Source organism: Orcinus orca, chromosome 1 (assembly GCF_937001465.1).
Source record: "Orcinus orca chromosome 1, mOrcOrc1.1, whole genome shotgun sequence".
NCBI classification, from domain to species: Eukaryota; Metazoa; Chordata; class Mammalia; order Artiodactyla; family Delphinidae; genus Orcinus; species Orcinus orca.
The window spans coordinates 190011469-190422701 of record NC_064559.1 but is presented as its reverse complement, the minus strand read 5'-3'; the positions used below and the strand labels follow the sequence as shown (position 1 = coordinate 190422701).

The 411233-nt window shown below is 43.0% G+C and overlaps 5 protein-coding genes, 1 long non-coding RNA gene, 1 other non-coding gene and 1 pseudogene across 49 annotated transcripts; 4 read left to right on the top strand and 4 right to left on the bottom strand.

Annotated features, from left to right (window-relative positions):
* Positions 1-12164: 12164 nt before the first annotated feature.
* GMEB1 (glucocorticoid modulatory element binding protein 1) lies at positions 12165-43924 on the top strand. Of its 11 annotated transcripts, none has more exons than XM_033422386.2 (11): positions 12178-12269; positions 18681-18823; positions 19013-19170; positions 26177-26289; positions 27060-27184; positions 28226-28329; positions 30481-30638; positions 32522-32653; positions 34008-34145; positions 37924-38046; positions 40595-43924. In XM_033422386.2, exons 3-11 carry the CDS (start codon positions 19043-19045, stop codon positions 41293-41295), a joined length of 1722 nt encoding a protein of 573 aa, XP_033278277.1. In that variant the 5' UTR covers positions 12178-12269; positions 18681-18823; positions 19013-19042; the 3' UTR covers positions 41296-43924. The 11 variants fall into 11 exon arrangements, with proteins under 11 accessions (XP_004266627.1, XP_033278280.1, XP_012387279.1 ...); XM_033422385.1 differs by lacking the exon at positions 12178-12269 and adding an exon at positions 16089-16781; XM_004266579.4 differs by lacking the exon at positions 18681-18823 and having other exon boundaries at positions 12165-12269; positions 19016-19170; positions 26207-26289.
* A 4826-nt stretch (positions 43925-48750) lies between these two features.
* On the bottom strand, positions 48751-54401 carry LOC125964958 (uncharacterized). Its single transcript, XR_007478314.1, has 2 exons — positions 54293-54401; positions 48751-49238 (listed from the first exon to the last, which is right to left on the bottom strand). It is a non-coding gene; the product is annotated as an uncharacterized LOC125964958 (long non-coding RNA).
* YTHDF2 (YTH N6-methyladenosine RNA binding protein F2) lies at positions 54297-86185 on the top strand. Of its 2 annotated transcripts, XM_049711789.1 has the most exons (6): positions 54479-54681; positions 55177-55201; positions 55773-55852; positions 58798-60384; positions 81070-81203; positions 85337-86185. In XM_049711789.1, the coding sequence occupies exons 1-6, from the start codon at positions 54655-54657 to the stop codon at positions 85407-85409; spliced, it is 1926 nt and encodes a 641-aa protein (XP_049567746.1). In that variant the 5' UTR covers positions 54479-54654; the 3' UTR covers positions 85410-86185. The 2 variants fall into 2 exon arrangements, with proteins under 2 accessions (XP_004266624.1, XP_049567746.1); XM_004266576.3 differs by lacking the exon at positions 81070-81203 and having other exon boundaries at positions 54297-54681.
* Positions 64900-65847, bottom strand: LOC101283811 (60S ribosomal protein L6-like; annotated as a pseudogene).
* Positions 86186-123823: 37638 nt separating the features above from the next.
* OPRD1 (opioid receptor delta 1) lies at positions 123824-160358 on the top strand. Its single transcript, XM_004266575.3, has 3 exons — positions 123824-124276; positions 156640-156989; positions 159668-160358. The coding sequence occupies exons 1-3, from the start codon at positions 124062-124064 to the stop codon at positions 160207-160209; spliced, it is 1107 nt and encodes a 368-aa protein (XP_004266623.1). The 5' UTR covers positions 123824-124061; the 3' UTR covers positions 160210-160358.
* On the bottom strand, positions 145987-146058 carry TRNAE-UUC (transfer RNA glutamic acid (anticodon UUC)). Its single transcript has one exon. It is a non-coding gene; the product is annotated as a tRNA-Glu (tRNA).
* Positions 160359-182333: 21975 nt separating the features above from the next.
* Positions 182334-387896, top strand: EPB41 (erythrocyte membrane protein band 4.1). 32 transcript variants are annotated; one of them, XM_049711661.1, is made up of 22 exons: positions 182561-182716; positions 263326-263783; positions 267527-267739; positions 270948-271052; positions 278256-278298; positions 285219-285294; positions 287358-287576; positions 298703-298790; positions 302969-303121; positions 305580-305677; positions 308080-308252; positions 327158-327366; positions 330665-330721; positions 331920-331982; positions 336621-336797; positions 338573-338623; positions 339964-340071; positions 361315-361443; positions 373355-373456; positions 381471-381551; positions 384344-384448; positions 385104-387896. In XM_049711661.1, the coding sequence occupies exons 3-21, from the start codon at positions 267686-267688 to the stop codon at positions 384440-384442; spliced, it is 2085 nt and encodes a 694-aa protein (XP_049567618.1). In that variant the 5' UTR covers positions 182561-182716; positions 263326-263783; positions 267527-267685; the 3' UTR covers positions 384443-384448; positions 385104-387896. The 32 variants fall into 32 exon arrangements, with proteins under 32 accessions (XP_049567646.1, XP_049567582.1, XP_033278258.1 ...); XM_049711625.1 differs by lacking the exons at positions 338573-338623; positions 339964-340071 and adding an exon at positions 359646-360095 and having other exon boundaries at positions 182560-182716; positions 327161-327366; XM_033422367.2 differs by lacking the exons at positions 338573-338623; positions 339964-340071 and adding an exon at positions 359646-360095 and having other exon boundaries at positions 182560-182716.
* Positions 387331-392001, bottom strand: TMEM200B (transmembrane protein 200B). Its single transcript, XM_033422384.2, has 2 exons — positions 391907-392001; positions 387331-389916 (listed from the first exon to the last, which is right to left on the bottom strand). The coding sequence occupies exon 2, from the start codon at positions 389894-389896 to the stop codon at positions 388973-388975; it is 924 nt and encodes a 307-aa protein (XP_033278275.1). The 5' UTR covers positions 389897-389916; positions 391907-392001; the 3' UTR covers positions 387331-388972.
* Between the last annotated feature and the right edge of the window lie 19232 nt (positions 392002-411233).

The window sequence follows — 411233 nt, the reverse complement described above, 5'->3', positions numbered from 1 at the left end:
CAACTAGAGTGGCATCTGTTAGAGAAGGAAAATTTATTAGGAAAGTGAAGCTTTTTTCATTTTACTTATCTGTATTTTCCAGTTTTCTAAGAAAATATGGAGTACACGAAAAGATTAGAGAAATAATGAGGACACATAGTCACTGGAATACAAATGATGAAAAACAAAATCAGACTCACAAAGAAGCCAGTCACAGAAGACCATATATTATATGATTCCTTTTACACAAGATGTTCGGAAGAGGCAAATCTATAGAGACAGAAAGTAGGTTAGAGATTGCCTGGGACTGGAGTTGAGAGCAGGGACTGACTACAAATGGGCATGAGGGATCTTTTTGGGGTGAAGGAAATGTTCTAAAAGTAAATTATGTTGCACAACTTTATAAATTTACTAAAATCATTGAATTGTACACTTAAAATGGATAAGTTTTATGATATGTAAATTATATTTTAATAAAGCTGTAAAAAAAATCAAGGGCTAAAAGGAGAAAAGTTCACTCAGCTAGGAGCCTGAGAATATATAATCAGTTTATGGAATAAGTTCCCTACTTTAGAAACTTTAAAAAAAAATACATTTATTTATTTTTGGCTGCGTTTGGTCTTCGTTGCTGCGCGTGGGCTTTCTCTAGTTGCGGCGAGCAGGGGCTACTCTTCCTTGCAGTGATCGGGCTTATTGTGGTGACTTCTCGTTGCGGAGCACGGACTCTAGGGTGTGCGAACTTCAGTAATTGTGGTACATGGGCTCAGTAGTTGTGGTGCATGGGCTTAGTTGCTCCGTGGCATGTGGGATCTTCCCAGACCAGGGATCGAACCAGTGTCCCCTGCGTTGGCAGGCGGATTCTTAACCATTGCACCATGAGGGAAGTCCCTAAGAAACTTGACTTAAGTAGATTTCTTGTATTTTGAGCTTCTGTGTGTTAGCTGAAAACTTTTCACTCACTCATTAAAACCCTTTAATGGCACCTAACTAGCTTGGGTTAACATCCTGTAAATTTTGAGTGACCCACCACCTTCTTTGTTCTCAGGGCTCAAGCCACACTGGTCTTCTTTCGGTTTCTCCGAAGCCACTACTCTCCTCAACTTAGGACCTCCAGAAATTTCTCTCCTCCACCTGGAAATACTCTTTCTCAACGGCCTGTCTTCCTCTCCCCTTCTCCCAAAGTGGCTAACTCCTCCTCGTTCTTCATATGTCAGTTCAAATGTCACTTCCTCAGAGAGGGCTTCCTTGATCCCTCCAACCCTCACTAGGTTAGCTCCCCTACACTCTATTACACTCTTTCATAGCACCATATACTTCTCTGCAGAACATTATCATGATTGTTATTAATGTATTAGTTGCAAAGTTAATTGTTCAATATCTATATTCCCCAGCCAGATGTCACGTACGCGAGGGCAGGGAACTTATTTATGTCTTATAGACCACTTGTGTCCATGGTTTCTGGTGTAGTACCTGGCACATAATAGACATTCAATACATTTGTAGAGCATTTCACAATCCATGAAGTTCTTGTGTATATACAATTACATTGGCCCCTATTTACTAAGCACCTACTATGTCCTAGGATATAGGAGTAAACAAGATAGCGTGTTTCTGTCCATTCTAGAGAGTTGACTGTATTCTCCTATGTAGGACAAAACAGTCTTCTTATTTTACAGGTAATGAAGATTACACCACTTTCAAGAAAGTAGCAGACCCTTCTGAAATTAAAATAGAATTACTTCAAATAATATCAGAGACTCCCAACTGGATGGGTTTACTGCAGGCGGGTGGGGGAAGAGGAGATGGTTCAGGGAGATGGATTTTGAGAGGCTAGGAAGCTTTGGTATTTTGAAGGATGGAAGAGAAGAGGGTGTCAATTTGTCAGAAGAGAAGAGGAAGTTTCCATCCTTCAGATGGGCAGAGGCCAGCATGGCTCCTTTCTTTTTTTTTTTTTTGCAGTACGCGGGCCCCTCACTGCTGTGGCCTCTCCTGCTGCGGAGCACAGGCTCCGGACGTGCAGGCTCAGCAGCCACGGCTCACGGGCCCAGCCGCTCCGCGGCATGTGGGACCTTCCCAGACCGGGGCACGAACCCGTGTCCCCTGCATCGGCAGGCAGACTCCCAACCACTGAGCCACCAGGGAAGCCCGGCTCCTTTCTTGATACCAACCAAATCTGGTTCCTGAGATCCCCTATCTCGGATGTTAGGATCAGTGACCACTGATAAGAAATGAAGGTCACACAAAAATTGTAGTCTATACACTAACTGAAAAGGAAATTAAGAAAATAATTTCATTTACAATAATATCAAAAAGAATAAAATACTTAGGAATAAATTTAACCAAGGAGGTGAAATGTAGCCAAGGAGGAGTGTAACTTGTACATTACAACTACAAAACATTGCTGAAAGAAATTAAAGAAGGCAGAAACAAATGGAAAGACATTCCATGTTCACAGGTTGAAAGACTTAATCTTGTTAAGATGCCAGTACTAGCCAAAACAAACTGTGGATTCAATGCAATCCCTATAAAAATCCCAATGACATTTTTTACAGAAATATTTAGAAAAACCCATCCTAAAATTCATTTGGATTCTCAAGGGACCCTGAATACCCAAAACACTCTTGAAAAAGAACAAAGCTGGAGGACTAAACTTCCCGATTTCAAAACTTACTACAAAGCAAACTAAAAATTTTGTGGTATTGGTATAAAAACAGACATATAGACCAATGGAATACAATAGAGAGCCCAGAAATAAATTGTGGCATCAAATGATTTTTGATAAAAGTGCCAAGACCATGCAATGGAGAAAGGACAGTTTTTTCAGCAAATAGTGTTGGGAAAACTGGATATCCACATGCAAAAGAATGAAGTTGAAATTTTACCTTAAACCACATACAAAAAATAACTCAGATCAAAGATCTAAACTCAAGAGCTAAAACTATAAGGTGCTTAGAAGAAAACAGGAGAAAAGTTTTATGACATTGCGTTTCGTAATGATTTCTTAAATATGACACCAAAAGCACAGGCAACAAAAGAAAACATAAGTAAATTGGACTTCATCAGAATTTACAACTTTTGTGTATCAATAACCACTACAGAATGGGAGAAATTATTTTCTCTGTCCCAGACCAACTTTTTCCTCTTCTATGGTGTCACCTCCTGCCCATGCCAGAAGATGAAACTCTAGGGCTGCCAGGACCAGGCCTTGAGTGGAATCTGCAGCAGGCCTGCTGTGGTGGGACCAGCTGAAGAATTCATGCCTGAGCTGGAGGAGCAGTGGGCTCCCCTACCAGCCTGCTGTGGTCTTCCCAGTACGCGGGCCCAGGGCCCAGTGTGACCAGAACAGCGAATTTGGAAGAGGAGGAGGAAATCCTTTTGTTTGATATCTCTGGAGTTGTAAATGTTGATAACCAATTAAAAACAAAAACAAACAAACAAAAAAAAACTTCAGGCATCCTCTGGACTCTACATTATCCATCTGTGAAGAGTTATGCCCTATGGGTCCCCAGAGTGGGCAGCCTCTGGTCTCTCTTCCCAGGTATCTACTTCCAGCTGGGAACACTGTCTCCAGCTGCCTGGCCAGCTACTAACTCTGCAATTTCAACATGTCCACAACTCAATTCATAATTTTTATCCCTACTTCCCCTTAGATTCCCATCCCCCCATCAAACCTGCTTCTCCTCTTGTTTCCTCCATCTCAGTGAATGGCACCTCCATCACTTAGTCACCTCCAAAAGACCCCTTTAAGACCACCTCCTGAATCCCCACCGTCATCACCTGTTCTGTTATATTACAGCCAGAACCTCCTAATTGGTCTTTTGACTTCCTGTCATGCTGCCTTCTTCTTTTTTTTTTTAATATTTATTTATTTTGGCTGCGCCAGGTCTTAGTTGCGGCATGTGAGATCTTCGTTGCAGCATGTGGGGTCTTTTAGTTGCAGCATGTGGGCTTTCTTAGTTGTGGCATTCAGACTCCTAGTTGCAGCATGCATGCGGGATCTAGTTCCCTGACCAGGGATCGAACCCTGGCCCCTACGTTGGGAGTGCAGAGTCTTACCCACTGGACCACCGGGGAAGTCCCCTGTCATGCTGCCTTCTCGTCTTCATTCTTTTTTTAAAATTTATTTTATTTATTTTTATTTTTGTCTGCGTTGGGTCTTCGTTGCTGCGCGCAGGCTTTCTCTAGTTGCGGCGAGCGGGGGTTACTCTTCATTGAGGTGCGCGGGCTTCTCACTGAGGTGGCTTCTCTTGTTGTGGAGCATGGGCTCTAGACGAGTGGGCTTCAGTAGTTGTGGCACGTGGGCTCAGTAGTTGTGGCTCTCAGGGTCTAGAGCTCAGGCTCAGTAGTTGTGGTGCACGGGCTTAGTTGCTCTGAAGCATGTGGGAATCTTCCTGAACCAGGGTTCGAACCCATGTCCCCTTCATTGGCAGGCAGATTCTTAACCACTGCACCACCAGGGAAGCCCTCATCTTCATTCTCAACTCCTCCAATGGCCTTCCTTTCCCTTAGAATTAACCTTGTGCTTCTCATCGTGGTCTACAAGACCCTGCATGAGCTGGCACTGGGATGTTCTTTTGACTCCTTTTTTTTCTGTCACTCTGCTCCAGCCTGACTGGCCTTCTCCAAGTTCCTCCAACACATGGATTTCACAGCCTTTGCCTGTGCTGTTTCCCCATAGAATCCTGGAATGTTCTGCTTCCAGATCTTCAGCTGGCTCCTTCTCATCCTCCATGCCTTAGCTCCTGAGCCAGGCCTTTCCTGTTCTCACTGTGTCTAGTTATATCCCCTCCCCAGTCACTGTCTCTCTCACATCTCCTTTATAGCCCTTACTGACACCTGGCATATCCTGTCCCTTGTCTATATCCACTTCCCTCCTCTCTCCCCCACTTCCCCTCTTTTTCTACCCCCCCACAATGTATACACTGCAATAGAACGTCTATGAGAACAGAGACAAAATCTATTTTATTCACACGGGACTCCCAGCCCCTGGAACATTGCCTGGTACATAGAGAGCACTCAAAAATCTGTGTTTACTAAAGACTGCCTGCACTTTTGTGTCTACCTCCCCACCCCTCGCAGCTCACCCCACCCTCTGTATCACATTCTCGGAAGCCAGAAGCCACTAATAGATGGGGACTGAATCTGGAAGGGAGGAAGTTCCGCCCGTGGGTGCAAAAAAAATATATTGGGGATGAATCCAGATACAGTTAAGTGAATCACCTCCTCCCCACACCAGCCACCCCCCCCCCCACTGTCCTCCACCATCACCAAAGCAAAAGGCTAACTTGCTGGTTTTGGAGCCAGAGAGGATAAAATTCAAGTCCTGCTGGCTCTGTGACCTTGAATCAGTCTCTGCCTTGGCCTCAGTTTCCTCATCTGTAAAAGGAACACGATAATGGTACCTCATTCACAGGGAGGTTGGGAAGAGTAAATGTGGTAATCCACCCTCACAGAGGGACTGGGAATCATATCTGGAATGTAATAAGCACTCAAGAAATGTCAGCTGGTATTATTATTAATACTCCAACTGGCACCACTCACCTGCCTTTTAGAATAGAGCCCAGTCAGCTGCCTCCATTGGCTACAGGACCTTAGTTAAGGCCCTCTCTGGGCCTCAGTCTCCCCATCTGTGGCAGGGACTATTAGTAGCTACACTTATGAGTACATGCTCTCTACCAGGTGCTTGGCATATGCACTGTTATGCCCACTAGAGTGTAAGCTCCCTCAGCTCATGACCAGCTTCCTGCCCAGTGCCAGGGACATCATAGGCATGCCCAAAACCTCGCTCTTCACCGTCTCTTATTTTCTTTAAATTATCTTATTTTATTTTATTCATTTTTAATTTTTAAAATTGTGGTTAAAATATACTTAACATAAAATTTATCATTTTAACCATTTTTAAGTGTACAGTTCAGCGGCATTAAGTACATTCACATTGTTGTGCAATCATCACCACCATCCATTTCTAGAACTTTTTCATCATCCTCAGTTGAAACTCTCACTAAACACTAACTTCCCAAACCCCCCTTCCCTCGGCCCCTGGTAACCACTATTTTACTTTCTGTCTCTATGAATCTGACTATTTTAGTTACTTCAAATAAGTGGACAGAGCCTGGAATTAGGACGGATCCATTGGGAGTGGCAGCTCTGCAACTTCTTAGACTTGCAACCTGAGGCTGTGCCACTTAATTTTACTGAGCCTGTTTTGCCTCTTCTGAGAAATAGGGATAACACTCCCTACCTGGAAAGGAAATTTCCTGCCTGGAATTTTATCTATGGAAAGGCTCCTAGCACACTGCAGACACAGAGAAAGGGCTTAAGCAATGTTAGTTTCTTTTCCCTTCAATCCTATGAGCAGCTAGTCTCAGGAAATCATAATGGTTAGGCCATAGCATAGACTGAGGTCAAGAGCTCAGATTCTGGTTCTACCACATACCAACTATGCGACCTCAGTTTTCCTATCTGTAAAATGGGGACACTGCTAGTACCTACCTTGTGGGGATTCCATAAGTTAATAACAAGTGTTTAAAATGGCCTGGGGGTCTTGCCTGGTGGCGTGGTGGTTAAGAATCCGCCTGCCAGACGTAGAGAATGGACTTGAAGACACGGGGAGGGGGAGGGGTAAGCCTGGGACGAAGTAAGAGAGTGGCATGGACATATACACACTACCAAACGTAAAATAGATAGCTACTGGGAAGCAGCCGCATAGCACAGTGAAATCAGCTTGGTGATTTGTGACCACCTAGAGGGGTGGGATAGGGAGGGTGGGAGGAAGATGAAAGAGGGAGGGGATATGGGGATATATGTATACATATAGCAGACTCACTTTGTTATACAGCAGAAACTAACACACCATTGTAAAGCAATTATACTCCAATAAAGATATTAAAAAATAATAATAATGAACATTGCTTTGCAATCAAATCTCAAAAAAAAAAATAAGAATCTGCCTGCCAATGCAGGGGACACAGGTTCGAGCCCTGGTCCAGGAATATCCTACATGCCGTGGAGCAACTAAGCCCCTGCGCCACAACAGCTGAACCTGCATGCCACAACTACTGAAGCCCATACGCCTAGAGCCCGTGCTCTGCAATGAGAAGCCACCACAGTGAGAAGCCCGCGCAGTGCAAAGAAGAGTAGCCCCTGCTTGCTGCAACTAGAGAAAGCCTGCGCACAGCAACGAAGACCCAACACAGCCAAAAGTAAAATAAGTTAAATAAATTAAAATAAATAAATAAGTTAAATGGCCTGGCACTTAGTAAGCTTTAGCTGTTATTATTCATGCTGCTGTTGTTGTTACTTGGCTTGAAATAAACATAGTCAAGAGCCAGCAGAGCTGTAGTTCTTCCACCTGGCTGTCCATTAGAGTCATTGAGGGACATTTTAGAAAATTTTCATGGCCAGGCTCTAGCTTCACAGATTCCACTTGAATTTATCTGGGGTGGGACTCTGGTATGAGTATTTTATAAGATCTCCCCAAGTGATTCTATGTGCAACCAGGGATAGGAGGGCCACAATGGTGGGGTAACTAGGAGCATGGGCTCTGCAGTGCAACTGCCTAAGTTCAAATACAACACAGCCAACAAATAGATATATGAATGTGGGAAAGTTTTTTTTTTTTTTCTTTTTTGGCTGCGTAGCTTGCACAGGATCTTAGTTTCCTGACCAGGGATTGAACCTGGGCCCTCGGCAGTGAAAGCACAGAGTCCTAACCACTGGACTGCCAGGGAATTCTCTGAATGTGGGAATGTTCTTAATCTCTCACGTTACACTGGGTTAATAACAGGACCTGGGAGGTTATATAGATCTAATGTGCTTAGAGCAAGCTCTCAGCAGGTCTGGGTACCACTGTCCCTCAGTTTCCCTGCTGTTTTCAAACTGATTGCAGCCACTGTGGGCCTTGTCCAGTTCATACCCACAGTGTCCCCAAGGGGGCCTGGAAGCCTTGAACATCCCACACGGAGGCCTCTCCTAACCCTGCCAGCTACCCCCAAAGTTATTTTTGGCCCTTCCACTGTTCATCTTTTTTAGTCACCCAAAATGAACAGAATTATCTCTCAAACAAAATTGTCTGCTCAGAAATCAGAGAGACCCCAAGAATGCTAGAGGGGAGGATAGAACCAGACTGGCCGTTCAAGTATGTCTCATATTGAAAAGAAGAAGGAAAAGGGAATTCCCTGGCGGTCCAGTGGTTAGGACTCTGCACTCTCATGCTCTCACCGCCAAGGGAGGGTGTGGGTTCAATCCCTGTCAGGGAACTAAGACTCTGCAAGCTGCTCAGCCCAGCCAAAAAAGAGGGAGAGGGAGGGGGATGCGGTGGGGTGAGGGTGAGGTGGGGTGTGGGAAGAGGAGAAGAAAAATTATTCTCTTCAATGTTTAGGAAACAGTGTTTAAGGGGAAAAGAAGAATAACACAGATTGCACATTCAAGACAATTCTTCAAGCTAAAGGAAAAAAATGCATAGAAAAACAATTGGAAGGAAATATACCACATGTTAAATACGTGGGGTATTTTTCCTGCTTCTCCATCCTTTTATGCATTTTACAATTTTCTGCAGTGAACAGGTAATTACAGGAAAAACAATTAAGTGAAAAAATATAAAAGGAAAGCCTTCACATGACCTTTTCGCCTCTTAAAATAATCATCTTTTTGCCTTATGCCTTAGTTCCTTCTTTTTGTCAAAAAATTTTAAAGAATTTTCTCCACTCACTGTTTCTGCTACTTCTCCCACTTACCATTTGATTCACTCCAATCTGGCCTCCTCCCTAACCTCAGAGGTGACCCACCCTGGAAGGATCAGCAATATCCTCTTAGCTGCTAAGTCCAATGACTTCTCCTTTTTCCTTGCCTGATCTCTCTGCAGTATCTGGCATTGTTGGTGCCATCTTCTTCTTCTTTTTTAAAAAAAATATTTATTTATTTAGGCTGCTCCAGGTCTTAGTTGTGGCATGCGGGATCTTTAGTTGCGGAGTGTGGGCTCTTTTAGTTGCAGCATGGGACTTAGTTGCAGCATGCAGACTTTTAGTTGTGTCATAAGGACTTCTTAGTTGCGGCACACATGCGGGATCTTGTTCTCCCACCAGGGATCAAATGTTGGCCCCCTGCACTAGGAACCCGGAGTCTTACTCACTGGACCACCAGAGAAGTCCTGCCATCCATCCCCTTCTGGAAGCGCCCTGTCTGCTCTCTGGGCTTCTTTTCTCTTCTCTGTCCAGGGAGCTAAGCATTCTTACCACTTCTGGTTGGTTCCTTCAGGTTCCTCAAGGCTTAATGTTCCCCAGGTTTGGGCCCCACATTGCCTGCACACTCTTCCTGGATGACCCATCCACTCTTGGCCTCTGTGGCCCATCTACATTGACAGGTCCCAAAATCCAGTCCTGGACTCTTGCCTCAGACCAGTCAATCCAACTTCCTCTGGATGCCTTCATTTAGATGTCCCTCAAACACCGCAGACTCAACAAGTCCAAATGGACTCATTATTTCTACTTTCCCTCAATCCCCAACAAACTCTTCCTGCTTTGTTCCTTCACTTGGGGTCATCCTTGTCCCTTTCTCTCACTCCCCGCATTTGCTTGGTCACTAAGACCTGTTGGTTCCAATTTGGAACTGTGTCTGGAGCACAGCCATGAACTCTGCCCTGCATGAGCCCCTCTCTCTCTTGTGGGGGTGATCCTAGCAAGATGATCCTAGTTTCCCTCACATAGTTTCCTTTTCCTGGTCTTTATCCTCTCCAGTCCGTATCATAATTTTTCGGATCATTCATTCATTCGATCAACAAACATTTGCTGTGCACCAAACTCTACAGGTTGACACAAAATAGATAAATAAATAATCCAGGGGCTTTCACATTGTGGGGATTGCTATGAAGGTAAGCTGGGGGGTTGAGAGAAAATGACTAGGACATGGATGGGAGTTCTCTCAGACATGGTGCCCTGAATAGTCCCCCAAATGAACCTGACAAGTGCCCTGGTAGAACTGGGAGCAACAATGATAGGGAAGAAGGTGACTGGGGACCCCACTTTAAGGTTGGGAGCCAGTGAAGGTCTGTGAGGAAGGATAGATGAGAGTGAGCTCTGAAGACCTGAGGGAGGAGCTTGCCAGCTAGGGGGAAGAGCCAGTGACAAGGCCCTGAGAAGAGTTCCAGGCACAAAGAGAGTATCCAGAGCACAGTGAGGGGCAGAGGAGGGAAGGAAGGAGATCACACAGGGTGGCCCTGGTGAGAGGTATGGATTTTATTCTAAGTGCAATAGGAAGCTACTGAAGGGTTTTTAACAGGGAAGTCACATAATTTGACGTTATTTCTTTAAAGGGTTACTCCCTTTAGGTGCCTAGGGCGGTTAACATTTGCAAGTGGGTGGATAGGGTTGCTGAGTACTAGACAATGACTTCAGTGGTCCAGATAAGTCCTGTGGGCTGGGGCTGGGTGTTAGCACTACAGCTGAAGAGGACTTAAACCTCCCTTGGGTCCCCACTCCTTGTAGGATATCTCCTTACCCCTTATGAGAACCATCTGGTTCCAGCCCCCCTCTTCAGCCACATTTCCCTGTATTTCTTTGTACATGTTGTTTTTGGAATGCTCTTCCCCACTTTTCCCTTTGATGAACTCCTACTCATTGTTTGAGACCAGGCATAAATGCCTCCTCCTCTGTGAAGCCTTTCAGGAGTCCTCCAGGGAGAGTCTTTTGCAATTTTTCTGTGCTTTGTTTATATCTCTATGATAACACCTATCACACTGTACTGTCTTGTATGTTTACAATTCTGTCTCTGAAGAAGGTAGACCGAGAACTTCTGGAAGGCAGGGACAGGGTTTTGGTCAATGTTCAATGAGTGCATGATGCATAATCAAAAGATATAGATGATCTTGCTATGAAATAGTTCACAAAGGTCAGGAGTCCACTCATGACCAGCCCCTATTATATTCAAAATCACCTACTAATGTGTAAGTCTCCTTATTTGATCCTGGAAACAGCCCTCAGAGGTGGGCACAGTGGGAAAATCATCTCTATTTTACAGATGAGGAAATCAAGGCTTAAGGGAGTTGTGACTTGGCCAAGATCCCTGGGCTGCGATAACCAAGCCTAGAATCCAGGTTGTCTGACCCCCAAATCCTATTCTATTGTTCGACTCCTGGGTTGCCTACCTGTTCTTGAATCAAGAACCTGTAAAACTTCCTGTCACCTCGTCATGACAGAGGGGACAGAGATCAGAGATGTGACTCGTAGGAAGGGGCAAGATGGGGAAGCAATTCTCTCTCCCCTTCCAAAACAGTGCCTGCATGCCACTACCTCATTCGTTCTTAATAACGGTAGCAACCATATGAGTGGTTATGACCATGTACTCTGCAGAAAGAAGGGCCTGAGTTTACATCCCGGCTATACCATTTATAAGTTTTGTGACCTTGAGGTATTAGTTAACTTCTCTTGGCCTCCTGTATTTTATCTGTAAAACGGGAGTGAAAAGAAGCTATTTAGTAGAGATTATATGAGACAGATTATATGAGAAGATTATATGAGAAGATTATATGAGACAAAGGCATCTTCCCTAAGGCCTGGCCATAGAAAGGTCTTAACACTTGCTAATTACTATTACTGGCCCCAGGAACTTTCCTAAGCATTTTCAAGGATCATTTCTTTTAACACTTAACAACAACCTAATTCCTAGGCAAAATAGGGGCTTAGAGCTGTTCAGTAACCCCCAAAGAATTTATGACTTGAACCCAGAACAAACCTCACAACCAGAAAAGTTTTGACAAACATGCATGGGTGAGAACGCAGAGTTTGCTTACTGACTCTATCCTGAACCAGATCTTTGATTCCAAAATGATAGTTGTATCATCAGTTCTGAAAGTCTGATGAACGTAAGCTTCATAACCGGATTTGAGGAAGTAAGAGGGGCAGAGTCCTCCAAGGGGAGTCCTGCCTTTGAGAGACATGCCTTTGCCCCCGATTGCGAATGAGGTGAGACTTTAATTTAGGCCTCGTTTTCCTCACCCGTAAAGTGGGGTTAGGAAAGTTATCAGGATCCCTGGAGTCCCTCCCAACACTAATTTTCCAGGGCAGGAGATTCTTGCTCTGATAAAGGCCCCAAACCCTCCGGCTGAAGTTCATCCTCCGCGGGGCCGGCAATAGGGACGCGTCCCCTTTAAGGAGCCAGCTCGCCGGCGGCGGCGGCCGGAAGTGTTGAAGCTGGGCCTGGCGGCGGCGGTGGCGGTAGCGGCCGTGGCGGCGTCTGCGCATGCTCCGTCGCCCGCCCGCCCTGGCCGCTCGCCGCCCGCCCGCCCGACGGAGACGGTGAGGAGGGGGAGGGGTGGGCGCGCGGGCGCGGGCGCGGGGTGGGGTGGGGGCGGGGGGGCGGGCGCGGGGGCCGCGCGGCGGCCGGCGAGGGCGGGCGGGCGCGCAGGGGGCGGGGGGCTCCTGCCTCCGCGGGCGCCTCCCCACGCCCTGTGCGTGCCGCCGCCGCCGCCGGGGAGCGAGCGGACGTCGCGGCGCCGCGGGGGGGTGGGGGGACGCTGCCGCTGGGTCCGCCCGAGCAGCCGGGCCGCCCCCAGCGCGGCCGGCCGCGGCGCCCGGGTCCGGACCCCGGCCGACAGCGGCCGGGGGCCTGCGAGCCTGGCGTTGGGGGGCCCCGGAGCCCCGGACCGAGGGGCCCGGAAGTCCTCGGCCGAGGGACCTGGAGGGGCCGGAGCGACTCCGGGCTGGGAGGCCCGAACGCCCAGGACCCTGGGGAGGGGTCCGGGGATCCAGGGGTATCCCCAGAGGCGGGATCCAGGGAGCACCAGGCCCTTCGATGAGGAGCTGGGGAGAGGCCTGGGTCGAGCTGGGGAGAGGCCTGGGTCGCGCTCAGGCTAGGGAATAGTGGTGAAAGTGGGGCGAAGGGTGAAGGAAGCCCGCTGCCCGTCCGAGAGTATCCCTGGGAGCCTTGGGGTGGGGAGCAAGAGCAGAGAGTGGGTTGCTGAAGAAAGGAGGGTCCACGTTTCACCCGGGGGCGCGTTAGAGGCCTCGGCCATTCAGTCCAGGGGGAAAGAAGCAGGTGCTTCCCCGAAGGCGTGGTGACAGGTCCGGTAGTGGGAGCAGGGGACAAGGAAGAAGAGCTCTAAGGGGAAGTGAGCAGGCCCCTACCGTCCCCTAGATGAGGGGGCGGTAAGAAGACACCTCAGAGCCTCCAGAGGAAGGAATGAGAAGGGTCCAGATCTGTGAGAGAATAACAGAGACCTGGGAGTACCTCCTGATATTATAGGTGGAGAGCAGGGTGATCTGGTCTGTCGCGGGTGGGGAGACCCGTGTTTTTGAGGACGGGAGAGAAGATAATTGGTGGGAAGAAGGCTAAAGTACCCTTGCTTTCTAAAATGACAGGGGAATTGGCCTGCTGTCTTCTAATTGAGGGGCAGGAGAGGTGAGGGCAGACTCTTGCTTGAAGGTCCTGGAGTGTGATCCACCCAGACTAAGGCACAAGTCTTGACTTAGGGATCAAGGGAAGGCTTGGCCGTCTAAGAAGCTGGAGGAGGCCTGCATTCTCTTCTCAAGATGTGAGAAATTCAAAAACCCTTCCTAACAGACACAGCAGGGGCCTTAACTGGTGTCTGTTTAGGAGAACCTAGAAGTGGCATTTTCCTCCTTAACCTGGAGGATTAGGAAAAGGGAGGATCAGATATTTCGAGTCTCACAGAGGATTCTTTTCTCTCTTGGGGAGACTTCTTCATTAAATGGACTGACTCCCCTAATTTGTCAGCCTTTTATCAATTATGTGTATTTAAATTAGTCTACTGACTTGATGACTTTTGTCATTAGTTGTTAGTCAACCACTTATTCATATTTACTTCAACAAACATATTGAATAGCCAACTTGTACTCAACTTCATTGGGATAGTTTGGGCTGTATTTTGGTCTTGTCCTAAGCAGAAGTCTCCTCAACTATAGTACGGTGACCCTTCAAAAAACCCTTTTACTGTCAAGCAGATTTGGAAAAGAATAAAATTCCTAGTAATGAAAACTGAAAAGATTGAAATTTAAAACTTAATTTAAAAAAAGAATAGGGCTTCCCTTGTGGCGCAGTGGTTGAGAGTCCGCCTGCCGATGCAGGGGACGTGGGTTTGTGCCCCAGTCCGGGAAGATCCCACATGCCGTGGAGCGGCTGGGCCCGTGAGCCACGGCCGCTGGGCCTGCGTGTCCGGAGCCTGTGCTCTGCAACAGGGGAGGCCACAACAGTGAGAGGCCCGCGTACTGCAGAATAAACAATAGATTTGACACACGTGAAGAGAAAAATCATGAAAGGGAAGATAGACATGAAAAAACAAAACATTCACACACCCACAAAAAACCCTTTTATGCTATTGCTTCCCTAAACACCTACGTAGTGGTCACCAATATGTGACTTATCCCAAACTTCATTTGCCCTGGCACTTTTCCTCACAGTGGTCCTATGTAGTGATCTTATTGGCTTCATTACATCTGGTAGCACCCTGGATCACCTACTAAATACATGAGGAGGAATAAAGGGAAAAAAAAATCCAGGAGTTTTGGCCTCATGTAATAATAAAGTTTTAACTTGGAAATTTCTTAAGAATAGACCACACAGTCTACAAAAATTACAGTGAAGTATGGAATAAATACATTTTGGAGTTAGAAAATTTCAGGATATCTAGTATTTCTGTTAGTCCATTTCAACTACCAACTCTGATGTTCCTATGATCATGTGACACTTATGCTTACATCTTGCCATGTTTTAAACAATTTTCAGGACACAAAGTGAATTTAATCCAGAGTAAGTCAGATTATCATTTGTTTAGTTTTTTGATAGTTTATGTGAGTAGTCGTGCTTACTTTCAAGGTGTCTTATTTGTCTTTGAAAATAGCTACAAATAATTCTTCCTTTGCACTTAAGTTTGACATATTTCCTTCATGTGTGCTCCTAGAATTACAGAGTGTTGTGTGATTCCACAATGAATACTCTAAGTCCCCTTCCATGAAATACCCAAAGGAGCAACTCACTCATCTTGCCTTAGGAGTTTTGGTTGCTATAAACAGGAGCTACTTTTCAGTTTACACTCAGCTCGAAGAGATGACCTTGCAATTAGCCAGTGTAGTCTGTAGAGCTGATTCGGGTTACTTGCTAGGAATATGGTATTTAGGATAATAAGAGATATTCAACCCAAACTTGCTTCTCTAAAGAATGTAAGAATTGCCATGTTGGATCAGACCTGTGTCTCTGACTGATACTGAGAGATATATCGTGGATGATTATAATTATCTTCTCTGATAAATTCTCAGAAGGTTAGAGAAGCAGCCAGAACCTTCCTCTTGAGTTCTGAGGTGTGTGGGGGGTAAGGAGTATATGAGTTCTTATTGAGGAAAGTATTAATCAAGAAGTTAGTCTACCACTTATTCAGAGTATTGTAGAGAGGACTCAACCTTAGGGTAGAAGGTTGAACTAGAAGCATCCTAATTCTGCTTCTCTAACCCATTAATTTACCTATGCTATTAATTTTTTAACATTTAAACCATTTTTTTTGAAATAAATTCCCTACGATTGTTACATGCTAAAGTATTACATCTTTTAAATTCATTAAATATGTAACAGAATAGTGCTTGACAACAAACAAGTGTCCGACAGTTGTTAGCTGTGATTATTTTAATTCACCCTACATTTCTTTTTTCACCCTACATTTTTATGCTTCAAACTTTGACGATATCTATTGGTTCAATTATTCTAGGATTTGATGGCATTTTATACTTCATCATATCCGTTTTGGCTTTTTCTAAACTCAAGGGTCCTAATCATTTAGGTTCTATTGCTGGCAGCCAGCCACACCAGTCCACTGATTCTCTAATCCCCACCCCCGCCAGTTTTAAACCTTCAATTTACATAAGTTTGTTTATTTATTTATTTATTTATTTATTTATTTATTTATTTTTGCGGTACGGCGGGCCTCTCACTGTTGTGGCCTCTCCTTTTGCGGAGCACAGGCTCCGGACGCGCAGGCTCAGCGGCCATGGCTCACGGGCCCAGCTGCTCCGCGGCATGTGGGATCTTCCCGGACCGGGGCACGAACCCGTGTCCCCTGCATCGGCAGGTGGACTCTCAACCACTGCACCACCAGGGAAGCCCAACATAAGTTTAGATTGTATATTGTAGTATCTTGCGATTACTTTTTTCCTGTACTATGTGACAGTGTCACACATCTCTTTCCCTTCTGTAGCTCCTTAAGAGCAGATAACATCCCTTTTCATATCCAGGGAGCCTAAGTCTGTGTCCGATGTGGAGTAGGGACTCAGTACATATTGGCCATAATGATGGGCAGTAAGCAAGGCAGCTTAGCCTGAGCTGTGTAAGCAAATTTATATCCCCTTAGTTAAAGATGAGAAAATTCTAGAAGTCTTTTAGGGTAAAGTGAGTTACTCATTGCACAAAAATTTATTACATACATGCTATGTGCCAGATTTTCTTAGGAAGTTTTAGGTGGGCAGTTTTGTAAATAGAAGTCTGATATTTGAAAACTATTTATTACACTCGAGAGTCCTGGGCACTGAGCTAGCACAGGGGAGCCTGTTGAAAAAGAAAAGCTATCCTTTCTCTGCCAGGATGTAGTCTGAGGGGGAGAGGCTGACAAAGGGGGTTGATGGTTGTGACGGGGATGCTGCAGGCGCTGAGGAAGCAAGAAGACCCTCTCAGATCTAGTCAGGGATGTCACAGATGGCCTCTCTGAGGAAGCAATGTTTTAAATAAGTCATAAAAGTTTAGCAGTGACTTGCCAAAGAGGAAAGAGAAGAGAATTCCCGGTAGAGCAAACAAGTGTGAAGGCTCAGGTGAGGAAATATGGCGTAGTTGAGAAATTGGAAAAAATGCAATGGCAGGAGCCCACAATGTGAGAGGAAGAACTGTGAGAAATGAGGCTAGCAGGGTGGGCAGGGGACAGATTTGGTGGGTTTTGAAAGCCATATTAGGGTCTTTGCACCTTAATAGCAGCAAAGGGAATGCACTGAAGGATTTTTAAGTGGGGTAAATGGCCTTTAGTAAGATGACTTTGTCTGCTCTGTAGATAATGAATTGGAGATCAAGACCAGAGATTAGGGTACTGATGAGAAGCAGCTGGAAAAATCCAGGTAACAGTGTGGTGGCTCAGAATATGATGATGGCAGCACAGATGGAGAGTGGGGGTTGGTTAAAAGAGATATATAGGTGATAGAATGGATAGGATTTGGTGGTTGGTTGGATTTAGAAAGAGAAGAAAGAGGAGTCAAAAATAGCTCCTTAGTTTCTGGCTTGAGAAAATGGGTGGAGGGTAGCACCATTTATTGAGGCAGGAAACATAGGAGCAGGTTTGAGAGGGAACAGGCTTTCAGTTTAAGGTGCCTACAAGATATTTTAAGAGGCTTTTAGATATAGGAGGTGTTGAATCCAGGAAAAAAGTTTGAATGTGAGAATCATAAAGGACAGAAGTCTAAGTCATATATGAGGAATTTTAACTAGGTCAAACACAAACAAAAATTGATTGAACCAATGTATGTCACTGCCTATGATGAGCAAGGCTGTGGGAGACAAGATTTTTATTTTTTATTTTTAATTAAAAAAAATTTTTGGCTGTGCCACAGCATGAAAGAAGCAAGATTTTTAGATAAGCAGCACCTGTCCTCACAGAGAGTATAGTGTAGTCATGGAGGTAGATGTCTATTCAGTTAACTGCAGTGCAAGGCACAGTGTGATAAACACTAGAGGAGAGCTGCAAGCAAGTATTGGGGGACCTCAGAAAAGAAAGTGGTTTGACAGTGGCTTTGTGGAGGAGTGAGCTTTGAGCTGGACCTTGAAGGGAGAAGGAGATGTGGGAGAAGGGAGTTTTGGGCTTATGGAATAACAAAGGTAGAGAAACCTGAAAGTACATATTACATGTTCAGAAATCTGTGGGAGGTTGGTGTGGCTGGATCTTAAGATTCTTGGGATACTGTAGTTGCAGATGAAACTGGGAAAATTTGGGGGCCAAATGAGGGAGATTTTGAGTGCCATGTTAAATGTGTGTATTATAGGCAAACAATTGCTGTGGCAGAGCTGAAATGTGGATTCGGTCATCTGAGTACTAGTTACATATTCACACTTGCATCCATTGTCTGTCTAAGCACAGTTCAGCACAGTCCTAATCATCTTCAAGTACTCACATATCTAAGTAAATGGAGTGTTCTTATCCATATTCTCTTAAGTGACTCTTTTCAGCTGTGAAGACTAACAGCTGCAGAATAACTTGGGGGCCCTCTGAGTTTTCATTAAGATTGAGATAATGCTTTGAGTTACTTTAGAGTCAAGGAGTTTGTGGTACTGGACAGTGGTTTCCCTAACAGCTCCGCAGGGGAGATGTCAGGCGAGACCCTATCTCCATTCAATATGAGGCAAAGAGGTATTAAGACGTTCCTGGAGGTCATATAGTTGGATTCAGCATCTATTAAAAAACCACACGATGCGAACCATCTTTCTTTTTCCCATACAACTTAGTTTAGTTAGCAGATACTTATTAGTATCTGCTTATTAGTATCTACTCACAAAGGACAGAGCACTTGATGAGGTATAAAGGCTGGTTGCAAAGAAAACAGATGATTCTTACTTCCTAGGAGCTTAGTTTGGGATGGAACTAGTGGTGTGCTGTAAACCAGCTCTCTAGAAGAAAAAATACCCTGATTTGTAATGTTTGTCAATTTCTGTGGTGTATATTCTCCCAGCAACTGATTTCAAGCTACCAACTTGATGTCACTAAACTTGGAGTTGGGAAGAGATGTGCACAGTTGGTTCTCAGGAGCTGGTAGAGCTGGCTCCAGCACACCATGGGGTGAATCACACATACTAAGAAAAACTACAATAACAAGTGAGTACTAAGGCATTTCTGGAAAGATCAGAGCCTATGTCAGCCCCTTCTCACAGTTCCCATCTTTTTCAGAGGACCATGATCTGCAGGATGCCCTGGGAATTAATAGTTATTATCTTGGTGTTCCTTTCCTATGGTTGCCATCTTTTCAAACCAGACAAAGTTACTGGTGCCTCTTGTTTCTGACAGCAGCTCCAGCTATCTGACTTCATGTGAAAGATGGCTAATGCGGAAGTGAGTGTCCCAGTGGGGGATGTGGTTGTGGTACCCACTGAAGGAAATGAAGGGGAGAACGCTGAAGATACCAAAACCCAAGTGATCTTGCAGTTACAGCCTGTGCAACAAGGGTAAGTGACTAGAGATTTGAATATTTTGAAAAATTTGGGAGGTTCAAAGAGTGAGGAAATTATAACTTTAAGGTGATTTAGCATAATGGAACATTCAACATCAAACTCTCAGAGCTAAGTTTTCATCTCTATAATGTATTGTGTGCTATATTTGTCATTCAGTACTTACTACAACAGTTTGCTGTTTCCTTGTCTCTCTCCGTCTTCTCTACTGTGAGTTCCTTGGGGGTAAGTTACATGGTTCCCTCATCTTACTTATCCACACTGTTTAGCACAAGGCCTTGGTACATGTTTACCAAAAGACAGTGTATTTAGAGTCAGAGGAGACTAGGCAACTGTAAAATTATTCCTACCAGAAGTTCTCTGGACCCTCGTGGATGGGCAAATTACTAAGCTTAGTCTATCAAAAAAATATTTATCAACCACCTACGATTACACAACGTATTTCAAAGGTGTTGAAAGAAATATAGCACATGGTTCCAACCATCATGGAGCTTGTAGTCTAGTTGTGCAAGGCAAAAATACATGTTTATAAATAAAGAGATCACTTACATGGCAAAACCTAAGAAGTGCAGAGTGGCATGGTTAGGATGTGCTTTTGAATTCAGAGGATCACTGTGAATTTGAAAGAAGATATAAGATTTTTTGGTGGTCTTGAAAGTTAAATGGGAACTAGATCTGCAGAGGGAAGCGGGGGGTAGTTATTTAAAATAATTTTTTTTTATTTTTAAAGTTTTTTTTTTTGTCAAATATAGTTTTTTTTGTTTTTTGGGTTTTTTTGGCTTTGCCGCGTGGCACGTGGGATCTTAGTTCCCTGACTAGGGGTGGAACCCGTGCCCCCTGCATTAGAAGCATGGAGTCTTAACCACTGGACTGCCAGGGAAGTCCCAGGGGGGTAGTTATTTTATTTTGGGGAATGTATAAAAGATTCTTCAAGGATCAGAAGTGTTCTTGGGCAAACATATACAGTTGGCCCTCTGTATCTGTAGGTTCCGCATCCACAGATTCAACCAACCTTGGATAAAAAATATTAAAAAAAGAAAAAAATCCAGAAAGTTTGAAAAAGCAAAATTGAATTTGCCACATGAAAGCAACTATTTACATAACATTTACATTGTATTAGATATTATAAGTAATCTAGAGATGATTTAAAGTATATGGGAGGGACTTCCCTGGTGACTCAGTGGTTAAGAATCTACCTGCCAATGCAGGGGACACAGCTTCGCTCCCTGGTCTGGGAAGATCCCACTTGCTGTGGAGCAACTAAGCCCGTACGCCACAACTACTGAGCCTGCACTCTAGAGGCTGCGAGCCACAACTACTGAGCCCGTGCACCACAACTACTGAAGCCCGTGTGCCCTAGAGCCCACGTGCTGCAACTACTTAGCCTGTGCTCTAGAGCTCACGAGCCACAACTACTAAGCCCATGGGCCACAACTACTGAAGCCCGCTTGCTCTAGGGCCCGCGTGGCACAGCTACCTAGCCTGTGTGTTGCAAATACTGAAGCCCACGTGCCTAGAGCCTGTGCTCCGCAACAAGAGAAGCAACTGCAATGAGAAGCCTGTGCACCTCAATGAAGAGTAGCCCCTGCTCGCCACAACTAGAGAAAGCCCATGCACAGCAATAAAGACCTAACACAGCCAAAAATAAAATAAAAAAATTTTAATAAAAAATTTAAAAAATAAAGTATATGGGAGGATGTGTGTAGGTTATATACAAATATTCAGTACTATGCCATTTTATAAGGGACTTGAACATCTGTGGATTTTGGTATTTGCAGGGGGGTCCTAGAAGCAATCCCCCATTGATACCAAGGGATGGCTGTACTCCAATTCCAGTCTACTAAGTAATGTACCTTGCCTTAAAAATTTCTGGAGAAAAACAGTTAACCTATCTTGATAATTTAAAAAGCTTTTTAGTATAGGAAATTTCAAATATACCCCAAAATAAAGAAAATATAATGAACCCCCATGTAAGCATCCATCACCCAGCTTCAACAGTTATCAACACATGGCCAGTCCTTTTTTTTTTTTCACATGGCCAGTCTTATTTCATCTCTACATCCACCCACTCCTGAATTTTTTTGAAGCAAATCCCAGACATTAGTATGTATCTGTAAAAGATAAGGACTTTTTAGTTTTTAAAATATAAACATAGTTTGCTGACATTTCTGAATATTGTTGAGCATGAAGGAAATATTCTAAGGTCTATAAGGGAAAGTTGATATAAATAATGCCTAACATATAGCCTATAGAGTGGTTTAAATTTTTATTGGCACCAACAGATTATGCATGCTTATTCAAACTCAGTTGTTTGGTAATTTTGTTTGATACACATACACATACTTGTAGTTGTTACCTTTTGAAGTAGGGTAACATCAGGAAGAATTAAAGGGCAGGTTTTTTTTTTTTTTTTTTTTTTTTTGCATTACGTGGGCCTCTCACTGTTGTGGCCTCTCACTGTTGGCCTCTCCCGTTGTGGAGCACAGGCTCCGGACGCGAAAGCTCAGCAGCCATGGCTCACGGGCCCAGCCTCTCCGCGTCATGTGGGATCTTCCCGGACCGGGGCACGAACCCATATCCCCTGCATCGGCAGGGGGACTCTCAACCACTGCGCCACCAGGGAAGCCCAAGGGCAGGTTCTTTAGTTCTCCGCAGCTTTATTTTCTTTTTCTTTTTCTTTTTTTTTTTTTTTAGAATTTACTTTCTTATGGAGTCATCATTTCTTCTGTCTTTCCTAAAGTACTCCAGTTGTCATTTGTCCTATCCCCAGTAGAGACAGAAGAAACTTCTCTGCTACTTAGAGACTTAATTCTTTTGAAGATTTGGTTCCACTTATTTTTCTGTTTGTCTTTTTTATTTTCCAAATGATATTGCCTTTTCTGGAAACCTCTCATTGCTTGCTTAGGTAGAGGATCTTTGTACAACATATATTGACTCCCCACTCCACTGTTTACACTGAATTTTAGTGCATGAGCTAGTATATAAACATTTTGAGGTATTACGTTCTTTTTTTTTTTGAGGTATTGCATTTTGAGATGCCTGTCAGTTGATTTTTCTAGTTGTATTATTTTATTATTTGAATATTTTATTGCATTTTAGCCTCATTTTATAAAAATGAGCAGGGTACAAAAGCAGTGATTCTAGTGATAAGAAATAATGGTCTCATAATTTTAATACACTTGAGACAAAGATGGAAATCATCAGGTGTCAGTCTTCAGCCTCATCACACTTAACCTGCTTGGCTACAGTTCAAGTATGAAGGAGAGAAACAATCAAAGAGTATATATGAATTGCTGGGAATAAATTGGTAAAGATTATATTTAAAAGGCAAGAAATAATTAGGGATTTTATATAAGTATTTTTAGATTTCAATATATAATTCCTCTTGTCCATCTTTTTAGCTTTTACATATATGACATTTAATACTGTCTCAAATTTTCATCATATACACATTTTCAGGAATACATTGTGAAGCAAAAGTAGAGTGTCTGGTAACAGTCTTTTAATATGAATACATAGAACCTGACGTGTAAGGTGATACTTTCATAATAATACTAGATTGGTTTTTTTCTTTTTATAAATTTATTTATTTTTGGCTGTGTTGGGTCTTCAATACTGCACGCGGGCTTTCTCTAGTTGCGGCGAGCGGGGTCTACTCTTTGTTTTGGTGCGTGGGCTTCTCATTGCAGTGGCTTCTCTTGTTGTGGAGCATGGGCTCTAGGTGCGTGAGCTTCAGTAGTTGTGGCATGCAGGCTCAGTAGTTGCATGGGCTTAGTTGCTTCACGGCAGGTAGGATCTTCCCGGACCAGGGATGGAACCCGTGTCCCCTGTATTGGCAGGCGGATTCTTAACCACTGTGCCACCAGGGAAGTCCCTAGATTGGTTTTAAAATATGTCCACATTCAACTTTTTAAAAAAAACATAGATACTGAGGTACTCAGGTACTAAGATACTAAGAAGACTTTTAATTCTGGGGGTTTTTCAACAAAGAAGGCTTGTTCAGCCTATGCTTTCTCTTTAAAAACAAAAAAAGATGGTTATTAACTTTTTCAAATAAAACCTTTAAAACATACTTAAAAAGTCCTCAGGAGGAATGAAGGTACTAAGATTCCATCACCATTCTTGGCTTTCTAATTCATTTTGGATTCATAACAGAGTTTTTAACAATGAGATCAGGGACTGGTGATTTTAGTATTACATAAATTTACTCAGTGTGCTGAGTGGAATAGTTCAATTTGAGGAGTAGTGACCTTACTTTCCTTATCATGCTCATATCCCTCCCTAGTAGTAAGTTTTTTTTTTTTTTTTTTTTTCCGCGCTACGCGGGCCTCTCACTGTTGTGGCCTCTCCCGCTCCGGAGGCGCGCAGGCTCAGCGGCCATGGCCCACGGGCCTAGCCGCTCCGCGGCATGTGGGATCTTCCCGGACCGGGGCACGAACCCGTGTCCCCTGCATCGGCAGGCGGACTCTCAACCACTGCACCACCAGGGAAGCCCCCTAGTAGTAAGTTTAAGGCCTTAGGAAGCTGTATAAACTCTTTCAGATCTGTAGGGTACCCATTAGTTTATGTAATAATCCCACATTCCATTCAATTAATCAGAATATCTTTCCTTATCATTCAAGATAAAAAGAACTTAACTCTGTGGATTTTCAGTTTTCAGTGAATTAGAATACAATGATGTAGACTTAACTTGAAAACTCTAGTAAACATAATTTTACCTCACTTCGATGATTCATAAGGTATGTCGGTATCTCATAACGCCTTAACATTTTAAACATATTTTATGATTTTTTACCATAATCATAGTAGGTATAGAGAACTAGGCTAAATCCATCACTATCCTGAGTTGCTTTAGAAAGATTTTCCCTGATAAAATCTTGTTTGACCGTAAAAATATAGACTATTCCCTGACTTCCCACCCCAAGTGCAATTTTCCAGTTGTTGAAATTATGTATAGACAAGAATTTATTCTTTTAAAGAATTTTGCACATACTGGTCAAGTTAGAATGAGCTTATCAAATTTACTTGAAGCAGTGGTTTTTTTTTTTTTTGGCCACGCTGCAGCTTGCCAGATCTTAGTTCCCTGACCAGGGATTGAACCTGGGCCCCTGGCAGTGAGAGCGCCGTGTCCTAACCACTGGACTACCACGGAATTCCAGAAGCAGCAGTTTCTCATGTGTATCACATTCCTCATTCATTTACCGGTCATTTATTATGTGCTGTGCCATGTTCCAGTTAGCACACGACATGCCAGGTATACAAAATGAATAAAATGTAATCTCTGCTCTCAGGGACATTTTTTTTTTTTTTTTGCACGTGGCTTGTGGGATCTCAGCTTGAACCCGGGCCATGGTAGTGAAAGCCTGGACTCCTAACGACTAGGCCACCAGGGAACTCCCTCTCAGGGACCTTTTTAGACTACGCCCAAGGAGAGAGAGATAGGTAAACAAGTATATAGTATGAAGTGTTATAGTTGTTGTGACTAAAGTACAGTTGCATCACAAAGGAGGAAGTGGGTGATTATACTGGAGGATTGAGATGGAAGGAAAAGCATCATACAGGCTACTCATTAAAAAACAAAAGATGGGGAAGGATGTTCTGGGAAGAGGGAGAAGAGCAAAAATAGACGGTGTAAAAGAAGGTGGCAATTTTGGGAACTACAAATAGTTTGGTATGATTGGGGCTTGGATTGTCTGGTGGGATTTGGTGAGAGATGAAACCAGGGGCCAGATCTTGGAGGGACTTAAATATGATATTAAGGATTTGGGTCTTTATTTTAGCAGCATGGAGAGGATTCTTGAAGGGTTTGGAGGAGGGTGTTACATGATCACTGTGGAAGGAATATAGAAGATCAGGTAGATGCAAGGAGACCAGTTCAGACTAGAGATGATGCAGCCTGAATTAAGGCGGTAGTAGTGGAAATAGACAGGGAGGATGGCTGGTGTTAAGGAGATGCATCTGGCAGGACTTGGTGACTATGTGGGAGTTGAGGAGGAGGAAAAGGGAGAAATTCAGTGTAATTCCCAGGCTTCTGTTTTAGGCTGCTGTGTGCTGTGTGGTGCCATTACAAGGATGGGGAATATAGGAAGAAGAGTAGTTTGGGAGGTGGGAGAGGAAAGAGAACTTGGTTATTTTAGACATAATGAATTCAATAAAGTCCTATGGGATATCCAAATGTATGTATTTATTTATTTAGCAGTTAATTGTGTCCTGGTGTGGAATTCAGAAGGGAGGTCTGTGCTAGAGGTGTCACCATGCAGGTGGCTAATCACTGATGCAAAGGAGATTATTCAGGCAGTGCTTTAGGGTAGCAAGTGCAATAATTAACATGTTAGGTTTATTATGGAAATTGAACAAAGGATGTCAATGTATCATGTTAGGTATTCTGAGCCCATTTCTTAGAAGGTTGAAACGTTTTGGAGAGAGATTTTCCTTAAGTGGTACCTCTAGTTACTGCTGGTTACTTTGGGCATAATGGCTCTCTTACTTTTTTTTTTTTTTTAACGAGGTTCTGCTCATGTCTGTAGTTTGATTATGGTGACTTAAAAAATGCTAAAGTGTAAAAATGACTAAAGTTCCTAGATTCCGACAAGGGACATCAATTCTGTGGTCAGCAGGTTCTTCCTGGTTTGAACTAACAGTATTACTTTTTAGTCTTATTTGGATAAATCTATAATGTGACCTAATCTTATACTTGAAGCAGCACTTTATGTCATGAGCTTTTAAAGTTAGGAAGGGAAAAGTCTGGTGTAGAAGAGTAGCAAGTGGCAGTGTAAATACAGTAGCAAGAGGAACTTTCCTTTGGGGTGAGGAAAGTTGTTGATTCATTTCCATGGTAGTAGCTGCTAAGCAGTCCCGGGCAGCTTAGAATTTAAATACATTGGGGCACTAGTCAAAGCACTAACATCGAGTTGTAAAGTATATTATTTTATTCCTTTTGAGATAGATTAAAACATTTTTTAACCCCATGCTGTGAATATTAATTTTTTCATGATTTATGTAGTTTGTTTATCGATGGACACTTTTACAACAGGATTTATGAAGCCGGATCCGAGAACAACACGGCAGTTGTGGCAGTAGAAACTCACACGATACACAAAATTGAAGAAGGGATTGGTAAGTCTTTTTGTTGTTCTAGTACTTTTTTTTTTGGCCGTACCTCAAGGTATGCAGAACCCGTGCCCCTTGCAGTGGAAGCGGGGAGTCTTAACCACTGGACCACCAGGGAAACCCTGTTCTAGTACTTTTGACCTTAGCTTCCTTGGTTGAGATTTCTTGCCTCTTGTGCCTTATTTTTCCCCCCTACCCAGTGCTGTAGCCATCAATCTGATGATGGCACATCTAGAGACACCGCTGCCTAAGATGCTAGGGCTGTCCGTTGATGTTTAACGTGAATTTGCTAGGGTTGCTGAAAAGATTTTTCATCAATAGAAATCCCTCAAAGAAATTGGAGCCTCAAGGTTGAACTCTGTCATTAGGGAAGTTGCTGATGAGGTGTTGATTGTAAGGCAGTGAGTGGAAAGAAACTGAAGTTAGACAAACCTGAGTTTAAATCCCACGTTCTCACTGCTTAGCTGTGTGTCCTTGGGAAAGTCCCTTCACCTTTCTGAGTCCTACACAGGGACAATAGGAAACAATCACTGCCTCACAGGATTGTTTTAAGAACTAAAAAAGATTAAGCCTATAAAAGCACACAGCACAGCGTCTGGCACATAGTGGGAGCTTGGTAAGAGAGCTGTTATGCCAAACTTCTTCCAGAAGATTCCTAAACAGTACCAACCAGTGAGAACTGTTAGCCCCTCAGAGGAACCAGGATACTAGAGATTCTGAATTAAGCTTTGGGGAAGAGTGTTTGATAAATAAATGATATTTTTTCCATTTTCAAGATGCAAGCACTATAGAAGCAAATGAGGATATGGAAATTGCTTACCCCATAACTTGTGGGGAGAGCAAAGCCATTCTCCTTTGGAAGAAGTTTGTATGCCCAGGAATAAATGTAAAGTGTGTCAAGGTAATTGTCTTTTCTCCTTGCTGGGGCCTATTTTGGGTCTCCTTGTTTTCAAAGGGTATGGTTTTAGTGCCTCTTCTCTCTCTTCCACCATGTCAATGTTTTTAATTTTGTCGTGTCCCTTTGTGTCACAGTAAAAAAAAAAAAAAAAAATAGGGACTTTAGAGTGAAATTGACCTGGATTCAAGTCCCACCAGAATATAAGTCCTTTGAGAGCTGAGAATTTGTCTATCTTGTTCACCATTGTATCCCCAACACCTAGACTAGGGTTTGGCATATTTATCAGTAAATATTTGTTGAATGAATGGTGTCCCATCTCTATCACTGACTAGCTAGGTGACCTTGATCAAGTTATTTAATATTTCAGAGCCTCATATGTTAAAATACAAATAATTATATACACACACAGTAAGGTTGCTAGAAGAGGAAGTGAGATCATATATGTAAAATGCCTTACACTGGTGTGTAATTTGGTAGAGTTTATTAAAAATTATTACTGATAAAAATAAGTAATCTTCATGAGAGCACAATATGGAAATAATTGCTTATTCTGTCTCCACTGGTAGCTACAGCTGACCTATGTAGATAGTAGTCACCATCAGTGGCATCATCCTAGAATCATTAAGAATTACAGAGCTTCGAGGCTTTGTAGTGCTGTTGGTTTCTACCATCCTTATTCTTTCTACCAGATCCTGAATTTTGTCATTAGGGCTGGATAGATTACTTCAGTTTAAATAGCCTTTGCAACATTGGACCTGTCTGCTTGATTCAGGGCATAAATGGATTTTAGATCCTAATCAGTATATTAATCTCTGACCCTCCTTGTGTCTTCTGTAGCTTTGTACCAGGACAGGGCACTGTGTCCAGAGAAGGATCATCTTCTCTAGCACAATAGGGTGGGAGGATGGAGAATACAAGGCTATGACTAAAGATGTCTGTCATTTGGGTATTTTTTGTTCTTAACAAGTAGAGTTATGTCTGTCTTTCCCTCTTGGCCTGCCTAAATTAACATTGGATTATTTTGGACTTTACTTTTCACATTAGTTTAATGATCAGTTGATCAGCCCCAAGCATTTTGTTCATCTGGCTGGCAAGTCCACCCTGAAGGACTGGAAGAGAGCTATTCGTCTGGGTGGAATCATGCTCAGGTGAGCTCTGATAGCAAGTTCATACCTTTCAGCTGACTGTGGGGCACTTAATCATGGTGGAATCCAGAGAATCCAGTCTTCTTAATTTGAATTTTTATTCTGTCTGAAGGATTGGCTTAAACAATCCATGTATTATTTGACCTTCATCGACTTGTTCTTAAAATCCCTGTGAGAGAAGAAAAATTGAATTAAATTGACTCTTCCCAGCATCTAGGACAAATTCTTCTGATGTCAGAATGTTGGGCAGGATCTTCTCTGGGCAGAGAAGCTCAGGAGTAGATGACAGTCCAGCTTGAGATCACTCAGCATAGGCAGAGCTAAGCCTGGTGCTAAGAAAGCTTGACAACAACGGAGATGTGGGCTGATGGACAAATCCTGGGATAATCTGGTAGAGTAGAAGGGTGCTGTTTGTAAGTAACAATTATGCACAGCGAATGCAATCCTTGCCGTCACTGTACCATTGAAATAAACTTTATTTGTTTTTAAAAAATATTTATTTATTTACTTAGGCTGCGCCTGGTCTTAGTTGCGGCGTGCAGACTCTTAGTTGCGGCATGCATATGGGATCTAGTTCCCCAACCAGGGATCGAACCCGGGCCCCCTGCATTGGCAGCGTGGAGTCTTACCCACTGCACCACCAGGGAAGTCCCAGAAATAAACTTTAGAATGTATAGTATCCCCACTCCCATCTCTTTATGCAGCAAGTTTATCATTGTAATCCACCCCACTCCTCGGTGAAATTAACATTAGCTGGTGTTTCTTGAGCACTCAGCTATTGATAGAAAATTTTAAAATGTGGTTAAGAATTAAAATTTCCCCACAGAACATGTATCATGAGCCTTAAAAACCTCTTACCTTTTGTCTTTAATTTTTTTAAGGAATCTGTCTTAAGAGAAATCTATAGTGCTTGTAGAGATTCAAGTATAAAAGTGTTCATTGCAACATAATTTATGATGGTGAAAATTACAGTCTGCTTTAATATACAATCAGGGTGTATCTAAAGTAAATTATGGCTCATCTAAATGTATATGAGTTTATACTATGGTGCATTATGAGGTCATTAAAATATTTCTAAAGAGTTTTTACATGGAAAATGCTTATGATGTAATGTAAGGAAGAAAACAAAATGTAATATCAATTAATATAGTTGTTTTAAAAAACACACATATGTAAGTAAATTTAGTAGAAAAAATATGCTGAAATGTTGATATGATCTCTGTGTTGGATATTTTTTTAAAGAGCAGTTGTTTTCTTTATAGTTTTCTGTATTTTCCACAGAAAATGTTTTTTTCTTTACGTATGATTTTTATAGTCAGAGGCATAATTTAAAAAAATTCATTCCAGATGATTTGTGTGCATTAATCAGTAGTTGAATGAAATTGGGGGTGAATACCTTTAACTTTCTTTTTTTTTTTTTTGTTCTTGGCTTGTTTTACTTGCCCAGAAAAACAAGTGTATGCCAACTTTCCCCAAATGTAAAAGACTCAGAGTGTCTAAAAAATCTTTAGTGAAAGCCAAGTAACATTATAACATAGAGTTTACTGTAATTAAAATACCTCATGGCTTTGCTCATGGCCTATAATAGCGTCTTGTGAATCTAGTTATAAGGACATTTTATAGTGGGGGTTTAGTATAATCAACTTTGCTCTGTATTTATAGGAGAGTTATCTCTTTTTTTTTTTTAAAGGAAAGAAATGTGCTGAAGTTTTATGTCTCCAGAAGTGGCAACAGATCTTGCTGGTCTACAAGTACTAATACATCAGAATCTAATCACAAAATTCTAATCCCCCTGTGGCATTTCTCATTTGTGCTGGGATATGAGTTAGTCTTTTCCCCTTTTGGGCTTTGTTTCAGTAAGATTCTATGGGGAAATTTAGCTATTGTCAGGAGTATATGTCTAAAACTTAGTGATAACGGGAAATACAAGAGAGTACTCATAATGAGTAGAGGAAGGAGGGAAGAGGAGTACTTGTAAATGTGGGCAGGACCAATGAACATTTTATAGCCCCAATTAGAATGTCTGCAACCTAATGACTTTTAATACTATTAGGTTTCATTAACATATAGAAGGGACTCAGCAACTTTGTCTCTATTTGTCCCTTCAAGATGAAGTGCAGGCTGAATTGGTACTTCTTGTCTCTCTTTGCACAGGAAAATGATGGACTCCGGACAGATTGATTTTTACCAACATGACAAGGTTTGCTCCAATACCTGCAGAAGCACCAAATTTGATCTTCTGATCAGCAGTGCAAGAGCTCCAGTGCCAGGACAGCAGACAAGTGTGGTGCAGACACCCACTTCGGCCGATGGTAGGGGGTAGGAAACCACCTGAAAACCCACTGTGTTTTTCAGTAGCACTTTTCCCCTCATTTCTTCTTTGTGTTTCTTTTTTCAATTCTCGAGAGCGTTAATGTAAGGTATGGTAATCTTGGGTGGGAGTCCATGCTTTAGAAAGAACTCTCTTTGTTTTCTCCCAAATGATTCCTATTGGCCAGACCTCCTTCCTTGTTTCTTTATTACAGTGCATGGTAAACGTTAGAAAGGTGATCCAAATAATGCTTATTTAACAGTCTCACTTTGGTGCCACTTGACATATCTTTGAAATCAGATTGTTTTAAAAATCCTTTGCTCTTCTAGTGGCAAGGCAAGCGGGTGGATTAGAACGGAGAACGGGTTTTCAGCTGTTGAACTGAGATGTATCAGAGACAGTGTGTCATTGGCTGGGCTGGACTCTGGAGACTGCTGTAAGGATCAAAGAGCTCTGTCTGTAAGGAATTCAGATAAGCAAGCTGAGGCTTCTTCACAAATGAGATAGGATGGGCACACACTTAACTTCAGTATTGTTGAGCTTGGGACAAGGGCTCTCTAGGAAAGATATAGCCGTATGAGGTTATTATTAAGGATTTAGTTCAGCTGGAGACTTAGCACAGCTAAAATTCCTAGATAGAATATGTCTAAACTACTTCCAGGAGACTTATAAATATGCCTGACAGAGACACAAGAACGCTAAAGGATGTAAGGGAAGTATTGTGCTTTAAAAATGACTTATCAAGGTTTCTTTTGGTCAGTCCTAATGTTCTGTGAGTAACCTCTGGGTGAGTAGAAGCCAAATTTCTTGGAACCTAAGTTCCTTTCAGGAAAGTGTACAATATCTAGCAGTTTGAATATTTGGTGGTGTGACACTTTCACTTGAAAAGTGAAAAATGCTGTGAAATTATCTACTTCCTTTTCATTTTGCCGAAACTTCTTTACTTGATCATCCATATTGATATTACTTGTCTGCTTGATTATTGATATCCTTCAATGCGGAGAGTCCACACTTGTCTATATTTCTGTCTGGATCAGTTTGATTTTTCTCAATTCTCTTTGTTTAAAACCTTAATATAAAATTGATAGCAGTAGTTTTTTCCTCTGTGAATCTGCTATTCATGGATCTCTTATCTGATTTATTTTGGTCTCATTTCTCTTGCTTTCTTTTACATAGCCTGATAAATAAATTACAGCAACTTCATGAATTCTAGATGGTTAGTATCAAACATGCTTGTAGTAGGGCTCTTGACTATAATTTTCTTTTAAATTATTTCAAGTCCTCCTCATCCTCACCAAGTCTGGGGCCTGCAGCCTGGCAATCGTGCCCACCTTCTGTCTCTTTCGAAAACATAACTGCTCAGAAAGCAGATTGCTCTTTTGTGATTTTGTAAGTTATCTTTCACTTTCTTTTTTTATTTATTTATTTATTTTTATTTATTTATTTTTTTTTGCGGTATGCAGGCCTCTCACTGTTGTGGCCTCTCCCGTTGCGGAGCACAGGCTCCGGATGCGCAGGCTCAGCGGCCATGGCTCACGGGCCCAGCCGCTCCGCGGCATGTGGGATCTTCCCAGACTGGGGCACGAACCCGCGTTCCCTGCATCAGCAGGCGGACTCTCAACCACTGCGCCACCAGGGAAGCCCCTATCTTTCACTTTCTATTCAGAGTAAGAAGAAAGCATTTTCTTTTTTGCAAGGCAGGTTTTATTTAGGAAATCCAATATTCATCCTGGATTACCTAGGATTCTAGTTTTTAAATATAGGGACATGCAGGCAAAAGGTTAGAAAGTTAAATAACAGGATCTCTTTGGCTGTCTGAGATAGAAGATAGTTGTGACTTTTTCATAAAATTCACGGGCCTTCCCTCTAATGGACTGCTTTTAGGTAGCATCACACAGATTGCCATCTCAGAAGAGAGCATGGAAGAGGCAGGGCTGGAATGGAACTCGGCTCTCACTGCTGCTGTCAGCATGGCCACAGAGGAGGGCATGAAGAAAGACTCAGAGGAAATTTCAGGTACTTTCTATGGGGCTCAGATTTCTTGTAAGGTTTTGTGACTCTTATCACCATTACGATTATGGACACAGAAGGCCTCTTCATTACTTGTGCTGGTTTTTCTTATGCATATTAATACTAATTACAGCTGCAAACACCTTATTTTAATCCAAGCAATAGCCCTGTAAAGTCAGATTTTATGAAGCAATTGAGACTCAGAAAGGGTCAGCACCCTGCCTAAGACCAGTCACACAACTAATAATTCAGCTGTTTAACTGAATTCATCTGTTTAACTCTGAAGTCCATGCTTTTTATCCTGTCACACTGACTCCAACTTTGGCCCATTTGTTAGAGAAACCAAGCTGCAAGATGTTAGAAGAAAAAATTAGGTAGCAGGTGGTGTAGAGGATGGTGATTAATGATGATTCACTTAGAGGGGACAGGAGAAGCTTCACATCATCCTTCATTCATTAATTTATTTAACAAATATTTATTGCTGCCTGTTTTTAGCTGGTACTGTTGCTAGATCTAGATAGATGAAAAGACATAGCTTCTGCCCCCAGGGAGCTTATAACCCCACCTATTCAACTGTTTTATTGTTTTTTGGGTTTTTTTTTAAAATATTTATTTATTTTGGCTGCGCCGGGTCTTAGTTGCGGCACGTGGGATCTTCGTTGCAGCATGTGGACTTCTTAGTTGCAGCATGTGAACTCTTAGTTGCGGCATGTATGCGGGATCTAGTTCCCCGACCAGGATTAAACCCAAACCCCCCTGCATTGGGAGCGTGGAGTCTTAGCCACTGGACCACCAGGGAAGTCCCTTTATTTTGGTTTTTTAAGTATAGGATTAGAGGGAGTATATCTTTAACTTAATTTAATTTCTTTATTACTTAACATTTAAAATATTATGTATAATTTAATTTTAAATTAAATTATTTAAATAAATGCTTTAGTATTTATTAAATATTTAATTTAATATTTTTATTGGTGGAAGATACCTGTTCCCTGTAGCCAGAGGCATGACAAATTGAGGCAATTATCACAAGTCCCTATTTTGCTGCAGAGTTCAAATAATTAGATACCAACTCAGGGAGGCAGCTAGTGTTCCAAAGGCTTTTTTTCTTTTCCCAGAAATAGCCCAATAAGAAATCATTTTGAGGGGGGTTCCTTGGTTGCCTAGTGGTTAGGATTCTGGGCTTTCACTGTTGTGGCCCGTTTTCAATCTCTGGTCAGGGAACTGAGATCCTACAAGCTGCGCAGCACGGAAAAAAAAAATCATTTTGAATCAAAATAATTTTGAATTTAACATTGAAGAGATATGCTTAAGTATATGTAGTGTCCCTTGTTTACCCTCTGTCTTATCCCTCTTTTGCCAGAGGACACTTTGATGTTCTGGAAAGGAATAGCTGATGTAGGACTGATGGAAGAGGTTGTCTGCAATATACAGAAGGAAATAGAGGAGCTACTCAGGGGAGTTCAGCAGCGGCTTATCCAGGCTCCCTTCCAGGTCACAGGTAAACACACTAATCCCAACAATAGCGGTCATTGTAGGCAGATCATGTTAGCCTCATGAAACACTGAGGTATAGGTATTATTATCCTCATTTTACAGAATAGGAAACTAAGGCTCATAAAAAGTTACTATCCAAAGTTCGTAACTAGGGCTTTTTATTTTGAATTGTAAAATTTTTTTTTTTTATTGAGGTATAGTTGATTTACAATATTGTGTTAGTTTCAGGTGTACAGCGAAGTGATTCAGTTATATGTGTGTGTGTGTGTGTGTGTGTGTGTGTGTGTGTGTGTTTTTAAATTTATTTTTATTTAATTTATTTTATTTTTGGCTGTGTTGGGTCTTCGTTGCTGCACGCGGGCATTCTCTAGTTGCGGCGAGTGGGGCTACTCTTTGTTGTGGTGCGCGGACTTCTCATTGTGGTGGCTTCTCTTGTTGCGGAGCATAGGCTCTAGGCGTGTGGGCTTCAGTAGTTGTGGCACGTGGGCTTCAGTAGTTTTGGCTCATGGGCTCTAGAGCGCAGGCTCAGCAGTCGTGGCACACGGGCTTAGTTGCTCCGCAGCATGTGGGATCTTCCCGGACCAGGTCTTGAACCCGTGTCCCCTGCAATTTCAGGCGGATTCTTAACTACTGTGCCACCAGGGAAGCTCCTATGTGTATTTTTTCAAATTATTTTCCATTATAGGTTATTAGAAGATATTGAATATAGTTCCCTGTGCTATACAGTAGATCCTTGTTGCTTATGTATTTTATACATAGTAGTGTGTATCTGTTAATCCCATACTCCTAATTTATCCCTTCCTCACTTCCCCTTTGGTAACCATAAGTTTTTTTTCTATGTCTGTGAGTCTGTTTCTGTTTTGTAAATAAATTCATTTGTATTATTTTTTGCTTCCACATGTAAGTGTAATTTGTCTTTCTCTTACTTAGTATGTTATTCTCTAGGTCCATCCACCTTGCTGCAAATGGCAATATTTCATTCTGTTTTTATAGCTAAGTAATATTCCTTTGGATATGTATACCACATCTTCTCTGTCCATTCATCTGATTGATGGACACTTAGGTTGCTTCCATGTCTTGGTTACTGTAAATTGTAAATTGCTGCTATGAACACTGGAGTGCGTGTATCTTTTCAAGTTAGAGTTTTCATCTTTTCTGGATATATGCCCAGGAGTGGGATTACTGGATCATATATGGTAGCTCTATTTTTAGCATAACTAGGTTTTGAACTCAGGTCTCGCATTGCTTTTTCCACAGGTAATTTTTGCCTTGTAAATGGTGCCAGAAAGCAATCTCTCGCTCTCTCTCTGTCTCGATATAGATACAAAGTAGATATATAGAGTCTGAAAATTGGAGAAATCCACCTGGTTTTAGACAGTTCTCATATTCTGTTAGTTTAAAGCCTCCAGAACGATTGTCTGCATTCCAGGCAGAGGGAACAAAGATCTTGAAGTTACAATGAACCTGGTGGGTTCAAAGAATTAGAGAAGCACTGACGTGGCTCCAGTGGACTAAGTAATGGAGAGAGTGGTAGGTGATGAGGTTGCACAGGAGCAGAGGGGACAGTTTAAATAAGCTTTGGTCAGAACTTTGGGTTTTATTTTAAGGTGATGGTAAGCCATCATAGTGATTTTGAGCAGGGGAGTAAAGTGATCAGATATATTTATATATTTTTAATATAGTTTTTAAATTTTTATATCTTTTTTTTTTTTTTTTTTTTGTGGTACGTGGGCCTCTCACTGTTGTGGCCTCTCCCGTTGCGGAGCACAGGCTCCGGACGTGCAGGCTCAGCGGCCATGGCTCATGGGCCCAGCCGCTCCGCGGCATGTGGGCTCTTTGGGACTGGGGCACGAACCCGTGTCCCCTGCATCAGCAGGCGGACTCTCAACCACTGCGCCACCAGGGAAGCCCTAATTTTTATATCTTTAATGGAAGCAAACTCATTAATATTTTCAAGATTATTTCTTCACTTGTTTGTAATTGAGTTATCACGTTTGACAATTTCTAATGACCCCATGACAGTCTTAACTAATTTAAAAAATTTTTATTTTATTTATTTATTTATTTTTGGCTGTGTTGGGTCTTCGTTGCTGCACGTGGGGTTTCTCTAGTTTGCGGCGAGCAGGGGCTACTCTTCGTTGCAGTGTGTGGGCTTCTCATTGCGGTGTCTTCTCTTGTTGCGGAGCACAGGCTCTAGGCGCACGGGCTTAGTTGCTCCGCAGCATGTGGGATCTTCCCAGACCAGGAATCGAACCTGTCCCCTGCATTGGCAGACGGATTCTTAACCACTGCACCACCAGGGAAGTCCCTCAGATTTATTTATATTTTTAAAAGATCACTGTGGTTGCTGTGGGGAGAATAGATTATATGGGGCAAGAGTAGAAACAAGAAGACCAGTTGGGAAACTCTTGAAGGAATTAGTCCAGGCAAGAGATGATGGTAGCGTGGATTAGAGTGGGTAGTGGTAGACCTGGGAAGAAGGGATCATATTGGGCTTATATTTTGAATGTGGAACTGACAAGTCTTGCTGATGGATTGGATGTAGGGTGAAAAAGAAAGAAATCCAGGATGACTCATATATTTTTGGTCTGAGCTGTGAGCGGTGGTAAAATTTCCTGAGATGAAGACCACTGGGAGAAGAAATCAGAATTGGTTTTTGACTTGTTTAGTTGAGATGCTTATGAGGGCTTCAAATGGAGAAGTCATTTGGCTCAACAGAAGTATTAATCTGTAATGCAGGAAAGAGGTCTGGGCTGGAGATCTACATGTGGAAATTCTTAGCATGTCCATGATATTCAAAACCATGGAACTGGATGAGACAACTGTAGAAGAGAGTTGTAGGTGGAAAAGTGGTCTGAGTTAAGGAAGTAATGACCAGTTACTGACAGCTCTTTCAAGAAGTTTTGTTTAAAGGGGAACAGAGGGACTTCCCCTGGAGGTCCAGTGGTTAGGGCTCCGTGCTTCCACTGCAGGGGGCACGGGTTCAATCCCTGGTCAGAGAACTAAGATCTTACATGCCGCGTGGTGCAGCCCCCCCCCCCAAAAAATAATAATAATAAAGGGGAACAGAGATAATACTATTAATAATATTGCATGTCATTTCCCATGTTTGGCACTTAAAATATGATGTTTCTAATCTTCATATCTATCTTGCAGAGTAAGTATTATTAGTCGCATTTGTTTCAGATGAGAAAACTAAGGACGGAAATGACTTACCCAAGGTCACACAGATAGGCAACATCAAAACCAAGGTTCAAACTTAGCTCTGTCTAGTAGAATGACCATATTTTCTAAGACAAGTCAGAACCTATAACCAGATGCAAGATTTTTTTCCTTATTTTTGTATTTATTTATATGGAAACATGTATAAAGATATAACAATTAAATAATAATTAGTTACACATGTGATAAATCTTTGTTAAAATATTTTGAAAATGCTATTAGTATTCTAATTTCTGGATTGGTTTTTTTTTTTTTCCCTATTTTTTTTTTTTTTTTTTTGCTGTACATGGGCCTTTCACTGTTGTGGCCTCTCCCGTTGTGGAGCACAGGCTCTGGACGCACAGGCTCAGCGGCCATGGCTCACGGGCCCAGCCGCTCCGCAGCATGTGGGATCTTCCCGGACCGGGGCACGAACCCATGTCCCCTGCATCGGCAGGCGGACTCACAGCCACTGCACCACCAGGGAAGCCCGGGATTGTTTTATATTTATAAGCAGCACAATAGGGAGTTGGTGGAACATTTCTGTTTTAACTGGACAGACATGTCTTTTGTTTTAAATAGATGCTGCTGTTCTCAACAATGTAGCACATACATTTGGCCTAATGGACACAGTCAAGAAGGTTTTAGACAACAGAAGGAACCAAGTAGAGCAGGGAGAAGAGCAGTTTCTCTATACTCTGACAGGTATGTGTAACTTCTCTCTTTTCTTAGGTGATATTATACTAATATCCTTGAGTCTTGCCATTCCTTTGTTGACTTCTGTTGGGACTGGATTGGCTTGCTTCTTCTTTCTTTCCTTCCTTCCTCCCTTCCTCTGTCCTTTCTTCCTTCTCTCTCTGTCTCTCTTTCTGTCTCTCTCTCTCTCTTTCTTTCTTTCAACTCACATAGTATCAGATTTGGCTTTTTCTTTGTACATAGTCCTAGGTGAGGTGGAGTGGTGGGAAGCAGAGGAAGCACAAAGGAAAAGAAAAGAAAGCCAGCAACATGATCCTCCTTCTATATCTTTGGAGGATTAAGATGTCTGCTAGATCGCTCCATTAGTCCAGTAATATAAGTGGCAGAAGAAAAAAATTGGCCTTTGTCTTTTTTACATTATTAATACTGAGTCTTTTGATATACATTTAGCACTTTCATTATTTCTGGTAATCAGAAATTATGAGCACATGGATAATTTAACTCTTTTTAATAAGTACTTTGTGCTGGTCTCCAAGCTAGGTTTTAGAAATAAAATGTTGAATAAGGTAGCCTCAGTCTCTTGAGGGCTTTCAAGGAACTGAAGGGAAAGCAGACTTAGAAATAAGTGCAAAAAGTAGTCAGTTTTGTAACAGAGGCATATAGCAGGTATAGTGGTGGAACAAAGGGAGTTATCATTTTTACCCAGAAAAGAATCAAGAGAAGCTTTTGGAGGAGGTAAGGCAGTGAAAGATGCAAAACAAGTTGGAGGTATGGATTATCAGTCTTAAATGACATAGAATATATTATAATAGTCGGTCATGAAGACGAGAGGCAAGAAAGATCATTTGGTAAGAGAAGAACAATTTAGGTTGTTTTAAACTTATTTTTATGCCCAGTTTATATTTTAAATTCGGTTTACCAGGTGTTCTCAGAGATGCCCTTTTTCATTTGATCTTTCTAGGAATATTATAGGCTGTTTCCTTATTTTACAGATAACCCAGTAGAGGCACAGAGAGGATAAATGATTTGCCTGGGACCACATCACTCCTTGACAGTGAAGCCCAGAGTAGAACTCTGTCTTCTTATTTATAGTCCAATGCTGTCTTCCACCTTGAAACTTTACACCATCTGAAAAATGGTTTTTGTTAGAAATGTAGGCTTCTGGCCCCTTGTCCATATCATTTTAGTTATAACCACAGTGTACATAAAGTTGTGTTTTCTGCTTTTTTCACTGTGACACACTAATATTTTTCCAAGTTGCTACACAGTATTTTACCTAGACATTCTTTTAAGGATGAATTTAGATTTTCTTCAGTAGCTTATTTTGTTGCAGTGAACTTGTATGAATATAACTTTTCTTCTTATGTTCTCGTAAACTACTTCACAATATCAATACCATTTAAGCTTGAGGTTAAATGGTATTGATAATTTGTTTATGGAGTCTTGTGACCTATTGTCAAATTTTCAAGAAGATTATACCAATTTACATCACAAGTTTGAGCTCACCAACAATGGGCATTGTTTTTTACAATACACCCTGATTTAACTTTTTAAAAATTATAGATTTGGTATCTTGTTTAGGTTCACATTTCTTTGATTACTACTAAAGTTGGAAAAAATGCATTATCTTATAACCGTAAAAGGCAATGTTTTAAAGTTTTTGAATGTGTTCTTTATCACTCCCTACTCCTTTTATTCCAAACAAGGAGTTGGCTTGCTCTGGGTGTTCCACAGTGAGCAAGGTGCTCTACAGGTGTGACTGGTTATTTATTGGATGCTTATCAGGTGCTAAGCAATAGAGAAGTTCTGGTGTAGAACCAGACTCACCAGTGGTCATCAAGGTTGGATTGGACCCTTGGGAGAGGGATAGTGATAGATGTATTGGGGTGGAAAAGCCACCAAGTTGACGCTCTGTAACATGCTCTGTAACCGTAAGGAAGTCGCTTTATCTCTCTGGATCTATGTCAAAATGAATGTGTTAGAACTCTTAAGACCTCCTTCAGTTCTGTAATTCTTAGGGACTTCCTCTATAACTTTCTGTAGACTTCTCTGGGGGCTAATGGTAGACTAAAGCCATCTGGGTCACCAGCAAGTGATCCTGCCTTGAAGGACAGTTTGGGAATCACTGCTTTTCAGAGTGGCCATTGTAGCTCCTTTGTGGGTCCATGGCAGTTGCAAAGGGATTATGCAGATATTATTTTCATCTGTAGAGCCAGGCAGGGCATATATAAGCTGGTAGACCAACTGGAGACTTCTTTGGTTTGCATTTTGGTGACAGGTAACAAAATGCCACAGGAGCTTCTAGAGTTGAGCTATAGTAGGATCACAGCACGAAAAGATTCTGAATTATTGACCTGTCTATAATCACACAATGACATGTAGTAACTGGAGGAATTTTAAAGACCATCCAGTCTAGTTTCTTCTTGAAAACAATGAAATGACTTGCCTGAGGCTACATAGTAGCAAAACCAGGGCAAGACCCCAGGTCTCCTCACTCCCAGTTTACTGTTCCCAAGATTATACTTCTCTCCACACAAAGTCTGTCTTTTTTCCATAGACTTGGAACGCCAGTTGGAAGAGCAGAAGAAGCAAGCTCAGGATCACAGGCTGAAATCCCAGACGGTTCAAAATGTGGTATTGATGCCTGTGAGCACTCCTAAGCCTCCCAAAAGGCCCCGGCTCCAGCGGCCAGCCTCTACCACCGTCCTGAGCCCTTCTCCTCCTGTCCAGCAGCCTCAGTTCACAGTCATCTCACCCATCACCATCACCCCCGTGGGTCAGTCATTTTCCATGGGCAATATTCCAGTGGCCACCCTCAGCCAGGGCTCCAGTCCTGTGACTGTCCACGCACTTCCTTCTGGCCCTCAGCTCTTCCGTTATGCCACAGTGGTCTCATCTGCCAAGAGCAGCTCACCAGACACAGTGACCATCCACCCTTCATCTAGCCTGGCGCTGCTAAGCTCCACCGCCATGCAGGATGGGAGTACCCTGGGCAACATGACCACCATGGTGAGCCCTGTGGAGTTGGTGGCCATGGAGTCTGGCCTGACCTCAGCCATCCAGGCTGTTGAAAGCACCTCAGAGGATGGGCAGACCATCATTGAGATTGACCCAGCCCCAGACCCAGAGGCTGAGGATACTGAGGGCAAAGCAGTCATTTTGGAGACAGAACTGAGGACTGAGGAGAAAGTCGTGGCTGAGATGGAAGAACACCAGCATCAAGTTCACAATGTGGAGATTGTGGTCTTAGAGGATTAACTGGGGGTCTCGGGGCCAGGAGATATGTTTTGGTTTGGAATTTTAATTATTTGTTTATTTTTATCATTGTCCCACTCATTTCCACATAGGATCCTTTTTTTTAAAAAACAAAACCTTGTTGTTGTAACTGAACAGGTTGGGTCCCTTCCACCCCCTCATTGAAAAATGGACAAAACAAGCTGCCCTTCCGAAAGTTGAGAGTAGGTCACTCAATGTCCTAATCCTCTTACACCAAGAAAGTGATTTCTTTTGGGGGAGGCATCAAGATAACCAGAAACCCTATCCAGAAAGCCCTTTCCAGGCTAGTCTGTCTGTGTATGCATGTGGTTTTATTCTCATAAAGGTGCATTGACCAAACCAGGGAACACAAATCTGACCCTGGACGGCAACCCACTCACACGTGGATGCAGAAGGATACTTTACTTTGTATCCTGGAAGGGGCCCTCAGAGGCCAATGCAAAAGTCTGAAACAAAAGTAAGTTGCACTCTGCTTGGAGGGGAAGGTAGCATACCAGCAGCGGCTTAAAAAGGGAAGTGCTTTGGCCAGGATGGGGCAAGGAAATTATCTTACTTCCAGAAGTGCAACTGATGCCTCTTAATATCTCTGAGGGTTACTACCATGGCTGCCATTTTGAGGCAAGGCCAGTGTTAAGAAGAAGGGTACATTTCCACCGAGCAAGTGGCGTCAGAGGCCTGTGGCTTGGCAGAAATAGAAATCCAGAGACGTCACAGCTGTGCTTTGGGGTTCAGGTTCACCTTGCCCCCCACTTTGTCAAAACACTTACCCTCCTAGTCCATTCATTTGCAAACTGTGTGATGTGGTGTAAATTGCTCTGGTTCTTGGACTGTGGCTGTTCTCGGGGTGGGGCTCCAAGGCCATCATTTTTATTGCATGACTCCAGGAGCAGGAGAGTTCCTCTTCCAGACCAGCTGCCCTTTTTTTGTGGGGCCCTTTTTTGGCTTTGGAACCAAAAGCAGCCATTCATTTGGTGCTTCCTCTGTTCTACCCTCTGTTCCTCAGTGGTTAATGGCATCTGTCTCCTGGATCCCACGCTCTTCAGATTTTTGGCTGATTCAGAGAACAGTGACAGGTGCCTGCCTGCCTTCATCCCCTTTTAGATTCATATATACCATTCATACCACAGATGTTTCTGTGAGATATTGAGCTCATAAAAAAACCTTAGGTTTGGCAACACCCCACCCTATCCCGAGGCACCGACTAGATGTCTCCTCCTGAGCGAGCTGGACTCCCTGGGAAAGAAGCATTGTCTGCAACATTATATTATAGGAAATGTACCAGGAATGTAATAATAATATCTTTTGGGGGGCTATTTTGTTTTCTTCTTTTTTTTTTAATGTTTTTGTATATTTAGAGATGGGCCCATTTTCCATGCTGTGATTCCTTCTCTTTGACCATCTTCAGTGTCTGGGGCAAGAGTGGAGTCTGTTTTTTGTTTCTTTGATTGCATTGTTTACTGCTCTAGGAAAAATATAGGGAAACTGCAGACAATTTAAAAGAAAAATAGGTCAAAAAAGAAAGCATACACTTTAGGAGTGGGAGAGTTTTTTTTTTTTAATTAAATACAAAACTTTAACCTGTAGTTTCCTTTTTTTTTTTGAAGGCACCCACCTGAAGCTATGTTTCTTCCAACAGATGTTGGAAACCCTGTTGTTAAGCAAGTGAAAACTGCATCCTGCCATCCCTCAGATAGCTGTGTATAGCTGGAGAAGCCCTCTAACTTGAAAGGGTCAATCTTAAAAGCCTTATGGGTGAGATTTCTGAACCCCATACAGTTGTGGTTTTCAGCTTTAAAATTGGGGTTTTATTTTTCTTTTCAAAATATCTAATAGACATAGCAATCAGTTTAGAACAAACCTTTGGCCCTTTATATATCTTTAGTGAAGGAAGTGGCTTTTATTTCTTGCTTCTTTAGGTTGTCTGTTGGTACATAAACAAAAACAAAATTTCTGCCTAAGCCTAAAACTACTACTTGAACCTAGAAAGGCACATGTCATCTCTATTGCGGTTTTTAGGGACACTTTTATCTTTCCCAGAGACAAGAGGCTCAAATCAGGACAGAGGAGGAGCCCTGGAGAACACCTACCCACTAGCTCAGGTTCCTTTCTTTCCTCCATCAGAGCTGTTGGTAGTGTTTTAAAGTAGTGTGAGCGTCATGCTTCCAAAGTCAAGAGATCACCTCCTAAAGACAGAGCCTGTTTACTTTCACTACCTGAATATTCCAGCTGGTGGAAATACATGAGCTTTGTTGTTTTCCTGGTCTTCCAGTAGCCTGTCATTATTGCTAGATGCTATGCACCCATTCTTGAGTGTGGGTTTCCTCACAACCCTGGTCTACATCTCAGACAGGGTGAGGCACATGCAAGACACTGGTATACACACAAGCAGTTACAATGAATCATTCCTCAGGCTGAGTTGGCAGTAGCCATCTAATCTTTCTGTTCATTCATTAAATAAACATTTTTAAGTACCATCTATGTGCCAGGCTTTGTGCTAGGCACTGGCAGTACAGAGATGAAGGCTCAGTCCATGCACTCAAGGGATTCATTCTCCAGAGGTTGTCTGGAGTTAAGAACTATATTTCAATATAATAATTGGTTTCCTTTGTAATGCTATGTATTTTATTTCATGCGTTGATGAACATTGTTCCGAGAGTTGGTCCGTAGGTTTCAGAAGGCTACCAAAGTTACAAAATGGTTAAGCCTTTCTCTAGTGAGATACTGAAATCATCATATTGGGGTAAGTGCAGTGGTAGAGCTATTGGCTGGGAGAAGAGAGAACAAGGGGTCAAGCATCTAACCCAGCTTGGAGGCAGGGGTCAGCAAATATTGGAGTACTTCCTGGAGAAGATGTATACCTAACCTGATTTAGGAGAGACCATTTTTGGCTACTTGTTTTGCATTCCATTTTCAAGTAGTTGGACTTATTTATACAAGAGGGGAAAAAAATCCTAAGTCTCTTGTTGCTTCTGTCTCCAGAGCTAGGCAGAGTCAGCAGCTCAGGCAGTCTCTTCTGAGAGCAACGCACTGGTGAAAGCCCAGTCATGTGTCAGTTTCTCTGAGCTTCCATCAGATGAATCCAGGGCAGGTAAATGCCCCAAACCTTCCTGTCATTTGGTTTCCACAAAGGCCTCAGAGTCAACTCTTGCCTTGGCCATGTCCCTGTCTGACCCCCGCTTTCCTGTTCTCTTCCCCTTTTCAATTTCCAGGTTCCATCCCTGCCCCCCTCCCCAAATTAAAACAAAACAAAAACTCCCTGGCGTTCTGAAGTAAAAAAGGGACAATAGATTTGAATATTTAAGATTTAAAGCTACTTCATGTGAAGTTTCTTTCATGCTTCTGTCCATTTTTGGGAAGGAGGACCAGAGTTAATCCAAATACCTTGGAAATTAATATTCAGTTTAGGTGGCCTGAGACACCATTTAGTGGTGGCATTTTAATCCATTTCATGAAAGCATTAAAGGTAAGTCTGTATGGTGGGGAGTACTGGTAACACTTGATGATAAAGATAGTAAAATCAAGCATGAAATATGGAACTACTAGTTCATCGAGTTATAATTGGTCCACCACTATCAAGGCGGTAGCAAGGACAAAGAAAAGGTTGAATTCTCAAAAGACGCACGAGTTTGTGATTCACTTTGGGTAATACTCCTGAGGAAATAGTCCTCTCTGAGACAAAAATTCAGATTCTAGGCTAGCCCCTGCATTTTCAGTCAACTTAACCTAGTACAATTGATCACAGATCCCTCACACCTTGGATGCCTCGTCCCTGGGATATTCTTGTGTAGTCTGTAATGTACTACAATGACAACCAAGGTGGTTGCCCTAAACAAGGGATCAGTTCTGCTAGATTGGAACTCTCTGCCCCTGGAATTTCTCTTCTTAGCCTTTGTTCAGTCATTTCTAGGTTTCCTTCCCAATCCAGGAACACCTTTCTTAGTCCTGAGCTATGCAATTTCACTTCCCCTAGAAGGTTCTACTTTCCTTGAACATCCTTATCGTACTCCTGCCTCTCTAGCCCTTGCTTTGGGGAACCAAATGTGACTTAGTTCCCAAATTCTGCCATGTTAGTAACTGCCTTTCTGCTATGTCAGTAACTCAACTCTTGAGACAATCGCTTCTTCCCAAGAAACCCCCAAGACCCAAACCTCAGCATACATCCATAGACTGCAGTCTTCACTGCCTAGAACAACCTTCTTCATCCATCACCTGAATTGAAGCACCTTTGAGATGTGCTTGTAAGTTCCCCAGAACACACAGATTGTAAAACCTATCTTTTACACCTGATTGATTCTCTACCTATGGTCCATGGCCCAGGCTAAGACATGCCTGTTTCCTGGATAAATTATTTCAGCCCAGTATGATTCCTACTACCTCTTCTGTTGTCTTATGAGCCTCCCAACCTGAAGACTCCTGGTGCTCTCTCAACCTAAAGTAGGCCACATCCTACTTTGAAATTGCCTCTGGGTTCTCCTCCTGTATCTATAGTTTCCAATTCTGTACCTTTACTAGTATTGGGCTTATAATATGGTATATATGGGTTGATTTCTCTAGTTTGAGAACAAGAGCGGACATTAGTAGTGGATCACATATAAAGGAATATGTGAGGCTGGGTAATGACCCAGAAGGAAAGATGGTTCCTCATTGGGCTTTGTAGGAGCTTCTGTAAGAGGGGGTGTGGGGAATGTTACCTGCATTTCAAAGTATAAGGGTTTTTTAATTAATTAATTAATTTAGGCTGTGCTGGGTCTTTGATGCGGCACATGGGCTTCTCTAGTTGTGGTACGTGGGATCTTAGTTCTCCGACCAGGGGTCGAACCCGGGCCCCCTGCATTGGGAGCACGTCGTCTTAACCACTGGACCACCAGGGAAGTCCCCTCAAAGTATAAGTTTTTTTAAAAAAAAACTTCTCTGCTGTTTTCTCTAAAGAAATCTACGTATTGTAGAGCAAATTGGAAGCCCACAGCTCTGATTCAGCCTTAAGATTTACTTTGGCCCACATTTTAGTTTTATTTTAACTTTTTATTGAAGTATAAATGCATACAGGAAAGTGCACAAATCACTGTACAATTTGATAAACTGAACATACCCATGAAATCAGCTTTCAGATCAAGGGAAAAAAAAAAGTCACCAGCACCTCACCCAGACAGGGTAACCTCTATCTAGCTCTCTAACATCATATCTTAGTTTTACCTATTTTGAACTCTTTAGGGACTGGCTTTTTTCCTCTCAACATTATGTTGTAAGATTCACCCATAATGTTGTGTGAAGTGTAGTTGATTGCTTCCCATTGCTGTGTAGAGACTGTTATTATTTACTATGCCACAGCTGGGTAGCTTACAGTTTGGGGCTATTATAAATAATGCCTCTGAACATTTTTTTTTTTGGGGGGCCACACCGTGCAGCTTGCAGGATCTTAGTTCCCCGACCAGGGGTTGAACCTGGGCCCTTGGCAGTGAAAACAACAAACCCTAACCACTGGACCGCCAGGGAATGCCCACCTCTGAACATTCTTGTACGTGTCTTTTTTTTTTTTTTTGCGGTACGTGGGCCTCTCACTGCTGTGGCCTCTCCCGTTGCGGAGCACAGGCTCCGGACAAGCAGGCTCAGCGGCCATGGCCCATGGGCCCAGCCGCTCCGCGGCATGTGGGATCCTCCCAGACTGGGGCACAAACCCGCGTCCCCTGCATCGGCAGGCGGACTCTCAACCACTTGTGCCACCAGGGAAGCCCTCTTGTACTTGTCTTTTGACGAACATATATATGCATTATGCCTACGACAGTTCACATGAAAAATTCAAGATAAAGTTTTTCTTAAAACAACAACAACAACAACAAAAAACCCCACAAAGCCCAGAAGATCTGACAACACTGGGTCCACATTTCCTCACAGCAACACCTGACTGGAACTGAGGCCTGTCTTAGGTGGGCCATGGCTTCTTCACGTACTGTCACTCCCTATTACAAACCCAGATCTACTTATTTTTGGTAGCTTATTTTTTTCATTCAATAATCTCAAGCACACTCTTCCCCCCAGATAACTGCAAAGCTTATTACCTCATTTCCTTCAGGTCGCTATCCACATGTTACCTTATCAGAGAGGACCTCCCTGACCACCCACCCTATGAAAAGTGGCAACTTCCTCCTGTACTATGCTTCCTATTTTCCTTTACCCTGCTTTATTTTTCTTTCTTTTACTTATCACCTGACATACATGTATTTTTTTCTCCCCCAAGTAGAATCGAAGCTCCGTGAGAGCAGGGACCATTCTCGTCTCTTAGTCACTGCTGTTTCTACAGTCCCTGGAACAGTGCCTGGCGTGTAGCGGAAACTGGATAGATATTTGATGCATGAATAATAAGAAGAACAATAATAACCAATACTTATTGAAGGGTAACTACCAAGCATTTTTCTAAGCACTTTACATATGTTAATCCATTTGATCCTCAGGACAATCCTATGTGGTGAAGAGCATTATTTACTTCATTTTACAATGAGGAAACTAACACTTATATTCTACTCTAAACAATAGCTACATTTGAAACGTTGTATACGGATCAAATTTATTAAACAGAGTCTTTAAATGTACTAGAGAAGCTTAATACCTAAAAGGAAACTTTCAACAAACCATTTTATTAGGATGATGTTTTGCTGATAACATGTTTAGTCGCTACTTAGGTTGTTTTGTTTACAGTCCAGTTCACCATCTCTCCACAGTACTGCAGAGGGAGTGGTGGAGGGAGGGAACTTCCAGTTACCTGAGAAAGGATTTTAGAACCCAGATCATCTGTCCTGTCCATCAGTCACAGGAAGTACTGATTTATCACTTTGTTAAAAGTGGTCTTGTCTTGTTTGAGATGACATTGATGTCAGGGTCCCTGGTTAGAACTCCTTCATTTGTTCGCTAAGCTCCTACTGTGTAGAGCCCAACCCCATGTGCTTTGTTACACAGGGAACCTATTCCATAGAACATTGATAATATTGTAAAACCTTTGCCCACTGAGCAAAAAGATATTCCACTGCTCCAGGAACAAAAATGGAACCACTATGCCTCAGAAATGCTAAGTTAACATTTCCATGACTGAGACATTCTGGTTAGCCTTTCTGAGCAAACTGGACAGGGCTTCTCATATTCTTGCCTCTCACATTCTGTAGCTGCCACCCAAGGACCGAAAGGGAAGGATTTATCTATAAAACATTGTCACAAATAGTTTAGATGCACATTCACTGGTTTAACTATTTTTTCTTGGCACAGACTTAAAATTGAACCAGCGCTTTCTGGGGCTCCCTGGCTTCATTTCCCCTTGGCACTATCTCCAGAAATCTTGTTTACACTCCATTTTTCTCTCTGGCCTATTGTCTTAGATTGAGACTGTAAGCTGTTTCCTAGCACAGTGCTGCTCAGACTTTTAGATCCCATGGCTCAATAAAAGAGATTAAAAAAAAAAAGGTCTTAGGAACCAACATGGGGTTCTCTGCATTATATTTTACCCAATAAGGATATTTTAAAAAATGGCTAATTTTTACTGGCATCATTTGGGAAGAAAGGGCATTTTCACATCAAAAAAGTTAGGAGGGAAATAATCTCAGAATAAAGAACAGTCTTCTGCATTGAGAAAATTTAGCTTTATGAAAAGCTCATTACATTATCATTACCTTTCTTATTTCTTGGGGGACTGGTGAAAATTTCAGCTTTCACCTCTAGACTCTAAGTTGAAACTTCAAGGCTCCTTTCCTGCTGGCTCTTTCTTGGTTCTTGTTCTTTTCTGCCCTTGACGACATCTCCAACAGGGTCCCTTGTATATACACAGCTGCGGATTCCTCGTGTCCTTCGGCCACCTGGTCCAGCTGTAGGTCTTTTCTTCCTTTAGCTTTGTTCTCACGTTGCTCTTTTCAAAACTCCATTCAGCAAGTCATAAAACACACCTGCAAGTTAAAAGCCAACCATCAGTTTATCTTGGGATTTCCACAGTGCCTTTCCTTTAACATTCAATTAAGCTAGTTAAATCTGCACATTTGACTTTTTAACCCCACCAGGTTTTCATTAATAAAATGCGGATTGACATTACTAGGGAGAATTTTGAAAATGAATGAGATAAATTAATTCAACAAACATTTACTTAGAGTTGGATTATAAAGATTAATAATAAAAAAGTTCTTTGTCGTCTAAGCAGTCATAGATTTATTAAAGAGGCAATATATAAGTTGAGAGTTGGTTCTCTTAATCTGGAGTCCGTGGGATGGATGGGCTTGGGGAAGGGAGTGCTTAATGAGATTGTAGGCAAAAATTTGGGTGTATGTTCCTTTTTCTGAGAAGTTTCATTATTCTCATTAGATTTTCAACTGAGTCCAAGACTTCTAAAGGGAAAATATTGATGTAAACTTTTTTTTTATAAATTTATTTTTGGCTGTGTTGGGTCTTCGTTGCTGCATGAGGGCTTTCTCTAGTTGCAGCAAGCAGGGGCTACTCTTTGTTGTGGTGCGCAGGCTTCTCCGGTGGCTTCTTGTGTTGCGGAGCACAGTCTCTAGGAACGCGGCTTTCAGTAGTTGTGGTGCATGGGTCTAGTTTAGTTGCTCCGTGGCATGTGGGATCTTCCCGGACCAGGCTTGAACCCGTGTCCCCTGCATTGGCAGGTGGATTCTTAACCACTGGGCCACCTGGGAAGCCCAAACAGATAGTTGTGTTCTTTTTTTTTTTTTTTTTGCGCGGGCCTCTCACTGTTGTGGCCTCTCCCGTTGTGGAGCACAGGCTCCGGATGCGCAGGCTCAGCGGCCATGGCTCACAGGTCCAGCCGCTCCGTGGCATGTGGGATCTTCCCGGACTGGGGCACGAGTCCCCCTACCCTGCATCGGCAGGCGGACTCTCAACCACTGCGCCACCAGGGAAGCCCCAAACAGATAGTTTTAATACACTAAGTTACCATAAGGAAATGTGACCGATATTATGGGTGAACAAAAAATAGAACACTTTCTTTCTGCTTGAGGGAAAAAAATATGGTTTCATTGATCAGGGTCTCGAAGGACAGATAGGAATTGGGGAGGGGGGATGGCAAGGACATTTGAGGCAGAAAGAACTGCATGTGCAAAGTCATGGGTTCCAGAACAAAATGTGTATTTGAGAAAAATGCAGTGTGGCTGGAGCATGGAGTGCATGGTGAGAAATATACAGGGCTAGGGAGTGACAAGCTTTGAAAACTGTGTGGACTACAGAGAACCAGCAGAAATCTTTAAAAATAGGTTTTTACACTGTCAGTTGTGTGAAGTATATAAACATTTCTCAAAGGAGGTCCCTTCTATTCCTGCCTTACTAAGGGAGTGACTTGGGCAGCGAGGTCTGCTGTTGCTGAAGGCTGGAAAAGTTTGAGAACCAGAGCTCTAGGGCCCAGCCCAGGCCATAGCAAAATTCTGAAGAGTACGTAAAATCTGTCCTCCTTTCCTGCTTCTTTTCACTTTATCCCCACTGCCCCCTTCATATATCCAGAAGGATCTGCTTGGTTTGTACCTTCCAGAATTCTAAAATGGTTGAACTAGAAGGAACCTCAGAAGTTATTTTGGTCCAACTTCCCTATTTTACAGTCTTGGAAATAGACTGTGATTAGGAAGGGATTTACTCTCCGTGTCTCCCCTTCCATCTCTGGTTTGGTGCTGGGCCTGTTGCTCTCCTCCTTCTCTTCTTTTTGTTTTGTTTTGTTTTGCTTGGCTGCGTCACTAACCAGGGATCACAGTGGAATGGAAGCGTGGAGTCTTAACCACTGGACCGCCAGGGAAGTCCCACCCTCCTTCTCTTCTGAGGAAATCCCAGGGACTCCTTTGGCTTCAACTAACATCCCCATACCAGAGACTCTAAGGTTTGTATTTCCAGCTTGATGTTACTCTCTAAGCCCAAACCTTTTAATTGTCTACAGAACATTCCTATCTGATGTTTTATGTTCTTCTGAAACCCAACATGTCCAAAGATAAATTGATGATCACAAAATCTCCTCTAGGATTCCCCACATTAGAAAATGGCACCTGACCCACTGAATCGCTCAAATCAAACTACTAGATATTATGTTGATATCTCCTCCTTTAATGCCCTCCCCACAATCCAATCAATCACTAAGACCTCTCATTTTGCCTCCTAAAATGTCCATTTTGTCCACTTCACTCTGTCTTCATCATCACTATAATAGACCATTATCTTTTGCCTGGACTTGCTGCAATATTCTTCTAACTCCTAGTCTACTCTTTTCTCCCTGAATCTACTTCCCACACTGCAATCAGAGTGAACCTAAAACATAAATCTGAGAATGCTGTGCTTCTATTAACCCTTTACTAACTGATCATCGTTTGTAGCTAACAACTAAAGGCCCTATTTTTCTCTTTTCTGCCCAATTCTTGAGTCTCATCTGGTGCCACCCTCTCTCTCATTATGCACCAGTCACGTTGGCCTTTTTTTCAGTTCTTCACCAGTACCAAGATCCTTCCCCGCCTGGGGCCTTTGCACATATTGTCTCTCACATCCCTTCCCTCCTTGTCTGGTCAATTTCTGATCATCTTTCAGGTTCTAGCTGAAGCTCAGGACTTCAGGGAAAACTTCTTGGTCCTCTGACTAAGTGAGGTCCGTCTGTGCTTTCTCATTGCACTGTAACAACTGTGAGTGAATAACTATTTTTTTTAATAAATAAATTAATTTTTGGCTGTGTTGGATCTTCATTGCTGTGTGCCAGCTTTCTCTAGTTGCGGCAAGCGGGGGCTACTCTTCATTGCGGTGTGTGGACTTATTGCAGTGGATTCTCTTGTTGTGGAGCACGGGCTCTAGGTGCACAGGCTTTAGTAGTTGTGGCACGTGGGCTCAGTAGTTGTGGCACACGGGCTTAGTTGCTCCATGGCATGTGGGATCTTCCTGGACCAGGGCTTAAACCTGTGTCCCCTGCATTGGCAGGCAGATTCTTAACCACTTTACCACCAGGGAAACCCAGAAGTGAACTCTTAAGACTTTCTCTCTAGCACATTGCCTGGCCTTCAATAAATGCTTGTTAGAAGAGGGATTGAGTGCTTTATGCACCTAGTGGCAGAGGTGAACTAGAACCCAAACTCATTTCTGATATGGTATTCTTTTCTCAAACCATGAGCGGTCTGCCCCCTAAGATGATATCCCACACTCCAGACTTCCTCTCCCTCTTCCCAGTGATTAAATGTATCAGTCTTGTGTGTTCTGTTCAGGGGCCTATTAAAGCCAATCTGGTGAACTAATCCAGGTTTAGAGACTACCCTTCCCCCAGGATGTCTGTGTTTTAACTGGGAAATCCTGTAGGACAGAAAGTAATCTCAAAGGAACTAATCAAAATTTCAGGCACTATAAAAATATTGGAAGGAGGGAATTTTCACTATCATCCCTTAATGGGATTATAGGAAAGAAGTTTACAATGTACCAGATTTACTTTAATGTTTTTTTTTAATTTTTTTGAACTTTATCTTTGTAGCAAACCTGTTAGGTAGATTTTATTATCCCCTTTATCAAATGAGGGAATCTCTGAAAGGTTTAGTAATTTACCTAATGTTGCCAATCTGTTGGGGAGGCCAGTGTTTCGTCACTCCCCCTCCCCGATTATGACTCCTGGTCTAATCCTTTTTTCACCATACCACTGCCGCCTTCAAGGGTAAGTGTAGGCAACTGCTTACAGTTTACACATAAATCTGGGCCATGGGGTTAACTGGTTAACTTATATTAAAAAAAAAAAAAAAGGATTACTATGTTTCTTCTCTTCCCTTGGTGGGATCTACGCTCTGAACCTGGACTCTGCCAGAAGTCTATCACATTTGGTGCCTGACCTTATTCATTCCAACCATAAATGTGATTATGGGCAGAAAAAATGCGTTGAGCACTTTAAGCAAAATTATGATGCAAAATCCAAGATGCTGTGTTATTTATTTTACTACTGAGTCCACCCAAGCCTCCTGTATCCAGGGAGGGGATGGTATCAAGTTGACACTTGAGTGCATTATTTATCTGTTTACTACTATTTGCAATAACAAAAGCTATTAGGAGATGGACTGTCCTGGGATCAAATATCCCTGCAGGAGTCAGGTTTGCCTCTGATTAAAAAGCTTCTGCCCATCCATCTTTTAGATCGCCTCAGGATTCTGGTTCCTGAATACAGGATTTCTCTTGGGGGTGGAGGGACACTATTATGTTCCTCTCAGTGTCAGGCAAACCTTACTATTTAATAGCTTTGTGACCTTGGGCACATGACTTAACCTCTCTGTTTCCTCAGTTATAAAACGGATTGGCTGACAGCTACATTGAAGATGCTGAAAGCCTTTAATATGTTTGAAAGCACCTAACAACAAAGCCTCGTCTACAGCAGGTATTCAAATAGCATTTATTTCCTTTCTTCCCCAGTAAGGACTCGTTGAAGGAACATGTAACATTTTGTGTGGATGTGTGAAGTGTGTTTTTCTTGGAAATAAAGTCCACAGTTTAACAGATTATCATGGGGGCCAGCGACATCCCTAAGAAAGAATTGTGGATTCTCCTCCCGGCAACGCCGAAGGGTGAATCTCTTTCCCAGGGGACCGGATGTTTTCTGGATATTTTTGTTCTCTGGGCCCTCTTTCTGTAGCCTGCTAACAGAGGAGGATAACCAGGTGAGGGGGTGTCTTTCTCAGGTCAGGGCCCCCTTGAACTTTCCCTGAGTGCTCTGTGACTCCTGTTCGTGTTCCCCCCCATATGGGGGTGGGGTGCCATCTGCAAGTGGGAAGCAGGTTTATTTTAAGGCCTCTCAGCCTTCGGGGTTCGCTTCTTCACTGAAAACCCAGCTTTTGTGGGTTCCCACAAGCTAGAGCTACTCCCTTCCCTCCAGCTGTTAGTCAAAACCTCGTGGTGCGACCCTGGCCGCCCCCACCCTCCTAGGCCCCAATCCCAAGGCGGTGGGGGCGGGGAGGCCGCGCGCGCCGCTTCCGCTCCTCCAGCCCACCAGAAGGCGCTGCGGCCCCACCTCTGCCTTCCCGGAGTGCTTCGCGCCGGGCCCCTTCAGCGTGGGTGAGCGAATGTGAGAGTCAGCGTCGCGCCGTGCGCGCCGTCCGCCTCCGCTGCTCGGCGCCCTTATTTCGGCTGCGAGGCGCGGGCGCGCGCGTAAAGGCATAGAGACGGGCGTTGAGCTGTCGGGCTAGAGCGTCGCCGAGTCGGAGCCGGAGCCCGAGCCGCGCGCTGTGTCTCCGCTGCGTCCGCCGAGGCCCCCGAGTGTCAGGGACAAAAGCCGCCGCTGCGCCGCCTGCTCCCGTCGCCGGGGCTCATCCGCTGCCGCCGCCACCCTGAGGAGAGTCCGCCGCCGTCGCCACCCGTGAGGATCCGAGAGCCATGTCGGCCAGCAGCCTCTTGGAGCAGGTACAGGCCCGGCCCGCATGCCTCGGCCATTGTGTGAGGCGAGAGGGAGCCCGACTAGGCCCGGGCCCGCCGCCCCCGGTCGGGCCGAGCTGAGGCGGCGCCTTTAGCGGGCCTCATTTTGAGGCTCTCAGGCCGGCCGCGCCCAGCGCCTCGCCCTCGGCCCGCTCTCCCCGCTGCTCACTGGGCCTCGGGGACCGCCGGCCGCGCCGCGTCCCCTGCTCTCAGCGGGCCTCGTTTTTCTCTTGTTTCCTTCCCCTTCTTTGAAGCCCTGGTCCCCTCGCGTTGTTTGTGGCGCGGCCCCCCTCCTCCCCCTTGGCCCCGCCAGCGTCGCGCTTCCCCCGCCTCCCATCTTCAGCCTCCCCCTCACCCCATTCCTGACGCCTCTCCTTAGGCCTGCGCCTTTATTCCCGTATCGGTCCCGGCTTTAATTTGTCTCTCTTTTTCCGTTTTTTCTTCGGACGATGTGCTGCTCGGCGACGTTTCCTTCCCCCGCAGAGACCAAAAGGTCAAGGAAACAAAGGTGAGCCCAGCTCCGCCGGTGCCCCTGGCGGGCGGGGGACCCCGTGTGGGGGGGGCGGGGTCTCCGGGAAGCGCCCCGGGGAGAGGACCTTTCGGAAGCCGCTTAGTTTGCAGGTGCTTCACAGTTAAGTATTTGACCCTTTTCGGTGTGTTCCTGTAGCTGGCGAACAGCTTTGTAGTGAACAAGGAGTAATTCATTAGGGGTGGGGGTGGATTCGGTTTTGAAATGTCCCAGGTCCTTAGTTTCCTGTAGGTCTTAGAAGGCCTTTGTTTTTCATCCTCGTGGATCACACTCTGGAAGTGCTCACATGTGATGGGGGAGGGGAAGCGGGAGGGAATAGAAATCTAGAGGAGCCAATAAAATGACCTTTTTAGATCAACTTGCTCTGGGTGGAGGGAGACATTTTTACTGACGAATGTTGCTCAGCATTCATTCTCATCTTTATCCTTTCGAAACCCAAACTTATTTGCTCTGTGTAGTATGGTTTTTCTCTGGTTAGGAGGTATTTGATTAGTTTGGGAGGTGGATTGTACGATTGAGACACTCCTAATTTGAATTTTTTCTCCTTTAGTACAAAATGGATCTGTACATCAAAAGGATGGATTAAATGATGATGATTTTGAACCTTACTTGAGTCCACAGGCAAGGCCCGTGAGTAGTTAACCATTTTCATGCTTGATCAGAGGATGCAGTATACCACTATTCTTTCTCTGCTCTATCAATAAGTTTCATTTTCAGGGGATGACTTTCTTAATATCAGTCAATATGTTATAAAACCAGTTGCTACAAATGTCATAGGCCCTTAAGGATCTTATCTCTGTTGTGAGCAAACATACCATTCTCTGAGGCTAGTACTGATAACATTTTACAGTGTACTAACAGCAACACTTGCTTGAGTAGTTCTTCCTCCTTAGCAAGAATGTAACAATGTAAAACTTAAGAATACTTTCTGGTGTTAAATGTTTTCACCTCCCAAACATTTTTCTTTTAGGAAAATTGGATTCATACGTGATGGGAAAAACTAACATAAAATCACCTGAACTTTATTCAGTGCTGCAGAACTGAGTATCTTCGTTTTGTCTAGTCACTAGTTAGTGGGTTCTTAGGTTATCAGAACTATTTTGGAGCTGGGTACTCTTTCAAGTTGAGCTCCATCTTCATCTGTAAAGAGCAATTTTGTATATATCTGGCTTCTTAGGGGAGCTGTATTTACAAAATGGAGTTGAAGGAAAATAAAACACTGTTGAGAACAGAGATCAAGAATGATGGAATTCCAGTTTTTGCAATGTAATCTGTCTTCTAATGTGAAGATTAGTTGCATGTAGGTCCATATATGACCATGAACTGTGCACAGAGACTTCTTTGATTCAGCAGTTCTTTTGTGTTACTATCTTGCGTCCCAAAGACAGTCACAAAGTTGTAACTAATAAGTATAACTCACCAGACTAATAAACCAAAAGGAAAATTGACAACTCATCCAGAATATCCTAAAAGATGAAAAAGTTTGTGAAACATTTATATAAATTCTGAACAGATGGTGTATGATATTCATAACAGTCTTGAATAACTTGACAGTGCGTGCGCATGTTTGGGCCTAATGCTTACATAAAACTTTTTGATCCCTTGTGTAGAATTTTCTGAATTGAAAGTGTAGAAACCGCTTAAGCAAGTGATTGGAAAAAAGTTTTTGCAGAAGACAACCAGTTAATCAGGAAAAGTAGGGAAGGAAGTGGAGGAATGAACTATTAATGGGTTCTTGCTCTTGAGGTAGTTTGCTTACATAATCATTATAACAAGGAGAGTGGGAGCATTTGGAAACATAATTCTAGGTAGTTCTTGTGAAACATTGTGTAATTCAGATTTTTGAGCTCTGGGGCATGTGGGAACCTGCCAGTTCAGGTGTAGGCATTTAGCTCTATAGTGGCATAACCTGTGATATTAAATGTGTTTGTTTTTTATTTGTTAAGTAAGCTAAAGCTTGAATATTTTTGAAAAATTTGTGGGGGAGTTTGTTTTTTATTTAAGTAAGTTAAAGCTTAAATATTTTTGAAAAATTTGGGGGGAAATATAAATTTTGGTTGAATAGACATAATCTGAGACTCTCTGTAGTCTGTCAAGGCTGTTTCATCTACTTTTTAACCAGTTTTTTATTTTAATTTTTGAATTTTATTTACTTTTTTATTCAGCAGATTCTTATTAGTTTAACCAGTTTTTCATCACCTTATATTGGAATAATTCTTCAGGCTTAATCTATTAAGGGTGGTCTGAATTTCTTATTCATAATGGATTTGGGGCTGTTAAAATTATAACACTGTCTTCGAGAAATAGACTTCTCTTAAACTTGAGAGTATATGTGAAAGAGTTAGGTTTTTAAAAGAAAATTTAGAATTGGCAGAGAGAAGCACCACCATTTTATCAAACTATATTAGTTGAAATATTTAATTTTCAGGAGATGTGTTTTAGTGGCTAGGAAGAAGTACTGTTGGCTTTGGTAATACAAACTTAAGGCCTGACATAGTTATGGTCATCCAAGTCTCTTACGAACAAAACTCCCTATTGACTAGTTAGTGGATTCTTAGATACCAGAGCTGTTTTGAAGTTAAAGTAGTCTATTTTTGAGTTGAGCTGAGTCTATATCTATAGAAACCAATTCTATATATCTCTGGCTTCTTATTTAAGGGAGTACTTTGTGAGTTACTAGGATTTATGAAAAAGAACTGTCAGCATAAATGAAAGTAAGAATGTTTCTGCAATGTAATCTATCTTCTAATGTGAAGACTAGTTGAGTATAACTTTATTTCTGGTTGTCGTTCTGAAGGATGATTCCTTTTATAAAGATGTGGACTGTACTGTCTTTAGAATTATATTCCTGTTTTTAATGAAAAAGTTAGGTGTGCATTTTAGCTTACGGCCTTAACTTTTATAGGTGAAGCAAAACAGGTAGCAACATTTTTTTTGGTTTTGAATCCACTGGAAGCCACTGTGCATTTTCTTTCCAGGTTATAATTAAATAGTGGCATCTCTTGATGTTCCCAGATGGTTTGCCAGGAGGCTTTACTATAGAGTAGGTGTACTGAACCTTGATTTTTGGTTTATGGTTGAGGAATGGCTGCACAGATTTTTGGGGTAGAACTTGAAATTTCCAGTTATTTTTGTTTTATCTATTATATAGTAAGTTTTAATAGGAAACTCTTGTGAATACTTTTTCTTTCTGCCAATATTCCCATTCCTTCAGTCCAGAGATAGTGGTTTTAATGAAGGCATCATCTCAGTACATCTATAGAGGAAGACTTAAACTTAGTGAGATGATGGGTTTTCCCTTTTCTGAATTGTAGCACTAAAAGGTAAGGCTGGTATTCACTGTATGTCAGTTTAATTTTAAATGTTTAAGCAGTTCAATTATTAAACCAAAATATTATCTAAGTCTATAAAAATAGCAAGTTTATGGGAAGAGACCATCTGAAAAGGTCACTCTCCTTTTTTATGGTAGTGACTGAAATATTTGAATTGTGTGAATAATTGGGAGAGGAAATGTTCTGGTCGTTTTATATATTTTTGTGTTTAGTTTTAATTAACCCTTTTTTCTTCTTCCACAGAATAATGCATATACTGCCATGTCAGATTCCTACTTACCCAGTTACTACAGTCCCTCCATTGGCTTCTCCTATTCTTTGGGTGAAGCTGCTTGGTCTACTGGGGGTGACACAGCCATGCCCTATCTAACTTCTTATGGACAGCTGAGCAACGGAGAGCCTCACTTCCTACCAGATGCAATGTTCGGACAACCAGGAGCCCTGGGTAGCACTCCATTTCTTGGTCAGCATGGTTTTAATTTCTTTCCCAGTGGGATTGACTTCTCAGCTTGGGGAAATAACAGTTCTCAGGGACAGTCTACTCAGAGCTCTGGATATAGTAGCAATTATGCTTATGCACCTAGCTCCTTAGGTGGAGCCATGATTGATGGACAGTCAGCTTTTGCCAGTGAGACCCTCAATAAGGCTCCTGGCATGAATACTATAGACCAGGGGATGGCAGCCCTGAAGTTGGGTAGCACAGAAGTTGCAAGCAATGTTCCAAAAGTTGTAGGCTCTGCTGTTGGTAGCGGGTCCATTACTAGTAACATCGTGGCTTCCAATAGTTTGCCTCCAGCTACCATTGCTCCTCCAAAACCAGCGTCTTGGGCTGATATTGCTAGCAAGCCTGCAAAACAGCAACCCAAGTTGAAGACCAAGAATGGCATTGCAGGGTCAAGTCTTCCACCACCTCCAATAAAACATAACATGGATATTGGAACTTGGGATAACAAGGGTCCTGTGGCAAAAACTCCCTCACAGGCTTTGGTTCAGAACATAGGTCAGCAGCCAACCCAGGGGTCTCCCCAGCCTGTAGGTCAGCAGGCTAACAGTAGCCCACCAGCGGCTCAGGCATCAGTAGGGCAACAGACACAGCCATTGCCCCCACCACCACCACAGCCTGCCCAGCTCTCAGTGCAGCAACAGGCAGCTCAGCCAACCCGCTGGGTAGCACCTCGGAACCGTGGCAGTGGGTTCGGTCATAATGGGGTGGATGGTAATGGAGTAGGACAGTCTCAGGCTGGATCTGGATCTACTCCTTCAGAACCTCACCCAGTGTTGGAGAAGCTGCGGTCCATTAATAACTATAACCCCAAGGATTTTGACTGGAATCTGAAACATGGCCGGGTTTTCATCATTAAGAGCTACTCTGAGGACGATATCCACCGTTCCATTAAGTATAATATCTGGTGCAGCACAGAGCATGGTAACAAGAGACTGGATGCTGCTTATCGCTCCATGAACGGGAAGGGCCCTGTTTACTTACTTTTCAGTGTCAACGGCAGTGGACACTTCTGTGGCGTTGCAGAAATGAAATCTGCTGTGGACTACAACACATGTGCAGGTGTGTGGTCCCAGGACAAATGGAAGGGTCGTTTTGATGTCAGGTGGATTTTTGTGAAGGACGTTCCCAATAGCCAGTTGCGACACATTCGCCTAGAGAACAACGAGAATAAACCAGTGACCAACTCCAGGGACACTCAGGAAGTGCCTCTGGAAAAGGCTAAGCAGGTGTTGAAAATCATAGCCAGCTACAAGCACACCACTTCCATTTTTGATGACTTCTCACACTATGAGAAACGCCAAGAGGAAGAAGAAAGTGTTAAAAAGGTAACCAGCTTACCCTTCTTAAGACTTTAAAGGAAGGAGAAGGAACTAGAGAGAACAGGAGAAGTATTACACTGAGCCATTAATAAAAGCTTTGTAAATAACACAAGTATCACTTAACAGTTCAAGCCTTAATGGAGGATAATTGGTCTTATTATTTGAACCTTAGTGTGAAAGAATATGGGAACATTAGTGGAGGACAGAAATGTGGGCTTAAGTTAAAGCAGAAACAAACTTAGAGAAACTGGCTTTACATGATGCAGAAAGAGGTGAAGAATGAGTCTGAAAAAAACACAAAGGGAATAATTGAAGTGATAGAAACGTAGAAATGAAAGTAGGAGAAGATTGAGGCTGTAATGTGGCAGAGAAAAAGATAATTCTGTCGGAATTAACTTTTGGCCTTGCTGGGGTACTGTAGTTATTTTCAAGAGTTGGTGTGTCACGAAGCCCTGACATTTCTGCCTGCCTGCTGACAACTGGTAGTGTTAAGAGGATGTTTTTCAGACCTTTCTTCCTTCTGTCTTTTGTAGTGTTCTGGTTAATCACTTTTTTTTTTCAAAATCTTTTTCCCATTAGAAAAGGTAATTATATAAAACTTGGAAAGCAGATCATCCAAAAGAGCTGGCTTCTTGTTCTTAACATTTGGTTGTATTCCTAAAGATTCACTTTCTCTTTTCCTCTGTAACAAGTGGGAATCTTGGACAGAGTGATAGGGAATAGTTCCAAAGTAAAGAGTTGAATTTATTTGAAATGGTTGGTAATGCTTGATCCCATGTATTGAGTGTAAACTCTAGGACCATAAGAAAATGATAAAATAGTGGTTGGGGCAGATCATATTATCCAGAAGTTAGACATGTTGAAGTATAGGAAGTAGGTGAAAAGATAATGGCAAGGAGAAAATGTTTTTAAAACATATGTATATATTAATGATAGAATCCTGAGTGGTTAGCTTCAGATGTAAAATAAACAAAACGTAACAGACTTAATGTAAATACATTTTCCTTGAATTTGTCATAAATTCATAGGGATCTTACGTAATTGATCTAGGACCTGAGGCACTTGTTATGCCTTTATAAAGACTTATTCCTTTGAGCAGTGGGAGGAAGGCTGCTCAGAGAAGTAAGTTTGCTCTGGTAGATTCTTGACCTCCATAACACAGAATCAGAGGTCCATAGTTGTCTAACTAAAGCTGGATGATTGACTTTTATTTTTGGCTGCATTGTGTCTTCGTTGCTGCTTGCGGGCTTCCTCTAGTTGCGGTGAGCGGCCTTCTCATTGCAGTGGCTTCTCTTGTTGTGGAGCATGGGCTCTAGGCGTGCGGGCTCTAGGGCATAGGCTCAGTAGTTGTGGCGCACAGGCTTAGTTGCTCCGCAGCATGTGGAATCTTCCCGGACAAGGGCTCGAACCCATGTCCCTTCCATTGGCAGGTGGATTCTTAACCCCTGAGCCACCAGGGAAGCCCAGGATGGTTGACTCTTTATCTTCCAGTGTGTACAGACAGATAAGAAATAGAGGTATGCTTGTCAGTGATGCTGAAAGTATTGGGGAGATAGAGCCAGGTTACTGGAAAGTTGGCTGTCAGAAAAAACTTGGTACTTTTTAGTTCTTTAAACTCTTTCCTTTCCCAGAGTTTAACAGTTTAACTTAAAATCCTCCAGAATCTATAGAAAAAAGATACTTGATTATTTTTGCCAAACATCTGAAAGGCTCTAAAGATATCTTAACAGGCTTCTGTTTCTAGAGGAACAAGGAAGGAGGCTGTGGCCTTTTAGGCATCATGTAGTGGCATAGCAGATTATGAACGTGTGTGGGGGCATCCAGGTGCTTGGTTTAACTACTTGAAATATGCATAGTATTTGTTGCATACTAAGAATCTGCTTACTTTCATCTGCAAAGTTCTGTCCTACATCTTGTGATTTAAAAGCAGGAAGGCAAAGATAGGAGTATTTTTTGGAATGTGCAGCATAGCCGCTAAGATAAATTTGTATTTGTTAGAACTAGTGGGAAAGCTTGTGTTTAAAAGTGAAGTAGCAAGTCTGAGGATTGTTAATTTGTGTGCACTTTTAATCAAGTATATATCTGTATTCACTTGAGTGGTTCAGTGAATGATAAAACTTCATAAGTAGGTGTAAGATTCATTGACTAGCCTTGTGTTTTCAGTGAGTGTAATAATAATCAAGGTTTAGGGTCTTTGTTAAGCTAACTAATGGCTCTTAAAACCGTTCTGTAAAGACTTTTGATGAATGAGTATCCTAATTGTTCTGAGGCTGGTGAACAAACCACCAAAGGTAAAAACTTAAAAGCTTCAATTATACTTGTGTCAGATTACTTTTTAGTTTACTTTCTTTAAGAAGAGCTTGCTGGGGTTTCAGGAAGGTCCCTATGATTGCTTCCAAACCCAGCTACCCTTTCAGTCAGTATTGCCTTACTCCTGTGTTGCCCACTGTTACCCTTTAACATCCTTACATAACTGACTGTAAACTGTTCTTCCAGTTTTTAATTAGGCTTCCAAGACAAAACAAGTTTCATGATAATGGGACTGATAGCTCATTGAAGCATTGACTCTCTTAAGTGGGGTGTTTGTATATGTGCCTTGGTATTATTTACAAGATTGAAAAAAATCTTCCAGCCAAATGGAAACTCAGTCAGTAGGGAAATACTTAAAACTTCATCCTGAAAATGATGTCACAGCTGTTCTAAAGTTCCGTGATTGGGCATGTTTCTTGGCAGAACACACTGAAGCAGAACTACAGCCATTTTTGCCTTGTTCTGTCACATGATCTAATTCAATACCATGGAACCTTCAAGATCTGTCTGGCTTGGATATTTTGGATCTGTCTGGCTTGACACTTCCAGCAAATTTTAGTGACTTCATTTACTTCGTTGTATACTTTAGATACTATTTTGTAAACTGCTTTCTGCATTTATTTAGAACTTTCCTCTAATTGTTATTCTGTGACATCACTTTTTAAAAATTTATTTTATTTTTGTTTGCATTGGGTCTGCGTTGCTGCGCGCGGGCTTTTCTCTGGTTGTGGCGAGCGGGGGCTACTCTTCCTTGCCGTGTGCAGGCTTCTCGTTGCAGTGGCTTCTCTTGTTGAGGAGCATGGGCTCTAGGTGTGTGGGCTTCAGTAGTTGTGGCTCACGGGCTCTAGAGCGCAGCCTCAGTAGTTGTGGTGCACGGACTTAGTTGCTCCGCGGCATGTGGGATCTTCCCAGACCAGGGCTCAAACCTGTGTCCCCTGCATTGGCAGGTGGATTCTTAACCGCTGAGCCACCAGGGAAGCCCTGTGACATCACTTTTTAAAAAAAATTTTATTTAATTTATTCTTTTATACAGCAGGTTCTTATTAGTTATCTATCTTATGCATATTAGTGTATATAGCTGTGACATCACTTTTGATGGCTTCATAGTATTCTATCAAAAATTTATTGTAATTTACCAGTCCCTGTTACTGAATAGCTTCTTTATAATTTTTTTCCAGCTAAAATAACAGTTGTAAATATCCTAAGGTATAAATATTGATTCATACCTATCCTTAAGTGCTGTGTCAAAGGATATATGCTTTTTTTTTTTTTTTTTTTTTTTTTTTTGCGGTACTCGGGCCTCTCACTGTTGTAGCCTCTCCAGTTGCAGAGCACAGGGTCCGGACGTGCAGGCTCAGCGGCCATTTCTCACGGGCCCAGCCGCTGTGCAGCATGTGGGATCTTCCCGGACCGGGGCACGAACCCGTGTCCCCTGCATTGGCAGGCGGACTCTCAACCACTGCGCCACCAGGGAAGCCCAGGATATATGCTTTTTGAAGGTCTTGCCTGTGCTATATATTGCCATATGAGCTTTTTTCTTAAAATTTTTTTGTTGTTGTTATTACTGTCAGCTATTCAGAAGATGATGGCAGTCAGTTAATCTTTTTCTCTGTCTCAACTTTGGAATAGTGGGGCATAAAGGGAGAGGTACTCCCTGCAATAGTGATTTTTTTTTTTTTTTAAAGAAACCTCATAAAATGTTGGTTTAGTTCCCCCCCCACACACACAATATTTATTTATTTGGTTGTTCCCGGTCTTAGTTGCAGCAGGCAGGCTCCTTAGTTGTGGCTCCAGGGCTCCTTAGTTTGCCACACGTGGGCTCCTCATTTGTGGCATGCGAACTCTTAGTTGCAGCATGCATGTGGGTCTAGTTCCCTGAACCCGGGCCCCCTGCATTAGGAGTGCGGAGTCCTATCCACTGTGCCACCAGGGAAGTCCCTAGTTGGTTTAGTTTTGTCTTATCTTTCTAGCTTTTTAACTCTAGGTAAAAATAAGATAGTCTAGTAGGGGAGACTAAGGGCTGTGTAATTCTCTTAATGTCTAGCCCAACATTAGACTCAATCAGGCACTTGGGTAAAGATTTTTCTGAATAACTGGAAAGCTAAGGGGAGATTGAGGAGAGACAGATCTAGAGTAAATATTACTATAGTGACAACAGCTTAAGGTGTATATTTTTAAAAATTTCATTGCTATTAAGTGAGAATAGCAGGATTTTTTTTTTGGACTGAATTATTTAATTAGGTTCTTTGTAAGAAGTTTAGAACACTACTTTGTGAGGATAAATTCCGTTTGTAAGACCGAACACAGAGGGGAGGTAACCCTAGAGTTGAGGAACAGCTTTTTGTTTGTTTGTTTTTGTTTTGAGGAACAGCTTTGATTCTTCGCAGAATTTGTCAGTCCACAGCTTTTTGATCAACCTTCCGCTGCTCTGTAATCTCGTATTTCTCTCTGTGTCGAAGATCTCACCTTCCTGGTGCCTGGGCTTACGCAGTTTCTTCTTGAAGTAAGCATCAGTGAGATGTTCTGGGATTTTCACACCACTGATATCAGTTTTGGTGGAAGTGGCAATGACAAATTTCTGGTGTGTTCTCCACAGAGGAACTTGATTGAGGGACAGAGGCCCAGTCACAAGTAGCAAGCCACTGCTCAGCTGCTTCAGGAAAATGACCCTCTTGGCTCTGTGGCGCCCAATGAGGATAATCAGAATGGTCCCAGGAGTGATGCTAGCGTGCAGTTTTCTCACATGCTTACTGAAGGGTTTTTTGCCGTGACTCAACAGCTTTCGAGGCACATCTTCAGTAGGATAATACCTAGGCATTTTGTGAAGTGTAACCACCCAGGTACCACTATTCTTGTCACCACCAGCTGGTTTTGTGACAATAGCAAGAACCTTCACCTTCTTTTTCTTTTCAACCTTGGATTTAGCTGCTGAATACTTCCTCTAGTACAAGGCCTTTCTGGAATACATAGCCGATCGGGAATATCTGCCAATTCCTCTGACCAGGACAGGGTTTTGGCTGCATTGGGGCTTCCCCTTCTTAACCTGCTTCACCTTTTTAACCTTGCCACCAGCATCAGCCTTCTTGGCTTCAGGTTTTTCCTCCTTAGTATCTGGCTTCTCAGCCTTTTCACCCGCCATCTTGCAAGATGGGAAAAAGAACTCAGCATTTCTTTACCTTTAGGATTATTCTGATTTTCAGGCAGAAGACCTAAAAATGGTGATTTGGAGTGTGTTTGGACATACTGAAAATTTATTACGGTGTTTAAGAATTGAGATGAAGCTATTTATCTTTTCTTGGAACAACTTTACTGTGTGCTAGACACTACAGAGAAACCACAAATGTATTGTCAGGGAGCCTTATATTAGTGACAAGTAACAATACAAAATGAAAAGTGTTTTCTCAAGGTATGCACAAGGTGCCAGTTTGGAAGCTTGAAGATTGCCTAACCCAGCTTGGGGTGTGGGTTGATTGATCATAGAAGAATCCTGCAAGAAGTGATCTCTGAGCTGAGCCTTGGAAGATGTATAGAAGATAGCCAGAGGTGTTTTGAGAAGAGTGAACATGGTTCAGAACAGCCCAAATCTGTATAGATAATAACACTGTAGAAATAATAAGTTGGAATAGGAATTCCTGTACAGTTCAAGAACAAGTCTAATGGGAGTTTGTGGAATGCGTTTCCAGGAAGGGAAGTTTGGAGATTAGATTAGGAAAAGGGAGTTAAATGAAATGTTTATGCAGTTAGTTGGATATAGAAGGAATCTACTGAGAGAGATACAAAGTTGGCTTAAAATAAAGTACTAGAGTTTAAGAGAATGAGGAGTAAGATCTAATTTGAGTTAGGATGGCGGAGGTCTTTGATGTAAGCTTCAGTGAAAGGCAATGGGAAACTTGTAAAGGTGAACCAGTACTTCGTAATAATAGGTATCATTACTGTATATATATATATATATATAGCTCACTTCTTCCTGCACTGTGCTTTATACATGTTATCTTATTTCTCATCGTAGTGTTTAGCTTAGTAGAGATGATTTATAAGGGGGAATATGATAGCTGTTATCAAATGATTTTTCATGCTAGTGACAGCACTGGAACCAATAGGTAAAGGTTATAGGGAGGGAGATTTTTGTAAAGGGGGAACTTTCTAAAAATGGAGTCTTAGTCACAGGAGGGTTTCAAGAAGAGACTAAAAGAACTTTTATTAGGTAAGTTGTAGAGAAGATTCACACATGGGGTAGTTTAGATCAGAGAAACCGAGGAGTAAAAGAGGATTAGGTGGCCCAAGATAACATTTGAGGTTCATGGAGAGGAATTGATGGTACAAAACAGGTCTTTTTAGTAAGACCTTATTTTTGTTTGTGTTCTATAATTTCTGACCTAAATACTAATTACATATAAAACATAAGAAAGGACTTGAGAACAGAAGGAGGTAGATGACAGATAGGATTTGTGGATTCTCAGTGAATCGTAGTATAGATTAGGTATTTGGGTAGTTATTAATATATTTACTGTGTATTAATGAAAAAAATTATTACCTAAAATGTAATAAAGACTTAGCAAAGGAACATAGAAGTGATTACTTGAGAAATGTTTCCTTTAAAAAAAAAAATCTAGTTTTCCTATAGTGTTGGCATAAGTAATATTTCTCTTATATAAGGAAGTTTTTTTTTTTCCTTACAGCCATCTTTTTCCTCCTAACCCTTTAATTTGGGCATTTAGTCCCTTGTTTATAAATGTTTGAGGTAATCATCTTGGCTCCATTTTCAACTTCAGAAAAAAATTTAAAATATCCAAGTTTTAGTGATACAAAAATCAGAAGAAAGAAACATCACTTTAGCCAAATATATTGTTTTCTTACTATTAAATCTTTAGGAAATAAATGACCATGCAGTATTGTTCTTTCCATTTAACATTACTCCACTCCACCACTGTTTTAAATTGCTTCTTCAGAGCTAGTGAGTGGGCATCCTGTTTTAATCAGGATGGCAAACCTGAACGTTTTGTAAAATTCTAAGGCCGTCTATGTTGTCTTCTGTCTTGCAGATAAATTTACTTGTTTTTCTGCCAGTAGGATTGAGGGAATTCTATTTGTATTACTCACCACCTTCCTTGCTTTGTGGATAAAATGCCTTTCTGTAGCCTTGTTAAAGGAGGACCAAAAGAGAATAGGTGATACTGAATTTGGATCTCTTTGAAGCATGTCCTTTGTTTGTATCCATCTTTCAACAAATGTTTTGTGGTTTTTTTAAATTTAATTTTATTTTTGGCTGCATTGGGTCTTCTTTGCTGCACGTGGACTTTTCTCTGGTTGTGGCGAGCGGGGGCTACCACTCTTCATTGTGGTGCGAAGGCTTCTCATTGTGGTGGCTTCTCTTGCTGGGAGCCCGTGCTCTAGGCATGTGGGCTTCAGTAGTTGTGGCCTACGGGCTCAGTAGTTGTGGCTCGCAGGCTCTAGAGCACAGGCTTAGTAGTTGTGGCCCATGGGCCTTAGTTGCTCCATGGCATGTGGGATCTTCCCGGACCAGGGCTTGAACCCATGTCTCCTGCATTGGCAGGCGGACCACCAGGGAAGCCCCCAGATGTTTGTGTTAATTGCTAGGATAGAACAGATAAACAAGGCACCATCTTTGGCTTAGGACCAGATAGTGTTGCTAGGTGGACAACAAAATGGATAAAATATGAGATAAGAGCTGTAATAGAGGGATGAAGAAATATTTTGGCTTTCTGGAGAAGTGATAAATTTGGAGAAATTAAGAAAGTCTTCATGGGGGAAAGAACATTTGATCTATATCAAATAGAATGAGTAATTGGGTAATCAGCACTTAAATGATATATAGCACAGTGCTTGGCACATGGTATACATAAAAGTTTAGCTATCTCATGTAATGTATCATTCTCATATTTTAGATGAGGAAGCAGGCTCAAAGAGGTTATTTATACAAGGTCTCATAGCTAACAAGTGGTGGAGTTGGTAATTCAATGTCCAAGTCCAATAATGTGCTAGAGCTAGCTAATTGTGAGCCAGTTGTTTAGCTTTCAAGAATTTTAGCAAGCTAGTTGTTAAGCACAGTCAAATTGCATAAACTTAAAAATTAAATACGGGCTTCCCTGGTGGCGCAGTGGTTGAGAGTCCGCCTGCCGATGCAGGGGGCACGGGTTCGTGCCCCGGTCCGGGAAGATCCCACATGCCGCGGAGCGGCTGGGCCCGTGAGCCATGGCCGCTGAGCCTGTGCGTCTGGAGCCTGTGCTCCACAACGGGAGAAGCCACAACAGTGAGAGGCCCCCGTACCGCAAAAAAAAAAATTAAATACATTGTATTAAAAGGTGTTTTAAATGCCTTTCTATTTACATTGAATTACGTTGTATACTACAGTTAGTAATATGTTACAGTTAAACTACATAAACTTAGAATACCATTATGATTACAATTAAACTGTAATATTTAAATTCATCACTCTTAAAGTTATTATGTTTGTATCAGTATATAATGTTGTGCTTTTGCACATGTCTTCTCAGCCCCACTGTATTCCTGTATTCCACTGGTAGTTTGAGGTCAGCCATGTTATTGACACCACGGAAATTGGCAAATGCTATATACAAATCAGGACTTGATTTTTCTTGATTGTCTAGACTTAAAGGGATGGAGAAAATATTAATATAGATTTACCACAAGGCATGTGGGATCTTAGTTCCCCGACCAGGGATTGAGCCCGTGCCCCCTCCAGTGGAAGAGCGGAGTTCTAACCACTCAGGGAATTCCCTTAATGCAGATTAAACTTAAGTGTGTCATGTCTCTATCCCTGACATATTTTGAATGAAACAAAATTTGAAGAATTAGTCTTCCAGAATTTGAAAATTATTATCCAGTTTAGCAAGGAAGTTGCTCAAATTGACAAGCCAGTGAAGTTCTGACATATGTCTTTGTTATTTCACTTTTGTCTTTAAGTCATTAGTATCAATAAATGAAAATACGTTGGAACTCCACCCAAAGCCAGTCTCTCTCTAGTCCCAAAGCCCATGGACCACTGTGTGATATGTGGAGTTTGCCAGATAGAAAACTGGGTCTTGTGAAATGAGAAGTTTAATATGGAAAGAATAAGTGATAAAGCTGGAGAGGTTGGTTGGGCCTGGTATAAGAAGGGCTTTGGATTTTTATCCTGTACTTATGTTTTTAGATTGTAAGGGAGGATAGTCAGTGTAGAGTGACAGTTTAGAGGATGGGAAGGATGAAATACTTACTGAGCACTGACTTCGTTAGGTACTTTCATAGTTTTACTTTAATCCCCACACCAACTCCCGGAGGCAGTATCCCATATTTATAGGTAGGAAAATGGAAACTCAGGTTAGCAACTTACCTGAAGTCATCTATTAAATGAGGAGAGAGAGGTGTAGGTGACTCAAATACCAAATGAGAGTCTTTTACAATAGTTGGGAGAAAGACAGAGCCTGTATCAAGATAGTGGGAATGGGGAAGTTACAGTTGAAAAATGTGGTAGAAATATTTGCTGATTAGTTACTTAAAAAAAAACAGAGAATGTGGGATGAGCAGCAGGTTAGGGTTTGGAGATGTGTTGGCTTTTGGAAATAGTATTTGGGGTGCTTGTAGGACAGAAAGGTGATAGTAGGATCTGGTGCTCAGGAGAGATCTGTTGATAGAAATTTGGGAGTTTCCAGCTCTCAGTATAGGTAAAGGCATGGATGAGTTTAAGATTCTTCAAGAATATTGGTAATAAAAATAATGGCTGAAATTATTGCTCATTCTGTAGTGTCTAATATGCACCTGTCCTGAATACATTTTTTAAAAAATAAATATTTGTTTTTGGCTGCATTGGGTCTGCATTGCTGCATGTGAGCTTTCTCTAGTTGTGGTGAGCGGGGGCTACTCCTTGTTGTGCTGCGCGGGCTTCTCATTGTGGTGGCTTTTCTTGTTGCGGAGCATGGGCTCTAGGCGCACGGGCTTCAGTAGTTGTGGCACGTGGGCTCAGTAGTTGTGGCACACAGGCTTTAGTTGCTCTGCGGCATGTGGGATCTTCCCGGGACAGGGATCGAACTCATGTTCCCTGCATTGGCAGGTGGATTCTTAACCACTGCGCTACCAGGGAAGTCCCTGAATACATTTTTTTATGTACGTTTTCATTTAATTCTATCATTGTGAGGTATGTACAGCTATTTCAGTTTTACAGATGAAGGCACTGAAGCACAGAAAAGAGTATATTCTTTTTGCACAGTTGCCCAAACTAAGAAAGCAGAGCTGATGTTCTACTTCAGTGCGGTTCCAGAGCCAACATGCATTGAGAGAAGAGGGCCAAAGAAAGAACCCCCTGCAATAACACAATTTAAGGGATGGATTAAAGAGGGACCAAGTGAAAGGGTTTGAGAGGGAGTACTTGGAGCTTTAGAAAGAGAACAAGGAAAGGGCTATATCTTGAGTAGAATTTCAAGCAGTGGGGTATAATCAACTTATTCAGAGACTGTAGAGAGGTCGCAGATGACTGCAAATGCCAACAACTATCTGAATAAAAGTAACATGAGAGTGCTTTGTTAGGGGTTTGAAGGTTGTGGTCTCCATACATCATTCAACAGACTGTGCATTTGTTGTTTCTATAGTGCTCCAGCCCTTCACAACCTGTGAAGTTTTCTAAGCTGTTTGTTCCAAGTCTTTCAGGGATTTAATGAAGTAAGACCAGCTTCTGTTTAGTTAGTACGGGCTGTTTTGTTGAATTAGACCATATAACAATGTCTGAAATGCAGTTGGGTATTAAAAATGTCAGTATTCTGTTTTTGCTATGGCTAAAGATTGATCCAGAGGGGACTGCTGTTTTTCCAGACTTAAACATTTTGGGACAAGGGGTAGTTAGCGATTCTAGAATCATTTAGTATTTACTCTGAATAGTTTAAATCAAGAATTACTCAGATGTGAACCGTTCTGCTTACCTGCCAGAAGTAAAGATTAGTCCTATGACAGTTTTCAAACTTTTAAAAAGTGGAATTGTTTTTTCTCCTCCAAACAAAACCTTACTCAGAGCCCCATGAATGGCTAATTTCACACGCTCAGCTCTCTTTTTTTCCCTGGGTGATCTTCGAAGCATCTCCTCTATGAAGCATAATTTGGAATCCACTGGATGACAGGAATTTTTCAAAAAATGGAATAATGGTGCATGGAGGTGGAGTTGGGGGTGGGGGAATCTATTTTGAAATTGAAGAAATGCAAGGAATCTGCAGCTTCAGCATCTCATTTAGGTGTATTGGTTATTTAGTCTTGGAGGAAGGGAAGGATTAGAAAAACATCTCACAGCAGCTGGCGATGCTACAGCATTGGCTTTGACTGCCTTAGTTTAAGGAACTGTATGATAAAGGACTGACACCTGCACTATATAGGAGTTTCATGTAGAGGAGGAAAAGCTCTGTTCCCTGAATTAGGGAAAACAAAAGATCTCTTTCTTCACCATTGAAATCTGCAAGTCTGCAATTGAGGAAGAAGAGTGTGGTAGGCTCAGATCATCCTTTCTGCCTTTCTCCACAGAAACAGGTAATTCAATTTAAATTTGCATCCTGCTGCCACCACCTCCAAAGAAAATTTTTCTAGTTATAACAACTAGACAGTATAGACTAACAACTAGCTCAATAGTGTGCCCTAATGCTTTTCATCCCTTGCTGAATAAGCAATTCCTAATTGAACTGATTTAACTCCAGTTAGCCATAGGGAGGAAATATAAGTGAAACAGTATAGTATAGTGGATATTAAAATGCTCATTTTGGGCTTCCCTGGTGGCGCAGTGGTTGAGAGTCCACCTGCCGATGCAGGGGACATGGGTTCGTGCCCCGGTCCGGGAAGATCCCACATGCCGCGGAGCGGCTGGGCCCGTGAGCCATGGCCGCTGAGCCTGCACGTCCAGAGCCTGTGCTCTGCAACGGGAGAGGCCGCAACAGTGAGAGGCCAGCGTACCACAAAAAAAAAAAGTGCTCATTTTACAGGATGAGACCAAGTACAGAAGAAAAGAATAGCAAGACCAGAGTTGAGTCATTTTTATGGAAGACTGGCTTTGAGTTGGGTCTAGAAGGATGTATATAGGAAAAGATTGTGGAAAGAAAGATGAAGGAAGAAAATGGCTTCAAGTTTAAGCTGTTGGGTATGTGGGGAGCGGGAAGAGGCAGGCAGTTGCTCTTTCCAACTCATTTGCATTTACTGCTGTTGTAATACCTGGTGGTTCTTATGAGGTATTTAATACTCTGCTACATGTGTCAAAGCTAAAAATTTGGACAGATCACTTGTGTAATATGTGAAGCCATTTAGAAAAGGTAGACTTACGTGTAAGCTTTTGACTTCATGTGGACCTTTTGCGCAATCAGGGTATAGATAGCATATAGAGCTTTTAAACTGTTTGCATGTTAAAAAAATTTGCAATGTGCAAATTTTATATTAGCATTTTGCAAATTTTCCGTGTGCATTTGGTTTTCATTGTAATAACCAAATCATAAAATGTGTAGACAGTAAAAGAAAACTCACTCATAGTTCCTCTACCCTGACAAAACCAGTCATCATTTTGGCTTATTTTCCGACACAAGTTAGTGGTTTATACAATTATAATCATATTCTGTGTAGTATTTTATCCTGCTTTTCCCCCTTAATACTTCAGGTATTTACCCATATTTAGCCATTTTTTGCATTTATACATAAGGCACTTTCCATATCTTATCTCTGATCCCTTGTAACAATCCTGTAGAATAAGATTATTTTCTTTTTTCTTCTTTTTTTTTGGCCCCGCTGCTTGGCTCGCGGGATCTTAGTTCCCTGACAAACTCGGGGCCCCCTGCAGTGGAAGCTGCCAAGTCCTAACCACGGGACCGCCAGGGAGTCCCCAAGATTATCTTCATTTTACAGTTAGGGAACTGAGATTCAGAAAGGAGTAATTTTGTTAAGATCACTAGCTAGGTTGTAGAAGAGCTGGAATTCGTTTTGCCCCAAAGCTTTTCTGTTCTTAGGCCTTGCTGCATCTTCACATTTATCATTTAAAATAACTAACTGCAGTGTTCTATTATCTACTAATGCTTGTAGTCAGTCAACTCTTCGTTGGCTATATGAGGAGAGCATAATTGGTTGAAACTTAAACCTTCATTTAAGCACTTAGGTTTAAAACTCCCTCATCACAAGCATCAAAAGGGAGCAGATTGGATCTACTCTACCTAACCTTGTGAGAGAGTTGCTGCTAATGACAGGCAGCAAGAGTAAGGGAGAACACAAATGGTTCTGAATAATTACTCTGGAAGGTTAAGGTTATAAAATCGAATGGGAAGGTTTTAGGCTACCTAACTCTTTTTGTACACAGACTGCAAGACCTCATTTTAGTGGCAGAACTAGAGCCCTAGACAAGTTCTTGGGTAATTCAAAATCATTTATGACAAATGTTACCGTACTTGCAGTCCGTAAGCCTGCAAAGGGGTCCCCGGGGAGGGGAGCAGGGTGGACATGGTGTGAGAGCTTCAGAGTATAAATTCCAAAAAAAATGGTAACAAGTTAAAGCAAACTTTGCGTCACCTGGAAAGTATTGACAAAAATACTGATAACTAGGTTTACCCCTAGATTTACTAAACTGAAATTTTATTTAGTAAGCTCCCTAGGTAGTTCTTAAAAGGATTAGAAGCAGTTGAAGAGAAGTTTCCCAGTTTGTACAGGTTACCATCTGAGAGTTACTTACATGCAGATTCTTGTGTTTCCTCACCTACTGAGTGGGCACCTTTGGAGTTGAGGCTTTGGAATCTGCATTTTATCAGCCCTGTAGGTGATTCTCTTGTATTTAAATTATAAATGTCATTAGGTAGTGTTTTGTATGTCCCCCACCTCAAATTCCTCATGCTTATTTTTCCTGTAAGTTTCTTCCTTTGCTCTGTAGTCTTCCTTCCAGTCTCTGCCTGCTAGTCTCAAGACTTCATCTTTTTTTTTTTGAGATGTTGAGTTCATTTTTATTAAATATTAATCAGAACCATATGAAACTGCCATATTTCTGGGTCAGAAAAGACTTCATCTTTAGAAGCAATGTTAGAATTCACAATGTGTTTGATAAGTCTGGCTGTACCTTTTTTTTTTTTTTTTTTTTTCCCGGTATGCGGGCCTCTCACTGTTGTGGCCTCTCCCGTTGCGGAGCACAGGCTCCGGACGCGCAGGCTCAGCGGCCATGGCTCACGGGCCCAGCCGCTCCGCGGCATGTGGGATCTACCCGGACCTGAGCACAAACCCGTGTCCCCTGCATCGGCAGGCGGACTCTCAACCACTGCGCCACCAGGGAAGCCCTGGCTGTACCTTTTTATACTGTGGCGTACCTTAAGGCTGAAAGGGTCTTTTGAGTAGTGTTTTTCATCAGCTATCAATATTATGAGCCTCTAGTGAATTGCTTGTACTGTTTGTTCATTAAAAGGTGCAGATGTCTTTGGCTGAATATCCTCCGTGTTACTTGTTATAATCTACTCCTCAGAGGCATTATGGCTACTTCTAAGAGGCTTTAATGTTTTAAGTTTTACATTATTTTATTGTATCCTTTTGTGAGCACATTAATTGTTTAGAGTTGTTAGATAATTAAGATTTAGTGGCTACTAACCATCCTGAAGTTGCCTGAAGATGTTAACCGAGTTGTTTTTTTTAAATTTATATATTTTATTTTATTTATTTTTGGCTGCGTTGGGTCTCTGTTGCTGTGTGCGGGTTTTCTCTAGTTGTGGCGAGTGGGGGCTACTCTTCATTGCGGTGCATGGGCCTCTCATTGCAGTGGCTTCCCTTGTTGCGGAGCACGGGCTCTAGGCGTGTGGGCTTCAGTAGTTGTGACATGTGGGCTCAGTAGTTGTGGCTCGCGGGCTTTAGAGTGCAGGCTCAGTAGTTGTGGCACGTGGGCTTAGTTGCTCCACAGCATGTGGGATCTTCCCAGACCAGGGCTCGAACCTGTGTTCCCTGCATCGGTAGGTGGAATCTCAACCACTGCGCCACCAGGGAAGCCCATGGCAGGCAGATTTTTAACCACTGTGCCACCAGGGAAGCCCGTTAACTGATTTTTAAAGGTAATTAGTTTTTTGGGATGTGGGAAGGGATTCTGTTATTCTATTAAGTATATTACGTATGATGGGCCTTTTAAAAAGTTTAGGTGTATATATACATTAGGTAGATATTATTAATAAGCATGAATCCTAGATTCTGTTTCCTTGTTAGCATAGTATTGAAAAGGCTAGGAGCTCAGAAGATGGTGTCATATCTGCCACTATCAGTGATTTGAGTAAGTAAACTTTTGAGCCTCAGTATTTTATGAAAACGGGGGAAAAAACTTACTGGGTTATTAGGATTAAATGTATATATACAAGTGAAGTACTTGCATACAGGTCTTTTATGAGTGATTGTTGTGATCCATAATCTCAGGCATATAAATGTATATATACACATAAATACACCTTCATTTATTTTACATCAGTCATCACATTCTTCAGTAACTTTTGGCATGATACTTAATAATGCTACTGAGTTTCCATTTTGGGGTCCCACCCTTGGAATAGACTGAGGAGGGCACAAGACGAAAGGGCAATCAGTTAAAAGGAGTCTGTGGCAAAGTCGTATTGAGAGGGTACAGTAGCTTGGACTAGAGAGGTATTAATGGAGGTGTTGAGGATGGTTCGACTGGAAATTTTTGAAGGTGGAACTGGAGGTTATATCATTTATCAGATATCTGGAAAGCATATTCAGTGATTGCTTCATTCTTTCTGAACCTACTGTCAAATGCTGGGAGTGGGGGGGGGAATTTGACTGACAAGCTATTAAAAAACCTTATTTGTTTAATTGTATTCGGAAGTGTTTTCAGAAATTGATTTTATTGTGAAATTAGTTTTTGTTCAAATGTAGTTCTTACTGGAGAGCCAAGGAGTGATTCAAAGAATAACTGAAAAAATTTTAATGTATCTGTCTTACCGTTTGTTCTGTTACTAGTTAAGACTTATGATTCAGGGCCTGAAAACAGTAGATTATCCAGGCCTTTACTTCTGACCTTGTTAGTGAAATGTATATAGGAGTTCAGCTACTAACTAACAATCTTGGAAAAGAATTTGATGGTAGGAAAGGTTATTAGTTAAATGCATTTACTTCATCCTAGTGCTCCTATGCCAGTTCCCAGAAATTTATTTCAAGTAAGTGTCCATTTCTGCACCTAGAAAATCTTAAAAGGGAGGGAATATATGTGTGTTTGTGTGTGTGTGTATAACTCATATTCATAGCATCAGAGACTGTTATGATTGATCAAGGAGTTCACTGGCAGTTCAGTGGTTAGGACTCCGCGCTTTGACTGACGTGGCTCCGGGTTCAATCCCTGGTCAGGGAACTAAGATGTCACAGGCCTCACAGCACAGTGCCCCCCAAAAAAAGATTGATTTCATAAGCCATATAAAGCATTGAAAGTCATATTAGTATAATCCTATTTTTTCATGTTAAACTATGTAAGCATTGTCTTATTTTCAGCCAGGGACCCTGAAATTTGTGTTCTTTTCTATCAGGGACCATGGGGATATAAGAAAACTTACTTGAGGGCTATTAAGTGAATTTTATCTGAGGGGTAGACATCAGATTTTAAAGTTAATAAAATTCTATCCGACAAATAAATATGTGTGTGCCTGTTGTGTTTTATGGCCCACTTCAAAGTGGGGAGAGGGATGGTAGTAGAAATGAGAAAGGATATTAAGCTAAATAGAGGAAAAATTAAGCAGATTTATATCATAGGAAGAGATTTCAAATGTGCAGACTTTAAGTAACATTGCCACCTTGTGGCTTTTAGGATATTTCCTCTAGAGATGAACTTTTGCATTTTATAGTTATAGATATAAGGTGAGGAGGGACTAAGATGTGATGGGTGAATGGTGTATTAACCTCTAGTTGTTTAAGTGACAGACCAGATATTGAGGCCTAGAAACTTCTTCCCCTGGTTTATACATTCTTAGTTAATATCTTTAAATTTATTTTTATTTTGTAAAAAATTTTTTTAGTCTCTACAATGAACAATGAGATTGTGGACTGATTTAAAGATTAGGATGAATGTCCTAGTGAGAATTTTGTGATGAGGTGTGAATTCAGTAAAATCTTGCTCTGCTGTTTTCCTTTTTTCTTTATTACCATCACAGTATCCTCAAGCTTTAGGAATGCTTCTTCCCTTCCTTTTAGCATTTGGTCTGTTTTTTGGTTAACTGGGACTTTATGATTAATTGTGTGTTTGTGCTTGAGGATCTTATGCAGGAGCTTAACCTAGACTAGCCAGTCCAGCCTGTTCCTACCACAAATCTCACTGTAGCTTCCTTGAACATGGCACTAGGTTAAAAAAGGTAGTAGGTAGGCTGCAACATGACACCACCACCACGGGGAAAGCCAGTTTGCTGCACCACTTCCCCTGCTACGGTGGGTTAGTAGCATCTTCATGTATAAAAGCCGGAGTGTCCAACAAGACACAAATGCATGTTGTGTTTATGGCAGTTCCAGCTGGGACTTGGACCCATTGGAGGTCCCAGCTTTTTTTTATGTGTTCTGCTCTTTCCTTTTATTGTGTATCTTGTCATCATTCTTCTGTCCCCCACCCTCCCAACCCCAGCTTTTTCTTTATTAAATATTACCAAGGTAGGACTGGTTAATTAGAAATGTTAATAAATACATCTGACAAGTGAAGTCTTTCGACCGTAAATTGTCAAAGCAATTTAGTGGAATTCCCAGTGGTAATAGGAAATAGTCACAAAAGTGAAAGAAAAGACCTGCTGTAAGAGAAGTCTTTTATGGAAACCTAAAAGGTTTTAATGTCCCAAAGTGGTTAAAATAACGGTGCTTGTGTTAGAATCTTCTCTGTGTCATTTTTTTTCTCATTTTAGAAGACTTGTAAAAAGCTGATAGGCAGATTATTTTCTTTTGCTAAAATACCCTCATGTTTGGTGATTTTAGTGTAGGTATGAGGAAATAAACACATTTCAAAGTTTCATGAGTTGTTAAACACAACTTTTTATTTTTATTTTTGGATGTGTAGGGTCTTCGTTGCTGCAAGCGGGCTTTCTCTAGTTGCGGCAAGCAGGGGCTACTCTTTGTTGCGGTGTGTGGGCTTCTCATTGCGGTGGCTTCTCTTCTAGCAGAGCATGGGCTCTAGGCATGCGGGCTTCGGTGGTTGCAGCATGCGGGCTTAGTAGTTGCAGCACACGGGCCCTAGAGCGCTCGGGCTTCAGTAGTTGTGGTGTGCGGGCTCAGTAGTTCTGGCTTGTGAGTTCTAGAGCGCAGGCTCAGTAGTTGTGGCACATGGGCTTAGTTGCTCCATGGCATGTGGGATCTTCCTGAACCAGGGATCGAACCTGTGTCTCCTGCATTGGCAGGTGGATTCTTAACCATTGCACCACCAGGGAAGTCCCAAATATAACTTTTTAATGCAGCCAATTTTTGCAGAAGAATTAAATGAATTATCCCCCAATTTATTAACATTTTACTTTGAAATAATTTCAGACTTGGAGAAATTTAAAGAATAGTGCAAAGGACTCCCACATACTCTTCACCCAGATTTACCAATGTAATATTTTGCTACATTTGCTGCATCTTCTCTTTGGAGATATGTGTGAAATTTTTTTCTGAACCATTTGAGAGTAAGTTCCAAGACATCATGACCTTTTCTCCTAAATATTTTGCTGTGTAGTTTGTAGTTCCTAAGAACAAGAACATGCATTTATGAGCACGATGCAGTTTTCAAAATTGGGAAATTTAACATTCACAATACGATTATCTGATCTACAGATCTTATTCATATTTTTACCAGTTGTCTTAATGTCCTTGGTAGCAATTTTTTGGTGGCGGGGTGGGGGGGGTGTCCAGGGTCCAGTCCAGGATCTTTCAGTTTTATGTCTTTTTAGTCTCTTAATCTGCAGTTATACACACATACTCACACACCAACATCCCACCCATTCATCCCTTTTGTTTGTTTATGATATGACATTTCTGAAGAGTATATGCTATTTATTTTTGTAGATGTCGCTGCTTGTCTGAGGTTTCCTTTCCTCATTGTGTATATTCAGATTATGCTTTTCTGGCAGGAATACTACATAAGTGACTTTGTGTCCTCAGTGCATCACAGTAGGAAGTATAAGATGGTCTGTTTATGCCGTTATTAGTAATGTTTACTTTGATCACTTATTTAAGGTATCCTGGTTCTCCACTTAAAGGTACTATTTTCCTTTTAATAAGTGGGAAAATAGTTTGAGACTCTATATAAATATCTTTTTCCTCATCACATTTTTTAAACATCTTTATTGCAGTATAATTGCTTTACAATGGTGTGTTAGTTTCTGCTTTATAATAAAGTGAATCAGTTATTCTCATCAAATTTTCACCCTTTAGATTTAGCATCCATTGCCAGTTCTTGCCCAATAAAGATATTACTGTGATAGTTGTTTACTTATCATTAAGGTTGTGTAATGCTCAAATTGGGTGATGGCAGGCCCTTCAAGCAGGATCCTCTGATTGATTCCCGTTTTCAACCAATTTTTTTTTTTTTTTTTTTTTTTTGGCTGTGCTGCGTGGCTTTTGGGATCTTAGTTCCCTGACCAGGGGTTGAACTTGTGCCCCCTGCAGTGGAAGCTCAGAGTCCTAACCACTGGACCTCTGGGGAATTCTCCCAAGTGTTCTTTTTGTTTGGTTTTTATTTTTTTTAGTATTTGTTTATTTGGTTTTGCCGGGTCTTAGTTTTGGCACGTGGGTTCCTTAGTTGCAGCTTGCTGGCTCCTTAGTTGAGGCTTGTGGGTTCCTTAGTTGTGGCATGCATGTGGGATTTAGTTCTTGACCAGGGATCGAACCTGGGCCCCCTGCTTTGGGAGCGTGGAGTCTTCTATCCACTGCATCACCAGGGAAGTCCCTTTTTTTTTTTCTTTTTTAATAAAAATGTTTAAAATAGCTAGTATTTAAAATCTTGTGAATTGTTTATAGTTTTATTATTGGTGCCAAATTCATTTTACTTTTCAAGATGGTATGATGTGGATGCTTAAGTATCTTTATAATCTCTGAGAAGATGGATATTATCTTTATCATTTGTAAATATATAAGCTTATTTTTTTGTGTACACATCAAAATTGTATCTGGAAATAGAAGAGCAGTTTAATCAGCTTGCTGAATTGTATCAATGTAATATTTTCTTGATGTTGATCAGGAGATTAAGGCAGCTAATGCCATTTGTAGTTTGCATGTAATTTCCATAATTTAAGCTTCTGTCACACAGGTTTACATTAGGGCACAGGTGGTACTTGCCCTCTTGGTATAATTGTGTAGCTAAGATTCAGGAATAGTTTTTTTTTTTTTTTTTGCGGTACACGGGCCTCTCACTGTTGTGGCTTCTCCCGTTGCGGAGCACAGGCTCCGGATGCGCAGGCTCAGTGGCCATGGCTCATGGGCCCAGCTGCTCTGCGGCATGTGGGATCTTCCCGGACCGGGGCACGAACCCATGTCCCCTGCATCGGCAGGCAGACTCTCAATCACTGCGCCACCAGGCAAGCCCTAGTTTTTTCTTTTTTTATGAATTTATTTAATTTTTGGCTGCATTGGGTCTTTGCTGCTGCGCGCGGGCTTTCTCTAGTTGCGGCTAGCGGGGGCTGCTCTTCGTTGTGGTGCGCGGGCTTCTCATTGCGGTGGCTTCTCGTTGTGGAGCACGGGCTCTAGGCGCATGGGCTTCGGTAGTTGTGGTTCGGGGGCTCTAGAGTGCAGGCTCAGTAGCCGTGGTGCACCAGCTTAATTGCTCCGCGGCACGTGGGATCTTCCCAGACCAGGGCTCGAACCTGTGTCCCCTGCATTGGCAGGCGGATTCTTAACCACTGCACCACCAGGGAAGCCCCAGGAATAGTTTTATGTTACGTTTGAGGCAAAATTGAACACAGGTGGATTTAGTATCACATTATAGAGGAACAAACTTTGTGTTTAAAAATGAGATGACTTAATAAGTGCAATTTCACAGTGCTATTTTGCATTTCTTTTGACTAAATATTTTAAATGCTGTTACTAAGCATTGTGATGAACTTACAAGTGTGTATTTCTATTTGTTTGTTTTGACGAGCTGCCTGGCGTGTGGGGAACTAAGGTCCCCTGATCAGGAATAGAACCAGTGCCCCCCCCTGCAGTGGAAGCGTGGAGTCCTAACCACCGGACCACCAGGGAATTCCCATAAGTGTGTTTCTTAGGGAAAAATGGATTTGGCAAAGTCTAGGTTTTCTAATTTAATGGTACAATTTGGAGCATGTAAGTTTATTTGTATTCCTGGGGTTACATTACATTAAAATAATAGGCAGAATTTTTTCTCCAGTTTTTTTTGTTTTTCTGCTAGTCCGTTTTGTTTTTTGATGTATTTCAAAGAAATTGTCAGTATCAGTATACTTCACCCCTAAACGTTTCAGCATGCGTATCATTAACTAGAGCTCAGTATTTGTTTTACGTATTTTTTGAGTTAAATAAAATGCACAAATTTTAAATGTATATTTGCTGAGTGCTGACAAATGTACCCATCTGTGTAACCCAAACCCCAATGAAGATATAGAACATTACCATCCTAGAAATTTCCACCCCCACCCCACCCCAGACAACTACTGTTCTAATTTTGTCCCCACCGTAGATTCATTTTCCGTTATAAAACTTCACATAATTGGAATCATACAGTGTGTATTCTTTTGTCTGAGGCTTCTTTCATTCATCATAATGTCTTTGAGAACTGCTTCTCTTTTAGATCTGCAATTCCTTCCTTCCGTCCGTCCGTCTGTCCGTCCGTCCGTCTTTGTTGCTGCACATGGGCTTTCTCTAGTCTGGCAAGCGGGGGCTACTCTTCATTGCGGTGCGTGAGCTTCTCATTTTGGTGGCTTCTCTTGTTGCGGAGCACGGGCTCTATCTAGGCTCGTGAGCTTCAGTAGTTGTGGTGCACGGGCTTAGTTGCTCCGCGGCATGTGGGATCTTCCCAGACCAGGGCTTGAACCTGTGTCCCCTGCATTGACAGGCGGATTCTTAACCACTGCGCCACCAGGGAAGCCCTAGATCTTCAATTCTTGAATTCAGAGCAAGGAGGGTGCTCCCAGACCCATAAAAAAAACAGATCTATATGTGCTAAAATTTAATAATCTGTAAGACATATTAAGTGACGGGAAAAAAAGCAAAATGAAGTGTGTTTTGTATGCTGCTTGTGAAAAGAAAAAACAAAAGATGTAATAAGTTTTTATACGCTTAAAATAACTCAGGAAGGACACAAGAAACTGGTAACAGAAGTTGCCTCTAGGGATTTCTCCCATTTTTATTGAGATATAATTGACATACAACATTGTTAAAGGTGTACTACAACATAATGATTTGATATATGTGTTTATTGTGAAATGCTTACCACAATAAGTTTAGTTAACATCCATCACCATTTTTTTTCTTGTGATGAGAACCAGAATTTTACATAAAAGTCAACTGTAGCCTGTTATCCACTGCTAAACTCATAAATAAGTTTGTGAGTGAGCTTAGCTAGAGAACTGTTCTTTGCTTTCTAGGAGCTTTTGGTTGAGTTGGGACTAATTTTATATGAAATAAGTCAATACAATTTGATTTTCAATTGTGGATGCAGATTTAGAAGCACCTTGAAAACTGCAGTGGTTGAGGAAGTCTCAGAGAAGGAAGGGGTTTTGAAGTGTACCCCAGGGCCAGAAGGCCAGGCATTCTTGGCTTTTAAAAGCATGGGAATGAGATTTAATCAAGAAACACAAAGAAAAGAGTCCATATTTCCTGAAACTAAAGGTAGATTTTGATTAGCAATAGAAGAGAGGTTAGATAAATAGTATCCATCCAAATTAAGAAAGACTGAACGAGGTAGATGAGTTTATGATTGATAGGAGAACCTACTCCTATCACAGCACAGGGGGAACTGTATATTCAGTATCTTGTAATAACCTGTAACAGAAAGGAATCTGAAAAAAAATATGTATATGTATGTATAACTGAATCACTTTGCTGTATACCTGAAACTAACACAACATTGTAAATCAACTACAATTTTTTAAAAAAAGATTGATATGAGAATCTAGGTGCTTTTGTAAGTTTCATTTTGGTCAATGCCAGAGGGTTTTGGTTTTTTTTTTAGTTGTGATTTTCCTATTATAAACAATATATTAATTACCAAAACTTTGGGAGAGTTATAGAAAGGGGAGGGTCAGTACTGCAGCCCAGGAACATCAAAACTTTTGAGGTCCCTTTTATGTTGGATTGAATTTCTTTTTCTTATTCTTGAATTGAGTTTGATTTCCAGAAACAGTGTGTGGGTGAATTGTTTTATTAAATTAATTTTATAAAGGTTGAAGTTTCAAAATGACTTATTTTGAAAATATCCCAGATCCTTGTATGTTGGTGAGTTTATCTCTGAATTCCTGATATGTGAAGTGGGACATCACAAAAAGATAACTGTTCCTTCTGAAATTTACTGTTTTTATATCCTTGGAGTAGTTTAGTGGTGGTAGTCAGTTCATCACAGAGCCTCACTTAACTTTGTTGACTTTTACGTAAATATTTGTAATGACATGGTGTAGGTAAAGAGCCATATAGCCATGGATTTGAATCTTGGTTCTTAGGTAACCTTGGTCAGTTAACTTTTTTGAGCTTTAGTTTTCTTATCTCTGAAGCAGGAATAGTATAGTCCTTGTAAGGTGGTTATTAAGATCATTATGTACAGTGCCTGGAACATGGAAGCCCATAAGTAGTATTTGCTGTTCTTTCTTAATAGGAATCATGTTTAACTTCAGAACCATAGTTACCATAAGGTGAATGGGAGCAAATGACTCTATTCATGTGGCTTGATGAATCGAGTCTAAGTTCAGGTCTGTGTGCTTGCTCCTAACCACTTAATGCTTTTGCTTTTTTTGCTTTTGGTTTTGCTTTTAAAAGGCATGTGGATTGAGTCATATTTTTAAAAATCCCAATAAGTGAGGTAGTGTGTGAAATGGAATGCTGTTTGGGGTACATTTAGGAAAGGCTCGTAAAGAATGATTCTTAATAAGGAAGGAGCATTTAGATCTATTTCAGGGAAAATGTAAGAATTGCATTCAGTTTTCAAAATCCACTTCTGAGTGGATTTTAAACTCTCCCTAGGGGAAAAGGATGATTTTCTTGCCTGCTATGGACTAAGAGCTTTCTATATGTCGACTCATTAATTCTCCCACAGCCCAGATACATATCCTCACTTTATTTAAAAAAAAGGAAATTAAGGCCTATGAATATGGTTAAGGCCTTGGGACTAATATGGGATGACTCTAGAACTGTTAGGGCTTATGCTGCTTCCCTGCTGCAGGCCATTGATAGATATATGTTTGAGTTACTTAGGCCCATATTTTGGGGGGACTGACACATATTAGCGTAAACCAACTATAATAGGAAAACAAATGTGTTTAGTCAGTTAAGAATTTTAAAGTCAAAGAAAAATAATTTTGTATTAATTGGGGTGCTTGAGTGCAAGTACTTTGGTTTAAAATATAAGAAGTAAAAGTTTTTATTTGTGGGGAATATTCTATTTAGCACAAATAATTAAATTTCTGTTGAGTTATTCTATGAAGTTGTAATTCTTAAACATGTTCAGATAAGTTTTAACTAACCATTTCAATTTTTTTTTAACTTATAGGAACGTCAAGGTCGTGGGAAATAAGAGGCAGTTCTGCACAGACTGCAGCAACGGTTGCGTCTGCATATCCTAAGAGGAAAAAAATTGACCTTCAAGAGAATTAGGACTTTTTTCTTAATTTCATTGACTTCAGAGACGATTGCAGACTTGCAGTTTAAGTATTGGAATTTCACAAAAGACATAGGACTTAACTGGAAAATGAAAAAAAAAAGAAAAAGAAAAAACTAAACAAAAAATCCCTCTAGGTAGTTTAGGTGAAAAATGTCCCTTTTATTTTGGCTTTGGTTGTGATTTCAGAGCATAATGCTTTGTTTTTTTGTCTTTTTACTATGTTTTTCGGATTTTAAAGTCCGTAAGTGCATACAGTTTTCTCTAATTTTTAAACCCTTTCCTCCCCCCATTTTGACATTTGCACTTGGAGAACACTTGAGTTTTGAAGGTTTTGGGCATCCACCCCAGAAAGTGGGAATTTGTTTTTTCCCTTCTGAACTGGAAGAACATTTTTATGAAGAATTTTTGTCTTGGAGAATTTAACAGTGTTACCCAAGGTTGTGTCTTTAAGGGTGGTTCATTTTCTCTGACCCTTTGTTATTCAAAGTAAAATACTAGGAGTCCTAAGAAATGTTCTGTTCTTGTACATTATACTGATTAAGTCAGGATTAATTTGATTTCAAAGCTAAGAACAGTGGTAAAAACTTGTTTACAGAAATGCATTTTGGAAGAGAAAAATATTGTAAAACGTGTAGTGAATGTTTCTTCAGTTTCTTGTTCAGCCAATGAGGAAAGGGCATTGCCTTTCTTTTTACCATTAATCACTTCTCAATAAACGTGAGATCCTGTTGAGCATCACTTCTAGTACCATTTATTAGTATTATTTGAATCTGCTATATTTTATGAAAGCTTTGGAGTATAAGGAGTTTTAAGAGGTGAGACAGCAACCATTTTTAGAAAGTTCACTGAGATGGAATAGTTCAGGCTTGCTTTGGTACCCAGGGTTGGATAACCATGACCTCTGCAAAGCAAGATGGGCCAATATTCATAATGCTTTATTTCTGGATATTTCCCTGAGAAGGTAGAGCCACTGCTATGCTAAATTGTTCAACAAATATTTGATTGTGAGTGCTTATTAGGTGCCAGGCATTGTGCTAATAACCTTGAGGAAACCTGGCCACATATCTTACGTGCAGAGTAGGTAGAGCCCAGTGTCGAGGTTTTAAGTGTTTAATCTGAAATATGACTTATTTAGGCAGGATTCCATGTGGTCCAAGAATAAGAAATTCCAATGGGCTTGAATCTTTGTGAACCATATAACCGTAATGTTAATTGATTCATCCTTGTTTATTTCCTAAGGTTTGGAGCTTCTCTGCCTTAAAGATTTTTAGCCCTTAAGATGTCCCAATTTTGGAGATTTAGTTAAATGTGTAAAAACTTCTGTAGTAAGAAAGGGTTCTGAAAATGGATTATAATACTGTTGGACCCTGTTTTGCCCACAGATTACTTATTCATCCTATTCTACACAGCCCAGGCTACTAAATCAAGGGTGCGATAAAATTAATAAATGTTGATTTTGTAATTAGCGTTATTGTTGACACTTTGAGTTGAGAACTTTTCTCTGCCTATCTGAAGCACCGCACAATATACCTAGATATTCCTATTTGCTAAGCTTTTTGAAGTATATTCCCCCCAGATTGGGGAGTCCTTTGTGCTTTCATCGGTTTGAAGATGTCCAATTTTGAATTGGAAATGTAGCATTTATTGCTTTCAATTTTAGCTGAAACTTCTGTGACTTCTACAGGACTCCCATGGGCTTGATGGAGGTTTAGTATTTCACCTTTGAAAGAGAAAAAAATATCCGGAGAAAAGCAAATTCAAAATCAGTTTTACCTAGATTTTCCTACCTTGTATTCAAGTTGGATATGAGATTATTCAATATGCTTTTTTACAGTTTGAAATGCTAGTGCCTCAGTATTTAAGCCAGTCCTTCCCAGTCTTTATTTTTACATCACATAGAAACTACTGGTGTGGCTTTGAGGACAAGCTGAAAGGAATTTGGAGCCCTTAAAAAGGCTGCTCACCCAGCTGTCCCTGAGTGAGTGTTGAGGGAGGCAGGGTGTTGAATTTGTGTATTTTTTTAAAAACCATACTGGCCTTGTAATGTATAAAAAAATTAGATAATATTCACTCTTAAAGAGTTGGTCCAGAAGTTGGTTTGGTGAAGATCCCAAAATGCAGCTCAACTAGTTCTCTTATTTGCTAACAACAACTTTGCCAGTGGAAAGTGTTGACTTTTGACTATTTGCCCTTAATGCTTTGTTCTGTCATTTGTGAATGTAAGACTTTGGATAGCCATGCTTGTTTACCGTTCTCCTTTATTGAATATGAGGGGAAACTGAACAGTCTCACAACGTGCCATCAGTGTTAAATTCAAAGCATTTTTTAAACCTTTAATATCAAAAAGTGTATAAGTCTTATATTCACTAGATTTAATCTTAGTTACACTTGATTGGCTACCTTCCCCCAACATGTTCCATTTAAAAAAAAAACTTATTTTGCAGAAATGGTGTGAAGAGTTCTCATACACCCTTCACTCAGCTTCCCTCAAATGTTAACATTTTACATACCATGGAATGATTTTCAAAAACAGTAAATATTGATACAGTACTATTAACTAATCTATAGACCATATTTGGATTGTGCCGGTTGTTCAAGGAATGTCTCTTTTCTAGCTCAGCATCCAGTCCAGGATCCCACAGTATGGTTAGTTGTCTCTAGTCTGTAGACTGCAAGTTCTTCAGTCTTCATCTTTTATGATTTTGACACTTTTGGAGAGTACTGACCAGTTGTTTATGGAGTGCCCCTCGAGTTGAATTTGTCTAATACTTTCTCACTATTATATTGAAATTATTTTTTTGTAAGAATACTGCAAAAATCATATATGGCCTTCTTAGTGCATTATATCAGGGTACATGATGTCCATATGTATTATTACTGGTGATGTTAACTTTGATCACATTAAGGTAGTATTTGCTGTATTTCTCCACTGTAAAGTTATTGTTTCCCTTTGTAATGAATTAAGTAACTTGTGGAGGAATATAATTTTAAACTATCAATCTTTGGTTCACTAATTTTGACGTCTTTGAATTGTTATTCCCCGGAACAAATACTGCTGTGGCGTTTGCCTAATGTTAATTCATTATGTCTATTATTTCTTCTACATTCATACTAATTAGAATTCTGCTATAAGGAGGAGCTGTCCCTTCTCCCCATTTTATTTATTCAGTGATATCAGTATGGACTTTGTATTTTATTCCATAGGTCAATGCTATCATTTAATTTCTTGCTCAGATTGTCCCACCTTTGGCCATTGGGACCTCCTTCAAGTTGGCTCCTGTGTCTTTTTGACATGCCCCCGATGTTTTTTGGAGCCCTTCTGTAAGATGTTCTTGGCTAGTCTTGTATTTTCAGTGCCCCAGCCCCATTTTTCAAAAGGAACAAAGGTTCCTTTTATTGGAGAATATTTAGAAACCAATCGTTGATTTCTTTTTTAAAGCAACATTTTAAATAGCAACAGATTATTAAAGTGGAGTTTTTATTACTCCTGTAGGTGAAGAATTATTTAGCCTAATCAAAACACCTAACCACTTCATCTCTTCCTCCACTTTTGTAGAGCTTTTATACCAGTCTTCTGGAGTTGTGGAGAGGGCTTTTCACCTGGCATAATACTTCACCTAGGGTGAGGTCCAATGAATGTAGGTTGGTTTGCACCCTTCCATAATTTCTATCTTTAGCCTTGTAAATAGAGACCCAAAATGTTGGCCTCGTTTCCAACGCATCTAAACTGTTCTAGGGGTTCAGAGCTTTTTCTACCTGTGAAAAAATAAATGGTCATATACTGAAGTTTTCTGTTTTTCATTAGGGAGCAGATAGCACTTGAATATTGCCGCTTTTATTTGAAAAACAATTTTTCTGGAGAAGTAATCTTGTGTCATGAATGTAGGGCCCTTCCCTCTGAAAATGAAAGTGAGAGTAAAAGTGTCCCTAGGATTCAGATATGATAAAGCCAGTTTACAATCATTTTTGTTTTTTGCCTTGGGTAGTATTGCTACTTAAGACTGTATCACTCACTGCTAGTGGTTTCTGGGCAGCTGGTGGAACTCCTTACCCCTGAGAAGCCATTCTTTGAAACTAATAATTTCAGCTGCAGGGTTTTTTGCACGTGGAAAGCTGACATGGCTGTGGGGTAAGACATCCATAGCGAGACTAAGTGGGTTGGAGAAGGTCCCACAAACCTGCTTACAGGTTTCCTGATCTGGCTCTGTAGCCCCGCCTGCTGGAGAGTTTAGGGTGGCCCCGCCTGCCCTGCCCCGTCCAGCAGCTGGGCTCGGTGACTGGACGGCGGGAGCACGTCGGCGGCCATGCATGGTGGCCACTGCATCGTGACCCGCAGGGAGGCAAACCTCTGTCCTGCTAACGTGATTCTCTCCATACTCCCGCGACCCCATCAACTCTAGCCCGCTGCAGCCTGGGGGGCCGTTCAGCATACCCGTTCATTTTGTGTGCTTTTCCCTTGCCCTATTTTACCGCGAAAAATGTGGGTTTAAGACGGTGTCGCCATTGCCTTTGCACCTGCGCAAAAGCCTCTCCCAGTGCCAAACCCTTTACCTTCATAGGTGAGCTTACGTCTCCTATGGGACGGGGAGCTGGAATTTCACGCTATCCTGCTTGCAGGGCAAAGATGACATTAGTGCCATGCGTGGCTTGTTGCTCTCCTACCTTTTAAAATAATGATCGACCGCGTGGCTGGCTAAAGTTTGTAAAACTGTTACTGTGGCCCCACCTGCTGGCCATAGGCAACGTTCACGTGCTCAAAAAAGAAAGTTACTTTGGAGTTGCCTTTTAAGGGGAAGCTCCCTGAAGAAACTCCCAATTTTGCTGCTTTGTCCAGTTTTTCGTGTTAGTGTATTCATCTGCTTTTCCCATCTATTCATTCATTCTGTATTTTGTGAGCCCCTGTTGGTGCTATTGGGCACTGGGGGAAAGGGAAATGAATAATATTCTTGTCCTCAGAATTTAGTTTAAGGATTACACTGTAATACGGTTTAGAGTTGGGGAAATACAGGGTAGGAAGAGAAGAGGGGCATCTACCTAGCAGATTGCTATTTCAATATTGGATCTTCCTTCCTAGCTTCTTCTTAATCAGTGGAAACCACGAGCTCCTTGCCTCTTTATCTTCCTTCGCAGTTTCCGCTCTCCTAGGTACTCTGCTCCATCATTGAGATGTCTGATTGGGCAAGTCAGGGAATTACTCTGTGCACATACTTCCTCATTGGAAAGAGGAAATGACCTCTGATGCCACTTGATGTATGATTTTTGCAGGGATTTAAATTCATTTTAACTACTAGTGCTTTTCTAATTAAAACCACCAGTCCAGACGGTTACATATAGAATAAAACAATATATATATCTTGGTATAACACTTTGTTATCTATCCTTCTAAACCTTTTAAAAATGCTTTATGATACATGTAAATTCAGTATATAGTATATAGCATGTGTGTATTCCTGAAAGTAACCCATATAATTTTAAGTTATTTTACAAAAATGGAATAATACAAGACCATCTACAGTGTCCCCTCCTCCCCCCATCACAATTCCATGAATTTCTATTTTGGTCTGCTTGAGAAGGACCCAGGTCTTCTGTAACAACTTAATATGGCTGGCCTTCTAGGATCCTGGAGTGAGCAGTGCCCCAAGGGCCTAGGTCTCTGTCATCAACAGCTACCTGGCAGAACCCTGACCTTTTCATCTTGTTCTTCTTAAGCACTGGGACCCAAACTTTTCCAGACTTCTGTTTCCCCAAAGCCTTTCAATGTGAAGAGTTTCTGTTTCTCTTCAGTGTGAAGAGTTTCTAGGCACTCTGTTTTTAGAGGCATGTCATTCCAAATCAAGGCATTTTGCTGCAGAAGTATAGGACATGTCCTGGGCGTGCGGGAAGAGTAAGCTGGCCAGGAGTGGATAGGGGAGTGCTGCTAAATGCCAGGCAGAATTCTAGGCACCGCGGCGATAGCAGAAAGCTAAGAGCTCCTGCCTTCAATGGGACTTCAATTCTGGTGGAGAGACAGACACATTTGTCATGTGTGATGAGTACTATAGAGAAAAGTAACACAAGATAAATGAGGCTGGAAGAGTCATGCTAACAAATTCAGAGAGGTGAGTGATGAAGACAAGCTGGGTAAGGCTTTGAGAGGGAAGCACTCACTTTTGAGAAAAGTGTATCATCACCTTTTCATTTTACCTCACCTTACCGCACCTGTCTTCTTTCCCAGATTAAATCCATGGTCCATCATAATCCCCCTCTCACCTCGTCTTCACCATCATCCCCTTGCCCCTTACTCTTGCTTCATCTATTTTAACTGACAAACCACAATCCTGGTTACATATAACTGCATCTACCCGCACCTCTGCAGTTTAGAGTGGTTGGAGAAAACATTCAACCAGTGTCTTAAATTCATGATCAGCAACCTCAGGAGGGGGGATCATCAACATTTGCCCCATTTGTTCAGTTTCCTCCTTACAAGACAACCATTTCATACCTTCTTCCTTTCCTCAAACCTCCAACACCTTGTATTCCACCTTTACTCTCAATGACTTGACTGAGAAAAAATAAAGCAATCAGAACGAGACATAACCTACTCCTTCCACTACGTGTACTTACCTCACCTCACATAATTGTAGATCGATGTTTCTTAAAGCCTGGTCTCTGGGCCAGCTGTATCAGCACCACCGGAGAACTTGTCAGAAATGCAAATTCTTGGGTCCCACTTAAGACCTACTGAATCAAATTCTGAGGGTGGGGCCCAGCAATCTGTGCTTTTATAAGTGCTCCAGGTGATTCTGATGAAGCTTAGTTTGCGAACCAATGCCCTTGGGACTATGCATGTTTCTGTCTAGAAAGAGGCCCTTCATTTGTGCACCAGACCTTCGTCTCTCAGCAACTAAGGAACATGGCTCCATGAAATCTCCCTCTTCCACATCCCAATTTCACCTCTATTGGATCATTCCCATCAGCGTAAAAATGTGCCGCTGTTTCTCCCATTTCTTCCTTCAGTTACCACCCGTTTCTCTATTCCTCTTTGCAGCAAGACCCCAAAGAGGAAGCTGTTACTCACTGGCTCCATTTCTTCTTCATTCTCTCTAAACCACTCCAGTCAGGCTTTCATCCTCTGCTTTCCGGTGGAACTGATCATGTCAAGGTCACTGGTGACCTCACATGGTTAATTCTCAGCCTTTATTTAACCTATAAATGGCATGTGATCTTGATATACTTTCTTCACTTGGATTCGAGCACAGCATTCCTCCTGATTTTCCTCCTGTTTTACTGGTTGTTCCTGCTTAGTCTCCTTGGTTGGTTCCTCCTCTGCTTTTTGTCCTCTTGATGCCAGAGTGATCCAGGGCTTAGTCCTCGACCCTCTACACTCTAAATTTCATCCAGTCCTGCTGCTTTAAACACCAACCATGTGTCAACAACTCCCAAATGTAGAGTCAGTCCAGGTCTGTCTCCTGAACTCTGGTATATTCAGTTGCCAGCTCAGCCTCTCCACTAATGGCTCACCAACATCTCAAACCCAACACTTACAAACCTAAACTCCTTCCTTCCTCATCTGCCCCATCTCTTGTAATAAATTCATCTCTCCCATTTCTCAGGCCAAATCCTGAGAGTAATGTTTGATTCCCTATCTCACATCATTTTTGGCAGCAAATCTTACTGGTTGACCACTTCTCTCCGTATCTATGGTGAAGTTACCATCCTTTCTCACCTATATGACTGCACCAATCTCTTAGCTGGTCTCTACTTGCACTTTTGCTTCTTACAGTCAATCCTCCACACAGCAATAAAGGGTTCCTGTGAAAATGTACATCAGATCATATTTCTGAGCTCAGACTTTTCTCCTGGCTCCCGTCTCACTCAGAGTAAAGGCCAGAGCCTTCGACGCCTCACCAATCATTATGCCATCTGACCCTCCCATTTCCACTTTCATCTCACTGTTCTTATCTGCTCCACTCACCTTGTCCTCCCCGCTACCCTTCAAATGAGCCAGGTTCCTGTCAGAGGGTCTGCACCCTAGCTGGCTCTTCCACCTGGAATACCCTTCCCTCATATGTCTGCAGGGCAGCCTATTCCCATTCATTCTCCCATCTCCTGCGCTGCCTGCCTCCCTTGCTCTGGGAGTAGGCAGCGGTGGACCTGAGATTCCATTCACCGCACATCTGTCTCTCTCTACTCTGAAGTGGGCAGTCAAGAAAGCTAATAAAAAGCTGTCACACAATTTTTAAAAAATTGAATGAATCGGCAATTCGTGGTTAACAGAATTTTAAAGATATAGTTTCTATTCTCCAGTTCCAACTCCTGCTTCCCTAGAGTGATAGAACACTGACCTGGGAGTCAGAAGTCTTGGATCAATCCTAGGCCTGGCTCTGTCACTAAGGAGCTCTGTGACCTGTGGCAGGCAAGTCATTAGGCTTGCTCAGCCCAGGAAGTGAGGGAACTGGGACTAAATGATCTATAAGGTTGACCCTCCAGTCCTGTCAACCCTACTTCCAAAATACATCCCAACACTGTCAGTGTTTCTCATCCCCACTGCCACCACCTCCTCTCCATGCTGTTTTTATTTCCTGCATGGGCTACTGCATCAGCCTCCTTTCTCATCTCCTCCTTTCACTCTTGTCCTTTAATCCACCTTCCACATACCTGCCTAAGTGAATGTACAAGTATGAATCAGGGCATGCCCATTTCTCTCTTGAGCCCTCCAGCAGCTTCCTGCTGCACTTAGAATCACCCCTGTGCTCCTTACCCTGGCCTACAAGGCCCCTCGCCATCTGGCTCTGTGCTCCCTCCACCTCATCTGGTTTCATCCACAGTGGTTTCCAACCCCTCAAGTATGCCAAGCTCATTCCTGCCTTGGCAGTCCTTTGTTTTGCTTGCACATTCTTCCTCCTGTGTTCTCCTGGTGGATTTCCTCTCATTTTTTTAGGACTCAGCTTCAGTGTCATTTCCTGAGTGTGAGCTTCCTTTCCTGATCACTTTATCTAAAGCCAGTTCTCCCTTGTTATTTTAAAATTAAGCTCCCTACTTATTTTCTGTTTTCATCATAACATTTATCACAGTGTAACATTATTTTAAACCATGCAATATTCACACAATGGAGTACCATACAACTGTAAAAAAGATAGAAATCTATGTATTGATATAGAACGATTTCTTAAGATATATTGTTAAGTGAAAAAGATCCCAAGGTGCAGTGCAGAGTGTATAGAATACCACCATCTGTATAATAAGGCTGGGGGGTGGGCGGGGAGAATATATCTGCTTGTATATTCGTATGTTATCTCTGGATGGGTACAGAAGAAACCGATAACATTGCTGGCCTCTATGGAGGGGACTAGGTGGCTAGGGGCAGGAGTGGGGGGCTTTTCACTGTGCACCTTTTTGTATTTTGAATCATATAGTGTACCACCTATTAAAAATAAATAAGTAAATATTAAAAGTTGTGTACTTGCTTTGTTTCCTATCTCCTCAAAGAGAACATAAACATCATGAGAGTGTATACCATGTCCTTTCTTGTTCCCTGTTATGTCCTCAGCACTTAACACAATGCCTGGCACCTAATAGTGCTCAATAAGTAATTATGGGATGAATGAATGAAGGCCTCTTCCTGCTCTCACACTGTGATTCTAATCTTAGGGCTTCAAGAATATAAGACATGATATGGGGATATAGGTATATGTATAGCTGATTCACTTTGTTATAAAGCAGAAACTAACACACCATTGTAAAGCAATTATACTCCAATAAAGATGTTTTAAAAATAAATAAAATTTAAAAAAAAGAGATTCTAGGACTGGCCAAAAGAGAGGCACCAAAAGAGAATTGTTTTGCAGTGTGGTATACTGTTTTTCTTTGTTGTTATCGATAAGCTTTAAAAAAAAAAGTGAGGGGGAGTGTGTGGCGGGTGAAATATGGAGGACCTGCCTGCCACAGACGTGCTTCCCAAGCAAGAGCCCAAGTGCCAGAAGAGGACAATGTCCTGCTTAGACCATGACCCAATCATGGCCTCTGCGGATGTCAGCCTGAGGGACAGGCAAAGAAGCCCCCTTTCCTGAGGCCTCAAAACGTTCAGGATCACAGCTCCTACCACACTCTAGTTCTAAGATTGTCTTCTTCTCTAGATTGTAAATTTTTTGAGGCCAGGAACTGCGTCTGTCTTGCTCACCAGTATACTTAGAGCCTGGCATAGAAGTGACAAAAGAATGAACTGAAAGAATTTGAGTTGAAAGCCTGAAATCAGGCTCTGTCATACCCCATCTAGCCAGGAGGTGGCACCAAAGGAGCATTTTCTGAGATGTCAGTTCTGCCCAAGCCCACATTCTGGGGGGCAGAGCCCTATTTTGACCAGGGGAGGGGGTAGCTGATTTTTGACAAATTTACTAAGCAGCTCTACTAGGCACTGAAGGTTGTAAGAAGAGATAGCTGGGCCAGGGAGACAGAAGCCTCACACAGAAATCAACACTGTACAGGAAGACAAGTGCTATTCTGGCCCTTAGGAGCCCCGATAAGGGAGGATTAAGTTTGAGTCATTTAGGAAAAGTTCACAGAGGAAGTGACATCTGAACTGGGCCTTGAAAATGAGGAGGATTTATGCAGTTGGAGGACATTCTAGGTAGAGCGAATGGATTCATGGGAAATTGGGAGACTGGTGAATTGCCAAGAATGGCTGGGTTATTCCAGTTCGGTGGGAGATAAAGGGGTAAAGAAAACATTCTGCTCTGAGAGTTTACATTTTTGGTGAAAGGACAAAAGACTTATGGAATTAATGCAATGCATAGCAGCTCAAGAAATAGTCAATGGATTGAGATTTATGTGTCAGGTAAGTAGTAGAGGCTCAATAAATATGTTGTTGAATGAATGAATCATGGGACTGTGGTGATTTCTTTGCTAAATCACATGTCCTTGCTGATGCTTTAAGACTGTATTTGCTAAGATTCCTTCCTCCTGTGTCTGAAGCTCTTCACAGACAGCTTTTCTTTCCCTTAAAGACAAGAAAAGCCTGACCCGAAAGGGGAAAGGATTGCAATTAACCTGTGAGGTCCCTGGTGTCCAGAGCCTTCCTTATTAGAGGATTCTCAAGTCTTGTCCCTGGAACATAGTCTCCTTCCTTAGGGATGAGAAAATAGTAATCATCACTTATATTTTTATAGCAGCTGATGTCATCCATCGCATCCATATTGATAAACCCACTGAATTTCTATCCTCGTTCTTAGTTCAGAGGACTCCTCTCTCGAAACAGTCTCCTTCCTACTTGTGCGACCCCATCCTCTCCAGTTTACCACGTGCCTCTCTCCTCTTCTTGGTTTCTTCTGCTGGCTTCTTCCATTCCTCTCTGTAGCCATTTAAGGTTGAGTTCTAGGCCCTAGCCTCCTCTTGCTTTATCCTCTCCCTGGGTGATCTCATTCTTCCCCGTGGTTTCAACTACCATCTAGATGTCAACCGTCCTTGGAGTTGTCGTCGTAGCTCTCCTCTGAGCTCTAGCCCACACATCCAACAGCCTACTTGCCTTTTTCGTTTGGATGTTTCTTGGGCATCTTAATCTCAGCATGTATAAAAACTCCGCATCTTCCCCACCTATTCCTCTATCATGGTGAAGGGCCGCATCACCCAGCCTGTCTAGTCAGCCAGAAGCCTGTGTGTGTGTGAGTCATCCTTGACTCAAGTCCTGATCATTCCGCCCCCTCACTCTCTCCTGAATCTTTCCACTGCCTTCCATTCACATCACTACCGTCACCTCCAGCTGCTCCCTCTGCAGGCCATTCTCTCCTCAGTAGCCAAAGTGACATTTTAAAAATGCAAATAGATCATGCCACGACTCAACGTTCTTCAAACCCTCGCATTTCTTTGCTGTCCTTATCGTTGTTGTTTTCCCTCCATTTCCTTCATATAAAGTCCTTGCCCTTTAACCATGACCTTCAAGACCCTGCATGCTCTGGCTGATGCCCGCCTCTCAGGCTCCATCTCATGCTGGACTTTCCTCCACTCTACTTCAGCCAGTAGGAATTTCATTTAAGCATTCATTCAATCATTCATTCAGGCAACCAGGTATTTCTAGAGTGCCTCACTGGTGCTAGGAATGGTACTAGGAGACTGGGTGTGAACAAGGTGAATGTCTCTGCCCTCAAGACCCCTCCTGAGCTTCCTCTTCCTGCTTCAGGCTGCTCCCTCTGCCACAACTCTCCCCTCACACTCACATGCTCTGCTCCCCTCAACTACTAACCCTGGTTCATCATTCAGGTCAAAATTAAACCTCATTTCCTCTCTGAAGCTCTCCTGGGGCTTCCAGGCTCAGTTAGGACCCCTGTTAACAGACCCCAGGGTTCTGACCTTGCCTTCTTTATGCATGCCTGTTTCCCCTGCTAGACCAGAGGCTCCATGAGAATAAAAACCAGGTCTGCTGTGTTCACCAGTGCCTGGCACTATGCCTGGCTCACGTCATGATCTCAACACATATGAAGAAAAGGCCACGGCCATTTCATTTGGATCTGCTCTTTTATTATTTATTTATTTACTTATTTATTGGCTGCACAGCTTGTGGAATCTTAGTTCCCCGACCAGGGATCACACCTGAGCCCTTGGCAGTGAGAGTGTGGAGCCTTGCCACTGGACCACCAGGGAATGCCCTGGATCTGCTCTTTTAGAGTATTTGAGGATGACATCTTAAATGCTCACAGACCGGGCCACCCTAGTTACAGCCTTGCACATTCCAGTCTACCAGGCTCCAATGTTATTTTTTAAAAGAGGCCATTGAGGGCTTCCCTGGTGGCGCAGTGGTTGAGAGTCCGCCTGCCGATGCAGGGGACGCGGGTTCGTGCCCCGGTCCGGGAAGATACCACATGCCGCGGAGCGGCTGGGCCTGTGAGCCATGGCCGCTGAGCTTGCGTGTCCGGAGCCTGTGCTCCGCAACGGGAGAGGCCACAACAGTGAGAGGCCCGCGTACCGCAAAAATAAATAAATAAATAAATAAATAAATAATAAATAAAAGAGGCCATTGACCCCGACATCACCCTGGTTCAAGAAAGCAAATACCCAGGCTGCACAGAGATTTGCTGCTATAGCGTTTCATGCAGTCAGCTTGTCCTACAGAAAGGTGGTCAGGGGTGTCAGACAAAGAACAAGGGCTTTCCATTGGGATTCTAGCTTGCAGTCTTGGCCACTTGCTAGTTGTGTGAACACGTCATTCAACGTTTCTGCCCCTCAGCTTTCCCACCTGCGGGAAAGATGGGCATAATCATATGTGCACTTCTGGGCTGATGAGACGAGTTCATGAGCTGTCACAGAGGACCTCCATGCCATTAATGTCAGCTTCCTTCCTAACCGTGAGGCAGTGCAAGTTAGTGGTTAGCAGTCTGGGTTCTGGGTCAGATAGACCAGGGTCTGAGTCCTGGCTTTGTCACTTCTTAGTAAGCTGAACTTGGGGAAGTCACGTGACATCACTGAGTCTCAGTGTGCTTACGCGGAAAATGGGGACAAGTCGTACCCGCATCCAGAGTTGTTGTAAGCGCTTATGTGAAGCTCATGTGTATAAAGGGCTCAGCCTGGTACGTTGTAGGTGCTCAATAGATGTGCACAGCATCATGACGGAGACAGTCAAGGGGACAGAGAAAGTGGGTCTGATCCTCATTGGTGAGGTCATTTGGGAACTATTTATCGAGCATCTAATTTGTGGAGCGTCCTATGTGGGGAACCATTTGAAATGGACCTCCCACCCCAAGTCTAGAATAAGACAGAAAACATAAATAAGAAAGCTTTCATGGGACTTCCCTGGTGGTCCAGTGGTTAAGACTTTGCCTTCCAGGGACTTCCCTGGTGGTGCAGCGGTTAAAAATCCACCTGCCAATGCAGGGGACACGGGTTCGATCCCTGGTCCGGGAAGATCCCACATGCAGAGCCCGTGCGCCACAACTACTGAGCCTGCACTCTGGAGTCCGTGCTCCCCGACAAGAGAAGCCACTGCAATGAGAAGCCTGTGCACTGCAACGAAGTGTAGCCTCTGCTCTCCACAACTAGAGAAAGCCCACACGCAGCAACGAAGACCCAACGCAGCCAAAAATAAAATAAATACATACATACATACTAAAAAAAAAAAAAAGACTTCGCCTTCCAATGCAGAGGGTGTGGTTTCGATCCCTGGTTGGGGAGCTAAGATCCCACGTGCCTCATGGCCAAAAAACCAAAACATAAAACAGAAGCATTATCATAACAAATTCAATAGAGACTTTAAAAATGGTCCACGTCAAAAAAATCTTAAAAAAAAAGGAAAGCTTTCATGTGCAAAGTGATAAAAGTTATTAAAAAAAATCGAGACTCAAAAAGTTGTTGAATGAAAGAAGCTAGGAGCAAAAGAGTCCATACCACATGATTCTATTTTTGTGAAGTTCTACAACTGGTGATGGAGAGCAGAAGCATGATTCCCACTGGGGTACTGGCTGGGAAAGGCATGAGGGAGTTTCTGGAAATGTTCTGTCTTGATCTGGGTAGTGGATGCCTGGGTGTATGCAAAATATGTAAAAATTCATCCAACAGTACACTTAAGATTTGTGGAAATCTCTTTTTTAAAAAAAAATTATTTATTTTATTTATTTATTTGGCTGCCCCAGGTCTTAGCTGAGGCGCGTGGGCTCCTCGTTGCCGTGTGCGGGATCTTCAGTTGCGGCATGCGGGATCTAGTTCCCTGACCAGGGATCGAACCCGGGCCTGCTGCACTGAGAGCGTGGAGTCTTAACCACTGGACCACCAGGGAAGTCCCAAGATTTGTGGAAATCTCACATACAGTAAACTGTATGTAAATTATATTTTAAAAAATTGCACCAGAGGAGTTTAGAGAAGGGAGCGATTTCTTCCAGCTAAGTGGACAAGGCAGGCTGCATGGCCTGGAGAAGGAACTGCAAGGGGGAAAACCGCCACTTTCTCTCTCTGTGGCTCAATAACAGAGCACCTAAACAAAACACTTAAATGGAGTCAGGAATCGTCAGTAAGTGGTTGTGGAGATTATATACTCCCTGTTTACTCTGAAAAAAAAAGTTTGGGATTATATATTGCAAAAGTCATAGTCAGGGAGGTAATTATCAAGTGTAACATGAGTGTTTGATCTATTTTGGGCCTCATTGCTAGCTCTCCTGGCCCTTCATTCCCTTTGGCTAATGCGATTGAGAGTTGTTTTGCTGGTTCTCTTCTATCAGCGGTGGCTGGATGATGGGAGGGAACAGATAGGGGAACACAGAGGGGAATGATAAGTCACATCTCTGCTGGGCTTCCCTGTTCACAAAGCACCTGTGTGCACAGCGTCTCACTTGATGACAGCAATCTAGGAGGGAGGGAGGGTATCAGTCACGATTATCGATGGCAAGCAACAGAAACCAATTCTGGGCAGCTTAAGCAGAGGACCAGCGTATTGGAAGGTTATCAAATAGCTCACAGAATCAAAGGAGAACTGGAGAACTAGGGTCAGAAAACAGGCGGGAATCAAGGGAGGCTCATTCAAGCCTGTGTATTTGAGGGTGTCTTTGTTTCAGCAGTTTAACTATCACAGTTACATTTGGGAATGACTGAGACAGATTTTCAAGGAAGCGGTAGTGTGGACATGGTAAGAAATTTGACCAGCAGAGAAGGGAGTTTCCAGGAGGGAATCACTGGATGAGCAAAGGCAGGGTAGTAGGAAAGAACGGTGAAGGTGTGCTTGGGGGACACAGTTTGTTGCAAGGGAGCAGTGAGTTAAAGCTGGGAAGGGAGGTGGAAGGTGTGTCGTGGAGAGCCTTGCACGTCTGGGAGATGAGCTGGTACTTGAACCAGCAGACAGTAAGGATCCTTGGAGGTTTTTGAGCAAGGGAACAAGGGGTTCTCTTTCCACTTTAGGAAGAATAACCCAGTACCCACAAGAGGACTGTGTGAAGCAGGAAGTCTGGACCTAGGCCAGCTGACATAGTAAGTAACACTGTCACCTCCTCCCAAGAGACAGAGGATGAGGACCCAGAGAGGGCTTTGGTACCTGGGTCATTGGGAACCACGGAGAAGGCAGTTTCAGGAGTGTGGTCAGGCCAGTGTTGGGGACTGAGTGAGCGTGAGGATGTGGGGTTTCAGGTGGATGAGAACACAGGCCCCAAGTCCAAGCTCTCTACCACCTGCCCCAGCCCACCACTGCCCTCGGCTCCGCTGGGCGTCCCACTCCTCCTAACTTCCCCTGCCTCAGAGCTGAGTCCTTCTGGATTTTGCTCTTCCCTTCTGTTCCCCCAGCTTGACAGAGAATCTTAGCATCTGAAGAGACCTTAGATGGACAAGCAGAGGCTTGGGGAAGGGAAGGGACTAGACAAGACATGGCCAGGAATAGGCAGAGCCAGTAGTGAAACTCCATCTCCTCTGCCCTGTTCAGGGCCCTGACTAGACACGTCTCTACTGAGATGCCGTCCCTGACTGAGCCCTGTCATTCGGTTATTTCATAGCCTCGTGGTGGCATGTATTCAGTTTGCACTGCATGTTCCATGGGTGATTTAAAACTCCTCCTTTCGTGTGTCTTCCAGGGAGACCCTACAGAGGCCTATTTCCTCGTCCTTAGCATCTCCTCCAGAACAAGTCCAGGACTCTTCATGAGGGGCTCCTGGGCCCTGGGGTTGAGGTCTTCTCTGCCTCTCAAGCTGGGGAGATTGCTGAGCACAGACCCTGCAGCCTCCAGTCTGATCCCCAAAGACAGTGCCCAGCGTGAGACCATGAAATTAGCAGGAGGCCCTGACGGAAGGCTTGAGCCATCCTTCTGCTCCTTGGAAGTCCCTCTAGGGTCCCCTTCACCCTCCAGGGGAAGTCTAGCACTGCCCCCAGGCTGTACAGGCCTGGGATGAAGCAGTGTCCCTCCCGAGTATCCTTAGGGGCCCAGGACACATTTTATGTTAATTCTTCAGCTTGTGATTCCAAGATCATGTGAGGAGTGTAAAGTCAAACTATAAACAGGGGTTTGGGGAATTCCCTGGAGGTCTAGTGATTAGGACTCCGCGCTTTCACTGCCGAGGGCCCAGGTTCAATCCCTCGTTGGAGAACTAAGATCCCACAAGTCACGTGGTGCGTCCAAAAAAACCGAAAACCAAACGAACGAACCTGCGCTTGGATTATAAATTCTCAGGGAAATACCCACCTTCCTACTCTAACGCAGGCCGAGACATACACATTTCCTTGTTTTTCTGTGCCAGAGGAGAGATTTTTCCTCATCTTCTCTTCCACCGAGGGTGTAGTCCTTGGAGGGTCCTCCTTATCCTGTATCATTAGAACCTGGACCCAGCTACCCCTTGCTATCTCTTAACTCATCTCCCCACCCTGGGAATCTTTTTTTTTTCCTAATATTTATTTGGCTGTGCCAGGTCTTAGTTGTGGCACGCAGGATCTTCATTGCGGCATGCATGCTCCTTTAGTTGCAGCATGCGGGATCTAGTTCCCTGACCAGGGATCAAACCTGGGCCCCCTGCATTGGGAACGTGCAGTCTTAACCACTGGATCACCAGGGAAGTCCCCCTACCCTGGGAATCTTCCTCTGCTATTCTTCAACTTCGCCCTGAATGAATCTTAGTAAAGCGTGGTTCTGATCATGCCCAAGAACCTTCAGTGGCTCCCCATGGATTAGAAATGTAACACGTCATTAACTAAGTAGCATTTCAGGCCTCGATAGCAGGGCCTCAACCCACCTTCACAGTCTCATCTCCTGTTACTCACAGCAGAGAGGCCACCAGGCAGGCAGAGCAGTAACTCAGGGGGCACCAGGGAAAAGTGCCTGCCACTTGTGGCTGGGCACTTGGGGCCACTTGCCTGGCAAAACGATGCCCCCTTCCCACCTTCTGTCACTCACATTCTCCTCAGACTTTGCCCACTTTATTCATAACATAGCAGGGATGGGGAAAATTGTTATTTTTAAAAAGCTGCCTGAAATGGTAAATTTTATGTTATGTATATTCAACGAGAAAAAAAAAAGCTGCCAGATTTCATTTCTTCTTGGTGGAAGACTACCTTATATATTTATTCAGTTATTTAACGTTTCAGTCACATTTACTTTTTGCTTTTAGTGTGCTCACAGAAAATTAGGGTACCTTAAACAGTTTAACAGCAATTTTCGTAAGCAAAGTTACATTCCATCTCTAAGTCAAATTGGTCAAAGCTCCAGTATTTACAAAACATGACAGACAAGATGCTACACAAAACCATTGCATCTGAAGATCTTTTCCTTTGTTCTCAAAGATCACTGGAAAAGAAAGCATGGTCTGCTGAAGACTACCTTTTCTGGGACAATATTCCTACTTGGCCTCCCATGGTGCCAAGCGAGTCTCAGGATGAATGGGGAGAGAGAAGCTGAGACCAAAAGGGCTAAATACTTTGCACCAGGAGATAAAGGGCGAGTCTTCTGGCTGGTTGTTTTGTTGTTGCTGTTGTTTGCTTTTGTTTGGTTATAGATGCTGTTCTGGTTCTTTCTCTGGAGGACCCAAGAAATGGGTGTGGGGCACAGTTTGGACACAGAAAAGAAAGGGCAGGGACGGAAGGTCTTCATCTGAGCAGGGAAGGCCCCACTAACGTGGCAGGGGCTGGAGGGGAGGCCGAGGGACCAGAGGGGCATGGCTGAGAAGCCTGAAGATGCCCCTCATTTGAGTTTGCTGGAAGGACATCAGTCTCCAGTTTGCATTGACTGAATCGCTATTTCCTCATGACTTACACAAGCCGTCAGCAAGCCTCGTTAGCGCCACAACTAGCCTGGGGCTGGTGTTGCCTTGCGGGATGAAGGGAGGAACAGAGGCTCTCTCTGGGTGGAGGTGATTGGGAGGATGGCAGCAGCCTGAAAAAGTGATTACAAGGCAGCCTGGAATGATCAGGAAGCAACCAGAGCTGCTGTGCTGATTACACGGAAACAAGACATGTGACTATGGTTTGGTTTCAGAGAGCCGGGTTTTGATTCCTGGGTGTACCTTACAAGCTGTGTGACCTTGAGCAATTTAACTCACCTCCTTGAGCCTCCATTTTACTCTTTGTTAAATGAGAAAAACAGTCCCTACCTCACAGGACTGTCATGGGGATTAAATGAGATACAGCAGTCCCCCCTCAACCATGGTTTCATTTTCTGAGGTTTCAGTTACCCATGGTCAATCATGGTCTGAAAATATTAAATGGAAAATTCCAGAAATAAACAATTCATAAGTCGTAAATTGTGCACTGTTCTGAGTTGCATGATGAAATCTCGTGCAGTCCAGCTCCGTCCTGCCCGTGAATCATCCCTTTGTCCAGCGCATCCTGCCCGTTACTCACTCGGTAGCTGCCTCGGTTATCAGATTGACTGTCGAGGTGTCCTGGTGCTTGTGTTAAGTAACCCTTATTTTACCTAATAATGGCCCCAAAACTCAAGAGTTGTGGCGCTGGCACTTCAGATATGCTGAAGAGAAGCCATAAAGTGCTTCTTTTAAGTGAAAGTTGAAAGTTCTAAACTTAAGGAAAGAAAAAAAAATCGTATATTGAGTTTGCTAAGACCTACAGTAAGAACGAATCTTCTGTCCATGAAATTGTGAAGAAGGAAAAAGGAATTTGTGCTACCTTATTTATTTATTTATTTATTTTATTTTTTTGCGGTACGCGGGCCTCTCACTGTTGTGGCCTCTCCCGTTGCGGAGCACAGGCTCCAGATGCGCAGGCTCAGCGGCCATGGCTCACGGGCCCAGCCGCTCCGCAGCATGTGGGATCCTCCCAGACCGGGGCACGAACCCATGTCCCCTGCATCAGAAGGAGGACTCTCAACCACTGTGCCACCAGGGAAGCCCATGTGCTGCTACCTTTTTAAAAATATTTATTTATTTATTTGGCTGAGTCGGGTGTTAGCTGCAGCACGTGGGATCTTCGTTGCTGCATGTGGCATGCGGGCTCTTTTAGTTGCGGCATGCTTGCGGGCTCTAGTTCCCTGACCAGGGATCATATCTGGCCCCCCTGCATTGGGAGCGTGGAGTCTTAACCACTGGACCACCAGGAAAGTCCCCAAATTTGTGCTACCTTTTCTGTTGCACCTCAAACTGCAAAAGTTGTGGTCACAATGCATGATAAGTGTTTAGTTAAGATGAGAAAAAGCATTAAATTTGTACAATAAGATATTTTGAGAGAGATAGACCACATTCACCTAACTTTTATTGCAAAATGTCATTATAATTGTTCTATTATTGTTGTTAATTTTTTTTTGTTGGTTTGTGTTTTTGAATTTTATTTTGTTATTTTATACAGCAGCTTCTTCTTAGTCATCAATACACTTAGTCATCAGTGTATACCTGTCGATCCCAGTCTCCCAATTCATCACACCACCATCCCCTCCCCCCGCCCCCCCTGCCCCGCGGCTTTCCCCGCTTGGTGTCCATACGTTTGTTCTCTACATCTGTGTCTCAATTTCTGCCCTGCAAACCGGTTCATCTGTATCATTTTTCTAGGTTCCACATATATGCGTTAATGTTGTTAATTTTTTTAAAAAAATATTTATTTATTTAATTTATTTTCCTTATTTTTTTTGGCTGTGTCGGGTCTTAGTTGCAGCACACAGGATCTTTGTTGAGGCATGCGGGATCTTTTTTTCCTTATGGCACGCAGTCTCTTTGTGGCGTGCTGGCTTCCCTCTAGTTGCAGTGCTTGGGCTTCTCTCTAGTTGTGGCATGCGGGTTTTCTCTCTCTAGTTGTGGCGCGCAGGCACCAGGGCGTGTGGGCTCTGTAGTTTGCGGCACGCGGGCTCTAGTTGAGGTGTGCGAGCTCAGTAGTTGTGGCGTGTGGGCTTAGTTGCCCTGCAGAGTGTGGGATCTTAGTTCCCTGACCAGGGATTGAACCTGCGTCCCTTGCATTGGAAGGTAGATTCTTTACCACTGGACCACCAGGGAAGTCCCTGTTGTTGTTAATTTCTTACTATGCCTAATTTGTTTACTTTTTTGTTTGTTTGTTTTGGCTGCACGGGCTCTTTTTTGCGGGCTTCTCTCTAATTGCGGTGGGTGGGCTTCTCTAGTTATGGCCCGAGGGTTTCTCTGTAGTTGCGGCAGGCAGGTTCAGTTGCCCCGCGGCATGTGGGATCTTAGTTCCCTGACCTGGGATTGAATCTGCGTCCCCTGCACTGGAAGGCAGACTCTTAACCACTGGACCACCAGGGAAGTCCCACTATGTCTAATTCATAAATTAAACTTTATCATAAGTATGTATATATAGGAAAAAACATAGTATATATCTGGTTTGGTACTATCCTCAGTTTCAAGCATCCACTGGGGGTATTGGAACGTACCTCCCAAGGACAAGTGGGGACTGCTGTGCCGTATGTATAACGCGTGTCATGTAGACTTCAATTCAACCATATGAAATTGCTGTTTTGTGTTCAAATATGGTTGAGAGGTAAATTCATATGGTTTGACATAATAAGGACCCAACAAACACAGGACATTATTTTTATTGTTGTTGGTATTGTTATTATTATTAAGTACTTCCTCTACAGAAATATTGGCAAGAAGACTGGAGTTCTTGCAGTTGTTCAGGAGAGATGGAACAATTTGGATGTGATATTAAAGGGAAGGGGAGGGCTTCCCTGCTGGCACAGTGGTTAAGAGTCCACCTGCCAATGCAGGGGACACGGGTTCGAGCCCTGATCCTGGAAGATCCCACATGCCACGGAGCAGCTAAGCCCGTGCACCACAACTACTGAGCCTGCACTCTAGAGCCTGTGAGCCACAACTACTGAGCCCACGCGCCTACAGCCCCCGCTCCGCAGCAAGAGAAGCCACCACAATGAGAAACCTGCGCACCGCAATGAAGAGTAGCCCCTGCTCACTGCAACTAGAGAAAGCCCGCGCACAGCAACCAAGACCCAACGCAGCCAGAAATAAATAAATAAAATATATTAAAAAAAAAAGTGAAGGGGAGCCAGGCATATCAGAAAATGGGACTCTCAGGTGACAACTGTTACCATCTTGATAACAATTTCTCTCGCTTGGACCATTCACTAAATGTACCTTGGCCTTTAGGTTCTTCTAACCTGTGTTTCCCTTTCAAATCCCCAGCCCCTCTGCAGATTCTACCTGGACGATAATCTGACGAGGGGGCTAGTGGAAGCAGGTGAGGAAGCGTCTGGGCTGCAGAGAGGAACCAGGGCGGGGTCCGGGTGGGGTCTCCAGGAGACAGGTGGGAGAGGCCTGGCTTCCTCTGGCCGCAGCTCTCCCTGACAGCAGGGCTGGTGGGCGTAAAGGGCTGGGGGCTTCAGGAGGGCACTGGAGGCTGCAGAGAGAGGAGGCCTTTTCCGGGATGCAGGCAAAGGACCAGGAGCCAGCCCTCTGGAGAGAGCAGCACGGTCGGGTCCCTCTCACTCTCACTGTGGAAAGAGAGAAGGGAGAGATGGGCAACTTGCGAGGCTCCTTGGGAGCTCTGTGTTCATTTTCGCAGACAATTGAAGAGCAAGATGAGTCTTGTTTCCAAGTGCAGTGGAGGAAGGGCACCCAGCCTACATCCTCCCAGCCCCTCTCCATGTCCCCTACTGGTGTCTCGGCCACTTCAGCAGGACTGGCAGCAGGAGTTGTATTGATTTCTAAGAAAAAGAAAATAGCTTTGTTGGATTTTTTCTGCTTATTATAAAAGATTTAGACAGCTGCATAAAGATTATCTATCTATCTATCATCTATCTATCTATCATCATTTATCTATAAAGTAAACAAGATCATGGCATCATTCCATCATCCAGATATAGCCCCCGTTAGCATTTTGGTGGCAAGATTTTCACACTTTTTTTCTTATGCTTTCATATCCAGGTGACCCAGAAGTCAGCTGGGGTCTTAAGATGAAGATAAGGTGGGCTTGAACCCTTCCTCCCATGCGCATTGGAAATTCCAATTCCCTCCTCAGAACTGACTTACCCCAGGGAGCCTACATGAGCCCAGTCACATCTGGCTCCTACCTTGCCAACTCCACCGAAATTCTTTTATTATTATTTTTTTTAATGTATTTATTTATTTTTGGCTGCGTTGGGTCTTCGTTGCTGCGCCCGGGCTTTCTCTAGTTGCGGCAAGCGGGGGCTATTCTTCGTTGCGGTGCGTGGGCTTCTCATTGCGGTGGCTTCTCTTGTTGCGGAGCACGGGCTCTAGGCGCACCGGCTCAGTAGCTGTGGCTTGCGGGTTTAGTTGCTCCCCTGCATGTGGGATCTTCCTGGACCAGGGCTTGAACCCGTGTCGCCTGCATTGGCAAGTGGATCCTTAACCACTGCGCCACCAGGGAAACCCTCCACCGGAATTCTTAGTCTTTGCTCTGTATCCTTTTGGCTGTTCTCGTGTGTAACTCCTGGGGCAACAGGACCAGATGGTGACTGAGACCTGGAATTTAGCTCCTTTCCTCCATTTCCAGAAACACTCCCTTCATAAGAAGCCAGGTATATACATATTGCAAACATTACTAAGGTAGGAAGGACAATCATGGGGAATACAACCATTTAAAATTGAATGTTGGGAACTTCCCTGGTGTCCAGTGGCTAGGACCCTGTGCTCCCAATGCAGGGGTCCTGGGTTCAATCCCTGGTCAGGGAACTAGATCCCACATGCATACCGCAACTAAGAGTTCACATGTTGCAACTTAAGATCCTGCATGCTGCAACCAAAGATTCCGCATAGATCCCACATGCCGTAATGAAGATCCCACACGTGGTAACGAAGATTCTGCATGCTGTAGCTAAGACCCGGCGCAGCCAAATAAATAAATAAATAAATATTTAAAAAAATACAAATAAAATTGAATGTTGACAAGCTGTTAAGAAAAGTCCTTGGATCCTTTCTCAGGGCGCCCATCCCACCCTCCTTCCTTTCCTTGTTCCTTCCACAGTTCATGTTGTTCTTGTTTTTTTAAAATAAATTTGTTTATTTATTTATTAATTTAATTTTTGGCTGCGTTGGGTCTTCGTTGCTGCGCGTGGGCTTTCTCTAGTTGTGGCGAGTGGGGGCTACTCTTCGTTGCGGTGCACGGGCTTCTTATTGTGGTGGCTTCTCTTGTTGCGGAGGACGGGCTCCAGGCGCGCAGGCTCAGTAGTTGCAGCATGCGGGCCCTAGAGCGCAGGCTCAGGAGTTGTGGCGCATGGGCTTAGTTGCTCCGCGACATGTGGGATATTCCTGGACCAGGGCTTGAACCCGTGTCCCCTGCACTGGCAGGTGGATTCTTAACCACTGCGCCACCAGGGAAGTCCCTCCCTCATGTTGTTCTTAATGCATCTCTCTCACAGGCTGGTCTGAGAGTTAATGCCCTTGGGTGCACACTTTCCTCCTCAAGTGGTTTATCAAAGTGTGATCTTAAAGAGAGACAATTCTCTCCCCAAGGAACCTGCTGCCATCTGTTAAGATGACAATTCTTTCCATCCTGCTAGACACATCTCTTTTTTTTTTTTTAAACAAAAATGAGCTCATTCTATACATCCTCTATGACAACGGAACTGATAGTTTTTCCTCCATTTTACAAAAGAGGAAACTGAAATGAGTCTTGCCTGTTGCCTAAAAGCTGCTCTACCCAGCTCTTCACCTGGGCTGGACTTCAGGGCAGGGAGAGCTATGCCCTGGGGTTGTACACACTTGTAAACATCTCTAATTAATGTGCTTAATATTGTGTTTCTTTTTAAAAATATTTATTTATTTATTTATATTTGGTTGCACCGGGTCCTAGTTGCGGCAGGCGGGGCTCCTTAGTTGCGGCTTGTGGGCTCCTTAATTGTGGCATGTGAACTCTTAGTTGTGGCAGGCATGTAGGATCTAGTTTCCTGACCAGGGATTGAACCCAGGCCCCCTGCATTGGGAGTGTGGAGTCTTAACCACTGTGCCACCAGGGAAGTCCCTTTTGTTTCTCATTAGTTTCATCTTCCCTTCAGAATGTAAACTCAGTGCGGTCACAGGCTGTGCATTTTGCTCACTGCTCTATCTTCAGAACTAAGCACAGAATAGGCTGTTTCTTCAGAGAGATGGAGTCAACAGGATGTGTATATGTAGAGAGAAAAAGTTATTTTAAGGAATTAGCTCAGGTGATTATGAGGGCTGGCAAGTCGAAACCCTTGGGTTGGGCTGGCAGGCTGGAGACCCAGGGAAGAGCAGTTCGAGTCTGAAGTCTGTCAAGTTAGAGAATTCCTTTTTTGCTTAGGGGAGGTTAGTCTTCTGTTCAGTTCAGTCCTTCAGCTGATTGGATGAGACCCACTCACATTATGGAGGGCAATCTACTTTACCCAAAGTCTGCCAACTTAAATGTTAATCTCATCCAAAAACACCCTCAGAGAAACATCTGGAATAAAGTTTGACCAAATATCTTTTAACTGTGCCCCGCCTAGTTGACACATAAAATTAACCATCGCGATATACACATGATAACTATTTGTTGAATGAGTGGCAGAGTGAATGAATGAATGAACGAATGAACTTCAGGAGGGTGAGAGTCTTGCCAGGGTCACACAGCTGGCAAAAAGAAGGCCCAGGTCTTCAGAACTCAATGCAGGCAGCTGTTCTTTCCACCCTACCACAAGGCGTCTTGGAATGGTGACCAGAGCCAGCCTTGTGTGGTTCGTAGGGCTGTTGTCAGAGCACAGAAGACATTCTCCTGCAAGCATTTTACATTCCACAAAGGTCTTTGCTCATGTCTGGCATCATTACAAAATGCTCCTGTCTGACATTATTACAAAATGTCTCTTTTGATAGAAATTGCCACTGCCTAAGTGACCTGAAGCAACCAAGAACTTATTCTTTTACAAAAAGGAGAGCCTCACCTAAAATCTTCTCCTGCAGGCACGAATAAGCTAAGAGCTGAACACTCTGCTGTGAAGATCTGACCCTAACCCACTAACCTGCTCATCAATCCTTGCATGCTTCCCTTTGCGCTCCCTACTCTCCAGCCAGACTAAGCTACTTCCTGTTCAAGGTACAGACCCTGCAGTTAATTCTCTCTGTTGTGTTTAACCTGGTGCTGTTATCACACCTGGAATGTACCTTCCCCTCCTCTACATTTTATCCATCTATTTATTCAACAAAAATTTCTTAAGCACCTACAACAGGGCATGTAGTGGGACTTAGCACCGGGGACACAGTGATGAACGGAGAGATAAGGTGTCTGCCCTTCTGGAGTGCACACGCTAGTATTGAGAAAACAGACACAACTCCAGCCAGCAAATTGAAGAAGATAATTTCAGGTGGTGATAAGCGCTGGGAAGAAAACCAGGAAGTAATAACTGTTTGCAAGAGGCTGACGTGAAAGATAGTGATGTGGGGGAGGAATGTAATTTAGATTGGAGCTCAGGGCTGCTGTTTGAGGTGAGACCCCAGCCACGTGGGGAGTGGGGGAAGAACATTCTAGGTAGAAGGAACAGTTAAGTGTAAAGAAAAATCTTGTACCTATTATGTAGTTTCTGTCAGACATGTGCTAGGCGCTGGGAATACAAAGATAAATAGGGCATGGTCCTTTCCCCTAAAGAGTTCCTTATTTGGAGGGAAGACAGAAAAGACAGCTGACACCCTCCGGGAGATCTATCCGGACCAGCAACCAATGACCTCACCCCTGGCAGCCATATTTGTACTCTGCGGTTATGGCTGATTGGTTGGGGGGGGAGGTCACCTGACTTAAGCAGGACCAATCAGGTTTCCTTCCCTCAGGACCACTGAATAGGGGTTCAGACACTACCCTTACTTGTAGCTGGCACTAGAACCTTTATGAACTTAGTATGTGTTGAGCAGCTATCGTCAGGGTGACTAACCCTCCTGATTTTCCCAGGACTGAGAGGTTGCCGTGGAAAAACTAAGAGAGTCCCGGGATGGTTGGTTGCCCTATTTGCTGGGTTCCAGGCTGAGTGTTAAACCTGAGAATTTAGGAGCTGCGGGTGGTCAGACCCATCCCTTTGGCTGGAGCCGCAGAAGAAGCTGGTCTGTAGATAGAGAAGAATGGGGCGAGGTGAGAAACAGAGATTGAGTTCCTGGGATTCTGTTCTTGGTCCCAGGTCTTTCCGGAGCCAGTCTACATCCCTGACTGTATTCTCTGACACCCCGTTCCCGTACAATAAATCTCCTTTGTCGGCTTAAGTTAGCTGCAGTGGGTTTCTGTTACTTGCAACCAGAGAGACAATGGCTGTGAACAACTATAACTCAGGAGGTGTATGCTTAACAGAGGTGTCTGCAGTCCGGGGTACAGTGAGGATGTGGCCTCCCTACATCCCCAGGAAAGCCTTTCCCAACTCAAGCTATGGTCTCCGTCTCTCAGCTCCCAACACCTCCATCTGACCCTTGCTCATAACACTTACTCCTCCCTTATAACGTCACCTTCTAGCCTGTAAAGATTCAGGTACTTTGAGAAGTCTTTGTACTTCTCCCCAAACATAGTGTCTAATGTGGCTTTTATATGGAAAGTGCTTGGTTCAGTTATTATATGCAATAAAGGGTCCTACACAGCCAGGGGAGTGTGAATATTCTTACTGGGTAATAATAATATCTTGCACTTGTGCAGTGCTGCCCTATATAAAGCTTTTTTTTTTTTTGGCCGAGCCGTGTGTCATGCGGGATCTTAGTTATGTGAACCTGGGCCCTCTGCAGTGAGGGCACAGAGTCTTATCACTGGACCACTAGGAAATTCTCTATAAAGCATTTTCAAGTTCATTAGCTGATGGGCATCCAACTCTTCAAAATTTGAATATTAGTATTAATAATAGTAGCTGCTCTTTATTTTGTGCATACTCTATGTGCTAGGTGAGGCTTAGAGAGAAGAAGTGATTTGCTCAAGATCCCCAAATTTATATGTCACGGATCTGGCCATAGAGCCTTATTTTCAGGCTACAAATCCATGCGTGCTCTGCCCTGGCAGGATCTCTGGGGCAGAGTGCAGGCTGCTGACCCCTCCCCTGGACAGCCTGTGGTCTGATTCAAGTCCTTTGGGCTAGCCGTGCCTCTGCCTTGACCCTCTCCAGTAGGGCAAGCCTCAGGTCACTCGGTTTGCCAGTCTGGCCAAGTCAGGCGAATTTGGCTCCCTGGAGCCGCTGTGGTTGCCATGGTACCATCCCTGGGCTCCTCTCAGTGTAAACCTGGGGGCTAGCTGTTTTGAAGCAAATTCTCCCACGAATGTGGGCAACTAGCAAACAGCCTGCCTCTCCTTGGAGTTCTTTTTGATGCCTCGCAGGTGGGTCTTAGGGCCATGAAGTTCAACTCGTCCATTTAACAGGTGAGGAAACTGAGGCCCAGGGTGCTTAGTGTTTCACAAAGAAGTTTTGTGCCGTGGCCAGGAGGGTCTCTGGAGTCAGAGAGACCTGGGTTGCAATCCAGCCCCTGCATGACATTGGGCAAGTTCCTGAACTGCTCTGAGCCTTGGATTCCTTGTCTGTAAACTGAGGATCATGACACTTCTTCCCTGAAAGAGTTAGGTGAAGGGTTAAACCACATCATATACATAACAGTGCTTCCAAAGTGCCTGGTATGTGAAGAGATGCAGTTGCCCAAGGTCACCCTGCCCGGTGTGGGAGAAAGCACATTGTTACATGATTCAGGAGACATAGGTTCTGGTCTTGAATTTGCTACTAATTTGCTGCGTGTAAGTCCCTTCACCACTCTGGACCTCAGCATCTTTTTTTTTTTTTTTAATTAATTAATTAATTTCTGTGTTGGGTCTTCGTTTCTGTGCGAGGACTTTCTGTAGTTGCGACAAGCGGGGGCCACTCTTCATCGCGGTGTGCGGGCCTCTCACTATCGCAGCCTCTCTTGTTGCGGAGCACAGTCTCCAGACGTGCAGGCTCAGTAGTTGTGGCTCACGGGTGCAGTCGCTCCGCAGCATGTGGGATCTTCCCAGACCAGGGCTTGAACCCGTGTCCCCTGCATCGGCAGGCAGACTCTCAACCACTGCGCCACCAGGGAAGCCCCTGGACTTCAGCATCTTTTTCTGTAAACGAAGGGAGGGTTGGATGAGACGATGCCTAAGTTTTTTTTTCCCAGTCCTACAGTTCTGTACATCTGGTGACAGAATGCTAGTCCCAGGGCTCCTAACGTTGTGCTTGTTCACCACACCACCCTGCCTCACCGCCAAAATGGCCCTGGGAGGCCAGCACCCTGAGCCCCAGGGCCCTTTGCAGGAGGGGGAGAGATGCCCCTGAAGGCAGGATCTCTCCACAAGGGCTGAGACTGTCTGCACTCAGTCTAGTCCCCCAGTGTCCTCCTCTGGTTCAGAGTCCTGCCCAGGCTTTGGGGGGAGGACAGGGATGGGTGGAAAGGGGAAGAAGGAGGCCAGGGGCTTGCCGGTGGGGAATACCCATCTGATGAGGTCAACCGAAAGCAATTTCTAATACCGTCAAGCGTGGAGTGTGGAGATGAGAGAAGCGCAACGTCAGTGCTACTGGAGAGTAATTACTGAGCTTAGACAAGGAGGAGAGATGGGAGTGGGTGGCATTAGGGATCCAGTGGAGGGAATGGGAATCCAAATTCGGGGCAGGAGGAGGTGAGTGGTGGGAAGGGGAACTGAAGGGAATGAGCGGAGAAGAAAAAGTAGAGACAGGAAAGGGAAGAACTACTTTTTGTAGAAAGAAAATGACAGCCTGATAGAAAAAAACAGGAAACAGATGGAGCACGTTCACTTCCACCATCCTGTGGAGGCAGACGGGGAGGTAGTGTGCACTGTCCTTGAGGGCAAGTCCGCGGAAGGCCCTTCTCCCCACTGTGCAACGCTTGCTGGGCTGCTGGGGCCCCGGGCCTCCGAGGCCCCTCGCCTTCTGCCTGTAGCACCGAGGCCTCTATTCACGCAGAGGTAGTTGGCACTGAGCTGGGGAGCTCTGAGCCTGTCCCGTACTCTCCTCCCAGCCACTGTTCCTTCCCTGCTGCCGCTCACTCATCTTTCAAGCCCCACCCCCCTTTTCTTTTAAAGATTGTGTTTTGACGTGGACCATTTTTAAAGTCTTTATTGAATTTGTTACAATATTGCTTCTGTTTATGTTTTGGTGTTTTGGCCGAGAGGCACGCAGGATCTCAGCTCCCTGACCAGGGGTGGTACCCCTTGCATTGGGAGCGTGGAATCTTAACCACTGGACCACCAGGGAAGTCCCTCAAGTCCCTTCTAATCCCTCCCCTCATCACCCCCCACTCTAAACAAACACATCCTGCAATTTGACACTTGGGAATGAACTCCAGGCAGGCCCCAGCACACTTACCCAACACTGGCTAAATGCCAGGGACGGATCCATCTAAATCTGGGACCACTTTGCCTCACAAGATTGAGAAAGGAAGTTTGATACAAACATGGGTTCTTGTTATTAATATTAGGCATGATTATTGTAAGAATAGTACTAACTAAGACAAGAGCTTATTGAGGACATCCCTGGTGGCACAGTGGTTAAGAATCCGCCTGCCATCGCAGGGCACACGGGTTCAATCCCTGGTCTGGGAAGATCCCACATGCCGCAGAGCAACTAAGCCCACATGCCACAACTACTGAGCCTGTGCTCTAGGGTCCACGAGCCACAACTACTGAAACCTGCGTGCCACAACTACTGAAGCCTGCACTCCAGGCTTCAGTACTAGAGCCTGTGCTCCACAACAAGAGAAGCCACTGCAGTGAGAAACCCGTGCATTGCAACGAAGAGTAGACCCCGCTCACTGAAACTAGAGAAAGCCCATGCACAGCAACTAAGACCCAATGCAGCCAAAAATAAATAAATAAAATAAAATAAAATAAATTTTAAAAAAGAGCTTATTGAATATGTCAGGCACTGCAACAAGCTCTGTGTTTGTATTACCTCATTTATCTCCTTCATAATCCTATAAAATATGTATTATTATCATTTCCTCTTAATAGATGAGGAAAGTGAGGCTTTGTGAAGTTGAGAAACTTATCCAGAATCACATAACTAGCATGTGGCCAACCCAGTTTTCAAACCTATACTCTTAGAGAGTTCCACCTCCCAGTCTCCAAAGTTGTAGTCATGCCAATAAACCATGTCTACTTATTCTTGTGTCATTCTTCTTGGATGCTACCCACACACTGGTACCTCCTTTAGGAATGCTTTAAGCTACAAGTAACCAAAAAACCATGACTAGGAGTGGCTTAAACAAAAGGTCTTGAAGTCCAGAGCCGGGACACTTAGAGTTCAACAACATCACCAAATACCCAGGCTTATTCTGTCTTTCTCCTGACAACCTCACCTACTGGTTTTTCATTCTTATGCTTATTGATTTGTAATCGCAGGATGGCTGCTATAGCTCCAGGCATCATACAAGCATCCCAGGGGGTTTGGGCAAACAGTTTTCTTCTGATGCGGCTTTACTTTTTATTCTGGAAAAAATGATGTCAAGCAGACTTCTCTATACATCTCATTGGTTACATATCCGTCCCCAGACCAATCACTGATGTAGGAAGTTATGTATCATGATGACTCCTGCTTAACAGATCACACCAAAACCTAGGGACCGGAAATAAGCATTCATTATTGCCATGAGTCTGTGGATCACTGAATCGTTCTGCTGATCTGAGCCAGGCCTGGCTGATCTTGGCTGGGCCTCCTCCTGTGCCTGTGGTCAGCTGTTGGGTCGGCTGGGAGTTGCCTGGTCTAGGACGGCCTGACTTCCTCACATGTCTGCTGTTGGCTGGTTGCCAACTGGGGTGATGGCGTGACTAGGCGTCTCATCCAGCAGGTTAGCCCAAGCTTGTTTCCATGGCAGTGGTAGGGTTCCAAGAGATTGGGTGGAAGAGGGCAAGGCCTCCTGTGGCCTGGACTCTGGACCGGTACACTGTCATTTCCATCGTATTCTTATGGGCAAAGCAAGTCACAAGCTGGGCCGGGTACACGGGTGGTGAAATAGATTCCATTGCTTGAGGGGGAGAGCTGCACAGATGCAGAGAGTAATGAAGCATTGTGACCGTTTTGCAATCTACCACAGATTACCATGATTCATTTCGGCCAATTCATCCCCTGAGGCAGGGAAAGGGCTCCCTTATCCCAGATCAAGGGAATACCCCTACCTCCTGATCAGGTTACGGTTGCAGGAAATAAAGGGAGGACTTGGCTCGTGGGCAGACTTGACAGTGTCTGGACAGGGGGTTAATCCCAGGCACAAGGAGGAGGAGGGAGAGTTTGCAGCTTCAGTTTCTCCAGGTCACCTTTCTTCTTCTGAAGAGGGTAATTTTCATCTGTCTTTTGTTGATGCCTGGTCTGGGCCTCATGGTTCCTCTAACAGGCATATGCATTTCTTCCATGACACTCAGATGCAAAAAAAACAACTAAAAAAAATGAACTCTACCTCTGCCCCCATCCACTAGGCTTGTGGGAAAATCCAGTGTCAGTCACTGGAGGGCAGGCCAGGTGGTCATCTAGTCCTTCTGCCTGAGGTTTGCCTGATCTAGGAAACATGGGGCAAAGCCTTTGGCATTTGGTCCATTCAGGTTCCTTCTGAGGTGCTGTCCAAGCCCCAGGGGTCCCTTCGGAAGCGAGAGACTCTATCTCTGCTCTCTTGACCCTGAACTTATTGCAAAATTTCCAGGCCCATGGGAATTCCCTGGTGGTCCAGTGGTTAGGACTCTGCACTTCCACTGCCAGGGGCCTGAGTTCAATCCCTGGCTGGGGAACTAAGATCCCCATGAAGCCGCAGCGCGGCCAAAAAGAAAAAGAAAAAGAAAACTTCCAGGCTCTCACTAACCATTAAAATCTTCACTCAAGGAACCTACGACCTCCTCTGTCCTTCCCTTCTCAAAGAATCAAACTGTCTCCTGCCTTGGTCACCCTCTCTCTCCAGCTCCATTCCCTCCTCTTCCTGACAGACCCAGGCCTCCCGGCAACATCCGGGTGGAATAGTTTTCTAGGAACTCAGGACCTGACTATGCTTCTGGGAGGAAGACGAGCCCCAAGAGAGCGGACGATATGTGATAGAAATTAATCTGAGGGAGGAGGGAAGAAAGCAACATCTCAGTTGAGACGGGGCGGGGGTGTAGGAGTAGGTTCAGTGACAAAGGGGCTTGGGAGCCTGAGGTAGAGTATTCCAGGCAGAGACGCCATCATCACAGTGATAGCTAACATATTGAGCACTGCCTACATGCCAGGTTCCACGAAGCAGGTGCTTTTGCTGTTCCCACTGCATGAAACTTTCAGAAGAAGTTAAGGAACTTGCCCAAGGACGTGCAACTAGTGAGTTGCTGAGCTGGGATTTTCAATCCAACCAGTCTGATGCCAAAGCCCCACTCTTAACTACTTAGATGAACTCAGATGTGAGAGAAGCAGGTTATCTGGAGAACCATAAGGAGTTTATTTTGGCTGGAACATAGCGTGTGAAGGGGAAGGTGGTACAAGAGGCTAGCAAGGCAGAGAGAGGCGCACGTGTGGAGAATCCTGCAGTCACGTTTCTGCTTGCAGGCAGCGAGCCTGGAAGCAGGGGCTCAATTTCAGAGTCTATTTCAATAATTTCAGCAAGAAATGATGATGCATAGACTAGGCAGACAGTAGTAAAAACAAAGAACAATGGCAGGATTCACGGGTTATTAGGAAGAATGCACAGGACTTGGTGATTACCTAGAGGTGGGGGTTTGGAGGAGGGAAGAGAGAGGGGTCAAGAGTGACCCTCAGGCTTCTGATTTGGGCAACTAGACGGAAGGTCCCAACGCTATTTCCTTCGCTGGCTTGCTATGAAATCATCTCATCCAGGCTCTCTAGCTATCTGTCATCCTAGCTATAAAATGAAGATAATGAAACCTGACCTTCCCATTATCCGGATGGTGTCAAGATAATATGAAGTCATCAATTTCGAAGTGCTCCGGAAAGTCAAAAGTACTTTGCAAATGCAAGTGGTTATTATTTTATGGTTCTTGCTAAGGTCCTTCCTCCTCCTGGGGCTTGCAGATGGAGCCAGACTAAAGGCAACCCAGGGGAGCTGCTCGCTCACTCACTCACTTAGAGGCAGCCACACTATTTCCATCAGGCGGTGTCTCTTTGGCAGGTGGGAGCCACAGTCCCACGTACTAAATTGTTAATAGCTTCCCCGGGGAGTTCCTTTCTGCTCCGACTCCTTCAGAAAATTTCTGTTTCTCTACCACTGACGCCTTCTGATGCCCTGGGTTGGCCCAGGATTCCCCATCCATTTTTGTTTTTGTTCTAATCTGAAGTCAAGGATGGGGTCGAGGAAAATGGAAGCGTTTGGCAGCCCAGGCATGGAGGGCTGCATCTTCTCTGCTCCACCAAGAGCAGGGACGGACTCAAGAATCTCCTGAGTTCACGTGACTCATCGCCCTCCACAACGGGGAAACTGCTGAACAGAGACAGCAGCCATGGGTTCTGGTGTGTTTTGGGGTGATGACTTTCTAGGCTCTGCTCTGAGAGGTAGTAGTGTGGTTGTCTGGAGTGGCTTTTGGGCGGGTCACACAGACCTGGCTTGGCATCCCTGCTGTGGCGTAGGCACGTAACCTAACCTCTGCAAAACGGAATAACAGTAGAAAGACCTCACACCTGTAGAGCTGCCAAGAATTAAATGAGATAAGCCACAGAACACTTGGCCCCGTGCGTGGCACACAGCAAGTTCTCTCTAAATGGTAGCCAACAGGATTATTTATGAATTGTGACCACAGAAATGAGACTGTCTTTTAAAGATAAATAGACTAGGGGCTTCCCTGGTGGCACAGTGGTTGAGAGTCCGCCTGCTGATGCAGGGGACGTGGGTTCGTGCCCCGGTCCAGAAGGATCCCACATGCCACGGAGCGGCTGGGCCCGTGAGCCATGGCCGCTGAGCCTGCGTGTCCGGAGCCTGCGCGTCCGGAGCCTGTGCGTCCGGAGCCTGTGCTCCGCAACGGGAGAGGCCACAACAGTGAGAGGCCCGCGTACTGCAAAAAAAAAAAAAACAAAAACAACAGATAAATAGACTAGAACACTCACATTTGGGTAAGGGTTGATCTCTTCAAAGTATTCATTTTGGGAGGCCATTGGGGAAACCCCTTTAGATGCCTTTCAAGTTCCCACGTGTCCTTCCAATGTCCTGGGTGGGGGGAGGAATTCAGCTCCTTAGTCATTTGGGGCTGCTGTAACAAAGTACCATAACTGAGTGGCTCATCAACAACAGACATTTATTTCTCACAGTTCTGGAGGCTGGACGTCTCAGGGTGCCAGCAGGGTTGGGTTCTGGTGAGAAACCTCTTCCAGGCTGCAGACTGCTGCCTTTCGGCAAGCAAACTCTGAAAAGGCACAGCCCATGACAGCGCGTGTGCTTTCTTAGCAATTACGTCGCTCTTTACTTGGTCATTTACATATCTGTCACAGCTTCTTGACTGCGAGCTCCTTTAAGAGAGCAATGGTCTTACTCATGCTCCTGGTTTCGTAACTCGTGCTCATGCAGCCCTTTCTCAGTGGGAAGAGCATCTGTCGTTTCACCAGATCCTCACCCAAATCCTGCCCTTCTCTACTTTATGGATGATAAAACTAAGGCTCAGAGAAGTTAAGGGAAACTCTTTTTCTGTCATTTGCCTCCACCATAGCTATGGCTTTCCACCATAGCATTTCCTTACCCAGGAGGGACTCAAAAACATCGTGGAATACAATGAAAAAAAATTCTCTTCAGCCCAGTATGGCTGGGGTATGCGATTAGGATGGGGTTAGGGGTGGAGTCAGAAGAGGGCGGCAATAAACCCTGGTTAGGACCAGACTGGGGAGGGCCCCAAATGCAACGCCAAAGGGGTGAGGGCAGACTTGCTTGGTGACAGCCAGAAGCCAAGGGTGGGGGGTGGTGGAGCAGGGAACTAGTATAGATGGTCCCCGATTTACGGTGGTTCGATTTATGATCTTTTGACTTTACAATAGTGCAAAGCTGATACACATTCAGTAGAAACCATACTTTGAATTTTGATCCTTTCCAGGCTTGTGATATGCGGTATGGTTCTCTCCTGTGACGCTGGGCAGTGGCAGCGAGCCGCAGCTCCCAGTCAGACAGGCAATCCCAACAGCAAATAACCAGTTACAACATCCTGCACCCACACAACCATGCTGGTTTTCAGTACAGTATCCAATAAATTATATGAGACAGTCAACACTTGCTTATAAAACAGGCTTGATGTTAGATGGTTTTGCCTGACTGTGGGCTAATGGAAGTGTCCTGAGCATGTTTAAGGTAGGCTAAGCTATGATGTTCGTTAGGTTGGGTGTATTAAATGCATTTTTGACTTACCATGATATTTTCAACTGACGTTAGGTTTATTGGAACGTAACCTCATTGTAATTGAGGAAGATCTGCACTTCAGTTCCAAATAAGATGTGATTGCAGAGTTGATGCAAAGGGTTTTAGTTGCTTAAAAGAATTCCTAGGTCCTATATGAAGCTATAAATGCTGTGTCTCCCTCATCAGAATGGCAGCTCACCAAAGTTGGAACTGAGCTTTCTAGTCAACCACTCATCAAGCACTAAGGTGGAGGTACGGAAGTGCACAAGACCTATTGTAGACGTGCTGCACACAAATCCAATGATTGCCCAGATAAATATGTGGGAAATTCTGTAAGGAAGAGGTACGGGACGCTATGAGAATAACAAGGACACCTGGTCTAACTGCGTGTGTGTGTGTGTGTGTGGGGGGGCAGTCAGTGAAGCTTTCATGGAGGAAGTGATATTTAAGCTGAAACTTGAAGGATGAATAGCACTTAGCCTGAGGAAATGGCCGAGCCTTCCAAGTGGAAGAAATAGAATACGCAAATGTCCTGAAGTTGGAAAAACTTTGGCTTGTTGGAGGGGTTGGGAGGGGGCCAGGACTCTAGTAAAATAGCCCTCCTTCTTCCTGTCTCAATGTCTCTCCCCTGGCACCAGAAGAGTCTCTGTGGATAGCAGCCCCTTTGGGACAAGGGAGAGAGTTCTGGCAGCATATGTGACCACAGAGCAAAAATCACCAGTCTGACGAGTCCTTAGATGATTGGGTGGGACAGCCTTGGGGTGGGGAGTCTGCTGTAGCTTGTAGAGGGGCTTGGACAGCAGCTGGGAGGGGCAAAGAGAATGGACAGAGGGTGAACTTGGGAATTCTGTCTTTATTCTCTCTGGGAAAGGGTAAGGGCCTTGCACATAGACACATGACTCAAGCCAGAGAGTGATGTGAATGAGGGGTCCTTGCCCAGCCACTCACAGGGCCAAGAGTGTCACCCCAGAGCCCAGGAGCCCCAATATTGTCCCATTCCATTCCCCTTGGGACTTTTATTCATCCAACAAGTATTTCCTGAGCACCCACTATGACCCCAGCCTTCCACTGGGTCCAGGGATCAATCAGGTCTGGTCTTCCGAAGAAGAAAACAAACTTGGATAGAAATAATTACCATATGGGATAATTTAGTCTAGTCTTCTCGTCTGTAAACTGGGGACACTAACAATAGAATCTACGCCAAAGTGTTGCTGCATGGATAAAGGGCTCAGCACAGTGCTGCAACAGTAGGGAGAATGTTCTGGGAAGGACAGGAGTCCCAAGAAGGAGGATGGCTCTGGGTCTGGGCTGGTCAGGTTAGGGAGAAGGTGTCAGAAATAGCCCCCTTCCATCTGCACCTACAGCAGCCAGAGTGATCTGTAAGGTGGTCTTTGAGACCCTGCCCACCACCTCATCCCCTTCTCCCCACACTCCCTTTCTGCCTTCTCCTCTTCCTGGCCTTTAAATCCCTCTGACCACAGGGTCTTTGCACATGTGGCTTCTTTGTCTGACATGCTCTTCCCTAGTTTTTCCCTAAGGCAGTCCCTCCTCACACTTCACATCTTACCTTAGGTGTCATTTCCTCAGGGAAGCTGTCCTGACCCCTGGGTTTTGTAGGTCCTGCCACAGGAATGCCTTGCTTTCTTTCACTTTTCCTCCGTGTGTAATTGTATCTTCATCAGTCTGGTCCTGGGATTGATGTCTGTCTCCTCCACTGGGCTGTAAGGAGGCAGGGGTCGCATCTGGTTTTATGCACTAGTGGCTCCCCAGTAGTACCTGGTTCTTATATTCGGCACCCAAAAAAGATCTGTTGAGCAAATGAATGGAGTAAAAGAAAGCCATGGATAGTAATGGTTATTTACGGAGCATTTACTGTGTACCCGGCACCGAGCTAAGTTCTTTACCCGCATCATCTTACTAATCTCCCCAACAACCCTCTGAAGGAGGTGGTGCGATTATCCTCATTTTTCAGAAGAGAAAAATGAAGGTGAGAGAGGTTAAGTGACTTGCTCAAGGTCACTCTGTTAGTGCAGGAGTGGGAGGTGGGATTCATATAAAGGTCCTTCCAATCCCCAAGCGGCAGAGGTTGCAGAAGTGAGTCCCGGCTGGGGTGGGGGCGCAACCGAGCCGGCAGAACATCCCTAGGGAGAGAGTGGGTAGCTTCCCTGGCTCCACTCCAAGTTGGTGGTGCAATGCCCGGCCCCCGTAGCGGGCGCAGACTGGCTGCCGCCTCCGGGCCACGTGGTGCGCGCGGCGGGCGCGTCCGAGGAGCCCGCAGCGGCTCCTGGCTCAGAGCGGTCTGGGCTCGGAGAGCGGGCGGGAGCTGGGGGCCGGGCCGGTGCGGGCGGCGAGGCGGGCGGACGGGGCGCGGAAATAGCCGGGCTGTCGGGGCGCAACAGCCGGCGGCGTCGGGGCCGCGGCCTCGTCCCTTGGCGCGCCGCTCGCACCGGGTCTCTGCGCCCAGGGCGCACGGCGGGCAGGGACGCGGCGCCGGCCGCCTGGCCGCCATGGAACCGGCCCCCTCCCCCGGCGCCGAGCTGCGGTCCTTGCTCCTCGCCAACGCGTCGGACGCCTTCCCCAGCGCGGGCGCCAATGCGTCGGGGCCGCCGGCAGCACGGAGCGCCTCGTCCCTCGCCCTGGCTATCGCCATCACCGCGCTCTACTCGGCAGTGTGCGCCGTGGGGCTGCTGGGCAACGTGCTCGTCATGTTCGGCATAGTCCGGTGAGTGCGCTGCGGGCTGGTGCGTCGGGCTATGCTCCGGGGTGGGGTGGGGACTACGGACCTGGGACCCTGACCTCAGACACCGCACTCCCGGGGCCTCTGCACTTCCTGAAGGGGGCGCCCGGGGCTCAGCGGAAAGACCACTTCCATCTCGAGGGGGACGCTGGCGCGCGCGCGCGTGCGCGTGCGTGTGCGTGTGTGTGTGTGTGTGTGTGTGCGCTCCCGCGTTTAACTAATAACATTTGATCATCTGTTGGCATCCCCTATTTCTCTATCAATCTATGTGGGACAGTTTGGCGACAGTTGTGTGTCTGTCACAGTTTGTGAGTGCGTGATTTTGTTTGTGACAGTACAGATGTGTGTTTGGACCTCCAAAAACCTGGTAGGGGTGGGCAGAGATGCCGGAAGGGCCTCTGGGGAGACGGCAGTGTGTGGGCTGACTGCACAGATGAGGGCACAGGAGCGCTTGTGTGACCGCATCATGCGGAGGTGGCACTTACCAAGTCACACTCGGGGATCTTCTGCTGGGGTCCCAGTGTTGGTGTGTGTGCTTGTCTCACACTGTCAGTTTGTGATTCTCTCTGTAGGAGCACGTGACAGTGTGACTTGTTTCTTGTCAGACCCCTGAAACCCTCGGAGGAGGAGAGCATCCAGAGTGGCTTTGGACACTTGTGTTTGTGCACCTGTGTGTGCGTTTGTTAAGGGGTAGCCATGGTTCCTGGGTACAGTGGGCCAGCTAGTCGCTCTCTGCTTCCTTCCCCAGTAGCCCTCTAGTCCATGGCTCTGGACGTGATTCAGAGAGACCTCAGATCCTCCTCACAAATGCTCCCTCTCACCTTCTCCTCCTCTCCTCTAACAATCTTTTGTTTTATGGAAAAGACAAAAGTGATTTGTTTGGGCTGGAGTGGAGTTTGTACTTTCATCCGAGGAAGTGAAGTTCGCTTCTTGGTATCTATGTTCAGTGCGGGGACCTTCTCAGAGAGTCTAGAACATCATTGGCTTGTCCAAAAGGAGCCTTCCTGACCCAGCTCTGTCAGTGCAGACACTGGCAAAAAGAATTGAAAGGAAACGCCTATCCTTATAACAACAAAGATGCCCGAGTATTTACTGTTAGTTGGAAATGGGTCATCCACGGTGGTTGACCAAGAGTACAACCCTGAACATCTCTGGGCTCTGGTGTCACCAAGCCGGGCAGAAGGCACAGGGCAGATTGTGGATTCTGAGGTGGGAGATGTGAACTGTGGTCTTGGTGCAGTCGCTGATGCCTATCACATTGGGGGCCCATTCCCCCTGTCCTACCATCTGCCCCATCTGCCTCAGTTTCCCTGTCTGAGGGATAGAGACCCAACCTCCTCAGTTGGGAGTATGAATTCCAGAGTCTGGGGTCTCTGCCGGGCAGGGTGCAGTATACAGGAGAGTTGCGTTGGTGTGTGGGTATTGAGGGAGCTTTGGTGTAGATGACTCCAGGGGAAACTTTGCTCCCCCAGGAAGAGTGGAGGGCACAAGAGCGTCCTGTGCTTTCAGTGACGCATCACAAGCCACAGTGGGAAAATTCCCCCAAGCACAGGCAGGATTGAGCTTTGCTTTGCATTTTTGTCGGGGATGCTCCCCCCTTTACCTTCGGAAGTAGTGTGGCATGTAGACTTGGGTCAACCTGAGTGTTAATCCCAGCCACGAACTGGCTCTGTGACTTGGGTAAAACACTTAGTCTCTTTGAGCCTCAGTTTCTTCATCTATAGAATGGGGGAATAATAGAAGCTTCCTCGACAGGGTTTTTGTGAGGTGTCACTGAGCGAGCATATATAATGCAGCTGGCGTGGTGCCTGGACCCAATAAGTGGAAGCTGTGTGTACGATGCGGATGAGTAACTTTCCAGATTCTTCAGAATCCAGTGCCTACGACAGAGGAGAGCGAGGGGGCGCTTGTCCTAAGGTGGGCCTGGGAGTAGCTCTGATTCAGGGAGTCCCAGGTTCCTGGCACTTGCGCTCTCTAGGGGGGCTCTAAGTGCTCTGATCTGGGGAAAGCTGAGTGTCAGTGTGTTCCATTCCATCTTCGGTCTCTTTCCTGGGGCCTCTGGCTGGTGGGCTGATGAGCACGGCTCCCGCACTACCACTGAGCCAGGGGAGGGCCTCTCACTTCTGAGGGTCCACTCAGGGCAGGCCCTGGGCTCTGCCTGCTAGGGTACTCCAACCAAGCTTCCCAAAATCACATTGTCAAATGCATCTTGGAAGCAGCAGAGCTGGCCCCTCAGGTCCCTGTGTTGCTAAGACATTTCCTGGGCCAACCATCTATGTGATCACTGTATCTCTGGGCCCGACTGATTTAATTCTCACCTACAACCCTGTGGGATAGGCATTGGCATCCCCTTCATTGTCACCTCCTTTCTACAGGTGAGGAATCTGCAGTTCAGAGGGAGGCAAGGTGGCCTGTCCCCCTTAGGTCCCACAGCTGGCTCCAGACCCAGAGTAGAACCCTGGTCTTGTCTAGAACTTTTTCCAGAGCTGCCTGGGATAGGGGACAAAGAATTACATGGAAGGCGGGGGCAGGATCCTGTCCCTCCTCTTGTCCTAGGATTCTCAGAGAATGATGGAGACAAAAGGACGATGAGCCTACACATTATTCAGCACACATATTTTAGGCTGCCATCCTCGGGGAGGGGAATGACGGGCCCCTGCACTTAGTCCTTCCCCACTGAAAGGGAGGCTAGGGACAGGGCAGCTGCCTGGGGCTTGGCTTCTGCTGGCAAAGTCCCAAGAGCAGTGCAGGGAGGGGAGCCAGGATGGAGAAAAGCCTCTGGTGTATCTGTGGTTCCCTGACACCCCATGCAGAGCTCAGCCCCACCAATAAGTTACTCAGTTGACTGGTTGAATGAATGAGTGATTGAATGAATGAATTCTGCCTGTCAGTCCTGAGCTGAACCTATCTGGGGAGCAGGGGAAGGTTTGCAAAGGAAGATCCAGAGGACCATTGAGGCAGAAAAGCAGGGAGATGTAGTGGCAGAGCCGGCGCGCTGAAGTCAGATCAATGGGCAAATCCTGATTCAAAGCCACTTACTTGCTGTGTATTTGGACTAGTGACTTCACCTTTCGGAAGTTCATTTCTTCACCCGTAAAGTGGAAGTAACAGCAATGCATCTGGGGTTGTGGCGAGGATTCAATAACACGTTGTGTCTGAGCCTTTTAAGCCCTTTGAGAACAAGGAGGGTCTCTATGTGAAGGAATGAAAAGAATTAACTCATTCAAGAAAAATCCTATGGATGCGCTGTACTAGATGCTGAGATATGATGGTGGGGAAGAAAATCCCCCGTCCCTGCCCTCAGGGAGCTCAGGTCTGGGAGAAATAGACATTCATCAGCCAGCCAGCCAATGGATTTAAGTCTGTAGCCGCGGTGAGGGCCGTGGAAGAGTATGAGGGAGCTGTGGGAGCCCCCGAAGCGGGGAGGGTCTCACCTGGTCTGGAAGTTCAGGGAAGGCGTCTGAGGAGCTGAAGGATGAGGAGGGGGTAACTAAGTAAAAAGGTGAGGGAAGAGCCTGACGGGAAGCCTGACATGGATGAGGGGCTGAACAAACAGAGCACGGGTATCTCAGAATCCCAGAGCACAAAGCACTCTCCGTTCCCTCCTCCCCCCCGCAACTCTGACCCTCTCCTTGGTCCACGGACCCGCCTGAGAAGCCCACTCATCCTTCTGGATACATGAGAGGGGCCTCTGGAAATTGCACTCTGAGCAAACAGCCTGTGGTTCCTGAGCGTTCCATGAAGTGTGAGCAGGAGTTCTGGGGATGTGTGTCCCCAGGCAGACACTCCCTACCCCTGCAGGCTGAGTTCAGCCGGGGTGCTGACTTGTTGGGTCTTTAGAGCAGACACCCAACAACCCCTCCTTCTGGGTGCAGTCGTACCCTGAGCAGCGCTGGCATCTCAGAGTCCCCATTGGCGGCCCTCTAGGCAGGGTGGAGTGTGAAGGGCTTAAGGACCCCCGCATCTCTGATGGGTGACCCCATCTTCCCTCTACGTGGCTCAGGGCTTCCCAGTTTGCTTGTCCTGAATCCAGTAGGAGATTGGAGTCAATGCTTCTCCACCTGGTCTCTTGTCCGCCTGCCCTGTCCCCGGCCTCCACCTCTCCCTGACCCTGGTTTCGGCAGGTTTGCACCTTGCTGTGTCTCTCACCACCCCCATCAGCCCCGCCGGGCCTCCCTGCCTCTTACCAGCCCGGCCTGCCTCTTCATGACTGTTTCAGACTGTGCGTTTCTCTGCCCCTTGAGCTCTTCCTGGGCTGGCGTCTCTTCTGACTCTTGTATCAAATGTCAGCTCTGCCACCTGCTAAGATCATTAGCAGGGTGGATGGCCACTCTGCACCGCAGTTTCTCTATTTATAAAATGTGGATCGTAGCACCTGCCTCAGAGGCACCTTCATCTTAAAGATGACAAGATGACGTTGGTAGAGCATCGTGTGTTCCCTCCCGTCCCAGGTGACTGCAGCACAGAGCAGGGAGGGGAGGTTGGGCCTGGCAGCCTAGTGTGGGACAGGGCCGTGACAGGTGAGTAAGGGTTCTGGGTGTCCCCTCTACTACCGAGGTGCCAGGGGTTGCTGGGACAAGTGCTCAGGGTGAGAGCTCTGAGTCCCCGTCCTGCTCTTGGGGACGCAGCGCGAAGCCCTTGCCTTCTTGTCTCCCTCCCCTCTCTTGTCCTGATTGGGGTCTGCGGACGCAGGGCTCCTGGGCCAGGAGAGATCCCAGTGAGGTGACACAGTGCAGTGGTGAAGGTTCATGGCTGGGGGTCAGGTCATGCTGGTCTCCATCCCCGCTCGACCATGTCCCAGTGTTGTGGCTTTGGGCAAACAGCTTAACTCCCCTGAGCCCCATTTCTGCATTTGCAAAATTGGGGTGATCAGGATATATTATTGGGAGCATTAAGTGAGATCATGAATGTGAAGGTCATAGCACAGCACCTGGCACATAGTAGGCCTTCAGTATGTGTCAAATGCCGAGATTAACAGGCACCCCTGCAGCTGCTCCAGGCAGGCAGAGCTGGTGGCTATGAGACCTGACTGTCTACACTTTCCACCTTGGGTCCTTTCCTGTTTCCTGCATCGTCTGCATGTTTACTCATTCAACAAGCCTTTGCTGATGCTGACCCGTGGCAGGCCCGTCCAACCTCAGCTCCCACTGACCAGACTCTCAGCTTAGGCCTCAGCATGGCCTCTGGCTTCTGATGTACCCCCAGGACCCCCTAGTTAGTTACAGCTCCAGGGACAATTGCAGCTTCCTGGAGCTGAGGGAGTCCAGGGGGGCACCTGACCCAGCCAGAGCAGGAGTCTGTGCTGAGTCGTGAAGGGGGAGCAGTAGTTGGCTCCACGGAGAGGGGGGTAGAACATTCCAGGCAGAGGGAACAGCACAAGCAAAGACAGCTTCAGCAGATGATCGCATGGCAGAGCTGCAGAGGGCAGGGAGGTTCACCGTGGCAGAATGGAGAGAGCCAGGGGCTGGGCTGGCTGTGAGGCTGCAGAGGCCATAAGGACCAAAGCAGGGAAGGCCTTGCAGACAGGTGTCCTCCTCACCGTGGTTGTCAGCAGTGCCTGCTGTGTGTTGAGTTGTGGCCAGGCCCTGGGGCCAGTGATGCACCCACCGACCTTCCAGAATTCCTGGGGGAGGGTGCAAATATTAGAGGAACTCCATGGACCAGCCCCAGGGAATTGGAGGGAGTCATTCTGGTGAGGGGGGGTGGGGAGGGAGGGCGGAGGAGGGGCCTGGAGTCCGGCCCAGCGTGGCTGTGTTAGGGGCAAGAGGCCGTGCTGTGGCTCGAGTTGTGCTAGACGGGTTCTTGGGGCCCATGGTAAGGCAGCCGTGCTGGGAAGTGAAGGAGCTTTTGGTCACAGGCCATGGGGAAGAGGACTTTGGAGCAGTCTGTGCAGAATGGAGTTCAAGAGGATAAATTTGCTGTGGGTGGGCTTGGGGTGGATTGGAAGGGGTCAGCTCAGGGTGATGGAGGAGAGCTGGGCGACCTGGGCCAGGCCCCAGAAACCCTGGCCTTGGTTGTTCCTTTCTAAGCCGGAGCGCTGTGGGACCTGCAGAAGGCAGGAGGCTGGGCCAGATGAGCTCTGGCGAGGCGAGTGGGGAGGGCAGCAGCCCTGGATGGCGTCCCGGAACCTCCTGGCCCTGCCCCAGGGCCTAGCTTCCCAGGTCTTGGGTTCATTCCCTGGGGAACATGTGTGACTCACAGACCCACCGGGGAGAATCCAAAGGAGTCACTCCCGCGCTCCTGCCACGAGCCAGAGGCTCCTCCAAGCTGCATGACAGGCCTGCGAGGGTATGAGAGGTGAGGGCGGGAAGGCTCCAAGGGAGCCTCTCACAGCCAGAAGGAGGCACACCCAGGTCTTTCTGACTCCCAAACCCCTCCACGTCCACTCTGCCACTGCCATCCATGGGACACATGGGGAATGGAGGCGAGAGCTGGGGCTGTCTAGTTAGAGGAGGGAGGACCAGGGCTGGGGAGGAGGACAGATTGCTGTCTGCAAACCTCTGAGGCCTCTGTGTGGGGTGACAGCACTTGGGAGTCTGGACGTCATAGCCAGACTGACCTGGGATCACATTTACTAAGAGAGTGAGCTTGGGAGATACATACATAACCTCTCTGAGCCTCAGTTTTCTCATCTGTGAAATGGGAGTAGCAATAGACCCTCATAGGGTGGTTATGAGAAGTTCATGAGAAGTTCATGAAGTTCATGTGAAGTTCTGTTCAGCACAGAGCCAGGAACTTGGTAAATATTCTATAAACATTTTCTATTATTATGTCTGTTTAGAAGAGGAGTGAGACTTGCTTCTCACTCATTTGATCGACATTTATCGAGCCCCAGAGGAGCTAGAATTATTGGGTGGATGCTACAGGGAAACTTTGTCAGCTCAATACTAGACATTTTTTTTTTTTACAATAAACACAGTATCATAAATCACCACAAGTAACACTGTAGTTATTTCCGAAAATACTGAGACGATTAGGCAGCGACAAACATTACCCATAATCCTACCATAAAGAGAAAAGCTTTGTCGTTTTGGTGTATTTCCTTCTCATCTCTTTCTGTGTCTCTCGCTCTGTGTTTGTTTGTATGTGTGTGTGTGTGTGTGTGTGTGTTTTAATGACATCTATATCATACTACATTGAAATAATGATCACATCATATATAATATTTTGTAAGCTGCCTTTTCACATACCATTATGAGTGTATTCTCATGTTATCAAACATTCTTTGAAGACATGATTTTTGACGGCTGCGTTGTATGAATGTCTTCTATATGGGGGGACTTACATCGTTTCTCATATCATGCCAGTCTAAATAATGTGTCTGTGAACGTTCTTGAACCCATATGTTTGTGCACATCTCATATTATTTCTAGAAGAAAGTTTCTAACAGAGCTCTTCAGGAAGGTATGGGCTGCTGTGTAATATAGGGAGTTTCCTGTCCCTGAAGCTATGCAAGAGGGCACTGGCAAACCACTGTGTGGAGGTTTGGGTGGAGAAAAGGTAGACATACGTAATTTTAGGCTCCTTTCCCCACAGCTGAGACTGGAGGAAGAATGCTTCTCAGATTCTGTGATCTCAGATTTCCCTTCTCCCCTTCCTGGCGGATGACGCCTGAACTTTAGAGGACGGGGGCTGTGCAAGGGCAAGGCATGATTTCATTAACCTCGGAGTCCTGGGACCTCGAAATCTAATTGGCTACCCAGACATCATAACACGCACAGGAAGAGGGATAATCGTGGCGTAGAGCAGAAAGCCCGGCTTAAATTAGCAATTTATCATCTTGCAGGCTGCAGAGGCTCCAGTACCATCTGGGCGGCATCGGGTGGGGTGGGGTGTCTGCGTTGTGTTCTATTGATTTACAGCTCCCAGTTCAGCTGCAGAAATCAGCAGCTTTGTCTCTGGCCGGGGTGGGTGTGTGCAGCAAGAATTTTTTCTTCTGTAGCTTCCCAAGTCTTTCTTGATAAGTGGAAGGAACTCAAACTTCAGAGTCCTGTGAGGTCAAAGAGTCCCATTCAATAAACATGACACAGCGAGAGGTAGAAATGGCCTCACTCCCCTCCCCTGCCGAAGTAACCTTTTCACTAGGGCGTAGAATTTTGAATCACGGATGATTATTCTCTTTATTGCACATTTATTTTGTGCCAGGCACTCTGCTTAGAGACGTATGTATATTATCCTATTTAATCCTCACACACCTCTACTAGGTGAGTGCAGTTGCCCCCATTTTCTAGATGAGGAAACTCGAGGCTCAGAGAATGTTTGATATAACATGCTCAAAGTCCTGGAGTCGGATTGAAGTCAGGTTGTTCTGATCGCAGAGCCTGCACTTTTTTTTTTTTTAATTGAAGTATAGTCAATTTAAAATGTTGTGTTAATTTTTGCTGTCCAGCAAAGTGATTCAGTTGTACATATATATACATTCTTTTTAATATTCTTTTCCATTATGGTTTATCTCAGGATATTGAATGTAGTTCCCGGTACTATACAGTAGGACCTTGTTGTTTATCCATTCTATATATAATAGTTTGCATCTGCTAATCCCAAACTCCCAATCCATCCCTCCCCCACCCCCTCCTCCTTGGCAACCACAGGTCTGTTCTTTATGTCTGTGAGTCTGTTCTTTTTTTTTGGCGCGGGGGTGGTATAGTTGTTTTACAATGTTGTGTTAGTTTCTACTGTACAGCAAAGTGGAGTTCCTGTGCTATACAGCATGTTCTTATTAGTTCTCTATTTTATACACATCAGTGTATACATGTCAATCCCAATCTCCCAGTTCATCCCACCCCCCCACCCCCACCCCCACTTTCCTCCCTTGGTATCCATATGTTTGTTCTTTATATCTGTGTCTCTATTTCTGCCTTGTAAACTGGTTCGTCTGTACCATTTTTCTAGATTCCACATGTATGCATTAATATACGATATTTGTTTTTCTCTTTCTGACTTCACTCTGTATGACAGTTTCTAGATGCATCCACGTCTCAACAAATGACCCAATTTTGTTCCTTTTTGTGGCTGAGTAATATTCCATTGTATATATGTACCACATCTTCTTTATCCATTCGTCTGTCGATGGGCATTTAGGTTGCTTCCTTGACCTGGCGATTGTAAATAGTGCTGCAGTGAACTTTGGGGTGCATGTGTCTTTTTGAATTATGGTTTTCTCTGGGTAAATGCCCAGTAGTGGGATTGCTGGGTCATATGGTAATTCTATTTTTAGTTTTTTAAGGAACCTGCATACTGTTCTCCATAGTGGCTATATCAATTTACATTCCTACCAACAGTGCAAGAGGGTTCCCTTTTCTCCACACCCTCTCCAGCATTTATTGTTTGTAGATCTTCTGATGATGCCCATTCTAACTGGTGTGAGGTGATACCTCATTGTAGTTTTGATTTGCATTTCTCTAATAATTAGTGATGTTGAGCAGCTTTTCATGTGCTTCTTGGCCATCTGTATGTCTTCTTTGGAGAAATGTCTATTTAGGTCTTCTGCCCATTTTTTGATTAGGTTGTTTTGTTTTTTTTAATATTGAGCTGCATGAGCTGTTTATATATTTTGGAGATTAATCCTTTGTCCTTTGATTCATTTGCAGATATTTTCTCCCATTCTGAGGGTTGTCTTTTCATCTTGTTTATGGTTTCCTTTGCTGTGCAAAAGCTTTTAAGTTTCCTTAGGTCCCATTTGTTTATTTTTGTTTTTATTTCCATTACTCTAGGAGGTGGATCAAAAAAGATCTTGCTGTGGTTTATGTCAAAGAGTCCTCTTCCTATGTTTTCCTCTAAGTGTTTTATAGTGTTCGGTCTTACATTTAGGTCTTTAATCCATTTTGAGTTTATTTTTGTGTATTGTGTTAGGGACTGTTCTAATTTCATTCTTTTACATGTAGCTGTCCAGTTTTCTCAGCGCCACTTATTGAAGAGACTCTTTTCTCCATTGTATATACTTGCCTCCTTTGTCATAGATTGGTTGACCATAGGTGCATGATCCATTCATCTGTCGATGGATGTTTAGGTTGTTTCTGGGCTTTCTATCCTGTTCCATTGATCTATATTTCTGTTTTTGTGCCAGTACCATACTGTCTTGATTACTGTAGCTTTGTAGTATAGTCTGAAGTTAGGGAGTCTGATTCCTCCAGCTCCGTTTTTTTTTCTCAAGATTGTTTTGGCTATTTGGGGTCTTTTGTGTCTCCATACAAATTTTAAGATTTTTTGTTCTAGTTTTGTAAAAAATGCCATGGTAATTTGATAGGGAGTGTATTAAATCTGTAGATTGCTTTGGGTAGTATAGTCATTTTCACAATATTGATTCTTCCAATCCATGAACATGGTATATCTCTCCATCTGTTTGTGTCATCTTTGATTTCTTTTGTCAGTGTCTTTTTTTTTTTTTTTTTTTTTTTGCGGTACGCGGGCCTCTCACTGTTGTGGCCTCTCCCATTGTGGAGCACAGGCTCCGGATGCGCAGGCTCAGTGGCCATGGCTCACGGGCCCAGCCGCTCTGCGGCATGTGGGATCTTCCTGGACCGGGGCACGAACCCATGTCCCCTGCATCGGCAGGCGGACTCTCAACCACTGCACCACCAGGGAAGCCCTTATCAGTGTCTTATAGTTTTCTGAGTACAGGTCTTCTACCTCCTTAGGTAGGTTTATTCCTAGATATTTTATTCTTTTTGTTGCAGTGGTGAATGGGATTGTTTCTTTAATTTCTCTTTCTGATCTTTCATTGTTAGTGTATAGGAATGCAAGAGATTTCTGTGCATTAATTTTATATCCTGCAACTTTACCAAATTCATTGATTAGCTCTAGTAGTTTTCTGGTGGCATCTTCAGGATTTTCTATGTATAGTATCATGTGAGTCTGTTTCATAGATGGGTTCATTTGTGTCATATTTTATTTTTGTTTTTTTTTTGTGGTACGTGGGCCTCTCACTGTTGTGACCTCTCCCGTTGCGGAGCACAGGCTCCGGACATGCAGGCTCAGTGGCCATGGCTCATGGGCCCAGCCACTCCGCGGCATGTGGGATCTTCCCGGACCGGGGCATGAACCCGTGTCCCCTGCATCTGCAGGCGGACTCTCAACCACTGCGCCACCAGGGGAGCTCTGTGTCATATTTTAGATTCTACATATAAGTGATATCATATAGTATTTATCTTTCTCTCTCTGATTTACTTCACTTAGTATGATAATCTCTAGTTGCACCCATGTTTCTGCAAGTGGCATTATTTCATTCTTTTTTATGGCTGAGTAGTATTCCATTGTATTTATGTACCATGTCTTCTTTATCCATTCATCTGTCAATGGACGTTTAGGTTGTTTCTATGTCTTGGCTGGCTATTGTAAATAGTAGAGCTCGCACTTTTAACCATTGCCCTGACCTCTGCCATCTCGTATATCAAGTTTAGCCCCTCTGATTTACAAATGAGTAAACTGAGGCCTGGAGAAATTCTGTGTCTTTTGAGTCAGTGGCCAAGGCAGGACTGGAACTTGCCTTTCCTAACCCCTTGCCTTCTCTTGCATCTGTTTCCATGCTTGGGATTACCTGGGCTAAGGGAGAGCCAAAGGGTGGCTGGGAATAGGAGTAGCTGGGAGCATGAGACGTTAGTTCCTACACAAGGCAGTCCAGCTTGGGGGCCACTGACAACACCTAAGAGGCCCAACGAACCCAAGTTCCCTGGGGCAAGGCCAGCATCTAGTGAAGCAGCCATATCCTTCAGAGATTGGATTCCAATCCAGGTCTGCTTCTTGCTGGCTTTCCACCCTTAGGCCCACCTCACAGAGCCTGTTTTCTTATCTGTGAAATAGGGATGATAGAAAAACACCTACATGGCAGGTAAACATACATTCAGCAACTCTTCCTAAGTATCAGGCAGAGTTCTAGGTGCTAGGTATGCAACAATGATCAAGACACAGTCCCTGTCCTCATGGAGCTGACATTCTAGTGGGGAAAAGATAGACAATAAAGAAATAGATGTAAGGCCTATAGGCAATGAAGTCAACTGAAACAGGCATGGTGACAGAGTGGCGGGGCTGCAGATGTAGATGGGGAGGTTGGGGAGGAGGAGACAATTGAGCAGAGGTCAGTTGCTAGGAGGAAGTGTTTTAGCAGGGGGAACAGTGAGGGCAAAAGTTAAGGGAGATGATGTATGGCCTTAGCACAGGGCCTGGCCCATAACAGGAAATTGTTGGTGATAATGATGCCTTTTGGCTGGTTGCCTAGGACTTGGGAACAGGGGCAAGGATTAAGCCAAGGGAAAGAAACTGCTTCTGCCGGCCAGGCCAGATGCCCCTGCAGGACAGATGGAGGTAATTTGTTTCCCTTGGTTACAAAAACTCATCTTCCTGAAGTGCTAGGAAATGCCCCACATCTAGTGATTTTCCATTCCTCCCAGTAAAGAGGGAGCAGAGCCCACACGTGGTCAGAGGGCTGTCCTGCTGGGAGGGGCAGGTGGCCACAAGACGCTTCCTCCACAGGCTCAGGCCTGGTCATCCCAGGTACGAGAGAGGTCAACAGCAAAGAATGGCATATTGACTTGTCGGACTTAACACCAAAAATAGCACTGCTGACCTTTCTCGAGGGCTGACAAGGTGGGCAGCTCTGTGCCGAGCGCCTCACGTAAATGATCTCATTGAATTCTCCCAATTCTTTGAGCTTGGTACCATGTTTCTCTCCATTTGACAGATGAGGCCACTGAGGCTCAGAGGTGATAATTCACTTGCTGAGGGCAGAATCAGCCTTGGGTAAATGGCAGAATCAGCCTTGAACTGAGGCGCCTTGATTCCTGGAGCCCACTCATGCAGTGTCCAAGAAGGAACGTCCGTGAAGAAGGTCAAACTCATGATACCCTCTGATCCCAAGTGTGGAAAAATGACTTTGTCACACACTCAGGGATTGGGAGAGGCCATGGAGCAGGACTGATTTATCGTTATTAAAGTACTGAATTACTGGGCTTCCCTGGTGGCGCAGTGGTTGAGAGTCCGCCTGCCGAGGCAGAGGACACGGGTTCGTGCCTCAGTCCGGGAAGATCCCACATGCCGTGGAGCAGCTGGGCCCGTGAGCCATGGCCGCTGAGCCTGTGCTCCGCAGCGGGAGAGGCCACAACAGTGAGAGGCCCGCGTACTGCAAAAAATAAAAAAATAAATAAAATAAAATACTGAATTATTAATTAATAAAACAAAAGTGAAACTCTATTGTGTGTCAGGCAGAAGGAAGTATAAGTGATGCCCAGCATGGCCAAAGGCCTAGAGGTGGGAAGCCTGGGCTTTTCAGAACACATGACTTTAGACCGTGGTTCTGTCCACCCTGCGCTTCTTCTCTTTGGGCTATAGGTTTCTTCTGTGAACGAAATGGGAATGTATTGATACCCACTTTTCCTGGTGGGTGTGAGTCAAAGGAGAGAATGTGTGTGAAGCGGTCTGCATGGGGCCTGCCTTGCCCATTGTCCTCAAGGAGTGGCCCTGGTGGGTGAGGCGTGGGGCGGGGTGGGAGGGTACAGATTAGGCAAACTGTAGCATCCATATGAGGCCACTAAGAATGCAAAACTTGAGGGCAATTTTTTACATGGAATTATGGGATTGGAACATTTACTTGGCAATGGTAAGTACTCAAAGTAATTAAGAATTCACCCATTACAACTGTGGCAAAAATGAGCGTGCGTTTTTTTCTTTTTTTTTAATACATTTATTTATTTATGTATTTATTTTTGGCTGCATTGGGTCTTCGTTGCTGTACGGGCTTTCTCTAGTTGAGGAGAGCAGGGGCTACTCTTCGTTGCGGTGTGAGGGCTTCTCATCGCGGTGGCTTCTCTTATTGCGGAGCACGGGCTCTAGGCACATGGGCTTCGGTAGGTTTTATTATTTTTTTTACCTTTTTTAAATATAAAAGTTTTATTGAGATATAATTCACATACCATACAATTCACCCATTTAAAGTATAGCAACAGAGTTGTGTAACCATCATCACAACCAATTTTAGTACATTTTCATCACCTCAAAAAGAACCCCATAACCACAAATAGTCACTCCCTTACCACGCCCTGCCCCAGACCTGGGTAACCACCAATCTACTTTCTGTCTCTGTAGATTTGCCAAATCTGGACATTTACTATAAATGAAATCATACAATATGTTGGGCTTCAGTAGTTGTGGCACGTGGGCTCAGTAGCTGTGGCTCGCAGGCTCAGTAGCTGTGGCTCACAGGCTCTAGAGCACAGGCTCAGTAGTTGTGGTGCACGGGCTTAGTTGCTCCGTGGCATGTGGGATCTTCCCAAACCAGGGCTCGAACCTGTGTCCCCTGCACTGGCAGGCGGATTCTTAACCACTGTGCCACCAGGGAAGTCCCAAGCATCCGTTTTGGCCCTATTACCATGCTCCATACAGGAGACTGTCCGTGCAAAATCTCACTTAATCTTCACGACACTTCTGTGAGGTAGGAACCATCTGCCTACCTCAGATGAAGAAGCTGAGGCTCAGGGATATAAGACTTTTGCCCAAGGACCCCAAGGTTAGTAAGTGATTGCAGGGCCTGCCCTCTCCATTGGATCACGCTGCCTCTCATCACACTGGACCCCTGAAACAACCCAGCGTGGTGGCAGTTGTCATTGTCCTTTTCCGGGTGAGGAGATGGTGCGGCTTCCCGGCGCCATCCTTAGCCTAGAGCATGGCTTTCGGGTCTGTATCCGTCAAGGTCCTACCAGAAAAGAAAAAAGACCAGTAAGATATATTTTGAGGAACTGGCTGATGCGATTGTGGGGTCTGGCTAGGCAAGTCTGAAATTTGTAGGGTGGGCTGGCAGGCTGGCAACTCTCAGGCAGGAGGAATTTCTTCTTCTTCTGGGAAACCTCAGTTTTGCTCTTAAGGCAGACCCTCATTATCATGGATAATGTCCTTCAAGTCAACTGATTGCAGATGTTAATGACATCTACAACATCCCTTCACAGCAACACCTCGATTAGTGTTTGATTAAATAACTGGGTACTATAGCCCAGCCACTTTGACACATAAAATGAATTACCATCACAGGGTCAGACAGACCTGGGCTTGTGTCCTGGTCCTACAACCTATAGGCTGTGTGACCTTGGGCAAGTTTATCTGCCTCTCTGAGCCTCAGAGTCCCCTTGTCTGCCAAATGCAGTGATAGTGCTTACTACCGTCATTTGTTGTGAGGATTAAGTGCAATGATGTAAATCAAGTACTTTCATCCAGTGCCTGTCATATAGGAAGAGGGGAGATGCACACAAACATTGATGGTCTTGAAATGGATGTTTTCTAGTTGTAGTGTAATTGCTTGTTCCTGTGTTTGACTTCCATTTTAGACTGGTGGCTCCTGGAGGGCAGGAACTGTATCCCCTTCATCTTCTTTCCTGTTTCCTAGCCCAATCCCTGACTCTAAGGAGGCATCACTGAGTGTTTCTTAAATATCTAGTTGGCACTTTGTTAATGAAATTCCCTCTGTGGGGTTCTTGGGATCTATAATAAAAATCCCCCAACTACAAGAGGGAAAGCAGACATGTAGGAACCTCAGGCCTCTGTTTCCTCTAGAGAAACCCCTTACTTTTCGGCTTAGTAAGTCTTTCCTCCAGGGAGCCTTCTTTGATGCCTCCTCTGTGTTCCCACAATGTTCTATGTGTCCCCCATCAGAGACCATACACTTTTCAAACCGCTGATCTCTCATTTCTCTCTCTCTCTCCCCGAATGAGGGCGTGTGGGGTGGAGCGAGCATCCTTTGTTTGTAGCTGGAACCCCAGCCTAGGGTCTGACACTCATGCAGCATGTCAGTACATGTTTGTAGGAGGGACATGTCCTATTTCCAGAGACCCATGGGCCGACATGCCACACTTAAGGAAATCTGCTTTTCCAGGGCTTCTGTTGTGTCTGGCTGCCCCACGCCCTGGTCCAGCCATCCTTATGCCGGAAGCAGAGCCAGGGTGATGGAGAAGAACTTCTCTTCCCTGCATCCCATGAGCATGTTGTGGTTCTTGAACTGAACCGAACAAGGTGTCTGCCCTGTTTATTGCTGAGCGCGCCCTGGTCGGCCTCCCCGCGCATGTGCGGCTCAGGAGCTCTGTATAGCCATGTTCCAGTCCTTAATCTTCTCTTGGTGACACACTCGCTGGGCCTCGTTATAATTAAGCACTTTCCTTCCTCAAGGTTTGCCAAAACTGAGATGGCTAATTCGTTTCTGGCCTCTCGCCACTCCCGTGGAATGGTGGGCAGGGTTGTAGCTCCCAGCGCTTGCTGCCCAGCCCTGCTTGTTTTGCCAGCCAGAAGGGCAGCCACCCTTTGTCTACACATAGAGGGAGCCCCAGCTGGACCCAGTTTTATTTAAACTGCTTATCCCCTCGCGTGGGCAGAGCCTGTGGGATCCCTGCTGTAGCTCTGCCTTGGTTTTCTCATTTGTAAAACAAAGGGGTTGAACTTGACAGACAGGGAGAAGATGGGGTAGAAGTCAGGACTCTGGGTTCTGGAGTCAACCCAGGCCTCACCTAGGCCCTGCCACTCCCAGCTGTGGGACTTTGGGTAAGTTACTTCATCCCTCTGAGCCTCAACATTGCTCACCTGTAAAATGGGGAGAATAATGCTTACCTCCTGTGATGGTTGTGTAGATTCAGTGGGATAGTGAACACCCATATGGCCCTTAGCAGGGCAGCTGGCGCATAGTAAATGCTCAGTAAATACTCTCATCAGACATCTTTCCTTTCAGTGCCAGCAATCTGTATTCCTGATGAAAAAAGTTGTTATGTTGGGAGAGCTGTGGAGTGGAGCAATTTTAACAGACATTGCTGGCAAGATGATTAACCCCTCTGTATCAGTTTCCTAGGGCTGTCATAACAAATTACCATAAACTAGGTGGTTTAAAACAACAGAAATGTTTTCTTTATAGTTCAGGAGGCTGAAGAAGTCAGAAATCAACAGCGCTCCCTCTGAAGGCTCTGGGGAAGAATCCTTCCTCGCCAGGCTTCTGGTGGTTGCCGGCAATCCTTGGTATCCCTTGAACTTGCAGCTGTATCATTCCAATTTTTGCCTCTGTTTTCACATGGCCATGTCCCTCTGTGTGTGTCTCTGCGTCATATTGGATTTAGGGCCCACCCTAGTCTAGTATGACCACATCTTAATGAAGTATATCCGCAAAGACCCTAATTCCAAATAAGGTCACATTCTGAGGTTCTAAGTAGACATGAATTTTGAGGGCAACTGTTCAACCCAGTACGCTCTCCAAGGCTCACTTTCCTCCTCTGTATGGAGATGATAATAGTAGCAATTTCATAAGGTTGTTGGAGTGATTGAATGAGATAATCTATGTAAATGTCATGGTAGGACACAATAGAATACATCAGGCCTGTGTAAGCACTGAGTCAGTGTAGCTGCTGTGATGGAGATGGTGGCAAAGATGATGACAGTAATGGGAACAGTTCCATCCATGGACCCACCCTACATTGGTTAATCACTGGACACAGGGACATAGAACGTAGGCCAGGGCCTTGTCAGGAGCTCTGAAGCCTTGGATAGGAGCCCCTGTTTCTTTTTGGCCTCAGCCACCTTGAATCCTCATCTGAGACTTAGCTCCTGGGAGGGCAGCTTGGAGAAGTAGAAAGACCTTGGGCTCTCAGAAGTCAGGGAAACTGATAACCCTGTGTAACATTGCACAATTTTCTTTCCCTCTCCAGGCCTCAGTTTCCCTATCTGTAAAGTGGGAGAGGAGGTTGGAACTCAGTGTTAGATCAGAGCCTCTTCTAGTATTGAAGTTCCAGCACAGGACTCTGTGTCCCACCCCAATGGTAGTAGGTTACCAAGGGCCAGGAAAGGAGTCAGGAGCCTGGGACCGCAGGGCAGCTCATCAGGTGTCATTCTGGGCCCATTTTCCTCATCTGGACAAGAAGAGAAGCCACTATGATATGAGTGTGCCAGGCAGTGTGCTAGGGACATCGTAGGCATGAACTCATTCCACACTCACCACACCCTCAAGCAGTAGGATGCTTATACCCACTTCACAGAGGAGCATACTGAGGCTCAGAGAAGTTAGAACTCACCCAAGGTCATACAGTGAGAGGTAGAGCTGGGGCTTAAATCTAGGTGTGTCTGGTGCCAAAGTCCGTGCTTCTCCTTGGCTGCGCTTTTACTGTATCAGTTTCCTAGAGCTGCTGTAACACATTAGCGGGACTTAATGGCTTAAGACAACAGAAGTTTACCCTCTTACAGTTCTGGAGGCCAGAAGTCCAAATAGTGTATTCAGGGCTGCACTCCCTCTGAAGGCCCTTGGGGCAAATCCTTCCTTTCCTCTTCAGCTTCTGGTGGCGCCAGCAGTCCTTGGCTTGTGACTGCATCGCTCTTATTTCTAATCTCTGCTTCCATCTTCACATGGCCGTCTCTTCTCCCTGTGTGCTGTGTGTCTCTTACAAAGACACTTGTCATTAGAGTTAGGGCCCACCCATATAATCCAGGGTGGTCTCGAGATCCTTAACTTAATTACATATGTAAAGGTCCTTTTTCCAAATAAGACCACGTTCACAGGTTCTGGGGGTTGGGACGTGGACTTGTCTTTTAGGGGCCACCATTCAACCCACTACAGTTATTAAAGCCTTGGTGGTGACAGTATCTGCTGGAGGTGCAGGGAGCGGGGAATTTCTGGAACGGCTTAGAAGTAGAAAAGAGAGGGATACTTCCCTGGTGGTCCAGTGGTTAAGACTCTGTGCTTCCACTGCAGGGGGTGCCAGTTTGATCCCTGGTCAGAGAACTAAGATCCTGCTTGCCGCTTGGTGCAAATAAAAAAAAATGTAGGAGAGGAACGAAGTTGTGAGCTAAGGAGGCCAGTCTGGGGACCATGAGTGACAGGGGGTGTGGCTTAAGCTGGTGTTCCACCAGCAGTGATGTCAGTGAGGTAATAAATACACACAAACCACATCTGAAAAAAAAGAAAAAGAAAAGAAAAACAAGTAAAAAAAGAAAAAAAAAAGAACCCTCCCCGCCCCCCGCCCCCCACCCCCCACCCCATGCCACATCTGCGTATGGTGAATACAGCCAGCCATGGGGCGGAAACCTGAAAACTTGTCCACAGAGGCCACCCTTCCTATTGTGACACGTGTCTACATTAATGACTTTGAGGTTATAGATCCCACAGAAAATGGATTTGGCCTTCCTCACTTGCCTGGAGAGATGGGACAAGGCCTGGCCTGAGTGCCTGTGATGTGATTTACCTGCATCATCTTGGGCCCTCCCTTAACCTAGATGGTGGTATCATCTGTTTGTTTTTTTTTTTATAAATTTATTTATTTAATTTTTGGCTGTGTTGGGTTTTTGCTGTTGTGCACAGGCTTTCTCTAGTTGTGGTGAGTGGGGGCTGCTCTTCGTTAAGGTGCACGGCTTCTCACTGCAGTGGCTTCTCTTGTTGCGGAGCACAGGCTCTAGGCGCGTGGGCTTTGGCAGTTGTGGTGCACGGGCTTCAGTAATTGTGGCACGTGGACTCAGTAGTTGTGGTGCCCGGGCTTAGTTGCTCCACAGCATGTGGGATCTTCCCGGACCAGGGCTCGAACCCGTGTTCCCTGCATTGGCAGGCGGATTCTTAACCACTTCGCCACCAGGGAAGTCCCGTGGTATCATCTTTACTCAGATAATCACACTCTTGAATGCATGAGGCCCAACCGAGATGAGGGCTCCAAGGAATGGCTACACGGCGTGAGAAGGCAGCTCACCAACTGGCCAGAACCCCTAACACATACTGAGCACTTGTACTAACTCAGGTCTCATCATAGCTGGGTGAAGTGTGTATAGTTTTTTTTTTTTTTAATGAATTTATTTATTTTTGGCTGCATTGGGTCTTCGTTGCAGTGCACAGCCTTCTCATTGCGGTGGCTTCTCTCGTTGTGGAGCACGGGCTCTAGGAGCGTGGGCTTCAGTAGTTGCGGCATGTGGGCTCAGTAGTTGTGGCTCACAGGCTCTAGAGCGCAGGCTAGGTAGTTGTGGCGCACGGGCTTAGCTGCTCCGTGGCATGTGGGATCTTCCCGGACCAGGGATCGAACCCGTGTCCCCTGCAATGGCAGGCGGATTCTCAACCACTGTGCCACCAGGGAAGCCCCTGTGTACTGTTAATATCTTTATTTTCCAAGACGTGGAAGGGAGAAGGGTTAGGTTTAGATTCTGTGATTCTGTGAGTAGAACCAGGAAAAATGGTGCCAGGTGAGAAGGAGGCAGTTTTCAGCTCAAATAAAACAAAGAACTTGTTATCCTGTGAGTGGTCCCAACAATAGGATGGACTGTGCCTACAGGTGGTGAGTTCCCCATCTCTGGATATACTCAAGCAGAAGCTGCGTAGCCATTTGTCTGGAGTGCTACAGAGGGAATGCCCTCACTGTGAAGTTTCCTTCTATCTCTGAGATTCTAGGAATTTTCCCCAAGGAAACCATCAGATATCCGTGTGCACAAAGATGTTTATCACACTATTATTTATAATAACAAAAAGGCAGAGACAACCTACATGTCTTTTAAAGGGGGATTTATTAAGTAACTGTATTCAGGAACTTTAGTGTCTATAAGTGAGACCAGCTCTAGCCTGTAGTCTGTTTCTGTGTGGTCCTTGGGCTAAAGATGGTTTTTACACTTTTAAAGGCTTGTAAAAAAAAAAAAAAAAGAACAAAAGCAAGAAACAGAAGAATATGCATCCAGGCCTACCAAGTATTTCGGCCTCCCAAGCCTAAAATATTTACTCTCTGGCTCTTTACAGAAAAAGCCTGTTGACCTCTAGACTAGAATAACAATCGGTCACCAAAAATTATATTAATTTGTATCTGTGGATATAGAAAGATGGTCACAGCATATTTTTGAGAAGAAAGAAACAGGTTATTTAATAACGTTAGAACCAGATCCCATTTATATAAAACAGGGCCTGTGTGTTTGCCTGTTGTCTGTTAATGATCGTCTGTACTATTGATGTTGGTTTTTAAATTTTCTTTATGAAGTGATTCTGTATTGTTTGGACCTTTTATAGGGAGCAGATGTTATTTCTGAGATCTCACAAAGCATTGGGGAATAAAATTAACTCTAAATGCTCCAGCAGTCCACGCTGTTTGGGACCAAGTGAGTTTTGATCTAGGCTCAAGCATTTTGTTTGATTTGGTTCCTAAGGTGCCGTAAGGTCGGTCAGACAGAGGGTTGGTGCTCTTAGCTTGTTGCTGTTATTGTTTTTAGGTCTCTTGCCCTGGCTTTGACTCCCATGAGCTCTTGTGCCTAAGGGAAAAAAAAATACCCCTCAGTTTAGTTAAAAACAAATTAGCTGCTTTGGGGAAATGATCTGACAACATTTCCCTTTGCAGTGGCAGAGCTGAGTCACTGCAGATTCAGGGCAGACAGGGTCAGGCCCAGGTGTCCTTCAGGGGACCTGGGTTGGTCCAGGTTAAGGATAGAAGGGAGGAGGGGAGGAAGGGAGAGAGGGGGGAGGTGGGAGGAAGCGCTGTCCTAATTTGTCCCAAAGCTTTTGGGTCTGTGGCTGGTTACTTCCAAGAATCAGGGCTCCTGACTCTCTGTCCCACAGGGAGTCCTCCAGTAACCACTATGTCTCCTTTGCACAGCATGAAAGGGACACGGTTCCTGCCTGCAGGACTTCCCAGTCTAGTGTGGAGGACAGACACGTCGATGTTCATTCACTCAACAGATGTGTTTTTTTTGTTTTCCATTTTTTTGGTTTTTTGGCTGCGCCTGTAGGATCTTAGTTCCCCAACCAGGGATTGAACCTGGGCCCCAGCAGTGAAAGTGCCGAGTCCTAACCACTGGACCACCAGGGAACTCCCTAACAGATGTGTTTTGAGCGCCTGCTCTGAGCTGGGTGCTGCTGGAAGTCCCAGGCACATAGTGGTGACCAAGACAATGCCACGCCTTCGGTACCTTATGTTTTCCTTGTCAAAGAGAATACGTGGGCTTCCCTGGTGGCGCAGTGGTTGAGAGTCCGCCTGCCGAGGCAGGGGACACGGGTTCGTGCCCCGGTTCCCACATGCCGCGGAGCGGCTGGGTCCGTGAGCCATGGCCGCTGAGCCTGCGCGTCCGGAGCCTGTGCTCCGCAACGGGAGAGGCCACAACAGTGAGAGGCCTGCGTACTGCAAAACAAAACAAAACAAAAACAAAAACAAAAAGCGAATACGTGAGGGGCGCACAGTTTGGGTCCTCAGGGGAGAAGCTGAAACTGAAGTCCAGAGGAAGGCACCGGGGTCTCGGGGAAGAGCACGGGGTTTGAATCTCTGCTCACCCTCTGACTGCAACCGTGGACAAGTTCCTTTACTGCTCTCTATAAATCGGGAATGATAAATACTGTCTACCCTGTAGGGGTGCTAGGAAGATTAAATGATGTAAAATGCTTTCCCAGTGCCTGGCAAAGAGTCAATGTCCAACAACTGTTTATTATCCATTAAAAAAACAAAACACAGGTGTAAGAAGTACATAAAATCATGCCTGAGAAAGACCTGGCACGTAGTTGTTGTACCACAATACTGGTTGCCACCCCCTTGTGACCAGAGGTGTACGTTTTGTTCTGAATTGACCTCTCCTCCTTGCCCCACTGAGCCCTGTCACGGTGCCTGTGACATTGTTCTGTTGTTTATAAGTCTGTCTCTCCCCGACCCTGCCTGGGCTGTGAGCAGATTTTCTCCAAACCCTCGCGGAGTTGAGGAATGTGTGAAAACAGGCAAAGGCTCTGGAGGCAGCCCACCTCTGGACCAGTTCCCTCCCTTTGGTCCCGGCCTCCAGACTGGCCCCCTCCCCATGGCCAACATGTGATAAGCTAGCGCAGGGTGGCGGGGGGACAGTGAACAGTGACGTACAGACTTGAGTGGTTATAAGTGTGGGCTCTGGAAACCAAGTCTGAGTTTGAATGCTGCCATCCTAGCCGCGTGTCTTTGTATGAGCCGTCTAACTTAGCTCCTCTGTAGAATGGGGACGTTCCATGCATGGTCTTAACACTCAGGGTTGCAGTGACGATGAAATGAAATCTTGCATTCACTGCTTTTGGCATAGTGCCTGGTATATGAAAGAAAAGACAGAGAATATTGCTTAAAGAAAACAAACGACCCGCCCAAAGCTGTTAGACCAGTCCCTGGTCTAACAGGGACTGTTAGAAAGGAGAGACTGTTTCAGCCTTCTTCTGGGCACCGGGCATTAAGATGTCAGCACGCTGCCCTGGCTTTGCCTGGGGGAGGAAGTTCTTACTAGGAGCTTCCTTGTCGGTTGAGAAGCCCGGCTCTCCAGAGACCCAGGAGCGTGTGTGGATTTAATGTGGCCCGGGTTGTACGTCAGTCAGAGAACATGCCCAGTCGCCATCAAATTGAAGGAAAATGGATAGAGGTGGCTGTGTTCTTCCCTGACAGGGGGGCCTGTTGGACAGATGACGGACTGGATCTAGGGCTCTGAAACCAACATGGTTGGCCACTTGGTGCCTCATATAAGGGTAGCCTCCGTGGGGTCTGAGAAGAATGGTTGGGAGAATATTCCCCAGCAGCTATGGAATTCAAGATGAGCTTAAAGGGGATTTTGATCTAGAAGAAAACCAAAGAGCTTCCCAAGGCATTGCAGAGGCAGTAGAGTTCACCCCCAGGGTTAGGTCCAATCCATGGAGGATTGAATTCTATGAGGAAAAAAAGCAAAAATTGTCAGGGGAAATAAACGCAAAAGGGCTGCTAATTCTTGTTTGTGTGCTGGCTAGTAAGCTAGACACTTTCACATGTGTTGGCCCTTAAAAAGCATGAGTACACTGAAATTACCAAGGAGGGAAACAGCTTCAGAGAGGTGAAGTAATATATTCAAGATCACACAGCTAAGTATGTTGAGCTAAGATCCAAATGGCTCTAAAGGACTCCCTCACCAAACTCTCTAGCTTAGAAAGCAGACACAGTGCGAGCACTTGATTATAGCCACAGCTTCTTTTTTGATAGCGGTGCAATACACATAACGTAAACTTTACCATTTTAACTGTTTTGAAGTGTACGGTTCACTGACGTTAAGTGCATTCACCTTGCTGTGCAGCCATCCCCACCATCCATCTCCAGAACTTTTTTTCCATCTTCTCAAACTGAGGCTCTGTACCCATCAAATAATGACCCCCATTTCTCTTTTCCCCCAGCCCCTGGCAACCCCCATTTTACTTTCTGCTGCTATGACTGACTAAGTACCTCACATGAGTGGAATCATAGAGGTTTTTGTCTTTTTGTGGGTGGCTTATTTCACTTGGCCCAATGTCCTTAAGGCTCATCTATGTTGTAGCGTGTGTCAGAATTTCCTTCCTTTTTAAGGCTGAATAATGTTCCATTGCATGTATAGACCACATTTTGTTTATCCATTCATTCGTCAATGGGTACCTTTTGGTTATTGTGAATGATGCTACGTTGAACATGGGTGTACAGATATCTCTTCAAGACCCTACTTTTAATTCTTTTGGATATATACCTGAAAGTGGAATTTCTGGACCATATAGCAATTCTATTTTCAATTTTTTGAGGAATTGCTATGCTATTTTTCACAGTGGCTGCACCATTTTACATTCCCCCAACAGTGCACAAGGGTTCTAATTTCTTCACATCCTCGTCAACAATTGTTATTTTCTGTTTTTTTTTTTAATAGTAGCCATCCTAAGTGGTATCTCATTGTGGTTTTGATTTGCATTTCTCTAATGATTAATGATGTTGAGTATCTTTTTTATAGCTTTTTAATATGATTTTTTAAAATTAATTTTATTTATTTATTTATTTTTGGCTGTGGTGGGTCTTCGTTGCTGCTCGCAGGCTTTCTCTAGTTGTGGCGAGTGGGGGCTACTCTTCGTTGCAGGGCGCAGGCTTCTCATTGTGGTGGCTTCTCTTGTTGCGGAGCATGGCCTCTAGGCACGCGGGCTTCCGTAGTTGTGGCTCGCGGGCTCTAGAGCGCAGGCTCAGTAGTTGTGCCGCACGGGCTTCGTTGCTCCGCGGCATGTGAGAACTTCCCAGACCAGGGCTTGAACCCGTGTCCCCTGCATTGGCAGGTGGATTCTTAACCACTGAGCCACCAGGGAAGCCCGATGTTGAGTATCTTTTCATGTGCTTATTGGTCATTTGAATATCTTTAGAGAAATGTCTGTTCAAGTCCTTTAATCATATTTCAAATCTAGTTGTTTGCTTTTTTTATTGTTGAGTTGTAGGAGTTCTTTATATATTCTGGATATTAACTCCTTATCAGATATGTGATTTGCAAATATTTTCTCCCATTCTGTGGATGGCCTTTTCACTCTGTTGATAGTGTCCTTTGATGCGTAAGAGCTTTGACTTTTTTATTTTAATAAATTTATTTATTTTATTATTTTATTTTATTTTATTTTTTGGCTGCATTGGGTCTTTGTTGCTGCACGTGGCTTTTCTCTGGTTGCAGCGAGTGGGGGCTACTCTTCGTTGAGGTGCGCAGGTTTCTCACTGCGGTGGCTTTTCTTGTTGCAGAGCATGGGCTCTAGGTGCATGGACTTCAGTAGTTGTGGCATGCGGGCTCAGTAGTTGTGGCTCGCGGGCTGTAGAGCGCAGGCTCAGTAGTTGTGGTGCACGGGCTTAGTTGCTCTGTGGCATGTGGGATCTTCCTGGACCAGGGCTCGAACCCATGTCCCCCGCCTTGGCAGGTGGATTCTTAACCACTGCACCACCAGGGAAGCCCCAAGAGCTTTGACTTTTGATGTAGTCCAGTTTATCTATTTTTTCTTTTGTTGCCTGTGCTTTTGGTATCATATCCCAGAAGTCACTGCCAAATCCAGTGTCACGAAACTTTCCCTCTATGTTTTCTTCTAAGAGTTTTATTGTTTTAGCTCTTACATTTAGGTCTTATATCCATTTTGAGTTAATTTTTAAGTATGGTATAATATAAGGGTCCAATGTCATATCTACAACTTTTTGAAATAGGAAAAAGAAAAAAGGAGTTAGAGACCAACAGTAGGATTTTGAGATGTGGGGAAATAAATAATTTATCTTCCTAGGAAATTCATTCTCTCACCCATTCTTGCTCTGCCCTACAACTAGCCTCCACACAGTAGAGTCAGAATGATCTTTTGAGAAACACACATAAATCAAATCACATCACTCCCCTGCCTAAACAGTGCAGCAATTTGTTCAGTGTCTGCCCCCTCCCTGAGACCATAAATTTCAAGACGTCAGACTGCCATCTTTACTCCTATATCCGTTACTCAGTGCCTGGCACATACCAGCTGCTCGATTAATACCTGTTGGATGAGTGAACAAACCTCAGCTTATAATAAGCTCACATTCCTTGACTTTTTGAAATATGGAGGACAAAGGAAGTGGAGGAGGAAGGAAGGTAAAAATCATGGAGGGGCAGAATAGCAAAGTCATTACCAGGTGTTGGCACTAGACTTCCTGAGTTAAATACCAGCTCTGCCACTTAATGGCCATGTGACCTTGGGCAAAATCACTTCATCTCTTGTGTCTCAGTTTATATTGTTTAAGGTATGGCAACACATATTTGGATGATGAAAAGCAATTCAAAGAGGAGGAACAGGCTAAGAAGGGGTGAGATGTGGGGCTGAAAACAGGGGCAGGGAATTGATTACCTATAGAGAGAGCAGTGAGACCCTTAGTCCCCCATCCCTTGTTCCCTGCATAGCCAGGTGGCCACCCCTCCACTCTGCAGGAGGCCAGGGTTTTTTCCTTGGAGAAGTTAACCTGGAGGAACTGAACTTGGGACCAGTAGACACAGAAAGGGTCAGAGTGAGATACCAAAGGAAAAAATGGAGGTTTCTCAGACCCCTTCTCCAGGTCTGCTACCAGAATCCTGACAGCCAGAAGTGTGCTCCCCAGGCAGGAAGTGGGAGGATTCTCTTCTGAAGGCCCCAAAGAAGAGACCTACAGACACTGATATTTAAATACTCCTAGTGTAAAAGCCAGATCTTCATTCAATCCCCGTAGAATGGAGCACACCAGTTGACAGCCCCCCACCCCAAGAGCTATCAATTAGTTAATTAGTGCTTCACTCAAAGACCAACCTTTAGTCACATATCACCGGATATTTGAAGGAAGTCTCCAGGATAAAAGAGGGAAGCCAAAGCAGACAAATAAAGAAAAATGTTCGAAGCAGATAGACAATGCAGAGAGCAGAAGAAAATACAAAACAAAAATTATTAGTATCCTCAGAGAGAGTAGAGAAGATATTAGAAATAAGATGCTATATAAAAAGGAACAATAAGAGAAGAAAGTGCACTGGGAAAATAAAACATGAGAGACAAAACAAAGTTTTAAAAAGTCAGTAGAAAGGTTGAGAGGTAATGAAAAGGAAATTTCCCAGAAGATGTACCAAAAAGATGGAAAATAAAAAAGATAAGAAAATTAGATGATCAATCCAGGGGACCCGATATCTGACTACCAGATTGTCCAGGGATTCCAGAGAAAGCAGAGGGGAGGAAGTGATCAAAGAAATGATGAGAGGACATTGTATACTGAAGGGCATAAACCTGAGACTGAGAAGACCTAATAAAAATGAAAAAGAGCCATCCTAAGGCACATCATCACAAATGTCAGAATACTGGGAATAAAAAGAAGGTCCTAAAAATTTCAGGGGTGGGGAGGACAGATTGCATACAAAACATCAGGAATCAGAATCATTTCAGATACTTCAGTGACAACACTATAAACTAGAAGATGAGGGAGCCATGCCTTCAATTTTCTGAGGGAAAATGGTTTCCAGTCTACTGTTTTATGTAGAATGAATGAAATCAGAAGTGAGGATAGAAGAAAGACATTTTCAGACATGCAAGGGTGTAAAATTTTTACTTTCTACGTGCCCTTTCTTAGGAAGCGACTAGAGGATATGCTCCACTAAAATAAGGGCATAAACCCAGATAAGAAGACTTGTAACCCAGGAAACAGGTGTGCAGCTTGTCTAGAAAGCAACCAGTCCCAGATTGAAAGGGGAGGAGGGAAGCTCCAGGAAGTGGATTCACTAGAAAAACAAAAGGAACTGATAGATTATGTGACTGCATGGAAAAGGCATTTTATGGATCTGCTGGAGTGTTTGAAGAGATTTATCAATATGTACCCAGAACTAAGCAAATGAAAAAAAGAAGCAATTATTAACTCCAGGAAAAACAAAAATCAGTACTAGAAAATAAGTGTAACTATAGTATACCATCTGGCTCAGTGGACAGTATCTACAAAGTCATAAGAATGTAAACCCTGTGGGGCTTCCCTGGCGGCTCAGTGGTTAAGAATCCGCCTGTCAATGCAGGGGACATGGGTTCAAGCCCTGGTCGGGGAAGATCCCACATGCTGCAGAGCAACTAAGCCTGTGCGCCACAACTACTGAGCCTGCACTCTAGAGCCCGCGAACCACAACTACTGAGCCCGTGAGCCACAACTACTGAAGCCCACACGCCTAGAGCCCGTGCTCCGCAACAAGAGAAGCCACCACAATGAGAAGCCTGTGCACCGCAATGAAGAGCAGCCCCCCCCCGCCGCAACTAGAGAAAGCCTGCACACAGCAACGAAGACCCAACACAGCCTAAAATAAAAATTAAAAAAGCTTAAAAGAAAAAAAAAGAATATAAACCCTGAAAAAAAGTAAACCTTGAATATCAATTTAGCTAAAAATTTTAAAATTGTGGTAGAACTATATTGGGAGGATGGAGAGAGGAAGTTGTGTAGTGTAAGAGAGTTAATCCTCATCTACCATATTTAGAGAGTTGTGGAGGATCTTAGTAGTGTTCACTAATATTTGGTTCTCCCTCCTTCTGGGCACATGAAAGACTACTTCTCAGCCCCTTGCAATTGGGTGGGGCCATATGACTAGTTCTGGTCAGTCAGCTTCAGGTGAAAGTACTGTCTTGCAGCTAGAATGAAGCTTAGATGACCCTGTGGCTGTCACTTCTCCCTCTGTGGTGACCAAGGAGGCCTTGGGTTAAGATAGCAGAGCCACAAGGTTGAAGCAGGCTGGAAATGCCTCACGGAATATGGTTGTGCTGGAGACACTGAATGGATTCTGCAAGGGTAAGAACTGAAGCTTTTTTGTGTGTTAAGCCACTGAGATTTTGGGATTGTCTGTTACTGCTGCATAGCCTGGCTTAACCGAATACAAACTTCAACAGATACTGTCTAAAATAGATACATCAAGAAATAGACATTTAAGCATATTATTTAGAATTCTGGAGATAATCACTAGAAAAATAATTTAAAACATTAAAAGCAGTTGCCTCTGGTGAGCAGGACAGAGAAGTGAGGATGCGGTAGGGCAGAGGGGCAAGTGTTTCCATTATAGTACTGTAACACTAGGTAATTGTATTACATTGGCAGAAACCACACCTATGCGGTTTGGAAGGATTCCTGCCAAACCATCACAGTGGCTGTCTCTTAGGAGGGAGGGCTTACTAGAGTGAACGAGCATCTGAGGGAACCACAGATGTGGCTGGATGTGATGGGCAGGCACAGTGGGAAAGGAGGCTACCCAGATGGAATGCCAGTGTGAGGAGTTTGGTTTTTATCCAGATGGCAGTGGGGAGCCATGGAAGGACTGTAAGCGGTAGAGTCGAATCTGCCTGCGAAAATCTACCTTTTCATGTGGAGGATGAAGTGTGGGGCAGGGAGCCTGCTGTGATGGTTCCCGTGAGAACTGAGGAGGCTTGGACTAAGACATCTGTACCACAAATGTCTACTGAGAGCCTGCTATTGGCCAGGTACCATTAGTAGGCCTGACGATACAGCAGCGAACGAGATGGGCAAAGTGCCCTGCCTTCAGGGTGGTGGTTCGTGCTGTAAAGAATGAAGCAGCGTAAAGAGAGGGAAGAGAGGGCACTTAAGATAGAGAGGGCAGGGCAGCTTCTCTGAGGAGGAGATATTTGAATAGATCCTGAATTACGTGAAGGAACAAGCCAGGCAAAATTTGGAGGATGAGGGTTCCAGGCTGAGCGAGCAGCAGTCTGGAGGCCCTGAGGTGGGATGGGAACAGCAGAGAGGCCGGGATGGGGGGTGGGGGGCACGTCCATCAGGGGGAAGGTTCTGGGAGCTGAGACCCAAGAGGTGGTCAGGGCCAGTTTGTGGAATGTGGAGGAACTTTGGGGGGCCCCTATGGGGCTGAGAGCCAGAGAGTGGCAGGATTTGTCTGAGGAGGTGAAGAGGACGGGGCTTGACAGCCGGTGAGCCGTGGGAGTGGTGGGGGGGCCTGTGACGAGAGGCCTCCCTCTCCCTCTGCTGGGGCCCCGCCTGCCAGAGTCAGCTGTGCCTCAGCCCTGCCCGGACCAGCTACAGCAGCTTCATCACCCACTTCCCAGCGTCCCAGCCCCCTCTGGGAATTGAAGGATCCTTTCCAAATCAAAATAGCAGGCAAAGAACAGCCTCTGATTGTTCTGCGCAAAAGAAGTGAAATTAGACAAGTCAGCTGCGGGATTGAGGCGGCCTCCCACACAGCTGTTCCTGCACCCGCTGAAGGCGGACTTCCCGAGACTTGCAGTTCTGCTGTCTCCGAGCAAAACTTTTTGCTTCTCCAGCCCAGGGCAGATAGTTATCTTGGGAGGGAGTGGGACAGATGCTGGCCCTGAAGGACCATGAAGGAGTCAATTTTTTTTTTTTTAACCAAAAAAATCAGTTACTTCATGAAGGAACAGCCTTAGCTGATGTGAGTTTGTTCAGTCATTCAGAACACACTGGGTGTGCTCATCCTGGGTGCCCCGGGCTCGGCATGGTGTCAGGGGGATTCCGGCCCGGGGAGCAGAGGCACACAGCATGCTTCCACCCTTGGTGGAGGGTGGAGAGAGCACCGTCTGGGAGCCAGGAGGTCCAAGTTCTCACCTTGGTTCCGCCGCTGTCGCTCTGTGACCTTGGGTCAGTTTCCCATCTCTCCCCCGTGTGGGCTTTAGGCTACATATTGTTTCTCAAACTAAACTCCGTGAGAATCGTGTGTGTATATGTGTGTGTGTGTGTGTGTGTGTGTGTGTGTGTGTGTGTGTGGTGTCTTGTTAAAGATGAAGATTCCCAGGCCTGAATTCCCGAGATTAAGATTGAGAAGGGGACTTCCCTGGTGGTCCAGTGGTTAACACTCTGCGCTTCCAATGCAGGGGGCATGGGTTCGATCCCTGGTCGGGGAGCAAAGATCCCACATGCCGCGCATGGCCCCCCCTCCAAAAAAAAATATTGAGAAGGTCTGGGGTGGGGTCCAAGAATTTGCACTTCTCACAGGCTCTTCCGGTAATTCCTTTGGGAGTCCTTGGACCACATGTTAGCAAAATCACTTCCCGTCAATCTCTCAGGGCTCTTCCTGCTCTGAAATTTGAGGAGTTCCTCATGCAACCCTTCCCTGGGTTTCTCAGATCATTCCAGGGGCATGAAAGGCATCCTTACCCCTGCCTCAGTGTGCATGTGTTTCCGTGATGATCACACTGCATGGGAATGGTCTATTGCAGTGTATTTAGCCTCCTGCAGGCTATCCGGTGCCCAGCCCAGGCCCTGGTACAGAGGCGTTTTGACTATAAATGTTGGCCCGACAAGGGGTCAGCTGTAGTGCAGGCAGCTGGGCGGCAGCCTAGAGCATGGAGGGACGTTGCAGAACTCTGGGTGCCCAGCTTGTTGCAGACATCGGGCTTGGACCCTTGGGCTCACACCCTGGGTCAGATGTGTGACTCTGTCACCTGCTCCCCTTCCCCACAGCTGGGTGAGTCCAGCTACCTGGGGATAAGATGGTCTGGATGGGACCATAGACTGGGAGCCCTGGTCTACCACGGAGAATATCCAGGCAGTGTAAGGCCCCAGCCAGTTTGCCCCGGCTTCCTTGGAGCTGGCTAGTCATATTCCCAAAAGGCCAGATCAGTGGCAGAGGCCAGAGGGTCAGGTCACTCTGGTCTAGCCCCCAGCTTCACTCTTATATATGAAGAATAATAACAGCTATCACATACCGAGCACTTACCATGCTTTGAGCTCACTGCTAAATGCTGTATCATCTCATTAAATTTTATAACAACCCTATGAGGTTGGTAAAAGTATCACCCCTTTTTTACAGTTATGGACACTGAGGCTTAGAGAATTCAAGTTACTAGTCTAGAGTCACTCAGCTAATAAACAGTAGAGGCAGAATTAGGACCTAGACCTGTTTTCCTCTGGAGCCCAGCTTTATCTTTAACCATATTGCTTAGAACCCCTGGGAAGATAAGGGTTTTTCCTCCAATACCTCCTGCCAAAGTTACCCCCTGCCAGAGAACTCCTTTTGCATCTGTTATAGTGGAAAGGAGCGATGCTGAGTCAGATAGTTCAGGGTTCTAGTCCCACTTCTGCCCCTGACCTTTTGTGTGATCTTTGGCAAGTCATTTCCCCTCCCTGAGTTTCATGTGAAACTGAAATCTGTGAAATGGAAAAATTACAAATGCACTTCCTTTTAAGGTACACTAAGATGAAGACGGCCACCAACATCTACATCTTCAACCTGGCCTTGGCAGACGCACTGGCCACCAGCACACTGCCCTTCCAGAGTGCCAAGTACCTGATGGAGACGTGGCCCTTTGGGGAACTGCTCTGCAAGGCTGTGCTCTCCATTGACTACTACAACATGTTCACCAGCATCTTCACGCTCACCATGATGAGTGTCGACCGCTATATCGCCGTCTGCCACCCTGTCAAGGCCCTGGACTTACGTACACCTGCCAAGGCCAAGCTGATCAACATCTGCATCTGGGTCCTGGCCTCGGTTGTTGGTGTACCCATCATGGTCATGGCCGTGACCCGCCCCCGGGGTGAGTGAGGGAGGGAGCCTTGGTACAGGTCACTGACCACAGGAGGCAGCTCACGGGCCTCCGTGGGTTTGCAGGCCACTTACCAGGGTGGGTGTAAGTGGCTCACCAATGGAAATATGGATTGCTGATCAATGAAAGTGTGGATGGCTGGCCAGTGGGACTGTGAATAGGCAACCAATGGGGATGTGAATGGTGGACTGTTGTGAGGTGGTCATACGGGTAGCTGGCCAAAGGAAGTTTATAAATGGGATTACAGATGGCTAGATGTGTGGATGACTGACCTTTAGGGAGATGGATGGATAGCTGGTGGGGTGAGGGTGTCACTGACCGGTGAGCAGTGCAGGCCACAAGATCTGCAATCCCATCCCAAATTCCCTTCCACCCCGTTGACCCAGATGACCAAAGCAAGGCCTAGAGAATGGCCTGCACAGAATGACAGGTGCATTTTCTCAGAGTAAAATGGTAATTCGTACAGTAACCACCTGTATCAGTCAGGATGGCTGCTGTAACAATCTCCAAAGCTCCAAGGCTTAACACAGTAGAAGTTTCTCACTCACATCGCAATCCAATGTGAGTAAGCGGAGGAGGGGCTCTATTCCACACAGTCATTCAGGGATCCAGGCTCCAAGTGATGGTTTTGGATGCAGTGTGCTGGCATCTGGCCAGCAGATGAATATGGGAGTGGTGAGAAAGCACAACCACTTTTAAATGTCAGGGCGCATCACTTCCTAGTGATGGCTGGTCACATGACCCCTACTTGATGTAAGTGGGAAAAGTAGTTTACCAGGGTGCCAAAGACACTGGTCACTAGCCTCTCTGAGCCACACTCTATCATGGAGTGTTGAAAAGATTAAATGAGGTTATACGTGTAAAAGACTTAGGACAAGGGCTGGCTCATTGTCAAGGCCCAATAAGTAGCAGCTATCAGAATGATTAAGCCTGTGAGATAGACAAGGCAGTACTCCTACTTCCATAGGACTGAAAGAAAACAATCAGAGAGGTCAGGTGGTTTACTTAGGGTCACATAGCCAGACATTTGGTAGAATCGGCCTAGAACCCAAGGCTCCTGCCCCCATATCTGTTGCTCCTTTTGGCTGCTGGGGTGAAGGTTTGTGTTGTGGTAGGAGAGGGAACAGGCTTGGTGGGAGGTTTCTTGGCTACCTTCCACTCTCGCAAGGGTAGAGCTCCTGGTGCCTTATATAGTCTCTGTGTGATTAGACTTTACTCACCAGCTGGGCCCCATTCCTCACTGTCAGCCTTCAGTTTACAGGCCATTAACTGCAGCCCTTCTGGGGCCAGGCCAGATGGGCCCCCTCATCCCCAACCCCCCCCCCCACACACACTCTTTTACACACACACATACACTCCCCCAGCGTGTGTCACTGGCACTCAGTTCTGTAAGCCACTTGCTGTGTGACCTTGGACAAGTGCTGTTCCTCTCTGGGCCTGCTTCTGCCATCTGTACAATGAAGACCTTGGGTTCAGTCATTGGTGGGGGTCCTGCCAGCCTGATGTCCTGTGGACCCGCTCTGTCTGTGGATCCCAGCCCTTTTCTTACATCTCTCAGGCTCCAAGTCCACTGGGTGGGTCCTCAGATTCCAGAATCCCAAGAGGTCCTGGAAGTCCCCTGGGCCAGCCTCAGCTGTATCTGAATCCCATAACATCCCCTGAGGTGCTCATCCAGCCCAAGGCCACACTCCTGGAACAGGGAGCTCCTTCCATCCTAGGTGCCCCTCTTATCTTGGGACAAGTGGTGGCAGTCAGAAAGTTCTTGACATTAAGCTGACATCTGCCTCCTTGGCCCTAGTTCTGACCCCCAGACTCCCATACATTTCTGCTCCTCGGCCCTGTGAGTGCACCAAGTGCTTGAACCCCGCTGTGCTAAATGCTTTCCATGCCATGGCCCATTTAATCCTCACAACAACCCTATGAGTTTAGGTACCGTTGTTAGTCCCACTTTATGGGAGCTCTGATAGAGGTTCAATAATTTGCCCAAGGCCACATCACACAGCAGGGCTTGAGTCCTGCTCTTTTTTTTTTTTTTTTTTTTTTTTGCGGTACGCGGGCCTCTCACTGCTGCGGCCTCTCCCGTCGCGGAGCACAGGTTCCGGATGCGCAGGCCCAGCGGCCATGGCTCACGGGCCCAGCCGCTCTGCGGCATGCGGGATCCTCCCGGACCGGGGCACGAACCCGTGTCCCCTGCATCGGCAGGCGGACTCCCAACCACTGCACCACCAGGGCGCCCTGAATCCTGCTCTTAACTCATGCTCTCTAAGTCAATCCTAGCAATATTTTCCCCATTGGAGCTACTTTGGAAATGTGTGGGGTATTTTCAGTTATCATAATGACCGTCATTTAGTGGGCTTGGGCTAAATTATATCATTATCATTATATCACTGCTGCCCATGTACATAGAGGCTGATAAAGGGACTGGGAGAGAATATATAAAGCAGACCTCCTAGGTTAGGGCCAATCCTGCTGAGGTCTTGAAGGATGAGTAGGAGTTCACCAAGTGCAGAAGTGATGGAGGACATTCCGGGTAGAAGAATCACCTTGAGAAAAGGCCAGGAGGAGGCAGTGGGGCTTGACTAAGCTGAGAAGGGTGGGTGAGCAGGGAGACAAGGTCCTTAGGCCCATGAGCCCCTCACCCACTGTCTTTCCTTGTTTCCCCGGCCCAGACGGGGCAGTGGTGTGCATGCTCCAGTTCCCCAGCCCCAGCTGGTACTGGGACACGGTGACCAAGATCTGCGTGTTCCTCTTCGCCTTCGTTGTGCCCATCCTCGTCATCACCGTCTGCTACGGCCTCATGCTGCTGCGCCTGCGCAGCGTGCGCCTGCTCTCTGGCTCCAAGGAGAAGGACCGCAGTCTGCGGCGCATCACACGCATGGTGCTGGTGGTGGTGGGCGCCTTCGTGGTGTGCTGGGCCCCCATCCACATCTTTGTTATCGTCTGGACGCTGGTGGACATCGACCGCCGCGACCCGCTCGTGGTGGCCGCGCTGCACCTGTGCATCGCGCTCGGTTACGCCAACAGCAGCCTCAACCCCGTGCTCTACGCCTTCCTTGACGAGAACTTCAAGCGCTGCTTCCGCCAGCTCTGCCGCACGCCCTGCGGCCGCCCGGAACCCGAAAGCTTCGGCCGCGCCCGCGAAGCTACGGCCCGCGATCGGGTCACCGCCTGCACCCTGTCCGACGGTCCCGGCGGTGGTGCCGCCGCCTGACCCCGCCGGGGCCGGCCCGCCGCGCACCCCTCCGGAGTGACCCCGGCGGTCATGCCGAGTTCTAATGGGGGCGGGGGCCACGACGCGGAGTGGGTAGGAAGGGGGCCGCTGGTCTGGAGATGGGGCCCCTGCAGTGGGGTGGACCTCTGGTCTGGGGAAGGCGGGGTGGGGGCGGGGGGGAAGGATGGTGGGGCGGTGCCTCTAGGCTGAGCTCAAGGTCAAAGGCTTTGGGTTGGGCTGGGGAAGCTAGCGAGCCTAGGGACGTGGGACCTGTTGCTCTAGGATTGGGCGGCTAAACGGGGCCCCCGCGCGGGGGGCGGGGCCTCAACCTCGAGACAGCCACGGGTTCTAATTGCAGCTGCGCTTGCAGGAATTGGGGTCTGGCCTGAGACCGGGCCCAGGGCCAAGGAGGGGAAGTGGTGAGGACGGTGGAATTGAGCTTCAAGATTGGGCCTCTCTGTGGTGGGAAAGGGCCCCTTCTGGGGGTGAGTCGGACAGGACAGCGAGGCTGCGTCTACAGCTCCAGATCGGGCCACGAGATAGGGCCTGTGTGCAGGGCATGGGGCCTTAATTTGCGGTAGAGTACCAACCCCGAGTTCCAGAAAGAGGCGGGGCTTGCCGAGCTCCAGGTCCAACTTGGCATCTTTATAAACAAAGAGAAAATAAAATAGAGAGAAACACTCTACCTTTTCTCTCCTTGACAGTCGTTTCCCTGGAGTGGGCGGAGATGCCCCGCATCGAAGTAGTGTCTCCAGCACTGTGTCCCTGTGAGGCTTGGGCTGAGACAGTGGAGCAAGGACAGAGGCTGCAGGATAGGGTAGCCTCAGATGGGGTAGGGCCCCAACAGGAAGGAGTAGGGAGGGCCTGCGGATCCCAAACCAGAGTTGCCAGTCGGCCTCTGTGCCAAGGGCTGGTGGGGGTGGCAGAGAGAGGGGGCTTCTGCTTTGAGGCTAGGTCCTCAAGCTGGAGGGCAGATGCTTTGGGGATCCCCACGGCCCTGGCTTCTGTGGCCCAGGTGCTGGAGGACAGAGCTCCACACTAGTTAGAGCTCCGTGAATGTAGGTGGCACCTGGGACTGGGTGGGGGCATCTGAAGCACCAGGGTGGAATTTTCCTTCTCTCAGTCTCTGGCGCCTTGATAAGAACCTCCAGGAAATCCTCTCTCCCTCCTCCCAACATCTGGCTGCACCCGACATGTCCAGTGAACTGGAACCACATCCCCTCCCCGGGACCTGACTTTGAAGGAACTGGGGGGAAGAAGATTTTTATAACCGCAGTGCCAGCATCAGTGTGCGTCCCCAGGTCCCCCACCTGCTCGAGCTGCCCCCTTCAAGCTGCAAAGGGCGAGGTCCACCAGAGCTAGGCATAGAAGTTTTTCTCTTTGTTTGTTTGGCATTTTATTCAGCCACTGCCAGGTCTTTGCTTCCCCCCAGCATCAGGGTCTGGCCTGTTGCCTGTGCCTCCCCCATGCTTCATCTCCCCACCTCCCCATCTCTCTCCCCTCTCTCCCCAGCACTGTCTCTATCACACACCGCTGAATCCCCACTGAAGCAGTGTGCTGACATCTTTGTAAAAACAAATTTAATTTTCTTCCCTTTTTGGGACAGATGGAAAGAAATTGACGTCTTTGTCTCAAACAGAAAAAAAAAAAAAAAGAAACGATATACCTCTTCTCCCTTTGACAGTCATTTCCTTGGAACAAAAGCCTTTCTGCTGTCTGGGAGGCTGTCACTCTAGCAGGGGCTGAGCTAGCATTCAGGGGCTTTGGCACTTAGGCACCAAGGTGGGCTTTGGACACATTAGGGGTAGGGATGCCCTTAGTGGGCAAATCATAGTCCCCTTCTCGGGAAGCCCCAGACCTGGGAATTTTCCTCCCTCAGGAAATGGCTCTACTAGGACCCTGGAAGATGTGGGACCCTGCCCAGCGCTCAGATCCAGGCTGATAAGCTACCAAGGCCTGGGGTCCCAGCCCACCTAGACCACCATCCAAATGGATCCTTGGACTATAGAGATCTCTGTGTCTGAATGGCGGGGTGTCAGCAAGGCAGGGGACACACTCCTGGACACTTGTTATCACTTGGGACCCCTCCTGCTAGTGCCTTGTGGAGATGTCATAGAAAGGGGACAATTTAGGAACAGGGGAAGACTCCTGAAGGAGGTGATATTGGAGCCAGGGCTGTTTCTTCTCCATGTAAAGACTGTCCCCTTCAACCCCTCCTAGGACAGGCCTGTCTCGAGGCTGCTCTGGATCCACTCACTGCCATTTCCTGTGGCTGTGACAGATCTGCCTGTTTTTTTTTGTTGTTGTTTGTTTGTTTTTTACCACTTCTCATATATAAATTTGTCTTGGAGTCATCAGGGGCTGACTGCTTCCTGTGCACACTGGGCACTGGGACCCGGAAATGAGTCAGATACGGCCCTGCCCTCAGAAAGTTCAAGCCCATGCTCAGACGAGCATAAACAGATCTTTGCATCTCAGTGTGATGCGTTCCGTGACAGGGAGGGTGGGGGGTCACAGGGAAGTGCCTTTCCCAGCTTTTTGCTGAAACCTATATTTGTAGGAATTCTGGAAGAGGTGGAAAGGGTCAGAGGGCCTTCAAGGATGACTAGGAGTTGACCACCGAGAAGAGAGAACAGCGTGTGCAAAAGCTGGAAATGTTCAAGTGCTTGGCAAACCCAAGAAGCTGTGTGTAGCCAGAGTGTGGGGCTTAGCCGAACGCTTCTGTGTGCCAGGCCCCATGCCACGTACTCGATGCACATTATCCCTCTGATCTTCATGACAGCCCAGTGGGGCAAGTGTATTGCCCTTCTTTTATTTTATTTCATTTTTATTTATTATTTTTGGCTGCGTTGGGTCTTCGTTGTTGCGCGCAGGCTTTCTCTAGTTGCGGCGAGCGGGGGCTACTCTTCGTTTCGGTGTGCGGGCTTCTCATTGTGGTGGTTTCTCTTGTTGTGGAGCACGGGCTCTGGAGCGTGCGGGCTTCAGTAGAGGCGGTGCGTGGGCTCAGTAGTTGTGGCTCGTGGGCTCTACAGCGCAGGCTCGGTAGTTGTGGCACACGGGCTTAGTTGCTCCGCGGCATGTGGGATCTTCCCGGACCAGGGCTTGAACCCATGTCCCCTGCATTGGCAGGCGGATTCTTAACCACTGTGCCACCAGGGAAGCCCCAGCATTGCCCTTATTTTAGACAAGAAGTCAGGCTCAGAGAGGTCAAGCCACTTACGCCTAAGTCACAGAGCCCGTTCGTTGGTGGTGCTACTTACCCCTAAGTCACGGAACCCGTTCGTTGGTGGTGGCAGAACTCAAGTCAGTGGAACTCCGGGGTCCAAGAGCCTTAGTAGCTGGCATCCTGGGATGAGGTTTTTGAAGACGTAAGACTTAAATGGAAAAATCTGAGGGAAAGGGGCGATTTTCCATGCACTTTTGTTCCTCCTGAAGCCCTCCAAATCTTCATGTTTCAAAGTGTATCGTGCATGCTGCATGTTAAAGCTCCAAGTTGACAGTGTAGTTCTGGATCATCACAGAACTCTCAAAGCGGTGGAGTAGGTCTGGTTTCCTCCAAAATTTCCACTCCTCTCTTTTCAAGAGGTGGGAGGAAAGTTTTTGCCTCTGGTTTCAAAATGTCCTACAATTTCATATCTCTTCTTGTAATAGAAGTAGTGGTTAATTAAGGCTGGAGTCAGACCTTGGCTTTCCCTCTCTGTGCCTCAGTTTCCTCATCCGTAGAATGGACTTCCTTCATGGGATTGTTGTGAGGATTTAATGAATTAATGTATGTATAGGGCCCAGCACATAAGTTCTTAGCACGTGGTAAGAAGCCGTCATTACTTAAAAGTGGAGCTGCAGTGTAAGGTCAGAGCTAGAGACCTAGACGGAAAAGGAGATGAGCTTTCAGAGGTAGTGATGAAGAGAAGAGTTGGGGGACCCAGACTTGGGATCCCCCTGCATCTTAGGCTCAGGAGCCACCATGGAGAGTGAGAAGCTGCCAGAGAAGCAGGAGGAGGATGGGGGGGAGAATGTGCTGCCATGGAAACCGGAGGAGGGCGTTCCCAGGGGGAGAGAGTGATGGATAATGTCAAGTGTAATGTAAGAGAGGTTGGGTGGGGAGGGCAGGAGGGTGATGGGAGTAAACCAGAGCCCTCAAGTTCAGTCTTCTGCATGGCCTGGGAAGCCCCAACAATGGATTCAAATCTCAGCTGTGATGCTAACCGGCTGGCTGTGTGACCTCAGCAAGGGATTTGCCCTTTCTGAGCTTCTGTTTCCTCCTAGATTTAAGACGAGGGAATGAGTCAGTCTCTAATATGATGCTCAGTTTCTAGTAAGTGTCCTGATTTTGCTGGATTATTGGCCACTTGCTAGCAGTGTGATCTTAGGCAAGTCCCTTCACTTCCAAGCGCTCTCTCTGAAGGATAGAGATGTTGCCTGGCACATAGTAGGCCCCCAATACAGGGTTATCCTGTAATAATAATGGGGGTGCCAGAAGCTTCTGTCTAAGGAGGTTTGTTTGGCTTGGAACTTGAAACGTTCCCCAAGATGGAGAGGGGTCACTATGTCCTGAGAGGACTTCAAGGAACAACGGTCCAGGCTGGGCCCCTGCTGGGCCTCCACCCAAAGACCAGCCCCTCTGTCATCAGCAGCAGATCCTTAGCCTGGCCTCGGCGTGCCTTCCCGCCTGGCAGCTACTGCAGATCAAGGCTGGGAGCTAGCTTGGAGGCTCCAAAACACCTAGGAAGTGATCCCCCCGGATCCTGGCACCAGCATTCACACTCACTCGCACACACATACACACACTCCTTTCTTTTATCGTTTATATTCTCATCATCATGTCTTCCTTTATGTCATTGCTGGGCACTGAGCACATAGTGCTGGGTGTTGGGGGGAGTGACAGGAGAGGGTCAGGACTCTCTAGCAGGGGCTAGAATAGCAGGCTGTGTGGCTCTGGTGGTGGGCAGCTTGGAAATTCAAAGTGGAGGCCAGAGAGGGGCTGGTGAGGTGCCTTCCTGACGGAGCGGAGCGCTAGGCTTGGGGGTCGCTCCGGTTCTGGCTCCATGAGCACCACCTTCATGAGCCCCACCTGTGCGCAGCTCTTCCCAGGCACAGATCTCAGTGCGAGGCCAGTGTAAGCATAACAGGTAATACAGCATGCAGGGCCCTTCATTGTTCTAGGCACTTTACATGGGGTCACATTTCATCTTCACAGCAGGACTGTGAAGTAGGCATTATTACCCCTATTTTACAGATGAGGAAACTGAGGCTCAGAGAAGGGAATGACTTGCCCAAGGCTACACGGCTTGTCCATGGCTGGGCCAGCTAGGATGCTGTTTTGGGTCTGTCGAGTGCACTTCCTCGGCTTTCCTCCTCCTGGCTCCCAAGAGGACACTCTGTGATTACACTGGTGGTACTAGGGAGACCCTTGTGTCTGGCTGACAGGTGTGAACTGAGCATCCTCCTGCCAGGCTCCGTGCCTCATCACCTTGGCAGCAGGGGCACAGGCCAGCCAGCCAAGAAACTGCTGTGACTTTGGCAGGTCGCTCTCCCTTCCAGTTTCTCCCTGCCTTGGAAGACCTGCTTGTTCTGTGATTTTTTTTGACTGCCTGCCATGTCTTTGCTGTGTGACTTTGGGAAAGTCGCTTCACTCTTTGAGCCCATTTCCTCCATCGTGGATGACAGACAACGCTTATCTGGTAAGAAGTTGTGAAGATTTACAAAGAGGCTATGAGCGAAGGACCTGTCTGTTTGGGTCACACAAGTGTTCTCGGCAACTGACACTGCAACTGGCACAGGGCAATTATTCTATGGAGTGGGTGAAGGAGTGTCAGGCAGAGGAACCTGGCTTGGTAACACTATGCCTGGTGCATAGTAAGTGCTCAACAAATGGAGCTTTTTAATGTCATCTAACGTGACACCTTATACCTGCTCTGACCCCCGTCTCTTAAGTGCTGTAGGTGGGTCAGGAGCAAAGAACTTTACTTTTTAACCATCTCCTTGAGTTTCAGAAGCGGGGACAGCATGCATCGGAGAAGCACATTTCAAGAGGATGTTTTCTCTCCAAGTACCTTCTACATAGCTGTCCCCTTTTGTCCTCACCGGGGCTGCCCGCCCAGGGACCTGAGATTGGGGCACAACCTGGGAGAGAAGAAAGGTCCCCGGGTGGCACTGGCCTGGGCCTTTTGGCTTGCATGTTTGAGTCATGGGGATGGTCCCTTGGCGGGTGTTGGTGCCGGTGACATCCATCTAATGGGGCTCATCTTCTAGAATCTCCTCTTGGAATGAGTCCCAAGCCAGGAGACAGGGCATGTGGGTTTGACTCTCCATCCTCCACTTGCTGACTGTGTGCCCCCGGGCAGGGCTCTGTCCCTCTCTGGGCCTCTGCACAATGGAGGGGCAGAGGCAGGAATTGATGGGTTCTGAGTGTGCTGCCATCCTGGGAGAGAGACATTTCCCTCATGTTCCTTTATCCCAGAAGCAGACATCTATTGGTAAAATCCCCTGGGCATTTGCCCAGAGACTGGGAAAAACCAGAGATCCCCTGGGGGCCTGGTGTTTGTAATTGGAGCTGCCCCCCTTTGGGGGTGACGGAGGCAGGCATGTCAAAATGAACTTGACTTAAACACCTGGCTTTTGCGTCTCCCAGGTCCCATTTTGGGACCAAGGACCCAACCTTCTGTTTTCCCAATAAAGTGAGCCCTATTCTCAGTGTCCACATCTCTGGCTGTTTTTTTTTTTTTTTTTTTTGCGGTACGCGGGCCTCTCACTGTTGCGGCCTCTCCCGTTGCGGAGCACAGGCTCCGGACGCGCAGGCTCAGCGGCCATGGCTCACGGGCCCAGCCGCTCTGCGGCATGTGGGATCCTCCCGGACCGGGGCACGAACCCGTGTCCCCTGCATCGGCAGGCGGACTCTCAACCACTGCACCACCAGAGCAGCCCTCTGGCTGTTTCTTTTGCTCACCCTCTGTGGTCCGCTCCTGAGGGGTCCCCAGTCTGGGGGGTGACATAGACCTGCCTGCTCACACTGAGTGGAGAGGGTAGCCCTACCCTCAGGACCTGTCTCAGAGGGAGATGCTACACTGTCCTTAAGAACCCCACCTGACGGGAGAGATAGACACACCAGGCAGCTGTAGCCACTTCCTAGAGCGTCTCCCACCCCCACCCCTCCAGACTGGCTCCTCCTTCTTCGCTGTGGCCCACCCCCTAATCTAAGGCCCTTGTCCTCCAGAGCCCTGCCCGCACGCCTCTTGGGGCTCCCACTAACCTTCCTCCCCGCTTCCACCCTCCTCCCACCTGCCCTACCGTGACCCTGCCTTTGGTCATAGAAGCCCCAAGTCTCCTCGCCCTGATGGTTGGTTACTCAATAACTCTGTAACGGGAACTTCCTGCCCAGGATGTGCCTCCCCACCATGTGTGACTGGGTCCTTAAGAGAGCACCAGGGCACAGAGCCCCTCTTCCCCTCTGGGGCAACCTCCCTTTCGAGCCCCAGCCCTGGGCTGCCCACCTGGGCCTTGCTGTGTCAAGGTGAAAAGCTCCAACTCAGGTGGGTGCCCTGACCCAGACTGGGATCTCACCCCACCCCCAGCTGCAGACTGTGTGGGCAGCGGTGGAGGCAGGGCTACCGGGCTGCAGGGGGGTAGGGAGGGCCTTGACTGCTTGGCATCACTCTACTCAGGGAGCGGCTCAAGTCCAGACCTCCCAGAGGCTCCGCAGCTCTGCCCAGAGCCAACTCCCACTGAGACTGGGAAGAACAGCTCTGAAGGTGAGGCGGGGAGGGGAGGGAGAGGAGGGGAGTGGGGAGAGGGAAGCACGTGCCAGAGCATTAGGCGTTTATGTGAGTATGTGCACCGTCGAGATTTTTTAATTCACCTCTGGAGTTGCCCTGAGGAAAAGCGCATCTGCAGGACCACTCTGGGCATCACTTTCCTCTTTTGTAAAATAGGATAACAATTACTGTAACTAACTTGCCAGGATTCTCTTGAGGACCCAGCAAGACAACAGCTGTGCATGTAACCAGGGCACCTTATTATTAATGGGGAAACACACTCTGCTTTTAACCTTCAGTAGCTTCCAGTTGCCTGAAAAATCCAGATGACCTCTCGTGCTCCTTCCCAATAGAGGATGCTAGGAGTCTAAGTTCAATCTTTCCTGCCTGCCACCTCAAAATCCCTTGGAGAGAGAGGGGGACCCTCTACCGGAAGGGGACTGCTGAGGCCCAGCCCAAGGGCAGGCGGTTCTCCGAGCAATGGGGCGGGATGGGCAGACTTCTGTCAGGTGCCAGCTTCTTCACACTTCCAAGTCAGTGCCGCTTCCACTGCCTCCAGGAAGCCTTCTCTGACTGCACTGTGCTGACCCTTGGCCCTGGCTGCGTATCCCGCAGCTGCTATCAGAGCACCCCCATACTGAGCAAGACCTGCCCTCTCTCAGCAAGCTGCTGGGCCCTACAGCTCGTCCAGACATAGGGGAACCCAGCTGCTTCCTAAGGGGTTGGGAGGAGAGGGAAGGAAAGACTGCTGGAAGGGAACACAGGGGTTTTTTTCTTCAGTGATGTTTATGGTCACTATAAAATGCTCATTATAGAAACTGAGAATAAGCTTGAAAAGAAGGGGCAAAACATTGTTAATGTTAACATTAACATTTGGGTGTAATCCCTTACCCAGGGGAACCCCCAGGGGGTTCACAGTGATTCCAGAACCCTCTGAAATGGGGTATGCACTCTGTGTCAAGTATGTGCTTTGCCATGGGATTCATTGGGTGCCCAGGGCTCCAGGACCCAAAAGGTTAAGAGGCTGCTCTGGGGGTTCGGGGGGAGTCCATACACACCACACAGCCACATGCAAATAGACCTACACTGACCCGGAGGCAACACGTACACATACCTGACTGGGTGCACGAACCTCCTCCCACCACACTCCTCCACATGGCTGGGTACGTTCTGTTCTCTCACCCAGACTCACTCCGGGCACCTGTACACGTATTGTTGACATACACATGCACACGCACTTCTTTGTACACACACTTCCCACCAGGACACACACTTGTTCACACAAATGTGTTCACTGTATGAATGCAGCGTGGTCTGGGAGAAATTTAGGAGAGGCTGCAGGAGGACAAGCTTATTTTACGGACGCTGCTGCCATCTACTGGCCACGCCTGACCTTAGCACCCTTATTTGGTTCCTATTCCGTTCTTCTGTTCTGCTGTCCACAGCTCATCCACCGGCCCAGCCTTCTCCTCATCCCTGGAAATTGTGGACTGGAACTGGTTTCTGAAAGAGGGTCCTAAACGAGGGAGGCATTCTGTTGGGAGATACTGGGTGAGCATGGAGAACTATAACTGACACCACTCTTTATATGTCAGGCACTGCTGTCCTTTAAAGCTATTACCGCCTTTAGTCTTTAAATCTATGGGCCTTATGCAGTGCCTGGCACATGAAAAGTCATAATAAATATTTCAATTGAATAATTTAAAACCTTGAAAGTGAGTTAAAAAAATTTTTTAAAATTAATTTATTTATTATTTTTGGCTGCATTGGGTCATCGTTGCTGCACGCAGGCTTTCTCTAGTTGCAGTGAGTGGGGGCTACTCTTCGTTGCAGTATGTGGGCTTCTCATTGCGGTGGCTTCTCTTGTTACAGAGCACGGGCTCTAGACGCACGAGCTTCAGTAGTTGTGACACGTGGGCTCAGTAGTTGTGGCTCACGGGCTCTAGAGCACAGGCTCAGTAGTTGTGGCACATGGGCTTAGTTGCTCTGCTGCATGTGGGATCTTCCCGGGCCAGGGCTCGAACCTGTGTCCCCTGCATTGGCAGGCAGATTCTTAACCACTGCGCCACCAGGGAAGTCTGAAAGTGTGTATTTTTAACAAATGAGGAGCTGGAGGCTCAGAGAGGGAAAGTGACTCGCCAAACTCACACAGCAGCTTCCTCTGATAGTCAGGATGTTGCTCCAGAGAGAAAGAGAAGGAAGACACAGCAAAGTTGAAAATATTTACTAAGAACTGTAGGGGGCTTCCCTGGTGGCGCAGTGGTTAAGAATCCGCCTGCCAATGCAGCGGAGCAACTAAGCCTGTGCGCCACAACTACTGAGCCTGCACTCTAGTGCCCGCGAGCCACAACTACTGAAGCCCGCACGCCTAAAGCCTGTGCTCCACAACGAGAAGCCACCGCAGTGAGAAGCTGCGCACCACAAGGAAGAGTAGCCCCTGCTCGCCGCAACTAGAGAAAGCCCGTGCGCAGCAACGAAGACCAAATGCAGCCAAAAATAAATATATAAATACATTTATATGAAAAAAAAGAACTGTAGGAAACCCAGCCCAGATACCCACCCCCAGAGGACCAGGAGAAGCACCCAGAGGTGGATGAGGTCAACCTGGAGGGATGATTTCCCCACCCAAGAAGGTTCCCCTACCCTGAGCTGCTGCCTCAAATTCATTCATTCAACTAATATTTATTGTGCACAGTGTGGCAGGATCTGTGCTCAGACTGAGGATAAGCAGTGAATAAACAGATGAAAGTCCAGTCTTTCCCCTTGTACAGTGTGGGGCTCCAAAAGGGCCCCTTCCTTGCTATTCCACTCCCATGGGCCCCTGGGACCCCTCTGAGCTTCTCTTCACCATCCTGGTTGTACTGAGTGGATGGAGAATCCAGAATGAGAGCGGAAGGAGATGTGGGTCAGGGGTGGGAAGGGGTGGTTCAGCCTGGACGGTCCAGTACTGAGGTTGAGCAAAGACAGCCTGACACCTTGAGTCAGGCAGACCTAGTGTTACCGATCCAGGTTCGTCTGCCTGACACACGGCGAGCCAGACACTGAGATGCCGAAGTTTGCAGCAGAGAAAGGGTTTATTCACGAGGCAGCCAAGTGAGGAGACAAGAGAACAAATCTCAGATCTGCCTCCCCAAAGGCAAGGGGTGGGGGATAAAGAAGCAGGGTCTTACGTGTGTGGAAAGGTGGTCGGCGGTAGGGAAAGGGTGAGGTAATCAGGGTTCTGCACAGGTGTATCTGAGTGACGTGGCTTCTTTATAGGATGCATGTTCAACAACGGAGGCGCTTAGCATGACCTGAGGTGGAGTTTTTGGCCCTCTGATGTCAGAAGGTCATTCATCAGACACCTGTGCAGGCCCAGTTTTAGGGTCAGCGGCCCCAACCAGTCTTAGCCAGCTTGCACTGGACAGGAGCTGATTCCAAATTCCTGCAAAACAATGTAAGCCCCCTGTTACGGTAGTGACCCATATGTCAGAGGTGTTGTCTCTGGGTCTGAGTCCTCTCTCTCTCTGTCTCCCACCCTCCATGCCCCAGCCTGGCTGTAAGAGGAGGGGCTTAGGATGTGTCCATCTAGACTGACCACACGTGGGTGATATCCGACTGACAGCACTGCAGGGACTCAGACAACAACTCTGTACTGACCAAAGGCCTTGGTGCCAAGCACAGTGCTGGCACTGTCTGGGGAGGCAAGGGCAGGCAGAGAAGGCTTCCTGGGGCTTATGGGCTTGGACCTCCAAGCCTGGAAAGCAAAGGAGGATTCAACTGATGGAACAGAGGATCCCTGAGCAGTCCTGGCTGGAGCAACCTAACTGTTAGTAGGTGGCCACACAGAAGGTACATTGAGTATGGGCTTAGTTACAGGTAGGAAGCTCTGGAAGATCTGGGTGAAAGCCTGCCTGTGAGGCATGGGAGTGGGGTTGGTAGTGGAGGGGATTGGCTGGGAGACATGAACTCAGATCCTGCTCTGGCTCCATAATTCCCAAATCTCCCATGGGCACTTCATACTTGACCTTACCAGGCCTAGGGGTGGACTCACCATGGGGTTTATTTGTCAGTCAAGACCTCACACTTGCATAGGCCCTAGGAAGGACCATGGCTTTGTGTTCACAAGGTCATATGTGTCCGTAAAATTGGCAAAAGTAAAATCCATGAACTTCAGATAGCCTCATCCACAAGAGGGCAGACAGCAGAAGCAAGAAGAACTACAGTCCTGCAGGCTGTGGAACAAAAACCACATTCACAGAAAGATAGACAAGATGAAAAGGCAGAGGGCTATGTACCAGACGAAGGAATAAGATAAAACCCCAGAAAAACAACTAAATGAAGTGGAGATAGTCAACCTTCCAGAAAAAGAATTCAGAATAATGATAGTGAAGATGATCCAGGACCTCAGAAAAAGAATGGAGGCAAAGATCGAGAAGATGCAAGAAATGTTTAACAAAGACCTAGAAGAATTAAAGAACAAACAAACAGAGGTGAACAATACAGTAATTGAAATGAAAACTACTCTAGAAGGAATCAATAGCAGAATAATGGAGGCAGAAGAACAGATAAGTGACCTGGAAGACAGAATGGTGGAATTCACTGCTGCGGAACAGAATAAAGAAAAAAGAATGAAAAGAAATGAAGACAGCCTAAGAGACCTCTGGGACAACATTAAACGCAACAACATTGGCATTATAGGGGTCCCAGAAGGAAAAGAGAGAGAGAAAGGACCCGAGAAAATATTTGAAGAGATTATAGACGAAAACTTCCCTAATATGGGACAGGAAATAGCCACCCAAGTCCAGGAAACGCAGAGTCCCATACAGGATAAACCCAAGGAGAAACACGCTGAGACACATAGTAATCAAATTGGCAAAAATTAAAGGCCAAGAAAAATTATTGAAAGCAGCAAGGGAAAAACGACAAATAACATACAAGGGAATTCCCATAAGGTTAACAGCTGATTTCTCAGCAGAAACTCTACAAGCCAGAAGGGAGTGGCATGATAAACTTAAAGTGATGAAAGGGAAGAACCTACAACCAATATTACCCAGCAAGGATCTCATTCAGATTCTATCGAGAAATCAAAAGCTTTACACACAAGCAAAAGCTAAGAGAACTCAGCACCACCAAACCAGCTCTACAACAAACGCTAAAGGAACTTCTCTAAGTGGGAAACACAAGAGAAGAAAAGGACCTACAAAAACAAACCCCAAACAATTAAGAAAATGGTAATAGGAACATACATATCAATGATTACCTTAAACGTGAATGGATTAAATGCTCCAACCAAAAAACACAGGCTTGCTGAATGGATAGAAAAACAAGACCCATATATATGCTGACTACAAGAGACCCACTTCCAATCTAGGGACACATTCAGACTGGAAGTGAGGGGAGGGAAAAAGATATTCCATGCAAATGGAAATCAAAAGAAAGCTGGAGGGCTTCCCTGGTGGCGCAGTGGTTGAGAATCTGCCTGCCAATGCAGGGGACAGGGGTTCGAGCCCTGGTCTGGGAAGATCCCACATGCCAAGGAGCGACTGGGCCTGTGAGCCACAACTACTGAGCCTGTGTGTCTGGAGCCTGTGCTCCACAACAAGAGAGGCCACGACAGTGAGAGGCCTGTGCACGGTGATGAAGAGTGGCACCCGCTCGCCACAACTAGAGAAAGCCCTCGCACAGAAACGAAGACCCAACACAGCCAAAAATATAAATAAATAAATGAATTAATTAAAAAAAAAAAAGAAAAGAAAGCTGGAGTAGCAATACTCATATCACATAAAATAGACTTTAAAATAAAGAATGTTACAAGAGACAAGGAAGGACATGACATAATGATCAAGGGATCAATCCAAGAAGAAGATATAACAATTATAAATTTATATGCACCCAACATAGGAGCACCTCAATATATAAGGCAACTGTTAACAGCTATAAAAGAGGAAATCGATAGTAACACAATAATAGTGGGGGACTTCAACACCTCACTTACACCAATGGACAGACCATCCAAACAGAAAATTAATAAGGAAACAGAAGCTTTAAATGACACAATAGACCAGATAGATTTAATTGATATTTATAGGACATTCCATCCAAAAACAGCAGATTACACTTTCTTCTCAAGTGCGCATGGAACATTCTCCAGGATAGATCACATCTTGGGTCACAAATCAAGCCTCAGTAAATTTAAGAAAATTGAAATCATGTCAAGCATCTTTTCTGACCACAAAAATTTCCCTGTAATTGATTTCTATGAGATTAGAAATCAATTACAGGGAAAAAAACACAAGCACATGGAGGTTAAACAATACACTACTAAATAACCAAGAGATCAATGAAGAACTCAAAGAGGAAATAAGAAAATACCTAGAGACAAATGAAAATGAAAACACAACAATCCAAAACCTATGGGATGCAGCAAAAGCAGTTCTAAGAGGGAAGTTTATAGCAATACAAGCCTACCTCAAGAAACAAGAAAAATCTCAAATGAACAATCTAACCTTACACCTAAAGGAACTAGAGAAAGAAGAACAAACAAAACCCAAAGTTAGTAGAAGGAAGGAAATCATAAAGATCAGAGCAGAAAGCAATGAAATAGAAACAAAGAAAACAATAGCAAAGATCAATAAAACTAAAAGCTGGTTCTTTGAGAAGGTAAACAAAATTGATAAGCCATTAGCCAGACTCATCAAGAAAAAGAGGGAGAGGACTCAAATCAATAAAATTAGAAATGAAAAAGGAGAAGTTACAACAGACACTGCAGAAATACAAAGCATCCTAAGAAACTACTACAAGCAACTCTATGCCAATAAAATGGACAACCTGGAAGAAATGGACAAATTCTTAGAAAGGTATAGTCTTCCCAGACTGAACCAGGAAGAAATAGAAAATATGAACAGACCAATCACAAGTAATGAAATTGAAACTGTGATTAAAAATCTTCCAACAAACAAAAGTCCAGGACCAGATGGCTTCACAGGTGAATTCTATCAAACATTTAGAGAAGCGCTAACACCCATCCTTCTCAAACTCTTCCAAAAAATTGCAGAGGAAGGAACACTCCCAAACTTATTCTATGAGGCCACCATCACCCTGATACCAAAACCAGACAAAGATACTACAAAAAAAGAAAATTACAGACCAATATCACTGATGAGTATAGATGCAAAAGTCCTCAACCAAATACTAGCAAACAGAATCCAACAACACATTAAAAGGATGTTAAGTGATCAACACCCCCATGATCAAGTGGGATTTATCCCAGGGATGCAAGGATTCTTCGATATATGCAAATCAATCAATGTGATACACCATATTAACAAGTTGAAGAATAAAAACCATATGATCATCTCAATAGATGCAGAAAAAGCTTTTGACAAAATTCCACACCCATTTATGATAAAAACTCTCCAGAAAATGGGCATAGAGGGAACCTACCTCAACATAATAAAGGCCATATACGACAAACCCACAGCAAACATCATTCCCAATGGTGAAAAACTGAAAGTATTTCCTCTAAGATCAGGAACAAGACAAGGATGTCCACTCTCACCACTATTATTCAGCATAGTTTTGGAAGTCCCAGCCACGGCAATCAGAGAAGAAAAAGAAATAAAAGGAATACAAATTGGAAAAGAAGAACTCAAACTGTCACTGTTTGCAGATGACATGTTACTATACATAGAGAATCCTAAAGATGCCAGCAGAAAACTACTAGAGCTAATCAATGAATTTGGTAAAGTTGCAGGATGCAAAATTAATGCAAAGAAATCTCTTGCAATCCTATACACTAATGATGAAAAATCTGAAAGAGAAATTAAGGAAACACTCCCACTTACCATTGTAACAAAAGAATAAAGTACCTAGGAATAAACCTACCTAAGGAGACAAAAGACCTGTATGCAGAAAACTATGAAACACTGATGAAAGTAATTAAAGATGATACAAAACAGATGGAGAGATATACCATGTTCTTGGATTGGAAGAATCAATATTGTGAAAATGACTATACTACCCAAAGCAATCTACAGATTCAATGCAATCCCCATCAAATTACCAGTGGCTTTTTTTTTTTTACAGAACTAGAACAAAAAAACCATAAAATTTGTATGGAGACAAAAAAGACCCCAAAGAGCCAAAGCAATATTGAGGGAAAAAATTGGAGTTGGAGGAATCAGACTCCCTGACTTCAGACTATACTACAAAGCTACAATAATCAAGACAATATGGTACTGGCACAAGAACAGAAATATAGATCAGTGGAACAGGAGAGAAAGCCCAGAGATAAACCCACACACCTATGGTCAACTAATCTATGACAAAGGAGGCAAGGATATACAATGGAGGAAAGACAGTCTCTTCAATAAGTGGTGCTGGGAAAACTGGACAGCTACATGTAAAAGAATGAAATTAGAACACTCCCTAACACCATACACAAAAATAAACTCAGAATGGATTAGAGACCTAAATGTAAGACCGGACACTATAAAACTCTTAGAGGAAAACATAGGAAGAACACTCTATGACATAAATCACAGCAAGATCTTCTTTGATCCACCTCCTAGAGTAATGGAAATAAAAACAAAAATAAACAAATAGGACCTATTGAAACTTAAAATCTTTTGCACAGCAAAGGAAACTACAAACAAGTTGAAAAGACAACCCTCAGAATGGGAGAAAATATTTGCAAACGAATCAACGGACAAAGGATTAATCTCCAAAATATATAAACAGCTCATGCAGCTCAATATTAAAAAAACAAACAACCCAATCCAAAAATAGAAGAAGACCTAAATAAACATTTCTCCAAAGACATACAGATGGCCAAGAAGCACATGAAAAGCTGCTCAACATCACTAATTATTAGAGAAATGCAAATCAAAACTACAATGAGGTATCACCTCACACCAGTTAGAATGGGCATCATCAGAAGATCTACAAACAGTAAATGCTGGAGAGGGTGTGGAGAAAAGGGAACTCTCTTGCACTGTTGGTGGGAATGTAAATTGATACAGCCACTATGGAGAACACTTTGGAGGTTCCTTAAAGAACTAAAAATAGAATTACTATATGACCCAGCAATCCCACTACTGGGCGTATACCCTGAGAAGACCATAATTCAAAAAGACACATGCACCCCACTGTTCATTGCAGCACTATTTACAATCGCCAGGTCATGAAGCAACCTAAATGCCCATCGACAGACGAATGGGTAAAGAAGATGTGGTACATATATACAATGGAATATTACTCAGCCATCAAAAGGAACGAAATTGGGTTATTTGTAGAGACGTGGATTAGTCTAGAGACTGTCATACAGAGTGAAGTAAGTCAGAAAGAGAAAAACAAATCTTGTATAGTAACGCATATATGTGGAACCTAGAAAAATGGTACAGATGAACCGGGTTGCAGGGCAGAAATTGAGACACAGATGTGGAGAGCAAACGTATAGACACCAAGGGGGGAAAGCCGCGGGTGGTGGTTCTGGTGGTGGTGTGATGAATTGGGAGATTGGGATTGACATGTATACACTAATATGTATAAAATGGATAACTAATAAGAACCTGCTTTAGAAAAAAAATAAATAAAATAAAATTCAAAAAAAAGAATTACATGAACTTCAATTGGTTGAGACCACTGCATCTTTCACTCTGACTTTCCCTCCTTCCCACTTGTGTCCTCTGATCCTGAGTGGCTACAGGTATTTTTTATTCTTTTTTGTTTTTTGGTGTTGTTTTGCATGATATACATTTTTTGTAATCAATTTTTTAATTGAAGTATTGTTGATTTACAATGTTGTGTTAATTTCTGCTATACAGCAAAGTGATTCAGTTATACATATCTTGATATATATTAATATATTCTTTTTTAAAATATTCTTTTCTATTTTGGTTTATCATAAGATATTGAATATAGTTCTCCATTTTTTATTCTTAACTTTACATTTTTTTTTAGAAAGGCCTCCAAATAATCTTTAGGCCCCAGAATCCTAGACCTGCCCACTGAGTCCTGAGTTTACCCAACTGTAAAGATAGAGTAAAGGCTGTGAAGGGTCTTTACAGGAGTAAAGATGATCTCTTTTAATCCTCTCAAAGGCACTGAGAGGAACACCACAACCCCCTGCCTCAGAGCTGACCCCCATGCGCCCAAAGCAGCCCCCCTACGACAGGTTCAGCCCCTGGCGCTGGTCCCCTTCGGCAGCCTGGGCGGCTGAGCTCTACGCCACCCCAGCGGCTCTATGACCGCAAGGTGGCGGCAGACACCATCTTTCCTTCTCCATGAAGCCTGCGCCTTCCAGATTCCTGGCCCCAAACAGCCAGAATCTTAGCCTTCCCACCAAACACCTCCAGCAGCTCTTTCCTGCCCTGTCAGGAAACGGGAAGTGCTGCCTTCAAGTCCTGGCCTTGCCACTGGCTCTGTAATTGCAAGTAGTCACTTCACCTCACCCAGATAAAATAGGGGGATCTCATGGGAACAGGTTAGTGAAGTACCTGGCAGATACATAAAAAGCCAATCATTGGCAACCACTGCTGTTTGAATAGGGGCTTCTGGGGATGACACCTTCCCTGGCAAGGGGTTCTCCTGGCGGGATTGGCCCCCTCCCCACACTAGCAAAGCTGGGCAGCAGGGCCTTCAGAGACCTTCGGTGTTTATTGGTGGGCACCCTCTGTGCCCACACATGCATCCCTCCCTGGACTGGGGCATCTGACTCGGCTTTTTCTCCATCCCTACCAATCCCCATCTCTCCCTTGGAGGGGGCTCTGCAGCGTCTTGCCCACCTTGATGTCATCCTGGGGATCTTCCCCAGGCTTCAAATGGATCCTCCTGGGGAGGGTTCCTTGAACCACTTCTCACCAGTTCTCTCTCTCTTCACCTCAGATGTCCCCCAAGTGACTGCCACACCCCAGCCAGCACATGGCTGTCTCTACCTCAAAGCCTCCCTGGCTGATCCCCAAATGTCAGTATCTGCCCTCTCCCCCACCACCTGCCCTGCTCTTTTATTAAAACAAATATTTATTTATTTATTTGGCTGCGCCGGGTCTTAGTTGTGGCATGCAGGATCTTAGTTCACCGACCAGGGATCGAACCCAGGCCCCCTGCATTGGGAGCGCAAAGTCTTAGCCACTGGACCACCAAGAAAGTCCCACCTGCCCTGGTCTTAACCTGGCATTCAAGGCCTTCCACTATGTGGTCGCACAATTCACTTTGTGCTCCAAATATACCAGACCATTTTCTGTTCCCAAAGTATACCTTCACTATTCGACTTCCAGGCCTTTGTGCAGGCTGTCCCTCCCCCTGGAATGCCCTCTTCCATTTCCATATAGAAAATTCATCCTTAAAAGTCTAGCTGGAAGGTCACCTTTTCCAGGCAATCTTCCCTAATCCCTCAGATGGGATCCTTTTTCTTTTTCTTTTCTGGGCTCTGGGTATACAGTTGCTTTAGGGCCTTCACAACAGGCCCTAGGCCGTGAATCACAACAGGAACATCCATTATGTATGGAGAGCAACTTTCAGTTTACAAATGGCAACCCCGTCTAATACCCTAGAGTCATGATGTCCTGGAGTCAGGAAAGTGAGGTAATGGCAGGATGAGTGCCATTACCTCATTTGACTGTTGAGGAGACAGGCTAGGAGAGAAATATGACTGGCCAGGTCATACACCCACCCTGTGAATGGTGGAGTCAGGATTCAAACCTGCAGCAGATTCCAGCCACATCCCCTGCCTCAGGCCTGAGCTTTCCACTCTGTCTCCATCATTCCTTGTGGCCGGGTCTTGTGACACCCTTCCCCAGTTAGACTGGGTACTGGTCAGTTCTGAATAATGTGTTCAATTAAGTTTTGTTGAAGGAACAGACGCTCCCATATTGACCCTGCCCCATACCCTGGCCTCATTATCATCCAACTCAAAACCCAATCAGGGCTGGTGGCAGAGCCCAGGCTCTGGCAGGATAGGGAGTTGGCTGGAGGCCCAGGCAACGCAGGAGGAGGGGGAGACACAAACAGGTTCCTTCCCCCAAGCTTATCAGTCCCCCACAGGCCCCAGGCAAACTCGGTGCTCAGTCTGGGGATACGAGCTGTGTGACTTTGGCTGTCGCTTCTGCTCTCAGACCCTCTTTAGAACACTTTTGGCTGTAAGGATTCAATGGGATCAAATGAGAGAATGCACATAAAATAATAGTGATCGCCTCCTCTGGAGGCCTCCCCCACAGGGATCATCTCAGGGAACAAGTTACTCCCTGAGTCAGGGGAGGGAGGTGGAGACTTCACAGGCAGGGACAGTGGGGCAGGGGGCCAGGAGTCCAGGCAGTGACAGCACCCAGCCATCCCACCCCCCACACAAGTGCACAGGTCACCTCAGCAAGAAACCCAGGCTGTCTAGGCAGAGAGGGCCCTGGGCAGGGCAGACTTCTCTAGGGCCCCAGGGCCTGGTGGGAGGTGGGGCCGGGGTGGGGGTGGGGGCCCAGTTTATATGACACAGAGAGAGACAAACACAGAGTCACACCCTCCGTGCAAACTCACCAACAAGGGCACACTGTCACACCCATAAATGCACCCCGCCCCCAATACACAGAGATGAGAGACACACACAAGGTCAAGATCACAAGCACACTCCCACGTAGACGTCCCACGCACGAACTCGGAAACACAGAGGCCTCCCCCACCACACACGCATTCCCAGGCCCACACAGTTATCAGGCCAGGGCAGGCGCTGGCGTTGCTGAGTCACCCCCAAGCAGCTCCTGCCTAGCAGAGGAGGAGCCAAGTGCCAGCCCCAATCCGGGAGGGGGCGGGGCCTGCGGCAGCTACTTAGAATAGCCTAGTCCGGGCCGCTGCGGGATTCTCCTCGCCCGGCTCCTTCGATTGAGGAGCAGAGAAGAGGGGGGTGTAGGGGGAGGAAACCCCTTTTGCCGAGGCTAAATCAAGGCATTCACAGCCTGCTTTCTCCCAGGTGAATGAACACATGTGGGAGCAATTAAAAACTAACATTGGATTCATTACCGGGTATTTGCTTATGTATTTTCACATACTCTCATTTGATTTTTGAAACAGTTCTATATGAAGTTGGGGCTCTTATTAATCCAGAGGGAAAGTGATTTGCCCAGAGGTACGAAGCTGGTAAGATGAAGAGCCTAGACTCGATTGCCTCCAAATCCCAAACTCGTAACACTGGGCAATATCACCTGGTGGGCAGGTGAGAATGTGGACAAGTGAAAGGTGCCTCAGTAGGCTTGGGAACCTGTGTGTGTGTGTCAGCTTTCCCTGTGGGGTCCCCTGGGCGAAGGACTGAAAGGGTCTCAAGTGTCCAGATTTCTGGTTAAAGGAACTAGAGATTCTGTGGTGCACTGCAGCCTGTGCACCTTTATCAGAAAGCATCCCCTAGATCTAGGGGCTCAGACCCTTCTCTGCTAGACTGTGAGCCTCTTGAAGGCGGGGACCAGGGCCCTGAAAACTAAAACAAGACTTGGCTCAGAGGAGGCTTCAGTGAATTTGGGGGAGCAAACCATGAATTTATAACTTTGATATAACGTTAACATCAATAATCATAATAAAGTCTAACACTTTTTGGATGCTTACCCTGAGACTGGCACTGTTCTTTGTACTTTACATGGATTATTTCATTTAACAACACAGCTTGTAAGTAGCAGTGTTGGGTTCTGAGACTAAGGCAGTCTGATTCCAGAGTCCATCTAATAGGAAGACCACTGAAGTCATAGGAAGTCACTAGTCCTCAGTGAGCTTCAGTATGCTCCATGTGCCCCCAGAAGTGATTAGCTCTCCATGGCTCTCCAACCTGAAATATCCTATGATTTTATGATTCTTTGATTCCTCAACAAGGAAGAGGGATTAGGTTTGTTCTCTGTGGGCAGGACTCCTAAAGGGCAGAGCTGGCCTTCATTTTAGGCAGAGCTTTTGAAGTCTCAGGACGTTTTTAAAATGAAGGCGGCCCGACTGGTAGGTGGCGAGCTTCCTGTCATTGGAAGTATGTGAGAACAGGTCTGAAATGAGGTAAAGAGGGGAGGGGACTTGGACCAGTGACTATGTAAGCCCCTTCCAGCGCTGATGGGATGGACAATCAGAAGGGGGAAAGTCTCTGAGAAGAGTGGCAAGATGGGGATGAAGGGAGAACCCACATTTACTGAACGCCACCAACTGTGTGACAGACCTGCCCTTGACACTTAACATATATCGCTAATTCTCAGGAAAACATTGTAAGATTTATAGTTGAGGAAATTCAGATTCAGAGAAGTGACTCGCTCGAGGTCATACAGGTGGGACAGGCCACCAAGGGGTCCTCGCCAGGGTCACTTTCCTAGGTCCCTTATGACCAACTCCCTATCTCCCTTCCAGCCTTAAGGGTAGCACCACGTGGCAAATTGCACCATACTTTCGCCATATGACGTCAGACACCACACCAGCCAATCCAGCAGCTCTCTGCCCGACCCTCCCCAGACCCAAAAGGTCAGCACCCTGCCGCCCAGAGCTAGGCGTCCGGTCAGGCCGCACCTGCAGCCCCCGCCCCTTCCCGGTTGCGACGCTCACAGTGCCTGGCTCTTTCCCCCACGCCGCCCCGCTGACTGGCAGTTGCCTGCGCCAATCAGAAGGCGCCCCGGGTCGGGGGCGGGGCCTCAAGCCGGAGTTGCCCTGTCAGTGCAGGTGGAGGCCCCCGGCGGGGCAAAGTGGCAGGAACCTCTTAAAGGGCGAGAGTGGCGGAGGGCGAGAACGCGGCCCGGCCCGGCCCAGCCAGGTCTCCGCCCCATCCGGCCCAGGTGAGCCCGGACCGCCTGGGGCCGACCCCGGGAGGGACGGGGTGAGAGACGGATGGACCCACTCCCTAGGGCCCGGGCCGTCCCGCGGGTGGGGAGAGATCTGGTGCTAGGGGTCGGGATCGGGGGCTCTAGGGGTCCCGGGTTCCAAGTTCCGAACTGGGGGTCCAGAGGGGCCTGGGCGTCTCGAAGTTCGGAGTGCGGGGAGGGGCAGGGGCGACGGGAAGCGGGTCCGAGAGCTCGCGTCCGGAGATGGACTCTTGGCGCTGGCGGTCCCAGCCGGTCCCGGGCTTGTTTGGGTCGGGGGTCCCGGGTTAGGTGCCGGCGGGCGTGTCTCTAAGGAGTGCTGCAGCCCAGCCCTCCCCCCCAACCCCGCCCTGTCGGGCCCCGAGTGCTCCTGCCGGGCCAGCTGCAGCGCCGGCGGAGCGGGCGGGCGGGCGGCGTGCAGCGGGAGGGGGCACCCGGGCCCAGGGCCCCTCCGGCCCTTACGTAACTGACTTTGAGTTTCCGGACTGAGGGACCCGTGAGCTGGGGCGCAGGCTCTGCCCGCCAGGGTGGCTCTCCGGTCGCCGCCCTGGACGCACACGCTCCCTTCCAGGCTTGGTCTAGGAGACTTCTCTCTGTCTCCAGTCGGCCGGGTCTCTCTGTTGTGCTCTGGTTCCTGCTTGCCCGCGGTTCCCTGTGTCTCTTATCTCCTCTGTGTGGCCCAGTCTCTCCCTGTCCCTGTCCTCTGTCTTTCTCCAAGAGTTTTCTGCCCTCGCCTACACTTTCCTATCCTACCCCCAAAGAGAGACCCCACCTCTTTGGGGGTAGGATAGGACTTCTCCCCTCCAACAAATTGAGGGCCGGGACTTGTCCAGACCGACCTCAGCCCTAGCTTGCCCCAGAAGGCGGGAGGGGAGGACTACCCCGTGGGACTGGGGGAGGTTACTCCGAGGCCCACAGCTTCTTCTGGGAGGGAGTGGCTGAAAGTGACACCCTTAAGTTCCCGGATTAGGGCTGAAGGCAGACCCCTCTCTGCTTCTGGAGTCATTTTCTCCAGGAGGAGGCTTGGGGAGAGCCTGACCTGGGCTTGGGCTTAGGGAAGCTGGGAGTCCGTGTGAGAACTGCCTGGTGTCAGGTCAGGCTAGCTGCTCAGCTACTGAAGGGAAGAGGGTGGGGCCGGGGAGGGGCCAGAGCACTGGCACAGAGCCCCTGATGTTACTGCATGCTCCCAACTTCACCCCAGTTACAGGCCTGGGGACTGGCGTGGGCAGGCGATCAACAGGAGGAGGCCAGAGGACTTTTGCATGGGGGGCGGGGGAGGGTGGAGATAGAAGTGACAGACTCTCAGGTCTAAGGAGCACTTACTGGGATCACTCCCTGCTTTCAGGTTCCTCCTGAGTGTCAGAGAGACAGACACCTCAGAAATAACTCCCATACTGGCTGCTGTCCGGTGCATGTAAACAAGGTGTACCTGCTGCTGTCGGGTGCATGTAAACAAGGTGTTAATAGCAGCTATGAGGTGGTAATTGTTAATTCTGACTAGGAATGGGGGAGGAGAGACTTTGCAGAGGGGGTGGAAGTTTTGGGAAGAAGGGCATCCAGAAGCTGTAGGGAGCAGAGAGGAGGGACAGGAGGGGACTTCTGGTACCCTGTAGGCTTTACATGCAGCAGAACTGGGTTTGAATCCTGGTCCTGCCACTTCCTTGCTGTGTGACCTTGCATGAATCACTTCACCTCTCTGAGCCCCAGGTTCCTCCTTAGTCAATAATCCAGATCTTACAGGCATTAGCAGAATCAAATGAGGCAAAGCATGTGCGGTGACCAGAATGGTAACTGTTCTGGGAACAGGCCAACAGGGGTGTTTTAAGAAGGGAATAGAGTGAGGAAGCCCTGAGGTTTCCTCTGGGTATATAGGAGAGACAGGCAGAGCCTGCCAGTTCCTAGCAATGTGGGATGCAGGAGGAGTGCCTGGGTGTGTGGGTGACACGCATGTGTTTCCTGCTCAGCCCATCCCTGAACTGCCTAGACCAGGCTGGCCTCCCTCCTGAAGGCCCCAGGTGCCAATAGAAGCTCCCAGGCTGCCCCACTCCCTAGGCCAGTGGGGGTGGGGCCCCTAGCAGGGCAAGGCCAGCACCCCCTTTGCAGAGTGGACCCTGGCAGGGAGCCTGGCTGACTCTGCTGGGCAGGAACCTCCCAGCCTGGCTGGGAAGATGCTGATACAGTACAGGCCTCTGGAGGCGCAGAGCTCTGCTGGCTGGAGTTGGGTACAGCTGATAGGACCTGAGACAGAAGCGGGCTGTGGTGGAAGTGAGGAAGGGAGATGCAAGAAGAGACCTCTGGAGGGGGAGCCTGAGCAGAGCTGTGGAACCAAAGAGTAATTTCATGTGGTTATTCCCTAAGCCTTTCCTGAGCACCTACTGTGTGACATATATGGGTCAGCTGGCCAAAGAGCTGAATAGGATACCCATGAAAGACTCACCATAGAGGTCATGGTGGCCTGAGATTTGTTGGGGATTTGCAGAGTGGACCTTTATGATAGTCCCCGGGGGATGGGGCATTCAGAATTTCCCCGGGGCCTAAGATTTATATTAATGGGGCAGGATTCCACTCCCTGATAGTCTGTGGGCAGTCACTTTTCTCCCTGGGTCTCAGTTTCTCTTTCTGGGAAATGAGAAGGCCAGATGAGCCTAGAGTCTCTAAGGATCTTCCGGCGCCTGTTACTACAGCCTCCGGGACCTGGTTTGGGACTACCCTCACCCCACGTGAGGGGAGGGGGAGAGAATGGGCCAAGGGCAAGTTTGAGTGTGATGGGCCCCCAAGTCCTGTTCTTGGCCTGTGTTCTTGAATCACAGTTGGAACTGCAGCCGCTCGAGCACTTACAGAGTGCATGGCGCTCTGTGCCAAGCCTTTAATATGCAACATTACGTATTCCTCATAATTCTTACATCCTCGTGAGGGAATAGGTATTATCCCTATTTCACAGGAGTTCAGGGAGTGAATTGACTTGACCAAAGTCACACAGCTAGGAAGTGGCTGGGCTGGGATTCTAAGCCGGGTCTGTCTGCCTCCAAAGCCCAGACTCAGCTAAAAGGGGGAGACTCCACCCGTAGGTACTGAGGTGCCCACATTGCTTAGCCCTTACCTGCAGAACCTGCCTAACCCATGCTGGGTGAGCTCAGAGCTCTGGGATGTTCAGGCTGGGGAGGTGGGGGACAGGCTCTGTGGGTGCCCACTGGTTCCAGTAAGGGGGGAAAGAAGCAGAAGGAGCAACTTGGGGGTCAGGGCCTCACAGGGAGTTTCTCCAGAGGGCCAGCCCCACCTGCCTATGCTCAGTGCAAGAGCTGGGCACTGAAAGGCAACCCTGGGTATGTGGCCAATTTGGACCTCAGTTTCTCCATCTGTAAAGCATGGGTTTAGAGTAGTTGAGTACAGACATTCCTTGGCCTGTGGGTGAGTGGCTGAGGTTGGTGATGGGGTCAAGGGTTAGAGGAGGGGTTGGGTAGAAGTGGCTGAGCCTGCGGAGGGAGAATCTGGGTCAGGAACAGCTTGGATCCTGGGCTGGCTGTTTGACAGCAACTATTTTAGATGAAGGGACTGAGGTTGGAGAGGTTCAAAGGCTTGTCTGGGGCTGGACAGCTAGTATGGCAGAGACTGAAGGGCAAAATGGATGGGAAGACCTGGAGAACAACATCCAGGCAGATGCCAGTTGGAATCCTGGCTTGACCACTTAACTAGTCTTGGAGATGTGAAGTGAGCGGCCAAGAACACACAGAGAGGAGTCCCTTCACCTCACTGTCCTCATCTGTAAAATGGGAAGAGTAATAATTTTGCCTTTGTCCACTTCTGGGGTCATTGTGAAGGTCAAAGGAGATGCGGCATTTGTGGAATCAGGTGAGAATGTGGGTGCTGGTTATTTTTCAGTCCAAAGCCGCACTTCTGGGTGTGTGTTTGTGGGGAGGGAGCATTTCTGACAGCAACGCTGCTGAGATGCTTCACCCTGGGGTGATGCACTGGAGAACAACCCTAAGAATGTCACCACTATTTATTGAGTAATTTGTTACCATACACCAGGCACTGGGCTCAGAGCTTCACCTCTCATTGTCTCCTTTAGTCTCTACCTTCTCAGGTAGATGGTGGCCTGACCCACACCAGATCTCTCTGAAACCCATGCTTACAGCTCCCTGTGATAATAGTAGCTAACATTTATGAAGTTTGCTGTGTTACTGTGTGCCAAGCATTGTTCAAAATGTTTTACATATATTAACTTACTTAATCTTCACAACAACCCTGGAGGTGGGTACTAATACTTTCTGCATTTTACAGATGAAAATCTGAGACACAGAGAAGTCAAGAAATAGGCCCAAGGTCACCAAGCTAGTACATGGTAGAGCCAGGGTATGACCCCAAGTTCTCAAGTCTCCTCCTTGAAGCACTCATCACAGTTGTAATTCAGTTATTATTTATAAGATTGCTTCCTCACTGACTGTAGGTTCCATGAGGGCAGGGACCAACACCTGGCACACAGTAGGTACTCAGCTAATGTTTGTCCACAGGGATCCTGCTGCCTCCAGTGGGCTGGGCCCATGGAGACCCGATGAGCTCAGGGTAGATTATCAGATTATCAGACTGCTGACTAAGACGGTATCTGCCCCAAAGAGCTCCGGAGGCAGAGGGAAGGGCAGGGTTTCCCCCCGGGCCCAGGCTCAGGCCAAAGAGGGGCCCCAAAGACTTGTTTGTTGGTTGTGCTTGTATCTCACTGCTGTCCTTTGCTTCCATGTGCCACTGCGGCGATGACTCCACGGCTTCTCCCCCAATGGCTGCGTGACCCCATGGCTGCTTCTGGGTGAGTACTGGTTTGGCTAAGTAACTGCCACATGGGCTTTATTCTAATGCGCGTCCTGTGGCTCTGAGGCCACTGGGAGGTGTAAAGGGAGGCCCGGGGTGGGGGAGGAAGAGCTGAGGGAAGATCCTAACTCTGAAGTTAGGATCCTATCACAACCAGCTGACTTCTTTCCAGACTCCTGACACACTGATGCAGTGATTTTTGCATCTGGTTTTAGCCACTGATGGGTGGCTCTTTGCGTCTCCGTTTTGCATCTGTAAAGTGGGAATATTAACACCTACCTGACACAAGTATGTTTATTCTTTTATTCTCGTAAGCCCCACGAGGGCCGGGATGTTTGTTCACCTGTGCACTGCTGTATCCCAGCACCGAGGATAAAGTGGCTCATAGTAGGTACGCAGTGAATATTTCTGAATGAAAGAAAATATTAATTCAGCATCACTGTGCACCCGTCATTGTGCTGTGTATTGGATTAAATGGCTAATGCATATGAAGTGCCCAGCCTTATAGGGGCTCAGTGAGCATGAGTCCCCTCTTTGCTCCCAAGATTGTGCATTCCTTGGGGGCCAGGTCTCTGTTAAGTGAGCTCTGGGTCCTCTGAACTGAGTGTGGGATCAAGTACCAAGGAGGCATCAGTCAGCAGAGAGAGGGGCCTAGGCAGCGAGACTCAGGGCCTCCGCTTAGGCCTGGGGAAGGAGTGGCAGAGCCTCTGGATTTCATCAGAAGGGTGGGTCGGCTGGGGAGGTCTGGGGCTGAAGGAGGGATGGATGAGGAGGGACTCTGCCTCCTAGGACTGCCACTTTCCTAGCTGTGTGATCTTGGATAAGTCACTAACCTCTCTGAGTCTTGGAGACCTCATCTGCGACATGCATATCATAGCACTTGCCCCACACGGGCGTGGGAAGGAGCCAGTGAGAAGTGCAGGGCACAGGGCTCTGCTTGGTAGCTGTTGCTTTTCTCCCAGGCCTGGGCTCATTCTGGGAGAGGGCTAAGTAAAGTGTTCCTCTTTTTGGCTCCTTTCTCCTACTTTTAACTTCCCACCTGGGTGGAACTAGACTCTAGGAGTCAGGAACCCCAGACTCCCCAGCAGGCTGGCCAGGGCCCAGGGATAAGGGCTGGCTTCTGCCCAGTGTGGAAGTAGCTGAGTGGAGGTCCCAGCTCTGCCGTTTTTTGCTGTGTGACTTGGTTCAGTAAACCACCTTCTCTGGGCCTCAGTTACCTCACCTGTAAAATAGGGTTAATAAAGCTTACTTCCCTTGAAGGAATATTCAGTGAGCGAATGGGTGGAGTAGGAATCATCGTCACTATTACTATTTGGCCCTGGCTGAGGAGGCTCCAGGGAGGGCCCTGGAGAATTGCATCCCACCTTGGCCGAGGGATCCTGAGACTCTCTAGTCATCATATGTACTATTGCCACTTATTGGATATTTTTCATATGCTGGGCTGGTTGTTATATGTTATTTTAGACACATTATCTCATCTAGTCCTCCCAGTGACCCTATGAGGTAGGCATTATGGCCTCAACTTTATGGATGAGGGAATTGGTGCAGAGTAAATCAAGTGAGTTACCCAGAGTCACATAGTTATTTAGGGGTGGAGCTGGGGCTCAGACCCAAATCCGCTCACCCTAAGGCCGCAATTATTAGTGTGAAACCCTCTTACTTCCCCAAAGGAGGCAGAGGCTGGGTCTGGGTCTTCTCTGTCCATCTCCATTGCCCAGCACAGTACTGGTGGGGGCTGCTGGGCTGTTTGCTGAATATATAGATACACACACACACACTCACATATGTGCACGCATGCACACACACACACGTAGCACACACACGCACACGCACGTGCGCGCGCACACACACACACACACATGCACAGTACCCCCACCCAGCCTGGTGCTCCAAGAGTTTTCAAGAAAGGAGAGAACAGAAAGCAGGAGAAGGCCTGCCAGTGTAGTTGTTGAGAGTCAGACAGACCTGGCTTTGAATCCTGCATCTATCGCTTACTAGTTGTGTGACCTTGGGCAAGACATTTAACCTCGTAGAGACTTAGTTTGCTTATCTGTAAAATGGGGATAGAAAAAGAAACTACCTACCTCTTAAGAGTTCTTATGAGGATTAGGTAATGCATGTAAGGCACATGGTGAGTACTCAATGATAGTAATTATTGTTATTATAGTTATAATTATGAGTATTATTTTGGGATTACAAAGATATCCCTCTTGAGACAGTGGAGACCAGGCCTGGGAGGAACCCGCTGGGGACAGGCAGGTAGTAACCAATCTAACAGGTTCTGAAAGTCACCTGCATATAGGGAGGGAGGAGGCCTCTTGGAAGTAGGAATGTACCTCCCTTTCCTAGCCATCTGCTTTCATTCATACCCACTCTGTGCCAGGCTCTGTGCTGGGCATGGGGCACAGAGGTGAATCTGTGTCACCTCTGCCCCCAACTGCCTCCTCGCCTGGGAGCTCAGAGTCTGGTTGGGGAGGAGGACACAGAAACTACCAACTCCACCTTTGATTGAAGCACTAAGGTGTGAACTGTGAACATCTCCTCAGGCAAAGGCCAGGAGAAAGGGCATTCCTAGCGGAAGAAACTGCTTTGCCAAGGTACTGAGCCGTGACCTGCACTTGGGGGGATGCGGCTGGAGAGACAGGCTCAGGGGAGTTAGGGGACTTGGCCCAGAGGCCATGGGGGACCATTGGGTGTGAAGCAGGGGAATGGCGTGGCCAGGCTTGTATTTCGGAAGGATCACCTTGTGCGGAGGACAGACAGGAGGGAAGGGGCAGGGGCAACTCTCCAGGTGAGTGATGCTGAGGCATGGGGCCTGGGACTGAGCCGCAGAATGGGGAGCAGCGGGGGGTTGTGAGCTCTGTCCAGGAGGCAGAGCCAGCAGGGCGAACTAAACTGCAGTGGGCAGGCAGGAGGGGGAAGGGGTGAGAGTGAGGTCTTAGGTCTGGGGGTGATGGGGCCTGCTGGGGTCTCTGGCTGAGGGACACAGCTGGGTCAGGGGGTAAAAGCCACTTGTCTGCTTCTTGCCACCTTCTGCCTCAGTTTCCCTAGGGCCCATGCCCCCTACTTCTGCCTTGGGGGTCCCTTGTGGTGAACCTGGTAGGTCTAGCAGGGAAGAGAGCTCTTTGGGGTGGAGGCTGGACAGGGGCTGTGAGGTGTAGACAAGCCTTGGGTTCTAGCCCTGCCAGTGTCACTGAATGTCTGTGTGGCCCCTGGACGTCACTCCCTCTCTTGCCCTGTTGTCCACGTCTTGAGAGAGAGGACAAGAAAACCTGTTTTGCCTTCCTCAAAGGTTCAGTGATAAAATACAAGTATAGACACCATACATCTGTTGAGCATGGACTGTGTACTAGGTTCTGGGGGCACAAAGATGACTCAGAGGGGGTTCTTACCCTTCAGGAAGCATGAAGCACTTCAGAGGGAGCCCAGCCCAGCAGGTGCTTAACTCTAGGCCTCAGGGGAAGAGGTAGCTAAGCTGGGACTTGAAGGATGGATAACAGCTCTCTAGGTGGGCAGTGGAGGGAACAGATTTCTAGGCATAGGCAAGAGCGTGTGTGAAGGCTTGAACCTACACAATGTGCTTGGGTCCTAGGTACGTAGTTTGGTATGGCCGGAGCAAAAAGGGAGAGGTAGGTGGTGATGGGAGGTGAGGATGGACAGGGAAGCAGACCTAGATCACGCAGGGCTTTGGAGATGGTCACTGTGGAGATGATCGCTTGCTACTCTCTCCTTCCTGCATCTTCATAACTGCCTGATCCCCTCATAGAGACTGCCAGGGCCCTTTCCACCCTCCTCCTCTCCCATCCCCCCTCCTTCCCTCCTTGTCCCTTCTTACCCCCACTCTAGTCACACCCAGTGGCTGCCTCTCTCAGGAGTTAACAACCTGGGTTCCCTGCTGGCTCTGCCACTTATACGTTGTGTGGCCTTCGGTCATTTGCCCTCTCTGAACCTCAGTTTCCACCTCAGTAAAATGGGGACAGCAGCCTTCCTCACAGGGAAGGGTGGAGGCTTCAATGAGGTAATCCCCACAAATGGCCTTGTACAGTGTCTGAATGTAATGTGCACCCATCAAAAGCAGCTCTACTTACATCATCATGCTTTGGACTCCTCGGTCTCTCTGGTCCCACCCACTGCTTCCCCTGCCTCTCCTGACAGTGAGCGCTGGCCAACAAAGGAAGGAAAGGATTAAGAAACAAGCCCAATCTCCAGAGGAGTCCTGGCCCACTGCCGGGCTTGCTCCCTCCTACCCCTTGCCCCCCCTTGGCCTCAGGCCCAAGGACGCTCAGCCTTGAGGGCAGGGCTCTCCCCAACTCCCCACCCTAGAGGCCCCTCCTGGGCTAGAGGCCAAAGCCAGCAGCAGAGTGATGTCCCGTATCTGTGGGAGGCCCCACAGTCTGGGCAGAACTGGATCCCTGAGCCTCTTGGATTTTACAGCAAAGGCTGGTGACCAAGTCCCTTTTGGCACAGATGCAGGAACCTCAGATCAGAGCAGGTGGCTGATGGCGGAAGGTCATGCAGCAGGAACCTAGGTCTCCGGACCCTTTTTGTACTATCCTGTGAATGGTTTTGACGTTGGCTATCATTTCACCTCCCTGAGCCTCAGTTTCCTCTGCTGTAGAATGGGGCTGATTTTACTGTGAGGATTGGCCATAATGTAGATAAAGCACTTAGTCCAGGGTTCAGCGCTCTGAGGCCTCAGTGGTAGGTAGCAACTGTGACTGCTGTTATAACTGCTGCCTCTGAGAACCTTCTTCTGCCCTACCTCTTCCCAGTCTAGGAACCTGGAGTATCTGATACAGTTTCTTGTTGAACTGATGACACCCAATAAACTGTTTTTAAAGCCAGAGGCTCAGCATCTTTTGCCCCCTCTCCCCCACCTCCCCCTTCCTAGTTGGCTAGAACACTCTATCCTCACCCTTGGCCTGATTTTGGCCTCTGCCCCTTGCCCATCTCTGCCCTCCTGGCACCAAGCCTGCATGGTCTCTCTTCCAGGAGCCACATGAGGACAGAGTTTCCCTTCCGCAGCCTCCTCTGATCAAATGCCGCTGCCAGTACTTTGAAAAGCAGAGTCAGAAGGGTCTTGCGTTACCCAGGCCTCAGCTGATTTTACTGTGGAGACAGTTGAGGCCTGAGGGGACAGAGGTGGACTCTGAGTTCCCTGGAACTGCCCTCAGGCAGCTAAGACGACACTAAGACTTTTGCAGAGGCCGTGAAATAGGCCTAGAAGGGCAAACCTGGTCCACAGCCCCAAATGTGGAAGAGTAGAAGGACCACCAGACTGGGGGCTGGAGGGCTGCGGCCCTCACCCAACTCTTCCTGACCTCTCTGAGCCTTTGTTTTCTGTTTTCTAAAAGGAAGGGGATGGATTGATGTCAGAGGTTTCTCCTAACATTACAGGATTAAAAGAAGGGCCAACAGAGCTCAGTTTGAGTCGCAGTTTCATCACTGACCAGCCGTGGGACCTCTAGCAAGTTGTTTTACCTCAGTGAGCTTTAGTTTTCTCAGTTACAAAACGGGAAAAATATTAGCACCTTCTCATAGGTACTTAAGGGCTAAATTAGATAATTCAGGTAGAGTACTCCATCCGTAGCTGGCACACTGGAATTTTTGTTGTTATTCTTAGATTAGCAGAGGCAAGAAGAAATCAGCCAAGGCCAGTTAGGAAGCAGTTCACGGAGAAGGCAGGGCTTGAGAACGTGCAGGATTCATCTGTTCATTCATTCACTCAACACATACGTATTTAGGATTTGCACAGACAGGGCATAGAGAAGAGGAGCAGGGAGGCTGGAGAAAGCTGGAGGCAAGCAGACCTGCCTATTCTAGATGTGTGATGTGGGATCATTACTTCTCTTCTGTGGGTCTCATTCCCTCAATTGTAAAGTGGTGAGAAAAGTGAGCATAATCCTTACCTCCAGAATTGTCCGAAGATGCAAGAGAGTTCAGGTACACAGTGGGTGATCAGTCTGTCTGATGCCTTTTCTCTCCCAGCTCTGTTAATGACTAGAGGTATGATCTCAGGCAGCAAGTCCTTGAATCCACCAACCACACTTCCACCCCAGGGCCTTTGCACTTGCTGGTCCTTCGACCTGGAACACTCTACCCCCAGATCCTTTCACGACTTGTTCTCTCATCTCCTTAATTTTTTTTGTTTACATGTCACCTGCTCAGTAAGGCCTTTCCTGACTACTCTATTTAACAGTGTGGCACTACAACACCAACACTCCCTATCCTCCCTCCTGGCTTATTTTTCTCCACAGCACTTATCACTTTTTGACATACAATATTTTATAGAATATTTGCTCATTGTTTGACTCCCCCCACTGGAATGTAAGCTCAGTGACGATGGTAATATTTGTCTGTCTTGTTCAATGTTATATCCCTTGTACCTAGAAGAGTGTGTGGTTCATAGTAGGTGCTCAGTAAATATTTGTGGAGTGAATTAGTGAATAAATGAAGCCTCTCCTCTCTGGGTGTAGCACTATTCTGAGCACACACACACACACACACACACACACACACACACACACACAATAGATTCTCAATAAATAATTGTATGAGTGGTCATCATCTCCATCTGCCAGATAATACCTTGGTTGGGTCAACCCTGAAGCCCTTTAGCTTCTGACATTTTCTGCCAGGGCATCATTTCAGCTGGAGTGCCCAAATCTTTTGTTCCTGAGTCTGAGCTATGCAGAATTTCTAGTTGGGACTCTTTGGCTGTTGGGCCCACATGGTTATTATGTCATTATTGGTAATTAGCACTTAGGCCCAGAGGATTGAGCTTTTTGTTTTTCAGCAGAAATCACAGCAAAGAGCTGTGCTAGCCAGCAGGGGCCCAGGCCTGGAGTGGCTTCCTCTATAACTACCCCCTTCCCAGCTATGGGTCCATGGCTTAGGAAGACCAAGACAGAGGTGCCCAAAGCTAGGGGCACCTGCATACCAGCTCAATCGCTGTCTTCCGCAGGCAGTATTCTGCAGACTTTCTTCTCCTGCACATGCTTGGCTCTCCATGCCTAGCCTGGTTTAGAGCTGGGTCCCCATGCCTCTGGGGGAGGTATAGTTCCCAAAGGTCCAGCTCACAGGGCCATTTTCTGGTGCCCAGGATTCAGGTATTATGGGTGGAGGAAATAACCCTATGTTTAAGACTCAGGAGCCTGGGTTCAAGTCCCTGCTTAGCTTCTGAGTTGTTGGGTCCCCGTAGGCACATCAGTACCTTTTGCTGGGCCTCAGCTTTCTCATTTGTCAAACAGAGATAAAGAGATAGACACCTGCTTGGCTTCACCAGGGAAGAGAGGCAGGTTAGTGTAGTGGGCAAGGATAGGGCTCTGGAGTCAGACACACTTGGTTTCCCCACTATACCCCTTCTTAGCTGTGTGACATTGGGCAAATTGCTTCACCTCTCTGACTTCAGTTCCCAAAGCTAAAGAAGGGGGTTAAAATAGTACCCACTCCATAGGGTTGTTGTGACAACTAAATAAGGGAACACAGGTAAAGGATCTAGGCACATAGAGAGTGCTCTTTACGCTGGTATTATTATAATGACCATTACAGGAATGCAGGCCATCTGTAAACTGTAAGACAGTACTAGCAATAAAGCCAGGCAGATGTGGGTTTGAATCCTAACTCTGACTCTTACTAGCTGGGTGATCTTGGGTAAGTTTTTCACTTCTCTGAGATTCTGTTTCCTCATCTGTACAATGGGAATTAGAGTCATACCGTGTTCAAGGGGCAGTTGTAAAGGTTCAGTGACGTGTTGCATAAAGAGTACTTGGTACAATGGCTTGCAGATGTCATCCCCATTTTATAGATAAGGAAGAGAGGAGTAGTGACTCGCCTGAACTCACATAGCATCTCAGCGGTGGAGCTTTGATTTGAACCTCGGTCTGCTTACCTTAAAGCCCCCAATCCTTTTATCTCTTCTTGCCATCACCCAAATGTGGGACGATGATGAGGGTGTTTGTTCTTGGTGCTCCTGGTCTCATCTCATTCATCCCGTGATCCCCAGTGCCTACGCACAGGAGGTGCTCAGTAATGTCTGCTGGATGAAGAAAGGGGGGACCAGCATGTCCTCAGTTCCAGGGAGTCTTTTGCCTTGGGATTGAGGATTTTTTTCTGCTTGGTTGATAGCAGAATAAAAATAAACAATAAAAATCATACTTAGCACAGGTGTGGGCTTGTAATCTGAAGAACCCTTTGCACCTCCCACATAATTGATCCTTCTTGCTACCCTGGGTGATATTCTGGGTGGGTACCTCTATTTGATTGGTGTGGAAATGGGAGCCCAGAGAGGGTGTAATGGATGAAAATTTGCGTCCTGCCCAAAATTCACATTGAAGCCTTAATCCCAATGTGATGGTATTTGGAGATGGGGCCTTTGGGAGGTGATCAGGATTAGATGAGGTCACGAGGGAGGGGCCCTCATGATGGGATTAGTGTCCTTATGAGAAGGGATACCAGCGAGCTCCCCCTCTCTTTGCCATGTGAGGACATGAGAAGAGGTGGCTGTCTGCAAGCCAGGAAGAGAGCTCTTACCAGAATCTGACCAGGGTGTCACCCTGATCTTGGACTTCCAGCCTCCAGAACTGTGAGAATATAAGTTTCTGTTGCTTAAGCCACCCAGTCTGTGGCATTTTGTTAAGGCAGACCGAGGTAAGAGAGAGGGTAAGTGACTTGCCCACAGTCACACAGTGAACTTATTGCAGAGCTGAGGCTGGACTTATTTGTAGTCATTTCTCTCTTTTTTCCCCGTGGAAAAACTCCCAGTCACTGGAAGGCTTAGAAATGGAGACTAGCTAAATGCTAGACAGACAGCTCAGGAACTGTCCTGCCACAGCAGCTTTGGAGGATCTTAGGGCAAGTCAAACCTGGCCATTTCTGGGTACCCAGTCTCCTCCTGCTTCCCCATAGCTCCTCCTCTGCCCTCTCCCAGGGGAGGGTTGGGCCAGGCTGACTTTAGTGGGTTTAGAAGGGGCTCAGCTAGCTGGTGGCACTGAGCCTGTTCTCATGTTTCTTGGGAAACCCTCTGGGCCTAGAGGGTTGCCTGCCTGAGGGATAGAGAATTAGTGGGTTAAGCTTGAGTGAGCTGGAGGCTTGGCTGGATCAGGGACATTAGGCATACCCCAGCTGGTGAGAGAAGGGGGTTGGGGAGGGTCATGGGAGGTCAGATTCTTGGGTCCCTCCTTGAATGGCCCAGGGCTCCAATCAGAAGCAGCCACAACAGCCTTTCCCTGGGGTCTTGGGACAGATGTTGATGTTGCTCCTTCATCTCATTTCCAAAGTGCTTTCCTGAGAGTGATATGAAAGCAGTGTGGAGCAGAGGACAGTGGTAGCAGATGGACTTCGTTTAAACTGTGTGACATTGGGCAAATCACCTAATGTCTCTAGACTGTAGTTTCTTCAACTGCAATTGAGGCTAATAACACTTTGCAGGGTTGCTATGCGGCTAAGTGCATTAATGCATATAAAGTACTCAGTACGTGACTGGCACATAGTAAATATCTAATAAATGTAGTGGTCATTATTTTTTTTAATTTTTTTAAAATTTTTTATTTTTTTGTGGTACGCAGGCCTCTCACTGTTGTGGCCTCTCCCGTTGTGGAGCACAGGCTCTGGATGCGCAGGCCCAGCGGCCATGGCTCACGGAACCAGCCGCTCCGCGGCATGCGGGATCCACGCGGACCGGGACACAAACCCGCGTCCACTGCATCAGCAGGCGGACTCTCAACCACTGCGCCACCAGGGAAGCCTGGTCATTATTTTTAATAATAAGTTATCTCTAAGGTCCCTTCCAGCTCAGACAGTCCTAGGTTATGTGGCTGTACAATTTAGCTTGGCCTCCAGCTTTGGACGAGAAATGTAGCTGCACTTAGAAGAAGGCAGTGAACAGAATCTGGAGTAGGGGTCAGAAAACTTGGGTTCAAGTTTGGGCTCTGCCGCCCCTGTGCTATGTGACCTCAGGCAAGTCTCTTCCAGTTTCTGGACCCATTTCCCAATACGTTTAAAATCAGCTTGGGCTTGATGATCTCTAAGGGCCTGTCCAGTTCTAACATTTTGTGAATCTAGAGGCCTAAAGGAATACCTTACTAAATGGTCCACTGGGGCCTATTTTACAATTTTGACTTCCTTCCCTTCTGTCCCTTGTTTCTTGGAGTGTCTTCACAGCAGAAAGGACGTAACTTGCCAACGCCAATATATGGATTTTAATCATACTTAGCTGTTTTTGCTTTTACTGTGCACAGGGAACTCTTTAAAACAGAGCTTAATGCAATTTTTGTAAGCAAAGTGCCTTCTATCAAAGACGTCAAAACATGCTCTTGTGTTTTCAAATGTAAAAGAGTATTCATTCATGGTATTGTCTTTCATTGCATTTGCTGATTTCTTTTGCTTTTATCTCAAAAAATGACCAGCACAGGCAGCTGTGTAGGTTATAATTAAAAAATATATGCTGCGGTCAGTGTGTTCTAAAAAATAATCATGGGTATGATTTAGATAAAAAGATATTTGTCAAGTATATAAGAGAGAAAAATGGGGGAAAAAAAGGGAAAGAAAAAGAAAAAAGAAATAAAAAGAGAGAAAAATGGGAAATAACCTAAATGTCTAACAACATTTAGGTTTAATTAAATTATGGTACATCCACTTGAGGGCACTGTGGCTGTCATAATATATTGTTAGGAGAAAAAAGTTGGTTCTGAAACAATATGATCTAAAATTTAAAAAAGCATTAGGCTGAACCATATGCAATTGCTGATACTTGACCATTTTAACCTATAAAATCAGCAATTTCATATGACTTAATATATATAAACAAAAATGTACATCTGGGGGCTTCCCTGGTGGCGCAGTGGTTGAGAGTCCGCCTGCCGATGCAGGGGACGTGGGTTCGTGCCCTGGTCCGGGAAGATCCCACATGCCGTGGAGCGGCTGGACCCGTGAGCCATGGCTGCTGAGCCTGCGCGTCCGGAGCCTGTGCTCCGCAATGGGATAGGCCACAACAGCGAGAGGCCCGCGTACCGCAAAAAAAAAAAAGAAAAAAAAAAGTATATCTGTCAGGAGAGGTACTAGAAGGGAAATCTCCCACCAAAATATTGATGGTAGTTATTTCTGATTGATAGCTTTACTCTGATTAAAATTTTTTTCTTAACTATATTTTCTGTGAACAATGCAAGCACTACTACTGAAAATAATCCCCTAGAAAGGTATACCACTGTATAAACAGCAATTTTTCTACCTTGTTATAGCTTGTTTGATTTATCATTTGTGTTTAAAAGGTCTAAAATGACTGCAATTTTATTACCATGGGCTGGATAGAAAGCTCTACTCTTTTTTTTTTTGCCGTATGCGGGCCTCTCACTGTTGTGGCCTCTCCCGTTGCGGAGCACAGGCTCTGGACGCGCAGGCCCAGCAGCTGTGGCTCACGGACCTAGCTGCTCTGCGACATGTGGGATCCTCCCGGACCAGGGCACGAACCCGTGTCCCCTGCATCGGCAGGCAGACTCTCAACCACTGCACCACCAGGGAAGCCCGGAAAGCTCTACTCTTCATGTACTTTTGGTACCAGGATTGGTTTTTATTCAGTAGTGACTGTTCAGAACACTTTGCTGGTGGGCCCAGGTTTTCAAAGCCCTCTTCATCTCTTGCCACTCCCCACAACCGACAAATGTTTTCCATGAGTCCTACCACTGGGGCTTCAGGCCAGCTGTGTCCCTAATCTGCCCATGTCCCAGATTTGGGAATGGTTCAGACTCCAACTGTTCCCCTACCCCACCCCCGCTTTCTTCCAATCTCATCTTTTCCAGGTCATTGGAGGCCCCATCTACTCTCCCTGGCCTTCCCCCCTGGTCACCACCTAATTTCACCATCTAATTTCACCCTCTTCTGTGCAGCTGGTGTTTGCTTTTTGCTGGAGCTCAGTTTGCAATGGGGAAGGATTAAGACCCTTTCATGTTGTCTTTTTTCTTTTTTTCCCTTAGTGCCCTTGACCGCTCCAGGGTCTGAGAGGCAGCTTGCAGGGCCTGTATTCCCTAGGAAGGAAAAGGAGGGGTGGTGGGGGAGGCAGAGGTGGGCTCAGCTGGCAGGCGGGATAGAGATGGCCCCTAGAGACCCCATCCTGGGGCTTGGAGCATGCATGGCACAGCCCTCACCCTGATGTGAGCATGGAGCAGCAGGCAGGGAGGGAGCTGAGTTTCTTCCTAGGAAATTAGCTTCAGAGAAGGTGCTTGGGACCTTTACCCTGTACTCAATGGCAGTCTCTGCAGGGTGAGCTGGGACCGGATGTCTGGTTTGTAGAGGCCTCTTCTGAGAGGGCAGATGGGCACAGGAGTAAGGGTAGTTTCTCTGCCTTTGGGTTGGGCATTACTTTTCCTCTCACCCCCTACTATGTGTTGGGCCCTGCTACACTCAAGCATCTGGCACTTAGCCTAACAGGTGATGGTGTGTACCTAACTAATAACAAAAATCCCTCATGTGTGGAGAGTACTTTACAGTTTACAAAGCCCTTTCATCTCCAGGCTAAGAATGAAAAGCCAGGACTGGATTTGAAACCTTTAAGATGCTAAAGCCTGTGTCAACAGTTCTGGTGTGGTGTTGCACGGCACTCTGCATTTGAGTGGTTTACATCTGCCTTACGTCTGGCTGTTTTCTGCTAGCCTAAGATCCCCACTTTTTTTTTCAGGGTGACGATTATTAAATACTACACACTCCAATGAAGCCTCTTTAAGTACAGTGTGTCATTGCCTAGCACTTCATGGCATAGAGAACCTTGGTTTTCATGAATCTGTATTTGCTGGATAACACAGAGATGGTAGTGGGGAGCTGTCTTGTGATTGATCTTCAGGATTTATCCTTCATGGCACCAGATTTCCAGGTCTGATAGGTGAAGGAAGCCTCTGAGGCACAGCGGTGGTAGAGCTACAGCTCCCGAACCTGAGGACCTGAGGCAGAATATTCAAGAACAGATGCTTTACCCCTAGTACACAGAATGACCTGGGCCAAGTCACCTGACCTAACTAAGCCTCAGCTTCCTTATATATAACATGAGGATAACTCATTCACTCATTCAGCAAATACTTATTGAGTGTGCACTGTTTTGGGAGATGAGCAAGAGGACAAAGTCCCTGCCCTCCTGGAGCTTGCAGTCTAGTGAGTCTAACTAAACTGCAGCAATTTATTGAGAGGGACAAATAAGTAAATATGTAGTAGAAAGTCAGGTAGAAGTGCCATGAAACAAAATTAAAGCAGGGCAAGGGTGTGTAAGTGGAGGCTGTCTTAGATAGGGTAGTCAGGCGGTCCTCAAGGGTCTCTTATGATGTTTCAAACAGATAACCATGTAATGTGCTCAGCTCGGTGCAGACAATTGAGTGCTTACCAAATATATTATGATGTCAGCGAGCCCCACACCTCTCAGTCCATATTTTAGTCTCCAGATAGCAGTAGTAATTAACACTTAGGTAGATCTTACTGTGAGCTAGGCACTGTTCTAAGCCCTTTACATATATATATATATTTAATTAATTAATTAATTTTTGGCTGCATTGGGTCTTCGTTGCTGCTGTGGGCTTTTCTCTAGTTGTGGCGCGCGGGGGCTGCTCTTCATTGTGGTGTGCGGGTTTCTCATTGCGGTGGCTTCTCTTGTTGCGGAGCATGGGCTCTAGGTATGCAGGCTTCAGTAGTTGTGGCTCATGGGCTCAGTAGTTGTGGCTCATGGGCTCAGTAGTTGTGGCTCATGGGTTCTAGAGAGCAGGCTCAGTAGTTGTGGCACACGGGCTTAGTTGCTCCACGGCATGTGGGAATCTTCCTGGACCAGGGCTCGAACCCGTGTCCCCTGCATTGCCAGGCAGATTCTTTTTTTTGCAGTACGCGGGCCTCTCACTGTTGTGGCCTCTCCCGTTGCGGAGCACAGGCTCCGGACGCGCAGGCTCAGCGGCCATGGCTCACGGGCCCAGCCACTCCGCGGCATGTGGGATCTTCCCGGACCGGGGCATGAACCCGTGTCCCCTGCATCGGCAGGCGGACTCTCAACCACTGTGCCACCAGGGAAGCCCCAGGCAGATTCTTAACCACTGCGCCACTAGGGAAGTCCCAGCCCTTTACCTATTTTAACTCATTTAATTTTTACAATAACTCTTATGAGGTAGGAATTGTTATTATCCCCTTTTATGGGTCGGAAACAAGCACAGAGTAGGGCAAACAATTAGGGAGACAGAATTGAACTCAGGTAGTCTGTTTCTAGAGGCTGAGCTGAGTTGTGAGGGAGCTGTGATTAGATACGAGGAGATGGTCTAGCTGTCATATACAGGCTCCGATGTCAGATTGCCTGGCTTCTTATCGTGGCAGGTCTAAGCCTCTCTGCTTGGGTTTCTTCATCTGGAAAATGGGAATACCAGAATTATCTTACCTTATAGGGACCATGCTTAAAACAGAGCCTTCTTTCTGCTCGCCTGTTCAGACACCAGCCTGGCAGGGAGTGTGAAGGTCCAAGGGGCCTCTGAAACTAATGAAAGGAAATAACAGCACATCAGGCAATTGTCAGAGCAACCCTAAGTTCAGTTGGAGACCAGACTTCCGAAGCTAAGTTTTCATGATTTTGAGGCAGCCAGGGCAGAATTAGGAGACCCGTAAATGCAGAAGACAGCTGAAATCTTGGCGTGGCCACAACACTCAGCATCCATTTCAGGCCTTACACAGCTGCCCGGAGAGGTGAAGTCTCATCGAATGTCAGTGTTGGAATGGCGCCTAGAGACGTCAAGTTAGTAGATGGGGAAACTGAGGCCCAGAAAAGCTGAATGACTTACCCAAGGTCACTAGGTCCATTTGGGGGACAGTCAGCGTGGGTAGCTTGGGAGCAACTTCCAAATCTCAGACCCTTACCTGGCCCTCCTTGGGGTGGGTGGGGTGGGAAAGGGCGTCACCTTCGTCCAGGGCACTGGCTACGTTCCCCACGTGGGTACCTCAGGGGCCGGGAAAGCACGGACTCTAGAGCGGGTTCGACCTGCGCCTGCGCACACGCGGCCAGCCCCCTAGCCTTTTCCCCTCTTTTTCCTTCCCCTCCCTGCTACTTACCGGCCTAGGGGAGGGGGGGGAAATGAGAGGAGCCAGAACTTGGCCTCAGCCAATGGGCTGGCGGGCCGCGGGCCCGGCCCACTACTTCCCTGCGGCGCCACCCAATAGAAATTTACTACAATGTTGTGGCGAATAGAGGGGGAGGGCGCGCGGGGCGGGCTGGCTAAGGGCCGGGCGGGCCTCGCTTTGCTGAGTGAAGGCGGGAGGGCGCGCGCCGGGGCCGCCTGCTCGCTCCCTCACTCGCTTGCTCCCTCCCTCCGCCGGTGGGTTAGTCAGTCAGTCAGTCCGCCCGCCAGCAGCCCGCGGGCCAGCGAGCCGCAGAGGGCCGAGCCTCGGACGCCGGCGCCTCCTTCTGCCATTGTTCGTCTGGCGGCTGCAGAGGCGGGCACGGGAGCCCGGGCCCCGGAGCCAGCGGTGAGGCTAGGTGGCGGCGGCGCGCGAGCGGAGCTGGGGTGGGGGGCTCGGAGCTGTCCCCGAGGGGACGGTCCTGGAGGCCGCGGCGGCGCCGAAGCCTCTTTGTCTCCAGCCCCCCGCAGGCCCGGGCCGGGGGCGCGCGCTCCACGGCCTCCGCACGCCCTCGGCAAGCCGGTGGCCGAGGGGCTGGAGCCGGGGACGCGGCCGGCCTGAGGGGAAAGAGGCGGGGGTGGCGCTGGGGGAGCGTTTAAAAGTTAGGCTCAGGGTGCATTTTTGACGAGGGGAAATCGGTACCGTCTGGTCTGTCAGTCATTGTACAGTGGGCAGGAGCCCTGGAAGGAAACCAGATGGGGGCGAGTTGCAGGTTTCGGGCGGCGAAGGTGTGGGGTGCAGCCGCAGAGAGGTTTCTCGGTGAAGAGGTAGCTGGGCGGTCTGGAGAAGTCAGGCATAATGTGAGGGGTGGAGGGAGCCCTGCAAGGACTTTAAGGCCTTCCCGCCATAGACACCCACATCATTAAGAAAAATTCCCCAAACCCGAGGGCTCTATGCTCTCCCGCTGAGTCTTCCCGGGTCCCAGGGACCAAAGGGTTAAATCGATTCTCTCAGCGTCGTGACCTCCTTTTTCAGTTCGCGCATCTGTCGGCTTGGACGTATTTCCTCCTGCTTGCTGGGCTGCCTTTACCTGTGGAGAGGCTGGATCTAGACTCGCCCTCCGAGATGCATCCCCAGGCTGTTAGTCCTGGTGGGGGTTTGCCAAAAGATGTTTTTTCTTCCCAGAAACGGGCATTCTCTTGAGAGAGAAAGTGATCTCACGTGAAACAAATTGCTGACGAATAGGTTTCTGGCCACATGATAGCGACTGTCATCCTGTTGTTTCTCTAACTGTACCCAACCATAAATGCCTAGTCTGTGGAGACTTGTCATTTTTTGGCATGTATTGCTGATTAGGAGTTAGTTTTTTTTTTAAAGAGATGCCGAGCTTTTTTTAGTAGTCTGGGTGATTTCACAGCTGCTATTCTGTTCTTTCTGTTTTTAGGGAAGGTTGCAAGAAATGGTTATGTCTCTGTCTTGGATATTATTATAGTGAATTTATACTCTCTTGAGGATATATACTGTACCCAGTGCTGTTGCTCATTATTGTTTTCTATATCTCAGTCTTGGCAGTATTTTTTACCGTTTAAATCAAATATAGTTATATACATGCTATATATATTACAAATATCTTTATATAATTCTTATCATCTCAATTTTGTGTAGCATTAACTCTTACTTTTTGTGGAAACTTGATGTACTCTTCATTTTCCTTTTCTGTAAGTTGGAAACATAATAAGTTCTTTGCCAGCCGACCAATTTTGGTTTTATAAAATAGTTTCTTGGGGTGTTATTAATATAATCCATATGGAGTACATAGCAGAATATATGGCACACAGTAAGCACTCAATAAATGACAGATTAAAAAAAGTTGATATAATGCCTGAACATCAGATCGCCTTGGTATCAAGGTGCTAATTCAGACTGCCTTCTACAGGAAGGTTATAATTAAGGTAAAGATAGGTGTTATTCATATCCCTGGGGAAACCGAAGTGCGGTATATCTTTGCCACTATTAAAAGCGAACTTACCTGCAGCAGCATGCTAACCTTCTGATTCCTCTTTCTTCTAGTAACAAAACTACACTTTTTTTCCTTGTATAATTGAATTCAGGTTTACAAATAAATGATTTTGATGTTTAGGCCTCACCGAAATTCTTCCAACATTTATACCAGTGTTTTATAACCAAATATCTTTTAGGTAAGTCCTTGCACAATGTGGTCCCAATCTACCTTTCTACCTTTATTCTCTTTATTACTTGTATTTTCCAACCAAAAAGAACTGCTCAGTAATAACCCATGCTTTCCTATCTCTGTACCTTTGGCCATGAGGTTCCATCTACACTTGTCATATATATTCCTTCTGATAGTTTTGAGTTCTCTTAAAAATGTCCCATATTAGTAATTTGAAGTGTGGGGAAAATTTCCCTATGTGAAAGGAACTTGATGGAATTTTTTGTTTTGTTCTGAGTTTTCTTTGAGCTTCATTAATATGGCCAGCCAGTTGAATTTTTTTTTTTTGCGGTACGCGGGCCTCTCACTGTTGTGGCCTCTCCCGTTGCGGAGCACAGGCTCTGGACGCGCAGGCTCAGCGGCCACGGCTCACGGGCCCAGCCGCTCCGCGGCATGTGGGATCTTCCCGGACCGGGGCACAAACCCGTGTCCCCTGCATCGGCAGGTGGACTCTCAACCACTGCGCCACCAGGGAAGCCCCAGCCAGTTGAATTTTAACTGGTGTTTGTTAAAAGGATTTAGGTCCTAAGTGCCCCATCAATGTGTGTAGCCCTTAGTGGTAGATGATGGCTGATGGTAGATTAAGAAAACCGCTTAGGCTTCCATTCTACTCAGAGCTAAGAACTCTACCAGTTGACAGGTTTAACACTTGGAAACTCTGGCTGTCAACAAATAGACTAAACTAATAGAAGAAAGTTTTACATTTTAGGTGGATTTCTGCTTGCTTTCTACATCTCTTTCTTGGTGGTCTAAGGGTCAGCGTGTCTTTAATGTTGGTTAAACACTCAAATCATATTTATTGTATCCAAGTATTAGATATGGTAAACAAGCCTATGTTTTATTTAATTTTATTTTTTGGCCGCGCCTCAAGGCATGTGGGATCTTAGTTCCCTGACCAGGGATTGAACCAGTGACCCCTGCATTGGAAGCTCAGTGGCTTAACTACTGGACCACCAGGGAACCCCCAAGCCTATGTTTTAAAGTAGGCTCATCCTCAATATAATATATAAAATAACGTGATGTGATACTTTATATAATAGTAAGAGAATAGTACACAAATCTTTCTCTTTTCATTTTAAAAGTACTTGTATCCTTTCTTTTTCTCTTAAGAAACATTTCTAAGCTAATATCTAAATTAACAAATGATTTTAAAATATTTCTGTCTCCTCTGAAAAAAAATGGTGTGTCATTTTGTTGAGATATGACCTATGTATTTTTCCTGTTATTCTCTCTCTCTTTTTTTTTTTTTTGCGGTACGCGGGCCTCTCACTGTTGCGGCCTCTCCCGTTGCGGAGCACAGGCTCCGGACACGCAGGCCCAGCGGCCATGGCTCACGGGCCTAGCCGCTCCGCGGCATGTGGGATCTTCCCGGACCGGGGCACGAACCCGTGTCCCCTGCATCGGCAGGCGGACTCTCAACCACTGCGCCACCAGGGAAGCCCTGTTATTCTCTTTTGTCAGGTTTGTGCCTCACATTTAAAATTCACCAGTGTGATGTTTTCTTGTATGCAGCTTGAGTTTAAAATTTTTGGAAACTACAAAGCCAGCCTTCCATTTTATGCCTTAGTTTATGGTCTTAATTTTAAACAGATTCATTTTATGGGAGATAGTGTGCTTACAGTGCTATATGGTTTCCTTCCTCCTGCTCCTAAGAAGGCTTCAGAGTTAAGCTTGTCAGAAGCGTTGCCTAAAAGTCACAGGATTCTTGAATTCTCTGCAGGTACTTTGGTATGCTTATCAGTAGATTGTGATTTAAAATGTGCAGTCTGTGATTTGTGATGTGAGTTATAGGGCTTGCTTATATTGTTTTCTGAATGTCCAAATCTAATTTAATATTGGTGATCTGATTTTATAACTTTAGAATATCAGTGGCTATCAGGGGCTAAATGTGGTTCTGAAATCAATAGGAGTGTATATTTAGATCAGTCTGTTTCCTTGTTATCTAAGAAGCAGGTCAGTGCAGGTGCTGCCAGTGTACTTTTCCAAGAGTCTCATCAAATTCGTGATTGGTCACATGTATATTCAAATGCAGATTCATTGCTACCTCTAAAGGACTTATTTTTTCCCCAACTGCTTGAGCATAGAATCACCTTATTTTATTTGTGAGCTAAACAATAATAATTCTAACATCTTTTTTCTTATGAACAACTTTGCTTTTTTTCTGTGAATAAAGGCCCCAAAGATTAAACTTTTAAAAACTATTAAGAGAGGCCTCTGAATTGATCAGTTACAGGTCTTATTTATGCAGAGTATCTAGAATTATTGGAAGGTAGTTGATTCATTGCATTTGTAATAGGTTTTAGTTAGAAAAGAGCCAGATTCCAAATATATATGTCAGTTTTTGTTGTTTATTTAAGTTTGTTGGTATGCCACTGGTAGCTTACTTTGTGTCCTTTTTATGAGTGGGTTCATGGTGTGCTCAGTAAAATGTGGTGTAACAAATACTCTGGTGTACACACTGGCGTAGATTAGTATTTATTTATTTATTTTTAAAATAAATTTATTTAAGTAATTTATCTTTTGGCTGCATTGGGTCTTCGTTGCTGCGCGCGGGCCTTCTCTAGTTGCAGCGAGCGGGGGCTACTCTTCGTTGTGGTGCACGGGCTTCTCATTGCAGTGGCTTCTTTTATTGCAAAGCACGGGCTCTAGGTGCATGGGCTAATTCTAGATTATAGTTAACCCTTAATACAGGGGTTAGGGGTGCTGACCTTCCGTGCAGTTGAACTTGTGTAACTTATAGTTGGCCCTTCATATATGTGGTTCTTCCATGTATGTGGTTCTGCCTCTGAGGATTCAACCAACCTTGGATGGTGTAGTACGGTAGTGTTTACTATTGAAAAAAATCTGTGTATAGGTGAACCTGCGCAGTTCAAACCCCTGTTATTCAAGGGTCAACTGTGCGGTGGAAGCCTGGAGTCCTCACCAATGGACTGCCAGGGAAGTCCCCAGAAGACTTTTTTAGACATTTTCTCCTAATCATCCTTTCCCTCCATGAAGATTTTATTTTTTTTCCTAATATTTATTTATTTTTGGGGGGTCAACTGTATTATCTAATAATATTATCTATTAATAGGGACAGGAATACATCAGTTTCTTTTTGGAAATAGGTGGAAATAATAAGATAAAATAAAATAGGGTATAATATATACTCCTGTAGTTAATTGTGATTTATAAATGTGATCTGCCTGCTCCTTGTGTCTACCATCCTCTATAAAAATCCAGATAAACTTTTTGGTAGGCCCTTTATATGGCTGAATTGTAACACTGGACCCAACATAGACTGAGGTTTAGTTACTTTCTATGTTAATATTCACTCAGACACTTTAACATTATATTTTGATAGCATTAAACCATTATAACGTTACTGAGTGAGCAACTCTGTGATTTAACAACATTAAAGCATGGGATTATTTTGAATGGGTTAAGTTTCAGCCTGTGACCCACAACAAGTGTAACAGAAATGTATACTTTTGGTAATTTATGAATATGTAGTAGTATGCCAAGGTTCAGTTGTGATTGCTATTTAACTATTAGTTAATGCTTGCATAAATTCAGTAACCCTATTAGAATCATTTTAACACAATGGGATCTTAACAGTATGTCTTTGAGTACATCATCTTATAAAGAAATGCTATTTTAATTTATATGTCAAGAATGTTTTTTTTTTTTTTTTTTTTTTCGGTACATGGGCCTCTCACTGCTGTGGCCTCTCCCGTTGCGGAGCACAGGCTCCGGATGCGCAGGCTCAGCGGCCATGGCTCACGGGCCCAGCCGCTCTGCGGCATGTGGGATCTTCCCGGACCGGGGCACGAACCCGTGTACCCTGCATCGGCAGGTGGACTCTCAACCACTGCGCCACCAGGGAAGCCCAAGAATGTTTTGTTTTTTAGAGACTTCTTTAAAAAATTTTTTTATTTTTTTCCAAATTTATTTATTTTATTTATTTATTTTTGGCTGCGCCGGGCTTTCGTCGCTGCACGCGGGCCCTCCCTAGTTGTGGCGAGTGGGAGCTACTCTTTGTTGCGATGCGTGGACCTCTCACCGCCGCGGCCTCTCTTATTGCGGACCACAGGCTCTAGGCACGCGGGCCCCAGCAGCTGTGGCGTGCGGGCTCAGCAGTTGTGGCTCGTGGGCTCCAGAGTGCAGGCTCAGCTGTTGTGGCACACGGGCTTATTTACTCCGTGGCATGTGGGATCTTCCCGGACCAGGGATCAAACCCGTGTCCCCTACATTGGCAGGCGGACTCCCAACCACTGTGCCACCAGGGAAGCCCAGGCATGTATTTCAATTAACCAGTTTGAAATTCTACATATATTCAAGTGAAAAGTGTTTCACCTTGATAATACACTTGGTACAGATTTTTGAAATTCATTTACACTACTGGTTTTGACCATATGGACACAGGCAGACCTGTCAAGAGCTTCAAGGATTTAAGCCTTCAAATTTTACCTGCCAGCCATTTCATCAGTAGGGACACATGGAAGACAGTTTAAAGTGAAGGCTCTTTTTTTTACTGCTGCCACCCACTTGCACTTTCTTCCCCTTTTATCATTTTTAATGATTCAGAAAATCGACACTGTTGCTAACTTACTACCTGCAATGTTCTGCGAATCTTGATGGTATTATATAATTATATAAGCCGTTTGCGTGGTGTCATATGATGTTGTATATATGTCCTCCCACACATGTGTCTTTAGAGTAATTTCTTTCCATCTGGTGTTGGAAATGAGCTCTTTGTGAGGTTATTTTTAAATCTTCAAGCTTTCTGGCATCCTCAACACTTGAAATAACACAATTGATTTTGAAGGCAAGAAAACCCACATAATATATATTTAGTGGGTTTTTTTTTCCAGTGAAAATGTGAATAGTATTTTATTTAAAAAATCATATCCTGTGTTCCAAATAGGCAAAACATGTGCTTTATGTTTAGATTGTTTCTAGATAATTTTGTTAGTAGGAAATAATCAGTCAGTTGTTGCCAAGTAGATAAAGTAAAGGAGAAATAGTTAAGGGAAAGGATGCCAAGAATAAGAGAACTGTTGGAAGAAAGATGTTTCAGAGATATTTTATTCTCTGAAGGTTTATTGGAATCCTCATCTGAACTCTTGCAGCATTTATTTGTTTCATACCAAATTTGTCACGTGTTGCTTTATATTGCACATGAAACTGGTGTTTCCCAATAAGGTTGTCAGCTTCTGGAGGGCAGAGGGTCAATATCGTGTCTTTCATTGTCCTCCCCATCCTCCCAAACACAGATATTGCTTAGTACAGTAGCTAGATATGTAACATAGACATGTAGAATTGTAGTGAGAATGTGAATTCCGGGATAATTAAGATTAAAACCTGGTTATAATTCTGACTGCTTCTGATTGCCTCTGTGTGTGTGTATCATATTTTCTTGGAAAGTAAGTTGCAGATATCATGACAATCTACTCCTAAAATACTTCAGTATCTCCTAAGAATAAAGAGATTATTCTACGTTAGTCACAATACCATTATCATACATAAGAAAATTAACAATATTTACATAATAACAACGAATATCCAGTCTATATTTTAAAAAGATCGATGTCATCTACTCAGAAAGATTCATCCAATAATTTCTTTTCTTCAGATGCTATTTTTGTTGACTTCTCTTTGCTAGTTGTATTATCTCTAATATGACTGTTAGTGAACACTGGTTAGCAGGAAATGTTTAATAGTTAATGTACTCCCTTTGGTGTTTCATAAGATTGAAAAGACTAGCATTGGGGTGAATGATTGCATAATGATCAGAGCATCATATTTAAATAAATATCTTAAAGAATATATCAGGTTTCCGAAGGGCATCGTGTTTTTGTTTTGTTTTTAGATTTTTATTATGTGTACTGTGGTAGGCAGCCTTTAAGATGGCTCCAGTGATTCCTGCCTCATGATTTTCATGCCTTTGTGTAATCCCTTCCCTTTGAGTGTGCCCTGGACCCAGTGACTTCTTTTTTTTTTAAAATAAATTTATTTATTTATTTATTTTTGGCTGCCTTGGGTCTTCGTTGCCACGCGCAGGCTTTCTCTAGTTGCGGCGAGTGGGGGTTACTCTTCGTTGCGGTGCGCAGTCTTCTCACTGCGGTGGCTTCTCTTGTTGCAGAGCACGGGCTCTAGGCTCGCGGGCTTCAGTAGTTGTGGCACGTGGGCTCAGTAGTTGTGGCTCGCGGGCTCTAGAGCTCAGGCTCAGTAGTTGTGGTGCATGGGCCTAGTTGCTCCGCGGCATGTGGGATCTTCCCGGACCAGGGATTTGAACCCGTGTCCCCTGCATTGGCAGGCGGATTCTTAACCACTGTGCCACCAGGGAGGTCCACCAGTGACTTAACTTCTAATGAATAGAATACAGCACAAGTGGTGGGATATCACTTCCAAGATTGGGTTACAAAAGGCTGTGGTTTCTGTCTTGGGCACTCTCATCTTGGGTACTCTCTGGCTGTCTTCCTGTCACTTGGATAACCAGCTGCTATTACCTAGGAACATTCAGGCAGTCTATGGAGAGGCCCACGTGGTGAGAAACCAAGTCTGTTAGTAACTACTATGAAAGTGAGCTTGGAAGCAGATTCTTCAGGCAGAGTTGAGCTTTGAGAGGAGTGTAAACTTGGTTGACAGCTTGACTGCAACTTCATGAGAGACCTTGAGCTAAAGGCACCGAGCTAAGCCATGCTTGAATTCTTGACCCACAGAAACTGAGATCATAAATGTTTGTTGTTTTAAGCCACCAAGTTTTGGAGGTAATTTGTTGTATGACAATAGACAACTAATACACCTACCATTTATTAATTTAATAAATATTTATTGATCATCTACTATTCACCAGGTCCTGTCCTAAGTGCTTTGGGACATAACAGTGAAAAAAGTAGATTAGAAATGTCTGTTCTTGTGGAGTTTACATTTTAGTGGGAGAGGACAAATAATAAAGTATACAAATCAGGGATAAAATATATAAGATTTTAGTGAGGATCAGGGAAAGCAGGATAAGGGGACAAAGAGTGAGGGAAGTGGGGTGGATATTTTCAGTAGAGTGGTCAGAAACAACCTCTCTGGTAAGGTGACTTTTGAGCAGAGTCCTGAATGGTATCTGGAGAAGAGCATTCCAGGCGGAACAACATGTGCAAAGGTTAAGCGTGTTTGGTGTGTTTGAGAAACATTGAGTAAGCCAGCATTGCAGGGTCAAGATGATCTACGGGGAAATGTTAGGAGTTGAGTTCAGAGAGGTTACAGGCGGGAGGAGCAGTTCACGTGGTGCCTTGTTGGCTATGCTACAGACTTTGCTTTTTTTTTCTGAGATGGGAATTCTTGAGAGGATTTTAGCAGAGGTATGGCATGATCATTTAATTAATACATACTAATTGATTATCCACAATGAGCAGGACCTTGTGCGTATATGTGGTCACAAAAATGTAGAAGACATGACCCCTGTCCTAAGGAAGTTTAGTGATCTAGTATTAGAAATCACTGGGCATGCACCAAAAACTTAGGAATAGAGGCGCCGTGTTGGAAGGGCATATAGTTATAGGAAGAGCACAGAGTATGACCTGGGTTAAAATTCTGGCTCTTCTACTTGGCTTAACACATTTCAGCCACAATTTACTGGGTGGTATTATATACCTGGTAAAACAGTAATGCTACTGTTTATTGATGACTTATTATGAGCCACAGTCTGGGCTGTGTGCTTTGTAGGGATGACATAGGTGTTGAAGAGTGTGAGCTCCAGGGCTAGAATGCCTGGTTTTAAATTCTCGTTATGTCACTCTTTAGTTGGTGGTGACCTTGGGCAAATTACTTCTGTACCGCAATTTACTCATTGTGTAACATGTGGATGATAAAAAATACTTAGCTTTTAAGGTTGTTATAATGAAAAATGAGTTAATATATGCAAGGTATTTAGAACAGTGTCTGACGCCAGATAAATGTTAGCCATTATTTTTACATTTAAGCCTCACCACAACCCTATGAAGTAGGTGTGAGTCATCCCATTTTACATTTTAAATAGCAGGTTAAAAATTAAGTAACTTGTCCAAAGTTGTACAACTAGCAAGTGAAAATTGGCCTCAAAGCCGAATTCTTTACTGCTACACCTTTACTTAGTACAACCATGAACATGTTAGGAAGGAGAGTTGCAGGCCTTCTGTCAGAGATAATGATTTCTTAATGATTGTGATCTTGTGAAAGTACTTTTCTATGCCTCAGTTTTCTATAAAATCAGGATGATACCCACATTACACAGAATACATAGTAATAACAAGCAAAAACAAACCTTGCAGTGTGCCCACCATCTACAAATAATCAGCAAATGTTAGTTCCCTTTTACCTATGATAAAATATGACCTCGTGAAAATGGGGACAAATAATCTTTGGTTAAGGAGAAGAATTTTTATATCTTGACCCATACCTTTTTTCTACTTAAATTGGGCATCTATGTTTCTATATTATTATTATGTATAAATAAATATAGCTGTATAGAAATGTATATGGTTTTGTCTGCCTTTGGATTTGATTCAGACTTACACTGTAACATTTTTAAGCCTGTGTGTCAGTATTCTAAAGACCTGTTTCACAGCAGCTCTGGCTTCAGAGCTTCATTTCCGGGTTGGTAGGACACGATCATGTGGTTGATGTCCCAATTGTTGCTTTTATCTTTTTCGGCAGATGTGAAAGTAAACATACAAGGTTGAAAAACAGGAAGGGGTTTGGCTGCTGTTCGTTGGGAGGGTATTTTTGCAGGGGAATTTGTACATAAGCCACCTGAAATCTGAAGTGCCTTGACTCTTCCTGACATTTTAGCAGATACAAAAAGATACTATACCTTATTGTCATAGAGTAAGTAAAAAAGCAAATGATTTTGCAGTTGAATGAATTTGTGAATTTGCGTATAATTCTGTGTTGAAACATGTTGGAGAAGTGAGATAGTGTGTTCCTTTTTTTGTTTGAAACAGAGAACTGATGTGTGACTTCATAGTCACCCCCATTCTAGGTTCTTTTTACCTGGGGAATACTTTCTCAATAAGGAAATGTAGAGCTTTTTGTTATTTTTGGGTATCTGTATCATTACACTTGAACTTCAGAAGCCAAAACTTAAGACAGCATTTTTCTACTTGGCTCTTGTCTTTGTTTCTGAGGAAAGGGATGAACACATATGAAATGTTAGCTATATAGCAGGTACTGCTCTTCATATATGCTAACTAAGTGCATATATTAAATTTAAATATTTCCATCTTTGACATTCAATCCACGAGTTGTTTTTATTGATTTGGAGAAATCCCTCCCTCTTTCCCTTCTCCTTCCCTTTCCGTCCCTCCCTCCCTTTCTTCCTTCCTACTCCTTCTCTTAAATGATTCTCTCCCATACTTTTGCTGAACAGTTTTCTATTAATAGTATTTGGAGGCAGTGTGATGTAGCAGTGAGTAACGGTATGGATTTTGGAATCAGATAGACCTGGGTTTACAGTAAGGTTGTTTTTGGCAGGAAGAAACTGCTGTCTATCTTAATAAGTAAAAGCCAGGATCCTCCAGAGTTGGCTTTAGGAGGAGATTCTGCACATGGAGTAGGATAATTGGAACTCCTAGCAAGGACTTTTGTTCCCAAAGATTCACCTTTCCCTGGGGGAATCCCTTGTTGACCTCAGGGAGTGTTGCCTTCCTTTAATTTTCTGTCCCAGAGGTGAGTCTTCTCTTAATACTCCTTTAGTACACAGCTGAGACCAGGCTGGAACATTTAGTACTTTGCTAAAGGCTAGGAGATACAAAAGGGAAATAAGCTGAGAGTTACTAGGATGCTTCTATATAATCTGGCTCACAAGATAAAACTCCTCTTTAATTGGTGGTCTTCTTTTGGGATGGCTCCCCTCTTAATTGCAACACACATGTCTGCCTTCCAGTGGCAGAAGCCATTTCCATTAACGCTTCTACCTGGGAGTGCCTACAGTATATACAGATTGCCCTAAACCCAGAGGAGACGGCCAAGAAAAAAAAGAGGTTCTCTGTTTTGCCAGCCTTTGGTTATATTTGAGAGAGGAGCCACTTCTTGCTTGTGATCAACACCGGTCTATACAACCTTTAAGGGAAACCACCGTTACTCATAGAATATCTGATTAGCATTCACAGAAAAAAACAAACAGAGGGGTTTGGGGGTAGAGGTGGGAGGGGGAGGCTTCCTTTTAACCATTTACCCCAGATTATATAATCTCTGATTATAACTCAGTAATTTGGCACAAAATAGCTCTCAATAAATATTCCCTCCCCATTTTTTGATTCTTAACCCCATTTGATACCTAAGGAGCTGTCCTTTAAACTTGTTGAATTTTATCTCAGAGTTTTGCTTGAAGAGATCCTAGTCCTTAATCAGGTCCAAAGCTGGGCTGAGGACAGTGGTGATAAACATCACTCGGTGTGATCAAGATGGAACACCTGGTGCTCTGAGCAGTCTAAGTTTAAATGCTAAAAGAGTGTCCTTTGTATCACAGACTATTAATTCCAGAAGGGGATATAGAACTTGGCTATTGCTACAAGGTTCCTGGCTTGTTTTAAGATAGAAAAAGTATAATAGAGTCAAAGACCTTTGTAGTCACAGACCTGGTTTAGAATCCTGGCTCTGATACTGTTTAGCTGTATGTATTTGGGCAAGTTACTTATCCTCCTTGTGTCTCAGTTTCTTTGTTTGTTAAATTTGTGTAACGTTTGACATGACATTACTACCTTTTAGAACTGCTGAAAAGACTAGAAATAATATGTAATATGTTTAATGTAGTGCCAACACACAGTGGACAATTAATGAATAGGAAATAATAATTATTATTATTTTAAATGACATTTCTTTAAAATCCATCTTCTCTGATTTATACATATTCTGACCTTGGCTTTTTTTTTTGACAGCTTTATTGAGATATAATTAATTAACAATTTTCTCATTTAAAGTATACAATTCAGTGTTTTCTAGTATGTGCAGGCATCATCTCAATCTAATTTTAGAATATTTTTGTCCCCCCAAAAAGAACCCCCGTACCCATTAGCAGTCAATCCCCATTCCCCACCCTGCAATCCCAGCACTAGGCAACCACTATCAATACTTCGTGTCTCTACAGATTTGCCTGTTCTGGATATTTCATATAAATGGAATCATTCAATATGTGGCCTTTTGTGATTGGCATCTTTCAATTAGCATTTTCAGGGTTTGTCCATGTGGTGGTGTATCAATAGCTCATACCTTTTTATTGCTGAGTAAGATTCCATTATATGGCTATACTACATTTTATTTATCCATTCATCAGCTGATGGACATTTGGGTTGCTTTCACTTTCTGACTTATGTTTTTGTTTTTGTTTTTTGCGGTACGCGGGCCTCTCACTGTTGTGGCCTCTCCCGTTGCGGAGCACAGGCTCTGGACACGCAGGCTCAGTGGCCATGGCTCACGGGCCCAGCCGCTCCGTGGCATGTGGGATCTTCCTGGACCGGGGCACGAACCCGTGTCCCCTGCATCGGCAGGTGGACTCTCAACCACTGTGCCACCAGGGAAGCCCACTTTTTGACTATTATGAATAATGCTGCTGTGAACATTCACGCACAAGTTTTTGTGTGAACATATGTTTTCATTTTTCCTGAGTATGTACATAGGAGTGGAATTGCCAGGTCATATGGTAACTCTGTGTTAACATTTTGAGGAACTGTCATTGGCTGGTTTTAATCATGTTTTTCCTCTTTGATTGCATGGTCTTCTGTTTTCTGTCAGCCATCTTCACTGTTAGTTACCAACAGCTTACTGAATTATTTATTTATTTGGCTGCGTTGGGTCTTTGTTGCTGCGCGTGGGCTTTTCTCTAATTGTGGCAAGTGGGGGCTACTCTTCGTGTGGTGCTTGGACTTCTCATTGCGGTGGCCTCTCTTGTTGCAGAGCACTGGCTCTAGGCACACGGGTTTCCGTAGTTGCGGCACGCAGGCTCAGTAGTTGTGGCTTGTGGGCTTCGGAGCGCAGGCTCAGTAGTTGTTGTGCACGGGCCCAGTTGCTCCGCGGCATGTGGGATCTTCCCAGACCAGGGCTCGAACCCATGTCCCCTGCATTGGCAGGCATATTCTTAACCACTGCCCCACTAGGGAAGTCCATGAATTATTATTATTTTTAAAATTTATTTATTTATTTTTGGCTGTGTTGGGTCTTTGTTGCTGTGCACGGGCTTTCTCTAGTTGTGGCAGGCGGGGGCTACTCTTCCTTGCGGTGCGCGGGCTTCTCATTGCGGTGGCTTCTCTTGTTGTGGAGCACGGGCTCTAGGCACGCGGGCTTCAGTAGTTGTGGCACGTGGGCTCAGTAGTTGTGGCTCACGGGCTCTAGAGCACAGGCTCAGTAGTTGTGGCGCACGGGCTTAGTTGCTCCGCGGCATGTGGGATCTTCCCAGACCAGGGCTTGAACTCGTGTCCCCTGCATTGGCAGGTGGATTCTTAACCACTTCGCCACCAGGGAAGCCCCCATGAATTATTTTTGATTATGTTCTTACTATTTAGCTGTATCCCATCTTGCTTAAATAATGTCATTGCAAATGAATCTGTTTTTATATAGATTATACCACATATCCATGAAATGTTCTTTTCTGTTTCATCACCTTTTTTTACCTGTTATCTTTCTCTCTGGCTGAATATAGTTTTACAAATAAAAGTTCTAAATAAAATTCTACTGAAATTTGATCCATACTTGGTTTACTGTACCTGGTTATGATAGTACACAAGATCTGTGATAGGAGATCTTTTTTCTTTAAATTTTATTTACTTTATTTTTGGCCGCGTTGGGTCTTTATTGTTGTGCACGGGCTTTCTCTAGTTGCAGCGAGTGGGGGTTACTCTTCGTCGCGGTGCGCGGGCTTCTCACTGCGGTGGCTTCTCTTGTTGCTGAGCATGGGCTCTAGGTGCGAGGGCTTTGTTAGTTGTGGCATGTGGGCTCAGTAGTTGTGGCTCGTGGGGTCTAGAGCACAGGCTTAGTAGTTGTGGTGCACGGGCTTAGTTGCTCCGCGGCTTGTGGGGTCTTCCCGGACTAGGGCTCCAACCCATGTCCCCTGTATTGGCAGGCTGATTCTTAACCACTGTGCCACCAGGGAAGTCCCGCTAAACTTTAAAATAACCAAATGATTTCTCATTTAGATATCTCTTCTACTTTATTTTAAATTATCTAGAAAAGCAGGTATAACAAATGATAGGTCGTTGATTCTCATCAGAGACAATTTTCTATGTGAAAATTGTGACCAAGATAGACTGGTTTTACTTTAGTGTATGAAAAGTAACCCTTTACACATTGAGAAACTCTTTGCCTTTTTCTCTGTATTTCATCTTCTATTTTTCTAAGATTTTATCTATTCTTAGAAATTCTATTACTACCTGAAGCAGTTGACTCTAAGATCTACATTTTCCAATCTTGACACCCATATTCCATTTGTCTTTTCACTGTCTATGGATAACTCCTTTTGGGTATTTTATGTCACCACCTCTCTTCACCATTCATCTATCCAGTATTTTATTCTTTGCTAGTCACTGTACTAGAAATCAGGATTTCAGAGATGAACAAGGCACAATTCCTACCCTCAAAGAAACTACCAGTAAAAGTGGGAATAGCTCTGTAAGGAGATATGCACAGGATATTGTGGGATTACAGAGAAGGAAAACCAAGGAAGAAAAGAAAATTCTACTAGGGACAAGGGAGTAGCCGAGGGAAAGGCTTCCAAGAAGTGACTCTGAGTAAATTCTTGAAGGACACATGAGAATTAGCCAGTCCAATTGGAAAGGAGTGTGTGTGAAGAGTTTTTCAGATAGAGGGAACTGTAAATGCAAAGGCACAAAAAGGAGAAACAAGTTAGGAGAACTTTGAGTAATTTTCTGCCTTAGAGTACGTCACGTGGAGAGAGATGTAGTGAGAAATCAGATCATGAAGAATCATGGATGCCATTATTAAGGGATTTAAACTCTGTTCTGAAGCATATGGTGAGCCATGAGCTGATTATATTATTGAAAGATTATTCTGGTGGCTCTGTGGAGGATGAATGGGAGAGGACTGAAACTGGAGGCAGGAAGAAGAAAGAAAAGGCTGCTATGTTAAACCAGAACAAAGATTACTGGGGCTTGAACCTAGACAGTGACAGTGGAAGGGATAAGATAAGTTAAGAGATATTTAGGAGTTAGGTTAAATTTCATTGGAAGATGCATTGACTGTGTGAAGCAAGGCTGACTCTCAGGTTTTTTGTTTGTAGGACAGGGCTTATGATTAGGTTTGCTTGTTACATAACCTTAGTGTTCTGCACTTCTCTGTAATACTCAGTACCATTGTAATTTCTTGTTTAATTTCTACCTTCCCTGCTAGACTATAAGACTCTGAAGACAAGAACCATATCTGTGTTACTGATTTTCAAATACTTAGTGACCAGTTTACTGCCTGCCATACTGTATGAATGGATGAATGAGGAAGTAAATGGTGCTGCCATTGACCAGTACAGGTTAAATGTAGGATGTTTTCATTGTTTTTTTTTTGTTGTTTTTTTATACTAGCAACAGTAATTTTCCCTTCCCCAGACTTGAAACCGTGGTTTAATATTTTCCTTCTTTATATCCTTCACCCATCATATTCTCTTTGTCATCAAGTTCTCTTATGTCTTTCATTTTAATATGTCTTGGATTTGTCCTTTCATTTGCATTCTTGCTGACAAAGCACTAACTCAGACCAAGGCTAAATTGTGTTAACCTTTTTTTTATATGTAAACTTTTATCTTGGAACAGTTTTATTTTATTTTAAATTTTATTTATTTATTTTTTGGCTGTGTTGGGTCTTCGTTGCGGCGCGTAGGCTTTCTCTAGTTGCCGCGAGCGGGGGCTACTCTTCGTTGTGGTGCACGGGCTTCTCATTGTGGTGGCTTCTCTTGTTGCGGACCATGGGCTGTAGGCGCATGGGCTTCAGTAGTTGTGGCTCACAGACTTAGTTGCTCCGAAGCATGTGAGATCTTCCTGGACCAGGGATCAAACCTGTGTCCCCTGCGTTGGCAGGCGGATTCTTAACCACTGCACCACCAGGGAAGTTCTTATTTTGGAACAGTTTTAGATTTATAAGATTACTGCGAAGATTGTACAGAGTGTTCCTGTATACCCCACACCCAGTTTCCCCTAGTATTAATATCTTATGTTAGTATGGTACATATGTTAAAATTATTTAACCATATTGATACATTATTATTAAAGTCCATACTTTTTTTTAAAGCAAATTTTTATTTATTTTTTATTTTTGGCTGTGCTGCGAAGCTTGTGGGATCTTAGTTCCCCGAACAGGGATGGAACCTGGGCCCTTGGCAGTGAGAACACAGAGTCCTAACCACTGGACCGCCAGGGAATTCCCAAGTCCATACTTTATACGTTCAGATTTCCTCAGTTTTTTCTAATGTCCTTTCTGTTCTAGGATCTCATCCAAGATACACATTACCTTTAGGCGCAGTGTCTCCTTAGGCTTCTGTTGGTTGTGGCTGTTTCTCCAACTTTCCTTATTTTTGATGGTCTTGACTGTTCTGAGGATTACTGGTCAGCTATTTTATAGAATGTACCTCAAATGGGATTTGTTAGATGTTTTTCCCATGATTTGGATAACAGGGTTTTGGGAGGAAACCACAAAGGTAAAGTGCTATTCTCATTATATCCTAACAAGGGTACATACTATCAATATGATTTATCACTGTTGATATTGACCTTGCTCTTGACTTGAGGTACTTTGTCATCTTTCTCCACCGTAAAATTTCTCTTTTTCCCCCGTCCTTTCCATACTGTACTCTTTGAAAGGAAGTCACTATGCACAGCACTCACTTAAGGAGTGGAGTGTTATGCTCCATTTCCTTGGGGGCAAAGTATCTACCTCAATTATTTGGAATTCTGCACCAGGGATTTATCTGTTCTCCATTTATTTATTCAACCATTTATTTATGGGTATTTATATATATTTTAGATTATAATTCAATGCTACTTTATTTTGTTGTTCAAATTGTTCCAGCTTTGGCCATTGGGAGCTCTTTTAATTGGCCTCTAGGTTCCTTAGACATACCCTCATCAGTGTACGTGTGTGTGTGTGTGTGTGTGTGTGTGTGTGTGTGTGTGTGTGTGTGTGTGTGTGTGTTTTAACACTTTCTTACTTTCTGGCACTACAGGATGTTCCATGCTTATTTTGTATAATTACTGTCCCAGTCCTGGAATCAGTTATTTCTCTAGGGAACCCTGTTCCTTTTATTGGAGAATGGTATTAGAAACCAAGACCTGTGCATTAACTACCTAGTTGATCTTCTTGCACTTGGTCTTTTTCCTTTCCAGTTCATCCTGCCATATTTATCTTCCTTAAATAGAACTTCCATTGAGTAGGTGATTTATCTCCTTAAGAGTTATTATAGCTCTCTACTGCTGATCTGATCAAACACTATCTTTAGCTTAGCTTTCTTGGCCTCACCTAATTTACTTTTCTCATTTGTTTAAGGGTTTATCTCTCATTTCCTTCTTGTGCTGTTCTGACCTTGGCCCTTTCTTCTCTAACATTCCAAGTGTAATTCACACTTTCCTTATTCTTATCTTTGTGTGTTTTGGGTTTTTGAATTATTAGACTTGCATGTTTATTGTACTTGGTAATTAATAGTCAAAATTAGAAATCAAATACAGAAGAGACTCCAGAAATCATTTGGCCCATCTTCTCATTTAGAGATAAGGAGATCTGGCCCCTAAATCTGGAGTGAGTGCCTTGACCAATTCATGGCAGAGACAGAATTTGGTCCTTGGCTTTATCTCACTTTGTACAGTATTCTTTTCCTCATATGCAAATACTCCCCCAATATCCCTTTTAAAAAATTTGAGATATAATTTATATATCATAAAATTTACCATTTAAATATGTACAATTCAGTGGGTTTTCATATATTTACCATTATTATTATTTAATTCCAGAACATTTTCATTACCCTAATAAGAAACCTCTTACGCACTAGCAGTCACTCCTTGTTTCTCCCTCCCCATGGACTTTGGCAACCACTATACTTCTGTAGATTTGCATATTATGGACATTTCATGTAAATGGAATCCTATAATATGTGGCCATTTGTGTTAGGTTTCTTTTACTTAGCATAATGTTTTCAAAGTTCACCCATGTGGTAGCATGTGTCAGCATCTTTTTTATTTTTACTCTTTTTATTGATGAATAATATTCCACCATATGGGTGTACCACATTTTGTTTATCCATTCATTAGTTGATGGATACTGTATTGTTTGTACTTTTGGACTATTATGAATAATGCTGCTATGAATGTTGATGTACAAGTTTTTGTTTGAATATCTGTTTTCAGTTTTCTTGTGTATATACCTAGGAATGGAATTGCTGGGTCATATGATAATTCTGTGTTTAACTTTTTGAGGAATTGCCACACTGTTTTCCATAGTGGCTGTACCATTTTATATTTCTACCAGCATTGTATGAGGTTACTGACTTCTCAGCATCTTCACCAACACTTGTTATTTTTCCTTTTGTTAAAAAAAACATTAAAGCTATTCTAGTGAGTGTGAAATGGTATCTTATTGTGGTTTTGAGTTGCAGTTCCCTCATGACTAATGATGTTGAATATTCTATGTGCTTATTGAATATCTGCATATCCTCTCTGGTGAAATGTCTACTCAAGTCCTTTGACTATTTTTTTAAAATGTTAATTAATTAATTTATTATTTATTTTTGGTTGCACTGGGTCTTTGTTGCTGTGCGTGGGCTTTCTCTAGTTGTGGTGAATGGGGGCTGCTCTTTCTTGCGGTGCGTGGGCTTCTCATTGCGGTGGCTTCTCTTGTTGTGGAGCATGGGCTCTAGGTACGTGGGCTTCAGTAGTTGTGGCACGTGGGCTCAGCAGTTGTGGCTCGCGGGCTCTAGAGCGCAGGCTCAGTAATTGTGGTGCATGGGCTTAGTTGCTCCACGGCATGTGGGATCTGCCCAGACCAGGGCTCGAACCCATGTCCCCTGCACTGGCAGGTGGATTCTTAACCACTGCGCCAGCAGGGAAGCCCTTCCTTTGACTATTTTTAAATTGAGTTATTTGTCTTTTTATTGTTGAGCTGTAAGAGTTCTTTATATATTCTTAAGACTAAACTCTCATCAAATATATGATTTGCAAGTATTTTCTCCCCTTCTGGGGTTATCGTTTCTCTTTCTTGATGATGTCCTTGGAAGCACAAACATTTTAAATTTTGATGAAGTCCAGTTTCTCAAAATTTTTTGGTTGCTCATGCTTTTGATGTCCTATCTAAGAAATCATTGCCTAATCCAAGACTATAAATATTTACACTTACATTTTCTTCTAAGAGTTTTATAGTTTTAGCTCTTACATTCATATATTTGATCCATCTTGAGTTAATTTTTTATAGGGTCTGAGGCAAGGGTCCAAATTCATCTTTTGCATGTGTCTATCCAGTTGTCCCAGAAATGCATTTGTTGCCTGCATTGAATTGTCTTGGCATGCTGTTGAAAACCAGCTGGGCGTAAATGTATGGTTTTGTTTTTGGACTCTCAATTCTGTTCCATTGATCTACATGTCTATCCTTATGCCAGTACCACAGTGTTTTGATTACTATAGCTTTGTAGTAAGCTTTGAAATCAATAAGTGTGAGTCCTCCAACTATGGTCTTATTTTTCAAGATTGTTCTGGCTGTTCTGGTTATTCCTTGCATTTCCATATGAACTTTAGGATCATTTCTACAGAAAAAGGCAGTTGGCATTTTGATAGTGACTGCATTGAATTTGTAGATCAATTTGGAGAATATCGCCATCTTAACACTATTAATTCTTCCAATCCATGAACATGGGATGCTATTCTGTTATTCCATAAGATGTTATGGAAAAACCTGAATGAACTTTTTGGCCAACCCAATAGGTCTTTAATTTTTTCATTGATATGTTGTAGTTTTTTGTACAAGTCATTATTATTATTTTTTTTTTGGGTTAAATTCATTCCTAAGTATTTTATTCATTTTGATGCTATTATAAATGGAATTGTTTTCCTAATTTCATTTTTGGATTGTTTATTGCTAATGTATAGAAATATAATTGATTTTTTTTACTATTTTTTATATGTTTTTTATTTTTTTCTTGCTTAATTACCCTGGCTAGAACCTTCAGTACAGTGTTGAATAGAAGTGGTAAGAGCAGACATCCTCAGGGCTATTAGGGAGAAAGCTTTCTCCCTATGTATGGGATGTATTGATGTTAGCTGGAGGTTTTTCATACTCTTCATCAGATTGAGGAAGTTTCTATCTATTTCTTGTCTGTTGAGTGTTTTGTTTTGTTTTTTTCTTGTCATGGAAGGGTGTTGGGTTTTGTCAGATGCTTTTTCTGCATCTATTGAGATGATCATGAAGAATTTGTCTTTTATTTTATTGATATGGTGTATTACATTGATTGACTTGTAAGGCTGATCCAACTTTACATTCCTGGGATAAATTTCACTTTGTAATGGTGTATAATCCTTTTTATATGTTACCAGATTTGGTTTGCTAGTATTTTGTTGAGGATTTTTGTGTCTATATTTATAAGGGATATGATCCTGTAGTTTTTTTTTCTTGTGAAGTCTGTCTGGTTTTGGTATCAGTAATACTGGACTCATAGAATAAGTTAGGAAATGATCCTTCTCTTAGATTTTTTTGGGAAGAGTTTGTGAAGGATTGGTGTCAATTATTTTTTAAACATTTGGTAGAACTCACAAGTGAAGGCATGTGAACTTCTTTGGTGGGAAGGTTTTTGAATATTAACTTAATCTCTTATTATAGATCTATTCAGATTTTCTATTTCTTAGTAGTTTGTTTTCAGGAATATTCCATTTTATCTAGATTATCTGATTTGTTGGCATAGAGTTGTTCACTTGTTTATAGTGTTCCCATATAACCCTTCCCCCCCTGTAAAGTTGGTGGCAATGTCCCCTCTTTCACTCCTGATTTCTGTAATTTGAGTTTTCTCTCTTTTTTACTTTGTCAGCCTAGCCAAAGGCTTATCAATTTTGCTTATCTTTTCAAATAAAAAAATTAAAAAAAATTTTTTTGGCTGCATTGGGTCTTTGTTGCTGTGCGTGGGCTTTCTCTAGTTGCAGCGAGTGGGGGCTACTCTTCATTGTGGTGCATGGGCTTCTCACTGTGGTGGCTTCTCTTGTTGCAGAACACAGGCTCTAGGCGCACAGGCTTCAGTAGTTGCAGCACGCGGGCTCAGTAGTTGTGGCTCGCGGATTCTAGAGCACAGGCTCAGCAGTCGTAGCACACGGACTTAGTTGCTCCGCGGCATGTGGGATCTTCCTGGACCAGGGCTCGAACCCATGTCCCCTGCATTGGCAGGCGGATTCTTAACCACTGCACCACCAGGGAAGCCCTGTAAGTGCGTTTAAACCTTGATTTTTTCTTATATTTTTAATTCAGAAGGCCTAGTATCAGGTTATCTATTGCTACATGTTAATCACCTCAAATTTTAGTGAGTTCAAATAATAACTTTTATTGTTCATGATTCTCTGGACAAGGGTTTTGGGCAGGGCTTTGTGAAAATGGTTCATTTCTGTTCCATGTGCTATGGGCTAGGGCAGCTTGTCTCTACTTCATGTGGTGTAACTACCAGTGGCTGGGCTGGAGCTAGAGGATACAAGATGGCCTTAGGTTCATGTCTGATGCCTCAACTGGGGTGGTTCATCATCTGGAGGCTAGCTGGGAAGACGGGGCCTTATATTGTGACTCTAATACTTGATAGGAAGAGTTTGTGGCTATCTTTGTAGCCAAACTACCATAGTTCTTAAAGAACTGTTAAATTGGGTGGAGAGCTTAAATCTTGAATTTAAACTGTTCTTTCCTGTTTTGGACATTACTTTCAGAATAATTCTTGGAAATGCCCTGATGAAACTTAGGTAACTAACATTAAAATATATCACCTGAAATCAGAGAGCAAAATATTTCTTGTGAAATAATTGAAATAACCAGTTTTGACGTTATGTTTGGTTGGTTCAAAGATTAGCGTTCTTTTTGGGAGTCAAGTTTGTTGGGGAAACTGTTCTAGTCTGGTTCCAATTATGTTTAATTATGAGATGAGTTATTCTAGTCCTAAGTAGGGAAACCAAAATATCCAGAGATTGGTTGTATGTTGTGTAACTAAAAGAAAATGTTTACAACTGTCTGACATGTGATATGCCAAGAAATATGTATTTGGATATTCAATGTGTTGCTTGATAAGAAAATGAAAGCATGACATTTACTTTTCTTACTGGAGACTTTTCATATCTGAAGGTCTTAATGAATTACCCATTACCCAGGGGTATGGGATATGAAAAGCACATAAGAAAATCACTAGATGGTGATTTTGGCTTTTAGAAATATTTCATAGTATTTGATAGAATACCAGATTATAATAACTTTTATTGTGGAGACAAATGATGAGGAAGAATGAGTTGAAGGTGGTTATAGGCAGGTTTTATTAGATTGAGTGTTCTTTGGAGGAAAACCTGTTTTTTAATGAGTCTGTACTGAGTTATAAGAGATACTTGTCAAAAGTTACCTAAGCCATGGTAATGTTTTTTTAAAGTTATATACTTCTGTTTATTGTTACTATAGTTTGTATCAGGGAAATCAATATGTTTATGCAAAAATAAAGTTAACAGCACTGTCACTCCTTGGTAAATAACCGTACATTTTATCTAATTACCTTTACATTTCAGCTAATTACTTATCTTCTGGGACCTGAAGTATCAATAGCTTGCTTATTCATTTATTTTTAATCCATGGTATTAATTTATCAGCAGAGATAGTTTTCTGCAAAGATCCATAGAAATAAATGACTTAAAATGCATTATCTTTCTAAATTTTAAAAGTAATAACTGTGGAGTTTTAGAAAATTTGGGCAGTATACAAAACTAAAAACTACCCATAATCTTATCAAACCTTGGTAACACTATAAACATATTGATGGTATTTCTCTCTGGCCTTTTATATTTTCACTTGTTGAGGTAATATGGAGCTTTTTGGATTTCATCCCCCCAACCCCTCTCATACTGATTTCATTGGGAAGTCTTACTTTGTTCTTTAAATTATAATAAGAATAATAATAGGAGACTCAGTTTATTGGAAGAAAAGAGAAAAGAGAAATTCCTTCCCTACTTACATGCTAAGAGTATAGCTTTCAGCCCTGGTCAATGGAACAAACAAAGAAAGTCTGACGTTAGCTTGGTAAAAGCTTTTGAAGATAACAATTCACTTGATTCTAAGGTAGAAAACCAAGATTTCAAAATGAATTTGTAGAACCAGAATATAATTCTATTTATAAATCTATAAATTTTGGGGCAATAAAAATAGTTCTTAGTAGTGATGATATGGACTAAATTGTCTCTGATTATGCTGTAAATGGCTTTATGTCCATGCAGTCCCTATTGTTACTTGGTTAGTTATCAGGTGATAATCACATGGAGACAATTCTTTGTATAATATGTGTTCCTGAGGAGAACTGCATCTGGGACATAAGTCGTCTTCTCCTTCTCTTTTTCTCCTTCTCCCTTCCCCTCCTTTTTCCCGTCCCCCTCTCCTCCTTCTTTTTCTTCATATTGATAAAGATGGTGTATACATCTTTAAGGGTGTACCTGTTACATAATATGAGTTTAGTTAATGTTTGTTTATGATAATGACTACTTGTAGGCAGTTTTTAAACTGATGGTTTTTAAAGGAGCTATTTCTCCAACCCAAAATATTGTGAGAATAGATGGAAGAAGGTATCTTTTACATTGGTAACATAGCAGCACTCTAAAGGAAAAAGGGGAGTTTCATAACTCTAAAGGAAGAAAGGTGTTGTGGACCAGTAGAATGTATCAGGTATAGGTATTTAATGTTCTGTTTTTCTTTTATTTTCTTTAAGTTAAAAAATGAGCTATAGGGCTTCCCTGGTGGTGCAGCAGTTGAGAGTCTGCCTGCCAATGCAGGGGACACGGGTTCGTGCCCCGATCCGGGAAGATCCCACGTGCCGCGGAGTGGCTGGGCCTGTGAGCCATGGCTGCTGAGCCTGCACGTCCAGAGCCTGTGCTCCGCAACAGAAGAGGTCACAACAGTGAGAGGCCCACGTACCACAAAAAAAAAAAAAAAAAAAAAAAAGCTATAGTTATTGTATTGATGTGCATTATGAGGTTATCATTAGAATGCTATCTGTTGGGCTTCCCTGGTGGCGCAGTGGTTAAGAATCCGCCTGACATTGCAGGGGACAGGGGTTTGAGCCCTGGTCTGGGAAGATCCCACATGCCGTGGAGCATTTAAGTCCATGCACCACAACTACTAAGCCTGTGCTCTAGAGCCCGTGAGCCACAACTACTGAGCCCGTGTGCCACAACTACTGAAGTGCCTAGAGCCTGTGCTCTGCAACAAGAGAAGCCACCACAATGAGAAGAACGCAGACCGCAACGAAGAGTAGCCCCTGCTCGCTGCAACTAGAGAAAGCCTGTGTGCAGCCAAAAAAAACCCCAAAAACCTTCTTTTTTTTTTTTTTTTTTTTAAAAAAAGAATACTATCTGGGGCTTCCCTGGTGGCGCAGTGGTTTAGAGTCCGCCTGCCGATGCAGGGGACGCGGTTTTGTGCCCCGGTCCGGAAAGATCCCACATGCCGCGGAGCGGCTGGGCCCGTGAGCCATGGCCACTGAGCTTGCACGTCCGGAGCCTGTGCTCTGCAACGGGAGAGGCCACAACAGTGAGAGGCCCGCGTACCGCACAAAAAAAAAAAAAAAAAGAATACTATCTGTTAACAGCTGAATGTTACCCATATTAATTATTGTCTGTTTTATTAGGGTTCCTTAATAGATTTGGTAGCAAAATTAGAAAATAAATTTGCTTTCAATGATACACATCTTGTTGGGTTGGCTGAATTAGATTGGCATCTAAAATTAGTCACGATTTGCCAGAGATGTTGTGGTAGAGCTGATAAATATAATCTTGTTTTGCAAGATAGCCTCAGGCTGCCATTATATTGATACCTGTGACTCAGTCAGAATGACCCAACTGTGACAGAGGAATGGACAGGGTATGATGTATGGACAATCTGTCTTTAAAGAAGTTGAGTTTCTGTTTCTCAAATAGATATTGTGAATGAATGTAAGAATAAAAATGGTGCTAATGGGCTTCCCTGGTGGCGCAGTGGTTAAGAATCTGCCTGCTAATGCAGGGGACATGGGTTCGAGCCCTGGTCTGGGAGGATCCCATATGCCGCAGAGCAACTAGGCCTGTGAGCCACAACTACTGAGCCTGCGCGTCTGGAGCCTGTGCTCCGCAACAAGAGAGGCTGCGATAGTGAGAGGCCCGCGCACCACAATGAAGGGTGGCCCCCGCTTGCCACAACTAGAGAAAGCCCTCGCACAGAAAAGAAGACCCAACACAGCAAAAAAAAAAAAAAAAAAAAAAAAAAAATGATGCTGACACTGATTTGGGTTTTTGATAATGTTTAGTAAACATTTTTACTAAATGTTTGCTGCTTTTTTACTAATAGAAATAATATTTTTATGATTGAAATTTAGACCTTGAAGTTTATCTATTTCAACTTCTTATTCAGAATAGGAATCTCTCTTCTATCTTACCTATCCATAGACAGTTGGATTGGAACTTGTAAAAATGTGGACAATAAGCAATTTCGTGTAACTGGGCATGTTGTGAAAATTTTGGATATTTGATATTTTAGAACCCACTTTTTATTTTGGTCTGTTGATTTCCACTGGTTGAAATTTTGGGATTTGTGTAATCTATGAGTAATTGCAGCTTGAATAATACCTGATTAGACTTCCACTTGCAGTAGTGACTCCACTTTTCATTTCATTATGGTAGCAACTGTGTTTTGTTTCCTGCCTGTACTCCTGCCTCTCCCCGGTATCCAGCATATAACTTTGATCAATAAAAATCAAGTAATGAAGAAGATGGCTAGCTGGTTCAAATCTCAAAGGGCTCTCCAAGGGTTCACTGGCCTCATTTGTGCTCTTGACATATTAAAGACATTTATAAGGGCAAACTGAGTGTTAGTGAATACTTCAGATGTTTTATGTTTTTTTAAAATAAATTTATTTATGGCTGCGTTGGGTCTTCATTTCTGCATGCGGGCTTTCTCTAGTTGCGGCAAGTGGGGCCACTCTTCGTTGTGGCGCACAGGCTTCTCATTGTGGTGGCTTCTCTTGTTGCGGAGTACAGGCTCCAGGTGCGTGGGCTTCAGCAGCTGTGGCACGTGGTTCAGTAGTTGTGGCTCGCGGGCTCCAGAGCGCAGGCTCAGTAGTTGTGGCGTGCGGGCTTAGTTGCTCCGCGGCATGTGGGATCTTTCCGGACCAGGACTCGAACCTGTGTCCCCTGCATTGGCAGGCAGATTCTTAACCACTGCGCCACCAGGGAAGCCCTGTTTTATGTTTTTAATGTGCAGTAAAGTAAACCCACACAAAAGGTGAGAGGTGGAGAAGCCTACATCATGGCTGAAAGGAAAGATCCTGGGTATGGAGAGAACATGCAGAGAGAGATGGAACAACAAAAAGTGAGACAAGGGAGGATGCATGATTATTCAGGAGTGGGCACAGAGCAGCTGCGGATTTGTGCAAAAGGGGAGGCCAAATTAATGGATGAGTGTAACTTTAAATTCTTTGCTTAATTATGAGTCTTAAATAGGCCTCTTAATCCCTGGAGGATGAATGGCTTTCTTTTTGTAAGATGCAACTAGGGACTCTTCCAGTGTTTAGATGCCATTAAAAATACAGTTAATTTTATATTCCACAGAATAGATTGGAGATCTTAATTTTTAATTTTAGGATATTTCGTATTTATTCTGGTTAACTAAATTGTTTAAATTGTTTTAGTATACTGACTAGAAGGCATTTTGGTTTGCTACAAGTTGAAGTCATTTAATAAATACAAATGTGTTTTTTTCATGTTCTCTTTAAACATTCCTGATTCCTTACAAAACATACTTGTGGAGATTGTCACATCTTAGCTTTTATACTATTCATACTGTAGAAATTGTATTTTGTATGTCTCAGATAATGTGGAAATTATGTTTCTTCGAGAGAAATTTGACACGTACTTTTGAGAGAAAGCAAAGCAAGTCAACAGTTCTTGGAAAGCTGGGAAGGACAGTACTATATTTACTTGTGCTAAGTGGTGAAAATTAGTTATTGAAACTCTGAAACAGCAGCTATTTGAGTGGAGCAAGAATGGGATGTCTTTTTTTAATGATTTAAATCAGCACTTAGTATCCTTTCACACTATTTTTATGTGCTTATCATGTGACATTTGATACATTAAAAGAATATATGGAACATAAAATGTAATTTAGGAAGTATAATAATAAAAGGAATGCCTGTGAACCTAATATCCAACTTAAGAGCTAGAACATTACCAGTACTATTTCTCTCCCCATGGATTCCCCTGCCTTCTCCTCAGAGATAACTGCTGCTATGCATTTTGTATTTTACATTAATTAAAAAGAATGATTTTACTATATATATCCTTAAAAATATAACATTAGTTTTGCTTGTTTTGAGCTTTATGTAAATGGTGTATTTTGAATTCTTCTGCTCTTTGCTTTTTTCACTCTACATTGTTTCTAAGAAATTCACTTATGTCACTGCATGTGGTTGTAGTTGATTCACTTTTACCACGGTATAATATTCCATTGTGTAACTACCGCACAATCAATGTGTTCATTTTCCTGATGGTAGACATTGCAATGCTGCAGTGAACATTCTTCTACATATCCGCTTGTATTCGTGTGTGTGTTGGATATGTAGCGTGTATGAGCACCTCAAAGTTTCTCTAGGGTAGATGCTTAGAATTGCTGGGTCATAGAGCATACATGTTCAGCCTTACAAGATAATGCCAGGTATGGTACTAAGAACTAGTATTTAATAGAATAATGCATGACTATCAACAGTTTAATAAAGAAACAGTGGCTTAGAGATATTATGTGTCCAAGAAGCCACATAGGTAGCAAGTTGGCTGAACAGGTTCAGACTCACGTTTGTCTGATTTAGAACCAGACTCTTAAATGAAAAATTGTTTTGCCTTTCTATGGTAAGTGTCCATAATCAGGTTTTAGATATGGTATAACGGGATGCTTTTTTAGTGTGAATGTTTAAGTCATGGATCTATTTTAGAGAGTAAAACCTATGTGTATATTAAAAAAAAAAAAAAAACTTTCTTGGACCCATGAAGTGAGGGACCTAGTCTTCTAAATTTATGCTCTACCAGCCTTAACATATGGCTTCTATTCTGAAGGTCATAAGATGATTACTTATACCCTAGCCAGCCATCTGTGTTCTAGGCAAGAAGGCAATGGGGAGAAGGGGAGAAGGCCAAAGGGCAATGACTTCCATTTATATCCTACTGGCTGCCTCTATCTGTAAGGAGAGCTGGGAAATGTAGCCTTTTAGTTGGGCACATTCTGCCTTTAATTATATGGAGATTTTGTTAATAAGAAAAAGAGAGAGACATCTAGGGTAGGCACCTAGCGGTTTTTGCACATGTATATCAAGGCCAAGTGAAGAAATACAGCCCTCTTCCATTTACTAAGGATGGTATTATAGATGTTGCTTTTAATTATTGAGAAAATGTGTTTATAAAAACCTACTTCTATACATCTAATTAGTAATCAGGTTGAACCTGACATCAGGTTGAACATTAGGTTGACTCAAGAAATTTTAATTTATTTTTACATTATCCCAGTGTATTAGTGCTTAGAAGTAGAGCAGGTATTAAGCAAAAAAGATACCAAAAAATGAAGTGATTTGAGTTATTTGGAGGAATTGAGGCAAGAGACTGAAAGGAGTACAATAATAGAGCAGAAACAAATCAGTTAGAAAAGACTTGAAATGAGAGGATAGCTATATGGCCCAGGCAGACAGAAGTGGTCTAGAAAAAAAGACACTAGTTTCTGAATATTTCTTGAAATCGGGAGATTTCAAACTCGGAAGTGATATGAAGATTAATGTTACCTACCCTTTGAAGTCAACCTATGGAGACACAGAGATGACTTTGTCTCCTTACTCATGAGGAGAACAAAGAAAAAGATGTCCAGTTCATATCGGGGATATGAGCAAGGGTAGGACTAGAAGAAAAACAAAATTGTAGCCTGTATTAAACTGGGCCAAATTGAATTGTGTAATGGGACTTATAATCCACTACATAATGTGGTAATAGAAATTTTCTTCTGTTCCTGGCTATAGGGACACTTTTCTTTTTCCAGTTATCAAAGTGATACATGCTCATCATGATAAATCTGGAAAATACAAGAAAGGGGAAAGGAAAACATCCCTTCACAGAAAGAGAACCACCATTTCTTCAATAGTATATTTAAACCTACTATATCCATAATGTTGGTGTTAGGTTATCAATTATGTGTGTTATGTACATTTCAGAAGGAAGTATTTACAGATAATGGCTGCTCTCTAGAAGTTTTTTTCTTCTTGTGCCCATTTTTTCTTTGTAATATATTTCTTGTATAAATTAGGATGAAGATAAAGATATAACTTGTCTTTTCCTGGAAACAATGTGACAGATTTCATGCAGGATCTCAGCTGTGGTTTCTCTATCACCCCATTTAGGAAGAAGTTGTTAGAGTGGCTCAAGGGAAGAAGGAGCATATGTATACACACTATAGCCACTTAATAACGCCGTGGGCAGCTGAGGTCATCTACATAATTATCTGTATGGACCTAGACACTGGCATGGGAAAATACTGGTCATATCATTGTTTTCTTAGAGAATTACAAAGACTTAGGAAGGCTGAGCTATGTACTTTAGCCATTTCTTTCCTTAAATTGCAAAGTACAGTATTTAGATTTGTGTTTTTAAGCTCTAAAAGTCCTAAATATACTTATTTTGAGTCTTTTCCTGATTTCAGTATTTCAGGTAATATCAATACTTGGAACAAATGTTACTGTCACAGCTTTGCCAGTCTCTTTTAACTTCATTTAGTTAAAAATTTATAAAATTTTTGGGTAATTTTAAACATATATAATAGAATAGTTAACAGTATACATATATAATAGAATAATTAACAGTGTAGTATAATGAACCCCAGGTACTCATCACCCAGCTTTGACAGTTACCAACTCATGGCCAATTTTGTTTCATCTCTATCATCCACCTGCTGTTCTTCCCCCTGTGTTAATTATGAAGTAAATCCAAGACATGTAATTTTATCTGTAATAGTTCGGTATTTCTTTAAAGATAAGTACACTTTAAAAAGCATTAGATTCTGAACTTTCCATTAACCAGTGTGTGTGTGTGTGCGTGTGTGTGTGTGTGTGTGAGTGTGTGTGTGTGTGCGCCAGTGGTGAGTGATGTCATTTCAATCACATTTGCAGTAGACTCTTACAGATTAGACATGCTGGTTAGTGTGTTAAGATATTTTTAGTTCTTGAGTAACATTTTCTAAGGAAAGGCTCTAATTTCATACAATATACTAATATTTCTATTTTACACTTCACAGATCTCCTGCTTTTAGAGCTTAAAAATCTTTCACCAACTTGAAAAAATAGGCAGAAGTGTGATTCAGAGTCCCCATGTTTAAGGCCATGTTCAATTTAGTTCGAAAGTGCATTTATTAAATAACTCCTATGTGTCACCGGCAACAAAAATGAGTTATTACCTCCAATTCAAGGAGCCCAGCTTCATGAAGTGATTTTTTTCTTTTTTTTAATTTATTTTTTGGCTGTGTTGGGTCTTCGTTGCTGCACTCGGGCTTTCTCTAGTTGTGGCGAGTGGGGGCTACTCTTACCTGCGGTGCATGGGCTTCTCATTGCGGTGACTTCTCTTGTTGTGGAGCACGGGCTCTAGGCGCACGGGCTTCAGTAGTTGCAGCACGCGGGCTCAGTAGTTGTGGCTCGTGGGCTCTAGAGTGCAGGCTCAGTAGTTGTGGTGCATGGGCTTAGTTGCCTCGTGGCATGTGGGATCCTCCCGGGCCAGGGCTCGAACCCCTGTCCCCTGCATTGGCAGGCGGATTCTTAACCACTGTGCCACCAGGGAAGAGCCTTATGAAGTGATTTTCAATCTTAAGATTTTTAACCCTTATTTTCAACCTTAATTTTCAACCTCAATTAATAACCATTAATTACGTAGACTCCTTTTAGGTGAAACATTTTAGAGGATCTTCGTGTGATACTAGCCATAATTTTAGTAATTCTTGATTAACAAAAATACATGACAAAACTTTACAAATTAGTAAATCTTTTAAGTATAGTTTGAGTTTATTAATCATAGCAGTATCTATATACATTTGAAAAACAGTAGTATATATTGGAGCCATTATTTAGTCTACAGTCAATAGTGGTGCATATGGCTTTTTGAACTCCTCGTTATAAACTCCAAAACCTCCGAGGGCCCTTGGGGCCTTTACTTTCAATGAAGTAAGTTGGTTATTATTGTTACTAGTAATAAAACTTGCTAATGCAGGCACAGTTACAATGGGTATTTGTACAAGAATGAAGGAATTCTCCTTCCTATTGCCATAGTGAAGAAGGGGCAAATCTTTTCTTCCTACTTATACTTGTAAATTAAGTGTTTAAGGAGTGAGTTGTTCTTTCTTTACAGTCTGATGATTTATTCTTGTACTTGGTTCTCCTCCATTTTCTGCATGGGTATGGGTGGGAACTTGACAAGGTTAGTGACAAGCTGTGGAGATTGAGTAAAAAGTGATACTGGGTGGGAGTCAGAGGAGACTGGATGGGAATGGGAATGTAGAACAGGATCCAGAGATCCTGCATATATATATTGTCTGCTTAACTGTCTTAAGAAGCACCAGTTAATCAGTTTGACTGAAAACGATGACTTTATAGAAAAATTACTGTAAACTGTTATGTAACAAACACTACAACTTTTGTAGTAACTTGAGAAGAAATTTCCTTGACAAATGTAGTTTAGTAAGGATTGCTTTAGGACCTATATTCATAATTTTACTTAGTCTCAAATAGATTGTCTCACTCCTTGAAATTAGATGTGTATGGAGTAAGAGAAAGGGATGAATCAATCTGCCTTAAGTGTTGTGAGTCAGTTGCAGCTGCTGTGTAAAGTGCTCCAATTTAGCTATTGAAGACTTGCACGTGCAAAATATTTCTCATTTGTTAGGAACACACATGGCTGTGTGTGTATACATGTCATTGTGCTGTAGGCTGTTCTTTATTAGAAAAATATAGATCCCTGTGGGGTACTAATTACAGCTTTGACTAGCAAGCTGCAGAAAGGCAAATAACAAAGGCGAGGGAAAATATAAAGAGAAAAGAGGGAGAGATCTGGGCTTTGCTGTTTTACACCTCTTGCATAAATGAGCCATGGTGTGAGTAAACACAGCTGTATGGAAAAATTAGTTTTGAGGAATTGAAAGTAAATAACTGCTGGCTCATTCAGCAGATCTAAGAACAAGGACTTTTTCTGGAAACTATAGAACTGTCACAGATTGATCTATTTGTCTCTTAAAAGTTGCTTGACAGATTAATCTTTGTGTTGGGTTGCAATCAGAATTACTAATATTGCCTTTATACAACACATAACCACAAATAAACTTTAGGAATTCCACAATTAGAGAATTATGTGTAAAGGTTTAATATTTATATTACTATAAGGTAATTCACAGTAAGAATCATCAAAAAATATTGAGCACCTACTGTGCAGTTCCTCTGATTAGGTACTGTGGGATATACAGACATTTAGGATATAAACTCTGCCATCATGGAGTTTGCAGTCTAGTTATATACATGAAATAATAGAGGACAAAGCAGAATTTAATGAAATGCTGGATAATGTGATATAAACGAGCTCTCTAAATTCCAAAAAGAGGAAGAGAGATTACTGAGGGCTAGAGTTTAGGGAAGATTTCCTGGAAGAGCTGCAACTTGAGTTTGGCCTTGAAATAGCAGTGAGAATTCTATAGGCAAGACATGAAGAAAACATTGCTTAAGAAGGATTAGATTGGGCTTCCCTGGTGGCGCAGTGGTTGGGAGTCCGCCTGCCGATGCAGGGGACGCGGGTTCGTGCCCCGGTCCGGGAGGATCCCGCATGCCGCGGAGCGGCGAGGCCTGTGAGCCATGGCCGCTGAGCCTGCGCGTCCGGAGCCTGTGCTCCGCGACGGGAGGGGCTACAGCAGTGAGAGGCCCGCGTACCACCAAAAAAAAAAAGAAAGATTAGATTGTTTGTAGTGTGAAGAATGGATAGGAGTGTGGTTGAATCTGGAATAAGTCAGCCCTATTAGGAGACTTTTGCATTAAAACTTGAGTTGGTGTGGGCAGTGTATCCTGCAGTTACACCTTAGGTCTATCAGATCAGGTTTTGGCAGGATAGACCCACACTATGTGGTAAAAGCCTTTTTCACGAGGGATGCTATGCAGGGGAAGTTAGAGAACATTTGAAATAGTTTCTAGACATCTTCTGGGTATGCACATTGATTTTGCTAATGACTGATTGCTTCTGGATAATCCATTTTCCCTCTCCTATATGGAGAGACTGTCAAAATTAAAAAAAGAAAAAGAAGAAAGGAATGTTCAATCTGCCTGACAGAAACATAACAGGAACATTTTTATAACAGGCCATTGGTTTTAAGAATGAGTCTTTAAAAATGGGGAAAAAAGAATCAATTTCAGTGAACACTTACAGTTAATGAACCTGTGCTGTTCCTTCAATTCTTCATACCCTCTTCATACTCCTCTAGTTTGATTACCTTAACCTTTTACATAGTGGAAGTTACCATTATAATTCTAGCAAATACCTTTCTGTGCTGTTTTCTAACCATGAGCATGTATTGCTTTTATTTATTTATTTTTAAAGTCAACAGGTATTATCCAGTCAGTGGGATTACAGGATTATTTTTATTTTCTTCATATTAAAAAAACTAATGCTTTAAAAAAATGTATGTCACCTTTGAGTAAAACCTGTGACATGTATACAGTGGAATACTGTGAAGCTATTAAAAATAATGAGCTGGATATTTATGAAAAAATGTCCAATGTATCTTAAGTAAATAAAGGCATTTAGGTGAAGGGATTGATTATGACTGGACAGATTAGAGAAATTTTGATGGAAAACATGGCATTTGGGCTGGACCTTGAAGGAGGATTAGAATTTCAGTAGGTGGAGATGCAGGTATAGGGTATTACAGAGACAGAAGCAGGGAAGGGCAGGTTCTTTTAGGAAATAGCAAGTAGTTGCAGGTGGGACCTGTGGGAAAAGAGACTAGTATTCTAGTCACTCTAGTAGGGTGAGGGCAAATCACAGGCAGGCTGAGGTGCTGTGGGAAAGGAGTTTGGGTTTTATAGTGTAGCAACCATGGAGCCTTTAAAAGTTTGATCTTTCAACTTAATGAAATAAGTGAATAAAAGAATGGCGTGATTAAATCTTTCTTTTAGGAAGATGAACTTTTGTAGCAGGAGGGGCTGGAAATAGTGGCGGGCTATTTGTCATATTCTTGAGTGAATTAGAGCCAGGACAGTAAAAATGGAAACAAATAGTTGTGGAGATAGAATCAATAGGATTTGTCAACTGATTGGATTTAACTAATTGAGAACAAAAAGGGGAATAGAAGAATCCAAGGTTTTGAGTTTGAGAAAACAGAGCTACATTCTTCCCTGCCTTCTTGAAGAAAGTACAGATGGCCCTCCATATTCTCAAATATGGAACCTGCAGATAGGGAGGATTGACTGTTCTTTCATATAAGGGACTTGAGCACCTGTGGATTTTGGTATCCATGGGATACCCATCCCCCGCAGATACTGAGGGACAGCTGTATATGGAACTGAGTCATCCTTTTATTGGCGACTGTGGATTATTATGAACAATAATAAAGACCTTGAGCTGTGTAGGATTTATTACCCCTACAAATGGTCAGGATTGCTATACCTTTGAATTTTCTGTGTGTCTCCTTCCTCGTTATACACTGTTATTTACTTTCAGTATGTACATCTAGTAGAATCATAACTTCTACCTTTAATTAGACAAATAAGCTTATTAGAATTAGGCTGAAAAGGAAGGTAATGGACTCTGAATAAGGGCCAAGAGAGGCTTTCCTATATGATAGAGTACTGTTTATTTTTTATTTATTTATTTTCTTTTTTCCTTTAACATCTTTTTAAAAATTTTCTTTAAACTTTATTTATTTATCTATTTATTTTTGGCTGAGTTGGGTGTTTTGTTGCTGTGAGCAGGATTTCTCAAGTTGTGGCAAGTGGGGGCTACTCTTTGTTGCGGCGCACGGGCTTCTTACTGCGGTGGCTTCTCTTGTTGCAGAGCATGGGCTCTAGGTGCGTGGGCTTCAGTAGTTGTGGCACGTGGGTTCAGTAGTTGTGGTTCACTGGCTCTAGAGCGCAGGCTCAGTAGTTGTGGCCCACGGGCTTAGCTGCTCTGCAACATGTGGGATCTTCCCGGAGCAGGGCTCGAACCCGAGTCCCCTGCATTGGCAGGCGGATTCTTAACCACTGCGCCACTAGGGAAGCCCTCCTTTAATATCTTTATTGGAGTATAATTGCTTTACAATGTTGCGTTAGTTTCTGCTGTATAACAAAGTGAATCAGCTATATGCGTACGTCTATCCCCATATCCTCTCCCTTTTGCGTCTCCCTCCCACTCCTCTAGATGGTCGCATAGCACCAAGCTGATCTCCCTGTGCTATGCAGCTGCTTCCCACTAGCTAGCTATTACATTTGGTAGTGTATATATGTCAATGTTACTCTCTCACTTCATCCCAGCTTACCCTTCCCCCTCCTCATGTCCTCAAGTCCATTCTCTACATCTGTGTCTTTATTCCTGTCCTGCCGCTAGGTTCATCAGAACCTTTTTTTTTTTTTTTTTTAGATTCTATATATATGTGTTAGCATACGGTATTTGTTTTTCTCTTTCTGACTGACTTTGCTCTGTATGACCGACTCTAGGTCCATCTACCTCACTACAAATAACTCAATTTCGTTTCTTTTTATGGCTGAGTAATATTCCATTGTATATATGTGCCACATCTTCTTTATCCATTCATCTGTCGATGGACACTTAGGTTGCTTCCATGTCCTGGCTATTGTAAATAGAGCTGCAATGAACATTGTGGTACATGACTGTTTTTGAATTATGGTTTTCTCAGGGTATATGCTCAGTAGTGGGATTGCTGGGTCATATGGTAGTTCTATTTTTAATTTGTTAAGGAACCTCCATATTGTTCTCCGTAGTGTCTGTATCAATTTACATTCCACCAACAGTGCAAGAGGGTTCCCTTTTCTCCACACCCTCTCCAGCATTTACTGTTTGTAGATGTTTTGATGATGGCCGTTCTGACTGGTGTGAGGTGATACCTCATTGTAGTTTTGATTTGCATTTCTCTAATGATTAATGACGTTGAGCATCTTTTCATGTGTTTGTTGGCAATCTGTATATCTTCTTTGAGAAATGTCTATTTAGGTCTTCTGCCCATTTTTGGATTGGGTTGTTTGTTTTTCTGATATTGAGCTGCATGAGCTGCTTGTATATTTTGGGGATTAATCCTTTGTCAGTTGCTTCATTTGCAAATATTTTCTCCCATTCTGAGGGTTGTCTTTTTGTCTTGTTTATGGTTTCCTTTGCTGTGCAAAAGCTTTTAAGTTTCATTAGGTCCTATTTGTTTATTTTTGTTTTTATTTCCATTTCTCTAGCAGGTGGGTCAAAAAGGATCTTGCTGTGATTTATGTCATAGAGTGTTCTTCCTATGTTTTCCTCTAAGAGTTTTATAGTGTCTGGCCTTACATTTAGGTCTTTAATCCATTTTGAGTTTATTTTTGTGTATGGTGTTAGGGAGTGTTCTAATTTCATTCTTTTACGTGTAGCTGTCCAGTTTTCCCAGCACCACTTATTGAAGAGGCAGTCTTTCCTCCATTGTATACTCTTGTCTCCTTTATCAAAGATAAGGTGGCCATATGTGTGTGGGTTTAGTGCTATTTGTTTTAACTCCTATGGTGTCTGAGGTTTTAAGATGAAGACCTTAGGTGAATAAGGTGTTAAATGTGCTTGAAGTATTTTCTATATTTACAGAGTATCCTGGTTTATAAATAGGTTATACCTTAATAAATAATTAATAAAACCATAATTTGGAGATTAGTTTTCTTTTCCCGTAAACAACGTGTTAAATTGGTTGAGTGACAGGCTTGTTGAATGAAGGAGATAGCAGCACACTAAAGCTAGAGAACACTGATTTAATGAATTTAAACCAGGCTAGGAATCAGAGCACCTGGTTTATAGTCCCAGCTCTACCATCCTAGGATCTTGAATAGGTCATGTTACTCCTCTGAGATTATCTTTTTAGATAAAATGGGGATAATATGTGTTCTATCTGCTTCATAGGATGAAGTGACGTAACACTGTTGACTGCTAAAGTTGTGTCCTTCCATGTGTGTGTTAATGTGTAATACACTTCTCAAGAATATATATATTAATGTTTACGTCATGACATATTTTCATGAAGGAAAAATAAAAAATTCAACTTTATACTAGTGTAAACTACTAAATACTCAAGTTCGAGTCTCCCTTTCCAGATCCAGATCCAGATCCAGATCCAGATCCAGATCCAGGAGTTCAGTATATCTTGAGAGTGCTTTTAAATCTTTAGAGGAAACTCTCATCAATTTGCTCTTCTTTTGTGAGGAGAGCAGACTGGTTCCACCTCTGTATAAATCATATAATGTGTTGCCTTTGTGTCTGGCTTCTTTCACTTAGCATAATGTTTTCAAGGTTCACCCATGTGGTAGCATGTATCAGTACTTCATTTCTTTGTACTGTTAAATAATATTCCACTGTATAGATATATACATACAACGTTTTGTTTATCCATTCCTCAGTTGATGGACATTTGGATTGCTTCTACTTTTTGGCTATTATGAGTAATGCTGCTGTGAACATTCATGTACAAGTTTTTGTGTGAACGTGTTTTCAGTTCTCTTGGGTATATACCTAGAAGTGCTGAGTCATGGTAACTGTGCTTAACTTTTTGAGGAACTTCCACACTGTTTTCCACAGTGGCTGCACCATTTTACATTCCTACCAGCAAAGTATGAGGGCACCAGTTTCTCTACATCCTCAACAACACTTGTTGTTTTCTGTTTACTTATTTATTTTATTATTTTTATAATAGCCACCTAGTAGGTATGAAGTGGTATTTCATTGTGGTTTTGAGTTGCATTTCCTTAATGACTGGTGACGTTGAGCATCTTTTGGCCATTTGTATATCTTCTTTGGAGAAGATATACATTTGTATATCTTCTTTGGAGACTTGTCCATTCAATTCCTTTGCCCATGTTAAAATTGGTTTATTTTTCTTTTCATTGTTGAGTTGTAAGAGTTCTTTATATATTCTGGAGACTAGACCCTTATTAGATATATATTTGTAAATATTTTCTCCCATTATGTGGGTTATCTTTTCACTTTCTTGATGTTGTCCTTGGAAGCACAAAAGTAAAACTTTTGAGGAAGTCTAATTTATTTTCTCCTTGGTTACTTGTGCTTTAGGGGTCATATCTAAGAAACCCTTGCCCAATCCAAGGTCGTGAATATTTACACCAAGTTTTCTTCTAAGAGTTTTATAGTTTTGGTTTCTATATTAGGATTTGATGCATTTTGAGTTAATTTTTGTGTATGGTGTGAGATAGGGGTCCAGATCCATTCTTTTGCATGTGGATATCCTGATATTATTCTTGGGGCAGTTATTCTATCACTAAACGTATAGGAATCACATATTTAAAAAATTCTAAGATACTACCAGAAATGTGTTATAAGAGAAATGACTATTTACTTTTGCACGCCATTAACTTCTGTTCAGCTTTTCTCTCTGTTAATAATACCAAGATATTTAAAAATCCAGGTTTTTATTTGACATAAGTCATCAGCTAAAGGCAAGTCATGTTTCTATTTTGTATTCTCATGAACAGGAAAGAATGACATGTTACTGATACATAATAAAGTATATTGACTGGTCCTGAGAGAGTTAGGCCCATACTGTTCCACTAGCCTGTCATTGTTGAACTCCAAATACAAATATTATGCTATGTTTGTCAGTAACTAGAATTGATAATCTTTTGAAACCCTATCTCTTTTTATTCGGTATTAAATGTTTTTATGTTATTTTGCTATCTGCTTAATCTATTCATGTAGACTGTATTAAAATATACTGAATTCTGAAGCAGTATATATATATATATTTTTTGTGGTACGCGGGCCTCTCACTGTTGTGGCCTCTCCCATTGTGGAGCACAGGCTCCGGACGCACAGGCTCAGCGGCCATGGCTCACGGGCCCAGCCGCTCCGCGGCATGTGGGATCTTCTCAGACCGGGGCACGAACCCGTGTCCCCTGCATTGGCAGGTGGACTCTCAACCACTGCGCCACCAGGGAAGCCTGGAAGTTTTGTTTTTGAAGATTTCTGAGGAGAAGGTCTATAGCTTTCATCAGATTCTCATAACAACAAAAAGATTAAGAATCACTCAACTAGATGATTTATGAGTTCTGATTGAGGTTTAACATTCTCTGATGCTTCATTATAATCCTGGTTAGATCAGTTTACATATCCAAGGTTAAGTACGTACATTTGTTGTGTTTACACTCAAGATTGTTTTTGAAAACTCAGAATGACTTTAGCGGCTTTAGACTATTTTGGTTGTCCTGTAGACTCCTTAACACGTCTAAACACAGAATAACCATCTTTCACTTTAAACGTATTTCTTCTTTTAAATTTGTACTTTTTCCATCTATTGCTTTGGTAAAAACCTGTGCGTCAACCCTGATTTCCTTTCTCTCATGGCTTACATTCAGTCACCAAGGCCTGGTCACATTACTTTATGAAAAATAATTGCTACCATAAAGTTAGTATTTACCAAGAGCAATTACTGTACTAAGTGATTTACATTTTCTCATTTAATCCTTGCAAAACACTACGAAGTAGGGAAGATTTTACATATGGAGAAACTGAGGCTTAGATAAGTTAATTTGCCAAAGGTCATATTGCCAGTGAGTAGTTTTTCTGACCCTAAGCTGGTTGTAACCCACTCTGTCAAACTGTCTTTCCCAGTAGTTTTAGAATCCATTTACCTTTTCTGTCTCAACAATCTTGTCTCAGGCTATAATGATCTTTCATCAAGGCTGTTATGAGAGTTTCCTACTAGTCTCTTTGTTTCTGTTTCCTCCTATCTTCTGTACTCACTCACCAAAGAAAATTCTCTTAAAGCAGTTTTTACTGTGGCACTTCCATGTTTAAAATTTTTTAATGGCTCTCTGTGTTACGGAGAGTAAGGTATAAATTTTTGAAGTTGTAAAGGAAGGTCTTCCCTAATCTATCCCTACCTAGTTGCAAGCCTGTCTCATCCTCTATGGTAGTCTCCCCTTATCCACCATTTGCTTTCTGCGGTTTCAGTTACTTGCGGTCAACTGCAGTGGGAAAATACCTGCAATAAGATATTTTGAGAGAGAGAGAGATCACATTCACATAACTTTTTTTTTTTTTTTCTTTTTTTGCGGCACGCGGGCCTCTCACTGTTGTGGCCTCTCCCGTTGCGGAGCACCGGCTCCAGACGTTCAGGCTCAGCGGCCACGGCTCACGGGCCTAGCCACTCCACGGCATGTGGGATCTTCCCTGACCGGGGCACGAACCCATGTCCGCTGCATCGGCAGGTGGACTCAACCACTGTGCCACCAGGGAAGCCCTCACATAACTTTTATTTTATAATTGTCTATTTTATTATTAGTTATTGTTGTTTATCTCTTACAGTGCCTAATTTATATATTAGTCTTTATCATAGGTAGGTATGTACAGGAAAAAACATAGTGTATATATATATATATATATATATATATATAGGTTTTGGTACTATCTACAGTTTCAGGCATCCATCTGGGCTCTTGGAATGTATCCCTGAGGATAAGGGGGGACTATTGTATTATCTTCTGTCATCCTATATTTTATACTCGTAGGAAACTGCTTATCGTTGTCCATTCAGGTGTTCATGCTCTCTCGGTGCTCATCCAGGTGATCGTGCTTTTTCCTCCTTTCTTTACCTGCTACTACTCATCCTTTAAGACTTGGCACAGGGTGTCTCCAAAAGGACTTTCCTGATAGCTGGTTTAAAGGACTTTTATCTGCTCTGCTCACTTTCTGCATATGTTACTAAATACATTAGTGCTTATTCTTGCCTGTCTTTTTAAAATAGATTGTGGACTCTTTAAGGATAGGAGGCACATCTAGGTTTTCAGCATGGTTCCTAGAATATTAGTTACTTACTTCTGGGAAAAAACCCTGTTTTCGATATTGTAAATCTCATTGGCCTCCAATGAGAATTTTATAATACTGTTTAAAATTTCTCATATAAATAATACAGAGAAGCACTTTATAATTACTTTTACTTTTTAAAGAATTTTTTGGAAAGTGATTTCCTGATAGGGTTTTTTATAGGGTAATATTACTTAAAAGAATAGGTCTTAGTCCAGAGACTGTATCAAAGGGAAGAAGATGAATGAATCAGATGTAGGTATAGAGTGAGTTAACAGTGTTTCTGGATATCTAATTTGGTTCATGATCCTCTTGGCAGCGCTGACACACAACCTCAGTTTTTTTAGAACACATATGAATGAAGAATGACCTAGAGGTTAGGTAGGAATGGCTAGGTCTGCCTGTCTCTGGACTCAGACTCCTGGGAGCTGACCCAGAACTACATACCCTTAGGGAATCTGAGGTCATTGCCATTTACCATTGATCCCCATCACTCTGATGTCCTTAGAGTGTTACCTTTGTTAGAGACTATCTGGACTACACAAGAAAATATTTGGAATAAACGAGCATTTTCAAGGTTTTGGCATATTAATTTCCTTCTGCTGCTAGGCAACACAGTAATTTTTTTTTAAAGTTAGTTGTTATTCTTTTTTAAAAAATAAATAAATTTATTTATTTATTTATTGGCTACATTTGGTCTTCGTTGCTGTGGGGGCTTTCTCTAGTTTCGAGCGGGGGCTGCTCTTCGTTGCGGTGCGTGGGCTTCTCATTGCAGCGGCTTCTCTTGTTGAGGAGCACGGGCTCTAGGCGCACGGGCTTCAGTCGTTGTGGCTCGTGGACTCTAGAGCACAGGCTCAGTAGTCGTGGCGCACGGGCTTAGTTGCTCTGCAGCATGTGGGATCTTCCTGGACCAGGGTTCGAACCCCTGTCCCCTGAATTGGCAGGTGGATTTTTAACCACTGCGCCACCAGGGAAGTCCCAGCAACACAGTAATTTGGCTGATTGTTTTGTAATTAAATTACAAAAACATTTTCCTATGAGCAAATGTTTTTCTTTAAAATAGTATTTGTAAGTAAAAGAAACTTTAGAAGAGTAATACAGGGCCTTCCCTGGTGGCACAGTGGTTAAGAATCCGCCTGTCACAGGAGCAAAGACGCAGACATAGAGAACGTACTTGAGGACATGGCGGGGCGGGGACCTGGGACGAAGTGAGAAAGTAGCACTGACATATATACACTACCAAATGTAAAATGGATGGCTAGTGGGAAGCAGCCACATAGCACAGGGAGATCAGCTCGGTGCTTTGTGATCACCTAGAGGGGTGGGATAGGGAGGGTGGGAGGGAGGCTCAAGAGGCAGGGGATATGGGGATATATGTATACTTATAGCTGATTCACTTTGTTGTACACCAGAAACTAACACAACATTGTAAAGCAGTTATACTCCAATAAAGATTTAAAAAAAAAAAAAAAGCTTGCTTAAAAAAAAAGAAAAGAGTCTGCCTGCCAATGCAGGGGACACGGGTTCAATCCCTGGTCTGGGAAGATCCCACATGCTGAGCCTGTGCTCTAGAGCCTGCATGCTGCAACTACTGAAGCCCATGGCCTAGAACCCGTGCTCCGCAACAAGAGAAGCCACCGCAATGAGAAGCCTGCGCACCGCAACAAAGAGTAGCCCCCGCTCGCCACAACTAGAGAAAGCCTGCGCGCAGCAATGAAGACCCAGTGCAGACAAAAATAAATAAGTATATGTAAATAAGCCTTTTGTATTCTTCTTGAGTGTGTCTGGAGTCTGTTAATTTCTTTATCCTTCACCAAATGATGTGCGTACATCTTTTATCATGAGGAAAGTAGTTTCTGGCCTTTAAGCATATCAATATCAAGTTTCTTCCATTTGCTCATTTATTTCTTCAACTGATATTTATTGGCGCAGCATTCTAGGTGCCAGGGATGCAGCAATGAACGAAACAGGCCAGTTTCTTTGCTCCAGTGGAGTTTATATTGTAGTGGGGTAGATGGCCAAAAAGCAAATTAGTAAAAACTATATAGTATGTCCTTAAGTAATAGTAATTACTACAGAGAAAACTAAAGTAGAAAAAGGAAAAGCCAAGTGCAGTGGGGGCTCCAGTTTTAGGTAGGGTGGTCGAGTAGAGCCTCACTGAGAAAGTGGTATTTGAGTAAAGACCCAAAGGAAGCAAGCCTGGTGGCTACCTGGGAAGCAGCTTTCCAGGCAGAGGGAACAGCAAAAACAAAGGCCGCAGGCAGAGTGTGCCAGCATGTTTAAGGAACAGTGGGAAGACTGTGTGGCTGGAGCAGGGGAGGTGTTGGGAAAGATTCTGGCTTTTTTTCCTGAATGATATGAAATGTCACTGGAGGGTTTTGGGGACAGTGGCTGGGATTTCCCATTCCATTTGGGTAGACCATGGTGTTTGAATTAAAAGCATCTTTCAGGATATTCGGTGTTAGCTTGAGGTCATTGTAGCTAAGATCATGTGCATTGTTATCCCCAGCTCCAGAGGAACTCTGATTTAGTTCATAGGGATTAGGCCTTATGACGGAAGTAGCATTGGCCTGAAGGTTTTAATGCCTATGTTCCTACCTCCCAGGCTTAGTTATTAGCCGAGTTAATAGTTATTAAGTTGTTTGTTATTAAAGTCACTATTAGCTGAGTGACCTTAGGTAAATGACTTTGCTTATCTTTTTTGAACCTTAGTGACCTCATATTTCAATGAAAGATAGTTGATAAGTAAGGTATTTTTCAGTTGTAGATTTACATGATTTTAATAGTGATACCAAACTAACTGAAATGAAGGGATAGCCATTGTAACACTGGGTTATCAGTCAGAAAACAAAAAATATATTCCTCTGTTGGATCGTAAACTCCTTGAAGGCATGAATGAACTATGTCTTATTCGTTTTTGTATCCCCTGAAGTATCTAGAAAGTGCTTTTATTTATTCAAAAATTACTTGAGTATCAATCGTGATAAACGCAAAGGATGTAAAGATTAGCAAGACAGATATAGTTGCTGCCTTTGTAAAACATTTTAAGCAAGCAATTATAATATAGCACAGTGTAATATATATGAAAATATTAAACCACAAGGGTACACAAGAGGGATACTTAGCAAGGACTTGAAAAGTCAGAGAAAACGTACTCTTCTCCTTTTTTAAAATTGTGGTAAAATATACATAACATAAAATTTACCATCTTAACCATTTTTAAGTGTACAGTTCAGTGTCATTAAGTATATTGATGTTGCACAGCCATTACCACTGTCCATTTCCTGAGCTTCTTTATCCCAAATGGAAACTCTACCCATTAAACAATAACTTTTCTATTCCTCCCTTCCCCCAGCCCCTGGTAACCACTATTCTACTTGTTCTCTCCATGAATTTGACTACTATATGTACCTAATATAAGTGGAATCATATAATAGTCATCCTTTTGTGTCTGCCTTATTTTACTTAGAACAATGTTTTCAGGGTTCATCCATGTCATACTAGTATATATCAGAATTTCATTCTTTTTTAAGGCTGAATAATACTCCATTGCATATATACACCACATTTTATCCCTTCATCTTACTCTTGCCTTTATATTTAGATAACTATATAGTTTCTCCCTTCAGTCTCATTATCCTCCTGAAAAAAAAAATCCTCACTTCTTTTGGTGGATTATCTAAAGTTATGGTTTCTACAGAATGGCCATCATCAAAAAATCTACAAACAATAAATGCTGGAGAGGGTGTAGAGAAAAGGGAACCCTCTTGCACTGTTGGTGCGAATGTAAATTGGTACAGCCACTATGGAGAACAGTATGGAGGTTCCTTAAAAAACTAAAAATAGAACTACCATATGACCCAGCAATCCCACTCCGGGCATATACCCTGAGAAAACCATAATTCAAAAAGAGTCATGCACCTACACTTTCTTTCCAAGGGTCAGAGCAAAGAGCCAGAGGTACTTACTATTCCTCCTGGTATTTGTCCCCAAGTGGCTTGCATATTCCCAGAGATTTCTGGAAAACACTGTAATTTTAGAATATATATTTTTTTAATATTAGTAATATACTCTTTTTTTTTTTGCGGTACGCGGGCCTCTCACTGTTGTGGCCTCTCCCGTTGCGGAGCACAGGCTCCGGACGCGCAGGCTCAGCGGCCATGGCTCACGGGCCCAGCCGCTCCGCGGCATGTGGGATCCTCCCGGACCAGGGCACGAACCCGTGTCCCCTGCATCGGCAGGCAGACTCTCAACCACTGCACCACCAGGGAAGCCCATACTCTTTTTTTTTTAAATTAAAAAAAAAAAAAAAAAAAAAGAGTCATGTACTACAACGTTCATTGCAGCTCTATTTACAATAACCAGGACATGGAAGCAACCTAAGTGTCCATCGACAGATGAATGGATAAAGAAGATGTGGCACACATATACAATGAAATATTACTCAACCATAAAAAGAAACGAAATTGAGTTATTTGTAGTGAGGTGGATGGACCTAGAGTCGGTCATACAGAGCAAAGTAAGTCAGAAAGAGAAAAACAAATACCGTGTGCTAACACATATGTATAGAATTTAAAAAAAAAAAAAAAGGTTCTGAAGAACCTAGGGGCAGGACAGGAATAAAGATGCAGACATAGAGAATGGACTTGAGGACACGGGGAGGGGGAAGGGTAAGCTGGGACGAAGTGAGAGAATGGCATGGACATATATACACTACCAAACGTAAAGTAGATAGCTAGTGGGAAGCAGCCGCATAGCACAGGTAGATCAGCTCGGTGCTTTGTGACCACCTAGAGGGGTGGGATAGGGAGGATGGGAGGGAGACGCAATAGGGAGGAGATATGGAGGTATGTGTATATGTATAGCTGATTCACTTTGTTATACAGCAGAAACTAACACACCATTGTAAAGCAATTATACTCCGATAAAGATGTTAAAAAAATGTTATGGTTTCTAGACTCCTCATCCTTCTAGTCATTGGATACACTCGGTTTGGTTAATGTCCTGCTTAAATTGTAGTGCTCAGAATGAAACAGTATTCTGTGGTTAACTATAAGGAGTGTGGTGGCTCTATTATTTCCATAATCTGGATACCACACTTTTATCAAAATATGTTAACCTTTTTAGAAACCACATTGCATTTTTGGCTCATAAGAAATTTAAAAAAATAATGCTACCAAGTTAAGTTGCTCTCATAATTATGTAATTCTTTTAAAATTTATTGTAAAACATTTAAGAAATAGAAGTAGATAAACATTACCCAATTTACAAAATAGAACAGAATTGATACAGCTGAGAGTTCCTGTGGTACCTCTCTCCAATCTCATTACTCTCCTTGTCTCTGGAAGTAACCACTCTTTTATATTTTGTGATTGTGCATTTCTTTATACTTTTGTTACCTGTTTGTTTCTAAGCAGTTTATATGATGTATATTTTTCAATTTTATGTAAATAGTTTTACACAAAATGTATTCTTTAATATGCTTTTTTCATCAAACATGACATTCATCTATGTTCATACGTGTAGTTCTAGTCCATTTTCACTGCTGTAGTTTCCATCCTATGAATTTATTATTAATTACTTCATCTGTTCTCTGATTTATGGCCGTTCATTTCCACCTTTTTTTCTTTGTAATTATTTTTCAAGCTTCAGTGTGGGCACCTTACCTTGCTTTTAAATTTCACCTTGTTGGTTTTGGTCCATCTTTCTACCTTGACATATTTTTGAACTCTGATTCAATCATACTAGCTGTGAATTTGGTAAGGACCCATGGTTTATTAGTGAATCTTAGATCCAATTTGGCAAGTTACTTCTGAACTTTGAAATAAGATTTTTCTGGGACTGAAGAAATAAACACATTTTAACATGTGAGGTTACTAGCCTGAATTATCTTTGATTATAAACCCTTCCTTATATTGTTTGGTTTGAGAGAGCGCAGTTAATTTTGTCTCTGACACATCTTAACACTATTCTGTTTTTCTCTCAAGCTGTAGTCTGAATTTGACCTTCTTTTTTTTCTCTCTTTCCTCCCCCCTCCTTTCTTTTTTGCCATTTTTAGAAGTTTTGTTTTGTTTTGCTTTGGGTTTTTTTTTTTTTTCTCCATCCTTTGGCAGGCTTCAGCCTTTTGATCATTTTTGTAAGTAGTCCTTTGGAATGCTATTTTTATTTATTTATTTAATTTTTAAATTTATTTATTTTTTTGCGGTACGCGGGCCTCTCACTGTTGTGGCCTCTCCCGTTGCGGAGCACAGGCTCCGGACGCGCAGGCTCAGCGGCCATGGCTCACGGGCCCAGCCGCTCCGCGGCATGTGGGATCTTCCCAGACCGGGGCACGAACCCGTGTCCCCTGCATCGGCAGGCGGACTCTCAACCACTGCGCCACCAGGGAAGCCCAGGAATGCTATTTTAAAATTTTCATCATATATTCCTATAATCTCCCTGCTGTTCATGACTGTGTCTTTAATACTTTCCTCATGTTTTCTAAAAATTTCTGATTGTGTAGAGAAAATTTCACTGCCATATCCCCAGAGCCTAGAAAAGAATCTGGCACTTGATATATATATGTGAAATGTAACGAATGAACTTCACTTTCTAGAATTGCCTTATCCTTACAAGTTCTATATGCTTGTAGAATCCTTGACCGTGCAATCATGCCTTACTTTTGTTTAAGTGTTTAAAAAATTTGTTTATTATAAGCTTACATATTTGACTATGACCTACCTCTTTTCTCAGTATAAAAACTTTGTGGGGAATTCCCTGGCAGTCCAGTGGTTAGGACTCCGCAGTTTCACTGCAAGGGGCCAAGGTTCCATCCCTGGTTGGGGAACTAGGATCCCACAAGCCGCCTGCATTGGGCGGCCAAAAAACAACCCACAAAAAAACCCCCACCAACTTTGTGAAATTATTATTTTCTGCCAAGTTTCCTGATACATTCATGTCACCAATAAATTATTCTTTATTGCTTAGAATTAAGTACACAATAATAGGACACATCCTTTTTGAGAGACAAAAATGTCATCAAGCATAGTCAATAATTTTATTGAATGCTTTTAGCAAATAGTAGGTTATTTGAAATAGTCCATCATTAACTGAATCTTGTTTCTGTGCCAAACAGTGTGAGAAAGCATTTTATCTTCTGCTAGACTGTAGTGTATTTTTCACATTTAACAATAGTGGGAGACAACCACAGCCTATTTTCCAGTCTTCACAATGTCTGCTAATGCAACCCATGATCCAATGTTAATTTCTATTCATATTTATACTCTAATCGGATGTTAATTATTATACCATAGTTTTCTGGTTAAAGTGAAATTTACTAGTATAATAAATCTTAGGGAATTTCTTGAGTTTAAAATTAGTAAGTATTGTTAGATTGAATTGGCTCTAAGATAATAAAATAAAATTGGCTCTAAGATAATAAAATAGAAACAAGAGTGTAAGAAAAGTTCCATAGGCTTAGCTAAACTCCCTGGGTAGCTAGAAATTTTCAGGTTTTATTTGTATTTACCTTGAGATTTTTGATGCTGTTAAATAGTTCTCCTCCTTTTCTGTTACATATTCAGACTAAACTGTTACTTTGTTTTTGGTTTTCCAAAAGAGTTTATATGAATACAACACTTTATGTGAATAACAGCATTAAAGCTTTTGATCTCTACTTGTAAAGAAAGAGAATGGTCATTATATTGGTGTGATTTATCTGAAGGTCACTTATCTAACAGTCTCAACTAGTTACAATGTAATGGGAACCTGGAAGTGGCTTATATTTGAAGGGCTAAAATAGATTTCACAAAATCCACGTGTTAAATTATTCCAGTGAATAATGTGAAGCATTAGTCTTACTCTTTCTTTGCACTTCTGTTATTTTAGACACAATTTTAACACACTTGGCAATTTGTCTTCCTAGTCAATGGTAGATTAACAAACAGCAGATTAGAAAAGGAGATGTTGGAAGCTACTCATTGGCAGACCATCTTGACATCAGCAAGAAATATAAGCTAATTCTGCAGATGAACAAACAGGAAAACTATTAAAGGCAGATACACACACACAGACACACACACACACACAACCCCCGCAGTACTCAGGAATCCATGTGGCAGAGCTCACCATCCTTATAGACTTTAAAATAGCCCTTGAGGACATTAGCGCTGCATAGTAATTGAGATTCATAATGATGACTAAGTCAATAAAGGTTTAATATGTTCTATAGGTTTTTTAAATGAATCAAGGAAGCACATTATCCATTTAATAAAGGTTTCTATTCAGAATGGCTAAACTAACACATTTTGACAATTAAAGAGAGTAAAACTCAGTTCTGTGGGAAATGAATGTTTTGGTCTCACATCTTCCTCAGTGATGCCTATTAATCACGGGGATAGTGCATTCTTCTGGGAGGGCCCAGGTGGTATACTTTCAGAGTATGTCTAGACATCGTCTAAGTCCAAGCTTGAATTCTGTAGAGAAGTAGACAGCGTACAGTATTTTGGTCTTCTTAGAAGGAGATGAGTAAGAGTTTGTTTATTTAAAAATATCTTTGAATGAGTTGATTCAATCGTGTTAGTCACCATGGAAATGACTTAAATTAAAAATCAAGTTGTTGAAAACAGCATGTTCATGCTGAGTGACATTCCTGATTCACTCAGTATGGCAAGTATTCTTTAATAGTCCACATAAGGAGTAGTTTAAGGTCCAAAACATTTTGGGAGGATGAAGGGAGAATCACAAAGAAGCTCTTTTGTGTATTTTAAACTACGATTTGTATATTTTACATAGATGGTTATCCTGTTTTTCTAGAAGTGCTAATTAGCATACTTAAATTGAGTTACGATGGAAAGACACTTTCCTGCATTTTGAGGAGATTGATTTTACTGGGAAACAAACTATTTTCTAGTTAATTTTCTGAGACTTCAATACTTGAACACTTGTTTCTTTCTGTCTGAAGGAATGTTACTGGATTCTGTTTTCTGATTAGAGAAGTAAAATGGCCTTTTATCCTTTTTTTCCCCCTTATTCTCCTAACCCAAATGGTAACTGACTTTATACTACAGCCTTTTAAAAAATAACCCAATTGCATCACTATTCTAATGTCCCTTTTATTTTCTTCCTTACCTTCCTTCCTATCTGTAAAATCTTAGCATTGCATGGAACCTTAGAGGTCACTTAATGCAAGGACCCACTTAATGGAAGAACCCTTTCTCTGGCATCCATGACAAATGGTCATTCAGCTTCTGACTGAATATTTCCAGTGATAATAAACTCATTCCCAAGAAGATCATTAAATTATTAGATATCTCGATTTATTAGGAATTTCTTCCTTTTATTTTGAAATGAAAACTGTGTCTTTGTAATTTCCACTGACTAATCTGAGATTTGCTCTTAGGAATCACATAGAATGTGGCAGCTCTTGAAATTTGTGAGGGCAACAATCACTTCCCTGTTCTCTGTTCTCTTTTTCTAGGTTAAGCATCCTAATACCTTTCAATTATTTACCTTATGACATGGTTTCAAATTCCATCATTATGTTATATCTCTTCTTTGGACAGATTCTGGTTTCTTTAAAACAGGGGTCCCCAAACCGCCAGGCTGTGGACCGATTGCAGTCCCCGTCCTGTTAGGAACCGGGCTGCACAGCAGGAGGTGAGTGGTGGGCAAGAGAGGGAAGCTTCATCTGCCGCTCCCCATCGCTCCCCATCACTCGCATTACCGCCTGAACCATATCCTCCCGCCCTCCACCCCCCCCCACCCCACCCCCGCCTTGTCTGTGGAAAAATTGTCTTCCACGGAACCGGCCCCTGGTGCCAAAAAGGTTGGGGACCGCTGCTTTAAAATAAACTGCCCAGAGCTGAATGTAAGATTTAAAATGTAATATAACTAATGAGAACTGAGCGATTGTTACTTTCCATGATCTTCTGGATGGAGAGTGTAGCCCAGGAGGTCAGGGACTATGTTTGTCTTTCTCACTGTTGTAGCCCTACTGCTTACCATATTGCCTAGAACACTGTAACATTCTCAGAAAATACATGTTGAAGAGTCAAATGAGTGCTTTGGTCACTATAAGTCTAGAAATGCAGCTAAAGATTGTTAGCTGTTTTAGAATTTTATCTCTGTTGGAGTGTGTTCACTCAAGACCTTAACATTCTTTTCTTATGAACTGTTGTGAAATTGAATAACATCCATCCTGTATATGTATAATTGATATGGTTAAACCTAAGTTATTCTTTTTCCTTATATTTATCCATTTACTGAACAAATATTTATTGAATATCTACAGTGTTCTGTGCTAGATACTAGGTTCTGTGCTAGGTAGCAGCACAAGTTCAGTTCTAAGTACTAGGTATACCATGGAAGGGAAAACAGTCCTTCTGTCATGGATATTGCAGTGCGGTTGGAGGTGGTGGATTGGGGAAGACAGACACTGACAGGTAAACAACACGTATGTTCATATACATTGAGAGAAGTACTGTGAAGGAAATAAATAGGTACTGGGTAGAGAACTGGGGAAGGGACTTATGGGGAGACTTATGTAGATATTAGGGCAGTCAAGGAAGGTTGTTTTGAGGAGGAATTATTCAAGCTGAATCTTGAGGTATAAGAAGAAACCAGCCTTATTGCAGGGGTTGGGGGTGTATTCCAGTCCAAGGAAATGGCATGCACAAATGACTTAAGCCAGGAGAGCACTTGGCTAGTATGACTATAGGATAGAGGCTAGGAGGAAAGTGGAACAAGGTGAGGGTGTTGAGAGCATACAAGGAGAAGTGAAAGAGGCTTGCACAAACATGGTAGTGGTATAGAAGGTGAAAAGTAGACTGATTCTAATTCTATTTTGGAGGTTATAGGATTAACAGATGGATTTGATTGGGAAGCGAAATGGAGAAGGCTGAGCCAAGGATGACAGGTTTCTGGTTAGAGCTACTAGATGGTATGATTAAGCCAGTTAATGGGATAGGAAAAAGAGAATCAAGAGTTTAATTTTGGACATGTATCGAGATGCCTGTGAGGTATCCGTCTCTCTTCCCTTCTCTTTTCTACTTTGGTTCTATTGCTAGACCTCTTTTACTAAGCCATTTATCAGAGTGGGTCAAGGAAGTATGTTATAAAAATACCTTTGGGCTCAGACATGAAATTGACTGTGTTATTGAGAAACATGCTAATGAGCATAAGCTAGAGAAACTAAGGGCAACAGTAGCTCTTAAACCTTGGTTGCAAGGCTTTTCAAGTTTCTCTGCCCAGTATTGGTTTCAGCTTCCCTAGGGATTCCCATTGTGAATTTATTCACTGATAACCTGAATTTACCCAGTCGTTTGTTGAGTTTCTCTCTGCTTCTAGTCTGTCCTGCCTTCACTTTGTTTACCCACTTCCCTGTTTAAAAGCCTTCAGTGGTTCTCCACTGCCTTCAGGATAAAGTCTGATTATTTAGCATGATATTCAAGTCCTTTCATAATCTGTTTTCTTTGCCTGTCTTTCCCTGTCTCCCCATTCCATCTTCACATACACTCCATGGGAAGAGAAATATGTCATGAATTGGGGACTTGAAATTGGTGGGAATAGAGGTGGTCTTGGCCAGATTGAAAGCCTGTCCATAAATTCTTAATAGATAGGAGTTTCCTCTCCCCCTCCCCCTCCTCCTTTTTGAAGTGTAGTTAATTTACAATATTGTGTTAGTTTCAGGTGTACAGCAAAGTGATTCAGTTATATATATATTTTTTTCTTCAGCTTATTTTCCATTATAGGTTATTAAAAGATATTGAATATAGTTCCCTGTGTTATACAGTAAATCCTTCTTGCTTATCTATTTTTTTGTATAGTAATTTGTATCTGTTAATCCAGTACTCCTAATTTATCCCTCTCTCACTTCCCTTTTACCCCTTTGGTAACCATAAGTTTGTTTTCTTTGTCCGTGGGTCTGTTTCTGTTTTGTATATAGGCTTATTTGTATTATTTTTTAGATTCCACATATAAGTGATATAATATTTGTCTTTCTCTGTCTGACTTACTTCCCTTAGTATGATATTCTCTAGGGCCATCCATGTTGCTGCAATATTTCATTCTTTTAATGGCTGAGTAATAGTCCATTGTATATTTATACCACATCTTCTTAAACCAATTGTCTCTCGATGGGCACTTGTGTTGTTTCCATGTCTTGGCTATTGTAAATAGTGCTGCTATGAACATTAGGGTACATGTATCTTTTCAAATTAGAGTTTCTGTCTTTTCTGGATAGATGCCCAGGAGTGGAATTGCTGGATCATATGGTAGCTCTATTTTTAGTTTTTTAAGGAACATCTATACTGTTTTCCATAGTGGCTGCACCAATTTACATTCCCACCAACAGTGTAGGAGGGTTCCAGATAGGGTTTTCTTTAGCAGAGAACAGTGGGGTAGAAATACCAAGATTTGGAAAGACAGACACTATACTGGGAATTTACAATAGAATCACCAGCTTGTAGTATATTAATAGTTTCATTAAAACATGGGCTTACTTCTATGATCTGAGGCAAAAATTTTAACCTCCCAGAACATGTTTATTGATATTTATCTGGGAAATGAAAACACCTGCCTTATAGAATGGTTCTAAGATAACATGGTAAAGTGTGTAGAATAATGTATGGTGTTTAGTAGGTACTTAATAAAAGTAGCTACTATTATTATTATTTCAGTTAGAATTAATTTTAAATGGCAACTAATCTAACCTTATTTCCTTCTACTTCCCTTTTGTAGCCCTATATCACCCAGTCTGGACTACTTGCTAATTCTTGAATAGCTACAGTATTGTACTAATGCCAGTTCAGTCCCTTATCTGGAATTTCATTTGTCCTTTACACTTTAGGTTGTTTTGTATTGACATCTTATACTCATCCTTCAAAGCATAACTTAAAAAGCGACCTTTCCACATGGCCTTTTGTGATCACTCTAGTTGAAAGTACTTACTTTGTACTTCTCTAGTGCTTAACTGGTTCCACTCATGAGGCCCTGTCTGATTAAGCACCAGGTACTGCCTTGTGTTTTAGTAATTTGTATATATGTCTTATCTCCTTAAGAATTGTATATTATCCTTTTTGGGTCCCTCTCAAATAGCTGAGCCAAAACCTTATACATAATTAGCACCCAGTAAACACTGATAGATGTTCAGTGAGCTAATTTGAGGAGTATTACCAAAAATTAAATTATTAAATTTTATCCCTAAATGGTGATTGTAAGGGAAATTTTCTTAGTGGTGCCAAACTGTAGTGTTTTTTATTTTGTTTTTTTTTTTTGCGGTACGCGGGCCTCTCACTGTTGTGGCCTCTCCCGTTGCGGAGCACAGACTCCGGACGCGCAGGCTCAGCGGCCATGGCTCACGGGCCCAGCCGCTCCGCGGCATGTGGGATCTTCCCGGACCGGGGCACGAACCCATGTCCCCTGCATCGGCAGGCGGACTCTCATCCACAGTGCCACCAGGGAAACCCGTAGTGTTTTGTTTTTTTTTTTACCAAGTTTTCCACTTAAACATTAGTGGATAACTGACCATAGTAATGTTAGAAAGAGATACAAAAAAGTTGAAAGATATCATCTGGCCCTTGCAATCTGCTCAGTATCAGGTTTTTAAAGCTCTGATTTGCCTGAAGTCAACAGATGTACACTGTTAAAACAAGTGTATCTTTGATACCAGATGGGGTATAATTCCTAGGGTTTGGAGGATTAGGATTGAGATGGAATGGCTTTGTCTTCATGGCTGTGCTGATTTTTTTTTTTTTTTTAAATCAGAAGACCTCTTTCTGACATTAAGTAAATAGATACCTCCTTTTGGATTTTGGATCCAGAATGAAAAATAGTCTCATTTACAAAGGAAGGGCCTGTTTGTAGAGCATTTATCCTGTCTTTGCTGCTTGACTTCTTTGTGCCTTTTTTTCTGGTTACCCATCCTATCTTTTGTAAGGTGGAGAACTTGGCTGCATGTGTAACAGATTTGTCAGGATGAGTTTATTTGAGCTTTTAGTAAATGGCCCATAGGATTTTTTTCTTTTTGCTATTTATTTTTTGTTTATTTCTGATCAGTCTCAGAGTTAACTGGGGATACTTGCCTGATTTATCAGTTTCATTTTTTATATCCCCCATCCACCCCACCTCCTGTTGCTCTTGTGACTCTTACTAAATGCATTGCTACCCATGTGTGCACATGGCTGGAAAGAACATACATGAAAACTGCCCTTAATAATTCATTTTTATCTGTTTTTCCTTGCATAGACTGAATTGTAGCATATCTGCTGAATCTGCATTGTCTTATTTCCTGGTTGTTTTCTTGCATTTATATTACCTGAGGTTGGTTTCTATATGTTCTGGGAGAACTTGTTTGCCCTTCTGCTTGTTCCTTATATTGTGTTCTCATCTCTTTTTCACTTGTATTCAGCTTGTTTTTTACATATGTCCAGGTATGTGGCAAAATGTATTGGTTTTGCACTGATAGATGTTATTCTTTAATTCTTAATTCATATGACTGGATCATTCCTTCCTAAATGTGGCAAAGAGAGCATATCAATAGAGATACACAGAAACTGACTCTAGGCAAGTGTCACTGCTGCATAGACAACTTGAAATTGCCACAGATCTGTGGTTAAAAATTTCAATTAACTTTTGATTAAGCACCAAACGAGTTCTAAAAAAACATTAATCGTCAGCTTCCACATTTAATAATATGTTGCATTCTTTGCTTCATTCATTTTTTAAAAATTTATTTTATTTATTATTGTTATTAAAACTTTTGGCTGTGTTGGGTCTTTGTTGCTGTGTGCGGGCTTTCTCTAGTTGTGGTGAGCGGGGGCTACCCTTTGTTGCAGTGCGTGGGCTTCTGACTGCAGTGGCTTCTCTTGTTGCGGAGCATGGGATCTAGGTGCACAGGCCTCAGTAGGTGTGGCACGCAGGCTCAGTAATTGTGGCTCTTGGGCTCTAGAGCGCAGGCTCAGTAGTTGTGACCCATGGGCTTAGTTGCTCCACAGCATGTGGGATCTTCCCAGACCAGGGCTCAAACCCGTGTCCCCTGAATTGACAGACGGATTCTTAACCACTGAGCCACCAGGGAAGCCCATGCTTCATTCATTAATTCAGCAAGCATTTGTTGAGCATTTGTGTGTCAAGTATTTCTCACTGTTCATATTCCACTTTCTGAAAGTAGCTTTTTGCCATCTTTGTTTCTCAGGCATTTTGAGTATGTTTCCAAAGAAATAATGATTTTCTCTGCCTTGCTACTCAAAGTGTGGTCAGTGGGCCGGCAGCAGTGACAACATCCGGGAGCTTGTTAGAAATGCAGAGTCTCAGGCCCCATTCCAGACCTGCAGAATAAGAATCTATATTTTAACAAGATTACTGGGTGATTCGATGCACATTAAAATTTAACAAGCATACAGATTGTTACCATCTGTGTGTGTGTATTTTTTAAACAACTGAGTACTCATTCAGCTACTTTCTTAGAGATGACACCCTTTCATGTGAAAGCAATTATAGGAATATCCTTAGAAGATCTTTTTTCTTTTTTCAATGATAAGAAAATATTGAAAACACAAGAAAAATACTCTTTATTTACTGAAAGGTACAAGTACAAGGTTGTTAGAAGTAAGGTTTGAGTGATTTTCATATCTGCTAAAATGTTCCCAAATGATTTGTAATTTTTTAATGGATCTTTATGAGACCTTGTTGTAAAGTCTGTTGTATAGGAAAATTTTAATATAGAAATGGTTTCTGTGTCTTTTCAGGAAGGTGAATAATAAAGTCATATCCAAAATCCATGGAAAATAGTGCTCAGTTCTCAGCCTGTCCTCTGTTTATTTTTGCAAAGGAAGTATGAAGTAAATTGGTGGTCTCAAATCAAATCATTACTCTTTTAGAATAGCTGGTGGTTTGATATCCAAGTTTTCTTTCTGGGTCAAGTTTGATTACTTAGAGATTAAAGAAAAAGAATTTTGGAAAAATCAATTGCCTACTCCTAATATAAGGAGGAATTGAAAACAAGCTTATTTCTTTTAAGTACAAGTGTACCTCACTCAAGGGTAGCAAATTCAGAATGTGTATTGGTTGGTAAATGTTTAAGTGATGTTATAAAGACTGAATTGTATATTTTATTAGTGCAGAATAATTTTGATGACTTAATCGATGAGACTAGAAAATATGCTTTTGTAAATATTTTTATTGCTTAAAATATTTTTAATGCTCAAAATAAAATAATTTAAGTAGATCAGCAGTAAGAGCTCACATAAAGGCTTTTCCTTTTATTAATATACCTTTATTTATTTCAATACCACTTATAGTGGTTTGTCACCTACTAGCAGTGTGACCTTGGGCCAATTACTTTCTGAGTTTCAGTTTCCTCAACTATGAGGTTAAGCAATTCCTCTTTCCCTTTCAGGGTTGTTGAAAGGCTTAATTTAAATAATGTAGATAATATCCCTTACCCGGGGCCTGACACGGAAATAGCTCTCAGTACCATTAACTTCCTTCCGTAGTTTTCACTGTTTTGTTCCATTTACACATAATTATTTAGATTTCACTCATATTGTAAATAAGAGTTCTCTTAAATTTTCTTTCATTATACTGGTTAAAGTTGAATCAAGAATATAAACTCCATGATGACAGAGACCTTATTTGTTTTGTTTTGTTTACTGTTGTATCCCAGGCACCTAGCATAGGACCTATGCATTTGAAGTAAATTTACTCGAATAATTTAGAGAACACCTTTGCAGTTTTTATTTGTCAGGTATATTCAATTGAAATTAATTTATTCAACAGACTTTTATTAATACGTATAATGTGCCAGGGACCATTCTGTCCTCATGGAACTTACATTTTAGCTGGGGGAATGGAAGATAATAAACAAAAAAGTTAACATATTCGTAAATAATAATAAGTACAGTAGGTGCTGTGAGGCCATCTGGAGGAGTAAGGGCCATTATTTTAGATAGGGTGTGTATGGGAGGGCTTTCTAAAGAGGTGACATCTGAGCAGAGGTAGTAATGAGGAGAGGGCCATCTTTCAAATATCTAGGAGAAGAACATCATAGGCTGAGAGAACAGCAAGTGTAAAGGGCCTGAGGAGGGAATGAGCTAAATATGGTTCATTAATTCGGATTGTTAAATCCAAATGAAATTACTTTATCTAAATAGTATGGAGCAGAAGCAGAGACAATGTAAATGCTGCTTTTTGAGTGGAGTACTTTTAGGTATAGCAGTGAATCAAAGTGTAAGGCCATCAGTAGTCAAATTGCTCAAAAGTTCCCTTGTGTGTTGGTTATCCTGTAGTAAACTAGGTGTGACATTGCTCTTTGCCATTATTATGTGGCTTAACTAATAATACTGGGAGTTTTGAGATCAGGAGGCTAGAAACCAACAAGTTTGAAATATGTGAGGTCTACAGCCTGCCTTCTCCTCTCTTATACTTGAATCAACATTTGCTTTCTAAATTTTTCTTCTCTATTTTGTTTCTTTTTCTCTATTATTTCTCTGGTTTCCTCTGTTGTAATAGTTCACTGCTACTCTTAAAAATGATGAGCATTCAAAATCATATTTGTCAGAAGGAAGAAAGGTCTTAAAGAACTTAAAGTTGTATTCTTCTGCAAGAGGCTGTAATTTACTGTTGTAACACGAAAACCTAAGGAATTCTTTTGTGATTATTTTAACTGTATACTTGTCATTGCTGTTGTCAAGTCTGATAACAAATGAACAGAATTCTACATTTCTGTTCTTAATATGAAGTCTATGCATTCTGAGAAATATAAAGAAATAGAATAATAAAGAGTTGGGGAACCTTTTAATCCCATTATCTCTTGGGGTGTAGAGAATTTTGCATATAATTCCTGCAAATCTAGCACCTGAAGACTGATACCCTCAAAGGACAGTGTATAAATAACATCTTTTTTTTTAGGAAGGATAAAAATGTATTTGCTATGTCCAGTTCTGAGCTTTGAATTTAAAATATGATACATTTCACTAAGGTGGCTTCAGAGGGTACTATTTTAAGCTAATTTCTCTATGTCATAACTTTAGCAAGTCAAGGCATTAATAATTTATCCAGGATGTATAGGTAAGATATTTTTGTGCTTTAATGGAAAGTCTTATGTTTAATGGACTGGAGTACTGTCTGTTGCTGATTAAATACCTAAAAATATTAATTCTTGCACACTTGACCTAAGTGAGGGTTTTGCCTTCAGTAATGTGTTTTGCTTCTAAGAGCTCCCCTTTTCCATCTTCTTTTTAATAGCAACGTCATGACAACAGAGAAGAGTTTAGTGGCTGAGGCTGAAAATCCACAGCAGCAACAACAGAAGGAAGAGGGTGAGGGAGCCACAAACTCGGGTCAACAGGAAACTCAGCTGGAAGAGGCTCCTCAAGCAGCAGCCGAGGGAGATAATCAGTGTGAGCAGAAGCTGAAAACATCCAATGGAGACACTCCAACACATGAAGATTTGACCAAGAACAAGGAGCGGACATCAGAAAACAGGGGCCTGTCACGGCTGTTCTCCTCATTTCTCAAAAGGCCTAAATCTCAGGTCTCTGAGGAGGAAGGCAAAGAAGTAGAGTCAGCGAAAGAGAAAGGTGAAGGTCATAAAGAGATAGAATTTGGAGCCAGTCTTGACGAAGAGATCATTTTAAAGGCCCCGATTGCAGCTCCTGAGCCTGAGCTCAAAACAGACCCATCCTTGGATCTTCATTCATTAAGCAGTGCAGAAACACAGGTAAGGGTGTGCGAATGTGTGGGAGGTGAAGGGAGGTTATACACTTTACTTTTCATTTAAGAACATTTGGTTTTATTTCTTACTAGCCAGTTGTTAGTGATAAGTAACATGATGCTTCAGAGTTTCTGCTCTAAAGAAATTCATGTAGTCAGTGGTAACTTGATTTTTAGAAAGATACTTACACGGCATAAATCAAAGAAAAGAAAATGAAAGAAAAGAAATGTATCAAACGAATTTACATTTTGCTATTTTAATGCAAAAAGTCCAGGATTTTTAATGAGGCGGGGGGGGGGAGGAGAAAGTGAAGTGGTTTAGAGTTTATTTTGGTGGAATTATTAGAAATGGGGTAATTTATCAGCAAACATGGTCCTTTTATGGAAGTCTTTATAAAAGTCATGAGATAGATTCAGACCACCCAGAGGTGTGTGATAAGTTTGAACCGTGTCTGCCTTATCTTTATCATTTTCTCCAACTAGGTCATATTCCCACAGAGTGTAGGATATAGATGAGGAAAGTTAGCTCTTTATATCACCTTTGTAATATATAGTAGTTGGGTGGAGCCTTAATTGTGTCACAGTGTAAACTAAATATGAGTTGTGAATGTGGTCATCTGTCCAAAAATCATGAGAAAATATTAGTACTGTAACTCAAACTATTTTCTAGGAATCCCATTTATTTTCAGGCCTACTGAACTACAAATTAAGAGTTATTTTCAAAGTCTTTTTTTTTCTGAAGCATGTGGGCATTATCTGCATTGTAAAAAATGTAAGTCCTATATGTTTCTATTATAGGTCTCAGGTTTAGGCTATACAGTTTCATTAGACTTAAAAAAATATGTATTTCTAGAATGATTACTTATACATCAAAAGTGCTAAGAGTAAAGTTTAGGATAAAGTTGTTATTGTGTACTTGCTATAGTGAAACAAGGTTGAAAACAAAATTTTATTTATAGTATAATAGTTAAGAATGGAGGCTATGGAATCAGACTAGAGGGTTCAGGTGTAGAGAAGTGACACTTTTGCTTTATCAGTTTTCTCCTCTGTACAATGAGGATAATAATGTTCACCTTATTTGGCCATTATGAGGATTAAAAGAGATAAACGTGTAAAGCTCTTAAGACATTGCCTGACATATTATAAGCACTCAATAAATGTTAGTTATTATTACTTAGTCAATAAACATGAACAGTAAAGGCAGAGAAGCTACATATCTTAATGTCATTAATTTAATTTAATTTTAGGAGTACCAAAAGAGTTAAATTACATTATCTTTCAGGAAGTCTGGTACTTTCAAGAGGTTCTAAATTGCTTTTTTTCTCCTTTGCTTTATGTATGGAAAAATCCATATCTTGTTTTAATTAGCATTTGAATCAGGGCTAGTCTGTTTTGTCTAAAGATCATAACATTTGTACTGAAGTTGAAACAGATGACAAAGTTAATTTTAGATTTAACTAAAATCCCATTCATTGATTTCATAGTAGAATTTCATTTGAGTGGTCCTTTTCTATACCAGATTTTTTAAAAGTGAGTTTGCATTGTAGGACTGCACCAACCTTCATCTAGGGTACCTTGGATTTTTTGGAAGCCATGTGTCATTTTTTAATATTTATTTACTCAACAAATTTACTGAAAACCTGCTGTGTGTGCCAGGTCCTAAGCTGGACATACATTGGTAAATAAGAACTATAATATGGCAAAGAGGTTTAAGATCATGAATTCTGGAGTCAAAGTGGTATGTGACTTACTGACTGTATGATCCTAGGCAAATTAACTTCTCTGGCCTCAGTTTCTTATTTGTCAAGGGGGGATAATAATAGTACCCTCCCCATAGGATTAAATGAGTTCATGTAAGTAATGCTTTTAGAACAGTAAATGACCCATTGTAATTTCTATATAAATGTTTGTTATTATTTTCATTATTATTATTAAATATTATTATTATTGAACAAACATCCCTACTCTTGATAACTTTATAGTCTAATGGAAGAGACAAAAAAAGTTGTAAATACAAATTAATTATGTATTGTAATAAATGTTATGAAGGCAATAAACAGGGTACTAACATGAAGAATACTAGTAGAGTGGGGATAGGCCAGGTAGGATAGCCAGTGAAGGCCTTAATGAAGACGTAACATTTAAGAGGGTCATGAAGGAGGGGAAGGAGACTTGTAGACACCTCCAATATCTAATGCAGGAGGAGCAGGAGCCAAATAATTAAATCCTTTTTCCTAAATGTCAACTACGGTTTTTTTTTTTGCGGTACACGGGCCTGGCCTCTCACTGTCGCGGCCTGTCCCGTTGCGGAGCACAGGCTCTGGATGCGCAGGCGCAGCGGCCATGGCTCACGGGCCCAGCCGCTCCGCGGCATGTGGGATCTTCCCGGACCGGGGCATGAACCCGTGTCCCCCGCATCGGCAGGCGGCCTCTCAACCACTGCACCACCAGGGAAGCCCTCTATATTTCTTTTGAATAGTTGATATTTAATCAATGCTTGTAAAGTAGTACTATCTTTTTACCAGCATCATAATGAAGTTTTTCTTTAACCTTTGAAAATAAAAAACTCTAAAGTGTTTTTGAAATCTGTACTACGTGTTTACTTTTGTCATTCATACTGTGAAAGCAGAGGCTTATTTTACTGTTTTTTTTTTTTTTTTTGCGGTACGCAGGCCTCTCACTGCTGTGGCCTCTCCCGTTGCGGAGCACAGGCTCCAGACGCGCAGGCCCAGCGGCCATGGCTCACGGGCCCAGCCGCTCCGCGGCATGTGGGATCTTCCCGGGCCGGGGCACGAACCCGTGTCCCCTGCATCGGCAGGCGGACTCTCAACCACTGCGCCACCAGGGAAGCCCCAACTACGTATTTTTTTGAAAGAAAAGAATTAGTGAGGTTTAGTTAAGAACCTTTCAGCAATTTTATTGTGACGAAAGTGAGTAAGTGTATGCCAAAATGTTGTTTCACTTACCTGTATTACTTTGGGGTGACTTAATGATTGCCCTAGGACATCCAGATTTCAATCTGTCTCTTGCTTCTTTGAATCTTCTTTGCATTTATCATGGTTGATACCTGGTAAAAATGAGTTAATTGGTATTTACAGTTGTTAGCCTACTATACATATGTTGCCTTATTCTCTGAAAAGGTCCCAAGAACCCCTCTTAACCATTCAAAAAAATTTATGGGTTTTTTTTGTTTTTGGGCCACGCCTCGAGGCCTGTGGGATCTTAGTTCCCCGACCAGGGACTGAACCTGGGCCCTTGGCAGTGAGAGCGTGGAGTCTTAACCACCGGGCCACCAGGGAATTCCCCATTCATAAAATTTAGATTGCATGACAAATCACAACTCGTTTTGCAATTCATAAGGCTACCTCGCTAAAATTGAGGAGCATGGGGCAAAGATGTTTAAGTTTTAATAGGTTTTAATAATAGGCAATGGTATAGTCAGGGAGAAAATATAGTGCTGAGAGCAACAGATTGCTGTCCTCTGGTTTACCTGAAACCTTCATTTATTGATTTGAAAGATGGGATTTTACCTTCTATCATAAAGTTTTGAGAATAGCAGAGTCTGTGGATCTTTTGGGAGATCATAATATCTTTTACAGAAAAATAATCTTAATATCACTTGTATTTGTTTTAACAGTTTTTCTTCTTCAGTTAGTGCTTTTATTGGTAGCAATATTATAGGCAAAAGTGTATACTGCATGTTTTGTGAAATGTCTTTGTTACTGACTTGGTGATGTCATGGGTATGTAGCCTGCTCAGGAAGAACACAGAGAAGATCCCGATTTTCAGACTGAGGAAGGAGGAGGACTGGAAGACTGCTCTAAAACAGAAGTAAAAGAAGAAAGTCCTGAGTCAGTAGCAGAAAGAGAATTAAAAGCTTCCCAGAAATCGATCAGAAGACACAGAAACATGCATTGCAAGGTTTCTTTGTTGGATGACACAGTTTATGAATGTGTTGTGGAGGTGAGCGCATTTCAATCTCAAGTGGTTAAAACTCTTACAAACTGTTTCATGTAGGGTTGGGTAAGTGGTGCCGTGGCCTAAGACCCAGTATAATGAATATTTCTATGGACTGAAATATTAATAGTGATTTTCTGGAGGTGGAGGTGTGGAAGGATTATGAGTGAGTCTTATTTTCTTCTCCAGCTTTTTCTGTATCTGCCAAATCTTGTGAATTGAGCATGTGTTACTTTTATAATCCAAAATAATTTTGTTTAAGAAAAAAATTGGTTTGTTATTTATAGAGTGATCTTCCATGACTAGATTTCCCAGGATAGCCTCAATTTCTAGGTCTAGCAGTACCCATAATTGTATTTATAAAAAAAAAAAAATTTACTATCTGTTCATTTCTGCTCTCCCAGATCTAAACCTTAATGAGCTTTATTTAATGTATTTCTTTAGCTCCATGAGATAGTATATAAAAAACTTAAATTAAGTAATCCCATTTATTAAAATTCTCTATTATTTCCAGAAAGAATAAATAATTGAATCAAGATTGAATAAAAATGTCAGAGTTGTTCCAGTTATTCTTTTGCTTCTTCAAGACAAGTTAAAAGTCCTTAAAAATCTATCAGCTTTTTTTTTTTTTTTTTTTTTTTGCGGTACGCGGGCCTCTCACTGCTGTGGCCTCTCCCGTTGCGGAGGCTCAGCGGCCATGGCCCACGGGCCCAGCCGCTCTGCGGCATGTGGGATCCTCCCAGACCGGGGCACGAACCTGCGTCCCCTGCATCGGCAGGCGGACTCTCAACCGCTGCACCACCAGAGAAGCCCTATCAGCTATTTTTTTAACTAGAGCAGTAATTGCCAATTACGATATGCTTGATAAAAAGCAATTGTGATGATTACTAATAATAGCCTTTTGATAAAACATATAATTCACATATGCTTGTATCTTAGGTGTGTAAAAAATTATTTTGAAATTGAATTATTTATATGCAAATATATCAAAACACAAATAAGTAGTCTAAAATATTATGCTGTGTTTATTAATAGGAATTCTCTCTCCAAGTTTTGAAATAGAAATCAAGAAAAATACACTGTTGCATTTTTAAAATAGTTACTACACCTGGTAACTGGAGAAGACCTAGGGTCTGCTCTTGCTGCTTCTCACCACTAGCTAGTCTAGAGATGGGGAAAGCTATTCCACACTCATTCTTCCCATTCAGACCAAAATCTAGATATGGGTCCCTTATATCTGAAACATTTGGGGGCAGATGTGTTTCAGAATTCAGAATATTTTGGGTTTTAGAATTCAGAATATTTTGGGTTTTAGAAAAGCAACAAGTACATATCCTGCAAATTTCATAATATTCCCAGCAGAGTGTGTAGCAGTAGGTACATTATCAAACACATTATTTCTATGGTAAAATATATGAAGATTCACTCTAAGTTGGATAAATAAAGATAAAATATAGCCCATAACAGTTCAGGTCAGAATTTGCCTTCAGATGAGCTTTGAACAAAAACAAAATAAACAAGCCCAACCTTTTACTTTTTAGAACTTCTGAATTTTGGAATTATAAATAAGGGAGTAGGGACCTGTATGTGAAGAATTCCCTAATCATCTCTGTCATGTAGAGTGAAAACATAGAAGGGAGAAAATGAAGAAAATGATATAATGTAGATGGGATAAGTCTATAAATGAGTTAACATCTATGTGAATTACTAATAGTCATTAAAAATAGCTCAGCTCAGACATGTCTCTCGAAGGACATGTCATGTATATGTGCCAAAAAATGATTTCTAATTTTTTGGAAGTTTTTTTTTTTTTTTTTTTTTGGCGGTACGCGGGCCTCTCACTGTTGTGGCCTCTCCTGCTGCGAAGCACAGGCTCCGGACGCGCAGGCTCAGCGGCCACGGCTCACGGGCCCAGCCGCTCCGCAGCATGTGGGATCTTCCCGGACCGGGGCACGAACCCGTGTCCCCTGCATCGGCAGGCGGACTCTCAACCACTGCGCCACCAGGGAAGCCCTTGGAAGTTTTAAAAAATGTATTTCTCAGAAGACATTAGCAAGTTTAATTTTTTTTATTATTTAAAAATGTTTTTATTATTATTTTTTAAAAAATAAATTTATTTATTTATTTTTGGCTGCATTGGGTCTTCATTGCTCTGTGCGGGCTTTCTCTAGCTGCAGCGAGCAGGGGCTGTATTCGTTGCAGTGCGCAGGCTTCTCATTGCTGCACCTTCTCTTGTTGCGGAGCACGGGCTCTAGGCGCACGGGCTTCAGTAGTTGTGGGGTGCAGGCTTAGTAGTTGTGGCTCACGGGCTTAGTTGCTCCACAGCATGTGGGATCTTCCCGGACTGGGGCTTGAACCCGTGTCCCCTGCATTGGCAGGTGGATTCTTAACCACTGAGCCACCAGGGAAGTCCAGCATGTTTAATTTTTTTCAACAATTCCAGTAGTTAGGTAGGACAGGTATACATTTTCTTATCACTTTACAGATGAGAAAGCTAATGTTCAGAAATTGACTCAGGTTGTTTAGCTAGTAAATGAAAAAGCAGGGACTTTTTCACTCTAAATCTCGGTCCCTAAGTTATGGCATTTCCTCCCTATAAACAGGAATACAAGTCCCCCAAATTGGTAATGGTTTGATTTTCTGGGTAGAGAAACATTAAGAAATGATTTGTAGCACAACTGTAAGAACCACTGCAACGGGTAATGTCTGGAGGGTATCTAAGATCTTATACTTTATGCATTTTTCTGAAAGAGATTGCGGGGATTTGAGACATAGCTCATTGTCTTGGGACATTTGGTCTGGGAATGATAGAGAGTCTAATGATTTCCATAGCCACTGTTAATTGTCAGTGTTGACGGCTGATTCAGTTAAGTCAGGTGCTCATGCTGACTGACAGCGACCCATAGCAGGCTTCAGGAAATACACCAAAAATAAAGAATGTAATGTTTAGGATGGAGGTGGGGGATGCTTGATGGAATTTTGCTTTGAATTGTAGCAGCATTTCCAAGCAACTATAAATGTGTTGCATATTTAAACTGACAAATTAAGAAACAGGATTTTTGTTACTCACTTTGTTCTACTTGCACTGTGCAGCCATCTGAAAGTGTTAGTAACCAAGGATAAAAGAGAAAATTGGAAAGTGACATTTTATGTTATTTCGTGATAAATGCAGGAATAAGAGGAAACCTCAACTAAAGTATGTGTATCTTTGCAGAAACATGCTAAGGGACAAGATTTACTTAAACGAGTATGTGAACACCTCAATCTTTTGGAAGAAGACTACTTTAGTCTAGCCATTTGGGATAATGCAACCTCTAAGGTGAGAAGACTGCTTGTAATATAAGAAACTGACCCCCCAAAATTGTTTTAATTCTTTTACTGTTGTTAAGAATGTATTTATTCCTGCCTCTCCGAGATACAGTGTACGTAGTAAGGAAAGATTGAAGGTAATTAAAAAACAAAACAACACCTCTAATACTACAGTGAAAAACTTTCTGCAGCTGTGAGTTAGAAAGTTCTCCCATGAATCGAGGAAAATACTCTGAAAAGTATTTTATGTTATACAAGCTCAGTGAGATAAAATCGAATGTTTTTATATTGTGTGTGTGTACCCCACTCAGGTTTATGTTAGAATATTTGAGAATACTTGAATTTGGCATATAAATGAAGTCACTGAGTACCAGTACCTACTTGTTTAATGTAACTGTTATAATTTTTCTATGAACCAAGTATACTTAAATTGCTGGGAGCTGGCTCATCTAAAGGCATTCAGCAGAGGAAATTCTTTCATCTTGCAGTTGAGCTTCCAGTGCTCACATTGGTAAAAACCTTCCAGTTGCTTTGAAAACTTTTTGCTATTGTTGGTGTCATCCATACTTTATCGTATCAGCAAATTTTATTTCCTTATAGTAGTTTTCACTATCCTATTTATTTTTTAATGAGAAAATATTAAATTGCTTTATTTATACTCATTGATATATTTCTGTATAAAGTGATGTTAAAAGTGCCCAATATAAAAGCTGAATTTGATTGTACAGCAAACAACAAATCTGGCTGTGTTAAAAAGGGCTTTATTGTCCCCCTTAGATAAAATATTTCTGGGAAAAAAAGTTGATGTCTCTGAATCATAATCTAGTTTCAACTTCTCTGATTGTTTATAAGAACCCCTTCTGGGGAAGTCAGTGGACAAGTGAATCCTGGGAAACATAGGGCTTATCATATTTGGGGCATCTGGAAGGTCTGATGGGCCAGGTTCTTACAGGATATGGTTGGGGTAATGGGCTGTTCTATATTTTCTGCTTCTAAATTCATCATGGCTAACTTTCAGCTCTCGGAAATAGGTCAAAGCAGAGTTTTCCTTCGGGTTAAAATGAAGGTCTTTAGCTGATTCAGGTAGAACAAGTAGAACATAGAAGGGAAAGCAGGAACTTCATTTGCACATGGCCCGAGTAAATCCTGTACAAAAATGAGTTTGGAGAAGACTTCCTTAGCATTGTCAGGTTAAAGGGACAATACAGTAGCAAAAGCCATTGTGATGGTGACAGTCCTTCTTCAATATGCTATCTCTTTGAGTCATACTTCTCCAGTCTGGATGAGTTGCTCTCTCTGTCTTGTATACAGTTGACCCAGGTATTTCCCATCACCATTATCCTGGGGATTTGTTGTACTTCTCTCCTGTGATGTTTCTCTTGTTTCCCCTTTATCTTAGCATTTCCTGGTATTTGATAGAGCACTCCTTCTGAGAAATTACATATGGGATGTAATCTTTTTGAGACATAACATGTCTGAAAATGTGTTTATTGCACTGTAGTATTTGGTTGTTAGTTTGGTTGGGTATAGAATTTTAGGCTTGAAATGATTTGCCTTCATAATTTTGAAGGCATTGCTCCATTGTCTTCTAGCTTTTAATGTTGGCTATTGAGAAGGTCAAAGCCATTCTGATTTGTGATGCTTTGTATGATCTCCCCTCTCTCTTGCCCTGTGTGGAATTAGGCTAGTAGAATCTTTTACCCTCCTTCCTTCCCTTCCTCCCTCCCTCCTTTTCTTTTTCTCTTTCTTTAGTGTTCTGAGATTCACAGTGATGCATCTTTTTAAAAAAATTTATTTATTTATTCATTTATTTAATTTTTTGGCTGCATTGGGTCTTCGCTGCTGCACACAGGTTTTCTCTAGTTGCTGAGGGGGGGGCTACTCTTTGTTGTGGTGCACAGGCCTCTCTCATTGTGGTGGCTTCTCTTGTTGCAGAGCACAGGCTCTAGGCGTGCGGGCTTCAGTAGTTGCAGCACGTGGGCTCAGTAGTTGCAGCTCACAGGCTCAGTAGTTGTGGCTCACAGGCTTAGCTGCTCCACAGCATATGGAATCTTCCTGGACCAGGGCTCGAACCCCTGTCCCCTGTATTGGCAGGCGGATTCTCAACCACTGCGCCACCAGGGAAGTCCCCAGGGAAGTCCCCCAAAACTTTTTATCTTTTTGAACAAAGAACTGTTCCAGGTGCCTTTTATAGTCTTCCAGGGAATTGAAATTTTTTCCACTAAGAGAATTTTGTAAAGACCTAAATAAATGGAAATCCAAAGGTGCAATGTCTGATGAATATGGTGGATGAATCAGAACTTCCCAGCCAAGCTGTAACAGTTTTTGCCTGGTCATCAAAGAAACATGCGGTCTTGCATTATCCTGATGGAAGATTATGCATTTTCTGTTGACTAATTCTGGATGCTTTTTGTTGAGTGCTGCTTTCAGTTGGTCTAATTGGGAGCAGTACTTGTTGGAATTAATTTTTTCGGTTTCCGGAAGGAGCTCCTAATAGAGAACTCCCTTCCAATCCCGCCATATACACAACATCCCCTTCTTTGGGTGAAGACCAGCCTTTGGTGTGGTTGTTGGTGGTTCATTTCACTTGCTCCACGATCTCTTCCTTTCCATATTATTGTACAGTGTCCACTTTTCATCGCCCATCACAATTTGTTTTAAAAACAGAACGTTTTCATTACATTTAAGTAGAGAATTGCATGTGGAAATACGGTCAAGAGGGTTTTTTTTTTTGCTTAACTTATGTGGAACCCAAACATCAAAGTGATTAACATAACCAAGTTGGTGCAAATGATTTTCAGTGCTTGATTTGAATATTTTGAGTATGTCAGCTGTCTCCCTCGTGGTATAACGTTGATTGTTCTCAGTTAATGTCTCGATTTGATCGCTATCAACTTCAACTGGTCTACCAGCCTATGGAGCATCGTCCAGCAAGAAATCTCTAGCATGAAACTACTTTTGACACATTCGGTCAGTCACAGCACCTTCTCCATACACTGCACAAATCTTTTTGTGCGTTTCAGTTGCAGTTTTACCTCTCTTGAAATAATAAAGCATAATATGCCGAAAATGTTGCTTTTTTTCCTTCCATTTTCAATATTAAAATGTCATACAAAAATTCACCAATTTTGATAAGTCTTTTTTTAAATGCATGTTGATATGACAGCTGTCACATATAATCTAACAAAATTGTTTCAAATGAAGTTGAAGACAACTAAGTGCTACCAGAGCCATCTTAACGGAAAAAACAAAATGAACCTTTTGGCCAACCCAATAGTTGCTTCCTAGATTTTATTCCTGCTTGGAATAAGTTATTTATGAATGAATCAAGGATTTTTTTCTGGAGGATTCCAGAATCCCACTTTGTTTCCCCTTCCAGTCACTACCGCCAGCCCCCAACAATCAGTACTCCTACCTCAGGCCCTGTCAAAAGTAACAGATGTCTTCCTAACATCTATCACCATCAATTAGTTTTGCCTGTTTTTAAACTTTACGTAAGCGAAACCATACAGTATGTGCTCTTAGGTCTGGCTTCTTTTGTTTTGTTTAATATCATGTTTTTGAGTATCATCCATGTTGTGGCGAGTAGCAGTAGTTCATCCATTCTTGCTGCTGTATAATAGTTCATTGTTTGACTACACCACACTTTATTTATGCATTCTACTGTTGATGGACATTTGGCTTGTTTACAGTTTGTGGCTTTTATGAATGCTGCTCCTGGGAACATTCTCATACATGTCTTTTAGTGCATATCTTGTCATATTCATTTCTGTTGGATTCCCAGAAGTGAAATTGCTGGGTTGTGGATGACACATATATGATCAGCTTTAGTAGATACTATCAGTTTTCCAAAGTGGTGCTAGCAGTTCACACTCCCACCAGCACTAAGGGTTGCAGCTGTGCCACAGTCTCACCAGCACTTGGTATAACTCACTGCATTTTGATTTCTGCTCTTACCACTCTGCTGAACTGCCCTTGCCAAGATAAATCTGACAGTTTTTCATCTTCATGTTCCTTGTCCATTTTGCAGCATTGACGAGCTTGCCTATCCATCCTTGAAATGTTCTATTCCTTTGGATTCTGTGATACCAGTCTCTCCTGTTTTCCTCCTACCACTTGGTCACTTCTTCTCAGTTTACTTCTCAGCTCTTTATCCTCTCTTCATCCCTTAACTGTAAATGTTCCCCAAGGTTTATCTTTAGTTTCTTTCTTTTAACTCTATTATATGCTCCCTGGATTATTTTTATCTACTTTCATGGCTTCATTTGCCACCTATATGGGGAAAGTGCCCAAATTTATATCTCTGGTTAAAATCACTCTTCTGAGTGCCAGACCTGCTTATCCAGCTATCTACTGAAATATTCTACTTGGATTTCCAAAGACACCTTGAATGTGTATCTATATAAATATACCATAATTTATTTATTCTATTGTTGATGGACATTTGGGTTGTTTTCAGTTTTTTGCTATTGTTTTCTTCTTCATGAAAATTTATTCCTTTTCCTACATTTTCTGTTTCAGTGAATAGTACCACATCTACCCAGTTGCCCAAGCCAGCAACTTAGGAACTTTTGTTTACTACTATACTTTACACCTCTCATCATCAGCCCACCCTATTTACTCAGTCACAAATCCTGACTATTATCATTCTCAACAACAGCTTCTTATTTGGTCTCCCTGTCTACCTCAAATTTGTGTCACTCTTATTTTAAATCCTTCAGTGATTCTTCCTTGCCTGTAACTTGATGAAGTCCAAGTTTCTTAGCATGGAATACTGTGGCCTCTATGATCTGGCCCTTACTGTTCTTTTTCATTTTACATCTCTCCTCTTCACTTCTGTGCTCCAGCTTTGCTGAACTACATTCAGCAACTCAGATGTATCATGTTCTCTTTATATACCCTGTGCCTTTCTAATTACTTCCACTTCTTTTTTTGCCTGGCTAACTCTTATTTGTTCTTCAACCCTAAATTAGATCTCCCATTCTTTTTTTTTTTTACCTTTTTTTCCCCAAAAAACATTCTTTTGAGAAACATTTCCTAACTGCCTCTAAGAAAAGACAAATTGTTCACTACTCAGCTCTTCCTTTAGACTGACAGCTCCTTGAGGACAAGCACTATTTTTATTTTTTTTGTGTGCGGTACGCGGGCCTCTCACTGTTGTGGCCTCTCCCGTTGCGGAGCACAGGCTCCGGACGCGCAGGCTCAGCAACCATGGCTCACGGGCCCAGTCGCTCCGCAGCATGTGGGATCGTCCCGGACCGGGGCACGAACCCATGTCCCCTGCATCGGCAGGCGGACTCTCAACCACTGCGCCACCAGGGAAGCCCCTACAAGCACTATTTTTAAATCCTTTTTTGTAACTTTGGTGCCTAGCACGTGGAGGCATTCCTAAATACTTGTTGGCTAAATAAAATGCTCTGAATTGAATAATTTAAATTGAGCGTAAAGTACCTATTGTTATGCACACTGATTTTTTATTGTCTTGTACACACTTTTTGATTTTGACTTTGATTCAGAGGTCTAGATACTGAAGAAATAATACTTTGTTCTCTAAGGTACCTTATACCTTGGAGTCCCATGTGATTGGCACAAATCTGGATTTGCCCCCTCTATGTCAGATTGGTGGGAATTCTAGCCTTAGAGTCATAGAATGGCTCATGCAATCCCTGTAAGAAACTTGGCAGCTTCAGGCTACTTTGGGAGGTTTCTCTTAAAAATAGGGAAAATATGGAGTCACCTCACTCTGTAGGGGAAGTGTTCATTCCACAGTGATAGAAAGTAGTCTTTGTTAAGAGTTCTGGATTGCAAGGTTCTCAGAGGTTCCACAAAACTTATCAGTTGGCGCTTTTAAAGTCCTCTTTTGCCTTTGGACCTATAACAACTTAAAGTTCTTTAGTCTTAATGAGAGAGGAAGGAGAAACACCCAGGTTACCCCCTGCCCTTTGTGACAGGACTTAAGCAAGTATGTACTTAGTTTTTATACTTTAGAATAATTTTATATTAAGTGATATTTTAAAAAACATACATTTCTTAATCATCTGTGTTAATTGCAGGGGCAGGGGAGAGAAAAGGAAACTCGTCCTCACTCTTTGCTTATTATCTGTTGTGGTGACTATGTTTATATAATGGTTAGTGTAATATATAATCAAATGTAAGATTGTGGTGTTCAGGCCCACTCCTTGGGTAGGGCAAATGGGATGGTCATCTTGAACTTTGCCCTTGTTGGTACAGGGTGAGGAGTAATCCCCCCTTACTCTTCTTTTCTAAATACGACTAAAATTCAATTTTAAACATTTTGGAAGGGGGAATGGGGTGGGGGGATTGGGAGCAGGCATGAAAGGGGCTCCTGAGGTGCTGGTAATGTTATACTTATATGTTCACTTTGATAATTTATTGATCTATACGTATGTTTTATGTACTTTTCTGTATATGTCTTATGTCAATAAAAATCTTTTAGACAATTCAATTTAGAAATTTCTGTCTTTAAACATTTCTCTAGGAGCCTATGAAAGATGTTAATGGTGAGGCTCTTTTTAAGTGCCATTAGTTTTGCATGGTCCGCTATGGGTTGAGGAACCTTGCCCTTGTGGTGTGCAAATTTTAAGTGGGGTTGGAGAATGGTGAAGGGAGAAATTAGTGTGGGCAAGAGTAGTCAGGAAAAACAAAATAGTTATTCATTCAGTAAACATTAACTGAGCATGAACCATCTACCAGGTGCTGTGCTGACACAGAAAACTTGAATGAGACTGGAGGTCAGAGTTGGAGGGAAAAATAAGATCTATGTTATAGATCAATAATCCTGGTTATAGATCTCTATTTGTCTTTACAGAATAATAAAAATAGCAAGTGCTTATTTAGCATTCCTTGTTTGCTGAAGCTTTACATATATTACCTTTTAATCTTCACAGTAACCCTGAGATAGGCCCTACTGCTAATATCTCATTTTATTTCCTCTAATAGATGAGGAAACTGAAGTACAAAGATGCTTAAAGTCACTCACCTAGGAAGTAGTAGAGCTAGGATTCAAGCCCAGCTGTCTGGCTCCCTGTTTCTCTGTTCAAAATTACTGTGCTATGTGAAACTAATGCAAAAAATATTGGAAATGTAGGTTGACCTGGAGACACTATTGGAGATGGTCGGTAATCCTGCTTCTGGTACTCTGTGGTTTATGTATTTTGGAGCTCTGTGTGAATGCCTTTTCTTCTTTTTACAGACATGGCTGGATTCTGCCAAAGAAATAAAAAAGCAGGTTCGTGGTAAGTGAATATAGCCCTTTTTCTAGCTCTTTCTTTTTTTTAGTAGGTCAGAGGATTTCCAACCTTTTTCTGGCTGTGAGTCACTTTAGAATTCTGACTATGGTAGATGGCTTTGAAATTAAGATAAAGCCTTCCTTTGGAAGGTAGAGATTCCATAATAGAAAGATACAGCAGAGGTAGACACTATTGAGATGTAGGTCAGATCTTGATGATTTTTTTTTACAGCTAGGCAAAGTGGGGGAAGATAGGAATGATTGAGAGAAACAGAAGGTGGAAACAAACAAAGAATAGAAGAGAAAAGGATATGGGAGTCAGTTCTCACAATGGTAGTGATTGAAACTGTAGTAGCTTACGATTGGGAGTTTGCTGCCTGATCCTGTTCCATTTAAATTGTTCTGGACTATTGAGTTCTAACCTTCTCCATGTTTTCTTCTCTATAGTTCTTTTTTGTCCCTTTTCAACCGTCTTCTTCCAAATTGAAGTATGTAAGGAACTGTGGAAGGAAAAAAAAGAATAGAAGAAATTCCTTGCCAGTGACCCTTCTGTCATTGTGGCTTTCTCTTAGCTCCAAGCCCTCTGGCATATATTACTGCTGAACACCCTGCTCAGACTGGTGTCCTGGGATAGATTTTTCTAGGTTGATAAAAGTCTAGATTAGTATTTTGTAGCCTCAGGCCCAATGGGCTAAAGGGTAGAGACTTTACCCACCCCCCCACCCCACCCCCCCAGTTATGACTAGATGTCCTTTTAGTTTAGTTTATTTTTGAGGAAACTTGTAGGAACTGCAGTAGATGTTATTCATCATGATTAGTAAGTTTTAACTGTATCACCTGAAAAGAAGTTTTGTTTTTCATTTGTTTCTTAAAAGAAAACACTTTTGTTATGATGAAATGTTTTCTTTTAGACCCTATTTATTTATATTTCTTAAGATAGAGAAACAAAATACTACTTTGGCCTGACAACTCTCCATATTTGCTCTCTGCCTATAAAATCTTGTTTTAAATTGCAAATCAGAGTAAAAAGTATTCAGAATATTTGAGACATGACAACAAAAAACATGATTCCAAGCCCCTTTCAATGAAGATACTTTTAATATTCAATATTACTCAGGAATATATGATTGTACAAGAAGACTCTTTAGGAAGAAAAGTTAAAACAGAGTTTATGATGAGTGGAGAAGACTATCTAGTAGATTATCTTCCAGGCTATTGAGAAAAAAAAACTCTCGCTAAGAAAAATAACTTAAGTGTTTGTCGTTTAAAAAAAAATTTACAAAATAATAAAACCTCTTCCTTCAACATGGGAAAGAAAAACCGTGTCTGTAACACAAACTTTAACATCAAAATGTAAATATTTCATTGAGCCAAAGAGAAGGTTGACATTTATCTATTGCAAAGATTTTGGGTTTTTTAAAAATAGTTTTCACGGGCTTCCCTGGTGGTGCAGTGGTTAAGAAGCCGCCTGCCAATGCAGGGGACACGGGTTCGAGCCCTGGTCCGGGAAGATCCCACATGCTATGGAGCAACTAAACCCGTGCGCCATAACTACTGAGCCTGCACTCTAGAGTCCACGAGCCACAACTGCTGAGCCCGTGTGCCGCAACTATAAAGCCCGCACACCTAGAGCCCATGCTCCGCAACGAGAAGCCTCTGCAATGAGAAGCCTGTGCAGCACAACTAGAGAAAGGCTGCGCACAGCAACGAAGACCCACAGAGCCAAAATTAAAAATAAATAAATAATTTTATTTTTTAAAAAAGCCCTTGAGTTTAAAAAAAAAAAGTTTTCATCAAACAAGTAATATATACCCATTTGAAAAATTTAAGCATTATGAAAATATATCATGAAGCAAGTAAAAAGCCTGTAAAGCCTATCCTCCAGATGTAATCACTGTTAAACTGGTATGATCTGTAAGATTTTTTCTAGGCATATATAAATTTTGCTTTTCAATAATACAATTATGTTATACATTGTTATATATTGTATTTTCTGTATATTATATCATATGTAGTTTTAAAATTTTTAAAATAGGTGATATAAATATGAGGTATGAAATTAAAAGATACAGATGAATGTAATACAAGGTCAATCTTCCTTCTTCCCCTGTCCTTTAACTAATTTCTTGTGTTCTGTCCAGAGGTGTGCTGAGTGTATATAGACATACATTTTAATATAAATATGTATTTAATGCATACATTATATTTTATATATAATATACTTTATAAATATATTTAATATAAATATGTATGTTCTGTATGTATTTAATATACATATGCAATCTTTAACATAATTTGTATACTCTTTATATTAATATATATCAATTTATTTCATTTGTTAAAATTTTTTTTTAATGATTATAAAGTTGTAGCACTGTATATATATATATAGAGAGAGAGAGAGAGAGAGAGAGAGAGCATGTATTGAATATATATGTATATGTGCACTTAGATGTATCTGTAGTAAATTGCTAGAAGTAGAATAAAAAAGTATGAATGTTTAAATTTGTAATAGATATTCACCAGCAAGATTTTTTCCATATTTCAAAAAATATAGAAAAGAATGGAGGCTAATATAACAAATACCCATGTACCCATCACCCAGAATTAACATATGTTAACTTTTACATTTAAAATAGAACAGTACAGGTAAGGTTTATCTCCTAGTCCCATCCCCTTCTCTCCCTATCCTTAGAAATCTATTTTCATGAATTTGAGGTGAGTCAGTCCATGTTTTTATATTTTTCCTTCATATATCCATACCCATGTACAATAGATAGTATTGCTTCGCCTGTATTTTTGAAATTTCCCTCGGACCTAACAATCCATTTGAACCTTCTATGGTTTATCAGTCTCTCTCCCTTCTCCCAGCTTAATATTTAGCTTTGTTTAACTTCCTTGGTTCTGAATGAGAGAGAGCTCCCCTGCTGAGTCAGGCTAGCAACTTCCACCTCCTTCTGGAATAGTACAGAGCAAAAGCAAGAAATCCTTATACCTTCTGAAAAATACTGATACATAAAATAACACAAACTGTGTTTAAGAAATTCTATAGCCCAGGATATGCCCCTTCTAAATGTATCCTCCTCTCCTTCCCCTGCAGAAGTCACCACTGCCCTGAATTTTGTGTTAATGATTCCATTGTACTTTTTAATGTTTTTAAAAAATTACCTAATGTATGAATGTATACCTAAAAATATTGTTTTACCTTTTTGAGCATCATATAAATTGAATTATATAACAGTTAATCATTCGTGACTACCTTTTCTTATAAACATGATTTTGGAATTCATCTCAGTTGAAAAGAAAATTTCACAGTGATATCCTCTGAGTTTTTTCTTTTCTTTTTTTCTTTTTCTTTTCTTTTTGGCTGCACTGTGCGGCTTGTGGGATCCTAGTTTCCCCACCAGGGACTGAAGCCGGGCCCTGGCAGTGAAAGTGCCAAGTCCTAACCACTGGACTGCCAGGGAATTCCTCCTCTGACCTTTTTCTCTTGTATTCTGTTTCATTTTTAAAATGCTGATTGTGACCCATTAAACTGATTTCACAATGGATCATGATCCACAGTTTAAAAACCCTACCAGGACTTCCCTGATGGTGCAGTGGTTAAGAATCCGCCTGCCAATGCAGGGGACACAGGTTCGAGCCCTGATCCAGGAATATTCCACATGCCGTGGAGCAACTAAGCCTGTGTGCCACAGCTCTACAGCCTGTGAGCCACAACTACTGAGTCCGAGTGCCACAACTACCGAAGCCCGGGCGCCTAGAGCCCGTGCTCTGCAACAAGAGAAGCCCCCGCTTGCTGCAACTAGAGAAAGCCCGCGCACAGCAACAAAGACCCAATGCAGCCAAAAATAAATTAATTAACTAAAAAAAAAACACCCCACTGATTTAGACTTAAAGTGGAATTGCTAGATTATAGAGTATGTTTATTTTTAGTTTTACCAGATATAGCCAAATTGCTCTCCTTTAAATTGATTGTAATAGTTTACATCCCCACCAATAGTGTATGAGATAGTTCCTGTTTTCCTGTGTACCCAGAAGGCAGGAAGTTTTTTTCAATTATTAATTTTAAAAATGTTTGGACACAATTTCAGACTTAAAAGTTGAAATAATGGTACAAAGAATTCCTGGGTACCCTTCACCCAGATTCCTCAGATGTTAATATTTTACTATTTTATCTTTTCTCTTTATCCACACACACACACACACACACACACACACACACACACACTGACACACACAAAACCTTTTTTCTGAACCATTTAATAGTAAGTTGCATCGTAGCAGCGCCATTCACAATAGCCACTTTTTTCTACCCCCAACTTTCACAGTTGCTTTCTATATGCGCTGTTCTTTGCCTTGATTTTTTTTTTTTCACTTAACAGTATATAGTGGCAGTGTATCTTTTCTTGCTAAATAAATACATTTAGGTTGTTTCCAGACATTTGCTATTACAAACAATATCTTATACCTGTATCATTTGACCACGTTTAAGTGTATGTTTAGATACATTTATGAAAGTGGAATTGCTAGGTGAAAGAGTATATACATTTTATGTTTTGATAGATATTCTCAATTGTTCTCCATAGTGTTGTACCAGTTTACACTCACATCAGCAATAGAAGAAAGTGCTTATTTTCCCCACCAATCGTGGGTGTTATCAAGCTTTTTATATCAGTTAGCTCAAAGAGAAAAAAAAATCACACTTTGTAAACTGTTGTTGATTTGCTTTCTTTAATGCTAGTCTTCCTATACTATTAAAAAATTGCCATTTATATATGTTATGAAATAACTGAATTTGTGTTTAAAGTTCTTAAATGCTGAATTCACATTTATTGAACATTCTTTTAGCTGTCTTGTTTCCCATATTGATTTACTCTAGCCAGTACATTTTTAAAAATAAATTTATTTACTTATAGCTATGTTGGGTCTTCATGCTGCACGTGGGCTTTCTCTAGTTGCAGCGAGCAGGGGCTACTCTTCGTTGTGGTGTGCGGGCTTCTCATTGCGGTGGCTTCTCTTGTTGCAGAGCATGGGCTCTAGGCGCGTGGGCTTCAGTAGTTGTGGCTCATGGGCTCTAGAGCACAGGCTCAGTAGTTGTGGCGCACACGGGCTTTGTTGCTCCGCGGCATGTGGGATCTTACTGGACCAGGGCTCGAACCTGTGTCCCCTGCACTGGCAGGTGGATTCTTAACCACTGTGCCACCAGGGAAGCCCTCTAGCCAATACATTTTTTATAGGTAGCATAGAAGTCATCTTTTTTTAATGTCTATATGGGAATTATAAGTTAACAATGATTAGATTATTAACATATCATAATCATAACAACAGATGGTATTTTACAGTATTTGAACTATAAATATTGCCTCCCCATACCCTTACCCTTTTTATGAGAAACAATTATGGGGTTGGTTTCCTAAGTTCCATTTAAAGTTTCTGGGATGTGAAACATTAGAAGTGAGTTAATGGTAAACATTAGGATTGAGTAGATTTGAGACAAGTTTGTTTTATTGTCTGGAATTTGCCTTTTAGTTCAAATTTTGAAGGAAAATATCAACCATTTCCAAGGGACTCCTGTATTAAATATTTTAGCATGCTTAAAACTGCATATTCTTTAAGACATTTAAACTATTTCAAATTTTAATTTGCATATGGTCATTGGCAGCCAATAGCAATAAAAATGATATTTGGAGATGAAATGCTGTGAATGCAAAACAGAACAATGTTTGAAACACAGATGTTTGTTATAGGGTAGTAGAGTCCAATGGTTAAAAGCATGGGATTTGGGGTAAGAGAACCCTGGATTCACTAGCTATGTATTTTCTTAAGCCTCTGTTTCTTCATAAATAAAATGAACTAATAGTAGCACCTACCTGTATGTAAGAGGGCTAGCTTAGTATCTGGCATGCAATAAGTACTGAACAAAATGTATCTCTTAGCATCATAACCAATCATACTTATTTCTTTATTTTTATTATTATTATTTTTTTTGCGGTATGCGGGCCTCTCACTGTTGCGGCCTCTCCCGTTGCGGAGCACAGGCTCCGGACGCGCAGGCTCAGTGGTCACGGCTCACGGGCCTAGCTGCTCCGCGGCATGTGGGACCTTCCCGGACCGGGGCACGAACCTGTGTCCCCTGTATCAGCAGGTGGACTCTCAACCACTGCGCCACCAGGGAAGCCCAATCATAACTTATTTATAACTGAGACCAGGCCCTACTCTTTGAGAAACTAACAGTCATGTTAGAAAAACCTTGAAGGGGTAGCACTTAGCTGGAAAAATTGAAATGCATTCTCCACTTAACTTTTACTCACAATTTCTGACTTTCATTGTAGATAAAAAATATGAAACACTTGTATGAGTCTTAGGATTAAATTCTTGTAGTTTTCATACCTAAAATATTTTCATTAGAGCTATAGTTTCTAAGAGCCACCTATATTGCCTCTTCCTTCTTATTTCTAAAATAATCTCTTAATCTCACCCATATTCTCACCCATATTAATGGGAAGAATGCTTTTGTTTATTTGAGATAATGTTGAGAGATGTCACAAATAAATAATGCCAACACCAAAAGAAAACATCCGTGGATCACTTTGAATGACCTCTGAGGACCCAGAGTGGTATATAGATCACATTTTGAAAACCATTGCTACAAACATGTTCACCTATAGGATGGTTTCCTTTATGTTATTTTGCTTATAATGTTTTATAAACAAAACTATTAAGTCGGGTAAAAAAAATGAGATAGATGGTGTCTAAACAACTTTCTTCTTTTTCTTTTTTAAATAAAAATACTATTTCACCCACAAAGCATGAAAGTATTAGGACACTTCAAGAAAAAAAAGATTTTTTTGAATATTTTTAGGTATTTCTAACAACCAGAAACTTAGGCATAAGCATACAATTCTTTTGTGTTTATTTTTACAGGTGTCCCTTGGAATTTCACATTTAATGTAAAGTTTTATCCACCTGACCCAGCACAGTTAACAGAAGATATAACAAGGTAAATAATTTATTAATAGTTAAATATGTAATAAGTAATCTCATTATCATAAGCTCTGGGAATTTCTTCATTCAGAATTGAAGAAAAATGATGAGCTATTAAACCTAAGATAAAAAGTTTCTGGTCACTTCAAGGCAGGCTTGCAAATAAGTGATCCTAAAAGCCTCAAATATCTGTGACTCGCCTGGAGAAAATTGGTAGGGAATTAACCTTGCTTATCATGGGTATTGTGCCATGCTGTGGACAGGGAACCTATAAACCATACTGTCCTCCAAAGGACAAGAGACAAATATAGTGGCAAAACAGCTCTGCCGTTTTTTTGTTTGTTTTAAATACTCCTCTCACACCATGCTGTTCCTTAAGGGATCAAAAAAACTAAAGTCTCAGTGTTACTATTTTTTTCTTCCTATTCCCCTCTTAAATTGTATAATTAGGTACGTGAACTGAACATTCCTCAGTAATTTTTTTTTTTTTTTTTTGCGGTACGCGGGCCTCTCACTGTTGTGGCCTCTCCCGTGCGGAGCACAGGCTCCAGACGCGCAGGCTCAGCGGCCACGGCTCACGGGCCCAGCCGCTCCGCGGCATGCGGGATCCTCCCGGACCGGGGCACGAACCCGTGTCCCCTGCACTGGCAGGCGGACTCTCAACCACTGCGCCACCAGGGAAGCCCCCTCAGTAATTTTTGAGCCCACTTAATTTATGAAATAAATCTTGTACTGTTTAAAAATAGCTTACTGATTCCTTTTTAAGAAAGTGGCCTTTATTGGATTCTATATAAATACTGAATATTAGCAAAAGAGCAAAAAGGAAAAACAGTATATAGTAAAGATTACTACTCTACATATGTATATCCATAGCATCTTGCATAGAGCCTTATACGTAGTATGTATTTGGCAAATGTTTGTTCAATTGAATGTTGGTTGTTGAGAAACTGCTTTCTAATTCTGATTTTGCTGTCAACTATCTGATTTCAGACAAATATACACTCTCTAGGCTTCAGTTTTCATCTCTCTCAAATAAGAATAGCATAAGACTATTAAAAGGTCTGCTTGTTAAGTACTGTGAAATGTCTGTGCCATTTGAAAAAATTATTCTTTGTCCAGTTATCCTTAGTACATTCTTGAAGTTGAGATGCAATATCTCTGCCTGAAAAAATTGTCTTGGTTATTGCTTTTTCACAGGTAATATTTGTCTCTTAGAGTTGCTAATTATTCATCTTTCTTCATTAAGGTTTATTATATATACAACAAAACAAATCCCTAAAAATCTGTACTAATTACCTACATTTTAGAAGAGTTTAAGATTCTTATGATTTGATTGGCATTGCTCTGACTTTTTAAAAAAGATGTATGTAGTGACTAATCATAGCAAAAATGATCGCTGGTGCATATGTTGTTCAGCATCTAATTATGGTCAAGTCAAAGATATGATTCTAATCAATATAGGAGTTTTCAATTTAATCATACCTCCCAGCTTTCCTGTTTGGTAAAAGAGTCTGAACTGGTTAACCCAGTCAGAACAAGGGCTAAGGAGGTCATGGCCATGGGTGTGAATACCATATGGTGTGTCTGACATATGTAGGGTCACTCAGTTTGTTGGACTTAACTGTTTCAACCCTCATCTGAATTCCCTATAGTTTAGCATACAGGTGGAATCAGTCTTACAAGATGATAGTGTGTGGAAGGCTGCATGCAATTTAAGCCCATCTTGGAGGAAAAACATACCAAAGAACGTTCATATCCTAGTGAAAATGTATCAGTAATGTCATCTTTGTATATGAAGGGCAGTATCTATGCATTTGGCAAAGCAACGTGATAGAAAAGAAAGGACCCAATTTGGGGGCCAAGCAGCCTTTATTACTATCTGACATTGAAATAGTACAATGAACAACCATATACCCTTTACCTAACTGAACAATTATTAATATTATCTCATATTTACTTAATCATTCTTTTTCTTTCTCCCTCCCTACTTCTCTCTCCCGTTTTCTTCCTTTTTCTCTCTCTGTATTTTGTTATTGTTTTTGTTGCTGACATGGTAACATCTTTTCTCTTTGGCTGTAGGTATTATTTATGTCTTCAACTTCGGCAGGACATAGTTGCAGGACGTCTGCCCTGTTCATTTGCAACCTTAGCATTATTAGGTTCTTATACCATCCAGTCTGAGCTGGGAGACTATGACCCAGAACTCCATGGTGCAGATTATGTTAGTGATTTTAAACTGGCCCCAAATCAGACCAAGGAACTTGAAGAGAAGGTCATGGAACTGCATAAGTCATACAGGTAAATATGTCTCCAGGATTTGTTCTGTGTTTACTTTGACAGTAAGTTTAAACCCTTGACCTGGGATTGATTCAGTGTTTGCCTTAGTGGGAACTGGTGCCATGGAAAGAGTCAGCTTGAGCTCAGTTCCCTCCCAATTCTTTGGGCAAATCATTTAAACCCTCTGAACCTCAGTTTTCTCATCAGAGTAATAGGTGTTGCATTGTTGGATGAAAACTACATGAGGTAATATATGTAAAGCACTAAGCACAGTACCTGGCACATAGTAGGTGCTCAATAAATGGTAGCTATTATTATTATTGCCTTACCTTTTTTTTTTTCCAGATTTTAAATGTATTATGCTGTATTAGATGCCTTGAGATCTTTAGAGCAGAGGTTCTTAACTTGGGGTCTATGTACATGGATAGACTTCAGAGGGCCCATGAAACCCCTGAAGGTATTTTTAAAAGTCTTTATTGAATTCACTAATTTTTTTTTTCATGGAAATAATTTGTTAATGTTGGGAGGTATAACACAGTGATCAGGAACAAGTTCAGACTGAGCTGGGTTGAATTCTTGGCTCTGCTTGGTCCTGGCCTGTGACCTTGGGTAATTCACTTAATCTCTCTGAGCCTCAGTTTCCTTATATGTCTGATAGAGATCATTACCTCAGAGGAAATAGGGTGAGCCATAGGATTAAAAAAGGTAATATGTGTAAAAAGTTAATACAATGTCTTACATAGTAAAAATTCAATAAATGTTAGCTAATATTAAAGTCCCAGAAAAATTTGTGTTTCTTGCTACCAAACATCCCATTGTTATTTGAGTGACTTGTTACAGCTAAATTTTACAAGCTGCCTTAGCATATTAAGGAGACTGATCCTGGCCTTGAGTTGGTACCCTGAATTATGTTAGCATGAGTTAGGCTAGGATGCCCCAAAGGGTCATACTGCTGAGAAGTCCAGAGTGGTCTTAGTAGGCTTTTCATGGTAGGAACAAGTATTCTGTTTGGCCGTTGAGCCATCTTATTTTCCTTAGAGTGGTTCCAATAGGATTGCATGGATTGAGATGCCTTAAATGAGAGAGTTTGAACTCAAGGTGCCCCAATTCTGGTTGCCTTATTCCACCTGTAGGTTCTGGTCCCACAGTCATAAGAACCATAATGAGGACTTTAAAGTCTACAACCTACATAGCAATAGTCTTATAACTATCACCTTACTCTCCTGAGGTCACACTGTTTCTACAGAGAACTGCTGAGGTTTGCTTTTCAAGTATGAGCATATACATTACAATGCTCTGATATCTAAGACCACTAATATATCACTTTCAACTAGTTGATGATTGTAACTTAAGCATGTTGTATTGTCCTTAAATATGTTTTTAATATACTTATTTATATTCTGATTACGATTCTAGGAATTTATATATATATATACATAAAATATATAATTACATACATATATATACAAAAGCAAGTAGTGGAAAGAAGCAATCAATTAAAATAATTTGATTTGTTAAAATGTCAGTATTGTAGGGAAATGTTTTTTTTTCTAATAATTAAAAAATAATTTTTATTGGTAGTGTAATCTTTGAGCAATCAATAAAATGGTGAAAGAAAATATTCTACTGCTGCTGTGGAGCAAAACAGCAGAAAATAGTGGTATCAGATTATGATTGATACCTAACTTCTGTCTCTGACTTTTTCTTTTTTTTTTTTTTTGCGGTACACGGGCCTCTCACTATTGTGGCCTCTCCTGTTGCGGAGCACAGGCTCAGCGGTCATGGCTCACGGGCCCAGCCGCTCCGCAGCACGTGGGATCTTCCCGGACCAGGGCACGAACCCATGTCTCCTGCATCGGCAGGCAGACTCTCAACCACTGCGCCACCAGGGAAGCCCTTTTTTTTTTTTTTAAGGAGCCCCAGTTTTATCTATCACTCAGCTTCAACAGTTATTACCCCTGTAGCTTTCTTCAGTCATTTATTCCCCTCCATATTTTTCCCCGACAGTAGTTTAAAGCAAGTCATATCATTTCACCCATAAAAACTTAAGTATCTACCAGGATACAGACTTTAAGAACACAATACAACTATCACACCTAACAAAATTAACACTAATTCTTTAATATCTGATGATTCTTTTAATGGTTATTTGATCATAATAGAATTTCAGGTTTGGGAGGACTTTATAGTCTAAATCTCATGCAATGCTTGATTCTCCTTTTTAGCATTGTTACGTAATCATCATAACATTATAAGCAGCTAATTATTGTGTGTCTCTTATTATGTGCCAGATACTATGCTAGGCACTTTATGTATAATACCATATTTAACTTTTATAATCACCCTTTGAATTAGGCCAGCTCTTTTCTTTTTTTTTTTATAAATTTATTTATTTTTGGCTGTGTTGGGTCTTCGATGCTGCACGCCGGCTTTCTCTAGTTGCTGCGAGCGGGGGCTACTCTTCGTTGCTGCACGGGCTTCTCATTGCAGTGGCTTCTCTTTTTGCGGAGCTTGGGCTCTAGGCGCATGGGCTTCAGTAGTTATGGCTCCCGGGCTCTAGAGCACAGGCTCACTGGTTGTGGCGCACGGGCTTAGTTGCTCCGTGGCATGTGGGATCCTCCCAGACCAGGGCTCGAACCCGTGTTCCCTGCATTGGCAGGCAGATTCTTAACCACTGTACCACCAGGGAAGTCCCAGGCCAGCTCTTTTCATATGGTGTTGTTTTACAGACTGCCGGCAGTCTCCAAGATTCTTTTTTTTTTTCTGTGTATTTATTTATTTTTGGCTGCATTGGGTCTTCGTTGCTGTGCATGGGCTTTCTCTAGTTGTGGCGAGCGGGAGCGTGCGTGGGCTTTTTATTGTGTTGGCTTCTCTTGTTGTGGAGCATGGGCTCTAGGCATGCGAGCTTCAGTAGTTGTGGCACGTGGGCTCAGTATTTGTGGCTCGCGGGCTGTAGAGTGCAGGCTCAGTAGTTGTGGCACACGGACTTAGTTGCTCTGCGGCATGTGGGATCTGCCTGGACCAGGGCTCGAACCCGTGTCCCCTGAATTGACAGGCGGATTCTTAACCACTGCGCCACCAGGGAAGCCCAGTCTCCAAGATTCTGTTAAGGGGTCCAATGAGGTCAAAATTATTTTCATAATAATACTAAGATATTATTTGCCCATTTCACTGTGTTGCAATGGTGGAGCACAAATCAAAGCAATGGCACCAGACTGTACTACTAGTCATCATATGCTTCACCAACATTCACTTTTATTTTTATTTATTTAAAATTTCCATTGTAGCCCTTTTTAAAAATTGGCTTTATTTATTTATTTATTTTTCTTATTTTTGGCTGCATTGGGTCTTCATTGCTGCACACGGGTTTCTCTAGTTGTGGTGAGTGGGGGTTACTCTTCGTTACTGTGTGCGGGCTTCTCATTGCGGTGGCTTCTCTCGTTGCACAGCACGGGCTTCTAGGCATGAGGGCTTCAGTAGTTGCAGCATACGGGCTCAGTAGTTGTGGCTCGCGAGCTCTAGAGCACAGGCTCAGTAGTTGTGGCGCACGGGATTAGTTGCTTCGCAGCATGTGGGCTCTTCCCGGACCAGGCCGCGAACCCATGTGCCCTGCATTGTCAGGCAGATTCTTAACCACTGTGCCACCAGGGAAGTCCCACACTTTTACTTTTTAACTTGCAGTTAAAAATTAAAAAGTAAAATAAAATATTTTTAAACCTGCCAATTCACTTAAAAATTTTCATGATGAAGCAGTAAAGAGTATTGATTTTATTAAATCTGAAATACATCCTGTTTAATATTCTGTGTGATTTAATGGGAAGTACACAGAAAGCACTTCTGCTGCATACTGAGGTACTCGTCTTGAAGAAAAGCACGTGTGTAATTGTTTTGAGTTCTCAGCTGCATTAGCCAGTTTTTTAATGCAACTCCTTTTTTACTTGAAAAAGTGACTGATTATTCAGACTTGGTTATTTGGCATACATTTCCTCAAAAGTGAAATGAGCCAGTCCTTTAAGGATTGGTAAATGACTGATAGTATTTGTTACTAATGACAAAATTCAAGCTTTCAAATGAAAATTAGAATTTTGGAAAATTTGTATTTGCCGTCATAATCTTGACAGGTTCCAAATACTTAAACGACTTTTCTGATGAAGTTGGTGATTATTTTAATGAATGTGATTCTTTTCTTTTAATATCATACAATGAAATGTGTCAACATTTGGAAAACTTGCATTACTCAGCCAACCAGTATTTTTCAGATATGAAATGCATGATGTTACAAAATCATGCATCTGTATAAAAGACCCATTCAAAATGCAAGATAGACCAATGGATTTTAATGTAATATGGTACAAAAAGTTCACTGATATGTTTTCAGATTTCACACTGCAACTAACCTTTAGGAAACAGCCATTGTTAAGTTTTGGTGTAGTATCAAAGAAGAATATTTTTAATCATCAATTCTTCCTTTTCCAACTACATATCTGTGTGAGATCAGGTTTCTTCATATATTACAACCATACAAAATATTGCAACAGATTGAATACAGAAGCAGGTAGGAAAATCTAGCTGTCTTCTAAGCCACACATTAAATAAAATTTGTAGGGCTTCCCTGGTGACGCAGTGGTTGAGAGTCCGCCTGCTGATGCAGGGGACGCAGGTTCGTGCCCCGGTCTGGGATGATCCCGCATCCCGCGGAGCGGCTGGGCCCGTGGGCCATGGTCACTGGGCCTGCGCGTCCGGAGCCTGTGCTCCGTGGCGGGAGAGGCCACAGCAGAGAGAGGCCCGCGTACCGCAAAAAAAAAAAAAAAAAAAATTGTAAATATGTAAAGCAGTGTCACTCCTTAACTACATTTGGGGAAAATACTGTTATTTTTCACACAAAAAATTTTTCATGTTAAAACATGAGTCATTTATTGTTATTCATTAAGTCCCCTACATACAAACGAGTTCCGTTCGGAGAGAGTATTCGTAAGTCCAATTTGTTGGTAAGTCCAACAAAGTTAGCCTAGGTACCCAACTAACACAATCGGCTATATACTGTTGCTTTTACGCTTGCTTCTGGACATCCTGGGCTTGAAATAAAGACACTCTACTGCTATACTCTACAGTCCTGTACAAAGTACACAAAAGCACAACCACTTGTAGAGAATGCAAGCACGTGACAATGTATGCCAGACACATGAACTAACTTATGTGATTGGACATGCAAACGCACATTCACATCTTTGAAAGTTTGCAACTTGAAGGTTCGTAAGTAGGGGACTTACTGTTCTTTAAAGATTTAATCAATAGTTTTCAATTTTATTAGTTTTAATTTCTAATATAGTAAATATTGATAGAAATAACTCACATTAAAAAAAACTCTTAAAAAAACTCAGTAATTATTGAGAGTGAAGGGATCCTGAGGTCAAAAAGTTTGAGAACCCCTGAGTTAGGCAGTAAGACTAAAACCTGGGCTGTGGAGTCCGCCTGTCTTGCTTTGAATTCAGGCTCCATTCCTTATTAGCTTTATGACTCAGTAAGTTATTTAAACTCTCTAAGTTTCAGTTTTTTCATCGGAAAAATAAGGCTGATGATGTGAATTTTGTGATTGTTAAATTAGAAATTCATGTAAAGTGCTTTGCACAATGATTCTTATTCCATTTTACAAGTAATGAATGTGAGTCTGGGTTTAGAGAAATGCTCTTTGGAACTAACTGAGTTTAAACCCAAATAGGTGAAACGATCTCAGAGGACAGGTGGATATGGTCTACTTGATGTTCTGTGAGGTATACAGATAGAAATTGAGCAATAATCGATCTCCGTGATTAGAAAATTTAGAGGTCTGTCATCTTGGAATTTACTTGCTCCTTTTTGGAAAGATTGGCAATCCTCACAAACAGAAAGCAAAATGGAAATTTTGATTATGTCCAACAACGTGACATTTTAACCAGTCCAAAGAGACTTCTGCTTAGGCAGAAGCATTTACTATGCATTGGAAAATACAAGTAAATACTACTCTGCTCCTCAGATAAATAGAAGATAGCCTACGTACAAGGAATTCTTAGTAGTGGCCCTTTGCCTAGACAGAGACCGTGAAGCTATAATTAACACTCAATTTACAATAGCAAATCAAGCTTTAAAACGAATTGTCCTCCATTTATGGGGACTAAGATGGTATGTAAAGTTGTCAGTTGTCCCCCACTTAATTATTTGAAACCACAGTCCTTAATTAGAAGATGCAACAACATTATTAAAAGGCTGTCACAACCCCGCCAGATGAAAACTGCTGACCACAAGCATGCAGACCCCAAATTGGCTGAAACCAGAAGATGGGTGATGCTTGAAACTTCACCTTGTTGCCAACCAATCAGAGAATTGTCCATGAGCTGATCATGCACCCTGTAGCCCCCTCCCTCACACTGCCTTTAAAACCTTTGTCTCCTAACCAGCAACTTGGAGTTCGTTTTAGGACATTAATCCACCATCTTCCCAGGTTGCCGGCCTCATGAATAAAGCAACTTTTCCCATTAAAAAAAAAAAAAAAAAAAAAAAAAGGCTGTCACATAACATTGGAACTCACTGAATGGCTCTATATCCTGACTCCACTTGCTCAAAATAAATACAGGGAAATTTTGTTATAACTTCTCTTTTTAATGAGCAAAAGTTAACCAGTGCCAAAGCTCCCTGGTTAGGTACTTCTGTAAGTTGCAGTAATTTCAAGTAGTAAATTATTAGATGGTACTGAATAAATTCAGGACAGTACTCCTAATGGTTTAGAGCTGTCTAGTCTCTTCCCAGATAGTTTGTTACTACTTTCAAGAGTGTTCAAACATTTAGGAAAAACCATAGTCTTTAAAATGTTAAGCTGAAAATACTTTAAGTTGAATTTGTGATTTAAATCTGTAAATTATATGTTTGTATTTATGCACAGGTATCTGTGGTTGGTGGGACTATGGGAGAGTTTCTTCCTTTTTTTTGTATGCTCTTAAAGATATTTTCCAACTCTTATACAATGAATTAATGATTTTTATAAGAAAAAGCTTCCTGAAACAATTGTGTCCTAAAGCCGTTAGGTGGGATAGAGCAAGATAGTCATCCATGCTGAGAGGCAGTCTGGCTGGGGATATTGGGGCTTAAGCAGGGTGAGGAGAATGTTCATTGTGGGGGGCCATCCTGGCAGGAGAAGTCAGAGCTCAAATAGGATGAAAAGGGAGTCGTGAAGGCCTGCAGAGGGCATCCCTATGGGATGGTACCTGATACAGGTGTTGAAGCCCAAGCCGGGTGAAGAAGATGTCTATGGAAGGGGTAGCCTAACACCAGGAGTCAGAACCTGAGTGAGGTAAGGAGGACATGTGCGGGGAGCAGCCTAGCATGGGGAATTCAGAGTCTAAGCCAGTGAAGAGGACACCCACGTGGAGGAGGGGTCGGTGGCAGCAAAGAGAGATTGGTTATGTACAGGGGGTTGATCAAATGAGTCAATGTATTGTATTAAGGGTAATGGGAGCCAGGTTTCTGACTGTCAGTAAAGGGAGATACAAATTAGAGTGAGAGAGAAATTAAAATGAACCCTGTGGTGTTGCATTAAAACTGGAGGTTTCAGTGTAAACTCATTGTTTCCAATAGATAGATGGATGGATAGATAGATGTTAGATAGATAGAGATGTAAATAGGTACACACACACACACACACACACACACACACACACACACACACACACACACACACGCATACTCACATACTCTGACTCTACGTTGTGCCAGAAGGAGGTGCTCAAAAAATGATGGGAAGGGCTTCCCTGGTGGCGCAATGGTTGAGAGTCCGCCTGCCTATGCAGGGGACACGGGTTCGTGCCCCGGTCCAGGAAGATGCCACATGCCGCGGAGCGGCTGGGCCCGTGAGCCATGGCTGCTGAGCCTGCGCGTCCGGAGCCTGTGCTCCGCAACGGGAGAGGCCGCAACAGTGAGAGGCCCGCATACCGCAAAAAAAAAAAAAAAAAAAAGAAAAAAAAATGATGGGAAATGGTCAGAGGGACACAGAATCCAGCTTAGAAAGGCCCCCACTAACCAAATCTGGGACGATTTAAGCACTAAAATAAATAAGGAAAATAATTGATTATATTACATTGAATAAGCTGAGAATCCCTGAGTCCATACTGATATAAATGAGTGAATAGATTAAAAGTTTGACAAGGAATAGACTATTTCCAAATACATTCCCACAGAATATTTATTAATTACAAAGAGGTAAAGAGGAATTTCATGGAAGAGAAGCCCGGCAGACATCACTGATCAAAACGAACATCTGGAAGAGACAAATTGAAATCATGTTCCCCCTGATAGGATGCAGTGAGAACACAGGGTCACTTCTGTGATATTCCTGTGAAAGATGTATAACTTATGAGGTCAATTTGTGGAGAAACATCAGACAGGCCCAAATTGAGGGGCATTCTATAGAATAACTGCCCTGTAATCTTTAGAAGTTCAAGATTAGGAAAGTCAAAGAAAGACTAAGAAACTTTTCCAGACTGAAGAGGACGCAAGAGAGATGAACTAAATGAAACTCCATGAGGCTAAACTGGATTCTTCTGCCATACAGAACATTTTGGAAATAACTGGGTAAACTTGAATGGGGTCTGAGGATTAGATGGCAGTAATGTATTACTGTTTATTTCCTTGTTTTCAGAGCCCTGTGGAGGTTATGTAGGAGAATATCCTTGTTTGTAGGAATTACACACCAGAGTACTTGGGAGTGATTGGTCATCAGGTTGACAGTTTGCTCTCAAATGGTTCAGGAAAAATTGTTTGTATTGTAGGTAACTTTTAAGCGTGTTTCAAAATTTTTTTAGTTATATAAAAAAATGTTAAATGCAAAGCATCAGCCAAACCTCAAATATAAATATTATTTTCAACCAACAAGGAAAGTCATAGTTTTAAAGATCTCTTCTTACCACCTGCCCTTAATACAATTTTAAAGCATGCTTACTTATTAGAAAATCATTTACTACATAGTTTGAAATTTAAATCTGTATTAAAATTGATTGACCCCGTTAATGTCCCTTAGAGTTGGAGAAGTATGGGGAAGATTTCATCATGATTGCTTCATTTAATGTCTTAAAACTTGTCTTCAAATTAAAGTGATTAAAATTATTTCTCGGGCTTCCCTGGTGGCGCAGTGGTTGAGAGTCCGCCTGCCGATGCAGGGGACACGGGTTCGTGCCCCGGTCTGGGAAGATCCACATGCCGCGGAGCGGCTAGGCCTGTGAGCCATGGCCGCTGAGCCTGCGTGTCCGGAGCCTGTGCTCCACAACGGGAGAGGCCATAACAGGGAGAGGCCCGCGTACCGCAAAAAAAAAAAAAAATTATTTCTCTTTTATGAGTTGCTTATGATGTACCACTGTATCAGAAACCTAAGGGTGCAATAATAATAAACATTTATACTTTACAAAGCAGTTTCACAAGCACTATCTCATTTTATCCTACTAGTCACATTCATTCATTCATCAAAGATTAAAAAAATCATTGCCTATACTAGTCTCAAGAAGTAGGTATTATTATGCTTCTTACTTTCTGGTTAGGAGATTGAGGTCACCACTCTTAAGTGCAGGAGCTAGGATTCCAGCTGCAGTGATGTGACTTGGGTCCTGGCTAAAGCCTGCTACCTTAAACTGAGTCATAACTTGCCTACGACCATGTAATCCCTCCATGCTTGTTTCTTCATCAGCAAAGTGAAAGTGTTGGACTCTATAATCTTCAAGCTCCATTCCAGCTTCGAATCCTAAAATTCAAGCCATCAATAATACTAACACTAACAACAACAAAGACAAAAAAACCAAAAACCCATAAAATGGGAGTAACCTTAACTAGAAAAGTATATAATTTATATGAGGGAAAAAAAACTACAAAAATTTCCTGAGATGTTTTTAATGACTTGAATATACAGACTTGCGTATGTGTTTATTTTCCCATTCTCCTTTTTTGTGTTCAATTTCAGAGTCATTAATAAAGAGCATTCAGGTATGATGGTTTAGCGCTTGTGGAAGGAAGTTTTTATTCTGAGAGCTGAGTCATTAACAAATCTGCAGTTTCTTTCCTGAGATTTTTTTTTATGGGGGGGGGTGTTATTCCAGGGAACCCTTTGTTCTTTTTAATGAGGATAAAGACAGATGGGTTTGGAAGAGACTTTCTCTTGTTAAATGAATAGGTCACTGCTGCTTTTTATAGCTGGAGGCTGGCAGTCTTATGGGAAATAGGCATTTACTTGGTTTCTCTTTGGGGGTGTGGCCGCTTTATTGTTACTATGAATTTCTGTTTGATTGGTTTGAATTGCACAGCACTAGGAGTAATATTTTTTCCTTCAAAGCTCAACATAACAGCTCATGAGCACTTTTCAAAAGAGAAGAAAGTTATAAAGGAGAAGGAAAGACTGTCACAGTGAGTGTTTAGACAGTGAGGCTGATTGTTTTCAAACAAATTTAATTCATTATATGCCTAGTAATGAAGACATCTTAATAACAGAGAAAACAGCCCCATTATCTACATGCCTCTATTAACCAATTTATTTTGTTTAGGTCAGTGGGCAGGACACCATCTGTTACCAGAAATTTTCTTTTCATCAAGCCTGCCCCCATTAAGAATCCCCAGTTAAGCAACTTCAGCTGCCCTCCTGTTTAATTTCCATATTAACTCAATTCAGGGATAGGGAGAGAAAAAGGCAGCTAAGAGGAGATTGTAAGTTGTACCATGCCCTCAGAGGATTTAATTTGGTCACCTCCTTGGCAAGATAAATTAGTGGGAGGAGTTTACATGTGTTGGAGAAAAGGCCTACGGAGAGGGAGGGGCAGAACTGATGGTGGATGAGGTAGCTTTAAAGAAATTTAGAAGGTTTTATTTTTTAACTTTTTTTTTCTGATAGCTTTTGGTGACTTTTGGTTTCTCCAAGGTCTCTTTTTCCAAGGCATATTTCAATTATTTAGACACAGGTAGTGATAAGAGTCCTTTTCCATACATAATAGTCTACTTTTAGGACTATGAAATATATCTACATACATATTGGTATGTATATGTTTATATGTTTATATAAAGTACAAGTAATATACAAATGTTATTATTGTAAATGTTGACACTGTGACACTGAAAGTCTTTTTGTTTTTCTTCTATCAAAGGTCCATGACTCCAGCTCAGGCTGACCTGGAATTTCTTGAGAATGCCAAAAAGTTGTCTATGTATGGTGTTGACCTTCATAAAGCAAAGGTAATGGTAACTTTGGCCTTTATTAATATGCATGTATCAGACCTGTGTTATATAATATTTCTTACCAACCTTTATCTGGGGCATTACAAAACATTCAGAGGAGATAGTAATTCTTGTTGGAATTTTAAGTCTATCAGTTGAACCAGTCAAGTGTATTAAGTGTATCAGTTGAATTGTCCTTTTACAATTCCACCATCAGAGCGAAGTTTCACACCCAAGCAACCATAAGGATCAAAAGATACAGCACCGAGAGCAAAAGAAATGATAATTTCCTAAAATGCAGGTACACTTGAAAATATAGAGTGGCAGTGAGGCATGTTTCACAGACAACATCACCTACATCAGAATCACCCGGGGTGTTTATTAAATATGCAGATTCCTGAGCTTCTCCCAGATTTACTGAATTACTTTGGAGGAGCGGCTAAGTCTCCAGATTTAATGAATATCCCAAATGATCCTCCTTCATGTTTGAATCTGAGAATCATTGGCGTAAGGTAGTGGTTCTCAAAGTGTGGTCTCTGAACCAGCGTTTAGCATTGTCTAGGAACTTGTTAGAAATGCTCATGTCAGGTCCCATCCCAGTCTCACTGAATCAGAAACTATGTGGGTGGAGCCCAGCAGTCTGTTTTAACAAGCTCTCCAGGTGATTCTAATGCACAGGGGAGGAACCACAGCGGCTCATTTGAGAACCACTGGGTTAGGGATTTGGAAACTTGAGCTTTCATCCTAGTTCTACCTAATACAACCTAACACAATGAATACTTAAGGGATGTCGCTTGACTTCTCTCATCTTCAGCTACTGAAATGTCTGGGGAGGTTGAGGAGTTTGTGAGAGAAAGAAAGGGCTCAAGGGATGACCTGAGGTTCATTTAGAGAAATTTAACTAGGATGCGTGATGGGGAATCAAAACCATGTCCAGTGAGAAACAGGCAAAGGAATAGGGATACTTAACCCACAGAAGGGAAAGTTTAGGAAAGATAAAATGTCAGTCTTCATGGATTTCAAGGATTAACTTGTGAAGTAAAGATTTTACTATGGCTCCAAGATATAACACTAGAGCCGGTAAAATGAAAACTGCAGGGAAATACTTTTCAGTCCAGTTGGACAAATTGTCTCACAGAGCTATTTCAAAGATGGGATGGGCTGCCTCAGAAGGGACTGAGTCGTCTGTCACTAGAGATATTCCAGGTTAGGCAGAATAATCACTTGGTAGGAATTTAGAAAAGGACATTCAAACATTTGGTGGGTGATTGGACTAAAATGACCTTTCAGGTTTCTCCCAACCTGAATATCTGTATCTGAGGTTTCTTCCTTATTTACATTCTAGTAACTAATAAAATTTCATTGCATGTTAGTGAGTTTTCTTAGGATGTTGCTCTGGATTGTTTGGGGCTGGGTACTGTAACTTCTGTGAATCTCAAAAGTAGCTGGTAGGAAGATCAGATCAGGTCCAGAACTGAAATTGTTAGGTTTTGCTTCTCAATTTCTGCTGGAGGCTGGTGTCAATTCAGTAATTATCAGGATTACATGAGGAGTCAGGCAGCATATTTCTACAGCAAATGTTGTAAAGCAAATTGTTTCTCCAAAACATATAGTTAAAAGAGAGATGTAGTTGTATCCACAGCCTTTAAAAACTTAAGGGGACATCTTCTGGGAAATTTTGTTATGTAGTCATCGAATTGAAGCTGAATATAATTTCTTCTCTCTATTGTGCTTGTACGTAACACACGTAGGCACTGATATGTTTCTTTATACTCATTTTGGGAAAAGGAGCAGTCTAGAAGCATATAACTCAGGTCTTTTATTACTTATCTAAATAAATGGTTATCTGTAGAGATTAACTCAGGTGAAATTTATTTTCCTTGAATTACAGACATAGATGATTAATATTATATATTGAATTAAAATTTTTTCTTTAATAAAGAGGCATGCAAATATGGCTTTATTGGTAACTTACTGTTCCTTTTTGACCTGAGGATAATAGTTATAACTTACTATACTTAAAAAAAAACTTACTATACTTAACATCAGTAATTATAAAAATCTGAGTTCTCTCATACTGAGTTTATAAGGAATAGAGTCAACTCCTATACTTATCATGGTTTTTGGAGGGATGACCACTTTATCATAGAAAAACAAGAATTATAGTTGTGCATGTATATTTGGTAGTATACATAGCCCTATGCCCTGGCCTCCAGGAAGTCCTGGTGGTCTGCTGACTTAAACATACATGTATACGACATGCAGCTACCATAGCTACCATAGTAATTATTTGCTGACTATGATAATGATAGGTTTGAGTACTTCAGAACTGGGAGACCAAAATGCCTGCCCTAGGATTTTCATATACAGACAGGCATGGTGAAAATAAATTAGTGTCTCTTTTTGAATTATTAAGGGAAGCCTTTTTAAAAATTTTTTTTATTCATTTACTTATTTATTGCCTGTGTTGGGTCTTCGTTGCTGCACGCAGGCTTTCTCTAGTTGTGGCGAGCAGGGGCTATTCTTCGTTGTGGTGCACGGGCTTCTCATTGCAGTGGCTTCTCTTGCTGTGGAGCACGGGCTCTAGGCATGCGGGCTTCAGTAGTTGTGACACCCAGGCTCAGTAGTTGTGGCTCGCGGGCTCTAGAGCGCAGGCTCAGTAGTTGTGGCGCACGGGCTTAGCTGCTCCGCGGCATGTGGGATCTTCCCTGACCAGGGCTCGAACCCGTGTCCCCTGCATTGGCAGGCAGATTCTTAACCACTGCGCCACCAGGGAAGTCCGAGGGAAGCCTTTCTGGAGGCTGCAGAGGCTCAGTTTTATGAGAGGAGTGTTGTGAAGGTAGATGAGGTGCAAGCCGAGTGACATTTCACAGTGGCTTTGAGGGGTGGTGATGGTGGCTGTATTACTCCTCATAGCAGTCTATTCCTTCAGTGGGTAAGATGTGTGTATGTCCATGTTTCTTGGAAAAAAGAAAAGCAGATGTTCCCTCAGTCACTAATAATGAACGAAATAATTGATAGTAATGGTTGAAGGTTTAAGCTTAGTGTATGTTGTTACTAAAATACCCTGAAATTTCCTAATTTATCAACCTACATGAATCAAGATTTTTATAAATCTGAAGCAAAGAATTTACTAATATTTGCCATAATAAGTTATGATTAATAATGTGGGCAGGTAACAAACTCAGTGTAAACACTTACTGAGCATGTTGTCAATAACAGAATTTGGAGTGATAATAGCAATGATTTAGATACAGTTTCCACCCTCAAGCACTGAATTTTAATTTTTTCTAGTTGTTTTCCTCATTATAAAGGTGATATATTAATAATATATGTATATATATATATATATAATCCATACATAATTGTATGTGCCTAGAAAATAGGATAATCCTGGAAATTATCAAATCAGTACTGGTTACTGTTAAAGAGTGTGGGAGGAGGAGGGTAGATTTTTTTAAAATTTTACACATTTCTGTATTGTTTGAATTTCTTACATACATGTGTTAGTTTTTTCATATTTGAATACTTTTTAAAAGATAATACATGTTTATTGTAATTGGAAAGTATAGAAAACTGAAATGAAAAATTGTTCATAATTGTACCACCTAAAGAATGCCATTATTAACATTTTGGTGTATTCATCTTTCTTCTATGTATATTTTTTATATTGTTGGAATCAAATTATGTATGTAATTTTATCCTGCTTTATTTTGCTTAATGTTACAACATAATTATTTTCCCATTTATCTCCCAAATTCTATTTAACTGTTTTAATGGCCACATTGTACTTCACTGTATGGATGAACAATAATTTAACCCTAATGCTTGGATACTTAGGTTATATCCAGTTTTTCACTCTTATAACATTCTGAACATTATCATGTGTAAAACTTTTTCTGTGATTTGAATTATTTCCTTAGAACAGATTATAGAAATAGAATTACTGAGTCTGATTTGGACATTTTAAAGATATTTGTGGTAGGTAATAACATTGATTTTTAAATGTAGTATAGTAACAACATTTTTACATAGACCAAATAGTCCCATGGGTTATGGTTGTTAGGTTAAACTTTATTTTTCATTGTATTCTTTGTAACTGTATTTGGTTGTTAATATCTTCAGATTGTCTAATAATAGTCGACTATGTTGAGCACTTTGCTCAAGACTGAAACGCTAACGCTTTTTTTCCTCAGGACTTGGAGGGAGTGGATATCATCCTAGGTGTCTGCTCTAGTGGCCTTCTGGTTTACAAAGATAAGCTGAGAATTAACCGCTTTCCTTGGCCCAAAGTGCTGAAGATTTCTTACAAACGTAGCAGCTTTTTCATTAAGATTCGCCCTGGAGAGGTACAGAATTCATGTTTCCCTTTCCTCCTGAATCAAACACAGACCATATCTAAAACATCTCTTCATTCCTGTTTTCCTTGTTATGTCATCTATGAGGTCTCTCTCTAGCTAACTATTTAGGTGTTGATATTTTGTTTCCTAATCAGTCCCGTGATGCTTCTTCTCTTCCTTCCTATTTGTTTTCTGGACAGTTCTCTTCATGTAGGTAAATGTACCATGGCCAAAAGTGAAATTTGGATAATAAACTTGTTCCTTGTTTACTCCAGGTAAAAGCTTGATGGAAAATATTTTTAAATTAAGTAGCATGAGACTTTTAAACTGTGGGGTTAAATTACTTATGTTTTATACCACCGGTCCCTTACCTTATATAATTATTTGTATATGTAGGTTCTAGTAGTTACTGGGAATGTGTCCTAGGGTCAAGTTCTAGATTTTTAGTAGAGTTGGATGTTCAACTTTGTACCAGATAACTCAGTTACTAGTTGGTGATCAATTTTCAGAATATACTAATGCTGGCCAAATTTAACTTTTATATTAAAGAGCCATCATGGTATAGCAGAAAATTGTTCAAGTAGGAACTAAATTTAAAAAAAAAGTTCTAGTGCCTACTCTGCCACCTACTAAGTAAAAGACCCTGGATAAATCTAAAGTGTTCCTTACCATTCAAGGGGGATAATACCTGCTCTGTCAAGGTTGATTTGAAGATCAAATGAGATGACAGGTAAAAGCTCTGAACAGGAAAGCATCGCACTCATGTAAAGAGGCTTTTGTGTGTATATATCACCATCTGCTGGTGAAAAATGGCTCATTATTTGAACATGGAAATACTGAATGTGCAGCCTTAAAATTTAGGATAAGGATTATCATTGAAGCATTTATTTATACCGTAGTTATTTACCTGTGCCTAGCAAAAGTCAAAGAATTTCAAATCCAAGAGTCATTCAGTCAATAAATATTTATTGATGGCTTTCTTTGTGTGAGACACTATTCTAGGGGCTAGGAACAGTAAATATCAATAGAAAAGTCCATCCCTCAACAATCTTTTTTTTTTTTTAACATCCTTATTGGAGTATAATTGCTTTACAATGGTGTGTTAGTTTCTGCTTTATAACAAAATGAATCAGCTATACACATATACATATATCCCCATATCTCCTCCCTCTTGTGTCTCCCTCCCTCCCACCCTCCCTATCCCACCCCTCTACATGGTCACAAAGCACTGAGCCTATCTCCCTGTACTATGTGGCTGCTTCCCACTAGCTATTTTACATTTGGTAGTATATATAAGTCCATGCCACTCTCTCACCTCATCCCAGCTTCCCCTTCCCCTTCCCTGTGTCCTCAAGTCCATTCCTCAACAGTCTTGCAATTTAATGTGGGAAGGCAGAAAAGAAAAAAAAAAAAAATATATATATATATATATATATATATATATGATAATGGGAAGTCTTTGGTTTCTTTAAATGTTAACTATATAATATATATAGTTATATATATTATATATAATATATACTAAAAATGCAAAATTCTTACTTAAGAAAGCAATAAAGTACAACAGTAGGATTTTGAGAAGTGTATATTGTATAGAAGTGTATATAGGATTTTGAGAAGTGAGTATAGTATTGTGACTACAACAGATGATTCAGAAGTAGCGTGGTGTAGTGGCAACCATGAAATTCTGGTTCTGCCACTTAATAGCTGTGAGACTAAGCAGGTGACTTCTCTGACCTCAGTTTCTTCATGTATAAAAATACAGATGATACTGTCTGATCATAGTGTTATTGGCAATAATAGGCACTAGAAGTAAATGTCAGTGTCCTTTCCATCTTATAAAGTATGCTTAAGGCAGAAAAAAAGAGGCAAGAGACTAGCAGGACAGTGTTTCCAGTAGCCCTGGCAGGATGTGGTTTACTTCAGTCGAAGAAGTATCTAGATAAACTAATGATCAATCAAAGAAAAAAAAAGGCATTTAATAATTCAATAATCTGGTTTGAGCCACAATCTTTAGTTCCTATTACTAAAAACGATTGCATAATAATATTAGTTGATTGGAGGAATCATCTGCTATCCTATTCCCTGATTATTGAGTAGTCTAGTATCCTAAATGCAGACAGTAACTATTGTTGGACAATTGTCTGGACAATCAAAATGTGACTTAATTGTGTCTCAGAATAATATACAGTGTATATGTGTGTGTGTGTGTGTGTTTCTGAACAAAATAACATGTGTAAATGATATAAGATGCATTCCCTGGCTTCCTTGCTGTGGAAAAAACCACTCTCAGTGAGTAAATTTCTTTTGGTAAGTAGGAAAAAATTTCAAATGATATTTTATGTCCTTAGACTAGTAACTTTCTTTTTATTCACAATGATCTCTTCTGCAGCACCATATTTCTCTGGTCCTGTATCACTGTAGTTGAATAATACTTTATGTTCCATGTTTGCTTGTGTATTTATAGCAAGAACAGTATGAAAGTACCATCGGATTCAAACTTCCCAGTTACCGAGCAGCTAAGAAATTATGGAAAGTCTGTGTAGAGCATCACACGTTTTTCAGGTATTGTCCTCACTTAAGTATTTTTCAAGGATAAATTATTTATGCATGCTTCTATTTTAAACCTGCTATTGAAATTTCCTTCTTTGCATGGCTGGCCGTCTTTTATTTAGCTCAGGTGAGATCATCTTAAGCAAGATAAAATGAGTCTAGTTCTCCTTCTTTGGGTTGAAAAACACTGTCTTAACATTCCCAGAGCACCTTTCTGTGTATGGTAGAAGGATGAGGGAAATGAGAAATAGGAACCTGTGTTTACTAGAGGCTCTGTGATTGCCCTAACTGGAGCTAAAACCAGTCCTGTCAGGAAGAGGTACCCTGACTTAGCTCCACATGGAATTTCTCTAAGGAGTGCTTAACTACCTTCTGTGGGGCTCTTATACTGGAAGGTTAAAGACGTGAAGCTGATGGTTATTTTGGTTCTAATCAACCCCAGAAAGGGAGCACAGAGAACTATCTTTGCAGCACAGTTGTATCAGATAGAAGACAGAAGAAAGTTTCATCTCCTTTGCTTTTCAAGAGGACATATAATTAACCCCTTGTGTTCATTTACCAAGCATTTTCTGTGTGCTTACCCTTTGTATAGGCACTGTACTAGGCATTGGGAATATATCACTAGATAGTTCTAGCCCCTGTCCTGATGGAACATAAAATCTAGCAGACAAATAATTACTTCTGTTGAAAGGAGAGCCAGCTAGTTGTCAGTTTGCCTTTTTAAGAAAATATCTTTATTATAGAAAATTGCATGTATAGCACAATGAAGAGAATAGTATAATGAACTCCTCTGGTCCCAAACCCCACCTTCAACAATTATCACCCCAAGGTCAATCTTGCTTTATCTATATCCCCACTCACTCCTTCCTACTACTTCTCAGATTATTTTGAAGCAAATCCTAGACTTCATGCCATGTTGTTCATAAATAAACTTGACTCTTTATGAATGGCTCTCAAGAGAGAGAACCACGATAACTTTTTCTTCTATTTGTAATTTCATATCATACTTAGCACTAAAGAACACTGGACAGAAAGACAAGTCAGGGAAAATAACATTTCAGTTCTCATTTCAAATAAAACATGAGGCTACACCTTATATTTGATTAAAGAATCTTAATTATTGGCATTAAGATATTTCTTTGTGTTTTCATCATCTTCTTTAAAACCAAGAAAATAGAGTTTTAAAAGAGGGTGAGGAAGAGTAAAAAGAGGGTTTTTTCCCTTTTCTTTTAATTGAAGTATAGTTGATTTACAATGTTGTGTTTGTTTCAGGTGTACACCAAAGTGATTCAGTTATACATATATATATTTTCAGATTCTTTTCCCTTATAAGTGATTACAAAATATTGAGTATAGTTCCCTGTACTATATAATAGGTCTTTGTTGTTATCTGTTTTATATACAGCAGTATGTATATGTTAATCTCAAACTCCTAATTTTTCCCTCCCCCCAAAAAAAGAGTTATTTTGAATGTTTAATATCTATGTATAGGTTTCAGCTGCAGCCAATGCATTTACTTGTAGGATAGCATATTTAAATCCATTGCATCAAAATAAGAGGATATATTAACATGTAATTCTTCATTACATAAAAGAAAGCATTTGCTGAATTAAACTACCCCAAAGAGAAAAAAATACTCTCTTTTTGGTAGTATTTGATGTAGCAATTTATGCATTTATTCAGCAAATATTTATTGAATGCCAGATTCATGCCAGGCACTATGCCCGAAGTGAAAACACAAAATGAATAAGTCATAGTCTTTATTCTTTACCCAAAGAGAGCTCACAGTCTCATAGTGGAGACCAGCACACAAACAGATTGTTTCAATTCAGTGTAGTAAATGCCATGACAAAAGAGAGCACAGGGTACTGCTTAGAAAGGATGGGGTTCCTAACTGAGTTGAAAATACACCAAATATCCTATTAAATAGGATTTAATAGGCATTGAATACCAGGCATTGAGTTTGGAGTGCATTTGACAAAATTATTATTCTAGGAGAGGGGAAAAGAGCTCTGGGCTTGAATTCTATGACTGCCCAACTTCTTAACAGCTATGACCTTAAGCAAGTAACCTTCTTTGAGGTTCAGTTTCTTTTATCTATAAAATGATGAAAATATTACAGGGGTATAGTGAAAATAGTACAGTGCTATAAAAGCATTTTGAAAACCATAAGACCCTACCTATAGAGATATAAGATTATATCATTAATATAAGCCACAAATAAATTATACATATTGTTTTGAGAAATGACAGAATTAAAATAATGATTGCTTGATTGGAAATTTGTCTTAGTAACTATAAGGAAGCTGTGAGAATTGTGAAACTTTTTAATACTTGATTTTGTCTTTAATCTCACAACCTCATTAGAGTGAGATGATGTATATAATATATGATTATCATGTTTTTCCCCCCAGACTGACATCTACAGACACCATTCCTAAAAGCAAATTTCTTGCCCTGGGATCCAAATTTCGATACAGTGGCCGAACTCAGGCTCAGACCAGGCAAGCTAGTGCTCTGATTGACAGGCCTGCCCCACACTTTGAGCGTACAGCAAGCAAACGGGCATCCCGAAGCCTTGATGGAGGTTTGTATTGAATATTAATGATTTCTTGTTATCCTAACTCTTTAGAGAGAGATAAAGGAAGAATGGTTATCAGATGTGGTCGGGTACATTCAAACTAAGTGCAGTTATCTATAAGAGAATCAAATTAAAGAGTCTCAGTGATAAAACGAAATGGATCTCACTAATTGTCGAATTTAGTGGAATCATCTTAAGAAAAGGAGAACAGAGGTTCAGAGAGAGTAGTAACTAGATCAAGGTCCCACTGCTGGGAAGTGGTGGATTGAACACCACTAGAATTGGAATTAGAATTCAGAATCTCTACCACAGGGTGACACCTAATGTAGTATACTGAACTAAACCCCTCTTGAACATTTTTAAATAGTTATTTTTCAAGTAGAAAAGAGGGAAGGGGTCTGCGTCACTAGTGCAATCACTGAAAAAGTTTAGATCATTTGTCATGTGTCAATTATAGACCAAAAAAACAATCCTATTACTGGAGTGTCCAAATTTTGTTTAAATAAAAGAGGGAGGAAATAAATAAGTTTCATAATTGTATATACTGACAGAAGATCTGTTTCAGTTTTTCTAAGTTTAGTCTCAAGGATTTGAGAGCATTAGCATTACTGAAATGACGTAAAAAGCCACAATCAGTTCTTTTTTTTTTTTGGCCCTGCCACGTGGCTTGCAGGATCTTAGTTCCCCTACCGGGGATTGAACCCGGGCGCCAGCAGTGAAAGCACCGAGTCCTAACCACTGGATCACCAGGGGATTCCCAAGCCATATTCAGTTCTTTATGCAGCTAGAAAGAGGTGGCAAATAAATAAAAGTTCAGAAGGCAGTAACCAAAATAGAGTATTGCTGATTGCAGCTCTATACTATCTATTGTAAAAGCAAGGTGCATGTTACAGTAGTTACAGGCTTCGGTTCTGGAGTCGGACCTGGTTCCAATCTCAACCACTGCATTTATGATCTATCTTCTTGGGTGAGTTACTTACTCAGTGTCTCAGTTTTCTCATTCATAAAATGGGTATGATGATAATATAATATTACCTCAAAGAATTTTCATGAGAAAATAAATGAGATGATATGCTTGGCACAATGGCTGGCACTTAATGTGACCCCAAAATATTAGCTGTCATTAAAATATTGTTAATATTCTAGCCGCAGCATTATTATTTTGTTTTGTATCATCCAGAACTATGCTGCCGTATTCTGGTTTGTTGCATTATGGGAGCATATATCAGAAATACCTAGCTCATTTTAAAGGGATCAGGAATGGGTCAGCCACACTTGGAAAAGAAATCACCTAAGCAGTAGAACTTTTGTGCTTCCGTACCACGAGTCATGCTTCTTTCTTTCTGATGTTTCTCTACAAGGCAGATTGTAGGCTTTGTTTATTTACTCTTCATCACAACACTAGGAATTAAGCTCAGAGATTAAATAACTTTTCTTAAGATATGATAGCTGTTGGATTGGAGTATAGGTTGGTTTAACTCCAAAATCCATGTTCTGCCAGATCCATACTTATTTACTGATTTGTTCAACTATTTTAAACTTCTGTGTGTCAGGTATTGTTCTAGTTATTGGGGATACAGCTGTGAACATACAGACATGGTTCTGCCCTCATGGGGCTTACATTCTATGGGTAGAAACAGAAATAAAATGAAACAAGTTCAGGTAGTGATAAGTGCTATAAAGAAAATAAAACACTAATGGGATGGAGAGTGTCTGTGGATGGGGAGATTGGGGAGCTGTTTCAAATTGAGTGGTCCACTCTAAATTTAGAAGGTTCCTCTGAGGAGCTTCATTTGAACTGAAACCTGAATTATGAGAAGGAGCCAGCCATCCCCGAATTTGGGGGGATAAACATTCTTGAAAAGGGAGTATCAAGTACAAAGACCTGTAGGTAGATGTGAGTTTGGCATGTGTCTAGATCAGTGCTGTCCCATAGAACTTTCCATGCTGATGAAAATTTTCTATTTTGTGATGTCCAGTTTGGTAGCCAGTAGCCATATGTGGCCATATGAACTTGAAATGTGACTGTGAAACTGAGGAACTCAATTTTAACTAAACCTAAATAGTCACACATGGCTAGTACAAAGATCTACTCCACTACAGGGGTAGTAAAGGAGAAGCTTGGTGAAGTCTGTTGCAGGATCTGAGTGAGAGATAACAACAGCTTGGACTTGAGTATTGGCGTTAAAGACAGTGAAAACTGGTCAGGGATACAATACAGAAGTAGCGCTGACAGAATTACTGGTAAATTAAGTGTTGGAGATGGTAAGGAAAAGAAAATCAAGGTTTATTCCTAGGCTTGATCATTTACTACAATGGGAAAGTCTGAGAGAGGAGCAGAGTTTGGGGATGTAGGAAATCAAGACTTCTCTTTTGGACATGTTAAGTTTGAGGTATGATCACTCAATCCTCATATCTGCCATATTCATATAACAACCTCAGGCATCGCTTTCTTGTCCGGTAAATCACCCTACCTCCAGTTTATCTTTGTTTTGGGGAGTTATTATTCTTATTATTTTATCCCCATTTTTCAGTGAGAAAACTAAGGCTGGAAAGTTTAAGCAATCTGTTCAAGATCTCACAGCTAGTAAGTTCCAAAGCTTGAACAAAAACTCACGTCTGTCTGATACCATATGGCTTCTTCCACTAAATGAAATTTCATTGTTATATAGATACTATGCCTGATGTATCTTTTCTTTCTAATAGCAAAAATAACCAACAATTCAAGGGTTAGTGAGCTTTGGTACTTTGAACAAATTAGAAATTATTTATTTATTTTCTAACATCTTTATTGGAGTATAACTGCTTCACAATGGTGTGTTAGTTTCTGCTGTATAACAAAGTGAATCAGCTGTACATATACATATATCCCCATATCTCCTCCCTCTTGCGTCTCCCCCCCACCCTCCCTAATGCACACCTCTAGGTGGTCACACAGCACCGAGCTGATCTACCTGTGCTATGCGGCTGCTTCCCACTAGCTATCTATTTTACGTTTGGTAGTGTATATGTGTCCCTGCTACTCTCTTACTTCATCCCAGCTTACCCTTCCCCCTCCCCGTGTCCTCAAGTCCATTCTTTACGTCTCTGTCTTTATTCCTGTCCTACCCCTATGTTCTTCAGAACTGTTTTTTCTTTTTTAGATACCATATATATGTGTTAGCATACGGTATTTGTTTTTCTCTTTCTGACTTACTTCACTCTGTATGACAGACTCTAGGTCCATCCACCTCACTACAAATAACTCAATTTCGTTTCTTTTTATGGCTGAGGAAAGCTTTACTTATAAAGATGCTTCTGTTACTTGTAGAAATAACATGTTGACTGTCTCTATTTTTCTAGCTGTAGAAACCTCACAGTTCAATTCAAGATTTTTTTTTTTTTTGCGGTATGCAGGCCTCTCACTGTTGTGGCCTCTCCCGCTGTGGAGCACAGGCTCTGGACGCGCAGGCTCAGCGGCCATGGCTCACGGGCCCAGCCGCTCCGCGGCATGTGGGATCTTCCCGGACCGAGGCACGAACCCGTGTCCCCTGCATCGGCAGGCGGACTCTCAACCACTGCGCCACCAGGGAAGCCCTCAATTCAAGATTTTAAAAAACCTTGATGTCTCTGTCTAATTGACTAATATTGGCCAGTTATATTAAATTATACACTGTGTTCCTGGCGGGAAATCTCCAAAAATTTGTCTTCAAATGTTGTAGCAATGTTTGAGTTTCCAAAACTAAAGCATGTAAAACAATTCTAAAGGAAGACAGTCAGAGCTTTGGTGGCTTTACCGTTAGTATCACAGAGTTTTGGGAGCTTAGAAAAAGTTTTTGTTTTTTTCTTTTTTTAAGGTTTGTGGCAACCCTTCGTGGAGCTAGTCTATTGGCGCCATTTTCCCAACAGCATTTGCTTACTTAGTGTCTGTGTCACATTTTTTTTTTAATTTAATTTAATTTTTTTATACAGTAGGTCCTTATTAGTCATCAATTTTATACACATCGGTGTACACATGTCAATCCCAATTGCTGAATTCATCCCACCACGACCCCCACCCCCCCGCACCTTTCCCCCCTTGGTGTCCATACGTTTGTTCTCTACATCTGTGTCTCTATTTCTGCCCTGCAAACCGGTTCATCTGTACCATTTTTCTAGGTTCTACATATATGCATTAATATACGATATTTGTTTTTCTCCTTCTGACTTACTTCACTCTGTATGACAGTCTCTAGATCCATCCGTGTCTCTACAAATGACCCAATTTCATTCCTTTTTGTGGCTGAGTAATATTCCATTGTATATATGTACCACATCTTTTTTTTTTTTTTTTTTTGCGGTACGCGGTCCTCTCACTGTTGTGGCCTCTCCCGTTGTGGAGCGCAGGCCCAGCGGCCATGGCTCACAGGCCCAGCCGCTCCGCGGCATGTGGGATCCTCCCAGACTGGAGCACAAACCCATGTCCCTTGCATCAGCAGGTGGACTCTCAACCACTGCGCCACCAGGGAAGCCCCTACCACATCTTCTTTATCCATTCGTCTGTCAATGGGAATTTAGGTTGCTTCCATGACCTGGCGATTGTAAATAGTGCTGCAATGAACAGTGGGGTGCATGTGTCTTTTTGAATTATGGTTTTCTCTGGGTATATGCCCAGTAGTGGGATTTCTGGATCATATGGTAATTCTATTTTTAGTTCTTTAAGGAACCTCCATAGTGGCTGTATCAATTTACATTCCCACCAACAGTACAAGAGGGTTCCCTTTTCTCCACACTCTCTCCAGCATTTGTTGTTTGTAGATTTTCTGATGATGCCCATTCTAACTGGTGTGAGGTGATACCTCATTGTAGTTTTGATTTGTATTTCTCTAATAATTAGAGATGTTGAGCAGCTTTTCATGTGCTTCTTGGCCATCTGTATGTCTTCTTTGGAGAAATGTCTATTTAGGTCTTCTGCACATTTTTGGATTGGGTTGTTTGTTTTTTTAATATTGAGCTGCATGAGCTGTTTATATATTTTTGAGATTAATCCTTTGTCCGTTGATTCGTTTGCAAGTATTTTCTCCTGTTCTGAGGGCTGTCTTTTCATCTTGTTTATGGTTTCCTTTGCTGTGCAAAAGCTTTTAAGTTTCATTATGTCCCATTTGTTTATTTTTGTTTTTATTTCCATTACTCTAGGAGGTGGATCAAAAACGACCTTGCTGTGATTTATGTCAGAGAGTGTTCTTCCTATGTTTTCCTCTAAGAATTTTATGGTGCCCGGTCTTACATTTAGGTCTCTAATTAATCCATTTTGAGTTTCTCTTTGTGTATGGTGTTAGGGAGTGTTCTAATTTCATTCTTTTACATGTAGCTGTCCAGTTTTCCCAGCACCACTTATTGAAGAGACTGTCTTTTCTCCACTGTATAGCCTTGCCTCCTTTGTCATAGATTAGTTGACCATAGGTGCATGGGTTTATCTCTGGGCTTTCTATCCTATTCCATTGATCTGTGTTTCTGTTTTTATGCCAGTACCGTATTGTCTTGATTACTGTAGCTTTATAGAATAGTCTGAAGTGAGGGAGTCTGATTCCTCCAGCTTCGTTTTTTCCCCTCAAGACTGCTTGGGCTATTTGGGGTCTTTTGTGTCTCCATACAAATTTTAAGATTTTTTGTTCTAGTTCCATAAAAAATGCTATTGGTAATTTGATAGGGATTGCATTGAATCTGTAGGGTGCTTTGGGTAGTATAGTCATTTTCACAATATTGATTCTTCCAATCCAAGAACGTGGTATATCTCTCCATCTGTTGGTATCATCTTTAATTTCTTTCATCAGTGTCTTATAGTTTTCTGCATACAGGTCTTTTTGTCTCCCTAGGTAGGTTTATTCCTAGGTATTTTATTCATTTCATTGCAATGGTAAATGGGAGTGTTTCCTTAATTTCTCTTTCAGATTTTTCAACATTAGTGTATAGGAATGCAAGAGATTTCTGTGCATTAATTTTGTATCCTGCAACTTTACCAAATTCATTGATTAGCTCTAGTAGTTTTCTGCTGGCATCTTTAGGATTCTCTATGTATAGTATCATATCATCTGCAAACAGTGACAGTTTTACTTCTTCTCTTCCAATTTGTATTCCTTTTATTTCTCTTTCTTCTCTGATTGCCGTGGCTAGGACCTCCAAAACTATGTTGAATAATAGTGGCGAGAGTGGACATCCTTGTCTTGTTCCTGATCTTAAAGGAAATGCTTTCAGTTTTTCACCATTGAGAATGATATTTGCTGTGGGTTTGTTGTATATGGCCTTTTTTATGTTGAGGTAGGTTCCCTTTATGCCCACTTTCTGGAGAGTTTTTTATTGTAAATGGGTGTGGAGTTTTGTCCAAAGCTTTTTCTGCATCTATTGAGATGACCATATGGTTTTTATTTTTCAATTTGTTACTATGGTGTATCACATTGATTTATTTGCATATAGAATCCTTGCATCCCTGAGATAAATCCCACTTGATCATGGTGTGTGATCCTTTTAATGTGTTGTTGGATTCTGTTTGCTAGTATTTTGTTGAGGATTTTTGCATTTATATTCATCAGTGATATTGGTCTGTAACTTTCTTTTTTTGTAGTATCTTTGGTTTTGGTATTAGGGTGATGGTGGCCTCATAGAATGAGTTTGGGAGTGTTCCTCCACAATTTTTTGGAAGAGTCTGAGAAGGATGGGTGTTAGAGCTTCTCTAAATGTTTGATAGAATTCAGCTGTGAAGCCATCTGGTCCTGGACTTTTGTTTGTTGGAATATTTTTAATCACAGTTTCAATTTCATTACTTGTGATTGGTCTGTTCATATTTTCTATTTCTTCCTGGTTCAGTCTGGGAAGGTTATGCCTTTCTAAGAATTTGTCCATTTCTTCCAGGTTGTCCATTTTATTGGCAGAGTTGCTTGTAGTAGTCTCTTAGGATGCTTTGTATTTCTGCGGTGTCTGTTGTAACTTCTCCTTTTTCACTTCTGATTTTATTGATTTGAGTCCTCTCCCTCTTTTTCTTGATGAGTCTGGCTAATGGTTTATCAATTTTGTTTATCTTCTGAAAGAAGCAGCTTTTAGTTTTATTGATCTTTGCTATTGTTTTCTTTATTTCTATTTCATTTGTTCCTTCAGGTGTAAGGTTAGATTATTTATTTGAGATTTTTCTTGTTTCTTGAGGTAGGCTTGTATAGCTATAAACTTCCTTCTTAGAACTGCTTTTGCTGCATCCCATAGGTTTTGGATCGTCGTGTTTTCATTGTCATTTGTCTCTAGGAACTTTTTGATTTCCTCTTTGATTTCTTCAGTGATCTCTTGGTTATTTAGCAAAGTATTGTTTAGCCTCAATGTGTTTGTGTTATTTACATTTTTTTCCCAGTAATTCATTTCTAATCTCACAGCATTGTGGTCAGAAAAGATGCTTGATATGATTTCAATTTTCTTAAATTTACTGAGGCTTGATTTGTGACCCAAGATGTGGTCTATCCTGGAGAATGTTCCGTGCACACCTGAGAAGAAAGTGTAATCTGTTTTTGGATGGAATGTCCTATAAATATCAATTAAATCTATCTAGTCTATTGTATCATTTAAAGCTTCTGTTTCCCTATTGATTTTCATTTTGGATGATCTGTCTATTGGTGTAAGTGAGGTGTTTAAGTTCCCCACTATTATTGTGTTACTGTCGATTTCCTCTTTTATAGCTGTTAGCAGTTGCCTTTTGTATTGAGGTGCTCCTATGTTGGGTGCATATATATTTATAATTGTTATATCTTCTTCTTGGATTGATCCCCTGATCATTATGTAGTGTCCTTCCTTGTCTCTTGTAACATTCTTTATTTTAAAGTCTATTTTATCTGATATGAGTATTGCTACTCCAGCTTTCTTTTGATTTCCATTTGCATGGAATATCTTTATCCATCCCCTCACTTTCAGTCTGAATGTGTCCCTAGGTCTGAAGTGGGTCTCTTATAGACAGCATATATATGGGTCTTGTGTTTGTATCCATTCAGCAAGCCTGTGTCTTTTGGTTGGAGCATTTAATCCATTCATGTTTAAGGTAGTTATCGATATGTATGTTCCTATGACCATTTTCTTAATTGTTTTGGGTTTGTTTTTGTAGGTCCTTTTCTTCTCTCGTGTTTCCCACTTAGAGAAGTTCCTTTAGCATTTGTTGTAGAGCTGGTTTGGTGGTGCTGAATTCTCTTAGCTTTTGCTTGTCTGTAAAGCATTTGATTTCTCCATCGAATCTGAATGAGATCCTTGCCAGGTAGAGTAATCTTGGTTGTAGGTTCTTCCCTTTCATCACTTTAAGTATATCATGCCACTCCCTTCTGGCTTGTAGAGTTTCTGTTGAGAAATCAGCTGTTAATCGTATGGGAGTTCCTGTGTATGCTATTTGTCATTTTTCCCCTGCTGCTTTAATAATTTTTCTTTGTCTTTAATATTTGCCAATTTGATTACTGTGTGTCTCGGTGTGTTTCTCCTTGGGTTTATCCTGTATGGGACTCTCTGCACTTCCTGGACTTGGGTGGCTATTTCCTTTCCCAAGTTAGGGACATTTTCAGCTATAATCTCTTGAAATATTTTCTGGTACTTTCTCTCTCTTCTCCTTCTGGGACCCCTATAATGTGAATATTGTTGCATTTAATGTTGTCCCAGAGGTCTCTTAGGCTGTCTTCATTTCTTTTCATTCTTTTTTCTTTATTCTGTTCCGCAGCAGTGAATTCCACCATTCTTCCTTCCAGGTCATTTATGTGTTCTTCTGCCTCAGTTATTCTGCTATTGATTCCTTCTAGTGTAGTGTTCTTTTCAGTTATTGTATTGTTCATCTCTGTTTGTTTGTTCTTTAATTCTTCTAGGTCTTTGTTAAACATTTCTTGCATCTTCTCGATCTTTGCCTCCATTCTTTTTCCAAGGTCCTGGATCATGTTCACTATCATTCTTCTGAATTCTTTTTCTGGAATGTTGCCTATCTCCACTTCATTTAGTTGTTTCTCTGGGGTTTTATCTTGTTCCTTCATCTGGAACATAGCCCTCTGCCTTTTCATCTTGTCTATCTTTCTGTGAATGTGGTTTTTGTTCCACAGGCTGCAGGATTGTAGTTCTTCTTGCTTCTGCTGTCTGCCCTCTCAGAAAAAGAATTTTGAAATAATTTATTCCAGCCATCTTATTTTATAGAAGTAGAGTGTGAAGCTTAAAAAAGTAATTTGTCCAAAGTTAACCTGGTTTTGTACTGCAAATTTAAGACAGAATTCACATTTTCTGATATCCAGATCAATCCCTTTTTCCTTGATTTATTCCATGATGCCTTCTTCCTATCTCTACAGTTTGAAAACTTTTTAAAGATGCATGATCTTAAGTGGTGTTGGTCTTGATAATTACCACAGTACTTGCTGCATTGTAAGTGCTTAACAAATAAATTTTGAAAATAAGATGATTATTTTTCTTATTTAGTTGAATGTGAGCACAATTTTTATGTTCCACACTTCCTATGTGATATTTTAAGTGCATTAGAATTTCCTGTTACAACTCTTGTCCCTCTGTTTAATTTCTCTGCTCGGAAGAAAAGTACTTAAAAAAAAAAATCTTCACTCAAATCCTGATGACTAATGAAGCTGAGTACCTTTCCATAGTTTATAGGCTATTTGCATATAATTATTTCTGAAGTGCCTATTCGGATCTTTTGCTCATATTTTTATTGAGTTGTCTGTCTTATTAATGTGTAGGGGTTCTTTATATATTCTTGTCTCACTCCCAGTCTTAGGGAGAAAGCATCAGTATTTCATCATTAAATGTGATGTTTGCTTTGGGTTTTATATAGCTACCTCTTATCAGATAAGGAAATATCTAAGAGTTTTTATCATGAATGAATGGTGACTTTTACCAAGTGTTTTCACTTCATTGGTGGATAGAATATGATTTTCTCCTTTTTTGAAAAAAAATTTAACTATTTATTTTTGGCCGTGTTGGGTCTTTGTTGCTTCGCGCAGGCTTTCTCTAGTTGCCGCAAGCAGGAGCTACTCTTTGTTGCGGTGCGTGGGCTTCTCATTGTGGTTGCTTCTCTTGTTGCAGAGCATGGGCTCTAGGCACGCGGGCTTCAGTAGTTTTGACACGTGGGCTCACGTTGTGGCTTGCGGGCTCTAGAGTGCAGGCTCAATAGTTGTGGCGCATGGGCTTAGTTGCTCCGTGGCATGTGGGATCTTCCCGGACCACGGCTCGAACCTGTGGCCCCTGCATTGGCAGGCGGATTCTTAACCACTGTGCCACCAGGGAAGTCCTATTTTTCTCCTTTCTTATGTTACGTGGTGGATTACATTGATTGACTTTCCATTGTTAAGCCTTCTTGGCATTCATGAAGTAGACTCAATTTGATCATAATATACTTTTCTTATGTCATTTTAGGCTTTTTGCAATGATTTTCATGAGAGAGAAAGGCCTGTAATTTTCCTTTCTTGTAATGTTGTCAGGTTTTAATATCAAGTTTATGCTGGCCTCATTAAATAAATTTGAGAAGGATTCCCTCTTTTTCTGTTCTCTGGAAGAGTTTTATGTAAGATTGGTATTATTTCTTCCTTAATGTTTGGAAGAATTCACCTATAAAGCCAGTTGATTCTAAAGATCCCTTTGTGAGAGGGTTCTTTACTTACAGAGTCAACGCCTTTATTAGAAAGGACTATTAAGATGTTCTAGTTCTTGGTAATTGTGTTTTTCTAGGAAATGTCCATTCCATCTAAAATTTCAAATTTATTGCCATAAAATTGTGTATCTTTTTAATATCTATAAGATCTCTAGTACTTTTATGTTCCTGATATTGGTAATTTGTGAACCTACTGCCCCCCCTTTTCTTTTTAAGAGTCTTGCTACAGATCTATTAATTTTATTACTCTTTCCAAAGAACCAACTTTTGGTTTTGTTTTCTTCATATATATATATATATATATATATAAAATTTTTTTTTTTTATTTTGCGGTACGCGGACCTCTCACTGTTGCGGCCTCTCCCATTGCAGAGCACAGGCTCCGGACGCGCAGGCTCAGCGGCCATGGCTCACGGGCCCAGCCGCTCCGCGGCACGTGGGATCCTCCCGGACCGGGGCACAAACCCGTGTCCCCTGCATCAGCAGGTGGACTCTCAACCACTGCGCCACCAGGGAAGCCCTCTTCTTATATATTTTTAATTTAATTTATGCCAGCTAGTATCTTTATTATTTTCCTTTTCCTTTTATTGAACTGTTCTTTTTCTAATTTCTTAAAAGGATACCCATTGATGTTTCTTTTTTTTTTTTTTTTTTTTTGTGGTACGCGGGCCTCTCACTGTTGTGGCCTCTCCCGTTGTGGAGCACAGGCTCCGGACGCGCAGGCTCAGCGGCCATGACTCACGGGCCCAGCCGCTCCGCGGCATGTGGGATCTTCCCGGACCGGGGCACGAAGCCGTGCCCCTGCGTTGGCAGGCAGACTCTCAACCACTGCACCACCGGGGAAGACCCCCATTGATGTTTCTTATTTCTTAACAACCTGACCTTAGAATTCAAGCGATTTGCCTAAGGTCACATAGTTAGTCAGTGACAGAGCTAGAAGTAGAATCTAGAACTGTTCTCCCAGTGCTGCGTTTTTTTATTCTTCACCATGATGACTTCTTTTTTTGTAGAAGAAGGAGAATGAAAGATGTCACTAGTCAGTATTCATTGAGCACTTAGTATGTTCCAGACACTGTTCTAAACATTTTACATATATTATCTTTTAATCATCTGAGTTGCATATAAACTGAGTAGGACAAATCTTTTGTAGTTCTGTTTTTAAGTGTCTTTTTTTTTTCTCTGTGTGCTGTCTTCTCAGTATAAGAACTGGAAACATTTCTATGGAAGCTGTTTTTCCCTCCTTTTCCTAGATCCTTTTCCATTCTTCTTAAAAGAGAGACTTTCCCCTATTAGTTCTCCCTCTTTTATTTTTTTTTTAATGAATATAGTCCTCTAAGCTAGAGATGGTGTATTAGGGAAACTTTAATAAGAAATGCTTTATAAGGGGCCTCATTTTAATGACCATTCCCTTTCTCTTTTCTATCTGGTGCTCAAAGCATCTGCTTCACCAGCTGAAGAACTAAAACTGGTTCCAATCCTAGTTCATACGATAAGAGGGGGAAGTCACAAGGATAAGCTAATAATGACGGCAAGGATTTTTCAGTTTATATTTTTGTTGCACTTTTTGCTTTTCAAACCATTTCCATATATTCCTCTTTGGTACCAACAACCTAGCAGACAAGAAACATTTAGGAATTCTTGTTTTACTCATGAGGAAACCGGGGTACAAGAAAAGTTATATAACTTCCTAGGATCACACAACCAAGCTGTTCATCCATCCAGTGAGTAGTGGTTGCAGTGATTCTTGCCAGGGGAATACATCCATATCATCTTTGGAGCTTTAAAACAAAACAAATACCTAGGCCTCACTCTTAGATACCACATCTGTCTGTGGTGGAACTGAGCATCAGCTGGGTTTTTTGTTTGTTTTTCAAGATCCGTAGATGATTCATGTGGGCCCTCTGATAATGGGATCACTGATCCACTGCATACCCATTGTACCTATACCGTACTAGCAGAAATTGTGCTAGTAAGTAACAGAGCTAGAACTAGAATTTAAGACTCCTTTTACACAATGTGATGGTTTTGAGTTTTACACTTCTCTGCTCTAATAAATAACTAAGTTTCTGTTGTTGTCAGATAAGAGCAACATAATACTGGAGTTAATTGGTCCACAAGATGATCACAACCAGCATTCTTCCTTGCCTAGACCTTCAATAATGGGAAATAATTGAATTTTTAAAGTTAAGTGTTCTCTATCTATGTATCAAAATCTTTTAATAGTTAACAAATGAATTCATGAAACTGAAAAACCAAAACATCTTAAAAAGTAACCATTACCTCCAACACTGAATATACTAAAAAGCATTGAATTATATAGTCTAAATGGGTGTGTTTTATGGCTCAATAGAGCTGTTTAAAAAGACAAGAACCAGTCAACTACCATGATTCTCTGGGGTGATCCATAGTTTTTATAGCCTTCTTATGGAGAAAAGGAAAGAAATTTGCCTCTCTCCATAGCTGCTAGGTGATATGTTTCACTTGAACTGCATTTCAATGTGTGCATTATTAGTTTTTGCCCAACATACTCTTGAAATAATATTAACCCATAAAAAAATACAAAGGCTTAGGTATGACATTAAAAGTTATTATATGTAGGATTTATAAAGTGATTTTATATCCACTGAGTATACCAACCATCCTGTAGAGTTCATATCTTCCACATTTTACAAATGATGCAACTTTCTGCCTCTGTTTCTAACTGCCGGTTTCTACACCTATACCTACTTTCCCACATATAGTACAGATTTCCAGGGCTAGAAATGCTGAAGACTTAAATTATTTGGCTCTGCAATATTAGTACTGGATTAAAACCAAATGCAAGTGGCAAAATAACACATGGTGAAAGCATGGGCTATGTTTCTATGATGCCAGGCAGAAACGAATTAATTCTTTGAGAGGAGGTGTGAATACACATGTATAATGATACTTTAACACAACTGTGAGCAAAATATTTTGTCACATTCCCCTGTGTTGTTAGATTTGGTCTGCCATCTGCCATTCTTGCGCTGACTGGCTTAGAGCACTCATGAGTAGCAGGGACTTGCAAGAGGCTACAGAGTGTTCATTGAAAGATAAGGTAGATCCTCGAGGGGGATGGGGGGCAGAAGGATTGGGAGTTTGGGATTAGCAGATACAGTCTAGTATATATAGGATGGATAAACAACAAAGTCCTACTGTATAGCATAGGGAACTATATTCAATATCCTGTGATAAACCATAATGGAAAATAATATGAAAAAGAATATATATATGGCTGAATCACTTTGCTATACAGCAGAAATTAACACAACATTGTAAATAAACTATACTTCAATAAAATATTTTAAAAAAGAAAAAAAAAGGAAAGATAAAGTAGATCCTTGTGTTTCTGTTGCTTTTCCTGTGTATCCTCTGAGGAGTTATTTCTTTCATTGGACATCATTACAGAATGTCAAGCATTTTTTTCTTGGTGTTGTGTATATGAAGTAGTTGTGAATTTCAATTTTTAATCTGTTCTGATTCATGGAATTCCTTTGTATGACCTAACTTTTACTGCTTATACATATAAATTTATCAGGAAAAGTTAAGTTCAGAATACTCAGTTTAAGAAGGCAGGAAAAGAATCAACATTGTGAAAATGACTATACTATCCAAAGCAATCTACAGATTCAGTGCAATCCTTATCAAACTACCACTGGCATTTTTCACAGAACTAGAACAAAAAATTTCACAATTTGTATGGAAAGACAAAAGACCCAGAATAGCCAAAGCAATCTTGAGAAAGAAAAACGGAGCTGGAGGAATCAGGCTCCCTGACTTCAGACTATAGTACAAAGCTACAGTAATCAAGACAGTATGGTACTGGCACAGAAACAGAAATATAGATCAATGGAACAGGATAGAAAGCCCAGAGATAAAGCCACGCACATATGGTCACCTTTTCTTTGATAAAGGAGGCAAGAATATACAGTGGAGAAAAGACAGCCTCTTCAATAAGTGGTGCTGGAAAAACCGGACAGCTACATGTAAAAGAATGAAATTAGAATGCTCCCTAACACCATACACAGAAATAAACTCAAAATGGATTAAAGACCTAAATGTAAGGGCAGACACTATAAAACTCTTAGAGGAAAACATAGGCAGAACCCTCTATGACATAAATCACAGCAAGATCCTTTTTGACCCACCTGCTAGAGAAATGGAAATAAAAACAAAAATAAACAAATGGGACATAATGAAACTTAAAAGCTTTTGCACAGCAAAGGAAACCATAAACAAGACGAAAAGACAACCCTCAGAATGGGAGAAAATATTTACAAATGAAGCAACTGACAAAGGATTAATCTCCAAAATTTACAAGCAGCTCATGCAGCTCAGTATCAAAAAAAACAAACAACCCAATCCAAAAATGTGAAGAAGACCTAAATAGACATTTCTCCAAAGAAGATATACAGATTGCCAACAAACACAGGAAAGAATGCTCAACATCATTAATCATTAGAGAAATGCAAATCAAAACTACAATGAGATATCATCTCACACCAGTCAGAATGGGCATCATCAAAAAATCTAGAAACAATAAATGCTGGAGAGGGTGTGGAGAAAAGGGAACCCCCTTGCACTGTTGGTGGGAATGTAAATTGATAAGCCACTATGGAGAACAGTATGGAGGTTCCTTAAAAAACTAAAAATAGAACTACCAAACGACCCAGCAATCCCACTACTGGGCATATACCCTGAGAAAACCATAATTCAAAAAGAGTCATGTACTACAATGTTCATTGCAGCTCTATTTACAATAGCCAGGACATGGAAGCAACCTAAGTGTCCATCGACAGATGAATGGATAAAGAAGATGTGGCACATATATACAATAGAATATTACTTGGCCATAAAAAGAAATGAAGTTGAGTTATTTGTAGTGAGGTGGATGGACCTAGAGTCTGTCATACAGAGTGAAGTCAGTCAGAAAGAGAAAAACAAATACCGTAAGCTAACACATATATATGGAATCTAAAAAAAAAAAAAAAAAATGGTCATGAAGAACCTAGGGGCAAGACAGGAATAAAGACGCAGACCTACTAGAGAATGGACTTGAGGATACGGGGAGGGAGGGGGAAGGGTAAGCTGGGACAAAGTGAGAGAGTGGCATGGACATAGATACACTACCAAACGTAAAATAGATAGCTGGTGGGAAGCAGCCGCATAGCACAGGTAGATCAGCTCGGTGCTTTGTGACCACCTAGAGGGGTGGGATAGGGAGGGTGGAAGGGAGGGAGACGCAAGAGGGAAGAGATATGGGGATATATGTATATGTATAACTGACTCACTTTGTTATAAAGCAGAAACTAATACACCACTGTAAAGCAATTATACTCCAATAAAGATGTTAAAAAAAAAAGGCAGGAAAGTGTGTAATAAAAATCATAAAGATTTCCATGTAAGATAATTAAAATTTAAAAGTCTCAGCACATGAAGGATAATGATCTGTTATCAGAAATATTAAATCATGTGGAAACACACTACATACCTAGACTTTGCCAGGTAAGTGAGGTCTTACTACGAAGTATGTCGATGTTTTCTTTTAGTTCCTGAAAGAATGAAGATAAAAATCATAAAAAGGGTATGAGTGATTGTTTTTAAGTGAGTGATCTGAAACTTAGATGCCCAGTAATCCAAACCAAAACAACTCTTAACTCTGTGAAAAGATAAAGCTTTTGTCATAAGCTTATATTGTATATTCCCTCTAAAACAGTCTGTATAGTCTATATACAGTCTTTGCCCTAAATCAGGGTTTCTTAACCTAGCAACCTTGTCCTGTACACACTAGAGCCAGTACCCCCTCCTACTTCACTCCTCAGTTGTGACAACCAAAAATGTCTCCAGACATTGCCAGATGTTCTCTGCGGTGTCAAAATCACCCCTGGTTTAGAACTGCTGCCCTAAATATATTAGAGAATAGGAACAATAATGCAAATTGATAAGACTCTGGAAGAGGATAGGGTAGAACTCAAAGGGTTGTTTTGGTTTTTTTAAGGACTAAAGGCCAAAGGTTTTGAATTTTATTTCATTTTTTTAATTAATATTTTTGGAGTATAGTTGATTACAATGTTGTGTTAGTTTCTGCTGTGTAGCAAAGTGAATCAATTATACATAATCATATATCCACTCTTTTTTAGATTCTTTTCCCATATAGGTCATTATAGAGTATTGAGTAAAGTTCCCTGTGCTATCCAGTAGGTTCTTATTAGTTATCTGTTTTATATGTAGTAGTGTGTATATGCCAATCCTAATCTCCCAATTTATCCCTCCCCGTCCCTTTCCTCCTTGGTAACCATAAATTTGTTTTCTACATTTGTGACTCGATTTCTGTTTTGTAAATAAGTTCATTTGTACCATTTTTTTAGATTCCACATATAAGTTATATCCTATGATATTTGTCTTTCTCTGTTTGACTTCACTCAGTACAACAATCACTAGGTCCATTGATGTTGCTGCAAATGGCATTATTTTGTTCTTTTTTATGGCCGAGTAATATTCCACTGTATATATGTACCACATCTTCTTTATCTGTTCATCCGTCAATGGACACTTAGGTTGCCTCCATGTCCTGGCTATTGTAAATAGTGCTGCAGTGAACATTGGGGTGCATGTGTCTTTTCAAATTATGGTTTTCTCCAGATATATGCCCAGGAGTGGGATTGTTGGATCATATGGTAGCTCTATTTTTAGTTTTTTAAGGAACCTCCATACTGTTCTGTATGTTAGTGGCTGTACCAATTTACATTGCCACCAACAGTGTAGGAGGGTTCCCTTTTCTCTACATCCTTTCCAACATTTATTGTTTGTAGTGTTTTTTTTTTTTTTTTTGCGGTACGCGGGCCTCTCACTGTTGTGACTTCTCCCCTTGCGGAGCACAGGCTCCAGATGCGCGGGCTCAGCGGCCATGGCTCACGGGCCCAGCTGCTCCGCGGTATGTGGGATCTTCCCGGACCGGGGCACGAACCCGCGTCTCCTGCATCGGCAGGCGGACTCTCAACCACTGCGCCACCAGGAAAGCCCTGTAGATTTTTTTGATGATGGCCGTTCTGACCAGTGTGAGGTAATACCTCATTGTAGTTTTTTTTTGTTTGTTTGTTTGTTTTGTGGTACACGGGCCTCTCACTGTTGTGGCCTCTCCCGTTGCGGAGCACAGGCTCCGGACGCGCAGGCTCAGCGGCCATGGCTCACGGGCCCAGCCGCTCCGCGGCATGTGGGATCTTCCCGGACCGGGGCGTGAACCCGCGTCCCCTGCATCGGAAGGCGGACTCTCAACCACTGCGCCACCAGGGAAGCCCGGGTTGTTTGGGGTTTTTTTGATATTGAGCTGCATGAACTTTTATATATTTTAGAAATTAATCCCTCGTCAGTCACTTTGTTTGCAAATATTTTCTCGCATTCTGTGGGTTGTCTTTTCATTTTGTTTATAGTTTCCTTTGCTGTGCAAAAGCTTTTAAGTTTCATTACGTCCCATTTGTTTATTTTTGTTTTTATTTTCATTAGGAGGTGGATCAAAAAAGATCTTGTTGCAATTTATGTCAGAGAGTGTTCTGCAAATGGATTAAATGCCCCAACCAAAGGACATAGAATGGCTGAATGGATTGAATTTTATTTTTTAATCAAACAATTAAAAAGGAAAGTGTCTGATTCAAAGATTTGCCCTTAAGCTTAAAGAAGCATCAAAATATGTACATGTCTTATAAGAAGATTCCTTTATCAAGCTATTTTGTAATCATTCTGAGGAGGCTTAGCAGAAGAAATCAGACTTAATCCTTTTTCCTAGAATATATTTTTAGGTTCCTGAAACCACCTATAAATAAATGGATCTTTATTTCAAAAGGCCTTCATAGAAGAAATCAGACTTAATTAACCCATTTTTTCCTTCATAGACTACCTTGCAGGTTCTTGAAACTAATAGATTACAAGGTTAAACAATCTTGCCAACTTTTTAATAAAATGAGTTTTCCATTTTTTTTTTCATATATTTCTGTGTCCACGTCCACCCCCCTCCCGCCTCCTGTCCCACCCTTTATGGAACATTATCGTCAGGACATTTTAGCTTTTCTGTTAGGGTAATTTTAGCTTTCTTATTGCCATTATTGCCATCAGTTACCTGCCAGAGCACTAATAATTTATTTTTTACCTTCTGTATGGTAGCCCACTGGACACTGTACCACTCGTATGTGTCCTGGAGTCACAGTTATTTCACCTGGTGGCTGTGAAGTAGTACAGTGACTCTTGCCTTCACTTATCCTTCACTTGTGCCTTTTTCACGTAGCAGCAGCCGTTGATTCAGCAGACCGAAGTCCTCGGCCCACCTCTGCACCGGCCATTGCTCAGAGTCAGGCCGCAGAAGGCAGCGTCCCAGGTGCACCTGTTAAAAAAGCAGTGGTTTCTAAAACACCGAAGGAAACAGTGCAGGTTGAAGTGAAAAAGGAAGAAGTCCCACCTGAGCAACCTGAGCCAGAGCTCACAGAAGTGTGGAAGGTATGTCATAAGCCCAGATGTCTAGCTAATTCACTTTTTGGTTCAGAGGTGTTGACTCCTTGACCAGGAAGATTCTCAAAGCACCGTTTTTTGTCGGATCCTAACAAAGTTATTTCTTCCTCACTCTTTCGGAAAGAAGATATCTCCCATTAACCTGTAAAATATTTTCATAGAATTATGTCATGAAGTACTTGTAAGCTATCCCAGTTTTCTGGTGACCCACAGCTTTACCCAACTTAAATCTTAAAAAATGAGTCTGTAGAACACACCAGAACTGTGATCATCTGTTTTTAAAAATAATTTTTACTCATCCAGAAGGAATTTCCACATTCCTTTTTAAGAGTAAGCTCTGCTAGTATGAGTAAAATATAATTTGATTTCCTAAAATGGATATATGTGTAACATACCCAAAGAATATCCAGATATTATATAAAGCACATCTATATGGTTGTTCAAATCTTAAGAAACTTTACACAAAGGGGAAGATCCATTATGTAGGGGAGGTTATGCTACTGGGTTGTTTACAGTTCTGAGTTGATTGTACCCACAGTCACGGAACTTTGTTGAAACATCACCAATTTAATTAGTAGATTTCCCAGGAGTAACAGTATCTGGACTGATCTTTTATATGTTGATAAGCTTTTTAAAATACATTTAAACAGTGATGGAGTTGAGCTGTCAGTTCAGATTTATTGAAGTAAATACGAGTCTCACTGTTGACAACAGGAATTAATAGAAGCAGTCTTTATAAGAAAAATTACATTTTTATATGTCTGTTAAGGAATTTAAAACCATATAAGACCTTGGGAAGTGCTCTCCCCTTGGCAGATGGATTAATCCTGTTCTTTTGGAGCCAGTTCAATATCTAGTTTACCTATAGAGCAGTGGCCAATCTGGCTCTGTTTTGACTGTATTAAAAAAAAAACAAAACTATTCAATATGACATATAGTTTTTATGGTCCTTTGAGACCAACTTGAATCCAGAGTGAATGGTAGGTGTTTGCATTTTTGTATCTAGCCAAATGTGCATGACATTGACCACCAGGTTCAGTATCAACAATGCCTTTTTAATGTTAGACTACTTCAGTTTTTAATGTTAGGGTAGCTCACCTGGCACTTTTGACTGTCCTTCCATTTGTGATACTAACTGAAAAGTGTTAGATTACTGGAATTGGCAAGGGAATCTTTTTGGTGGCTAAGATTCTTTTGGCTTTCTGCTAACTTATTTGTTCTTTTGCCTGTCTGACAGACATAAGTATCTTCAAGAATAGGTTCCCTTTGCTCTTGGGACCTCAGCAGAGTGGAGAGATCACTTCTTGTTATATGCTCACCATTTAAGTGCCAGTTGGGTGTCTTCTTGCCAGTTAATTCTATATAAATAAATTTTGAGATACTTGTATTGAGATCAGACTGAAAGCCACCTCTGATAACCTTCTGTTACTGTAATAGTAGTGACGGAGTTAAGGGTGACTCTGAGTTGATTTTATTTGTAGCAGTTAGAAAATAATTATGGAATTTGCCTGAAGCTGTATTTACTGTATAAAGTAGCCTTGTAATTGTGGAAATCTCATTGCCTAACACTAAGTTGGTGCCAGATAGAGATAGCTTTTTGGCATCTTGAGTCATTTGACAAGACCTACTTTGCAGGTGTGGAGATAGTACCTTTCCTCATGTACATCTTTATCTCCATTGATATTCTCTGTAGGAGCATAAATAGAACTACTGTTACTACTTGGTCTCCATTCTTAGATTGAAGTAGAGGCTCTCAATTTCTTGCTGTTGGATTGCTAAGGACCCAAAGCAAGAAGTCATCATTCATTGAAACAAGTAATTTAAGCTTTACAAAATAATTGAAACTTCCATTTGCTAAGCATTCACAACTCTATGAAGATATTATCTCCATTTAATCAATAAAAGACTTAAAACTCAGGTGAAATAACTTGTTAATGGCAACACAGCAATAATCCCAGAATAATCCCAGTTATTTCTACTGAGAGAGTAGAAATAACCCAAATTGTTAATTACCCCAGTAGTTAAAAGGACTGTAGCCAGATGTGCTTATGATTTGACAGTGTCACAAAGGTTGGTATCATCTTATGTTCTTTACATTCAGTCCTAGAGAAAACAGCACAATGACATTATATTCTGAGGTAATGCTCCCAAGTGTGATTAAAAAGAATGTGTCAAGGGAATTCCCTGGAGGTCCAGTGGTTATGACTATGTGCTTTCACTGCTGAGGGCCCAGGTTTGATCCCTGGTTGGGGACCTAGGATCCCGCAAGCTGCACAGCGGCCAGAAAAAGAAAAAAAGAAAGAAAGAGTACATCAAAACCACAGATTAATGAGGTTCTGTAAAGAACGTAATGATACAGGGTGATTGATTTGACGCTTAATAAAAACATTTTTCTCATTTTGATATATCCAGTGCTTTAGGCATTGATCACTCTTGGTTTTTAAATTTATGCTTACTCCATTTTGGGTATATAAAATGACTGCTGCTAAAGGTATTTCAAAGCCAGGCAGGAGGACTTAGTTATTCTCTTCCTGTTCTTAAGGATGAATCTTTTCCATCCACCGAACACATGGGCTCCAACTCCCTGGAGAGGAGATTACAGTGTGTTGAATGTTGCAGCTGAGCCCTGTGTGTGCTTATTTATAAATCAGCCTTGGAAGTAATTGCATGCATCAGTAACAATTCGGATTGAGTTTATTTTGATGTGTTGTTGTCTAATAAACTCAAGGGTTAAACTTGCCTCCTTAAATATATTGATCAACTAACAAAATTTTTTGTATTTACCTGCTTGGTGTCATATGTGGTTTATTTTATGTGTGCTCTAAACTGTAAAGATGTTCTTTTTGTTTCTGTCATGTATGTCATACATTGGTATCTTCATTTGTAAATTTGTTTTTATGTTATTTAAGATACTTCTACATCATTTTTAAAAAGCAAAACAAAAACATATGACTTTTTAAAGTCTAAATTATTATTTTTAATAAGTACTTTTTAATCAATAAGTATAAATATGTTCTCTTCATGAATAGAATAATTACCTTAATTTTCTTTTTTGATCCTTTGGTTGTCCATATTACCTCTTCAGCTTTGAGAATGTGATGGTGAACTAACAGATTGTTCTTGAGAGCAGTGTCCTTGCCTGTAATACCCCCGTAAGACTGCATCATGATGATTACGTATCAGCTTATTTCACAAGCCGCCTAAAGATGCAGCTGATTTGGAAATGACGCTATTCATAGAAACCTACTAACCTGAAATTTTTTACCACTTTATTTCTTAAATGTAGGTGGAAAAAACCCACATCGAGGTCACAGTACCCACCTCAAATGGTGACCAAATACAGGTTTGTGCCAATAGGCCACTTATTCCTTTTCCCTCCCTCCCCAATTTTTTCTTCCCTCCCACTCCCTGCTCCTTAAAAAAAAATTATAAGTTGAAGGTTCAAAAAAACTTCAATGAGCCAATATTTTATCATTTTTCTTTCTTTTTTTAATAATGGCAAAACAGAAGCTTGCAGAAAAAAATGAAGATCTGATAAGAATGAGGAAGGTTAGCCATTTTTCACTTTCACAAAATCACTTTACCATCACCCATGCTGACTTTCAAAGTGCATTAAAAAGACAGTGATCCATTCTTTTCATTGATTTCTCTTAATCCGAAATTACTTTCTAATAGCAGGTATACATATACACATGTTATGTATATATATGCATATACATACACACATATGTATACCAAATAAATTATAATCCTATACTATATATTGAAAAATTTCATTAAAATAAACTTTCCAGTAGGAAAATATATTTTTAAACAGAATGAAATAATTAGTGAAGGCCAAATCTATCCTTTATATTTAAACTTTGTAAGAAATATTTCACAGTGGTACCATATGCTTGGAATTGTTGACAGTATTTTATGCATATTTATTATGGAAACCATCATAGCAGCAACTCCCAGTATTGCTAATAATTATGGGTTTGGCTGTTCTGTGTCTCATTCTTCCCAACCATAGAGTAGGATGAATCAATTCTTACTGAATAGAATATTGATTGACCATGTATAAAATGCCCTTAGATCTTTCTTATGGAAGATATTAGAGCCGTACGTACCTGCAGTATTACTAAGTTTGAAATAATGTCCAAAACGCAAAATAATGTCTTAAAGCATTTCCCTACTCCATGGAACACAGAGAGTCAAGGCTTCTTAAAGTCATGCATTTTAAGGTAACCCTCAGACAGCTCACAGAGGAACGTAAAGCAGCTTGTTATGTAAGAAGCCAATGAAGCCAGGAGCACTGTCTATTTAAATAACATCGTCGCATTCTTCCATCATTCATGAACAATGTCATCCATTTTCTAGTGGTAATCGTGTCCTCTGTGTGTCCTTATGGTTCTGTGACCATTTCATGTTGGCATATGCTGCGCTATGGACATTTAATTTTTAATATTTTTTTGGTTTGCCAATTTGCAGTTTTTTCGCGCAAGAACAACATTTTAATTTTTTATGCTTTTCTGTTTTTCCCTCTTTCATTTTCACAGAAAAAGAGAGAGAGACTAGATGGTGAAAACATTTATATCAGACATAGCAATTTAATGTTGGAGGTTTGTATGAACTTGAAGCTTATTTCAGTTGGTTGCCTGTAACCATCTGCATTCTTTGCTGATTCCCTTTCTTCTTTCTATGCTGCGTTTGGTTTTGCATGCCATTGCATGAGAGAATTTTAGGTTTAAAATGCTTTTGCATGTTGGTAAACATGAAGATATGCAACCATCTCTACTTCTGACTCTTTAGTTTCCATCTCTCATACTTATCTAAAAAATATATGATTGGGACTACCTCAGCATCCCATGGTTCCATTGTTTTACCCACTTTTAGAAAGAACTACATCACTGTTTAAAAGTTCCTTGAATTGCCCAAGAGTATAAACTCCTGTATGTTTCAAGCATCAAATTTATACAATTTTTTCATCTTCTGAATCAGGAGAATGTGGAAAAATAGGAGAAATGATCACAATTCAAAATGGACTTAACTTTTTGAGGATACCAAAAAAATGACAGAAGAATAATCAGGGGGAAAAAAAAGTAAGATACAGGAAGGAAAGAAGGGAGGCTAGCATTTAATGAGTAGTTAGTATGATATTAGATAGTTTAATTATAAAACAAGCCTATGGGTATGGGATTTTTATTTTAAAGAGAAAATTGAGGCTAAGAGAAATTAAGTAATTTCCTTGTGGTTATAGAGCTGGTAAATCAGTAAAGCTAGGATTTGTGTTAGGGTCCATCTAACTCTATTAAACTACACTTTTTTTTTTCCCATTCGGAAATAGCAACATACTATGTGCTGTAGGAATTGTAAGGTCATTTTCCCATTGTATTTAATATCGGTCAGATTTTCACCAAGCCTATATTAGTATACTTTATCTAGTGTCAGGCTCCACACGGGATAAGGAAAAAACTAACTAGAAGATTAGAGGAACTCTATGAGGAAAAATTAAGGAAATTGGAGTTATTCTGTACAGAAACAGGCCATGTTTACACTTCAGAAACTCTTACCTGGAAGCTAATGATCTAATTATCTTACAACTCCACTCAAGACAGAACCAAAAGAAATGGGTATAAATTCTGACATCAGAGATTTAACTCAAGTATAAAGGAAATGTAACTATATAGGAAGATGATAAATCGTTCTTGCCTTCAAGAAGCATCCAATGTAGGGACAAATGGAAGAGAGAAACAATAAATAAGTAAACAAATACTGATAAAATGATTACAAGTTATTATAAAAGCTATGAAGGGGAAATAGTATGCTGTGCTAATAAAAAGGACCTGCTCTAAATAAGATGGACAGGGAAGTTGTCTATGAAGAGGTAACACTTAAGCTGAGACCTGAAAGATGAACATATGTAATGGTGAATATTATTAAAGTGGATGTTTGAAGCAACTTTTTTAGATAGAACTCTAATAGCATCCAGTAATTACTTAACGTCATCTATTCTTTGTCAATACATATATTTTAAGCTCCTGCTAGGTATAAGATACTTTGATAAAAATTATGGCCAGTTTTCATTAACCATGTACTGTGTGGTAGGCACAATACCAAGTGTTTTATATATGTTTACCTCATGTAACATGAAGTTTTCTTAGGCTGGACCCTAGGATATTTCAAACTTGGTAACTAGATCTCTTTGCTTTAGCGCATAGCTGAAACTAGACCTGAATGGTTCCACTTCTGAGATTAGGGAGAATAACAGATATCAGTTGATCTCCTTATACTCAGCAATGTAACATCTCCCAATTCCAAACATGCCTATTTCTTGACTTGTCCATCTGTAATTCTGCCTCTTAACTGGAACCTGCAGTACCAATCATATATTTGTCCTTTGTTCAATGAGGTGTGTTATGGCTTCTGAGACTCACAAAGTCCTTGTGTGTGATACGTTTTTCCCAGTATTTCATTGACAGCCATGAGAGGGGATTTCTAAATAAGTGTGTGTTTGAAAATTAAAACTACTAACTATCTTTTGAGAATATTTTCTACTTAATTAAATGTTTGGTTTGATTGCTGCTAAAATTATAGGATGATAGGCATCAGAAAGTGTCTAATCTGAAAACAGCCCAAGTAGTTTGGCTAACCATCATTCTCTAGTATTGTAAAAGTTTTTTTCCCCCGCTTAGGGAAGTTCTCTCAAGTTATCTGTCACTCTAGCAGATTTTTTTTTAAGCATTCCCTCCTCCCCCTACTCCTACCCCACCCCCACTAATGCTTTGTTCTGGCACAAATAAGGTCGAGTTCATTTTTAGATCTACTGTTTCCTCCTCCATCTCCCAGTGAGAACCTGTTGCAAGTTTCTGTGACAAATTCTATTTGGAGCAGGTCCCTTTGAGATCTTAATTTAACTCTGTGCCCCCACAGGTTTCCAACAGAGCCAGCTAAGAAGGATGGAGAAAGCTCCCTCAGAAGCTGCTGATTTTATTGGAACATTTATTTTCTCAGGTTCCAAGCCAATCAAAAGCTAGGCAGGACAAGTAACAAATCACCACTCTTTTATAGTAAGAGGCTAATAACCCAGAGAGTTATGGTTTTATCATAGCCTCTCTTGATCATTTTTTTTTTCTTTTTTTTTTGTGGTACGCGGGCCTCTCACTGTTGTGGCCTCTCCCGTTGCGGAGCACAGGCTCCGGACGCGCAGGCTCAGCAGCCATGGCTCACGGGCCCAGCCGCTCCGCGGCATGTGGGATCTTCCCGGACTGGGGCACGAACCCGTGTCCCCTGCATCGGCAGGCGGACTCCCAACCACGGCGCCACCAGGGAAGCCCAATCATTTTTTTTTTTTTTTTTTTGCTCCATTCTCACCTTTAACCCTCCCTAATACGTTTAGTTCTTGGCCCCAGCAGATTTGATTTTGTCAGGAGCTAGGTCACAGAGCCTTCCATGCCTGATGGGTCTCAGTTGTTCAGCCTACTACTGAGTCTTTGACTGACCTTGTTCCTGCTTTTCTTTAGCTAGTAAACATGCTTTTCTTGCTTTCAGCTAGAACAAAAGTGCAAACTGTTGTTTCCCCATGGTGAAGCCCATATTCTTGAGCTATACTCACATTCCATCCCAGCAGGCAAGAGGTACTCTTATGGGGGAGCTGCAGGATTGCCCTTTTTGGGTTAGTTTTCTCTTTGACTGATCTAAAAGCACAGAAACATCATTCAGTCTTGCAAAAATAAAAAGAATAGACTATTAAATGAATTTTCTGAATGAATATCTCCAGAATCAAAATTGTGTCATATGCCTCACTGATTCTTTTTCCTATACTGTTTTCTCTTTGACATTGCTTTTGAAAAAAATTTACTTAATTGCAGCCTATATTGCCCCAGGAAAAACTTTGAAAACAATTTTTTATTTAAATGAATTCCTCCCCCCAACCCTCAACACCAAATGAGGCTGTTTCCCACGGAGCCAAAAAAAAAAGTCTAATCCCCAAATTCACACAGCATATTAGGAGATATATTTAGTATTATGCTTTTCTTGGATACAGAGCTGCCTTGATATATAATAAACACAGAATTTTTAGCAGTCATCAAGTGACAGGCTCCCACATGTTTTGATTTCAAGCATAGATCTTTTGAGGGTTTTTTTGAAGAAATATGTTGGACCAAGAACATTTGAGTTTTTGTCTTCACGTTGTATTTCCCAGATTATTTCTGGCCAAGTCTCTTGAAAGTTGGTTTATGCCTCCTGTTACATAAACTTGAATGTTATTTCTCATATTATTTACAGCTTTATTAGCCTAGTTTTGATCATTTCTCCCTGGAATATCGCCTGTGAGAGTTTCCCCCTAGTTGTCCAGTAGTCACATCTGCTGGAACGGTTTAGTTATTTTAAGTTGTCAGGGAGACGTATAAGGTATTTGACAAGTTCTTATTAAATCACTCCCCATCCATTGATGGTTACTGGAAGATGGTCCCTAGTTTGAATGGTACTGAGGGATGAAGTGAAGCTGTCAGAGCTGCAAAACATAAGGCTTTTAGTGTGTGTGGATAGTATTGACAAAGAAAAAAAATCCGTTATATTATATACCCCTGAGTAATTATTCAGAGATAGTAACCACTTGCTCTGGAGGCTTGAGCCAGGAATTTCAGTAATAAATTTTTGTATCGAGAAAGGGCTATTCCTGTTTACCAAAACCCAGCAACAGTCACCTAGTGGTAAGAAAGCAAAACTATCTCCAGGTAGAAATAGAGGGCTACTGTACAGTTGCAGCTCACCAAGGCAAGGCAACCCATGATGGGAGTTGAATCTTTCACCATGTCCTTCGTTTAACAGTTTCTCCTTCTCTGTTGCTATCTCCATCCTGCCTGAGCTGAGCCTAAATCAGTTCCTAGCAAGCTGAGGCTAATTGAGTTGTGGGATTACCTGCTTGGGATGAGGAGTTGGAGATCTAGTGCTGTGTCGTAATGGGAAGAAGAGTTGTAAAATGAAGGCGTGAGCTCTTTATGGGTTATATAACTGCTAAGAGCTATAGGGTTACGATGCTTCACTGCTTCCAAGAAAAGCACTGTGTTAAAAAAAAAAAAAAGCAAATATACCATATTGTATATTTACAATTTGAATGTAATTTATGGATTAACAACATCTATCCTGGATGTGGTGTATTTTCTACCAGTGCCCATAGTCTATGATGGGCTCCCCTTGGCGTTGTTTTTTTCCCTGAATATTTATTGTTTTGCATCTTGTCCTTTCAACTATAGGATTTAGACAAAAGTCAAGAAGAGATCAAAAAACATCATGCCAGCATCAGTGAGCTGAAAAAGAACTTCATGGAATCTGTACCAGAACCACAGCCTAGTGAATGGGATAAACGCTTATCCACTCACTCTCCCTTTCGAACACTTAACATCAATGGGCAGATCCCTACAGGAGAAGGAGTGAGTACTTTGTCCATGTGACCAGTTGTGAGAATGAGTGAGATAAATGCTTTTGTATATTGATAATCTGTATCTGAAAGTTTAGAGCTGAAATTTAGCTTTGGTGTCTTACCAATTCATTCCAGCTTTAAAGCATTCATCATCAAACACTTGTTTTAAGTCATGTAGATTACTCAGTCCAATTATGGGGGCCATTTGGAGCTACCAGTCGATGACTGGGCCCTGAGAACTGTCTCTGCAGCTGCATGCTTCTGCCTAGTGTATGTTTACAAATTGACCATAAGCCAGTGGAACTTTATGTTCAAACTGTGACTTCAGGGACCAGAGAGTTTACTAAATTTAGTAAGGTCAAAATTTGGAAAGGGATAGGCATTTTTAAAAAACTTTGAACGTTTGCACGACTTAGAAATGTCTGGAATGGTTGACCACAATTATATAATAAACCAAGGAGACCTCAGCCAGAGAATGCAGAATACCAAGTATTAATGATTGTATTTCAGTCTTAGAAGAACTATTGATGATTTATTTTATCTTTATGAGTAACATCAAGCTTTTAATACACTGTTTTATAAGATAGTCACAATTAGAGGAAGAGATACCTTTTAGAGGCTGTTCGTTTTCTATAATTGTTGTCATTACCCATTTTAGAGATCCTACACCTGAATCTGTGTAATGAGAATATCTTAAAAGTTACCTTGAGCACATATTCAAAAATTCTTTACTTAACCTTTACCCTATACAGGTTAAGTATGTATATAACTAGTCACAGTGACTCAGTGAGTGAGTGTAATGATTTTAAAATTATATGCTTGTTTCCTCCCAAAACAATAGCAATTCTAGTTAAGAAAGGTAAAGTGATGTCTTAATAATTTTTTTAAAATTTGTTTTTATATTCAGAGTTCATGGTAAACTATCCAACTTACTGTTAGTTTCTGGAACTGGAGAAGATAATAAAAGTTGGTTCACAAAGGATACATTTTATATTTTTCAAAATGTGATTAAAATTGGCTAACAGTTCTCCAAATAGAGTTGAACCAGCTTCACCAAGAAGGCTGGAGAATTCCTGAATGATGGGCAGGGAGAGAGAGTTACCAGGGTTGATAGGATGCAGTTGTTCTTATTCACTGTCCTCTCAGCCTCCACTCTCTGGTCTAAGTGGACATTAGTTCTGTATCCCAAATCTGGAGCATATACCCTGAACTGAGTCAGTGACTGCTTTCTATAAGTCTATGGCTCCCTGATAAAGCACTTGTTGCTGCCACGCCTGGCTAACCCTATCTACAAACCATAACTGCATATTTTCTAGAAGTTTTCTTTTTGATTCTGTGCAAGTAATAAAAGATACTCAGCTGCTTTGGAGAAGTAACTTAGTACCCTCTTGGATGAGGTTTGGTAAATTTGAACCAGTCTCCATTTCCAGAAAATATTTTGTGTCTTAATAGAAACCCTTCAGAAACGATCTTAGGGCTAGTTTTGGGAATGGCTGTTTCATTCTGTGGACTTTAAAGAAATGACTTTTATAAATTAAATTAGATCAATAGGGAGTACTTTAGCTCTAGGGTTATGATACTACCCCTCTAAATGAATAATGCAATAAGTAAGAACTATATTATGATAACCTTTTATATAGGATAATTCTACTTCCTGGCATATCTTACTTTTTCTTTAATAATTAGGACAATATTTTTGTTCTCTGGGGATACCTCTTCCACCTTTGACAGCATTGTTGTTACATTGCAAGGCAACTGAATTTTATATAATTTGTGTATGACCAGGTGAAGAAAACCTCTGTCCTTCCCTCGGAAAGAAAGGTTGGTGGCCCAGAGGTAATGCTGCTGTTATGACTTGTGCTTCTCAATCAGAATTTGCTCTTGTCATGGCACTAAGCAGATAATTCCCCCAGAACTGAACAGCAGCTGCTCAGTGATTTTTTTTTTCTTTTGGCTATACTGGTAAATTCACACTCACCGCCTTTTGACCTAACACATAACATTTTCGCTGCTGCATTTTGCAGCTTTCAATTTGCTTATTTCGGCGCATGGCTGGTTGAAAAGCTGCATGAAGATATAAATATGTATTCGGAGAGAAAAACGAATTTAATTGTACCCTATTCTTTTTATGTTGTCTTTCTTCTCCCCCTTATTTTCTTTTAAAAATCATTATAATTTTGCATCCTTTCTTTTCCTTTTTTTCCTTTTTTTGCTGACCAGTCCCCCAGCTACTTTCTCCCTGATACGTATCACTTAGGGGTGTGCAAAGAACCAGTGTTGAACTTCCAAACAGATCAGAGAAGGCTGGCTCAACTAAGAGAACTTAGAGCCAAGTTTTTCCTTTCATAGAAAACATCTGTCTTGACTGGATGGCAGAGTACAGAAATTGCCAGGGGAGAAAAATTTCTCAATTGGACAATTGGAAAAAAATAATTTTCCTTAAAAATATCAAAACCATTTGCTTAATGTGTTGTATAAACCTTCATGATGGTCATTATTATTATTTTAAATCATGATTCTGAAGGGGGGAGGGAGTTTGTAATTGTTGAGATTTGTGGGAGTTTGGTTTATGGTTTTTGGGTTTTTTTTTCTGATAGACCTTGGAGGCTCATATAAACTTTTATACTTTCGTTTTTCTTTTGCAGTCTTAGAAATGTATAGGATTAGGATTTTTATTCCCTTGAGCAAAAGCTAATTGCCATACTGAATGAACTCTTGCAGTTTTCTAAGTCCATATGAAGAGATATGAGGATAACATTTTATATTCTGCCATTCTATTTGTAATAAAAGTAACTTTTCTGATGGCAAGAAGAATGCTTCATTATTGGCTTTGCCCAATTGATCTAAGGAAAATTGGCAGCACCAAAGCAATGAAAAATGACCGAAAATTTGTGTGAATATCCTTAAAGGAGGAATAAATACTATAACTAAGGAAGTCCAGTGATTCCTTGAACTTTGAGGACTTCTACTCTTCATTCATTCATTCAATTACCTATTGAGTACCCTACTGTGTTATAGAAACTTTGCCAGTATAATTGCCAAAGTAAAGTAAAATACAGTGTCCAAAAGATCTTCCCAAATCCTTTGCACATCCCCAAGTATCATTTTTGAGCATTTTTCATCTGTCATTTTGTTCATCTTTCTCTGTCTTTCTTGATCTTCTACCGTGAAAGCAGACACAGGAACGTGCTCTGTTAGTGCAGGATGAAGAGAAAATTAAGAGGCAAGAGAGATCTACTGAAAGCGCCTTGCCCCAGCAAGAAAATGAAGAAATTCTTCCCAAGGTTTCTATTCCAATCCCTGAGGATCACAAGTTTCTCAAAAAGTGCCACCTCTACTCTAGTACTTTTTCATTTCCTCGTATTCCTTTTGTGATGTCTTTTCTCGTGGTTCTTGCATTGGCTGTCTGGTGGTTGGTCTTTCTGTGATCGGAAAACAGGGTGCTCACCTGAAATGTCAAGACTAAAACCATTGAACTTTGTTGTTCGCTTCTACTGTGTTATCTCCTGTGTGATGCCCTCTGATCTTGGTAGTTCACTGTCCTAGGGGAGAGCCTGTGATCATTTTTCTGTCAATAAAATGTTACTCTTTGTAGAATATATATCATGGGGTACAAAGGAGTAGCAATGCATTGCTCAAGCCAGTTTTCCTCACCAAAGTTTAACAAATTTAGGCAAATCTGATTTAAGCATATGGCAGGTTGGTACTTTCCCCAAAAGCTTTAACTCTTTTATCCAGCATGTTCTTATTGTTCACTGTTGCTATGTACTCCTCTCCAGTGTTTCACAGAAAGCAGGATATCCTGTAGAAACATTTGATGGAATATTTTCCTAATCTTCGATAGCTATTTGTGGGGCATGGGCTCTGTAGTTTAAGAAAAAAGTTCAAGTTGCTAACCTTTCAAAAGCCTTAAAATGATACATTTTAATCTGTGAATCTATAACCACTCCTTTTCTTGATATATCAAACCAATATATACAAAGGCCTTTTGTGGAAAAGGGCTTTTGACTTCTGTGGCCTTCTTATGTGTATTTCTGAGACGTACAGGGACAAACAACTTTATCCTGCCTGGTGTATAGAAGAGATCTGCAAAGGTTAAATGCATTTTTCACAAGTATAATGTTGATGGTTTAAGGAAAATGGTGCCTGGTGCCCTTTAGCCTCCAGCCAGGGCTGAATTTTCCAGACTACTCTGCCCATCTTTAAAAGTCCTGGAATAACAAATTTCTTTAAGGTCTGTACATAAACATACCCTTCTCTGAATTAAAATACTGTGTTACTTCTTTATGAGTTAAGTAATTATATTGCTAGAAGCAATATTTAGCCATTATGATAAGCTTAAAATAGATATCGATATATTTTGTTTTTCTGATAGACTTTGGACTTGTTTATTCTTACATGTGTGTTGAAATCAATTGTTTTTCATTGATGGCCTTGTGAGCTAAGGTTCTGTCGTGACAAGTATGTGTCTTCTGTTTGCATGTTGATTTTTAAGGCTTACCTGAAGTAAATATGCGTGTGCTCTCTCTTCACAACACAACTCAGATACCTAACCTGTTTTTTTTTTTCCCCTCAGTATTAATGAAATCTTGCATGTAGCTTGCTTTCTGTGGCGTTTGAATGTACCAATATGGATGATTTGGTTAATGTTGTCTCAAATATTTGTTTTGAAAGCTGAGTTCATAGAGTTATCAAATTGAGATTATTGCACTTTACTTCTCAACACTTCCAGCTGATGTAACTTCTAAACAAGACTTTTTGTTTTTAAGATGACGGTGTCTTAGAGCAAAAAAAGAGAACCCTAAAGCCAAGAATCTTTTGTCCTTCCACACCCACTATTATTATTCTATCTTCTCTGGAGACATGTAGAAATAATTCTCTGGTATTTCCTGAAAACTGCTACTCTGTTATTATAGGCTGTCCAAAAAGATGGGAAAGACGTGAGAAGCAGGTTAAAATTTAAAATCTTGTATATCTTTCATGTCACAGGCTATGTCTGTTTATAAGAAATATTTTGTAATTAAGCATATTTATTGATTCACTCATAATAAGAAAAAAGAGACCTCAAATTAACCTGAAATATTGCAGAACCATTCTTTTTGTTTGTTTGTTTTTGTTTTGTTTTTTGCGGTACGCGGGCCTCTCACTGCTGTGGCCTCTCCCGTCGCGGACCACAGGCTCCGGACGCGCAGGCTCAGCGGCCATGGCTCACGGGCCCAGCCGCTCCGCGGCATGTGGGATCTTCCCGGACCGGGGCACGAACCCGTGTCCCCTGCATCGGCAGGCGGACTCCCAACCACTGCGCCACCAGGGAAGCCCTGCAGAACCATTCTTTAACACAGAAAGTGATCAACCTCAGTACTCCCCTTTATCTGTGAAATAGAGATATGAGAGCTTTCCTTATGAAATAACAGAACTATGGTATTGGTTAGATTCTTCTGAATTTTTTTCAAGAAACTAAAAAGGAAATAATCTTAGGATTTTGTTGATACTTTTATAACTGTTTCAGATTATATTTCCAGTTTTCATCCATGTACATAGCATTTTATTAATTATTATTGAAAACGTCCCATTGAGTTTTGTTTCTCTTTGTATTGGAGTTATTTCACGTCCATTAAAAGTCTACTGTAAGCCAAGAATACTTTTCGGTTTTCTGAAGTGCAGCAGGAGCCCTCAGAGGTCCTTACTGATGGTCAAAGGAGAGGCCCTTTCTTCTGTTAATAGGGTGAGAATGGTTGAGAGGGGAAGGGCTGATACTTCGTATTGGACTAATAAGCTGGCCAATGCAGGCTCAAAAGACATGCCCATCACAGTTATCAGAGGAAAAATATTTTTCACTACTGCCAATATGTATAACATAAAGCTGTAAATAGTCTTGGTTTCCCTCTCGCATCTCATTTCATTCTTGGTACCAGAGACAGATCCAAATAACTGTGTGTTGGTTTTACCCTGGTTCAGCTTCTTAACAGCAGGTTGATGAGTGAAAAACAATTTGGACTAAAGGTATCAATACAGACCAGTAAAAAGTCTGGGGGTTTTGCCTTGGTTTTGCTATTAGTCATTTCTAGGGTAACTCTGAGAAGTTCACTTAACTACTTGGTGCCCAGATTTCCACCTAGTAACGTAGAGACAAACCTACCTCATGAGAATGAATCTGTAACATGTTCCAGTAACCAGAAGCTCTGGTTGTCATTAAATTCTTGGTCTTTTGGGGACTGGAAATTAAAAAAACAAACACATTAACTTCCTGGATCTTTAAAAATAAAAGTAAGCAATTAAATAGCTGTGTTGATTTCCATCTACTCTGTATTGATATTTGACCAAACACTTAAAACTACTAAAGTTAAAAATTCCTTGTACTCTTAAGCAATTCATCTTACCCATATGGTATTTTAGAGTGGACCATACTTGAAGATAAATCCAGCCTCTATATTCTGGACCTGTCTTTTAGCCATATTCTTATGCTAATGCATGGATTATGAAGGAGATTCAGTTTGCATGGGTCAATTCTACTACTTGTTTATATCTTTGGTAAAAGTTTTGAAGGGAGAAGATATTGACTCTGTGGACTAACATGAGACTAGTGATTATGTGTGGACTAGATTTCGTTGCCATCCTAGATCCTAGTACGTTTCTTTCTATTAGATATTATTGTAAGTTTTACTCTGAAATTTCTGTGGATATAAGCCAATTCATTTCTTCCTACATTCCAAAGTCACTACTGTAATATTTCCTATAGAAAAGCATATAAGACATCCTACACATTAGAGGTTTGGTTATATTTTGAAGGCATTACCAATCAAAATTTATATTTAGGCTTTACCTAGTGATCATGTATTTACAAAAGGAAGACAGAAAATTCAAAGATAATATGAGACACTTTCTCAATGTTGCTTTTTTCTTGCCAAGAGTATTGAGCATAGTAAAGATATATAGAACTTTTCTACCAAGTTTCCTTCTCTTCTGTTCATCTTCATAGAAATTATAAAATCCCAAACTTTTTTACAGCATTCTCTATCACATTGCGGAAGACTAGTATATTGTTTCTATTATACATAGAAGTTTTGCTTTTTTTCACTGCACTCAAATGAGCCCTGTTGCTTGTAATTTTGGTAGTAGAAATGGAGACAACTCCTTATTCTTATCTGTGGGATAACTCCATCTGCCTCCTCTACACTGTTGGGAATAGTATCAGTAAGCTTGGCTCACTTCTGCTGCTGTTATCCCTCATGCCCTTGGATCTCCTTTTTACTGCATCAGAACGTGATGCAAAAAGAGACATGTTGGTGTGGACCTTAGGAATGGACACCTGAAACGGTTAAGAAGTTGTTGTTAAAGTAAGAAAGCCATATAAAGTTAGGCTGGAACAGGAAGAGGGGTGGGGTAGCTGTGATCAGCGATTACAAATTCATGGAGTATTTCATGTTGTAAACGAAATTCCTTTCCTACTAGAACTTGAAAAATAAAGAGAAGAGAAAGTAGAGTAGTTTATTACTCCCACAGATCAGAAATAAAGGCTGAAAGCTAAATAACTTTAATAATAGCCTAACCAAATGTACAGATGACAGATTGTTGAGGAAACATCTACGTTAGGAATGCTTTTCTAATCTTTTGTGATTGATATCCTAGAGGGTAGCCCTTCCCTTTATCATAGTCAAAATCCTGTTTGGGGTAAATAACAGAATAAATCTAATCTTAAAGATTAAAGGAGGTGGGAAGGCACAGAGTCCCAACTATCTTTTCAGGTCCCCCACATCAATAAAGGACGCAGTTTAATTCTGTCTCTTTAAAGAAGAGTCTCCATATGTATAGAATCCTATCTCAACAAAACACAGAGAATAAGAATTAAAGGAAAAACATGGTTACTCTATCCATTCTTTATTCATTGCCCTCTAGGGCAATCAACGTATTGCAGGGATGGGTTTCAAAGAGGCAGCATTATCAGAATTTTAGGATTGGATAGGCCCCCAATCCAACTCCTCTCCCCTCCAATGCTTGATTCTTCTGTACAGTATCATTTAGAGATTCAGAGACCAAGTGGTCTCCCAGCCTGTGATTAAACATCTCCCAAGATATAGCACATTATGTCTTTCGACATCCCAAATTTTTAGATATTAATCATTCATGTATTAAGTCAAAGTCTGTTTCCCTGTAGCTTTCACTTCTTGGTTCTAAATGGAGGCATTCTGAAGAATTTTCTATCTTCCACATTATAAGGTCTTCACCATAGTTAAAAGTAACTCTCACGTTGCAATTAGTCACAGTTCTTGCCCTCAGATAACTTACCATCTGATATCCAGTTCTGTCCCAGTCTTCCTCCTAGCATGTTATCCTTCTGCTTTCTTCCTTTCTTTTTCTAGCTTTTCTTGTTTTATCAGCTCTTTTTCTTTCTGGCTCCGTTGCCCATTGGTTGCTTCCCTATGGTTTATTCAGTTTTATGTCCCTTCCCAGTGACTTGCCCTCTCTAAAAGAACATTTTGGAATTCCTGGAAATCCTAGCTTCTTCATAGATCACACAGGCACTTGGGGTTTGTTGTTTGTTTTTCAGATAAAGGAGTTGGTGGGGAGGGGGTGGGATAGTTTTGTAGCTTTGGAAACTTCTTGTAGCCCAGAATCTGTTGACAAGATTGTATTGCCATTATATCCTGAAGCAGCATACCACCAGAGCCTGCATTCTAAGTTTGCTTGCCTTCTCTGACAGCCTGGCTAACCTTTACATCCTCTATAATAGCCCTCACATGATTTGATTTATACCACTTTGATATGATACAGTTATGGAACCTTACTTTCTGTTTAACATTCTGATTTTGACTTAGAGCCCCACTAGAAAAAGTGATATTAAAAATTTGAAATGTTAATCCATCTCTTTTAGTTCTGCCTGTCTCCTCAAAACTGTGAGGTTCTGAGGTGTGAAGCCTTGTTTTATCTATCTTTGTTTGCCAGAGACACCTTTGTATCTCAGATATATAATGAATAATTAATATTTGTTAAATTGAATTAAATAATTAGTAACATGGTAACAGATAAAGTCTAACTTTTCACTTAGAATCTCTTGTATTAGGACACAAGTTTGTGCCAAAGTAATCACCCCGTGCCCAATCAGTACATGCAGGTAGCCCAAAAAACCCATATATGGCCCGGAAGCCACTGTCTCTCCTATTAATCCTGTAGTATGGTCCTTGGTTTATTCAAAGAATCTACGTATACTTCTATGATAGGTGTCAGTCTCTCTTGTTAATGTCTTATAATTTGATTCAGTTAAAAGCTCTTATCCATTTACCACAGTAATAATCAACTATTTTCACTATAGAATGTATTATCGAGACCAGGGTACTTGTTTATATGTGTAAATACATCTTGGGAGTGTGATGCCATGAAGAGAACCTGTTATTTGACATTTTGCGTTTCTCTAAAATACATTTCAGAGAGCAGTTTGATACATTTGTCTTGTGTTTTATATGATATAAAAACACCAAATATATCAAACTCTTGTGGTATCAAGAGTTTTGTATGTCAGACCAGGGGCTGACAAACTTTTTCTGTAAAGGACCAGATAATAAATATTTTAGGCTTTGCAGTGCATATAGTCTCTGTCAAAAGTACTCAACGTTGCCATTGTAGAGTGAAAGCAGCATTGACGATAAATAAAGAAACATGAATATGTTCCAGTCAAACTTTATTTGTGGACACTGAAATCTGAGTTTCATATAATTTGTATGTGTCACTAAATATTTTTCTATTTCTTTCCCAACCATTTAAAAATGTAAAACCATTCTTAGCTCATAGCCGTACAGAAGCAAAGAAAGGGCTGGATTTGGCTGCTGGCTGTAGGCTGCTGACTCCCGACATAGGTCTAGAGAGACAGAACTGATCAGTTAGATTTTCTGCCTTTGTACTGTTTCGAAAAGTTGTAGTCAAAATCTTAACATCTTCATTCAGTGTTGAAGTGTTTTTGGTCTTGTTTATGATTAGAAATGGAAAACAAAAGACAAGGCACTCATTCCTATTTATCTGGCAGCCAGGGTACACCTGAACAATAATCTAAAATATCTTTACCACCACAACATGCCTGCCTCTGTCAGCTTCCAAATTGTTCTGTGTTAACTGTGCTCTTAACATGTTCAGCGACAAATCCAGCTAACCCCTTTGTTCTTTTTGGTTTTTAAGGGTCTGCCTCTATCTCCCCCTAAGGAATAAAGAAACAAATCCCAAATTCACCTTCTCTTTAGCCGGGTTTTAGAGATATCTAATGAACATGGTAAAGAAGATTTTCACTCTAAATTTTTGGTACACCATAGTGTATAAATTTAAGGTTGGGCATCTAAGGGAAACATTTTAGAAGGGTTCCTCTTTCAAAATAAAGATTTCTCTGAGAGGAGTTCCCTACTTCAGGGCTGATTTGGGCAGTATTTACCAAGAAGTCAGAATAAAATAAAATTCTATGCTTTCAGAGGTGTCTTTGCTCCCTAGTTGACTGGTTGTGTTCTGGAGGGTTCCTTGGTCTGTAATTAGCTTTGGGAGGTGCTTTCTAACACATTCCTCAATCTATGTTCCTTTCCCCCTGGTCTAGGATCCTTCAGCTATGATTCACGGTTGAATAAATTGTTTATCCATTAGCAGTTGAGCAAGATATTTAAGCCTAAAGAAATCTGCTAAGAACTTCTCTTTTTGGAACACTTTCTTTGATATTTTTCTCATGTTATTTGCTTTGTTAATATGTAAAATTATTACGAATAAATCTTATTGCAAATCTGATTCTGGTTGCTACTAATCATTAAGGAAATGAGTCAGTAATGCTGCACGTAGACAGACCCACTACCAAAAAAGGGGGGGAAGGAACCTCTGCTTCAGCAGATCAGCAAGAGATATTGTCAGCCAGTCTTTCTAGAAAAATTCTCTTGTTTTTCCCATATTTTCACTCTTTTGTGTGGCCCAGTAATTGTCTTATGCTCAGTCCTAAAACAGAGATGACTTATTCACATGCGTTCACTTCTGAGAATATTAATGTTTTAAACCAGCTTTGGAACTATTTGACTTATTTACACGAAGTTTTAAAAATAATTTTTTTCTAACCCATTTAACCAGTCACTACAACACATGTAATTGTCACATCTGTTAGAAGCATTTTTAATATGCTGAATTTGTCTTTTTTTGTTTTGTTTTGTTTTAAAAGGAAGCACTCTACAAATTAGTAGTTATTAATGCCTCTCTGATCATATTGAAGAGTGAGGATGGAGTGGGTGTGGATGTGTGGGCATGAGGAGAGCTGCTCCTATAATGTGGAATTTACAGAAGGTCCACTGCTTAATCTCTTACTTCACCTTGGTGAACCTTGTCTCTTATCTTACTCTCACAGTTCTAGATTCTGTTGTATCATCCAGGTGATTACTTAAAACCAACACTCCACATTTTGAAGTGGTCTGTTTACTAGCACAAAGTATGTACCTTGTTGCCATGTCTGAGTAATACAAAATTTTGTAGTGTTTCTCCAAAGCCACATTCCTTTCAGGAATTTATTGAAAATGTTAACATGGAAAACCATTTCATTATAGGATTTTTGGGGAAGAGAAGACACAGCTAATTAATATCTAGTCATCGTTTTCTGTTGTATATAGTTCTGTGGAATCAAGGTGCTATTTTCTAGATATCAAATTGGGATATAATATTTTCCTTAAGTGCTTATGGCTTTAATCATTTTTGGAATTGGGACTTCTGAGAAATCTTGCCAAGTGTATTAAATTGTGTTCCATACTAAATGATCAGAGTTTTTGTGCTGGTTATAGCCCCTTCCTTTCCATCTCCATCTCTTCAACTCAACCCTTCTTAGTATAATGAAATAAACTTGACTGGTCACGTCTGGTCTCCTAGACATGTTTAGTATAACCTTTCATATATGCTCAATCACTTTGATTTCTATAGCTCTATTCAGGTTTGAGAACACTCATTTGATCTGTGGAGTCCTTGCTGGTGAGTGCAGTGTTAAGGCAAAATTTTCTATTATTTAATAGTTAAAATTTTGCATCAGGCACCGATTTTACAGCTGTTTGCTTTTACATTCACCTATTCTGGGGATAATCTAATAACAGCACTATTTAGGAAATGATGAAAACTATGTTTGAAGGATAATTGTCATTGCCAAATTCCATTTGCTGGCATTTGTAAAAGGCTGCATTATAGAATGATTTTGATTTTCGTACAATAGGCAATTTTACCAACCGTAATTTAATAACGGCCAGTGTCTTCCTAAGTAAGCTCCTTTATCCAGATGTAATTTTTATATGCCAGAGAATAGCAATGGACAATGAAAATGACTCAAGTTTTGTGGAGAAGCTAGTGAGCACTATAAGGATGTACTTCTAGCCAGGGAGGGACCAGTAGCATAGCAACTTTATTAAAAAAAAAAAAAAATGTAGGGGAAGATATAGCCAAGAGAGAAAATTTAGGCTGAAGAGAAATGTATTGCATGATTAAGAATGACACACTAGAGAGGAAAGATAGAATTTTAAAATCGTCTTTTGCTAGCCACGTGGTTACTCTGTTGTTAGTTTATCCCCATCTTGAGCATTTGTGATTCTAACGTCCTTTTCTAAACTGCCAGTTGACGTGAGTTTTCCACCGAAAGTGTATCAAAACTATTATTTATGAAGGTTTTGGGGGTGGAGGGGCCAGGGGATGTTTTTCTTTTTGGTAATTTTTGTTCTCCTTTCTTCGTTTGTTTCCTTTTTCGGCTGAAGAATGGGCTGCTGCTGCTTGACCTGTCATCTTTATGTGCTGTTTACACATGGCTTTTACAAAAGAAGCCATTACCACATCTGATTTATCTCTTATTGCAAGTGCCCCTTTAAAAGCATTTGTTTCAACTTAACAAATTAAAAAAAAAATCACCAGGCTAGCGTTATTTTATAACCAAGGGAAACACCGATATTACTAATTTTTCAAAATAGGAATAAGATTACAAATATCGATAATACAGTAAATGTATAAAGACATGTGTTTCGCTTTTTAGAGCTTTTCCCCAAGGCACTTAAAGCCATTCTTTGCTGAGACATAAACTTGCCATGTTTTGTTAGAGAGAAGTATGTGGAAACAAAGCACTCGCAATTAACTGATCTTATCAGGATTGGAGTCTACTACATTTTTTAGTTTGCATGTTGCAGACCATTTGGGGGTATTATTTAAATACATCTTGATAATTTAAGTGACTGTAATATTTATCGTTTACTTTAGTTAAGAACCAGGAGCTGGACTCTTCTGCTGGGTATCTTCCTTCTGTGCTTAGCAAGATAACCTCGATTCCTGCTGGTTCTGTGGGCATTTGCAGTACAAAGCATTTCTTACGGGGTTTGCAAAGCAAGGGTAATGTGCTCTGTGGGTGTATGTGTGTCTGTGCACACCCCTCCCCCTTAATCCCACTGCCACCTTCTGCTCACTCCTTTTTTCTTATCAAAACTTATTTTTTTAATTATATAAGCTTAACGAATCCCCAAACCCCCATTTTTCCTGACATACGGGAACGCTGATAAAAGTTTAATGTATTAACCTTCCCTGAAGTATTTGCATTTCAATAGGCCACAGAGTCATTGCAAAGATGATGGTGACATTACAGAGTTGATCATACCGTTAAGCAGTATTTCCAAGGTTAGTCCTAACTCTCAGTTTACTTGATTGAATGGCAAAATAGAATGAAGAGAATGTGAAAACCAATGGTAGTTTAATAGATGTGGTGGATTTAGGGTTCCATTGGGTAAAGTGACTATAGAGATAGTATGCTAAATCTCAGAGTCTCTTTTTACAGAAAATTTAGGAATTTCTGGACGCAGAATCTGTGGGTCGTAGCATAAAAAGATATGCTTTGGGCTTAGAAACAGCAATAAATCTATTAAGCTTTAAAAGGATTGTAAATTTTGTGACTAATCAGAAATGTTCTCAAAACTATTAAAAATGGCCTATCCAGTGTTATTCATGAGAATCTTGGCTCAGAAATAATTAAATATCCTCATAGTGTATCAATTTTAGTTCTTATCTTCTATCACAGTTTTTTTCTAAGTTCTACCTGGTGATGTCCTCTAAAATATAGTGAGAACCTGGCTCAGAACGTGCTTAGCTGAAAGACCAGCCTTAGTTAAATCCATAGGGTTGGCTAATTTGGATACTCAAGAAACACTTCCATAAGGACTGGTTCTGGTTCATGTTTCTTTGCAAAAAGTAATATTTTAAGAAATATAGTATAATGACAAATAATATCTAGTATTTGCTTAGCACCTCAGTTTGAACACTCTGCACAGTTAACCCTCACAGTAACCATATCAGGTAGGTAGTGGTGTTCCTTTTTTTTTTTTTTTTTTTTGCGGTACGCGGGCCTCTCCCTGCTGTGGCCTCTCCCGTTGCGGAGCACAGGCTCCGGACTCGCAGGCTCAGCGGCCAGGGCCCACGGGCCCAGCCGCTCCGCGGCATGTGGGATCCTCCCAGACCGGGGCACGAACCCGCGTCCTCTGCATCGGCAGGCTGACTCTTCAACCACTGCGCCACCAGGGAAGCCCCGGTAGTGGTGTTCTTGCTTTATGTGATAAAATTGAGTCTCAGAGCGGCTCAGGGACCTACTTAAGAACAAGCAGTTTTTAAGTGAGAGAACTGGAGCTAAATCCAGGTCTTTCATGTTTCAGTCCAGTGATATTCTGTTATGACACAGCTATATCCTAAGTCACTTAGTCCCCAAGTGAAAATGTGATGAGAGTTACAGAAAGTGAATTAAGGAGAGGGTTGGAATTTGTGAGGCTCTAATGACTTATAAAACTAGGTATTAACAATGGTGCTCTAAGATCCCCAAACCACTAATGAGTTGGTTTATTAATACTGGACTGCCCTTAACTTGCCTTAAATCCCTCAGGTTGTTTCACAGAATGTCCCAGAACCTGAAATAGGATCTTTCAGTCAGTAGGAACCAGAAGATGGGAGTAAGAAATGAGGTCTTTCCTACTGTTGAGACAGAGTCTCAGGGCTTTTGTTTGGCCTTGGGGATAATCTGGTTCCTGGTTTAAAAATCATTCAATAAAAAGAATTGAATTTTTTAGAAGAAAATAGTTGTTTCCTTTATGTATTTATTGGGGATATTTAAATAGATCAATAGTTCAAATTCCCATTAATTAAATCAAACCTCAAGTACCAGGTCTGAGGAAAATTAGATTGGTGTCCAAAAGCAAACAAACCAAAAACACCTTGTCATCAAACCAAATGACATTTTATAATTCTAATAATTATTTGTTCTTCATCAAAGAAAGTATTTTTGGTTTTCTGTGCTCGAGCCTCTAAGTATATTTATGTAAAAGTGAAACTCTTGCTGATTTGGAAGGGAATGTTTGAGACTATTTAAGATGGCACTGGTAAAGTGGGTTAAGACAGGATATTTCTGTAATTTAGTGAGAGAATTTGTATTTTGGTCTGGCCAAACTAAGAAAATTCTTTTGCAGTCATCATTTGTGTTTCCTGCTTCTCAATTTAGTCATTTTGATAAAATAAAATGTCACCTTAGCATGTTAATTGCCCTTCTGTTAAAATTTGTCTTGTATAATTTCAGCAAGTAAGAAAACCCATATTTATTAATTTGTCTATAATGTCTGTTTAAACATGCATATATATATGATGATAAAATTTTCACAGATATTCTAAAAATAGATCTTTGAAAATACTGAGTAGAATATGAAGAAAAAGGGTTTTCCTGAAAACCTAATATTAAACATATATTGATTCCAAGACTCTCATTAGAAGTTAGCTTTGTAACTGATATCACTGTATTTTCTTCCTTCTTTTAAAATTGTCCTGTCAGCTGTCTAATTCTGCTAATGGTGGACTCAGTAACATTGTTGACTGGCTTATTCCAGTGTTTAGTGTAATGTTATAATACCTGAGAAGGCACAAAAAATAACAAGACACTGTAATTAAGCTTACTGACCAGCTCTGATAAAAGTTTGCTTTCTCCCCAGGGTTCCACCATTGCCCAACCACCACACAGCCCTGTTTATTATGCAGATATATGTAACTGCTATCTGTACATATCATTGTTAATACCTTCATTCAGCTAAATCTAAGTACCCTGGAAAATGGATCACTGCCTTCTTTTATTTATCTCAAAAGCACCTAAAAGAGGATTCTCTTCTGAGGTGGCAATTAAACAACTCTTTATGGAATTTGGTCATTTCATTCTGCTGTCTTATACTTAATTTCAGTAAAAGAAGGTCTCAGCCTGAGGTGTGGGGCACTCAGCCAAAACAAACAAACAAAAAACCACACACACACAAGGAATATAAAGCATTCTGATGTGAAGTATGATAGTGTTTATCTATAGTCTATATCACTAATCTAGAGTTAATGTTCAAATCAGGTCTTGGACACTTTAATATTTTATATTCCCAGTTGCTATCATGACTTTGGCAAGAGAGTGATAATTTTCCTTAAGTGTCTTTACTGTTTCAGAAGCAGATGTCTAATAAGAAATTCACAGAAACTCTGTGACAACTCACAGATACAACCATATTTTTAGTCATATTCCTGAGAATATCCCTGCCATTTCTAAATCAGAAAGCATTAAACAAAATGTAATGAAGCTACACCTTAAATTTGAGCTATTTCTTCTCCACTCAGATAGATTGTCCATCATCCTTGACTTTGACTTTCAAAATCCACTCACTAAATTACTACAGTTTTATATTATATTCTCCATATAAAAGAGAATTTTTATACTACTTACCAGTTACTGACATTTCTTATCATTCTTTCCATTAACTACTTTTTCATTTAGGAAACCATTAAGGTTTATTTTTAACTGTTTTCAAAGGCTTGGAGTATATTAAGGATTTATCAGCACTTCCTTCATAAATTGTTTACCAGACTCTTCGGGTTTTACAGACCACTTCATTATGAAACCAGTGTAAAAGCCTGCATAAGAAAAATTATTTAATAGCATTTTTATTACAAAGGTAATGCATATTCATTTTAAAAAGTTTGGGAAATACAGAAAAACACAAAGAAAGAGATTCAATTATTTGCAGTCCTACCCCTACTGATATTTTAGTATACCTTGACATCTTTTTCATGTATATAATTACACACATTGGAAAATATAATTTTTAAATTGGTAAGAAATAAAACATAGCATATATTATTAAGAGGGGGATTTAGTCTTTGAAGTTAGCATTTTTGCCTTCTTCCCTTATTCCAACAATCTAATCATGGTCCTGAAATGAAAGTATGACCCTGAAATCGTATGACAAGGTTGGCAGGGAAAGAGCTGCTGTTCTTCATTTGGTCCTTAACTGCCTACCCAGGATTTTAATGTATAGGAAGCTAAAATGAGACAATAGCAGGTTCCTTTTCTTTTTTTTTTTTTAACAGAGAAAGGAATTGTTTTCCTATTGCCATCTAAAGGTAAAATTGGACTTCATTAAGCAAGGAACAAGGACAAAATGTGTGTGGGGAAAATTACCACATAGGCCCTCCAGAAAAAAACTTATATGGCTCTTGCTTATGTAGCAAAATTTTAGAAGGATTTTCAGGATTTATTTTCATTATGTTGCTTATAGGATAAGAGAGTCTTGTCAGCATAACTGTACTTCTCTCAATAGTCTCTTCAAATATATAAATCCCTTCCTTCAAAAATAACCTAAAACGAAAGACTCTGGATTGCATTTAATGGAGTAGCAGCAAAATACCTATAAAACACCCATATCCTGCTCTTAATATCTGTAATCCCTAAGTCAAGGGAGAGGTTATTTATAACTCACAAAGTCACATACATACTCAGGGTTTGATGATCCTGTGACATAATCCATTTGAATAAGTCATTTTGAAGAGAAAGCCTTTAGGGGAAAAAAAAAAAATCTCTTGATTTCTGAATTATCATACTTAGCAGGAACCATTGACGTTTTAAGTAAAATTGAGAATTTTCAATCAAATAATGTTCCTGCTCACTTAAATATTGGTCTAACATTCTTCCTTCTCATATTCTTTTATTAAATAATTAACTAATTAATTAATTTTTGGCTGCCTTGGGTCTTCGTTGCTGAGCACAGGCTTTCTCTAGTTGTGGCGAGCGGGGGCTACTCTTTTGTTGCGGTGCACGGGCTTCTCATTACAATGAGAATGTGGCGCACGGGCTCAGTAGTTGTGGCTCACGGGCTCTAGAGCACAGGCTCAGTAGTTGTGCTGCACGGGCTTAGTTGCTCCACGGCATGAGGGATCTTCCCAGACCAGGGATCGAACCCGTGTCCGCTGAATTGGCAGGCAGATTCTTAACCACTACGCCGCCAGGGAAGTCCCCCTTCTCATATTCTTGAAACCAACTAGACAGCCTTGTGGTACTTCATACAGGCAAACTGGTCTTTGTATTGTAGCATCCTTCTTATAGATCCTGCATCAGGCCAGACAAGCAACACATCAGATCTCAATTTTATCTGTCACTGTGGGTGGTGCAGACGCAGTCATATATTTATTCATATCCTTGAGAAGATCCCTTTAAATTTTCCAGGCCAGTTTGGTATATGCAGCTGTGCAGAATCTTATATAATCCAGTGGTCCATGCTGATGGTCATAGCCAAAGGCACAGCACTGTCAGTTAAATACCTCACTCACGTTAGATGCCAAATTGTGGGTGTCTTATGTCATGGGGATTTTAGATCTTCTTTTTGACCCAATCTTTTCTTCTGGCTTTACAGCCTTCTCCTTATATTTCAAAGTATGGTGTCAGCCACTAAAGCCAGACTCTGCTAAGGACTTTGGACAACTTTGTGCTTCCCAAAAGAATAGTCAGGTTTAGTGTATATTCTTTTGAACATAATAGGACATGTCCTTTGGGCCTACTTGAGATACTTTCTTTTGCCATGGGAAGAAATGGGCCTTTGAATCAAACACTGACCTTAGTTTAAACCCTAGTTCCATCCCTTCCTAGGTCTGACTTGCTTACCCTCTCTGTTTCTTCATCTATAAAATAGAGATAGTGACTACCTCATAGTGAGGTTGTGAAAAATTAAATGAGAAAACATGTTAGAGTGACTGTCACACAGTGAACATGCAATAATGTTAGTTTTCCTCTTATTTTACTGATGTAGGAGATAGAATGCTGGACCAGAATGCTGGTCTGGTCAAGTGGGCCACTTCTTATGTTCTTTGTAAACAAGCCTTTTCAATTTTTTTTTTTTTTGAAAGAGCATCTCTGGGTTTTTTTTTAATTAATTAAATTACTTAATTAATTTTTTATTTTTGGCTGCCTTGGGTCTTCGTTGACGCATGTGGGCTTTCTCTAGTTGCAGCGAGCGGGAGCTAACTCTTCATTGCAGTGTGTGAGCTTCTCATTGCGATGTCTTCTCTTGTTGCGGAGCATGGGCTCTAGGCGTGCAGGCTTCAGTAGTTGTGGCACACGGGCTCAGTAGTTGTGGCTCACAGACTCTAGAGCGCAGGCTCAGTTGTTGTGGCGCACGGGCTTAGTTGCTCTGCAGCATGTGGGATCTTCCCGTACCAGGGCTCAAACCCCCCTGTCCCCTATATTGGCAGGCGGATTCTTAACCACTGCACCACCAGGGAAGTCCCAAGCCTTTTTAATTTTTGAATAGCACAAGTCAAAGCAGTTCTTAGGGTTCCTGGATTTATTTGGTATAATTTCAACAAGTTTTTACTGAACATCTATTACGTGCCAAAAACTGTGCAAGAGAGATTAACAGAGCTAAGAAACATAGCAAGTTCTTATCAGTCTAATGGAAAAGACAGATGAGTAAACCAATAATGACAGGGTACAATGGGAACAAAAGAGGCATGGTATCTAAATATACTTTAGGCAGTTGGGGGAAACTTCTAGAAGAACTGACCTGAGCTGAGTATGGACTTGCAGGCAGAAGGAACAATACGATATTGACAAAGGCACGGGGACAAAAGAAAGCATGCTCTGTTCTAGGAACTGCAAATTGTCTTGAATTAATGGAGAGAAGGATGTACGTGAAGTTATAGCAAGGTGAAGCTGGAGAGAGAGGTAGGAGTCATATTTTAAAGTATTTTCTATGTCTTAATAAAGGACCTGAACTTTATCCAGAAGGCAATGAAGAACCACTGAAGGATTTTAACCTGAAAAATGGAATTTTCAATGTTTCATTTTAGAAATAAATATTTTCATGACAGAATATAGGATGTGTTCAGGGAAGGTTTGAGGTGAGAAAGAAGGAAGGAAGAAAGAAAAGAAGAAAAATTGTTTAGGGCATTAGTAGTAAGTGGGGTGAGGCACTATTAGAGCCTGAATGAAGATAGTAAGTGTGGGAATAGAGAAGAGTAGACAGATAAGGGAGATATTAAAGTGGAATAGATGAGTTTAGTTTGGGCATATTGTGTTCCATATGCCTGGGAGAGTGTCCAGTAAGTAGTTGGCTGTGTTGTCCAAGAGATCTGGACAACAGAGCCAACTGGAGCGGCTGATTTGACCATATGTGGGAGTGTTCTAAGTGGTAATCCAACCCAACTGTTATCAGTTTTCCTTTCATTTCCAGTGACTAATACATATTAGGTGATCAGTAAATATTTGCTGAATTGATATTACTGTGGCTACAGGTTTTACCCTTGGTCTCGTCTGTTCCTGCTTTGAAAAACATGATTGATCTATCTAATTTTACTCAGCAGTAGGCAACTTTGGGCCAGGTGGTGCTGGCCTAAGCAACGTTTAAGTCACAAATGCCTTCTTGATGACAGACCACTACTTATCACTTGAGCAGACTGGTATAAAATTGGCTCTTACTTGATTATCTTAGGTATTCCCCTGGTTATTAATCAGCCTTCTCATTTGTGACAGAATTATTTGGAGAAGCCATGAAGTGCCTCTCCATGTGAGTGGGTGGGGATATGCTATTCACAGCGCTAGCGCTAGCATGTAGCAATTTGAGAAAGCCTGTTTGTTTATTACCAGCTGGTCTATTTTTGGGCAGCTCCATAGCAGCTTGTCTGACTCAAAAGAAATGGTGAGATAAGTGCCCTAGAAAGTAGTACAGTGTGTTAATAACATAACAACAAACTCATTCTAGTGTCCTCCAGGCCCTAGCCTATTATAGGTGCTCAGGTAATGTTGATTGAATTAAGTGAATCTAATGGTAATTGACAGTTACAGAATTTACATGCTTTCATATATATTATTGTATTTGATCTTCAGAGCCCTGTGAGCCAAACCAAGTATTACTCTCATTTTAAACATGAGGAAATTCATATACCCTTAGCAAGAGTAGTTTATGTATCTCTGATACATCTGCAGACAGAGACAGTTTCTCTTGTCATCTCTCAATTCCACCTTTTCATGTGCTAAGTAATATTCATGATCAGTCAGTGAAAGACCTGCCTAATGTGAGTTCAACTTGTACCACTTTGAGATGCTCTTGAGTTGACTGTTTCTAGAAGTAAGGCTGGCCTGGAGTTCTTGAGTGCAGTGCATCTTTTCTTACCTTTCTTGGCCACTGGTTTATATTCATCAAAATGTAGGCTGTTTTACAACTTAAGGAGCAGCAGCGATTTTTTAAGAAGTATAATATGTGTAGTGTGATATGAGCACTAAAATGTGTAGGCTGCTCCAAGCGTACGTCATCTACTCCAGGAACACCTTTTGAAAAGAGTCCTTTTCTGTTAAGTTCCTTTATGGCAAGCATGTAATATGGTAAATTGATCTTACCAAAATTTCAGACCTAAGTGGCTTATGTACAGCTCTCTGGTGAGCACATGCAGATTTTCCTGACATTTGGCTTCTATTAGATTGTTCATTTCTCAAATGGTTCCTATTCTTTTCCTAATAGTGTGAATTCCTACTTTTCTTCCACCCACAGCACCTTTCTTTAAACTTTAGGAGTAGGTCTACTGTGATGTTATCTTCTCTCCACATTCTCTTGAAAGTTCTTATTTTAGATCTATTTTCCCTGTGATGTGAGGCATTTAGCCCAGGAGGGAACTCTGTGTTTCCAGGATTTATTTCTCTTAGGGGTTGGAGATATGTCATTCATCTGTGGAGAAATACTTCTCAGCTGCTCAGTTGCATTTATTCTGTTTACAAAGAAATGTTTCACTATTTTTGATATTATAGTTAATTCTTTGACGATGATTGGATTAAGTCTGTGCTGGATGTACTCAATTTCCATATCTCTGCCAACCAAAGTCTAGATTTTAGCTTCTCCATTATGGGCCAGCATGATGATACATATGGCTTGGAGATATGTGGAATATTTTTCAATCTGATCAGACTCCTCAAGAATATGTTTTATTGACTCATAAATTGCATTGTGTCCTGTGCATAGTAATGAGTTAGGTATTTAGGAATATGTGTTATACAGAGAACACCATAGTAATACGAAGTGCTTGTAATATGAAGTGCTTGTGAGGCACATCGAAATCGTTTCTCAGATTAACCATGTTGTAGAAATATGACCAAAATGAGGTTGGAATCACTTAAGCTGCTGACATGTTTAGTGAACAGTAATTCTTCCTTTTGACCACCTCAGGAGTTAAGATTCTTGGTTTATATTAGTATTAATTTTTTTTTTTTTTTTTTTTTGCCGTACACGGGCCTCTCACTGTTGTGGCCTCTCCCGTTGCAGAGCACAGGCTCCGGACGCGCAGGCTCAGCGGCCATGGCTCACGGGCCCAGCCGTTCGGCGGCATGCGGGATCTTCCCGGACCGGGGCATTAAACCGCGTCCCCTGCATCGGCAGGCGGACTCCCAACCACTGTACCGCCAGGGAAGCCCAGTATTAATATTTTTGAGGCCTCTTAGAAATCATTGTTGATTCTCAGAGTTCACTGTATTCCCCACGAATTCCTAATCTTGCTTTTGTATGTGTTCATTCATTTGTAGAATATAAATGGCATTCGCACAGAGGAGGTGGCTGCCATGACCAAGGGGCCATCTACCAACCCTGACTCTGAATGGGAGGGCCCCAAGCATTCAATAATTCCTAGTAAGAGCCAAATGACTACCCCGTTGGAGTCTCCACAAAACTTTGACTTTGGCTCCCTCTCCGTAAGCAGCAAGGAGACGGAAGAGAAGGAGCAGGGGGCAACTGGCTATCTTGATATTAAGGAAATGTCGAGAGGTCCAAGTGGGGAATGTGTAGGAGTGGAGGAACAGGCCAGTGCCTTAAAGTCCTCAATATCACCAGCTTCCTCTCAGCTGCAACTTGCTGAAAAAAAAGCAGAGAGTAGTGAAGAACATGTTATACCAGGAGAGCCTGTTGGAGAGCAAAATGGATCATTTCTTGACTCTCGTGTGGGTAACCAGTTCCCCACCCTCATTCGAAGTTTCCAGGTAGTAACTGATTCAGTCGTGCAGATCTAATGACTCACTTTGGGAGAGGGCCAGAATCTATTCTGTGGAGGAGGTGGTGGTGGTGGCAGTGGTGAGGGTAGTAGCCTCTTGGCTTTTTTTCAAAATCACAGAATATAATTGAAGTCCTTGATTACTACAAAGAAATTTATTCAGAGTCACTAACACCAAGGCTAGAAATGCTCTCTCCCCTGTTGACTTAACAAAACTCTTGGGGGTAAACTCCAGCTGTTTATCTTTATGAAGCTGGTGTAAGTATGTTCCTCTTTTCCTTGCTCAAGTATGGGCTGTGTAAAGAGGTGAATTTCTGAGACTTCTGTGATGAGGAGCCCTCAGTGTTCTGAGACCCAGCCCAAAAAATTCAAATACTCTTAATTACAAGGGGTAACTGACTTTTTAAATAAGGAGTCAGGCCCCAAATAATTTTTTGTATATTGCAGCCACATAGCGCAGCCCACCACTCCCACTGACCCCGCTCACGGGAGCTTCCATGATTGTAGGTACTAATCTCCTATGCTAAGGTGGATGGCCGTAATTAACTTTACCACAATCAAATGGTAGTTTTAGGGTGATTTATAGTCTTGGGGAAGGTGAGCTGATGGACAAGAAACCTTTGGTATTTCGCTCATGTTCATTCTTCTGAAATTCTGAGATTAATCACCAGGTGGTGGTAGAACTGATTATTTTCTCTCCAGTTTTCCAAATACTGTTTCTTTTCAATAACTCCAAAGTGAATGTCTGACATTGATTTGAAAGAAGTTAATGAATTCCAGGGTAATGTGTTCCGAGCCACTGCTATTTCCTGTACCATTTGTACATAGAGGAGGAAATGTGGCTGATTTTCTTAATTTTGATGGTACAGTCACAAGGACAAACAAAAGTGAGTGCTATTTGGCAAGTAGTTTTATATTCAAATTCTGAAGGTCAGTCTGAAGTGTTTTGTATCACCAATCGTAACTGTCTGATATCATAGCTTTCCATTAAGCATATGAAAGTGATTATCGTAATGCTGTTCTTTAATATCTTTCATGATTTGACACCTTGTCAGGGCTACTTTGGAATAGTGTCCAAGTCTTGGGCAGAGATTGAGCTAGCCCTTTGCTTGATTAGAGCAATCACTTTGATCAGCTCAATGTCAGAAGGTTAGTTCTCCACAGCCTTCGGAAGACTCCGGTAACTCTGTTTCTTTACTGCTTCACAGCCTCCCCTGGTGAAGACTCAGACCGTCACCATCTCAGACACTGCCAATGCTGTGAAAAGTGAAATTCCAACCAAAGACGTCCCTATAGTCCACACTGAGACCAAGACCATCACTTATGAGGCTGCCCAGGTAGGACACACTTTGATGTTTCAGAACCAAAGACTACAGTAAACATGATAAATAACCTTTCTTCACAGGGTTGCTAATCACTTCCTGCAAATAATGCTAGGCTTTTCTGGGGCAGTTCTTTTCAGAAGAGATTACTGATCTCAAGATGTCCCAAAATACTTTTTCAAAAGCAACATTATCTTGGATCTGATTGCTTATATCCACCCAATTCAGTTAGGGAAGGCAGACTAGTGTAATGGTTGATAACATGGGCTTTGGGTCAAACAAACCTGAGTTCAGGTCCCAGCTTTTTTAAAAATGTATTTAATTAATTAATTTATTTTTGGCTGTGTTGGGTCTTCATTGCTGTGCGCGGGCCCTCTATAGTTGTGGTGAACAGGGGCCCCTCCTTGCCATGGTGCGCGGGCATCTCATTGCGGTGGCCTCTCTCATTGCGGAGCACGGGCTCTAGGCGTGTGGGCTTCAGTAGTTGTAGCACGTGGGCTCAGTAGTTGTGGCTCGCGGGCTCTAGAGTGCAGGCTCAGTAGTTGTGGCCGCACAGGCTTAGTTGCTCCGCGACACGTGGGATATTCCCGGACCAGGGCGGCATGTGGGATCTTCCCGGAGCAGGGCTCGAACCCGTGTCCCCTGCATTGGCAGGTGGATTCTTAACCACTGTGCCACCAGGGAAGCCCCAGGTCCCAGCTTCTTCATTTGCTAACTTAAACAAGTGGTTGAATGTCTGTGAGCCCTGATGCCCCCCCCACCCCACCTCCACCCACATGATGTTAGTATCTACTTAATGATTCTGTTGTAAAGCTTATATAAAATACAGTACTGTATGGAATCAACTTGAGCACCACGCCTGAAAGTGTAAATAAGAAACAGCTATAATAATTATAATCAATTTATTACAATTAAATTTAAAATCATGTAAGAGTTTAGTACTTAAAATTTTTGTTTACTTCCTACTTTTAGTAATATTTCTCCTTCATTGTTAGTAATTTGAATGAGCTCGGGTTGCTTGTGTTGAGTTTTCTTTTTTTTTTAATATATATATATATATATATTTTTTTTTTTCTTGTTAGTCATCCATTTTATACACATCGGTCTATACATGTCAATCCCAATCTCCCAGTTCATCACACCACCACTCCCACCCCGTGCCGCTTTCCCCCCTTGGTGTCCATACGTTTTTTTCTCTACTTCTGTGTCTCAGTTTCTGCTCTGCAAACCAGTTCATCTGTACCATTTTCTAGGTTCCACATATATGCGTTAATGTACGATATTTGTTTTTCTCTTTCTGACTTACTTCACTCTGTATGACAGTCTCTAGATGCATCCACGTCTCAACAAATGACCCAATTTCATTCCTTTTTATTGCTGAGTAATATTCCATTGTATATATGTACCACATCTTCTTTATCCATTCGTCTGTCAGTGGGCATTTAGGTTGCTTCCATGACCTGCCTATTGTAAATAGTGCTGCAATGAACATTGGGGTGCATGTGCCTTTTTGAATTATGGTCTTCTCTGGGTATATGCCCAGTAGTGGGATTGCTGGGTCATATGGTAACTCTATTTTTAGTTCTTTAAGGAACCTCCATACCGTTCTCCATAGTGGCTGTATTAATTTACATTCCCACCAACAGTGCAAGAGGGTTCCCTTCTCTCCACACCCTCTCCAGCATTTGTTGTTTGTAGATTTTCTGATGATGCCCATTCTAACTGGTGTGAGGTGATACCTCACTGTAGTTTTGATTTGCATTTCTCTAATAATTAGTGATGTTGAGCAGCTTTTCATGTGCTTCTTGGATATCTGTATGTCTTTGGAGAAATGTCTGTTGAGGTCTTCTGCCCATTTTTGGATGGGTTGTTTTTTTTTTAAATTTTGAGCTGTATGAGCTGTTTATATATTAACAGATTAATCCTTTGTCCAATGATTCATTTGCAAATATTTTCTCCCATTCTGAGGGTTGTCTTTTCATCTTGTTTATGGTTTCCTTTGCTGTGCAAAAGTTTTTAAGTTTCATTAGTTCCCATTTGTTTATTTTTGTTTTTATTTCCATTACTTTAGGAGGTGAATCAAAAAAGATCTTGCTGTGATTTATGTCAAAGAGTGTTCTTCCTATGTTTTCCTCTAAGAGTTTTATAGTGCCCGGTCTTACATTTAGGTCTCGAATCCATTTTGAGTTTACTTTTGTGTATGGTGTTAGGGAGCATTCTAATTTCATTCTTTTACACGTAGCTGTCCAGTTTTCCCAGCACCACTTATTGAAAAGCCTGTCTTTTCTCCACTGTATATCCTTGCCTCCTTTGTCATAGATTAGTTGTCCATAGATGCGTGGGTTTATCTCTGGGCTTTCTATCCTGTTCCATTGATCTATATTTCTGTTTTTGTGCCAGTACCGTACTGTCTTGATTACTGTAGCTTTGTAGTATAGTCTGAAGTCAGGGAGTCTGATTCCTCTAGCTCCATTTTTTTCCCTCAAGACTGCTTGGGTCTTTTGTGTCTCCATACAAATTTTAAGATTTTTTGTTCTAGTTCTGTAAAAAATGCCATTGGTAATTTGATAGGGATTGCATTGACTCTGTAGGTTGCTTTGGGTAGTATAGTCATTTTTATAATATTAATTCTTCCAATCCAAGAACATGGTATATCTCTCCATCTGTTGATATCATCTTTAATTTCTTTCATCAGTGTCTTATAGTTTTCTGCATACAGGTCTTTTGTCTCCCTAGGTAGTTTTATTCCTAGGTATTTTATTCATTTTGTTGCAGTGGTAAATGGGAGTGTTTCCTTAATTTCTCTTTCAGATTTTTCATCATTACTGTATAGGAGTGCAAGAGATTTCTGTGCATTAATTAGATTTCTGTGCATTAATTTTGTATCCTGCAACGTTACCAAATTCATTGATTAGCTCTAGTAGTTTTCTGGTGGCATCTTTAGGATTCTTTATCTGCAAACAATGACAGTTTTACTTCTTCTTTTCCAATTTGTATTCCTTTTATTTCTTTTTCTTCTCTGATTGCCGTGGCTAGGACTTCCAAAACTATGTTGAATAATAGTGGTGAGAGTGGACATCCTTGTCTTGTTCCTGATCTTAAAGGAAATGCTTTCAGTTTTTCACCATTGAGAATGCTGTTTGGTGTGGGTTTGTCATATATGGCCTTTATTATGTTGAAGTAGGTTCCCCCTATGTCCACTTTCTGGAGAGTTTAAATGGGTGTTGAATTTTGTCAAAAGGTTTTACTGCATCTATTGATATGATCTTATGGTTTTTATTCTTCAGTTTGTTACTATGGTGTATTACATTGATTGATTTGTGTATATTGAAGAATCCTTGCATCCCTGGGATAAATCCCACTTGATCATCGTGTATGATCCTTTTAATGTGTTGTTGGATTCTGTTTGCTAGTATTTTGTTGAGGATTTTTGCATCTATATTCATGAGTGATATTGGTCTGTAATTTTCTTTTTTTGTAGTATCTTTGTCTGGTTTTGGTATCAGGGTGATGGTGGCCTCATAGAATGAGTTTTTGTGAGTTTTCCTTCCTCTGCAATGTTTTGGAAGAGTTTGAGAAGGATGGGTGTTAGCTCTTCTCTAAATGTTTGATAGAATTCACCTGTGAAGCCATCTGGTCCTGGACTTTTGTTTGTTGGAAGATTTTTAATCACAGTTTCAATTTCATTACTTGTGATTGGTCTGTTCGTATTTTCTGTTTCTTCCTGGTTCAGTCTTGGAAAGTTATACCTTTCTAAGAATTTGTCCATTTCTTCCAGGTTGTCCATTCTATTGGCATAGAGTTGCTTGTAGTAGTCTCTTAGGATGCTTTGTATTTCTGCGGTGTCTGTTGTAACTTCTCCTTTTTCATTTCTAATTTTATTGTTTTGAGTCTTCTCCCTCTTTTTCTTGATGAATATGGCTAATGGTTTATCAATTTTGTTTATCTTCTCAAAGAAGCAGCTTTTAGTTTTATTGATCTTTGCTGTTGTTTCTATTTCATTTATTTCTGCTCTGTTCTTTATGATTTCTTTCCTTCTGCTAACTTTGGGTTTTGTTTGTTCTTCTTTCTCTAGTTCCTTTAGGTGTAACATTAGATTGTTTATTTGAGATTTTTCTTGTTTCTTGAGGTAGGCTTGTATAGCTATAAACTTCCTTCTTAGAACTGCATTTGCTGCATGCCATAGGTTTTGGATCATCGTGTTTTCATTGTCATTTGTCTCTAGATATTTTTGGATTTCCTCTTGGATTTCTTCAGTGATCTCTTGGTTATGTAGTAACGTATTTTTTAGCCTCCATGTGTTTGTGATTTTATGTTTTTTTCCCTGTAATTGATTTCTAATCTCATAGCATTGTGGTTGGAAAAGATGCTTGATATGATTTCAGTTTTCTTAAATTTACTGAGGCTTGATTTGTGACCCAGGATATGATCTGTCCTGGAGAATGTTCTGTGTGCACTTGAGAAGAAAGTGTAATCTGCTGTTTTTGGATGGAATGTCCTATAAATATCAATAAATCTATCTTGTCTATTGTTTCATATAAAGCTTGTGTTTCCTTATTAATTTTCATTTTGGATGATCCGTCCATTGGTGTAAGTGAGGTAAGTCCCCCAGTATTATTGTGTTACTGTCGATTTCCTCTTTTATAGCTGTGTGTGGTTGCCTTATGTATTGAGGTGCTCCTATGTTGGGTGCATATATATTTATAATTGTTATATCTTCTTCTTGGATTGATCCCTTGATCATTATGTAGTGTCCTTCCTTGTCTCTTGTAACATTCTTTATTTTAAAGTCTATTTTATCTGATATGAGTATTGCTACTCCAGCTTTCTTTTGATTTCCGTTTGCATGGAATATCTTTTTCCATCCCCTTACAGTCTGTATGTGTCCCTAGGTCTGAAGTGTGTCTCTTGTAGACAGTATATATATGGGTCTTGTTTTTGTATCCATTCAGCAAGCCTATGTCTTTTGGTTGGAGCATTTAATCCATTCATGTTTAAGGTAATTATCGATATGTATGTTACTATTACCATTTTCTTAATTGTTTGGAGGCTTTTTCTGTAGATCCTTTTCTTCTCTTTTGTTTCCCACTTAGAGAAGTTCCTTTAGCATTTGTTGTAGAGCTGGTTTGGTGGTGCTGAATTCTCTTAGCTTTTGCTTGTGTGTAAAGGTTTTGATTTCTCCATAGAATCTGAATGAGATCCTTGCTAAGTAATCTTGGTTGTAGGTTCTTCCCTTTCATCACTTTAAGTATATCATGCCACTCCCTTCTGGCTTGTAGAGTTTCTGCTGAGAAATCAGCTGTCAACGTTATGGGAGTTCACTTGTATGTTATTTATCGTTTTTCCCTTGCTGCTTTCAATAATTTTTCTTTGTCTTTAATTTTTGCCAATTTGATTACTGTGTGTCTTGGCGTGTTTCTCCTTGGGTTTATCCTGTGTGGGACTCTCTGCACTTCCTGGACTTGGGTAGCTATTTCCTTTCCCATGTTAGGGAAGTTTTCAACTATAATCTCTTGAAACATTTTCTCGGGTCCTTTCTCTCTCTCTTCTCCTTCTGGGACCCCTATAATGCAAATATTGTTGCATTTAATGTTGTCCCAGAGGTCTCTTAGGCTGTCTTCATTTCTTTTCATTCTTTTTTCTTTATTCTGTTCCGCAGCAGTGAATTCCACCATTCTGTCTTCCAGGTCACTTATCCATTCTTCTGCCTTAGTTATTCTGCTATTGATTCCTTCTAGTGTAGTGTTCATTTCAATTATTGTATTGTTCATCTCTGTTTGTTTGTTCTTTAGTTCTTCTAGATCTTTGTTAAACATTTCTTGCATCTTCTCGATCTTTGCCTCCATTCTTTTTCCAAGGTCCTGGATCATCTTCACTATCATTATTCTGAATTCTTTTTCTGCAAGATTGCCTATCTCCATTTCATTTAGTTGTTCTTCTGGGGTTTTATCTTGTTCCTTCATCTGGAACATAGCCCTCTGCCTTTTCATCTTGTCTGTCTTTCTGTGAATGTGGCTTTTGTCCCACAGGCTGCAGGATTGTTGTTCTTCTTGCTTCTGCTGCCTGCCCTCTGAGTTGTTTTTCTTGTCTTTCTTATTCACAGATGCCAAAATTGAGAGAAAATTTTCCTTCTATAAACTGAGCTGTTAATTCATTACTGCAACCAGTATTTGTTGAGCATTTATATGTTAGGCCAAAGCAGTGTACAGGGTGGACACAGGCCCTATGCTCTGGAACTGACATTCTAGTCAGGAGAGACAGGCAATAAAACACATAAATGTATGAATTTCAGACAGTGATAAGTGCTATAAAGAAATTAAATAGGATCAAGAGTTAGACAATGTGGAATAACATGAAAAGTTGCTATTTTGGGGCTAGAATAGTCATGAAAATCCCCTCTGAGAAAGTGACATTTTAGCTGAAGCCTGCATAATGGGAAGGAGACAGCTACATGGAGCTCTGGCTGGGTGTTTTCACATGAATCCTTTCAGTTAATCCTCACATCACCATAAACTGGATGATGATATCCACCTTTAGGAAGCCGTGTAACTTGCCAATTAAAAGCACTTGCTTTGCAATTAGACAAGTAGAATTTGTATCCTAGCTCGACCATGTACTAGCTGGATAACTTTAAACAAATCGCTCATCTCTGTAAGCCTCTGTTTCCTGTGTGTAAAATGGGGATAATACGACATACCACTGCAAGATTTGAGGGAGGATGAAGTGAAATGATGTCAGTAAAGCGCTTGGTGCATTCATAGACATTCAGTTAACATTAGTATACTTCCCGTGTCTCTCTCTTGTGGTCCAGAGTGTAGAATTTGAGTTTGGTAAATAATGAGAAATTGCTTCAAGTTTTCTGGCAGTGGTGATAAAGTGGCCTAATTAAAGCAGTGGTTTTGGAAGATGGTTCCTAAAGCTGTATGTTGCACCAATTAAAGGAGAGGCTGCCTAGAGACAGGAATACGGCTACGGGAAGTCTGGGGGGTTACTTGTGAAGAACTGAGGTGTAGCCTGAGGAAACAAGAAGAAAGAGCTGCGTCAGGAGAGACACTGATGGATGAAAAGGACTTGGCTGTGAAGCGGACTACAGAGGAAGTCTGGGGACATTCCTTTAAGATTGTGCACACAATGAGCCAAGGATGTTTAGAAAAGAAGTACTTGCAGATGGGAGGGAACCCTTTAAGTTGTCACTACCATGGAAACAACCTAACTGTCTATCAGTAGGGAACATGTTTGTAAATTATGGTACATCCAATTAAGGCAATTCTGTGCAGCCATTAAAAAAAGCTTCTGATGGGAATAATCTACGTGATAAATCGGTAAATGAAAAAATGCAGTGCAATATGGTATAAATAATATGCTACTGTTTATGGGAGGGAAAAGGGTTGTATGTACAGCTATGTATGAATAGGCTTATATGTGAATATACTAACTCTGAATGGGTACTTAGAAAAACAAAAACAAAAAACCACCAGTGGTGGCCTGGGATGAAGAGGCCTGGGATGCAGGCTGTGGTTAGGAGTGGGAGGGAGACCAACAATTCATTGATCTCCATTTTAAAGATTTAAAATTTTGTAGCATGTGCATATCAAAAAAAAATGTTTTTAATCGTTCAAAGTAAATTATTAAAAAAGTTGTTAGGGCCATCCTGACCACAGAAGCCCATGTTTGGTTTGAGTATAGCCCCTACAAAAAAGGGAAAGGAAGCAGTCATTTTAAAATATCCTAGCATGTAAGAGAAATACAGAGGCATTATGAAGTACAAGATAAAGCATGTGGGCTTTGGAGTTAGAGAGACCTGGATCTTCATTCCAACACTTGCTAGTTTCATGACCTTCAGCAAGTCACTTAACCTCTGAGCCTTAGCCTTCTTTTCTGAAAAATACCTTTTTAAGGTCACTGAGATAAAGATAATACTTGCCTGGCACATAGTGGCTATTCCAAAATGGTAGATATTATATTGTTATACATCTAAGACAGTCAGCCAAGATACAAATTACTTCTTATTGACTAGACAGTGGAGTATAGTGAGGAAAAGTATTGACTTTCGAATTAGATTTTCTGGGTTTGAACCTGCTCCATCACTTACTAGTGTGCAGTCAAGTTACTGAATCACTGTGTGCCTCAGTTTCCTCATTTGTAAAATGAGGCTAATAATAGTTGTACCTCATAGGGTTGTTGAGAGGAATAAATGAGTTAATGTACATAAAATACGAGTTTCACAATGTGCATTTTAAATTAAGTTGTCACTACCATGGAAACAATCTAAATGTCCTTCAATAGGGAGCAGGTTAAATAAATTATAGTACATCCCATTAAGGTAATGCTTTACAGTTAGTTTTAAAAGCTTCTGCTGGGAATATCTACGTGATAAACTGGTAAATGAAAAAGCTCAGTGCAGTATGCTGTAAATAATTTGTAGAAAAAGTGCCTGGCACATAATAAGCACCAGATAATTATTTGCTATTGTTATTGTTTATTTACTATAATTATTTCTGCTTGTGTTTTTATTATCTTTCCAGACAAGTAAACCTGAGAACCTTTTTTTTTTTTTTTTTTTGCGGTACGCAGGCCTCTCACTGTTATGGCCTCTCCCGTAGCGGAGCACAGGCTCCGGACGCGCAGGCTCAGCGGCCATGGCTCATAGGCCCAGCCACTCCGCGGCATGTGGGATCTTCCCGGACCGGGGAATGAACCCGTGTCCCCTGCATCGGCAGGCGGACTGAGAACCTTTTTTTAATCCATCCATAATTCCTACATTTTGGGACATGGCGAGAGGAGGTGGGGAGCCAGAATAGGGTTTTACTGTTTGCATATATGTGCATGTATGTGTACCTGAGGTAACATTTACATACAGTGAAATGCACAGACGTTAAGAGTTCAGTTTTTTGTTTGTTTGTTTGTGGTACGCGGGCCTCTCACTGTTGTGGCCTCTCCCGTTGTGGAGCACAGGCTCCGGACGCGCAGGCTCAGCGGCCATGGCTCACAGGCCCAGCTGCTCCACGGCATGTGGGATCCTCCCGGACCGGGGCACGAACCCGTGTCCCCTGCATCGGCAGGCGGACTCTCAACCACTGCGCCACCAGGGAAGCCCAAGAGTTCAATTTTTTATTGGTTTTGACGAATGTATCTACCTGTGTAACCAAGACACATTTGGGTTCAGAACATTTTCATCACTCCTGAAACTTTCTTCATAGCCTTTGCCAGTCCATCCCTATCCCTCTAGGCAGCCACTGCTCTGATTTCTGTTATCATAGCTTAGTTTTACCTGTTCTTGGACTTCATATAAATGGAAGTATACAGTCATACCCTTTTGTGTCTGAACATGTTTTTCAGATTCATCCATGTTATATGAATCCATAGTTCACTGTTTTTTATTGTTGAGTAGTATTCCATTGTATGAATATACCACAATTTGTTTATCCTTTCATTTGTTGATGGACAGTTGAGTTGATTCCAGTTGGGGGCAAATATGGATAAAGCTGCTTTAAACATTCATGTGAGAGTCTTTCTGTGGACATATGTTTTCACTTATCTTGGGTAAACACCTAAGAGTGGAACTGCTGTGTCATAGGATAAAGGGATGGTTAACTTTATAAGCAACTGAAAGCTACAGTACCATTTTGAGAAAGCACTGGTAAGAAAAGAGGCCCCATGTGGAAAGAGTGTTAAGTTGGAAATCATAACAATGTCTCCTCCCTCTTCCACCTTCTTCAGAGACAGAAAAGGAGGAGGAAGGGGGTGGGAGGGAGGTAGAAAAAAATAGATTCTTAGGGTTAGTAGAGGAGGAGCTTTTCAAAAAGGTTTAGCCCTCTTGGCACGCAAATTCTTTTTTTTTTGGATTAAAAAAATTGTTATTGACGTATAGTTGATTTACAATGTTGTGTTTCGGTGTACAGCAAAGTGATTCATTTATACATACATGTATATATCTGTTCTTTAGATTCTTTTCCATTATAGGTTATTACAAGGTATTGAGTATAGTTCCCTATGCTATACAGTAAGTCCTTGTTGGTTATTTTATATATAATAGTGTGTATATTTTAATCCCAAACTCCTAATTTATCCCTCCCCCCAGCCCTTTCCCCTTTGGTAACCATAAGTTTGTTTTCTATGTCTGTGAGCCTATTTCTGTTTTATAAATAAGTTCATTTGTATCATTTATTTAGATTCCACGTATAAGCGATATCATATGGTATTTGTCTTTCTCTGTCTGACTTGCTTCACTTGATAATCTCTACGTCCATCCATGTTGCTACAAATGGCATTATTTCATTCTTTTTAATGGTTGAGTAATAGTCCATTGTGTATATATTGGCACACAAATTCTTAATAACAACTTATAATGTACTTTTATTTCTAAAACCTCTTTTGATCTTCACAGCAGTGCTACAGTGGAGGCAGAGCACATCTTACAGGGTAGCCTGTTATAAAAATGAGAAAACTAAAGCTCAGAAAAGTCAGAATGACTTGCCCAAGGTTCCACAGCCAGCCACTGTCTGAGCTGGGACCTGAACCACAATCTTCAGACAGGAAGTCTTTGCCCTCAGTCCTAGTTCAAGCACTTATTAGCATAGAACCTTGGCAAATTATTATTTTTTTAAGGTTTCTTTTTATTTAATTAATTTATTTACTTTTTTTTTTTTGGCTGCATTGGGTCTTAGTTGTGGCACACTGGATCTTTTGTTGCAGCACATGGGCTTCTCTCTAGTTGTGATGTGCAGGCTCCAGGGCACATGGGCTCTGTAGTTTGTTGCACGTGGGCTCTCTAGTTGAGATGCATGAGCTCAGTAGTTGTGGCGCACAGGCTTAGTTGCCCTGTGGCATGTGGGATCTTAGTTCCCTGACCAGGGATTGAACCCGCATCCCCTGAATTAGAAGGTGGATTCTTTACCACTGGGCCACCAGGGAAATCCCTTTGGAAAATTATTTAACCTCTCTGGACCTCACTTTTCTGAACTATACAGTGAGTATAATAATAGTACCTACTTCAGATACTGAGAGGTGTGATTGAGGTAATAGTTGCATTATGTGCTTGGCATATAGTACAAGTGCAATAAATGTTAGCTGAGTCTGAATCTAAGGTAGATAAATATGTCTGGGCTGAAGAAAGTGTTAGTAAACTAGCCAATAATATGCCTGGTATGAGGGTGACGTGTATGAAAGACTTAGGTTACACAATCATGTTCCCTCTCTTTGTTTTGTCCATATTCCTAGCTGGAAGTGAATCCAGCCAGGGACTCTTCTCTTTTCTAATTCTCTTCTCCTCCTTCCGCCCTCCCCACAGTATCTCAAAGTTTTGCCTCAATGAAATGTGGCCCTTCTCATAAAAAAGTTGGTGGCCTCTGCTTATAATGCAAATGACTTATATAAAGAGGTGGAGAAGGATGGTAACCTAGCACATTGCTTGCTGCAGGATTCTTTATGAAAATAATCACAATTCTCTAAATGCCCCTCTGAGTCAGTGGACAATACCAGTAGTTTTGGGTCCTTGGGCAAATCACTCGCTTTCTCTGAGCCTGAGTCTTACCTGGGAGTGCTAATAAGTTTCTGCCTTTTCTATTTATATTCATAGGGCTTGTGTAAGCATCAAAAAAGAAAGTTTTGAAAGCCATTTATGAGCTATAAAATGCTGTATACATGTGCATAGTTACTGTCACTCTTGTTGAACCTGTGGTTACACTCCTGCCTCCTTTTTCTCATCCACTCCTGTCACTGACCCAATGCTGGGGAAACTGGACTTGTCCAACTATTTTAGAAGGAGCTTTGTTCCCAGGGGATTCATTTTATTAATTAAGAGATCACTGTAAGGGAATTGGGTTTTTGCTTTAGAACGTGCAGCTGCAGAGCAAAGCTGCATCTACAACATTTGCCCATGAGGTTTCCTAAGAGGCATGGTGATGAGTTGTGTCTCCTTCTGCAGACTGACGACAGCAACGGGGACTTGGACCCAGGAGTCCTGCTGACAGCTCAGACCATCACATCTGAGACCACCAGCAGCACCACCACAACTCAAATTACCAAGGTAACAGACAGCTAGAAATTCCTTCTGAAATCCAGTGGCATGCCAAGCTTGCTGCCTCTCTGCAAGAACCCTGGTCCATAAGCAAGGGTTTTCAGCTTCTTCCCTACTGAGCCAAATTTTTCCCAGTGTCCAGGGTGAAAAGGCCCTGTTGCTTTCCCCAGCAATAAACCCAGGGAGACCCTGAGCATCCCTGTCTACTTCATGGTCTCATTAAAGTCACATGTGGTTGTTCTCTTTACACATTCGTCTGTCTCCCTGGTCAGTGAGTCCCCTGTCTGGCTGTGGAGGTCAGCCTAAAAATTCAGTTTAAAAAGTCAGACGCAGAGTTCGCGTCTCCCCACAACTAGGGTGCCTGCCGAATGCTGGTGTGGGACCCTGATGCCCAAGGAGATGGGAAGAACCCCCAAGCGAACCGGTAGGATGTGGGGAGACTGAGGGGGGAGGAGAAGTGGAGGCTGGACAGGACCAGCGCCCCTGAGGGGTGGCTGAGAAGGGGGAGGGGTTCCGATGCCTGGAGGGACCCTCGGGGTCTCGGGTCAGGGGGGAGCATGCCCAGCGTTTCCCCTGCCCAATGGGCCGGGGAAGTCTGCCTGGCTCTTGGGCGGATCCTACGCCCTCAGAGGTCCCCTCTGGGCTGGGTTGGTCCTGGGGTCGTAGGAGGGAGGCCAGGAGAGAACAGGAGAGGCAGGTGGGAGGGACCCTCCAGGACCGGAGGAGCAGGAAAGGAGCAAAGGGTGTTTGCCCCGCCCACTCGAGCCCAGGAAGCCAAGGGGGTTCACTGCCCTCTGAGACCAGAGGCAGGAGGCAGGGGGCACTGGGCCCCTTCTGTTCTGTTGAGCCTAGGCCCCACCACACCTCCTTCCTTCCCAGGGCCTTTTCCAGCCCTGTGGGTCCTAAGCATAGGCCCCGCCCACCACCCAAACCTCGCCCCTGCTTAGGCCCGCCCTCCACAGCCAAGGCCTTTTTCCACTTTTTTTCTCCTCTTTTTTACTATTATGGTTCTGTTTTACCTTCCCGTTGTTGTTTCATCTATATTTTTATTTTTATATTTTTTCTAACATATCTGTTAGTTACCTCGTCTAATTTTATTTTTTACTTTGTTATTGTTCTCCTTTTTTTTTTTTTTGCCGCCTGGCATGGGCTTGCGGAATCTTGGTTCATGAGCCAGGGGTCGGGCTGAAGTTCCTGCGGTGGGAGCTCTGAGTCCAAACTACTGGACTAACAGAGAGCCTCAGACCCCAGGGAACATTCATCAGAATGAGGTCTCCCTGAGGTCCTCATCTCAGCACCAAGACCCAGCTCTACCCAACAGCCTACAAACTCCAGTGTTGGAAGCCTCAGTCCAAACAACCAGTAAGACAAGAACACAATCCCACTCATAAAAAAAAAGAAAAGAAAAAATAAGACAGCAGGGCTTCCCTGGTGGCGCAGTGGTTGAGAGTCCGCCTGCTGATGCAGGGGATGTGGGTTCATGCCCCAGTCCGGGAGGATCCCGCATGCTGTGGAGTGGCTGGGCCCGTGAGCCGTGGCCGCTGAGCCTGCGCGTCTGGAGCTTGTGCTCCGCAATGGGAGAGGCCACAACAGTGAGAGGCCCGCACACCACTAAAAAAAGAGACAGCAAAAAAATATGTCACAGATGAAGGAGCAAGGTAAAAACCTACAAGACCAAATAAATGAAGAGAAAAGAGGCAATCTACCTGAAAAAGAAATCAGAGTAATGATAGTAAAGATGATCCAGAATGTCAGAAATAGAATGGAGGCACGGATTGAGAAAATACAAGAAATGTTAAGCAAAGATCTAGAAGAACTAAAGAAAAAACAAACGGAGATGAACAACACAATAACTGCGATGAAAAATACACTAGAGGGTATCAATAACAGAATAACTGAGGCAGAAGAATCAATAAGTGAGCTGGAAGACAGAATGGTGGAAATAACTGCCAAGGAGCAGAATAAAGAAAAAAGAATGAAAAGAATTGAAGACAGTCTCAGAGACCTCTGGGATAACACCAAATGCACCAACATTCGAATTATAGGAGTCCCAGAAGAAGAAGAGAAATAGAAAGGGTCTGAGAAAATATTTCAAGAGATTATAGTGGAAAACTTCCCTAACATAGGAAAGGAAATTGTCACCCAAATCCAGGAAGCACAGAGAGTGCCATACAGGATAAACCCTAGGAGAAACACACCAAGACACATATTAATCAAACTAACAAAAATTAAATTCAAAGAAAAAATATTAAAAGCAGCAAGGGAAAAACCAAAAATAACCCACAAAGGAATCCCCATGAGGTTATCAGCTGATTTCTCAGCAGAAACTCTGCAGGCCAGAAGGGAGTGGCAGGATATACTTAAAGTGATGAAAGAGAAAAACCTACAACCAAGATTACTCTACCCAGCAAGGATCTCATTCAGATTCGAGGGAGAAATCAAAAGCTTTTCAGACAAGCAAAAGCTAAGAGAATTCAGCACCACCAAACCAGCTTTACAACAAATGCTAAAGAAACTTCTCTAGGCGGGAAACACAAGAGAAGAAAAAGACCCACAAAAACAAACCCCAAACAATTAAGAAAATGGTAATAGGGGGCTTCCCTGGTGGTGCAGTGGTTAAGAATCCACCTGCCAATGCAGGGAGCGTGGGTTCAAGCCCTGGTCCGGGAAGATCCCACATGCCGCAGAGCAACTAAGCCCGTGCGCCACAACTGCTGAGCCTGCGTTCTAGGGCCTTCGAGCCACAGCTACTGAGCCCACACACCACAACTACTGAAGGCTGCACACCTAGGGCCCATTGCTGTGCAACAAGAGAAGCCACCACAATGAGAAGCCTGTTGACACAATTAGAGAAAGCCTGTGCGCAGCAATGAAGACCCAACGCAGCCAAAAATAAATATATAAAATAAATAAATTTAAAAAAAGAGAAAATGGTCATAGGAACATACATATCGATAATAACCTTAAATGTAAATGGATTAAATGCCCCATCCAAAAGACACAGACTGGCTGAATGGATACAGAAACAAGACCCATATATATGCTGTCTACAAGAGACCCACTTCAGACCTAGGGACACGTACAGACTGAAAATGAGGGGATGGAAAAAGATATTCCATGCAAATGGAAATCAAAAGAAAGCCGGAGTATCAATACTCGTAGCAGATAAAATAGACTTTAAAATAAAGACTGTTGCAATAGATAAGGAAGGACACTGCATAATGATCAAGGGATCAATCCAAGAAGATGATATAACAATTATAAATGTTTATGCACCCAACATAGGAGCACCTCAATGCATAAGGCAAATGCTAACAACCAGGAAAGTGGAAATAGACAGTAACACAATAATAGTATGGGACTTTAACACCCCACTTACACCAATGGACATATCATCCAAACAGAAAATAACTAAGGAAACACAAGCTTTAAATGATACAATAGACCAGGTAGATTTAATTGATATTTATAGAACATTCCACCCAGAAGTGGAAGAGTACACTTTCTTCTCAAGTGCACATGGAACATTCTCCAGGATAGATCACATTGGGTCACAAATCAAGCCTTGGAAAATTTAAGAAAATTGAAGTCATATCAAGTATCTTTTCTGACCACAATGCTATGAAATTGGAAATAAACTACAGGAAAAAAAACTGTAAAAACCACAAATACTTGGAGGCTAAAAAATGTGTTACTAAATAACCAAGACATCACTGAAGAAATCAAAGAAGAAATAAAAAAATACATAGAAACAAATGACAATGAAAACACAGTGACCCAAAACCTATGAGATGCAGCAAAAGCAGTTCTAAGAGGGAAGTTTATAGCAATTCAGTCTCACCTCAAGAAATAGAAAAATCTCAAATAAACAACCTAACCCTACACCTAAATCAACGAGAGAAAGAAGAACAAAGAAAACCCAAAATCAGTAGAAGGAAAGAAATCATAAAGATCAGAGCAGAAGTAAATGAAATAGAAATGAAGAAAACAGTAGCAAGGATGAATAAAACTGAAAGCTGTTTCTCTGAGAAGATAAACAAAATAGATAAACCCTTAGCCAGACTCACCAAGAAAAAAAGGGAGAGCATGCAAATCAATAAAATAAGAAATGAAAAAAGGAGAAATCACAGCTGACACCACAGAAATACAAAGGATTATAAGAGACTACTACAAACAACTATATGCCAATAAAATTGACAACCACAAAGAAACGGACAAATTCTTAGACAGGTACAATTTTCCAAGACTGAACCAGGAAGAATTAGAAAATATAAACAGACCTATCACAAGTAATGAAATTGAAACTGTAATTAGATGCAAAAATCCTGAACAAAATACTAGCAAACAGAATCCAACAACATATTGAAAGGATCACACACCATCATCAAGTGGGATTTATCCCAGGGATGCAGGAATTCTTCAGTATATGCAAATCAATCAATGTGGTACACCATATTAGCAAATTAAGGAATAAAAACCATATGATCATCTCAATAGATGCAGAAAGAACTTTTGACAAAATTCAACATCCATTTATGATAAAAACTCTCCAGAAAATGGGCATAGAGGGAAACTACCTCAACATAATAAAGGCCATATATGACAAACCCACAGCAAACATCATACTCAATGGTGAAAAACTGAAAGCATTTCTACTAAGATCAGGAACATAAAAAAAAAAATCAGGGGATAGAGAGAGTGGGAGGGAGGGAGACGCAAGAGGGAAGAGATATTGGAACATATGTATATGTATAACTGATTCACTTTGTTATAAAGCAGAAACTAACACACCATTGTAAAGCAATTATACTCCAATAAAGATGTAAAAAAAAAATCAGAAATGTCTGGCATTCCTATACACTAACAAGGAAAAATCAGAAAGAGAAAATAAGGAACACTCCCATTTACCATCGCAACAAAATGAATAAAATGCCTAGGAATAAACCTACCTAAGGAGGCGAAAGACTTGTACTCAGAAAACTATAAAACACTGATAAAAGAAATCAAAGATGACATAAACAGATGGAGAAATATACCATGTTCTTGGATTGGAAGAATCAATATTGTGAAAATGACTATACTACCCAAAGCAATCTACAGATTCAATGCAATCCCCGTCAAACTACCAATGGCATTCTTCACAAAATTAGAACAAAAAACTTTACAGTTTGTATGGAGACACAAAGACCCCAAATAGCCAAAGCAATCTTGAGAAAGAAAAACAGAGCTGGAGGAATCAGGCTCCCCAACTTCAAACTAAACCAGAAAGCTACAGTAATCAAGACAGTATGGTACTGGCACAAAAACAGAAATATAGATCAATGGTACAGGATAGAAAGCCCAGAGATAAACCCACGCACATATGGTCACCTGATCTTTGACAAAGGAGGTAAGAACATACAACAGAGAAAAGACAGTCTCTTCAATAAGTGGTGCTGGGAAAACTGGATAGCTACATGTAAAAGTGAAATTAGAACACTCTCTAATACAATACACAAAAATAAACTCAAAAAACAAACAAACAAACTCCAAATGGATTAAAGACCTAAATGTAAGACCAGACACTATAAAACTCAGAGGAAAACATAGGAAAAACACTCTTTGACATAAACCACAGCAAGATCTTTTTTGACCCACCTCCTAGAGAAATGGAAATAAAAACAAAAATGAACAAATGGGACCTAAGTAGACTTAAAAGCTTTTGCACAGCAAAGGAAACCATAAACAAGACAAAAAGACAACCCTCAGAATAGGAGAAAATATTTGCAAATGAAACAATGGACAAAGGATTAATCTCCAAAATATACAACCAGCTCATGGAGCTCAATACAAAAAAAACCAAACAATTCAATTAAAAAAATAGGTGGAAGACCTAAATAGACATTTCACCAGAGAAGACATACAGATGGCCAAGAGGCACATGAAAAGATGCTCAACATCACTTACTATTAGAGAAATGCAAATCAAAACTACAATGAGGTATTACCTCACACTGGTCAGAATGGCCATTATCAAAAAATCTAGACACAATAAATGCTGGAACGGGTGTGGTGAAAAGGGAACCCTCCTCCACTGTTGGTCAGAATGTAAATTGATACAACCACTATGGAGAACAGTATGGAGGTTCCTTAATAAACTAAAAAAAAGAACTACCCTATGATCCAGCAATCCCACTACTGGGCATATACCCTGAGAAAACCATAATTCAAAAAGAGACACGGGGACTTCCGTGGTGGCGCAGTGGTTAAGAATCCGCCTGCCAATGCAGAGGACATGGGTTCGAGCCCTGGTCCGGGAATATCCCACATGTCACGGAGCAACTAAGCCCAAGCCTGCGCTCTAGAGTCCCTGAGCCACAATTACTGAACCCATGTGCCACAACTACTGAAGCCCATGTGCCTAGAGCCCGTGCTCCACAGCAAAAGAAGCCACCGCAATGAGAAGCCCACGCACCTCAACAAAGAGTAGCCCCACTCGCTGCAACTAGAGAAAGCCTGCGCGCAGCAACGAAGACCCAATGCAGCCATAAATAAATTAATAAATAAACAAAAAAAACAAAAAGAGACATGTGCCACAGTGTTCACTGAAGCACTATTTACAATAGCCAGAGCATGGAACCAACCTAAATGTCCGTCGACAGATGAATGGATAAAGAAGATATGGCACATATATACAATGGAATGTTAGCCATAAAAAGAAATGAAACTGAGTTATTTGTAGTGAGGTGGATGGACCTAGAGTCTGTCATACAGAGTGAAGTAAGTCAGAAAGCGAAAAACAAATACTGTATGCTAACACATATATATGGAATCTAAAAAAAAAAAAAAGGTACTGATGAACCTAGTGGCAGGGCAGGAATAAAGACATAGACATAGAGAATGGACTTGAGGACGCGGTGGGGGAGGGGAAGCTGGGGTGAAGTGAGAGTAACATCAACATATATACACTACCGAATGTAAACTAGTTAGCTAGTGGAAAGCAGCAGCATAGCACAGGGAGATCAGCTCGGTGCTTTGCGATGACCTAGAGGGGTGGGATAGGGAGTGGGGGAGGGATATGGGCATATATGTATGCATATGGCTAATTCACTTTGTTGTACAACAGAAACTAACACAGTATTGTGAAGCAATTATACTCCAATAAAGATCTATTAAGAAAAAAGTCTGTTTAAGGGCAGGTGTTGTTGGTATTATTAAGCAACCATATTTTCCAAGCCAAATATCAGAACTCAGGGTCTCATGAAGAATTTTTATGTCATGTCCAGGATCAAGGCCATGGGAACTGTAGTTTGGATGCTGAAATATTGAAATTATTAGAATATTGTTTATGGGGGCAAGAGGGACAAAGTATCTAAAATTGGGACTACTCCCAGAAAATCAGAGACAATCCATGTTGGCGGTAGCACTAGATGAAAAAGCATTTTCTTGTAAATAAGAAATCTAGATTGCTGACCAAGCTCCATCATCAACACACAGATGGCTGGAAGCCAGTTACTTAATATGTCTAGACCATGGTTTCCTCATCTGTGAAGCAGGGAAACCTGCCTACCCTGGGGGGATTATTTGAGGGTCTTTTGACATCAGTAATATGAAAATGTCTTAAAATAAAGAGCCTAATTTCAAGCTTCATGACATTTTTTGTTCATGGTCTTCTGATTTGTTTGCCTCTTGAAAACAATCAAAATATATAGGAAAAGAGCAAACAGGAACACCTGTTTTGTTTACTCACAGAAATTCTTTGGTGTTTGGGAGGAAGAAAAAGGTAAAAATAAATAATAGAGAATTATGACTTTCTGTTTAGCTTATTAAAGGTTTTAGCAATACTAGGGAATAGGCGTGTGCTCATTTTAGCAGGTCCAGCCAAGATTTTGAACAAGTGTGTGAGAAAGCTCCCCTATTCAGTACCCAGCAGCAGATTAAAATTTGGAGTATAGTTTTCAGACTAATTTCTTGCTGTTGTTTTGTTTTGCTGTTTGGGTTTTTCTTTCTTTCTTTCTCATATGGTCACCTCCCTTTTGTTTCAGACTGTAAAAGGTGGGATTTCAGAGACCCGGATTGAAAAGCGAATTGTGATCACAGGAGATGCCGATATTGACCATGATCAGGTGGGAATGCTGAGATCCTGGGCATGGGACAGGTTCTGGGGAAGGATCACTGATGGACACCGAAACTGGCTTGCAAAAGATAACAGCTTACGGGGCTTCCCTGGTGGCACAGTTGTTGAGTGTCCGCCTGCCGATGCAGGGGACACGGGTTCATGCCCCGGTCCGGGAAGATCCCACATGCCGCGGAGCGGCTGGGCCCGTGAGCCATGGCCGCTGAGCCTGAGAGTCCAGAGCCTGTGCTCCGCAACGGGAGAGGCCACAACAGTGAGAGGCCCGCGTACCGCCAAAAAAAAAAAAAAAAAGATAACAGCTTTATCTCCAAGGGGGCTCCTTAGCTAGCTCTTAATCGAGAAGAAGGACAAAGGGAGTCGGATCACTGAGGCCTGTGGGATGGGGGCCATAGATTGGAGAAGCAGGGAAGTGTAATGCAAAGAACATGGGCTTTACACTCAAATCCTAGTTCTTACCATATTCTAGCCCTAACTCCCTAGGCCTCTGTTTCCTCATCTATAAGATAGCATCTTCCTTCAAGGTTGTGAGAATCAAGTGAGATACAGATGTACCTTGTGGGGCATGTGGGGGGCTCCAAGTAAATAGAGCTGTTGCTGTTCAGGGGATATCACGTACCCAAACCTGTGCTGGAGACAGTAGATGATATCAAACCAACATGTAGTCTCTATCTTCAGAGGGGCGAGCTAGAAGGGACACAGTGTCATGGGGCTGGAACTCAGGAGAGCTGGAACTTAATTTCTGTCCTAGATCTATCACTAACTTGTTGTATGACCCTGGGCAAATCACTTTACCTCCCATATATTTTTTTTTTGTTCTCTCCTAAAAGAGAGTAGGTTGATCTAGCTAATTTCTGGGCCCTCTGAGTGCTAAAATTCTATGCTTTTATGTTAATTAGGTGCTAATTGTGTGCTTCGAGCAATTAGCAAATAATAAGGTCAGGATTAATGTTCCCAATTCTCTGCTGGGTGAGGTTAGAACAGTAAAGCTACAGAGAAGCGGGGGTGGAAGAGACTGCATGTAAATGCTTCTGGAATCATTGACAGGAGTGCTGGAGCAATAGTTCTGTGGCCTTTATGCTGATATGCTGAGTGCCTTAAAAAGAAGAAATAGACTGAGCGGCAGTGCTGACAGTTCCCTTGGTAGCAGGGTTGAGACTTACAGCTGAGAACACCAGGCTGAGGGTCCCAGCAACAAGGCTGCAAAAAGCCCAAGTGGGAGGCCTTGCAGTCTGTTTGCCCCAGCACAAGGGATGCTGCTGTGTTACCAGCCTGCACTCACCTACGCGGCCTGATATGATCTGAGCCCCTGCCACGTGCTTCATCTGTGCTAGATGGCATAGGAAGGTGTTTTGGCTTTGGAGTGAGACAGACCTGGGTTGAATCCTGACTCTGCAACTTACTGGTTGTGTGTACTTGAGCAAGTTATTTTACTTCTCTGAGCTGTGGTTTTGCCCTCTGTAAAATAAAGATTATCATAGGTTTCTTTCAGGGTTATTGGGACAAAAGGACAAGCACACTTGATAGCTCAGAGAGGTGCTCCAGTGTCCCTCAGTCTCTGAGACATGAGGGACATGTGGAAGGGATAAGATGTGGTGCACTCTGGATCGGGAGTGGGCACTTTAAGAAGGTGCAGGCTGTCAGAGAGAGAGGGGTGTAGGCCAGAGTAACCAGAGAGGGGGGCTTGGGCTGGGCCTTGAAGCGTGAGCAGACTGGTTGAGCAAACAAGCTGAGAGGATGAGCAGGGGCCTGTAGAGGTAGCAGTGCCAAGAACGGCTTTCATGGAGTCAAGAGACCAAAAGAGGGATCTCCCTTCTTCCCGTCCCTCCTAGAAGTAGTCTTAACAGCCAGGGTTAACAGTCAGCTGGTCAAATGTAGCTAGAGTCCTTTTTGATGGAGGCCTGTCACTGAGAATCCCATGCCACCATCCCCCAAAGTCTGTGTTGGGCTCCTCCGCCTTGGGGTGCTCTGAGCTTGAGGCTCAGCGACTTGCAGCCCAAGGGGAGTAGTCGTGTCATTGTTCTTCTTTGACTTTCCCTCTGCTCCCTTCAGCTTTTCTAAAATGATCAAAACTCCTCCAGATACTAAAATAGGGTCGTCATCCCCTCCACCTCCCTCTGAAACTAAAAAACAGTGTGGCAAAGAGGAAAGTCTGATAGACTTAAGTGAAAATCCCCATTGTGTTACTTACTAGCTGTGAAACGTTAAGCACTTTAACCACTGAACCTCGGTTTCCACGTCTAAAATATGAAATTAAGGATACTGCCTTAATTCATTGAGTTGTTGTAAAGATCAAGTAAATCATAATAAGTAATGTACTTAGGCCAGTATGTGGCATGTCATGGCCCTCCCACTCTTTCTTCCTTTCTTGTCTCTACTTTAGCCAGAGACGTCTCTTCCTTCTTGTAGCATGCTTCGCTAGTTTCCTCTCCTGTCCTGAGCTTTCCGGTTACCCTACGCTGAACACAGATTTCACTTTGTTCTTCAGACTCCCTTTCTTGAGTGAATCTTCCCAGAGCCACCCAGGCTGTCAGCCCTCAAGTCCCTCCCTGATTCCTTGGAGACAGCTCTAAGCTTTCCCTGTGTCTGTGTTTTCAGTCCAGGAGCCTCCCTAAGCAGGATGGGGTGGGTACGGCCATCGTCAGCTTGGCTTAGCCTACATGCTGCTCTGGCTCTGCAGACAGAAAGATTGAACTTGCCAGAGAAATGGTGTCCTATGACCCCTGCCTTTTTCACCAGCCAGGCTGCTTTCTGCCTGATGGACGTTGTTTCTGTCTTTCTCAGGTCCTCGTACAGGCCATCAAGGAGGCAAAGGAGCAGCACCCAGACATGTCAGTGACCAAGGTGGTCGTCCATCAGGAAACCGAGATCTCTGAGGAGTGAGCTCAGGTATGGGCTGTGCTTGTGGAGTGGAGCCATCCCCCCAGAGGAGTCCACGCTGGGACTTGATAAACCGAAGGCAGAGGAAGGCTGAGGAGGAGGATGTGGGAGGTCGTTAAGTGTCTGGCTCCAACTAAAGCAGCTAGGTCTCCTCCTGCCCTCAGCAGTGCCGGCAGTGATGGGGTGGAAGAGATACACCAAGCGTGGATGTAAATCCCACCCACCTTTTGAATCTTCACGCATCCTCCAGCTTCTCCACCTCACCTCCCCCCACTTCTCCCTGCTGCTCTACTCTCTGCTGTCACAAGTCTCTCTGAGCCTAGACCTGGGAGGGCCAGAGGAGAAGAACAAAACCAAGAAAAGCAGCGCTAGCTGTCTGGAAATGAGGGTTTGGGGGATAGGAAAGAAAGGGCTGAAGCTCTGGGGCCAGACTGGAGAGTTGGAAGCAGGATAGCTGCTTTTTGGGAGCCAGGGTTCCAGATAAAGTCATGCCTACAAGTAGTTTACAAATAACTTGAAGAAGCCATCAATCACCAGGTAGGACGGGGCCCTGTAGAACCGCTCAGGCCCTGACTGTCACTTGTGGCCACAAGAACTTGGCACTGGGACTGGGTAGCAGTCTCCTTTGCGGGATTTTAAAACTTTGCTTCTTTCTTTCCTCTAGGAACTGTCCTACCCTCCCCCCTCCCCCGACTCCCTGCCCATCTCCCGTCCCAGAGAAAACCAGCAGAATGATAAAGAAGCTAACCTGCAATAGTCAGACTTCAGACTTTTAAAATGATTGATTCTAAACCACCAGAAAAGCAATTTCATTTTCTATTTGGAGTTTATACCAAGAAAGTCTTCTAGATATCACTGATCCTTTTGAATACATTTTTCTATATTGTGATACCAGAAATTGTTCAACTTTTCACTCTTTGGACTGTTTTTAAAGAGCCTTTTGTTTTTTTATGGGGTGGTTTGTAACCCCTTCAGCCCAGCCTCTCCGCATTTATACTGGCAGGGTCCCCAGCATCTTCGGGAAATCCTCCAATGACTCTATCAGCTGTGCTGGGGGACAAAGCCAGCTTAATGGGGCTTCCCTGCTCCTCCCCTAGTTTATACCCTTTAGATGGCAGCAGAAACTTCATAAACCAGCCCTTTCTCAGAGCCAGTGATGTAACTTTATCAGAATGTCAGGCAGGGCGGCTGCCCTGATCCAGAGACCCCAGGAAGATGTCCCTGTCCCTTTGCTGAGGGTGGTATGGGGAGGCAGAGGCCTCTGCTAAGAATGTAGTATTGTTTTCCTTCCTCTCTCCTGTTCTTTCTTTTTGGAGCTTCTTTAGATCAAAGACATAAGAAGTTGCTTCAGATATATCTGATACTGTGAATGTTTGAACATATCCGTGGCCTTCACCTTCCTGCCCTCCCTCCCCTTTTACCTCATCAGAAGCAGTGGCTCTGCTAAGTGCTCCCCCCACCTCCCATCTCAGGAGAGACCAAAACTCACAGAAAAATAGGCACTTTGGGCCAAAAGCACTGACCGCACATTTTTAGTGGTGATTTGGACAAAGAAAGTTGACGAGATTTTTTTAAAGGTTTTCTAGTTCTGGGAATGTGCACTTCACACAGGGGAGTGGTGGGGTTTACCTCAGTTGGATCCTGCTAAGAAGTATTTCCAGGAGAACATCCCTGAGCCTCTCTCTTTAATCCTGGGGTGAGAGAGGATGTGACTGAGAGAGGAGGCGATCGTGGTCCAGACCGGCCCCTGCCTGCAGAGACCCTTCTGGAGCGTGGGAATTGGCTTTTAGGGGCCACGCTCCCCACAAAACCCCACTTGACAAGGGGTACAAACACCAGCTCCACTCATCCCCACTTGCCATCTGAGGTCTGTCAGGTTTTGTGGCTTGACGTTTGTGGTGGGTTTGGGTTTAATTTTTTGTTTTTGATTTTGAAAATGAGGACTGATGTCCCCAATCCCACTATTCCTGGTAAAGATTAGGGGACATTTTTATTCAGTAGGGCCTCTCTGATCTTCCAGCTTGCTTCCCACAAACAGATCTACCTACAAGTTCTTAGAATCCTGATTCTAGGACAGAAAGTGAGCTTCCTGAGGTGGACAGTGGGTCCCAGTCAGCAGTGGCTGGGGGCTCCAGGGCGGCGAGCAGGAGAGAAGTCTACAGCCTCTGCTCCCAGCCCGCAGCACGTCTCCGGAGTCTCTGCTGGCTGACCTTTGTTTAGACAAACTCAGTTGGTTTGAACTGTTTTCACGAGTGTGCGTTTTTCTCTTAGTACTTACTTGAGACTGTTACTAACCAACAGGTAGCTCTCTCTGGGCAGGGACAGGAAGAGCTCAGGTGGGATATGTGACAGGCTTCGGGGGGAAGGAGAGTGCCCTGTCTCAGGGACAGACAGCCTGGGGCATACGGTCTGGAGCGATGGGGCTTTTCCAGGCCGTGCCCAAGCCCGAGCTTTGTTGCCCAGAGCGGTGGTGAGGTTGGAAATCCAGCTCACATCATATAGGCATGCGATGTGAGCTCACTTGCCAATGGCCAGCTGTCCTGCTGGAAGAGCTGCCGGAGCTTGCAGAGCTGCAACCTGTGGAATGAAGATGGGGAAAGGAAGAGGGCACAGTATGCACGTCAGGAACCTGGCACACTGAGTATTCTGTGCCATCCAGGTCAGTGTGGCCACTTTCACTGCCTAGGACCACAAATCAGGGGCCTGAACTTCCCCTCAATCTGTCACCAACTCACTTCACCCTGCTTCCTTGTCTATAAGTCGGACCAGAAGATCTCCAGTGCCCTTCTGGCGCTGAGAAGCCATGATTCGGACAAGCCAACACGAGGGGTGTCCTTCCAAGCCTCTTTCCTTTTCCTCCCTCTCTGGTTACAGAACTTGGGGTTTGGCAATTGTTTGGATCTTTTTTTTTCTTTCTGCCACTGTGTGTGTGCGTGTGTGTGAAGAAAAACAGACTGTCCAAGTGGAAATGGTGAAGAGGGGAGAAGAGTTCATTTCCAGTGTCAACAACTTGGCAGTTTTCCTAAAGTGACTCAGACACAGCACAGGAACAACTCTCACTGCAATTTTATTTTTATCTCACTTCAGCAACAAAGATTTCTTCCAAGCCACGTGAGGTCTCTGCCACCCACCTACCCAACCCACCCACAAAGCAGGACCTGAATTTATCCGCTGAGGGCCCACAGAGCCTGGCTGCAGGGACCTGTCAGGGCCTCTGCCCGCCCCCAGCCCCCCACCGTGTGTTGCGGGGGCAGCTGAGGGTGAGGGAGCAACAGTCCACCTTGGGAAATGGAGCCAGGGCTATGGCCTGACCAACACCAAGGAAGGCTCGTGGGAAATACCTGTCCAGGATCTTAGCCCCAGGCTCGTTGGTTTTACAGATCTCTCTCAAATGTTTTATTTTGGTGACAAAAATGAAGGAGCTTTGTAAATTAAAAAAGAAAAATTATGAATCATATCAAGTAGTTGTTTACATTTCTTGACAAAATAGGAACTATGCCAGCCGAATCAAATTGGCAAAATCCTTAGATTAAATAGGCAATAATTAGGTCTGCCGTTTTGGCCTTTTGTAGTTAGAGAAGTGGTGGTAGTGTTTAGATACTGTTTGGTCTTGCTTCTTCTTGTATTGCATTTTTCAATAAACTTAAAAAAAAAAAAAAAGGACTCTGTGAAGATTGATCAACTTTTAAAGTTCTCTTCTCTTACCGGCAACTCGGGAAAAATTAAATGTGCGACAGGAAGACCCAAATCCAAGCCATTTTCTAAAGGTGTCCACATTGACCAAAATGCAGTTTCAACATATAAAAGGATTTCTGGGAACCGGCATATGCTTTTTGCCAACTGGAGGGAAATTTTGTGGCACAGGCCACGACAAAGGAGAGAAAGGGGGCTTCTCAGACCTCTTTAAGGGAGGGGCCAGACCCTCAGTATGAAGGCATTGGCAGTAGTGTAGCCCTCATGGGATATACCCTGCATGGCTGAGGGGGGGAGGGCTTGACGTGGTAGGAATTAAAGGCTCAGTCTCCATCCCAGATGGCGGTGGACCATCTCAGCTCCACCCCATTGCCCGTCTTCCCAGAGGCGCAAACCTTATCACTAGTGCCACCTTGGAGGGAGCCTGTCCCAGCCTGTAACATCACAACCTACCTTCCAAGTCTTAGGGTCCTTGCCCACCACTTTGGGTTTGCCAAGACACCAGATACATCTCCCAATCACCCTGGCCTGGACCTCCAGCCCCCTCAGGTACCTGTCCAGGGCTAAGGCCACTTTTGGAGGCTGAAGGAATTCCTAAGGCTGAGTCATGCTGGTCTCCAGATTCCACGTTAAAAAACATTCTCTCCGGCTTTTTGAACCCTTGTGCAGCTGGCATTTCTCTGCTGACATGCAAGTCAGGATGCCTTAGCAGCTGCTGGGGCCAGAGCATCCGTCCCCAGTCTGGGATGTGACTGAAGCATCTACTAGACGTTGGGACTCCCATCCTAGTCCGGTACCATGGTCCATGCTGCAGCCTCATAGCAGGCTGTCCCCTGCTCCTCAGACCCGGGCCCCCAAGTCCCCTCCTCCTCCCAACTTGGCGTAACCCCCCAGACTAAGGCGGTCCAGCCGTGGCCAGCTTCGGTGAGCACAGTCCCGAGCTGCTGGGGCCCTAAGCAGGAGCTCCCCAAGGCCCAGATCCAGAGACTTGGAATGTTCAATGCAGGAACCAGAGGGCTGCACGGTGATAATCACATGGCCAGTCTGGGTCCGTGGACCCCAGGGTGGGTGCAGCCCTGGGCCTTTCAGCGGGTAACTGTTGAGCAGGGCAGGTAACCCCAAGCGAGGATTAGCAGGCTCTGAACGCAGACTCCGCACTGATGGGACTGGTGAGGTACCCCGACACGGGGACAGGTCCCAGCTTTCTGGCTCCACGCAGCCTATGGCTCGGGGAGTCCTGGGGCCGGGGCTGGGGAGGAGAGCGCAGTCCCAGCCCGGGCCGTCCGGGGGTCGGAGCGCCTGAGCCCGCAGCACCCCCTGACGAAGCCGTCGAGTCTCCAAGTCTCGGTTCTCGTAGAGCAGCGTGTTGGCGCAGATGAACACGAACAGGCCTACGCCCATGACCACGGGCCCAAGGAGTCGCAGCCGCTCGTGCGGGCCGTGGGCCCGGCCGGCGCCCCGACCCTCGCGCCGCAGCTCGCTCAGGGGGGGCGCGCTGGCGTTTGCAGCCCGGGGTCCCGGGACCCCGGCGCGGTGCGGCCAGTAGCCGGCCACTGCGATGCCCATGCCCACCAGGACCACGAGCGCCCCCAGCGCCGCGAACGCCCCCGACGGCGATCGCAGCCGCAGCCGCGCCCGCACCCGCAGGGGCTCGGGCGGGGAGCGCGGGCGCCGGCGGCGGCCCAGGCGGCGGCCCAGGCGGGAGACGCGGCCCTCGGGGCTCCTCCGCACCTCCCCGCAGTCTCCGGGGCTCCCAGCCGTCATCTCTCAGTCGTCTTGGCGCTCTGCGGAGAGAAGGTGGGAGGCAGGGACTGAACCGACGGGCCTACGGTCGGAGCGCCAGGTCGGGGGCCCACATCCGGGAGGGAAGATGGGGCTGCCTGGCCCAGGACGCTTGGAGATCCCTGGCGGCCACCCCCGGATTTTCCCGGGCTGCGAGGCGGGGAGCCGCCCCCGCTCGGGTTTTCCGCAGCGGAGCTCCGAGCCAGGGACGCGCGGCAGAAGCCAGAGTTGGCCGGGCCCGCGGGCGGAGACCAGGGAGGGGGTCGCGGGCTGCTCCTTGGCGCATCCTTGGCTGCGGGGCTCCGGCCGCCTGCGCCCTCTTGGCCAGCTTGCGGGTCCCGGGCCTCGGGAGGTGTGGGGCCCCCGGCAGCGGAGTCTCCAGGGTAAGTGCCGCCCGAGCTCGAGCTCACCCCCGCAGGTGGCTGCACCGTAGTAAAGGAGGGAGGGGGCACTCAGCCGCCCGGGTCCGCTGGGGTCGCTCGCGGGCCCCACCTCCCCTCTGCTGCGCTTCAAGTACCGCAGGGAAGGAAGGAGTGGGTGTCGCGGCCTCCAGCCTCTTCCTGCCCGCCTCCTCCTTCCAGACCTCCTCAGTCAGCACTGAAGCTGCATGCAGCAAGAGAGACTTGGGCTAGACTCCGAGAAGACCGCTCTGACCAAAACAAGTGGCAGATTTGGCCCAGGATTTCTTTAAACTCCGCGAAGAAGAGGCCACCCCCTCCTCCAGCGGCCGGGCTAACGCCAGGGCAGGAAGCAGGGGGCTGCGGGTGCCGGGCGCCGGACCTTGCCAAGTGAGCTCCCCTCCTGTCTCTCCTGTCAGCCCGGGCAACGCTGTTCCCCCAGGTTGCAGCGTTTCCAATTCGGGCTCCTCGGGATGAAACATCCCCCTTTCAGCCGCCTGGCCTCCTTTCCGGCCTCCACCGCCCGAGGCCTCAGTGGCCCGCGTCCCGGCCGGAGCAGCACCGCCCTTGCACCTCTGGCTGCCGCAGGGTCTGGGCCGCCCGGCTTAAGCCCCTCCCGGCTGCTGGTGCGGCCTGGCCTGCGACCTGAGGAGTGAATCCGGGCCGGGCAGGAGTCGCGGGGCTGCGTGTGGTGTGGCCCCCACGGAAGGGAGGATGGGGGAGGAAACCGTGCCCCGGCTGGGGCGCTCCGGCCTTAGGAGAGGAGGGTTAGCACCTCGCTGTCCAGTGGTTCATCCTCACTGCCCCAGTCTGGTTTCTCCACAGCTGCAACGTTGGAACCCATAGTCGAGGCCCCAGGAAGGAGGCCTTGTTACCCTACTCACTCCCCATTCGCACCCCCGAAGCTCAAAGCAGGACACCCCATCCCTGCCTCCGACAGGAGCGCTGAAGGCCCAGGGCCTAGCATAGAGCCCCGGCGTCTTCCGCATCCAAAGCCTGGTGTTCACAGAGGGAAACTGCGGCCCGGAGAGGCGGAGGGGCCTGCCAGGGTCATAGGCCACACAGGACGGGGGCTCTACTAGGACCCAACGCTGGTCACTTCTCTGCTCAGACCCGGGAGCGTCCTGGGAGGAGGCGAGCCCCGTTCCCCACCCCGGTCTCTGAGTGTGGAGCCCTTTCCCCAGCCCCAAACTGGAGAAATGACCACCCCGCCCCAGGCCAGAGCTGGCGCTCCGGCCCCAGCTCCGGAAAGGTCACCCCTGAGCCACCGCGGGTCCTGGCGGGAAGGGAAGCGGAGACTTGCAGAGAGATGGGGACATGCTCAGAGACCCTGAGACTCTGGAGGGCGTGGGTCGACGCTGGGGACCCCTGAGAGGCAGAAACTTGGAGACACAGTCCGAAGGTCCCATGTCTCGGGAAGTTGCTCGGGGCTGGATCCCGGACACTCCGGGGTCCCGCCTCCCCGCGCGTCCACACTCCGGGGAAAGGGGGAACCGGGCTCCCGACCCCCCACTCAGCGCCCATCTGGAGGGAGAGGCTAAACAAAAAGTTCGGGAAAGTGGGGGACGAACCCCAGGCTCCTAGTTTTGCTCACCTGCCGCCTCCGTACCCGGCTGGGTCCGGGTCCGAGTCCGCGCGCCGCGGCTCGCGGCACTGCCGCGGTCTCCTAGGAATCCCGGCCCCCGGCCCCGCCCCCTGGCCCGGCCCCGCCTAGCGCTGCCCTGGCCCCGCCCTCCTGGAGCCCCAGGGACAGTCTGGCCGGCGCCCGGCCAGGCCCCACGGCTGGAAGGAGACAGCGACTCAAGTCTGAGGCTCGCAGGTAAGCGCTGTGTGCGCGCCCGGTGACTCGGAGGATCCGGGGGCTCGAGTCCCCCGCTAACGTCGTTCAGAAGGCCTGGGAGGGCGCCCTCTTCCCACGTGTGGAAACTGAGACCCAGCCCCACAGCCTGAGCGAGCAGACAGGATTCGAAGCCTGCACGCCCTCCCCCGTCTCGCAGAGTCCCTCCTTCCAGTCGCCCCGGAGAGGAATCTGGGGGCATCTGAGAGGAATCTGGGGGCATCTGAGAGCCTACAGATGCCCAGCGCCGTCCGGGGAGCTTCCGGGAGGAGGTGGCCGGAGTTCCTGCTCCGCCCGACCCTACTATCTGAACCTTCCTCTGTCTGAACCTCACTGCCTTCACCTGTAAAATGGGCATAATGGTGTCTGCCTCGCCAGATGCTGAGAGGTGAAAATCCGGCGTTAAGGGCTGGGCGCACAATACGGGCGCAGCCCGGGGTAAGCCCACGAGCGCTTAATGAAAGAGTAATCACGTGGGGGGGAGGGTAACTAGAGATGAACCAGGTTCTCAGAGTTGATTGAATCGAATGGAGTGTCGCGGGTCCTGCCGGTCTCCCTAACCTCCCCGAAGATCTGCCCAAGCTGGAATGGGGAGGCGGTGCTCGTCCCAAATCATAAGGAGGGTTCGGAGGTCCGCGGCTCCCCCTGCGGACCGGCCCGAAGGGGGTAGCGCAGCTTTCGTGCCCCGCCCGCCCCCAGAGGCAGGAATGTGGAGCGGAGCCAGGGGGGTCGGCCGGCGGCCCAGTTTCCATGATGCGGGGGGCGGAGGAGGAGGAGGAGGAGGGGTGGTGCGGGCAGATTGCCAGCCTCAGCGCCGGCCCCCCCTCACTCCCGCAGCCCAGCCGGGCCCCTCGGGAGGAATTTCCGGCCTGGGATTCATTATAACCCGCCCCTCCCCCCGGCCGCGGAGACCCCCCGGCACGCGGGGCGCTAGCGGAGGGGGATGGGCGGTAATGAGACCCTGCTGTGCGCCCGGGGCGTGGAGGGGGAACTCGAGGAAGTCGCCGGCCTGGGCCACCCAACCCCGCTGCGCGTGGCAGAGTCAGGTCCCGGAGCCACACTGGACAGTTGGGCCTCGAACCCAGGCTCCGGCCCTGTGGCTCGGCGGAGGAGACCAGGGGTGGCATCAGAGACCCTGCGAGCCCCTCTGCCAGCTCCCGGCGACCGGACATCCTCCGGAGCGACCGAGGCCAACGCTGGGGGCGGGGCCTCCGGTGGGCCGACCGCGAGGATGCCAGGGTCCCCGAGGAGGCCACAGTGGGTGGGGTCGAGCCTCGGCGCCCGGGGCCTCATCCCTGCGGGTCCGAGAGCGAGGCCGCGGTCGCCTTCCTGCCGCCCGCGCGGCACGCAGGGCTCCTGCGGCCTGAGCTCGCGTCCGGGCTGTTGCCTGGGCTCCACTGAGGCAGCGGCTTCCTTTCTGCCTCCTCCCACTTCTTGCCTCCGCTGTTTCCTTTTCTGGAGACCCCTTCCTTCCTCGCTCTGCACTTGGTCTACTCCTCACACACTGACCCCACCTCCGCCCTCTCAGCATTTCCCCAGCACCCCACCCGACACCGCTGCCCCTCCCCGCTCACTGCTCTTCCTGGGAAACACCAACGCTAGAGGCCAAAGCCCGACGGTCTCCCGGTCCTTGTCCCCCTACTCCACCTGCCCTGGCATTTACCACTTGCTGCTCCCGCCTGCCCCTCCCGGCTTTCCCCGTCCTCAGCGCTCTGCCCTCCCCAGTGCTGGGGTTTCTTCCATCCTGGGCCACGAGGCGCGGCGCGCTTCCAGCAACCAGCCATATCCCTGGGCCCCGTGATCAGCCCCATTGCTGCGCCTTCCGTTCCCCCCACTTTGTGAACGGCCCCACCCCCACCCTAAGGTCAACTACACCGGGGGTCACCTTAGGCTCCTTCCTCTCCTCGTTCTGTCTAATCCATCGAGTCCGGTGGACCCTGCTCTTGGGATCTCGCATTAGCCGCTTTCTCCCGCCCCAGGGCCCCTGTCCCTCTGCAGGCCCTCCTCGCTGTTGTTCCACAGGGAGGCACCAAGCATCCTTCTACACGGAATCTGAACCCATCACTCACTCCCTGCTTCAATCTCTCAGTGGCTCCCCAGTGTTGTCCAAGTGGAGTTTAAATCCCTTCTTACCTCCACTAACTGGCCCTGGCCCTGGCCCTCTCACACTCCTGCCTCCTGGGTAGCTGAGCTTCTTTCCATCCCCCAATCCTCTGTGTTCTGGCCTCTGCCCTTGGCACCTGCCTTGCCTCCTGTAACGAGCACCTACTCCCCTGCTCATCCCCTTGGCTCCTACTCACCCTTCAGACCTGCCCTGGGCTTTCTCTAGGCCCCCAGACCAGCCCCTCCTCTAGCTTTCCATTACACCCACACACACACACACACACACACACACACACACACACACACACGAGCCTCCCCGCACACGAGCCCCCCCGCAGCAGCACTGCGCACAGGTGAACTGAACTCAGTGTTTGGGATCTGAGTCTGTTTCCTGCCTGTGTTCCCTATGGCCATGAACTCTGAAGGGCAGGACTCGGCGTGTCTTGCTCACCCTTGGAGCCCTTTGCCCAGCTCAGTGCCTGCCCACAACTGGCCCACAACCGGCCCTCGACTCCCCCACCCCTGGAGCCCCTCCTAATTCCCAGCCCTGGAGCCCCGGCTCTGGCAGCAGGAGGTAAAGAGGACTTTTCCCATCTGTAGAAGAGCAGGGAGTGATACTCCCAGTGTTGTTTTCAAGCTTAGAGTACCCATGGTCAGCATCCGGCACAAAGTGGATGTCCACTGAACAGCCACTCCCTCCTCTGACCATGGGTATCAGGCCCACAGGGCAGTGTTTGGGGGCTGTAGAAACCTTCCCTGGTCATTTGGGGTGATCGGGGAGAGAAGGGTCCCCCTTCCTAGTCATAACCCCTTTTAATTCTCTTGAGGGCTCTGGGAGGTCAATGTTATGCCCAGTTTACAGATGAGGCTCAGAGAGGTAAAGAGACCTGAACACCGACACACAGCCAGACTGATTAGCGCCCCCTGATCCTCCACGGAGGGACGTCCTCTGGTGGTTTGGCCCTGTGGATGTGCAGGTGTGTAGACAGCCAGTGTCTCAATATTGGGACACTGATCCCTTCCTGAATGTGCTCTGGCCTCTGTGTGACCTGGACCCCTTCACTTCTGAACCAGGAGGGGCCTGGACGAGCTGTCCCCTAGGGACCAGGGTGGTCGGCATGCTGCCCGGAAGCTTCTCTGTGAAGGCAGGGAACCAGACACAGTGACCCTGAGGTCCCTGCCTAACTGAGGCTCCATGTCCTTTCCAGAAGCCACTGCAGGGAGGGAGCAGCTGTCACCTTCTGCATGTCACAGCCCCACCCTGGGGCCATAGATCAGCAGGACCTGGGAATCCATCTTCTCTCATCTTCACTTTAGGAGCAGCCAAGCTGGCTGGGGCTGGGCTGCCCTGGATTTCCTGCCCAAGCCCCAGGGGTTTCTAAAACCATCATAGCCCTGTGCCAGCGTGGCTCCCCTGCAGCAGGACCTCAGTAAGAATTCAGAACCCGGGCGCAGAGGCGAGAGCCTGGCTCTGGGCCCCAGGTTTGACTCTGCTGCTCAGTCCTTTGCTGGGTGCCCTTGGCCACATCACAGCACTCCTGCACAGCCCCTGCCTCTGTAACGTGTCCTTCTCAGGAAGGGTTGATGTGCCAGTTCAGTGAGAACCGATGGGCAGGTAGAATCCAGAAGCCCGGTGCTGATGCCCCATTTTACACGGATGGAAACCAATGGCCCGAGAGGGGCGGTACCTCGACCAGGGTGACCCAGCTGGTAAATGGCAGAGCTGGGCTTCGAGCCCCACAGTCACAGGTCCCATTGGGGCTCAGGCCCTCAGAGGATTCTGGGATACAAACCCCAAGTCCATCTCCTCTAACCCATGGAAGCTCTCAGCTGGGCAACTGGGCTTCTCACTGTGTGTCTCTGGGCCACTAAGGGAGAATGAGCTCCCCGTCTCCACTGCCCTCTGCAGCCCAGAGAAGAGTCTGGGTGACACTTGGAGGGCAGGGAGCTGAGACCCTCCTGGGGACAGAGCGAAGCCAGCCTCCCACCTGAGCCCCTAGGCAGAGGGATAACAGCAGGAATGTCACCATCACGCTGAGCTCCCCCTGGCTACCAGGCCCTTTATACCCGTTACCTTCATAAGTGTGCAAGGCAGCCGCGAGAGTGAGGCGCCACTATCACCCCATGTCACACGTACAGAGACAGGTTCAGTGAGGTCCAGGCTTGCCTCTGGTCACACAGCTGGTCAATGGCAGAGCCGGGGATGGAACGGTTTTAACCACAATGCTACACAACCTCCCACTAGCCCTGTGACTGCAGCCAAGTCAGTTCACCTCTTTATGGCTCTTGTTTCCTCCTCTACAAAATGGGGACAATGGTAGCAACAGCTCCAAAGGGCTATAATGAGGATGGAGCCCCATGCTAGGGCTTTTCTGGCCTTTAGCTGGTTCTTGCACCTATAAATTGTGAAGCTGAGGCTAGCGATTGTATCTCTTTAGCACCTCCTCTGGGCTGGCTGTTGGGGACCAGAGAGGACTCAGCCCTGGCCTCATCCAGATGCTTCAGGGGTTGAGGTAAACAGACCATCCACCAAAAGCTGAGGAAGCAGCAGCTGATTCCATGTGGGGTGGGGGGCAGGCAGCAGGGAGTATTGGACAAGGGAGTATTCCCGCTGGGTCTCAGGGTCAGGGTAGTTTTCCAGGCTGCAGAGCGGGAAGATATTCCAGGCAGCATGCAGACGACCTGGAGGAGTGGACAGGGGGTCAGGTGCTAGAGGGGGAGTGGGGGATGGGATGAAAGGGGGTCAGGGCCGGACTGCAGAGCATCTCAAACACAAGACTCAGGATGTAGGGCTCAACCCCCTGGCACTGCGAGCCATGGGAGGTTTTAAAGCAGAGGAGTGGCTTGACCTGTATATACCTGGGAAGGACTTTACAAACCGTCAGTATGGGACCTAGAATTGTTTCTCCGAGAGCACAGAAGAGCAGTGGCATGATGTGGAGCTCGAGGCTGACCCAAGAGCAGGTGTAGGGTTGGGAAACTTACCACCTACAGAGGGCCCGTGGCAGCCATGGGAAAAAGGATCTCTAAACAGCAGTTCCCTACCTCCCAGGTCCTATGGCTCTGTCTCCGAAGCCAGCTGCTTTGGCCGCCTCCCACCCTGACCCCTCCCAGTTGCCTTGCTTTATCCCTGCGTAGTCCCCTGGGGCCCTCCTCACCTCTTTCAGAGACAGGAGTGAAGGAAGATAGAGAAGGAAGTGATTTAGAGCAGAGCCCAGACCCAGGGCACATGGCCACACTCAGCTCTAAGGGAGGCTGGGAAGTGGATATTGGGAGACAGCTAGGAGTTCTTGCCACAGGAGCAGCAGGGACGTGGCACCTCCATTTGGTGACAGATCACACTACAGATGCGGCAGTGGCTCCACACCACTGGTAGTGGGGGCAGGGAGCAGAGGCTGGCCCCTCTGGAGCCTGGGATTCAAGGCGAGACTCCTGCAGGGCAGCCCCTTGGTCAGGGGAGCCTTGGGGTTGGCAGCACGCCCAGCCAGCCATCCTCCCACCCTTTGTGCCAAGAAGAGCCAGGGACCAGTGGGGACTCTGTCTGTCCATCTACGTATCAGTCACCCCAGTCCTGCAGACAGCAGCTCTTCAGGCTCTCAGATCATATGGTCCAGTTTCTCCCACCCCTGCACTGCAACCCTGGACTGGTGCCAGTTCTGTCTGCAACATGGAGTCAAGTGCCAGAATCCAGAGATCTTGAATGCAATGCTTTGTAAATTGTCAAAATAAAGTAACAGGCTCAGAGAGGGTGAGTGACATGTCCAAGGTTACACAGCCTAATGATGAGTCTAGGCACCCCATTTCACCCTCCACCATCTCAGTGAGGCAGGACTCCAGTTCTAGGGGGCGATCCTCTGCCTCCGAGCCATGCGGAAGGCTTGGTACCTAGGCCCGAGGCAGGGGGGAGATGAGAAACATGTAGGAGACGCCGCAGTGGAGCCGGGGAGCCGCTGGACCGGCTGCTCCGGGAAGCCTGGATGCTGCGGGCCTGTGTGGGCGCCTCCTGGCGGCGAGGTCCCGGCACTGCACCCAGGCCACCGGCTACCCCTGCGGGTCCCGGCGCTGCCACACGTGGAGCAGAGAAGTGGGGGCCCAATCCCGCCTCTCCGCTGACTTCCCACGCGGTGATCCTGGGCGTGCAGGTGTCCACCTCGGGCCCTCATCGGGAACCTGGGGTCGCCGGGCTTCGGTCCTCACGGATGAGCTCCCTGCAAACCGCAGGCTGCCTACGACATAAAGGATTCCGTCCGGGGAGGTCAGGGGAGGGGGAGGACACGAAAGGGCGTGGCTGGACCGCTGGGGACGAAGCCGGGTGAGGGCGTGGGGCGGAGGGTGGAGTCAGACTCACCCGGCGTGGGAGCCTCTGCGATGTCCTAACGGCCCAGTGAGGGCATCGCTAGCCCGTCCCCGCCCTACAATCGGCTCGGAGACACGAAATAGTACCGACAGGGCTGGGCAGGACCCCAGGACTGCCTGGTCTCAGCCCAAACTCTGGCCCTGGACTACTTGCCCGGGGCTCGGCTGTGCTCCTGCCCAGCCCCTCGCTTGCCTAGCCGGGTCCCTAGCTCGGGCATGCAGCCCAGGCCTGCAGAAGTTGGCTTTTTCATCAGACAGGTCGCACATCCTTTGACGTTTATGGTGACTATTTCCCCACTGCAGAGGAGACAGAAGGCCCAGGGCGCTCCCTCCCTTACAAGTGCCCTGTCCGCCTGTCTTCACCTCACTTGCACAGGGGGTGCAGAGAGCAGCTCGCCCCAGGGGCATCCGCATCAGCGCAGCTTCACCGCGCGTTTTACAGATGAGGAGAGGAGGACGTAGCTGGCTGCAATGCCCTTCCCCAATGCCCGCACCTCCCTCCCCAGCCTCAAGGCTCCAAGCAGGGAGGTGGGGACCGGAGGAGGCAGCCCCAATGGAAGAGCTGGTGTAAGGTGAGCTTCGAAGGGGAAGGAAAGGCACTTGAGGTGGAGGGAACCACTCAGTCACTGAGCACTAAACCAGGCTGGTGTGAGGCCACTGACCTCATCCCTTACAGATGTAGCAGGTACTGCACTATTTCCTGTTTCCAGGTTCTGGGGTGAAATGACGCCCCCCTGCCCCCGAGTCACAACATATGGCACAATGCCAGGCCACATCTGTCTGACTTCAGAGTCCTCCACACTGAGCTGGGAGATAGGGGTATGAATTATTACCTCCATTTTACAGATGAAGACACTATGGCCCAGAGAGGTTAAATCACTTGTCCAAGGTCACACAGCAAGAAGGTAGTGAGAGTCACACCCTTCCTAGAATCTCTCATGTTCTTATCTGTAAAATTCAGACAACATACTGACCTTACAGGGCTGGTGACCTGACATGTGTAACCCCCTTCACTGAGCCTGGCCTGTGGCTGGCACAGAGGCAGCATTAAATCATTCATTTGGTCTCCTACTGATATCTCCCAGGAGCCTTATGTCCCAAATCATATTCTAGTAAAGAAGAGATAGCCAAGAGGAGGAGAAGAAAATGTCCTCAGATAGTCACAGGTCCCGGCAGAGTTTCTTCACTGGGGCACCAGCACCTCCAGCCATCAGGCTAAGATGCCCCTGCCTGGAGCCCTCGCCAGGCAACGGTGACATTGTTGGCTCTGGCACAAGTTTCTGGTTTGGAAGAACCACTGATGATCCTCTGAGAGACTTTTCAGATTTCTTGCCAAGAGATGCTTGAGGAAAAACATTAAGTTGACTAAAAGGTCATTGAAAGACCCCACAGTCAACTTTAATGGCGGCTAAATGACAAAGGTAGCATCACATTGCAGCCACCGATGTGTGTGGTCATGAATTGTTCATTTCTTTTCAAGTAATTCGAGCCTTACCAATAAAGGTGATTCACTGAATGATATTTGATATCCAAGCCTGTGTAAGATTTTTCATAGGAGTAAACTCAGGACTGGGGGAGGGAATTGCTCATCGATTGGGGGGCTGCAGAATGGCCCCAGAGGGGACTTAGGACCCTGGGTGTGGTGAGTCCCCTGTGGTTGGGCTTGAATGCTTCCCACCGGTCTTCCTGTTATAAATGACACCAGTATAAACACCTTTGCACTTGGAGCTCTTTTCTTTGAGTTGTCACCTCAGGATGAATGCCCTGGAGTGGGGATCCCAGGTTCACTCCCAGTTCCCGGTGATTCCCCACATCCTGGCTGCGCCCACTCAGAATCACAGCCCAGCCGCCCTGGGGTTCATAATAGATACCAGGTGGGATGCAGTACCTGCTGGTTGTTCTAATTTGCATTTCTTAGGAATATCCCCAGGTTCTGGTTTCCTGGAAAGTGTGAATTAAGGATCAGTATTCTATCTTAGGAATTTTGATTCCCATAGGACCCGATTGTCTCCACTTGCCTTTTGGTAAAACTCTTTCATTGTGAATATAACACATCTCTAGGGATGTGCATAAAACCTGAAGGTCCAGCTCTGTAAACTTTCCTAAAGCAAACTCCCATCTGATCCCCACCAGGGATGCCCCCAGAAGGCCCTTTACAATCGCCCCCTCTTCCCTCCGCCCCAAAGTACACACTCTTCTGACCCCTAATGCTATAGTTTAGTTTTTTTAAAAAGAGCTACAGTGTAGTTGGGCCTGTTGTAGAGGTTTGTATACTTGGTGTTAAAGTCGTGCTCGTGTGTCTGGCTTTTCTAGTTTTTGAAATTCATCTGCGTTTGTAGTTTGTTCATTTTCATTCACGCGGTTCTCTGTTACAGAAACACGCCATGGCTTGTTGATTTTCCTATTGAAAAGACTTTTGGGCTGTTTATAGTTTTTGGCCCTTACAATTAAAAGCTGCTAAGGGCAGTCCTGTACATGCACACTCCCGGCAGGTCCACACCAAGAGGTGCAGGTGCTTTGCTTCTTTTTTCTTTTCTTTTTTTTTCTTGTGTGGCTTTGCTTTGCTTTGATTTGCCTGGCATGTTAGTGGTGAAATGAAACGTCCTACATTTCAAGTCCTGGGATTTTTGCCTCATACAGCTGGTACTCCTGCAACAAAGCTGGATTAATTTAAATTTGGATTTTAGCATTAAAAATGAGGCTTTCTGTAACTCTTGAAGCAGCTTTTTAAAAAAAATTTTTTTTATTGAACTGTAGTTGATGTATAAGTTACAGGTGTACAATATAGTGATTCACAATTTTTAAAGGTTATACTTCATTTATAGTTACTATAAAATATTGGCTATATTCTCTGTGCTCTTCAATACATTCTTGTAGCTTATTTTATACATAATAGTTTGTACCTCTTAATCCTCTACTCCCATTTTGCCCCTCCCCCTTCCCTGTCCCCACTGGTAGCCACTAGTTTATTCTCTATCTGTGAATCTGCTTCTTTTTTGTTATATTCACTAGTTTATTGTATTTTTTAGATTCCACGTATAAGTGATATCATACAGTATTTGTCTTTCTCTGTCTGACTTATTCACTTAGCATAATGCCCTCCAAGTCTACCCATGTTCTTGCAAATGGCAAAATTTCATTCTTTTTTATGGCTGAGTAGTATTGCATTGTACATATATGTATATATATATATATATATATTGTGTGTGTGTGTGTATATATATGCCACATCTTCTTTATCCATTCATCTGTTTATGGACACTTAGGTTGTGAAGCTTCTTGAAGACAAGTCCCGTGTCTGGTTCATCTTTGAATCCTCCTCAGGTCATGACACCGAATTTTGAAAATGTGTAGCAGAAATTTGTGGTTGTTTGACTGCCCTCCTCCCAGCCTCCCACTTCTACTTTGGGGGAGTCCCGCATCTTAGAGCATCTTGGGGAGGCAGTGCCATGCTCCTTTCACCGAACCTGAGGGAACTAGATTCCCCCTCCACCAGCAGGTTGGAATCTGCTGCCGGCTGTCCTGAATTGCCTGGATGCTCGCCCATTGTCCAAGCAGGCCCCCCAGCTCCTGCTGGCGTCCTCATGCACTAGGAACATAATGATTGTTTTGTAGCTTGATAACAGGTGGCCTGCTTCCTTTTAAAAATCAGCTTCGGGCTTCCCTGGTGGCGCAGTGGTTGAGAGTCTGCCTGCCAATGCAGGGGACACGGGTTCGTGCCCCGGTCTGGGAAGATCCCACATGCTGCGGACCGGCTGGGCCCGTGAGCCATGGCCACTGAGCCTGCGCGTCCGGAGCCTGTGCTCCGCAATGGGAGAGGCCACAACAGTGAGAGGCCCACCTACCGCAAAAAACAAAAACAAAAACAAAAAAAACAAAAACAACAATAAAAATGAGCTTCACTGAGGTATTACTTATGCATGGCATTAAAATAGATGCCATACATAGGAGGGAAGAATAAAGTCAACCGAGGCCTTTTGACTGGTTATAATAAAATAGGACCGCAGCCTCTACCTGTGTTTACTTTTTGGATATGTCGTGCATCCATTTCTGTATTTTAAATCATTTTCTTTTCTTTCCTTTCCCCTCATTATTTTATATTGGCTGTGGTTAAATTTGTCATTTAGTACAGGAGTCGGCAAACTTTTTCTGTAAAGAGACACACAAAACTATAAAAACTCTTCAACGTCCCCCCCCCCCCAAAAAAGAGCCACATAGCGAGTATTTTAGGATTTGAGAACGACTCGATTTTTGTTGCAGTGACTCAACTCTGCTGCCACAGACAGTTCATAAACGAATGAGCGATCGTATCTGGGTGCCAAGAGTGGGCCCTAAAATGTGAATTTGTGTAACTTTCATGAAATATTCTTTTGACTTTTTTTGCCATGCTTCGCAGCATGTGGGATCTTAGATCCCAGACCAGGGATCGAACCCATGCACCCTGCAGTGGAAGCATGGAGTCTTAACTACTGGACAGCCGAGGAAGTACATCTTTTGATTTTTTTCAGCCATTTAAAAATGTAAAAATTATTCTTAGCCCAAGGGCCATATAGATAGGCGGTAGGCCGGATTTGACCCACAGGCTGTATTTGCTGACCCCTAATTTAGAATATAGATTGCAGAATATCAAGAAGGGATTACTAAAAGACCTAGAAGAGTGGGAAATACCTGAGGGATTTTGTATACTCGGGAGACATTAGGTTGACTCCCTTTTACTTAAAAGAAAAATTAATAGACTATATAGGTTTACAGAAAAGTTGAGTGGAAATTACAGAGTTCCCATATACCCCTCCACCCGACCCAACACCCCCCTCCACACCCCCTCCACACCCCCGCCCCTCCACCCCCCTCCACCCCCTCCTCCCCCTCCCCCTCCTCCCCTCCCCGCCTCCCCCCACCTCCCCCTCCTCCCCCCGCCTCCCCCTCCTCCCCCGCCTCCCCCCCGCCTCCCCCTCCTCCCCCCCTCCCCCCCGCCCCCTCCCCTCCCCCTCCCCCTCCCCCTCCCCCTCCCCCTCCCCCCTCCCCCTCCCCCCTCCCCCTCCCCCTCCCCTTCCCCTCTTCTCCCTCCCCTCCTCCCCCTCCCGCTCCCCCCTCCTCCTCCTCCTCTCCCTCCTCCCCCTCCCCTCCCCTCTCCCCCCTCCCCTCCCCTCTCCCCCCTCCCCTCCCCTCTCCCCCCTCCCCTCCCCTCTCCCCCCTCCCCTCCCCTCTCCCCCCTCCCCTCTCCCCCTCCCCTCCCCTCTCCCCCTCCCCTCCCCTCTCCCCCTCCCCTCCCCCTCCCCACCTCCTCCTCCTCCTCCTCCTCCTCCCTTATCTTTTATTTTATTTTATTTTTTTTGCGGTATGTGGGCCTCTCACTGTTGTGGCCTCTCCCGTTGCGGAGCACAGGCTCCAGATGCGCAGGCTCAGCGGCCATGGCTCACGGGCCCAGCCACTCCACGGCATGTGGGATCTTCCCAGTCCCGGGCATGAACCCATGTCTCCTGCATTGGCAGGCAGACTCTCAACCACTGCACTACCAGGGAAGCCCGGTGTGGACATAATTTTTTAGCTCATTCGGATAAGTGCCAAGGAGCATGATTGCTGGATGGTAAAAGTATGTTTAGCTTTGTAAGAAACTGCCAAACCATATTCCAAAGAGGCTGCACCATTTTGCATTCCCACCACCAATGAATGAATTCCTGTTGTTTCACATTCTCGCCAGCATTTGGTGCTGTCAGGGTTTTGGATTTTGGCCATTCTATAATAATAACTGTATAGTGATATCTCATTGTTTTCTTAATTTGCAATTCTCTGATGACATATGGTATTAAGCATCTTTTCATCTGCTTATTTGCCATCTGTATATCTTCTTCGTTGAAGTGCCTGTTCAGATTTTTGCCTATTTTAAATTGGGTTGTCTGGTTTTTTTATCATTGAGACTTAAGTTCCTTGTTTATTTTGGGTTTAAGTCCTGTATTAGCTATGTGTTTTGCAAATATTTTCTCTCAGTCTGTCACTTGCCTTTCAATCTTTTTTTTTTTTTTTTTGGCGGTACGCCGGCCTCTCACTGTTGTGGCCTCTCCCGTTGCAGAGCACAGGCTCCAGATGCACAGGCTCAGCGGCCATGGCTCACGGGCCCAGCCGCTCTGCGGCATGTGGGATCTTCCCGGACCGGGGCACGAACCCGTGTCCCCTGCATCGGTAGGCGGACTCTCAATCATTGCACCACCAGGGAATCCTTTGCCTTTCACTCTTTTAACAGTGCCCTTCACAGAGAAGTTTTTAATTTTAATAAAGTACAGCTGATCAATTTTTCTTTTGTGGATTGTGCTATCAGCATTTTATCCAAAAAGTCAATGCCAAACCCAAAGTCACCTAGATTTTCTCCTCTGTTATCTTGTAGCAGTTTTGTGTTTTACATTTTGGTCTAGATCCATTTTGAGTTAATTTTTTTTGTAAGAAGTGTAAGATCTGTGTCTAGGTTCATTTTTCTCCATGTAGATGTCCAGTATTCCAGCACCGTTTTTTGAACAGACTAGCCTTTCTGTGTGCAGTTGCCTTTGCCCCCTTGCCAAGGATCAGTGGGTCTATTTCTGGGCTCTCCATTATGTTCCATTGATCTATTCTGTCTATTCTGTCGCCACTACAACTCTGTCTTGAATATGGTAAGTCTTGAAGCTGGGTAGTATCAGTCCTCTGACTTTGTTCTTCTACAATACTGCGTTGGCTACTCGGGGTTTTCTGCTTTCCTATGTAAACTTTAAAATCAGTTTGTTGATACTGAAGCCGTTCCTGGGTTTAATCCATTTCACCTCCCTTCACTAATCAAGGTTGTTTTAAGACGTGCCTGTCCTCCAAGTGGCACACAGCCTACACAGTAAGATGTTTGCCTGAGTTATTGTCTAGGAACTTGGAGTCAGCTGCTTCTAGTTCCAGCTGAGTTGGTTAAGACTGGATAGGACTCCCCAACCCTTTAACTGGGCATGCGTGAGCGGCTCCTTTTGCCATCATAGGGCCGAAAACTCCACCCTCCAAACTTGCTGAGGCCCATAGCCTAGTTACACCTGTGCAGAATGATAATTACTGCACCTTTTCCCAATCACTTTTCCCCACGCCCCCCGTGCCCTGCTTCTATTTCTTTATCCCATAAGTACCTTCGGGGAGGCGGATTGGAGATTTGTCCTCTGAGCTCCTCGCGTGGCTGCCTTGCAGGTAAACCTCGGCCTGTCAGCGTTTCGGCTTGCTGTGTGTTCGGCAAAACGAACCTGGTTTGGTAAAAATAGCCACAAAATAACTTGCTGGGATTGTGCTGAATCTATGGCTCAAGTGGGAAAGAACAGACATTTTAACAGTAGTGAGCCTTCCTACCCAGGAGCATGGAATATCTCTCCATTTATTTTGTTCTTTGATTTCTTTCACCTGAGAAAGTACACATTTTGTTAGTTTCATACCTAAGTATTTCATTTTGGGGGCGTGCTAATGTAAATGGTATTGTTTTTAATTTCAAATTCAAATTTTTCATTGCTGTACACAGGAAAGCAATTGACTTTTGTATATTGATCTTGTATCCTGAAAACTTGCTATAATTGCTTATTAGTTTCAGGAGTTTTTATGTCATTCTTGAGATTTTCTACAAAGTTGATCATGTTTTTTGCAAATAAAGACCATTAAAATTTTTGTCCTTCCCTATCTGTGTACCTTTTATTCTTCTCTTAGTGCATTAGCTGGGACTTCTAGTATGATGTTGAATAGGAATGCTGAGGGGGGATATCCTTGCCTTGTTGCTGATCTTAGGGGGAAAGCATTTAGTTTCTCACCGTTAAGGATGATGTTAGCTGTAGGCCTTTTGTAGGTTTCTTTATCAAGTTGAGGAAGTTCCTCTCTATTCCTAGTTTGCTGAGAGTTTTTTTATCTTGAGTATTGGATTTTGTTAAATGCTTTTTCTGCATCTATTGATGTGTTCATGTCATTTTTTTCTTTAGCCTGTTCATGTGATGAATTACATTAATTGATTTTTTGAATGTTGAAATAGTCTTGCATACCTGGAATAAATTCCACCTGGTCGTGGTGTATAATTCTTTCTTTTTTTTTTTTTTTTTTTGCGGTACGCGGGCCTCTAACTGTTGTGGCCTCTCCCGTTGTGGAGCACAGGCTCCGGACGTGCAGGCTCAGTGGCCATGGCTCACGGGCCCAGCCGCTCCGCGGCATGTGGGATCTTCCCAGACCAGGGCACGAACCCGTGTCCACCGCATCGGCAGGCGGACTCTCAACCGCTGCGCCACCAGGGAAGCCCTATAATTCTTTTTATATTGGGTTGGCCAAAAAGTTCGTTCAGGTTTTTCGTAAGTTGTTATGGAAAAACCTGAGTGGACTTTTTGGTCAACTCAATACATCATTGGATTCTATTTGCTAATTTTTTCTTGAGGATATTTGTATCCGTGTTCATGAATACTGGTCTGTAGTTTTCCTTCCTTGTAATATCTTTTTCTGGTTTTGGTATTGGGGCAGTGCTGATTTCATAAAATAAGTTAGGAAGTATTCCCTCTGCTTCTATTTTTGAGAAGTGGTATAATTTCTTCTTAAATATTTGGTGTAATTCACCAGTGAACCATCTGGTCCTGAAGCTTCCTTTTTTGAAAAGTTATTATTGATTAAATTTCTTAATTTTTTTTTCTATCACTACATTTTTTGTTTTATTTAAGCAAGTGTTTTATTTTTATTTTATTTTTTGGCCACACCACGAGGCTTGCGGGATCTTAGTTCCCCGATCAGGGATCCAACCCGGGCACCAGCAGTGAGAGTGCCGAGTCCTAACCGCTGGACCACAAGGGAATTCCCAGATTCAGTTTCTTTAATAGGTATAGGCCTGTTTGATTATCTATTTCTGTTAGTTTTGGTAGATTGTGTTTTTCAAGAAATTGTTCCATTTCATGTAGATTATCACATTTGTGGGGACAGATTTATTTATAATATTCCTTTATTATCCTTCTAATGCTCATGGGATCAGCAGTAATGGCCCCTTTCATTTCTTTCTTTTTTTTTTTAAATTGAAGTATAGTTAAAAAAAATTGAAGTATAGTTGATTTACAATACTGTGTTAGTTTCAGATGTACAGCATAGTGATTCTTTTTTTTCAAATTATATCCCATTATAGGTTATTATGAGATATTGGATATAATTTTCTGTGCTATATAGTACATCTTTGTTGTTTATCTATTTTATGTATAGTAGTTTATGTCAGTTAATCCCATACTGCTAATTTGTCCCTCTCCTACCTCCTTCTTCCCTTTGGTAGCCATTAAGTTTGTTTTCTATGTCTCTGAGTCTGTTTCTGTTTTGTACGTAGATTCATTTGTATTAGTTTTTAGATTCCACATATAAGTGACATCATACAGTATTTGTCTCTCTCTGACTTATTTCACTAAGCATAATATTCTCTAGTTCTATTCTCATTGCTGCAGATGGCAATATTTCATTCTTTTTTATGGCTGAGTAATATTCCATTTTATATATATATATATATATATATATATACACACACATACACACATATATTTTTTCACATCTTATATATACATATATATTTTTTCACATCTTATATATACATATATTTTTTTTTTCACATCTTCTTAAGCCAGTCATCTGTTGATGGGCACTTGGGTTCAATGTCTTGTCTTCAATGTCTTGGCTATTGTAAATAGTGCTGCTATGAACATTGGGGTGCATGTATCTTTTAGAATTAGAGTTTTCCAGATAGGTACCCAGGAGTGGAATTGCTGGATCATGTGGAAGTTCTATTTTTATTTTTAAGGAACCTTCATAATGTTTTACATAATGGCTGCACCAATTTACATTCCCACCAACAGTGAGAATCCTCTCCACCATTTATTATTTGTAGACTTTTTGATGATAACCGTTCTGACAGGTGTGAGGTGATACCTCCTGTGGTTTTGATTTGCATCTCAAATTGACCAAGCAAACTGAGCATCTTTTCATGTGCTTGTTAGTCATCTGTATGTCTTCTTTGGAAAAATGTCTTTTTAGGTCTTCTGTCCATTTTTCGATTGTGTTGTTTCTTTTTTTGATGTTGAGTTGTATGAGCTGTTTGTATATTTTGGATTTTAACCCCTTGTTAGTCTCATTGTTTGCAAATATTTTCTCCCAGTCCATAGGTTGTCTTTTCATTTTGTCAGTGGTTTCCTTTGCTGTGAAAATGCTCTTAAGTTTGATTAGGTCCCATTTGCCATTTGTTTATTTTTGCTTTTATTTCTTTTGCCTTGGGAGACTGATCTAAGAAAATATTGCTACAATTTATGTCAGTGAATATTTCGCCTTTGTTCTCTTCTAGGAGTTTTATGGTATTATGTCTTACATTTAGGTCTTTAAAACATTTTGAGTTTGTGTATATGGTGTGAAGGAATGTTCTAATTCCATTGTTTTAAATGTAGCTTCCAGCTTTCCCAGCACCACTTGTTTAAAAGACTGTCTTTTCTCCATTGTACATTCTTGCCTCCTTTGTTGTAGGTTAATTGCCCATAGGTGCGTGGGTTTATTTCTGGGCTTTCTATTCTGTTCCATTGATTTATATGTCTGTTTCTGTGTCAATACCATGCTGTTTTGATTATTGTAGTTTTGTAGTATAGACTAAAGTCTGGAAGGGTTATATCTCCAGATTTATTCTTTTTTCTCAGGATTGCTTTGGCAATTCTGGGTCTTTCATGGTTCCATTTAAATTTTAGGATTATTTTTTCTAGTGCTGTGAAAAGTGTCACGGGTATTTTGATAGGGATTGCCTTAAATCTGTAGATTGCTTTGGGTAGTATGTGGCCACTTTAACAATACTATTTCTTCTAATCCAAGAGCATGGGATAGCTTTCCATTTCTTTGAATCATCTTCAGTTTCCTTTATCAATGTTTTACAGTTTTTAGTATATAGCTTTCCCCCTCCTTAGTTAAATTTATTCCTAGGTATTTTTGATGCAATTTTAAATGGGATTAAAAAAATTAAAATCTAATCTAATCTTTCTTTCTGATATTTCATTATTAGTGTATAGAACTGCAACATATTTCTGTATATTAATCTTGTATCCTGCTACCTTGCTGAAATCATTTATTAGTTTTAATAGTTTTTATGTGGAGATTTTAGGGTTCTCTAGAGTATCATGTCATCTGCAAAAAGTGACAGTTTTACCTCTTCCTTTACATTTTGGATAACTTTTATTTTTTCTTGTCTGATTGCTATGGCTATCAGACAAGACTTCCAATACTATGTTAAATAGAAGTGGTGAGAGTGGGCATCCTTTTCCTGTTCCTTAATTTAGCTGGAAGGGTTTCAGCTTTTCACTGTTGAGTACTATGTTGGCTCAATGTGGGTTTGTCGCAAATGTCCTTTATTATGTTGAGATATATTCCATCTATACCCACTTTGATGAGACTTTTATATCATGAATGGATGTTGAATTTTGTGAAGTGCTTTTTCTGTGTCTATTTAGATGAACGTGTGGTTTTTGCCTTTCTTTTTCTTAATATGGTGTATCACACTGATTTGCATATGTTGAATCATCCTTGTGACCCTGGAATGAATTCAATGTGATCATGGTGCATGATCCATTTTCTGTAATGTTGGATTTGGTTTGCTAATAGTTTATTGAGGATTTTTGTACCTATATTCACCAAAGATATTGGCTTATAATTTTCTCTTTTTGGTAGTGTCTTTGTCTGGGTATTGGTATCAGGGTAATAGTGGCCTTGCAGAATAAATTTGGGTGTTCCTTTCTCTTCAGTTTTGGGTAATAAGTTGAGAAGGATAGGTATACTTTCTTCATTATATGTTTGGTAGAACTCCCCAGTGAAGCTGTCCAGTCCTGGACTTTTGTTTGCAGGGAGTATTTTTATTGAGATTCTATTTCACTTCTAGTGATCGGTCAGTTCAAATTGTCTGTTTCTTCTTGACTCAGTCTCAGCAGACTGTACGTTTCTAGAAATCTGTCCATTTCTTCTAGGTTGTCAAATTTGTTGGCATATAACTGTTCCTAGTATTCACTTATGATTTTTTTGTATTTCTGTGGTATCAGTTGTTATTTCTCCTTTCTCTTTTCTTATTGGTGAATCTAGCTAGAGATTTGTTTATTTTTTTGTTTAGTTTTTCAAAAAACCAGCTCTTGGTTTTATTGATATTTTCTATTCTTTAATCTCTCTTATTTATTTTCTCTCTGATTTTTAATTTTTAAAAATATTTATTTATCTATTTTTGGCTGTGTTGGGTCTTCATTGCTGCATGCGGGCTTTCTCTAGTTGCAGCGAGTGGGGGCTAGTCTTCGTTGTGGTGAGCGGGCTTCTCATTGCGGCTCCTTCTCTTGTTGCGGAGCACAGGCTCTAGGTGCACAGGCTTCAGTAGTTGTGGCATGAGAGCTCAGTAGTTTGGCTTGTGGGCTCTAGAGCGCAGGCTCAGTAGTTGTGGTGCATGGGCTTAGTTGGTCCATGGCATGTGGGATCTTCCTGGACCAGGGATTGAACCTGTGTCCCCTGCATTGGCAGGTGGATTCTTAACCACTGTGACACCAGGGAAGTCCTCTCTCTGATTTTTATTATTCCCTTTCTTCTGCTGACTTTGGGCTTTGCTTGTTCTTCTTTTTCTGATTCTTTT

Coding starts and splice junctions, on each gene's coding strand:
- GMEB1 (XM_033422389.2), top strand. CDS start 19,043: ATGGCTAATGCGGAAGTGAGTGTCCCAGTGGGGGATGTGGTTGTGGTA. Junction 28,330..30,480: donor CTGGGTGGAATCATGCTCAG/GTGAGCTCTGAT, acceptor CTCTTTGCACAG/GAAAATGATGGACTCCGGAC. Junction 32,654..34,007: donor AGACTCAGAGGAAATTTCAG/GTACTTTCTATG, acceptor CTCTTTTGCCAG/AGGACACTTTGATGTTCTGG.
- YTHDF2 (XM_049711789.1), top strand. CDS start 54,655: ATGTCGGCCAGCAGCCTCTTGGAGCAG. Junction 60,385..81,069: donor AAGAAGAAAGTGTTAAAAAG/GTAACCAGCTTA, acceptor TGCGGAGCACAG/GCTCCGGATGCGCAGGCTCA. Junction 81,204..85,336: donor CTCAATCACTGCGCCACCAG/GCAAGCCCTAGT, acceptor TTTAACTTATAG/GAACGTCAAGGTCGTGGGAA.
- EPB41 (XM_033422357.2), top strand. CDS start 186,508: ATGGGAAGAGTAATAATTTTGCCTTTGTCCACTTCTGGGGTCATTGTG. Junction 267,740..270,947: donor TTTATGAATGTGTTGTGGAG/GTGAGCGCATTT, acceptor GTATCTTTGCAG/AAACATGCTAAGGGACAAGA. Junction 361,444..373,354: donor TCACTTATGAGGCTGCCCAG/GTAGGACACACT, acceptor CTCCTTCTGCAG/ACTGACGACAGCAACGGGGA.
- TMEM200B (XM_033422384.2), bottom strand. CDS start 389,896: ATGACGGCTGGGAGCCCCGGAGACTGCGGGGAGGTGCGGAGGAGCCCC.
- OPRD1 (XM_004266575.3), top strand. CDS start 124,062: ATGGAACCGGCCCCCTCCCCCGGCGCCGAGCTGCGGTCCTTGCTCCTC. Junction 124,277..156,639: donor GTCATGTTCGGCATAGTCCG/GTGAGTGCGCTG, acceptor CTTCCTTTTAAG/GTACACTAAGATGAAGACGG. Junction 156,990..159,667: donor GGCCGTGACCCGCCCCCGGG/GTGAGTGAGGGA, acceptor TCCCCGGCCCAG/ACGGGGCAGTGGTGTGCATG.